This window comes from Betta splendens, chromosome 11, assembly GCF_900634795.4.
Source record: "Betta splendens chromosome 11, fBetSpl5.4, whole genome shotgun sequence".
NCBI lineage: Eukaryota > Metazoa > Chordata > Actinopteri > Anabantiformes > Osphronemidae > Betta > Betta splendens.
The window spans coordinates 4010431-4587146 of record NC_040891.2 but is presented as its reverse complement, the minus strand read 5'-3'; the positions used below and the strand labels follow the sequence as shown (position 1 = coordinate 4587146).

At 43.1% G+C, this 576716-nt stretch overlaps 25 protein-coding genes and 4 long non-coding RNA genes across 60 annotated transcripts; 13 read left to right on the top strand and 16 right to left on the bottom strand.

Annotated features, from left to right (window-relative positions):
- Positions 1-24298: 24298 nt before the first annotated feature.
- fam135b (family with sequence similarity 135 member B) lies at positions 24299-50920 on the bottom strand. Of its 6 annotated transcripts, none has more exons than XM_029166829.3 (20): positions 50452-50918; positions 46774-46870; positions 44826-44905; positions 39114-39253; positions 38136-38206; positions 37589-37762; positions 37143-37269; positions 35776-35935; positions 35556-35605; positions 35140-35295; positions 33517-33590; positions 33291-33445; positions 31328-33206; positions 30559-30725; positions 30364-30455; positions 30175-30272; positions 29138-29289; positions 28774-28884; positions 28034-28147; positions 24299-27558 (listed from the first exon to the last, which is right to left on the bottom strand). In XM_029166829.3, the coding sequence occupies exons 2-20, from the start codon at positions 46848-46850 to the stop codon at positions 27353-27355; spliced, it is 4083 nt and encodes a 1360-aa protein (XP_029022662.1). In that variant the 5' UTR covers positions 46851-46870; positions 50452-50918; the 3' UTR covers positions 24299-27352. The 6 variants fall into 6 exon arrangements, with proteins under 6 accessions (XP_029022662.1, XP_029022663.1, XP_055368836.1 ...); XM_029166830.3 differs by having other exon boundaries at positions 50457-50918; XM_055512861.1 differs by lacking the exon at positions 50452-50918 and adding an exon at positions 49205-50382.
- Positions 50921-53733: 2813 nt separating this feature from the next.
- LOC114865881 (collagen alpha-1(IX) chain) lies at positions 53734-70657 on the top strand. Of its 4 annotated transcripts, none has more exons than XM_029167373.3 (38): positions 53735-53920; positions 56001-56083; positions 56862-56933; positions 57466-57595; positions 58993-59389; positions 59722-59802; positions 61548-61565; positions 61883-61972; positions 62084-62119; positions 62695-62766; positions 62879-62923; positions 63004-63039; positions 63133-63156; positions 63242-63295; positions 63868-63939; positions 64138-64176; positions 64375-64431; positions 64723-64776; positions 64971-65024; positions 65145-65198; positions 65328-65381; positions 65478-65531; positions 65619-65672; positions 65767-65820; positions 66111-66164; positions 66284-66328; positions 66443-66496; positions 66610-66663; positions 66810-66863; positions 66992-67063; positions 67162-67197; positions 67283-67327; positions 67411-67443; positions 67534-67680; positions 67998-68052; positions 68156-68350; positions 68693-68779; positions 69211-70657. In XM_029167373.3, the coding sequence occupies exons 1-38, from the start codon at positions 53892-53894 to the stop codon at positions 69411-69413; spliced, it is 2847 nt and encodes a 948-aa protein (XP_029023206.1). In that variant the 5' UTR covers positions 53735-53891; the 3' UTR covers positions 69414-70657. The 4 variants fall into 4 exon arrangements, with proteins under 4 accessions (XP_029023207.1, XP_040928881.1, XP_029023206.1 ...); XM_055512871.1 differs by lacking the exon at positions 53735-53920 and adding an exon at positions 55050-55053 and having other exon boundaries at positions 55999-56083; XM_029167374.3 differs by lacking the exon at positions 61548-61565 and having other exon boundaries at positions 53734-53920.
- Positions 70658-70795: 138 nt separating this feature from the next.
- On the bottom strand, positions 70796-105974 carry col22a1 (collagen, type XXII, alpha 1). 2 transcript variants are annotated; one of them, XM_029167371.3, is made up of 65 exons: positions 105678-105974; positions 103304-103425; positions 102648-103214; positions 100190-100270; positions 96831-96942; positions 96058-96181; positions 95141-95416; positions 94949-95029; positions 94198-94311; positions 94039-94083; positions 93879-93941; positions 93612-93650; positions 91282-91335; positions 91114-91167; positions 90978-91031; positions 89419-89472; positions 89257-89301; positions 88283-88336; positions 88112-88165; positions 87491-87526; positions 86829-86858; positions 86509-86562; positions 86296-86349; positions 84811-84864; positions 84317-84370; positions 84192-84245; positions 84048-84101; positions 83769-83822; positions 83630-83674; positions 83478-83540; positions 83315-83368; positions 83193-83234; positions 83079-83111; positions 82935-82988; positions 82443-82496; positions 82294-82347; positions 82153-82206; positions 82020-82073; positions 81674-81778; positions 80969-81013; positions 80389-80466; positions 80273-80308; positions 80131-80184; positions 79992-80036; positions 79634-79669; positions 79433-79546; positions 79089-79142; positions 78825-78878; positions 78674-78727; positions 78476-78529; positions 78253-78306; positions 78116-78169; positions 77983-78036; positions 77858-77902; positions 77091-77144; positions 76716-76769; positions 76514-76567; positions 75706-75777; positions 75571-75606; positions 75437-75481; positions 75004-75183; positions 74853-74919; positions 74579-74761; positions 73342-73419; positions 70796-73245 (listed from the first exon to the last, which is right to left on the bottom strand). In XM_029167371.3, the coding sequence occupies exons 2-65, from the start codon at positions 103395-103397 to the stop codon at positions 73052-73054; spliced, it is 4869 nt and encodes a 1622-aa protein (XP_029023204.1). In that variant the 5' UTR covers positions 103398-103425; positions 105678-105974; the 3' UTR covers positions 70796-73051. The 2 variants fall into 2 exon arrangements, with proteins under 2 accessions (XP_029023204.1, XP_029023205.1); XM_029167372.3 differs by lacking the exons at positions 91282-91335; positions 93612-93650; positions 93879-93941; positions 94039-94083 and having other exon boundaries at positions 105678-105972.
- Positions 105975-108157: 2183 nt separating this feature from the next.
- Positions 108158-109943, bottom strand: LOC114865641 (uncharacterized). The gene is made up of 2 exons (XM_029166935.3): positions 109771-109943; positions 108158-109451 (listed from the first exon to the last, which is right to left on the bottom strand). Exons 1-2 carry the CDS (start codon positions 109912-109914, stop codon positions 108645-108647), a joined length of 951 nt encoding a protein of 316 aa, XP_029022768.1. The 5' UTR covers positions 109915-109943; the 3' UTR covers positions 108158-108644.
- Positions 109944-111226: 1283 nt separating this feature from the next.
- Positions 111227-133233, bottom strand: kcnk9 (potassium channel, subfamily K, member 9). The gene is made up of 2 exons (XM_029167354.3): positions 131700-133233; positions 111227-116332 (listed from the first exon to the last, which is right to left on the bottom strand). The coding sequence occupies exons 1-2, from the start codon at positions 132310-132312 to the stop codon at positions 115449-115451; spliced, it is 1497 nt and encodes a 498-aa protein (XP_029023187.1). The 5' UTR covers positions 132313-133233; the 3' UTR covers positions 111227-115448.
- Positions 133234-138200: 4967 nt separating this feature from the next.
- Positions 138201-241573, bottom strand: trappc9 (trafficking protein particle complex subunit 9). Of its 3 annotated transcripts, XM_055512694.1 has the most exons (23): positions 241494-241573; positions 240269-240864; positions 238959-239104; positions 238555-238680; positions 237749-237775; positions 236419-236540; positions 235347-235472; positions 234752-234968; positions 232323-232466; positions 226901-227027; positions 226420-226565; positions 221978-222063; positions 218527-218653; positions 218230-218362; positions 216200-216363; positions 210262-210414; positions 204319-204437; positions 190630-190772; positions 183327-183437; positions 174495-174647; positions 172079-172170; positions 139282-139505; positions 138201-139127 (listed from the first exon to the last, which is right to left on the bottom strand). In XM_055512694.1, the coding sequence occupies exons 2-23, from the start codon at positions 240850-240852 to the stop codon at positions 138948-138950; spliced, it is 3450 nt and encodes a 1149-aa protein (XP_055368669.1). In that variant the 5' UTR covers positions 240853-240864; positions 241494-241573; the 3' UTR covers positions 138201-138947. The 3 variants fall into 3 exon arrangements, with proteins under 3 accessions (XP_055368669.1, XP_055368670.1, XP_055368671.1); XM_055512695.1 differs by lacking the exon at positions 237749-237775; XM_055512696.1 differs by lacking the exons at positions 138201-139127; positions 172079-172170 and having other exon boundaries at positions 139375-139505; positions 174468-174647.
- Positions 241574-241842: 269 nt separating this feature from the next.
- sh3bgrl3 (SH3 domain binding glutamate-rich protein like 3) lies at positions 241843-245720 on the bottom strand. Its single transcript, XM_029167366.1, has 3 exons — positions 245594-245720; positions 244093-244260; positions 241843-243959 (listed from the first exon to the last, which is right to left on the bottom strand). Exons 1-3 carry the CDS (start codon positions 245636-245638, stop codon positions 243894-243896), a joined length of 279 nt encoding a protein of 92 aa, XP_029023199.1. The 5' UTR covers positions 245639-245720; the 3' UTR covers positions 241843-243893.
- Positions 245721-246788: 1068 nt separating this feature from the next.
- On the bottom strand, positions 246789-250076 carry paqr7a (progestin and adipoQ receptor family member VII, a). Its single transcript, XM_029167365.2, has 2 exons — positions 249941-250076; positions 246789-248769 (listed from the first exon to the last, which is right to left on the bottom strand). Exon 2 carries the CDS (start codon positions 248715-248717, stop codon positions 247674-247676), a length of 1044 nt encoding a protein of 347 aa, XP_029023198.1. The 5' UTR covers positions 248718-248769; positions 249941-250076; the 3' UTR covers positions 246789-247673.
- A 3505-nt stretch (positions 250077-253581) lies between these two features.
- Positions 253582-258022, top strand: tmem222b (transmembrane protein 222b). The gene is made up of 6 exons (XM_029167444.3): positions 253582-253778; positions 254072-254156; positions 254290-254321; positions 254393-254489; positions 254569-254699; positions 255402-258022. Exons 1-6 carry the CDS (start codon positions 253660-253662, stop codon positions 255487-255489), a joined length of 552 nt encoding a protein of 183 aa, XP_029023277.1. The 5' UTR covers positions 253582-253659; the 3' UTR covers positions 255490-258022.
- A 493-nt stretch (positions 258023-258515) lies between these two features.
- Positions 258516-260974, top strand: tpbga (trophoblast glycoprotein a). Its single transcript, XM_029167950.3, has 2 exons — positions 258516-259116; positions 259245-260974. Exons 1-2 carry the CDS (start codon positions 258863-258865, stop codon positions 260098-260100), a joined length of 1110 nt encoding a protein of 369 aa, XP_029023783.1. The 5' UTR covers positions 258516-258862; the 3' UTR covers positions 260101-260974.
- Positions 260975-265111: 4137 nt separating this feature from the next.
- On the top strand, positions 265112-266417 carry LOC114866287 (uncharacterized). The gene is made up of 4 exons (XM_029168063.2): positions 265112-265212; positions 265306-265364; positions 265451-266287; positions 266367-266417. The coding sequence occupies exons 1-3, from the start codon at positions 265190-265192 to the stop codon at positions 266278-266280; spliced, it is 912 nt and encodes a 303-aa protein (XP_029023896.1). The 5' UTR covers positions 265112-265189; the 3' UTR covers positions 266281-266287; positions 266367-266417.
- A 2224-nt stretch (positions 266418-268641) lies between these two features.
- Positions 268642-309167, bottom strand: arid1ab (AT rich interactive domain 1Ab (SWI-like)). Its single transcript, XM_029166607.3, has 20 exons — positions 307887-309167; positions 293314-293535; positions 290589-291263; positions 290355-290471; positions 279582-279822; positions 278892-278981; positions 278613-278783; positions 277791-278091; positions 277067-277206; positions 276862-276959; positions 276569-276778; positions 276255-276459; positions 274372-274504; positions 274034-274209; positions 273816-273945; positions 273536-273655; positions 273298-273394; positions 272360-273179; positions 272123-272253; positions 268642-272009 (listed from the first exon to the last, which is right to left on the bottom strand). The coding sequence occupies exons 1-20, from the start codon at positions 308784-308786 to the stop codon at positions 270096-270098; spliced, it is 6891 nt and encodes a 2296-aa protein (XP_029022440.1). The 5' UTR covers positions 308787-309167; the 3' UTR covers positions 268642-270095.
- stmn1a (stathmin 1a) lies at positions 287909-556445 on the top strand. 4 transcript variants are annotated; one of them, XM_055512813.1, is made up of 5 exons: positions 287909-287915; positions 554899-554943; positions 555040-555212; positions 555355-555546; positions 555633-556445. In XM_055512813.1, exons 2-5 carry the CDS (start codon positions 554928-554930, stop codon positions 555705-555707), a joined length of 456 nt encoding a protein of 151 aa, XP_055368788.1. In that variant the 5' UTR covers positions 287909-287915; positions 554899-554927; the 3' UTR covers positions 555708-556445. The 4 variants fall into 4 exon arrangements, with proteins under 4 accessions (XP_055368788.1, XP_029022416.1, XP_029022415.1 ...); XM_029166583.2 differs by lacking the exon at positions 287909-287915 and adding an exon at positions 553179-553291; XM_029166582.3 differs by lacking the exon at positions 287909-287915 and adding an exon at positions 553245-553367.
- tbxta (T-box transcription factor Ta) lies at positions 335664-338648 on the top strand. The gene is made up of 8 exons (XM_029166945.3): positions 335664-336079; positions 336371-336635; positions 336790-336924; positions 337009-337070; positions 337157-337218; positions 337325-337498; positions 337569-337692; positions 337801-338648. The coding sequence occupies exons 1-8, from the start codon at positions 335895-335897 to the stop codon at positions 338045-338047; spliced, it is 1254 nt and encodes a 417-aa protein (XP_029022778.1). The 5' UTR covers positions 335664-335894; the 3' UTR covers positions 338048-338648.
- On the bottom strand, positions 342509-346068 carry nudc (nudC nuclear distribution protein). Its single transcript, XM_029167644.3, has 9 exons — positions 345856-346068; positions 345062-345139; positions 344751-344960; positions 344590-344667; positions 344350-344463; positions 343974-344168; positions 343628-343711; positions 343397-343515; positions 342509-342821 (listed from the first exon to the last, which is right to left on the bottom strand). The coding sequence occupies exons 1-9, from the start codon at positions 345928-345930 to the stop codon at positions 342770-342772; spliced, it is 1005 nt and encodes a 334-aa protein (XP_029023477.1). The 5' UTR covers positions 345931-346068; the 3' UTR covers positions 342509-342769.
- On the top strand, positions 346522-348186 carry LOC114865650 (nuclear receptor subfamily 0 group B member 2-like). Of its 2 annotated transcripts, none has more exons than XM_029166950.2 (2): positions 346522-347381; positions 347479-348186. In XM_029166950.2, exons 1-2 carry the CDS (start codon positions 346856-346858, stop codon positions 347718-347720), a joined length of 768 nt encoding a protein of 255 aa, XP_029022783.1. In that variant the 5' UTR covers positions 346522-346855; the 3' UTR covers positions 347721-348186. The 2 variants fall into 2 exon arrangements, with proteins under 2 accessions (XP_029022783.1, XP_029022782.1); XM_029166949.3 differs by having other exon boundaries at positions 346522-347402.
- Positions 348189-353007, bottom strand: kdf1b (keratinocyte differentiation factor 1b). Of its 2 annotated transcripts, none has more exons than XM_029166947.3 (4): positions 352870-353007; positions 350934-351871; positions 350710-350796; positions 348189-349532 (listed from the first exon to the last, which is right to left on the bottom strand). In XM_029166947.3, the coding sequence occupies exons 2-4, from the start codon at positions 351850-351852 to the stop codon at positions 349444-349446; spliced, it is 1095 nt and encodes a 364-aa protein (XP_029022780.1). In that variant the 5' UTR covers positions 351853-351871; positions 352870-353007; the 3' UTR covers positions 348189-349443. The 2 variants fall into 2 exon arrangements, with proteins under 2 accessions (XP_029022780.1, XP_029022781.1); XM_029166948.3 differs by having other exon boundaries at positions 352737-352878.
- Positions 353299-360682, top strand: LOC114865647 (palmitoyltransferase ZDHHC18-B-like). Its single transcript, XM_029166946.3, has 9 exons — positions 353299-354070; positions 354507-354667; positions 355865-356014; positions 356188-356325; positions 356433-356484; positions 356790-356892; positions 356971-357080; positions 357434-357536; positions 358942-360682. The coding sequence occupies exons 1-9, from the start codon at positions 353820-353822 to the stop codon at positions 359296-359298; spliced, it is 1425 nt and encodes a 474-aa protein (XP_029022779.1). The 5' UTR covers positions 353299-353819; the 3' UTR covers positions 359299-360682.
- tent5bb (terminal nucleotidyltransferase 5Bb) lies at positions 371040-377123 on the top strand. The gene is made up of 2 exons (XM_029167642.3): positions 371040-371509; positions 375461-377123. Exons 1-2 carry the CDS (start codon positions 371354-371356, stop codon positions 376481-376483), a joined length of 1179 nt encoding a protein of 392 aa, XP_029023475.1. The 5' UTR covers positions 371040-371353; the 3' UTR covers positions 376484-377123.
- oprd1a (opioid receptor, delta 1a) lies at positions 433289-443857 on the top strand. Its single transcript, XM_029167396.3, has 3 exons — positions 433289-433891; positions 439197-439552; positions 440496-443857. The coding sequence occupies exons 1-3, from the start codon at positions 433638-433640 to the stop codon at positions 441023-441025; spliced, it is 1140 nt and encodes a 379-aa protein (XP_029023229.1). The 5' UTR covers positions 433289-433637; the 3' UTR covers positions 441026-443857.
- phactr4a (phosphatase and actin regulator 4a) lies at positions 457964-478854 on the bottom strand. 13 transcript variants are annotated; one of them, XM_029166783.3, is made up of 17 exons: positions 477480-477677; positions 477322-477366; positions 474770-474864; positions 473693-473737; positions 468393-468563; positions 468228-468308; positions 467014-468144; positions 465646-466011; positions 463684-463815; positions 462615-463230; positions 462064-462305; positions 461468-461636; positions 461171-461226; positions 459626-459687; positions 459391-459528; positions 459023-459099; positions 457964-458896 (listed from the first exon to the last, which is right to left on the bottom strand). In XM_029166783.3, the coding sequence occupies exons 4-17, from the start codon at positions 473703-473705 to the stop codon at positions 458881-458883; spliced, it is 3270 nt and encodes a 1089-aa protein (XP_029022616.1). In that variant the 5' UTR covers positions 473706-473737; positions 474770-474864; positions 477322-477366; positions 477480-477677; the 3' UTR covers positions 457964-458880. The 13 variants fall into 13 exon arrangements, with proteins under 13 accessions (XP_029022616.1, XP_029022615.1, XP_029022619.1 ...); XM_029166782.3 differs by lacking the exons at positions 477322-477366; positions 477480-477677 and adding an exon at positions 478402-478854; XM_029166786.3 differs by lacking the exons at positions 477322-477366; positions 477480-477677 and adding an exon at positions 478402-478854 and having other exon boundaries at positions 468393-468530.
- On the bottom strand, positions 488922-491514 carry edn2 (endothelin 2). The gene is made up of 5 exons (XM_029168070.3): positions 491367-491514; positions 490917-491073; positions 490681-490794; positions 490107-490187; positions 488922-489999 (listed from the first exon to the last, which is right to left on the bottom strand). Exons 1-5 carry the CDS (start codon positions 491425-491427, stop codon positions 489903-489905), a joined length of 510 nt encoding a protein of 169 aa, XP_029023903.1. The 5' UTR covers positions 491428-491514; the 3' UTR covers positions 488922-489902.
- hivep3a (HIVEP zinc finger 3a) lies at positions 497999-522320 on the bottom strand. Of its 3 annotated transcripts, XM_029166689.3 has the most exons (7): positions 522212-522287; positions 512947-512998; positions 505846-510003; positions 505394-505548; positions 501295-501446; positions 500335-500882; positions 497999-499274 (listed from the first exon to the last, which is right to left on the bottom strand). In XM_029166689.3, exons 3-7 carry the CDS (start codon positions 509614-509616, stop codon positions 498747-498749), a joined length of 5154 nt encoding a protein of 1717 aa, XP_029022522.1. In that variant the 5' UTR covers positions 509617-510003; positions 512947-512998; positions 522212-522287; the 3' UTR covers positions 497999-498746. The 3 variants fall into 3 exon arrangements, with proteins under 3 accessions (XP_029022522.1, XP_029022523.1, XP_055368784.1); XM_029166690.3 differs by lacking the exon at positions 512947-512998 and having other exon boundaries at positions 522212-522320; XM_055512809.1 differs by lacking the exon at positions 522212-522287 and having other exon boundaries at positions 512947-513204.
- serinc2 (serine incorporator 2) lies at positions 524229-528746 on the bottom strand. The gene is made up of 10 exons (XM_029166581.3): positions 528589-528746; positions 527239-527400; positions 526756-526943; positions 526570-526649; positions 526232-526369; positions 525917-526086; positions 525692-525782; positions 525354-525513; positions 524851-525066; positions 524229-524776 (listed from the first exon to the last, which is right to left on the bottom strand). Exons 1-10 carry the CDS (start codon positions 528625-528627, stop codon positions 524638-524640), a joined length of 1383 nt encoding a protein of 460 aa, XP_029022414.1. The 5' UTR covers positions 528628-528746; the 3' UTR covers positions 524229-524637.
- Positions 531418-542396, top strand: pkib (protein kinase (cAMP-dependent, catalytic) inhibitor beta). Its single transcript, XM_029166584.3, has 3 exons — positions 531418-531666; positions 540136-540289; positions 540722-542396. The coding sequence occupies exons 2-3, from the start codon at positions 540148-540150 to the stop codon at positions 540802-540804; spliced, it is 225 nt and encodes a 74-aa protein (XP_029022417.1). The 5' UTR covers positions 531418-531666; positions 540136-540147; the 3' UTR covers positions 540805-542396.
- LOC114865445 (uncharacterized) lies at positions 543285-550808 on the bottom strand. Of its 2 annotated transcripts, XR_003787520.3 has the most exons (3): positions 549879-550808; positions 545340-545429; positions 543285-544709 (listed from the first exon to the last, which is right to left on the bottom strand). It is a non-coding gene; the product is annotated as an uncharacterized LOC114865445 (long non-coding RNA). The 2 variants fall into 2 exon arrangements; XR_008696095.1 differs by lacking the exon at positions 549879-550808 and having other exon boundaries at positions 545340-545617.
- An 8028-nt stretch (positions 556446-564473) lies between the features above and the next one.
- Positions 564474-565765, top strand: LOC114865446 (uncharacterized). Its single transcript, XR_003787521.3, has 3 exons — positions 564474-564866; positions 564961-565080; positions 565166-565765. It is a non-coding gene; the product is annotated as an uncharacterized LOC114865446 (long non-coding RNA).
- A 2-nt stretch (positions 565766-565767) lies between these two features.
- On the top strand, positions 565768-567294 carry LOC129604852 (uncharacterized). Its single transcript, XR_008696158.1, has 2 exons — positions 565768-566485; positions 566926-567294. It is a non-coding gene; the product is annotated as an uncharacterized LOC129604852 (long non-coding RNA).
- Positions 567295-567313: 19 nt separating this feature from the next.
- LOC129604853 (uncharacterized) lies at positions 567314-569303 on the bottom strand. The gene is made up of 3 exons (XR_008696159.1): positions 568918-569303; positions 567856-567957; positions 567314-567601 (listed from the first exon to the last, which is right to left on the bottom strand). It is a non-coding gene; the product is annotated as an uncharacterized LOC129604853 (long non-coding RNA).
- Between the last annotated feature and the right edge of the window lie 7413 nt (positions 569304-576716).

Genomic DNA, 576716 nt, shown 5'->3' with positions numbered 1-576716 from the left:
CAGTCTCACTAAAGACTCCTCACATCCCTTTCGTAGTCTGTTGCAGCGCAGCACATCAGTCGCCCATATGCTGTTAGCGGGGGGCGCACACACAATAACACACAAATAGAGAGCTCAAACCTATAGGTCGTAAAGGCCCAAGGGCTCGCAGCATTTTTAATGCACCTGTTTGTGCTCTAGCACTCTGGAAATTAAAATAATTAACTGTTGCTGAAGTCATATTCACATTTTGGCGAAGGTGTGGCTCACGCCGGGTCCACAGAGACTACAGAGCGAGGCGCATCTCCTCATCCTCAGCAGAACGGGAGCACTGTGAGAGTGACTGGATCCTCAGAGGAAGGAGGCTGTGACACTCCCACTGCAAACATACCAAGGTACAGTATTATTACCCACTGTCTCCTATCATCACCTCCATTATTCTATTAATGAAGACTTGGGTGGACTTCTGATTAAAATATCAAAGGCAAAACCTCACCATGACCTTGCTGAATTTGAATTAATGAGATATTTAGACTGTGGTTTTCTTACCCGACGGCCCCAAGGGCTACGTGATTATCCTAAGCTGTGGAGTTCATCTGTGTCTATTAATTTTAATCTGACACTAAGTAGGCAGGCACGTATTCAGCAGACACCCTGGTCACACATTGTGCAGCTTTCGCTGTGGGTCAACAGTGCGTCTGGCTAAGCTGAGGAGCTCCTGAACTGATGGCCGCGCTGACACTTCTGCACGTAGAGCTGCAGCTTCTGGCCGGCTAAATTAGGAAAATGTCTCGGTACTTTTGAGGATTTTGTGGCCTGACTGTCATGTGTTTCTTCCTTTAGGAGCAGACTGGCAGATTAAACTTCATGCTGACCGGGCTGAAAAGGAAATAATGTGGCGCTGTTACCACCAAATGGTGCCGGTGATAATTGGCTCTTTGGCTGCGGACCATCCAGCAGAAATAAACTGGAGGACAGGTCAGGAGCAAAGCTGCCCTTCAACATTCCCACACAAAACTCCAAACCCCAAAAAATAAAAATAAAACTGACATATGACCCGAACCACGATTTTAGAGAATCATCCTCTTAATCAGAATAAACCCACCACAGTCTGATTTCATGTGAAACAAAAAGTCCCGAGCTCATGATGCTTCAGGAGAAATCTATTAGAAAGCCCAGTTCACGTCTGTCTCCTCTCTGGCACTTACAGAATCACAAATCACCTGAAACAGGCCCAACCAAGGAAATTTATCACAACATGACATCATAAATTTATTCCTTTGAAGGAGTGACATCATTAACTTGGCCATTTTTCTTCCTGCCGCGCTCCTCCTGCATAATAAGACGGCGACGCGGCGCTGCATCCAGGCTGTAATCACGGGGCCACTCAGCGGCCCTTCAGCCTCAGTGGGGCTTTGTGCACTCTGCACTTCTAGACATTAGCGCGATGTTAATGACGGGGTTTTCCGTGCTAGCGTGCAGTCGTTGGCAGAGGTGTTTGTTTGCTGGTGGGAACAGCAGCTACGAGTGATACGTACTGACAGCGTAACCAAATGCTTGTGGTGCGAATGATTTCTTTTCTATTTCTATGTTTGCATTAAAACTAATTGCAGACAATGGTTTCTTATGTACCTTAATAATTAGACAATGTAAAGCAGAGGCCCATTCTGCAGCACACAAACCTCTAAAGCCACGACTGTTCACGACTGAAATTAGCTTCTCAAGTTGATTTGCATTTTGATGATACTAAATAAAAGAATGCCACGACCCACAAACTAACTTTATTAAAACACAAACATGGAAACGTAAGTGTAATGAAGAACAGGACACTGCACATACAGACATTCTACACTAAACAATGTTAATAAGAATTGACTTACAGCAAACAAACCACACAAACTAGGAATATTGGAACATCTGACATAGAACATAGCGAGAACAACCAAGTACAAAGCAAATGAAGACCTGGAGACAGGACAAACAGGAAGTGAGGTCACAAACAAGGAACATGAACAAAACAATGACGCCACCAGACAAACAATTATAACATATACACTGTCACCTGGGTTCGATTCCCGGGGCAGAACGGGTGCCTTTCTGTGTGGAGTTTGCACGTTCTCCCCGTGTTCACGTGGGTTCTCTCTGGGTTCCTCCCACAGTCCAAAAACATGCATTAGGTTCATTGGACACTCTTGCCCGTAGGTGTGAATGTGGCGACCTGTCCTCTCGCCCATAGATAGCTGTGATGGATGGACAATGTGAAGTATGTCTTTAAAGAAGAGAGATGGAACGTGAGGGCATTTTCCCTTCTCTTCTTGACTCTTGTGTCATCTGTGTCAAACTGCAGCACCTTTATCGCCTATTCATGATGAGGCCTGTACAAAAGAGCCACATGACGGCGATACTAAAAACTCAGCGTCTTTGTGTTTGTGTTTGCGTAACGGCACATTTATTCTGAGCTGCTCTGGATTTGAGCACCAACTGTGTGAGCATACTGGGGCTTTTCAATGCGTCGCCTCCATCCCTTATTAATCATCCACCTATACCCAGGTTTGATCCCGGCTTAGGTTCAGTTAGATACATTTGAATTATAAACAGTAGAAACATGAAATGTTTACAGGTTAGAGCAATACGGTTTTTGTTCATCTTTGAAGCTGTGATCTTAGATAATCTTTGTCTCTTGCCTCTTTGTCTATTGATTTCCCTGAGGAAACCAACACACGTAATTTAATACAGCTCATTTTATAAGAAGTGATGAAATGAAAGAACGACAAGTTGGCCTCCCAGTATTAGTGGAGATAATTTAACACTGTGAACAAGATTATGGTTGGGAGAACATTATATTTTATGGAATAAACCAACTTCTACGCCAGGAACTGGTTATTTGATATGAGCCAAAGCGTTCACTGTGGCAACTTGTGGATAAGAAGGGAGCAAAGAGGTCGCCGTTAAACAGATCTGTGAAGAAATGCTCTGACAAGCCTGTTACGAGGGCAAAGCTTGAGCCAAAGTCAGGCTCACTGTGACAGATTGCTTCAGAATGACGATCTGTCTGCCGGCCCACAAACTTTAAAGTGAGGTGGAAGCTCAGAGTTTACAGAATACATGTGGTTTCTTTTGCTTTCCCCCTCAGATATTGAAACAGAAACAGGAATTCACAGAAGGATCTGCTTTTCCCTGCAGCTGATGATGCAGGCTGTCTTGTGTTTTACCTACTTTCTCACAAAATGTGTAAAATATTAGTTATTCCGTCTTTTAGTACCACCCAAATACATTAACAGCAACAATGTGTAACATATTAGTCATTAGTTCCGCATCACAGTAATAATACCTTTACTTACACTTCAGATCTGAGTAGTTCATTCACCAGCAGAAAGCAGAGCGTTCTGTGTGTAGCACTGTGGAAGTGAATGATGAAGAGGTGAATGAGCTTTTCAGCTTTTCATACATGAGGCCCCATTATAAAATTACCGCTAATTTCTAAATCTTGGCAGTGAACGTAAAACCATCTCGGTGCTGAATATCATCTGAGGCTTCACAGAACTGCCAGATTCTTGTCTCCTGAGCCTCGTAACTTACTAATTCAATCAGTAAAATTAAAATTGAATAATAGTCTTTATTAACCATCTTATAGAAATTCTTGAGGACAGACAGTTGAAATTAAAAGACCAGGGGTTCGCGTTCAGGCCGATGATGTTATGAAATGAGAAGAAAGTTTTGAGCTGAGCTACTGACTTTTTTCCAAAAGTCCTCAAATGCTTCATAGCTTCATTTAGTCACTCAGGTAAACTATTGAATTTCATAAGTGATCCAAACACAAGTACAGTAGCAACGCTTCACACACTCGACATGAGGGCAGACAGAAGTAAGGAGGCTGCAGAAATTTGAGGACTGTTTGAATTTGCAAGGAATCAAAAGTCTGTGACGCGGCTCCGGCCCCCAGAAGGAGGAAGTTTGCAAACACACAGCTGCAGACGGCACTCACAACACTTCTCACAAATGCAAACAAAAAAGGTCTTTCAGTATGTTCATGCATATTAAATGAAGAGAGCCTGCTGTTTGTCCCCCATGAGTTCAGTGCCCAGCGATATACAGGATGAAAACAGAAGCTTTATTCCTAAATCACTGCACTTTGTGTGGCCCTGCACCTGAGAGGAACAAAGGAAGGGCAGGAAAGTCTTCTGGACATCAATAAGTGATGACATTGTGCAGAGTTTGTAACGGCCAGAAGCTCCATCAAGCAAAACACCACTCACAGGCTTTGCAGTTCCTGACCCTGCTCTAGTCTGTGCTTCTTGATTTATACCTCTCAGTCCAAAGGGATTGTTCTGTCATAACACTCCTCAATATAGGACTCTGCCGTAGAAGTCACATGGACAGACTGTGGACATACCGTAACCACCCAGCGAGACCAAGGAGACATTACAAAAAGCAATAAGCTCTGTGAGGTTAAGTTGTGCCAGAATATTCAGAATATCACACTCTTACTAATTTATTTTGTATGTGTTTATCCTTGAATAACTCCAACTTTGTTCCCTTAGAGCTAAATCAAGAATCCTGGATATTTCATTCTGTGATTGCTTGTGTTTCTACCGTGTTGTGTTGCTTTGGTTTCAGACATTAGGTGCTACATCATTGTGTAACACACAGGCCATCTGTTGGCATAATTACTGTACATAGTCAAGTAAATGTAATGCAGTATATGTATGTTGGTATTTACAGTATATGATTATTTAAACAAAAGGTCCATTTAGACTTCACAGTTCATATTCTTTCACAGGTACAGCAAGACCAAAAACCCTTAAAAGACAGATTCAAGCGATTCAGTGCTTTTTTAAATATCAGAATTTGTATTGTGATAATGTCAATGCATACATTTTATATCGTCAGCATCAAGATGAAAAGAATAATATATTAGCCCTCCTCTGTGGCATGACTTTTTATTTTAGGAGTAAAAAAATATTTCAGTCTGGTTTTTGACACACACACACACACACACACACACACACACACACACACACACACACACACACACACACACACACACACACACACACACACACACAGAGCCCCGGTAGATTTGGGTTTGTTGCCTCAGGGCAACAACGTGCTGTAAGGGTTCTAAAACACCTAGGTTTTCGATAATAACAAATAGGTGAAATTAGGGACAAACAAGCATAAAAAATAACAAAATAAGTATTCACAACAGATTTATCTCAATGCACTTTACAAGGTATGGTTTACGATCTGACACATCTAAACCCAACACTTCACACATACAGCAAGCGTTTAACTGTGAATAATTAATTACAAAGCTCAGTCTCTGAGTGTAGTGGACCCTCTCCTCTCTTCTTTTCTATCATTCTTACATTCTTCATTGTGGAAATGGGCCGACCTTTCTTACGTTTCAGATTCTTTTGCATGAGCTTTGTGTGATGTAGGATTTCAACGTACAGTATAAGGCTCTATGGCTCTATGGTGCCACCCATATTAGGGTGCTTAATCATGTTCCATACAGACATGAAATGTCTGCACATCCATTACCTGTGAGTAATAATACACAGTCAGTAGAAAAATGATTATGATGACAACTAAACGTCTTTGCACGTTTCCATCCATGTGCATGCTATTTTTGAAACCATCAAAAAACAATGGTCTAACTGTGCAATGTTGCCCTGAGGCAACAAACAGACAACTATGATTTTAGTATATAAAGAAAAAAAGTGTGTTTACTCAATCAAGTATGCTTCCTGACAAATTCATGCACATGCAAACATTTTTTGCAAAGTTTTTAGAATTTTGCAGGCAGTGCATCCATGTCAAAACCAACGCCCAACTTAATAGATTTCTGCTCTGAATAAAACTATATACAATAATCCTGATAATCCACTGTGTCTTTTTTGTGTTGAGAGAATTAGTCTATTCCTAATATTGCTATTCTTATTCTTAAAATAATTAAAAAGGCATTAAATTGAATAAAAAATGGTCTGTAAGAAACACAGTTGTGGTTTACACAGTGTCATAAAGTAGAAGATGCAAAAAAGTGATTATTATTGGTTAAGTTACTGTATATACATAATACATAAGTCATGTATTACAGTACTGTATGTTTTTGCGTAACAGTCTGACTGAATGGTTATTAAAACACAGAAATTAATAATTTAGAGAAAGAGTAGACAACATAATTGGTCGACTTGGCTTGAGTTTAAAAATAAGGATTTTAAAAATTACAGGTTTTTTAATAGTTTATCTGTGAATAAATTGCATAAAGGATCTTTTGCAAACTTCCTCTGGAAAAACTGAGGGATGATAACACTGCTGTGGACATGTGAAGTGTTTCTGGCCTTTTTCAATTAGCGGTGTTTACAGGAGGAGCTACAGTAAATGCAGTAACCGTTGGGTTTTACAACCTGACATCTTCTTTAACAGCCTGCTCTGTAAAAACACCTGGGAGCTGGTGTCGCAGCAGAGCAATTATTGAGTTGCCCAAATAAAACTGAACAAACTGTCCTAAATTGCAGAGAGATGGGCAACTTAGTAACTGAAGGTCACATTTGCATACAATCGCCCCTCTATTGACTTGTAACCTAATCAGCGGTAGCTCAGAGAGGTGAGTGTTCCCAGCGACAGCGGCAGCACGGCTGAGTGCCGGCGACGAGGCCCCGGGCCGTGGAGGAACTGCTGCTGAAGCCTTCGTCACGCACGCTGACGCTCCGTTTCCCCCCTCACACAACGAGCTTTTGCTCTTCTTCACAGCGCTACAGTTACACGCCTGCACACAAACAATGACAGAAAGTGCCTTTGGTGCAGAAGTGTCATGCAAATGGACTTGTTACTGACTGTGGAGCAGGCAGCGGACATGTTTTTTTTTTTTTTTTTTTTGCACGGATGAAAAATGGGGCACCGATGGCCGATGCCCTCCATCTCTTCTTGACACAATTAAAACCTGAAGTGAAACCTCGGGCATCGTTACTTTTGAATAGCGGCCAATAAGAATTCACAACTTCTAATATAATACACTATGTATAATTGAACGTATTTAGGGCTCATGGCTTCCCACCAGCAGCATGCTCCCATTAATTTAATCATACCCCGCACCCACGGTACTTCCAGTACCACTGGGTCGTGCCCCATTATAAATACAGTTTCCTCCGTTCATACACACTGATCCCCAGTTGGGTCCAGGAGGAAGTGATTAATTTGATTGGTTTTCCCCTCTGGCAGTGAAGCCGCAGACTTTGTGAGCTTTTACATTGTGAGGAACAGATGGGAAATGTTGCCTCATGAGATTTTACGCAAATACAATCTCACCTCTTTGCAACACTTTGACAAATGCAACACTGTAATATTCAAAATAATCAAAGAGCTCATTTGCTCTGCAGAAGGTGAGAAAATAACATTACACTTCAGAAGGATTACAGAACCAGAAAGGGTCAAGTTTACTAATATTTATGCAGTATATTAGTTTATTTAAGTTTTTAATTCCAGAAATCAAAAACTTATTAGATGCAACATTAGCATGTGGCAGTCAGCTCCACCCATTGTATTTGTATGTTTTGTGGTTCCAGGTTACAACTTTTATTTTTGTGTTGCTGAATCCCCAAGGTTTGTTAAATATCAGTGTAATTATCTCTTTAATGCCGCATTCATGTTTAGCGGCACCATTTCCTGCTGTTGCAGCTTCACAATAAAATCATTTACCTGCTTCAGTCAAATGGCAAATATACTTTAAATATGTCTGCAAAAAACGAATCTACTTTACTTTATGATGCACTTGTGTAACTGATGTTATTACACTTGCAGGACTGTTTACTGCACTGTTGCTACGTACCATTACCCACATTGTTAGACGTTCCCCAGTACCAAGGTTTACACACATTCACTGGGTTTCACTCTCGCCTGCTTTGCTGGTTTGCCTCTTTTGCATCAGAGCACCACTGTGCCGCCCAAATGGTAAACTTACATGCATTAAAATCCACAACAAACTTATTATGAGTGGATTTATTTACTTATAAGTAAGTTCTTCTACTTCAAGTTAAAAATAACAAAGCATGTGTCCATGTTCCAGTTTTGCAGGGATTCCAGCGTATCTGCTTCTCAGTACAGACCCTGTTACTAAAATACAGACTGTACTGACTTTGAACATTTATACACCAAGGACACAGTCCTAGAAAGTGTAACCAATAGTAAATCAGAGAACTTTGCTTTGGTAAATACGATGAAACATTAATAAATAGGCCCAAATATAAAGATATCTATAATAAATAACAACACTTACAGTATGTACACGATTAATAAAAACATTTTTAACTTTAATTGATGGGTATCAGTTACAGTATAAATCATGCGTTTCTGCGTGTATTAGACATCCTTAGCAGGACTTTGCTGCTGCCTGTGACCGCGATGAAGCATTTGCTTAACCCACAAAAATCGCCAAATTAAAAATGCGGAGCTTCGCCGCATGTGACGCGACACCTTCAGCAGCGAGAGGCACCCGCGTCCCTGCACATGCCATTAATCTTATTACAGCAACGTCCTCATTTTTTTTTTTTTACTGTTAACTATGCATTAAAAGAATGGAGTCATTGAGTATATTTGGCATAGAAAAGATACGGGCTCATCATTAAAAAGCCATGTAAGCCCTTTAAAGCCGAGGAGAGGTGATTTCACGCTTGGCTGCATCATTTCATAGGTGGTGCCGCGCACCGGCACCGCCGCGGTGCCGAACGCACGCAGGAGCACACGCGCGGCACCAGACAGTGACGTCCTTGGTGCTGCCTCCCTCGTGCGATGCTCGGCGGTGTCTGAACTAATGGAGCAGGGAAAACACAGGTTGGCTGCGAATAGACGGGGGTGGAGGAGAGATCACGGTGCTCTTGAAGCACCTTTTTGCTTCCGCACAACAGGAGCTTCCTGGCACCACTTTTTTTAGGGGGGGTACTAGAATACTAGACATTCTCTTGGACTTTAAAAGCAATGAAGCTCCCTCTGGACTGATTGGGCTGCAATTTACACTCCCCTCTTACTTTTGTTTACGTCCGATTTCACACCCGTGCATCAGGCCGTTGCTGGAAATGTGCTGCTAAATCGGACTGGTGCACTAATGATACCAAATGTGCCAAAAAGTCCCCCAAAGAACATCTGCAGGTCCATAACCATGAAAACATTTTGCCTCTGATGAATGTGGTATTCTTAGGCTCATGGCTCTCCTTAGCAGACCACCAGAAGAGATGTTCAATCAACTATGCATGACTTGACCTTAATGGATTTTTCACTGGGAGGCTTGGGTTGGTTATTAGGGAACCAGCTCATGTGGAACAACCTTCTCCTCCTGGGAGGGGAATTACACCAGTTCGGAGGAAACCCACATTATGGCGCGAGGAGAACAGAGAGAAGCACCGTTTTTCCTCTTGGCTCGTGCACGTCTTCCGCTTTAAAACGTGCCAACTGTGTGATATCAAAAGGAAATTTTCCATCTGCTGCTTGATTACAAAGTCCCCGTCGCTTCTCTTTATTTAACAGGCAGCACCGTCAGCCCCATCCGTGGTGACGCTCTCCATTCGTCTTCAGACTTTAACGCGATCCTACTTTGTTTTAGACAATGAAAACGGCTCCTCATTAGACGTAATTACACAAATGTGCTCACCACTGGCTTTATTTACCCGCACGCTCACAAATGGATGGCGTTTATTAGCCTTTGTGCATTTTTAAAGTGGCTGTGTGGAAATGAACGTGTTGCGTCGTGGGTGTGGTTGGAAGCCAAGTCGGAGCCTCCGTCACCAGCTTCTGTTTACCTCATTCCAATTTGCAGACACACACACACACACACACACACACACACACACACACACACACACACACACACACACACACACACACACACACACACACACACACACACACAGAAACAATGGTAAATAAACAAACAAAATGGCCCAGCGTTGAATTAATTTTCTCCTCCAGCTGTGTACTCTAATTGGGATAATAAGCTGAAAGGTTATCAGCCTCCAAGAGGCATTATTCAGGCACCTAGCTCAATCTGTGTACCTCCCTCCCCCCCCGTGTACCTCTGCGCCGTTAGATGTGTCTGTGCTTCAGAGTGAGAAACGAAACGTCTTCATCTGTGTCTAATCATATACAACGCAATAAAACTGAAAAAGGAATCAATAGGAATCCATTAATGAGTTTTATTTTTTTAGAGGTTCTGATTTAATTAGTCTTGTAGTGTGTAGCACCTCTGCCAGTACCTCTGTATTAGCTTTGCAGGGCTCTGATGTGCTTCTAACATCTTCTAACAGCTACTGTAATGAAAAAAACTGTAAACACCCTAAACTCCCTCATCCTCAAGTACGACTCACCCGATTGTATCATCAGTTTAAGCATGTCAACAAAACCTGAGCGGTCATAGAAGATATTATTACATTGTTCTAACTCATGGGTGAAGTGTCTGAACAATTGTGTACGCACGCACATAGCAGGAACTATTATCATTATGCCATTCTTATTTTTTCCATTTTTTCGCATTTAGTGTTTTAAGTTTATATTTTTGCAGCTTGCCTGAATAATTAGTTAAACCATTTGTTTGTACCTTATCAGATAATATACCATAGTCTGCATTGAACAAACATGTGTCTAACAGCATCTAAAAGTCCATCAGATGTGGTTGATATGACCATGAAACGGGAAGGGAACAAGCCTTTTGTGGCCAAATTACTTTTTCAAGGTCAAACATTAATAAAATGTTCAACTTCTTAGAAGATCAAGTGCTAGAAGTTGTGAAAGATGTAATTTCTTAGCAAGAGTAACTTTTGTGTATAGTGGCATGCATCATGCATTTCACTTTATTTCTCTTCAGTGCCGTTGCTATAGGAAGAACGCCTTCAAAATATTGCTAAAATAGACAGAAAAAAAAAAAAAACTAACTGTAAAACTAAGACTTGCTAATCCCCAGTTCATAAAGCAATACGTTCAGGATTATAAGACTGTTATTACTGGTTATGTTTTAAAATAAACCCAGTCTAATGAAAAGTGTACAGTAGATTAATTTATGACAGGAGAACATTGCTTGAGTTGGATTTGCTGCTTTTTGATTGTGTGACAACAATTGGCATTCAATTATTTTTATTGATTTACAAGCTCGACCACTCGGGGCCTGACTCACTGTCCACATCTACAGATCACGGCTTTTACAGACCATCTGATTAGACCATGAATTAAAGCAAAGCTCAGTGCAGACCATGTCAGTGAGTGGATGGATGTCACAGTCTTTGGGCTCAGCTCTGCAGGGTTTGAACCTTTAATAAACATAATTATAGCGTCAAGATCGTTATTCAAAGTGCAAACAAGACTAGAATGACCACAAAGTCGTCACACACCTGAAAAGGAAACTTCTTAACGCCCTTTGCATGCACAGAAGGGTAACTTTGATTTTTACATGCCTCTGTAACTAATCCATTTGTGCAGCGTTTCAGACTGAGCTCATCATTTGGGCTCAGCTTCATTTAGGCCCAGGTCTGCTTTGAGCTTGGCTCATTTGCTCCATGATGGGATGATTTTTGAACATTTCTACCAAGGTGACTCCATCAGTTCAGCCACTATTGTGTGCCCGTGTCTTGTGGATAGACATCAAATGGACGTCTGTGGGTCGAAAAGACACTATTATAATAACAAACCAAACGTACCAAAAGGAGGAACATGATTCATATCAGAGGCATGGCATCCTCCAGCTGCTCTAACCGTGCACCACAATGGTGCCAATGCATTTAAAGCAGTGACATTATTACAACCGACAGTACACTGCTCTCTTCATCACTTATTCAGCGCGAGGCAATTTTCCAATGTTTCCCCAGATGGTTGTCAATTTTATGCAGAACGAAAACGAGATTTAGTCCGGTCAAGCTCAAATAGATATCTCCGAGTCACAGGTTGAGTGAAAGCCTTGAGATTTAGTATTATGTCTTGGCTGTATGTCAGTCAAGCGAGGTGACAAAGAAAAATATATGTTACCCAGAGATATTTTTCAAGAAAAATGACAAAACATCCCAGGCAGCTTTTATGGAGCCCTTTATTCCACTTTAACATCACCCACACTTTTAAGGGTCACTTAGGCTGCCTTAAAAGTGGCCATTAGCGCAGCTTTCAGAGACAGGGACCTCTTGTATGATGAGCACCACTTGATACAAAGAGCATTCTTCCCCTGATATTTCTGTCTAAATGCAGCGTTTCAGTGCCCAAACAAACATATCGCGCCGGGTTAAATTAGAATGTGTCCAGATGACGGATCGCAGCTTGTTGGAAATGCATTAACACTGCACGCGACGAGTGCACTCTGTGTACGTTCACAGGGCTGTTATTAATAATTAGGACTTGTTCACACAATGCAATGCTTCGTTTTTAGCCTAAACCCCCGTCACCGAGTCCTGCTGTCCTATTCTAGTTATAATTGCAGGTACCTCCCGACTGCAATTTGTTTTTACTTTAAACGGGTCATTTCTGGGTCTTTTTGCCTCGGAGGCCTTTCGCGTAAAAGCTCTTGATGAGTGCAGTCAGACTTGGCCTGACTGACTCTTCCTCCACACAGTATATGGTAATTATATTAGATTGTACATTACTAAATCCCCAAAAAGTTGAGATTCTGAGAGAAAACCGAAAACCTGCTTTTTGATCAGCTGATTTATTTCTACTGTAGGTGGGTGAGCCTCTCCTCTTATTCAAGATTAGTGGTAAACCTTTATTTTACGAGGTGAAAGTTGATTTGTCAATTACGGCCAATTCCAGTTTGAGCTTCTCTGCTGAGGTTTCTATTGACACGATGACTGTAAACGATGTACAGTTTGCCTTGATTTATTATCTACTCTTCAGTCTAACTGTCTGCACATTTGAAAGGTACATATTGGTCACAGCCCGGTATTGATTTTACTACAGGTAAATAGATGACTTTCTTTAGCAGCAAAAAAGTGAACAATTCTACCTGTAGTAGCTGTTTAACAGTCCCAAATCTATATTTCATTAAAACGATGACACGTTGCACCTCTAACTGCTGTTGTATTGATCTCCAAGTGTTGGGGCCCTGTAGGCAATAATAAATCCTCCTACATTGGTGGCACTTTTTTTTCTAACATTCACCTTTCATTAAGCAGGTAATGAAACACAGGTACCTCAGAGTGTCATCAAGGGGTCACCATGGCATGAATCTTTATGATTTCTGATTACAGAGCAGTTTTATCCCCATGCACAGCAGACGGACAGTAAACACCACCTGGGAATGTTGCCATATAACACGCGGCATGTTCTCCAACAGAGGAAGAGTAACAGGAGAATCCATCTCACTTAACTGCTCACGGTTCCCCAATTTCTATTGAGTAATAGCGAGAAGTGCTACAATGAATTTCATTTTCTTTTTTTTTTTTCCTTGCTCCACACACACACACACACATACACACACACACACACACACACACACACACACACACACACACACACACACACACACACACACACAAACACACGCACGCTGTTGAACAATCACAGTAAAAATGTCCGCTTTAGGATCACAATGGGTCATCACTCATGAAAATATGGCCTTTACTTTACCTAAATGCCGTACAGCATTCTGCTGGAGAAGACGGCGCCGGAATCTGCCCGTAAATGCTTTTCTTTTATTCTACTTTTACACAATTAAACAAGCTCAGCAGCGCGGTAATGGGAACCTGTTGTGTTATGATGAATTCTGGCCGATCTGCCTCTGGAGGGTAAACACGCTTGACATTTGATGCTGACCTTATCCCTTCTATTACGCTGCTTGTTTTTCCTGACAGAGATGGATACGGCTGCTTTTTCGCATTTCATCATATAGCCTGATGCTGGTTAACAAGGCATCCTTGTTAGGTCAGAGCACATTTACATTCATATTTTTCACGGGGACGGTCACATCTCAGGTGAGCTTATAATAAACACTGCTCTGACCGCTGTGTACTCAAACAATGAGGCCATTAGAAGCCTGCCTTCTTACGTTAGTAAGCCTTGTTAATAATTGTGTGTAAATAATTCAAATAATAATACTGTAAGTGATACTTCAATATACTGTAAATAATAGATTATTGAGGTTTCTACATGCATGGAAGGTTTTTTGGGGTAGTAGCCAGCTTTCACATTGAAAATCCCACATGGACGGGAATTAAAGAAAAAGCCTGTTATAGTGAGTAGCAGAAAGCACTATTAGTGAAGAGTCAAAGGAAATGATGCTGCTGCCTACACAAAGTCAAACACACTGCTTGATTGACAAGTGACCTCTGGGAGGTGCAGTGCAGAAGCGCTGCAGCAAGATGCTAATCAGGACCAAGACCTGTGCTATGCAGACAGTGATGAAGGAACAGATGAGGACATGCTGTCCAGACTGAACATCTGTTACTGAACAAAGTAAAAGCTATTTCTTTATTTTATCTTTATTATTTATGTAAAAAAAATATGCTCCAAAATCAATCCTAATGTGGAAAGATGCTGAAATATTCCTTTGCAGGTTTCTAAGTACAGTAGGTGAGACTTACTGTAAACATCCACTTCACAAGAATATAGATTTGTATAAACCTTTATAGAAATAGAAATATGCAAATGCTCATGACTGCAACAATTTACTCTGGGATTTTATTCTCGGGGGCAAATCCTTAACACTATTCCACCTTAAATTTGTGTTGTTACCGAAACATACTACAGCACACACAGGTAGAGTGTGAAACAAAGGGCAGCACAGAGGCCTACAGGGTGGACCCAACCAAATGTGTGATCCTCTTTCACCACTAGTCTTCACATGATGTGTGGTAGGAATGCTTCTGCTGTGGCCTGGAACGTCTCATATGAAAGCGTGGCCTGGTGTCTCGGTGGCAGAGTGGGTTGTGCTGGTAATGATGTAATGGAGACGTACAGTAGCTCTGGATGTCTTCAGCATAGCGTAGAATCACAGAGCGTGACAGGGAATGATGTTACCAAGGGACTGTTTAGTGTGAGTCGGGCCCGGGCATCGTCAGCACAGCAGTAGAACCAGAGACCATGACGACGAGCGATGTTACCAGGGGAAAGTAAATAAAGGCTGAGGAGGACAGGAAGAACTGAACCTTGAGGGACACCTTGGGACAGAGGAGTGGAAGCTGTTGTCGATGCTGATGATCTATTGTCTCTGTGACATAAGAGGACTGAGTACTGCCAGCGATGTTGATTGAAACACTGATCACTACAGCTGAGTGCGAGTCTTAAGTTGAGAGACAGAGGCCAGGATACACAAAGCATCCCATCATATGGTTGGAGAGTTCTGTGGGGGAGAATGTGGGGGAGATGAGGGCTGATTGGGAAAGGGGAGGATACGTGAGATGGTCCCTGACTGATGGAGATGTACAGGTTTAGCATGAAGGGCATGGAGGTAGTTTCAATGGATAATCTGTTGTGTGGAAGACAGAGCCTTGGGGTCCAGTCACTACCTTACAAGCATCAATTAGTCTCATGTTGATGTTACTGTGCATCACTTTTTAGATATTCCATGCAACAACTGAGCGTATGTGCACATGCGTATTTGCAAAGAATGTCCAAATAAACAGCCCCACAAGATGGTGGATCCAGTTCTAAGAAAGAACCCAATGAGCGCCACAGAGTGGAAGCAAATGGGAACTACAGTAGCAAAACACCAGAATAAAGTCAGGATTCTACAGAACACAGAAAAGAAGATGCTCACTGGAACAAAACATGGCTGCAGTGGAGTTAAGAAAGCGGCTAAAGGGAAGCGAAGCATTTGTACAAAGCATTAACAAAAAGGGTTTAACTCACCTGCAGTGTTGTGAGCAGGCGTACAGGAGCAGCGCACAGAAAAAATGTTAACGTTTGTTTAAAAAATCCTCACAATTCACTCTATTACTTCAGATAATGTAACAGAATGGACTCCTCCATCCAGATTTAAGACGCGGGCAATCCCAGCGGACAGCTGACAGCACTTCTGACATGCCTGAAATCCATCTGATAGTCAGGAAGCAGGATCATTGGTCATTCACCCCGCTCATGCTGCAAATCAGGCAGTCAGGCCCAAACCCGACCCGTTTCTAAATTTGAAACAGGGCTGAAGGTTGCCGTACGAGGAATTCTCCCAAGCTCGCGAGTCCCTGTCCATCGTCGACGTCTTTCTTTTGTCGGTCCGCACACTCCGTCCTGTGAGAACACATTACAAGGCCTGAGCCTCCAGCTGAACCCTGGCTTTGATTACAGACGAGAGCAGGTGTGAATTAAGCGGGTGCAACAGGATAGCTTCCTGTGAATAAATGCATTTTGATTACGGGCAAACATTGCCCTCCTTTGGCCCTCATTATGCAAATGAGGAATTGTATTTTAGGGCAGGGGAGGGGCTGGAGGGCAAGGGTGATTTGTTTGCAAGAGATTTGGTGCAGCCCGGCAGTCATATGCTGTTGATTAATGGACTAATGGACAGGCAGCAGAGTGGGGTGAAGTAATTTCATACCAATCACTATTCATTACCTAATGAGAGATGATGACTCGGGGCATTCTCCAGCTCAAACGGCAGAGAAAGGCAAAGCTGATGAATCGTAATAAAAAAAAAAATCATATCATTATTTACCTCTTTAAATTCACCGGGGCCAGAGAACGTAATTAAGAGGCGCACGGGATAAAACAGTTTTATAGCAGAAAGACGAGCATTTATCATGATCTAATAGGGTTTTGTTTACAACTCATGCACAGCTTCCCACCGACTTTGTAAACGAACGAACTCGAACAGAGTCATCTCGTTTAATGGTTTCATTTAATTAAGCTTTACAGAATTTAGTTTTAATGAGATGTTATTCCAGGACTTTAGTGGTGGATACCAACATTAAAGCAATGATATGTTTGAATATATATTTATTTCCTTCTACTGAATTGGACAATTTTGCCTTACAACAGCAGCATTGCAATCAACTGCCAGGAACAAAACACAATCAAGACGCTCCCTTCGCCGGGGTCGCGTTGACAGACTGTGAACAGCTGCACGAGCGCAAATGATTCGATAAATATGTGTTTGTAAAAGTTCCTAATCGACTAGGTGTGTCAGCGGAGGCCCAGAGGCTCGGTTCAGGCCCGAGACCCTGGAAGCCACTGAGTTCGGTGTTTTTTTTTTTTTGTTTTTTTTTTTAAATGTACCATCCACCCACGCAGTAATGCAGTAAATGCCATCTGTGCTGAGATCTCAGCGAGACGTGAGGGTCCCAGTGCATCCGACGGAACGTGAGCAAAGGTGCCCTTTTCCTCCACTTCACCCCCAGCGTATAATAAATATCAGTGTTTGTTTGGCAAAGGGCTTGAGCAAAGGCTCGGGGGGTATTCGCCCAATAATTAACAACCTTTGTTTTTTTAACATATATGGTGGAGTTGGTTGACTTCACGAATTTTGAAGCAGCTTTTACTCTTTTCATTGCGAGCTACGTGATCCGTTTGCAACGAAGGCGCCCAGATAAGGAGCCCAGGTGCATATGGTCCAGTGATCTAATCCATATGGTTGAAGTTATTCCTCATGTAAACATCCAATTAAATCTGCGGCCTCGTTCTCCTCGCTCTGTTGATCTATCATTACCGAACAGGTGCTGTTTGAATAGTGAACTGTAAACTTGCTGAACTGCTCCCCTCCCGTGACAGCACTGGCTTCTGAGGGCTCCCAACAGCTTGATGAAAGGGCTCCGTTGTCTGTGTCACTTGAGACCACTTCACTTCCCAAATACTTGAATATGTAAAGGTGGGATTGTAAAAGTTACAGTATAGAGCAGTATACTCTGGTCAGTTATTACTTGCTATTCTATTATTCACCTAATATAAGTTATTCAGCCATAAGATCTGTCTCTGCTCTCTCACATGAGCCAAAAATGTGTTTATTGAAAGAGCAGGAGGTGTGTGTTAAAAGGACACAGCAGTCAAATGAAAACTACATGACAGTCTGACAGAAAGCATTTCTCCATCGCATCTCAAACACAGAGTTGCACCTGTGTGATTATAGCTCTGGCTCAAGTTTAGCCTCTAAAACACGGTTATGTTTACAGTAGGCATAAATCAGCCAAATTAGCCTTTTATAAAACACGCTATATTTTTCTTTTGCATTACACCTCCATTCACTGAATCAGTCATATTTTAAAGAACAACTCACTTGAGAGCAAATATATATTACATGTAGAGTTTTGTATAAAGGCTCTTCCTGGCTGTAGTAGTATTTTATACTAATTAATTAAACTCTATGGGGAAATTATAGTTGACTAACTGCTATTAAAGGCACCAAAAAGTCATTGTTTACTCTATGGTCCAGAGACAAATTGATATATAATAGGAAGGATAGGAAAACTAAACCACTGACCCTGTGGTTCATGTACAGTAGCAGATGACTGTTGACCCAACACAAACTCCACTGCAGCATTCGGTTTAAATATGGAAACCATAACAACAGCATAATGCAGAAGATGTCTTGAACAGTGCATCACTATAGCGTCTCGCTGTGTATCGACGTGCTCAAACATTTTCACCCAAGTCCGGCTGTGCAGCAGTGGGAGTTTCTGACATCCTCCCACTGTTGGATAATGTAAAAGGCATTGATCTACTCTCTGTTGCACATCTTGCGTAACACAGGCTTTCCAGAACAAACTGTCCTCTTTTATTTCTGTTATTCTTTCTTTGTGCTACCTGGTCGCCATTAAAATATAATCTTGACAGTTAGATATCAACATCAAAGCCTCCTGCGCCGTCTCTACCCAAATGAGATGAGGCCCCCTTTCAATTAAAACCGACTCCTGGCTGCTCCTTTGTCGGGCTTCCAGTGTTCATGAATTCCCTGTAACCCTTTCATCACCTGCTCCTCATTAATTCACCTCACAGGGATTTCACTGTACACCTTTTTTTTTTTTTTCCTCCTCATGACTCCGCGCCACCTCACATCAACGGCGCCGTCGGGTTTGGAAATGATAATGAACCTGCGAGCGCTCACAACAGGCCGCTGTCCACAACAGCGTGCAACGTGGGCTCTGCCTCATACGTTGTGCGCCGAAAACAAAAAAAAAAAAAAAAGACACAAATCCGCGATAAATTCCAGCAGGACGCTTGGCTCTGCACAGGTTGCCGTGGAGGTAGCGCAAAGCCAGCGCAGTTTCCCCCGACTTAACCGCCTTTCAAGTCCCCAGTTCCCGTCTCTTGGCTGGAAGCTCTGCAGGGTGTCTCCTCTGACTCCACCACCAAAGCCTCATGTTTAAAAACCATCAGCATTTGAACCAGTGTCTCTATTCAGGCTTTGCTGCCTGCAATGGAAAGCTGCTCCGCTTAAGGCCGACCTCATATGGCTACCGAGTATGACATTTGCAAGTAATCCCTCGTAAAGTCTCCGTCTCAGGTATCTTTACCTGGAATCCACATCTGCTGGTGATTAAACGGCTCAGTAGCTTTTGAAATTAGCTCCGAACCATATTCCTTTTTATTAATAGACTTCTCCCTCGTAGTCCTGAGAGAGAAAAGTGTATCTCTGTAAAATTAAAAGGATGAATAGCCAACTTCTCAATTCATTTCTGAAATTTAATCAAATTACCAATTAACTGTATTAGCAAGGGAGGCTACATGTTTGGAATTGATGGATCCCAGTTGCTGCTCTTCTCTGCTGTTAATGGGACTGAGAGGCGACTGAAATCTTGGGAGGATGATCTCAATTTCCTAATCTGCTAATTAACATTGAATTAGACTTTGATGCTTCATTATTTACCTGCACATCAACAGTTGAATATTCACTGATTATGGGGGGGGGGGGGGTTGCTGTATAAATAAAAAGATGAGCAAATTTGTGGACCGTGTCTTATTACGACGGCCTGCAGACACATGCAGCCCAGCACTGTACTGCCTCATCCGTCCCTCAACGGTGTCAGTACATGGGACACGCCTTAATATATAATAATATTAAGTAATAAATGACAGCTTAGGGTTTTGTTTCCCCATGGGCACCATGTACTGTACAGTTAAACTTATCTTTGTGTTTGTGGATGCAGATCAGTTAACTAAAATATAAAGACTATATAGTGAAATATTATATATGTCCTTTATGGTTATATATTATAATAAGCTTTTAACACACATATATCTACACTACAGTAGATAGATAGATTTTATGAGACTTTACAATTGAGACCAAACTGTTTTTAATTTGGATTCTGGTTTCCTCCCACAGTCTAGAGACACGCAGTCAGGTTAATTGGAAATTTCAAATTGCCAGGCAGCCAAGCGAGGAGGAGTAGGTGAGGAGTTGTATTTTCGGTTACGGTGCAACGAAAGCACCTCCTGAAGCAGCTTTTTATATGAATATAGCCCTAAACGGTCTAATGGAAACAACTGGCGCATGTGTAGCTATCAGTTTTGGGCTGCAGTCTTCCCAGCAGCCTTTCACCTGTGTTTCTTCAGCAGCGTGTGCAGCCTGAGGCGGGCCCACAGGGCTGAAGCCCTCCAGGACTGCTACAGCTCTGCAGTCTCAACACTGCTGGGGAATAAACAGGATAAAATGAACTGATTCGTACCAACGCAGAGTGAGAAAAACAAGCGATTCTGCTCGGGAAGAGGCTGTGATGTTCAGGGTAGGATCACAGCGGCCTTCTGGTATCTAAAGGCGGCGCTGCTCTAGCACTGGCTCCAGATCAGGAGACGGATCCTGATGTGTGGGGAGAAAAAAAAAAAAAAAAGAATGTTTGAATACATGCGAGTGCGATGTGTGATTTGGATGAGTTTCATAAAAGCACACCATATGCACTTGTCACTGAGTGGATAATCCTGAGATACGCAGGATCAAGGTTAATCTGTCGTTAAAAATGAAATGGATTCGGAGCATATCAAGGCACTATATCTCTGGCTCAGCATGTTTGTGGTTTCGCCAATGCAGCACATTTAGTTGAAGGGTAAAAGTCGTGATGACTCACTTGAGAGTCCAGGCATAAAGTCCATATGGATATTTATTCCAGAACAGTATATCCACTTTTACATTTCCTTGCTTTTGCATGATGGAGTGGACCTTTGGAAGGATCATCTATCATTACATGGGATTACCATTTCTTTGCATGCTGGGATCTTTTAGGATTAAAGGGAGATTACTTGTTTTTTTTTTTAAAATCTCTATTGCCAGATCTGTCTTTATCTTTTCCATCCGGCAGTTTTGGTAAGATTCTCCACCATCCTCAATCCTTCTCAGAGAATTTACTTCCACATTCTCAGCTTTAGTTTCTCATGCAGATGTTTGCAAATCGTCTCAAAGAGCACCCTTCTTTTATTTGAAGACTAAAAGGGCATTTAACCTTGTGTTCAATGCAGATTGACTCCACAAGATTTAAGACTCCTCCAAGACTTGTGTACGCAGCATGTTCCATGTCCCCGGGGTTTTCACGGAGATGGCGAATGAACGCATCAGGAACAATGAAGCGAGCTGTAATGGGTAAAAGCGAAGGTCATGTTGTGCTGATGTTGTCATAAAACTGACTTGTGTGTGAAAGTCTCATCACTAAACAGACAAATGAATCAAAAATCATCACTGATAAAGGACGAAAGATGATATGCTGTAAGTTGTTTTCTCAAGATAAGACGATTAGCAAGCTATCTTGTATTAAGTACATATCATTATATATATATATATATATATATATATATATATATATATATATATATATATATATATTTAAACTTATTTTTTCTCCTGTTCACTGACTTGCCATCTTCCACAGACGCAGCAATCTTAGGATGAGGTCCACTGAGTCACCCGAACTAAGAAATGATATATGAATGTGACTGGTGAAGTGCGTGCACCATCAGCGTTGGAAACACACAGTAGTGGATACTGTACAGTCTAAATTACCTTTAGAAAAGTTGGTCAGCTTCAGGAAATGGAAACGCTCACTCTGGTCCCTGAAACATCACTATCGCAAAGAGCCGTCCACTTGTACTTTTGTTAGGCAGAAGATTTCTGGAGAGACAAGGGCATCTCTGTTCGTCAGACACGTGTCTGACCTATAGGCAGCTCACTGGGACGCAGACACCTGTAAGCCTTCATTCGCCACACATACACACACACACACACGCAGCTAGATTTACTACACAACAAGATGACTGTCATCATTACCAGGCATCCTGTTGTGTTTTCTCACCTCATCTCACTCACAAACTCATTTTACTGACTAAATTGCCCCATCGCTGAACCTTTTATTAACACATAATAACCAGTAGGCAGCAGCACCATCTGCTGGACAGTGCGCTCATAACAGCAAGTGAAGAAATGGGCCTTCAAATGAAAAGCCTTTTAAGCATCTAAATGAAAGACTACATTTTATGTTTCCCAACTTAATAGTAATGTCCTTGGTTTTTAGATGTGCCCTGGATTCAGCTGACCCCTCATTCTAGTTTTAATTTAATTGTTTTATTGTATGTATAGCTGTACACCCACTCTACATGTCATCCTTCCAGGGTGTAATTGTTTTTAGTACGAACCTACTTTCAAAGAAACGTTCTCCTAACAAGGGCCCCGGTTACGCGGGGAGATCTGTAGCAGGTACATTTGTAGCCAATTAAAATTTCCCTGTGAGAATCTCTCAGATGTAGAAAAAAAACGGATCAGGAAGTCCAGCTCCGCTTCTTGTGCAGCTCCATCCTTCTCATACTCAGGTGTGAAATCCTGCTCATCATTGTCACGCGAGATAATGAGACCATGTGAGATCTTATTACCTTTCAGCACCGACGGTTCGGTGCCGCAGTAATTACTCCCACTGGCGCTCTGCTTATTGACGACGCCTTCTCGAAGTACCACTCTGGGACTAATGGCTCCCCTCCTTCACAGGGCAAACAATGGAATGAACACAACTTCAATCAACTCCAGGTGATGGATTTAACGACAAAATCATTTTTCCTCCGTTTTACGGCCGAGGAGGAGCGGCGCATGCAGAGCGCGCTGGGTCTCCGCGGGGGATGCGTTTGCGCGCGAGCCGAGCTGTAAACAAGAGCGCGGCCCTCGTTTGACGATAAGTGAATGCGACCGACGTTAACAATTGGAGTCAACGTGGAGCAAATGAGGTGCGTTCCCACACGTGCGGTACGTGTGCGCGTGGCTCCTTCGCCTGTTTTCGGCGACGGAGTGATGCTTTTAGGGTCGGCTTGGAAAAAAAATGAGCGCTATCGATTTCAGGGAGTGAGGAAAGAGCGGGAAACAGCAAGGAGAGGGACTGTGGGTAGCCTCAGTTGGATCGTGAGTTCAACAAGTAGTGACAAATGGACGGTGGAATGAGAAAGAACACCCTGAAATCAAATTGAGTATGGATTGTTGGGGCCTGGATTTATGGCCCCGGGGTCCTCGTGACCTGGAAGTCATAAATTGATGCAGAAACGGGGCATCGGCGGGGGGATTGCTGCTATGATTCGTTTACTGCGTCTGTCATGATGGACAATACAAATGGTGACTCATTGTTGTCCCACAACAGGGCTCATTAATAGAATATACACAGGCAGAAGTTAAAGGCCGTGACTAATCGGCCTCTGTGGAGCGCGTGGATAGAGCACAGCATAGCACAGCACAGCACAGGGACACAGGCAGAGAGGCTGAGCCAAGAACATAGGGCATGTATTCAAAAATTAGAGCTGCACAAAAAAATCACAATCTGTGGAGGGTGAGATTTGTGGACCGGCTGCCTGAGCCGAGAAATAAAAAGAGTGCTGTTAATGTTGAGGGAGGTAAACTGTTTCACAGTTACCTGGAAGGCACAGTCCCTCCTGAGCCCCAACCCGGACCCAGAGCAGCCGGTCAATGCGCCGAAGTGACCTGAAGGGGACGGCCGAAGCACAGAGAGGCGCTAATGCGTTCCTGTGGCGGCCTGGAAGGAGGCGAGGAGGCGCCGCCGGTGAGAAACGTGAATCACACCCGTGAGAACCTGTCAGAGGCAAAGCAGCGGCGCGGCGGGCCGACCAAGAGGAAACAAGCCAGTTCAACCAGTAACAGAGAAAGTGAAGACACATGAATGTGAATTTGTTAATTTGCTATCACACCTTTCGTGTGTTGAACTGAAGGATGCTGGTCCAGTAAAAAATATATATATCTAAGCAGTTTGTTGCTGTCTTTGCCCAGTTTTTGGAAAACTATTAGTGTTTTACATACAGTACATCATGCATTCTGCATGTAAAGATTAACTCAATATTGTTTGTGTGACAGTACTGTATGTGTTAGCCTGTGCTAGATGTGTGGGCCTTCAGTAACAGCACATTAAATCTGACAAAAAACTAGAAACTAAACCAGTAAACACAGTAAAGAATATAATTATGCAAAAGGAACATTTTTATTGTAGCTTCGTATATGTTATAATAATACTATACTATGTATATATACATATATATTTCTATATATTTGTATTTATATTTTTACATAGAACACAAGCTACTAAGGAGAACATACAATACTGTCAGCAACATAGAAAAATACTATAGTAGTATTGGCACAGATGAAGTAGTACTTTACATTCATGAATGAAATCGATACGTTCCTCAGACTTTACACTCAGTTCACACACACAAGGGATAAAAAGACAATGATTACACATATGCTTTTACAAGCAATCATCCACCCTCCAGACACACACGCACGCACACGCACACACACACACACACACACACACACACACACACACACACACACACACACACACACACACACACACACACACACACAAACACAGCCTTGCGGTGCTATAAAAGTGGGGCCCCTCCATTGACATACTGTAATGCCTAGTTCCTCACCCTAACCATCACAAATAAAGGCAGACGTCTAACCTTTGCTCTAAGCCCAGCCAAAGGGCCCCACATTGGTAGAAAAAGGATTTTGGGCCCCACTCCGATGTAACCGTGGACACACACACACACACACACACACACACACACACACACACACACACACACACACACACACACACACACACACACACACAAACTGCACAGTAAAGGGCAATCAAATACAAAAAGGTTCAAGTCAGCTACTTTTGACAGCACTTGCAAGGATCTACAGGGTGCATCACTTGGAAATTCACTCACAGGTATGACATCATATTAATGTATACAAAGATATGTTTCTATTGTTTCACATGAGTGGAGTTCACTCTAATGTAAGTAAAACCTATTTTTCTTCCTGACGCGACACGACATCAACAGTACAGGTGACACATTTACAACCATTTATCGCCTACAACTGTTTCTGACCTTCAGTGAAGCAGCGAGAACTACCAATCGCACACGCTCCTCTCCCCTCCATCGATTCACGCTGACCCTTTCGGATGAACAGGCGGTCCTGAACACACCGCGGCGAAAGACGAACAGATAACACCTCATCCATATACAGCATATGTTCCTGTGTGTGTGTGTTGGGGGGGAGGATTGAGAGGCGATGCATGATGCATGACAGCTACTACAGGTCGCTCGGCCGGCACCGATTGGCGGCTTTTGGAGAACGATCTCTGCCTCCTAAAGGACCAAGTTCGTTTGGAGTCGCCCGCGGCAACGCTGCGCTCACCTGAGCTCTCACGCAGGAAAAGAGCACTTTGCAAGGTCAGAGGCGATACAGCGCTTCAATGGATGAGGGGGACAGCTGAGGTCAGGGCCTTCGTGTCTACATAACAAACACATGTATGAACTATAACATGAAAAAGTAGCTGTATGCGTTATATAAAGCTAGCGGAGGATTCAAGGTTGTCAGTAAAGTGCACTTGCCATCAAACTGTCTGTACACATGTCACTACATATGCAACAGATGCACATCTGTTGTCATAACAGTTCTGTGATGTCCCAATGTAAACTATATTTGGTTTCACAGTCCTCACACGTATGCTGGAAAATCCCACCCCTTGGGTTGCACTTGAATGTATCATAAGGTTGTTCAGAAAACAAAACAAAAGAACCTGTGCACCTGCTACGATGGCGCTTCCCCGCCGTCACAATGCACCATATTTAACAAGGTTTCCACAAAATGACAGTAGTGTGAGGGACAGTTTTGGCAGTAGGTTCGCATTTTTGCTAAATCGTCCACTTTCCTACCAAACAAAAGCGACGACAACCTGATTTTATGGCATTTGTGGAGAAATTGTGAATTTCAGAGTGCTTTAGGACATCCAGTTTTATGTGATCATGTCTTTTAACCCTGTGAATGTATGCTCTTCATGATGTAATTAAGCACTTTCTGGATTTAAATTGCATGTTCTAATGCTCTAATATAAGCTACCACTGTTAGCACGTCCAGCAAACTACCTGGTAACCTAGCATCACCTCCATCATCATTCCATTTATTTTTGTTTGTGGGGTGACATGTTACAGACCCTTTTCTAACTACTATAAATTATTTGGGGTAATTTATTCATTGGGTTTTGGACGCTGTGCAAAATATATGCAGCGTATAAGCAAAGCAGCGCAAACAGGAAAAGGTTAAAATACAGTAACAGTCTGACTAACAGAGTTACAGCGTAACCATCATCAGCCGTGACTGTCCATAGGATTGAGTCCCACCTAACTTTAATTTGTTGATTGACAGATTGATTCCGCAACTGTGGTGAAAGCTACATTCAGATGGGAGCTCCGCAAGCTATGAACTACATGCCGAGGGCATGTGGAGAGACCTTGACAGAGGCAGCTTATCATGGTGTAGACTAATAATGAATAACTAGTGATCAGACAGACCGATAGGGGCATTAACCAATATTTATATTACACAGAATTCTAGACTTCCACCTGCTTTGCACTGTCTAATTCAAATAAATATCGTTTGATGGTTTCTATGATTCCAACACATTAAATTTCACATTTAGATGGATTACTCACACTGTAGATACATAAGCAGATAAAAATAAATCATTTTAAACAATATATTCATTTCTGTATAAAGAAACAGCGTTTTGTACAACAAAATACTTCATGTACAATCAAGGGGATAAATGCTGCGCATATATTGCCTCGGTTTTAAGGATGCTGTACAGTATGACTATCATCAGTGGAATCCTTCAGAATTCGATCAAGGCTCCAACCCAGCACTAAAGGGAAGTAGTTAAATGCTTCATACCACAAATAGCATCAGTTAGTGTTCTGACTGAAAGGGTTATTCATAAGGCCAGCAGTCAGTGACGTTCAAGGTGTCAGATGTTTTGTATTGTTTTGCACAGCTACACGTCAGACCCAGAGCCGTATCAATGCAGTGATCCACTAACGCTCATAACCTGCCATAAAGCTAAGTCTCGCCTCCCGGGCTCATGTCTCACAGATGCTGTTCTGTACAAGGTGCGGGTGAGGACGAGCAGTGGGTCCCGTCGCCGCGGGCTCACGGCACTCAGCACCTTTACTTAAAGTAGTCCAGTCCGGCCACGAGGAAGAACTTCTCCAGGAAAAGCTCCGAGTCCAAGACGGCGATGTGAGCGGCGCGGCCGATCAGGGTGTTGGCCGTGTTGGGCAACGCGTGGAACACGTTCTGGCGAATGAGGCAGCACTCCTTGGCCTCCACGAGCGGCTGCAGGAGGTTGTTGATCATCTCGGTGTACACGGGTCCTTCAGAGCAGGGAGGACATGTTAGTGAGTACTAACATGTAAAAAATGCTCTATGCACCTTTTTTTATGGAAATGTACAGTACAGAGACAGTTAATATATTAAATATGTGTCAGGTTAGATGAACTGGTCTGTGGTTCTGCGCTAATTATCTAGACATATTCACTTTTATGGGTCAAATTCCAGACAGGCCGTTGTCTGACCTATAAAACCACAACTCATTCTTTGTGTAGTGCTTTATAACTAGGGTTTAAATTTATTAGATGGCTCAAATGATGCTGGTCGGTTATAATAAATGTTGGTGTGGCCACTAATGCTGCAGCCTCATGAACTGTGTGCTGTGTATTGATCAATAAAAGGTGTTTTAAAGCTTTTTAAACAACCAAGGCGTGCAGTCAGTGGAAACAAGCTGAACTGAAAACATATTGTAAATATTAAAAGTGCCTAGAAGGGGAACTGAGCCGTGTGACTTCAGACCTGTGGTTCTGTCTCTGAGGGCGGTTTTGCACATCTCTATCCTGGCAGAGTGGAAAGGAACATAGCGGTCCTGTGGAGACGCCACCAACACCACGTTCTTGAAGAACTGGAGTCCTGAGACGACACAAAACAAAGGCACGGGTGATACAGCAGCAGTGGATCCGTGTGTGTGTGTGTGTGTGTGTGTGTGTGTGTGTGTGTGTGTGTGTGTGTTTGTGTGTGTGTGTGTTTAAGAGAGAGACAAAACAGTGTGGGGGGGCAAGACAGAGGAAAGCAGTGAATTGGTTGTAAAACACAAAGTGCAATCACAAAGTAAAATGACAGGCTTGATACGATAAAGCTGTTTTTTCTTCTCTGGTCTCCTGTCAGGGAGCTTTTAAGAGAGTGCACTGGTGGGTTTCCAATGACAGGGTTTGGATCATTTTGTCAGCCTGCCACAGCTCTGGAGGGGGAAAAAAGGCATTTTCAGGCTTATCTTCTTCAAGCCCGTGTGACAAACGACTGCTTTGTTCCACTCACACAGTGGGGAAGGCCTCTCACAGCTCGCTGGCTGGGGTTTGAGTGTTAGCGAGCTGACATGTACAAATTTGACAAAAAAAAAAAAAAAGAAAGAAAGAAAGACAAGGCGGCAACGTTTTCATGAATATTTGAATATGCTGCCTTTCAAGTAATAGTCTGTTAAGCGAGGCAGTCAATACAGTGTGTCGTTCGGATTGGGCTGCTTTCATGTGCTACAGTACCTGGTTTCTGGCTTAGCAAATAGAGGAATGTTTTCCGTGGATCAACGTGATCTCTGAAGGTGAGCTGCAGCAGAGATCCCGACTTCTTCAGCTTCTGCATTAACCACAGACCTGGACAACACGCACACACACACACACACACACACACACACACACACACACACACACACACACACACACACACGCACACACACACTGTCAGTCCTCCTGCTTTCTGAACAGCAAGCACAGAAACAGAACCGTTCGGGTGGCGTTCTCAGACATAAGACTGGATGCCGCTGAGGAGCACAGAACTTCGATAGCACAGCGCTGCGTTGCATCTTAAACACAACGCGTCTCGTAGTGCGCTGAGCGATGGCCTCACCTGTGCTGACCAGAGCGCTGTTGTTGTACAGCGTTCCCAAGTGTGGGCCCGACAGCGAGAGGAAGGTGTGCAGCCTGGGCAGATAGCAGCGGAACCGGGGCCTCGTCAGCACCGAGCGGATGATGACGTTCCCCAGGGAGTGGCCGATGAAGCTGTCGGCCCAAGACAAACAGTTTTCAGAGGAATAAACTTGCAAACTTGAGTGGGCGGCTGGAAAAAGCAGCGCCTCCAACGCTCCTGACCTCTGACACCGTACATTGTCTTATTATAGAGTCTGCTCCGAGGACAGATCGGTTCCAGCGAATGCTATTCGGTGATGCTTCTAGACTGAATCTCTATGTAGCAATTACAGAAAATTAACTTGTTAAATCATTAAACATTCTCAAAGGCAATGACAAGTTAATGACGCTAACATGGAGGACATATCATAACATCTTTCCAGCAGTGGGAAATATTAGATTCATGAAGCTATGTCTGTCACTTAGTTTAATTACCACCCAAAATCCCTCATCGGCATGTCTGTTCGCTCTCATCTGTCTCCCGCCAAACTAAATATAGAGGTAATGGGGAAAGAACCAGATGCTGTTGTGGCAGTCCATTGCTTTTGTCTTTGATACTTGCTCTCTAGAGAACACCACAAAAAAGTGAACAAACTTCGGCTAGGAAACTTGCAAAAAAAAGCCTAAATTGGCATATTGAGAGCAATTAAGTGGGAAGATAAATAGCTTAATTTGTTGGGAACTAGGCAACACGGTTCCGCAAAGGAGCGCAGTCTATCAAATGAAAGTCAGAAGCATATTGGCACCGTATGATAAGAGCTTTTAATCCATTTTGTGTCACTTATCCATTTTGAGCGAGTGCAGTCCATATATTATTATGAAACAGATTCCTGATATTCATGGGGGGTGTAGGCACAAAGATGCAGCCTCTACTGCCACCTACTGACCAAACCTGACATCCCTCCTGTTCAGACTGGCTTCAATTCAGCCCATTTTCAATAATATACATGTTGAATACTATCAGATGGAGTCACTGACCTGATTCTCCCTATGGTGAGATTGTACAGCTGGATGTGCTGGATGATCTCATCCAGCAACCTGTCAGTCATGGAGTCGAAATCTGCAAAAGTGTCACTCTGCAGGGAGAAAAGAGCAACCGTCAGCACTTTCTACATCCCTTAAAATAATTTGTCAATATCTGTCACTTTACTTCCTCTACAAACGCACCTGGTTTCTCTCAGACATGAGGAAGTCGAGCCTGGACCCTGGTAGTCCCAACTCAATGAAGGTCTTCACCAGCCGCAGATCTGCGCTGTTTCCTGGAAGTCGAGAGGAAAATTCACTCTCTAGCTCAGCTCACACTGGAATAAATTCCTAGAATACGACTGTTCTTAATGTTATTCATGGTATCGGCACACTCACCGTCGAGCCCGTGGACGCACACCACGAGGTGTATGCCGTCTTCGAACTCCTCGTCGTCCGCCTCGGGGGGGAAGTAGGGCAGGTCTGACGCCAGCAGAGAAAGGTCACTGTACAAGCTGGCCTGGAAGTTCAGCTCCTTAAATAGTTCCCCTTTAGCTTTGAAGAAGCTAGAAAAGAAGGTAGCGACATGAGAAAAGTGAGTTGTCTAACAGTGAGTGTCTGTCTCTAACAGGTGACTCACTCTTCTGCATATCAGGCTTATGAACAAAATCTCATAAACTCTAAAGTAGCTCTTGGAAGTTCCACCGCCTTGTCATCCCGCCAGGTTACACATTTGAGCCTCGGAGGAGTCAAAACAAATCCGACTGCAGCTCCTGTACTTCCAGTTAATCGTGATGGATTTGTCTGCACACTCTTTGATGTGATTTAATATACTCAGGAGGCATTTCACCTCGTCCCGACTTCCCCGCTACAAATTTGCCCTCGCTTCATTTTGTTATGATACTGTGGGCTTTTCAAAGCATGAGTGACTGCCAGCTACTGCATCAGCTCATTAAAACTTACATTTTAAAACAAATTTGTGTAATTGTTTTCTTACATTTCTCACATAAATGGGCCTTTAGCCTTTAAGCCTTTGGGAGAACAGGCTAATGTGTGTTTCTTGCTTTCCAATGAATTTTTACCAAGAACCCACACATCTCTATTTTTGGATATTTTATATATAGATTTTTTTTTCTTACTGTAGTGCTTTGATGAAACGCAGACTTACTTGAGCATTCGTTCATTGGTCTCGTCGTCCATGTTGAGTGGATTGAGTGACGACGAGGAGATGATACCAAACGAGCCCAGGGGTTGATGGGTAATGGGTGAGGCGGCCTGGCGAGCCGACATCCCACCGATGGACGGGGAATCTCTCAGAGCGGAGGAAAACGGCAGACAGGTCGGGGCGCAGGACACCGACATGTTCACCACCTCCACCATCTTCTTATTCATGAAGGCGAGGCCGACGTTGGGGATCCTCGAAGGCTTGGTCTGACCGTCTAGAAGCTCTTTCTCACCACTGGGGTCAGAGGGGGATGTGATGTCACTGCCTGTCAGCCCTGTGAGGTCACTGGGTCTTGGTGTGTTGGGGTTGGCTGTACAGTCTGAGGGCTGAAGCTCCGTTTGGGAGGGTTCCACAATCTGTTGGTCTTCAACACTAGTGACTTGAGGCTGGAATCCATCCCCAATGGCAGCTCTGACCTCATCACCAACACCTTCATGCACACATGGTTTGTTTCCACAGCCACAGGCTTCAGACTCAACAAGGTGCACATCCTCAACTGACGCACTTACTCCAGCGACGTGTGTTTGATGGTTTGGATTCTCCCCCTGGCTGCCAATAACAGCGCTTTGCTTCGCATGAGCGGTTTCTACAAAGTCTTGTAAAAGCAACACTTCAGACACACCACTTAACTCCATCTTGGCTCTGTGCGTGTCTGACAGGTACAGTGCAGGGGTTGGCTTTTCAGAGCCGGGGTCTGCCATTGAACTCGTGTCTGGTAGCGACGACTCTGATTGCTCTGAATCCAAGTTGCTGTTCACGGAGGAGCGGTCGATTTTACCTGACACTTCCAGGTCTTGAATTAGACTCTTAGCATCTGCGTCCTGAACGAGCAGCACGTGATCGTCCTCGGTGTCCTCTGGACTGCTTATTTGCGGCGCAGACACTGACTTGGTGAGCTTGCTGAGCTGCCTCTGCTGCTGGTCCTCCTCGTAGGGCAGGGAGCTAATAGAGGTCAGCGAAGCCTGGATGCCTCCACTCGGAAGGCTTCCATTGCTCTCCATCCGCAGGCCCTCCAGGGAGCTGCGGTGAACCGGTCGGTGACACACGATCTGCTGTGGGATCTCCCGCTCGCTGGAGAAGTCCAGAGGGGGTCGGCCTCGCACGGCCGACTCCAGGGGCCACGTGACTGAGCTGGGCTCGCTCTCGATGCCCGAATCGGAGATTACCGAGGATGAGCGCTTCATGATCTTGGAGCCGGCCAGGCCTCCGCGGTGAGCCATGTCTTTTCTGAGGTCACCGGGAAAGGAAGGTAAGGCTGGATGTGCATAGGCAGACACTAGATGGTTTGGAGGAGCATCATCGCTCTCGTCATCCATGGAGCGGCTTAGCGGCATTGCAACGTCAGACTCTTCTTCGTTGTCATGACTCTCTCTTGCATCATTCGTGGCATCGCATTGTTTAATATTGTCTCTTACACAAGGAGCAGGAGACACATCACTGCTCCTATTCGAGTCAATAACAGAAGCGTTGGTTGAAGAGAAACCTGTTTCTGCGTCACAAGCTGAACTCCTCTCTTCCTGGGCTTGTTCTGGATTCCCCTCCTTCGTGTTTTCCGTATCTGCTTGAAGAAGTGCGTGGCTGCCCCCCGGAGGAACTGGGCTCTGGGTACCGCTGATGGTAGCGTGGGTCTTACTTTGCTCTGCTATCAGAGAGACATATGTGGGCAGGTCCATGCAGTCGTCAATGACCGAAGGATTCTGGGGCATTGCTGGTGATTGGGCTCCCTGGTTGTTGGTCAGAATCCTATTGGTTGCGGTCACGGCAGAATCTGGGTTCGCCTGCTCGCCCGTGGCTGCAAGCGCTGGCACATGTGAAAGCCACTCTGGAAGGACAGTGAAACAGCTGTTCTATGGATGTATTACATACAGTATAAAAGCTATATGGTTTTCAGCCGCCTTCTAATTACCTGACTGGGAAGAGTCCACATATCTGTCCTCGAGGATAATGGGCAGGCTGTTCCAGTCTCCATCAATGTCGAGGCACTCAACAGGTAAAGGAGGCATCTTGGTCAGGTAGTCTGAGCTCCGCACCTCGGCAGCCACCTGGCCGTGTCTGTTGATTCTGAGTCAGGACAGTAATACCCATCAATACAATTCACAGCATCCATCCTTGAAATGGAAAGTGATACTTACAGCTCCTCTTGAAACGTCAGACATATCTCTTTGGGGTGTTCGGTGAAGAAATATCCCTCGGAGAACCTCCTGACCTGGTATTTCCAGAAACAACAACAAAAAAAAAACTATTTTCACCTTTAATTGAATTAACACATAGGATGATAATAGCAGCCAGCGTAACCAGTCAAGCATTCAAGAAAGATTGCAATCGCAAATTGCAACCAGGGAAACAAGCCCAAACCGAAACCTTCCACGGCTCCAATTAGAAACGTATCATCTCAAGTCGCTCACTGTGACGGGCAAATCACCAGGAACACTCTTTCTGGTGTATTTTCACCCAGCGATAATTACAGAATAAGTGTTAATTGAAAACCTGACTCCGCTGGTGGGTGGAGGCATGATAGCATCCCCTGGAGGTAATATAATACCAAAGCAAACCTGCTCATTATTTATCCGACAACTGAGACGACACAGCGCCTTGTGACAGTGCCTTGAGAGCTACTCCACTGTGAAGGAGATATAAATATTAAAAGGCCCAGAGATTAGATAAAAACGGCATCGGAAATGATATTTGCCCGCTCGGCTGGCGTCTGAGCTGAAAGGAGCGCGGCTCTGCAGCTAATATTAAAAGACTGCGGAGCAGAGCTGAAACGGCTGCTGATTTGAAGTCAGTACATCAGAGGACAAACAGGAAGCAGCGTCTGTGGTGTTGAAGTCGACATGCTTAATCGTGGGTACAAACAGTACATCACACACTGACACTACACCTGCTGCCCGTTATAATGTAAATATGAGTCTTGCACATCAGGTATTACCTTGTGCGCTTGATTTTTTTTTTTTTATGAAATTTATTAGCCTGGTCAGATATGTGGGAGTTTAGTTTCCAACATAAGCAGAGGACCTAAATTCAGGGCCAGGGAACAAAAATCTGTAGAGCTTCTGAGATGGTGTGTGTATTGAATATATTATTTTATACATAATTTAATACCTTAATAATAAAATAATGGTCAAACGTAGCGAAGGCTTCCTGTCATTTATATGACATAGCTGGTGCTTTATATTCCAATAATTTATCTCAACTAACTGATAAGACTGATTCCCAACATTGTTTCCTGTGTACAGTAATTTTATAGTGTAAAGGACTTGATTGTAATGCTTGAATGGTTTTATAATCATATGTAAACCCTATGACCACAATTTATACTTTTATAATTTACAGACATCCGCTTTAGAGTTGTCTTAAATTAGTAAAAAATGTATGCAATAAATAAATTTTCATGCAGAGAGATTCCAACCGCTTAAAATGTCGTCTTTTCTCAATATGTCTGCTTTGAATGATTATTTGTCTTGATGTGTGCGAATTCTATTCAACTGTCACTGAAAGCTTTAACTAAATGAGTCACCACATGCCTTAAGGAGCTGCTTCCAGACCAGATGTCAGTTCTTATGAAACCGTTTTGATTTGTCTGCAGTATTTTTATATTTCGGTGTGGGTGCCGAGGGTAGAAACGGCTAAATTTAAACATGTCAGTGCACATCGTCATCCCGCTCTGATGTAAGACGCTGCTTGGGAAACATGCGGCGGCCGGTGACGCTTGGACGTTGCATGAGCCGGGCTGTGGCGGCGTGCGGCTCCCTCACCCTGAGCGTGTGGTGCTCCTGGGCCAGATAAGAGAGGATGTGGGGGTTGAGCACGGCGGCCTTCAGGAAGCAGCTCCACAGAGCAGCCAGCTGGGAGCAGAGTTGGCTCACGTCCCTGCTGATCTGGTCTGCTACCTTCTCGTGGCCTTCCTGCACCTGAGGGAACAAAAAAACAACTCATATACATCTCCCATAATTCGTAGTATACAAACTCTAAAGTAGATATTCATATTTGACCAAACTCACTTATCCTAATCATAATATGATAGTTTATGATATACAGTATCATCATAATTTTTACACACAGTTTTATTATTAGCTATTATTATAATGGCATGAATTTACTTGAACAAATACATATAGGTTTATTTCACCAGCATCCAACTAGGAACCTACTGTACAGTAGGGTCGTTTACCTGTAACTCTATTGCCAGCTGGTTAAGTGTTTCTTCTACAGGCAGCAGCTCTATGGTGCAAAGAATAAACAGGACAGCTCAAATTATTTTATATAATAATTCAATATTGTTATGAAAATGTATATTCAACATTTTTTTTCTGCAAAATCAACATTTGCAAAAGTACAAAATGAATACAGCTGTGAAGGTTACTGTATACCGTATATCCATGTGCGCTCACCTGAGTCCAGGGGCGTTTGCTGGAGCTGTGGGATCTCCTTCAACAGCGCGCTGTAGTAGGCGTGCAGGCCCCCGTGTGCCACCAGCAGGAGGCGACAGAGCCTTCGGTGCAGCGTGTGAGCTCTCTGCAGGCAGTTTTCACTTGGCACGTAGAAGCTTCCCTGCAGAGAAGGAGGTGCAGGGGAAATGTCAGCCGCTGTGCAGTTCAGTGGTTACCTCTCAGAGAAATGACCCCTTTAGAAAAACGCACATGAACATGCATGTGGCAAAACTTGCTGCCGTGGATCCCTACAATGACCTTTGACCTTTACAAGAATCTAAGGCTTCATCTACAGTTTATGGAACAGCTGATATGACATGATGAGAAGTAAACATTTAGCTTCTAGAAACACAGCAGCAGCACAGCGCTTATTGTAGGACTTCTTCAATAATGCAGGTTAAGGAGAAGTGGGCATTGTGTGCAGATCTCACCTGCAGCTATGTGGTACGTGGCGTTTGAGAGCAGAACTCATTACTGCGATCAAACGAAACCCCCCTGCCTGAGCTTATTAAAGTGCCCGGCCAGGAGTGGGAGTAAAAACCACGAGCAAGGGGGGGGGGGGGTTTGGGGGGCGATCGGGGGCACTCGTTAAGATTTACAGCGTAGACCGTGACGTCCGCAGAGACCTGACAGATGCCTGTCATTAAACGCGTGCTTTAAAGTACTGTAGCACAAAAATCAACTTCTGTGTTTATTTAAGTTTAATAAAGTTTAATTTAGTCAAAACTCTTTACGTACAGTTTCTTATTTACCTACTTTTGTGAGTTTGTCTGAAAATACATTGTTTCTTTGTTAATCTGCATTAAATAAGTAACTTTAACAAAGTAACTTCATGTTTCTATAGAATATAAGCTTCCTACTGTAATAATCATTTTAAAGCTGTCCTCGTGTAATTCACTGAGTATCTTTAGTGCACAGAGGCAGGAGAGGAGGAGTGTTTGCGCCCGGGCAGGTGGGAAATCGGTTGTTATGAGTCACTGTGCAGCACAGTAATAATCTCTTCACTGACCTCTGGTCTTTAAGCTTCCAAGACTCTGAAACCAAGACTGAGATCCAACAAACCAAATTTGGGATGCAGCAGTCCAGACCGAAGCGAATCCATGTTGCTTCTTCAGGACAAGCCAAAACAAATCATGTCCAAATCCATGGGCCTCAACCCCAGATCATGTTTACATCACAGCTTGGCATTTAGTCGCCCGTGACGACCAGCTAAACGGGGACAGAGCCCTGATTACGCTGAGCCGCTTTCAGCTCTGTGAAACCAAACGGGTCTGACTTCCTGTAAAGGTTCTGTTTGACTGCCGCCGAGCAGCTAAAGGTTAACATACCTCGGAGATGACGGGCTTGCAGTAGCCGGCGCCGAACACGAGGTTCTCCACGGACATGGCAGACGGGTCGCCCGCGCTCTCTGGAGAACCCTTCCCCAGCCAGGAGCCCTTCCCTGTCCGCGCAAAGCTGCGGAGGAAACGGGGAGGAACCGCACAGGGTGTGTGTGTGTGAGAGAGAGAGAGAGATGGCAGCTGCTTCTCTTCCAAATGAATAAAGTGCTGCAGTAATCTATATAATGCATGGCTGAGGACTTGGTTTATGATATTGACAGCTGAATTCATCAGATGAGTGTTTAGATTTATCTCTCACAGTGGCTAATCGACCCTCTCTTTTCTGTGAATGCCAATATAGACACCTGGAGGAAAACATTCATGCAGATACAGTTACATGGTCCTTTTTACAGTATAGGCCCATATTCACAGTAACATACTGGGAAGCGTATTACCTGATTAGCGGCTGATGTAAGGCAACCAGTGAGGCGTGGATGGAGACAGAAATGACGGACAGGTGGAAGTAGTCGAACATGACCGGGACATGGTGGTGGAGGCCTCTTCTCGGGTGGAAGTGGAGGTTGAGGGTGCGACTGCTGATCAGCGGGACGGTCGCTATCTCTGCCAACCTAGGGAAAAGGGAGGAGAGTCAAGTTCCACTACACAAATGACACGTTTATGAAAGTCAGGACATAATGTGCCGAAATGTCTCCAAATGATCTAAGATTGGAGATTATACAGCTTGATAGTAAACGGCGATGCCTTCTCCCAGACTTATTAAAAGATGTCTCAGAATGTAACTTTATAATGTCCTTCTAGCAAAGAAGCCACGTGTGTGAATCATCTTGACTGAAATAATGACACAGACTTAATAAATACTCTACTGTCATTCAGACTCTCAAACGATTTGGCCCAACGCTAGTCATTAAAGGGCTCCACATACTGTATATAGTCTCCAATTAACCAAAGCACACATGCATTTCTATAAAGTGCTTAACTTACTGTTGCTCGTTGTCAGTGAAATGAAGGTCTAGCTTCAGCTGAAAGTCCACCTCACTCATGGCTTCCTCCACCTGCAAATGAAGGGTGAAGCCTGTGAAACATGCTTATAAAATAACAAAATATAAACAGTATATGTATATATATATATATATTTTTTTTTTTTTTTTCAAAGGGACTGATGAGGACATAACACACAGTAGTAACAGCCAGCTTTCACCTGGTGTGACTAGTGTTTGCAATGCTGATTTGGTTACTTCAAAGTTGTTTTTAATGAAGAATTATGCTTTCTGTGTCTACAAACAGTGTGTCTTTTACTCTATTGTAGGCTGAAAAGAATTTAATTACTCTCATGTTCAGAGTGCCCCAGTAAAGAGAGCACCGCCACAGAAACAAGTGGTAAAACAAAGGGGGATGGAGTCTTTTGAAGACCGAGGCGTGGCACGTCATTATACAGTGAATATAATGTGCAGTTCATCCTCTCCTCTCATAAGATGCTGTCAACGAGAATGTTTGAAGTTCAGCCCGAGTGTTGATGGTGTGATTGATCAAGCATACATTCAAGTGTACACGGGGGAAATGAGGGGCTATTTTGGTCCAAACTATCTGTGACTGAACAGCAGATAACCTCAGGAAGGTTAATGAGCAGCGAGCCGTGGGGAGAGCTGTCAGCGGACGTGTCTTAAAGCTACACTCTCCTCATCTCCACATCTACATCTTTGAACATCAGGTGTCAGGTATTTAGTCATGTGGGATAAATTATGGAAACTATGATCAAAGCTGGTTGGGCCTGAGTAATCTGGGTTAGTTGGGTCTGTATAGGTAAACTATCCATCATGCATTTTATGGCCTGGCTACTGATAAAAGCCAGCAAACGCTATGTGACTTTATCCTGTGTGTGTGTGTGTGTGTGTGTGTGTGTGCGTGCGCGCGCGCGCGTGTGTGCGCGTGTGCTCGTAAAATGTCAAAAGCATGACTCACCCTCTCTCCATCCAGTAGCAGGTGGACTTTGAAGACCATGCAGTCATTCACCACAATCTCCTCGTTTCTGTACAGAATCTGAAATATCCGGCTGAACACGGCGCCGCCGTAGACCGCGGCCGAGCTGAAGCTGCTTTCTCCTGATATGAGACACAAACACAGAACGAGCATCACCTCGATGCTACAGTGGGACCAGCGATATACTGTACATTTAATCACTAAAACACAGCAGTGCCTCTGAAGCTTAACCAGAAACGAAGCCATGGCTGAGGGGACATGAGTGAGTATGGTTGGATGAGCTACTGTACATAAAATGTGATTATGACGCGTGAGGCGTTCAGGGACGACACATGGACCATATCAAGATCCCTACAATAATATGATGCCTGCACCACTGAACACAGAGAAACAGCTTCCTTGGCTCTGTCTAAATCAAATTCTGACACTTTGTATTTTACTAGTATGTTTATTTATCAAGCTTTGTGTAGAGAAACCAGCCCATTCACCGTCTCCCATGTTAATGTGTTTTCTTCCTGGCAGGGCCAGTTGCCGGGGGGGGGGGGGGGGGGGGGGGGGGGGGGGGGGGGGGGGGGGGGGGGTCCGCCGTCCAGCAGCGAGCCGTGAGAGGTCTCAGATACGTCCCGCTGAGCTCGTGCTCTTTTCTGTGTCATTCCTACTCTGCCTCTCTCCGCAGGCCTCCTCCTCGTAATGCTGTCACTACTCGCGGCATCAAGCAGCCGCAGCCAGGGTGACGGATGTGTGGGAGCGCGGCTGTCAAAGAATCGGTGGCTGCGTGACAGTGGGGATGCGCTGCGTATGAAAAGAAGCACGAGCACTGCTGCCTCTCGGCCAAACAAATGTGACTCTGATTCCATATTTATGATGAGTGTCCTCGTGGTTCACTTTGATTCAGACGGTGGATTACCTCATCACTGTGTGTGTGTGTGTGTGTGTGTGTGTGTGTGTGTGTGTGTGTGTGTGTGTGTGTGTGTGTGTGTGTTTTCATTAAAAAATTACACTGAAAACAAATTAAATTAAAAAGAATACATACAGTATTTAATAATAAATATAATAATACATAAGAAAAGGGCAAATATGCAATCATTTTCAACTCACTCGATTGATTCTATGCTTCAGACAGTTAAACTGAACGTGAGTGCAGTAAATGTGAGTGCGTTTCATTGAATGCATCCAGGCCGTAAACCCGACCATGAAAAGCATCCTCGAAAATCCCTTCAACAACAGTTAACTTTAACAACTGGAACGATTCTGGCCTGTGCGTAAATGTGCTCACAGCAGACCGTCAACTTCAACAATAGAAATGAAATTCCTCAGTTGTGTGATTTGTCTTGGGTTATTTCATTTTCATATTTTCATTAAGATAATGTATTTATCCTAATCATACTGTTGCGTCATTTTCAATTACTTATACTTTGTTTTTTTAAACGACCTATGTGTATATTTACTTGTGTGAAATATGAACACATTATCCTTTACATTTAGTCAAAATGTTTAATTACTATCTTTTCAGACTTTTCTTTTCAGCTCAGAGTCTGAGCCAGGGCAAGGAACAAGCCTACCTGTACAGAGGTGGTGACCGGTCCATGTACAGACAGAGCTACAGTGAGAAGCTGCACAACTGCTTATTGACAAACGATCCTGCCTGCAGCAAATCATCAACTACAGGACCCCCCCCCCCATCGTTATCAGACCCCCTACCGGCATTGAAGATCTGTGAAGAAGATGTCTGTTGCCTCCTTCAAAGGCAGGAAACCAGAAAGGCTCTGGGACCTGACAGTGTTTCCCCAACCTCCCTCAGAGTCTGTGCTGACCCGCTGGGGTCACTTCACTCAGATCTTCAACTCTCTGCAGCTGTCTTCAGACAGTCCACCATCGTTCCCCTCCCTAAGAAGTCCACCATCACCAGCCTCAACGACTACAGACCTGTCGCCCTGGTGTCTGTGGTCATGAAGACGTTTGAGAGGCTGGTGCTGAGGCATCTAAAGGATCTCACAGACCCCCTGCAGTTTGCCTACAGGAAAAATGAGGCTGTAAATCTAGGACTCCACTACATCCTGCATCACCTGGATCTTCCTGGCACATACTGTATGTCAGGATCCTGTTTGTGGACTTCAGTCTCACAGACTGGTTTCAAGTGCACCTCAGGGAACCAGTCTGTGAAACTCCTGCAGTATGCAGACGTCATGACCGTCATGGGGCTCATCTAGGACGGTGATGAGTCTGCATACAGACAGGAGGTGGAGCAGCTGGTCCAGTCAGAATCAGCTAGAGCTCAACATGCTCAAGATTGTGGAGATGACGGTGGACTTCAGGAAGAACCGCCTGCACTCCCTCACCATCCACAACAACACAGTGTCTACCGTGGACTCATTCGGGTTCACAGTGCCCACAATCTCATAGGACCTGAAGTGGGCCCCCACACAGACCCTGTCTGCAAAAAGGTCCAGTAGAGGTTGTACTTTCTGAGACAGTTCAGGAAGTTCAACCTGCCCCAGGAGCTGCTCACCATCTTCTACACGGCCATCATCCAGTCTGTCCTCTGCACCTCCATCACTGTGTGGTTTGGGCCAGCCACCAAGCAGGACAGGCTCAGACTGCAGCGGGTGGCCAGACTCAGACGGGCTGTCGGTATCACTGCTGACCGCACACACCCCACACAAAAACTTTTTTAATCAGTCAGTCAGAGTCCGCTTCTTGCCGCAGGCTGTGTCTAAGCTGAACTCTCCACTCCCTTGCTCTCAATCACTGCTGTAAATTTATGTATTTATTTTTTTATTTATGTAATTTATGTAAATAATTGGAATAAATATATAAATAATTCATGATTTATGCTACCAGAGAGTACAAAAAGACGGACTCAGACCGTTTTCAATTCCTTGCCTGCAAACTGCTGCATGTGAGTCTGTATCAGGAAAACTCCCCACGCCGACCTGCTCCCTCACATTATGAAATCAATGTGAGGGAGCATCTTAGTGTGAGCACAGCATCCAACTCTCTCTCTTGACGTCCTGACTTGGAAATCACGGCTGTATGTTACTGTGAGTGAATCACAGTCATTAAATGCTTTCGTCGAGTGTTGGTCACGGTCCTTCACACACAATTCATTTGTCTGAAGGACAATTGAAATGTCAAGCATGCACTTCCAGAGAGAACATGGTAAGGGATTATATCCTGGGTATTTGTGCGCTGGCTGCTGCATTTCTAGTCTGTGAGGTGCTCGGGCTTAATGCATGACCTTGTGGAAGGAACTGCAAGGGGGGGGGGGGGGGTCTGCAGCATTGTAATTAAAATGTGATCCTTACTGTAATGTATTTTTCTACAGTGAGCTTAGTCCAACACAGCTCCTAGTGGTAACAGAATGTATATGTATATACAGTAAACTGTGTGCAGAATTGTGATATCGACATGGTGCACAAACCACATTTAAATTTTCAACAAACAGTTCAATACTGTTGAATAGGCTTGTTGGCTTATTATGATTTTTTTTGAATGAAGTATTAATTCTAAGCTAGGTCCCGAGTGCAGACAATTTGCATCAGCAAGGTCATCTGGTGCTAAAGCTAACAAGCATGCGAATCACTCACAGTGGTGACCCCTGACGGGAAAAAGACAAAAAGAGCTACCTATTAATGCTAAGCTTTGCTAACCATGCTTTGTTTTTGGCCTTGTTAGGCAAAAATAAGTTAAATATCAGCATTGGCTACACTTCCACAAAGGCTAGAAAACATCAAGACAGAAAATCGAGGAATCACAGGATTGTCAGAATTGTTTAAAATTCAGCATTCTAGTTGATGGCAACAGCACACGTACTGTACCACTCACCACTGGAGGACATTCAAAGACACAAGTAAACATTACCATGAACTGTTTCACCTCTCAGACATAAGGAAGCAGCTGGGACCTTCCCACAGGTGAACGAAGTTCTATCTAGCAAAGGAGCAGCTTCTATCGATCTGGTATTGAAGCTACTGTGGATAAAAAGGACATTTGTGTAGAGGACTTGTTGGCTTGTCGCTATGGTTGCGGTTACTGTGATATCAATCATGATTAATTGTCATTTTAAATGGTGTCTCTGGCAGAAAATATAAAATAAAAATCATGTATTCACAGATGCATGGCTACAACTAATAATAATTGGACTAAGTGCATTCATTTATAGCATCAGAAGCACATTAGCCTGTATTTGTATTAGGATGATGTGCAGTTATTAGGCACAAAGCAGCGTGGAGCGAAGCCACTGTACAGTACGCTGCCTGCTTCTTCTCACCTGATCTCACATGAGTCTGCACCTTCCAGAATTTAGCTAAAAATAGACTAAGAGCGAGACTATTTTTATCATTTTTATTGCAATCTATTAATACTGTGACTGCTCCAGGATTCTTTCCATCAGTGGTGAGGTAAGGTCTTCCTGGCTGGCGTTCCTGTCTGCGTGCTCCAGGAGGAAACACACAGAATCACAGCTCAGACTGAGACACATCATAATCAGTCACACGCAGAACGCACACCCTCATTTTGGTTTTGCTACGACTGTGAGAACACTGCAGTTGACACGTGGTTGACACTAATTCTGTAGCAGTAAGCTGCATGTTTCAAACCAGCGCGCTCGGCATAACGTTACCCAGGACCGAGCCCGACATCAATCACCCTAAACGTCCCCACAGTCCAAAACGCCCCCCTGTCCTCACACATTCAGTGAGGTTACACCATGCGCACACATACAGTACACACGGTGCCATGACAGGCTAAAAATAGCTGCTATTACTGCAAATCAGTATTGCCAGTGAAGCGGCTCCCTGCAATGCCAGGGATCCAGAGTTAGCACTTTGGGTAGATTCAGAAATGCTGCACGATAGTCTAAGAATAACAACGAATGCAAGACAAAGGCAAGATTCATTACAGACGGAAAACACTGGCACATAATTGCATTTCCAAATTAAAGGTTGTTAAATCCTTATTATATCCTTATACAGTATGTAAGACATGGACAATATAATGTTTTTCTCCACAAATACTGTATCTTCAGCTTGAAACCTGTTCAATCCAGACCTATACAATACGATGAGAGGAACTGTTTCTTCGGTATCCAGCAGAGTTTGGTATCACAAATGCAAATATCTCCAGATAGCGCAGGACAGATTAGCCAGACCTTTATCAAGAATGTGACATTGAGGCTTCAGAAATTGGTTTTACATACAAAACAAGTTAATGCCTTGATCTCACTGGGTCTTGGAGGACTGTAATTTTAGAACTAATATCGTCTGTGAGTTTTTTAATTCAAGGACAGACAAATGTCCTAAATTGCTGAGCTATAAACCTCCCAGACAGCATTTCCATTGTCCTATACATAGCTCTGATAGCTGGGACAGTGGCCGCATGGATTCAACTGAATGTTATTAAAATCATGTGTTCTAATTTAAATAGGGCTTTCTTATATTTCAGAAACCATACTTTACTATACAACCAATTGTCTAACGATGCCTGTAGATAATGGTGTTTTTAAAAAAAAGGTTGTTTGAAACTACAAATGTCTGTTATAACAATCTATAAGGACTGATTAAAAATGCAAAGAAATTGTGTGTGTGTGTGTGTGTGTGTGTGTGTGTGTGTGTGTGTGTGTGTGTGTGTGTGTGTGTGTGTGTGTGTGTGTGTGCGTGTGTGTGTGTGCGTGTGTGTGAGGTTATCTCCTCCTACCTGCATTGTCTTGCGTTGTTGCTATCAACCTGTGGGGCACTCGTGGTGAGACCTTCAACCCTGCTCGTACCTGGTAGAACCTAAGGGACAGAACAAAATCATCACTCATGTGTCAGAAAGGGTGAAAAAGTGGCAAGTAACGTGCACACGCTGGTCTAACGAAGCAGGTTTTTTTTCCTGAACGACATGTGACTTGTCATATTGTGCTTGACACCATCCTGTGAACCAGAAAATAACACTAAAGGCTTCTTAGACTTCAGAATGCCAGAATTCTACAGATTCATATGACAGCAGGTAATATGACAACAGAGCAGCCTTATTATTGACATGCTTTATCCAGGCATGGGCTGTGGCGGAAAACGTCCTTGAAGAGGTCACTTTGACTTGAACAGACACACACACACACACACACACACACACACACACACACACACACACACACACACACACACACACACACACACACACACACACACACACACACACACACAGGTCTCCAGGGACAGATCAGAGATCCTGAAGAGCGCCTGTGAATTCATCTCAGTCATTACATCAGTGTTAGTGACGGAGGTTTGACACAGGAAAGCACTGAATGGCTAAAAAGCTGTTTGAAGGTCGATAAAGAATAAAGAGGAGCTACATGCATGTGGATCCGTGTGATCAATGCTTTAACTTTTAAGAATTGCTAATGTGTATGTGAAGCAGTCTAACACTGGCTCAGCCTCCATTAGCGGAAGGTGAAAGTGCAGCTTATCACCGCTGCCTTTAATTCCGATTGAATCAGTATTTTTAATGCAATCAGCAGACAACCGGGCCTTTAAGTGTGCAGCTGCATGCTGCCCCACAGTCTGGGGCGAGGATTAGATTTGATTCCAGCAATTACATTTTAGCAAGACCAGATGCGAACGTCCTGGTGGCGAAACTATTCTTATTCCGCAGCGCTTTTGTTTTGTTTTTTTTGCGCCATGATCCTGTTCTCTCACGTCGGGACCCCGCTTGTGCCTGAAGCAACTGACAAAAAAAAAAAAAAAAAAAAAACATATTAGGGCGCTGAGCTGAGGGGATTACGATGATGAAGCTTTCGTCTGCCTCGTGGAGGACATCGTCTTTGAAAAAGCTGGTGTGTGAGCGAGTCGGAGGCAGGTCAGATGAGAGGCTTTAATCTGCCTGCATGTGCAGCACAGCAGGGTAAACATGCTCCTGTCATACAGTCATAAAGGAACTATAAGAATGTAGATATAGAATCGTCTGATGTCTTTATTTGTGCAGCCTAATAGTTTACATACTTAATCTCTGCTTCTATTTATAGCTGCACAAAGCTGCTTGACTTTTTATTCACGTTTATTGACGTTTCTTCTATTTCTACAGTATGTCTTGTCCATTCAACTACTGGTAGTTCTGTAAGATTATCAAATTTGGAATAGTTTACATTAAGTATACATTAGAGCCTGTCATGGAACAAACTGAATCTAAGTGAAGATGTTTTCCTGAGCGGTTTATTATGTAGCACAAAGACATTCAGAAGAACAAAGGAGGAAAAGGCTTTGAGCCTTAACGCACAACACTCTCATGGGAGGATTTAGCGAATGAACAAAGAACAAGCTGCCACACGAGCATTTGTCAAGTTCCGGGACCGTGCACGTGTCTCATTCTCGTGACAATAATACACCTGTTTACTGTACATATAATAAATACAGTGTATTATTATGAAAACTGTGTGACAGGTAGAGTACCAACATCAGCTTTCGTTGTGATTTCTGTTTGCTCCTTTGTAACGCAGCCAATCTGAATATTGCTTATGTTTAATTCAGTCCATAAATAAATTTTATATTCTCTCAATGACTTACATATCACCTGTAGTGATCTGTTACAAAAAGCAGCAGTAGTTTCCTGAAATGAATGAATCCTTCATCCCCATGAACATTCATGCAGATGAATTATTGCTCACCCTCTTTGAAAGAGATCCACATTGTGAAACTTGTTCAGCTCGACAGAAAACTCCAGAGTTCCCTGTACTTCAGACATGATATGATGTCACTCATCACCTGCCAGGAGAGAAGACAGCAGGTAAACACAACATGGCAGATAAAGACAACAGCACACAGCCTATACGTACACTGGTTAGATAGTAATTTGCACCTGAATTCCCAGTTCACATCCATAATGAACGCTCACAGCTCATTGCTTCCTCAACTTTAAATCCACAGGCGAAGTAAAGCTGGAAACTCGGCTCTGCTGCGCACAGTAAACCTGAGCTGCCACAAATCAAAAGGAGCCGAAACGCTGACGGTGTTTACAGTAAAGTGTATCACATAACCCCTCACTGAATGCAGTGAAACATAATCCTGGCGTGTGTGTGTGTGTGTGTGTGTGTGTGTGTGTGTGTGTGTGTGTGTGTGTGTGTGTGTGTGTGTGTGTGTGTGTGTGTGGCGTTCAGTGAGCGTAGTAAAAACTGATATGGGAAGACATCAAAGGCCGCACTGCTGTGAAACATCTTCCAGGGGTGCAGGTTCACTTGTAGTCTTCATTAGCAGCAGACCTCAAAGCGCCTGCCTTAATCTTTATTCTACCCCCTACTAGATCATGATGACACGAGCTTAGATTGAAACTCTTAATGTGAGGCAGTAGGAATACACAAACATATTTCCTTTTGAAGAGACCCTCTTGATTTTCTTGTGTGTGTTACAGTAGTGTGTAATTTTGTGTAGACTAAAAAAACAATGTCTGGCCATTTGTTTAATACCTTGAGTGAACCAGAATAACAAGAATAACCAGAATAAGGTTTTTACAGGAGGGAAGATTTAGATTTTAGTCCGTTTTCCAGAGAAGACTGGTTTCAAAATAAATCTGAGCTTGGCAATGCTGGTTCGATGTCCAGCTATGGGGAGGTCAGAGGTCACGTCTTCAATCTAAGGTAATGTCTTGTTTGCCATACAGCATATGTAAGTGCTGCTGTAAATGTCAGTGGACAAATGGGGGGAAGGGGGTGGTGTCAGCCATTGGGGCTCTGCACTGGCACGAGTGGGGAAGATCGTGGAATATGATGATGATATGATGGATTCACTTTGTACGAGCAGAAATGACCCGAGTCAAGATTGTCAATAATGTTTGAGATCTGCCAAGCAGAAAAAAAACATAACCATGGTCCGCAAACAGTGACCTGCTCTGATGTAGCGCGGGTCCGGGGCCGAGCAGCGCCTCGACAGGATGTGAAGAGACGAGATGTGACACACTGTTCCTGCTGAACTGTGTCATGTCTCACTCACGCGCGCTTCCAAGGAAAGAGAAGCCGCGCGTGTCAGCGTGACCACAAGATGACGGCTATTATCATTGCGCCGTAAGTCAGGACAGCGAGGCACGCCGGTGGCTCTCATGCATGTGTGATGCCTTCATTAAGCTCCCACAGCTGTATCGCTGCTTCGCTAATTCACTGAGCTGTTAAGCTCCAGCTCCAGCTACTGTACGAGTCCTGCTGCCTCGAAGATTAAATGGCGGCTCGCTGGCCACTGTCCTGCTGGATGGAAGGAATATGCATTTACCCTTTCAGAATAATCCCTGCACGCAAATACTGAAGGTCAGGCACACATGTACTACAGCATCATCATCATCATCATCATCATCATCATCATCATCATCATCATCATCTTCGACATCATCTTGATGCTAAAACTTCAATTAAAATACGTTAATCAAATTAATGAGACACAGAACACAACACCCACACTTACAGCATCAAAGGCTCACAGCTGTCAGTCACTTCATGATGGTAACCATGGTGAATATAACTTTTAATGTCATTATATGATATAATGACATTCATATACTGTATATGACAGATACTGTATGAATATGATGGTAAAGATGACGATATTTCTTTACAGCCTTGTCTTTGTTCTTAGTGGCACTGTACAGTAAACACTCTTCTGGTGTATTTTTAAGAGAACAGCTGCCGGCAGATGTTCCCCCAGACGTGTGTGTAGTATTAATCTGCACAGGAATATATCTTTAACTCGTTGCTTTCTTCTACGTAGCCGTACTGGAACCAGCCTCAGGATACAACTACACAACGCAGCAGATGTTATTGCACCAAAATGAGCTTCCAAACCAAAATCGCGATGTTGAATCGTGTATTCTGTTTTCTCTTTGCTCCTAATCAGCTGCCTTTTGTTGCATGTACCACGGCTGAGCTGCAGGCCGTGGCGCTAAACGCTGCAGCTTAGGTTTTAAACTTGCAGTTTATGCACTTTTTCCAACTATCTCTTGCTGATTTTCCACTCGCTGCAAATGATTAAACACTAATCGTTACAAAACAGCCATCTGCTGTCTGATTACTATTTAATGCAGGACACACACACACACACACACACAGACACACATACACACTGGGCTTCTTGGTTGACTGGTGTTTGCAGCTCCAGCTCTTTCCTACACCTTCAGGAGAAGCTGCCCTGAAGCCGCCCTCCTTCCCTTCCTTCCACCTCTGCTGGTGTCAGCTCATCTGGGAACGCTGACCGGCTTCTCTTAACTTCGGTCACAGCGACTGAATGTGGAATGCATAGATTTTCCGGGTAGGCATACTGTACAGTAGGTGTCATTTTAGCATCCGTGGGATAGTGCGACACAGCTTGAAAGTGCTGCGCACAGCGCGAGGGCCCGGGGACTGATCTCAACTCTTATTCTGTATTCCATTAGGAAATCTGCCTCTGCAGAACACAAAGATCACCAAATACAGTGACAGGTTGCAAGAGAACACAGAGTCCCGCAGCTCCTCCAAGCAAGAGGAGACTAGGAATGTTTTTGAGAGAAACTGGGCTGGCACTGATTGGGTTTACTTAGAGTAATTCACTGAGTCAGCCCAGGAATCATGTGATGTTATAATCCGGCCTTTGCTAAAACCCTCCACGAGGCTGTATGAGGTCCTTTGTTGTTGAAGAACAATGGAAAATACAGGCCTGAGTTATCAAGGTGAACGAGTCTGGGTGGAACGTGATCGGCATCCGTTGTCTACGTACCAGCTTCTCTAATGACCGATGTACAAATGCAGCCAAAAAAGGCCAAAAACCCGGAAATGGCAAAAAAAAGCATTCTGTGGTGCCTGAGAAGTATCAACATGGACTTTTCCTGGTTGATCAAGCGTCTCCATCCGCCACTAGCACCTGTACAGCCTTGTTACCTGGACCCCGTTTACCCAGGAGTCACCGCTTCCCACGGTGCCTCTGTCATTGTCCGCCCCGCTGTCAGACTGTGAAGTGGGAGTTTGCTCTGTTGGTCTCGGGCGTCCACGCGCCGCGGGATTCCAGCACCTGTGGAGAAGCTGATACCGAGGCAGCGCGGGCTGTGCCGTCGAGCGGCGCCCGACACGCGCGTCGCCGGCGGAGGCTGTCGAGCTCAGAGGCATTTTGATTTTCAAAAGCTCATTCAATCAACATGTTTGCGTTGGATTTGTCAACTTGACACAGAGGTCCTCGTCTCGCACACGGCAGTGGCACGTTTGATGACAGAGGTCCACAGCAGCAGCCTCCTCTGCTCTAATGTACAACAACAAGCCGCTTCCTCCGATCGGAGGACACGCAGACAATCCCGTCCCACTGAAGCAGTGGCAGGATGCAGAATCAAAGAGGCTCACCTTACCAGTGATGAAGTGTAATATCCGCAGAGGGTCCGGGTCCAGACTTCACTCAGTAAATTGCTGCTTGCGGGTATAATGCGCGCCTCGCAATGTTTATACCGCCGCTTCTCCTGCTGCTGCTGCTGTTGCCATGGTTATTCATCCAGACCCCGTGTGTTCTGCAGTCTTTCTCTCTCTCTCTCTCACTCACTCACACACACACACACACACACACACACCCTCTCTCTCCTTGTCTGTGCTTCCCTATGTCGCTCTCTCCTGGCGGTATTTTAATTCAGGGAGCGCAGCCGCGCTGGTGCGTATCCTCCGAGACCGCACCCGCGTGCGGCGCGCAGAGCGTGCGGACAGCAGTGTCATAGGAGGGTTGTGAGAAATCGGCACCCGGTCGGCGTGTGTGTGTGTGTGCGTGTGCGTGCGTGTGCCGTCGCTGTCGCTCGTAACGCTGCCGCTACTGCTGCTGCTGCACTACAGTGTGTGCGTCCGGCGGACGAGCGGACGAGCTGACGTCAAAGCCTGCCCCTTAAAAGCTGAAGTGAATCGTGAAGTCAGGATATTACAATGCGACGGAACAAATGATTAACGTTTTGTCAAAATAAATACGAAATAAAAGCAAACATACTTAGGAGTTTTTTTGCATTATAAGTGCTTCCCTCCCCCAAAACTCAAAATGTATATCATAAATTTCTTAGTCAAATTAAAAAAAAGGTTAATTTATGAAATATTTTTTATATCAAGAAACGTTATTTTTTGTATGGAGACGCTAATTCTGTTGATTAATGGAGGAAAAAATGCTTTTCTTTTTTATTTATTAAATTTTAATTTGAAGAGGTGCCATCAGAGTGTCATTCTAGCACCCAAACCCTGTGGAAGCAGTGTAACCCACTGTCTGGCCAATAGCTAATAATAAAAAAATCTGCTGTTATTATTATAAAAGCAAAACAATGAGCAGAAAGAAGCTGCAGATTAGGATGACAGTCCTCTCGGACTTTGTCTTGGTCTCTGTGTGCAAAGTTAAGTATTTAGACATGCTCAAATTATCACAGCAACAATAAACTCACGTGGTTTAACAATATAACACCCATTTACACAAGGAACTAGCATAGCTACTTGTTTTGCAGGTCAGTTCAGTCAGTTTAAGGGGAAGTAAATGTGGTGTCATGTTATATATACTGTATATGGTTTGTTGATTTTTTTTACCAAATGCAGTTTATGCAGTCAAATGTGCAGAAGTAAACTCTGGAGCATTACACATAGTTCAGCAGCTGATGAAACTATTTTAACAAACAATGAATATGTGCAGATGTGCAGCCTATAGGTTTGGTCTTATTGTAGGAACAGTAGCTAAAAAAACAGCCATCTGTCCCGGTGAAACCACGCCTCAGACTTATCACTTGTCTGAGTGTGAGGATTATGTAAGCAATGAATAAATGGCCATTGGCTGAAAGCTGTTGTGTTTGCGTTGGGCATTTGTGTGTACATCTATTGTCAACAATAGGAAATTAGCTTTGTGTCTATCAGGCACTCTGGTCCCTGGTGTCTGAGGACGACTCATTGTTTCCTCCCAGCTTCACCTTCCTCTTACGCTTCCATAGCGTTTTACCATATACTCTTCATTAGGAGTGTTTTTTTTTTTTTCAGATGAATTCCGGATTGCAAAGATATCACTTTGTCCCTTTTTGATCCTGATTTATTCTAGATTATCCAGGTTTTGGCCTCGTTTGTATACTATAAAGAATCATTAGTGTAGTAGAGTTGTGACTCTGGTGGCTACAATGAATATGTGTAATCTGTTACTGTGGCAGTTAATGTGAGGTCATGATTATGAGGCTATAATGGGTTATAATAAGTAGGTGAAGGTTTTAATATTATATAATATTATAACGTGAGCATATGATGTCATTCATGAAGATGACCAACTTGGCGGAAAAAAACAAGCTGAGAAGTTACATTATATATTACAATATATAAAGTAATAAAGTAATATACTATATTATCCAATTTAAAAGCTGTCTAGTTCAAGTCAGACAACTTTACCTGAACTGTTTTTATTTACATAACTCTAGATTTAGACTGGTATGGATAATATTTTTTACTAACGGTAGCTGTGGTCTAACTGCAGGGCCTTGGGTGTTGTGCTAGTCATGGGGCTCAACCTCGTGGCTGAAGCATCACAAGCGCTTCTTGTCCTCCGCCGCTCCCTGTCCTCTCATTGGGAGCATGAGCTCTCAATTACCCAGGCTGGACACACAATCTCTCCGCCAGATCTCTGAGGAGGCCCCTGTCGCTGTGTTGTGCTTCCCTTTTACACCCCCCCCCCTCGGACGCACATAGCGATGCGGCTACGGCGACAATCGATTCATGCAAGAAGAGACCGCAACCAGTTCTTCACGTTGTCGGTTGTAGAAAACATCAGCGTATTCACTGACAGTCAGTCTATTTGTGCCCTGTGTCATAATATCAGGGACGACAACAGCTAATATCAATAAACCAATAGTTCAAGATTATATAAATAAAATATATAGAGAAGACAAAGACATACTGTACTGTAGTGTGCTGTATACTGTGGCACGCACACTCGTAAAAATCTCTAAGTTATAACCGTCATTACTCTGCTGGACCACAATCATTATATTTTACATTAAGCCTACATTTCCTCAAAAGCAGGTGTTGCAAAAATTTGTAGCATGTTCATGCTTTTAGAACTAAGACTAATGCCGTTTGCTTTGGAGTTGCCTGTAGCCACCACCTGCACATCAAAATGGCTGTGGCCCTCAGAGTAGACGCGCGTCTCTGGGGTGAAGGCCGCTGCTAATGTAAGGGCTGCCTTCATAAACAAACGAGCCGTGCAGTGTGAATGTCACTGTTGGGTTTATGTGAGATCATGGTCTGCAGTCAGAACAGCACGTGTAATGCAACAGAATCCATTACACACGGTAACAGACAGGATATGTAAACAGCCCGAGGCCCTTGGGGTAATGACAAGGTCTTCCTCATGTCAACACCATAACTAAGGCGCATTCTTCAGCGACACTGACGAGCACACGTGAATATGAAATCTGTATTTTATCACTCACTGTTCCTGTGCGCTGCCGGTAGTTATTAAGAGAGCCGCATGAAGGCAGCACATGTCATTAGGAGGCACCGTAAAGAGAGAAGGTGGAGGGGTGGGTTCCCCTCCGAGGCCCGTGGGCTTTCTTCGTCCTTTTAAGTGTCGGCAATAAAACGCACTCGCCACCTCCCGAGCGGCTCCGGGCCAATGGGAACCCGTCCAGCCAACTTTTATGTGTCCTCAGAAAACGCTTCAGCATCTGCCGCGCCGCTCCCCTCAGCCAGTCCTCAACATGTGCAGGTAGGACCGGCACCAGGGAGGCAACCTCACGTCCGCCGCTGCACATCACCGCTTCGTTTCTGCCGAGTCTGTCTGAGGGGAACGAAACATGGCCTTTCGAAGCACCGGTTCGACGAGGTGAGTGTCACATGGCGATATCCTGTCTTGTTGGTTGATCGTCCATCTTTGTCTCTGAGCTCATCTTAACCATTGATACCCATCTCAGGTTATATCTGCAACCGGTGGTAGTTCTATTAGTGCAGGAAGATCTTTACCTTGGTATTAAATGAAGAAGCTGGGCTTGTTGGCTTCACGCTCCAGTTCATACAGTAGCACAGAGACCCTACTATAACATTGCAAGTGAAAAGCTCTGACTGACGGACACCAGGAGGCAAAGCTGGAGTCCATCTGTGTCTCTACTCCGCCTCACTAGTTTGTGAAGAAAGGGCCTCGGTGAACGCATTCACACTCGATTACAGCTGGTCATCCAAACTTTTTGTCCACACACAATCAGCTGTGGTGTAAGCAGCAGTATTCGACTGACTCCATGTTCACCACAGACTCACTCTGGCCATTTGGGAAACACAGGGGCATCAAGTGTGGGAACTCAGGGAAAGTCCAATAAGTTGTGGATGAATTTTGAAGAATTATAGTCAGTCGTCACCTGATTCATTTGAGTGATGAAGCACATGACACATGAGTATTTACGGGAATATATATGGGGAATTTTTAGTCCTGTGATGTTTGACTACCAAGCCCTTTTGTCTATGGCGGCACTAAATACAGTGCAAGTGCAGCATCTCTGTGTAATCACAGCTCAAAAACACCTTTAATCTCAGAGGGTACACATTAGGTTACACGAGATGATACTTACAGGAAATAGAATACCAGTGCATGGTTGACAGCATTTTGTCTTCTTGATCTAACAACTGGGACACAACTTTTTTCTAAAAGTAGCTGCTGTTGCTTCCCCATCATAAATCCAGCTCCGATCGTCAAGAAAGGTTACTGATACCAAGTGACTGGTAACATTGCAATTAACAAATATACTGTAGGGCTATGGATTTGCTCTGTTAAGATCAGCTCAATGATGAAGCACCCTTAATCTTAATGACTGGTGGTTGCATTAATTGGGACGTGATATCATTCCTCCTGAGTTTTTCCCAGAATGTCAAACAAAGCCAAACATCTTGGGGCTTTGTAGAATCGAGGGATTCACAAGTTTCCTTCATTGTTGAGCCCGTTGAGTCTAGATCAAAGACGGTTCGACGTGAAAGGTAGACAGACAGTCTCTCTGCAGACTGAAGATGCTCTGTGGACGTGAGCGGCATAATGTCAGAGTCGGACACCTTCACTGGAAAAACCCTGCAGACTTAGTCGTTTGCCTGACATATTTGCAGAGTCATACTCCTCGAGCACACACACACACACAGACACACAGACACACGCACGCACGCTCACACACACATACAGTACACACACACACACACAGACACACACAGACACACACACACTCGAGAGCTTAACTACTGGATGTTGGCTACACCCTTAGATGCAAGAGTCATTTCCATTTTTCATTTTCTACAACCTTTGCGATTATTTAACTTGATTGATTTGGCATCGCAGTGAAATGCTGTCACAACCGAGGAAATACATTAGAGGAATAGGGGGCTGAGATAATGCCACTGGCATCATCAAGTGTGGACACATTCTGCTGCTGCAGGAGGTCACCCTGGGTGCCGCTGTCATTTATCATTCGTCTTCTTTAAAGGGCACATTTAGTCACTCGACTAATGCAAAGTCTGCGTCCCCACTTAGAACGTGCCAAAAGGTAAATCATGTGTCTTTCTTTATTTTTGTTTGCTTCAGCTCCTCCAGGGGGGTGAAATAATTACGCTTTTGTGCGATGGACACTGTGTCTGACTGAATATACTGTAATATACACAATGGAAAGCAGCTGGTGGGCTAGACACATCCAAGCCTCAAACCACCTAACCCACTTACATACTGTATAGAAACAATATTGTTGATATAAAAACTGAAAACTCTCATTAATTATCATTATCATTAATCTTTTACTTTGGTAAAAGTAAAAGATTAGGTTTAATTTAGTGCAGTTTAGTGCTGGATATCATCTGTGGTGTTTTACTCTTTCATGCAAAACCAAAACTGTAAATGATTAGATGCATGACTGGTCTTCTCCATCACGTCTGAACAGGAAGCAACCTGGTCTCTGGATGTCGGCATGTTCCCCCGTCTGCATCGCCCTAGCGTGCGTCCTCCTCGCTCCCGCACTTGGACGTAAGTCACCTCCAGCATGACACACCTTGATACCAGCGCACCAGTCGCCGGCACCGTGAATGTTTGAATGATAAACACTGACAGAGAGGGCTGTGGGTAATGTTGACCGTCGCTAGGTCAGAGCTCACAAAGCGAAGGCCAAAAATAGCTCATGCTGTGTGTCATAGGATTAAATCAGATTAAACATCCCCTCTGATAATCACAACAGGCCGATCTGCCCCTGCTGTGGGGGAGTGAGGGGGGTGGGGGGGGTGGGGGGGGTGGGGGGGGGGGTTGACAATGCATTTACTGTAGCATCTTAGAGAGCCTCGCGTCACTGCCGGAGCGCTCACATGCGCCTCCACGTGACCGCGTCATTGTGGTTCATCTGCCGCTCGCTGCGCTAATGACTGGCCTCAGTAACGCAGGCAGTAACTTTAACAAGTGGATGCCCACGTGCGCAGCCAGATAAGTGTTGAGCGGTAGTAAATGTGGGATTATAAATACCGTCTCACCAGTCTCAGCAGTTATGTGGGATGTGGAAACAGCCTCCAGATGTGATGGGTCCGCGCTGCTCCCTGAAAATGAGCTGACTCAGGTTATCGTGAGGAGAGCCCTCTCTGGCTGTCAGAGGCTTCACAAATCCAGTGCTGGAACTCAAAGGTGGCGCCATCGTCTGGCCGCGATAGGACATGGGCTTTTACTTTGCAGATCTACTATTCACAGATTTGTAAGACATGTGGCTTTAGGATGTCAAACCCTGTGTTGATGTGTGCAAATGTCTGTTGTGTCCGATCAGAACTGGACCTCAACCGGCTGGACGGCGACACTGTCTGTCCTCCAATCAGAAGCGGCCAAGATGACCTTCCAGGTAAAACCCTCTCCAGGACAATCAGGCCCAATACTTTATACTCAGGTTGTGTCGGAGCAAAGTGAAAGCCGCAGCAGAACCCGTTCACAACCGCAGGTCTCAGCCCAGCAGAGCCCGTTAGCAACAGGGAGGCGGTGGGTTTAATTAGTCAGGCAGGGTGGGCTGCCTGATGCCGCGAGCCGCACCGAGATTTCAAATGAGGCAAATTAAATGTTCCACCTACGTTTTATAGAATTTTTCTTGGAACAATTCAAACTCAGCAGGATTGTACTGTAATTGCTCACCACTGCCCTGATCCAGGCATCTCTGCTTATTGTGCTCTGTGGTTTGGAGAGATGCCTGCTTCATCAAATAGCTTAAGTTGATCATGGGCTGTTATCTTTTAACATCATCAAAATATTCATGTAATCATTAAATTGTTTTTATTTTTAAATCTAGTATATTTTTAACATCTCTCAATTTCACTTTTTAATTAGTTTATACATCACTAAATTTATTTGACAGCTGAAACTCTGGCATTGTCGTCCTCTAGGCTTTGATCTGATCACCCAGTTCCAGCTGGACGTGATCCCTCTCAAAGGCGTGAGGAAGGTGGACGGCTCCACTCCCCTCCAGGTCGCCTACCGTCTCGACAGGGAGGCCAACTTCCAAATTCCAACCACGTAAGTACAGTAGAGGGGCTTTGAAAAAGGAGCGCATATAAAAACCTCCCGACGCAGGTGTTGTATTATTACAGGTCCGGCGCAGATGTTACTGCAGCGTGAGCAGCATGTAATTGGTGGAGAACAAGCATGTCTGGACCTATTTGGCATCTCTAAGACCCAACGGCAGAGTAGAAAGACGTGTTTTTGTCTTTTTTTGCGTGAGTGGCTAAAAGCAGAGATTTCACATTCTGAAGCCCTCGTTATCTTCAGGAATCGGATGAGGTGTACAGTATTTGTCACGTGCATGGACATAATTAAACGTCCAGCTGCCAGCAAATGAACGGGCTTTGTAATTACAGGTAGTTTTACAGTAGAAGAGCTGCTAGACTAACTCAGCGAATTGTGGCACAAAAACAAGCTTTTGAAGAATGGGTTTAAAATGTTTATGGTTAATCATTTATTTAAAAGTTTTTGTGAACTTCAACAGATTGTGAAACAGTAATATAATACGTATGTACCATAGATCCTGGTCTTTTTTTAGTTTCACTTGCAGTAGAGGAGACCGAGAGCTGTAAAAAGCACCCAATGCAGCATTTCACCCATATTTAATATTATTAAACACTTACATGACCTTCACTGCATTGAAAGGTCTAACACTCTGTAACGTGGCCTTGAAAAAGATAAATGAAACATAAAATACATGTTCCAAGTTGAATATCACCCTCTCCAATGACTGCACCTCAAGCACAGGCTTTCATTCAACTCGGGGACTGTGTGAGCTTCGGGCCTTTACCTGCCTGATAACGCAGTGTGACAGACATAGTTTAATAAACTTGGTTTCATTGTTGAAGTGTTTACCACCTTACATAACCAACACCAGTCTGCTTTGCCTAATCTTTCTTCTGCAGGCCAGCTTTCCTTCGAAGCTCTTATGTAATTTGCTGGCAGCCCGAGTCCACATTCATTTGGTTCCCGTCACCCTGAATGCGAATGCGTGTTTATTTCCCCCCGCGAGTCCAACAGCACACGCTGTGCTTTGAAGTCCATCCTTTTACTTCAGAAGGGCACCTCTCCTCGTTTCTTCCTCCGGGGGCGAAAGCGGTACATCATTTGGCCGTGCTCACCTCGCGGCAATGCTGGAGCGCGGCCTTCGTTGGCTTTATTGGGTTGGCGGAAACTCGCTTTATTGCCTCGCCTTGATCATTTTACGAGAAGGTAAAAGTTGCCCATCTATGAACGTGCCTCCAACTGAGATCCTGGCTCGTTAGGGACGTAGAGGAGCACCCAACTGGGGGACGCTAACGAGGACCGCATGGCCTAATTGAAGCAGTGATTTATGCACTGGAGGATGTGTGTAACACAATACAGTATCTCACCTAGAATATACAGTGCCTTATCTCCATTCTCTTTGCCAGGCTGAACTTTCCTCGCGGCTTCCCTGACGAGTACTCCTTCATGACAACCTTTCGCATGATCAAGAACACGGTGAGCAAGGTGTGGAACGTGTGGCAGATAGTGGACGAGGACGGCAACAAACAGGCTGGACTGAGGCTGAATGGCGACCAGCAGTCTCTGGAGTACTTCCTGATGGGCGCCGATGGAAACCTCCAGACTGTCGCCTTCCCCGGCATCTCTGTGCTCTTCAACACCAAGTGGCACAAGGTGATGATCGGCGTGGAGCGCGGCCAGATCACCCTGTACGTGGACTGCCAGCCCGTGGATCAGAAGCCCATTAAGGGCAAAGGCCCCATCGCCACGGAGGGGGACACGCTCATCGGCAGGCTGGAGGCTGATCCTGACACCTCAGTGGTGGTAAGATCATGCTGACTAATTCTCCTTACAGTGTCAGTGAAATGTTAAAAAAAACACATTCAGGTTTCCACTGTACATGCGCTGAGCTCTGCTAGAATTCCAAAGTGCTGCTGTCACAGCAAAGCGGCTCAGCTGGGTTCCAGTGGAAAAAGAGGGAGTTTAATCCTCGCAGAAAATCACGCTGGTGAAAAATGAAGCTTAATAACCCACATAGAGGGCAATGATTCACAGCCACAAAGAGATAACGAAGCGCTTCAAGATGCTCTTTTTTAATGTCACACGCATGCGTGGCCTCGTACGGCGCTTGCTGTAATATTAGCATCTCTTTCCAGTTCGAGCTCCAGTGGATGCTGATTCACTGCGACCCGAAGAGGGCCCAGAGAGAGAGCTGCAGCGAGCTGCCAGCCACCGAGGTACAGTATCAGAGATCTGGCATCTGTTGTGGTTTGTGGGGTTGTTTTCCAGGTGGACGTTCAACATGCTGAAAAGCAACGGGACAGAAACGAGGAGCTGAAGCTGCAAAAATATAACAAATACCCTACAAAGCAATTCCATTTGTGCATGCACAGTTTGCAGATGTTTCAAAACAATTAGGGTTATCAACAAAATTGTGTTTGGTTTGTGGAAGTGTATGATCGAAGTGTCGGTTAACAGCTGATATCCCATCAGCTTACAGTAGCTGTAACTAGAACACGGTTACACCCACTAACTGTAAGTTTGCCCATAAGAAATCTGGTAAGTGATAAAGGGTCAACACAAAGTAACCTGGTGTAAATCTATGGCCAAGTGAACTTTCTACAGTAGGTTCTTTGGCCAAATCATCAATCAAAACATTAATCAAACATGCTTGTTGTTACAGCAACTAAAGGTGGTCGATGACTAATATTCTTTGAACTAAGAACCTAAAACTCCAAAAAATTTTCATATAATATATAAAATAGAGTAACAGTAACAGTAACAGTACGACAGTCATTGAACACATACAGGCAAGACAACAGTGGAAACAGTCTCTGTCCTTAACCTCATTGAACGTGGGTTTAGACTTAACAGTTCACAGATACTTTCTATGCAACTGGGTGCAGCTTAAATGGATCAGCAAGAAAGAATGAGATTAACCAAAATCCAGGTGTGAAAAACTGGCTTTTTAGAGACTTTCCCAAGAAGATTGACGGACATAATCTCACCTCTCTGCTGATTTAAGGCTCTAGATACTTCTAACATCTGCATTGTCAGATTTCAGTACATATGTATGAACTTTGATGACAGATTAATGAGCAGGCATTGTACTATTTACAGTCTCTAAATACAATAGAATTAAAAACACTAAACCCTTTATGACCCAGTGAATAAATGTAAATATAATTTTCCAGGTTAGGTAATGCCCTGACTGAAAAAACATCCTAGTACAGCCTCAGAACCTGGTGCTGCAGGAGTATCAGCTGGCAGGAATGCAATGCATCACCTGCCACCTGCTGTTTATGAGCACCTAGTGGTTTTCTCCACCCTTGTTGCTATGAGACACGACACACAACAGAATAGAAAACATGTTGTCATTCATTTATTCTTTCTGTTCAGAACCGGCAGAGCATGTCCTGTACTGTTTAGATCAAGAGCCCAGTTTGCGTAACCAGCAGCACAGCGCATTTTTACTCTTGGCTCTTTTCTTACGTTTTGCATTATCAAGACAATCAAGTTAAATCAAGTCAGAAGGAAGTTTTTCTGTCTTTAAATTCACCAAACTGCATTAAAATGTAAACACATCTGGATTGGGCTCAACTATAACGTTGTCAGTACATCACTATATCATTTAGTTTCTTGTTTGTAAGGAATCAACAATATTTAACATAAAAGGAAATCGATTAATGATTTTTCAATTTTCAGACATAAAAACAAACCATTTGTATTACCTTCAAAGTCATAAAGAGATTTTCTCTACTCATTCTCAGTGAACTATAATGGAGTCATCATGATGACAGTGCTTCTATAGACATGTTTCTTGGCCTGGTGCTCTCTAACATGGTGGCGGGTCTGCGGGCTTTGTATTGAAATTACAGCATGACACCCTGACTGCTGAGCAGCTTCTGCTGACACTTTTGGTGAGGGTGGAGTGACTACCTTTACTAACTCTTCGTTTATCTGATTTCTCTCACTTCTTCAGATGTTTGCCAATGCTGAGGTATTTATTTTTTCATCTCTATCTTCTTTTTTTTCCATGATTTTAAGCCAATAATCAATTTCAGTGCATTAGTTGACTAATTGTCTTATTGCTTTGTGGTCATAGCTTTTCAGGACCTCAGATTGTAGTTGTAATTAAATATAACCTGCAGGCTGTAGAATCACATACTTACAAGGCTCAATATACTGTAACTGGTAGAAATGTCCAGTCTCTTCTGTAGCTTGTATGTAATTGTTCTTGCTATTATTTTTTTTGCTTTGTTTAAGTCATTTTCTGACTGTATTGCTGATTCACTGAATGGCTGTTTCTTTCTCTAGCCTGAAAAATCAATTCAAGGTCCCCCAGGAGCTCCAGGCCCAGAAGGCCCCAGAGGGCCCCCCGGAGAGAACGGCAGGGATGGAAGAGATGTAAGTATTTTCCTATTGTTAACAAACATTGTTTTTACACATTTTAACTGTTTTCTGTGTGCCTTTGTTTTGTTATCGTTAAAGTTTTGGGGCTGTTTTTTGTCTCCTCAGGGTCTTCCAGGGTCTCCTGGCAGCCCAGGCGCAATTGTAAGCAAACACTATTTACTGTTTCCCGGGAGAAGGATTTGCTCTGCCTTTTTGTTTATTTTATCAGTTTTACATATTTTTTTCTCAATATGGCCTGTCAGCAGCTGCCAGTGTGCAATGCTCCTACTATTGTTAATACTGGACCAACTAAGCGTGCACAAAGAAGAGGGAATTGAGTTTTGTCAAATGATAGTGAGATTTGATCATAAGAACTTGAAAGGTTATAAAGACAAATAAAAACGCATGGATTTACATGCATATAGGTCTAGATAGGTTCTGTTCTTTACACGTCTCTCCAGTAATGAGCGAGCGAGTGGCTTCATTGCTAAAGAGTTCACTGCTCGACAACTGGCAGGGGGTTTACCTGGGTGGGTCTTGAATGGTTTCAGTTTGCTTTATGGCTGGATGAGGTTCTTAATGTTATTCTTCATTATTCTCAGGCAACTACCAGGTGATGTTAATGTTGTGGCCGACTGAATGCACACAGTCGCTGCCCCTGTGTATCTCAGCAACACTGTGGGGGAGATGCAGAAAGAAGATAAAGCTGTTTTGTTCTTGTCGTGTCCGTTTCCTAGGGCAGCAAAGGGGAGCAGGGAGAGATCGGTCTTCCTGGGCAGAGAGGCCTTGCTGGTCATCCAGGACCTGCTGTAGGAAACACCACCTCATTCACTCTCACACCTACTGATATATGTGTCTGTGTAGACTTCATGTGTGTTAGGAGATGATGATGTGTGGATGTGACCATGTGTTTGTTTGCAGGGTCCTTCTGGCCCAATGGGACCCAGAGGACTGGTGGGAGAAAGGGTGAGTGAAGTCATTCAGCTATAATATTAAAAAAGTATTTTGACAACAACAGCATAACTGTTTGATTTCTCCTCTTATAGGGGCTTCCTGGCTTTCCCGGACCCCCAGGCCCTCCTGTAAGTACTGTATAGCAGGGAATGTGCCCCTATGTGAATATAAAGAATACACAAATATTTTGTAAATACATTTTTTTGTCTCTTGTTTCATAGGGTCCATCAAGTGAAGGACCTGCTGTAAGTTCATTCAAATGTGCATACACAGTTTACCAGTGAATGTGTTTCTGTGGTGTGTGAGCATGTGTGTGTCTGCGTCTAACAGGGACCACCAGGGAAACCGGGGACTCCAGGAGATGAAGGAAACATTGGGCCTGAGGTTAGAGTCTAGACTAAGTGTGAAGGAAAAAATTCAACACAAGCTTTTTGCAGCTGTAATTACCACTTGCTTTTTAGGTAGAGAATTTAGACAATGAACCATTATGAAGGTTAAACAAGAAGTTACCAAAAGAAACACCACACCTTTGCCTAATGTCAGCAAATTGTTAGCAACCAAGGGATGTTTCGCCTCCAAATTTAAATTAAAGTTTGCCTGTGCACATCTGAAAAGCCTCCAGAGGGGAAATGCTGGAAAACAAACAAAAAAGAAAACCCTGTAGCCACACACTGGAATCACAGCATTCTTTGATTCTTTGTCATTCAAACAACCATGTAAGTCTTTTGTTTGTTGTTCAGACCTATTTTTAGTTTCTCAATTTGTAGTTTTCTGCAAACGTGTGGGCTGAATACTGATATCTCAGTATTGACTGCACTATTGAATTTAAAGGCATTGGCACATTCATAATCAGAATATGTGTCCATGTAAATGCAATCTGTAACATTACACTGTAAAAATAACATTTCTGATCATCTTCTGACTTCTAAACATTATTCTTCACACTGTTTCCAAAGGGGCCGCCTGGACCCAGGGGAACTCCTGGCTCCCCAGGTCTTGCTGGGCCTCCTGGTCCACCAGGGCCTGTGGTAAGGACCACATTTATTTATCTGCATGATTTGGGGAACTTCACTCATGACCTTTTGATTGAGATTTCCATGGAAAATAATGACAGCATAATGGCATGCAGCAGCATCTTTGCATCTTTCTGCTCGGTTGCGGTGGGTTTATGCAGACATCTAAAGCCCTGTGGCTGTTTTAGATGTCATTCTGCTGCTGTGTTTTAGGGTCCGCCTGGTGCCAGCACTGAGGGAAGTGGGGAAGCTGTGAGTGGTTCTTTTTTTTTTGGATTTATACACTGCCAACTGCTTCTTGGCTGCATGGCAAACGGGTTGATGATAGTGAATTTCTGATCAGGATGAGTCATTGAAGTAAAGGAGTTGCTGCAGCAGCAATGGGTGTGGAGGGTTCTGCTTCCTGTGTTCTCCCTTGTCTCATTTCAGTCTGTCTGTGTACACTCATAGTGTCCTGCTGCCTGCCCGACAGGACCTCGGGGAGCGGCCGGGCTACCAGGGATGAAGGTTAGAAGAATATAGAAGAATATTACAGAAGGACGTTCTGTCATTAACAAACCTGAAAAACAAAACTAAGTCAAAAAGAAATAATAAGTAAAAATAATTCATTTCACCAGTTGTTTTTATAAGGTTTTTCTCATCTTGTCTCTATTAGCTCTAGTAGTATAACCACTGGGAAATCTTCACTGTAGAGTTGCACAACTTACATTTATTTTACGGAAGGGAACCTTCTGCAAGATAAAATGTAATACATTTACTGATAAAACTAAACAATCATTTATTCAATGTTGCCTTCAGGGACACAAAGGTTTGCCTGGTGAACCTGGAAAAGATGGAGTGCCTGGAGAAAAGGTATGAGAATCAGGAAAACAAAATTGTACCTTGTCAATTCATGTCAAATACTACAGGTAAACAGTATCTACGTGCATACATATCATAAGACTAGCTTAGTAACCTAGCATTTAAACTATACTGTATGATTATATACCCTTTATTCTCACAACAGAATGAATTTATTGTTGTGCATATATATTTTTTTCTCCTAGGGAGAAACTGGAGCACAAGGTCCTCAAGGGCAACCGGGTCGCATGGGTGATGATGTAAGGAAATGCTTATATTCACAGTTAAAATGTGCTATTGTAGTGATGTGTGTGTACTGTAGGTGTGCGGTTGTGTAGAAAAAGGATTGACACATATTTCTACTGTATTTGTCATTTCAGGGGCAAAGAGGGCCCATTGGACTCCCTGGAACATTGGGAGAGAAAGGCGACAGAGTAGGTTAAACCAAAGCTTCATCAGCCATAAAGCTGCAAATTGCAGGTCATGAGAATCACTAGAACACTGATGACTAAGATATTTATGACAATGTCTTTGGACATATTAACTTAATTCTCTCTTTGTAGGGTCCTCCTGGTTTCAATGGTATCCCTGGACCTACTGGTCCACCTGGAGCTCCTGTAAGCAGTTGTTTCATGGCTGCAAAGTCTTCTTCTCATTGGAGCTATTGTAGGAGCAAATGGACGAGTCACTTAACTTTTAACCTTTCATTTCAGGGTGTCGAGGGGATTCGTGGGCGTCAGGGGTTGGAAGGGCCTAAGGGTGATGATGTGAGTTTCATACTTTCTTCTTTCTTTCATTGTTACATGAATACTTTAACAAAATTATGATTTCTCATTTTTCTCCCTGTTAATTAGGGAGCTGTGGGACCTAAAGGAGAGCAGGGTCCTCAAGGGGAAAAAGGTGATGTTGTAAGTACAAACCTACTTAATTTTATGAGAATCAGTAAAACTCCAGTCGATGCCTTTGTGATTGTCGCTGGGTTGTAACTCTGTGAAATTGCAGGGAGTACCTGGAAAAAATGGTGTTGATGGACTTCCTGGAATTGATGGTGACAAGGTAAAACAACAATGCGCTTCCAAGCAATCTGAGAATTTCAATTGTTTTTGTTTTATTTGTTCTTCAAAATGTTATTTCTAATTAAAGTACTTTAACATTGGCAATTTGAAAGGCTGTGTATATTATTTAATATTGATTCATTTAAACAATATTAATAACAATGATTTGCATATACTGTATGTTATAGTATGTGTGATTCTATTAGAAATATTTACAGTGGTGCTCATCTATATTGTCTTTATTCATTCATTATTATACTTAAAATCAGGAAATGTGATTGTTTCCAACAGGGAGAGGCTGGTATTCCTGGAGCTGTTGGAATCAGGGGCATTGTGGGTATTCCAGTAAGTATAACCTCATTAATATAAAAAAGCAACATGTAATTTATAGTACTTTCTTGACCTTTGCCACCAAAAATCGAAGGTTTGGCAGTTTCTTGCTCACAATGTTTTGTTCTTCCTAGGGGCTGCCTGGGAAGCAGGGAGTAGTCGGACCCCCTGGTGAAAAGGTAAATGCTTAACTGGTAATGATAAACTACATAACAAGTCTACATAGGAAAACACAAGACAGAACTGTTGCAGTTTAGTAAATTATATATACAGTAATTGTGTTGTGGATGTAGGGAGATACTGGTGCTGAAGGAGCCATGGGACCAGTTGGACTGCCAGGAAAAACAGTGAGATTACCCCATTAGTCTCCTTTCTCATTAGAATTAATTTTTGTTACAGCATGTGATCATGTGCTAAAAATATTCAGAGGCATGCATATTAAGAATGTGTTTACATATAGGGGGAGCCTGGAAAAGATGGCCAAGATGGTAAACCTGGAAATGAAGGAAAAATTGTGAGTATATATTTATAGCAGTTATCATTTGTGTGTGAATGTTTTAGAATTTTTGCTTTGTAAGTTCACTGAATTCTGCTTTCAGGTAACCAGAGTTATTGTTGTTGTTTTGATGTGCAAACTGCTAACAGTATCTAATTCACCAGGGTGAAACTGGAAAACAAGGGCCTGTGGGACCTGCTGGTCCTCCAGGAATCCAGGTATAGTTTAATAAGAAATATTAGCTACTAGACAAAATGATTAATTAAGAAAACATACATAGTTACATTATCACATGTAACTATATATTGTAAACTATCATTTTCAATTTATTTCATATATGTTCTAGGGTGTCAAAGGTGATAAAGGCAACTTTGGAGCTCCAGGACTAAAAGGTCACACTGGACACAAAGGTGATCAGGTTAGACAAATCTAAATTTCCCCCCATACCTTTAAATGTGTTGTGATACCAACTTTGAAGTGCAATAAAGTATATGATGTTTTTTATTTGTTATCAAGGGACCTGTGGGACCAGATGGACCTAAAGGAAGCCAGGTAATAGTTGCAACCGCTGCATGGGTTTCAAATGTAAACAGGGGTAACATTTCACACCTAATCAGAACATTATCTTTATAATAAGGGGGACACAGGCCTAGTGGGAGACCCTGGTGTTAAAGGTGATCAGGTATGCAAAGTTAAAGTTTGTTTTGAGAATTGTTTGTCATTCTTCAAAACATCTTTTAGACTTAATCTGATTGTATTCTGCAGGGTCCCCCTGGTGTACCTGGAGTCAAAGGAGAGGTATTTAACAACATAGTTAATGCTTTTCCGTCACCCAATGCCTATTGTGTAACAATATGTTGGGTTTTATTTTTTTTGTTTCCTCATAAGCGAGGAGAGAAGGGTTATAGAGGAGCTACAGGGATTGATGGCAGACCAGGTCAGCCAGGCCATGAGGGAGTGGCCGGTCCAATGGGAGCTCGAGGGCTGGAAGGAGAACCAGGTCTTCCTGGTGCACCGGGCCCCAGAGGTCTACCAGTAAGCGTTAAAATTACGAATCTGTGTTTTCTACCAGTAGAAGCTTTCAGGTGCTTTAAATGGACAGTTAAATAGTGTAACAGGCTGTGCTTTTATAGATTATAGAAGCTCAGTCTCTGTCTGACTTCAACTAAAACAGAAACGAAAATAATGAAGACTAATAGTTAATATTTAGTTATTATTATTACTACACTGTAGGGTGCAAAGATAACCTTTAGTGGTGATGGACTACATGTAAAATGGTAAAAGTTGCCAATGGTTGGTTGGAACCACAAAGAGCTTATTTCTAGTGCTAATGTTTGTCTTTACATTTACAGGGCCCAAAAGTGAGTGATGAGAAACTGCGGGAAATGTGTTCAGCTGTTGTAGAAGGTGAAGATTGCTCACTTTATTTTGACTTTAATAAATTCCTCTAAAAGATAATGATAATGTGTCAGTAATGATACTGACTATTGGCTTGATGATATGCATACAGAACAACTGGCAGAGTTTAGGAAGGAACTTTTAAAGAAGCCAGCAGCCCTTGGTGCCCCTGGTATCCCTGGACCAGCTGGACCTCCTGGTCCCCCTGGATCAGCGGGAGTGGCTGGAGCAGCAGGAACTCCAGGACCAATGGGTCCCATAGGCCCTCCAGGCTTCTTTGGACTTCCAGGTTCACCGGGGAAGAAAGGTCAGTAAAGCTTCTTGTTTTCACATGACTAACTCACACATACTCTAGATATAAGATAACCAAAGCTTTCAGCCTTGAAGCCTTTTAAGTTATAGATAGTTACTGTACAGTCACTTGTATTAGTACAAAACATGAAGCCCCAAGTCCTGCCACATCTCACTGTAAGAAACCGCAGCTTCACAAGTAAAAGGGATTCACAAAGGCATAACATTACACAGTCAACAATCCACAAAACATTGCTGGATCAGAGCAGAGTCTTTAACTTACGTCCCCAAAACTGTGAGAACAGCTTGCCTCTTCATTTGATCCCAGTAGCAATTTGTGTGCCCTTCCACTGTGCAGGTGATGCTGGGGAAAAGGGCGATAAAGGGGAGAAGGGAGAAGATGGTGTAGGAGTAAAAGGAAACCCAGGTCTGCCAGGTGCACCAGGTAAGCCTTGATCTATGTTGTTAGTGTGGCACATTGGTGTTCAGAGCTTAGCTTCTGTCTACAAAGTGTTTATAATAATCATTGTTTTGCACCATGTATCCTGACCTACTGTACAAGTTAGTTAGTTTCAATGTTGACTCATAGTTGAATCAACGTCATAAATATGGTTGATTGACCATTGGATTATGTGTTGATTTTGAAAGGTGAATCAACAGTGAAAGGGGAATGTTGATCAAGCGTTGATCAAATGTTGTTTCAATGTTGCATCAACATCACAACAATAACTGACATTATTTCAACCATATTTTAACAATGAAGGTCGGTTAAAGGTCGGTTGTGTGCCTGCTGGGTTATCAATCTAGCTTGCTAATGTTAGTATTGATTTAATTCAGACTAACTTTATCATATTCATGATGTGTTGTCCACCTAAGGTGCTCCAGGTGCACCAGGCGTTGGCAAGGATGGCAAAAATGGAGCTCCTGGTGAGGCAGGAAGCCCGGGTGTCCAAGGTGCACCTGGTCTAAGAGGGCCCTCGGGACCACCTGGTCTTTGTGACCCATCAACCTGCATAGGTAGACTTCCACCTGTCTATATGGTCAGTGGAAAGAAGTCTGCCAGCTACAAAAATCCATGAGATGGCACAGCTCACTGACATTCATCAGATCCTGCAGTGAACACTTTGACGGGATTCTATGATCGGACTTTGTGATCTTTGAGAATACACAGAAGATCTGAGGGATACAAAATGGAAACAGAGACAAGGCACAACTGTAGAATACTGTATAGACATTGAACCTTGTGATTATATAAAGTAATCAAAACAGCTGCCAAAGCAGTGTCTTCCAGGTGACGACAGGCCTGCAGGCCAATGAATTGTCCAAGATCAGCTGTTCAGTCGCGGCTTCCTTCTTCTATTATCAGAACTGAGCAGGTTGTAAAAAATAAAAAATAAAAATCTCTCCCATTTACACTCATGCATGTGTTACCTAATCCGTTTCATAAGTTTCTGGAGGCCTTTGCTCTTTCATAAAAAACCCTTACCGCTGAATCAGACTTACGCGAGCCACACTGCAAGTCGGTGAGGGACAGAATAATAACAAAAATAATATTTAAGATCCAGAAATGGGCTTTTTAATTTACAATTATATATTTGTTTTTCCGTTTTGTTATGGTTTTTACCCAATAAAGTGATTTGTTTTGGAAATTTTTGCCCTTTATTATATTGAAATGATTCACAGTTAATCTAACAGCTACTGCACTGAACTGAAATGCAAAGACATGTGCAGCGAGTCACATTATTGCATAACATCTTAGAATTAGGCTTAGATTGGTATTCATGTGGCGAGGTGGTCGATCAATAACATTCCACTGTAGCGCCACAGTAAAATGTCTTTGTATTGAAAACAAGGTCCCTGGGTTGTTATGGATATAATTTGGATTCAGTGAGGTATTTCTCAGTTGCCTGGTTACAAAGCAGAGTCCACATCACGCCTATCTCTGTCTGCACAGCCCAAATACATTCACACATCCAATACGTCCTTGACTAAGCAGCCAAAAGGGACATCCAGTACATTAGCATGGATTATGGCCGATGAATTTAAAGTTGTGCATACAAGTGATTTACAAAATTTGAGTTGGAATATTAAAGATGAAGGATGGCATAATGTTGTAGTGGTTAGTCCTGTGAGACTGGCGAACCATGTATCTTGTCTAGCTGGGATGACTCCGGCAACTCCTTGAGCCATAACAAAACAGCAGTGAGGAAAAACTGATGGATGGATGAAGAGCTTGTCAAACAATCCCTATTTTAAATTAAAAATGTGACCATATTGTTCCAGATCTGAATGATAAAATAAAAATTGTCAATGAAGAAATGTGCATTCGATGTTGTTCGATTTTTGATGCATTCACATCACTGACTGTAAATGTTACATTTCTTACATGTACTGTAAGTGGTGTTTCCCAAAAGACAAGCATTTGAAGATAAAAAAAAACTAAACATGTATTACAAAATGATCCATTCCAGTCTTTATTATACAGTACAGTACACATCTTTCCAATAATTACAATATGCTACTATTTTAAAATGTCTTAGCACCAACTTGTGAAAAAAAACATGGGGAAAACAAGTTAATTAGTGTATTTCAGTTCTTGCAATAAAACAACAAATCATGAATAATTTAGCAATATAACTTAAAAAAATCTATCTGCTGATCTGATGACAGTCTGCTGATCTGATGACAGTCTGACTGACTAATGGTTCTGTATGGCATGTATGAAATGTGTAATTTTATACTGTGTAAACCAATTTGCCATCAGCAACTGTAACAAGTATTTGCCACAACACTGATACTATACGATATTTTTTCAATAGCAAACGTATTCTAGGGAGGACGATAAAAACTGTATGACTGCATGTGGCTTCCTGATTGCTTCTTCTAAAATAATGAAATACCCTGTGAACACGGCTGATCTGAAGGCCAAAGCAGGGTCATTGCTCAAGTTGAACCTCAGAGGCAACATCCACAGTTTTGGTGGCCAGATGAGTGATTCTGATTCTGAAAAGTGAGTCAGAGAGAACAGGTGAAGTGAATCAGTTGGCTGTTTTAGATTTGACCGGATTAGCCATGTAGTTAACAAGGCTAATGTAGTTAATGACTAGTTAATTATATAGAACAGTAAGCATCAGTGTGAATAGGACCCAACTGTTTAATGTCAGACAGGAAGACAAAAGTTTCTAAACCAATCAGGAAGTTAGGCCAGAACTTGAGTTAAGCCAGAACGTGAAACCTTACTGTTCCAACCTGAGCAAGTGATGACAAAAAAATCGGCAACCTTAGACCTGCAGGTCCTAATCGATAACCTAGCAAACTCACATTAGATAGGTTTTTCATTTACATTACTTCCCCTGATGGTGTATTTGTGTGTTCCTTCATGTTTCTGAAAGGAAGACAAATGGGAAGATATTCAATAGCTTCTAGATGACCACTCCATCTGAGATTAAAGCAACACATCTTTTAAATGGTTGCCACAATGGTGTGGTCATCAGAATGCAGGGAAGCAGCTCTCCAATTTTGAGTTCTGGGAGACAAATAGGAAAAGCAATGTCTTTGAACCATCGGTCTGAGCTGCCTGGGCTGTGCCAGAGTGTGGCTTAATGAGTGTCGTTGAATAGACAGGAAGCAACACATTTAGGAGAAGCAGTGTGAAACAAGTTGCTTTTCCAAAAACGTGAACAAAGGCTGCAATTATATCACCTCCTCAGGGGGGGCTTACTGATCAAGTCCATGCAGAGCAAATGACCAGAACCTCTTCATTAAACAGACAACATACTAATCTAACTGACATTTCTTGCTGTCGTGACTTCAGTCTTCTTTGATCCAGATTTAATGGGTTTTTGTGACTTCATGACTAATAATTACACGGGCCGTATGTGCTGCAAAAGCATATAACAGTGGAAAGAAATGACATTATCCTGTCATACATGAAAAGTTGACGTCCACCTTGAAATACATGTCATACACATACAGTACTGTACATACAAAATCAGATAAATGATATTGCAGGCACTTCTCTGGATTTATAGACCAATAATAAATTTTGCAAACTCTAGAAAGTTTGAAACAGCGTTGCTTTACTGGGGCTCTAAGCCTTATTTTATTTTTCTCCTTAGTGGCACCAATACTGTCCAAAACAAGTCTACAATACATAATAACACTGCTACCAGCAGGAGAGAAGAAGTGCAAAAATGTGGCCATTCATCACTGTCCACACCAACTCATTAGCACTCCTCCTACACAAAATCATGACTGGTCTGGTTGACACTGTCCAATCAGGGACAATAAAACCGATAATTCCCTGCAGTGAGTTACAACCAATTGACTGGCAGGCGATCCGCAGTGTGTTACAGTGTAGGTAAAATGGTGTAAAATACTTTCATAATATTTATAATAATTGGCTGAACACTAGAATCCCAAATCTTCAAGGTGTTCTCTCCCTATATGTTTTACAGGAAGCATGCAAGTGAGGAAAAACCTGCTTAGCTGCCCTTCTTACCCCTAACAAATCCTAAAAGTCCCATGATGCTCAATCCTCTTCCATCCCAAGCTTCATACCAAAAACAAACAAACAAAACAAAAGATCTGACCGGCAGCAGTTTTTGCTTAAGCCCTCCATGCAGAGGTTACCTTGAAATAGAAAAGTTCTTGATTCAGACTGACACGATCAAGTTCATAAATACGGCTGGATTACAAGCTCATTGTGGCTTGCTCCTTAAGTTCCCTTAACATTTTTGGTGTGGGGTCTTTGTGCCAGGCTGGCATAGTAGGCACACTGGCTTGGGTCACATTGCCCAGGAGGGCCTGGGGGTCCAGGCTGACCATGGGGGCCGGGGTTTCCTGGCTCTCCCTGGGCTCCGGCTTGTCCTGGGCTTCCATCTTTACCGTATCCAGGCAGACCGGGTGGACCTGAAGAAGGAATGCGGAGAAAGGTTAGGGGATATAAATCAAAAGCTTTATCAAACCAGAGAAAAATTAAGAAAATAGCAATAAGAAACCAGTTACCTATTGGGCCAGATGGACCTTGTTCACCTCTTTCACCAACACCAGGTTCTCCTTGATCTCCCTTTGTTCCTTTTTCACCTGGAAGAAGAGCAATCACTGAGCTTGAGCTTCTGGACAGTGATAAATATCAACCTGCAGCCTATTATGGATGATACAGCTGTACACAGATTGCATAAAAATTCAGGCAGCAGCAAGTTTGCAGCCTTTGAATTACAATCCATACCAACATAAGCTGACTTTGTATTACACTTACAGGCACAAAGAGGAGATTTTATTGTATGTGGTAGGTAGATGAGATTGCACTTGTGTTGTCACCTGAATAATGACTAGTGAGTAATGAGTTTGAAACATTTTAGAAGTGCATGAAACTGATTGAGTTTATTAGCCTAGTTGTAAAGAAGAGTAGTAGTTGAGAAATGAGTATAAAGAGACTTATACTGGAAGTGATGTGTTTTTTTGTTTTTTTTTAATGTTTTTAGGTGTTGATGTGGTTTTTAGGTTGGATAGAGAAGGAGTTGTGCTTAAAGGCTCCATCTACCAGTCGATGGAGGTTCCAAACACAGCTCGTCGACATGAGATTTGGGCAGCTATCAAAGGAATAAGATCAGCCTGGGGTGCCTGGGCCCACCCTTACTGGCAGTTAGACGGGGCCTGGACATCCAACAGGAGCATCAAGATGCTCAAGCACATTAAAATGAGTCAGCATTGGCGTCTGTCTGGGATGCTGGATGCCTTTCTCGGGATGCTTCCCAGCATGTCCAACTGGAAATAAACCGCATGGCAGATCCGCAACATGCTGGACCACATACTGTATCCCGTCTGGCCGGGGAACATCTCAGGATTTAACATTAGGGACTAAAGTTAGATTATATCTTTGGTTCTGCTGTTCCAGTTCTCATCAGTTTTCTCAAAATCGGTCTGACAAATAAGAATGAACTTGTGTTTTTAGGCTTAGGTCAGGTATTACTTTATATATTCCAAAGGGTATGATACTTTAGATACAAATAAATATGCTACCATTCACTGACACTATAGTACATATTCTATTGAATTTATAATTTATCTGTTAGACATATACTGTACATGGCTAACTACAAATACAAATGATCAATAAGGTAAAAGCTGCTCTGCTACGTGTGTAATGTAAACAATGTCCAGTTTGTCTATGTTTTATCAAAACTGAAACCTTTCAAAGAAAATAATTAACAAAAACAGTTACTAGTGCTGTAGAACCTACCTTTTGGGCCCATGGGTCCCCTGGGTCCTTCTCCTCCACTTTGGCCAGGCATACCAGGCTCCCCAGGTGGCCCAGGGCGTCCAGAACTGCCATCTTTACCAGGTGGGCCTGGAGGTCCTGGACGACCTGCTGTGCTTTTCACATGTGCTGGCTGGAACTGAGCCATGAGGTACGCTAGTTTGGCTAGGCAGATAAGACAGAGTTCAAACTCACAGAGCCCCCAAATTAATCCAAATAAACCAAATAGTGAATCCAAATAAAACTGAGTCCTCACCATCTAATTGTTTTGTTAACTCTTCCTGGATGAGTCGTCTCATCTGCTCCAGTGATGCTGACTCCCCCTAAAATAATAGAGACGTTCATGATGCGCTTAATAATTAAAGGTTAATCTCAGTCATGACTGGAAAATCATGGACATGACTCACTCTGGGGCCTGGGAGGCCAGGATTTCCTGAAGGCCCCTGTGGCCCTGGAGCCCCTATTTCTCCTGGAGGTCCTGACATGCCCATCATCCCTGTATGGCCCTTTCTGCCTGGGGGTCCAGGGTTTCCAGGCATTCCTGACTCTCCTGCAAGTCCTTTATCTCCTTTTACACCTGGGTCACCCTGGGTTAGATGACAGCAATTGTAAATGTTCGGTCTGGCTTACTGGATAGAGGAAAATCATAAAAAACTGAGTGTGTTCTTTAGGTACAACTCCTTGTTAATAGGTACAGTACAGTAAGCTGAAAAATACTTCTACTTCATCTCTTACAGTGTTATGAACATGTACCAACATTTAGGGTCTGTAGAGTATGTTTGCTTATCTTATCTTCCCAGCTTACAGATGAACAGACGGTACAGTGATTCTGATATTCACCTTATCTCCCTTGAGGCCACGGTCACCAGCTCTGCCTGGCATCCCCTACGATTCACCACAGATACTGGTTATGAGCAACAAATCTACTTACAGGTTACATTCATTATCTTTTATAGTGGTAATTATTTACTTACCTGTTTTCCTTCTGGGCCAATTGGACCAGGCGGCCCCTGGAAATCAAGATAGAAGTTGATGTTAGTGGCAGATGGCTGCGTGCACGAGTTGCAATTAACGCTTTGATAAAAAAATATGTACCATCTAGTACTCACCGCAGGACCTTTAGGCCCACTAAATCCTGGTAATCCTGGGCTGCCAGCCTCTCCCTTGTCTCCCCTAAGCCCCTGTGCAACAGCAGAGACATGGCCGTTCGTCACATGGCATCGACATGTGGCATATTACAGTATATTGTACCTTAAAAGCCTCATTAGTGAGGATTGAGCAAGAATAACATTTAGCTGCTAGATCTTAACAGCATGCAGCAGTGGCCTTAATAGAAAAAAGACAGATAAACCAATCTTACATTGGGACATGCCAGTCTGAAGAGATTTAGAGTCATATTTACAAGGTTATACAGTAACGCACTGTTTGCAGACATTATAGCTTTTTACTCCTCTTCCTTCTTTTAGTCTGTGCAAACTCCTTTCTTTGCTTGGTGAAGGGTAATCCTAACCCACCTCTACCTCTAACCTGATGATCCTTAATGTTTATCAAAAAACAGGCATTATTAAATTAAAGTTACAGCCAGCCCCATGTCTGGGCATTTTGCTGCACAGACTCCATGGCTTCCTGTTTTAGGGTTGCAGTTTCATGTCTGCAAGAAGTAATGGGCTTTGTACAGTGGCTCTCACATACAGTACTGTACAGTATTGAGGAGAAGAAACACTGTCAGGTTTTAATATTAGTATGTAATAGTAACACTTATTTTTCCCTTTCTAAACTTTCTCTTCTTTTTTTATATAGATTTTCATCTGCTTTAATCTGCACTCTGGCATTGTTGTGTGTTCTTTGCACAGTGGACACAATGGACAAAAAGAAAAAATAATTTAGACAATTTGTGCGGTGATAAAGACAACTCACTGGAGTTCCAGGAAGCCCTGCTTTTCCCGATGGTCCTGGTTCACCTTGCTTGCCCTAGGATGCAAAAGAAAAAAATACAGATTGACAAAATTGATGTCAGAAGACAGCAGGAGCTACGACCTGGAGTGCAACTTCATGTCTGGGTCTATCTGTCTGCCTGACACTGTGCTGTGTCTGTCTTCTGTTTGCGTGAGTGACTCACCGACTCTCCTCTTGGTCCCATAGGTCCCTCTGGGCCTTGAGGTCCTTTAGAACCCTTCAGAAACCACAAGCAGTATACAGTATGTCTATGTTTTATAAAAACGTAGCTGCTACTGTACTAGTGACTAAAATAAATAGTGAATACTAAAAAGAGAAAGGTGAAAAAAGGTAAAGTATATATATATATCTATATATATATATATATATATATATATATATATATATATATATATATATCTATATATATATATATATATATATCTATATATATATATACTATATATCTATATATATATACCATTATTTTAGAATGACATTACTTAATACTACTGCTTAATTAAGTATTATTCAAAATATGAATGTAGAATGGACATACATCTTTTCCAGATTTGCCATCTCGCCCAGGTGATCCAGGTTTTCCATCTTCTCCCTGTTTGACATAAAATATGAATGTCATCTAAGTTTGCCGCCTTACGTATATCATGTTTTCTCGTGCTATGTTTCATTTATTAGTATTCAACAAATGAAACACAGCATTTGTGCGTGCGTGCGGCAAAACAACAAAATATAAATAGGCACAAAATGAATAAATACATTAAGATACACCTTTGGCATTGTCTATTACTAATATAGGTATTAATATTAATTTAAGGCTCATATATAAATACATTCATATACAGTATATACATCTATGCATACATATTATAACACATAATCACCTAATAATAGACGTGACATACAATATTGTAAATCAGTGGAATTTCTTAAGTCAATGCACATGTCAGGGATTATTTGAGGTGATCTAGGTTTTGATTAGCTAAAACAAGCTCAGATTGATTATATTCTACTGAGGCACTACTACATGCATCAATATGTTTTCTCAGGAACAGCTTAAATTGTAAGATAATATTCTAATGTGTATATAAATATATGTACACTGTACTGCACTGCGGAGAGACTGCTATGTAAATGAATGTCGAAATGGCAGAAAATGATTAAATACAAACTAGCGTTGCTTCATGTTCATTAAATTTTTAATATAACATATTCTGAAGCATACAAGGGATATCAGAATGAATGCAAATATAATTGGTTTTTTTTTGTAAATAAACAATGCACATAGGTTAAAAGGAGCTCACTGACCTTGGGTCCTGGGGCTCCGGGTTCTCCTCTGTGGCCTTTAAAGCCCTGTAAACCAGAAAAAATGCAGAAAATCAACCATGTAACGATATGCACTGCAATATGCACTTCTATCAGATATTACTTACTGGTAGTCCTCTGAGTCCAGGGTTTCCTGGTGGTCCAGGTTCACCCTGCTTTCCCTGAAATCACACTAGGAATCATTAATACAGTTTCATGAATGACAATACCAAAGAAAAAACAAACATTTACTGTACTTACTGGTTCTCCTGTTTCACCTTGTCGACCATCTTTTCCCATTTTTCCAGGCTGGCCCTACAGATTTCGCAATATTTATTATTTGGAGCTTTATAGAGCAAAAGCTGCATTCATGCTGTACTCCAATTTATTTCCCTTACTATCAAGCCAGGAAGACCTGGTGGGCCCTGGATTCCTTGAAGACCTTCTTTGCCCTAATGAAAACAAACAAACAGGTCACCATTAACAGAGAAAATCAAGTGATTAATGGCTGCTATTACTCCACAAGCTGGCTGACCTACATGATGTAGGGAAGAGGTTTATACAATACTGACACATGGTAATACGTTTTCTTAAGGGAGCAAACACAAATTGCAGCCTGACCTTTTCTCCAGGGGGTCCCGGAGGGCCAACAGGGCCTGGTTGTCCATCGGTGCCCTGTAGAGGAAAAAGTCAGAGTCAGTGTGGGTCAACAAAATTACAGTAGAGAGCCTCATTGCAAGACCAATGAAAAGCAAATGAATAGAGTAAATACAAGTTGAACTGTATGCACACAAAAAATAACCAAAAACAGGAACTTACAGGTGTACCCATTAAGCCAGGAGGACCAGGGTGCCCAGGGGGACCTGGGTGGCCCTTTAAATAGAGACATAAGATCGTGCTTGGTGCTTACATAGAGTAAAATAGTCACTGTAGTTAAAATAAAGGAAGAGGAAGTCAAAGATATAAATACTTTGTCTCCTTTGTCTCCAGGTCCTCCAGGTGGTCCTCGATCACCTTTAATGCCCTTGATCATGAAAGAAGAAAATAGGGAAAACATCATTTGAAAAAAAAATGTCTGTTACAGGAAAATAATACTTCTAAAAGATATTGCTTTTAAAATGTGATTAAATTAGAAATAGTATTTTTATGTTAAATTTTAAAATGTTGACAAAAGTGACTAATTAGCTTTAGGTCATTTGTGAGCGATAAGGCTGAGTCTAGTGTGCAAACTTGCCTTTGCGCCATCTGCTCCAGGGGGCCCTTGAGGTCCTGCTGGTCCTGCTGGGCCCTGTAATGACATGGCAGATCATCAGTCTCTGTCCAGCCAGACAGCAGCGAGCACAGTTACTAGGTTCTAATCATTCACCACTGCCCCCAGAGGAGGCTGAGCCAATGATGCAGGCAAAGCCTTTCATCCGTCACACCACTGCTGATTGATGATGACAAAAGTGCAGTTAGGACCTCTTGTCTAGCACTGGACTAATACAGTGGGGACATACACTATTGTAATAGAGCTAACATTTTAAAAGATGTCTGTTTATAATGAATAATGAACAATTATTATCCTCTTCTTCCTACTTGGTGACCATCTTGACCGTCTTTCCCTGATGGTCCCTGGTGTCCCTTTTCTCCTGGAATCCCAGGGAGACCGGGTGCTCCTGGTGGACCGGCAGGGCAGTCTGAGCAAACATCCTAAAATTCACAAAAAATAAAGCTCATGGTTTCAGAATACAAACACTAACTCTGTATTAATTGAAGGTGACTGAAAGCAGCACCTACCTTTAGGTTGAGGTCAGAAATATCTGCTGCTTTTCCCTGTGGAACAGTACATTAAATCAATAAATTTAATGTATTGTCACTTCATGTTCTACAGGCTGTGGTTGGGGGTTCTGTGTTCTGTGTTGTACAAATCAGTAATATCTATAACTATGTTTGACATTGTTACATGATGACCCCATGTAGCTTACAGTAACTACACATTTGGCAGACATACAGTACCACTCTAAAGTATACAGTTCTGTAGCTGAAATATAATCTAAAATTTATGTTAACATCAACAGGACAACAGGAATTGATGAGGTCCTGCTCAGAGTCATACAGGTTTTATTAATTGTTTTGTGAGTACATGTACACTTACAGGTTCTCCAGGTGATCCCTTTTCCCCGGGCCTTCCTGGCAAACCCTGTATTTGCAGCAAAAACAGACAGATTTAGTTATTTATTTAATTATAATGTACTAATTTGATTTATTTATTTATCATGTATCTGTTTACTTACATTATGTCCTGCTGGGCCCTGAGGCCCGGTTGGTCCTGGTGGGCCCCTCAAGCCCTGCAACCCAGACAAGCCCATTATTACATAGAAAAACGAATTTAATTAAGTTATTTCAATGTTATTTAAATAAAATATTACTAAATACCGCAGGTCCAGGTTGCCCATTGTTTCCTGGTGGTCCCTGTAGCCAGGAAACAGTTGAATTGTTAAAATAAATACACCAGAGGAAATCACTGTATGGCTGGCTACCCATGCTCATACCGGTGCTCCCACTTTGCCCTCTCCTGCAGCGCCTCTGTCCCCTCTTAAACCTGGTTCTCCTCGTGAGCCCGGTGGACCCTGGGGAAAAAAAGTTCTCTTCACCAACCCGCTTATCAGATAATGTCACTTTGCCCATAATGTTTTGCTAAGAGTCTCGCTTGGCACAGGAACTGTGGCATTCAGCAATGTCTGCTGATCCCAGAAATACCAGTTGGTGTTTAATCTCTAATGAAAAGAAAATACAATCTGCAGTTGACATTTTGCTACTCGGGAGAAAAAAACGTATTGGTGACGGGGGTGAATGACTTGACACCATAAATCTAACAAATGCCCCTGCCCAGACTCTCCCATTTGGTGCCCTGGACATCAAACTGCTTACAGCAGAGAGTCATCATCAGTCTAACAGTCACACTGCAGTTGACTTTTGGAAATTGCTTTTGCTGCTTTCAGCTAAAATGAATAGTTTTTCTTATCCATGCCAAAAAAAACCTTTTCATGTACACAAAAGAGCACCTGTGCATGATCAAAACACTTCAGGGAACCCACAAAGCTAGACACACACTTCCTTACTGTACATTACCTTTGGCCCTGGGAGCCCCTGTATTCCTGGTGGTCCTGCTTCTCCCTGTAATATTAAAAAAATAACATGAGTCAAAATACTTATGACTCAAACATTATAATTAAGAGTTCTGAATGAATCATTTAGAGTTGAAAGTGTTACTGTCTTTCTATTTTTCAAGCTGACTTCAGTGCTGCACCTGGCAGCTGTAAAAAGCAGAACTGCTGTGAGCCAAATCTGTTGTGCTCTCGTGTTGCTTTTAATGTGATATGTTTTAACAGTGTTCTTCCTGTTTGTTTCTGCCTCGTCAGCAGGCTTGCCACATGTCTGAGGTGAAAAATTATGAAGAAACATGTCGAGCAGCAGACCCCTGTGTGCCTACTCAGGCTTGTTTTCTTCCTGGGAATGGGTTGTGGTTCAACATGTATTAAAGATGTTGACACACACAGCATGTGTGGAATACAAGAGACTGTTAATGAGCTTTTTATTTCTATTAAGAATGCAAAGTAAGGACTTTGTTTTCATTGTATTCTGTCTTCTTTCTTGATAAAGTCTTGAGCCTGCATTACTGAGAATTGAGGTGCCAATATTCCAGTCTGATATTGGAACTGTGTTTTATTCGAAATGTGACTAATGTATGTTGGAGTCATTCGCTTAAAGCACATGTATTTTTGTGTGTCTAATTATGATAATATTTGTGCAGCATACATCAAATAAACAACTTACATTTTGTCCATCTTTACCCTTCCCAGGTAGTCCAGGGGGCCCTGTCAAACCAGGATCTCCAGGTGGACCAGTGGGACCTGCTGGTCCTGGTTTACCTGTTTCACCCTAAAATAAATGTACAATAATGTTAATGCCTTATTGTTTTATTTGCTATTATGAAACAATGAATGTGGATTGAAAACTATAAAAGACTTCTCTGCGGAAACCATAATAGAGGACTTACTGTATAATGTCACACGTAACAAAAAATATCAAAAAGCTTTGTTAAAACCATCTTAAACATAAAGTGAATACATTCAAATTACAATCAAACCAAACCGAACCATGGCTTGGACAACAGACCAACCTTGTCTCCTCTCTGACCAGCTGGACCAGGAGGCCCAATAATCCCTGGTATGCCCTAAAAGAAAATAATACTAAGTTTCATACTGAATGTATCATGCCAAGCACTTATATGAACTCTTTTTTGAAAAACTTACCACATTTCCTGGTAATCCACGGGGTCCTTGAGCCCCAGCTATGCCAGGTGGACCCTGGAGAAACACACCAGCCATTAAAGAGAGAACACATTGCATTCACTCTTTGTGAACGTATGAATCACGCTAAATCTGATAACTCACAGGGTCTCCAACGCGCCCTGTCTCGCCTGTAGGACCAGTGTCACCTTGTGGACCCTGGGAGGAAAAACAGGAGATGAGAAATCACATCACAGCACGGAAACCGAGTTGGCTGGATAGCAAAGAAGGAGCAGCATTACTCATCATCCTACCTGTGGTCCAGGTGGCCCTTTAAAACCTTGTTCACCAGGCAGTCCCCGTGGACCCTATAGAGAGCACATGGATCAACATCTTAGCTTAACAGCATGGGTCTAAAAAAAAGACTGGCTATTTTTGCAGAATTTCCATGCTGTGGTAAAACTCAAAAACAAACACATTTGTGCAAATAAAGAATCTGAGGCTGATCCCATGTTACCATTCTAAATATACATAGAGATATTCTGTCTTGAAATATTAAGACATATATATATTACAGCTATAAACTACTACTAACTATTTAGACCCATTGTCTCTTCATGCACTGAGATTATTAGAGATTACTCTAACTCAATGATATTGTAAAACACTGCGTCATAGTTTAAAACTGAATCTCTACTGACATCTAGTGGATTGGTTTGGATATTGCCAAATGTATAGTATTTTTTATTGTATTTTTATACTGTTGATTGAAAGAAAAGCACAAACTATCTAGTAAAAACACACACCATCTCTCCTGGTTTCCCTTGATCCCCCTTCTCTCCCTTTTCTCCAGGTTTTCCCTAGAGACAGCATAAAGCAGAAGAAATTATAACATCCATCCTTTCTAAACAAACTGTACACAGTAAAAAACAAAGGCCTACAGTACTTACAGGTTCACCTGGCTCAGGAATGACATTGGCCACCTGCAAAGAAAGAAAAATGACCAAATTTTCAATCACATGCATGTTTACATGAACACTGGAAATGGAAGAAACGTCTCTTACGTTTCCTGGAACTCCAGGGGGTCCCCTCACTCCCATTTCGCCCTAAAACAAGAGGCAACGTTTTCCTACTGGTTGAATCCAATTAGCATTTCTACCACACCATTAGGTTACACTTTAATTACCTTGTCGCCCTTTTCACCTTTCGCCCCAAGCGGTCCATCCTGCCCTCTTTCACCCTACAGAAGCATCGGCAGTTTAAACGTTAAAGACACATTATTGAAAAAGGAAAATAATAACTCTCAAAGTGGATGTGTGGTGTGAACAGATTTGTGAATAAAAACCTACAGGAATACCCCTGTCTCCTCTGGACCCGTCTGCACCTGGTTGTCCCGGGGACCCAGCCTCTCCCTGCACATAACACATACATGTACAAGTCAAACAACGAAAGATGGTTCGTGTGAAGAAAAAGAACATCTATTACACAGTTCTGAACTCACTCTCTCCCCCGGTGGCCCTCTTGGACCAGGAGGCCCATCATCGCCCTAGGAAGAACACATTACAATGCTGTGGCACCTGTTTCATCCAGTAAATTAAACATATCTTTAGTGTTTTTGGGTGAGATTATGCCACCGGTACCTTTGGCCCAGGCTTGCCAGGAAACCCGTCAGCTCCACGCTCGCCCCTCAACCCCTGCACAGACACAAGAAGATACAATATAGATGTCACACCCTCGAAAACCTGAATCCACCTGAAACCATTTGCCTGGTATGACTTGCTTGTAACTTCTGGTTTACTATTCACTAATTAACAGATAAACATGGACTGCTTCTAGTCTAAATTATGTCTCAAAGTACTAGTAGGCCATTGAGACCAGTGATGCTGCATATAGCATATAGTGAAGTAAGGAAGGCTCACCCCAACACCATCATTTCCAGGAAGACCATCCAGGCCATCTTTACCAGGAAGTCCCTTTGAAGACAGGAGGGTTTGTGTTTAGTTATTGTACATGTTCAAGACGTTACCACAACATATATATTTTTATGAATATTTCTAACTCACAGGCTTTCCAGCCTCCCCAGGTTTGCCTGAAAATCCAATTTCACCAGGTAGACCCTTTATAAAAGTGAGAGTTATGTCAGTCAAGTTCATCATTTAATCATTTATTGTATTTATTTGCCACTTACAGGAGGTCCAGTATGTCCCTGGATTCCTGGTGGCCCAGGTGGACCCTGAGGACCCTGTAAATAAAATACAAGCTTTTCAAAATAGTGCTGCTATTTAGGTTTTTTTTTTTTTTGCCCACGACAGCCTCCACGACACACAGTGTTCATCAGTACCAACAAGCAGCCACTAGAGGGAGATATTGCTGCATTGTTAACAGCTCATTTACTGTAACCTTGGACATCATTTAAAGACAGGTGCATGTCTATTGTGCTCCAAGGAACAATTTGGAAAATTAATTGGCATAGCATGTTGGTTTTAATCTAGCGTGTTTATTTTCCCTCTATTCAAACGAGCGGGAAGACACTAATGAGACATGTCAGATGTAATACTGAGGCCATTTAAAATACCACGTGAAGTCACCTCCATTGTCCTTGAGAGGTGATTGAGGTCCATCAGTAAATACTAAAAGGGGCTGTGTTCTGCTGAAGTATGAATGCATTGAAATGGTTCTTACAGGATTTCCAGGAAGTCCGTCCACTCCAGGCAATCCATTCTCACCCTTCTTTCCCTGAAAGACAACAATTATTATAAATATTCTTTTTACTTGTCCCGTTGATTTGCTGCAGGTGCAGCAGCTTCCTCTCACAGTAAGAAGACAGATGGAGCTCATCTGAATGGTGGTTTTAATTTGCCCATAGCTGAGGTGACTGGTGACCTTTCTAGGTTGGATGCCCAATAGTAAAAGCTGCAGTAAAAACATTTGAATATTATCTCATTTGATATGAAAACTACAGTGAGCCGTCTTTACAGTGCAAGCCCAAATGCCAATATTAGATGATAGATCCTGGTTTTAACCCCCGCCCCTTCATCTGCTCAGTCTTGAGTCTTGTGCTCTTTCACATTTCAGCTCAGGCTGCCCTCAGCTGTCAAATATGGAAAGTGACTGGACAAACCTCAGCAGTGGTGACTCAGACAAATAATGAGAGCTTTGCTGCAGTGGAGGTAAGAGGCTAAATCTGTAGCATCTCAACCATACAGTCAACTCTATCAGTGCCGGCAGCAGAGACCACCTTATTATCACAGCCCTCTGCCTTTCTTCACAGCCCAGGCCTTTTTCTCCCTGTGCATCTCCCTGATGAGATCTAGTCTACACTAAACCAGTTGAAAAAAGTAGTGCAGGTTTCTGGTTTCTTTCACTTTTGGATAGTATCTCATGGGGCTGTAAAATGCTTTAGTGGGACCTCCAGTGTTATTCTGAAATAAAACCAAACCTGCACAGAAGGGGGATTTTGTAGATCTGAACATATTTATTTATTCTAGTAAAGCACCCCCACCCCCATCTTAAAGAAGCTTTGCAGCTGCAAATGTCGATTTTATCATATTTCTGATGAGAGCTTAATGGTTCCCAGTGGTAGAGAGGTCATGATCATTGTTAGTGAGTAGTTGGTGTGTATTGTGTAATTACATTACTGCTGTGTGATGAGGCTGGTGAGCAGAGAGAAGCAAAGGAAGGACAGGGGGGCAAACAAGGGACAGGGGAGATAATTCGGATACGCATGCAGATCACATGCTACCTGCTACTATAGATAATAAATACTAAATTCTAAATGTTAGACATCACCAGTCTAAGTTTCCAATTACACAGCAGAGGTGCTTTTCTAGAAGAATTGCTCTAGAGACAAACTAATCTAATTAAGGGTGAAACCCCAAGATGCTTCCCACTTATCAGACAGACTAAAAGAGCAAAAACAAGGAGTTAGAATTCATGGACATTCAATTTTCCAGTGTGCAGCACATTTTTGTCCGAGTTGTTGCTGAAAGACAGTCCTTGTCCACTGGGCACAGTTCAGCCCACAGAGAAATTTCCACAAGCTGGGTCATCTAAACAGAATTCGATGGAGGAAGACAGGTCCTGTCTCCTGGTACAGTATAATACTGAAACAACCAACAAATATTGGAAAACTGTGTTCAGAGTCTTCCTTCAAAATAAGATTCTTACCCTCTGGCCAAACTCTCCAGGCTTTCCGGGTACACCTTGTGCACCTGGAGGACCCTGAGGAATAAAATGTTCTGGGTCAGCACAAGTTCATTCAGCGTGACTGGTGTTTCCAGCTCTACATCTAAACAGGTGACTCTCCCACAACATCAAAAGCTTGACAGCAAGTAAAACTACAAAAAATGTATGAAGGAAGTCATAAATCTTGATTCTTACAGGAGGTCCCGGGGGTCCATCGGCCCCTGGAGGCCCAGGAGGTCCAGCTTCTCCCTAAGCAGGATGGTAAAAATAGTGTATATAGTATTATTATGTATGTATGGCATCATTGCTACTGTGACTAACAGTAAAAAACTAGTAATAGAACTGTTCATGTATTTTTTATCCATATAATTATAAGTATTTTCAAATGGAAGTAATTACATCAACATTACTCCATTATTATGGGAATTATTATGTGTTAACCTTACAGTATAATGTATGTTTCAGTTCAATGCCATCCAGTGTTAATAATTAAGTCTAATAAAATAACATTTTACCTTTTCACCCCTCAGTCCTTCTGTCTGAAACTGTAAATGAACCAAAAATAATACATTGTTACATTACATAAGACCAAGGATTTATACAGATTAAACTTTACTCTACCTGCTCCACAAACAGTAAACATTTTGATACTTTTACAGTGTGTAAAACATTGAGAAAAGCCAGTTCTGTCATTTACTTTGATGAATCTGTTCATAGAACCTTAGATGATGATTATTACATCATGAATATGAACAAATATGAGATGACATATTTAAATGTAATTCATGGCTAAACCGTAAGAATTACCTTTCAGCCCTTTAAATAAGCAATAACAGATTAACTGTTTTAGCTATAGTCTTTTATTTGACCTAAAATGCCAAAAATAACGTTTTTTTGTCTAAAGAACAGCGCCCCCTCTTGCTGTGGGTCAAGACCTCAGATGTCATGTACAGTACAGTAGACCTGTCTGCAACTGTAACCCCTGGTTTAATTGTAGTAATAAAAAATCACAGCAATAGAAAAAATAGTAACATACATACATACATACTATGATATATTTTGTTTGTGATGTCAGATTATTTTTAAAAGTGCTGCTCAGCTTTCTAATTACACTTTCTCAATTTGTAAAGAAGCCTGTAATTCTTAACAAAATAAATGTTCTGTTTCCAGCACTTACCACATCCCCAGGTAATCCTGGAAGGCCTTGCTCCCCCTGTGACACAGTTCATACAACAAAGATGAAAAAACCCCATCATTAAAATCAAGAAACCTTCAGAGTAAAGCCCCTCAGGCAATATGATAATGATACAGCTAGGACCGTAATTTATGAGCCGACGTGTGTTAAAGCGTGTACTTACTGTAGGCTCAAAGAAAGTGAAACTAGTGGGTGAACTTTCCGTGCGTGTGTGTGTGTGTGTGTGTGTGTGTGTGTGTGTGTGTGTGTGTGTGTGTGTGTGTGTGAGAACGTGTACAACGATGGCCATGTATTTGGGTGCGGCATAAGAATGTGTGCACTGCTTGAAGAATGAAGGAATCATCACAGCTGTAATTACAGACACACAAATGAGCTCTGCATTTATTTTTCGCAGACAAATGAGTGGGCTGACTTTGATGGTGCACAGAAGGGACTGAGGAATGTCTGGAGAGTGCAGACGCCAGCCTGGGAAAGTGATACCTCTTTATAATGATTCATATCAATGCGGCTTAATGGCATTATGCTCGGGGCAATATCCTTCTTGAGTGGTGTCTAATCAGGTGAGGAGGCTGCTTTGCACACAGGACATGATGGGGGACATACCTTGCTGCCTTTAACTCCGCTGGGCCCGGGTGTTCCAACCAGTCCTCTTAAACCCTAATTAATTTTAGACAAAAGCTTTGTTAATTCAAATGTGGCTCATCAACTCTGCCACAGACTGTCAGGGCTGTGTGTTTTAGCAAATCAGTGGATTAACAGAGGATCATGACTCACGTCTTTCCCGGGAACACCAGGTTTTCCAGGTAGGCCGTCCAAACCCGCTATTCCCTGCGGCCGAACGTAAGGGAAAACACTGTTACACATCTCAAACTGCAGAAGACACTGTGTAATTTATCAACTTAATGATCCGCATGGTCCTGCTACTTCAACCAGTCAGTAAGAATGAGAGGAAAACAATCCATTTCCAAAAAGAGACAAAATTGCTGCTGAACAGAGCCTGAAAGCAGCCAAGTTGTTTTAGCAGCGGTGAGTGCTATTTATGCTAAAACACATCACTAACTGTTCCATCAGTAAAGGTGACACATGCACCCACAGCTGTTTCATTTAAAACACAGGTGCTTTTCCACTTTTCACCAACAGGAAATGACTTACACAGGGGTTGACAGACTGCTTAAAACAAGGCCTCGGCATGTTTCAATGGGTAACCTGCTACACATCCTCAGGCCATATGACAAAGTAATCAGTGCACTGAATTAGTGTTTGAGCCTTGTAGAAAAGCACTTTTTCAAATCCTGAACATTCAGCTGAGCATCTCAACATGATACAAAGTAAGAGGTTTTGACATCCCCCCTGCTGTGACTACATGTAGCTTGTAGGCTCCTTGAAAACATGTCGTTCCAGGAAGGTGTTAGCGGCTCCTAGGAAACGTCAGACATCAACAAAGCTTTAGTGGGACAGAGCGGCCTGCGCTGTAGCCAAACGCCCCCTCAGCTTCCCAGACAGGAAGTGTGGAGAGTGAATCAAGGAAGCCACATCTGCTCGGACAATTACGCCCCTCACTTCTCAGTTCGTCTGAAAGGAACGGTCAAGTTCGGCCTGTTTTAGAATCTGCAGTTCTGAACAAGTTCAAGTTAACTTTACATATAAAAACATACAGCATAATGATAAAACAAGGACTGGGAAACAAAATCATTTCTCAGTCATTTCTTTCATCCAACCTTTAAGTAAGCAATCATTACATTACTTACCCTTTCTCCTGAAGTTCCTTTTTCACCTTTTACACCCTCTTGTCCCTATGGGAAAACACACCATGATCTATTGTAGAAATCCATGTTATCATTTGTCAATATCTAATTGCTGTACACCATGTGATCGTTAAATTGAATGAAGCATGCTTAGACTGTACTCACAGTGAGACCTCTTGGTCCCGGTGCACCAGGAATTCCTGATTCCCCAGCTATTCCCTATTTAATATAAATTGGAAGTTATTTGAAGTTATTGACCTAGGTCACTTCAAAAGTGTGGGTGGAGCTGATTCAGCAACATCCTCTAAACCAGCTGGAGGCTGCTGAGTCAGCGCTGAATTAATGGGAGATGCTTAACAACGATGAAACTGAACACCTCAGAAAGTAACGGCAGCTGTCAGTGGCAAGACCCCTCTGGGAAAACCGTGAACTTTGACCTCTAACATCTCTTTACTGTTTTTCCCATCCAAAAATAAATCTGGTTTCTAACAGGCCTACCTACAATATTGACAAAGTCTTTAGTATTGTTAGATACATGTTATAGGGGTTTAGATTTTGCTGTTGCATTATGCGTTTTTGTTATACAGTACAGTTTAGGTTACATTGTATAGTTACTGTAGTTGTTATGCTAAGGGCAGCATCAATACTGTATGTGTTGTTGATTCAATATACATATATGATACTGTACATGTATATGTATAACTATACAAGTATGTATTATAAAGAGCAATACATTTGACTTTTAATCTTAAATCTAAAAAGCTGACACACTCTCCACCTTTAAGATTAGGCTTAAAACTTTCCTTTTTGATAAAGCTTATAGTTAGAGATGGTTCAGGTCACTGGCAATTATTGTTAGTCACAGGAACCATCTCTTAGTTAAGCTGCAATAGACATGGACTGCTGGGGGACTTAACTTAATTTATACACTGAGCCCCTCTGTTTCCTTCTTCCTCTTCTGTCCAATAACCTCCCATCATTGTCCCATGTTTAACTAACCTTGTCTCTTTCTGTCCAGTAGTTGTGCTTCCCCCCCCCCACACACACACACACACACTCTCTCTCCCTCTCTGTCCTCACCTACAGGTATCATTGGACTCAAAGTTTGGTGTCTGTGATGGGCAGCTGCGGATCCAACCATTCTGCCTGCATCCAGTCCCTGGTCCTACCATCCTGCCTGTGCTCTGTTGTTGCTTGTTGCTGTTGCTGTGCTTTTCTATCTCTCTATCCTCTCACCCCAACCGGTCGAGGCAGATGGCCGCCCACATCCAGTCTGGTTCTGCTGGAGGTTTCTTCCTCGTTAGAGAGGGAGTTTTTCCTCTCCACTGTTGCTGTCAAATTAAATGCTTGCTGTATGTGGGATTTGTTGGGTTTAGTTGTGTGAGGTTTTAAACCTTACTTTGTAAAGTGCCTTGAAAGAACTTTGTTGTGATTTGGCGCTATATAAATAAAATTGAATTGAATTGAATTGAATTAAAAACCATGCAAAATGAATTCATTTGCTGTAGTGACTCACTGATTGATGACTGATACTTGCTGCCCTATTCCTGCATTTAGAAGCTGTATTAACGTAGCTGCTGTGTTAGTTTAGATGATAGTCCTGTGTAAGGCAGCCTTTCATAGTCCCTTCGTCAAATCCCAACCAGCCAACAGCCCTTAATACCTTCATTTGAGGAAAACACTGACTCGTGAATGGATTAAACAGGAAGATTGCATTTCCTCACCTTTGGGCCAGTTGGACCTGGCAGACCTGCATTACCAGCTGCTCCCGCATCACCCTGTTTACAACATATACATCAGGATATTTCAGTATCACAATAATGTGCGTCAAACCGTCTTATTAAAAATGTCTTTCCTTACTTTGTCTCCTTTGTCTCCAGGTAAGCCATCAATACCAGGTATGCCACCAAGTCCCTGTCAGATGGTGGAAAATGTACAATTAATATTGCTATCAAAATGTTTAGGATCAAAAAGGTATAATGTTAAAAGAAAAAAATGTCCAGGTATCCAGCATCACAAGGGCCACACCTTCTCTCCTTTCTGTCCAGGAGCACCTGTTAACCCTATGCTGCCTCTATCACCCTGTGAACAGAAGGTCGGTAAGTATTTATTTCCACTGTTTTGCAGTGCACACACTGGCATGACGGTTGGTGAAGCAGGCTGTAAAAAAATCAATCTGGGGGTGTTAGAACATAGTTTAGTACTTAGTGGTTTGGAATTAATAAGCACAAAAGCAGTAAAAACATAAAGATAAATTAACAGGTTTAATTATTCCAACAGTAGAAGATTACTGTATATCCGCAGTTGATCCATAATAAATGGAATGATGGCCTTTGGTAAAATTCACTAAAAGGATATTGAAATTAAACAACAACATTTGACTGAAGACAAAACTTTTATTTGAGAGGTTTCACAAACCAGTTAACCATTCAGGAATTACCACTTACTACATACACACACATTATTATTTGGGAGCTCATAAAAGAAAAAGGCTGAAAAGGATCTATAGCCAGTTGTGTCCTGTGTACTGCAATAGTATAGGAGACCATCATTGTATAAATAACAAAAAAAAAAATCTATAAATAGGAACTAATGACCCAAGACACCTAGTGAAAGCAAGCTAAGGGTTTCCTCAGGCAACACTTTCACTGGAGTCGTCTGATCTCAGAGACTGAATGACCAACAAACAAGCAGCAGCTGAAGTCTGTAGCAATAAAGGCTTTTCATTTCAGACTCCAGTCATTTACTGCAAGTAATTTGGCCTATTATAGTCAATCTCATCTTATATTTGTACTACTGTAGATTTATTCCAATACTTATAAACCACAAATTTGTGCGTGCATATAAAACATCAACAAAAAAAACATCTGCTATTCCTGAATGGTTAAAGCCACATGTTTACTTCTTGACTTCACTTGATGTTGATTCAATACCTTAAGCGTTTCATTTCACATTCAATGTGGTGCTAACGCAGGACCAGTGCCAGGAAACATAGCTTCATTCCACATTTATGGACCTAACTGCATACACCGACAATAGGCAGGAGATAAAATTACACATATATCAGAGGGAGCCGTAGCACACAAACAGACGCAAACAAACTTTTGAGTAAAGGTTAGGGAGCCAAGCATATGCTGACGGCTGTCTAACAGTCCAGCCATTGTTCCTTGAGTTTTTGGTTGGACTCAAGGAACAATGGCTGGACGGGTTTCTGTGTCGCTCTGTGCATGTACACTGATGTCATCCCCTTTGCCAAGGAATCCCTCGGAATTCAAACACTGGCACAAGAAAAAAAAAGTGGCTATAAATTATACAGTACCGCAGGGTCTTGCCCACCACAAGACTTCCTACTGCTTCATAAACCACTTTAAAAGTCACAGAAGGGTGCTCTTAAATTATTATCGCCAGTCATTGCAACGTGTGTCGTTGGGAGAAATGCCCCCATAACAACAGAGACGGCCTATAACAACCCTGTTACACTGTTAAAGATGCACTTAGAAGGGATTACAGGGGATGAATTCACTTTCACTCCTTGTAACTCAATGACCACTATTTATAACCACAGCTTAGAGTCATCTGACGTCATCCTCGGCCTGATAGCTTTGGAAATGTTTACACCAACAAATTGTAGCCTTCTGCGTGAGAAAGTGAAGACAGATGTTCGTGCAAGAAGGAAAACTCGGAAACATCAGTAGGTTTGCTTTGCATTAAAGATTGATTTAATGCAGTTTTATCAAACCAGTAAGATTTACTCAGTAAGATCACTAAAAAAGTGTAATAGTATGAGCTGTGTGTGAACTGTCTTGCTGGCATTCGTAACAAAAGGCTCATAAGAATGAGTTACAGGTGCATTATATCACTTATGTCAGTGTAGTATTATTCAAAATAATTTAGAGTTATTCTTAAAATATCAAATCTAGAGAAAGGAGAACACTACATTTAGTCTTTCAGGCCTATTATGGCATTTTTAGTGTCCCTCCCAGGACAGCTTGAGTGATGCACACTGGGGATTTTGTCTCAAGAAATAAATTATACTGTGAGACTCCAAGCTGGCAGTGCCAAGCAGGAGAGAGGCTATGATTGGAACAATCTGGGTGGGCGTCTGCGTGGGCCTGCCCTCCCCGTTACACATCCTCTGTGGTAACCTGTCCTGTAATTCCGTCTAGAACAGCTGTACGGGGTATTTTTTTTCTAGCCACTCCCTGACAGGAAAGTGGTAAAAGCTGTAAACAAAAAGATCGAAGATGCGAAGGAAGATTTGAATTAGTTTTTGCAAAAGATTTGCATGCATATAAAATATGCACGTACGTAGGTTAATATTTTTGTCATGCATGAACAGAAGGCATGTGCTTACTTACCTTCTCACCTCTGTCACCTTTGACAGAGGTTGCTTTGCCCTGCAAATAATTAATCAAGACAGATTAATTATTATCGAGGCGAGAAAGAAAGCAGACATTGGAAAGCGTGCAGTTTAAATTAAATGGTTGTTTTTACTCAAACCATAAACTAAATGATCTGACTGCAAAATATACAGTATGACGGACTAAATTAATTAGCTCTGATCTAGTCATTAACTATCAACTGCTGTATGTGTGTAAATGTGCACACTTCATAGGTTTTCATACAGTTTCCCCTTTTTCTCCTTTGATGCCAGGCGGACCGATGGCACCCTGTGGACCAGTAGCACCCTGAAAAGGTATGGTCAAACAATAAAACAGTAAACCAACCGCCCTGGAACTAATCTGGTCACACACAAACGCGTGCTTAAAGGCAATAATAGATGACCTTTTCACCCTTGGGACCTGCAACACCAGGTAAACCGATCTCTCCCTGTGAAAAAGGAAAATACAGATGGATCTGTTGAAAGGCATTAGGAACAGGGTTCCCAGTCATCCAGGTGACAGCGAGAGTAGAGTTAGGTCATACAGTATTCGGTGGCTTTACCTTTTCTCCAGCAGGACCGGAACAGTTGACCTCTGGGCGTTGTTGCTGCACGGCAGTGGGTGTTGGAGTAGGGATCTCCACAGGTGAAGCCTCTGTCACCACCTTTTTGGGGCACTGAAAAGATAATGTTGAAAACCAAACAATGATCATAAAGCATAAGTATAATTGCAGAAATGAAAAAGGAAATACAAGTAAATCTAAATCTTGAAGGTGATTAGCTTAGCATCGAGACAGATTTGTGGTAACACCTTGCATGGCTCTAAAATTCTACTGTACCTACAGTAGATGCAATACTAGTTCAGTTTTCAGTTTATTAATCTATAGTTTAGAAACAGAAAGAAGGTAAATACTCTGACTTTCTGGCCTGCAGGCACATTTTCTAGATCACAATCAAACAAAAATTTCAGGGCGTTTAGCAGCTAACAATTAAATTTCAGACTCTTATTGTTAACCTCGGGTTTTTGATGCAAAAACTATTACTTTAAATTAGAGGCTTTCTTTGGATAAGTACTAGTCAGTTAACACTGCTAAAGTAACCTGCAATTAGAAGCAAATGAACATGCAAGATCAAGTATTTCACTTAACATAATTGCTCATAATCTATATGATTAGTAAAAACCTGTACATATGTCAAGAACCAAAGGTTTTGTGAGGCTTCATAGTGGAGCCAGATGTGACAGTTTTGTGACAGCAGTTTATCAAAACCCTAATTTCTCTTCACTGACTTAGAGACATAGACTAAAATACTCACTGGCCCACTAGGAAGATCACAGCAGGTTTCCAGCTCTGCGTGCTTGGAATCGCAGTATATCATCATCCTTTGTAGGTCAAACTGCAAGTTCAGACAATGGTGCAATTATCAACGTCAAATACTAACTTCTCACTTTCAATACACTATAATATCACCATAATAAATAACATTAAATACTTGATTTAGACTCACATCAATCGGCACACTGTCATACAGCCTCTTCCCAATTACTGTCTTGCCCTGGATGTCGATGTCCTCCCTCTCTTCAATGGGCAAGGTTTGGATGTGTTTGCAGTCCAGGTACAAAGAGACAGACTTGGCCTCCACGCTGAGGGCAATCTTGTGCCAATTGCGGTCAAATAGGTTGTCAACTTGAGGGTTCTTGAACACAGTCCTGACGGCATCTTTTGTCAGCCCAACAGCATTGTACTCCACTGCCTTGTTCTCACCATCCAGACGGATGGACACCTGTCATGTCAGAAGCAGCATGTACAGGAAATTATGAAAAATACAGAAAAGTACAGGCACCCAGAATAGGCTGTAGCAGGAGGAGCCACACCTGGCCACACAGCTCTGCTCCATTCCCATCCCTTATCCCTGTCCTACCCACCACCAACTACATGAAACTGTTACAAACTGGATAAATACTGGATATGGCAACCGGTGTAGGGGATTGAAAGGACAAGAAGCAGGAAATGGGAAACAGGAAGTGAACCACACAGTCACACAAACACATGCACCAGACAAGACAAACCCAATCAGCGCCTCCGAAGGCCAGGAAGCAGAACTGTTACAGGACTGAATGAATGGGAGCAGTTGATGTGAAATGAGCAGGACTGTAGCTGGACCAGCTGCTCGTCCAAAGACAGAGAATTTAAGACTCAACCATGTTTTCTTTTCTTTTTTGCTCATTGAAATAAAATTTCTGTTTTTTAAGCTAAAACAGTACATAACTAACTACTATAGTAGCTATGTTTCAAGGCCAGTCATTTAAAAAGGATCAGTCGGGGCAGAGCCTGTTCTCTGACCTTGTACTGTACTTGTCCAAATCTGGTAACATTACAGTATATTTACAGCAAATTATTAGTGTCTACTCTTGGCTGGCCTACCTGTGGGATTCCATATTTGTCAAATATTTGCCAGAGGTACCAATCTTCACGTCTTGAGGTTTTCCTGAATTTGAATGTTGTGACGAAGGCATACTCATCTGGCAGCCCTTGAGAAAACACGTCTCTGTAGAATGAAAGTACATTGTTATTGCACTGTACTTTATTTCAATCTATAAATGCTGCAAATATAAAGCTAAAGTAAAAAACACAAATCACATACTATAAAAATTATTATTATTATTATTATTATTATTATTATTATTATTATTATTATTATTATTATTATTATTATTATTATTATTATTATTGCAGACATGTATCATCTTCCTCCAGAATATACTGTTTGTTTCCAATCTACAGCAGTCAGTATTATATGCATAATGCAAATAAGCTTTCATGATAACTATTAGGAGAAGCTACTGTACTTTCCACTGCACAAAGGAAATCCATCATTGTCATTGTCAAATAAATATTTACAATTCTTTCCAATTATTTCAAAATAAAACAGCTTATAGTGTTGTTATTGATAACACCTTGTGTCAAAAACTCAAAGCTAGCAGATTTTAATCATAAAAAAGTAGATTTGGTTAAAATAATACAAAGTGGGTGGAAGAAAAATGAGAGTATTAGTTAAAGAGTATTTACTATATAACAATAGAACACAGGCTTCAGGGGGCTTATATTTTGTACAGTAATGTCAAAATTGTCAGTAATGCATGAAGCCCATCTTCTTCAATGTGCTGTGTTTGCATTGTAAGTGGATGGTCACTCACTCTGTTTGTTGCACAATGGGCATGGTGCCGAGGCGCACATAAGAACTTTGGCCTTCGTCAAGCCGGGTTCCCAGGATATCTTTCACACTGAAGTACTCCATCAAATCAAACCCTGTAGCAACGCAGTAAAATTGACAAGTTACATTCAAGACAGTCTCACACATAAATAAACACCGACTTATGCTTTTGTCAGATCTCTCAGGCTCTGCTGTGGTTTAATTGGGTCAGTCCCACCACACCCTGCAGTCACTGTGTTTCCGGCTTTTTTTGGGGAGAAACAGCAAAAGCAAAGTACTGTATTACTGAATAACTGGAAATAGAGCCATTCTTTGGCCATTTGACATCTGTTAGATTTGTTGCCAGAGGGGAAAACAAAATTGTTGCCGTTGCTGGCGAAGTCTTTGTGTGGGTCCGATAGTGTGCACACGTGTGTGTACGTTGCCCTGCAGCGTGTGATTTGAAGTGGTGCAGCCACAAACCATATTTAGGTGGTTTAGTAAAGGACACTCCTAACAAGCTGCAACAAGTGCTGTCGCTATGGCGATGCCAGCAGTCGAGACCTCGAGCCGTGAGTTTGCCCAGCAGATCTCGCTAAAGCCTGCGGTCATGTTGTGGGGATTGAGCTCTTCTGAAGGCAGACTGTGCCATCACTGAGTCGAGAGGGTGGGAAAGTAGAATAATGACCTATAATAAAACCTGAACTTCTCCTATGAATCTAATCTAGGAGGAAACCAGGCAGGAAACATGGCTGTGGTAGTGGGTGTCTTCGGAAATAACTCCGAAACAGGTGGCAGGACGTCATTGGCTGCGACTGTCATATTAGCAACAGAGTAGAAAATAAACTGAAAAACAAGAGGCATCACAACAGAGCAAATAACTGAGGGGATCAGCCGTCCACGCTAGAATTTGTCTGTCAGTACGTACAGTAGTTGTCACAAACTAAATGAAGCCTGCTCAGATTACTTCCTTTAGTCTCACTAAAGGGTAGAGCCTCCAATCACCCACTGGTTGTTTAAATAGGTTCATTTTGATGTCTCTTATTTAGTTTTCCATCAGCAGTTACAATACTGAGCAGTGCGTTTGTTGTGGCTTTAGTTAGCTTCACATGCTGTATCCTAATTATTTTTATTTTTAGATTCATTTTAATCTAATCTCATCAGTCGGATTGGGTAGTTAATCAGTGGAATTGGGGGGCTCATCAGTTGGGTTGGGGGGTTCATCCATTGGGTTAGGGGGTTCATCCGTTGGGTTGGGGGGGTTCATCAGTTGGATTGGGGGGGTTCATCAGTTGGATTGGGGGGCTCATGATTCAGGTTTGGGGGCTCATGATTCAGGTTTTGGGGCTCATGATTCTGGTTGGCGCTGCTTGAGGAGCCCGAGCCTGTGCTGGCTCTGTTGTCTCTGTCACTGTGTTAGTGCACCGTGCACGTTTGCTCACCGCGCCGTTTCTGCGGCTGCTCGGGGACCATCTGAGCGCAGGGCTGTAATTTGGACTGGCAGCGGGTAGCATATAATCAGCCCAAAAAGTTATTTTGGATAGCCAAAAAGCGACCAATGGGGTGATCTGCGGGAGAAGCCAGATGAGTTCACTGACTGGGAAAAGGCGAGCGTGCACTCGCTGCGTTCCTTTTGATCCGAACAGATGGCAACGTCTGGGCAGTAGATAGTGAGTGCAGAGTTGGACGGGCTCTCTGTAGCCTCTTGTTTGTGCTCGGCGCCCCGAGGGGGTCAGACTCCACAACCCACGGCAAAGCCACACGTCTTTTGGCTGTCAAATCGCAGCCAGTCACAAATAGTCCTGACATTTGTGAGAATTACACTTTCCGCACCAGCGGATAGAGATTTGTTATGGAATTAAATGTGAGAGCCTACGGATAATAAATCTTTGTTGAACTTCTGTGTGTATTGAACAAATCACTTGCAAAGCTCCGTGACAAACTGGAAAAAATAGAAACATCTGAGGATCATATGTGGTCGGTGGCACATCTTTGTCTTGTCAAGGAGGTTCAGGCCTCAAACCGCTGTTTGATAACATGCTGCCCCAAATGGGCCCCGACACAGGTTACAATAGATCACGTTGTGTCATGACTGTCTAAGTAATCTGTCTATGTGTCATCATTCAGTAAACAAAAACATTAAATGTGTTGTATGTACAGTGGATGGGCTGGTTCACAATAAAAGAAATTATTTTTTATAGCTCATCAGGAGCAGTTTAGTATAAAGTTCAACTGTAAACAAAACAAATGCTACGTGTATTTCTGGTGTATTCTACAGTAACATTAATCTCAATTTTTTTCTAATAGATCAAGGCACTGTTTCAGAAAGGCAGACAAACTTAGCCGAGATTATGGATTCCAATTAAAGTGCTCACAGAACATCTGACGAAGTGATACAGTACATCTTGAGAAAGCATCAGCAAGTTTCAGCGATTTAGGTTTTTTTTCGATTCCTTTGTGGTTTAGAGGAAAAGCAGGACCGCATTAATTAGCACGTGCCCAGTGGCGATTATGTGATAATGTGTGTTGACGGCGGGACGGGTTGCTGTCATCACAGACTGTAAGCGAATGCTCCCCTGTTGTAGCTGCAGCATCGCTACAGATTATGTTTTCTAGTTTTGACCTGTGAGGGTTTAAAGGCTGTTTTATAGAGACGTTTATGGCCAAATATGTTTCCCGTACATTACAGAGAAACAGTCAGTTTATCTGCAGCTGCAACAAACTGTTAGTAATTTGTCATCATAAACTCTTGTTACACACATTCGTTCACCTCTTCTTTGGTAAACATAGGTTCAAACCTTTTTTTTTTAAAGGCGACAGTCCAAACTGTCGTGTCTGTGCATCTGTTTTCTCTGTTAGCGTGATGAATGTGTGTGGGAGATGCAGACAGGAACTCGGATCCCCCAAACGATGCTCTTAAAACAACATCCGACCGTTCTGGAGAAACGTTATCCTAGACTTCTGAGAAAAGTTCGACACAGCTTGAAGTCTATGAAATACAATAAAAGCATGAAATGATGGAGAAATAGTGTTTTTGAGACTAGCAGAATTTAAAAACCCCACGTGTTTAAAAGCTATATCACTGTTTTACTTTAAAGTAAAAGCTTTGTATTTCACGAAATACACCTTGTTTAGGATAAAACCTTTATATTTATTTATTTTTTATTCAAGAAAAATGCATTCGTGTTAAGCAGGATTTTTTAAGTTGCTGTGGAAGGATTTTACAACTGCCCCCCCATATTTTGCAAACTAAATGTAGAAGTGTAGGAAATGTTTCAAAAATAAAGATCCGTCTTTGTGGCTGACAGGTTTTGCCAACTCTGCAAGTTGTCATTACATATAAATGCAGCAGTTTTCACATACCTGGAACCTTTTCAAGACCATAACTGGTGCTGTTGGGCTTAAAGCGATCAGGTTGAACTTTCATGTTCGGACACAGGACGTCTGAGGAGAAAAGGATAGTTGTTCAGTTCAGTTAGACACTGTGTAAATCAGGACTTGATCAAATAGAAGAATAAAGGTGGTCTAATAGAAACATAAGTGATTTAGAGAGCACCTGTTCAGACATCCCATCATCGCTTCCTCCTGTCTGATGTCTACAGACTCGGCTATGTGGGATGATGCAGTAACAGTTTTATATTTCCACGCACGCATACTTTAGTGAGGGCGATGACATTGAGAAAGGAAACACCTTCAGGTTAAGCATCTACTGGCAGCAGAGGCATTTTCTATTTGTGTCAACGTGCCAGTTTCACTAGTGGGAATGTAGCTGAATCCTATGTAGTTTAAAGCATTGGTTTGGGGATTAGGATTGGATGTCGACACTTTAACAACACAGGACTAATCGATATGTGAAACGAAAAGACTGAGGTGGAAAATGAAAGCAACTAAAGCGATTGGTGCAGTTCTGCCAGGCGAATCTGGACCCGTCGGCGTTTGAAAATAAATCTCATGAGTGACAAGGCAAAGATGAATGAAATTTCCTCGCCCATCTCACATGTCAGGATTCATGTTCATTCTCTGGATCAGGCAATAATAGCAAATCATGATCCTGTCGTCAGTTTCAATCCGACTGTTCAAAGGAACGTCTCATTAAGTCTAATATTAGCCCAACAATTTGTCGGTCTTTAAATATTATCAGTGGCTGGAAATATCACGGGGAGACACTGCAGCATCCTTGTTAGATCAAGCACTGGCTCCGCTTTAAGCACCGACTGTCAAACCTTTGGCTTTTGGAGGATTTTAACCTTTTTGGTGTCCACTTGACTTCTTCACATTCATCACTTGCTGTACTTTATTTCAACTGTTTGGTTTATGTTCAGTAAAATGAAAACTCTCATACTGTAAATCACTCACTTTTATAACATTCATACTGTGCTGTGCCTTTGTTGATTAAATTTGTTTACGTTTTAGGAGGATTTAAAAAAACGTGTACAGATGTCACGCTTTTTTAACAAAATGTGTTACTGCACAGCTCTGAGAGTCCAGCATGCTGCTTAGATACTGTAGCTGAGCTACTCCCTGCACTTGTGGCCCTTAGGCTATAATTTAAGGATCTTCCTGCTGGAAGTAATGTAAAACGTGCCCCTGAGAAGGAACGTGTCACACTTGTTCATAGCGTAGCATCAGCTCGGACGAACATCTCCTACTGCTATCCATATTTTAGATGCACCCTGGGTATTAGACAGGAGCTTCAATAGCACATTTTGGGTGGTGTGGAATCACGTGACATGAGGTCTCATGCGCTTCAATGAATCACTAAAGTACAGAATAACTGGCTCCACTTGACTCGCTTGAAACATTAGAGCTATAATTTTCTTGGTGAAAATAACTTGGGCCACTTGTACTGACCGTGCTTACAGTGATTTTAGAGATTACAGAAAGAAAACACGCCGCTTTATTCCCTGTAAATTTAGCTTTTGGTCACTTGTACAAACACGCAGCGCATTTCAAAGCTTCAAACCCACATTTGAGTGGAGCAGAGACGAGCTCTGTGGCCTTGGTCCTTTTCTGTTCATGTTCGATCTTGACAGCTTAAAATAAACTTTATTAAAATCATAAAATGTGTTTAACTCCGATTCCAAACTTCCTGCAGAGATTTCACGTCGAGCTTGACAGTTTGGAGCGAGATTGAAGTGAGAGCTGAGCAGCTGCCGTTGCTCATCTGCGCTCCGCATCGTGTAATCATGTCATTTCCGTTTTTGTATTTACTGTTTGTGGCTAAGACTTATGGCATCTTTCTCGTTGCCTGCTTGGCTAATTTTAGGCAGGAATTTCAAGTGTTGGAGTGCAAAGCATCCATCGTCTCTATGAAAATCCTCACATGCGAATACTTTCTGTCTCCTCACAGCAGCTGCGGGAAAACATAAAGGGTTTTACTGTGTTCTCGGGCCCATTTTTGCTAATTCGGTAGACGTAAACTACTTTTTAAACCTACGTGCCTGTGTTGAAAGATTATCTTAACACACTAGTGGGAAAGAAAACATTGAGGTTTAGCACATGACAGGCTTTCCAGTGCAAAACACCTCGGACTTATTCTCCAGCAGCAGTGAAAAGAGTCCGCTGCACCACAGAAATGTCTTGGTTAGAGAACTGTCATTTACAGGCCAATTTTTAGAGCAGCCCCCTTGCGAGAAATTTAAGCTAGCTATGATAGCACAGTATACATCTGGAGCAGCTCCTTGTGGTTGGGTGGGGTTCCATGATTGGGGTCTTTCTGCCGTATCGAGGTTAAAGGTTAAAATAGCACCGAAGCAGTAAAGAAGCCATGTGGCATGACGTGCGAGTGACGCGTCGGCACTGGGCCGGAAGCCGGACTTACTCTCACACAGCCTCTTCCGCAGCCTGCCTCGGATCTTGTCAATGGCATTAAAGTCCGTCACGTGGAAGACGTGGGCGTTCTTGGGATCCGCCGCGATCTCCTCCAGCTCCTCCTTCAGGGCCTCCCCGATGCCCACGGCGAACATCCTGATGCCGGCTTTGGCGGCTGCCTTGGAGGGCTCCAGGACGTAATCCTGACTCCGGCCGTCGGTGAGCAGGATGGCCACCTTCTGGATGCCCCTGGCCGCGGGCCGCGCGCCGCTTCGCTCCGTGAAGATGTTGGTGATGGTGTAGCTGATGGCGTCCCCGGTCATCGTGTTTCCCCCCAGGTAGCGTATGTTGCGAGCAGCTTGCTTGACTTCCTCCAAGGTCCTGTGCCGCGCCAGGGTAAACTCAGTGGTGGGTCTGTCGCTGTAGCGAACCACGGCTACTCTCGTCTTGTCCGGAGCCACATCAAAAGACTCTACGAGGTTGGCCACCCATTGTCTGATCTTCTCGAAGTTCTCTTTCCCAACACTAGAGGATGTATCCAGGATGAACGCCAGGTCATAGTGGACATTTTTACAGCCTGGGGTAGGTAGAATTGGTAGATCTTAGTCACATACAGTGCACACATTAGAGCTTTAACACTGTTCAGTTCACTGTTAATGGTCTTACCTGCCCTCTGAGCCTCCACCCTCACACTGGAAAGAGTCAACACCAAGGTAGCCAAGACCAGAGTCACCCTAAATCCCAGTCGTAATTCCATCATTTGTTTATCTTATTACCACCATCAAGGTCTGTGGAAAAGGTCGGCAAAAAAACATCAACACATATCAGAATTAATTTTAGAAGTCGTTTTTTGCAGAACTGTTCCTTTTACCTTGGTTTCACAGTTCACAAGCTTTTCTCTCAAACAGGTTTCTGTGGTGGGGACTTGTGTAAAATCAAGCTTTTGACCATGGCTGCTGCTGCCACATCTGTTTTTTAAAAAGTAGCTGGTTCTCACTGTCTAGTACAGTCTGACTTTTGTGCTGTATGAATTTCTTTCTGGCAGGAAACGTTCGGTCTTCTCAGGATGTGATAATCGATACCCAAGACTGAAATACAAATCCCTGCACAACTGAATTCAAATTGTTGAAGATAGGTTGAACCCTGTGACTATTTATCGCTGCCAACAGAAAGGCAACAAGCCAGACGTGGGTAGCTCACAGCACTGACTGTATGACTGTATGTTTGAATTTCACACAGATGTTTTTTTTTTTTTTTATCACTTTGTGATTGTGAACCTTGAATGAACCTTATCGGCCCATCCCAGTTGGTTTTATTTATAATGTCCCTGGGTGGCACTGACGGGAACCTGTCATGTAAACAGGAAACCATTCTTGTACTTATTGTACACGAGTGGTGGTGACGCTGGTCATCACGGCTTGTATGTGACTGACCGTAGCCATAACACTGGTTCATCTTGACTGCTGGAGATGTGGGGGGTCACTGGGGGATGCTGAGGAAAGTCTGAGTTATGCATAACTTGGAAAGCAATAACCTGAGTCCCTCATGTCCTAAAAGTTCTTTACCATCTTTCACCAGCTTTTTTGTGTTGACTTATGTTTCCACTGAATTACACTGTGTGTGTATTTGCTCACCAGATAGGACTGACTTCCAAATATATGGGCTGCAATCAAGAATGTGCAGAAAGGGACCTTCAAAGAACCACTCTGACATTTCATACCATTCTCGCCTCTGAATAAATGTAAAACTAAAACTAGAAAGGTTAAATAATTTACTGTAAGCTTTTCAAAATTGTCTATCCACCTATGTTCAATGCACCAAGAAAATGAACCCTGTGACAGAAACCGGGCTGTAAAGCAACTCTTGTTCTCGAAACTGTATCTAGAGACAAACTTAACATGCAGTCCCTGTGATTGCAGTGTGAAAACCACTAGCACACAATAATTTCCAACTTGTGGAAAATGAAACAAGCTTTTTGTAGCTAGAGAAGCTATACTGTACATCCAGTATCTTAACAGGTAATTCTCACAGGGGTTCCAGAGGTGCTGGAGTCTGTCCAAGCTATTATTGAGCCGAAGGCAGGACACAGACACCTACATATGGGCAGTTTAGAATCAATAATAACTTAAAGAGAGGAGAAGGAGAGAGAGGAGAAACCCCAAACAGACACAAGTAGAATCTCTAATTATTAATTGATAAATTATACTGAGTAATATTCAAATAATGAGTGTTTTAGGGCGAAACAGATTTTAGCAAATACTGTGGGGCGCAGTTTTATCAACAACAGCCTTTTGAATGCGACTCGACTGTTTACTGTGGGTAAAGTGTTTCAGCCTCCGGAAACCATTCTCCTTATCAGATACACTATTGAGCTAATTCTGCTCCTGTTACACTGGTGCTACTAATGAGCACCCACCACTCCCCCACCCCCCCAACACACACACACACACACACACACACACACACACACACACACACACACACACACACACACACACACACACACATTAGCCGAATCACTTTAATTACCTCAGTTAGAATGCATTTATATTGAGTCCAGCTCAGCAGGACAAACTTTTTCGATTCATGCTTCTTATCGCTCTCACACCGGACTAGAAACGAACTGCACACTGCTCCAGTTGCTGTGTTAAATAACTCTACACACACAGACACAAAGGTAACTAAAAAACAAGCTGCTTTTCCTTTGTGGACGTCTCAACGTGAGGCCGGATTCCTCACTAACTGTGGGTCTACTGTATATCATCAGACCCGTTTCCACTTCCTCTCCCAGAGGCAGACCTGGGACTTCAGTGGAGATGTTTATAGCAGAAGGAACACGTTTATCATTCCCAAGATGTAAAAACCAGAGGAACAGAAAAAAGAGAAGGGGAGGTAGAGCATCTGAATGGTGCATGGTTGCTTATAAGTATTATGGTAAGTGCTTCTTGCCAACAACCCAAAAAACAGGTATTTGAAAGAGCAGCCATTGTTAGGTGACAGTAATAATAATAGCAATATTGGGTGGTAATAATTCTCTTACCTGCTCTATCAGCGTTACTGGAGGTGTCTGTCGGCCTCCAGCACTCACGCCCTGGATCAGCACCGCTGCATCATTATGAGCTGATAATAATCCAAAGTGTTTCCCTCACAGGCGCCAGAAACCAGGGAGTAACTGTGATATAATCCAGATTGACAATCCAGCGTACGTACAGTGTTGTTAAAGAGTGAGGTGAGGTGCGCTTCAGTCACTCTGTGGATGGGTGGACTCAGTGGGAGGGGAGCAGTGTAGGGTTTCACGCGGGGACGCGGCGGCTTCTGCTCGCCTTGACTGGGCCGCGCTCACACATAAAAAAGGGCCGAGAGGCGCAGCCAATTATAGGCCTAACTTTCTGGATATTTCTGTCCCTTTTTTTTCCCCCTCCTTTCTGTCGAGCTGCAGCTTCTTGGCAGCCGCCTCGACTGTCCGGCCTTTGCCACTGTGACGACCACAGCGGAGCCGCCCTGGGGTTGGTGGTGGGCCGGGCCGCGCTGGCTTCACCCCCGCCACGCACTTATGGACAAGGGCTGTGTTTAAGTCGGGGAAATGATTACAGAACTCTGGTGCTGGTACAGCTTTGTTGTAAATATGTGTCCTAGGACGGAGTCACAGTGAAACTTGGGGATTTGGATTAATCCCGTAAAGATGATTCAATAGGTTTATGGTCATGTCAATCAAGAATGATACTGTATACAAGCGCCTTTTTTTAATATTTGTTATTAGTCTTATTCATTCTACAGTATATTTCCTTTGGGTAAAATCCTACTTTCACTGTCTGTGATGCTTTGTTTTCAGACCTTATGCCTGTATATGACAAGCCTCTGCCTTGTCATACAGTGAATCTGGCGCCCCTGCAAAACGCTGTCGCTGTTATGAACTGCTCAGTTTTCTGCTGCTCTCATTCATAACCCTGTACCTATACCAGCTGGTCCCCTGTCCTCTGACTCAGCTGTCAAGACATTGTCCAATCACTTTAATTCAAACCATAATGGGTGTTGTGGCTCCAATGAGAACAAGACCTACTAAAACTAGATATAGAGCCCTGGTTAAATGACACTACACACGCTGCTCACTTTCGGTTTTTAAATATTTTCTTAAAACGCATTACTTTTCTTTGGCATTTTAACCCAGTTTAGATGTTGGATTTTACTGTTTTACCATTTTTTATCTTTACTCTTATTTGTATTTTTATTATTTTACCCTGTTTCTTCACATTTATTTTGTGTGTCTGTTCCTTAAAATATCTTGTTTACTTTTGTCTGTGTACAGCACTTTGGCCTACAATGTTGATTTTAAGGTGCATTATAAATAAAGCTGACTGATTGATTGATTGACTGACTGACTGACTGACTGACTGACTGACTGACTGACTGACTGACTGACTGACTGACTGACTGACTGACTGACTGACTGAATTATTTATTATGTATTATGTATGTTTGCATAGTAATGATGTAAAACCACTAACTCAAAACAAAAGCACAGCATTGAGCTATAGATCTACAGGGGTTGTGTTGGGTGGCCTCCATTTTGGATCACTGTACTCCCATTCAGTGTCCTTATCATGTGTGGTCATGCTCCCTGGCAGGAGAGCAAGCAGTAGTAAAACACAGCAGCTCTGTCTCTGCCTGAATTAAACATTGTTCCCCATACACACTTTCTGTTTCTGCTCTAAAGTTATCTTCACATAGTTGGCGGCTCTCACCTCTCGAGTTAGCTGCATTGGCAAACACATGAAAATCTGCCGATAGGCTCATGGCGGTGAAGTCTAAATCTCCTGAAAACCAAACAAGCTGCTTCCATAGGCTATTTACAGTGGCTTTGTAGCCAAGGAGAGTGAGTGCACTAGGCTATGTATAGGCTCAGTGAAGTGGGCTGATGCTTCTCTACTGGTGTCAGTCTGTTGTCTTATGCGAGAGGGCTAAGGAGGCGGCCAGCGAGCACGGGGAGCGTTGGGCAGAGCCATCTGTCACCTGACTGACAGCCAGCTTTCAACTTGGCCAGAGTGCAAAGGAGCTCGTCCGCTTTTCAAATGTGTTCAGAATGTGACGTGCGAATCTGTGACGAAGCAGAACACACTCGTTAGACGAATTCAGCTTTGAAGACTTGGGCAAAGGCAACTCCGACAGTGGATCTATGCTGGCAGCCTTTATGGTGACTCAAATATATTTTACAATATATTGCTGACTAAGGCCAGTTGTCACTTGTGACAGATTCATCGTTCTCCTTATTCATCAGCAGGGTCAGGATTTAAAACACAAGACAAGTAAAAATAACTTAACATCAGGACAAAACAGAGCTAAAGGAAACTTGATGTAATGATCTGCAAACACGATTAACCTCCTGAGCCTCAGCGTCCTTATTTGAGATTAAACTATTTTAAAAGGTCATTCCGATATTTGCTTCTCACTAACACAACAGACACAACAGAACAATTTCAAGTCCAAGTTAAATGTCAAGTTTTACATTGAAGTCTTACAGTATGATGATGAACTGTACTGCCATTTATTTAAAGTAAATACATGATTGATTTAATAAGGAACATAAACATAAGGAATGAAGCAGATTACATAGAGTCATAGATAGTAGGAAGAGAAAAGAGCATCAGTGGCCGTTAAACTGCAACAACACTCAGCTACTGCATTTCAGGAAGTAAACTCACTGACGTTAATGTCAGCAAGCTGGAACAACACAAATACATCAGACCGAACTTAGGAGTGGATATGATGCTTGTTGTATACAAAGTAGACACAGTATGGGTAAGACGTCTATGAAAGTTCAAATTCTTGAAAATGCCATTATATTATACTTGGAGATGCTCTATAGAAGCTGCCTTGTTAAGTTTTGAGATCGAGGGCCTTTTCCTCCTTCTTCACTCTCAAGCACTCATCCACTGTTTCCACCGTCAGCTGACTGCTGATCCAGAGCCTATGGAGCACGTTGTTGCCCTCCGTTCTTCTGATGACTCTTTCAGACACCTCCGTGCTCCCGCGAGGCTGCCGGCGCCTCGTTGAAGCCTTTTCCAGGTGTTGTCTTCCTTCTTGCAGCTCTCTCCAGCCGCTGCCCTCCGCCTCGCGCCGCTCCGGCCCGGCCGCCGTCCTCTGCGGCCGACGGCTCGTCTTCTAGGCACGGGGCTCTGGAGAGCTTCGGTCGCCTCCTCCACGTCTCCTGCTGGAGTGAACCGGGCTCAGGCGACGCGCCCCCTCTGCCACGCGCGCGCGCTTTAACTCGCGGGGAAAGAATAAGAGGGGCAGGTTTTCTGCAGAGAGGAGCAGGGGTGCCTCGACACACCACGTCCTTCAGATGCTCGTCAGCGTGTTTCTGCTGGGCTTTGAGAGGCTCAGTGTAAGCCGAAGGGCAACCCGCTGCTTTCACCAGTCCCTGTCTCGCACAGGACCTCATCCTCCCCGTTTGGGGCTCGGCTGGCGAACAGGAAGCGGGTTTGACTTCTCGCTGGGCGCACTGTAGCTTCTGCTTCTGAGCGCTCCTCACCTCCTCGGGCAGCTCCAGCGGGGAGAGCTTCAGCGGGCGTCTGATGAGGTGGTTCTCGGCGTCCCTGTCCTGCAGGGACGACTTGAGCAGCAGCGCGCTCAACGGCGCCGTACCCTCCCGCAGCGGCGGGGACGCCGCTTCCTTTCGGCGGTGCACTGACAGATGGAGGCCAGGTGTTTTGGAATTGCAGCCATTTTTAGCAGCTAGTCTGAGGTTTTGACCGTTGAGATGCAACGGGGTATTTTTAACCTGGACGGTCACCGTGTCTTCTTGCTGGGGACGCCCCTGAGCAAATAGAGAAGTCTGTGACTCATGTTGTCTGGAGCTGCAGAAAGTTAGTTTTAAGGGCATGACTGAACAGCATGATGCTAACTCTCATTTATTGCCAGGCAACCCCCGATCATAAGATAAAACTGATGAGTCATGAAGAAAGACAAAAACTAAAGTAGTAGTAACTGAAGTAATTGTTCAACTGTACAGTGATTGTATTACTAGAATAAGAGAAACTAGAATCAGTACTATCATTAATACAATATAGTCTGAACTAACTAACTCATAACAAAGAAACATAAAAAATAACTGGCTTATTACACAGTATACTCACAGGTTTGGTGAACAGGTCTTGCTTGAGTTTTTGTTGAATCATATTGTGCAGAGCGTGAGGAACGCCTTGTCGCCTCTTCGCTCCTGTGTTTGTTTGGTTTGTGCCACCTGGCCACAGGCGGAGACACTGGTTCAGCAGCTTCATGCAATTAAGCAGATTAGGGTCACAGTGAAGACCAGTGATCCCCAACGATCTCCAGCTTAGCGGCCGTCAATATGGGCTCTCACGTAAAGGTTTGTGCTTATTATTCTCCCTGGGATTGTGTATGTGGACAGTGAGCGGCACGTTTTTGCTGAGCCGATGTTACAGACTTAACTGTTAGCATCTCTCAGGCCACTAGATGGTGTCAGAGACCTCTCTTGGCAGGGAAGTTTTATGTGCATTGTTATGTTTTACATGTACTGATAAAACAATACAGTCATCTGAGAGAAGAGCAGCTTGAGTAAATTAGACTTCAGCAGCAATCAATTGAAGCCCATAATATACATAATGGGCTGCATGGCTCATCAAGAACAAGCTGTTTGTCTTGGCTGCGGGTAAAATGGTCTACTTTCATTGTTTAAGCATTTACTCAGGCTCAAATAAAATTTGTAGCAACTTGTGTCATGTGTAAGAGCATAACAGTGTTTTGGATGCTAAATTCAGGTAAAAGCTGAAAGATAATTTGTCAAACTTTGGTCAAATCATCTTCCAAGCCTCAGTGCTGGATAAGGTGAATACTGTACATTTTTAAACAACATTCATTTTTTATTAAACAGACTCAGTCATTGTTCAAACTGTTTCTATTGTCTCGTCCGCTCGCCTCGGGCGTCGAAAACCAGGTCGTGGGCACCTGCTTATTGAAAAGCTTCATCATATTGTTGGTGCGATGCTGGTGGTGGAGGCGCACAGCAACTTGGCTCCTCTTACACGATCATTTGATGTGAAATTACAGGCCTATCGCCAAGAGAAGGCCTCGCCGCCCCTCTGCCACTGTGCTTATTGTGTCGACCTCTGCCTCGCCTGACGTTCGCGGCTGACAGTATAATTACGGCGGTGTGGGAAGGGATAAAAAGGGATCGCGCCTGCTCGTTCCTCCACCTACTGAACGCCCAGCTGCACCGCACGGGCCACTCAGGGAGAGGAAGGCGGCTGGACAGCAAAGACTTCCTCAGTCAACTTATAACTTGTGTTAAAAACGCTCAATAGCATAAAAGTTGAGGAGAAATGAATCAACAAAATGTATTTTCATTAATTATTAAAATAAACAAATGGAATACAGTCTTTTTCCACTTGTTTCAATGTTAGGTATGTTCATGTATTTATTTGATATAAAGTTATGCCAACAGCTTGTCAGCTTAGTTTAGAGCAAACATGGAAAATCTGACATCAGGCCTGGATGCGCTGCTTAGAAAATACTGTATATGTCAGTGTTCTTGGATGAATTCAATGCACCAGAGATGATATAATCTTTTAGTTTGGGAGGATTATAAAAAGTTTTTCTATTTTTTACTGGTTTGTAGGAGACATCTCTTTTTGCCCGGAACTAAGTTTGTTCCACTCAGATCTGGTTTAAAATTTAGAATATGTCAGACTCACAGTGTTTGTGTTTATTTATAGAGATGCCTGGAGGCCCGGCAAGTATCACAGTAAGGTCACAGTTGGTCGTGAATTTATTTTTGATTTCATTTTGTTTGAGAAACTGACAATCATCATCATGTACAACTGTTTTTTTTTCATTAATTGGTGAATATTTTTTATTGTATTGCTCGTATATGTATTTGTCTTTGTAAATGATGCCTCTTGGAGCTGCTGGAGTTGTCAGGCCATTAAACAAGGACGGAGAGTTTTATAAGGAGGCTCATCATTTTTTATTCAAGTGTGTTATGGTTTCACCAAGACTTTGTAGCCCAGTGAGTCACCCACACCAAATCATGCACACACGCACCAAAAGGAACAAAAAAAAAACAAATAAAACAGAAATACAAATTGAAAACGGTATGTAAAATGTTACGTCGCTGAGTTCTGACATTCCCTTTGTGTTGAAAAGAGAGAGGACCCATACTGGAGTGTACTGTACAGACATGAGCTCTAAAACCGAGACAGGAGACGTGACCACCAAAACACATGGATGCCAATAAGATGAGATATCATTTACTGTAAGAATATGGTACATGGCATTATTTGTTCGTCAGATCTACAGTATAGAACAACCTATTGCAAAAGTAGTGGAACACAGCCTTTCTGTTATATTGGATTACACAGTAGTGCAATTTGTGTCTCATTATTCCCGTCGTAGGAAAACATGGCACTGTTGACAGAGGAATAACCTGCACATTCTGGCAGTAAAGGGCAACTGAAAGTCAAGCGTGGCTACATAGAACACGGGAGAACAAAGGGACGGATGCCGTGTGGCAGCCAAGCGGCCACGGGTTGTTTCTGTTGAGTGTAAAGTCGAGGGCCATCGACAACAACACGTGGCACCGCGGCAGAAGGGTCCGACGCATGGGGCGGCTACGGTAAATCATCGGACTCAGAACCCGCGAAGAGCAGATGAGTTGGTTTGTTTGCAGGTTGTTTTTCTTAAAAAAACAATTATGGCTGATACATTCCTCAAGAGATTGACTGTGAAGTTAATCCAAGGCAGACGACGCTGATCGCCGGCGGTGACGCTAGGTAGATATTTGCCAAACCCTCTCACCAGTGGAAGTATTTAAAGGACAATTCTGCGTATGGCCACTGTTTTTAGGAGTGAAATGCATTTGTGCCATGTGCCAACCTGAACCCCCCACCCCCCGACCCCACTACCCCCAAGAGGATGGACTACGCTAGTATTCCTTCACCTAAAAGCAGTCCAGTGAGGCACTTTTTTACCATTTGCCTTCCAACTGATGATTTTTTTAATACATTTTTTCTATATTTTTGTTAGCAAATCAAATATTTTTGCGAATCAGTTTCATGAAAAGACAAGATAAGCGAACTCCTTTCACACATTCAGAGTTCCCTTTTCCCTTCGAGACATTCAGCCCAAATAAATGTGCGTATGCAGCCTATTGATCCATTACTTGTCTAATCAAATGTCTTGGTGATCCAGATGATATAAGGTTTATTTAGCTTGAACTCATATGTAACTCCAGTTACTGGTTGCGTTGCTGTGCTAATGCTAAGCTAAAGACTCATTCTGAGACCTTTCTGCGCTTGTGCGCTTGATACAGCATCGGCGCTGAACAAGCTCTTCCAATGTCTCTGCTTTGTTTTAATGGAGATTACAGGAAAAATCTTCAGGTATATATTAACAGTATGTGGAAAACAATGCTGCACTGTGGCACACAAATAAGATATATGAGTCCATCGCCAGACAGACGTACTTAGTAGAAGGATTATGTCTTTGTTGATTTTGGTCTTTTCGTGGGATTTGACAGAATATTGCCAGCCTTGTTCTTTAAAGCGGTCTAATCATCTAACTGCTTGCGTTTCTGGCACCAGCATCAGTGCAAGCTACAGTATGTTTCAATATCACTTATATTTGTAATGGCCAGAAATATTAAAGAAAAAGTACAAATTGCTGCTTATGATGTCTTCTGGTAGTTAAAAAAATGGTTGAGGCGCTTTTTCATGATGAAGTTGTTTGGCAGGAATATGTCTATGTGAATTAACCCCATCTACTGAAGCTTCTGATCAGTTTCCTTAAGGAACCTGCGGTGCTACCGGAAAAATACAAATGCATTTCAGCCTCGTAAAGACACTTTTTTTAAAAGGGTTTTTAGAAACGTGTTATTTAGATAAGCTAGTGGAGTTCCAGTCGGAAACAAAGCTTTCGGGTCTTATCTCACCTCCATGCCTGGTTATTCTTGTTGTGACTAAATAGGATTCATGGCATTTTACCAGCTGCTCATTCAACATATACACAGCACATTAACTCAGTGCAAAGCTTGATTTTGCAATGACAACATTAAATACATAGAATGGAAGGTTAGAAACCATGTTTGTCTTTTTAATTGAGCTTAGCTAAGGATAATAATCTAGAAAAGCAAAGGCAGCTTGGACTCAAAATTAGGCCTGTGGTCTGTGTATTGGTCAGTCCAGCAGATCTCTTGTTCCCAGTGTTCCCAGTGTACATGTCTGCCGTGGGTGCCACAGGTGCCTCGGTGAGATAATGCATCTCAGTTGCTTTTTCTTGTAAACCTCGTGTTATTTGCCAAAAGGGTTGGATATGTACATTTTATTGTTTTGGCTGAGCGACCTAGACTGAGTCTGGTATTGTAGTTTGTTAAAGGAGCAAAAGAAGCAAATGTGATTCACTCAAACCTGAGAACAAATATTATTGTACACGTCATTTGAATGGTAAATTAGAAAGGTAGTAAATCATATGTATCACTTCACAAGCTACTGGCAAAAGAAGTAGCAGTAGTAGTGTTATGAGTCATTATTGAGACTATTTGCTATTAAGATACTAAAGTTGAAATATTCCCCATCATACAAGGTTCATGCACCTCACCTCAAACACAACCATCTTCTCTCTCATTTCTTTCCTCGCTGATGTTTTACAGGATCATACTGATGTTATTGAGTTTGGTTTTGTTTGTGGAGCCGTGAGTGTGAGCAGTCCACTCAGCTCGGGTCACGCTCACGGCTTCACCGCATATCTCCGTTGTGTTTTCCTGATGGCTGTAAAGTGCAACAAAGCGTAGGTCTGCCCACTGTTGACAGTTTGTACTTAGGGCTTTGGGGTTAGAGCTAACTCAGGGCTGTCTGCTACAAGAATGCCTCACACACTGTACTGTGTAAAATTTGTGAAGCGCATTCGTTTAAAATGTACATGATGAGGATTAACACTGGACGGCTGTGATCTGGGTTCACTTTGGGACTCTGGGACGCTCGCTTACTTTTCCAAGGACCTGTAACATTACCTTCAGATTGACCCATCAGCTAATGCTAGAAGGTCTGGGCCAACATGTCCCATAATGCTTTAATTCATACATTCTTTGACTGCATGCTCATTAGGACGTATAAACGTATAAAAAGAAACAAACCCAAGTACATAATTATAATACAGTGAGGAGAATATAGCTTTTCTATTGCAGATGATAGGATATGTAAATAACAGCAGCATGATCCTTTTAACCCAGGGCACACTCTTGTCCTACAGCTCCTTCTTCTCCTGAACTGTGGCGCGTTCAGTATATGACATCTGATGCACATGCTAATATTGGCCACAATGTTTTGGCTTGACGTGTGGCAAAACTAATTCAAATATATGGTATGATTGCTTATTGAAAACAATACCTGATGCTTTGAGTTATTTTATATTCTCTGTACTGAGACAATGGAACATTACATGATGGTAAACATTTCTTCAAGTTAAGGTGAAACAAGCATACTCCCTTTTGAAAAATAGCATTTCCCAAAGTGTGCATTATTTGGTATGTAACCAACGTTAATAAATCTCGTATTGTAAATCTATATTAGGGAAGGTCTTTGTGTATTCATGTTTTCAATGGAGTAGTCCTTTGGAAAAATAGACATCCATGCTTCATGCTTTGCATCCCATTGTGGCCATGAGTTCTTCTCACAAATCGGTTTATTACATACAACCAGGGAAAAGAAAAGTGCTAAAATAAGAATTCGAAGGAGCAGCATAGGAAATGTTTGACCTTGTATATAAAACATGAAAAGTCATTCGTCCATCGTGTCAGGCTTCAGATAGATTTCCTCCTCCTCATGAGTTGGTGATTGTCTGTGAAGCTGTGAAGGCCCGGAGACACGGAGCTGATGGGGGAGGGGAAGAAGCTGTTCTTCAAGGTGCTGGGCGAGATCTCCTCGATCTTGTAGGAGACCGAGTGAAAGTACTGATTGGGGTTCAGCTGCGAGCTGAACGAGTTCTGATGGGAGAAGGCACAGCCCAGGTCTCCCATCCCTCCCCCAGAGCTGCCGAAGTCATGCGAGTGGTACTGCATGCAGGAGCAGACCGACTGCAGGTCAGTCACCTCGGCCCGGTACACCTCGCGGCGCCGGCGGCCGCGCTGCAGCGACTCGTCCTGGATGTGGATGATCATGCTGTTCCGGTTGCCAGCGAGCGAGGCCCGCTCCTCTGCGTCCCGCCTCTCGTCCTCGCTGTTCATTGTCAGAAAGCGGAGCACCACCAGGTTGAGGAACGCTCCAATGACTGTCAAGCCCACCAGGATATACATGAAGCTAAAGGCCACGTACAGGGGCTTCTTCTGGAGAGCCCGGTTCTTCTGCAGGGCCACAAAGTCCCCAAAGCCTATAGTTGTTAATGTTATGAAGCAGTAGTAGTAGGACTGGAAGAAGCTCCAGTCCTCGTAATGAGAGAAGGCAGCAGCACCGATGCACAGCGTCCCGATGCAGGAGAAGAACCCGACGGTCACCATGTTCTCCATGGACACGTCGGTGATGCTCATGCCGCAGCACTTCTTGATGCGCTTCAGCAGGTACTTGACGAACGTGTTCATTCTCTCGCCCAGACTTTGGAACATCACGAGAGTCAGAGGGATCCCGAGGACGGCGTAAAACATGCAAAAGGCCTTCCCCGCGTCGGTCCCTGGCGCCGCATGCCCGTAGCCTAGAGAAAGCAGACAGACAGCAAGAATTAATGATGAAAGGCTTTTTGGCTGAACTGCTGGATCCCTCCGAGGCGGCGGGAGGGTCAAAGGTCACCCCACTACGGCGAAAGCCCCAGATCAGCTTCTGTTGACAAACATGACCAAGCAAGAAATCTCCTTAAACGTCGGCGAGCGCTGCCAAAGGGGCTATTGAATAGGTGCATGTCGCAGAAAAGTGTCCGCTCATTAATCTTATTTGGGCCTAAAGATTACGGCGGAGGGGCGTCCAATTAGTTAGAAGTTTCCGGTGAGGTAGAGAAGTTCAGAAGGAGGGATTGCGGAGGAGTCGCGGAGGAGCCAGTGAAGCTTTTAGCTTAATTAGACTTTATCTTTAGAGCACAAACTGCTGACTCACACGTCAATAGTCTCTCTTCAAATCGCCAACAATAGGATTCAAGCGCGCCACGACTTTTAATTTCCAAATGCAATAGAAATGGGTTTATGCGCATTACGAGGGATTTCTGAAATTCCTCCAGATGTTACGGTATGAATGAAACCCGCTGCTCATGAAGGCGCGGGGCTAAAACAGCGTGTGTTATTGATTACTGTTCCTGGACCACAGTCCATCGCTGAGAGTATTAAACACCAACACCTGAGCCAAGAAACACCCACCATCAGTTGGCATGTGGATCACTTACAGTCTTCCAAATTGGGGGGGGGGGTAACATTTCTGCTGGACTGTGCAGCATTCTGCATTTCTTTCTCTGTGTTAGATGCGTCCTGTGCAGCTTCTGTGTTTTGGTGTTCTCAGATATCGACGCTGTGTTTTCCCACACGGCCGTTCCACCCACTTGAGGCTGTGTTTACTTGCGAAAGGAAAAACTCCGACCGACAATCTGATCGCACCGAGCATCCAGTACATATGTGCAATAAAAATGGGAGTTACTGGTCTAAATTTATAGAAATGTAATGCATATAACAAATTCATTAAAATAATTTGACTGTAGATTAATGACTGAAAATCTTACTGTACACAGATTTAAAACTTCAGTCTGTATTAAACTAGTGTGTTGCTCATATAAAGCTGCATATCAACAGTTTTTACTTTGTGGTTTATACTGTGAGGAAGCATTGTAATGTGAAATAAGCTACATTTCATTGCAGTTTAAATCAGTTATGCAATTTCTCCTTAAACTTTTAGCTTAGTTTTCCCACCAGCCGATCCTTCTCTTAGACGTAATCTGTAGTTGTTTCTCTGCAGCAGCATCAGGTGTCACCTTTAATAAGTAAACCTAAGGCTGCATAATACACAAAACTAAAGCTAAAAACATGTGAAGCACAATAGCAATGACCGATTGTGATACTAAATATACAGATAAATATAAACATCAGCGTTGATTCACAGTCAGCTTTCTGGCTCCATTCCTAATATACCAAACAGACAAGTGCCTCTGCTGTACAGTATGTTGCTTTGTTTTGGTTTCAGATAGGATTTTATACTAAATTAGACTCTTTACTTTCAAAAAGAGCCATAAAATGATCTTCCCCTATATGTAGTATCAAAGCATTAAGCACTAATATCCCTTCAGCAGGGTTCTTTAGTATTTCAGGTACCAGTCTCTGTGAGGCCATGCTGAGTTAAAGTGAATTGAACCTTGTGGGCTGCTAGCAGAGAACGGGATATTATCTTAATGCTGCATGCTTTGGAAAATAGAAGCCATAAAGGTAAAGTGTAGGAGATTTGAAATGGACTAAGCATGAAGTGCCACTCATTTGGTCCTGGAGTTCAAGGTCGAGGACGCGCTGTGGATCAGCAGCGACCGACCGGCGTGTCCTGACTGCAAAACGGTTCTACATAGAAACAAAAGGAAAGCATTCATCGGCTCTCGTACAACGCAGGGCATTCCCACTTTCTTCCAGGCCCTGAAGGGGTCACGTGAACCCGTCTGGATAAGTGAACACCGTGTGCAGGAGGCAGCGAGACATGCTAGCAGCATCCCAAGCGTTAGTCGATGATAATTACTGCTCGAGACAGATTAATATTCCAACCAGCCATCTGTCTTCGTCCCCGCTTGCTGAAAATTAGCAAATTAATTGATATTGATTCTTATTGCTTAAATTTGTTCTCATGCCGTAATGAGGACATAATGAATCACAGCGGTGATTGTGGAGAAATGACGACTTTAATTTGATTTGCCTCGCAAACACAGCTACTACATTCATCTGTCGGGCATCGCGTGTTACACCCGACATACCAACTAAGAGCGGCTGGAGATGCAGCTGCTGCTCTCACAAGCCTCTCCCCTGCAATCAGACTGGAGTGAATGTGGTAGGACGCCAACAGGGCAGTAGGGCCCCTTCAGAACCTATAAATAGACCTATAGATTGATTATTTGATGGATTGATTGATTGACATGGAAAGTCATGAACAGTGACAATTATGTCACAGCCATGTCAACGTTAATGTTTCCGCTTCGACCCCAGCGTTCATTAGTATATTTACAATTCCAAGACAATATGATGAACAGACATTTTGAAATTTGATGAATTATAAATTAAAGATAGCTTCATGTTTTCATAGTTCCTATGATCATTACTGAGCCTGTAAGTATTTCTTTATTGTTGCTGATGGGGTGCACTGTGTGGCTTTCTGTGACTGGGCTCCCTAATCTGGTTGTCATGTTTTAATGACTCCATTATCTTCTGTTGTCGTGGGAACAGACATATTTGCTCTGCCACATTGAACTCTGCCGTGCACAGGTGTTTGTGTACAGCTCTGGAGGAAAAGACTCACACTCTGAATGAGTCCAAGTGAATGATAAAGGCAGAAGAAAGCTCCGGTCACTCAGACGTTACATAATAGAGCGTTCTGGACATGCGATGATCAAACGGAGGAGTGCTGCGGTTTGAGGCTGTGTTCTTCAGCGAGCAGGAATTGTTTATGACGCCACACCTACCGTATCTGCCACAAGCACAAAGGGAGCCTGCAGCAGATTTCCAGTCCCTTAGTGGAGATGCTGTAAATCTGTTCAAACCATGTGATGTGAACGATGCTCAAAAGAAACTGAATCTCCTGAACAGATTTTCCTCAAAGATCCTTTTAGGCTTTTAATAATACTTCTTAATTTTAGGCAGTTGGATTAAACTCTTATAAACAATATAACAATTAAATGCCTCATAATGGCAGATTGTGTAGCATGATTTAAAATATGCAGCTACAGTGTGTTTCCAGTAGTTCGTATTAGGACTTGATGAGGCTGGAATGAAGTCAAATCCTCTGGCCATCTGCAAACAAATAAACCAAACATCTGCGGATGTTACTGGGAGTTTAGAGGAGCAGCTCGATGTGGCTGCTTATTTAAGTTTGTGCTGTCACTTCTGTGGTTTTAAGCCAGTGTGATACAAGGTTTGACCTTTTGACCCTGTCCTTTAACTCTTTACGGCCTGTCACATTTTTATATACATTTTTTATTTCACATAATTACCATTTTGTGCCATATTTTTGTTATTATTTTTACTATTACTTCCACAAATTCACATAATTCATACAATTCAAATCTATCTAGTAACTCATTCCTGCTCCAGAAACACTTGTCTTAGTGGGTCAGGCATCTGTTTCTTCTCCATGTCTTCGTCCACCAGTTTTCTGCAGGGAACTGACTCTATGAACACAAATCCTTCACGTGTGTCTTAAGGCGACTCCATTAGTTGTAGAGTAAATAAGCAAAGACATCTTAAAGAAGTGGACACCTCGTTATTCTGTATCAAAAGTGCTTCTCTCCAAGTAGCTCTCACCATAAACTGCATGACTCAACCTTTGTTTGGCTTCAGTCTGTTTTACTATAACTGCTCACACCCACAACGTGGGCTCCATAGGTCTGCATGAGTGAGCGTGACTCACAGTAGCTCAAACTGACAGAGCTGGTGACCCAAATTCCATTATTTTATGACTCTATTATTGCATAAGTAATAATGAAGCGTTTCCTACACTGAAAGGAAAATGTAGACATGTATTATCGCATAAAAGAAGCCTTGTTAAGGCAGGAATAATGTGACTACTGTGTACAGGTGTTGTTGTCAAATGAGTTCAAAATAAATATTTGCTTCTGCAAACTAAGGATCCTGAGTTAGAGAAGAAGTAAAGTGAGGTAAAAAAAGTAATGTAAAACCTACCAAGGTATGAAAATAATAGGTTTCTCAACAAACATAATTTTAAGGCCAAACTACTGCTTAAGCCCAGTTAAGTGCTTCTACTGATATTGAGTAATGAATTTGTGTGTTTGCCAAGAATCTATTAAAAATATAAGGATATTAAGATGGAAAAGAAGAAACTTGCATTTAACATTTGATATTGTTTTATATTTATTTATTTCAAAACATGGAAAACATATGTTGTTCTGATGGACCTAAATCATGAGAACCTATAAGAGAAGCTTCCGCTGATGTGTAAGAGAGAACAGCTGATACCCACAGCTGCTTATCATTTATTTCCAAACGTAGCTGGTTATGTAATATGTACCATCCATTATTCATTCAGCTATGGAGGTGGTCCCTCATTATTGTCCACACGCAGCACCCCGGCTAGTTACTCTACAAGTGTCGAACAGTTGCTTAAACCAACGCCTTTTGCTCCTTTGATCCGGAGGTTAATCTGCCTCGTATTACTCCGGGTGCAGCGGCGGCGTTAATTGCTCCAGGCCGCGGCATTTTAATGAAGGTCAAGACGAGCAGGGAGCTCGGAGGTGAGAACACCTTGTTCAGCTTTCTGCCTGAGTCTCCACCACGTCACCGCCGACGAGAGCTTAATGTGTCTGGGAAGCTGGAGCGCCATGGTTACCTGCCGCACACTAGGAACCTTTGCCTTCATGCACAAACCCTGCCCACGACTCCAGTCCTGTTACTGTAGGACACCGTGACGTGTGCAGCCCTTCAGCTGATAGTGGTCTTAACTCTGCGGTTAAGTGTAAAATGTCACAGTAGTGAAAAGGCAGCACTTTTCATATTAACGATGCCTGCCAGCTGTGTCCACAGGTCACTCAGGTTTTGTATTAGCTGCTCCTTTGGTGTGTTTACCATTGGGTGAGGCCATGGATTTATCCAGTTGGAAACACCTGAAGGACGGTTTGGAGCGAGGCTGAGCACAGCAGGAACAGGGGGAGGGGGTGGGGGAACAGAACGGAACTGACTCATTTTATTCTCATGGCACAGACGCTTTAAGCTTTATGTTTATTTTTGAGTTTAAAGCTACAGAATGCAACTTGTGGAATTTAAACCACTCTCCCCCTGCGTGACTCTGCACTGCAGCAACACTCGGCCGTCGCCGGATTTGTTCTATTAGTCTAAGGCTGAAACAATAATAAAAAATAATAAATAATAATAAATAATAAAAAGACCCAAAAGCAAATGCTGTAGAAAAGCCTTTAAAATTCATTCAATTGCCTACATTGATACAGTATTTACTCGTTTCATGTAAATAAGTGATGTTAGACTAGTTCTAATGCTCCCCAGTCACTATGGTCTGCAAATAGGAATTAGATCTACTGTAAGTAAAGTAAGTAAACAGGAAATAATTCTATTCTTAAATGTTTTTTGTTTTCTGGGGCCCGTCGGTCGTCTGTTTTCTCTAGAGAGCCCGATTCTACGTCGGCAGAGAAGCCAGGCAGTATAAATACAGTATACAGCAGGCAGTCTGCCTGAACAGAAAAGCTGATAATCCTCGGTGTAGCTGTGGAAGTTGAGGAGAATTTCAGACTGCTTAAATCTTGAGGTACGTTGTCTGTAAGTCCTGTAAAGTCTGATTCTCTCAATGACTCCTGCATGCAGGGATGAAAGTCCATTCATTGCACAAACTGTGATGCCCTCATTCTGTGAAACAGGCTCATCTCATGCACCCTGATGAATCCGAGCTGCAGCAGGAGGGGCGGCACAACAAACAGCCCCCTAAAGCTACACCGAGAACGGGAGCCAAGAGACGCACGTCACTGATATCCCCAGAATGCGAAGGGAACGAGAAGCCACGGCCAAGTATGATAATGAAGTAAAAAAGTAGAAAAACAAATGTCCAGGCAACTGCAAGCAGGACCCAGAGTGGGATTTGATCAAAATAAAAGACTTTCTGACTTACAGATTTCTGACGCGTTGGGTTGAGCTGGTTAATATTTTAGCCCAGCTTTGGGTGTTTTCCTTGGACTGACGCGATCGGGTCGGTTGTGTTTTGTTGATGCTGCAGCATCACTTTACAGGAGCTTAGCTGAACCATCGCAACGGAGCTATTCCTGCGGTGACTCATTTTTAACCGGGGTGTTTTTTTTATCGAGCGACCTCTTATACGGAGGATCTCTAGTGTTGATGTCAGGAATAGAAGATAAAGCACCTCAGTTAAATGATAGCGGTTTGATTTACGCCTCCCGGTGTCTTTCTTACTGTGTTTATTCTGCCCCTCACACAGTATTTCACAGAGGCCCACCTATTGTATGAAGACTACTATCAACGATGAGTCATCCCAACCCTTATCAGATAGTCGTTGTAGCCTCTTTAGTCTTCTGCTCACAGCACTGCCTGGGACCGGCTTCAGTGATAAAACGCCACAGGGGAGTTGGGTATTAACAAAGGTGACTCATGCTTCTGCAACCTTCAAGGCGACTCATAACTCCACGTTCATTTAAAAGGATGTTTCACTAATTCCCCCCCCCCCCCCGTTTTAAATGCGAGCCGCGAGCCGCCTTTGAAGACTGTTTGTGTCTGTCCTCTGCCAGTGATGTCGGCCTGCGAGCGAGCCGCCACAAAGGCCTCCCAGTGGTGAACATGGCTCCTAATGTGCGGTCGGAGAGTGTGGAGAGGCGCGTCGCAGCGAGCGTCGCAGCAGGAGACTAAGAGCAGCGCTGCTAAAGGAGCCGGCGCGTCGGGAAACCTGGGGATTCCGTGCGCCCGTGAACGCCACCTTAGCTAAACCCACATATAGCTCACAGCACGGGCGCCTTTTGACTGTAGGCTCGTTTCGTCACGGGGCCTTTGTGCGTCGCATTAGCGCCCTTCATAATTGAAGCCACACTAGCTCAAACAGGCAGCTTTAACATATTTATCGGCATGTAATTGATCCACGGAGCAGATTAGCTGCTAAGAAATGAACATGTGCAGCAGTATTTTGGTTAAAAACGGCAGCTTGTCACCGCCATGTTGCTAAGTTGCAATGAATATCAATCAGTATTTACATATATTTGAGGTTTAAAGTTGTTATATTTAAAATGAAACTTTGCTGTGATGATCTTCACATAAATACAAAGGCATGAACCCAAATGACGCTGTGCTGCCTTCCTGCATGAAATCAAAGGCCCAATTCAAGCCCTGATACCACAGCTTCTAATGCACTGACCTACATGCAGCTTTTGAAATAGCATTAAATCAAAGCTCAGTCCTCAGACAAGGTTAGGTTGATTTTTGACATTATTTTGCAGTGCAGCGACCATAGGTATACAATATTTGACTTTAGAATTTGAATTATACTGTGGGTGTTGTCCCACTTAAATACGTTTCCTCCTTCTCCACTAGTTGTATTTCTATTTTGCCATTTGCCCACACTTTAGTGAGTGCATCAAGCCAACGCCAATCGCCTTCCTATCTGATCGGTTTAGTGGGGAGCAAACCTAATTTAATGAGATTTAGCGGTGAGACTACAAAAAAACAATCAAGAGCCAGGGCTATTTCTGGAAGCAGTCTGTCAAAGTTTGAAGTTACTCCACCAATAAACAGTCGAGGAGGACGTCGATGGTCTGTCGATAGCGTGAAGGCCAGTAATTAGTGGTGTGCAGAGGACGCTTACTTCTTTTCAGCAGACAATTACAGGCCGGGCCCGTATGGATTCCTGCTTCATCACCGAAGAGCCGCGTGCGAGACACGCCGCACGGGTTGTGATTCAAGTGTCCGAAACGCACACACGCACACACGCTCACGTGCACACGTCCACCCACCTCTTAGACACTAACATGGACATTTGAATATCTGTCCCAGATACAGGTCTCATTTATACAGAAGGTTTTTTGTCAGATCAGTAAATTAGCAGACTTCTACTTCTACTCATATTAAATCATCTGTGGAGGACTTTACGCTGAATCTGCAGCAGCATGTGTTCATTACAATCCTTTTCGTGTGGACTCAGAACAATTTTCCTGTATATTTAAAGCCTTGTCACATTTAGCGAGGGCCGCGTCCCGTTAGGCCTCAACCAACGGAGCTCAGCGCCCTTCGTCAGCAAACGCACTCGCCGAGTGCTGCTAAGCAACGAGCCCTCGGACCGTTGCCCCCCCCCTCGGCGGAAAACGACACCGCTCGGCCCCGCTGCTCCTTCGCCGGCAGACTTGTAACAGGGAGGCGTTCGGCTCCGGTCGCGGGGCCGACGGACGCCCGCTGCGGCTTCTTTCAGCGAGACGAGGACACGCAACGTCGGCCCCAGCAGCTCTGTGATCGTGTTTAACCACAGCAGCTGGGCAGCTTCCACTAATGGCCCCAGTGGCCTCCTGGATGCAGCTTGTGTGTCACGTGACCAGAGGCTGGGAAAACAGTAGCTGTTCTGATTTCTACACCTTAGTCCAGTGCACATATAACCTTTAAGGCGATAAATACAGCAGGTGATGATGTTAGAATTAAAAGCAACGTCCTCCTGGTATATTTGGTTTTTCCAACCTATGTATTTCTACTATGACTGTGCTCTCTCACTGTATTTGTTTCTCGCCCTCCGGGGATACTGCATTTAGTATCAGAGACACTACTCGTGTACCAAAAAGCTAGCGGACCACACACTGTGCCCAGGCCGCCAACACTGATTTCATGCTGCTGTTCCACTGCAATAACTCATACAGGAGACCACACACTCCCACTCCTTCCACAGATGGAATAAAGTGCTTGTGATAAGACCACGTGGGAGAGTATTACAGAGCGGAGCCGCAGAAGGAAGATGATTGTCGGGGTCCGGCAGGAGAGAATTAACAGCAGGCGGTGGTAATGGAGTAGCAGTGGTCATCTGCTCTCCTAATGCGCCCGCTGACAAATAAGTCGTCACGCGCAGGTGATGGGAGGAGGAAGAGGGAGGAAACATCGCAATAGGAGCAGATGCAGATCGTCCTGTGCGTGAGCTGCAGCGAGGAGGTTGGTGTCAGGACTCATGTCGCAGGATCCACCTGATTCCTGAATCTCTAGGAAACACCTTAGATGTTCAGGTGGTGACTTTCAAGGGTCATTAGTGGGAGTTAGGTATCTGCCTGGTGCAGCTTGAGTTGTGTTGCTTTAGGTTTGTGAGAGAGCACAGGTTTGGTCAAAAAAGTATTATATTGCATTTTTTAAAGCAGCTGGATGCTGATTTGTCATGGACTTTTTTGTCAGTCACCACTACAGTACAAGCGTGTTTCAGCTAATGGCCCGGGTGCAACGACTTGCCGGAGTCCTATTACCTGCATGTTGCCAGGCTACCTGCCTCCTCCTCCATCACACCAGCAGCTCTCCTCAGCTTCCAGCCATTCCACTCCAAGCGAAGCTATGCCAAACACCTCAGGCTGCCAGCGCCGGAGAGCCCAGACATGAGCGAGGTATTCATCCTTTCATCAAACACTACAACAAAGTCAGGCTCCACTGTCATTATTAACTATTCCTTTACATATCGTATAGGTCACGTATGTGATTTTTTTCCAGATTTCATAAAAAACTAGCTAAACATTTGAGGACCACGTTATCTGCATCTGTAATGTGCATCCAGTCATAGCAGGGACTTTATTTATCAAGAATTCCTCCCTTTGTCTTTTCTTTCCCACAGCTCAGTCAACACGGCTCCTCTCAGCAAGCTGTCTGCCACCTGGACCCCCGTCCCCCGACTGCAAAGCGCCACTAAGGCTCATTAAACATCAGCTCACCGACCCCGGTCTCCGCACACACACCGGCCCACTTGAGCCCGCGGAGCCCACCACGCTCAGGCCTCGGCTTTGCTTCGTACGTGCTGGAGTGGAACAGCGGGTCGAGGCCACTCGAGTCCTCTGAGACAGTCTGAGGGGACGAAGACGCCGCCTGCGGGAACTCAAACGCACGGGTCTTCATTGTTGAGGTCCGTCCGTTTGCAGAGATGGGAAAATAAAGCAAGGCGCTGGCGAGAGCCGCGGACGCTGCTGCAATGAGCGGAAGGAGTAAAGCAGCACAGAGGAAGTGTATTTGAGAAAGCAGTAAGAACTGGTCAGTGCAGTGGAACTAAACATGCTGCAAATGGAAGCCGTTCCCACTGTTTGTGTTGAATTGCCTACGTACGCTGACGTTACACTGCACCGTCATCTTTCCACAGCCTCGGGCGGCTTAGATACAGTAAGTCTATGACAGGACTGGCAAGTGTCGAAGCCAGGAGTTAAGGAGACGACAGCAGCACATTGGGCCTAAAGGGGAGGATTTAGATGCGATAGCTGAGAGTCCGGCCTCCAGGTAAGGAGGGCTTATCTTTACATGAGATTCTACTGCAACTTACTGTAAGTTATGACAGGAGTTGAGTTTTCAAACCATGTTTAAAACCAGACTGGCGTCTATTACAATATAGCACTTGTGTATATATTTGGATTGATGTGGAATCCAATTGTTAAATACACGCTACTATAAAAAGGTGACCACTATTAAGCTTTTGGCCTAATCCTGTTTTTTTAAGCTATAGGTGTAGGCAGGGACCTCGTGTTTTTCCTCCGAGCATTGAAAACAGATCCAACGACTACCACTGAGCAAATCAGCACCGCAGGAACGCATTCCCATCGATCTGTGTGGAAACTTCCATCAAGCTCCCGGTCGGACACTCCAGCAAAGTGAAAATAATCTACCGGCAACAAGGGGCGACCGGGGCGAAGGCCTGAAATCATTTTTCAGCAAACGGCAACTGAACAGTGTTTTTGGTTCCAGAAGAGCGAAATTCATTAGAAATGGATCCGACATTAACAGGTAACAGACCCCGTGGAGGGTGGATCCAAACACAATTAGCGAATAGTTCTACTACTTGTATGATTCAATTTCCCGTCATTCTAGAGAAATTAAGTGGAAACCAGCGTGCTGCTTGTGATGAAATGCAGAACTATGTTGGTGGTGGATGGGTTTTTAACGTGTCAATTGTGAGTATGAAGAAAAAAAGCACACAATGAAAACCATCGACAGGTTCTTCCTGGGTACACAGTGATCCAAAGCTGTCCCTGCACACAGAACAGTAATGATGATCAGATGCATCAGCAGGTTAGTGACCGTTCACAGGCTTCATGATCCACCAAGGATCACTGTGTAGATCAGAACAGAAACAAATCACACTATAAACATACTTCATGCAAATGGCTCGTTTCATTCAGAGACCCTGGATTATTTTGGCAGCGATTTAACGGACGACATCTGATCACCTTTTTATTTTGTGAAATATAAGAATCAAAACAATAAACTCATCTGTTGCTGTCTTCAAACTGTTTCCACGCTCGTTGTCCTTCAAAGACATAAGGCATTTTTCTGCCATTTATGGATTTCACTGAAGCTTGATGTCAAGACGTAAAGAGATTTACTGCAAACACATGTTCCATGAAATATTACAACATTTCTCTAATGTCAGGGCAAAATTAAGAAATAATCACACAAAACCTTTCTGTGGGAGACAACACTCTACGTGTGACATTAAAGCTGCAATAATTAATGTTTCTTCTGACAGTTAATCAAATGACTGTTTAATATTTGTGCTTTCAAACTTTTCCAATCAAGCAGAACTAATCAATACGTGTCTGCTGTGGTGGAAGCTCCACCTGCTGCTCGCTCCTTCTTTAGTTTAGCTGCGACGACTGAGTGATGGTTTTCGCCGGCGCGTGTGATAAAGCGTTCTGTATTTGTTTCCCTGACACTGGCCTTTAATTAACTGGGACCTGTTGGTCATTATTGGCATTTAAAAATAAAGCGATGGAGATTTTAATCGGAAACCACAGCCTGCAATTAATTTTAATACTCAGAACACATGTTTCATTTTAATCTTCTCCGTAGCAAATATATTCTTCATTAAAAAGCAATTATGTGGTGGTCTGCCATTTAAGACGGCCTTCCAGTGCCACTCGCCCCCATTAAACTTCATTAGTCTTGGTTTCAGGAAGATCCAAGCTAATGTTGGTGATGCTTTAAAGAAGTCTGAGGCCTTTCTTCATTGTGTCTCCATGTCGTTGCGTGTCAGTCTGACTCGTTAATGAGCGCGTGTTGATGCTTCCAGACGTTCAGCAGAGATGACTTTCACCTTTTAAGCTGTTCTTGGTCTCCTGGCAACATGAACGAGTCAGCACTGATTTTGGCAAGTTTGGGTCGCTGGCTTCCGTCGCGTGGCGAGAGGACCCTGCGCTTCAGCACATGCCGTCACCAAAAAGTGTCACATTTCACAGGATTTGTCACAGGAATAAACAGCTCAGCTCCACGGGGTTGGTGTAAAGCGGGGGGCACGAGGGGAGAGTTGCACTGAGGGGGCCGCTACAAACAGCTGGTGTGACGGGTGCCGGGTCACGGCTCAGCTCCGGGCCCGGACTTCTGGCCTTGTTTCTGGGGCTGAGGTAATAACAATGAGTGAGGGAGATCACAAAATTCCAACTGCTTCCTTGAAATTGTAGATTTGACTGTTTAGCCTGTTATCGATACAGCACAGTCAGGTGAGGCCTCCAGCTCTAGATTACAGATTTTCTTTTAATCCTCCATGAGTAATGTGCAGCCTGACACCCTGCAACAACTGCTATCGCTATCAGCAGATTACTTCTGCCGGCGCAACCACAGTAACGACAAAGCAAAGAAGAAAGGATGTTCGCGTGAACCCGAATGCTGCAATGCACGCATTAAATGTAAAGCAAAGGTGGTTCAACGATCAGAACCTGCAAACCTCCACCCCAAAAGTAGCTGAACCTCCGAACCTGGATCGCTTGTACAGTAATTGCTGACACGTTATATTTTGGTTGAGATGAAAATGAGCTAAATAAATTTCAAAAGTGAAGAAGTAAGCGTCACAAACGGAGAGTACAGCAGTTGAAAATGTACTGAGGAAGAAGGAATTATGTGATGAACTACAAAATAGGATCAGTGGTATCTCAGTAAATAGACACGTCCAGCAGTGAGAGTGTGAGCATGCAGCACCACATACAGTATCTTAATGGACACCTCTGTTCTTTATTTCTACTGCACGATGACACTGGGCTTTATTTGTTTTCACCAACAGCTCATAGTTGACATAGTCCAAATTGTTTCCTTATCTTTGCAGCAGCTTAATTCAGCACAAAGCCACTTTCACTTTCTGCACTTTCACTGGGCAGAAACAATTATTTGACCATCTATTGATATGGAACCTGGCTTCAGGAACAATGGTATCAACTGGTTGAAGAGGCTGAACAGCGCAGATCAGCTTCTCTCACGCTCTCTGATGCCGTATTTCTAAAGACTTCACCTGCAGCCTGTGTGTTTAAATTACTTTAATAATTTAGTTCTTTTTCTTCTGCAAACAAAAGCATTTCAACTTGGTTTGCACAACCTCCGTGTGTGATGGCTGCAATAACCGCTAACCTGCGCTGACGGGCTGTTTGCGCCATTTTGGCTGTTCTGCGGGTAACTCGGTGTTCTGGTTCAGTTCTGTGGATCGTCCAGCTTCAGTCTGAGAGTCATTGAATCAACAACGAGCATAATGTTGTTCACAAATTTCCCAGGCAGCCATGACGTGAGTGGACTCTTTTTAAAAACGCGCACGCTCCCGTCGCCGACCCGTCCTTTCGTTGCGCGGCCGCTTTGTGACGTTACTTCCAACGCAACCTCGCAAACTCAAGCTCAGCTTCAAGCCTGGCTCCAAAGTTAATAGTGATTGTTATTTCGTTCTTTGAAGTCAGAAAATAAGAAAGTTATGAACTGAATTGATTCTAAACAGACTTTTAGCTTTTATTTGTTTATAAAGGACTCACACCTGCACCTACAAGCAATAAACTATACAGTCGACATAAACTAAATCAGTGGGCCGCCGTCGGGATGAGATCCTTGTGTTGCTGAGGCTCACGCAGGCAGCCGCTCACCCTCTGCTCTGCTCCTGTTCCCAGTATGATATGACATAAAAAGCAGGCACAGCAAATGTAGCCACTTCACGAAACATGAATATTACAGTGGCTCTTGTCGCTGCAGCCTGGAAACAACGGCGGATCCACCTTCACGGTGCTGCGCAATCGTCCCCTGTTTAAGTGTTGCCTGGCAAACTGGAGGACTGGCCTGGTCCATTAGCCCCCGACCATCACCCCCCCCCCCCCTCATCTTAAATAACAGTATCTGACTTCCATAATGGAGAAGGCGCGTCTCTGTGTGACCTGTACAGAAGGAGGGGAGTTCATTATAAATGTCGCGCAGAGAACAGACTCTAACCCCGACCTGAACTCGGTTTTGTCACATTCGAATTCACCTCTTTAACTCGATAAGACTTCGCGTTATGTATTAAAAGGGATTCAAACCCTAGATGGGGTTTGATGTGTGCAGAGTACACGGAGGAACCCAGATCACCCCGCCTTCACAGCTTGAAATAAATCTTCATGACGCAAATGCCTCATCGCAAGTAGCGTCAAAGCGGCGTTAATTAATTTCCTGGGGGAACAACCAAATAATAAGCACACGCATGAAAATTGCATATAGGCTCACAACGTGACCTTTCGCCCGCTCTAGTGGACTGTCCAGACATAAATGTGACCTAAGGAGCAAACGTAAAGTCCTACATCCAACATGAAAGACGGGGGGAGCAGCGGCGGCTGCGGCGCGCGGCGTCAGCCAATGGACCCGACTCATCTCGGGAGCTGTCCGTTCAGCACCACAGCGCCGGATGCCGCTCGGCTTCAGCCGCGAGCCTCCTCTCCCAAAAGACATTGTTAAAATGACACGCGGAACGCGTGACGGCCACCGGTCGCTGTCAAGACGAAAGTCTGCGACCCGGTGACGCACAGCAAGAAGTTAAAGTTGAATCGTCATATAGACAAACCGCAGCCAAGGGGACGATATCCGAGGATGTGTCATTTAGCGTATTCCGTGTTGCGCGTCTGACTTTAAAAGTTGGAACGTGTTGGTGGGTTGTGTTGTCGTGACGCGACACGCGGTCACACAGCAAAACTCGCGTCTCGCCACAGACTGGATGATGCAACATGTTGCTCATAAACTTTATATAAAGGCTTGTTAACTTTAACTGTTTGTGAAAGGGTCGGATTAAACCTGTGCGTCGCCGTAACTGTTGCCTAGAGCGTTTTATTGCCTCGAAAATGTAATTGTCCTCATAATAAACCGCGTCCTGTTGCGCAACAGTGAAAACAGACCCCCGAGATGCTCCCGTAATAATTTTGGAGGCTCTATTAAAGACTCGGTACTCACCTATGGTGGTTATAACTGTGATGGCAAAGTAAAATGACCCTGCGAATTTCCACTGCACCCCGGCCCTGTGGGGCTCAGACTCCATGATGATGGTCTCCAGCTTGCGGTAATCATCCTCGCTGATGTTATATTTCCCCTGGAGACGCTTCTCCTCGGCTTCCAGCTGCTCCTTTTCCCGCATCTCGAAGTCGGACTCCAGGGCGTCAAAGACGGCGGCCCCGACGAGCAGGTACGTAAACGTGCAAATGATCAGGGACAAGGTCCGCACGTTTTGCCGCTTCATGGCCAACAGGAACCGACGACCGAAGGGCTCATGTCCCCTTGGATTCCCCTGGAAGGCGCAGCAAGCGTGGGGGAAGCCGTGTGCACAGCGCCTGGAGGTGGAGGCGCAGAAAGGTGCGCTCCGTTGATGTTGGCCGCGGTGAACGCCGGAGTTTGGGCAGCGGTGGAAATCCCCCGCCTTGTGGCGATCTCGATGACAGACCCCCAGGTCCTGCTCCTGGTTCGCAGAGAGACACAAGAGACTGCTCGATCGCCTGGACCAGGAGCCCTGCAGCCGAGAGACCCTGCGCAAGACCTGCCCGAACCAAGTCCTCCCGGTGCGCAGTGCCATCAACAAGCTGATTCCAAGATCGCCTGTTGGTCGCCGTCGTCCTCAAGTGAAATGCATTGATCTAAAAATGTTCCTAAGCGAATAAAATGGTCGTTAACAGACCCGTCGTCTTCCCCCCCTCGATGAGCCACGATCCCTTTTGCTGCGTAAATCAAAACGTACAATCGAGCATCTTTCCTCGTGTGTGTTAAGTTTCAGCCCGACGCCAACCTGTTCATTGGAGCCTCGCTGGCATTCGGGCTATTTTTAGAAGCCGTTCTTCAAAATACAGAAAAGAGCAAAAGTGACTGTGCGTGAAATCTTTTAATGTCGCTCCCAAGCGGCGGGAATCCTCGTCACAAATGTGCTGAGTCGTCGATAAGACGGGAGGGTCACGGGCTGGCGGAGAGGAACCGCAAGTTGGGAAACGGTACTCACGCGCTGCGCAGATGATCGCATCAAGCGTCAAACGGGCGCGTGGCACTTTTCATTCGCTTTACTCCTGGATCCGGACAGCATCTTTCAACAAAGGCAAATATTCCAAGCACGCGACCAATGCGCGTCAACAACAGGTTCCATCGCAAACAAGTGTCTCTTTAGTTTATAAGGTTTTAGCATTAAATAGCGCACGTGGCCGAAGCGCAAGGGAAAAAACTAAAGTCGTAAAAGGCTGAAGCGCGCGCGTCCGCAGTGGCATTCACGCTCCGCTGCGCACATCCAGGCGCACTCCACGGCTCAGTCGTCTCCCACTGTCTGCTGATCAGTTTGAGCGGCTTTGTGCGTTTTCCCTCGCCGAGCGGGGGCCTCTGAGTTAACAATGCGTGGCACGTACTCGGCTGCTCCTATTTTGAAGGCTCCACACACTCCGGGATCCTAATCGAAGGGCGTTGCTCCTCGTGGCTCTTTCTCTTTTTTTCATCTGTCACGATTCATCCGAGTTCTGGCCTGAGCGTCTGCCTGGAAGCTTTCTCCCCGGCGCAAAACCTGCTGGGGTGCAAACAACTGTCCAGACACCCCCCCCCCCCCCCCCTCCCCGCCGCGCGCGCTTCACACCACGCGACCCCTCCCACGGTGACTTCACCCCACTCATGATACGAACAAACGGTTGTGCTTGAGAGGGAAACTGTCACGTTTGAGGTGTTTTTTTTTTATTATTTCGCAAACAACAGCAAACCATGCGCTCCAAAGTGGCGCACAGAGGTCGTCGCTGTCCGTGGTGCTGAAGCGGAGCCCAGGGCTCTGCTGCGCGCCACAGAAGCCAAATCACCGTGAACGTACTATAGTGTGGTGTTAAACTTCTTAGTACTCGATGCATCTGTGAAGCACAAGAAAAATAGACTGAAGATCAACCTTAATCAGCGCCCAGGCCTCATTCTGTAGAAACTTTCGCCGTTTTCATTAGTACCATTACCTCATCATTAGTAATTTCTTGTTAGTTCTTCTTACAGTCATTTGCGTTACCATAGTGAGATCTTTTCTTGGAAGGCTTCCAACAGTTTTGTCCATATGTGAATAAGAAGTCTGAAACGATGCATTTATTGGAATGGATGGAGATTATTTTCATTTCCGAGCTTAATTACTGTAAGTGTTTATGTTTTATTTTTTCAATATTACATCACTGGTATAGAACAGAAAGAAACAAGAGGATGCATGAAGACACATGGTCAGCTTTCTAGAGCATCAGGCCAACAGCGTTTCGCCCCACGTGTAATAGAATTAGTTATTAAGATTGAATTATCTGCTCATTTGTGACGTCATTTTGTGGAGGGTGAGTGCTTTACATACACTGACCCGGTCTCAGGAGGAGCTTGGCGGGAAAACGGACTTGTTCTATTTTTAGCTTCTTTGCTATTCTTAGTATTTTAGCATTAGCGAGCAGACTAAAAGCCTACACTCGGTAGTTTGCACAACTTATTTTGACAGGAAACGTTCTGGAGTTGAACTCCAGAAGGGAAAGGAAGGTATGAAGCTCATCATTTCCTCTTATATGTAGCTTATACATTTCATGCCTAATCTGTGACCTCAAAATGCTCTTGAGCAAGGCAGTTTACGGCTTATGGCAGCAGGACCACTGTTATATAATGGCCACATGACTTTGACCACTGGACGTATCTGCTGGCATCAGTGGGGGGCAGACGTGAACATGCAGAGGTTCACAGGTTGGTTCATGTGCACTTCATGTGCAGAAGTCATCTTTTATTCATTTACATTTGCGTGGTGCTCTCATTCACCCTGGTTACTTATTCAGCGCTTTGCCTGCTGATGAAGGTCATGTGATACGAGTGCCTGATGATGGATACTTCTTCAGTCTGTATATGTAATTTCTGTCTGACTCTCTTATTGGGTTAAGTGAAACGTTATTATTCCTAAACTACTGATAAACACATTATTATGAATATTGTTGGCTTCATTTTCAAGTCTTTATTTAATCTGAATTGGCTTTTTATATAAAACGCAGCAACTGTGGGTGGAAGTAAACAAAGTATTTCCCCAGCGTGAAAGGAGTCATTAAAAAGCAAACGGAAGCTTTATTAAACTTTCAACTTGTTAAAGTCCTGTGTTTTGTGTGAGTGCTTGTGGCTGTGCTGATTTCCTGTACTTTAAGGCTTTTAAAGGCTTGCCACAAAACACTGGAGGATCTCATTTTTCCAGTCTGACTAAACACTGACTATTGTCCATTAGCTGTGTTGGATCTCACATGCAGAGACGCGAAGCCTCGCCGGAAACTGCGACTGAGACACCGGCAGCAACAACAGCCACAACATCAGCCGCAGCATTTCACAAACGCAGCCATTTAAGAACGTAAACAGCTCCACTAATCAGCGGCGTCGCTCTATATTTAGCCTCGGTTCTCACAGCTCGAGTCGCCGTTCAGCCCACCTACAGGACTCCTAATGCATTCCCGCAGAAGCTCAGAGAGAAAAGTTTAATAATGGCAACAGCTTAGATTAGTCTCCATGGTAATGACACAGAATTTCCAGAACCGTCGCGCTGTTCATCATGCAGACTCGCACAGACAAGGAGAGATCGGCTAAATTCCTCCTATGTGATGTGAAATGCCAGCAGAGACATCAGACGCAAACAATTAGGAGTGATGAATGAGAGAAGTTAGAGAGGATTAACTGGCTGAGAGCTGAGAGCGTCTCAGTCGGAGTCTCTGTGGCCCCAACAGAAAAGCCTCATTGTGGTCTTCCAGCTGATTTTTACTAAATAAATGCAGGCAAATGAAATCAATTAAAAGAACATTTTGATAATAATTAAAATAATGACAGTAATGTTAACAGTGACTCGGGGAGCAGCTTCTACTGTAGGTTGGACCGACTCCGGCAGCTGCAGAACTGAGTGTTAAAACCATTTTCTGCATAATTTCAGGTTCATCTTTTGATTCTGGGGGCTTTTCAAAATGGTTTTGGATGATTTCCAACTTCCTAATGGGCTTTAACGCAGCACCTCCTCTGACCCTCTGCCTAAAACGCTTTATTTTAGTTCCTGCCTCACAGATGTAACTGATCTCTCTCGTCTCTGCCATCAGTCACAGTTTAGCATAACTGCTGCTTCATCTACATCTACAACAGAAACTCTGTTCCAGCACCACACAGTGATCTCCTACCTGATCCTTTGTGTGAAAACACAGTTAATACATCAAGTCATGTTATTCACACGTGTCATCTTTTTAATGAAAGGTATTTTGCAGGTGGATTAAAATATTTACATAGGTCACAGGTCAAAACATTGCAGCTAAAGTCACTCTAAAATGCTAAAGAAATTCCTCTTAAGGTTGGTTTTGGAGGTTAAAAGGTGAATTTTCCACAGTTCCAGTGAAGTACTGAAGTACTGAGTGTTCTTATTGTTGAACGAGGCCACTGAGGCCTTTAAAACACACACACACACACACACGTTCATCTGATAGTCGTTCTGTGATAGAAATCTTTGTTCCCGTCATGAAAGTTTAAGTGGACAAGCTGGAGTTATTTTCCATTTCATGGATACTTCGCCTGGGAGGAAGCCGGCGCCACGTTCCGAGCTCAGGTCGGGTTCGTTTCACACTCAGCCGCCGGTGTGCTGCGGCAGATAGCGTGTTAATTATTTCAGAAAGTCGGGGTGGATCAGTAAACATGCGGCGCCAGAGGATCCCCATGCATTTCTCCGTGCAGGTGTTTCTTCAGCACGCGTCCTAATCCCGCACTACAGAGATCATTTACATATCAAGGTTGCAAATGTGTAGTGTATGAATGAAGGCGCCTTAGCAGCGAACTCTGAAAGGGAGGAGGGTGGGATTTAATTGAAGTCTTGGCGGAGGATGAATTTGCATGAATGTTTTCATGCGGAGTGACACCGCACTGTCTTCAGCAGAGGCTTCTTTGACACTAAATCAAAGGCTCTTGTTTCCTCTCAAACAGCTCGGTGCAACTATTACTACGAGGCAGACAGGAAGCGTGTCGGTACAGATGAATGATTGTTGGGGTGATTACAATCAAATCTACAGGGACAATATTCTGGGAGCTAATGAGGTTGGTGGCTTCTAATGCTCTGCTGATTTGTTGATAGGAGACCTCGTTTAAACTCGGAATCGAGGGGCTCGGAGTCTGCTCCCAGTGTCCTCGATCCAATATCGCGACTCGAGAAGCCCGTTTCAGCGGAACCGCTCAAACTTATTTACGATCTAAAAACACAGCTGAGCAATTGACACTTTGAACTGGTATTAAAAAGTTTCATCAGGGTGAAGGAGCAGCATCAGCTGGCGGTGGGTCAGTGTCTGCTGTCCACAGGTGTTGAAGGACCTACGTTCAGGAAGCTGCTGCTGCTTGGTTATGACGTCACCTGTCACTGCAGCCCTGCGGCGTAATTTAAACCGATAAAACGTTACCTTTACAAAGACGGCCTTCGCGAAGGTCACAAAACAATATGCAAATGAGCAGGTTTTGTTGTCGACGGGACTAACAGTTGTTTTTAATTGGCACGTGTGCATGAGTGTATTAAATAAGAGCAGATATCAACTTTAAAACAACGCTATGGTACTGTAGGACCAGCGCGCGCACACACACACACACACACACTCACACACACACACACACACACACACACACACACACACACACACACACACACACACACACACACACACACACACACACACACACAGTGCACAACTATGTAAATAGATTAACATTAATACGCTTGGAGGGCATGACTTTGGGTGTTTTTGATCCTTTGCGTGATGTGTGCACAGCTGAAAAACTCTATGGAATCACTGATACATTATTCACAACATAAACCAACACATTTAATAGGAGTGGAAAAGCTGTTTGTCGCTGAACTTCAAGCGTGACCTTGGTGAGGCTTGATTTCTTGAGCTTTCACTGGAATAAAAGCTTTCACACACAAAGCGACATCTCTGAAGAACACACACGGGAAAAAAAATGAGCAGGTTAGCGGTTTTGTCAGCGCTGCAACGTTACACTAATCCAAACGTGTCTCTGGGGTGAAGTTCAGTGTGTGAGTGCGAAGCGGCGTGTCTCTCTGCTGGTGTCGGCCCGAAGTCGGGCTCTGATTTCACTCAGAGCTCCAACGTGATAGCGGATCAGAAGTGCCTCTTGTGTTGCGCTCTTTTGCATGCACATGGGACACTTAGGCTGCCTCTGGTCCACCCAGCCCCCCCAAAGCCCCCCCCCAGCACTCCCACAAAATGAGCCAGAGCTAAACTGGCTGCGTGGAATCATTCAATAACTTCTAGACATACAGCAAAGCACTGAGGTCACAGTAGATGTTTAAAGGTCCACGTACAGTATTTATTAGTTCATTTCAAGGGGTAAAGCAATCATTCTGTTTCAGCTTCCTGTCACTGAGTGGGAAGAGAGTGATCATGTCTATAATGACTGAATTAGAGCTTGGAATAACGGCACGTTGGCTGTTCTTTTACCATTTATTGAATATAACGGTTGTGTTGGTGAGGAGTCATATTCAGAGTTTCACCATTCAGTATGTCAGAGAGTTGAAAGAAAGAAAGAAGCTTTTTCTTTACAGTACATTACATTAGATTCTGACAGGACACATTTTGACACAGACTCCTTCAGCCCACTTGTGCTAAAGTCTTCATTCCCCCACTGATATTGAATAATAAGTCCTGGCACATTGTTAAACCACTAAGTGAAGAGTCCACAGTTCACTTTGATCCGATTCGCGTAACCACTGAACCTGTGGTGAGGTCGGTTCAAATGCGCCGACTGTACAAATGTTAGTCGTAACTATAGCAACGCACTGTACACTATAGCACTCCATACTGTACCACAGCGACTATAGGCATGTACAGTATAGCGGCGCTGGCTGTGTGTTGGTGCCCAGCTGAGAGTTTCAGTAAACCCATCACCATCACTGTGTTGTTTTTGTCTCCTCTCAGTTTTTTTCCGGGTTCTGGTTGTCTACACAGTAGGTCCATAAAGCATCGGATCCTTCTATTGGATGCAAATACTGGACACATTAATGCTACTTTCTTTATGTTGGGTACAAAAAAAATGCTCTGCACTGTTGTTCTCATGCGGTAACATCTAACATTGTATCTACAAGTGATTCATCACTTGAAGTGAGTCATTCATAAGACTATAGTATTTACATATATCCAGAAAACCTCCCATGGTCCATTGAGTCGTTTGATGCGGCTAAGCGCCGGCCTGCAGTGGGGTGTCCAGAGCTCTTATGTGGACACTGGGCAGAGTGAACCAGTCCAAGGGGAGCTCCCGCCCAGCGCTGTCGTCCTGGAACTTGATGTTTAGATAGAAGTCGCCCGTGTAGAGGAAGAGCAGCGCACCCACACACACAGAGCTGTCTTTGGGTTTCACCTGGCGATGAAAGAGACACAGAGGAGAAAGTCTAAGGAAAGTTATGACTAATGCGGAATATATTTGGTTGTGTGTGTGTGTGTGTGTGTGTGTGTGTGTGTGTGTGTGTGTGTGTGTGTGTGTGTGTGTGTGTGTGTGTGTGTGTCCTGCCGACCATTTCCGTGTAGAAGGTGTTGGAGCCGATGAAGGTGACCGTGTCCTCGAGGTCGTAGTTCTGGACCCCGTTCTGAAAGTCCTGATAGGGGACCACGGTCAGAGCCAGGGGCCCCACCGAGTTCTTGCTCCGATTGGTCAGTTTCACCTCAAGGGTCACGGCGTCGCCCACTTTGCAGTCGGCGATGACGTCGCAGTCGCAGGGCTTCCCGTTCACCAGCACATCTGGAGAGCAGACAGGGGATTAGCAGGACTGGAGGAGCCGGTGCCGCTCGACAATGGTAGAAGCGAGAGACGGGAATTAAGACGTTTCCACCGTCCGCGGACACGAAACCCTCCAGTCGCCACTGAATTTGCATTCATTCAGACCTGACCTGTCCCTTAATGGCCTATCATGGAGCTGCTGCTGGAGGATCAGTGGGCTTTGTTTGTCCTAAAACACACTTTATTGACATCAGTGGAGAGTAGCAGAGTTGTGGGTATTAAACTGAATCCCCTCCTGTTAATCTCAAGCATGACTAATTTGAGTGACTAATGAGATTATTGGACCAATTCCACCGCGCTGCACACACAAAACACGCACGCGCACAAAGAGGCGCCTTGAACCACATTCCACCCCCTTGGCTGTACCTCCCTCTCTGTCACAACCAGCCACGAGTGACTGAGGGAGTTCAATTCAATCCTGCTAATGTGTGGCCAGTCACTCCTGACGTGGCCCCTATTTGGCTATGGTGCCGACGGAGACAGCGTCATTTGTTTTGAACAACAAGCTCAATGAACTGAGATGCCGCACGCTGCTGGTGGGCTGACGAGAGCCCCTGACTCCAAACACAAGGGGTTTCGAGGTGCACCAAGAGATCACCTCCAGTAATGACTACTTTGGGAGTCACACACACACACACACACACACACACACACACACACACACACACACACACACACACACACACACACACACACACACACACACACACACACACACACGTCATATGCTTTCTAGTGTTTTCGCCGGTGGCTGTGATAAACACAGTGAGTCAGAGCGGCTGAGCCTGTGTGACAGCCTGATGAAAGAGCAGAGCCGCGCTCGGTGCCGCCGCTGTAACGATCTGTTGCATCCAGCGAGGGGTGAGGGTCGAGGCAGAGGGGGGTGGGGGTGGGGTTGGGGGGCAGGGTGGTGGCGGGCGACGACAACAGAAGGAGGGGAGCGAGGGTCGCGGTGGAGAAACTGAAGCTGTATCTGGGCCTGGTCAGTCTGGAGCTACAGCTGTAGCAGCACTGTGATTTGAGGCTTCTGGCCTCACGCTTGGATTAACATTAGTCACGTCTGGTACTTGAGAGCATCTCCACCAAGTCTCAAACTGTTACAGCGCAAATATTCCAGAGGCTGAAGTCGATTTTTGTTTACTGGAAGATGTCTAATAAAGAATTTATACACACATTATATGTATGCATACACACACACACACACACACACACACACCAGATTTTATAGCCAGTAGCGCTGCTCCTACTTTGTAGTGACACCTTAGCACGTAGTTATATTTAGTTTGTTCAAAGTCTTGTTGCTAGGAGATGCACAAATTATAGGTAGCCTATATTGGCTCTGACACTGGAAGCAAATTCTTTCACGTTAAAAGTGAACAAAAGAGGACGGTTAGTCTGTAATGAGCTGATCAACTCCCACACACAAGCGGCACGCACACACACGCACACACAGCCTGAACATTTGGGCTTCAGCACACAGACAATAACTGATTTAAATCAACAATAAGCACAAGAGAAACAAGCAACAGGGAGTAATTGTGACCAATGAGGGAAAACTACAGCTGTGCTCAAAAACAGACTTAATTACTCTGCATTGTGAAGAAAATTGATTTTCTTACGACTATGCGAAATTAGCTTTGTCAAGACGACAAATCTAATAACCACGTTTTGGACAATTCATCCATTACGTAACACAAACCAGCCGAGAGCGCAGAGACAAAGCCTTCTGGTCCCCGGTGGTTCTTCAGGGGCCTCCAGCGTCTCCCCAGAGACGAATCCAAAGGGCAGGACCAAACAGCACCTTTTAAAAGCATCTGCTGCGTCGCCGGTTGTTCAGAGCCGAGTGCCCGTGGTCTCACTCTACCTCCATATCCTTCTAGGATAGCAGATGAGCAGGTACCGAACAGTCAATGTTGCATCTCCAAAGGCCGAATGAGCAAAGCGGCAAAGCAACGAAACGAATGAAAGTGCAATCCTTTTATTTCAATCTATCTCGAAGCCTGTATTTAAAACTAAACTACGTGGTGCTCTTGCAGAAAATGACCCAGACGTAACAACAGCTGATTAAGTCTGTTCCTACAGCTGCCAAATGGAAGGCCGCTCACAAAATCTACATATAATCACGGTGCAGCAGAAGATGCACGTTTTAAAGGCAGTTTTGTGCAGAGACGTCCACAAATAAAAACAAAAGCTGAAGGCGGAAGAGCTGGAAAAGGGGTAAATGTACAGAGAATCAGTTTGGACGAGTTGAACTAATAAAACAGGCCATGAAGGACAAAAGGTTAAAGGTCAACAGACAAATGGACACGTGAATTTGAACTAAAGAATGAAGTCAGTTTATTATCCGTGCACTGATTTGCTTTTGTGCTCATTGATGTATTGAGTAAAATGAGAGGAAAACGCGTGTGTTCACGATTTACCTCTTAAACTGCAGGTACATTATCTACACTAAGTTACATAACACATGGAGCTGGTTTTGGCATTTATGGTAATACACACACACTTATGCCTGGGCACTTTTACTGGAGTCTACAGTACAGAGACAGCGCGCTGCAGCAGGCGTCGCCACAGCAACCAGGAGAGCGAGCGAGAGAGCGAGCGAGAGAGAGGCAGAGCGAGCAGGAGATGACATCTCTACGCTTTATGAGTATGAAAGCCACAGATCAAACTGCGCCTCGGAGATTAAACAAGCCCCTCCGCCCCTCGCTGCATCACTGTCAGCCGTGGAGTGCACGCGCAGGTGAGGATAAAGCCGGCGACCGGCGCTGGCAGATTTGCCAGTGTTTACAAGATTACGCCGTACATCACTCTGGGTGTCGATTCAGCTCATTACAGATTCGCTCGCGAGCACCGCGCGGCGAGAGGGCGAAGCAAACAGATCGGATCAAACAAATACAGTAATGCACATCATATTATGACATTCTGCGCGCGTGAGAAGCTCATTAAACAAAGAGCGTTCCTCTGCTGCAAAACTGATTACATCAGCGGCGTGTCACTGTGTATTACTGCATGTGACGGGAAACGAGAAGCAACATGTGGGGCTTACAGCAAGTTAACCGTGGGAGACTGTATGAGTATAAACCTATGAGTCAAATGTAATAGATGCATAAAATATAGAATGCAAACAATTTAACTGACCTAATAAAAAAAAGGAACAATGACAGTAAAAAACATTAATGAAAGTGAGAAAGAAACCAAGACGTAACACTGGGTTATAAATAAATAGAGCACATTCCTTTATACAAGTGTATTAAAGAGCAATATTAAAATGCATCATTCCTATTGCCACGATGTTGGAATTGTCTTGTGACAACAGCATATGCGAACAAACAAAAAGCAAATATGTTTCATTTTCAGTTTACCAAAAAAAAAAAAAAAAATAGGAGACATTGTATGAATGCATTTCTATGGATGAACGTTAGCAACCAGAAACCCGGGATTTAACAGCTGATCCCAGCACAGAGTCACGAGTCAGGAGGGGTCACTGACGAACGCTTGCTCGGAGCCAGAGGCTGTGCTTTAAAAGGTTGAGGTGTGCAGCGCCAGGTCTAAAAATAACCCGGCCGCCTGCCTGACATCCCCCGAAGCAATCTGCCCCTTGTATAATTATCCCCATAACAACCACTCACTTGATATCTGTTGTCTTTTCCTTTCGACCAGCGTTTAAAGATTCCATCTGCTCTGCTGAGCAGCGGGGCCAGGAACACGCGTGAATGTCCTCCCACTCGCTCCATGCAGACGCGAAACACTTCAATATTTAACACATTTGGCGCCATTTGCGCCGCTTCAAACTTCGCCGCCGCTTTCGAGAAACATATGAATGAAGTCATCTCGCCGGTAGCGGCAGCGCATTGGAGACGCAGACCTGCGTGAGGAGCGTGTGGCGGAGGAGATTGCAGGGTCGGGGTGCTGATAGACAGCGGGGAGAGGAGGGTTAAGATGCTTCTACACTGACGGAGGCATTAGCAACTACATGTCCGACTACGATAAGTGGGAGTTAGTTGAGACTGTATAGGAAGTGTTCTGAATGAGCACAAATACTGAAAAAAGACCAGAGTTTTTAGGTAAAACTCTCACTATTGAGGTTTTTCTTTTTTCTATGTTCACACGAGTCGATGCCGGGTTTACTCACTGTTGCCCTCAAGTAAAAGCTATTTCAAACGGGTTGATACAAGCGAGAGAATGGGTAAGTGTGAAAGAAGGGTGAGGATGGCTCTGGCTGTGCTGCGTGTGGCGCCTGGGCAGTAGTACTGCGGTCCCTGGGTCTCGGCTGTCCCTTCGTGGCTGGGGGTTGTGGGGGGTGGTGGGATAGGTAGCAGAGCCAGTCGGGAACCTGGCTCTGCGGACCCTGGAGCTCTGCTTCCCAACTACATTTCTCCGCATTCATCCACTTAGGTCTGCAAGGGGCGTCCTGCTGATGGAGGGACCAGGGCTACTGGGAAGTGGTTCCGTCCCTTCCAAGTGGGATGCTCTGCAGTTTTAATTGCATTAGTCATACACACTTGTCCAGGAATCTGGGGGCTCCTTCCGGGGGGGCCAGTAGACTTCCCATTGATGGCTTTGTCTGCTGGACCCCCCGGAGAATTGGGTATCTCCCAAAGTTCCTCATACTTAGCTACATACACATACATTTAGGGCCGGGGGTGGGCTCTTTCACTGGGGCCTGGGGCTGAGGCCAGTTGTGGCCTCGGCCACTGGCCCTGATGGAGAGATCACCACCCAGTTTTAACTGCAAAAAGACATTTAGGGCGCGGGGGGGCACTGTCCGGGGGACACACCGTCAGCCAGCGGTTGTGCTCCTGGAGGTGTCACCCACCTTCAGTGCACTTTAGTTCCACACACTCACGTCCAAGCTGGGTTGCAGGGTTCTGGGGTGCCTTTTTCTGCTGCCCTCTGCCCCCTCCGGGTTGGGGGGGTTGGTCGGGGCTCGGGAGGAGCTGCGGTCCCTGCCTGGGGCCACATGGACGGCAGGCCGGAGACCTACCCTCCCCACGAATGTGATCAAGCGAATGGTGTGGGTGGGAGAATGTATCTGAGAGTGCATTGGTTCACGTATGATTGACTAGTTTGTTATGAGAGAGTCTATGGTGTGTGTGTGTGTTGATGTGATGATGTGTGTTGCACATGTGGGTGGGTGTATGCATCTGTGTTTGTGTGAGTTGGTATGCGTGTGGTGCGGTTGAAGTGTGGGGGGTCCGGTTTTTCGCCCGGGGTACGATGATCTGCCTGGGTGGTCTCTTTTCTGCTGACCCCACCAATTGCTGGCCTTGTGCTGCAGGCCGCTGTAGCGCCAGGGGATGAGGTCGGGCCGATGGGGTAGGCCCCGCTCCGCCCGTGTGGGGGTGGTGGACTGGGGGCGGGCCCCACTCTGGGCGCGGGGGCATCTTCTGGCGGGCTCCCTACGGACCGTGGGTCCTCGGGCTCTACTCTTTCAGGCCGACCCTCCCGCCGGGGGGAGTGTTTGCCCCTGGTTCTCATGGGGCGGACAGCGTTGACCCCCGGTGGCCCACTCTGGCCTCGGGTGCTGTCTCTGTGGCTGCTGCAGCTCTGCCTGGGGGGCTCTGTGTGGGCGGCTTGGGTCGCAACACCTGCCCTCCTGGAACTGAAGGTGTGTGTGCTCCCTGGCTGCTAGGATTCCTTCCTCTGCTTGCTGGATGGGCGTAGTGGCGGAGCCCCTCACATCACCCTGGCTTCCACAAGTGGCATTGTTCATGCACCAACGTCTGCCTCACCCTTTGGGTGAATAATGTTAAGCTACAGCCTTACTAACCTTGTAGTGGGACACTTTCCAAATCCAACTGTAAGTATTATTGATACTTATCACTACCAACATGAATAATGTGTGAATATGGAATTTGTGGTGTTGTATGTCATGACTTTTATTAAGTAGTATGGGATATGTATAATAATGCACATATGTATGTATATTGTATGTATTCGTTTGTATTAGTATGTGCACATACCTTAGCACTATTATTGGTATTAGTATTAATCTCCAAGGTAAACCACAGCACAAAAATTGTTTAGTTATGAATGTGTTAGCCTAAGGTACATCCATGCTTCTTATTTATTTTATTTATTTTATTATTTTTTTTTTTTTTTTGCTCCGATTGTTTACTTAACAGATTTGCTTGGTTTCAGCAGCTGGTTGCACCCCTTACCCCCCCTCCCCCCCACCCTCCCGCATACACACCCTAAAGCAGAAACCTAACCTGTCCACCAACACAGCAACATCACACACATTTTGGATTAGCTAAATAAACCATTAAATAAACCATAAATCAGGAAGAGTATATATATTCTATATATACTCTTCTTGTTAAAGCAAAGCTGTCCATCACAATATGGCATTCAGCGTAATATATGCTGCTTGCTTAACTGCTGGACAGAACAAAAAAAAAAAAAAAAAAAAAAAAAAAAAAAAAAAAAAAAAAAAAAAAAACGGGTTGATACAAAACCAGGGAAGCATGAAACGCAAAACACACAGAGCCAACACAAAGACAGCAACGTGGGGCGCGGCGCTGTCGGCGTGCGTCTGCCTAAAAAAACAAAGTGCCGGAGGGACGCAGCTTCTCTGTCAGCAGAGCACGGGGACAATCTGCAACTTTCTCATTGACAAATCTGACAAGTGCAAATTTTGCCTTTATGCGGCGCTGGTAGTGGGTGAATCCTGTCGTTCATTTGTTTAACCATTCCCTACAAACTTGTGCAGCTTCTTCTTAGGAGTGATTCACCGGTGCAATCGTTGGTCATTTCAAGCAGCAGCTGAGCTTCAGGGGCTCATGTCCACACCAGCCTCTGTGGGTGGGGATCAGAGGCCTCCTGTTGCTACGAATCCAACCACTATCATCAGTTTGTCACAGCAGAAACCACAGCTGACAGGTTGTGTGGTGGTGTCACTCTTGATGCCAGTGACGGACTGAGCTTGTTGTGTGTCTACAATAGGTCTAAATGTTCTCTGGCAATAATAACAGGCTAGTTTTTACCCCAATAACTCCTTCACATCCATCAGTTTAGCATGTTAGCATATAAAAATATAATACACAGTACAGTAGGTGCAATTGGTGGAAATGTGATTTTGTTAGCACATAGAAAAGTATTGGAGAGAATTTGGGTTCTTCTTGTTCATTCTTGTCCACTTGGAATCCGGGACATTCTCATGTGCTTGAATTCTGAAATCTAAAACATGGAAACATTTTGACTTTCCTCCCCTCGAGAGGCTTTACTGCTGCCTCTAGCTGTGGCTAGTTTGTGGACATCTCTGCCCCTCCTTAGTGGCGTGAAAGGCTGACTAAGACTAAACAAGCAGCTTCTGTACCTGCCTCCTTCCAACACTGGGCAACCTCAGTAACAAGGTTAGTGTCAGCTTTTGTGAATAAGCAGGTTACTTCATTGTCATGCAAATGGAAGTCAGCTCACCCCACATGTAGACTCACTGAAAACCACAGGAAACCAGGAAGAGGTTTGTCTTCACTAAAATGTGGCTGATCAGGAGAAATATAACAAAACATATGTAGTATAATGAGGTGGGGGTTTTGCTGAAGATGTACTATCAAACTCATTTTATGAATGATACATTTTGTGCCAGAACAGAAACACATTAGAATCTCTGCAGTGATACAGGAAAAACCACACTGTTATCGGAGACTGAAATTCTGTTACTAAATTGAAGATACAGTCATTTGCATGAACTGATTAAATTGACCCGGACGCAGCGGAAGCGACAGGAGACGAGATGATTGACATCTCTGCACTCTATTTGTTCCAGGCGACCTCCCGTCGGCTCCATTGTGTTGGGACTGCTGCTCCCTCATCTTAATACTAGGCCTCTCACAAAGATCTTGTCGCGCGGTCTAATAAGGTCTTATTAAGTGCAGCTCGTGCAGAGGTAGAAACAATTCAAAAGTGTATTGTGAGCCCTCGGCAGCAGACGCTGAAAATTTCCTGGAGGAAAGTTTTCAACAAAAGGCCCAGAAACTTCCCATCCCGTCGTAAAAGTTCTGGCGGCGCAGTTTGATTTGCATTTGAACAGCGTTTACATGGCACTTTGGGCACTTTGTATGGATGAATTCAGTGAACTCTTTCCTTGGTCATTTGATGCCCACATTACCCATAATGCAACTTGACTAAACTCAGGCAAATATGTAAATGGATATGGTAGCGGTGTTTCTCTCAATGCACCTATAACCAAAGCAAGCTTTCAGCTTTAATCCCATATTTACACTGAAAAAAGCAGCACATAGTAATGACATAATCACAATGTTCCATTTAGGGACTGAGTCAATTCACACACCCCTAATGCCGACGAGCAGACATCAGCTTGTAACACGATCGTATCTGTTTGATGTAAAAGAAACCACAGGCCTTCCAATATTCTGCTGCTTCCTGAGTTGCTCTAAGATAAAATCAATGTCTACTTAATCAAAAGAGGCTAAATCCAATTTAAAACACTGTACTCATCTAGACGACAGAGCCTAGCCACAAAATGCTATTTTTATTACTATCAATAATCATCTGAGGTTTGTATGAGAAGTTCATGCCCCACGTACAGCGCAGATCATTTCCTCTAAACTCCACAGCATCTACTTCTGTATAAAACTGGACAACCCTGAGGACTGAGTACTTGATGTCTCAGGATTTTTTTTAATAGGGCAAAAATGAAGAGTGACGCTTGAAAGTTACTAAGGAAGAACATTGTTTTTCATTAAGAGGCTAAATGTCAGAGCCTGACAGAAATAGAAACAGCAGGACAGAGTGGACTGAACAACCCAGACATTATGTTGACAAACAGGAGGAAGAGACTACAATGCTGAAGTAACGATGAGAGAACTTTGGTGAGTTGTATGGATGTTGGTGAAACCATGTCATGACAATAAATACACTATGTTGTACTCATGAGTGAATCAACTCTAATAACTCAACTATTGATTTTTTCAGGAGGTAAAGTTTGAGATAGAACTGCGTTCGCTGTGGTGTGACCAACATGTAGTCGGCCAAAGCCACTTTATTTCATTTCATACTGGCATATTCCCACTGAGCCCTGAAGTACAGTCAGCCATGAGCTCACAGACTCTGAGGCTGGTGGCCCGCGTCTGAGCCCAGCTGGACAGACGATCGGTGCTGAACGGGCCCGCATACCGAGAATAAAAAGGCAAATCTATGTTAATCAGATGTACACGGAAAATAATTAGCGCTATCTTCCACCAGCAGACGCCAATAGTCTGAGTGCAGGAGCAGAAAAAAAAAGCTGCTGGATATAGTCAGATCCAATAGTCCAGTGTGTTAACTTGAACATTTCCACAACAGCGACGTCATGATGACTTTATTTATAAGTATCATCTTCTCTATTTGACTATCAGATTCTCCAGCTCTCATTGTCTTCAGGCCTCGGAAAGAAGCTCTTGCTGTTCAAAATCAAACAGATCAAGTGTTAGGGTCACAAACAAAAATTTAATTACAAACTTGGGCTTTTATTGACTGTGCCACAGTCCATAAAGTCAGTCATCCAGGTACTGTCAACAAAGGGGCTCCAGAAAGTGTCTGATGCTAAACCAACAGCTTATATACTGTATCTGATTTACTGCTTTGAAGCAAGTGACTGGTCCACACTGTTCACTTATGAAAACGGATTCAAATATACACAACTGTATTAATCTACAAAAAATACTGTAGTGGAATAGGCCGACGGTCTAGACCCCACTTTCTTCAGAGTCAGATAGGAACATTAACACTTCTTTAACAGTATATGCTCATAAGAATGCAGCTGGTTATGGTGGTAGGCCGCTTTTTTAGTAAATTAGCTCAAAATCTCAAATCTTTTCCAGAAAACAAACATCTGTAGTTACAACTCAACACATTACTTCTGATTAAATATGAATTGCTCTGCAATTTCTAGGACGTGTCAGTGTAATTAATTAGGTGCTATGCAGCTTGTTGGGCAGGAGATGCTCCTGTGGTGTATGGAGACTCATTTGGCTTGATGAATATTACAGCAGCACAACTGGCCTGACAAGCAGTCCACAGGAAGATCAACAGCACATACAGCGCTTCACGTCAATGAAAGGAAGATATTTACAAGCCTAAATCATTTTTGACAGCCTCCGCAGAGCAAATACGGCGTATGTGTCATGATCGAGTGATGAGTGGATCTTGTTGCAGCATTTGGATGGTATTCAAACACTAATGTACAGTACGAGAGGAGAGTTGCACTGTGGGAACAAGGTTTTGTTGGAGCACAAAGCCTCTATCGCCATCAAATATTTGCCCACTGAGACGGTAGTGGACACGGCAGCCAACAGGTTACACTGTAAAGTATCCGCCTTCTCCGCCTCTGACATAACCTCCAAGAACGGAAAGGCAAACAGGGCCGTTACACAACGGCCTCGGCAGCTCCGCGCTCCGAACCGCGCCGGCGCCACCGACGTGCGCCGCGGCGCCGGTTCGGGGGAAGCCTGGTGTGGAGCGGGGGAGAGGGAGGAGGCGGCGGTGCCCGTCCTGACTCATCTGCAGAGGAATCGGAGTCGTTAGTAAACACCCACCCCGCCGAGAGTTTGACTGTAGAGGGGCTGAGCGCGGCCGCTGTCACGCGCAGCCCCGCGCGCGCGCGCTTCCTCTCCGTTTTCTGCCTCATTACTCTGCTCTGCCTCTTTCCTTAATACGCTCCAGCACTAATTATGCAAATGAAGCCGTTTTACCTTCAACATTCAAACTCTAATACTGTACGTGCGGACGCCTCGGGGCGGCGGCAGGCGAATTCCTGTCTGTCCCGTGAGCCGACTGGAGGCCAGAGAGGATGGATCTTGGCTCACGAGCGTCAACATTGATCTTTGCTTAATGAGGCGCAACCTTCACCGACGTTATTAGCTTTCACGACAGCGATCTGTAAAAAGAGACATATGCTGGTATCTAACCGGTAAACGCACAGACTACTGTTACTTCCACCAACCATTACCAAAGTCAAACCAAAAATGAATAAAGGGACTTTTTTTACTGCCCTTCCACCTCCTTGTTGTGTTCCGAGCTCGTCATCCTGTGGGAGGACTTGAAACCTGTGTATAAAACGCGTGATGACGCAGATGTGGCGGTGACTACAAGAGGACTCCCAGGCAGCAACCGAAGGGGTGTTGCTGAAGGGAATGTCGGAGCGCAACAACTAATCCCCGCCTGCTCACCCACACAGCGTCTGCTGCTGCGTGATGTTCCCGCTGCTGCTTTTGTGTTTCCTGACTAGATAATACAACGCACCACACTGTGGGGTACAGTACTTTTATGTGTCCAATTATTTCCAAGACGAATTATCCCTGGGACACTTTTGAAGTTTATAATCGTGTATTTACGCTACAACAAACCGTCTGAGCAGGAAAAAAAACTGTACAGCACAAGCAATCGACCTGGTGGTGCTTGTTTTGTCACATTATTACACCTACTGTAGCTGTGTGTTATTCTGGACACAGCATGTACATATTCTGTAATGTTCACATCTTCCTACACTCCCAACAGCTGCATAGACCAACAACCCACAACGTGTGAGCCCAATCAGGCAAACAAAGGAAGAGAACCTTTAGCTAATAATACAAATCCACTAATTATGAGGTTCATGGATGACTAATATTAACATTAGTTACATTATACTATAAATTCAACTGCTGTCAGGACACGCAGGTGCTTAGCTCGTCCCGCGATCAAAAATTATAGCGATTAAAACGTCATGTGCTTGAAAAAATTCCCATGAGAACAGATTAACTTTAATGTTTGCTAATATTAGCTGATCTCCTATTACCGAGCTACAAGGTACAGGAAATACTGATGTGAAAACCTAAAAGCATTCTGTTGCTTGAAAGCATATTTGGTGGATGACAGACTGGTTTGCTCTTTATGCTTTAAACAAGCTCCTAAGAACACACTGATACTGCTGTGAATGCAGAAAAGAACGAAAGCAACAGGACACGTTTGCTTTAAAGCATCGGAGTCATGACTTCACGTTCTGGCTGAAAGTCTGTAAAACACACGAGCATTAAGATGGACTAAGCTTAATACAGCTTCTTCATTTACTTTGTTCGACTTAATAAAACAACAGGCTGCAGTCATTATCAGCAGCATCTCCATCACGACATGGAATGACAGCTCTGAAATCACTGGTGTCATTCCAGTTGATGTGCGTTAACTCAACGTGATTAATGGAAGAATAATGCAAAACAGCATCAGGAGGGTCGAACAGAATTAGCCTTTGCTAAGCAATCCTTTATCCAAGCCCCGAGTCCAACCTCCACCACCAACCACGCGGCTAACGCAGCCACTTGCTCCACATGTCTTGGCTCCGTCAGCTCTTCTGCCTCCCTCACATCACATGCCTCATACCTGAGAAGCAGCATTCCCATTCCTCACGCTGCCCCTAATCAGCTCTGTCACTCCCACTCACGAAGGGCTGGGATCCCCTCACCCCACTCTAACCCTGCAACCTCTTCGTCATCATCCATCTTCAGCGTCTTCTATCAGCGTTGTGCCATTAGCACTCACAAGTCAATCATTACGGTCATTCATTTTATTTCACAAATTGCCATCTCCTCTAGATCCGGCACAAGCTTCATTTATCGTAACAGTCGATGTGTGAAGCACTGAAGAATAGTAAAAGTGGTCGATGAGTAAGTGCAACAGAGCAAATCTTAGATGATGCACAGATATAAAATAATTAATGCATATACTAAAAATAAAAGAAACTTGCTCAGGGGTTTGTTTCAGTACTGCCTTGAACTTTACTTTAGACATTTGTTGTGAATTGGTGCTATAAAAATAAATTGAATAGACTTAAGTACTGTATGTACTGCATTAGGTTAGTATTCATCCAAATTAAAAAATCTATTAACTAAAATATGTCTCAGCCTGGTCTCTAAATATGTATAACTTGGGAAAAGTGTAACAGTATGAACCTACTGTAACGCAATTTTACAGCAGTTCCAGTTCAGACTATCAGACTAAGTGAGGTCTAATTTGAAGCCATCTGGGGTAACTCAACAGTGCACGGCTGCCAAAGCGAAGTTGAATCCTGTCAAAAATCCATGCGCTGCCCTGGGCTGGGTGATGAAAGAATGATGATAAATGAATAAATCCCAAGGTCAAGCTCCACATTTATTATACAAAAGTGGATCTGACCTTCACATCCTTGACGGCAATACTTCAACAAACTCCTTCTCTTATCATAAGGCAAAACTGGGCTAATGCACTGCGTGACTCACAAGATCCATGCAAGGACTAAACTAAAGTGTTACAGAAATCTGAAGCTTGTTAAGGTCACTGTGATACAATGCAGTGAAATAGCTCTGCAGTAAACGTTTAGTAGTATGCATGTAAAGGCAGCACTGCATTAGCAGGTGGCCGTGTGATACTGTAGTGCGTCTCCTCAGTAGTCCCTGACATCAACAACAATGGCTGCTGAATAAATGCAACATTTGTCGTGAGTTTATTTTGATGTTGAATGAGGACAGGACATCGGCTCCCGCAGCTCAGGCTTAGAGAGGTCTCGACAGGCAGGGTGAGCTCCACCACGCCGGTCCCTCTAAACAGAATCTTATTGTCCAAATGTCAGCAGAAGGTTATCAAAATCTTGTTAGGGAGTGAATATCAAATGCAACCATAAAGGAGGCATGACTAAGACCTCTGTGGCTCTCAGGCGAGGCCCAATTACAGAGAGCAGGTTTGTCTGTGTTTGATATAATTAAGAGGCAGAGGAGAGGCTGTGTCACTGATGATGAGTAGGATCAGAGCATCAGGCACAACCTACTGATGAAGTACCATCATCCAAAAACACTTCAGTATTCTACTTTGGTAATTTGATGCAGAGAGTAATTGAGCTCTGTATTAAAGGGTGTATGCAGATGCTGACTTGTCTAATTAGGAAGCTAAAGCCTTGTTGCATTACAGTGTCTCCCATACATCACTCGCGTTGATGTATCGCAGGACTTCACTTATTAAGACAAGACAAAATGAGTCTAATACCATCATTCACAAAAATGAACTCATAAATACATAATTTAAAAGTCAACTGAAATTTATACAAACTTATTACAAACCTACAAATGTTCTAATTTAGCTGAAACACAGGGGAGATGAAAAAGAGACTCATCAACACGAGGAGGAATAAAGTATTTCCCCCAAGCAGCCGTTTTGCTATTTGCTCGTTCCTCCTTTCCCTGAATTATTCAGCGTTAATTCGGCCTGTTCAAGTGCTGCCTCTGAAATAGCTCCGACTTCTAAAAACAGCCGTCGAGGGCACGGCGTTACCAAAAGCAGCTGAATGATTTATAGGTCTCTGTAATAATAAACACAGGCCGAGGTGTTTCGAGAGGTTGAACAGAGACTTAAACGAGGGTCCAGACAGAGAAAAAGAAAAAAAAACACAACTCAAACAGCCTCCGACTTCTTGAACTTTAATGTGTGTGTGGCTAAAGGCTTAACTCTAAACTTGGGTGAATGAAAACCTTGTTTAAGTTAACGAGGTTGTGGAGAGAGAAATGCAACCTGTCACATGATGTGGGAGGATGAAACCAGAATTTCTTCTGGTACTAGAACCAACAATCTAAATACCGACCAACATCCATTTTCAGCTCATTTTTTCTGTACGTCACATACAGTAACAGCAGGTAGAGTAGGAGTACAGTGTGTCATTCGTCCAGCACCCCCCCACCCAGCGCACACTGAGGTCTGCACGGAGGGCCACGCATGGACCGGCACAGGAGGAAGACACAACTCTCTCTGACAGCGCGTCAGCTAAATCTACCGAAGCCGACAGCCGAGCGCACATCTCATTCGTCAATGAGGCCTTCATTGAATTTGTTGAAGTGCGCCTTTTGGGGCCCTGTGGCGTCGCCGGGCAAATTATGTGTCAACTGGATTCTATGTGCAAGCCTTCTTGTTTTTTTGGGGTTTTTTTTGCAATTGTTAAATTACAACACGGTTAGGGTTAAAAGGTTTATATTGTACTCTACAATTTCCTCAACACAATCAGCAGTAAAAAAAAAAAAAAAAAAAGTCAAATAAATACAGCAGGAACATGAAGCATAGCAGCACCTCTGTTCCTCTGTGGCAGGGTGAAACAGGCTGTCTTTACCTCAAGGAAGAAGAAAAATAAAAGTCTTTTGTAAGTTCTGAAAACGCTACCACACGAATGCTCCTCGCTCGGTGTCCTAGTATTTTAAACACGCCTCTTAGTGCCTTCACCTCCTCTGGCAAGATGTTTGATGAACCTTTCTGCAGAGATGAAAATAAATGCATGTTTGGATGCTGCTCTCGGTGCTGGAGGTAAGTGGATTTAAGGTAAGCACCCCGGCAACGCCGAGCAGGAGACTCTTAGCCTAAAGCCAAATAAACAGTCTTACAGCCTTTTGCTAGATCTGCACTTGCTGGAGGCACGTCAGACAGTCAGTAAAGAAGCGGGTCGGGGACTGAGACAAGATAAGCAGGCAGATGGATGGTTCCGCCCGAAGACGGACGACTTCTTCTTTTTCTCCTAGGTGACGACCGATATCCCGGACTGTTAGTCGAGCGCAGATAAACACGGAGAGAGCGTTGGAGGAAACAAACGCAGTCTGATGAATGAGTTAGACGCCAATGAGAGAGCAGTCCGCTGAATAAATGAACAGATTAATGAAGCGAGGAAGGAGAACAGGCGGCTCCACGCTGCCAACCACGACACATTCCTCTCCTAAATAAAAAAAAAAGTGCTGCTGCTAAGAATAGCCGCACTTGCCCGTGGTTACGGGGTGCGATCGCCATCATCATTAGCACCTCCGCGGTGCGATTCTCAACATGGCACAATCTGCAGTGTGACTGGGACATGATGGCTCCACGCTAACTTGTCCTGTTTTGGTGACGACTCCTAAAATGTCTGAAGCGGCGTTTCAGGGCTGAACTGGCTGCCGCTCCGTTTGGGTTCTGAACTCTCTCCCATACTCTAGAGCGGACTCACTGTGTCTCTGCTGGGCATCAAGGTAAAGACTGTGATTAAAGCCACACCAGAGGAAACAATGCCCTCAATTTTATCCATCAAAATCGACATATTTCTTCCCTAAACTTCTCCAGCTTGGATTCCAACACAAGCCAAACTACAGAAGCAAACTGTAGACGCTCGGACGATGGAGATGCAGTGACTCATCTGCTCCTAGGCCAGCGCTGGTTACACATACATTGCTCATAGCAACAGCAGTTGGCGAGGCCAAGGTACCACTTGGATGTGGGTCAGAGTTTTGGGTTTTTTCTGTGAGTCATTTGACGTGATACAAACGAAAAAAATATATATATATATATTTCTTCAACCATTGTTTTCCTATTAGTCAGTATGTCACTGTCAGTTTAACCTTTTCTGGTTGTACTGGAGTGATGAAATATACAGTTCAGTCGTTCCCTACACTCAGTATTAATCCACCTTCATTCAGCCTCTAAATGTCATGGCTTTTTTCCCTCTAGTGGCTGAATTCTTAACAAAAGCTACTGTACACTATGTAACTGTCCTAGTGTTAATATGCTCAATGCTTAGCAAAGTCTCTGAACACATGGCTGGTGCTGCCGCTGTGTTCAGACTCTGCCAGCTGTCAATCCCCAAGAAGACAGCTCCCTCGCTACGATGCTGCTTGTAACGCTTGAAATATCACACTGGCAGCGGTAAAGACAACACTGGCACTAACCTCATCACAGTGATTCCTGCAGCACACAGTCAAATGGAAGGCTTGCTATCTGCTAATAAAACCCAGTGAGCACTTAGAACGGCATTGTAGGACTAGTTACTGACTAGTACGGGGACACTAGAAGAGAAGAGTGAATGTGAAGTTAGTAAAACCGAAGCAAAACTCCAATTATATCTGTCACGTCCAGTAGCCCGCCATCAGTCACTCTGTGATGGCAGCGCTGCTGTTGGAAGGAGACAGAACACAGAACGACTGCTGCAAGATGCGGGGAGTGACGGACGGGAGAGTCCGATTGGTGCCATTACCGCACAAAGAACAGCACCTTCAGAGCTTTTCCCCCTTCATCTTAAATTTCATTCAACGCTCATCTACAATTATGCGATTCGTCATCGGCAATGGCACAATTCCAGTCTACGGATCTGACAGATGAGGAGTTAGATTGAATCAGGAGTTAGACATTGCTCTGGTATCTGCATTTGCATCTCTGGAGTCATGTCACACTACGTAGCAAGGCGAGAAATACAACAAAAAAAGACTAATGTGTCATTCAGCTGTGAAGAGATGTTCTCAATGCGACTTCAGTGTTTGTAGTTGTAATAATGGGGTTTTAAGAGTCTGTATAAGGCGGCTCATTCTAATAGTCCTTGCACAGGCACAATGGTAAAATGTGAGCACTTAACCTTTAAGATTAGCCTCCGACTGTACATCCACAGTCAGGCAGAGGGTCTGTACACATCCATTCACGGTGCGTCCGCCGCATGTTTAAATGTATTCTTCATTTTAAGTAGGATCTTATGGTTCAGCAGGTCATGGCTAAGGTAACGCAGATGTTCCAGTGTGACTTATCACACTGTGAATTAGAGACTCTCCTCCAGGCATGTGCTCACTCCTGTCCTTTGGCTTGTCTCCATGCAAACAATACAACACACGTGTCTATTGTAATACTGCGTTTCCACACTGTTTGCTGATGTCAGACACAACTGCAAAAAAGAGAAAAAAGCACATAAATATGCAGACATACTGAATAATAAGTGCATAATGAATTAATTGCTTCCCATGGAATCTGTCTCCTAGGAAAATTACTTCTGCTTCGTTTTAGGTCTAGATGAATTTAACAAAGACTCAACAACAAACACATGTAAATAACTGCTTTTTCTGATTATGATTTGTTTATGTCAAAACAAAATGACACTGGGAACACGTTATCTTTACATGTTGGGGGTGTGGCTACTTTCGCATAGAGGGTTTTGTTCAGGAATGAATCCAGGAACTGAATAGATTCAAACAACATTTGATTTTGAATGAATGGCACACAGAAAAAAAAACTAACTCTTTTCATCATTTAATAAAAATAAACAAACAACAAACAAATATAAATGGATGGTGACTGGATGAACAAATGTTCATCCGAAAGGAAGATCAAAGATGATTTTTGTGCATTTTAAGTAAAATGAGACAAAGGACTGTTTTTATCACAAAGAGCTAAGCCAATGAAAGTCTGGAGCACTGATAATATGCCACCCAGCATTTGTGCCTTGATGCTTGATGCCCCGTACTCCCTGTGCTATTAGCAGAGAGTGATAGGTGAAATAGGGTTTTTTAATTGCAACTAACATCAGAGAAAAGAAAAGTCTCAAGTAACAATAAAGGACTGTGCTGCATATCTGCATGTAAATGAACATAGATTGGATCCATCCGATGCCTCCTTTGTAGAGGAAATACATGTCAAACTAATGATAATTTACTCGGTACATGTCTAACATTTTAATATATGAAGCGCCTAAAATCTTACCGTTATGGGCGGAGAATTGTCTCAGAGCTAAAGACTGTGGTTTTGTTTATTTGTCTTAGCATGGTTACAGATCAGGACTTTATTCTAAATTTAGTTTCCCATATTAAAACAACACTGTAATAGATGAGATGAAACGTGGACAGAAATGGACGAGTGATTGGCAGCCAATCAGCACGCTGCATTTAAGGACCACTGTAGGTTCTGCACCTTCTGCTGCTCATTAAAGACAGACCACATCAGCATCCTGTATGTGTTAAGGCCTTCCCTTTCAGGTGATTAACTTTTCATTAGAGCCGACAGCAGCATGTTCCATCTGCACTTTTTCATTTAAGTGATGTGTCCAAAGTGTGAGTCCTTGAGTTCCTTTGACTAAACCCACACGAGAGGTGCTGCCTTTAATGACATCTGGACATCTCAGTAGCAAGCAACAGCAGCCCCCCCCTCTCCCTGTGTTCTAGCAGTAACGTGTTAGTGTCGGTTTGGTGTGCTGTTTTAGTTGTCAGACTAAGCTGTCAGAACTTCCTGTAGCAGGACAGCTACAGTACAGAGATTTTTTCACACATTGCAGAATTTTACGAGTGTGTTTTAGGACTAAAGCCTCATTGGCTAATTACTGTACTTGTACCATTGCACCATTTTCAGATTGCCCAAATGTCTTTTTGGCACTTAAATCAGTACCAGATGTAAATACACTATACACCACTATCCATTTTTGCATAAGCAGCTACTTTAGAAATCCTGCTTCGTGACTTACAGAATGGAAGGTACAAGCAATATGTGCATGAAACCATGAGCAGGGAAGTTAACTGCAGCTCCCCAGGGGCATTTTAGCAATACAAAAGCAATCACAGATTAAAATGAAATGCTTGTGCTTTAAATGAGCATAAGATGGTAGAGACCATGCTTTTTGCAATCTATACAGTCGAACTTGATTCTAAATGAGTTCATTTTAAGACTTCGCTGCTGGCATTCTCTGTAATTGTTGTGCTTTTCCACAGCAAGGGCAGACAGGGCTCATGGGTATTCAAAAGGACAAATGAGTTTTTTTTTTAAATATTACTTGACAGACTCGTGCAGTTCAGTAACAATAAACGTCCATTGAAGTATCAATTAGAAAGTGAGAATCTAAAATAGACGTGGAATGAGCCATATTTCCCCCCCTATAGTTTTAAGTAATAATGCATCTTTGTAGGAGTCTGTCTGCCTCCAGTTAAATAAACTGGACTCTGACCCTAACCACTGTTGATAAGTGAGGACATGGCCAGACCCTGGCCTCTGTTTTTTGTGACTTCATCATTACATTTGGTTCTTGTCATGAAATAAATTAGTCGCACGACTTGAGAGAACATACCTGAAACCTTTCTCTCATGCTCACCTTCACTCTTTCCTTCTCTGACACGTCTCTCATTCAAGATGACTCAGTAAGCACAATCTTCCCCAAAAATCTCATTAAGGCCCACCACAGCCACTGAGTGCTGCTGCATTATTCATGTGTTTCTCCCAAGCACTCTCAAAAATGGGTGAATAAATTCCATCTGATGTTTAAAACGGCAGGAAAATCACCTGGGTTACATCTGAGCATATGGAAGCTTTACTGTGACTGGGCTCCAGCAAATTCATAAAAACTGATTCATGAAAAGTGACCAAGCAGAAACATGCACCAAAAGCCACATAGCGTTATAATTAATATCTGCATATCATCCGGTTGCATAGAATAAGGTTCAACAACGGCCGTGTTGAGATAAGTTGAGATCAATTCAACATCAGACTTGGTCCACATGTGACTCACAGGACTGAAGTATTTCAGTGGGACTCATTAGCCTGCAACCATTAACATTGTATTATGCATGGCATGCTAAATCACTGGATGGAGTCTAACTACTCTCAGCAGAGTCGAGCACTTTGTCCACTGGGGCAGCTAAAGACGTGCACAATTCTTCACCTGGTGCAGTCAAATATTAGAAGCTTGGAGAATTCAGGACACACATGCTGCTGGGAAAGGATTGAAGCATTAAACTAATTGTATCCTTGTTAACTGGACAATTTGGTAAGGGACTTAAATATAAATGAATAAATAAACAGCTCACATCGTAAGCACCCTAATATTTGCTGCCAGACATTGACAGTAACACATGTGAAGACAGAAGCAGCAGCAAATCTCTTCTTCCTAATTCACATGCATGCCAGGGACTCCAGTTTGAGTCCTTGAGTATCATTTTATGGCTCCATTTTACCTTCACATGAGACATATGCTGCAGGCAAGCCCAAAGGAAAATAGGAGATTCCACAGCTGTTGCTGTTAAAATATGCAAACTGGTAAAATATGGCTCCAACTAAATATAAACCGTCATTAAAATTTTAGTGTTCCATTAAGCAGGAGTATAACACAATAATGACCCCGCTGAGTCACCACCTCGGAACGATTTAACCAACACGATGGTGGTGGATGTGGATTTAGAGGAACAGAGAAATGTACGAGTAACTGTGCGTGCATCAATCAGGCGCTGATGCCACTCTGAAGCAGGGTTCATCTGCGTTCCGCCGCTTTATGAGTGTAAGACAGCGCTGCCAAATACACCATCATTAGGAGCATATTACAGCTTTGGTTGTACATCATGTGGTATGGAGTAACACACATCGTTGAGTGGCTGCTGTTGGTGTGCTTCCGCAGCTTTCAACTCCATGTGCAGTGAGGGTAGAGACTAACTCAGACTGGCAGATGGGCAGAGGGTGTCCAGTAAACAGCCACACAGGTCACCATGACATTAAAATGTCTTTGACCGGCCTGCCCACTAAACAGGCATGCAAGGGATCCACACATGGCCACAGTTCTAAAACGTAGGCGTTCTTTTAGATGGTTCTGGTATTTTGTTGTACTTTGTTTAATCTGTACAACACATACATTTTGACCATATACACACACTGCTGGTGGTACAACATATTGACACGTTCACGCTCACCTGAAACTGGTTCACCAGCAGATCAGTGAACTGGTATTGGTGCTGAAGCATGGTTAAGTAGACAGAAATCCATTGAAATGCTGTGTACATGTATGAGTTCTGACTGACCAGGATGGAATTTATCATAGACATAATGATATTATCAATACTGCAAGTCCATCCATCCCTTAGACAATTAAAAAGCAGCAGGAGGTTGTATTTCAATAGTTCAAGATTGACTGACTGAAGATGGAACTCAGAAACTGAAGGTTCATGAGCAATACTAATTGTACATGTAATTGTTTAACAATATATATTTGTTGTTTGTTCTTTTTTTGTTCGTTTTTCCTAAGTTAGCAAAGCTCCACAGGGCCACAGGACCTTTGTCCTTAGCTGTGCAATCAGGTCCCAGAACATCTTAAAAAATTATGTGTTGGAATTCAATCTGCAAATAAAGACAGAAAGCAAATTAAACACATTCACAAATGAATTAGTGATGATCCTTCATTAACGCAACTGTTCTAAGTTTTAGAACATACTGTACAATAAAGCTGATCATATAGTTAGAGTAAAGTTATCTGAGGGCTTCTGCCTCAATGTTGGACAGGCAAAGTATATACTGTAATTATACAGTATAACTCAGTATAACTATAACCGTTATGCTGTAGGATTCTGATGCTTAGTGCCCTAAACTTGTCTTTTTCATTGAAACAAGTTTCCCAGCAAAACCCCAGCTACTGTGCTACATGTAGAAGAAGAGAAAATTGAAATCGTTCCATTCAACCATAGCAAATTCACTAACTACTTATCCTTTAAGCTTAAGCGCTGCTCTTATTTCATATAAAAACATTATATAAGTCTAACTGTAAAGAAGCAACTGATCTTAAGATGCTGAAATCTCACAGATTGAGTATGTGTGTGTCTCCTCCTGTTATGTGACCGTGTCCTGCTTGCACCAGACTGTCTGAATCACGCTCGGGCAAGACGGCAGAACTAAAGCCCCTCTGCTTGTAATTCTTAGTGAGACAAATGGTATTTGGTGCTGCTCTGTATTAGAAATTAACCACATTTTCATTTTAAGGTAACTGCTAAATTAACAGAATAAATTCACATACAGCAAAGCATTCTAGTCTTTTCTTTGTTTGTTTTTTAATGATCATGTCATTTAAAATTGGAAATAAAACCCTCTCTAAGTCACTATATGGACATTATCTCTAATTAGCTTAAAGGTCAAATAAAAATGTGCTACTAAAGTTCAAAAACAAAGTTTTACTTTTTTATCAGCTCCTTCTCAAGTTTCTTAAAAGTGACCATTAAAGATGAGTGTCTTACTAAAGAATGACATTGCAAAAACTGTCTGTCCTTAACTAACTAGTCTCAGATAATTACAAGAAAAATGTTTCCCTGCAAAATGAATAGGAACAATCCAATAATTAGTCTACAGTCATTACCATACTTGTACACAATCCCCTATAATATATAAGGGAATTATTCAGGAGATAGTGAAAATTAAAAGAAATAAGAAATTGAAAGCATTGAAAGAAATATTTTCTGCGGAAACCTTGTGTGTACTATTGCTTTTTAAATCATCTGCTTTTTTTTTCAGTGCCAAGTACGTAGAAGTGTGGAGCACAGCAAGGTGCAGTCTTTCTGCATATACCTTCAGGCAACAGCTACAAAACAAAAGCTCAAATATCCAATGTGTAAATCATGTGCTCCGTCAAATATGACATATGGAAAATAAAATGCAATAAATTCACAGCAAGATAACAGAGACGTTGAGTCCATCATTACAACCTCTGAGTGTGAAAGTTGGAAAACCAAGAGAGATTTATAGTCTCTAGAATAAGTGTGTGTGTGTGTGTGTGTGTGTGTGTGTGTGTGTGTGTGTGTGTGTGTGTGTGTGTGTGTGTGTGTGTGTGTGTGTGTGTGTGTGTGTGTGTGTCCAGTCTCATCTGCCGCACAGAGCTTTGTGGCAGCCTGGCTGAGACTCGTTGGTCAAACTGTCATCACTGATCCTGACTCACTGCTTAACCTTTGTCAGCATACATGTTATTTAGTGCAACACTGGCCCTGTGGGGGAGAGAGAAGTGGAAGAATGGATGGAGCTGGGTACTCGCTGGCCTCCCTACAGATATATACTGTACTGTGCATACGCGCTCATGTTAAACTGACTTTAGACTTCAGATTTCAGAATAAAATGCCTGAAGCACTTTAGTAAATAATTCCCTTGTCAATCTGGATAATGTGTCCTTTGTTAAAATAAAACTGTGTCTTTGGTTTGAGTATTATTTGTTTCCCAATGAAACCTTCATAAAACATCAGTCTCATTTGTGGCACAACTATTTGAGGTGTCAGTCACACTGGTGCTTTGGGAGGCGCCAAAGTGGCCAATAACCCCCGAGGGGTTTTAGCACAAAACTGTCAGGCTTGCTCAAAAATGATGCCTAAAATTATTAAATAGTTTAAAAAAACATGTTATGTGATTGAGCAGAACAAGCGCAAACCCTTCACCACAGTCAAACGTTATAATGGTAAAATATCAGCTACCTTTAACAAGTTGTTTCTTGTGATCACTTCATTCAAAGTGTAGACTGTGGTTTTTATGTTTGCAGACAAAGCCAGCATTAAAAATAGAACAGCAAGTGGGATCCCTGGAGTTAATTACTACACACACCATGATTGTCTTTAAATACTGTGGGTGGGCAGAACAATGACAGACAAAGGAGGAGAACAAAAGGCCATCCATGTTGAATAAAGAAAGAAATAAAGAGAATTCAGCACTAAGAACATGTTATGCTCGTGTGGGTCTGTGTGTGTGCAGAGGTGATGCTGCGCTGAGTGGGAATGTGGCCATGACTGATATCAACGCATTCATATGTTCCAAGCTGAAACAATGAGTTCATTCATCAACTCAATGTTCAACTCTGATGGAGCAGAAGTGGGATCAGTGCCCATGAGCCAGATAATCACTGATCAGATGTAGAAAAATGCCAGAAACTTGCTTAGAAGAAATGAAACTCAATGAGTCCAAGATGGTGTGGATGACAGAGATTCTTTCCCCTCATCGACACGGATGCTGGGTAGTTACCATGCATAAAGCTGCCTCGTAATTGAGGAGAAAAGTGCTACTAATTTAAGTGACATGGGCCCTGATGCAATGTATTAACAGAAGCAATCAACCCAATTTGACAAATGGCAGTGTTGGCACCACCCACGGAAGACTTTCTAAAAATCCCTCCTCTGCCCACTGCTGATTATCTAAATCCATCAATCAGGACCTGGAGAACAGAAACTCAGTTTAGTCCACTCTCCTCAATAATCATGCTTTCCAGCAGCTGATTGACTGAACACTTTACCAGTGGCAGGGGCAATTGGAATACAAGCTGGGCAGTGCACATCTAATGTGTGAAAGTGTGAAGTGTGGGGGGGTCATTTTTCATGAACTGCATACAATGAGATACAGAAGAGACATTCCCAGTTTCTTTGTATTTTGCTCTTCTAAACCCCATTATTCACCGCAGGTATCGACACATTAGAGGCTCGGTGGCATTTTGCGCAAGCAGATTTATTTGAAGCATATAGTCCAACTCCTAAATCCCCACGACAGAATCCAAATATTTTATTGATATGGACCCGAGGAGGAAATGTCCAATTTGGCTGCATGACACTGGTCTGGGAGTTATGGTAAACTATCGATCTACAACATTTATATATATATAAATAAAAAAAGAAGTAAACTCCTCCACTGGGACTGAACAAATGCCACAGGGTTTGTGTCCATATTGAACTGTTGTTTGTATGGCAGATAGAAATTATTAAAATGAAAATAAAGCTAAATCAAAGAACAGAAGTTTATTGTATCTTAAATTAATTCTGTACCTGTATGCAGGTTCACACAAACCTACTGAGTGAGCTTAAGTCCAGACCTACTCCCACTGTAGACTGAAGCAACACAAGATTAACACATGGATGCTCTTTAAGGCTAATGTTTTATTAATGCTTGTAATTTCAACTGTTACATGACATGTGCTTGGTTATTTGTCCTCAATAAGTTCAGTTGTTTCACTGCATCCCTTCTACTGTAATATCTAGACTTTTATTTTGAAAACATTTTACTGCGAATCCAGTGATGTTCTATAAATGTTGATGAGAGTAGTCACTGATATGTGCAAATGCAACATTAGTGATGATCATTAACTGTAGACTGTCTGATCAATCATCCTGTGAGGTGTTTACATGTTGACGCGTCTAGTTCTTCAAAGGAGGCATACGGATAGTGGTTTTAAACTCAAGTCAAATTAGAATAAAGTCAAATGACTTTGTATTTGCAGGTGGTTGTGAATGAGGAAATGACAAAGAGACACGGTGAAAAGATGTGGCAACAAATTCCTGTCAAATGTTTCCCAAAATACAGTACATCTCCTGCGTTTTGCAGGCTCACCAGGATGCTACAATGTTGCAAACTTTCCGTAATTTGCTGTCACACAGTCACACTTTATTTTTGCAGCTGGCCCCGAGCAAACAGCCCTTACTGTAAAGTATGCTGTCCCTCTTACACTGGGTCAGAGTGCAATTAATGTACTGTACCACATAACTGGGTCCATTCAGACAAAGCTAGTATGTGTCACGGTCAGTGTCAGTGACCAATAGTGTTTAACACACACCTCTCAATGCTGGCCAGCATCTACTGAAATGTCCAGCAGTTCAACTGGATAGATCACATCCGAGAAGACAAATGTCAAAAACGGATACAAGCAAGCTGTGACGGGAACTGATAACAATGCATAATGCAATGCCTTGCAAGTCCACATGCACCTCAATGTCTACTATATAAACAACACAACAGCAGCTCCACTCATGGAAAAATACCTGTCATGAGTCTATGGAACTTTGGGATGATTGAGGTGGATAAAGAGTGGCTATGGACAGAAGTGCTGAAAAGCCCAGATTATGAGACTATGCATTTGTAGAGATCGTAGAGGGCACATGTACAGTAGGACTGCAGCAGTGCTAATTGTTCTGTGCAAGAGTTGGGCAGAATCCAATTTTTGGATGTCTGAAAAACCTCCCCCAAATTACAAGCTGCAATACCACTGCTCGAGACCAGAGGCTGTACTTTGTTCCATTTGGAAATGTCAGGTCATCTGTCTTTCAGGGATGAAAACCTAGCTGTTGGGAATAGTCTTGTTTCCTCTAAAGAAATCAATGAAGGAGGTGTTTTTATTTGATAGAAAGGAGGGGTGAGGACATGCCACGGCTGAAAATACATTTAGAAAAGGGTTAAAGGAAAAAAGAAACACTGGATCTTATAAACAAGGCAACTACAGTTTTTGAATACATCCTAATATTAATGCCTAATGCCTTCACAGGCCCTAGTTGTGTAACTTGGTAGGAATAATGTGGGATATTAGCAGCACTGGTGAGGTGCAGCAGCCTTTATACTGTTGACAGGACATCGGTTAGTTTGCATTCCAAAATATGTAATAAACTTTAGTGACTTCATAGTGCTGATTGTGAGGTAGAGGTGTGAAACAGGTGCATGAGAGCGGATGTGTAGTGATGACAACAAAGCTTTTATGAACTCATCTTGACCTGACTTGATGTTGTTAAAGGTTGTACGTCACCATTCTGAATTCAGTGATCATCCACGTTACACATGTTCTCAGGTGTCCAATATTTTCTTCTCTCCCATTCAACCCAATGAATTGAAAAAGTACTGTATGTGGTGTGTTGTCTGTGTCAGGCCAAGGGACTTTTGATTTATTGCCACCGCTCACCTAACTGATGCCCTGACAGCCTTGATTGTTGTGTAGCCATGATAAATGCCCCATAAACAGACGCTGCGGGCTCGTTAAATGTGCTTAGACTAGATCCACACGGGGCCAGAGACAAAAGGAAAGGCTGGCAAGGCAATCATGGCGCGATCTGCTCGCAATTCTACATTAAAGCCACGACAAATAGATTATCTGCCTATTTGAGTCAGCACTGCCTATGTAAATCACACACACCAGCCCTGGAGACGGAGCGTACTCCCAGAAAAGGTGTGCCGTCATTGTCCCGGCTTCCTGTGGCTTTTAGCTTTAGGATAGCGAACCGACAGAGCTGAGAAGCATGCGGCCAAATCACACTTGTCCACCCAGTGTCATCACTCAGCTAAATGGCAGCAACCATCTGAAACATGAGCTGGCACTTTAATATGGTGGTTAGGCATGAGACGGACAAAGCCCACTTCCAAAGAGGTTGGGACTGTGTGTAAACTATAAATACAAACAAGCAAACCAGTTTTGTCAAACAAGTTTCTAAATGATAAATGACAAATTCTTACTTTGTTAAATACTAAGCACACTACTACCAGGTTAAATGTTTGCATGCACTTTCGCCATCAGACATTATTATTTTTTATCACAAACATATCGCCAGGACCCACTGGCTGCGTTTTCTACTCTCTGGTCCAACTCAACCCTCAACTCTGATCTAAATCCCAAATTGAATTCAAATCCCGTGACTGTAGAGGCGAGGTCATCTGATGCAGGGCGCCAGTGTTCTCCATCATGGACAAATAGCTTCCACACAATCGAGAGGAGTGTTTGGGGTCATTGCTCAGTATGGAAACAAACGATGGTGAACAGGGTGGGATGGGAAATGCTGCAGCAGCCATGCTGATGAAGCACGCCCTCAATTTCCATTTAGTCGCCAACAGGGCCACCAGCAAAACACCCCGTGTTCTTCTGTTTTCTTTTATAGTTAGTTTTTAGAAAGTATGTGACTTGTGATGTGACTTCTTAGTTCACATTTCTCTCTCAGGCTCAGTATTTCTAATGATCACTAGCTCGACAGGACTCCAGCGTAAGCTGGCCCTCGACTGTTTGACAGCCCCATTTGTCAGACCTGCAGCAATTATTGCAATTGGGCTGCTGACAAAAGTTTGAGGGGAAATTATTCCGCGAGGCATCCTCTGTGTGTGTTGAACGGCCAACGCCTGTGACTGCTCTAAATGTCCATCTGTGTGTGAGCAGTACGGGAGGGAGGCGGCGCGAGCTGAGCCGCTTTAGACGCCAGTGAGCTCCTACAGCCCCACCCTTCCCTTTTCCATCTCGCTGCTAGGCTAAACATTTGTCTTTCCATTCATGGGTGAATTTGTATTACACGGAGATGGGTTGTTGGTGGTAGCCGGGTGGGGGAAGGGGAGTTGGACGGCAGGGGAAATAGGTTCAAAGTCCACATTAGACTTGCTGGTTTTTATCCTACTGCTTAGTTACAGCACTTAACCACCAGACAATGCTGAAAATCAAAGCTCGTCCAGTGTTGCCTTAATGCGGCTTCTAATTAATGCTGGTCATTAAAAAGTGTTTGATAATCCTTTTAATTGATCACATAATATTCATGAGCAAAGCAAATGTCAAGTCTTATTTATCCTAAGTTTATTAATCCTAACATTACGTAATGCTTTTAATGTTGCAATATTTTAACCAAGTAACTTTATATACACATCCAATTACTTGATTCTTGTACACAAAATAATTTGTTTGCAGCGACAACCCGCATCGACTGTGTCAAGTGACCATTTATTTAGTAGCACGCCATGGCACCATGATTTCCATGATGAGGTGCACAACTTTTCCTTTAATCAAACCGACGGCTGAGGATCTATAATCACTGCCGCTATTTACTGTACATAAAGCTAGGCTGCAGAATGAAAAAAGACATATCAGTTGTTTTGCCATCACAGAAAATGTGGAGGAAATTTGTCATCCTCAGCCAATAGAATTAGACTGATACAGGCCCTTGGAAGTACAAATAGCAATATCATAGAATGGAAGAGGAGACCTCTCCTGTCTATCTATCTTTGGTGACTCAACGGGCATCACTTGGGGATTCATGAGACTTCCAATTCAAAAATATTACCCCTTAGCAAAAATAATCTTTAATATTTGTTCAACAGACTGTATTCAGTAATTTTAAAAGGACCCTTCACAAAAACTATAGTATATTCCCATCTGTAACCCTCCCTGTCCACCCTGGGTTGGCTCACAGAAGGAAATGTTGCCTTTACAGTTTTTGGAAAAACAATAACATTTTGTCACAGATGATTAAATAGCCGGCCACAAACCTCCTGGAAAAAATAAATAAAAATAGCTGAGAATCTCCCAAGTGGCTCTGCTGACATTTACACAATTTGTAAAACTGTCAACAGTGCTTTGAAATCCACAGTCATCAGAAAAAGTTTTCGCTGGTGGATAATGTGATGGAGAAGTCTGCTGGGGCAGGAAATGAATGCGAAAAGCAAACAAACTCTGCAGCAAAACCTTTATGTCTACATGTAAAGCATGAGTTAATGTCTTTAGGAGGTTTTAAAACCTGGACCACTTGATAAGCATGAGGCTATTTTATTTTCTAAACCAACATAGCAACAATGGTTTTGAAAAATTTTAGCTCTTGTGAACCCAAAAAACAGGCAGAAAAGAAAATAATGCTCAAGTCGTTTACTGAACACAAAGAAGAGGCATCGCCTTCGTTTGTGTCTGTGTTTATGGTTAAACGGTGTCCAAGACTTACTGTTCCACATAACCATAAAAGTAAGTTGCTTTCATTCACGCCTGGCTTGGTGAATTACAGACCCTCCTCTCAACCTCAAAGCACAAACTTAGCTGAACAAAAAAAAATAAGCAGTCAATTTCACCACACAAGACGTTACACATCACTGCCGAGCCGTTGATGCGGCTGTGAAGTGTTTTCTCCCCGCAGGCGGAATCATCTAGTAATGGCCCCTGTTTGCTCGCCATTCAATAATAATAACAATAATAATAATGAGCTTTTAAACAAATACAAAGCCATAAAACAAATTCTGGCACTTTCCACACTCTACGTTATCAAATATTTATAGGTTTCTATGGTAGCAACTAAGTGAAGAGGTATCAAGTTTCTCATGCCACACAATTGGTTGAGCTCTGCCTGAGATGTCAGAGCCGCTCTCTCTCTCTTACATCCCTTGCCCGAGGCATAATATCTATAAATAAATATGTGGTGAGTTTTTCTTTAGTATATTTGTGAATCCATTTAGATACTGTACTAGTCAGTCCATGTTCCATGTTATATATAGGTCCACGAAGCATAATATTCTGTTTACTGATTATACTGTTAACATTATCTCTTGGTGAAGATTTGGAGATTGCATGATTACAAGCTAAATTAAAATTTCATTTAAAAGATGCTTGAATAAATCCACAGAATTTGTTTATTTATTATAGGGTGAAGTCTGGCAGATGGTTAAGCAAAAACTGCAGGATTTCCTGGATTAGATAAGAAATCATTACCAACAGCTTATCACACGAAACGTAACAGCTCATGACACTGTCCAGGTCAATCTTCATATAGTGCATCCTGCTTTTACACGTCAGCTATAACCCACTGCATTATGCATTCCATTTGCACAAGGAAATGAAATCTGTTAGAGACATTACGTTCTGCAAACACCTTAGAGCTTCACGACCAGGACAAATAAAGGAAGAGGTTTACATTGTTCCATAGGAGGGAAATTAAGGAGTCGCGGCAGTAACTGTCTCTTTTTAAAGACGACTCCTTGTCCTGCCATGTTCTTTCACGCTTCTACATTAATGAGAACAAAGGGGCACTTTTCAGTTGCACCACCTTTTCAGTAACATTCTTTGAGCAAAGAAAAGGAATTTATCTCTTACTTAGGACTAGAAAGTTTATTTGAAGAATTTGTCAAGGTTCCAACACCTGCTGGAGATAATTAGGACAAATTATCAAGCAGATCAGAATGAAAAATGTTAAAATAAGATCCAATCATCATTGGGTGTGCAAATGATTAAACTTGCTTCTACTCTGCGGGAGAAATATAAAAGTGGTTTATAGCCAAGGCTGCTAGAGGTGCAGAAAGTGAATAAAATGAAATAGTAATGATGATATCTTTAACTACATTATTAAAGGGGTATAAAGAGGGACACAGAGCTTCAACCATACAAATGATTCAGGTAGCAATAAAACACAACTTTAAGTGGAATTTTTAAACATTCTTTGAAGCATCTATCTACATTACATAGTAGTAGCTTTACATGTACGTGAAAGGGCTTACAAGACACTAACAGCTCGTGGTTGGACTAACAATTTTAAACACGAGGGAAATGCTTGAATTACACTCACAATTGAGCCTGTGATTGTCTTAACAGGCCTGATAAAGGCCTTTTAATGGGCTGCGGCAAATGATCTGGCTCATCACCTAGGTCTGCAAAGACTTAACCCGAAACTGCAACATTTCCATTATAGAAATGGGGATAGAAGGAAAACACCCACTGCAAATGTTTGCACAGACAATGCACACAGCATGTAAAATATTGGATTAAAGATGTTGTAAATGAACCTCTGTGAGCTGAACTAGGAATGGTTCCATGCTGAAAAGATATACAAGACCCTGAAGCATATGTCTTGACCCCTTCTGATATTGTAGATAGTTAAGAGATAGATATGTTTCCATGTCTGATTGGTCCTGCAGATTGCCTTTCCTCTGCACATGCAGGGCAGCCCCTGCTGACTGATCAAAAAGCTGGCAGGGCCCAAAGAGAGGCCAGGAATTTCAGAAAACAAACACCCACAGTAAATCAAAAGTGATTTCAGTGGATCATCACAGATGGTGCGACCAAAGAGTGCTCCTACAATTTCTGTGGTCCCCAGTGATTCACACGTTTTTCAAGCTGCTGTCCACATTCCTCCAAAATAGTATCTAGACCATAATGAATGCAAATAAAAAACATAGACTGAGACCAGTTCTGGAGGTGATACACTAACTGACAGGTAAGGAGACAGCTATATAACCACCTAGATAATCATAGTCACAAGACAATTTCTATTCATGGAAAATGTTATAAGAGGTCTAATCTCAAAGAGGGTGGAAGCTGAAATAAAATTTGCAAAACACAATCTCATTTCACTTACTTCATACTGCCCAGAAAATGTGAGATTCTGATCAAATAAAGATTTCATGCTAACAAATTTAGAAAACTTTAAATGGAGTTTACAAACTTCCAGTAATGACTGTGCTGTCGTGCGCGTGTCTGATCTCCGTTCATAAGCTCACTGTAGTTAGGCACACAGTCATGGACTTACCCCACTGCAAAGGAGCAAGTTGTAGATGTTCTAGGACCAGCTGGTTGAGGACTCCCTCTACACTGGCCTCTCCACGGCGCCGCAGGGACGGGTGGGAGTAGTTAAGGCCAACAGGAAGAAGACACTTATAACCACCACAAAGTAAGAAACACTTTAGCAATGAAAACATTTTTACATTATTCACGTTTACAACAGCCGGGTATTGGAGGGATAATGAGAGTGTATACTTTGCTACGTATACAATTATTTATTTACTGTAGCACACAGATATATGGAAATCAGAATTATATAGAAGTTTTGATTAGCTGTAAATGATTATTTGTCTTTTTTAAGCCAGGGAACACCATTAGACACCACTGTGACAGTCCTGTGTCATCTGCATAAAACTGAAATTCTGATAACGCTTTGTTATTGTTTGTTTATAAAACAAGAATTGTGACATATTTTGTGCATGGACTGTACCCACACCAGGAAACTATTGGCAGCGAGGGCCATCTATGTATAAAGGCTAGATTTGCCAGATAATATATGAATTTATGAAACTACCGATTATTAGACAGATGACATTTAGAATAATGGATGCAACTACGGTAGCTGCAGCAGAAGCACCAAAACTGTGTCTATTAACATTTTTGTTAATAATGTAATTTTTAATGTATTACATGTAATGTAATTATAATGACTCTAGTACAGCGACAGAAGGACCAAGACTTTCTGTGCCGAAAGGTGCTGCCTGTTGCATTTGACTCCGCATTATTCACTGATCATGGCACACACCACAACACCACAAACAATGTGAACAACAGTAGTGCTATGGCTTTAAGGCTTCAGTGAAACAGCTGGGCATCGACAGCACCTACAGAACGTCATTTTGCCACAGAAGAAGTGTCAAAAAAAGTGTGATGAAGTGATGATGGGCACACGGACTGCCCGACTTTCGTTAAACTGTACTAATGCCCACCTTCACAAAAGCATTGGATTCTGGGGTTGTCTGAGTGCCTCTCTGTGGAATCTGCATGTCTTACCCATACGACAGCAGCCCTGCAACCCTTATGCATCCATTGCCTGAACCACTTGCCTTCATATGTGGAACCTGGTGTCAGACAACTGACAGTCGACCATTTCAGGAATGAAGGTGGTGTCTCAGTACATCAAGGCCATAGCATTTACAGTACTGTAAGTACCAAGCCATCTTATATGTGTTTTACTTTTTGTCTCTGTGCCACAAGGCCATTTAAACTATGTGACCTTGACCTTATTTAGAATAAAAGGCTTCTGAAACTGTCAATAGCATTGATTTTCTGTAATAATATTTTGCAATTACTATGTAAAAATAGTATGTATATTTCTAATTCCTTCCTTTTTCATATACTGTCATTAACTATTGGTATTTTTTTTTCATTCACAACGAGCGACTCTAATAATATAATTAAGTGTAAACACATGTACTAAATAAAGTTTAGTGTGGTACAAAAATTTGCATACGTCTGTGTTTACCTATTTTCTTGCACCAAATGTCTTTCACCTCCACCTGCTTTCAGGAGTTGGCTAATATTCTAAAAAAAAAGACAACCTTAATCTCATGAACTGCATCAGACTATTTTTGATTCAGTCTTGAGACCCATTGGATTAATTTATCTGTGAGAAATTAAGGCGCCTTGGAAGGAACGACAGCCACATTCAGCTACAGTGTATCATATACAGTATATTCATAGTTATCGAGCATCACACTCAGCAGGACATTTCATAAGCTAGCAAGCTTGTAATTTTCTTGCCAGAAAAATTGCATTACACGTCACAATTTTCCCTGCCAACAATAAAACAGAGCAAAAATCCTTAATAATGCACAAAGACACACAGTATTTGCATTCGGGGGTCGGGGAGAGGAGTGTGACAGAAACCCAAGAATCACGTTCATCTGTGTACAACCAATGAAGATGTGCATGTAAAGCACCTTAAACATAAAAATCATTAAACAGCTAGGGCCACGACAGAATGTTGACACATCATGCAAACAAGAACACAGAGGAACATCTTATAGAGTATGATGCACATATGTGCGGAATTACACGCCTTCATACAACAAAACTCGGAAATCACCTCGTAGTTTCAGAGTGGCAAGTAATTCACCATATGCCTGACCATCTGTCAGTGCAGGCGAACCAACTCTGCGTTGGCCACAGGGCCTCCAGATGTGGGATACAGATGTCTGTATCACTGATCTGATTCACAGGAACATACACTATTCTGTATGAAACACGGACTAAATCTGCTCACTTGAAAACATACCAAGGGCACTCTCATTTCAAAAGAAACCGTACGCATTTATCTACCGTCTTTCCAGCAAGGCTCAAGTGCGTTTGCGTTCTTACATATAGTGACGCTGTACCTTAACGATACCCACTACAAGGATATGATGCTCCAACATATGCCCAGCTTGCTGTTGATCTGGCAGCCCTGGGCATGCTGCCGCTCCTCCTCTAGCTGTTTGGGGTTAGCAAAGCGGGCTGTCTCTTGATCCGGCTGTGGCAGACTATCGAAGTCGAACTTATCGACCTGGATGGCCATCCTGCAAAACAAGAAAAGAAAGGCATTTAGAAGGTTTTAAAGATCAGCTTTGATAACAGCTCATGTCATTGCTATATGAATATTTTAAAGTAGACTAATAGAGGTTTGCAAGACTAGGGTTGATGAGATTCCCTTTGAATTGTCGACCAGGACAAACATCAAGGTAATAGCAATATGTATATAGGCAATATGGACAAACCTTGAACTACCAGTAAACCTCATTATTAATGTAACAGCAGATCTAATTCAAAAATAAATTAAAGATAAATGTAGCACTCATGCTAAGGCCGACTTAATAACAAAACTATGTTTAACTAAGACAAATAACGGACACATTTTCATGTTCATCATTTATTTACTGGCTATTTGATGCCGAGCAAGGATGATTATTTTATCTTGTATACTGTAACCTAATCTGAAAAACACCTTCAGGTCCAAGCTTTTCCCTCTCAATTTAGGATCTCTCCAATTTATTCAATACCAAAATCCAGAGTGTCCGTTGCCTAAGGTTATATTAACTGTCACGTACAGTGTGTAGGTGAAACAAACAAAACTGTGGCTCCACCGTAGCTCATTAAAGTGAACCCTAGTTCAACTCTAATTACTCCCATAGCATTCAAGTCCTTCACTTAGCGATGCAACATCAATTGGAAATATCCTCAGACCATACAAATAAATCTCTCTCAAGACAGAAGAGACTGTGTAATGCAGCATCCAGTCTAACAACTGCTTTTCCGCCTGTAAAATGTATAATGTTGTAAGATACCATTGCCAATCTGGAGAAGCATGAATGCCTCGTACATAAAAAAGGAAGAGAGGTGCGAATGGCTCTGTACTATCACTTGGTGAACAACCAAATGTGAACAAATGCGTGGCATTTTTAAAAATTATATCTTATACCTCTTTCTGGTTTGAAAAGCAGCCTTGACAAATAACAGCTCTGACTCCTGCTAATCATTTTTACAGTAAATGCACTGAAAAGCTGGTGACATATGTGCTTCTTATTCCACCTTTTAGCAAAAGTATAGTGGATCCATGTGCTCATGGGTAATTTTCGGATTTCAACTCGGAGGATGGGGAATCATTCACTCAATGAGTAGAGATTAGTGCAAACACTGTGGATTTGTCATGTTTTCTCAAACTGTTATTCTTTGAAATGGCAATGACATGATTACAAATTATATGAACATAGTTTTAAGGCGGAGTGTGAGTTCTTCCCTGTGTTACTTTGAATTTCCTAATAACTAACTAATGAAACTAAGTTTCATTACAGGTGACCCATGTCTTCTACTTCTCACTCACCTGCCTTATGTAAATAATAATGTAAATCCCTAATAAATTTACACCACAACAACAAATTACTCTTTGAGCCCAGACATGCGCTTAGAGTAGATCAAAGAGAGCTAGAGTAAAAAAAAAAGCCAATTCAATTATCATTTCACAGCCAGTAAAAGAAAGCAGAACACAAATTAAACTCCAATTAAGACTTCAAAACAAAGACGAAAGGAAAGCTCCAGCTCTTGCTGAACCACACTCAAACACATTTATCTTTGATGATTAGTACTGCAGCCGTGGACTTGTCACCAAGTAAATCCCCATCTTCAATGAGTCTCTCCTGTCATTTACTCCACTTCAAAAGCACACATTATACACATAGTCTAAAAATACCACACTGCTATGATGCAAAGGGGCTATAAATGGGGAGACACAGCCTGGGAAGGTCTGGCACTGGTTTCCTTTGGACAGGTAATTACTGGGAGCCAGAAGGACACATTTAAATTGACACTTCACATAACTGGAAGAAAAAAAAAAAAAATATATATATATATATATATATATATATATATATATATATATATATATATATATATATATATATATATATATATAATCCACACAAAAACACAAAAGAAGCCAATTGTTATGTTTATTCAACACAAGCCAGACTAGAATTACCTACAGTTACAGTAAATCAGCATCTGTTTATGCTACATATAAAATCCAACCTACGCTTCATAGGATAGGGCGCTAGAGGCTGAAGCAGTCCTACTGGTACAGAGCTAGCACTGAGCTACTTGTGTTTTAAAACTAGACCAGCATGGTGCAACAGTGATTTAAACTGTTAAAGGCATTTACAGTACATAGATCACCTATGAAAGATGTTCGTCCCTTCAGCTTCCCAGACACCAAGGCAGGGCAGAAACAACTCCTAGTGTCTTCTGGGTTCATTGATTTGAATGTGGAGTCGTTCGAGGATTAGACCATATCTAGAGACTAATCTAACCTTTTATGAGGCTTTTAATAACAACCTGTGTGCTGAGCTGGGGCCAGCTGGAACATCTATGGACCTCATCTCCAGTCCATTTCACCTTGCCTCACTCGGTGACATCAGCCAGCTTGGCCTTTATTGTGCTTGGCTGACAAAAACGCAGCGAGGATAGATCCTGGATTTGATAAATGCTTACTACTCTGTAAATCAGTCATCAAATCAATTTTACAAGAATTGTGTCCATGCATAAAGATACAAAGGTCTGTTTTCTTGTCAGCATGTGTCAGTTATCAGGATTTTTTCTTCTGCCCCAACACCATTTTGAGCTTCTAGGGGTGTTTTCTTTTAATACCCTGCGTCTGTTTGGTATTTCTATGACTAACAATGAGGCTGATTATCAGTGGGAATAGAGGTAAAGCAGAGGTGTGGTAGAGAATCTGTGCTGCTTGCAGCAATTTAAAAGAATATATGATGAGGTACTATACAGTAGTGTTCTGTTCTTTTTTTCATAGCAGCGAACGTGTGTGATCCTACAGTACATCAAGATAATGCATAATGCATTTTCTTGGCCCTTTTCCCTAACACTCGCAGCTGAAGACACAAGTCTAACCCTTACTCTAATGCTAACTCAACCAAAAACTAAAACAACATCTTAACCATCAAACAGTCATTCAGGTCGCTTAAGGAATAGCCAGGAAGTATTCACTTACAAAAAAAAAAGTCCTTACTTAGATAAAAAACATACTGTCTTTGGTGGTGGTGGTGGGAAAACAAACTTTTACAGTAGCATAACAAATGAAGGAAAGTCACAGTTACTCTATACATGTGGAGGTACAAGCAGGTGACTATGTTATAAAATATACTTTATTCAATTTCTTCCAAAAACTATCACCTAATATCACGCCGTCCACTGTGTGTGACTTCTGACACTGTACTGCTAATTACCGCCATCCTGCCATAAGCTGTGGCAGCGAAGGTGTTTTTAATGGCTGTAATAACGCCGGCTTAGGACGGGCCGGTCACATGGAAACGACCCTCTTCTAATTAAATGCTGTATTGCTTTAGACCGGAGGTACACGATAACCACGCTGAAGACACACAGGGTCACTTCCATTTGACCACTGCAGAGCCTTAACTCGTTCCAAATGTGACTTCTATGAAGTCAACTAGAGACAAAAACAACAGTTGTACCAATTCAAAATTCATGCAACAGTATAAAAAATCATATTCTAAAGATGATAATGGGGACAATGCTAATGTTTTATATATTTCTTTAAGAGGTCCCCAGTCATTATAACCTATACAACAACAGAATTCAGGTATTTGATGTTGTACTTATGTCGTCTCTAGTGTGGGACTGTAACCATGTTGTGAGCATTGTGTGCAATTATATGCAAAACAAGCCTGCTACGAAAACAACAATTCATTTTGCAAGCACCACTTTATCAGAGCCCTTTTGCATCTCTTCTTTAACAGCCAGCGATTGTGTTATGTCACCAGGGAGAAGCTGAGAGCAACGAACGTACTGAAAGCGTGCGTGTCTGTTTTCACAAAGAGGGCTATTTTTAGCTCACGTGCAAAGGCTTAAGGGCGGAGGATCCACAGAGGCCCGTGCAGAGGCAGGCGTGAGCAACAGTCTATTTTTAGACTGCGGCTGACTCTGAGTAACCCTTTATTTGCAGCAGCTGCAGAGGCAGCGGCGCCGCGCTCGTCCACATCTCGCTCAACGTGATGAGGTGAGATAAAAACACCAAAAACAAATCCTTCCCTGCGATTACTGGGTGAGAATAGGAATTGAAATATTCTTCTTTGTGAACAATTGTCTTCTACGCTGGCTGTGATCAGCTTCCTCTTTATAAATTTCATGCAAATTACTAACAGTATCCAAACACAACTGTGTGTAAAACAGATGACTACAGCAGCTTTTGGGAGGGGGGATATTAATGATGTAGCACCCTCTCAACCAACATATTTCTGTTCATCAACAGGTCTAAAATTGTATTATAAAAAAAAAAACACCTCCAAGCATTGACAGAAATGACAACGGTGTGAAGCTAAATCCCCAAGAGTGGTGATAAAAAACTGCTTTGATTTCTATATTTGTGAAAAAAAGCCAGCACTCAGCTGGGACAACTGACCTCAGATGTATTATGTGCTCCACTGGCTTTAAAGTAACACAAGAAGGGGGACAGGTGGTCTCTATGGAAACGGGCTTTGTTTAAGAAGCTCATGTAATGAGGTGTGTTTGCCCTTCTGCCGAAAGGCACGGCGCAGGGGTAGAAGACACGGCGAGCGCGGAGAAAGTGCAGTGAACGAGACGTTTTGGCTCCGCCGCAGGGGGTAGAGCTGAGCTGGCTCTGCACAGGCAATGATGCAGGCCACAAGCAGCTAGTTAGTGCCTGGACGCTGATGGTGTGAGCTAAACCCGCAAATGCCTGTTTAAACCCTCCTGGGAAGCACAGCTGTGGTGTTGATGCAGAGGGGGGTGGGGCAAGATGAAGTGTGAATTTATTAAACACAACATTGTGTTTAGTAATATATAAGTAACTTCATAGTTACAGTAGATGCCTGCAAATAGATTGAGTTCACCTTTTTCTTATTCAGTCTGAAAAGCATTATAGCAACAAAGCCAAAGCCATGTAAAATAAAAAAATAAAGGAATAATAATGCCTTAAACAAATATAGGATCAGAGTAACAGATGATAGTGATATCCAATGCAGGCCTATTGCTGTGCTTCATCAAACTTCAAGTAGACGTACACATCCTGTACATGCTGTCCTCTCTTTGTTCTGCCCGGCTCAAAGCAATCCTGGAAACCCTAAAGTGTGTGCATCACTCTGGTGCAAAGGAGGTTTTTGAAGACCACGTCAGGTTCATAAACATCAAAGTAACCATTCACATTCTGAGGGGCTTCACTTTTTTTTTTTTTTGGGCACCATTAAAGGACGCCATCGAGGGGATAAATACCTCGTCCGTGAATGATGCGAGCAGATGAAAGCAGCACCGTTACGCAGCTCTCCCCCTCTACATGTGTCACCTTCACAGATGAAGAACACACAGTCCAGAAACTATACTTACTGCTCAAACAAAAACAAAGAGCAGTTTTGTTTTCCTGCAGCAGAAACATGGAACCCGCTGCCTCTCCCTTCACTCAGGTACACAATTCTAGAAACTAACAACACAATGGCTGAAGTTGCTGCGTTCCACTGCACGTCCGACAGCCTTTTCTCACATTTCTATGGGCGCTGCCCTATAAAAGTTCAGTGAAAACAATTAAAAATCATCTTCTGTAGCACAAAACGATGGATGATAGACAGAGTCATTTTTGCTGGTGTCAGATTGAAGCCTTAGCTTCACCAGTCCTGGATGAAGACTCTAGAAAACATCTTGCTGCTGACACCTCATTCATCACAGAACAAGCAAGAAATATAAAATGAAGGGGACATCTGATGTTGAGAGAGGATGAGCTGGAGAGACGCGCGCAATATGGTTCAGCAGATGGAGATGTACGGGTCCGTGGCCGCGTTCCTCTCTGTATGCAAAATCACACTCCACTCTCAACAACGCGTGCGTGCGTTGGGCGCGAGTCAAAAGAGATGATCAGCTTGTTGCCAGAGCCGAGCCGGGGACGCGCAAAGATTTTGTACGCCGTGAAAAGAATCAATATTCAGGATCTGAGCTAATCTTCTGATAGCGAGTTTACTAAATGTGTCTGTCAGGCTTCAAGAAAAACCTTCACGAGATGGACGAGCTGATTGGTGAAGTCACCGAAACGATAGTGTCTACGGGGAATGTCACTCAAAGGGGGGAAAAGACAGGCAAGTCTATATATACACATCAGCAGCTGTTTCTGGACTTGACATTATTTGCCTCAAAGGTGCACGGTGTCACAATACATCAGATTTTAGACAAGCTAAATTTTTTAATCAGTTACACAGGATAATATCATGGCATAATAAATTCTGTGCATAATAAATTCTGACATTTATCAAAGTTCCTGTTTAAGAGTAAGTGGGTTATATTAAATTATATATACTGTATAGTGCATAAGATAAGGTTAAAGAGGACCATGGAATTTATACAAAGGCTTCCATAAGTTAATATTAAACACTGAAGTAATTAATGTGGACTGTAAAACTTCTGTCTGTAGTAGAAATATAAGTACATGAAAGCTACAGTACTACAATAATTATTAGTTATTTCCCACTGGTGTCCTTTAATACATTTTTATGAATTGGTTTGAATGTTTTTTTTAACTACATTTGTTTTTGCTCAAATGCTCAGAAAATTTTATAAATAAAATTTTAAAAAACTGTCCACAAATACATAACATACTACATATGCAAAAGAAATGCTTCCTGTCTTTGGAGAAAGATCACAACATTACAGTAAGGTTTATTTGCAACACAACTGTTTTCCCTTGTAAACATTTAAAAATCAATACTGTATGTTAACACAAAATATAAAGGTCAAACGTTATTCATTGTTTAACAGCTGTAACAGGGGCAACAACAACAAAAAATGGTAAAGTTTGGAACATTCCACATGTGAATAAGATACGAATTATGATCATCATCGTAACGTGGTATAAAAGGAGCATCTCTAATTATCCGAGTTGTTCACCACGTTCAACACAAGAAAAACATTTGAAAAGAAAGGAATGAAAACAATTAAATTGTTTGATGCAAGCAACAATGGGAATAAGTACCACCTTCAACAATTAAGGTGGAACCTATTCATCACCTGTGTTGTTAGTTAACCGTGGCCCAGCCCATTAGAAACATGTTGCAGGCATGAAATAAAAATATTTGTCAAATTCTAAACCAATAATGCCTGATTAAACAGCTTGTCAATGTCAGCTTGAACAATGTTCAGGTTTCACTGGAAGTGAGGTTTGTAAAAGAAATGCACTAAAAACTCCACCTTTGTTCAATGAAGAAGCACAGTATAAAAGCAGTGGAGCGGAAAAAGGTCATTAAGCTGTGATTCCACTGTGGCTGTGACACGACTCTGTAAATCAAAGACTGTCCTGGCAGTACAGTGTGTAAAGCTGGGGAAAACTGAAATAACTGCCAAACAGCATATCATAGGAACACAAGCAGTGATGTGGGAGGACAAAACTCAAAACATGACCTTAATATACTGAGCCTATTGAAGCTAAGGAGGAAGTGTTGATAACAACAAAGTTTACCGCCTCCCGTAGCTGAATTAAACTATCCCTTTAGTAAGTTACTGTATAATATACTGTAATATAATGACCCTTAAAACACTATGGTAAAAATAAAAATACAAATGCAGCTTTTCTGAATCTCTTACAGTCGGTACAGTATAATGCTGATAAGCTCGTTGATCTTGTTTCTACACAAGGAAATATTATTTGGAGTGAGCTCAGTGACGAGCTGTTTGGCTGAAGCCGAAAAGATCACTTTCCACCCCCTAATTCCCCTCAATAATAAGATCCCACCCCTGTGAAGAAAGGCATGTGATTCACCAAGAGTGTACGTCTACTTGTGGCCAAGGATGCACTGGAGAGACGGCAATGACATGAATACTAATCTGCCAATTTCCAGTGAAACAACACGCGGAGTGGGGAGAGAGAGGCACAATCTAGGCGTCGTGATGAGAATGCGATTATGTACGTGCACGTGTGGAGGTATGTCTGAGTCTCAAGGCAAAGAGAAGAGCATGAGAGACGCTTTATGGAGATAATTTTGCACCAAAACACAAAGTCAGGTCAACCCCTCTGACAGAGGAAAAACTCCAAAAAGCATTTACCTGTTCACATACTGTATAATTAAAACTTAGTGAATTAGCAGCTTCTATAATAAACATCGGCTGCACTTCTCAGTGTCAAACTGTACCACACACGCTGACCTGCAGGTGGCACTCACAGCTACTATGCGTAGCCTAATCCTCTATTTTGTAGATGAATGGACTTTCACGCCAGTGAAGCGAGTTCGATCTGAACACCAGATTAAGGTGTAATGTGTTTGCAGCCGATAAAATCAGCAATTAGAAAACATCAAGACTCATTTTTATGTGAATATAACAGACTTTTAGTACTGAGCAGCAGTACACCCCCCATTGAAGACCACTGGATTCAAATATTAACGGGCAGGTGAGATCGTGCTCACGTTGGCTGCAGCAGCACAACTATAGTCCTGCCCATTATTTACAGCGTCCTCATTGATATCCCCAAACTGAGCCGCTACTTCATTAGCTATTTGTGATTATTATTGTACCCAGTGCTCCAAGAGACATAGACATACGGTTAAGGTCAACAGTCAACTGGCCCGTTGGTGTGAGCGGTTGACTGAGTCTGTGATGTGTGACCTTCTCCTGCCAAATGACAGCTGCAGCCCTAAACTGGTTACGGTAATGGATTGGCACATGGTATGGATTCAACTTACCTCTGGCACTCGCTGGCATGGAGAACCAAGTCCTGGTTGTTCTTGGCACTGACAGTGAGCTCATGCTCGGTTGGGTTGAAGATGTCAAGGAGGAGGTGACACTGGCGGGTGCTGTGGAAAGACGAGCGCACGTGAGCCGACTGCAGAAAACAAAAGTGTATGTCAAAGCTCCAATTTGGAGGTGTACAGCAAAACGATGCCTTTTCTCGTCCACAGCCTTATGCTGACACTTACGCAGCATATCTGAGCCTCTCAGTTCAAATACAGACTTCTTTACACAATATACACCCAAGTCTGTCCTACAGGCCTCTGTTTTCTTATCTGTCTGTCCATATAACCTATGCATAATGGTTTGTTTATGTCTATGGGAGTTTATACTTTATGCATGCGGTTACAATTACTTTCTAAAAATACACAGCCATGCACACTGAATGCAAGAGATGAAGAGAAGACACAGCGTGAAGTACTCATCAATCCTTGTCATAACATCAAAGGTGGCAGCGCTTTCATCAGGCCCAAAGGCCTGGCTGGAGCAGGCCGCCTCCACATCATCCCAGGCCTGCTTTTCTCATGCAGATCATAAGAGGGCCAATTTGTGATTTAGATCAAGACAGGAGAGATGACGCTCGGCTTTCAAAGAGTTAATTTGAACCCCCCAACTAGGTGTTTTTGTTCCCGTTAAGGAGAGATGAAAGTAATGGATACAGTAGCTCAGAGCAGAGACAGAACACTCTGTCCACTGCAGCCACTGCACTGTTACGGTTATGTCTCTACTGATGTACAAGATCGGTGTGCGTTATAAGTACTGTACTGTATATATAGTGCCAGTTGTGTACATGGACAGACTCTATCAGACTGGATGGAAGGTTGTGAGTCTAAAAAACAGTCACTAGGAGATCCAAGCTCAGCAATACAATATTATAATACAAAACAATTTAACATACTACACACAAAGTGTAAAATACTCTTGTGGTAATTTGGAACTTTGGTTTGTAGCTGTCCTACTAAAGTATTATATTGGAAATAGTTTATTATTTCAAGTAATATATAAGAAATGAAACTCAGAATAAATTGATTTAAAGACCTACCAGCAGTAGATCAGGAGAAATTAAGTCAAATTAAGCTAATAAGGGTGAAGACAGTCAGGCAATAAATATTTTAAAAAGAAACATTAGATAAAATACATTAAAAGTCTAGTACTCTAGTAAACTGTATTTAATTAAACTGTACTTTTTTAGGTAATCTACAACTATAAGAATTTAATATTTGTATTGAGTATACTTCAGATAAGACATGATGATGAAGATAGATTGATGAAGATTTAAACGAAGCATTGGAAATACTGACACTTCTTAGCTAAAGCAATGTTATCACACCTACTGTTAAAATAATAATAGAGAATGTGGTCGGTGCAAGTGGGAGTTTGGATGTGTGGACAGATCATTAGTGCAAAATTGCAAAATTTGCTTTCTCTGTAACACTTTGGTCCCACAAACAACAAGCAATCGTCTCTGAATCAACGGCTCAATCTCCTACTCATAAATAGCCCACAGTCTGAGTGGATGGTGTAATTAGTGACTATAAACCCAAATGTATGGGTCAAGTTGGTTTTGCCTTCTATAAATAACCCAAAACAGCCCAAAACAAGGTGAAGGCTGAAATTAAGAATATGGTGAGGTTGAAAGTTAATATTAGTAAAAACATTTCCACTCAAAAGAAATGCTTTTAATAAGTGGAGATGGAATAAATGATTGTATGGCTAAAATAACAGCTTATGCAATAAATCCAGTAACCAAAGGGACATATTGCATCCTCTAAAAGCAATTACAACATGTAGAATTACAGATATGAAAAGCTATCCGATGATAAATTAAACGTTGTGTATCTTTCCTCCAGGTGGCATTAAGCTCCTCTCCCAGCTAGCGCCATGCCTTTTTAATCTCAGGGTTAATGGAGGCTTAGGTTGAGCTAGCCCAAGTACCTAATAAACTACTAGGGCAATTAAAAGAGCGTATTTTTGAGGTCTACCCGTGTTACTTTAATTGTCTCTGTGTCTTTGTTGATGGATGTGATTAACAAGCTGATTGGGGCTGGGGACGGATTTATAGACCAGGGCGATGGGCTGAGGTGATCAATCAGACCACCCGGTTCAGAAACACCAGCTCACCGCTCATGTGCTAAGTACCTCACATGAACTGAGAGAAACAGAACCCATTGTAGTGATTTGGCTGTGCTCACTACTTTTAGCGATGGACAACTTCCAGTTACTGGAGACAGACAGAGACAGAAGATTTAGGTAGAGGGCCACAAGATAGTAAACGCTAGTAAAAGCTTATTGAACCAGGAAAAAAAAAAAAACATACCCTTGTCTTGTAATTTAATTTAACAATGCCTAAAGTGAGTGCATACTGCACGTCCTGCTGATAAATTAATTTATGTATCCACAGGCGTTGTCAACGTGCATGTGTGTCAGAGATCACTTTAATGATACAACTACCATGATATGCAAAGTAATCATTAATTCTGAGGAGACAGACGACCTTTACTACAACTGCTTGTATGCCATGAGGAAAAAAACAACTTAATGAATGTCACTGTTTATTTATGAGAACTGCACCACACTAACAAATGAACCATGAGGTCAGCATTCTGCAAATACGGATATGAAGAGGACTTTGTTGGAGTGGAGCAACTCTCCAAACCTGGTGCCAAGCGTTTTTACAGTACTGCAAGCAGCATAGTCAGGAAGTCTGCATTGCTTTGATCCACCAAAGTGGGTTGTGACACTGACTGGACACTGGTTGGGAGGCCAGCATGCACCATGGGAGGATCAATAGAGCTCAGACTACACCCTGTTCAGTTCTGCAAATCTGCGATCGATACAGTAAGTGCTGACGCTGCAGCTTAGTCCAGTGACAAAAACATGACACGTTCCTTGAACGCTAAATGTAATGGTCTTAATTAGAATGACTGGGTTTAGGCTCCTGCCTGTGATGAGCTATTTTTAGATCCAGAAGTCAAGGGACAGTTGGCAGCTTTTAAAAGGTGCACAGTGGCCACTGGAGTAAAATCTGCTGAAGATAAAGCTGGCAAGTACAATTGGAGGTTCAGTTCGTGCAGTTCTCTCCAGGGCAACACAGTGTTTGTGTAAATGGGATGTTAACAGTTCCCTGTGAAATAAAGATCAGCGAGTATTTCACATGTCCCGGCTCTCAGTCATTTCACATGTCTGTCACCTTGCCCGTGGTCTAACCCAGAAAAATGATTCTCTGCAGCACCAAAGGAGATGGTCATTGACCTGTTACTTAAATATGTCACGTTAAAAGGTTAAAGCGGACACCAACAACACTGACATCTACAATAGAGGGGTAATTATCTGTGAATATAGCATACTGTCTTTTTTAAATATTTGGCTTTGTAAATAGCTAAATCTCATCGGGATAAGAAAGGGAAAATACAATACAATACATACTATATACAAAGGACATACAGTATAGAATACAAACGCAAGAGCATGAGAAAGTGGATGTGTGGTAAAAGAGTAAGAACAGTGAAAAGCATTGAAAGAGATGGCGAAAACAAAGGTAATGAGAAACAGTAAAGTAAATGTAAATGCTGGTTATTGAAGAGCACACTGCACTAAAACCAGCGTGATTTAATATAAACAGCACACATCCTTCTCAGAGCTACAGCCTACTGTAACTGGCCACTAGTGGTCTAGTGGAAACAGTTTTACAGACAAAATGGGAGAAAGAGAGAGGAACAAGAGCGAGAGAGAGAAAAGGAAACAGCACCGCTGAGGCAGACAGAAGAACAGAGTGGGACACGCAGCTCCGTGGTTCTGATACCTTCTTTACCCAAATCACTTTTATTTACCTGTACAGCAAAAGGCAGTAAAGTATCTCTGACTAAATAAATAGTGAAGTAATATGTGACTAAATATATACAGTATAGAAGCATATTTCATAGGAGCACAGACTGGGTTGACAGGGCCATTCAGAACAATCTGGAGCAAACACTGGCAGATAGAAGACAGGTGAATGCTAGAGTGTGTGCATCTGCCTTGCACCACAGCTGGCACGTACTGTATGAAAGCTGTTTAACTCCTATAGCCATCTGACGGCGGCTAGTATGTGTATTCCACCGGCAGATGCTAATTGGAGTGATGTGCATTGTCAAAGCCTGATTAGGCACATCCAATCCACCAGCTACCTTGATTAAATCTTACATAATCAGTACCATGCTGTTGCTATATGAATACAAAAAGCTGTCTGCGTCCCCACTGTTATGAACATTGTGCACCGCGCCGGAGCACGTGTGTGCTCATGACACACAGAGCAGCACCCCTGTGTGTCATGAGCACACACACGTGAAACATAAAAGCAGTTATAGACGTTTGCTCTCCAACGTTTCTGCCTTCACCTGCATTTATGAACAAGCAGAAACACGTGAAGGGGAAATATTTCATTTGAATTCATTTGGTCTATTTAGTTTTAGTGTGTATGTTCAACTTATATCTCTAAATGAATGGCTGTCCCATTGCTTTTATGAAATGAGTTTATTAATCGGTTTATTATAAGTTTGATTATCCGATAACTCAATCATGTCATGAAATGCCAGAAAGCTACTGAAAATTGTCCATCATTAAAAAAAAGGCCTATTATTATAAACAAAAGACAACAAAAGCCAGAAAACTTTTTCAATTAACCTACAGTATGATCTTTACAACTAATCACTCTATTCAGCTCTAGTCTGGACTTACATTACAGTATAGTAATAGAAATAGGAACAGTATATAGTGATGCCTTCATATAAAAAGGTAAAAAAAATATGTTGTAAAGAAGATAAAAGAGGCAAAGGAAAAAATGACAATAGCGTGCTGCGGAAAAATAGAGTGGGTGAAGGAGGAAACAAAAAGAGAGAAAAAAGGGAGAAATAAAATAACAAAGTATGTTAGAAACAGATAAAGTGGATAAATGCTGTTTTCGTGGAAAATGTCATTCAACCACTTCCAAATTCTGTGAACTTGCAGCCAAAAGGAAATTCAATGGCACTTATCTCAACAAGTAGGATGCGTTAGAGGACTTTAATATTTATTCCACCTGAGGGGAAACTCAAAGCAAGTCCAAACAAATAATGCATAAACGTGTTAGTGTTTAGAAAGCATAAGAATCTGACCACTAGACTTGTCATTGACTGTCTGAGAGTTGCTTGTACTGTATGTGCCTCGTACACTTCAGCAATACATATTTACACACACATATACACGATAATAGCTCGTAGCAAGTGCTGAAGTGTGTAAATACGTCATTCAATACAACAGACACCTACAAAACACACCTCAAACCACTCAAAGGTACAGATTGTTAGACCACTGTAAATGTAATATCCACATGGAATAACAAATGAAAGCTATATTATAGGTTTATAATAACTTTGCATCATGAGTCTTTTTTGGTGTTATTGTTGTAAAGTAAAGTAAAATCAGTGAGTCTGTTCCAGACGCATTAAACCTTTATAAAATTATAAATGTGCACTGAAAATAAAGTTACAGCATTAAGCAGTTTCTTCACAATGGCAGGAAGTAAAACCCGAACTGAGAAAACCTTTTTATAATCACACAGTATCATTTAATATGACAACAATCTGGCTGTTTATACAGCATTTTGTTTCTCTGCAGCCTCATACCATAACATTCGCCATGAGTCCTATGTGGTCATACTGTGCTGTAGGTTGAAAAGCACAGAGGCTGAAGGTGCAGGTTTTAGACTGGAAAAGCAGCAAGACAAAGAAGATTAAAAACACACGTACATACACACACGTACACATTTGCGTACACACACACACACACACACACACATACATACACACACGTACACATGTGCGTGCGTACACACACACACACACACACACACACACACACACACACACACACACACACACACACACACACACACACACACACACACACACACACACACACACACACACACACACACAGTCAGAATAGAGGTCCTCGTATAGAAAAGGTTGTCATTTGTAATACCTGTAGATCTGGAGATGAAATTTGGTTGAGAGACAGTATATACCATGTCAGAATGATAAGATAGACATCAGGGTGCAATAAAGGTAAAGAAGAGGATGGTGTGATGACAGGGCAATGGCATAGCAGCCAATGCAGCCATATCTCTTAGCACAGAGCCAAGATAAATGTCTTAAACTGCAGATATTATTACAGCTAATGATTCACCTCAAGTGGCCATTACTCAGGTACAATCTGTCTCCGGTGGTTGGGATTTTTTTTTCCAGGAGAAGAAGTTGGGGGAAAAAAAACAAAATCAAGCCTCTGTGAACCAGTGTGTGGCGGTGTCTGTGGTAATGTATGCATACTGTAGGTGCCTGAGAAACACAGAAATGTGTGAAGAGGGGCACGAAAGTGAATACTCATTCAATATTCATTCACCACTATCTGACCTGTCAGTGAGAATATAGTTTTCCCAGCGAGTGTTGGAGGAGAGAAAATCAATATCTATTCAGAGAATCAAGACAAAAAAAAGTTGCATTTGAATCATATCTATGACTAAAATATTTAGAATTGTTTTTTAAACAATCAGAGCTCTGTGGTCGATTCTGCTCAACTTAGTCGCATCACTGACTAATGAGTGTCATTTTATTTGACGATGTATTAAAATGACTGACCAAAATTGAATGTTTGATGCAAAATAAAAGATGCCCATATTCCTCAGATTATAGAAAGAGGTTGTTTTAATAAGCTACATGATTATACGGAACAAGTAATTAAGCTAAACAGTACAGCTTCATAACACCTACAAAAGAGTAGAGACATTCTTTTAGAAACAGTAAAAGCTGTTGGTATTTGGTCAACACACTTGTCTAACTCATCCGGTGAAACTCACCCTACAATGGGAAGCAGCAATCTTTAAATATGAGGCAGCAGCATCGGGCTGAGTGAGTGGCTGAATGCATCTGTGACGAAGCTCACAGGTTGTGGGCTTTAATGAGATTTTCATTTAATGCTCCGTTGGCCTATAGGGCTCTTTACCGCCACATTTTCATTCCTAATAGGCAAAGAGTGACAACATCCACCTGCAAACACTATAAACAATATTTTCCACATAAAGAAGCAGCAGAATATATTGGCGCCTTCACGCAATTGAATCTGCTTTCATGATTATTTTTTTTCTTGGAAGAAGGCCTTTAATGAGCAAACAGTGCCCAAAGCCAACATGCACAGACGTTACCAACACCTCAACATGAAATGAATGCTAATTCTGTGGGTTACCTGGTGGCAGGGAGGGTGCTGACTCTGGTGAAGAACACAGAAGGCTCCACATCAACATGGATGCCCAGAGATAGTTCTCTGTAGTAGCCCTCGACTTTGCCTGCTCCCCCAGAGTACTTGAAGTTCACTACTGCTTCCAAAATCTGTACAAAACACAAGAAAAAAACATATTAAAGCACATACAGTACTAACTTACTGGATAAAGTTTGTTGTTTGTGCAGGGCATGTCAGAGGTTCTCATTTCTATACTACAGTATGTGCACCTCACTCATCCAATGTAGTGATGTGCAGGATTTTGTTTTTAAGAAAGAGGAAAGGACCAGAAATATTCAGAGGCCTTTTTGTGGAGGGAGCGACACAGGGGAAGCAGCCAAGTAGGATGTAGAAATTAAAAGTGGCAGTTAGTGATGGTGAGGAAGCAGCAGCTGACTCGGGCAATGGCCTGAAATAGAGCAAAAGGAGGATCCAAGGTCTAGCTTTATTCATTCTGGGCAGCGTATACTGTATCATCTCTGTCCATACTGCTGATACAGGCACTAGCTGGGGCTTTCCAGAACAAATCTTACTGATTCCTTGATTATTTTCACTCTTTGGCCTATTAAGGGGGGGGCACAGAGCCAGAGTGGAATGATTCGGAGCCTGCTGGCTAAATGTCTGGGCTATTACGACCTAATGACAAAGAGCAGCACACTGAGCAAAGAGATATAAAAACATTAGAGAAGGTTATTATTATCAGCACTTTTTCCTGGATATATAATAGCAGTAGTGAATTATACATATTACACACTTGTCAATATTTTCACCCATGAAACTACAGCTACACACTGACACTGTGCTATAATTCACTGACATACTATTGGTCAGATTGTCACGGAATTTTGAGAAGGAATAATTCACCAGACGATCAGCACAAAGAAAATCTCCTTCCTCTCAAGTGTATAAAAGCACTAGAATGTCTCAGCATGTCCTCGCATGACATTCCTATTAGATGTAATTTGTGCTTAGTGCTAAATATCTGAGCACAGCATCTAATGCAATTCCATCATACGATGAATTATACTGATAAACATTTTAAAATAATAGCTGTAATGGAAAGGTAATTTAGAATCTGTTGTGTTTTGTCCCAAAAATGAGATAATATCTCCAGCTACTTTCTTCCGTACAGTAAATTCTTTCTGAATGTATGACAGACTCATTTTAAGTACAAAAACTTTGAACAGCGCATTAAAGCTGATGCTTTATGCTGATACTCATATGCTCATACAGTAATTTAAGTGTGGGGGGCAGTCCTATTAAACATTACACAGTAAAACAGTTGAGGTGATGTGTTGGTTGGATGCAAAGAATAATGGACAGTGTAAAAAGCAGGGCTAGTTTGAGGCAGATTTTGGCAGCTAGACTGTGACAGCATCTCTACAATGGTGTGGTCAGTAGTCAAAGGAAGGAAAAAGCTGTGAACCAGAGAGGTCAAGTGTGCCCAGAGCTTATTCTGATCTGATTCCACAGAGGAGAAACTGTAAGCGTAATGTTTTGGCTTAAGACATCTAATCAAGTCCTGATTTTTCATTTCTTTTAATCAGGTCTAAAAATAGCACATTATGCATTTATGTGAAGCTTCACTTGGCTATAAAAATGTATTGTCTCCAATAGCCTTAATCCTATTTGAATGCTCAAAGACTGCTCACATTACAGAGCACTTTAAAGTATGTTTGATGCAAATTTCAATCCTGATGTCCTCTGTGAATACTGTTTTCTTCATTATGAATCTCCCCTGGAAGGGAAACTGTGGAGCCAGCCTGCTTTGGATCAGGAGGAAGAGCAGCAGCCCTACGGTGCCAGACTCATGCTGTTCTGGCAACAGAATAAAAAAGAGCAGCACGTTGTTATGCATCTCATTTGAATTGATTGACTGAATTGCTCAGATTTCTGTAAGACGATGCTGGGTGGGGTTGAAATACTGTCACTTCTTTTCTCCTGTTTTAGGGTTAGTTGAGTTGAGGCCAATGTTGTTTATTGTGTATTTGTCATAAGTAAGTCATCAGCAATGCATTTTTTTAATAAGTATGTGGCTGTGACAGAATTGACAGATTAAGGTCAGATTCATTGAAGGCACCAAACGAAGCACGAGTCCATGTTATGTAGCTGGTAGCTAACAAGTAAACGTGAAAAAATTCCAACCGTTGCATTGTCTAAAAAATATTTCATTCACAAATTGCAACGATTTAGGTCATAATATCACATCTCATAATATCACATCTCATAATGACGCAGGAATTCTACGATGCATTTCAATGTCCAACTACTTCTGCACTTACTCCTCTTTCTGCAACATTTTGTAAACGTATTGTTATAAATCACAACAACTCAACCAGTGTCAGTGGAGTTTTCTTTCCAAATGATGCTGTGTACACAGCCAAACTGTACAACACTAGCATTAGCACTAGTGCTGAGGTATGAAAAGAGCTATGGTTTGATGTTTGAGTACTACTTGTCCTGTACAGGGTCACACATTGGGTAAGAGAAGGGACCTACCATGGGCATTTATCACTGATTACTCGCCCTTATTGCTTTGAAGCTAAAGTGTTAACCACTAGACAGCAAGCTGCCCATCAATCTTCTCAAAGGACTAAATTGTGAGGTTTTTACATGGCAGCCATTAGTACATACAAATCCCACAATGTCACAAAGGACAAAATCCTCAAAGCTCACCATGACATTCTGAGAAAAGGTCTCTCTTATTATAGTAATACTACAAATAGCTCATCTCTTTCCCTTTTAAAGGCAGTAGAGCCACAGTTTGAAAATGATTACATGCTTTACATCAAACACAGTGAAAGACGTTCATGATGAGTACATAGGGAGAATATAAAAGTGTGATACAGAGGAGGCATGGCAGATCATTTTGCTGATTAGTGCCACCAAACAAATCTCAAGTCTTTAATGAAAATTGCTCATTCCACCTACTTTTTCACACATCGCATTGAATCTACACTATGCAGGTCATCGAACACGGGATAGTCCTTTATCGCTGCTTGACCTGCAGCCAACGCGGGTCAAGAGCCTAATGTGCAATGGGAGGAAAGGAGGTGCTTAGGCAGATCCCTCGTGTCAAAGTAAAAGTTCAATTTTAGTATAATATAAATACACTAATTCGTACCAGAGCCAACTACAGCTCGACTTTAACCTTCAATCCTTTCTTTAATTACGAACACAGGACGACAGAAGACAGATCTTTCTCTCAGAAAATCTAGTTTTATTTAGCCACGGTGATGAAAACTGAACGGCACAGCGCTGTCACTCCTCCACATGACAAGTGAACAATGCTAAGCGATAGGCTGAAGGTTCCTCCAACATCTTGGCAGAGAGAAACAGATAGTGACACATCAAACTGAGGAGATTATCCCGTGGCCACATGTCTCCTGACAGGAAACTACAGTAAGATGGAGCATAGCGGCTGCAAGTTGGCTTTGCAGGTGCCAACATGGTTTAGTAACCACACATTGACCTGCCAATGTGTTTACTAAATTAATGCTAATACTAAATTTTCTAAACCATCTTTCTTTTCGGATAAACAGAGAACGCAACAGAGTCAGTGGTAATAACTGCAAAATCACAACAAAGCTTCAGCAGGACGCAGAGTAACAGGCAATGGTGTGAAGCAACATTACTGTATGTTCATGCGGACGACTGCATCCATTTATGGAAGATACACCAATTCCACGTTCAAAAACATTTACATTTTAGACTGTAATTAAAAATGTGAAAAAAATGGTTCCACTCAAGCTAAACACATTCGCTATTACTCACCATCTAGCCATGGATCTCACTTCGAGAGGTTCTCCCACATAGCAGGGACAGGTGGCTGAATGGTGAATGTTGTGTTAAAATGGAAGCCTGTGTTTAATTGTCCACAAAATGAAGCTTAACCCCTGCTTGGGTTGCATCTGCCTATTGGCGAAGAGGGGAGTCAGGAGCTACATGCAGCAGAGCCGTTTAGTCCTCTGATGGCTCCCGCTGACTCCAGGGCTTTTTAGATGCTGTACTGCACGTCCATTCACGGTTCTATTGGGACTGCCTATCACATGCATGCTGTCAATTACAGAGTCATTCAGCTGGGCACCCCAGGGGACCCATAGAGTACCTGAGGAGTAATGGGGAGAAGCTAAACAGCATCTGGAGGGAAATGTGGTACTTAAATATACGTAAATAAGTTTGTCCACTTGTTCACAGTGAGCGGGAGGATCTTCCTATTCATTCCACAAGTCTTTGATTTGTGATGATGCAATGTTAATATTAGCATCAGTAAATGGCATCACTGCACTTATTTATGTAAAGGTTATCAGCATTTGATGAACCTTGTTTTAGCTGCGTCTGTCTGTTATTCAGCGTCTAAGAGGCACTTTCATAGTATCTGCGGCCTGGAGACAGCTTGACATTATCATGTGTCTACTGTGCATGTCGGCAATTGATGATTTATGAAAGAAGAGGCCAGGAGGGCTAATAGGAGCGAATATGTTGCCCACTGGTCCCACGGTGTAATGACTTTGCAATAATCACTGGATGATGAGGAGTCAGAGTGCTGTGAAGAAGTCTGTGTTGATTTGACAGCTGAAGGGGGTTAGAACATCTAAAACTGCTCAGTAACAACCAGGCTGCACGCAGACCAAAATAGCTGACACTGCTGACAGGGGAGGAAAATTTTTAGGTTGAGACGCCAGTGAAGCACAGGGGTTTGCATAGTATGATCACTTCACCTGCTCCGAAACCATCCCGAAAACCAAAAAGCCTATCTGGAACCGCCCGGAGCTGGTGGATTTAATGATGGTCCTGACATTTCTGCCCACAGCGTTTAGAATGTCACGCTCTGCACCCCCTCACAGTTAGGGTTTGCCTCTGATGTGGCAATTAGGATGAGAAAACATTTTAAAGAGTGGCTGAGCAACCTGCCCAACTATGAGAGCCCCATGACGAACGGGGTTATGGGGTGTCACGCTCGGGCTATTATGGGAGGTGAAGGAAACTAAAAATAATATGGAGTGAGCTCAACAAATGCGATGCAGTAACTGCACTTGGCCGCGTCAGGCAGGCGATCTGATGGTCACTGTGGAAGGCAGAGAAGGGAGATGAAACATACTGATGAGTTAGTGGGCACTGTAGCCCCAAGATTTAATTCTTATATTGTGCATTAGGTCAGCAACAGTGCACCATTGTTCATCTTAAGTACTGCTATTAATACTAAAAGGTTAACGTGAGGGTTTGTGAGGTGTTGAAAATGTTCCAAACTAAAATTGATAAAGATAGTGAAACTGCTGCAGGTAATTGAGGAAAGGATTAAGGGTGCGGTCGCCCATGCCTTCCGTAGATCATACTATTAATAATAACACTATGAATGAAACCGTTTAATCGGGTTTGGGAGCAGTGACACAATGGAAACCCAGGTGTGTCTGTTTCATGCATGCAAGAGTTTCCTGTGAATAAAAGAAGCACTTCACTCACCCACAGTAACTCGATTTCTGTTCTGAGTGTTGGCTAATTCACTTACACGTTGGTGAATTCGATTACAGGTTGTGAGAGGGTGAACGGCAGCATTAAATTCTGTCAAAGGAAGAACGATGTCTGTCGAGATGAGGACTGGCCACCGCACGCAGAGCCGACTCTGTTCAGACGCGATCAGAGATAAACAGAGGACCCCCAGAACCACAGGTGACTCAGACGAGGAGCGGCTGCTCTTTTATGTAACCTTGTGATCTGGTGTGGGTGTCTCACCTTTACCAGATGAAGTGAAGCGAGAGAGAGTTTTGCCCCCGGCCACCGGTGCTGTTCTTATAGGAGACCAACAACAAGTCAAACAAGCACAGAGTCAGGTTTAAAGATGAGAGAAGCAGAGCTCAAAGCCAAAGGCACTAGAGCCTGGGAAAATAATAAATTGCATGGTGTTGCATGAGCAGATGTTTATGCAAACACATATATTGCATTACTATATTTAGAGAAACACAGTAAATGCCAACCAAGGTGTGTGGCGTCTAACCAGCCTGTTGTGGTTGACTGCGGTGGAGTTTTAGGCGATCCGTTCAGCCGCGGTTTAGTCATCGTAGTAGCATATGGAAGCTGGCTTGGCCTGGCACACAGGATTTCACACATGAATTCAACTCAAGTACGGATGATGAAATGCTAGATGCTCAGTCTCACCCACAAGGCCTGCATGTGCATTCACCAGCGATTCCAGACACGCACACATAAAAGTCAACAAACAAAAAGGCATCAGGCATGCAGGTGGGGGGGAGCGAAGAAAGAGACGAGGAGAGAGAGAGGAGAGAGAGAGAGAAGAGAGAGAGAGAAAGGAGGAGGATAGAGAGAGAGAGAGAAGGAGAGAGAGAAGAGGGAGAGAGAGAGAGAGAGAAGAGAGAATAGAGAAGAGAGAGAGAGAGAGAGATGAGAGAGAGTATAGAGATATAGATATTATAGAGATATAGATATATATATATATATATATATATATATATATACTATGTATATATATATATATATAATATATATATATATTATGTATGTATGTATGTATGTATGTATGATGTATGTATGTATGTATGTATGTATGTATGCATGCATGCATGCATGCATGATGCATGCATGCATGCATGCATACATTATATATATATATATATATATATATATATATATATATATATATATTATAGTCTGTATTATAGCAGGTTTTTAATATGGAGATGAACTGCCTGAAGTCCAGAAGCAGTAGAGGGGGACTGACTGTAAAGATTGTGCTATAATGTTTTCTCACACTTTCACCACTTAAACGATGGAAGAAGCAAGCATCACTTATTAAACAATCTGTTTGATTTGAGCAAATCTACATGATCAGCAAAAAAAAGTAGAAATACACATATTTGTATTGCGCCCATGACCTGGTAGCGTGATATCATGAACATTATCAAAACAGTCACTTGCTGCCCCGATCTCCTAGCATCTCCATACTCTGACATCAAACGGACTGAGGACTAAGGCGCTCGCTGGAGACGGTTCATTTGATGTCCAGGCAGGAAATCCCACAGGTTCCTGTTCGCGCAGGCACACACCAGTTTAAAGTGCTGATATGTTTCAGCAGTCCTGCGCATGTTAAGAGTCCTGCGATAGACAGGCATGCAGTCCCAGGCCCGGACTAATCACAGCTGGGATTGGCTCCAGCGCCCCGGTGACCTCTACGAGAAGAACGCGGCTGAAACAATGGATGGACTGAATACCTATAGGGCGGCGAAGAGCGCGGCGGAGCAGGCGCAGGGTGGTCTGGAGGGTGTGAATGGATCGACTCGGATGCTTCCTCTAGCTTGATTTCAGAGAGTCGTACTTTGTAAGGTTAAGCCAGCTGCATGTTCACGGCAGCAACACATGGACACACATTCACTGTCAAGATGTTTTAAATATTCATTTGTTTTCTGTAGTTTGTATTTATTTAAAGATTGGCCACGTGAGTTATCTATCCATCCATCCATCCATCCATCCATCCATCCATAGTATTTACTAAAGATGTTGATGTACAATTGATGATTTTATCTAACAGAATAACTAAGAGACATTCCAAGACCAGATAACCATGATGTTGGATATGTTTCTTGACAGCTGACTGTCAACCTACTGTAACCTATTAGTAAAATAGTTAAGTGTAACGTCAGCTAGAATTAATAATCCCGTAATTCAATGTCTTGCACCACGAGTCCAAACAGTAGTGGGTTTAAAAATATCAGCAATTACTCTCATCTTTACAGATGTTTACTATCAATGCATGTCGTTCAAAGGTCAGCCTCATCGCTCATACAGTAGGAACACGTTTATATCAAATGTGCAATTTGATATATAATATATGAACTATAGATTCATTTATGATTGTTGAACATATAAAAAAAAAGTCCCAACAGCCACCAGGTGGCCGACTGTGTCTCTCACGATCAGCTCATCCTGCCACAGTTCATAAAACGCTGCCCGGCAGCTCTGGCAGAGTTATGCATTTTACAGGAACAGTAATTAGGAAGACTAATACAAAACTCAGTTATCCCTGAGGTTAGGATCCTAATGGACCAGATCATTTGGCCATCAGTTACAGACAAGCAGTCGATGGTGCCGCATCAGTGTTTGCACCGATGAAGCAGTGAGAGGTCATCAGGGATGAGACGTATGGTATTTATGTCTTCCCTGCGTCTTATATACAAGCGCACAGAGGATAAGGGAGCAAAAAGATAAATATGGAGACTCTTGGTGTTGCTGCCAGGAAGAGATATCCCCTGTCTATTGCAAGCGCACAAATATTTTCCATAAAGTGCTGCACTGGCTGCCAGAGCTGTGTGATGTGGGCCTTCAGGTTTGCTCACACCTACAGGAAATCAGGCAAATCCTTAGACGGTTTGCTCAAATGTTAACAATCTTCATACAAGCTAATCTTGGAGGTTTAATTTGATAAGTTACTGATAGCAGCAGCCAGGTCCGCTGAGAAAAGCTAATCGCAAAGTAAAAAAAAAAACGATCAAAAGCATAATAAACGCGTCACATGTAGATTGTTTCACTCAATGTTTGCAAGATTTCGGCTGAAAGAAACGGAGCAAATTACAGAAAATTGCATTAAGTGCTGAGAATGAATGAAGCGCATAATTACATCTGAGCTTATCAAACTACTACCTGGGGCACGAACGAGACGGCAAACAGGATCTCTGTTGGAAAGTGATAGAGATGGAATCAAATGCAGTGCCCACAGAGGAAACAAAGTGTATCTTCTCATATGTGACTCACACATAAGTGGAGGAAAAAAAAAACAAAACAAATGCCAGTGGGTTTCCAGGATCAGTTCCTCAGTGTCACTATCTCCACCCCGAACCTCATCCATCTTCCCGTTTCTCCCAGCTCATGTTTCCTGCCGTCATCTGTCACCAGGCTCGAAAGATACGTACTGCGTGCAGCACAGCTGTGGCTTGCGGCAGTAGCTTCGAAACCCCAATCAGTGTTGCGGGTAAATAAGACACAACGAGCTCAGAGATAAGTGAGAAGAAAAATGAGGGAGGACTGTCGGAGGCTGTTGCCATGCAGGGCGTGTTGTGGGTCCTCTCCACAGCCACCACCAAAGCACAAACATTCTGGGGTAGAAAACCTGATACAAAGGTCTAAAAATAGACACAGAGACTGACGGATAGCTGCACGCTGCACAGAGCTCTCCACCGCGAGAGGATGGATGGGATATTTAGTCCATTTGTTGTTCTCCCCATGGCGTCAGGGAAGACAGTTATGTTAAATAAGTCCAAATCTTTCACTCGGGGAGCTGGCTGTCAAAATCCCCACAAGGAGGTAGTTACAAAGGCAAAGATGAGAAGCATCTCTGTAACAGAGAACCGGACTAAGGTAAAGCTTTTGAGGCTTTGATAGTTTTATTCCTTCACACAGGGACTCTATCTGCTTGGCAGGTGGTGGAAAGTCCTACTACACTGTTGGATTTCTCACAAGGTGTCATATACAGTGTGAAAGGGAATCAAGGGCCTGTTCAAAGCAATGCAGAGTGTTTTAGACGATGTTCAGAAACACTTGAGTGAACTCTAATCGTAGGCTGACTGCATCAATGCTTGTATTCCCACTTCTGTATTTCTTTACATCTCTCTTGGGTCAAATGTTAAATAAACAACATTACAACACTATTGACCTGTTTACAGCCAAACTGAGGGTTTGCATCAATAGCAGAATTAATAAGCGACATCCAAAACACAACACGGACCAAAACAAAGGGTTCATCTATATTTTCTAGCCAATTTCATCATCGGTGTATAGGAACTATTAATTGGTATGTGATGATAAGCTCTAGTTTGCTGGCTGGGGATCATTGGATCAAAACGGACTCATTTAAAGCCATACAGAAGTTGTTTAAAGGTTGTTTTTGTTATATGAGCAGTTCGTCTTCAGAACGATGCTACTGTATAGGCCCAAATCTTCACAATACATATTCAGATCACTGTTGCTCTTTAAGATAACATTTATAAAAGCAACAGACAGTTGGTTTTAGTGAACATGTGTAATTGCTTTAGCTGCTGCCCGGCCAACTTGACACCAACAAACGACACGTCAAGCAGTAAACACAGCAATGCATTCAGCAACTGAAGAACCAAGTACCGCCCAGTTGATAGAAACTGAATGGAGCATTTGCCCAAAGTGCCAGAAGTCTGGCTGTCAGTCATAATGTTGTTCTGCCTTTAGTGATGTGTACGTAGGCACGTTCAGCTCTAAATGCAATGATGTGTCAGTATCACTGCTTCCTCCAAGCAGTAAAAGCTGACGGCAACTTTGAGTGTATCATGTTTTATAGTAAAGTGAAAACAGGCTGATGAATGATGAAGATCAGCGCTAAAAACTGACGCAGTAAGAAATTAAGTGACGGGTGGAGGTGGTGTAATGTCCACGCCGAATAAGAGAGAACAGAAAGAACTGTTTTACTCTGGAGCCAAGAAAGAAATCATTTAGGTTCTCAGATGGAGTTTCACACTCGAGCAGGCAGCTATGGCAGTTATAAATATCTGTATCACGAGTTGGGATCTGTATCTGTGAAGGGAGCTGAACTGCCATCAGCAGGGCTGGGCGGCTAAAAATAGCAGGCACACTGGCTGGCAGGCAGGCAGCCGACTCTGCCTCTGTCTCCACTGGATTTGATTAGCCTTGAAGAAGGTCTGCCCACCGCAACAACAGCCCCCCGACACTGTATGTGCGTGTGTGTGTGTCTCTGTGTGTGTGTGTGTGTGTGTGTGTGTGTGTGTGTGTGTGTGTGTGTGTGTGTGTGTGTGTGTGTGTGTGTGTGTGTGTGTGTGTGTGTGTGTGTGTGTGTCATCCTGTCCTGTCTGGAAGCCTGTTTCTTTCTCACTGCACACAACCTCAGGCCCACTTCAGAAAATGCTTACACAGCCTTTGTCCAGTCCCCTCCAGTTTATTTATTATTAACATTGCGGTATATGAATATTTATATCAGTCAACCAACTAACTTACAGTACTTAAACTTATTTTGTTTCAAGTCTTCAAATAAAAGCAGAATCATTTCACAGCTAAAGAATCAAAACGCAATTATTGTCAAACCTTGCTCTGCGGATTTTTCTAGGTGGTTGCAAATTAATTTTACTGCCCACAAATTCTCCCTTCATCTACCGTACCTCATCTCACACAACAGCAGGTTTTTGTCCCCCAGTATAATCGACAACTGATTGTTTCTAAGGACTTTTGATGCATCTGCTGAGTGAGTGAGTGAGTGAGGGACAAAAGTAACTAAGAACCTACTGACTCCATAATCTGAAGTAAAAACTAATTATAATAATTAAACAGTATATTTGGTGAATTATTTCTGTTTCGCTTGAGACCACATGACTCTGTCTGAACAATAACCCTAGGATGCTGCTGAGTCCACTGCAGTAATCTTTTCCAAATTGCTACCTGAAATCGGGGCTCTTCATTTCATTTTATATTTGGTTGCACATCATACAGGCGGCTGTGCATTTTAGCACCCCTGATGCTGGAGAGAGGAAGCACAACTGTTTTCCCGCTTGCAGACCTCACATACATACGTCTACACTTTAAATGCAATTTCTCAATTCCAATAACGTGGCATTATGAACAGGAAAATTAAATTGCACAGGGTGCAGTTTTTAGACGTTTGGCCTTCTGAACATAATCTCTGGATGTGTCTGAGGGCCTGCTTATTTTGGTATCATAGTTTAATTTCAAATGTCCATGATGGCATATGTCCAATGAAGACAACTTTACAGGTGGCCTAAGTAAATAACTCCTGGGCCATCACAAAAGCTGTGATTACTATGTCCTTCTATTTCTTTTCTCTTATTTCCAGTCTGTCACTCAATTCACCCTCCTGCAGACCAAGTTGGAGGTCCAAATCCCCAAACTCATGGTGACATGCGCACGCTCTCGTACGGGGGCTATCTCAGAAAGAACCTTTGATAAGACAAAGGCACAGTAATCTCTGCCGGCACAATCAAACCAGAAGGGAGCCACGAGAGGCAAAGAGCTCCCTCTGAGATGAGGCAGGAGGAATGAGACAAAAAGATGCAGTAATAAGTTTAAGCAAGTCCGTGTCAAAGAAAAAGAAAGTTGTGGAAGTCCCATAACTCCCCTGAGGGAGAAGGCATTAAAATTCAATAAATAGCTAGAAACACTAACACCTGAAGAGCCAGCCTTCCTGTACTGTATCTATCGCACCCTGACAGCATTCACATTTGTCAGGACCACATGTATTAAGAAATTCAGGGGTCCAAACGCTTAATTGGTCCACTAAAATGCATGTAGCTCTGGTGTCTGTCCATCTTCCTAGGAAATGGCAATCAGCATTTAATACACACTGACAAATCAAAAGGGGAATAATATCGAATAATAGTGATTCCATATTGTAGAATTTCCTTTACGGCCTCAGAAACTAAATATAAACTGTTTAAGAATGCAGAAGGAAAAGTCAGATGATAAAGGAGCATGGAAGGAAGGCCCAACTACTGTATCTGAGAGTCTAGAAAAAAGAAGCACTTAAGTCAGAAGCTGTGAGCAGAACATTTGTCACCAACTAGTACTTTATTACACTGTGACAAATACCATGTAAATGTTTTATATTGCATTTATGTTGGAATTGCTTAGCGTTGTGGCTGCTCAAAAGAACGCAGCCCATTACTGTGACGAGTCATGAGGCAGCTGGAAGCTAAAATACTGCTTATATAGTGTAGTAAATGTCCAAAGAAGAGCACTGGCATCTGTTGAGCACACAGTAAAATGAATCACCCCGGTATCTACTATGTGTCTCACAGTACTGGTGACTACAACAACTCTCAACAACCCTTTTTCCTGCCTGGAGGCAGACTTCCAGCAGGACCAGGATTCCTATGTAACAAGCTTTACTTTAACTACAGTTCCAACACCACACTCTGAGCTGCCAGTCAAACTCTGCTTTTAATAAGGCTCCTCATTGATTACCCAGCCTGGCTTTTCTTAACATCACTGCACTGGGTGTCTACCAGTTTATACAGTAACTCCACCAAAATCCAGCCGGGATAAACTGACAGCTTGAGAGAAAAAATACCAAACCGAAATGCTTCAAACATTTCCTATACAAGCCTGTGTCATCTTCCTCATGTACAGCACCTTCTCTAGCATTAGTCATCATCCAGTAAACTTTTTTTAAAGACACTTTAAATAACCCACTGTTTGGCAGAGCATCTGAACAGTGCACGTCAATGTTGTGTTCTCTCTTGGTGATTCAGGCAGGACAGAATCCTGCTCTGTTTTTCTAACGCAAGACAAAGCAGCCGGCGTTACTCACAGGTGGCACGCTGGCATGCTACAGATAACCCTCAGCAGGCAGACTCGGTCAACCAACTTTTCCGGCCACTCCATCCATCCAGACCAAACCTAATCCCCTGCTGATCAGTGCAGCCGAGTACACAGTCACCTTTTCTTATTATAATTTCCTTATGGTTTCTATTTTTGTCCCAAGCGGTCCTATGGTTTTGCAGATCTCTGATGGACAGAGTGAGAAGGTTAAATATCCCATTGTGCCATATAATATAAGGATATAGTGAGACTAGGCCACAGGCATTTTTAATTAACTATCTTAGCCAAAACATCCTCGTAGTTAATGCATGTTAATGTAACTTGTGTGTTCACCTTAACGTGGCTGTACTCCGCCTTGCCGGACTCACTGCTGACTGGCTTGGTCTCGGCCCTGGGTTTGAGCACTTGGCGCAGAGGACTGGAGATTGGCAGGCCTGTCACACTGATGCCATCTGAAAGAGAGGTTCCAGAAAGTCAAAGTCAGGAGAAGACGCACCACAACAAAGAGGCTTGTGTTCGGTACAGATGTGGAAATTATTATGCTTTTTTTCCCCTTTATCCCTGTTCAACCTTTATCAGGTATCTAGGCAAACCTCCCAACTTTCTACACAGTGTACAGTAAATACTCTATCACAGACATTAACTACAAGGATCCAAATCAAAACAAACCAAAAATATTTAATTACCAAACAATTTGCAAATTGAATTTTAAACCTTCAGATGTTAAATCTGAAACCATAAAGTTCAGGCATGTGAAAAATAAATGAATGATTTTAGATGCATGACCTTGACAGAGGCAGTGTGGACACAGTAGCAGCTGCACTGTCACCAGCTCCTTTAGGCACGGCCACAGGGGCTGCAGCTTTCAACCCACTCAGACAATGCTGCAAAATGACGACCGGGGCAAAGCTCCGACGTCAAAGGCGAGCATCACACAGCTCTCTGACGTCAGCAGAAGGCAAAGCCCTGCAATTTCCCCCAAGAACGAGGAAATTAACAGGCCACGGGCTCCACAATGGTCAGATTTATTCACAGGCTATCAGGCTCACAACCACATGCAGGGCTACTGAAATCAAAGCAAAGAAAAAGGTCAAAGCAACTGAGTGGATGAAATGACTATTTTGTTGTGTGGAAATGCAGATAACATTAAATCAACCATGATAAGAGGTAAACAAGTAGCAAACAGCAAAGAACTGCAAAATAAGGCATCCACTGAGCAGACCAGAAACAACATATGTCCGACAAATATAATGCAGCATTCATATAATTTACAAAACAGAAGTAAAAGTGTGCCTCAATACACAATTTCAATACAAGCATCCTCTTACTATGAGACAGGTCATCATGCAAACTACTGCAGAGTTTCCAATTTGGCACGTTACATGAATGCTTCTGCCTCGACCTACAACTTCAACAATGAATTGAAATCATAAACTGTGCAGGGACTCAGCAACGGCTCAATAGCTAATATTTAATAAACACTCTAACATCAGAAATATTGACTGGAGGGAGAAAGATAACAGAGCTTGCAGTGATGTTCTTCGTCCAGATGTTAAGGAACTGAACCATTTGCTTGCCTAACAACCCATTAAACATAACAGTCTGTTACTTATGTACCCTTAAATTTCTAAATGGTATTTTACTGCCACGTTTGTTTTACAGCTTCTAACCAGCTCTTCCAGTTATAGGCAGTAAGATCCAGGTTTAAGTTCAGTAAAGACAACAAAAGTGCAATACAAAGACATCATAGGATATCATATAATGCATTAATGACAATGTGAAAGTATTGCATATTATTTCACCTGTCTCTACAAAATAGATGTGAACAAGACCCCGAAAGCTGTTAAAAACACCCAAAAGGTTATTTTTTGATCATACTGTACAAGATAAGTCTAATAAAAAAAATAGGCACAATCAGTGTGAGCCTGTAAAACAGCCACAAACAGCCACCTGCCCAATAAAGGTGTGTTTAAGCATAACGATCAAGTCGTAATATGTTTTATGACAAAAACAACGATAAGAAAATCACATTCACATCCATTGATTACTACCACACGTCATGTCCCTATTATCATTTAATGCCTCACTAGTAGCGTAATTCACTGGGCTGCTGCTGATACAGACTTGTTCTTTCTAAAATCTGAATTTTCACTGTTGATCAACCAAAACCATCACGTCAACAGATCATCAACTTTTGCAGGGACAAACCAAAATCGTACAATGAATATGGTGATTGGCTGACACTGCAGCAGAGCTTCCTGCTGTTACTGCCCCAGTTAGCTGCTGTTAAATATGTTCGATATGGATCCAGCCTCTAGAATAGAAAAGGCAACAGAGGTTAAAAACCACTTCATGCTTCGTGGGCTACAGCCTCCATTACGACACGCAGCCTTTTTCAGGAGGTACACATGACTTGTTGTGTCCTGTGGCACAGACACTGTGTGAGTAATGGGCTGTGTGATTAACAATGGCATTACTCACAATCATCCCCACTTTACACCTTACTTCCAATCAGTATCCGTCTAGTTCTCCATCTAAACCACCTAGGGGAGAATCCAGGAAAGTCAGTGTTTCTAACATCGGAAACCTCGCGGAAACAGCAGAGATTAAAAGCGTCATTACTGAAGCCATTGTGACAGTATTAGCAAAAATGGGAGATAACAGAACAGAGATACGGTGGATCTCTGTATCGCTCCCGCATTTACAAGCCTTTCTTTTGGAAGACAGCCATATCTAATAAATATGGAAATTGCGACCAGTTACAGGGTCAACATTAAAACCTCACTACAATATCCTGTTCAGAGAAAAAGAAATCATTAGCATGGAGCATTTAAGTCAAACACTGCTTGACCTCAGCTTTATTTCAGTCCTACACCGACTAAAGATGAACAGCCAACAAGTAAAACGCACTCTGACATATATAGGTCCATTTGTCCAGAAGGGCATCAAATACACGACTAAATAAATTTAAAAGTGAGGACGCTCATGTAACATTATCATCTTCTAGCATCTGATTCAAACCCGCAACATGGGTCACAAATGCAGGACTGAAACCAAGCAACATAACTAAAGATTATTCTATGATTTGCTTACAATGAAAATAAAACAAATTGAATTAAAATGCCCAAAGATCAGATAAATAATACAGCCACTGTTTCATGAGGTTTCAAAGAAGCTGTATGCAGGAGGTGGAAAAGGTTTTATTTTACATGTTGCGTTTCTTGTGGCTCTCTAATTAGTTTGGGATTCAAGCGTATCTTTGTTCACAGAACAGGGCGCCCGTACAGTAGGTGGGAACGCCGTCATTAGGTACAACACTCACACCATTTAACACGATAACGCTCACTGTAATTCAAGGCCCATTAGTTCTGAGTGATGACATCACTCTCATCTGATTGTAACTTATGGAGTCCTGGTCTCACGCTGAACTCAAAAATGCAAAATAAACTTGACTGTGGATAAATCAGAGAGCGTCAGACTGTTATACTGCAATGTTCCCTCAGTGGCGTCTACTGACCGAGGCCAGAGCATATACTGTAATCCCATAGTTTCATTATCCATTCATCACTGACACTATTACAGTACATTCTCAACGCTGAAGGACAAGAGTTTTTAACTGAATACATACTAAAAATAGGGGAAAAAAATCACAAAGGTTGCCTGTGAATAGTATTTTCTAATTTGAACATAATTATTTTCTGTAATTGCTTCACACAAAAGGAGGTTGTAACAACATGCAATGGGCAGACACCAGTATTTATTGTTGTCTGACAATAGTTTAAAATGTTGGGAAAAAGCTTTTAGCCGGGAAGGAATTATGTTAAATAAGCATTAAAAGTGTAAAAACTAATTTCTCATTATGCAGTATTACATAAATAAAATTAGAAGAATGAAATCTTGGGGTTATTACTAATGGATAAACAAACCCTATTAGAAAAGGCTTACTTCTCTTATTAATGCTCTCAAACAGGCCAGGACAGAGACAGCATCATGTCATACTACGTCCCTTCGCACAATGAGCAGTTTCACTCCCCATGTCTAAACCAATAGATGGTCAAGTTGGGTCCAGAGACAGGCTTTCTTTTGCGAACCACACTGGCAAAAGGCCAATGTAGCATCTGTTCTAGCTAATCAAAGACAGAAGAAAAAAACACCCCTGAATCCATAAACATATTTAAAATGTACATGTAACTAAACTACAATATCAGCATCTCAAGCATGATTTTCTTTGATTTGCTGGAGATTTCTTTGGCAATTAAGTGCATTTTAGAAAATGGCAAAACTGAACAATGACATCCAACATTCTTGCCCATTTGTTCTTGTGTCTTTATGAGCACCAATGTTTTTAAATGATGCTTCACCTGGCATGAAGACAAGTCATTAATGTCGAGTGCCACAGCGGAGCAGCAGGGTACATCAATCCACAAAGCCTTATAAAGAGATTACTGATGGCATTTAGAGCACTAAGTCTGATTTCTCAAAATGCTATACTTAAAAACAGAGTGATCATTAAAATAAAATATTTTATAACGATTAAACCGCTGTTCTGCAGGAATTTTATTCCCAGGGTTGTGATCACTTCTCATGACTAATCCTTTTCCTTTTAGTGGAAATAAAACATAACTTTACTTTAAACACAAAAGCAGAGGCTCCACTAGTCAATGCACTACAGGGCCATTGCTGCACAATTGCTTAGATCAAATAGGTTTCTCTGACTGAGCTGCGCATGTAAGGCCCATTAAGTCATTTTCTCTAAAAAGGTTTATGATTCAGTATTTGAAGAATTAAAATGTGTGACTATTTGTGGTTAATGGCTGCTGAATGCATGAGTTGGGGCGAAACTTCACATTAAGCTCACAGGAGCTCAAAACCACTGACCATGCAAATGAGTTCATCAGGATACAGTATTAACACATTACTGTGATTGCATTAATGTATTAAAATCCTAGATAACATCAGATGTATTTAGCAAAACCTGCATCCCATAATGTTTCTGTAATGAGTGCAACCAGAGCTGCTGCTAAGACAGAATGGCAGAAAGTCTTATCTCACTTAATTCAGGACCCCAATTACTGCTCTGCTAATTAAAACATTAAAACTGTATCACTTATATGAGCTTATAAGAAGAGGTCCAAGACAAACACGCTGACTCATAGGAGTTTACTTCACTGGTCATGTGAATGCACATAGACAGAAGTCTCTGTGGAGCAGGGGCGCGTCCATATGGCTCGCTCATTTATATTTATCATTCAATAGAGCTGTGGTGAAGAGATTCAAACTTTTGAAAAATGAAGCAGAAAGGTCGAGAGCAAGTCACGAGAAAAAGATGGTTCACTGTTAGCTATGGGAAAGACTCAAGAACCTCTTTGAGCAGAAGACGGGGTCAGACTCACTTTAACCGAGAGCAAGAATTAGACGAGCGGAAATCTAAGCCAGAGCCAGAAGCTACGAGTGAAATGGAGGTGTAGGGACCTCGAGACCTCTTTCTTATTACTGCTGAATCTTAAATAAGGCAGCCAGAACGCCTGCAACAAAAAGTAGCCGTGTACAGCAGCGCATTAACATTCGATTCCGCATCCGGCGTGATCCTAATTTCAGCTGAGCAGCTAAAACACGGTCGGAAAACAAAGGACATCAGGTGCAGTAGATGAAGGCAGCATCACACTCAAGGTTGATGGAATCACTTTCTCCATAATGAGCCAACAGAATGAAATAAATAGAAGAAAAAAAAAAAGAGTGTTATATGTTATATGTAAATGCCACTTTGGAACCGTTACCTTTTCAAAAGGTAGGAATCAAGTATCTGCCAGATGTCCAACCTTGACAATAATTTAATATAGAGTGAAGTGAAGCGCAGCTGCATAAACATCAGAGGAAAAACCGTATCATTTATCCTCACTTGGGAAAGAGTACAGACAGTATGTACAGTAGACGTCCTCAACTGAGCAGAGTGAGGGATTTTATATTGACGTCATACTGCTAATGCTCAAACCACAAGGGCCCTAGTTACTCAACAAAGATGCAACTAATTATTATAAATAAAATTAAAGATATATGCTGTATAGCATAGCGGTGTGTTTTCATGCCAAATATATTTATTCACATTAGCAAGCTCACTTACTTTAGACGTTGATGGATTATTTGCTGTGCTGTGCTTTAAATTACTACAGGTTACAGGGAACTATTGTTTGATTTTCATGCAGAACTGTGTTCAGGTTTTCTTTGGTCAGTTGGAGTGTCACTCTGTTTCACATGTGAATTTCGGCGAACTCTTACCATCATTGAGGTCCTGGAGCAGGTTCTCCTGGCCAGAAAAGTCCAGTTTGACTTTGATGTTGACGGTAACTGTCACAGCTTGGCCGTGCTTGAGGGGCAGGCGAGACAAGGCCTCCTCCAGGTCCCAGCTCAGAAACTCCCCAAACACCTTTTCTGCAGAGACAAGACAAAAGAACACAGAGGCAAATTTAGCATCAATCAAAAAATTACATTTTGGGGCATGAAAAAGCTGCAGATTTGTCTTCTACTACACCTTTTGGTGCCTGCTACGAGACCTGGTGCTCAAATTTATGCCTCCAACCGATTCTACCGGAGACGAATGACTCAGCTAAACCCACTTCAGCCAGGAGAGTGGAGGGAAAGGCACATCACCTGAATAAAGCATGTGTTCTGTCTACACACGTGAGCCTTTCCTGCTCACAGGGACCGCAGGAACATCAAGCGCGCTGATTTTAATAGACACAGCAGAAACGCAAGCTTGCTACGAGAACAAAAGTTTACACATCAGTGCTCGATTCATAAGCAAATCCTTTAAAACCCTCTAAGAAGATGGGAATGTAGGCAGCATTAAATAAAGATTTTGTGAATAACTTTCTTCTTTAAATATTCATTAGCTTGGAGCTCTTTGCAAGTATATTAAAAGGAGAAAAAAAAACAGGAGGAGGACAGGACGCACAAATGGGGAAACAATTTAAAATAAATGAGACTGGAAACAAATCCACAGTTCATTCACTTCAATATGAAACACTTGGCATCTTTAATTTAGCCAGTGAATGACATTACTATCATCACACTCCTAAACTGTGAGTCACAGGAAATGGCAGCGACAGAAAATGTCAAGAAACCCTGCATGGTCTTGTTTAACACACTAACCAGAGATGTGCCTCCAGTTCTTAAAAATACATATGGAGATCACGTCAGCGCTGCTTCTGAGTCAATACGAAACAAGCTCTATTTCAGAGGCTGTCCAGGACACTCAGGCCGGCTTTCAGGTATCCAACCTCTCTGTCTGCGCCTTTGTCTATTTGCTGCCTCAGTGAATTGAAATGAGTAAAAGAAATGTAGATACAATGCATCGGAGCAGTGAGTTGTGCGTCACAGGTGCAACAGGTACCAATCAGAACAAATTGGCAGCAATCAGCAAATCGGAATGAATGAATGAATGAATGAATGAACAATGTTAAAATTGCCAGTTTGCCATTTTATAAGTCGAAAAGCAATTCCTGAAAATACTTGAGGGTGTAGCCACAAGTGAGTCAATACAGTGGTACAGTAGGCATGAATTAGCATCCCGTTACATCTGTCCTCCACTCAGTTGCACAAATTAGTACAACTGAATATGCAAAAAACTGGAATAACCAAAGAAGATTGCGTTAATCACATTTAATTGGCCATTATTAGATACAGCCAGACAAAATGAAGTCAATCTAATGAAACCGATTTAACTAATTCAGTTTTACACCTGGGCAGCAAGAAATTGCATTTAATTGAGGTGATAATGTTCATTTCACTTTGAAGCTGTTCCAGAGAACGATTTTCATTTTTGAGTAATAGTGTTAATTAGTTAGTGACTATTATTGTGTTTGTACATTTTAATAAATCAGGCAATGTAAATTGGTAAGACATATTTTATGATAATTAATAGAATATAATAACTATACTAACTATACTATATAGAATTTAGATAATATATACACAATATATAGAATGTGGAGTATGGCTAATCATGAAAATCCAGAAATTTGGGCTAAATAGAATCAGTAAAATCATCATGGTATCCTGACGGGCCACGAAACAAAACTACAGTAAATATTCCACCAAAAATGTGAGTCTGACAGGCTGTCATTAAACATCCACACGTTTAACTCCGGTCAGTGTTTTGGAAGCCTTTTTGTAACCGATACAGCCAATTTACAATGCTGCACCACACAGCATTCACTGAAGCAATATTAATCCTCTATCTTTTATGGGCTGCAGAGTGGAAGGTGTTTTGTCCTTCCGAGACCTTGGATTTTGATGTGCATAAAAAGTTCAGGACAACTGAGTTCACAGAATGTTTGTATTCACCAAAGAGCAATAAAAAGATAAACAACAAGTCTGATAGTGACTTATTCTCATCTTATTATCACACATTGTTAGAATGTATTACTTTACTGGAGATTTCTCCTGAACAGTGTTCTATCTCATAAGGCATGTCAAGATTGTTTTGTTGTGCTGTGGAAACCACATTCTTTAATTCATTCAGTTCCCACAGTAAATGCACTATGCTTCAGACCTGCAGCCGGTCACTGGTTTACCAGATTATGATGGGGTTCGCACCACAGTGCTGAACTGGAATCCCACCCAGCCTGTATTATATTCAAATGTTGGAGGCAAATAATGTAGTACTGAAGCTCACACAACTGTCACTGCCTGATCCACTGGGAGCCAGATGTACTGCATGTATTATTCTGTATGCACCAAGCCTATCACATGCAAACATTAATTCAGATTTTTAGTTTGTAAAGTTTTTTGGGAACCTGTATGCATGCATGTTTGCAGCCTCAACGAGTTTCTAATAAACATATAGGTCTCTCTGAAAGTGTTGGCTATAAACGAAGACCATATTTGCTAACCTACTCTAAAGATGAAATCATAATAGCAAGCACAGTTAAGGACCCGCTACAGAGTTTGAGTGACTTCATGGATTAATGTTATCACAAGCGGCCACAGCATGCAGCAGGATTGCTTTTAGTTGCTGAAGGATCTTCTGCTGTTACCTGGGTGGGAGGAGGAATCAGTAGGGAGACAAGCAAATTAAAATGTTCACATGAGAATTGTATTGGCTATTTCATTAGTCATAAATTACATTATAATGCCGACAGTGGACCTGTGTCTTACTCTAAATGCAGCACATGTAAGCTGAAGCTAAGCAAACAAAGCAATGGACTCCTGCACTACTATCAGAGAACAAAATAGATTCTTTATATGAATCATTTTTATGAAGAGGAGCTTTGTTTACATACAGGCTGCGTTATAAATACAGACTTTAATGTACAACCTCAGTCTGACGAGATTAGTACATCTGTAACTGCTGCCAGTAGATGGCAAAAACGGCACCAAGCAAAAGCCACTATTTACTCCATGTTGCAAAGAAAAGCAGGCTGTCGTCTGACTTGGCACAGAGATGATCTGTGGAAATTGGTGCTTCAGTGACAGTTCAGACATTGTGAAGTCAACCAGCCAACCAGAAAGAAAATGATGGCTCATAAGACAGCACAATACTGCCAGATTAACTTTGCCAAAAAAATAGTCAAAAGGGGTCTGATGAAGATGGCAACAATCTTGTGGCCCATTCTAAAAGCTAAATAAATTCATTTGGATCCTATAGGAGAGGACGTCTACAATGTGGGAGATATATACATATATAGGCTGTACCTTAGTCACACAACCAATATGAGGATGCATGACTAAGATTTGTACTTGTCAGTTTTTATTTAAAACAAGATAGGAAAAAATGACAGCCCTCAAGACAGGCACAGACATGACTCCCTGTCCCCATGAAGCTTAAACGGGAGACATCTTCCACATGATAATGACTCCAAACACAGGAGTTTTATCAAACATCAGTCAATGAAAATATCAGCTGGCCAAGTAAGTCTGGAGAAAAGTAACAAAAAAACCTTTGAGAAACAAATGAGCAGAACAGCAAAGTACAAAACGTCTATGTACAGATTTATACTCATCAAAGCCGTGGGCAATTAAATCTGTCATTTCAAATAACAGCAGACATGTGAAATTAAAGAATGCAATGAGTCACCGGTGGAGCAACTTCTGCTGATTCCAAAATAAGGTCTGATGAAAATAAATTGCCTTCAGTTTTCCTGGGGCTTTAGTTAAACATTGATAAAATTACACTGAATGCAACATTCAAAAATACTTCTGTTGTATAATGTCATTATAAAAAGACAACCAGGAAGTGAAATAATTTGACAATGCAAATCTAAATGTTCGTACTACTGAAATTAACTTCATTGGGCTTATATTTGTGCATTTTTCATACAGGTATTACCATAACCATTGTATTAAGAGCTTCCCAAATAGTAGAAAACCCAGACTGCACGGGCCAAAGAATACTGATAACATCATTACCATCCAGACATGCTATGCTCCAACAAGGACAACAACAGCAGAGAGAGATCAAGCAAAAGCTCCTTCTGCTGTGAAATGTAAACTTACAGTATCTGACATTTTAAATTACTTCTAACAATCATAACAACTTCCACTTTTCAACAGAGCTTTTTATAAACTAGAGTCACGACACTCCAGAGTTCAGGGAACAAGTTATGTGAGAAGCAGCAAAGCAGAGAGTAAGTCACTGGGGTGTCTTCACCCATTGGTGGAGCATTGGCTTGGGAAGCAAAAGGTTGCGGGTTCAAGCCCACCAGAGCACCAAGTGTGTCCTTGAGCAAGACAATTCGCACTAGCTCCCTGGGAATGTGGAGAGAGTCCTTACATCCCAGTATATAACTGTAGTGGGTCTGGTGGGACATTCACTGCAATCACTGCAGCAACATTAAGGTGCATTGATGCAAAAATGACATTAATGTGCCTGACACTAAGCAAGAGACCAACAAACGAGACGGTCAGACACGGTGACAAAATGCCATTGTGCTGTTCAGTATGTCTTTATCAGTGTCTCCACAGCAAAGGACTGTCTTAACAATTGTTAAAAATTTTCCCAATGTGAATTCTGACCTATTTAAATTTTAAACACCTAACATATATATAAAAGTGTCTATAAGAATCTTTCAGAAGAAGGAAAAGTTAGTTTCTATGCTCCAACTCAAAAAAATATTATTCCCTTATAGGCAAAGCTACCGTATACTTCTAGCCCACATCAAAGTCCAAATCCACAGCAAAAGCTTTGTCGCAGAGAACTTTCTCTAACTTGAGAGACAACATTGTGACTTGGAGTCTGGTCAGCTGACTGTGAGAAGCAGTTACACTTTAAGATGGAGGCACTTTTAAAAACATCAAAAAACCTAGTAGTGTGTATTTCATTTTCAGTGTTCTCTGGTGGACAACCTCATAATAAATACACAAATTCTATATTTTCTTCTCCCTTGTGCAGACCTAGAACTTAAAAGAGGAAGAGGGTTTTACCACAGCATGATCCTGCTGCCCTGCCGTGGTTGTTGCATCATTAATGCTTTACTTTATTCACTGAACCAGGCTCAAAAAGATTCAACCAGTCACAACTCTACTATTGCAATACAATGTGTAGGGCACATATACTTGCCCTAGTACTTGGCTGGTTAGTCAAACATCTAAGTGGTAACAGCAGGTCACTGAAATAAATGTCTTTGTCTCCAAGGGTTTTGATTAAATACATTTTTATACTTGTAGCGTCTGTCACATTCACATGCAACTAATCTGCATCACAACTTTTTTTTAATGAAACTTATTACAGACAGACATGAAGACACAGACAGCCCAGGGCGAGTCAGGGGGCCAGAGAGATCTAAGGACCTGAGCACGTGCTCTACAAAGACATGGAGCACAGAGCGAAAAGCTATGAGTGCATGAAAAATGTAGGAGCAAAGACAGTGGGGTAGTGACCTCTGTGGCACTGCTGACACAGGACCTCCAAAACTCTGAAGCACCAACTCTGCAGGTAATGGAGCACATCAAAAGCAGTCCCAACTGAAGCAGGGCTGATAAAACACACCGCACAGGCATAGTTTCACTACATAATTATTCAGTCAGTACAGGCTGTTAATCCATATACTTGATGTTGTTTCTCCTTTGTTGTGCACTACAGAAGCAACTTATTATCTCAGTGATTGACATCTGAGATTAGACTTTTAGCAAAAGTACAATCAGTATATATATATACACTGTACATATATACATTTTTCATCTGACTTGACAGGTAACCCGTGATGGGATTGCTAACCTTTAGTGCTGATAGTCTTTGAGGTAAGTTCCAGGGTCTCAATATCCTCCGACCCAATGTTTTCCAGAGTGATGGTCAGCTGTTGGGTCTCCCCATTGAACAGTTGGACAGACACAGTGCTGGACAGTTCTTCCTTTGACATTGGATGAGGTGTGTGTGCTGACCTGCATGAAAGTAAAGACCAAAGCTTGGATCAATGATATGTGAAAGAAGTACTTTCTAACACTCTTCTTTTTTTTTATTGACTCCGAATTAGACAAAAAGTGGCATTTTCAACAAGCAAAAAAAAAGACATTGAAGCAGCTCATCCGTCGTTTCATTGTAAGTCCAGCGTTTACATCATGTATTTCTATCCATCCTTCAGTCTCTGCGTCACTCAGAAATGAAGCACCTGCATTTTAAAAAGCTACTGGCATCTGCACCTGTAATACAAATATCAGAGCTAAAAGGACCAAGAAAAATCAATAGGAATGCTCTCTACAACTTCATCATACCTTATTCTCCATGCACAGGTTCAATGCCATAACTTCAAAATGCAACAAACATTCTGCCTGAGGCTAGAACTGCAATGCTAGACATGAACATCTGTGTATAGTTTAGGCTGAAGCTTGACAACCAGTTGGCACATACCTTTTTAAAATGTTTGTGTTGTGTGACATCAACACATGTTTAATATCAACAGCAGCCAAAATAAACATAAATGGAAATTTGTGAAAGGGCTAAAAATTGTAAACAAAAACAAGGGCAGAATATTGCTATGGTATGAGAAATTTCTCTTCTTTTAACTAACAATAGTTTTTTAAAACATGGCTGCAGGCACAGATCCATACTATAAACCTTTGAATATGTAATACATAATTCATGCTTTGCATTAAGATTGATGCTATAACTACTGTAGTTTTGTGCTCGAAGCCAGAAGACATGGGTGTAGTGAATGAAACTTCTCTTAGACCAAAGTCAAAGCTGGAGGTCTGCATGTGAAACCAGCGAGAGGCCGCATATTACATTTTTATTCTATTTGCCTCATGTCTCTGCTACGGGCCTCTCCGAGCACTAGAGAATAAAATGATTTTCCACATCAAAAGTAGCTGAAGTGCTGTACTTAGAGGCATGACCTAAATCATGGATTTTACAGCAGCTCAGCTGTCAAAATGATTTACAACACACCAACATGGTGCTTTGCGTTACTCTTGTAGTAATTTAACCTATGATTTCTACTTCCAACTCAACTGGATGTACACAGAAACAAACACACCTCCTGCCACCTGCCTGAACAGCGACTTCAGTAATATTGTATAATCAGTTTAATCTTGTATACTGTATAATTAAATGATTATACAAGTTATGCAAACAGTCGTGCTCATGTATAGCACTTTAACGCTGTGTCTGATTCACCCATTGCAGCTTAAAGCCTCATATAATATATTACTATGATTTGAAAAGAAGTGTTGGATTGGCATGTTATTCATGGTAAGAACACAGTTTATTCTCAGTTACAACCAAGCTAGTGACACTCTTCTATTCATGTACCTTTAATTACGCATTAGAAAGTTGAGCCCATCTACTGCACTTTCTAAGAGGAGCACACATTTATATAGTCAAGTCACTGTAGTCCAGCACGAGTAAATGATAGAGAGGAATGAAACAGCGACTATGAGGTTCAAGTGCTGACTTTCAGCTTTAAAGGTGATTGAGAGAGTGGGGAACAGAGCAGAACTCATTGCCCTTTTTTTATGACAGGTTTTCAAACGGTGTCACCTGACCTCAGCGTAACTCAGCAAATCTTTCCTTACTGAAGAGTAATGAAGAGTAAAAAGGTCCTAACATAGTAACATAAAGTGTTGCAGAGAAAAAGTTTTAAGACATTAGTTTAATAAAAAATAATGCCACACTTTTTTATTCGATATGCATGTAAATAACGTATAAAAAAGAAGACTAATGGTAAAAGAACTTTAAATATTTAGATCAGAGTCATTAAAAGTACAGCTTTGGGTGTTAAACAGTAGATGTGTGAGTTCAGAGATTCTGACCGTGGTAGTGAGGTGCTCAGCTGCAGGCGAGGAAGGGCAGGAATGACCTCCACCAAGCATCCACTAGTCTTCACACCTGGCAGCCCCTCCAGCAGGCAGTCGCTTGTCACACCGAACACAGACGTGTGGTAACCTGAGGGGTAATGGACAACAGAGGAAAAGTCTAGCCCTGTGAGTGTGTTAAAGTAATCAAAGCCAAAAAATGTTCCAGTCACGTATACGTTGGAAATCACATCTACTTAAATAACCTGTTTGTACTGTAATAGACTATTTGGTTAGGCTTTAAAATGCACTCACCATTGACAGTGATGTTACCAGCTGTACGTGGGATGCCAACCAGAGTGACTGGGTAGAGGCCAGACTCTGCAGGCAGGGACAGCGCAGCAGGGAGGGACTCGAACTCTACCCCAGAAGTCAATAAACCCTACAAACAACATCAAATACAGAACATTGAGGAGTGATCATAAATTATTGGGAAGAAAAACTCTAATTAAAGACTACTGAAATACTGTTAGAAAGATTTTCATGCTGGAATAAAAGTTTTACTCTTTGTGTGCAAAACCATCACCACAAGAAAAGACATCACAGTAGGGAAAGCAACAGTTGCTACAGTAAGATAATCAGCGGAGATTTAAAGGTCATTATTGTTCACATCAGATGCTGTATAAAAAAAACAGAAAAATCCCTGCTGAGAACAACACAGAGTCAAAAACCAAATCAAAACTGACAAACCAACAAGCAGCGCTAAATCATGGATTCTGAAGCAGCTTGGCCGCCACATCAACATCAAACCTCACGCCACTTTTTGCACTCCATGATAACATAGCTATTACTGAGAAACCGCAGCATTGTGCAGCTGTCTGCCTCTCTGCTAACGGCGGCGTGCGAAGGAGCCCTCCAACTGTTTTGTGTGATCCGCCATGATGTCTTGAAGATTAAACCGCTGCCAACGCGAGAGGGCCATTTCTATCCAAGAAAAGTGTTCTCCGTGGGAGACGGCCACTTCAGCCATGCACGCCTGAGAAGTGATTGAAAAGGAATCCAAAGTATACAGAAGGAAGATGGATCAGGCAGCTTTCAAATGGCCAGTCCAAGTACGCAGTAGGTGCTGGGCACAGAGCTACCATTCTATTCCACGGCTTCTTGTGTAAGCAGGAGGAAATCTTCGATAAACAATTCTAAAGTCAATTTTAATCAAATCAAAAATAGAATAATATAAAAGGGAATTGCAATGATGCAACAGTTGTGAACCAACTATTACAGTATAGTCAGGAAGTAAAGCCTAATAATGTTGTTTCAGGTCCAGATACCTGCTTTCTTGGCCTGTCAGTGTCTTACATTTCTGTAAAAGCAGTAAATATAGTGGGTTATTGCTGAAAACATTGACAGCTATAAAGGCCAAGCTACTGTGCTATAACTCATCAACTTAGTCACTCTTTTTCTGGTTTTCCAGCTCTCCCTGCCCCAGCTCCTACTGCTCCTATTCCCTAGATCAGGTGTGATAGAGTAGGCCTTCACTGATCTGTCACAATCAGACCTTTTAAAGACACATTTAAACATTTTACACACCTTTTTTAAAGGCTTTAATTTCCGAACCACAGCTCAGGAAGCTTTTTTGTTTTTGTTTTGTTTTTGTTTACTAGTGAGGCCTTTTAAATTAAAAATGAGGCACACTCTGACCCGTCCTGTCCTTATACACCCCACCACAGGTATAACTTGTACTGTGTTGTCCCTAAACGCAGCTAACACTATCCAAGGTCACAACGTTAGTCAGAAGGCAAGAAAACTGGGTCCGCTTACAACTAGAAATATCTTATATAAGGGATAATATGATAATATATCATTTGTACGATCACTTCGTCTTGGTTTTCAATGGGCTTTGGTCTACGATCTGATAATGATATGATAATCTGAAGAACCGTGTCTCTAGAAAGTTTCTTTCAGTGAATAATCATGCCTTGAAGACTAAGTGTATTTAAATTCCTTGTACACTCTGCCTGGTTGCACGAGGCAGACTGTGGTGACGTAATGACTGCATCAATCTGCAACAGCAGACACTACCTCACTATAGAGAAGACTGCTGTAGAGCTGAGCCTCTGAGGTGCCACAGCAGTGATTTAAAACCTGGTTTGGGACCATTGTATTATTTGAGCATGTGTATCAAGTTCTTTGAGAAAATAAATGGTCAACACAGTTGTTTTACAACTAAATTTGTAGCAATAAAACAGCATTTCAGGTTATTACTTTGTTTTGGCAGATATTGTATCACATACGATGGGAAGACAAAGTCATGCAGACCAAGTCAGACAACAAAAGAGTTTTTGACTGAGAAGAGGTGCCTGTTGTGCTGTACTGCAGATTCACCTTGGAGGAATCACTGTGCCTTTGTGTCCTGGCAGACTGCATCACCCTCTGTATCGTCCTGTGTCTCTACCACCTATGACTCTACCTAATCAACTCACCTGTGGGAGGAGCCAGTGAAATCCTTAATTATTTAGCGTTGTCATTCCTTAAATTCTTTGGCTCAAACGTAAGGACTTTCTATCCATTTTTCACACAAGCCTGTGTGAAAAATGCCTGTGCCAAGGAGGACATGCAGCTCAGATGACAGATGAACTTTCAAAAGAATAATCAATCAAATTACTCATAAAATGAATTAATAACTTCTCCACAAATGCAGATGTTAAAAAACATCTTCTAACATGCAAATTTTACATATCAAGAATATATCAAAGTGATTACAAAAAAGACGGGTTTGTGTTTACTGTCATTCTTACAGTAAGTTCTTCATTGCTGGCAGCTTTGCCATTTTAGTGAGCTGACAATAATTAGGGCTCACTGGAGTTTTCTCCTTCCAGATGTTTCAAACTGGAGGACATCTGTGCTACCTGTGTCCGTATCAGCATGTGTCATGATCAGGCCACGCAGGGCGGCTAAAACAACCAGCAGGACCTGTCAAAGTCTATTCGGCATCAGCTCTGTGACGACCACCACAATTAAGAAGCCACTGTGTGTGCTCGTTCTCTGCCACCAAACTTTCACAGCAATTTGTTTATGACTTTTCAAATAATTAAAGCAAGTGACTCCTGACAGGTAGTACACTGTGTGCGATGCCGCTATCACCTCCTAACAGCTGAAAGTAGGCCGATCCCAGCAGGCCTTATAGTGAGCCTGATGATTGCGTTTGCATTTCAAGGTTATTCATAAATACGATATAGTCATTTGAATTCTCTATCCTGATAAAATGTGTGTGTGTTTTGGAGGAGAAGTGTTAAGGGGATGAAAAAATACATAAATTAGAAATGGAAGTTGTAGAAGTGTAGGCTGAGCTACAGCTGGAGGACCTTTAATAAGGAAATGCTCTATACATAAAAAGCTCCAGTCAGCCAGTGGCTATTAAAAAGACACAAATAAATTGGACTCCTTGATGCCTGATGGCTTGAACCTTTGCACACAAAACAGGAAATAAGTTGTGTGGTTTTTACTTTAGTAAAGAACTTTCCTGATCTGACAGGTTGGTGTGCAAATGTGTGTAAGTAATGGCACCACTGGGGACTGTGTTGATTTCTTACTGTCAGAAGCAAGAAGATGTTGTTCTCACATCTATTAAAGCTTTATAAAGGCTTTTTAAGGGACCTTAATTAGGCTATCAGGGATGGCTTAAGAAGCATTATCACTTGCCACGCAGCAGCTGGTACAGTGAATTTGTTTCAGTGGTTTTATTTTAGGTGTATTAAGTTTCACCTACCATGTTTTCCACTCGAAGTTCATAAGGCATGGGGTTGTAGACCATGAGCTGCACTTCACACACATCTCCTTGGACCCACTGGAAGTCTGAAAAAGGCAAGCAACCTGCATGAATTTCTTACAACCTTAATTTACTTTTGCTTTAATACAGACGTTATGGTGGAAAATGATAGAATTTTAAAATTGTTATATTGGTGCAGGTCTGGACCCCTGGAGATTCTCCAACTTGTAAATTATGTATGGTATGCATGAGAGTTAAGTTATAGCAATATAAAAAATAAATAAATAAAAAGGAATAAATTAGAATAAATCCTGCAAACATTTATTTACCATATAACAAAAAGCCTTGTATGACCAAATCAAATTGTTCTACTTTAGCAGCTTTCTTTATAGATTATGGTAAATTATATGCAAATACAGTTTGTGTGCAGTTTGCTGTTGCTATTATAATGTTCTGATTGATGATGACGACAAACCTGAATTCAAGTGTTTTCCTAACGTCTACACATTATGGCCGTGGTGATCAGCGAGTGTCTGCACTTCTTGGTAAACATAAACAGGAGAGCAACACTCACAGTAGATGTGGGCGGAAAGATAAGAAGAGGAATTGGCAGCGGAAACGTCAAAGGCATGACAGCATATCAGTGAGCTTTCGTTCCATTATTGTAACTATTAAAGGCTTGTTTAACTACATGTGCTGCACTCGATGACATTTCCAAATATTGGGAGATTAAACAGTAACAGAAGCTACGTAGGTCAAACTCTGGCCATGTCAAGGATCGCTTTGAATGCAGCATCCAACTCTACTAGACAAGTCTGTATTTTGCAAGTCAGTTACAGGATAAAATCCTAACTCAGATCTCGGCATAAAAGTGGATTTATTGATGGAAAATTGTACGTAGGCACCTTGGGAAATTAAATCAGTCAAACCAAAGATCTCTATAATGTGAATGTGGAACACCCCACACAACCTGAGGTCTGGCTCACAGGCATGCTCTTTTTGTCACCCAATTAGGTGCGGAACGTACTTGAGGAAATAGAATACCAAAGTGGACAACTGCCACCTTATTTGTGTTGCCTCAGTACTGACTCCTCAAGTGTCTACTGAGATTCAGCGTAGTTGTCCAAAGCACTTGAAAACGCCATTGTGCGAAGAAATAATGAATGTTTTGATTTAAATGCACGATTGCTTAAACATTGTTGCTATAAAGGCGTATTATTTTGCCAAAGTGCCTCTCATGTTGTGGAAAACATTTTATTATTGACCTGAGACAAAACTAATGATGTTTACTACTGTTTACTGCAACCTCCCGAGAAATATTATGTAAAACTATCTGCAACAGTAATCTCTCATTCTGAATAATACATGCACACTATGCCTGGGTGTACGACCACAAATCACGCATGTGAAATGAAGCAACCCCAGAGCAGGAGGCTTTGGATTCAAACATTACCAAAACTAGGCTTTTGAGCTAATGTAGCAGAGGCAGAGGCAATACTCTGAAGGATTTATGGCAGAAACAAAAGTCAAGGTAACTGATTTTCATTCAATATGTTAATCTGTGTGGATCGCATCAGTGCATCACAGTGTTTAGGTTCATTACAATTTCTGGCCACTACTACTGTCCTAATCCACAGCTGGCTGCAACTCTGTCTCAATCCCAAATAATCTGCGCACAGACTTGAAATTATTTAGCAAGGAACATTTTAAAAAGTGCTCTACACATTTTCGAAAACTGAATTGGCTGTGGCTTCAGCACAGCAACACATGCTAAACACGTGCTGGAGCTTTCTGACCTCGAAATGACAAGCCCTTAAGTGTTTAGACTAGACTTTTTTATCAGTATTTTCGTTTGATCATTGATTGGCATAAAAGCAGACAGTGAGGGTGTTCTCATCAGTTGTGTCGCAGACAGGAACTGAATAAAAAAGACAAACAGGTTTTATGGCAGTGCTGCTTTCTAGGCTATTTGCAGGGTGTAGTTTGTGCATATACTGTAGGCCTATAAGACAGTTACTCTATTGTGCAGTGTGTAAGCGACACGTTTGCTAATAAATATTGGCAGCAGATTTGTGATAATAGCACCACGTCTGCTAGAGTTACTATTAGCACATAAAAGCATTATCACTGTGTGTTTAGTGTGGCCAGGTACAGTAAAGAATGAAGGGCATCTTTGTTTGGGGAATTGTACAGTGACTGTCATATATTCACAGTATATACTGTCTCAAATAATGTAATGCATCTTAATAATATATAATCCAGGAAGGACAGGCAATGTATTCAGTCAGTGAGTCTGAATACATGTTGTTCAGTGACTTTTAAAACCACAAGACATATGTCTGCTTCTACTACAGGTTCAGTCAGGCCAAATAGGACTAGAGAACAGATCATCTGTGTAAATCCAAATACTGGTGCTATCCAGGCTCCAAGAAGGCAAAGTGATCAATCACCTTTACTTTTGTTAATTTCAATAATAACAGTAGAAATCACCCCAGTGTTTGACCCTAAAAGCCTGTATGTCACAGTAGGAACCACTTCCCTAAAGAGCATGTTTGACAGCCTTAATAGTCAGGTCTGTCTTAGCATATTTCCTGTCGGACTCTTCACAACCCGCTTGCTAATTAGAAAATGTACTGCTCTGCTACATTGAATGAAAAAGCCATATCAGTATAAACAATGCAACCTCAAGCTTGAAGTCAGTACCTTTTCCCTGAGCCTATGGTTTGATTCCAGCAACACAGGTTCAGATCCCAAGAAATAGAAAATGTGCCACCTTCCAAACACTTGGACAGCACTTTGTCCCAGTTTACCCCACAAGGGCTGGATGTTGTCACATTCACCCCCGTGTGTCAATATAAAAGCACAATACATAAACTATCGACCCCATCAAAGTGAATGGATGGCTGTATAACAGACAGCTTTATAACTGAGTCTTGGAGCAATTATAGGAAAACAATCTTCCATTAGAGGACTGCTTGTTTTACACCTGACACGAAATCCGATTCATAGCTTGTGAGTTAAGGTACAAAATATACATACATATTCTCAGTGTCAACTCCCTCCGCCAAAGCCTAGCACAGAATACCAAAGATGCTGATTTCCCGGCAATGAGGTAAATAAAAAAGGTAAATAAATGAGTAGGAAGGTATACTAATGCTATAAAGATTCAAGACAAATATCAGACAATAATCTCAAAACTAATGTCTACAAGTGAACAATTAACACGTGGTTTAAAACATTCTTTGGAGGTAGTTTACTACAGATTGTGGGTGCTGAATGATGCTTTAAGAGAGACTTGTAACTTCATTAGCAGGCAGTGAGCTCATCAGAGATGGAGGGTGGGGGAGGTGGAGTGAAGCATGTTTGAATAAATCTCCAATCTCTGACATCTTAATCTTGATCAAAAGCAGGAAAAGCCTGAGGGATTTAATGGTACAGTGAACGTCAGAATGATACTGGCCTCACATGGGGTCCCCTGCATGTTGTCCAACTCCTACACGAATTTATCATACAGTATTCGAAATGTTCTGATGTAATGCAACCATTTAAAATGAAATATGACATCTTATCGAATGTGAAACTTGTTTTTGGGTTTTTTTATTTTCTTGTTTTTCTGCATTAAAAATAGACTTTGAGAGAGTTTGACAAGTGGCATTTTGTGAAGGCTAGACAACTGGACAAGGACAACTCCAAAAATGCAGCTGTTGGGAGTGTAGTGTGTCAACAGTATCTATCAAAAGTGGCCAAAGGAAGGACCAGTGGTGAACTGGTGACAGGGTCGTGTGCAGCCATGGCTCATTGATGCAAGTGAAGATTGAAAGTTGGCTTGTGTGGTCGGATCCAACAGAAGTTAATTCTGGTTCTGATAAGAAGATACAACGTGTTACGACTGCTCAGTCATACAGTAGACCAGTCAATAATGTTGACATTTTTACTTGTGTGCATGTTAGTTCATTAAGAAGACTACTCTTATAGATAGAATCTTCAAACATGGACTATTAAATATCAGATTTCTCTCATTCCTTTAGTTCTAGTTTCTTTTATTAAATGACTAGATAAGTGAAATGAAACCTGGCTGCAGAGTGAATGTTAATCTGAATGAGTCAACTCCAGCAACTCACAATAATTATCATATTCCGAGACAGAGATTGAGATAACCCAGTAGGAGCAATCTATGCACATAAACACTTCTTTGAGAGCCTCACTCTTTCGTTTCTCATCTGTTTGTTGTGTTCTGTCTGTGATGGTTTGCTATCTACCAGTACCAGTACCATTTTTAACTGAATTTTTAGGATTCCTATTTGAATTAATTCTTAGAAACAGTAGTAAGAAATGTGTATGTTCAACAGCATTAGAGTTGCATAGACTAGCATATTACTCAGGTTAATTAGAAAGACAGAATGTCTAGATTACATAAGCCGTTGACTGTGTATCAGACCTACCTATCTTCTTACAGCGCTCCTCTCCTCTGTTGTGCATGATGATTGGAGAGTAAATGAAGGGACTTGCAGTGGACATATTCTGTCCCAGGAGGCCTTTCACTTTGTGGGGCCGCAGACTGACAGGCAGATTGAGAAGCGTCACCGATCTAATGTGGGCATCACAGGAGAAAATGCAACAATGAGATTAGTTATTTTGATTTTCCCATTCAATTATAAATTTTGTGAATTTTTGTGTACTTTGTAATACATTAGGTAGCATGATTACCACATTTCCGAAATGAGATTTTATTCTTTTAATACATAACTTCAAAGTCTGGTTAGATGTCTACTGTAGTCCTGGATTCCAACAGTTGGAAAGCACTGCTTTTGAGCAACTTGTTTATTTTTAGCCAACCCAAAATTCAATGTGGGTGATATTAGGTTAAAAATGTATCCATGCAATAAAATACAGCTAAGAGCAGCTAACCGCAGACTGCCTTACCGAACAATGGGAAGCTTTGTAAAGGCCACTGGAGGCAACTTGAGGCCATCCGGAAGGGTGATGACCTCCATTCCACCAGGACACTTGGAGGTGTAGTTCTCCAGACTTTGAGTCACTTCTTTCTTTTCTGTAATTGCAGAAGTATGTAACATCAGAACAATCAAGGTGTCGCAGAAACAAAATAATTATAACATACAGTAACAATTCCACTTAAAACACACACAATGTTAATAGCCTAAGAAGTGTTTCCCTCACGCTTGCGTTCTCTCAGAAAAAAAGAGCCTAGTACTAGTTAACAGAATATATTTTCTGCACATTATGTTTTTAATCGGCTATACAATCTATACAGTCAAATCTGACTTTGTAAATAAAAACTACTGTAGAGTCCCAGACTCCGTCAATAGCAGAGCAGAATGTAAACAGAAATAGATGTAAAAATAAATAAAAGTTAAGAAGGAGGAGAGCAGAGAAAGAAAGGAATAAAGGGGGAAAGGCAGCAAAGGAGTAAAACAGCCAGAGATGAATGGAGTGCTGTGTATGCTGTCCTCCTCAGCCGTCCTCCTGGTTCACAGCTTTTGTGATTGATGACACATTTGTCCTGTTTTCTTTTTTCTTGTTTGCTATGTCTGAGTGTTCACAGCTGCCTTGTGTTTTGGGCCAACTAAAGGGACTGAAAAGATAAACAATAGTTGTGTGATATTAAAAATGCATCTATTAACAATGTAAAAAAGTTATTTTTTATTTTAACTTGTCTAATGTGAACAATATACAAAATGTCATCAAAATGCGAATATCAACAAACAGCGTCATTTGTCAGCAGTTACTGACAACAATATTGGCTAAATAATATACTGTATATACTGATACTGTATGTCTGAAGAAATTAGTGTTTTTAGGATTTTTTTGAGCAGAATTGAGGATGTAAGATGCCATGTTTGTTTAAAATAGTGTTGCAACTGTATAAAAAAAAACAGGTTTTATTTTAGCATCCTGCATGAAGCAGCATTAGCATGACACAAAATTATTTCTGGTGTCACTAAGTAAACAAACGAGTCACAGTTTGTCGTACTGAGCTTGCAGCGTACTCAGCTTTGGCTCAGGTACCACCTATTACACTTCAAACTCTAATCTCATTGATCAATTATTACAAAAAGCCTCGATTGTCACAGCTTCAAGTAAAATACCTGAAAAAAGGCGAAAAAAGGCAGAATGAGTGCAGATTATTTGCTTACAGGATGATAAATGGATCAGTGCAATGCACCCTAATTATACTGTTCTTGGACAGTAATACAGTTCCTCTTCACTGCCTAACTGTATCCGAGCTTAATAATCAAACCCATAGGAGACAACCTATTTGCTTCCTTGTTTTCTACCCATTTCACCCATATTGCTGCCCTGACAAAGACGACAAAGAACATTACAGCCCAACAGCTGGAACACACTGTCCAAAAAGAGCACAAGACCCATCTTTACAATCAACAACGAGAGGAGAAGGTGCTGTTCTCAACACTTCACTCAGCTCCCCAAATAAAAGGACCTCCTTCAAGCATTGCAAATAAAATGAGAGTGGAAGGTTGGATGACATGCCACATTGGCAAGGTTGGGTCTAAAAACTGAACTGTGGCCTAAAAAGAGCAAGACAGTTTTGCTTTAAGACACCTGTTACTCTAAACTTCAAATATATTTGTTTGCAGTCCAGGAAAGGAGTGCATTTTATTAAAGGCCCCACATTAAAGAGCATAATGTCGAATGGTGAAATGAAGCATGCCTTTCTGTGCCTTTCTGTGTGGAGTTTGCATGTTTTCCCCGTGTTCGCGTGGGTTCTCTCCGGGTTTTCCAGCTTCCTCCCACGGTCCATAAACATGCAAGGTTAATTGGTCACTCTAAATTGCCCGTGTGTGTGTGTGTGTGTGTGTGTGTGTGTGGTTGTTTTGTTTGTCTATGTGTTGACTTGCGACCTGTCCAGGTTGTACCCCACCTCTCGCCCATAGAAAGCTGGGATACGCTCCAGCCCCCCCGCAACCCCACGTACGGGATTAAGCGGAATAGAAGATGGACGGGTGGATAATGGGAAGAGCTAAAACTATATTTTTAATAATCTAAAATGGCAGATCAAAACAATAGAAACAAAAGAATATTCATCCAATTATAATGTGAAAACAAATACAGTGACAGACCACAGACGTATTCCACATATATGACAATATAAATTATTAAAATGTTTCTAAATTTCCGGCAAAAACACAGCATCAAAAAATATTGGGAAAAAAATAAGTGAACATAAATCAACAAAAAGAAAAACACTGCAAGAATAACAATTGTATACATGTACGCTGGAAACTTTCTTTGGCAGAAACAATAAACAAAGTAAACGATATAAATTGAAACCATGTCTTTTTTATGTGTATATAAACATGCTGGATGAACAACAATAAATGTGATTTTTTTTCCCCCATTTATTCTTTTGCGACAAAGATAAAAAAAAGTTTTTAACACAAGCCTAACACATTTTAAATTCATATGATGAGCCAGTTTGCAAACAGATGTTTATTTGTGGGCAATTATGGTTTTAATGGCTAATGCCTAGGCTACATTTGCAATAACCCAGGTGAGTTGATTTAGCTTAGCAGGTTTCTTAAGGGGGCAATACAGGCTAGGATTGTAAAAGCACAAGTATTTCACAAAATGCAAGACTGAAACTCTGGTAAGTGTTCTGTATGCAATGTGGCAGTGAATAAGAGGAGTGAAGGGCTATGTGACAGCCAAGACACACTGACAGGAAAAGATGTGTCTGGCAACAGGGGAAAGTTACTGCTTGTAATTTACCAAGGTGAGCTAAATTGGAGGGGATGTGTAGGTCCCCTTTAATCAATGTAAACACACAGACTGTCTCACAGCTGTGTTGTACAGTAACTGGGGAAGTATCAGACCCTTGAACTGCTAAATGCTTCACCTCTGTCAAATAGACAGCACCATTAACCACCATCAGCAGCTTCAGGTAGTATCGAGTCAGTTTCAAGGCGTTTTCACCAAAACCTGCTGCAACATGAAAATAAACAAAAATAGAAATAGTAATAGTAATAGACAGCTTTATTAAGAAGAGGCATGTGAAAGAAATAAAAAAAATTGTAAAATATAAAGTAACAGTATGAACTGTGACTGTGCAACTGTGTAATCATTCACCTTTCTAAAAACAGCTCTTTGCAGCCTCACTCACATCAGCAGTAGATTTCTTACATGTGGTCTTATAATTATGTCTCTCACTTACAGTACACCATTATGTCAGGTGTTCCCAGAACCAGCCATATTAGTCCTATCCATAAACCCGTCACGACTCCCACTGGGAGATCTCTTTAATTCATGGCTAAAACGGTAACTTGTTCCTTTACACATTTGAGATGGGTTTCTCTTGATAACTAGCCAGAATTCAAACAAGTAAGGAACAACCTGCCAAACCAATTCAGAGATGTAGCATCTGTGAGGGACAGAATGACATTGAACTGGAATAGAAAGGCAATGGCATGTAGCCTAAAAGAAATTGTGTTTTCTCACAACAGTTCCAGACAGTAAGCATAATTTGCTCAAGATCAACAGAAATTAAGCAGCCAGTCGTAATATGTAATGTTTTCAGACAGACATTACAGCATATACAGTTCTTGTGATCCTTTTTTTTTCTATCAGTTCCTATTTAATTTTACAGTATTTTATAGTGGCTCAGACAAACTGAAAAACTTGCACCAAAACTACAATCAAGATTTTGAAATGATGCCTTTAGTAACACTAGTGTCTTTAAGGACATTACAGATATTATTTATTATTATGAAATAACTCCATCATATGTCACTTAATAAACTTAGTTGTCAAGAAGATCTTTTTTGACATGAAACGCTTTACTCATGTAAGCAGCATCTGCAGACTTCTTTTTAAGGAACCTCACTTCTGAAAGGTTAGAACCACCAGACACAGCCTGAACCCAGACCGTAAGCTTGCTTCTCGACCTATAGCACACAACACACAGAGGAATCCAAACCATAGGAAGTAAAACAGTGCAATTCCATGGAAGCCAAAAAAAGAAAGGAAGACAGCCATAAGAATTTGAGTAGATGGAATGAAAGTCCTTGTGAAATCTGTGCAAAGACCTCACAGGGAATCATAGGATTTAAGGAAAAGTGGCACATCCCTGCCCAAAGCACAATGTAAAGTCCTCCACAGCCTCCCGGATTATTGTCTACCTGACAGCCAGCCTGCAGATTGTAACTACAAGATGTGTGTCTGAGCAGGTGGTCTAAAGAAAAGGAGAGCCCCAGGGGGCTGTCTCTTTCACCCCGTACAACCTAGACTTTGATTATAACACTAAATACAGTCATTCCTTAGACTACTTTTGATAGATACTGACCTCTACAGACTGGAGAGCTGTCCTAGTTATCTAGCCATCACAGTTTGGCTCGTCACTTTTAACACATCAACTTAGAGGACAAAATGTTCACTTACTGCCTAATGTATCCCAATACCTACATCAACTAAAGACTATGATGAAGAGTTCATTCATGTCATTCATTTCCTCTGTCAATGGTCATATTGTTATGCCCAGTCTGTGTACTGTGAGTATCAGTGTTTCACTGTCTTTCCTTGAACTATACAGCACCCACAAACTCAAACAATTCAAATTGAACTGAGCAACCTGCAATAACCTTTGAGAGTTTTCATATCACACTGTAAAGGAGAGCAGAAGCACAGAATAGAGGGCAGCTAAAATGCAGCAGGCAGCGCTGTAAACCAAAAAAAGTTCCACAAAGTAAATCTGACATATTTTACTGGGGAAGAAAATGTCCTCTTACAAGGTCAGGTACACATAGGCCGTAAGAAAATATCCAGAGCAAGCAGTGTTTTTTCTAGCTCCTAATGTTTGTGAGTCTGTGGGTGGAAATATCACTTAAGCAGGGCGATTGTTAAGAGGGTTTGCATGAGCAGCATCCAGCAACGCAGCTACAAAAGTTCCTTGACGGGGGTTAATCTTTTACCCTGTGTGCTTGCTTCGTTTGGTTCATACCTCTTCTCCTTCTGCACCACCCCCCCTCCCCACATTCTCTTGCTCTGTAGCCAACCCAGGATTACACCGGTCTCTATTGTGTGTCCAGTGGACCGTCTGGCTCACGCTGCTTCAGTAAAATCCATATCTCCTGGCTGCACAGGATTTCTGGTCAGAGCACAGTGTTGCGCTCCTGCCAAGAAAAACCTGTCTTTGTTGTGCATCGCATAAAATTACTACAAAAAATACTTACAAAAGTATGATGCTGTAATTGCCAAAGGAGCAGTACAGCTAATGTAGAAGAACCTCATGGGCTTTCAATTAAATAATTTTTAAAAAAGAAAGTTGTGAAAATGCTATTTTTAAGCTTCATTGTGTTTTGTGTGAGCTGACCTTGATCAGACAGGAAGTCCAGCATAGTCTGCAGCAGGAAGGACAAGTGGCGCACTGACAGACCAGGGTTGCCCATGCGACGCGAGGCATACACCAGTTCATGCAGGAGGCGCATCTGTACAGCAGCCCAGCCTCGGTGGGTACCTGAGGAAGACAAAGTCACTGCGCTGACAAGACTCGTTGCTGACATCTATTGTTACACAGTTGCCATACCAGACGTCAGTTAAAATATACTTTTACATTAAATCTGTAATATGTTCTCATAACAAATTGTAATGCGATAGCATTTAGGAGTTATAAGAAAATGTTTAACGCCGCCTTACACCCACTCATCTACAAAACAGCAGTTCAACATCAACATAAGAAACAAAACCTTTGTATGACTGTGCAAAGAATTTTGAAATTCAAACAAAAACAATATTCAATTGTTTTGTGTCTATAGTCTTAAACTTAAAGCATCTACATTGCAGCAACATGTGCTAACTTGGCCATATTGTTTGTGCAGCACAGCTCCACACGACATCTTAATAACATTTTAGCCTGACACCGTTACATAAGGCCCCTCAGCCCCCTACGAGATCCCTGCTCCACTCCCCGGCTGTCGACTGTTGACTTAGACTGGGAAAGAAAACTGAGAAGATGTGAGAGGGGGTGAAAGGACAGAGAGGGGATATGAGGTAAACACTTAGTTGTTTCTGCAACTAAATATTGGCTTTTCAATTCTCAGTGTTATTTCTACAGTTGCTATATTTTATCTCGATGCACCTAAATATAATTCATTATAAAACATTTTTGGGTCTCTAAGTCTACCCACGAAGCAATCTAAATATAGCTGACTTCCACCTGTCCTTTAAAACCAGCACTTATCTTAAGGACAGCAATCCAAGGGACATTTTGTATTTTTTGAGGGTGTTGCTCCTGTTTCGGCACTACACTTGTGGTATTTTCAGATGTGAACTGGAGGTGTCTGGCAATTAACATACCACCAAGATAATGAGTGTGGTACCACAGCCAAGCAGATGCACTGTAATACTAAACCTGATTCAACATGAGCTAGAACACCTCTGCAACAACAGAATGCAATGATCTGCAAATCTCAAAGATATATTTCACTCACAGAAGAGCATGAAAAACACATCAGATATTTAAACTACAAAATGTACGACTTCATTTTGCATTTGATGCCTGGGAAATTGGTAGACCAGTATGTGTTTCTCGGGGTTTTGGAGAGGAGTAGTGTCCAATTCCTGCCTGATATACTTCTGGGATTTCATCTTCAAGGGTCATCTTCATCATAATTTGGGTCAAATGAGCAAAATGTTTTACATTTATGACATTTCTGGAATTGTGTTCCAGTGAACTGTGTTCATAGCCAGGGATTCCTGGAAGTAGGAAACGGCAGTGCTGGGCCTGAAGATGACCCAGTGTTATGTTTGGAACTTGTTCCTTGCACCTAGAGATTTCACATTACTCAACTGCTGCCAATTAACCTAATTAAAATTCATTCTTCCAGGACTTCCTTAACACCAATTATCTTTTGAGCCCTTAGTTTTTTAGGTTGTGTTGCTGCTATAAACTTTAGAGAATGTAATAAGGTGGTTTATTTTGTCATTTCTAACACTGATGAAATGTTTTCTAGGATCTATTGTGAACAAAATGTGGATTTATAAGGTTTGAAAATTCATAGCATAACACAGAAGCCAACAGAATTTGGATTATAACCATTTCTACTGTTCCTCTCTGCAATATACAGATACATTATAACAAAAAGAAATTTCCTAAAATTCTGTGAAACCATGGTAACAGTACAGAACAGCAGTAAAGAAGACTTAGAGCGTGGTAAAAAATGACTTGAGAGTTACTTCGAGTAAAAAGCCATTTTTATATAATATATCTCAGGACAACAGCATTGAGCCCCATTTTCTTTCTTATTTTAACAATAAAGAACTAACGTGAACACTACACCCAAATTCCAGATGGAAGTATGGAAAGGTTGTAATGTACCGCATGACATAAGGTTGTAGGACTGTATAAAAAAAATTACAAAAAGTGACCCCTGGTGGATGTCACCAATTTCCAGACTATTGCATGAATGGTTTGTCTGTCTCTTTGTGTCTCGCTGGCCATCTGTCATTGAAGAGTCCTATTTACAGTATATACAATTGTGATTATTTTGTTCCCTCATAACTCAACCTCACTTGATGTGTTAGGTGTTTGGTTTCAAAGTTTAGCAGCATTTTCTTTCCACAGTGTTTACTTAGGAGAAAACACTATATGCAAAAATCAGCTGCACATTTAATTGAAGTAATTTAAAAAGTGTGTATTTACTAAATATTATAAATATGAATAAATTACAGTTTGTAACAAACTTTGAACAATATGGTATAAATACATGTATTCACTTTCACAGGGTGTCCAAACAAGCTTACCTTTGCTGAAGTCCTTCGGGTCAAGCGAGAGGCTGTATCCAGGTAATGTCTCCAGCAGCAGTTTGTAGCAGGCCCTCCATCCTGGCTCCGGGATGGTGGGCGCCACACACTGCATGGCTGCAACGCGCTTAAAAAATGCTGACTTGCGATGGAAACCAATCAGTTCGTAGAGCTCAGACAGGATGCTGTAGCGCTGGATCTTCTCCTCCTCTGACAGCTGCAGTTATAAAAGAAACAATAAAGCCCCATCCCCCCTAGCATAAATGTGTTTTGCTTTTATTAGAGTTTGACACTAGGAGGATGTTTTCACATTCATCTGTTGAAGGAGGAATGTTTTGAGAAGATTTTGTAGCATGTCTAGTTGGAAACTAATCCTGTTTGGTATACAAGTGAGGTATAGAGCCTTGAAAAAGCAGACTTTTGAAGCAGAAATGTCTTATATAATTCATGCATGTATTAACAGTTGTTTCAAATCAAATACAATTGTTTCTAGAGTGCTTATCTGATATTAAAAAGACTTCCTGCAGACATCTTACAGCATGTAGGCACATCATCTTGTGTAGCTGGGAAAACTTTTTTGCTAATCAGACCTAACCTGTCCCAAATTGATGTAAACAGCATTCTGCAGGAACTCTGAGGCTTCTCTGGCCCTCTTCTGAATGGCCAGCACCCGGACTGCTTTCACACAAGCCTCTAGCTCAATGACTCCGGCATTTTTATACTTGAGGAGAAGAAGGGAAACACTGTGTTAATGAAAAATGAGCAGCGCCTGGACTTGTAAACAGCACCTTATAATCAGAAGAAATATTTTTTCATTACCATGTGACCGAACCCATGAATCAGTGCAAATATGGTATGAAAGACAATTAAATTGGATCCCCTGTTTGATTTTTAGCTGTTCCTAGCCTCTGTTCTCTGTAAGCTGCTGCTGTAGATGAAGCTTGTTGCTGTGCTCAATTGTGTATTTTGTGTCTCACCATTCCTTAGCTTCCTTCCACTTGCACTTTCACTGGTTCATTATTAAAATTCAATTAATATCTGAATGTCTCTGTGCTGAGATGTAATTTAATTCTGAAGGAAGCAGTTACAGGTAAAAGAGCTCAGGGAGGTCAATGCAAAATGGCAATTATAATAATGAGGATAAAGGAAAGCCTTGCTTCTGAATAGTTTGGCAGTATATGAAGCCTATTCTTAATACTGTTTCTTGTGATTCTCTTCAGAGGTCAACAGAGAGGTCTGTCACATAAGAAATACCTTACTAAATCAATTACTGCCCCCTGGTGAAGTGAGAAACTATGACTACATGCAGTGACTACTTGACTTCTAGTCCTACATCACCAGCACATCTCTTGGGGTCTCCAGATCAGACCAGATTTATGGTTATGGTCCCTAAATTGAAAAAATAAATAAAGCATTTTATTTTGTCTACCCCAGGGCCAAGACTATCAATGCTTCTGTACACGCAGTACTGCTGTTATGTGAAAACGTTAGTTCTACGCAGCAAGAAGGTCCTGGGATCAAGTTTGCATGTTCTCCTAGTATTTGTCACTATTATATTGTTATGCCTTAAAATGCTTTGAATTTATATTGTATTAGAAAAATACATTATTTTGATATGCTATGCCAAGAGTTAAAAAAGCAATAACTTATCAGTTTTGAATTATTACCTTTCCATAATAGGAGATGGCCTCTTTGTACTTGTCGATGATGTCCTCTGGACTCAAGCAGTTCTTTGCTCGTCCAATCTCAGTACTGGTGTCTGCACTAATGCCGTTGGCTGTGAGAGCACCTACACTCAAAGGAAAATGACACAAGATTGCTTTAGGAAAGACATGACCATGACCATCCAATCACTCTGCTTCGTCTACCACAAAAGAAGCAAAAATGACTAGAAAGACAACACCAAAATGGGAAAACCTAAACGAGTCTCTTATTCGCTAAAGCCTCCTTGCTGTCTGTCACCACATGTCAAAATTCATATGGATACATGTATACTATTATACATTACAAATTCTCCACCAACAACATTGTTCTCATATCTGAGCAAATAGCAGCAATATTTATTATTTATATGAAGGGTGTAACGGCTTTCCAGTCTTTAAAGATATGATGAATGAACTGAGGTTGATACAATCTTTACAATAGAGAAAAACATCCTAGTGGTGACCAACATCCCAAGATATGCCACACCTCAACCTGGAAAGTTTCTATAAAGTTGCAAGATGACTCTGACAGCCAAAGCTGATTAGACTACAAACACCACCGCTTAGCATCAAGGCTACATAAAAAGCAACACTGTAGTAAAATGCTGCACTGTACTATTACTTGGTCATCCCCTTAAATATTGTTGATTCCATCACTTGCTTGCACTCATTTAATCTGTGCTGATGTGTGAAATTCCATACCAGCTTTTTTGAGATCTAGCAATGAATGGGACACATGTAACAGAAAGGTCACGGTGACCTTTGAACACCAGAATGTCTTAATTCATCTATAAGTTCAACTAGGCTGGTTAGCAGAGATCACAGTGACAACTACAGTGCAGTAATTTTACATTTCAAGCCTATAATAAGCAGTAAAGCAACAGGGAGTATTGAACAAGCAGAAAATCAAACTGCTGCTCTGCCACCTGCTGGTATTTTCATAAAGATATGAAAACTCAATTTCTATTTGTTAGCGTATTTGTTAAACATTTTCAGTGATAATTATTAGGATGTGAACAGAAGGACCTTCATGAAAAAAAATTGAATCAAGATCATTAACTGTGTGTTAACAATGAGGCTATGACCAAAAAAGTGATCTTAAACCACACGAGGAGAAAGTAACCTGTGAGGAGAAAGAACATCAGTCGAATACCGCAAATAATAAACACAGGAATAAAAATGCAGATCAAAAAAAAAAAAAAAAAGACGACACAGTTTTGACCACAAGCAAACACAGCGCACTGACGGACCGGTGACTACAGGAGCTAGCATGGTTAAATACTGTATACCATACCTGGGTCAATGAGAACCTCTTGAGCCCCTATAGACAGAGAGAAAGAATGCAGATTGACTCCATGACGCACAACACAATGTTAGCAATGTTAGTCCCCACAATCTGTGTAATGGATGTTACACCTGCCTTATGGAGGAAACTATTTGAGAATAATGTAACGCTTTAAAATTAATGAAATTGTATACATTTAAAATTGTTAAATGAAATTATGGTTACAAAAGAAATTGTCTTTTGAAATGAACGTGTTTTCTGTAATAAAGCATGTATAATTATGTTAATTATTAATTACTACTACTACTACTACTACTACTAGTAATGTACTACATTAATCAATAAACAGAAATAGAAAATAATAAGAAAAAGAAATAATAAAATAATAACAAAACTTATTGAATATTATAAATTCTTATGAATGTTGTGTTAGTTTGACACATTAGTTGGTTGAATACTCATTACATATAAAAGCACACGTTTATTAGTTCTATTCAAACTGGCCTGGGAAGATACTGCAAGTGGATGTAATTGAACATTTAGCAAACATAATGCAGTGTTAATACAACACATTGTTAATGGTATGTTAATAAGAATGTAGAGAGATTTATTAATAATGATACATTTTAATTCACTTAGTTGGGTGAATATAAGCTGAAATGGAGCCCGGCTGAGCAGAGCTTGGACACATTTGAATCAAACGTGAGTAGCGACATGCTTATTCAACCACAACACACTAACAACAACAGCTTTTTGGCTAATAAGCCATCGACACCATTACTTCTGTCACCCTGCTTAGCGACAGACTGGCTCACCTGGTCTATGGCGTTTCCCTGCATCTGCTGGCTGGGAGATACTTGGCTTGCGCCCTGCTGTCTTCCCTGCTGTTCCACTGGGGTAGTGGAAAATGACAGATGCTGAACACAAACCCTCCAGTGCAGCTGGAACAAGCAAAAATAAGAACAACACATTTGTAATTTTCATTTCCCATTTCTGTATCCTATGCTGACAAGAGCGTCTAAAGGTCCTTCTTTGACTTTCTACTGCTCAACTCAATGTCATATCAGTAAGAAAAGTGCAAACAAAAAAAACTATAAAAGCCAAATAACATAGAAGGTAAATAGCTCCACAAAATACTGAAAAATATGACGTCACAAAAAACAGATCCAGACTTAAAAGAAAAAAGAAAAAATAATACGGTGCCATTCATTAAACTTACCACCCAACCAGAGGAAGTCATTAACGGCCCTGAGCAGCTCCACGGCCATGTGGTAGTGGACCAGGGCATCCTGCAGCATGCCTGCTTGGAGACACAAGTCCCCAACATGCTTCCTCATCCGTCCCTGGCAACGCTTCTTATAATGCCTGTGGAAAAGCAGCGGTTACACTAAGATAAAGACAAAATGAATTGAGGGGCTGAAGTTTTGTAAGAGATTCTGGCATTTAAGCTGCTGAACTTGATGAACTTTCTACTACTATTATATGTTATGTCTGGAGTGCCAGAGGAGTGCATCTCATCTCTTAGCCACAGGAGGGCTGCATGGAGCGGGAAAGAACAAGCACAATAGGAAAGCACCAAAACAAGGACAGAGACTAGGTAACCTGCAACCTTTCACTCCAAACAACACAGGAGCACAGGAAGAAACCAGAATTTAGGAAAATGCTGCTGTTAGAATAAAAATACTATCCTAGAATTCAGACAGGGAAGAACACAAAAACAAAACGTGGAGGAACAGATGAAATGGTGGCTGGAAACTACATAATCTAGTAATCACTACATAAAAAATGCATATCAAAATCTACTGCACATCATACATCTGTCAGGTGTATTCATGCTCAGTAGGCTCTTTCTGAACAACCATTGTGTAACTAGAACCACATCGAAACCACCACTTTAGGGAAGCACATAGTAAAATCTAGCGCCTGACTTAAACTTGTTGAGTTGTCAACATGAACCTCATTACCACATTTTGAGGAGTAGGTTGACTGCTATGCCAAGCTAGTTAATAAATCTGCACTTATGCAAGGTCAGTGTACAGCCAAACAGAAAAATTTGTATATATTGTGAGCTGTGGTGACCTCAACAACATATGGGTATTTTATGCTTGCTTGTCTTTCTTGTCTAGTCTTTTTTAAATCCCATCTGTGCTAAAACTAAAAACGGTGGAAAAGCAATGAGTGCACAACAGCACAGAGCTCTAGGTTGTTCCTTTCATGGCAGAGCTAAAGCTGATGGGACTGGTTTTGGATTTGTAGCTCACCTTTTTACACCCAACAACAAACTCACAGGACAGTATGTTAGAAAGGAAACAGAAAAAGAGATAAATAAAGCAAGGTAAACAAACTAAAAATGAAGGTAGCAAAAATCTAAAGACAGATTTTTGAGATCTTGAACATGCAGTTACAAGCAGCTTAACAGAGAAACACACACAGTTGCAGTTTTTACATTTACTGATTGCAATGAACACTCAAAACACCATTGACCAGGCTCTACATGCCAAAGTGCTTTTCAAAGAGTGCAAAACTCACCTGCTATCTGTATCCAAACCCACAAAGTCTTTCTTCTCAAAGGGCACACACAGCAAAGGGATCTTGTCACCAGACTTGTCGGTGGCTCTGTCAAGCCGCTTGGACTCCAGAACAATAAAGATTGACCCCACAAAATCCTCCACCCTCTTTTCCACATCGGAGCCATCTTCAAAGCTGGGATAGAAGGCCACATCTGTGCGCTGTTGCTCTGCAATCTCCCCCTGAAGCCCAAACACTAGCAACCTTGAGTCATAAAGCGTAGAGCTGTACACCTCCTTCTGCCCGTGGAACCGTTCAGCAGTTTGGGGCCACTCCTTGGCTGAGCCACAGGTGGTGATGGCAATAAGGCCCACGACCTTGCGGTGTGTCTGGAAGTCACCCCACTCGTTGTTCTCAGGCAGGTAGTGGTGGCGGTATCGGATGTAGAGAAGGCGTTGGGAGTCCCTGATGCTCACCTGGCTCACACTGGCAATGCGTTTGTAAATCCTGAAGAACTGGTCCTCAGGTACGATGCCAACCGGCTGGACCACAACAAGCACAGTCTGGTGGTCCTCAGCACATTGCATGTAGTCTGGGACACTCATATTTGCCCGTGCCTTGATGAGACGGATAGCAAAATCATTTAATAAAAGTCTTGCATAGATACTTCTTCACTCTGCAAATGCACTTATGATATAAATGAACTAGACATTAGTAAAGTCTGCATGCAAATAAAAAAGCAATTGGATAAGCGTCAAACTAAGCTGACTACGAACCCCTAACAAGCAGGGTACATGCTACAGGCGTGTTTGTACTGAATTAACCTCCTCTGATGGTTGAACAAAAAAAACAGCTGTTCCGAGTCTATAATGTGCAAACTATGAAAAAGCGGGTGCTTTAATAAAACGAAAAACTCTTAAAACATTAACGCCTGCTGGTAGTTTAAGCGGACACACAAACTTGTTCGCGTGTACACACAACACAGTGAAACGGTATGTGCCAAAAATCAAAACATGCAGTAATTTGTTCGTGTTTAGCTAGCTAGGTCGTTTCAGCTGTGTGGCTTAAAAGCACTTGTCAGTTAGCCTAGCTTAGGTAGCTAACCAATGAATGTGTTTCCCATAGCTGCCTCTTCAAAACAACGCTGGCTGCTCCAAACAGCTCAATAATTAACATATTATGATTATAATAATGCTGTCTTTAACGCCAGTGTATTAAATATATAGTGAACGTTATCTCGCATTACCTTAGCAGTAACCTGTCAAATGTCTGTTTCCTTCTTTGGACCAGTGTTTAGCAACAATGACGTAGTCACAAGACTTCCGGTAAATATATTTTCAAAATAAATTCGGCTGGTGGAAATGGAAAATGACGAGGCTCGTTAGTGACCTTGTTCAAAATTAAAGTAATGAAAATAAATTTTCACCCTAATCTAACCCATACCATCAGTATTCAAAAATTCACATAAAAGTGCAATGTGTAAGTGCTTTTAGTGACAATACTAAACACCCTGACTTACAAATTATAAATGCTATCTTGCAAAATTCACATAAGAACACAATTTTAATTGAATGAAAACATAATGCCCAGATAGGTAGATTCAACACCATTTTATTTTTTTTAACCCATAAATCACTTTTCATAATCTTCTTGGAAGACAACAGCATTTTATTCCCTGTTTTCTTCTTTTATGGCCAAGGGGAATTGGTCCAAAGGCCAAGCAGGTGCTCAGAGACATGGAATGTCTTAAACATGATTTAAAGTGTATATAGTTCAATAACAGCAACAACCATTGACTTACAAAACAGTGCACAGACGCTGTGTGTGAAGGCTGTATAACCGAACCATAACAACACAGTTATGAAAGCAAGTTGACAGATATTAGCAGTAACCAGAGGGAAATGTTGTTCATTTAAAAAACTTTATACTACTAATATGTGAACACTATTACATCTGAGATCAATCAAATTAATAAATGATAAGATAAAAAGCACAAATAAGTGAAGCCTTCATTTTTCCCATGTGGTGAATGTTCGCCAAGAATAGTAAGACTGAGGCAGGTCGATCTAAACACAGCACCCCTTGCATTTAGGTTTGTTCAGAATGAGTTTCAGTGCATAGTCACATTACTGCATCTTCATGCCCGGTATCAGCAGAACTATAACTGGAAGGAAAAGGTAGGTGGTTGAAAGTAAGAAGATTCACATCTTTTCAGTCTAATCGTTTACACTCTGTAACATGCTCCCTTCTAAAGATTTTACCCTGTTGGTCAACAGAGAGCGCTCATTGGTGGAATGAAGCTTTCAAGTTTAAACAGTAAAATAGCAAAATATGCAGACGATAGCAGGTAAATACTACAGTGATTAATTGCCAGACATACACATATTGGCACCAAATGGGATGTTACAAAACATAAATTATGCAGCCTACACTGAAACAACTAACTTCAGATTGTTTTAGGGTAAACAAGTTTGGCTTATTGGAGGTCATTACAAAACATCAAGGAGGGTTTGGTTCTTTACCTTTATGCTTAAGTTGTCAAATTTAAATTTATACGTAGGGCACTGGAATAAGACAGCAAAATTCTAATAATGTGTAACTAATGTAATAATTCATGTAAATTACCATCCTAATTCTACACTGTATAAAAATGTAGTGAACATAGTGACCTCATACTGCATCATGGAAGCCCCAACTATGGTCACCAATTATTATTAAACCAGTAATAATAATAATTGTACATAACCTTTGGATTTAGATGAGCAAATCAATAATCACTACTGGTGACTATAGTAAAAGAAAATAAGATTAACTCAACATATTTTTTGGTTTGTAACTAGTTTGACAGCCACTTTATATATTCATCAATATAAACTCTATTTCTGTATTTCTATTCTATGTTTGCATTCTGGTGGAATTCGAACACCCTTGGTCCAAGTCAGATTAGAACAACCTCAGTGGGCTACAGTGGATTTCACTTCTGCATCAGTCAATTTATGGACCAAAACAAAAATGAATGCCAAAACAGAAAAAAAACATCTTTTAGCTGCTAGAATTCATCATTAGTTGCATTTAAGGACATCACAGTCATTGCTACTTCTGTGTGCCTGTGCATCCATGTGAGGTACAAAATATATGCAGTTATGTACAACATGGGAAGGTGATGGCTACAGAAAAATAACAAAGTAGTTAAGACTGTGTGATAATGCGACTGATCTTGGTTTGGTCTGTGACAGGGGGGTCATGAAGATTCTGGGATGTTGTCATCTAATGAGTTTAGATTATTAACTTAATCTGCAGTGATCATGTGGCCACATCTAAAATTAGGCGACCTAATTATCGCACATTATACACCACACTGACTATTGGACTAGGAGCACTTAGTAACAGTGGTTTGTCAGAAAGAGAAAGTGTGAAGGAAGGAAGAAACAAACAAGAAAAATACAGATTAACATTTAAGTCTAATTGTGCAGTAGTGGGAATGTGTGTCTTCACATGAGTTGAATACAGATATTTGGCATTCTTCATTATGGCATTGAAAGTGAGAGGTCACCACCAGTGGGTGTGGAGAAAGAGTGGATGAAGGGTCTTCATTACGGTACAGAATGGGTGGGGAGGTAAGATGGAGAATGACGCTCCACCCTCCTCAGGCCATTTTCAAAAACTGTTCCACTGTATCTGATTCCACCGCCTCAGAAAACATTTCATAGTTCTGTGAAGAAGAAAATATCAAAACAGTCAGTCAGTCAGTCAAATGAACATTTGTGTTTAAAGCCTCCAATACAACCTGAGAGTTTAAAAATTAATAAATGGGTTAATGGTGGATATCAGCCAACCCTCCTCACCCCACAGTACTGGTCCTCGTTGAAAAGCTGGGGAGGAACAGCTGATGGGTTGCCTGCTTTGTTTCTCATTTCGTTACGAAGTTCCTCACCCACCGAAATATCGATGAGCTCATACTGAATGGATTTACTGTCAAGGATCCGCCTCACCTCTGTCTGTTGAGACTTCACCTGGGGAACAAAACAATTCCTTTGGTCACAAATCTACATAGGATCATAAGCAGTAGGAAAAAGTAGTTAAACTCTTTGTGTTTTGGCACCACAACTTTACATCTTGCTTTTTACGATCAACAACGGTAATGCTTACTTGTGCTTGTATGCACAAACACAAACATAATACAATGTGGTCTAACATGGCTAATACCAGGGCTAATTAATTGATGCATATAATTTAGGCTGTTTCTCTGGCTCACAGCTACTGAGTAATAGACCTGCTGAGCAATCTGCTATCTTTTTTTGGGGCGTTTGAGGAAGTTGGGAGAGGGTGTTGAGAAAAGTGACCACACCTAACCACAGCAGTAGCTGCAAACAGTTTCTAAAAGGCCCAACCTAACTCTCTAACTGGATCCTAAAACTGAAAGAGGGCAGATTCTGCAAATGCTTCTGCAGCCAATTTAACCTAGTGGCTTGTTTAAAGCATGAATCACAAAACACATTCCTCACACATGATAGGTACATATGCGTATGCACAACATATGCAAACAACATTAAGTACATAAAGTAACATAAAATGCGTTCCATCCTGATAAATATAACAAATTGCCCATTTAAAATAATTCAATTCAAATGTTTCCTATAAATGTTACATAACAAACGTTTTAAAACTCTGGTGGTCAGTTCTGCTCACGTTTATTCTGCAGGGCAGAACTCTTTTGTCGCAGTATTGTTTGTTAGTGGTGGACAGATGACAACAGGTTTAAAGCAGAAGCGATTCCCAATGTTCAGTGAATTTGACGAAGGTAAATATTGGTTAATATAGTGCTCTTCATATCTCACACTTTGAAACGCAGCCATAAAGCGGCAGATTATTACATGAAGTTTGGTGTACATTACATGGAGTTGCAGTCTGTTTGGACACGGACGCATTAGGTTTGCAACACTTGATAAATCCTCTCAGGTTTATGTTTCAAAGGACCATTATCGATTTATTGTGTACAAGTAATATTTTCTATTGAAAACTTAAAAAGAATAGTAACGGCCAAGTAGCTAGCCAGATATGCTAAATGAAACACTTAGGCCTACTCGATCGTGGGTGAAAACTAACTAGATGACGTCCAAGCTTTGTGGTCGTTTCCGTTTTACCCATTTTCTCAATGTTAACTTTAATATTCATTGGGGTCCGTAACGGTGACGTCACTGCAGCGCTAGAGATGGACAGTGTAGGCCCGTTGCATTGTCAGTCGGAGCTGGGTGTGTCTGATACACCAAGTCTTTCCAGCCGCCAGCGCAACTAGCTAAAAAGCACAAGCGCGATGTTTACGTGGTCTGAGGACGTTCGACTCACCGTCCGAGAGGCAGTAACGGTGGTGTAGTACAGTTTAATCCCCATTGCAGCAGCTCTTTCCGCTCCCTTTCTGCGTGTGCGCGCTTCGCTGGTAGCCTCGTCGCCGTTATTGTGCAAAGTTGAACTGCTGTTGAAAAAAGTGAAGGGAAGTTAGACGACAATGTTTTCAAAATAAAAGAAGTAAGAGAAAATACACAGAGCAGAGATACAAAGATTTTAACTATTTGTGCTTTATGTTGAAAATAACAGGAAATGATTTGGGGTACTCTGGTAAACCTGACTCGTCCTAGTATCGATAGCGGGACCGCTATTCGTATGTAGATTAAAGAGACAGTACTTAACTAATCGATAGTGGAAGATAGTGGGTTAAAAGATATTTCATCACGACACCAATATACTACTGCATATTCACATATTTGTAGTCATTTATAATCATTTTAGCACATCGCACTTGATGACAACTGAGCTGTGTATTATTGCTCTGAGGAGTTTGAACCTCGTAAAGTCTAATAAGCAGTGATGAAATTTAGTGAGTGAACCACTGCAAAGTCAGACTACATAAGACTGCATCTATCAGTCAACAATATCTCTGAGATTTTCGACAGATGAAAATACAAACCAGACTTTGCTGAGAGAATAAACAAGACAATAAATGCCATGCAGCCTTTTTAACACTAAGGGGCAGCAAAACGGTGCTTTTACATGTGCTAAATCACCTGCAAAATCCTCATCCCAATAATAACAGAATAGAGTAACAATGAAAAGTTGATCAAACAACAGCCGGAATATGAAAGTTGAATATGAAAAAAATGATTAGAGAGACAGATTTAATAGAATACACTTGAACTTGCGCGTCCCTCGTAGCGAGGCCTAAACAGAGGACTCTGGGTTAGCCTTGGTTGTATCCTTGCCGCCATTTCTGCCCATCAGACAGTAGAGTCACAGTAACTGACCTTCACTGAGGTGCCTACAAATCTGCAGCTCAAGGGAATATCCAGTTTGATTATTGCCAGATGGTTTCTCCAAATGAGCATGTGTGGAGTCTTCATAGAGTGCATGTGTGGAGTGCAAATAGAATCTGAACCAATAAGGTTCAGATTCTATTTGCACTCACTTGTGCTTCCAAATGACCAAAACATATGCAGTGTCACTCTTTTTCAACATTTAACCAATTAAGCATTGAAACTCATTTGTCACCAAACCGGCACTACATTTGTCCTGTTTTCTGCCCAGATTGTTGTGTTATTTTTGCAGTTTGTAATAAGAACAACAGTAAATCAGAGCTGAATCACGGCCGTCATCCCTGAAAGTACAATATGGTACAATACACAGTAAATACAACATATCATACATCGACATATAAACACAGAATTGTGGCATCATTATTTTTTATTAATGCTCACGTTTACTTTTCACTTTTGACACCAAAGGCACATAAAACGTTTTCAATAAGACACAATACAGTGATTGTTAAAATCTTAATACCAAAATAGACTTTATAAATTATGTATTAAATCCATCATAAAATATTTAGCTTTCTTATAAGGCAGTACATTCAATTATTTCAAAAGTGCTGTTTAATCAAAAGCGAGAAAAATTATTTTAAATGTGTGAAATGTGTAAAAAAAGATCCTGTCATACCATCATCAAAAAAAGGTTTTCTTCTGGTAAAGGTATAAATCATTTTTATATGGAGGTTCCATTTAGTGTTTTGTGTTAAAACTGGTTATTTAAAAAGTGATCGCCATATCAATACATATTAAAAAACACCAGTGGATGGTATAAACATTCATGGGTCAATGTACTTGCTGCTTTTGCAACACTTTGAAGGCTTGAAAATAAAATAATACAAACGTTTTTATCCGCCCACTTCTTTTATGATAAAACACATATTGGCACATTTTATATCTTATTATAAATTATCTGTGTTTTCCCAATAAGCTGACTCTGATTTTGATTGTGCCCCTCTTCTTAAAAAAACATAATACTGAAAATTTTTGAAGTTATTAAATTACTATTTCCTGTGTGCATCTGACTGATCTGGCAACTAAAAGAATTCTGTTCAGCGGCTGCTACAGCTTCAGGATGTTTTCCTGGACTTGGCTTTAGAGTCAAGAACTTGCTTAACCTTCCTTATCATGCAGGCAACAATCAGCGCGCATGCGACCAGCGTGACCGCATACAGTCCCACAAACAGAGCGGCCTCGCTGCTGCCGTGCAGTCGCGAGTACAGCTCCCTGCGACCCGCGTAGTCGAGGTAGGAAGCGTGTATCTGACAGAACGTGCAGCAGGACAGCAAGACGTGGAAAATCTGATGACTCTGGCCCATGAAATCGCAGCGTCCGGGGAAGCAGCGCTCTAGCGTGGGGAAGGTGAAGAAGAAGGAGCAGCTGAGGAAAAACGCCACTTGGCCACAGTGGTAGACGAGCGCCGGGTCACTGCTGGCGGCGGAGCAGAGGAGCCTCTTGGCCACCGGAGTGATGTCCCACGCGTAAGCAAGCGCCGATGGCAACACTTGGCACAGCTTGCGCGCCCACGTCGGCAGGGTGAGGTTGCGGTATTTGCCGTAACAGCATCCCAGGCACGACAGGCAGCTGAGGGCGGCGGCGGCGGGCATGAAGATCGAACGCAGGCTGCGATCGGCCGCGTAGTAATAGTGAACCACGGCGCTGCCGTACTGGTACTGTGCCACGCCCACGTAGTCCAGGAAGTAGAAGAAGTAGTGGCACAGCTCAGATTTGCCCCCTAGGAGGTGAGCCACGGCGCTGAAGGCCGAGTAGCTCAAAGAAGACAGGATTAGGATCAACAGGGGCCACGAATGGCAGTCACTGACGAAGTCCACGGTCTCACCGAGCTGCTTCAGTTTAACCACAAACACTAAAAAGGCCAGCAGGTGAGTCCAGACGTTAACGGTCTCGTTGTGACGCCGGAACAAGGACAGGAAGTAGTAGCGCCAGCTTCGGTGGAGCGGCCGGTAGCCAGTGCGGACGTAGTGCTCCCTGAAGTAGCAGGGGACCTCGGTGTCTGTGACGGTGCCGGGCATGGAGGGTGCCGCCGGCGTGAGCGCCTGAGGGCCCTGCCGGACCTGCTGCAGGCCGATGAACACTCGCCCGCTCGTCTCCATCACCGCGGTCGCCACGGCGATGAGTGGCAGGCTGGGGTACGCTGGGCTGGTCCTGCATGGAGCATTTTCACAGTTAACGTGAAGGGTTTGTGGCTGTGTTATATTTTAGAGGAAACAGTGATGAGTCTTTAGGTGATAAGTTCTTCAAGTTCTCCTTCAGGTTCAATTATATGTGTGTATATATATGTGTTTGCTTCATGAATGCAAAGCTAGAGTCCACTGCACACACTCTGTCATTATCGTGGGATTTATGGCACCGTTTGCACCTTATCTGTGAGTAACACTCTCTTTGTACTTATGGTGTGAGATGCTGACTGCATTTCATTGGCTCTGCAGCTGCACTCTGATAGTCGAGCTGAAGATCAAATGATCACCAGACATCAGATCAGGGTCCGGGTTGAAAATACAAATGGGAGAATATGATTTTAGTAAGATTCAAACATTTTAAAATACTTTTAAATATCAGTAAAAACTGGTGTTTTCATTGTTTTAGGGATATTTTATTTTAAAAATATCAATGTTATGTGCCATGTCAGAATAGGGAGAAGTAGAGAAAAGATAATGAGTAAAAGGTGAAAGAAGAGAGGAGGAAATAATGAAAAGATTTAGAACAAGAGAAGGATTGGATGGAAATCGCAGAGATTTAGATAAATGAGGATGAGGCGAAGGAGATTTATGAAAGTTTAAGAAAAACTGTACAAGCACTTTTTAAAAGGGCAGAAAGGTTCTGCAACACTAGGCAAAGAGCAACACATGTTCACATTTGATCTATAATACTGGAAAGTGGAGCAACATTTAAATTGAATTCATTTTAGAGCTGCTGCTCCTGAAAAGCTCTCTGCCCGCGTCCTCCAAGACCAATGAAGAATCCAAAGATCTGGTTTTACACTGGGAATGAAAATCTACAACATTGTGTTTTACAACATTTAGTGTTGTGACCCTGATTTCACCTCACATAATTCCCATTCACAGGAACGTGAGCTATGTGAACATCAGCCAGCTGCAGAATGTTCTTCACGCTGCCTCTAGTAGAAACAAGTCACAATATACAGGCGACTGGAGACTTGTTGCAGCTGGACGCGTTTGCGCTCAGCTTTTACAATTTTGGCATTATTAGATGAAGACCTGAGGTGAGGTGAGTAAAGACGGCCGTGTATCCGTCAGTTGTCCCTGGTTCTGTCGAAAGATGACTTTCATAAAAGCTGACCAAAGACGTGACTTACTGTGCGCGTCGCTGGATGTTTAGGCGTCAGCGTCGGCAGATGAAGTGGCCTCTTCTTCTTCGCCCTCCTCTTCCTCCTTCGCCCGCCGACAAATATTCAACAGATGAAATCGTAGTTCTAAAGCGAGAAGGCAGAGTCAAGGCAGTGTCACAACAACAAACCCGGAAATGTCACAAGATTGCCACAATAAAATAAAAGCGTCTTATTTGACTGATAAAACTGATGGAGGTCAGATTTAGGAGAATTTTCTTTTCGCGGAAAATGGAAAGGGACAATAAGATTTATTTTATAAATATAAAAGCATATCATATGTAATAATAAATAACAAACCACACTCATGCATTAGAGTCTTTTTAGCAAAACAACATTTTCTATATTTCTTCATGCACTAAATTTGACATATAACTTTTGATTTGATTATCCACGGCTTTCACCACAAATTAATTTGCAGATTCACATCATTATTATAAACTCAAAACCTTATGTTTAAGGACTTAATACTAGGTACTTCACCTCCTTTGATGAGCTTTAATACTGTGAATATTGCAGTATTATGGAAGCATTATACTCCAGGTTTACGTGTTGTCTTGGATTCATCATCATCGTAAGTATCCTAACTGTAACATTTTACGTTTGCGCATTTCTTTAGTTTGCGGTCAGACTTTATTTTGAAATTGCATACCGGAAAAAATAGCTGCATAAACGCAAATGGAATTGCGAAACGACTGTAAGGAAAGAAACGCTCGGACCGAGATTCGCCTACACCCTGTTCCGTCAGTAAAGTTCACAGGCGGAATGTTTAGATAAATGATGCATTATGATTGGAAGAGTGAGGATAATGGTTCGCAAAAGTATCATAATCGCGCAGAAATAGGAAATATTGTTAGTGGACCAAATGATGTGCTAGACTAGACGGTGTATGAATAATTCAGTACTTCAGTCGTTTGTCCAGTCAATAAGGTTAAAATAAGCCAAGCAGGAGCAGACTACCTGCTGCTGGCTCTTGTCTTTCTGGCCAACTGGCTGTAGATTCATGTTCATCATACAGACATTTTCCACAGACAGAATGTGGAGCTACTGGTTTGAGTACCTTATGGTAAAATAGTTGAAGGGCTGTGTGTTCACCTGGTATGGGACGTTTAAGGAACATCACTAAATTACAAATGGTTCATCCTAACTCTTCTTCCTCTTGGACCCAATGCATTGGACAGTTGATAGTTTCCTGTGACATGTTGTTACATTCCTAAAGCAATAATAAGAAGTGAGCGTGCATGAGGTTTGGGCTCAGTGTTCACATGCATGTGTTCCGAATCTTACGTTTATATTTGAAGCATACAACATAATATGACTAGAGGAACACGAGGCTGCAAATGCATCACCTGCTCTTTGTTGCAGGAGTTGCTGAGACGTTTGTTCAGTCAGAACCACAGGAAGTAGGTGATGAGCGGTAATCTGCTAATTCTGTAGTGGGTGAGTCTCAGATAAACACACATCAGTCTACTTTAGGGTTTCACACATCTCCTCCCTCTGCCTGTTTATCGCGCTTGTCAATATTTACACACTTCCTGTTGCTAACGACACTCGCTTGTTCTCTAATTTCATTTCCCCCCCTCAGGTTCTGCTCTCCTTCAATACGATGACACTTCAAGACCCATGAGCTCTCCAAACCATCCACAGAGTGGCAGTGTTTCCTTCTGTAACCTTCCTGCAAAAAGCAGATGTACCTTTGCTAAGAGGAGGACATTTTTTGACAGAGCAGAACACAGAAAATCACTTAATATCTTCATACTTTACTCACTGCGAGCATGTTTTCCTTCTGTAGAATATGAATTAGCTTAAAACATCTGGCACCCGATGTTTGGAAGTCCTAAGTGTACATGGGCGTGTGTTAATTTGTGAATGTTTGAATAAATATAAATCTATTTTGTATGTGAACAGGAATTAACAGGGGTTCAAAGCCTATAAAACTATAGCATCTCAAATATGTTTTTGCTCTTCTTTCATTTTTAAGTACCTTATTTGTCCCTAGGAGGACTAGGTTCTAATGATGTTCTAATAATATTTCTCTTGCCCACACAGATAATGTTAGGCTTTATGTAATGGTAAACACGAGTCAATATCATAATTTAGAGAAAAGTGACACTGGATCAATCCATTATTTTATTCCAGAGTTGTTAATAAGTAAATTACTTTCCACAAGGTTCAATTAGCAGCTGCTCTTATGGGATCTGATTGACAGTTCTCATGCTGGAAAACACCGTGCATTTTATGAAATGATATCGTAGGGAGCTACTTTTTTCAGTCTTTAATTGGGGCTTCATTTAACACAGAAAAAAAGAAATCACCTTCTTTACTCTTTTGTAGAAGCTTTCTGATAAGTTCACCTTCTCAAATGTGTTATTAAAAGTGCGGGATCGAGCTTTCATTTCATTCCTTAGCTGGATAATCACAACCCAGGGAACAGAAGTGGAAACTAGCGGACACTTGACATTTTACTTTTCAAACCCTTGAACAAAAAGGATGTGGTGTCACGGAGCTGTGGTCCCTAAAGCAGCACATCTTCTGGCCTAATTGGCTCGGATGGCTCAGCCAGATATCGAGGTGGCATTTTGCCAGAGAATTCCCTGAGCTCTCCGATGATGAGCCCAGTATGGCTTCGTTTATCAACGTCTGCTTGCTTTTGCTGAGTAGTTTGTTTTTGCCCTTACCACAATACATCACCTGTCACGTCTAATGGGACCCGGCATAGCGTATACAGGGCCCCCAGCAGGTCCCTGGGGTTCCTCTTTGTTTCCGTTTCCACCACTGCCATAGATAACTGCTTCAATAGTTGCAGCTCTGCACCTCCGATGTGCCGAGATCTTTGTATCGCTATGAAAACAAACACAGGCATTTTGCTGTACACTTCTTCCTATATCATGTTATTTACTACACTTTGACTCTAGGTGTTTGAGTGTGGTTTCCAAAGTTGCACTACACAAAAGGAAAATTTGCGCTATGATCACACAAGAAACTTTGTTTAACTTAAAAAAAAAATGAGATCATTTTGACAAGATAGGAAAACTGTTGTAAATAAATAAAGTTGGTGTTGGATGATTTATCTGCTGTTTGAACAAAGCGGATTTATAAAGCTGGACCTTATAGAATCTATTAAGTGAAGCTCAGTTATTATATGTGTAACATCTAGATTCTGTAGACGACATTGTTTAATAAAGTAAGACACAGTCTACAATAAATCTAAATATATCCTACAGAAGAGAAAAAAGTATTATATCATAAATATTAAATGTGCAAAAAGTCAAATGTGTTTTTGGCTTAAAAACTGGTTGTTGAGGAAACTGGATTTTTAATGGACTCATCTACTCCGACCGGAAGCTGCTGTTGCTGCCAAAACTGTCACAGTAGTATCAAGTTCAAATTCGTAACAGTGTTTTTTTTTGTTCTACCTTTCAAAATAAAACAACATACAACTTGAACGTCTATTATGCTTAGTTTTATAATACATTTTAAAAACATAATATGAGATGTACTGATAATTTATTCAAATGTATAATGTTACGCACAATTTGCGCCTTTGTCAAAAATATTTAGCGTGAGATAAGAGTGGGTTTTGTTATTTTGAAGCCAAACTAATCCAGCTTCCGGACTTTTTGCGTGCTTGTGATGTGCTTGATGGAGCCTAGAGTGGGACTAATGAAGTTCATTTTCCACAGCTGGTGATGGCGGATGTTGTTGAAAAAGAGACCATGACAAACTACCACATAGCGTCAGAGAAGATCAATCCCGAGGCCAGTCGCTATCCGTACTGTATTGTGTGGACGCCCATCCCCGTGCTATCGTGAGTTACGTTGCTAGTTTGCGATTGGGCTTTTGAGCGAGAACAGACATGGGACGAAGTGACAGCTGTGCTAGCTTAGCTAGCCTAGCTAGCAAACGCACCGACACGTCCTGTTGTTGTTGCCGCTGTGGCTTCTGTCCTTTCTCAAATACGCCCAAGTAATGCGGCCAAAAACGTAAAAGCTTTGTTATAACTGAACAGTTAGAGGAAAAATAATTATAATGGCAGCATTGATTAAACTGACTAACTGGCGGTTTTTAAAACGTAAATTCAACATGTTTTGTTTGGCTCAGATGGCTTCTTCCATTCGTTGGCCACATGGGAATCTGTACTTCAAGTGGTGTCATCCGGGACTTTGCTGGACCTTATTATGTTTCAGTGAGTGCTGTAATTGTTTTTGCAGGTTCTCCTTTTATATATGCATATGATACAACATTCCCATCTGAGCTCAGGGCATTTGATTTACTGTTTGAGATGCCTAAAGTCAACATTTTGTTTTGTTTTTTTGCAGGAAGACAACATGGCCTTCGGGAGACCAACCAAGTAAGTACATGTAAAATGGTTTCTGGCATTTCTCCTACAAACAATATAATGTTTTTTATTCCTCCCAACAGATACTGGATGCTGGACGTTAGCAAGGTCTACGCTAACGGAGCCAACGCGTGGGACACAGCCGTGCACGATGCCTCAGAGGAGTATAAGCACAGGATGGTAAATACAGGCTTCTGTGCACGTGTTTGTTACTACTGGTCTGGTTCAGTTAAATAACCCGGCGTTTTTGTTTCCACAGCACAACCTCTGCTGTGACAACTGTCACTCACACGTTGCCATGGCTCTGAATCTGATGAAGTATGAGAACAGCACATCGTGGAACATGGTGAACCTCTGCCTCCTCGCCCTGATCCACGGAAAGCACGTGAGGTGAGACGGGCAAGTGAAAAGTTTGGGTGCTGCTTGCTTTCACTGACTTTGACAAGTTACATTTAGTGCAATTTCCTGTGTGGTGCATATTTAGTTACTGCTGAAAAAGTGAAGAAGCTGACCTACACTCAGACCTGTCCCTGAATGCGGCTTTTATAGACACAGATTGAGGTCGAGCTTCTGCTGTGCTAGCTTGTTGTGTTCTCTATGCAGCACTTGTGGACATCTATGCAGTTGCAGATGCTCCGTGAGTCGAGAGATAGTAGAACACTGATAGTTGTGTCTAAGAGCGATCTCATTGGATCCACAAACGTAACGATGTGTAACTGGTTGAGCTGCATCTTACTTTGATCCTCTTGGTGTATGTCTAAGGACACGGGGGAGAGAGAGAGGCCTGATTCTTGAGCAGTATTGAGTGTATATAGGACAGTCCTCTGGGCCGACATGCACCTCTTCCCTCTGACTAAATGCTTTTACAGGATAACAAGCAACCTTCACTGTGCAGCTCCGCTGCTGTAAACAGCTGTTACAAGATCAGCTGCACAAACCGGTTTAGTAAGAGTTCAAACCGGCGAGACTAAAGCAACCAGACTGTTTTGGCCCTAGCTAGTAAAGCATGCATAGTATGAGTGCATATGAACAAATGAAGCGCTGTGTCGTTCCTTCCTCACCCTTGTCTTTGTGTTTGTCTGTCTAAACCAGCTGTGCAGGCTTTTTAAAGACCTGGCTGCCGTTCATGATGCTGGTGGGTGTCGTCCTCACGGTGGCCCTAGCCTTCAACCTACGGTGACCTAGCAGGCCGGCTAAAGGCACACCAGCAGGTCCGGTGTGGGCTTGACCTTTCAAAGAACCGCGGGGCATCGCACAGAATGGAGCGGAAGTAGAGGATACAGACTATTCACCTCCAGAAGAACGTTGACCAGGAAAGTCCAGCACCTGCATACCTGTGCGGCTGAAGCTGGAAAGCCTCACAAATCCCTTCAGAAATTTGAGAAGGGCCCCACTCCTCCCTTCCCAACTACCAGGACCACACATTTAACCCATTTAGTGGATTATTGGTTATTGAAGCCATTGACAGAAAGTTTACGACTTGCAAAGTGTAGATGTCATATGTTGATTTCACATTCATGCCTTGCTCTCATGTTGTAATGATCTCACTTTGTAATGAAGCGTAATCTGGGGATTCAGTGCCTCCAGATTGCCGTTTTATACCGGGGAGCAGCCACAGGGCTCCGTTTGATGCCTTTCTATGGGAAGTCACTGCATATCTTGCTTGATCTAATGTAGCAGTTTTGATGCATTTTTCTAACAACTTACTAAAACTTGTTTCGTAGCATCTTTTGAAAATGTACTAGGATGTGTTTCTCATGTACCACCTCATGACTTTAATACGTTTACAATCAGCATCTTCATGCCTTTAACTACAGAGCATGAGTGGAGCAACTGTAGCCACCTCAGCCTTCGTAAACACCTACAGAGACGTGAAGCTGTCTGTAGTTTTCTACATGTGTGCCACTTGGAGAATGGGGGAACAACTCAAACTGTGTCTTTGAAAATGGAATTCGCTCATTGGTGAATTAGTTGATTATTCATCAAGTTCATACTTAGATGCTTCATTAGCTCTCACCAAGAGTCGGTGCCTGTAAGTGACCTCTCCTACTGATCCCTTGTATATTTTTAGTTTTGCTGCTGTTTTGGGCTTTTTTTTTTTTTTTTTGACGGGCTTCAAAAGAAAGGTAGTCCCACTTGATGGTTGGCCCTCGAAATCCGTTGCCATGGCTGTGGTGAGCAGATTCAAATCCCCTCATTGTTTGCCATCAAACTGGGGTGGGGGGGGGTATGTGGAGTGCTGAGCCCTCTCTTTGTCCACAGCTCCGCCAGAAGCAGCAGGTAGTCAGGATCCTCAGGTTTTTCACGCTCGCTCACTCGCTCCTGCTGAATGCCCTCCGTTTCCCCCAGCGCCCGGCCAGCGTCGCTCCCGCTGCTTTCCCACCTCTGCAGATCAGATTGGAAGGTCATCGTGAAATGTCAGAGCTGTTGAGCGAAGCTTTGATATATACCGGCCGGCGTCCCGCACTAGTCTGAGCAGATAGCATTTAGGTGCGAGCTTAAAGTGAGGTTGGTTTTGGGGGGTTTAGTGCGACATGGGCCTCGCTCCGTTTCCTCGTTGGCCTTCTGTTCCGAGCACATGCTCTTTTGTTGCCTGTAAATGTTTGAACACATACTGTACACGGGTGCTCTTTATATACATTGCAAACTCGGATCAATTCTCTTTTGAATAATTTACCTTCCGATCTGCAGTAAAGCATCTTTGTGCCTGAGTAACCGTATGATTGTGTGTGTGTGTGTGTGTGTGTGTGTGTGTGTGTGTGTGTGTGTGTGTGTGTGTGTGTGTGTGTGTCACACACATGCAGACGGACGGGTGGACAGATTGTGATGTGCATGTCAGCATGTGTGTGTTGCATGTGTGCAAGAATAACGAGCGATTCGAGGGGGGAAGTATCGTCTTGATTAGGGATCGGCCGAGTTTCACTGCCTAGTGATTGATTTCTATATGTGCTCCATAGCTTTCTCCTCGTTTCTTTCAAGGTTTATGTGATTGCTAGAAAATTTGAATGAATAATGAATAGAATAATGTATTGGTTTTTGGCATAAGTGAATTGATTTGATGCAGGGATCCGTGACGTTCTTTTTACCAATCTTTCAGGTTGAAAGTACAAAATAATAGTGTGTCTGTGTAATTCACTGCTCATCTTTTTGTTTTCTAATCTCTGTCAGATATGTCTTTGGTCGATATTTGTTCTAAAGGGCATCGCCTTCTGCACAAGTGCTATTGTCTCCTTCGCATTTGCTTCTAAAGGTGTTGGTTAAAGGCAATTGGTTTAAAAAAAAAAAAAAAACTTCAAATCATCTGATGAAACAAAAGTCCAAATGTCTCTTATGGGAACGAAACGGGGCCCGCGTCCGCTGCGGCGCCTGTGCAGGAATGCAGTGAGCGGCGGTGATGCTGTGCATGGCGTTAGGTGTTGCCTGCTGCGGTGCCTCGTATCCAAGAGCCAGGTCCAGGAATGTGGAGCCCGCGGTCTCGCTGATTCAGTCCGCTGACAAAAGACAGTTGGGATGCTATTATAAGTGCCACCGTTCATATCCACTCCTTCCAAAAACACAGCTTTGTTTTCCTGGTGTCCTCAGAGTATCCTTTATGCTGCAGATCATATAACCCCACAGGGAATTTTAAGCCTTCCATATAAGCGACTGTGTGGACTCTGAATGTTTATGACTCACCGATATAATACCAATAAAGATCTCTATTATTTTATAAATGTCTTGGCTGCTGTGTCTCATTGAGGCTGTCGGCTGAGGGGGTGTTAGTATTTCCCAGCTATTGGAGCCCCTTGTGTGAACCCAGTCTGGAGGTTCCCGTCATAATCTGTAAAAGCTGTCAGAATATACATTAAGAGAGGGAAGCTGTCAACGCTTTGATTCTACAGCTGGGAAGTGGCCGAAGGTCGCACTCAGCGGCCATTGTGATGCAGAGCTTCACGGTATTTAGGCAGAGGGGGATCAAAAGGCTGGGCTGTCTGGGCCCCCGGCCCCCCTCCCCCACCTTTACCACCTGGGTAGGTGGGAATGACCAGGCACGTGAATCTATCTCAGCTTCTACAGAATCTAAAGTAGCCTGATGATTTTTAAGGCCGTCTTCAATTTCCAGACAGACAGCGAGTGTAATATTGAGAGCAGGAGCCGGAAACACTTTCTCCTCCTCCTCCTCCTCCTCCATCCCTCGCGCCAGCAGTCTGTCCTTGGACCTGAGGGGAAGATCTCGTGAAGCCGGACAGAAGCCCCTCCCCTCGGATCACTGCACTGGTCGATGGTCCTTTTAACTTCATTGTTGCAGGAGAAGCGACGCCCCGCTTTGCTACGGAGAAATGATCAAACGCCTCCTGTGATCGGCTCGACCCCCCAGTTCTCTTGTAATGGAAATGAGACCCTGCCTCCCGGACACACTTTCTGCGGAGCTGCAAAGTTGAGGCGCATTCCCAGCCGGGCCAGCAGCTGATGACGATGCCTCCGAGGAGCTGATCGCCCAGTTCAGCCTCCCCCACTTTTCCCACCGTCTTTCTCCTTCGCTCTCTCGCGGAGAGACCGCAAAACTTTGCGCCATGCGGGACTGGACGCTGCGCCTGGTCCTCTGCGCGCTCCTCGGCGCCGCTTGCGCGACGTGCCCGCCGCGCTGCGAGTGCTCGGAGGCGGCTCACACCGTGAAGTGCGTGGGCAAGGACCTGCGGAGCGTCCCGAGTGGGATCCCCGGATACACGCGCAATCTGTTCATAACTGGCAACCAAATCAGCCGAATCGGCCCCGAGTCGTTTAAAGGACTGGATAATGTGACCAACCTGTCTCTGAGCAATAACAGGTAGGAGTTTTATCCATCAAGGGTATTAGTTTAAGTGTGTGTGTGTGTGTGTGTGTGTGTGTGTGTGTGTGTGTTTTAAAGTGCATTCAAATGGCATCGGGCTCATTGGTGTCTCTCCTCAAATCCAGGATTTCCGAGGTGGAGTCCCACACCTTCTCCGGACTCCGCAGCCTCCGCTCCCTGGACTTGAGCAACAACCAGCTGGCGGTCATTCACCCCGAGGCTTTCAGCGTCCAGAACCAGACCCTGAGGGAGCTCAACCTGAGCCGGGCCCTCTACAACTACTCTTCGGTGTCGGACCTGGCCACGTCGCTGCGCTGGAGCTCCCTGGGGTCCCTGCGGGGCCTGGACCTGTCCCACAACAGCCTCGTCCTCCTGCCCCCGCGCCTCTTCTCCCGCCTGAGCGGCCTGCGGCGGCTGCAGCTCTCCAACGCGTCGCTGGCGGCCCTCCCCAACTCCAGCCTGGCGGGCCTGGAGCGGCTGGAGGAGCTGGACCTGAGCCTGAACGCGCTGAGGACGCTGAGCGCCGAGGGCCTGCGCGAGCTGGACTCGCTGCCGCCGCAGGCCGCGCTCCGGCTCGGCGGCAACCCCTTCGCGTGCGCGTGCGGCGCCGAGGCCTTCGCCGCGTGGCTCAACGGCTCGCGGGGGCGCGTGCGCGACGCCGAGGGCCTGGCGTGCGCGTTCCCCGCCGCCATGAGGAACGCGTCGGTGCTGGCGGCGGCGGGCGCGCTGACCCCGGGGTGCCGCCGGAGGGCCGCGGGGGCCGACCTGGCCCTGCAGACCTCCTACGTGTTCCTGGGCGTCGTCCTGGGCTTCGTGGGGCTCGTCTTCCTCTTTGTGCTCTATCTGAACCGCAAGGGCATCAAGAAGCGGGTGTACGACCTGCGCGACGCCTGCAGGGAGGTGTGGGAGGGCTACCACTACCGCTTCGAGGCGGACTCGGACCCGAGGCTGTCGCAGGTTTCCACCAGTGCCGACGCGTGACAGCTTTTATTGTGACTCTTTTCTAAGTGGAGACTGTAAAAGTTGTACAGATGTGTCTGTAAATATATATAGATGTCATGGTTCTGCCCAAAAGCATGCACTGCCCGCGTTCTTCAGCACAACGTGCTCTGTCCGTGACTGTCAGGAAGGTACTCGCTGCACAAAAGAACAGGAAGTGCCTGGAGTTATCTCGCCTTCTACGTGGACCCGCCTTCGTTGAGCCCGAAAAAACAAAGCAGCGCAATAAAACCCCGACGCCACGAAAGCGAACCTCTGGGAACCCGAAAGCACAATCGCTCATTCATCTGAGGCGCGTCAGGCCCTTTGGTCCCTCCATCGCTCAGCCCCAGGGTGCCGCAGAGGAATTAAAGCAATACCGAAGCCCCCCCCCCAAAAAAAAACCCGCCGCTCCGCTCCTCCTCGGCTGCTGGATTGAAACAGGGGACGATTGAGCGCAGACCGGCGGAAATCTCCCGGCCGCCTCATTCTTCTTCCCTTCTTTCGTTTTTTTTTTTTTTTCGCATCATGAAACGTTGCTTTGTTTTAACAGCTTGAGTTTTATTGTCACAGTGATGAGAAGCAGTCGTGGCTGCTGAGAGCAACCCCCCCCCCGCTTCTTAAAGACAACAGCCGCTCTGGAGGCTCTTTGAAGGAAAAAAGTCTGGCTCTCCAGCTTCTCTTTTCTTTTTTTCCTCCAGTGATAAGACACAGATGATTCTGAAACACCAGCTCCGTTGTTTCATTCAGTAGTTCTGGTCTGATCCTTGTGAATGTTCTTACCCTGCTGGTCTCTCTCTGCCTTGTGTCATGTTATGATTGCATCAAATCCAAAGCGTCGAATCCTGAATGCAAATATATCCTTATAGTGAATGAACCCTTTGTTTTCTTGTGTTCTATGTGACAATGCATCCACAGTGAGCCGCTGTTCCCCTGTGGCTTTATTGCCCATATTGCTTGTTATAAACCTTATCAGGCCTCTGTTTAAAGCCGAAGCCTCTTCATCTCAAACTCTCAGACTGCACCGTCGCAATAAAGCTTTAACGTAAGCGCGCGTGTCGTGAAACGGACCAAACTCCGGGGAGGGATCCGTTCCTCCGGGGCCGCGGAACCACATTAAGCCGGGCATTTACTCGCTGAGGAGAAAACAATTGAGGGCCGCGCGCCGACACAAAGCACGGCTCCGATGGCGAGACGCCTCAAATGACCTTTGTTTCCTCCGGCGCAGAAAGAAGCCTTGTGCTGCTCGCTCTCCTGATTTCACAGGCCGCCCATTATTACGGTGTAATGAGATGCTCTCGCGGTGACAAAGTTGAGCCCTGTGATCCAGCTATTGTTGAAGTGTCATCATTCTTAATAAGTGGCTGTGGGAGAAGTTTCCATCTGCTGTTGCGCAACGCGTCCACGGGTCACTGGTGTCAGACAGAGCTCAGATCACCCCTCGCATGTCATCACTCCCGTTTTCGCCCATTAAGAAAAATAGAATGCGTTTGTCGGAGCAGAGACGGAGCGTTCACGTGCGTCCTGCGACTCACAACATCTTGACGCGATTACGCCGCTTTAATTGCCCTGATAGGGAACACGGCTTAAAAGTGAGCAGCACATCTGCGAGGAATTGAACGCGTTAGAAGCGGGGACCACAACAAGTCGGCCGCATGACGACGCAGACGGAGCGGCACCTGTGACGAACGCGGCCGCCCCGGAACCTCGACCAAACGCACATGTCGGCGTTGGCGCCGGTTCAGTGCCCGTTCTGTACGTTCTGCCTCGTTTTTGATTGATTGGTCGCGAAAATAAACCGCTCCGGCCAGTGAAGGCAGCAGCTGAACCTCTGGAGGGGGTCCAGTGGGGATGTGACGCCGGGCGGATTAAACAGATAAATAAATGTAAATGTCCTGGGCTCCAAATTCAGTCTTCTTCCTATTTGTTTCCTTTGAAGCTCCATCTGCTGCTTCCACGTCATAACAGTTCCACTTTTAAAGAAAGGAAACACCCCTGTGATGGTTGTGTCACTAAAATGTCCTCGCACAAAAATGGAGGAGACTCCAAATGTCACTTTGGCTTCAACATTACAAATGGCTCTGATTCACATTTAATTGTCTACTCCACCAGTCCCAGTTGTGGGAGTGCTGGTCCCACAGTTTGTACAGCGTGTATGTGGCCGCATGTCAGGACGGGATGCTTTATGCTCTCAGAACCTTAAACAAAAACCTCGTGGTGCGGAACCGCAGCGGGTCCTCGCGCCCGCGGAAAATCAGAACCAAATGCTCTCAACAAAGCCATGTCTCTTCTGAGAGAAGGGCTCGTGTAAAACACTGCACCGCAACAATGCAGCCTCGCTCTGAAGTCGTCCCCGCTCTGTCGCCGCTGATCTCTGAATCGCCCGGGCTCCGCGGTCCGGGCCGGGACCGTCCTGGGCCCCGTTGTGGGTTCTGCTGTCCTCGCGTCCGTCTCCGGGTTCCGTGTGGCTTGTCAGAAGTCCTGTTGTGACTGCGGTGGGTTGAAGGAGGATGAGGTCGGGGCGTTTTCACATTCCGCGCCGGTTTTTCATCCTCATCGCAACGTTTGCACCTTTATTAGCGCGTGCTTTTAAATACGTTCCACGGGAATAGGTAGACGAGCGTGATCGGGCCTCTCAATTGATCAGAGAACGGGCCCCCGGTGATGATTCATGAGAGCCGCTCTGCTCCATCCTCTCACACAAAGCTAATAAGGCCTGTGCTGCTGCTTTGATTATAAATGGCCTTGTCCTCCTTTAAAGAAGGGGCAGGATACTCGCCACTGCTGCACTACTTCATCATCTGCCTCGTGCATCAATGAGCACAGCCCCGGGCGAACACAATGAGTGTGGCTGCAGGACGGGCCCCTCCGGTAGAGGCCCTCAGCGACCCACTCGCGCCTGTTAGCGGTTCTGCTAACAGCGGCCCGCTTTTACTCTGACCTACTTGTAGGTGCAGACCATTTAACAGTGTACGTGCTTTTACACTGTGAGGCGAAGCTCAAGTCCAACTTGGGCTGAAGCGAAGCGGGACGTGTGCGGCCGCGCTGACGACGGCGGATCTTCGAGCCGCTCGAGGAATGTGTCGAGCGCGAACTCTCCGCAGGTACTTTGCCCTCTCGCGCTCCCGGTGCGAGGAGACTTAAGCTCATTATGATTGCCTTCATTATTTCACATGCTGGACCAGATGCTGGAGCGGCAGGGGGCCCGGTGCGTCCAACCGGGACCAGCGGCACCTGATTGGTCCGGAGGAGAAGGACGATTCGAGGGCCAAAGGCTGGATTCTTCCGGGAAGAGACACCATCTGCTGAGCGTCTCCTGCCTAGTTTCATCCTGCTACAGGCACGAGATGCTGCTGCAGTTACGCCTCCTCCAAAATAATCTGAGAGTCATGTCATGACGACCTTTTGACCCTTGAAGTCTAATGATGCAATCAAACAACTGCATATGATATAATGCTCAGGTTACAAAATCTCTATTGTGTCTATTTCTGTTTTTTAATTTAAATTTTACAATTTTTAACATAACTAGCATTTGATGTAGTTTTCTGTTCTGATCCTGTGACAGATGCTCCTACCTGCACCTTGTGTTGCTGCTGTCCCGCTTTAAAGCGGCCCAGTGGCTCGGTAGGTAGAACCTTGGCCTGGAAAACAGAGGGTCTCTGGTTCAATCCCCGATTCTGGCACTGGGTGTGTCCTTGAGCAGTGTGTTCCTGTGTTCCTGGTTGTGGCCAAATGCAGAGACACATTTCCCCAAATGTGGGGTCAATAAGGAAATGCTCACACTATTTGTTCATAATTGAAGTCAGACTTTTTCGAGGGAGGACTGTGATACTTTGTACGGGTTGATTCTGTGTGTTTGCTGCATAAACACTAACTCGAATGAACCACCACTGGCTCTGCTGTTTAGACTTTCCACCAATGACAGCCTCAGTTCACCACTCGTTTAAATCTGATGATACAGCCATTGTTGCCCTACACAAAGACAATAACTCCATCACCACTGTTGCACTTTTCACTAAGTGGCGTGAGGATAAATACATGAACCTCAATGTCTGCGAGACAAAGGAGCTCAATTAATTGTTGCAACCTAGAAGAACTAAATAATAATGCAGTTAAACGCATAGTCATGTTGATGGAACCCACCTTGGACGAAGCCCAGACCCCTGAGTCATCACTTTAATAAACCAAATACCCAGATGAACTATGTCTATTCTGTTGTGGTCTATTGTCCTCATTGTTATTATTGTTATTGTGCTGTTTTGTCTGTACCACTGTCAAACAAGTGCAGCGTCTGTGGACAAGAATTCCCCCTTGGGGACAATATAAAGTGATAAGTATAAAGTTAAAGTTGAATATGACACGTGACCCACGCAGCTTTTCAATGCTTCCCATTTTCAATGTCAGCAGAAATACTCACATATGAATGCGATGGAAGGAATCCAGAGCGGGCTGAACTTCTCGGCGCTACTTCCTTTGACAGGAAATTGGGTCTTTGATCTAAGTCGCCGCACTCATCTGGCCGTCGCATGTGAGGGCGCGCGTTGTCACGGCTCTGGAGCAGCAGGACGGCGTCATCTGTCGCCTGCATCCGCTGCAGCAGGAGACTGCAGTGGCCGAGCACCGGGCGACGGAGCCTCACACCCGGCGCGCGCTCGGAGCGCGGGTGGAAGCGAAGCGGATCACGCACCGCTCTCATACAACAGCTGATCTGTGACCTTTAAGCAAAAGGGGGCTGATGCCATGCTGTTAGTGTGTTGGAGGCACCATTAATAAACTCAACGAGGCCGTTGGCACTAATGTGACCTTTCTGGGGGGGGGGGGTCGGATCTGACCGCAGAGCGAGCGTTGAGGTCATTCCGGGGATAAAAGAGCGTCCGGTGGCAAACACAAGCTTTTACTGCACATAAACATGAGATTTGAGACGCTCCGTGCAGACAAAAGGTGCGAAGAAGAGATCTGCAGACGCTCACGTCAGCACCTGCAGACACTCGGCTCATTAGGCTGATTGGACGCAGGCTGTAGAAAGGCGACGTCTGCGCTGAGCTCACATTAGAGGCGGTGGTCGGGTGATCAGCGTGAGGAGTGTGTAGGAATGGCCTGTGGAGTTCATCTGGGGTGTGTGTGTGTGTGCGCGCGCGCTCGTTTTGTGTTCCAACCTACTCTGAGTGTGTGTCAAACTGCTGACCTTGATATCTGTGTTCTCCGCAGGATTTTGCTCGTTTGTTTGGTTCAGGCAGAGCGTGCACGCTGCTCCTGGTCTCAGCAAGGTCAGTGAGACGTGCGCGTTGTCGCTGTGACTCCGCTCTGCGGCTTTTCCGCTGAGCCTCCGCTCTTTTTTTTTTTTTTCCTGCAGCTCCGGCCTCCCAGAGACGCGGCGGCGGCGGGTACGCTGGCTCCGGCCCCCTCCAGGGTGAACTCAGACAGGCGCCTGTTTCCGCAGCCTCGGCCCACGGCGGTGGTTTGAGTGAGTGGACGCACGCGTCTGCTGACGGGCGGCAAACAAGCTGGCGGAGAGTGAAGGTTCAGAAACTGCCTCCAGCACATCTGGACTGGTTTACTCCTATTTCTAGCGGAAGCTCCATCAACCATTTTACTAGTAAAAAGACTAGTCACGATCAGTCCAACCAGTATCTGTTTAGCAATGGTGTGTCTCCCAGTAAGACGTCAGACTCCCAGTCTCCAGCGCAGAGGCCTCAGGGTTCGGCTGCAGGGTCTCCGGGACCCGTGGGAGCAGATGCGTCCTCTGAGGGTCAGACTTTGGCCTGTGGCCTTGGAAAAAGAGTGACTTCACGTCGTCGCCACGGGTCGTCTAAAGCCCCTCGTTTCCCCCCGCCTCCTAATGAAAGGCCTCCGCAGATCCCCGTCCGGCGAAACCCTCCCCAGAGCTCCACGCCTGCCTCCAACGCGGCCGTGAGCTGCGCGAGCTACGCTCCAGACTGGCCCCGCGGGCAAAGCGCCGCCAGGAGCCCGAGCAAGCGCGGCCGGTTCGGCTCGGCCTCTGGTGCGGGCTCTGGCCGGGCAAGCAGAACGTTCAGCATCCCCCAGCGCCTGGGCGGACACGCCATCAGGCGGCCGCCGGCGTGGAGCGAGCAGGAAGGCAGGATCCTGAAGCCACAGCAGCCTGCGTCATACAAGCCTCGGGGTCAGAAGGTCAGGTGGTACAAGGTCAAGCTGCGTCGCTGACCCACAGGTGAGCTCCTCGTTGTTTCCATGATGCTTCCTCAAACCTGGTTCTCAACTTTTTTTTAATTTTTTTTCCTCCCCCATAGGTGCAGGAGTAAAAGAATTGTTTTGAAATAAAAGTTAATTTATGTATTCCATCCTTGTTGTGGCTGTTTTGTTTAAGCTAAAGCCTGAATGTGCTTTAAATGCAGACGTGGCGCCACCTTGTGTGCAAAATGTGTTGCAAGAATCTGCTCCAGATCCTTCAGCAGATTTGAAATGTTGTGATTGTTTCTTTAATTGTCAGAGTGGTGGTTCTAGTGATGGTCGTCGACAAGTGCTGCTAGTCCTCTGCACTGAAGCTGGTTTCCATAGTGACCTAGACGTGGTAAAACTAAGGCCAAAGGGACTTGATCTGCCCATAGGTCTGGGTTTGTGCTTTTTGGCTTTCACTTATCCACAGATACAAGGAGATGCTTTATCTTAATTGAACATCATTACATACTAAACACAGTGGGTTTTTTTTCTTAAAATTTTGAACATCACCCATTTAATAAACCAATATTATCATGACCATTGTTTACATTTTTAATATTAGGACAATGAACTTCACCTGACAACAAAGTATCACAGTGAGAAGCTCCACGTCCTCCAGTCCCAGTTCTGCGCTGATGGCAAAAACAAGTCCTCTCAAATGATGACATCAACCTTTTAGTTCAAACAGTAACTTAGCAGTCTTTTGCACTAGCTGAACCAATGTGCTCTCCAGGTTGTGGACTCCAAGGCTGCTCTATGACCTCCTACACCAAGGTAATGCATGGTAAGGTATCTAGTAAAGAGGAGATGGAAATAAAATGGAGGCTCAGCTCAGTCATGATTGAGGCAGGTCACTTTGTCTTATGAATACCAGCCACCTGTACGCTTTTGACACTAACACCGTGTGATGGTGTCTATAGAAAAACAACAACCTGCTCTAGGTTTTAGATCTTAACCCGATTACAGCAGTAGTTGCTTTATGTTGACTGATAAAACACTGTCATTTAACATTAGATAAAGAATGTTGGGTCGAGTTGCAAGAGTGTATAAAGAAATAATTGAAAAGCAGTATTACTTTTTTATGAAGGATAGAAACAAAGTTAGTGTCATGAGCATTTGAACATTGTCACAGCTCAACAGGGTTTTATGTTTTTCATCTCCTCACTCACACTCGCTGACGGCCACAATCTGGAGGACGGAACCAAACTCGAACCACGTTCCTACAGATGCAAATAAATGTAAAGATGCAGAAGCGCAAAGGCAATATTTACATCCATGATTATTATTATCACTTAAAAAGATGCTTTAATAGAGAGACACTGGAGACAATAACAGCTAAATCAGTTCCAACACAGTGCGCCACAGATGCTAACTATTTAAACAGGTTTAGTGTCAACACGTTAACGTAAAAAGAACGAGCCACTCGATCTGGGATCTTAAAGAAACGCAGCAGTGTCGTCCTTTAAATGATGAGCCTTCATTCCTAATGGAAGAAATGTGAGGACCTTTATCAGCATTTGCAGCTCAGACAGACCAATTTTATCAAGTTTTAGCAATAATGAGAAACTTCTGAGCTGAGCTGCTGTACAGTCTTTCCTCCAGATACCAATTCATCAAGCGCAGTACAGCGGTGCCTGTACAAACGTGTCGTTACCGCCGCGTTACCGGTAGAGGGCGCAGTAACACAGACCATAAAACACTGCAGCAAAGGGACAACGCAACAAGAATCTGAAGTTCCACATACAAAAATAAGCGGGTGTTACAAACTGGAGCTGCTGGGTTTAAAAGCACCAAAGAACGGAGCTGCAGACAGAGGTACGATTGTTCCTGCCTCCAGTGAAGTCACATCACAAAGAGGTGCTTTTGCTTTTACAGATGCTCGTCTCGTCTCCTCGGTGAAGCCCTACCATAAAAAGAAACCCTCCAGACCTTTATTATGTCGTCTACTGAGGGGGGTTCTATTCAAAACAGGTTGTAAAACAGACGCTTATGCGCCAGATTCACACCCCACAAACAGTGTAAATATATATATGTAAATGTCAGCGTGTGCGCTTCAGGGACAGGAACGCTGATGCGTCGTCAGGGTGAGATGTCAATCAATGCAGGCGTGGAAAACATGGCCGTGCATGCGATCAGCTGGGTCCTGCACGGGGCTGTGTGCGCGCGCGTCGCCGTGTCTTTGGAAGTGTAAATATGAGGAGCGTCAGCAAAACACGCTGCTACAAATGTATCAAATTGTGTCCGAGGCGAATGAGGAGCCCATGAAAAATTCAGCACTTCATTTGCTGCTGCTGCTGCTGCTGCAAGCTGTGCACGAGGGGAAGGAATGAATAAATCCACAGCAAATGTCTTACGAAGATTTAATGTACATTTATTCTTAACACGTGGAACATATAGTATAAAGATTTGAATAAATGATATTCATTAAGCCAAAAAAAGGAAAAAAAGAGGAATTTACATCAAGTTTTTAGCTACATCATCTGAAATACAAATATGCAGAATCCGCGTCACTGGAAAAAAAAAAAAAAAACGCTTCAAATGGTTCTTCTTCGTCAAGGTCTAGTTCGTCATCTCTGCAGGAGCTCAAATGAAACATTATTTCTGTTATATTCTCTACACCGGAGACAAACTGAATGTTGAAGCTGTGTTGGTTGAAGGGTGGTGTTGGACAGCAGCTAAAGACCCCCTCCCCTCCTCCACCACCACCACCACCACCACCACCAGGAGCGCGGCACGAGCAGGGCGAGGGCGCCGATGTAACAGAGAGAGGCGGCGGGGGGGTGGGGGGGCGTCAAGTAAGATCACGTGGGAGCGAGTAATCGGATCAAAGAATAAAAACTGGTGATGAGGAACGGAAGTAGAGAAAAGAGAGAGAGAGAGAGAAGTGTAATGTACAACATCATATATACACTGCAGCTCGGACTGCATCTAGAGTTGAGGACCAGTCCTAAAGAGGTGACTTTTTAATATAAGGGTCAAGTCATACAATCAAGGGACAAAGAAGAGGTCAGGGTGTTGTAGGTTCACCATACTTTGGGGGGAAAGCCGTTTTTCTCTCTCGACGTGAACTAAAACTGTTTTTAAAAACTACAGTTTGCTGCCAGGCCAGCGGATCTCAGTGTGAAACCGTATTATTACAGTATGTTTACAGTTTTAAGGTGTACAGTACAGAAAAAAAGTCCTACAATCTACTGCACAGGCCTCCCATGACGTATGTCTGTTCACAGCCAATAATGTGGTTCCTGCGGGGCTGAGTATATAGCATCCAAAGTTACAGCAATTATACCACACCACAGTCTGTAAGTCTATGTAGCCTCCGAACATGAACCATAATATTGTTTAGTCCGTGCCCTCCCCCCGCCGACCCCTGTAGGGGGAGAGCGAGCACACGTATCCCCCAAACTCACTGTAAACTAGACAGCAACTTTGGTTACAGTTTTTTCTTTTTTTCTGACGATTTTTCTTCTTTTAATAAAAAAAAACAAGTTCTCTCCGCAGGGCAGCGAGTTCTGTCCCCATGTCCGGGTCCCAACCTGCTCTTCGTTGCCAGTATTGTTCCGTTTCAGACATTTAAAATCCACAGCTACTTCATGATATTCCTTCCTTTAGTGAGAAGCAGGGGTAGAAAGACAGTGGAATCCAAGGTGATTTTGCATAAATTAAAAAAATAGGAAAAGAAAGGAGTCAGTTTTGCTCTTTCCACTCACGCAACACACAAGCGCGCGCACACGGACACACACACACGGGAGGGGGAGTGACGGGGACCAGAATGAGGCGGAGCTGAAACCTCCCCACGGCTGTCATGACTGGCCAATCAGAAACAGTACATCGCAGATCACCTGGGACACCAGAGGGTTCATAAGAGGAGACACCGAGATGTCCAGTAGCCGCGACTCGTACAAAGTGAACTCTGAGTGGTTTTCCTCGACCTTAGCGAGGGCGTGCAGGGCCCGGGCCGCGCGCCGCATCATGTCCACGCTGGTGGGCTCGAACTGGGGGCCGCCCTGCATCTGTAGCAACGAGCTCTGGCTCTGCTGGTACTGCGTGGCAGCCAGGCTGTCCTCCAGGAAGCCCAGCAGGTTGCCCACGCTGGCCTTCTGCACGGCGATGGCCCGCGCCGCCAGGCTGTCGCCCTGGGCCAGGTTCGCCAGCAGCACCACCGCCATTTCCCGGCAGACGGCCACCTTGCGCTCGCCGACCAGGCGCACCAGCGAGCCGTAGAGCTTCTCCAGGCGGCTGAACGGCGGCGTCGCGAGGATGAGGTCGACGTTGTTGTCCTGGATGCTGAGCTTGCTGAGGGTCTCTAGGACCAGTCTCTGAGGGGACAGCGAGCCGTGGGGCCCGAGCGAGGGGAAGGGGTCCAGGGCCTCTGCCGAGGGACACACGGCCCAGTGGAGCAGGCCATCCAGCAGCGGCAGGCATATACTCTCTGAGTAGATAGAAAGGTCCAGCTGGCCTGAGATGTTCGCTAGAGTGACTAAGCAGTTTTCCCTTAACACCTCGAGGCAGTCCCACCACCACTCATCTCGCTCGCAGCTCACGCCTTCATCCTCCTCCTCCTCCTTCTCGTAGGTCACCGGGGCCTGTTTGCGCTCCGGGTGCCTGTGGTGGAGCAGCACCAGGCGGCCTAGCAGCAGCAGGAGGCCCGGGTGTTTCGACATCTCCTGATCGTTCCCGGGGACGAAGGACAGGCTGCGCACGATGTTGGAGACGCAGATGCAGCGCCGCGCGAGCGAGTCCTGCCAGTCGGACAGCGTGCAGAGCGGCGTTTCGTCCTTGCTGTGGGGCTCGTCCTCCAGGATCTTCACGTTGCGGCGACTCTGCAGGTCGGGGTTGATACTGAACGGGTACTTGCTGTTCTCTTTCTGCTCACCTGAGCCTCCCCATACTACTTCCTCCGTGACCGAGCCCGGGCGGGCGGACAGCACGTCATCGATGGTGGCAGTGACTGGTGCGCCGATGGGAAGAGGAGGAGAGGTCTTCTCCGCTGGAGACTTAGGGGCCTCAGACGTCAGAGGTGTTGGCTGCTGAGCCTTGTCTTCTGGACTGAACTTGGACTTCTCGTGCTTCTCCGTTGCCGTCCCTGGCCTCTGGACCTTCTTGCAGCTCTCGGGGGCTGTCGCTGTGCGTTTCCGCTGCTTCAGAAGGACCATCCGGCTCTCAAAGTGGGTCTGGATGTGTTCAGTAGTGTCACCACCACCAATGCTCCAGTGTATCAAGCCACTGTCAAAACTCTGCCGCTGCCCAAGCTTAGACGAGTGGTTCACCAGGAAGGGGTTCTTCCTACGCACCATCTTGATGGGGAGTTTGTCGAACTTGCTAGCCTGCTTGGGCTTCTCTGAGTGGAGGTTGGGGTCCGAGGCAGACCGTGAGGTAGAGGTACAAGGTTCCTTTATAGAAGACCCCCTTTCCTTCTCCTCGTCCTCATCTTCTGAAGACATGTCTTTCTGGGAGTTCTCCTGTTTTACCTGAACCACCGTGGAGGGGTGGAGATTGGCCTTTGATTCCTCTACCTCCTCCTCCTCCTCCTCTTCCTCTGTGTCCATATCCTCACCATCTGGCATTGGAATTTCATCATCAGAGTCTTCAGCAGCGTTGGGGTCTATAAGGGTGCGCTGTCCAGGGTCTCCTACTTCATACTCCTTTAAGATGCCAAAGATCTCAATTAGGCAGCGTCTGAAGTACTCCACCACCAGCTCCAGAAACCCAGGCAACTGTAGGACCAGAGAGCATGACCATTAAAAACAAAGGTCTTGTAAAGGCAGTGGGACTGAATAAGTGATTTTTTTTATGTTAATAAAAACAGTTGTAGGTTGGAGGAACTTACTTGGCATAAATTAAAAGTAGAAATGCTGCTGTCATCATACAGTAAAATGTTAATGGTGTCCAAAGCCCAAGTGCTTTCAGCGAGTAAGCCTGACTTTAGTGACATCATCACTCTCCAAGCCTCAGGAGTGCCTATGAAAAAATAATGCATAAACACAATGAATATGGGCCAATGCGACCATCATCCGTGTTGTTAGACAGCAAGTAATGTTTACAATCAAGACATTAGGTTACGTACCAATGTCTTTCATGGTGAGCCTCCTGCGAGGTTTAAGGTGGGGTTGGGAGGCCTCAATCGAGCCTGGAGGGAAGGCCACATCTCGCCTGATCATGGGTTGCTGCACAGGGGCCTGGCCAATGTGGGAGGCCGGTACTGGAGGCCCAGCTTTCTGCACCTTAATGCCCGGATGCATGTAGGGAGACTTGCTGGGCGACGTCCTGCTTTCCATTTGACGGGGCATTGGCGCTGGGCTCGACACCTGAGGAATGTGGTTCTGGGTAGTCTGGTAAGTAGATGGCAGGGGTCTCGTCATTGGGGGTCCAGAGCCACCAGGGCCGAATGGCGGCTGGCGCTGGTTGACGTGACCAGGCCACTGGCCTTCGTGGTTCATCCGCTGGTCCGAGGGCATCATGTCCTCTGAGCGATTCATGCTGTGGTATCCTGGGGCCTGACCGGGTACAGGAGGCCCCTGTCGGTTTGGATAGTTAGGATATCCCATCTCATTGCGGCCTTGCCACAACGGGCCCTGGGGTCCATCTGGACCTGAGGGCATGGAGCTTCCCATCATCTGAGGAGGCATTGGAGATTGAGAGTTGGGTCCTGCTGATGACGGTCCTCTGTCCCGACCAAAGGGGAAAGGGAACTGGTTCTGTGGGCCTGGTGGCCTCCGATCCCCTCCAGGGTATGCATTATACTGGTTATACATGTCCTGTTGGCCCTGGGGCCCAGAGGACTGCGGTCCTGGCTGCTGTTGACCACTGTAGGGGACACTGTACATTTCTCCCTCATGCCGTTTGGCGGGAGGGCCATACCCTCCATCCACAGGGCGTTTGTAGTTCTGTTAACAGAAAACATTCCAGCATAAGAGTTGCGTGTAATTATAATTGTGACATCATTTATCGCTTTAAAAAGAATGGATGCTCATATTTGTTACACAGACAATAAACTTATCCTACCGGTTGCTGCTGTGAATACATTCCAGGTTGTTGATTTGGGTATGGGCCACCAGGGGGTGCTCCTTGGCCAGGATATTGATTGGTAAAGGAGTCATGCCTGAAAATGGAATCAAACAATAATAATAATAATAATAATTTTCAGTTTTCTTTTCAGTTCAGAGTTGTAAAATTTAAGCATGATAACAGTATTTGCTTTAAAATATCCATCTTTCCTGAGGTTTTTGTATATGGTACTGACCGCTGCTGTGGTGGAGGGCGACTGGGTGAATACATCCCTGTATCGGCTCCAGAAGGCATCATGTTGGGCTGGGGAGCTCCTGTTCCCATGCTGCCGTCAGGGGCCATGCCTGGCTCCTGTCTGTAAACCCAACAAAGAGCACTTATCAGCTTTAATGTGAATGTGTAAAAAACTAAGAATGACCTGATCTCAGTTTTAAGGACATTGTATGTTAATCTTTATTATAAAATGTTGTTGAACACTAATAACTTTAACTTTAACTATAACTAATAACATTTACCTTCGGTCGTATCCGTAAGGGAACTGCTGCCTCTGGCCCATCTGCATGTTGCCCATAGGGCCTGGTGGGCCTCTGTTATACTGTTCTCCCATCCCACTGTTAGGACCTGGTGGCATGAACTGCTCTCCAGCTTAAAACAGAGAAACAATCAAAACTGTAAGCGTCCTCTTGAACAGAACTTCTGAAATACCTGATTCAAGTGTCTGAGCGAGTCTCACCTTTCCTCATGCCACCAAAGGGGTCCTTGCTAGATTCATATGGGCCCATCCGGCCCATCATCTCTGGGCCACTCATCCCAGGCTGATAGCCCTGAGAGTTTGGAGTCATGGCATTCCTCCTGGAAAATGCTGGGTCTCCACCATCAGCAAAAGGGTCCTGCAGATTCACACTACTCCTGCGATGTGAGACAGAGCTTAGTAGTAAAATATTGAATAGTTTGGTTTGTTTATGTATGTTTGAGAGTCTTTCCTCATCCACCCCATCTTAGCATCAACTGATAAAATGTTACATGTTGAACGGTCTCCTTGAATAAGATGTTTTTTTTCCTGACTCTTACCTGACACCAGGCATCGGAGGCATCTGTGTGTGTGGGGTGGATGCAGGGGTGGGGGGTTTGAGGTCTCCCCCCTCTGCCATTGAACTGCTGGTGGACTGAGGAGTTTGGGGCCCTTGGAGAGATCCAGAACCAGCTGCAAAACAAGAACAAGCATACTAAAACAACAACAACAACAACAAATAATAATAAATAATAATAATAATAATAGTTATTATAAGCACATTTTTAAAAACTCAAGGACACTGTACAGCAAGAATAAATGAACACTGAAACAACTGAGAACTATTCTGGTTTGTAACATTTAAAAACGCCAGAGGAAAAGTCCCGCTCTTCCTCATTACTTCACTACAGCTATAAAGGCATGAGTTGATGTTTGATAGTTAGACTGGATGCTCTGGAGGACGGGCTGAAAGCTGCTGGGGGCTTTTCAAGAGCAGACGATGCTCCTGGCAATACTAAATCCCATTTAGAAATTCTAGTGGTACGGACTAGCTTAATAGAACTCAACTAGAAAAGATGCTGAATCCTTCAAATTCATCACGACTTTTAACACCTTTTCAGCTCAGCATCCATGTGAACTACAGCTGGGCTCTAGGACTCGCCAGAAAACAATAATCCATGAATGACAGATTCCTGCCTGAGTTGGAGACAGTCATTTGTGGGCTTGTGCACGAGTGAGCAATCGTTTGTTTATGTTGTTGTGTGTGCGCGCGTGTGTGTGTAGTAGCTCGTCCTCAACTTCACCACTGGACTTCTTGCTATTAGCGCACCAGTTTGATGACTCACAGGTTTCCATTCATTAAACTGTCACACCCACCAGGGTCATTGTCAGGTCACATTTATTCATATTTTTTCATATCAACCTCCTCCTCCATTGCTCTCTCACAGACATTAACTGGCTCCCCCTCCCCCTCATCTCCCTTTGGGCAGGGATTTCCCTCCTGCTAAAGATGAAGGGAGGAAAAGGGAGGGGGGACTTTGTGAAGACGAAAAAAAAAATGCATGATAGAAACTGAGTGAGAGAATTGTGTGTTTTGAATACACACACACACACACACACACACACAAACCTCTTCCCCCATTCATCATTTCTGGCTCAGTTCTAATCTCTTGGGAGTGTTGCCTTTCCTCTGTAGCCCTGGGCCGGGCACAAGGCAGCGAGGACGTGCCACCGATGGGACATCCTTTCCTGCCCCGTGCCACCAGTCACCCTGCCCCCTCCCCCGGCTTTTCCTTCATACTAACTAGAGGGCTGATGCCAGCTGACAAGCACCCTGATGGCTCCTGTAACAACACCCCAGCACTGACTCAGTGCCCCGTGTCTGACAGCCTGGGTCTCATCCAGAGCAGGGAGCAGCACGTGGCTGCCTCCGGTGTGGCTGTTCCTGGCATCCCCGACAGGAGTCTCTCAAAACAACAGCTTCCAGGTGACAACATGGTCCAGAGACCCCTCGTAACCTCTAGTATGCAGGCCAGTTTGTGCGCTGACTCCTACTGAACATTTAGAGTTCATTGAAAGGTTTGGCATGCCGGCTGTGTCGCTGTTTGCACAAAAACCGATGCCGCGGAGATTGAAAGGACAAGTCTGTCGTCATGTCTTGTGCAAATGCCAGACAAAATTCCCCTGAGGGGTCTGCTTGTGCAACTGTCCAGAGGATGCAGGGCACTTCTGTGACATCGCTGTTATTTACACCACCTTCAAGTAACAGCAGTGATTTATGGAGAATGACGGGAGAAGACAAACAATGGTCTGTGAATGGGTTTTCATATAGGCTGATAAACTCAGGAGTGTCTAATGAATGGGTAATTAAAACCACTCTAACTAAGAACAAGCTTGAACCTGGGGGACTTTACTAAATGGGCCACTAATGATGTCTGCTTACCTGGGCTGGGGGGCTGGATCTTTGCTTGGTTCTTTTTGGTGTCCGTGTTGAAGAAGTCTGGAGGTGGGTCCTCGCCACGCTCAATCTTGCACTCAAATGCGTACAAACATTGGATGTACTGTTTCTTGAGCGAACTGGCTGCGCTGCTCGACGTGCCCACGTTCAGGCTGGTGGCCAGCTCCCTCCACTTCTTGTTCTTGTTCACCTGGTGGGCGATAAGTGGAAGGTGGCATTCAGGAAGCAGAAACATAACAATTGCACATTTATCGGTTATGTTATCTGGAATATTGACGTTGCACTCAGTCCAGCCGTACCTGGGTGAGACCACCGATGTCTTTGACAGACACGTAGAGTCTGAAGAGATCTAGAGGCTTGCGGCCCACGGCGGGCAGGTTGTTCATGCCCATGGCCTTCTCCTCTGCAAAGGCCAAGTATCGGTCCACCCACATCTTCCTCTCTGGTTCCGGGCCAAGTTCATACAGACGAGTAATTTTCTCATTGGTGATGGTGGACGAGCTTGACTTCTTAAAACAGAAGAAATTGAATGGATGAATAATGTTCTAACACAACAAATTGTTCATCATGCAGACTTTACAAATCATTTTACCTTTTTAGACTCAGGCTTGGGAGTCCCATCCACTTTGTTGTTCATCTTCTGGGTTGGGTTCATTTTTTCCATGCCAAACTCTGTAGTGGGAGCCATGCCTGAATGTTGAGGAGTAATAAGAGGCAATTTATAAAATGAAGGGCTATAGGTCTATAGGGCTTCTGAGCTCAGAGTGGTGCTTAAACCTTCAGTGTATCTTACTCACCTGGGGTGTTGTTGGACATGTTTGTTCCCATAGGATATGGCCCTGGCCCTCCCTGGTTCATCATGCCATGCATACCACCAGGGCCGTATGGCGCGCCTGCTCCCATCATGCCCTGGGACATGTTAGGGTAGCCGGGTGGCCTGAAGAACAGAGTTCTTTATTAGAATGAGAAAAAGGATAACTGAAAAACAATGAGCTGTATTACTTATTGTTTTATGCTTTGCTGTTTACTGCAGGGAAAAAACAATCAATGTGTTTTTCTTCCTCCTGTGTCGGTAGGAAACATCAATTTACGTCATGTGAGTCTAGGAATTGCTAAGCCCACGAGTGTCTCCCCGTAGGCTGAGCTGGCATCTTCACCGGGGAAGGATTTGATTCACTTGCCTCAGAGACCACGTCCTCCAGTATCTCATTTTTGTCACGTTTCTTCTCTTTCTCGCTCATCGATAAGTGTTTGGTCTACTGCCATCTACTCTGCGGTGCACTTGGGCACCAGAACTCACAACAGACTGAGCTGCATGTGGGACGGACCAATCATTTTTCATTGTCACATAACCAGCAAACACAAGCAAAAACAGCTTGAAAAAAAAAAAAAAAAAAAAAAAAAAAAAGAAAAACTCAAGGCTCAAGAGTCTAAACACAATGAGCGGTAGTGACCCTTAACAGTCAAGTGCTCCCTTATGTCTCACTGAGACCGATTCAGCCTGTAACTGTGAGCACTCACCTGTTGTGTATAGAATTTGTGGGGCCGTGGTGCATGGAGGGGCCGCCGTCCTTCCTGTTCATGCCTGGAGGGGGACACATTCCAGAGCCCACCTGAGGGGGCATGCCGCCCATGTTAGAGCTCATCCCGGGGCCGTAGGGACGAGCACCCATTTGCCCTTGCCCTATTCTTCCAGGTGGCATGTTTCCATAAGGTGTTCCGCCACCCTGACCAGGCATGGGGTTCATGGTGCCTCCCATACCAGGACCACTGGGGTAGTTTGCGTTGGGCATCGCTGTGTAGCCCGGCTGCCTCGGGTAACCTGAAACACAGGTCACCGAGGAACACAAGTTTAAGTGTGGAAATCTTTTTGACTGGAGTTGATTCTAGATTCTAGAATAGATATTTTGGAAGTTCTCACTTCTCCCTGATGAGATGAGATTTTTTTTCCCCCAAGTCCAGATCTAAATTTACCTCTGCCTGTTCTGACAACCAGCCTGATGAAGCAGGATTTATCTGGCACTTGCTGTTCACTGCTATGACTCACAGCTGAACTTCTTCAAAGCCCACAGAAACCATCTGAGACTTCAAAGTGAAGTGATATAATTTCATAAATTTATGGTGTGAAGAAACTTAAAAGCTTTTTTTTTTTTAATCTGGGATATCTATGGCGCAATGATGGTCACAAGATGACAACTGTAAACTCATTCACAATATTTAAAAGATTTTTTTATATGACAGAGTGGAGAGCGCTGGATGACACTGTCCCTTGTTGTCACCTTTGCCATGTTGTAGAGATACTTTTAAAACAACACCTACTATTCTTCTGCAGTAAGACCTCACCTTGTGGACCATATTGGCCTCCCTGAGGCCCATAGTTTCCCATGGAGTTGTTCTGGGGAAAGTGTCCCATCCCACCATGCATCTGGCCCCCTGAAGACTGGCGTGGAGATAAGGCAGAACCAGGTTGGCCAGGCGACCCGTATGGAGGCATCTGAGGGTTACGCATGTACACTGGAGAAGGAGAGAATGTCATTAGATACAAAAATAGATACACAAATTGTGCATGTGCTTTTACATATAGTTTGACAACATATAATCAAAGTGCATGACCGCACTCACCCCGGTCCTGGCCCATGGCTGACTGGTTCATGGAAGAGTGCATGATGGTGTCGGACTGGACGCTCGGTGGCCGGGGAGGCATTTGGTTACCTGCACAACAGCAGCAATGCACAAGCTTAGAAATGTAGCTTTGGGAAATATTAGTGTTAGGGTTATTTATTCCTTGCTTGTCCTTAAACTTTTAAATGCTGCGCTTTACTAAACCATAAAAAGCGCTCTTTCTGCTGCTTTTGTCATTGTTCTCCACAAGACGCTTTTGGCAGCACAGGAACTTGTGTTTCTGTGCCACCTGGATGGTTTGCTGGCATCGAGTAAGGAGAAATTTAATGTTCCCATCTGGCAAGTGACTTCATGAATTACAAATACCATTCGCTGTATTTACGAGCATGCAAGTCCTGAGTTAAAACTCTAAATCTATCTCCTGCTTGTTTACTGACAGTTTCACACAACATCCAACTCCATACACTGAAGGTGACACTTGTACGAAAAATGTATTTAAATTATTTTGGGTGGTTAGGTATTTTTAGCGGCATTTAAACATTTTGAAGGCCTGTCAGGTGAGACTAAATGACTACTAAATCATGTTACCTGCTTTTGATTATGGAACATTTTGCACATTTTTTGTCAGCAAGGAATTGTTGTCATATGGCACATGCTATAAAACTTAGCATTCTCTGTATTTGTTTTTACCTGGCACAGCAGCAGGGGACAAAGGGCCAGTGCGGGACGGGGTGACACTTGCAGGAGAACCCACAGGTGACGGTGAGGGTCCACGTATGCCTGGTAGGTGGGGTGAAGTGTGTGGCGAGAAGGGAGACTGAGCAGGATTGCTCTGCTCTCCCTGACTGCTGGACACCCCTGAGGTGCTGACACCTGGGCTCAGGCCGCCCTCTGTACCGGTGGGCAGGTCATCGATGGAGCCGGACAGATCCTGGAAGAAGAGGAGCGGAACAGCGTTCATGATTATTTGAGCTTTTTATTTGAGAGGTATATTAAAGTCAAGTGAGGTCACTGATGTGTTAAAGCAATGTTTGCCTTTGTGAGGTGTGTCTGACATTCTCTCACACAGTACAAGACTGCCAGCCCTGTTATAGTACAAACACACATTCAGGTACAATCACTTCTGCTCCATCTTTTTTTAAAATACTCCACATAACTCCCATAATGCTGATAATGATCTGTTTTGGCAAGAAGAACTCCGTTTGTGCAGCTTGCAAAAAGAAAGGAGGGGGGAAAATATTTGAAGCAAGTCATCTCAGGAGGCAGTTGAAATAATTGGTGCTGGGCATAGGCTCTGGTGCCATGTGGTGTTGTTATTGAGCCTCGCTGGCTGTGACACAAAGACAACTAGGCAGGCAGGGAGATAGGAAGGCAGCCGGCGATGATTATGTTTGTGGGAAGGTGAATGTTTACACACTGGCCACTCACGTGGAGCCCATGTGCTTGCTCAGAAATGCAAGCTCATCTGCCAGTCACATCGGAGAAGGGAAAAAAAAGCGGACGGGAGGAGGAGGGGGTAGGGAAAAAAAAGCACTCACTGGAAGGTGGCCAACTATTCCCATAGAAATCTCACACTCGCAGGCTGGCTGCAGCCCCGAAGCCGGCGGTTTTGCACTTGAAACGGCGCCCGTTGCTATTTTTGGGACATGACCTGATGGAGGAACCCCAGAGGGAGTGACAAGAGGAGAGCGCTGATTCAGAATACACCCCCCCCCTCATTCCAATCTACCCCCACCCCGCTCCCTCTGCCCTTCCTCCACCTCTTTCTGTTTCTCTGACTTCATTGACGGCACAAATCCAGGCCTCTATACTCTGCACAGAAGTCACGGCTGCTACAAAACCATAAGAAGCCCAGCAGGGGAGCTTTTTGTATGAAAATCGCACTCTACAATGTTTTACTGGCTGACACCACGTTAATGTTCACAAATGTGAAAACAGGTCAGAGCAAGTCAGGGCGGCTCTGTGTGAATGACAGAGTGGTAAGATCTTAATGCTCCGGAGCAGAGATCAAACAGCTAGACATTCTTTGCTTCAACAACCATGGTGGGATCCTTTTTTTCAAGGGCCCGCATCATCAGCTGACCTACATCACCCCACCCTCCCAGCCAGCACCGCCCCCCTCCAGTCAGACATCACAAGACAGGTCATCTGACACAGTCTTCTAAAGACCCTAAGCTGCCTGCCCTGATGACCACCTCACAAAAAGCACCCTACAAGAGATCTCCCCTCCTTAAGTCAGACCACAAGGCCAATAGGTCAGGGGGTCAGTTCCTGGAGTTACACCCTAGAGTCATGTCTCAACAGGAGGTCAGTGTGGAAGGTTGCGCAAGACATAAGCTTCTCAGTCAGATACAGAAAAAGCACCAATAAGGCCTGATAAATAAAACAGCAGGCCTTTAAAGTGGATACTCCAGGGACCCCCGGGGGCATTTAAATGGAATAAGGCTCAACTGAGTAACAATCTGCCAGAAATGAGCAAACTTAGAGAATAACAGAACCAATGAAGGTTGCATCATGCAGTGTGGACTTGGGCTTGGTATTAAACCTCAGTGTGTTTCTGGCACTGAAGACAACTGCAATATAGACAATATTTACTCTGATTTTGTTTTTTTACACATTGAGGTAACCGAGACAAATTCTGACCTTTTTCAGTTGATTTTGGATTCATTTCTGGGATAGTTTCTTTTCCCCAACACACAATCTATATTCATAACACATGACTCACAACATGACTTACGCTTTGCGCAGTCCTTGAAGTTGAATGTTCTTTCGCTAACCTTCTGTCCAGACTCATTACTTTCTTAACATAAAGCCTGTGCACGACGGGCAAATGGCAGGTCTCCTCATAGCAAGAAATATCAAATTTCCACGATGACATAGTGCAAATTGTGACTGTCAGGGAACCACTATTAATATGCAGGTGGATCCACTGGGACGCAAGACTGTGGATGTTTACGTCATGGTGTCAGTCGGTGGAATAGTGAAACTGTTTTGCCTCTAGGATGTAGAGTGAGTAACACCAAATTCCAGAATAGTTTTCCTACTGAAGTTGGACTACTTTCCCTGGAACTAAGACAAAGCAAAGCAACAGCACAATACAGCTCTGACCGATTGCAACGGTGCTCGTCAGAACATAACTAAAAAACACTCAATCACACAGTCTGATCAATTTTTGTGAAAATGTGAAACACAGCCTGCCAGCTAGGTTACAACACTGTTGTGAAGTGTGCACCTGTGAAAATGATACAAAGCTATAAATGCAGTCATCAAGACAATGTTAATTTTATCATCTCACACACACAGGTCCTAATTAAATGGGTCCTTTAAAAAGCTACACCGTTTCCCCAAGTGCTGTGTCAGCTCATGCAACAACCCTTGAACAGTCTGCCAGACATACTGAAAGAAACTCTCTCCAAGTTGACTGTGTAAAGCTTCACCTTTTGCTCCTGAGGTTGAAACTCCCATGCCGCTTCCTAATGGTCTATGCCTCCAGAATTTTAAAAATCACTATCGAGGACCGGTCATGAGCACATGATGCTCTATTGATGTATTTGTGACTTTAAAACAAGCATTTATATAATTGCATCACGTTTAGTGGGAATATTTGTGGTCTTCCACTTAGGTTTGTGTGTGTTTAGTATCTCTTTATTTAAGAATGTTTCAAAGACTATATAAACCACAGTGGTTCTTAAATGATTTTTTTCTGACTAAATATTAAGAAATTACTACTAATGCAAAATAAAACATAATAGAAGGCTACAAATACACCTGTAATATGGAGGGCATGTTCTTAAACATTCTGTAAGTTTTCCATACCTCTAAATGCACAGCCTTTATAGGCAAAAACATTGTAAATGAACACGCGCAACACACACACTTCTACTCCCACTCTGCAGCCATTGATTTTTCTCTGCTCAATACTGCACAGCACCAAGAGCCTGTTCTGCTGACTGCACAAGCTGGACAGCGAGAGTAGAGAAGAGGCGAGGCAAGGAGGGAGGGAGAGAGGGGAGGGGGAGGGGATGTGGTAATGATGCTGCTGAAGTGGCACTGCTCATTATCAGAAGGCAAATGATGAAGAGGACGTGGACCAGGCACAAGAAGGAGTTGAGGGACACTGGGATGGCTAAGCTTAGTGTTTGTGTGTGTGTGCGAGCGTAGGTTGGGGTTAATGAGCTCACAGGACAATTGCAGCTTTGGTAACTATGACGAATGTAACAGCTGATTGTTTGATTATAGGCAAAAATCATGTTTGTCCTACATGAAGGGAATGGCAGGGGAGCTGTGTTGTGTGGAGAAGGAGAGAGCTACGGTTCTTTCTGTGGAAAGCTTCTCTCTATGGCAGCCATTTTGTGTTGTTCCCAGCTCTACCTAACATGGAACATCAGAGCTGAGAACTGCACAACAGTGTTCATCGCGTTCGTGGCTTGGAAAGAGGCAAAAAGACGCGCTGAGAAATACATCAACGATAAATACATTCAATAAAATTTACTTCTGATGCAATTATTGTTTACGAACGTGGAAAATGACATTACTAGTGCCACAGTTTCCATATTCTCCACTGCTCTTCTAAGTGTGCCTGTGTTGCCTGAGTCATCTGCTCTCCTCTCAGCCGTCCTAATGTATTCCATTTGCAGATTACTTCAGTGAATCAATCAAGGCCGACCAGCGCCATTAGTCTGCCAAGCCAGCCGATTTTTTGTTAAGGTTATGAGAAACAGAGTGGGAGAAGAGAAGCAGTGTAGCGCCTTGACATAATGAAACATATCTGGAATGTGTGACCCAGGCCAGTAGTGTAACAAGATCTGGTGGCGGTAAGAAGGGGGAGGTGGGGCTGTTGAGGGGGGGGGGGGGGGGGGGGGGGGGGTGTAGAGTTCGTCCCTCAGTCACACACTCTCTCTGACCCACTCGTCTCTGTCATTCTCATTCCTCGGGGGTTTCGCCAATGGCCTGGCTGGCAAGCTTCCTGGCTCTCAGGCTTCCAGATGCTTAACACAATATACAAGGAAAAGAGGGAAGAAGGGAGACTTTCTCACACGCATGCTCACACTTTCTCTGTGGTGAGGTGACAGGAGACAGAGTAAGAAGAGTGAGGGTGGGTGGGGAGGGAGGGAGGGAGGGACTCAGAAGATAGAGAAGTGAGGTTAAAAAAACACTGTCTGTGTCCCCTGGGCTGCCATGGTTACTGTGATCCACGTGGTTGACACATTAGAGCAGACACAGTCCCTCTGCACCCCTGCCCCCGTCCCAGCCCATCCCTCAGCCCCCCCCCGACTTTCTGTGTCTCTCTCTCTCTGGGCGGCCTCCCTGCGTGCCTGGCAGGGTCACGGTGCAGTCAGCTACTACAAAAGAAGAAGCTCGTCATTGTTACAGGAAGCACTGACACACCAAAGCTGCGTTTCCTCCCCCCTCCCATGTGCTCCACTTGTGCTTTAATTCCACACTTCCCCTACAGGGAAGGCATAAACAGATAGGGTGGACATTCAAGCAGCAAAACTATGAACTTCTTCTGCTGTTGACCCAAGTTACTAGTGTTAATTATATACTGCTGATAATGTTAGTGACAATGCTCCAGCAGTGCACGTTTGCCGCTCACCACTCAGAATACGTTGGTCTTTTGAAATATGAACTGGGTCATGGGAAAAGTCATCGTTTCCCTTTTAAGTGCAAGATCAAGTAAAAATGTTTCACTCAGATTTTTTTCTAGAGGGTTTTTCTTCTCTCTCGGCTCAGCCTCTCAACACACTGACTTCATATAACTGAGCCCAGAAGAACATCTCTATGCCGAGATCACAGCACTTCTGTCACGTGCAGATGATAGAGTGCAGGTGCTCAAGTGAATTAAAGTGTAGCTTGTCTAGTGAAACCACTGCATCGAGACGGCGCAGACAACTGAAAATGTCCAAATACTGAACGTTAAGAGTGACACATGGGGGGTGCTGACACCCCAAACACCTGCCCAAGGGTCCCACCTGAATCGAGGGACTGTGCAGAGCTACAATGGGCTTCTGGCAAGTCCACTAAAGTGCTAAAGACAGGCAGATCCACCCCCAACTAGAGGTTTGCAGGGCTGAGCTCAACCATAAGGGGGCACTACCATCCCACTGTGAGGAAAGAACTGGAGAAAGGAGGAGAAGCAAGGCAGGTCCCTGCCTCATACAGCAGCAGAAGCAAGAGCAGCCATTACAGGGCTTCACATATAGCACAGGATGGCGAGAAAGTCTATACACAGTTAGAAAGCCTTATAAGCGAGCCATGCAGCCCTCACCTGAGGGACACCATGACTCAAATACAAACTGTGGAGCAGGTGCCTCCAAAGCTAGTCAACATTTAACCTGATTGTGAGAGTTCTGTTATTTAATTTTCCAGAGATGTCAACAGCACAACAAGACTAGCAGCACCTTGTTTGGATTACATGTCGTGTCCGAGTCAGTGCCAAGAGATGATGTTTACTACCTCCACAGACGAGCTAACTCCAGTTCCCCAGAGATCACCATTACACGGCTACTCTCATCAGCAACCACGTGGAAGGCAAAATAACAGAGACGACACAGGACAACACCAGCGAAATTTACATAAAATACACTGATCGATGCTGTTCTACTTTAACACTCCTGTGTGTCACTGACTTGCAGTCCAAAAAAAGGAAAAAGGGCAACTATAAATCTTAATCAATAAGAAGGGAGTTCTTTTTTTAAATGCTCCACATTTGCCTAATTGAGCTTCTTTGTAGGGGTAACAAAAAATTGAGTGTGCAAGGCGCACACACACACACAGACACACTGCAGATGTCTGTGTGTAGCTAACAGAGTAAATGGAGGGGGGGGGGGGCTGTCTGATTGCTGTGAATAATGGGGAGATGGTGTGTGCATGGGGGGCCTTTTGTAGAGATCACAATAGTAGCAGGGAGTCCCAGGGCAGCACACAGATGCCCAAGTAAGGCAGGCAGCTGCCCAGCCTGAGGTGAGGGGTGCTGGGATACAGAGGGCCAGAAGGACTGGAGGGGCCTTTGGGTGAAGATGGGGTGGGGGTGGGCTATATAGCTAGTCCTCCTATACTCTCACATGCACAGTGTACCTAGAAGGCGCTACCAAACCCAACTGACATCACCAGTAAATTAAAAGGCGAAGAACAGAAGGGGAAAAAAATAATAATATTGACGTTATTTCATAACGTGAGAGCTAAATTCATTGTGAGGCCAGCTTCATCAATCCAGGCTCGGCAGCTTGTTTCAGCAAGAGCAGGGGAAAGCAAAGGACAGACAGTGCTGCAGTCAGCCACAGTCTTTGTGCTGCAAAACTAGCTCAGCCCAGCAGAAATGGAGGCAGAGGGGAGGGGCATGGGAGAGTGTGTGAGTGAGCAGAGCGAATGAGAGGGAGAGTGCTCTGTGTATGCATGTGTGTGCATGTGTGTGAGCTCACAAGAGCAAAACAGGGCTTTTTTTCCCCTTTTGCAGGCTTAGAAACAATTCACTGAAGCAACTGCAAAACAACACACTTTGTCAGCAGATTGAATTTTCTCAAATACATTAATTAAAAATCACATAGAGGAAAGAAAAGGGTGAGACAGAGAGAGAGCAGGGGTGGAGGAGGGAAGGAGGAGGAGGGGAGTGAGACTGAGTGAGAGGCACCCAGGAATCTGAATATGACATGCTCACACAGGAAGCAAGGGCCCCAGAATAGCAACAGGAAACTGGCCCCGGACTCTGAATACTGTCAGCGTCAGCCTCGCAAAACAAGGCTGCGCTGCACAGTGTTATGAAAGCTGATTTACTGAGAGAAGAGAGAGAACGGAGAGGGAAAGGGAAGGAGGAGGAGGGAGCAGGCAGGGGAAAGAGAAGAGAATTCAGACGGAAAGAGGAATATAAGAACGGCAGAGAGTGCAATGTATTTGTACAAAAAACGAAAAAGAGAAATGCAGCAAAAACAGAGTGTAATAATGAAAAAGGCAGCAAAGGAGGGGGGGGGGGGTTGGGCTGTGTATGAGAGGAGAAGAAAAAAGTGGGCCGGCCTTGTCAGGCTGATTGCTCCAGAGCTATGTCGCAAAAACAAGCTTAGCTGCCGCAGGAGAGCTGAGCTGGGCTGGGCTGAGCAGGGAACGGGGATTGCAGGAGTGAGGGGGTGGGGGTGTGTAAGGGATTCAAGGTTGATCAAGACTGGAAGATCCCTCGGTTCCAGATCAGGAGGCTCAGCACAAATCATTAAAGGTCAATAATAGAGGGCGTGGTGGTGGCGGGGGGTGATTTGGGTGGTCTTTGAAAAGGTGTAAATGTAAGGGATATGAATGAAGGCTGTAACTGAAGGCATGGGCGGGGTCTTGATGTGGTGATAAATTACAAGATGCGGAAAGCTAGATAGGAACAAGAACGTCTGGTTGACGAGAGACCACAACCAAGAAACCCATACAAGAGGAGTGAGCTGAAAGAAAACAAACAAGTTCCCTTCATCTCTAACAACACTCCAGCTGGAGGCTTCTTATCCATCACATGTGATACATTGTGAAATTCAAGAAGGTACCGAATCTACTCCATTATGGGGCACTAACAGCATAAACAAGCCTCATAAAGCTACGGCTGTTCCTACTACCTATGATAAAAACCACTTGTTTGGGAATTAGAGAACCAGGAAGGGTAGAAAAACTAACCAAGGCATCCGTGTATGACCAACATGTGACCTTCCTCTCGAGCGCGGAGCCCTTTCAGGCACATCAGAGGAAGGGAACACCATAACCAGTGGGCGGCTCTGAGTGGGATTAGCCCCACGGTGGGAAGAAAAACTGGGTGTACAACAGGACACCAAAGTGAGAAAAGGAGCAAAGTGTGAGGGCGGGAGCTAGAGGCTGGCGGCGGTCTGCTAATTATTCCCATTCCCAGGCTTTGACGTGAAGGGGAAGTGCCACTTCCATGGAGTGTGAAATTTGAAGGGTGAAGGTGGTGACCGTGGCCAGCTTCACCTGTGCTGAAGCCAGAGTGGAGGAGAGGCTGGCTCAAGACACCATCCTGACATACTGCAGTTTTTTTTGTCCTCCAGGTTGTTGAAAATAAAGCTATAGGGTGTGTAGTCGTCCCGATAGCAAGCTAAGTGAATTTAGGTGCTGTCTAAAACTGGTCAATGATCTAAAACCCCGAACCCCCTACCTTAAAGCCAGATGAACCAGAAACCCTGCTTCCTGTGTGTGTTGCTTAACCATCTATTCATTCCAAGTTGGTTTTGGATTAACATTTGCTAAATGTCTGAGCTGTACAGAGATTCTATTTAGATACGACCAGTTCTGGGGAACTGACACCGTGGTAAATATTCAGCAGTTTAACTGTGCATGTGTGTCCTGGAGCCAGGGTAAAAACAATGCAGGAACCAGCCCAACCTGCTAAGCTAGTTCCTCTATAGCCGCCTGTTTTCTTTTTCCTCCCCTCCTCCTCCATCTGCTGTCCACAGCTACGTTTTGCTTTCCTCAAGCCGAAGTCGCTCTCCTACCTGTCCTTTTGTGCTCGTCCCTTTATTCCCACCCAAACAGCGGTCGAAACAGACGCTCGGCTTTTAGCACCTGGCTCAAACAGACCCATCTGTGCTCTGGGTGAGGCACTGTCTGTCTGGCTGGCACTGTGAACTACTACAAAGTCACTAAATGACGCTTACCCTTCAGCTGCTGTTGGATCTGTACTCAAACATACTTTGCAGACAAATTTGTTTTAATCTTCCTCAAAAGATACGTTTTGCTGAATTGCTAATTAAAAGAAAATCCAGCTGATCTTACTCTCAATCAGAAGCCTAGGAAGCAAAGGGACTTACTGCTGGTACGCCACTAAATACTACAAGTTTTGACATTCGCAGAACACCTGTAGTAGTCGATTTTGCTGTTTTGAATCGGGCCAGTCGGAGTTGCACTCTCAGCTAGCACAGTCTAATCTGCACACAGTGCCACGTGTGAACCGCAGGGGTCCTGAAGGAGTAGGAGGAGGGAAGGGGATCGGTTCATGTCAACCGTAGCCAGATTAACAGCTCTCCTAGCCAATCACACAGTGCCAATTGGGAATCCCCAAGAAGGGAAGGGGAAAAAAACAAGAAATAAAAACAGCCCCGGCCCAGCCTGCTCGGCCAATGGAGCAGCCTACAGACAGATGAATAAGTAAATAAGAGAAATAAATAAAAGAGGAGGGAAACACATCCTGAGGGCATCCCCTACTGGCATAGACAGCGCTGCCTCTCATCCCTCCCTCCCTCTCTTTCTCCAACCAATCACTCACACTATTTGAAGTTATTTGCTTGCACTCCCTTCTGCGCCCCCCCCCAACTCCCCACCACCAACTCTAGTCTCTCACTTTCATTCTCTCTCATTAATGATCTCATTTCTCACTCGCCTTCCCTGAGGCCCAGAATGAGGTTAGCTCCGCAGTCTGACCTATAAACACTGCCATGGAAACTGCAACGTGTTACAGCGAGACACCTTTTAAACAGGGATGGGTGGGGGAGGTGGCTGTGTTGAAGAGGAAAGGGGGTTCTCTCACCTTTATCCTAGCCAGAGGGTTATCACATGCCAGATTTACCTCAGTTTCAACAATTCTTTTCCTAGCAGAAATGTTTTTCACCTCTCCAGTTTTGTTTTTAACCAAAGTAATCAGCTTTTCAGCTTTGCACAACTTAAATACACACTACTTGATAGCCTATTTCACACATGCAATGGAATCGTGAACATTTGAGGACATTGAAGAGATAAGGATACTTGATGATCTTCTAAATCTCTATCTGTAATTAAGCCAAGAAAGTAACGGCATTGAAGAAAGCTGGGAATTCAAGTGTTCACATCCAGAGCAAAAGCAAAAAAAAGTTTAAGAAGCCAATGGTGTTGCTCTGTGTAAACCAGGCAAAGATCTTTTTAGTCAGTGGATTCAAATATTTAAATGCCATCATTTTTTTGTAGATTCTTAGTGTGGAGTCTAGTATAACTATGATGGTTGCTGCACTATAGGACCAAAGCCAGATGCCATAACTTGATTACAACAAAACACAAAACACAATGGACAATTTCAACTAAAAAACAAACAAACTTACACACTATATATGAAGCAAGCTGTGTATGTAGCAGTCCTTCAGTGGAGATGCATTTAGACTAGCATGGTACTGAATATCTGTGGTTGCTTTTATACTGACCCTTTTTATGCATTTTATTAGGATTTTGTGCAATTCTATCACAACAAGGTCAAAAAAGCTTCTCTGTATAAAAATGGACAGTAAGAAGGTATTCTACTGAAACTATGTTGCATTTAGTGGCCATAGTTAAACTTAATATAATAGTGAACCCTAAAGTCAGAGTTTGTTTAATGACTTTGACCGAAATTCTAATCTAGTTACTTTGGACACAACTGAAAGCCAACATACAAACATCGTGCTACAAATTCAAAAGTACTCACAAATGTTCTTGTCTGCACAACAAATACAAGTCAAAGCTTAGACGAGGAGAGCTCACCGGCAAACTGGACGGCCGGGTCTGAATGCTGTCTTCCTGACTGCTCTTGTTGGAAGCCATGGGCTGGTTGGAAGGAGGAGCACTGGACTGAGAGCTGAAGGAATCCTGGGAGAGTTCCTGATCACCGGGACAAAAAAGACAGATATTCAATCTGAGCATCTTGCGTTTCATTTTTTCAAGTTCATATTAAGTAAGTGATTAGTCTATTTATAGCGTTTGTTACTGTGTTGTTACCTGTGGAGGAGGTGGGAACCTTTGATATGGTGACTGTTGCTGCTGTTGCTGCTGCTGCTGTTGTTGTTGTTGTTGTTGTTGTTGTTGTTGCAAAGGGGGTGTTTGGGAGTAAGGTGATGGTTGACCCTGCTGACCATGACTTGGAGGTTGCTGGCCTTGGAGAGGAGGACCTCCTGGTTGTTGCTGCTGCTGCTGCTGCTGTTGTTGTTGTTGTTGTTGTGATTGTGGTTGTTGTTGTGGTTGTGGAGGCCCTTGCTGCTGCTGTTGTTGTTGTGGAGCTTGCTGCTGTGGTGGCTGCCCAGGCCCAGATGGTTGTGGATAGCCAGACTGGCCCTGAGGGCCCTGCTGACCTTGAGAACTGGGCCCCTGCTGCTGCTGAGGTGGAGCGTAAGGTTGCTGTCCTGGCTGAGACTGTGGTGGCTGGTTATATGAAGGCTGACCTGGAGGAGGGCCGTGGGGCCCTTGGGGCTGATACGGGGCTCCTGGTTGTCCATGTTGCCCAGGAGGCTGCGAAGGATGGCCCTGCTGAGGGTAGGGAGCCCCTGAGCTACCCTGTGGTTGGCCTAGGTATGAAGGTTGTGGCTGGCCAGGGTGAGGTGGTGGGCCATGCTGACCAAAATAGCTCTGATTTTGTTGGCTGTAGGCCCCTGGGCCTTGTTGTCCGTAAGTTGACATCTGAATATAAAAACAGAAACATTTGAAAGGATGAGGTATGAACTGTAAAATGTCTAAAAATAGTTGATAATGCAAAGACTCCTTTTACAATTCACTCTTAGCACATCCCTTAATATGACTCAGATTAAATGACAACTGTTCCGTCTGTCCGTAAGAGAGCAGAGTGTGTTCCTTGGTATACACTGATCAGTCAAAACACATAAGAAAACCCATCTAAGTGCTGGAATTCAGCTGTGTATTGCTTTAAATTACAGCCATGAAAATAAAAATTTAGTTTTGACTTCATCTCCTTGAACTTCAATAAGGATTTTTATATTCTCCCAGATCCTGTGCACGAAAAGCCTTTCAGTATAGCACTTTCCTTTCATTACACTCAATGAACATGGCAGGAGAAAGCACTGACCTTGTGAGAAAACACAGAAATAAAAAAGAAGAAGAGTGTATCAAATAGCCATGTGTTGATTTGGGAGGGTTCTCAGCTATTCAAGAATTCAAAGAAAATAGTAGATAGTAAAGAGATGCTACACACTTAAAACAACATGAAGTGGTTGTATTGTGCCTGCGTGACAATGGTAGGGATGCCGGTTTCTTCTCTTTAGGGTACTTAGAGTCCACAGTCAGACACCAGGCAGGCCAGTATGAGATAATCACACCACACAATAGGCACAAGACCACAGACAGCGGACGTGGAAGAAAAGGCTTCACTCTACGGGATTCCCTGCATGCATTCCTCTCTTAAGGCACACTGCCTGACGGAGAGGGTTCAAGGAGGGGCTTTTTCACAGCAATGAGTGAGTAGATACAGCAAACTGTATGTTTGCCATCTTTTAATTGGATAATGCTGTCAGAAAGTGCTGCCTATAGTGCCTGTAGACACAATTCAGGCGTCCCCAAGTTTTTTTTTTTTACTGCATCATAAACCAGCAAAAGAAAGTGAATTGGATGATGCTGTAAAGCCGTGTTTGAGCCAGATTCAGCTTTCAAGGTTAAAAGGAATCCTAGGATAACTTGGCTGGGCTCTTTGGTGTATCTCAGTAAACAACAGACCACTTAGCTACAAGTCATCAGCAAACAGTGTTTCAGCCCTGGTCAATAGTTCAAAATGAAATATATGCAATTGCCTTCTTGCCAAAAGTTAGAGAGGGAATTAACACCATCTATTCAAAAAGATCATATCGCGCCTCACACTGAGTCATTACAGCTGTTCAACATTTCCTGTCTTCGTGCCAATGAAGTAAATAAACATATTATGCTCAACTGCTGCCTTAATTATGAGAATATCTATCAGCTCCACCTGTGGCTAAAATGATAATGTAGCTAGATGTGGATTAGGACTCCTCGCTGTGAAACAGTGACTGGATTTAAACCAGTGCAGATTCTCCCATGCCTGAAACCCACACACACCACTCTAAAAACGTTTTCGTACCTCAGATTGCCACTGTCACAATTTCTGTAATCCTGAGTCACTTACCAAATAAATAACTTATTGCCTCCGCTAAGAGGAAAAAACAAAACCTATCAACTTCTGCTCCAAATTTAAAATCTGACTCTGTACTCACCTACCAAAGCATCTGAAAACATAATGAGGTAACATAAATAATTGTTTATTAGATGGTTACCTGAACCAAGCCTGTAACTGTCAATTTAGGTAGAATTTTTGTTCCATGGGGCTAAATCTTTAAGTGACATGATGACCACTACATATCAACATATGATTACACCAAGCAGACAGGGGCCCAGAGAAGAGAGGCAGAAACGCCTGCTTCACTTACCCTTCAAACTACAGCCCTTCCTTACAGTAAAACACAAGGGTCTCAAAGCATGCTTAAAATTAACCGCACTGTCAACTGTGTGCTTCTTAATTCGGGTGTGGACCTAAACCTGTAATCTATATTCCTTTGGGATGGGTATGGAGACAGTGCAATCCTCTATTTTTGCTGGAGCCTCTAACCATATTGATGACAAACATCTTCCTTGCATTGCCTTTAAAACTAATTCTATGTAAGAAAGTATTTGGTCACAAGACTGCAATCATTCAAAAATGACTGACCTGCTGTCCATATGGCATGCCACCCATAGCACCGGGTGTACGACTTTGCATCCCCATTGGATACCTCTGCGGCCCAGGAGGTCCATAGCCTTGGGCTGGGTAAGAGCCTCCCTGTTGGGGTCCAGGTCCTGCGGGAGGACCTTGTTGCTGCTGTGAGTAGGGGTTGGGTCCGCCGTATGGCTGACCACGAATCTTCCCCACTTGGTCCATTGGACTCGGAGGCTGGAGGTAACAAAGAAGTGAACTGATGAGCTCAAACAGTGGATGTATGGACTAGCAACTGTGGTAACAAACTGTATGAAAAGGTGCTCAACAGCCATGATTATATAGATATGCAACTAATGCTTTTCCAAGAAGAGACAAACTTGTCCAGGTCATATTTAGAAAAAATTTCACAAATGTGTTGTGCATGTATCAGCCCAAAAATGACTCATAAAACATCAAATGCATTCAATTAAATGCAGAACAAAAAGCAGGAGAAATAAAATTTAAAAAAAAAAACAGTAGTGGAATTACTTCCCTACTAGAAAAGGAAAAAATTGGCCACAAATGAATGAACAAGCCCACTACATCCGCCAGGATCATTTCCCTGCCCAGGAGATCATTGTGCCAGTGGGTGGATACTGTTACGGCACGAACGTCAGGGATGGTTTCTGTGAAAATAAGCTTAAGGAAGTGGAAGTGTCTGCGGTAGCTGGAGCTGGGCCTACCCCTCATCTGGAACTATGTCAGGATTGAGGCTGATGGTGGCTTTTGGGCTGACCTTGGCAGGGTTCCGCTCTAAAAGATCCACATGGCCCGATCAGGCAACCTTACTAGGCATGTCGACATTCTCTGGCCGGAGAGCCAAGGAGGAAAACGGAGCGCAGACAAGAAAGTAAAGGGTGGAGAGTCAGGGGGGGCTCATAATGAGGCAGCATTGCCTGTCAGCATCTGGAGCCAAGGTCATAAAGTGTCTGATGCTGTGTGTGTGTACATAAGAGATGATGTTTGTGGAATCCCCCCAAACAAAACACTCCTCCAGAGCAATAAAAAAAATGGAATTTCGTTCAAGTATAACAAACTGGTCTTTGTCCAGAAGCAAGACAAAGACAGAAAACAAATCTCACACGGGCTGTGCGGGGTATCTCCCTAGTTTGCACAATCTGATGCCATCCTCTGTTTGCCATGAAACCCATCACAGCATCATATGAAAGTACAAGTCACAGTGGGGGCTTTGATGTAGCAACACCTCCTGGCCTGCTGACCTCAGGCAGCAGACACAAAGCTTTCATTGCTTCCCACGGTTATTAATCTGCGAGTGTGTGTTTTCCTTCCTCCCCCCCAAAAACCTCTTTTCCTTGGTTAAAGGAGACAACCACCGGGGCTATTTATAGCAAGCAAGACGGAGAGGGCAGTCTGCCGAAAATGTAACAGGTCCCAGCTGCACTGCTGTTTGAACCTGGGCCAGGCCTTGCTCTTCCTGGGCTTTAATAAAGCAGCAGGCTTTGGCACTCTATGAATGACGGTGCTGCAGTTAAAAAGGGGAGGTCGGTTGGGTTGGTGGGGGGTCTCAGCAGGAGGTTGGGGTGTGTATGAGCATCTGCTTACATGTGTGAAAACATATACATGTGTGTGCTGCTGAGAGGGTAGGTGTCGGAGGCGGAGAGGGGTGCAAGGTTTTGGATCAACAGGCTGTCAAGTGCAATGGTCCAAATAAAAGTAATTCCACTCCAGGTTTTCCCTGTAGCCTCCCCTAGGCCACAGTCTCCTGAGCTCCTTCAGGTTCTAGAGGGTGTGTGTGTGTGTGTGTGTGTGTGTGTGTGTGTGTGTGTGTGTGTGTGTGTGTGTGTGTGTTATGTTGTGCGTAAAGCAAAATAGGAAAGGGGATGTGTGTGAAAAGAAGGGGTGGGAGGTGGAGGGGGGGTGTTGTTACTATGCTCCCTAGGGTCATTACCGAAAGCATCATGGGGGAAGAAGTAACAGGCCCTGGTAGGGACTCTTCTGTGACCTCTAATGCACTTTTAACCCCTGTCTGGAAGGAAGGACACATTACACCCTCCTACCACCAGCAGACATATTGCCATGGCGGGAGTCCATACAGCAGCATTCAGCCTGAAGACAAGTGGTGGGGAACACCGACGCAGACACCACCTTGTTTTTGGTTTTCAATCAATTTCAAGCAGCTATGGTGGTCCAATTATGGCAACAACAACTATCTCCATATTTCCACAAACAAAGCAGAAGCCACTTGTTTCACTGAACTGAAATATGCTATAGCTCTGTCACTAATGAGCTGCTTAAACGGTTAGAGTCTCCTGTGTCATCCATAATGTGCACCACCCGAGGCCTACAATAAAGGGGATTCTCATGAAAAATGGCTAAGTGTGCTGATAAATTACAAAGTAACCAACACCAATTGCTCATTTAAACAAAACATCTCAACCACTATGCAAAAAACAACCAACAATACTTCTTTGTCCTCTCACCAATTTCAGTTCAGGATATTCCTATGCCGGCTTATGTACATGTTTTTCTATTAAGAAGGCTGACAGCTCAGAAGGGAAAGAGGTGGAAACGGGAAGCTCAGCTACAATAGGGGTTTCCAGCTCCCCCAGCCACAAGGTGAACTGGTGCTGATGTTTCCAAAACCATCTTCCATCTCATTTAACAAGCACTCAAAAAGATTGAGACAGTGGTCATTTGACAGGTGAATGTCCACTGTGCGCACAAGTGTAACTAAAGCAAAGCACCTCATTTAAAAAATGCTGTTTCAAACTGCTTCCTTTTATCAAGACTTTTTGTTTTAACCTTCGGACAGATGCACAAATCTCAGCTCAGTCTTAAGGAAATGACATTTCAGCATTTTTACACGTTACAATTCTATTAATCAAAAACTTGTGAAAGTCATTATTAAGTAGCTGCAATAAGTACAGCTTAGGTACCAGATTCACCACTGCCACTTTTAAAACAGCTTACTGTGGACCCAATGTTATATTCAATTCAATATGTTTGCAATAAATGGATGCTCCACGTTATATATGGCCACTCATAACATGTTGTAGTGGCTTTGAAAGCTTGCAGGGTCTACAGTCCAGTACAAATCTAGGAAATCCAATGAGCTTTCAAGATTTGTTTTTCCTCAGCCTCATACTATCACATTAACACGTGTGTGCATTGCAGGCTGGGAGATAGCCAGGGCCTGTGTGCTGCTACAGCTTTCATTGATCTGTTTACCAGTGATTTTCTAGCGTTGCTTAAGTTGTTCACATCTGATACACTATTACATGTCCTCCAAGGTCCCACTGAGGTTTGGCTGACGGACCTGACTGTGTGCGTCTCTGGTGCATCTTGTGTGAAGAGGTCACTGACTGTGATGCTTTTAGGTTACAGAACTCAGTGACTCTTGAGAAAAGCGATTGCAAACTTATCCCATAGCGCAGCCAAGCATAGATAATAAATTTGCCATGTAATTATTATTATTGGTTCCCATTTAATTCCTTGGATACTGTGGATAGACTAATAAATTAAAAAATGCAAATACATGTTACAATGAACATTTCAGTGAAAGCGCTTTTTGCCTTGACCCTGAAATAGCTTGTTTGAACTCCTTGTGTCTAGTAAAAGGCCTTCTTCTATGAGCTTAATAATTCCTAAAACAGCATCTGAAGAATTTAGCAGTGACCAAATAGGTCTAAGCTACCTAATAAAAAGTCATGAAAACATGGAAAAGCATATTAGTCCTTAATCGTTTTAATTTGTTTCCTTGTGCTTTACACTTCAGAGTTGGGAGTTTAATCACAACAAATTAAGACAGGATTACGAGCAGTATTGCAAATTATAAGTAGAATGCTACAAAACAAGCCAATATAAAGGGAGGAGCACACTTGTACATCTTGAATTTAAAGAACTGGTTTTACAGTGCTAATGTGGTTTATAAAAATAAGCACACTTGGTTTGTTGGTTTGGAAAACCAGGACAGTTATTCATTGTTCAAGGTCTAGGACAGAAGGCAATTTATTTCTGATGTAGATCAGAGGAAATAGTCAGTGGCCGGGGGAGGTGGGGGCACAAGATAGACACAGTGGAAAGATGATAAGGCATGCAACACAACTGAGTTGGGCATGTCTCTGTGCCCTTGACTGGTAAAATTCTAATCTGGGACATATTCTGGTATGCCAGTTATTCTTATATCTAATAATGTTACTATGCTGCACTCAAAACAATACATCATGAGAGCAATAGGATGGCAAAGCATGTGGTCAGAGTTTAATTAGCAAAAAATTCATCACACATGTCGTTGGGTGACACGTTATGCAAAGCATTAATTGCTTTTGATAAACACAAGCTAGGTTTGAACTTATTTTGGGAAAGAAAAGTGTGTTCGAAAAAATAAATGTACAATTTTGCCAACTTCATTAACTGTTTCCATTAGTACCTGCAAGTTAAATCACAATTTAAAAACAAAACGAGTGAATAAGACAAAATACAAAATAAGACAAAATAAACAGAACAAACTGAAACTGACTAACTAGTAATTTTTGCTTTTCTCAAAACAAATTTAAATTTAAGATAATAATATCACTGTTTCAATCAAAATTGAATTATTTAAAGTGTACAGATAATAATTTAGTTCTTAGAGAAGGTTAAAAATACAAAATGTTTCCAAAGTAACCGTTAAAAAACACGTTGCAATGAAGTTTAAAAGTTGGAAAAACATTATATGATAATGCTCTAGCCATGAAAGGTGACTGGCTATTTGCTGAATATGATTTAATTTGAAAAAGCTAAATGTGTCTGTCTGAACAACTCATGAATGCTAACTTAATCCACATATGTGCACGCCTTTTTACTGCTCAGTCATCAAATCAACTTCTGAGAAAGCTCCTCCCCTCCCTTTTTTTCCTCTCTCTTCCATAAAAAAAATAAATAAATAACCACAATTAGCACATGGCTAATCTGCATAGCGGAAAGCCAGAGCACTCTTGGCAGAAGAGGTTGCATTGAGTATATTGTGTCATGACTCGGCTGCTGGTGGATATTGCAACCATTCAAAACTGTGTGTGTTTGACATGAGGATGGGGATTTCTAAGGGAATTGGGGGGGGGGGGGGGGGGGGGGGGGGGGGGGGGTTGCAGAGCAGCGCCTGAAAGCAGAACTGGAGTCCATGGGGCTGAGCAGATGGACTGTAGTGGGGCAGGGGGTGGGGGGTAGACGATAAACAACTGCTGCTAATTTAATCCGCCACACTGACACAGCGTCTCAATCTGCATACCATTGTTCAACATTAAAGCCCCACAACACAGCAAAATAACTCTCCTGAAGATCTAAATGGTGGTATCAGTTAGCGCTAACCTAATCTTAAGCAAAAGGGTGATTTTGATGCTCATACCAAAACAGAGAACATTCAATAGCTATTACATCATTGCACATAAAGTTTGACAAATGATGTATGGTATCAGGACTTGGCTCCAACTCAGCAAACAACAGTTACACTTCAGATACTGATGTGATAATGCCCTATTCACTTAAAGATTGGAACATAGAAAAGGTTGCTTTTAATTTTCTCCATTACCCCAACAGCACAGTTAACCAACCATGATTTCTGTAGGAGCAACATTGTGTGTCCTCACTGGAGGCATAAATGATTATGAAGACATTCTACACTGCTTTTAAGGGATGTCTAAGTACAGACAACAGGTGATGAAATGTAAACACAAAATAAAAAGCTATGCGGGACAAACAACTAAATAGGCCATGTTCTCAATTAAGCAATTAGTCTGTCCTCCCACTGCATCAAACAGTGTAGTTTCAACTTTGAGCTGACCGCTGCATGACTCCAGATGAAAGCCAGAAAGAGCTGGGTTAGGTAGAGGGGGCGGCAGCCTGCGCCTGCTGGTGCTATCATCCACACCGAGCCTAGACAACAGCACCCTACACACCCAGATGTTCACCCAGCTGTTCCTAGGAATTTAAAAGACGTTCTGGGAGGAGAAGAAGATGTACACTCGTACACTTGGATGACAAAACTGGCTCCCATCTCTCAGAGATAAACAGAGCTTTTAATTCACACGGCTGTTTGGGGTTAAATAAGAACAATGCAAACTACAACAACAACAAATACCACGACAGATAAAAAAGGAGGGAAACTGTCAGTCATTTTTGTCACATTAGAAAGAGCATGCTATTTTGGGTAAAATGTAGTTTGTAGTAGGGAAGTAAAATAACAAATAGATTATTTCAATAGTTTCTGAAATTCATACATGGAGAAATAAATCTAGGGCCATTCAACAAACAGCTGAAAACACGCGAGAGCTACAGCTGACCAGTCACAGTGTGACCCTAAATGTGTGATGGTCAAAATCAAAAGGAAACAGTTAAAACACTATGCTACAATTAAAAAGGCCTGATGTACCCAGCCATATTACAATCACGAGTTCTGTTTGCAGTATTTAACATTTCCAAAGTGGAAAACTATTCTCTGCAAAACAGAATCCAAAGGTTTTACACATTTTCAGGTTCGCAAACTCAGCTTGACACTAAAAACAGCCCATCATTTTAAATAAGAGCTTTCTAATAAAAACTCAGGTTTGATGAATTCTTGACGTGGGTCCCAATGGTGCTTCTAAAAAAATTCACTTGCCTGAATATGTGCTAATACAGCATCTTTGAAATTAATATAAAACATGAAGAGTGATTTCCAATTAGACAGATGAAGACATCATCTCCAAACTTAACTGACAGGTCAGTAGCATCCTATCTTGAAAAAGCAAAAACAGTCTTTTTACCGATTAGGATTAATAACATATCTAGAAGATTTTAGCTGGGTACCAGAACCGTACTGAAAGACCTGGTGTGTCCTGTAGCAACATACAGTATCTCCCACATTAAAGCATATTCCTAAGAAAACCCAGTTAAAAAAAAAATAAAGTAACGGAACCTGCTGCTGTGTGGCCTGTCAGCGTGATGTTTAAGTTGGAGCTACAAGAGAGAGAACATTCGCCCTGACTGCCGCCTGTCAACCTGTCAAGCCAAACTTATATTTGCCAGTGACAGTGGCTGATTCCTAGGAGTGATACGAGACAAGCGGTGTTCAGAGGGGCTAAGAGCAGGGACGGCAGGTGGGCGTGCACAATCTGGTGAGAAGAGGTGGACAGCGAACCAGATGTCCATCCAGAAGCAGTAACATAAAAGTAGACTGCAGGTGATGCATACTGCACCAAAGCTGAATATGTCTCTTCTGTTTTTTTCCTCAAATCATATTGAAACATTGTATTCTGCAACCAGCTTTAAGAGTAACAGTGTCACATGAGCACTTTACCCAGGACCCTGCACTTTCTCCGGCTCAAAGATAAGACATTTGATGAGTAAGAGGGCAGAGTCTCCCCCCATCAGCATCAGAAAAAAAAAAAAAAAAGACAGTGATCGGTTACATCACGTTGCCGGGGAGTCGGCTCAAGCTGCCAAGAAGGATGCTTATTCAGGCTGACCATTGGCACCCTGTATGACCCATTACGATAAGTGTGTCACTCACTACAATGCCAAAAATACCCTGGCTGCTGAATGAGGCGAAGCCACTTAAGGACCTGGGTCGCTGCCTGCCTCATGGTTAGAATCACAACTCTAACACTGACGTCACACGAGCTGTACACATACGCACGGCCAGAGGAAAACATGCGCGGTCATAATCTGAATCACACACCAGTCACTTAAAGCTGGACAGGGAGCTGAGGATCATTTGCTACCATGTGTCGGGCCTTGCCTGTAAACAAATGTGTGACAGACTGAACTGGACTGTGAAGACAGTTGGGGCCGTTCATTTGCATTCTCTCATTGACAAACAGTGAACAACCACAAAAATGCAAATCTAAAGGTCGAGAGAGGAACATAACAACAGTTACCGCTTCTTCTACGGCGCGTGTTTACTTAAACTTGTGTATAAATCATTGTCACCTATCGAAAAAAACAATGGCACAGAACAGCCTTTTTGCTGTAGCGTTTGTCTGTGTTAATATGTCTCTGCTGACCACCAGCTGCTTTTATTAAACAGTGAAATGATCAAATCAAACCCAAACAAAGGCTCTGTATCAAACAGGCTGCCTGTTACACTGCTGTCCTGCTGTAAAACTGGCCTATTTGTGGAGACAAACAAACATTAATTATTTAGACCAGTTACAAATAAGATCTGGACCATATACTATTTTAAACTACTCCTTCAACTGCTCCTTTGAAAGTAAAATCAGCTATAAATTGAGAATGTGCTCTAGTGGTGTCTAGTAAAAACCTACTGCTAGAGCTGTAACTCATTTTAAAATAAACGTTCAACTCAATGCTTTTGTTTACGTGTTCAAAAATGATAATAAAAACGCCTCCCAAGTTGAATGAGCACTTAAAACCCAAGCAGGCATCCAGTTCGGAGCTGCAACCAGCAATTATTGTCATTACTGTTTAACCTGGTGGTTAAACAATAGTAACGGTAAGATTCACTCATCGTTTGGAAGCACGTTTTTCGTGAAGCACGTGCCGACACAATCATGTATCTTTTACCTTCAGCTTTCTGACAATCACCTGGTATTCTGGTCCTATACAGACATAGTTTTAACTGAATTTTGGGGACTGATCACTGCTTTAGACTAATCAAACTTTTGTTTTTTGCTTCCGTTTCCACTCAATGCCCTCTGCAGCTTTGGTTTTATTAGCCCAAGAAAATAAGGCTGAAATAGTGCTAACACATTAGGCAAACCACAAAAGCAAGGTTATGACTACAGGGCACGATCAGCAACAACAGCTGTAATGACCAGGTTATACTAAAAGTATAAAACAAGAAAACTGACTGCTCCTTTTGCACTCTTTTGAGCCGTTGGTTTTCTTTTTTTAACAGAGAGCAAAGGTGAGTGCTGTATGAGAGCTGAGAGGAAGCATCATTCTAGACTTTATAATATCAACAACTGCACCCATTTAAAGGTTAACCATTTTATTCCATAATAAACACACAGACACACACACACCATACGTCATGTAAATCAAGTCTGTAGTCTCATGCAGACTTCAGAGGAGGATATTACTATGCTAATCTGGAGCATTTTAGAAGGTAAATGTCAAAAGAAATGAATTACCTTTACATTTGCAATGTGCCCCAGTGCAGTACCCCAGCTTTGACATTTGTCTATGAACTTGCTTTCCCCATTGTGGGTTCAAAACGAAACACTGCCTTTAAAATGATTCAGATTGACTCGTTTTCAGGATATGAGACGTGAACTAACGTTTCTAATTTTTAAGTCAAATGATTTCAATACCACCGTCCGATGTCAGCTGAAACACCTGATGCAGTTTGTGCAGTGAAGGTGTTCAGTCAAATCTACATTTGCATGGTGGTCAGTCTCGTGTTCAGCGTTCATTTGTGCTTCTTTGTGTTCTGTGGTGAGAACATGGGCCAAAAACCTGAAGCTGCCTGTGGGTCATATTGGCAAGATGAGGAAATGTCAATAAAGGCAGACAGATAGGTCGTGACACATGGAGGAAAAGCATGTTGGTGAGACACAATGCAAACACACACCTTCCACCAAGTGACTACAGTACTTTACACAGCCATCAAGGGCTGAAGATCATTCACAAACCAACCCCTGCCCTCCCCTGGGTATCACTGACACTGTTTCTCCGTCATAGGCACACACCATCCAGTCTCTCTTACACACATACACGCACAGTTGCCAGGAGGCAGCATGCTGTCCATGTGGCCTGTGGAGAATCATTACTCAGCAGTGTAGGCTAAAGAGCCCAGAGTCTACTTCCTTTTTAAACATAGTGTCTTCCTCTTCTCCACAGCAAAACAACACTGTACAGTAGCAGGGAGTTGTTCTCTGTGGGTTCTTGGAAAAGAGAACAAAATCAACTGACTAACTTTTAATTGCTAACAGTAGTACATGTCAGTTTGTTAAGTCAGATTTTGAAACAATTACTTTCTATTTATGATTTCAAGTCTAAGAAACATGAACTGAGGCTGCAACTAATGATACATTTTCCTGTTTAATTAAAATAAACAAAAAAGTAGTGACTTCATTCTCAATCAAATCTTCAATTCATTAGCTAAACTGTTGTTTTGTAAATCATGTCATTAGAATCTTTGCACGAATGACCACTACATATCCCTAGAAATCAAAGAGATCCCAAAATATTGTAACAGGAAAAGTCTTAAGCATTCAGCTGAATGTCCTGTGACACATTAAAGTGTCATTTTTTTGTCCATTTAACAAGCTGAACCTAGCAAAGCTTGCTTGTAAAATTATTAAAAAGGCTTCTCAAGTGTAAATTTAGTTACATGCCTGTTATATCAATTGACTATTTAAATAATAAACTACTCAGTACTATACTACTACTTATGCTTTGATCAAAATTATTCTCACTCTATCTCATCTCAAAAATATTGATTTTACTTACTTATTTACTTACTTACTTATTTGTGCACTATATACATTGGTACATAGGTGTTTAGACATTTGTATAAAAAGGTGAACGCCACATTACATTGCAGTATTTTACATTTTTTTGTACTACTAAAAAAAAAACAAGATGCTAAATGCAGTACCTGACATTTTTAACAGCAAACAGGCTCTAACCCAGCTCTGCATTGCACGATGATAAGTTTTAACGCATCATCAGTGTTTTATGATGCCTCAATCACAAACAACCCAAACCTGTTTTATTAAGGAAAACTGTCATTCCAGCAGAAAGAATGCCATAATTACTTAAAAAGTACTTGATCTTAGGTAAATTCCAGCACATCCTCCCAACAGATGTTGTAATGTTTAAAATAAATATATACAGAGCTTTAATTTGTTTGCCTTTATATGGAAATGCAAAGCTAGGCAGACAATTTTGCTATGTTAAATACTTAATTTATGTAAAGGTTATTGACAGAGTAAAGCCATGACAAAACTCTCTCTTTCCCAGAGAAAAATTTGTGTCTTAGTATGGGAACTCAACTAGGTAGAGCTAGGCAGGTGTGACTGATGATTACACCTATGACTTAGGCAGTGGATGGAGTTTACTAATCAAAACAATGCCACAAAGACCAACGTCTGACTATTTGTTTGTGTAAATGCAAGATAAAAAGCACAAGTATTAGGCCTAACCACCCCATTCAATCACCACATTATTTCATCTCCAGCAGGTGGCCCCAGGCAGGTGAATGGCTCTATAAAACTCATCCACTGAATCATTACTAGAGATATATCCGACAATTAAAACTGGAATTGTAGCGCTGCTAATGAATGGAGAGTTGAAGCATTTAATAAACTCGACTAAAATACAGCCAGCAGGACTGATCGCGGCCTGTTCGTCTGTAGAATGTAGTCTGTGAAAAATCCTCTGCCTGAACTTTGGTCTGTTGGCAGCCACATCAAGCTCTGCAGTCAAACATCAAACACAACAAGGTCTCTGACTGAACACAGCATGCACAAAGTGATGACCTCAGGTGACATTCCATGTCACGATTTGACAACATTTTATGTTTAGGTATATCTATTAAACCTGTGTGAGAATTTGTCTCCTGCACACCGTGTCTGGGATTATAACCATTGAATAAATATCCTCCTTGCACCTGCACCGCTGAAACCAAGACAAACTTCTGTAAAGGCTTTAAAGTGATTCTGATTCTTCCCAATTCAGTGACACTAATGAGATGTTCAAAAAGCCTTCCTGCCTTCTGCAAAAATGCAGTTTTTGCTACCTTAAAGTACACTTAGCAGCCAAAATGTTCAATTACCTACCTAGACTCTCTCATTCCACTTGTAAAATGAGAATGAGCCTTGGTTTCTTCAGCAAAGAACAGTTCTGAAGTGCATTTAAATGAAAAGATAATGAAAAGGTGTTAAGGGGTGCTGGGATAGACATCACTCTTAGGAAAGTAAGATACTATTGTTCCAATGTTTTGAACACAAAGCTTAATACATACTAGGTTTCAATGCCTCTTTGGTCTTAAGTTTTAAATTCAATGGGTTTGTAGTGTTGCAGTGCTGTTACCATCATAATCCAACTGTCACTACAACAATTCATGTATACGTCAGCTCAACAAAAGGACAGTCCACGCTGCTCTCTGACATTTAGATGTTGAAGAAAAAAAGATGACACACTCCCAAGTTCAAAAGGTCTACTTTGACATTGGAAATAAAAAAATATCTAGTGTCAGATTGAAAATTAAAACTACTTTAAAAGTTGATTCACTTCTATTCAGAAGGATAGAAAATGCACCGATTAAAGCTGGGCGTTTACATGAGATGTGATGCAGTCAGTTCACCCCATTAGACCAAGGTGTACAGCCATCCCTGGGTATGAACACCTATATACATACATACTTACATACATACATACATACATACATACATACAGGTAGTACGGTATAGGAAAGCCCAACCAACTGGTGAGCAGAACTCCACTAAAGGATGGACTTATCAACATCATGTTTGTAACTGTTTGTTTAGGTCATTTTCATTAAAGACAATGGAGACCAGATATACTGTATGAATATGACAGCCCTGCATGCAGTCACCCAACACAAGCTGCGAGAACTGAATGATCGGTAATTTCCCCAAAATCAAACATTCTTATTGTCAACATAACTCTACTGTATCAATGGACATGCAAAAAAAATAACAATGCGTCTATCAGCTTTGATTAGCAGTGGTCAGAATTTATCCTAAAAAAATATTTGAATATTTGAAAAAAAAAATGGATAAAAGACTTGTATTAGGATAACAATCTACGATGACATAGTTAAAATGTGAAAAGGCAGAGTTACATGCTCCTACTAACTATGACACATAACTGGAGTAAACATGCAACGCATGCGGCTGTTATCACTGGAGATGTAGGTGAGCAGCGTTCTCAGGGTTACACACACTGCATGTGAAAGTAAATGAGACTATTGTAAATCTGCTGGGATTTTTTTTAAAGGAACGTAACACTTGGCTGACACCTTGGCTGCTTGTAAACACAACACTGCAGTCAGTTGGACTCACATGGCAAGCAAGCTTCCTCAACCCCTGATCTGGAAACAGCGAAGAACACAGTTGTACAACGAGGCTTATATGGCCACACCTCTATGTGCTGTACCAGAGTCAGCCGATGTAAAACAGAAGTGCAGGCTGTGTAGCCATCAGCTAAAAACAACGGCAATAATAAAGATAATGAAAAGCATCAGGTGCACGTGTGGTGTCCACAGCCACGAGCGAAAGTGGACATCCGATTCATGTGAGCTTCAGCATAAAGAAACAATGGTGGGTCTACATGAGTACATCATCATGCAAATTACTGCAGTGGGAGGATCTGAACAATGTGTGTCCACAAAACGCTTTCTGTAAATAAACAGTATATTCTTATTTCAACATTAATATTCCAGTAGTTTATCTAACACAAATTTCTACTGATTACAGACAATACCCCGATTCATTTTTACATTAAAAGCCGTTTTTACACAATCTGAATGCGTGTATTTGCGCTCAAAATAACTCAACTGTAGCAAGAAACGAATAAGTTTACTCGACGCAAAGGAGAAACACACAACTGGGCAGAGGGGGCTGTTTTTCTGCAGCCTTCCATTAGATGCAATTATAAATGGCCGAGAGCAGAGGGATGTGGGGAGCCAATCAGATCTCAGCTCGCATGTCAACCTAAGACCAACTGTCTCCTGGCTCTGACAGCAGGATTTTACCTCCATAATTCAAATCCCAAAGCAAAGGCAATCTGCACTTTGCCAACTTCAACCAGCGGGGCCGTGTTTACAAGGTGGCACATGGAGGAGGGACGCAGGGAGCGAGAGAGCGAGAGAGAGAGAGGGGGGAGGATAAAAAAAACACAGCACTGCGATCGCGAGTCGCAATGAATGAAACCCTCCGTCAAGATGAATCAATCGCGGTCACAATCACACTTTGATCCCAGTAAACACTTAGCGGATGTAATTGTTGCCATTCGCTGGACTGTGAGAAGCATCTCCACTCCAGCGTGCAGCCGCTTCTCCCTCAGCCCACAGAAGGGTCTCTCTTCTTAATCATTATGCAAATGTTATTTAACGGCTATCGCTGTCATTTGCATCTTGTTTATCGCCTTGACAGCCGCTGACACAACTTCGGTGGCGCCGGAGCGAACGCGCCACCGCGGGAACGGAAGCGGATTCCGACCGAAATAGCGTCGGTTTACGGCGCTGAAACTCCAAAAAACGAGGCTGAAGAAGCGCTGCAAAGAAATATCACCTTATCTCGCCCTGCGCACACACGCGCGAGCGCGCGCCAAGACACGCTTTCCTCCTGACAAACTCTTGCTCTACTTAGTCAAACTCGTGCCCTGCACCAAGCGGAGACTCGCACTAACGTTACCCGCGACTCACAAAGTTGCTTCCAACGCAATATGCGGCTTCTTTCTCGGTCTAAACACTATTGCAGGGGGTGGTGTTGGGAGAAAGAGAGAGGCAGCCATTTTAGAGCTCTTGCTACATACACAATGGCTGGTCCAATGCAATATGCAACTCTACACTGCCTTTTCTGGGCTACTGAGTGACTTTAACTTAGTCAAAGTGTGTCGGTGCAGTAAGTGAAGTTTACCTGGTTTCTGTTTGGTGGCTGTCCAGTGTTTCCCGGGCTCATGGGAGGCGGGTGGTGGGTTCTTTGTTGCCAACCCGGATGAACCCCACCATACTGACTGCTGCCCATATCCCCTGGTCCCTTGTTGGCTCCTTCCTGATTGTTATAGTCTCCTTGGGGGTAATTCGCGTAGCTCCTGGCGGAGCTGGGGGATGTCAAAAGCTGATTTAAAGTTGGCGTAGACGTAGGTTGTTGGTTTCCCATGTTATACCTCTGATTATTATATGAAGCAGCCATAGCCGTGGTTCCTCCTGCTGGCTGTTGCTTGCCTGGCTGCCCCCCAGCCGCCGGAGGCTGGCTGTTACGCGGGGAATTCATGCCCCCGTATCCTTGGCCCTGATAAGAAGTCCTGCTCGGAAACGGACTGTAGTTGTTATAATGGTTGGGGTAGCCGTGTTCGTGAGAATTAGGGGGATAAGGGTCCATCATGCCCGGCCCCGATGCAGCTGCCATGCCAGGGCTTTGTTGTCCGCCATGTTGATGAAAAGGGGCCCGGCTGTAGTGCTGGTTGTAACCGTAAGGAGGTGGTGGAAAGGGTCCCGGGTGGTGGTGTCCCATTCCGGGATGGTTATTCCCTTCAGGCCCGCCTGTATCATTCTGATTACTGCTATTATTATTTACCCTGGGTAAATTTCCGTTGCCGTTCTTCATATCAGGATCCCCTCCTCCCCCAGCATTTCCAGCATCGGTCCCGTCCTGCAGCTCCTTCTGACCAGGAGATCCGCCGTCAGGTCCCGGTTCCTTATTTTCATGCTGCTTCTCTCCCGGTACCGACTCCTCCTGTGGGTCCCGATCCGGCTTTTTGAGTTCGGATGGCGGGCTAGTGTTGAGAGTGGCGACGCTGGCGACCTGAGCGGCCATGATATCCCTCTCTCTCCCGCACTCTTTCTCTGCCTCTCTGTCTCAGCACGGCGACTCACTCACAATAAAAATCCGAATAACCATTGAATATAAATACAATTATATTTATAACAACGTACCCGCTGTCCCGGTTCATTCCCCCCTTTGCCCTCCGCCCGGACCGGTATCCGGTAATCCACTGCGACTCCGTTTAAAGTTAAAACACACAAGGGAAAGTTTGTGAAAGAAAAAATATATAAATACAGAGCAAGGGAAATGAATTTCACCGACACAAGTGTAAGTCTATGTGTGTGTGTTGGAGGGGGGGGGGCTTCTGTTACAGAACGAGAGCGCGAGCTAGAAATCAACCAAACCAGCACGAGGCTCCGCGAGACACAGCCATCTTACCGACCTGTCGCGAGACAACCAAAACCCGGAGTGGAGTGCGCGGCGAAAACGGACTCCGGCAGTGCTCGTCTAATAACAACAATGTTTATAGCCAACGTATATGACTTATACATTATTGTAAACCTAACGCGTTTTAACTCATAAAACAAATAATCACAAATGAAAGTATAGAGAAAATTGCAAGTTCATATTGGTTACTGCTCAGCAATTGATGATGTCATGTATGTATGTATGTAGCTATGTATGTATGTATGTATGTATGTATGTATGTATGTATGTATGTATGTATGTATGTAATTTTATTTATTTACTGAGATTTTTTATGAATTTGCTGTGTCGTGTAATAAGTAATGTTATGTGTTTGCTTAATAGGCATGTTGTAATTTTAATGGTTTTACTTTTAATAACGACCCAACATTTACAAACAATTAAATTCAAAAATGTTTTAAATACCGCAAGGCTGTTCTCATACAAGACTTCTGTGTAACACTGATAAGTGGCTTACTTTGTGTCTACAGGTTTATGGTATTATACAATTAAAATGACCCCTCCTTTTCTATACCACATTGCCTTGATGTCAGCTATTCACCCACTGTGATTACAAAAATTGCTTCATGCATGAGCTGTGTGTTCCTCTTTGTTACATTCGTTTATGCACTTGATCTTATTAGCTAGTTAAAGGAGTGGAACAAAATAGGCTACAGTGTCATCTTCTGTTGGAGTGCGCTAATGGACAGAAGTGACTGCTTCCATACTGCGTCCATGTGTCGGCAGCAGCAAATGAGAGGCGCGAACACATCACAGCGAAGTAGAGGAAAGCATGAAATTACAACCTGTGTCTGTCAGAGAGAGAGAGAGAGAGAGAGAGCAGAGAAATAGAGGGAAGATAGAAAAGAAAGAAGGATGGGGGATGGACTGGGCCAGTCACAGAGCAGGAAGTAAAGATACAAAAAGAAAAACGGTGGAGGTGGAAAAGTGACAGTATAGGGCAATGAAATGCAACACACCACTTGCTATCTGTTAAAATTCAAATCTCACACCAGAAGATGAGAATTGGGGAAATCATAAAGTTACCCTATGCAATTAATAGAAACACCCTATGTCTCTTCACCTCTCTCTCATTCTCTTCCCCCACCCCCTTTCTTTTTGCTCTCTGCCTGCCTGCCTGCCTGCCTCGCGCTCTCCTAGCAGCAGCAAATCTCAGTGCTGCCTTTGTGTGCCGTCGGAATTTTTTTCTGAATCATTCTGTGAGTCACACATGACCAACTCTTAGACAGTAAAAGAAAGCAGCTAAATGTGAGAAGCGTGAAAGTCTCAAGCAGATTTCCACAGGCTATTGTAGCTAGTGACATTTGAAGTTGTGAAAGCATTAGCACGATAGAAACACCTCAATAAAAAGGCAATGTGGAATGAAATTAGTATTTAAGGCTCTACTAGCTGTTTGACGACAGTAACTGCTTTATCAACAAATAGTAATGAGCTAGTGAGGACTTCAAGCTATATAGATTAGAGTGTAAAGATTTTTTTTTCAAATTTAAGCAAACACTTTAAATTTAAATAACATACCTGATGAAAAAAGATATTAATAGAAAAATATACATATATTTAATATATGCAAAAACATTTCCTGAATTTGTGTTGTAGATCAACAAACTGTTCTATCAAGTACCTGAAAATACATCAACAAAAAACAGACTGTAAAATGTCTTTCAAATGGGAAAATAAAGTTCTCTTAATGGCATGAAAAGGTGTGTTGTCAGGAATACATGTGTGATACAACATTAACGTTATAGAAACAACAACAAAAATTAAAAAAAACAACTGAGAAAAGAAACCAGGGAGTACTTGAATGCTGCGACACTGTGTGTTCACAAGCCTGGGGCAGAGCACGTGAAGGCAGCATCACCGCTTGCAAAAGCAGCAGAACTTTGCTATGTGAATGTGGGGGATGGGAAGCAGCAGCTCGCCGCTCTGCTCAGCCCTTTCTCTCTATAATGCGGGCGTTTCTGCTCACATTGCTCACACTGTCCACGAAGAAGGCACCAACAAAAACACATATCTGAATGCTGCAAAATAAAAAAATATAGCTTTTGTACATTTAATAAATGAGAGGCACTATGCAATGTGGAGGGGGGCGTGCTCAGCTGCTGTCTGCTTATATAGGGTAAGGAGGGCTGTGCGTGTGTGTGTGCGTGTGTGTCAGTGTGGAGATGAGGCTGTTTGCAGGAGGGGGTAGGGAGCTCCTTTTTAGCATAAACTTGCTGTGTATTATGAAGTGCAGTATCTGAAACATTTTTTTAAAGAACAACACAATCTGCTTTCCATGTTTTTGTTTTTTCACTTACTTTTAAAACATGATGCAATTTTAGAGCCCAGAATATAGGATAATTATTTTGTAAAAGCCTTTACAGGGATATTATCTTTATATATACATATATATATACAATGCAACATGTCAATAGCAAGCGTGTGGACCTTTCTTGCCCAATAAATTGACTTCACATTGGATTTTTTTGTTTACTTTTACTTTGAAATACTGAATTTCAATAAATCTCAAACAAAAAGAAAACGGTCCATGGTCTAATTACAATCACTGTTCATATGCAGCCACGATACTATAATTGTTAACCACCCACATATGTAGAGTGACTTGACGAAAAAGTGTTACCGTGAGAGCATCTCACTGTAATTCCCTGTCATAATCCTGTCTGGCTCATGTGGAATAAGAGTCACACTTCCCACATGATGTCATGCTTTTGTGCCCCATGTCTGTCTTATGTCGGTTCAGATTAACTCAACATTAAAAAAAAAACTAAATCATGTAGAGATTGTTGAATGAATGATGTCTGGATTCTGAGCCATTTGTCTCTCTGCTGTGACTGACAGCGGTGGTGTGGGATGGTTGTCATGTACCCCCCCCCCTCCCATTCTGTCCCAGGATAATGATTTAGGAGTGTTTACTTGTGCCCCACCGCCACCTCCCTACGAGGGTGACTGTGATGCATTACCTTGGGCCTAATGCTGCGGCTTTCCCGGCCGTCACCCAGGCAGCAGCTTGGACTTCCTACTATCTGGCCATTTTTTTCTAGCCATTATTAAACTGATATCAGAGACAATAAAGTTACAATAGAAACTGTGGTTGATCGTGTTTAAATATGCAACGGCTTGGTGGGAGTTCATTATTTATGTCCTTAAATCTAGTTGAAACACAAATTTGTGTAGACTGGATTGGGCCATAAATATTTTACTAATTTAACCATTTCAGCTAATGAATGTAAGTCTTTGATAATGTTCAACATGCATTTTTAATCTTGTAACTTTCTTCAATTAGTCTCAGCTTTGGACAGTAAAAGTGTCACTCTGGTTAAGCGAGTTAACTGATGACTGATCATTCAGGAGTTTTTCTTTTATTTTTATCTCTTGGGATCCAGTCTGGGAATGAAGCCATATAATCACCAAGACAACCCAATAATGTGGCGCGGAATTTCCTAACGAGAGTGGAGCTGAATTTATGCACAAGCACACGCGCACAAACCCACGTGTGCAACAGCCCAACACACGAGCCCATACCTGACCATAACATGCACGGACAGAATTTACGGCTGTGAAGAGTCCGTCATTGATGCACACTTGCGGCAAACATCGGCGATTCCACACTGAGACTGTACACACACGCACACACACGCAATCACCACACAACAGTTGGGTCCTTTCCAGATGGTTGCCAGGCAGCAGTTCAATGCATAGTCTGGAGTGTGTAGAGGAAGGAAGCGCCACTTTGCGAAGTGCAATGGGCATCCGGCTGGCTCCCAGATGATGTGTGTCCACACACACACACACACACACACACACACACACACACACACACACACACACACACACACACACACACACACATGCATCCATGTACTTACAGTGAAGTGAGGATCTCACTCAATTCTAACCCTAAAATCATATCTTAACCTTCAAAAAGGCCTTCAAAGAAATGAAGACCAGCCAAAATGTCCTCACTTTGTCAAAATGTCCTTACTTTGGAAGGAAAATACGTTTTTTGGTTCTCACTTCGATGCAAGTACAACACACACACACACACACACACACACACAAACACACACACACACACACACACACACACACACACACACACACACACACACACACACACACACACACACACACACACACACACCACTTGTGACGAAATATCTCTGTAGATCTCTGTAGATTCATATTTCCTCCAAAAACACAGTTGCCTCCATATATTTAGTCCAAACACACAGCTTTGGCACATGAATAGATATCAATAAAACACTTGTGGAATTGCTCTCCCGCCTCATAAGGTCTTACTTCACATTAATCTTTCAGCCATTGTTCTTCCTCGATTAGATCAAATGAGATCAAACTTTTTACAAGGCTCCGCTCGCTGCGAACTGCTCAGCAGATATTCAATCAGTTGCTCCTCTCTGCTTGTATTATTCTCTCTCAAGAAGCAAAATCCTCTCTGTTCCTTAAGTGAAAATAGATGGGGGACCTCAATGCCCCACGACAGGCTTTCAAATCAAAGCTGATAGGACATATTCAGGTTACACTGGAGCACTTCTATCAAAATTTTGTGTGAGGGGTGATAATTTGCTACAGGGCATTTTTTCATTTGAAAATTTCTGAATGCACAAAGTCCACACAGTCACACCGGCACCGGCGCTGAATCTGAGACATTTTCTCACAGCGTGTTCAAGTCAAATAAAGTAAGGACCCCACGATCTCAACAAACCCAGGCAAGGTTAAGAGCACTCGAAATGACGGTGTCCACCCTGCAAGGACACAGAAGTGCTCGCTCGCTTTTCATTCAGGAAATCGTCTCTGTAGTACAGGAACTCATCACTGTGAGCACACTGGGAACTGCTCCATTGTGGGTCACAGCGCCCAGTATGTGAGCTTTTCTTCGGCTGACAAGCAAGTGCCATCTCTGTAAATCACGCAGAGTCCTGTCAGTGTGTCAGCGCCTATAAAAAGCAGAGAAAGGCTAAGCAGCGAGGTCCTAGGTGCCTGAAACACAGCTGAGTTCAGTAAAAATGATACACACAGCACCAATTAAGCGCATCAGTCACATGTCGGATTTGTCTTCTCCGTTCGTTCATTCTTTCAAGACAATCTGGCACATTATGGCATTAGTTTAATTTCATGTCATAAATTCAAAGATTTTATCAGTTTATAATGCGCTGTCACCAAAACCATCATGCTGAGCTTTGCAAGGCTATTTTGACTGCTGCATCTCTTGATTGACAGGAAAACACAAACAAAAAATGGTTTAGATAATGAAATCATTCAATTATAGTAAAGTAAAATGGAATCACGAAGCTGAGTTTTTATTACCTAATGGGGTTATTTCAAGATAATCAGGCAGTTACATAAGAGCCCAGCTCTGTTTCCTTGATTGACATACAGACATGCAAATAAACTAATCGTCATAAAATCATCATAAGCCAATATGTTTCTCAATAAATGTCAGAGTACGCAGACATAGAAAGTCAGGGTCAACTCATGTGCTTAAGTCTTTACGCCACTTCATCTTTTATGCTATACTTTTTCCTGACCAGTACATGAAGCAGCCTTTCTTTTTCTATTTCCATATTAAACCGGGCCTTTAGACTCAGCTCATGCAGTGCACCCACAACACAAAGACAGAGCAGGCTATGAATATTTAATGCTATAATTGAACTAAATATGCATTTTTGAATTAGTAATCCAGAAGCCATAGGTTTGCAATCAATGGCAGCAGTCGGGGGAGCGGCGCTTGTTTTGAGGTGAAATAGCCAAGTGTAATGCAGACATGATGAACAGCAGCGCGGGCTGGCGGAGAGATGGCTGGAATTGACATGTTGAAGACGAAGTGATTAAGTTACCTGTTACAGAGCGGCCCCTGAGCATATATCAATATGAACTGTGGCAGGCTGAGAAGATGAATTGGACGCGAATGAATGGATGTGGAAAAAAAAACGGGAATTGCGAGCAGCTGCACTTATCCAGCAAAGAAAATAGAGTCTATGTCGAAACCAAAGGAGCATTTTATGGAGAAACCATTTTCTGTGTGTAATATCAGCATGTTGATACAAGGCATTATATAGAAAACGGCTGATGTAATTCACTCCCTGGGCCTCTGAGACACTCAAGAGACCAATCTTCTTATGTATTGAAATTGGACGTATTTCAGCTGCTACTGGCTGAATCATTTTCTTTTCCCACTCTTTTAGCCTGTTGTTTACAGATGCACCTTTTGTTGTGCCTGAACTCTTTCCTCTTATGGGGGCTGATGTTTATACTGTTTCAAGCATGAGTGCCTTAACTTACAAAGGGCAACAATGAAGTGAAATTGAAAGAAAACAGGCAACGCGCATTAGCATAGCGGCTTGATATAAGGTAGGTGGCGGAGTCGACGTCGACGGAGGATAAACACGAACAGAGGCTTGTCAGAAAAACGTGGGGGGGGCAGACGGCGACGTATCAAATGTAATGGTCGCGAGGCACAGCATCAAGACAGATATGTGGCCTGACGGGGCTCACAGCAAATATGGGCCTAATGACGATCCAAGGGCCCCTCTGTCATTATGGGACATGTCCTCAAGTGTGGCGGCACACTTAAGAAATGACCTTTTGCATCGGCGCTAAGGCAGCGGGTGAGTGGGGGGGGCATCCACCAGTCAACTGTGAAAACAGAACTTTATCTCGACTCTGCGGGGAGGCTGCAGATAGGGGACTACAAGGCCTTTGAGGGCAGGAGCCCTTCTTCTGGGCCTGACTATTAGCCCCAAGGCTGCAGATAGCGTCGGGCGCAGGCCGGGGGCTCGGACCTCCAGTCGTCGCGTCGAGACGCACATGAAAGAGGCGACATTCAGCCGTAATTGCTCCTTTTTCGTCCGCAATTCCCGGCGACACACCTCGAAGCCGCGCGGGCGCCTTCGGAAAAACAAACCGCGAGCGCCGACGTGCGCCGCAGCTGCCGCCTCCTCTCCCTCGGCGCCTGGCAGGAGGATGAGATGCTGAGATTAACAAACAAAACGCACTATAATGTGTGACAATAAAGTAAAATGAGGCTGCGCATATGACTTTCCAGTTTCCCTCCATCTGTTGCTAGTCGAGTTGATAAAACATAATCCACGGTTTCCTCTGAATGTGATATAAGAGCTTACAATTTGGAACGCATCATTTGGATCGTTTAGGATTTGGAACAGGTTCCCATTTGAAGAGGGGTATTTGAACCAGAACCTTAAGAGACACTGCTGGGCACAGCTCTTGCCAAATAGGGCATTTATAAAAGGTTGGCACAGGCCCTGCAGAGTGAAGGCTGGCAAAGGCATGATGCCCACATCATAGTGCCAACCAAGGGTTTTGTTTGGCATGTGTCTCCGTAGTATGGCTTGTCTCCTCCAGACAACTGGCCCGAACACAACTTAGCATTAGGTTACGGAAGCATTACGAGCGGAAAGTGATTCATTAAAAAGCCCTCGGTTCGACGTGTGAGATGAGAGAAGCGCTGAGGAGCATCAATTAATAGCGTACGGCAAAAGACGCGACAAGTTCGAATGTGGGCATTATTTCACAGCCGAGAAGAAGAAGAACGGTACAGCAGACTAGTGCGAGACTGCAAAACAAGTGAGGAAAAGTCCATTTAATAAGCAGTGTCTTTCCAATTATAAATCCAGAGTGACAATTTCTTTACCATGAAGCTTCTTACTGGGGGATTTGGCTCAATGCCTCTCCGAGAGATTTTGATATCCCTCGTTTAATAGCAGCAGGTGCCGCGTACGCGCGTCTCGCGGAGACTGGTCCGATAAAAAAACTATGGGCCCGAGCGAAATCCTTAATTCACATGAGGCGAGAGTCCATTTCTGTCTCGCAACTGTACAAATCAAGACAGTGGGGGGAAAAGGGGCAAAAACAGCTAAAGTAATTTATTCTGCTTGGTTTTAAAGAGCCAGAGAGGCCTATTTTAGGAGAAAATAAAAAAGAGGGAGGAGGCGCTGAAGACAATGCATTTTAAAGGAGGCTCTTCCCCCAGTGTGCCTTTATCTGTCACTCAAAGCCGGCAACGTAAACACATATTAAGGGGGAAGAAAGAGGGGTTTCCATAGTCACAGTTCTAAATGGCACCGTCGTGCTGTACACAGTCACCCCTCCCTCGCTGCCGCAGCCCTGTTTATTTGCTGTTGTGTTGGAAGAATTTAGGAGCGAGGAGAAAAGCGTTGATAGTGAAGCACTGGAGGCTCTGCTCGCGCTATTTCAACTGCAAGAGAAAGCAGAGCGAGGAAGAAGAGGGCCCAGCAGACTGAAGCACACACACACACACACACACACACACACACACACACACACACACACACACACACACACACACACACACACACACACACAAGGCCGGTTATGCAGAAACACAGATTTAATGTAAGGCTTGGCTGTCTGTTAGAGGCGGGGGAGAGAGGAAAAAGCTGGTCTGGACTGGGAGGAAGCTGGAAATGAAGAGGAGAGCAGCGGAAGGGGGGGAGGAAGCCAGCAGGAACGGAGAACGGGCAGGAAAGGTACCGTATGGTAGGATTTCATCACGGAGAACGTTCTCCTCTTTGGACAAACAGCGCTACTGTACCGTAAATGACCAACAGGAGCCCCGGCGACATCAGACCTCTCTACAGCAAAGCCCCCTCCTCTCATCCACCACCCACTGCACATGACTTTTATGGTTTCAGGCTCAATAGCAGTTATTATTAAACCATGTTTACTGGAATCTTCTACTTTAATCGTCTACAAGCGTTATTGTCACGATGTGATAATTCATAAACTGGTATTGATCATATTCTTCAGCGCAGTAGGTTGTCTGACTTTGCAGAGTTGTTTCATTAAAACCATGAAAAAGCACAATTCGGCTTAGTCCACTCGTTGTATTATATGCCGTCATATCTATTATATCACCACTGGATGCTCAGTTTGTCGGCCATCCAGCTTCTCGCTTGGAGGTCTCTGCTCGGGCGATTCATAAAGACCTCGAGCGTGTAAGCACGAAACACCCTTCACGAACACATTGTGTGCTGTGAAAAGGGGGATACGATTCTTGTCCGGCCACATTAAAGCGCTCTCCAAACCCCCTGATTCTGTTTGTGCTGTCATCTCTGCTGGAGACCAGGTAGGAGCCCCCTTAACTGTGGCTTCTCACCCGCCGCTTAATCTTACCCACAATCACATTCAGTGACAGGCGCACAAAGCCGTCCGGCGAGACCGACAAGGCCCCGCTATTATGTAACCACTGACAGCTGGGCTTTCAAGGGAGGGGTGACCCCCCCCCCCCCCCCCCCCCCCATCTGTGTGGCAGCACTCTGTGTCAACCCAGACGTGACAATCAGGAAAGGGCCCGAGTAGAGAAAGGTTAATATCAGGCGCATGCGGTTCTAGAGCGATGGACTCTGAATGCAAACACTGACAACATTTGCTCAAGATGTTTCGTCAAATGTCATCATAGCAAGTGCACGGGCCCAAGGAAACAATAACAAGAAGCCATCGATATTCCTGACGTGCCAGTTCAATGTAAGGGCGACGGCGATCTTAGGATTCTGTGATGAAGTTTGCGGATGAGAGGATTTCATCTCTCTAAGTGCATCCAGGATTCATTTCAACCATCTGCATCTCATCCCCGAGCCTCGAAAAACGTGGGAACGAGAACACATGCGTGGTTTTGAAGTCTCCTTGCTCCAAAGGGGGGTCATTTCAAACCGGTGTTTTTCCTAATCTGTCACTTTTTGAAACCCGTTGCAAATGTTTGATCACGCCGCGCGTCGTCTCCCTTTAGGCCGACATCTCCGTCGGGGTCTTTGATGCTCCGAACGCACGGCGGAGCCAAAAGACCCACAATAGCGAGGGGATAATCGACAGACGGTGTGTTGATTTTGCCTCCCTTTCCAAATAACTCCCTGTTGTTCCAGGGAATCATGGCTGTCACTGGTGGCAGTCCAGGGCAGACAGACTGGAGAGATTGGATAAGATGAGGGCCGCCGTCTAGATACAGGAGATCTAAACATGTCTGTGGTCACGCAGACCTGGCCTTCAGACTGTCTGTGGTTTTGTAACATGTCTACATGACCGGCTTGGCCGTGCACGTGAATGTCAGTAACATCTGCTAATCAGAGGAGTTTATCTCCAAAAAAATCAATCAAAAAAAAAAAATCAAAATGCATCAATTAAATGAATAAATACACATTTGGTTATGGTTATAAGTAGTGACTTTTGCTTTGAGGGTCTCCTTGATACAGCAGGGTTTCAGTTCATGTCCGCTCCATGTGTAGCTGTTGTGTAGCGCTGTCAGTTGAGCTCCAGATTGTCAAGTCTAGATAGAGGTCATAGTACATAAACCAGTCCCTGAAACACCGTCTGCACACAGTGCAGCAAAACTAACACATTTTTTAAAAATGCACATGTTTTTACCTTTGCATTTTGTTGTAAGATGGTTGTAACACAGCTTGCAGGACTGTTATATTAAAGTCTTTTCATTTTTACTCTTTAAAAGTGTTTTTCTTTGCTTTAGATTAAGATCAAACTCCAGTCCGGGCTTTCCACGGAGCCGGGCCCTCAATTTACTGTGTGTGCTTTCAGCACCGAAGCACTCACTGGCAACCTTACGGATTCCTCCGCGGTTCACTTGCGTGTGCGTGTATATGAGTCTTGTTTTATAGCGCAAAACGATTGCGTTTTTACCCGATACGTCACGTGAAACAAAATGCAATAGCTCCTTGCGATCACCTCTTCACGACACAACTAATGTGATCCCTTTCCGCGTCCTCGAGCTTTATTTAGGGAACTTGTTGCACTATTTTGTCCCATCTGTCCTGGCTTTCTAACGCATACAATACATTCCTGTGTCGCTCCGCGGTGTGACAAGGCCCTTGCCTGCCTGCTGTTCCTGTAAACTCCCGCCTTGACTCAATGAGCGAGAGAGGCAGAGAGACGCCGAGAGAGCAGCGAGAGAGCGAGAGCTAGTGGAAAAGCCCTATAAAGCAGATAGGCCCACAGCAGCACCCACGTTACAGTTCACGTTCCATTACGGAGCGCGCGTCAAGTTTGCTGGACATAAAGAACGCGCTAATCACGTAATAACAAAATAACTGGCAACTCTCGCCGTGGAGAAATAACCATTTACGCAACACAACCGTCTGAATAATAAGTTGCCCAGTCACAGCATGAAGCGGTAACAGACAGTAGAGAAGCTCCTGCGTGTTAGGGAAGGCATCACTGCGATCGCTTCTATTAACATGGAGCCTTAGGATGATATGAACCTGATAAGACATAATGTAAAAGTGGAAATTGATTTTAAATCCCAAGTTTACAAATAGAAATGGTTGTGTCCTTCAACTGACATTTAATCCTAAACCGCAGCTATCGGGTGTTGATGTCATCATATTTAGTAAGTAAACAATGATCTCATGTATGTGACAGCTTTGTCTCAAATGACTGCTTTTAACATCAGCAAAACATCCCGTAACGTGGATGTTATGGCCATTTCTGCTCCTGTGTGGACTGACTGTGTTACAGCAGTACTTTGGGACCTTCCCTCCTCATCAGCGTTGCATCTTCACCACTAATTCATGTCCCACCGGGTTCTGAGGGGCGAGAAGCGGCAGCGAGGCGTCCAATGCTACCAAAACCAGATCACGTTGCCCCTAAGTGACGTTTTATGGTGTTTGATTGGGTTCGGTCGCCGATCGCCAGGCAACAGAACTACGGCGGACAGCCATCTGTCCCGTGGCCCGGTGAGGCCGGATGCTTCCCGATCCTGGAATTCAGGTGCCGTTAGAGTTTTTCTGTGTCAGATTGGAATAATTATATATATATTTGTGTTTCGGACCCATGGGACCATCAGCTTAGGCTGCTTCAGGTGAGTGGGCCTCACCCAGCCTGCCCTTGACCCGCGGCCTCCGCGACCCCCTCCGCGACCCCCTCCGCGCTCTCTCCCCCCAGCGTCGCGCCTGTTAGACCTGCCCGGATTGTGTCGCCCTCTGATCCACGTGGCGTCACAATGCCCATTGAGGCGCCGGGGTCAGGGGCTCAGCGCGGGCCTTCGTGTGCGGAGCCGGGGCTCGTATCCCATTCTCCGCCCCGGCTCAGAGACACACTTCTCGGCTCCCGCTGAATCAGCTTCATAAAGGGGGCGCAACAACAATAGGAGCGGGAGCCGATCATCTGGCTGCTGTTGTTTCCCTTCCCACACAGTTGTGGTGGTGTCGGCGGTGGGGAGGGCGGATGCGTCCCGCTTTTTTTTTTTTTTTTCTCTCCCTCCAATGATATTAAACCAACGCTGAGGGAACAGAGCTGACACTGACAGATCTAGTAATACTGCCACGGTGTCAGACACACTTCTAGGCTATCTCTCGGTCACAGCTGGTAAAAGCGCCCGATAACCTGCGCGCCGCGCTTTCGTCTCGGGGGCTGCCCGGCGCTCACGCGGGTTCGAAGGCGCAGCAGCAGCAGCAGCCGCCTGCGTGACACCTTTGATTCACCTGCGAAATTAATAACATCGACACAGCCGCTGTCTTGGTGTCAGGCGTGGAAGCTGATGGAGAGCTGTCGAGGGGGAATAATCACCAGAGACGCGTTTGATTTCCTCCTTCGCTTTCATTCTCCATAATAAGATGTTTTTGAAGGAGATGATAATTGGCAATGAGGGTCAGGAGGAAAGGGGCGAGATGCTATTTTCAGAGCTGATTGTTTGCAATAATTTGTTTTTTTTTTTTTTGTCTTTAGGCTATTCTTGATTTGGAAAGTGCTTTGACAGCAAAGCGAGCGCGTGCGTGCGAATCTGAGGAGCGATGATAGTCTACGAGGAGCGAACAGAACAAACAGCTCCCTCTTTCATGCCAGTAATTAAAGCAGCAGTGGGTGGAAGAGTGTGGGAAATGAGCGGCGGGTGAGAGGCCTGGTTCAGGTCTGACACCTAGTGGCCAGACGAGAGCAGTGCAGGCAAAAGACGTGGACCCTTCTTTGTTTTATGGCGTTTGCTGGACTTATAGTGAGAGCGGCACCAGGTGAGATTGTTATATAAGATCCCCGTCACCTCAGCGCTCACTCCTCACCCGTATGTGAAAGCTGGCAGGATCTCCCCGATCTCGCACGCTACGAATGGCAAAATATAATTGAATAGGCCGCGCCGCACTTGGCAGCTGAAGTGGAGGATAGATTCTGATCCCTGTAATAAGTAGGGCTCAATAAGCGCCGCAGGAAGCCCCCAGCCCGACTCCAGCAGGAGAATGGCTGGGTCAGATTAAGGTTGAGGAGTTTAATTATGAACAAGGAAATGAAGTTCTCTGAATCTCTTGCTCGTGGGATAATTTTAGCCGAGAGACGGCAGCGGGTGACCGGGGCCCGTCTCTCTCTCTCTCTCTCTCTCTCTCTCTCTCTCTCTCTCTCTCTCTCTCCCCGTCTTTCCCTGGGTCTGAAGCTTCCTCTGCCACTTCACAATCAGAGGCCTCCTGAGGGAGGAGGGGGGGGGGGGGCACAGAAGTAGGAGACAGGGATGAAGTGCCACTTAGGATATTGCTTCAAGGACTGCTCCCCTTGTTAAACTCATTGCTGTGGGCATAAATACAGCCGGGCGTCAGATGATTTATTGACACGCGCTCCCTCTCCTCCTTCTTCCTGCCTAACAAGCCTGTGGACAAATGAATTGTCGAACCGAAGGAATTTCGCCTTGATTTACACTCAGTTCCCAGTGCCTGTGGGAAAGTAGGGGGGAGAGGCTGTGTGTGAGTCTGTGCGCGTCTAGGTGAGAATAACTTCAAGTAGAAATAACAAGAGTGATTGAATGGAGATATTTTGTTACACGGACCAAAACTACAAAGCGTCTGTGTTCCCCTTTTATATAAAGGAAAACTGCAGTGGATCTGCTTCATATGGAAAAGTCCCAACTCCAACGCCAGTTTTGTAGAGTTTTTTATGACACACCTTTACTGGTGGTGGATACATGCTCTACATCAGGTGCATCATGGGAAACATAGGATGCAGGACGTTTGAACTGAAATTTGCAGCAGCAAGCTAAAAAGCGGATGGAAACTTGTGAGGGTTGACTTATAAAGAATATTTATATTTCCTAATGTCACTACATTTGTGAATAAGCTCAATTTATTGTTTCATAACTTAGTAAAGTCATGGCTTACAGCCCAATTTACAGAACTAATAAATGCTGTATGAATATGAACAAACACTTCAGGTATTAGTTAGTATCATAATACAGTAAATGAGAAAAGTCTAAACTTGCAAAAATAACCCAAAATTGCTCAACTAGTTAGAAGATTGGACCTAGTTTCAAATATGGTAATATCAGAGATCATAGATGTTTATAACATGATGCAATCTGGGGCTTATTTCTTCATGCATTTTTAAAATCAGCTTAATAACATTTGACTCAGAGACAAACTTGGAGGAAAATGTAACTCTGGGCATGAAAGGTTTTTCCCCTACTGTCTGAAAAGATTAATACTAATAACACATCCGTCAATGGCAGCTTTAATACTGGAGACAGCGTGAGCTGTTGGAAGCGGCTTCATCAATAATTAAAGTGATTTATAGCAGTAAATTCTAAAACCAGTATGCTCCGAACCTGCAGAAAGTTGTATGGATTGCGGTCAGAGAGGAAATTCCCCCCTCTAATCGTATTTACGTTGTAATTGGTACCCTTGCACTTGAGAAAATTCCCCGGCGAGAAACAAAGTGGCGTCTGTATGAGACGAGACTAATCTCGGGCAAATATTGAGCTGCTGAACTTAAACACAACCTTCAGCGCTTCGGCCCCGCAGCTGGCGGCCGCCGGCGCCGCCTGAACAAGCAGACGAGCCCACGAGGAGGCGATTGGCCGCTGCCTGACGCGCTTCACCCCTTCAAGATAATAATTGTACATCTTCGAGGCTGTCAGCGTTATGCGCCCACGTGCAATTTCTTTGTCTCCCCTACTCCTGCCTCCCTCCCTCCCCCGTCCCTCCCTCCTCAGCTTGTCTCCGTCACACTGTCAGAACCGGGCCGCGGATCAGGAGGGTGGCACGTCAGGATTGATTCACTCTGACAATGAGCTACTCACACTAATTTACTCATTTATGCTAATATGATTGACAGTCCATTTCGGCACCCTCCCCTCCCCTGCTACTGATAGGGCCGGTTGAGGCAGCCAGTAATCACTGACAGGCCCATTAAAGGAAGATTGCATGCAATTATCTCGCTAATTCAGAGGGTTCTTTTAATTTGGCAGCATAAAATTGTTCATCTTGGAAGCGTAATCGGCCTCATTCCCATTCGAGGCCAGCACTAAAAATAAATAAGAACTGGGTATGTTTCCCTTGTCAGCGGCTAATGACGAGAGAGATGCAGAGGCAGCAAATGGAAAAGGTGGGAATGCTCATCTGACAGACTTCAGGAGCACATTAACTGCAGGAAATTAATATTATTTTCACTGTCGCGTCAGTTACTTTGCTCCGAAGTCGCATAGATAATAGGTTCAATTCACTGCATTGTACATCCACCATCATAGATCCATTTGTAAGGAGCAAATGAGCCCCACTTACTATTAAGATAAAATGATTTAATCACATGGAAACTGGGACGCGGCGAAGAAAAGAGTCTGATAAAAGTATGATGACATGTGACAGTCACACTGTAAAGCCACGGGAGTCGCTCTGTTGCTATAACGACCTGCTTGTGTCGGGTTTGCCGCAGTGAGCGGTAGTGAGGCCCAGCGCTGTTCTGGTGCTGCACGGTCTGAAAGAGGACCACTTAGTTCGGCCGAGGGTTCTTTAATGGTCTGAAAAGAACAGCCCTAAAATGGATGGTTAAGTACCACAGGTGTACTTTAAGTATATCATATAAATTATAAGATTATAAGATTTAAAACCTTATTATTATTGTTTTATTAGTCAGCCCATCGTCCATGTGATACCACAGCATATTTTAATGGAAACAGCTGCTCCAACAAGACCTGTTGAGCTGTTGTTGAAGAAGCTGAAGTCTTGTCTCCAGCAAAAATGGCCAAATACTCTAAATGCACAAATTGCGCTCAGTTCCCAAATGCATTTGAAATAGTTGAAAATAAGACTTAATTTGTTAATATTTTCAAATTTAAAGAGTCGGCGAGTGAGGATTATGACAATTTTATTGCATCCATGCAATGTATTATTTCCAATAGAAACAGAGGTGTCTACTTAATTTTGGCCTCAGATCACGTGATATGAAAAATATGGGTGAAATTGATCATGTCAGCATTAGCAAAGAATGCAAAATCAAAATGAACAAAATATTTGGGAAAGAAATGGGCCAAAGTGTGCATGGAAATGTCAATAAATGGCATTCAGAAAGCCCCTTCCCTGCAGCGCAGTCGCAATAATAGAGCATAAAAATGTCCTCAGCCTGTGTGGGTGTAGAGGTGTGTGTGTGTGTGTGAAGACCTCATCAGTACATTCAATTTGCACATGTAGATAACATATGACGTGCACGTCTCGCCTCTGTCCCAAAGCATTTCTCAACCCCCGGCTTGGAGGATTGTACAGCAGGGGTTCACCTCATTCCACGTTCCCACAGACCCCCCCCCCCCCCCCCCCCCCCCCCCCCCTCCTCCTCCTCCACGGCCGTTCTCAGGATTTCCAGATAAAGCAGTGATTGGTCATCCCCCCCCCCCTACACACACACACATAAGCGCGAGGGCACCTGAACCGACCCCTCCCATTCAGCCGCCCGTCATCTGGCCGGGAGAAGCGCCGGAGTGGATGGGAAAAAGGCTGCGCGGAGTGGACTCTCCGTGAATGCGAGAGCGACCCCTTTGGCATCGAGCGCTCGGAAATGGCTTTTCAGTCCGACGAGCCAATTGGGCTGCGATGCGCGGCGCGTCCGCACCCTCGCCCCCCCCCCCCCCCCCCCCCCACACTGCGCGCGATTCAATTACCTTCCCATGCAAATTGGCCGAGGCAGCCCCGGTAACCCATAAGGCATCTCGTTGGAAATCTCAGCAATTAGCCGAGCTAATGCGTGTGTTTGTCACGGGGTTCGGGCGGAGTGAGAGACACTGGCAAAAACAGTGTCCAACTCTGAGAGGGTCCAAACTCACTGTTCAAGTCCATAAAGCCTGATGAGACGCGTTCGTGTCTCTCTCTCCCTCTGGAGTTAAAAAAAAATCTTCAAAGCAGCGAGGAATATTTAGCCGCTGCCTTCTTCTGACACCAGAATTCAAATTACATTCAGAGCAGGCGGATGCATCCGTTTTCGCGTGATAGCACTAAGGAAGAACGATTATACAACAATCCGACGTGTTTGCTGTCCTCGTGAATCTATTGTTCTGTGGGCGTTCGCGTTTTCAGCCAAGATTTTATTGTTTATCTAAGCCCTCATGAATAAAACATCATGTAGTCATTTTTTACCGCACGCTGTTGCATTATATCAATCATTCACAAAGCCTGTGCTCGTAATTTGATTCCCCGGCATAATATTCACGGCAACAAAAGCAGGCCCAGATAAGTGAAACCGTGGAGACGCGTGGATTTTTTTTTTGTTGCCCCTCTATATGATTTCTGCTTTATTCATCATCAATCTTGTGCTGGAGAAAAAGACACGTTGCAGTTTGTGTGAGGTTTATGTTCAGAGTAGACTAAATTATCGCACCGTGATGCTGAGTGAACCGTAGCGCCACGCAAGGTGCGGTGCTATCCGCGGTGACCACCAGAGGGCGACCGCGCGTCATTTCTTCATCTATAGAAAACGTGCAGCCCACTGTCTGCACACGTCTGTATCTGAGCTCTGAAGCTTCCCCTCATTTGTACAGATGTGTCCCTCCCCGTGCGCCCTTGTAATAAACACCAGGGGGTCATTTGCCCAGAGATCAACGCCAGGATCAATGAAAATGTCAGCAAACGTCGAAAGAGTGCCGAGCAGCTGTGTCTCTCAGAAGCAACAGGAGAGCTAAAAGAGACACTGCACGCGTTTGTAAGATGAGAAAAGAAAATGCAACAACATTATTGTGCCGCTACATATTCAAATACTTGTCTTAATGCAAATGGTTGCCACATTTCTGCAGAGACAATCCGCTTGCTTAAAAACACACAGTTAAATGCAACCCAGCAAACAACACAGATAATTACCTTTATTAACTAATATTTAAGGCTAATTAATCCCTAAATTAGTTGGGAAATAATTGTCATCGCATGCAATTTAAATGTTGCTAAACCTCTCTGTCTGCACTAACTCAGACCTGACTGGCCATGCAACCACGGAACATTATGACAATATTTTCATCCTCTTCCATCTACTTCAGATATGCTGCATCAGCAAAACCATGGACCTGGGACGAGTTCTGAAAGACAACTGCATGTCAGCCTCGAAGGTTCTGGCATTAATATGTTAATATGTTAACACTCTTACTACTAAAATATATCCTGCTGGAATGAATAATAAATGAGCAACATGCAGCATCCACTGTACCAGCAGTTACAGCATCCACTGTATAGGAGGATATACTCTGAGGGTGCGTGTGTGTGTGTGTGTGCGTGTGTGTGCGTGTGTGCGTGTGTGCGTGTGTGTGTGTGTGTGTGTGTGTGCAGCCCGGTTGACAGCCATTCCTAGCTGAAAATTGCACGGCAATACATCATCCTGGGAACCTGCTACCTTTACTGTCACCTGGGATAAAAAAGCCTCCAAAGCAAATAAACAGGAGGCCTGCTGTGGCGATGGGAGCAGCGGCTGTGCCTGCGCTCCACTCCCAGCCTAGCTGGCTCCCCCTGCAACAAAAGAGCAGACGGTGATTCTGACCTGGCTCCTTTGTCGGGGTCCACATGGGGCCATGATTAAAACAGTTCAGCTCACCGGGGGGGTTGGGGGGGGGGGGGGGTGTAGCAGCCCTCCCCTCATCCCTGACAGCACCACTACCTGGAGGTATCCACGTCAATGTAAAGCGCTGGCACGCGTGCGTTTAGAGGTTCTAAACCCTCTGCGCGGCATCCGACCCACACGGGGCCTTCACAGGCAGCCGGCTCGGTGACCTCCGCCGCGAAGGCGTCGGTGGGGTTCAGGCGTCCCACCGAGCACGCGCGTGAAACGACGTGTTTGACTCTGGCTGTTTGCACGTACCTACGCATCCACACTTCACCTGATGGGATTAGTGGCACGCGGGGACCATTCTCTCCGCATACGTCCATTCTATCGGGGCTGAATTTACTTGTTGTCACCCTGGAAGTTCAAAGTGAGGCAGAACCAGACCTGTGATGAGCCACACCGCGAACGTGTGAGAATGTGGATGCTCTTTGGTGTTGATTCCAGCCTCTTTCAACATGTTTTTTTTTTTCGCTTGGTGTGTGTATTCAACTCCAAACGGGAATCGCGGATTTTCTTTTGAAATAAAAGATTTTTTTTCTTATTACGGTTGATGTATTCACCTCATTTTGTTGTTGCATTTTTTTCTCAGCTGAGTTTCAGCCAATATTGAGTAATTAGAAATGATAAAACAAAGTAGACAAAGTACACTGACAAGTTAGAAACAAACTTGTAGGTTTGTTAATGTATTGTTGTTTGTCAAGGTAGCAATTTTCACCAGCACAGAATGTTTGAGCCTTTTGTCACTAAATATAAATATAGAATAAAGGCAGAATAAATTGCAGGTCTTATATAGAAGCACAGGAGTGATTAGTATGTTCCGGCACGATGACAGCAGCGAAGTCAAACAGCTATAAATCCTAGAGAGAACACAACAATTCCTACACACGACACACAAACAAGCAAGCAAACAAAATGAAGACAAATATGAATAAGAAAAATAATTAGATTGACTTAAATTAGTATGAATTATTTCAACACATTTCTGTACCCGGAAGGAGACGCATATCATTTCAGCTGAGATCAGGTCAAAGGTGACAGTGACTGCTTGTTTTTATCCTAATCAGTTGAACATGCTCAGTAAGCGTAACATAAACGCGTGCGCGTTTCAAACGGAGGACGCTTGCGTTCACCTCCGGAGAGGCAGATTGATAGAGAGGGAACGAGAGAGAAGGAATAAAGGGGGCTAGAAAGAAGAAGAGACACTCCGAGATGAAGGGGCAGCTGAAGAAAAGGGGCAATTACTGGGCCTTTCTTATGGAAATGGTAATGAAGTGGGACATGGGGCTGGGGACAATAGAGAGCCACAGGCAGGTTGCGCGTCACTGTGTAAACTGCTTCCTGTTAGGGAGCCATTTAGCCCTCACTTTTACTGACTAACAAGCCATCTCCAGGCCAACTACAAAGAGGCTTCTCCATCAAAGCTGGAGGCTGCTGCTGTCTGCGGGGTCCAGATAGGCTGTTCCCAGGCCGGCGGACATCTAACGGCGCGGCGCGGGCCTTTTAGTGTCTCTCTAAGAGCGTGAGCCAGCGTTTTCTCCTCGCAGGAATAACACGCCACGTCCTCCTTTTTGCCTTTCTGCCTGCGATGGACGCAGAGACGCCCGTGCGAGGGTCCCAGCGGGCCCCCGCGCTGCTTAATGTGCAAACGCTGGGCGCCATCAAAGACGCGGCTGCTCAGCGACGGAGCTGGTGCGACCGTGGAGGCGGCGCCGTTCACTGACTACTGATGGTGCAATGCTAAAGATAACAGCGCCTTTATTCTGAAAGCACCACCCTCACATTCGTCCATATCGTAGCTGATGGCTGTTAAGGAATTTAATAGGAAAATAGTATAAATGATGAATATTGAATATTATATTATATTATATTATATTATATTATATTATATTATATTATATTATATTATATTATATTACATTACATTACATTACATTACATTACATTACATTACATTATATTATATTATATTATATTATATTATATTATATTATTATTAGGACAAATAAGACATAACACAAGGAATTGTAGAGTACATCTCACGTCAGTTGTGCTCAGTGGACCGACATCACCCCCTGATCGCCTCCTGACGACTGAGTGAATGTGTCATAATAACATGAGCTTGTCTGTGTCACTTGAGTTTCAGTGAAAGAATCAAAATAAACTTTTATGTGATGATCCTGTTAGTCCGACTGCAGCGTGAACAACAGCCCAGAGGAATAAGTAAGAAGCTTTCAGATGCACAAACATGCAAGTGTATAAAGGTCAGACTGTCATTGTTGTTGTTGTTGTTGTTGAAGTCTTTAGACATAATAAACCATAAATGAGCTTTGGGAAAGCAGCTCTGTGCTGAAGTCAATGTCGACTCCACCACCAGAACTGAGCAGGACAGAAGAGGGCACTGCTCTCAGGAGGATGCAGCAGAGCTGGGAGGGCTGGGTGCTGGGGGTGAGGGGGGGGGGTCCGTCTATTGTCTTTTAATGAGAGCCTTTGATGTTGCCCCACTGTTTGCTGTTTGTACACCTGGGTCGCTGCGCCTGCATTCAGATTGGCTGGCGGCCGGCGGAGGGGGAGTGGGAGGGGAGGAGGTGGGCGCTCGGCGTATTCCAGGTAACACTTTCCAGTCAGCTGCTGCTGCTGCCTGGCGTGGGAAGGCAGTAAAAGCAGCCCGGCCCCCTTTGTTTACCTCAACCCCCCCTTCTCTTTCAGTTTACAGTGCAGTGACCCCCCCCCCCCCTCCCCCCCCCTCCCCTTTTTTTCCTTTCCTCTGCCCTCCAGACTCTGTAGACAGACGCTGAGTGTCTCTATGTGGCCCCCGTAGAGGTACAGCTGCCTGCTGGGTCTGTCAGACAACGCTGCATCCTTCCAGTAGGAATCGATACGACTGATGTGGGATAAAGCGGGCTACAGGAGCATTGGCTTCAGCATCTATCAGCTTCCATCATTTAGGAGTTAATTATAAAAAGTAGATGATAACATGTCATTCTAAGACTCTGGAGTCTTGAGGCCCCTGACGCACATCAGGTGCCCCCTCGACTCTATTTAACCCTCTGGGCTGTCAGCCACTTTCTCCTAAGCTCCATCTCCTGGAATAATAGTGTCTTGATTTTTTTATATTGTCTCCAGTTCCCACATAAAAACATCCATGCACAACCTAATAGCACACTAACAGTCTTAAATTGGTGTTTCATATGCCCGGACGATAAATTTTAAGTAATTTTACTCATACAGTTGATGCTTTAAGTTTAAACCCTTAAACTGCTCCTGAAGCGTAAATGTAACATGAAAACATACCCACACATACATATTATACGAAACGTTAGTCGAAGTCCTCCTGTGACTGCAGGACTGAAGGTGACCATGCTGATAGCTCATTGCTGATGCATCTGGAGGTGACACCGCGTTGTGTGAAGATCTCATTTTAATTGTGCATTTATAGAGAGAGGAAGTGGCGACAGAGGAAGAGGGTGATGAGCTCTGAAGTCACACGTCCTCCGACTCTGAGTAAATAGCGTTCGTGGCTGCGGCTCCCATCAGCCCTTTAACACTTACTGTTTGCCGGTGGAAACTGGCCTTTCTCCTTTTGATCTCCCCACTGGTCATTTAACCCTCCCACTAAAACGCAGCCAGGTCAAAGTGAAGCAGAGAGGTTATAAAAGTCTTCCCTGACGGGCAGTGGGAGCCTGGCTACGCACGTCCAGCCTGAAGTCACGGCTGATTCCTGTTAATATTTGCTGATGTCCTCTTAGCGTCATGAGGATTTGGGTTGGAGTGCGCTCTCACTGGTATTATATGCGGGTGTGTGGGTGCATGTGCACACAGCTGGAAGCTGCAGCGAGGAGCTTTAACTGTTTTCTCACACACTGGTGTCTGCTGACCTCAGCTGCTCATATTTACATCAGGCAACAGAAAAAAGTGGCAAAGACGGGCTGGAAGGAAAGAAAACGGGTGTGAAATAAAATGAGGTGGAAAAAGAATTTGACGGCTGAGAATCTGCAAGTTTAGAGCATCTCATCATATTAAAAACCTAAACTAAGATCATAATATAACAATATTAAATTACAAAAATCCACACTGAATCCACCCAAGCACAATCATATATCTTATAAGAAGTTATTGAATGTAAATGACTGAAGATCAGATGTCTAACTGCAATTAATGGCGAATGTGCTTTTTAAATATGAATGTGCTGTCTTCATACAATCCATAAACTGGGATGCATCTTAAATGTGCATCACAACAATATATTCAATCCTAGAATTAAATCCATTTCAATTTGACTCGAAGCCTCCTGCACAACTGTTACCTAATGTATGGAGATGAGGTAAAGTGCTTTTGCAGGTTGATGCATCTTATTCAGATGTACCTTATTGTCAGCCTCCATTTTGTAAAAGGAGCCATCGTGGTGTGTCTCTGTCATTAGCATGCCAAAGATCGCAAGCTTTACACTAGGGCACCTAGATGAGTGCCGTGGGGGGTCGGGGGGGGGGGCAATTACTCTCCCCACTAATTCTTTTTATCCCTTTCAAAGGGACGGGTGATTAGAAGAGGAAAGTTTAGATTTCCTGAACTTGAAGTGGAAACGCAAAAGCGACAGACGAAGCTCAGGTCCCAATCCACATCAGGGGAGCTGTGTGTGTGTGTGTGTGTGTGTGTGTGTGTGTGTGTGTGTGTGTGTGTGTGTGTGTGTGTGTGTGTGTGTGTGTGTGTGTGTGTGTGCGTGTGTCCTGACTTTACTGGTTGCCTTTACTATGGGATGTGGGGAAGTGGTGGCAGGCTTTACCTGCTGTTCTTTCTTCAAGTAAAACAACAGATCCAATCCAATTAAAAGAGTCTTCAATAAAAATAAATAAATACCTGCTGGTCATAATTCTGAGACACAACACCCACCATGTGATCTTCTGTACTGTATTACTGCAGTAGTGCCTTACTTCCAGTTTAAGTATTTTCAAGATGAAGATTTTACACTTTTAAAAAGCAATGATGTGAGTCATGCTGAGCAGGGTTCAGTCTGTTTGTAACACTATTGTACTATATTTTAGATAAATTTGGCAAATGAATCACCGTGCCTTAAGGACAAGTATCTCAGAAATATTGGTAACAACTAGGAGGCATAATGTACAGTAATCCTGTAACTACCACGTATGGTCGCAGGGGGCGCTGTTTAGCCAACATTCATTGGACCGGCCTTTCCGAAAACAATCATGTCCTTCAAAAATATCTTAAAAAAATATGCTCAATTATTCTATTCTGTAAGATATTGTGGTTATAGAGATGTAGGAATATATGATAAATATATGTTATATTATTTATATATATATAATATGGATTTAATTGCTGATTTCTTTAATAAAAAAATACAATTTTAACAGCAACTAGAATAATTTAATACAAAAATATTGGAATATTAAGAAAACTACGAAGGTCTACAACTTCAGAACCAAATCTACATGATTTCAATAAGAAAAAAAGTAAAGAGAAACTCACAATACACTTTTCCCGTTCAATGCTTAGTGCATGTGAGCCATCACATCATATGTTGTATGATCTGTTACACATATTATCAACTACTTTCTTTAACCTTTAGCAGAAATATAATAGAAGACCTTCAGTTATTGTGACTTATGCACTTTAACCAGTAATCAACTTATGTCATCCTTAAAAAGCGGACATTCTGTGTGTGTGTTCTTCCCATGACTGACTCATCCGCCTCCCTGTGTTTACTTATTTAGGCCAGCGAAGCCCTGTGGAAAATATGCATCGTTATAACTGTCCCTTTGTGAAGCACCAGGCCTCTGTAATATTTCTCACCTAGGTGAGTGTGTGCTGATGCCAGAGCGCGGCCTGCATCACTTAACCCTCCGCTCGCTGGGCGGCGGAGCCCTGCGTCTGTGGAGAGAAGCTGTTGAAGGCTTCGAGTGGGTTTTCTAGTAAACTTATATTTCAGACGTTCACTCCACTCACTCAACATCCTGTTGCTGCTTGTGTGTGTCACTATGTCTGTCGGGGGTCAGCAGAGCCTATAAGTCTGTGGGGGGGTTATGTCCTGTATGCAGCCACTTTTTAACACTCTCTGTCTCCCATTCAGTCTTCAAAATAAAACACACACACACACACACACACACACACACACACACACACACACACACACACACACACACACACACACACACACACACACACACACACACACACACACACACAGGAGAGGAGGAAGAAGCCGCTGAATGATACGGGATGGAAAGGTGTGAGAGAACCCCTTTACATTTATGGCCTCTGTAGAACTGGAGGAAGTGGTGCAGTAAAGTAGAGTCGCGCTCCAAAGCCCTGACTCAATTCCAAGTACACACACTCAGACATATGAGGTGTCAGGAAAAGAATATATCAAACACCAATCACCAAAGAATTAAAACACTGAGGATTGGGTAAAAAAAAGATAAATGAGTAAAGTGAAATAATCTAAGGAAGAATATAGGTCACCTGTGTTTAAAATGCTGCTGGATATGAACTCAAGAATAATAGTGATGGTGGTGCTCAAAAGACTCAAACCAAACATTCTTATATATATTTAAATAAAAAGTCAACGTTTCTGTTTTCTGTGCATTTTTCAGACAGGTTCTAAGTTCTGCACTGAGCCTTTAACAGTGAATGTGACAGAGTCATTCACCTCTAAAGTGGAAATTTGGCAAATTGTTGCAATTTGGAAGTATTTTATTCAAAATGAGTCCGAGTGGAATTAGCAAAGTAACAAAGCAGCGTGATATATTTGTGTCTCACTGTATTGACATGAAATGTTGAGGTACTTGGACTGTGTTGAGCTGCTTTTGTTTCATACTATATTTAGTATTTTTTCGTTAGCGTAAAATGTCAGTGGTACGTAGACAATAAAATATAATCCACATTTGACTTCAATCTTCGTGTCTTATGTTGTATATTGTTACATATATTTTCCTCAGTGATTACAGCTTAATTACTGTCCAAAATCAATATTAAGCCAAAAAAAATCATAGACGTAACACGTTTCTAATCAAAACCGTGCTCAAGGAGTTTATGGGTTCCACCAAATGCTCTGATAAATGAACGAGGATCCTGTGAAGCGGGTTCATTTATGCCCAGACACATGTTTTATATAAACAGCAGAACTCACCTCTGCCCGGCCACCAAAATCTTTAATATCAGAGGGAGCGCAGGTCCATTATGCAAATCTAGGCATCACTTGTGGGCCGTCCACACTTTGGCACCAAAGAGGCCCAGAGTCTGTCCTAATGGCCCATACTCAGTAAACACAGGTCCTCTCCAATGTTGATTTGAGCCAACAAAAGATTAGCACTATTTGCAAATATACAGCTGAGTTCAAAGGCACGGCTCCCTTCCTTCACTTCCTCCCTTTTGTTTGCATGCACAGCTCAGTATGTGTAGCCCTTTAAATGCTACAGGCTGTGACAGATATTTAGAGATTAAGCTACAAATCCCAAACTCAGCACTGGAATCGGTTTTTTAAACGGAGGATTACTCTGTGATGCAGCATCTGGTGATGCAAACGTGGGCTTTTCCAATGGAGCGTGACTGGGGAAATTCATCCTAAAATCAAAAGTAGTTGATTGATATAAATTTTAAACGCTGTCTGACTGTCGGGTGTGTAGGCGGCGTTGGAGACGTCAGCGAGGCGAGGTGCGCGCACCCAAACCACGCCCCGCCTCCCCATGAGGTCCCTGGGGGCCCTTAAATTGATGAGGCCTCGAGGTCCAGAACCCATTACCGCTTAGGCCTCACCTCTCTTCTCCGCAGCGCTAAGCCAGCGAGGACTTTACGACACGTCGCGGATTTAGATCTTTTAGATCGCTTGGAAATATGACCTCCTCCAACCCCGACCAGCGCCTGGAGCATCTCCTCAGCGCCGTGGAAAGCGAGTTCCAGAAGGGCAGCGAGAAGGGCGACGCGTCCGAGAGGGATATTAAACTGACGCTGGAGGACGCGGAGTTGTGGAACAAATTCAAGGAGTTGACTAACGAGATGATCGTCACCAAAACTGGAAGGTGGGTTTGACGGCGGGACCTTGGAGGAGGCTGGCGTGATTTACGCGCAGGCGGCGCGCAGATGGTTTCATATGGCGACCTTTTACGCACGGGTGTCTCACTATGAGGAGGGTAAAGATAGGCTGTAAAAATATTATTTTTAAAGAGAGCAACACTTTATTTAATGTCAACCAACATCATGTCCATTGGCTGTACAACACGGCAACGATGGGGCGACTTTGAGAACATCGGCAGTCGACGCCTCTCTCTCAGACGCATTCACGTTAACCATTTCCTTCGTCTGCGTTGCAGGAGGATGTTTCCGGTGCTCAAGGCCAGCGTCAGCGGCCTGGACCCGAACGCCATGTACTCGGTGCTGCTGGACTTCGTGGCGGCCGATAACAACCGCTGGAAGTACGTGAACGGAGAGTGGGTCCCCGGCGGCAAGCCGGAGCCGCAGAGCCCCAGCTGCGTCTACATCCACCCGGACTCGCCCAACTTCGGGGCGCATTGGATGAAGGCGCCGGTCTCCTTCAGCAAAGTCAAGCTCTCCAATAAACTCAACGGGGGCGGACAGGTGAGGAGAAAGATGATGTTAATGCCTCAAGCAAGAAGCAAAGAAACTGGAATATGAATTTGTTTTTAAAATTATTTATGTCGAGATATCAACATTCACCTCACGTTATATCTTGCTCGTTGTATTCACACACTAACTCTGCGTTCTTCCACAGATCATGCTCAATTCTCTGCACAAATACGAGCCCAGGATCCACATTGTGAAAGTTGGAGGCATCCAGAAGATGATCAGCAGCCAGTCCTTCCCCGAAACCCAGTTCATCGCCGTCACTGCTTATCAGAACGAGGAGGTCAGTTGTGCCCAGTGTTTCGCCTCCACACAGTGATCGAATCCTAATCAAACGAAATGCTCACGGCCGCCTGTTTCCTCACAGATCACCGCTCTGAAGATCAAACACAATCCCTTCGCCAAGGCCTTTCTGGACGCGAAAGAACGGTGAGCTGTTAAACCTCACGGCGAGGATGACGTCACCCCCGTTAATGTAGTGACCGCGGGATCTGAGTGTTTGTGTGTGATTGCAGGAGCGACCATAAAGAAGTCCCCGATCACGCTGCGGACAGCCAGCAGTCCGGCTACTCCCAGCGTGAGTTCCTCTGCGTCCAGCACCATCCGAAATGTTCAAAGAGCGCAGATTTACATCCGCTGCAACATTTATGGGATCCCACTGACCTGATGTTTTATTCTCGCAGTCGGAGGCTGGTTCCTGCCGGGCCAGGCCCCCATCTGCCCCAGCAGCAGCCCCCCCCAGTTCACCGGCACGGCGGCCCACTCCTCCAGCTCCTACTGCGAGCGCTACTCCAGCCTGAGGAACCACCGGGCCGCCCCGTACCCCGGCCACTACCCCCACCGCGCCTCCAGCACCAGTAAGGCCGCGCTCGCCGACCCGGCAGATTAAAGGGGCAGATCGGACGTAAACGTGTGTGTTGTTCACAGATAACTACATGGAGAACGCCTCGGGAGCTCTGCCCTCCCACGACAGCTGGTCTCCGCTCCAGATCCCCAACTCCACGGGCATGGGCACGCTGTCCCACACCACCAACTCCACGTCCAACTCCAGGTGAGCCGTGATGCAACGATTACATTAAAGGTTATAATTATAACCGGTTATAATAGTTATAAATGATTTATTAATAACATTATGACTTCTGCTCCTCCCTGTCCACAGTCAGTACCCCAACCTCTGGTCAGTAACCGGCAACACCCTCACCCCAGTCGGCTCCACCTCCGGAGGTCTGACCTCCCAGTTCCTGAGGGGCTCTTCCTACACAGGCCTGACCTCCTCCCTGCCCGTCTCCACACCGTCCTCCATGTACGACCCCAGCCTGAGCGAGGTCAGCGTTGGGGACGCCCAGTTCGAGAGCTCCATCGCCAGGCTGACCGCGTCCTGGGCGCCCGTGGCCCAGAGCTACTGAGCTGCTGTTAACACTCCCAACTGAACTGCCTGGGGTGTCCGTCCCCCCCGAAGGATGGAGCAGGACTAAAAAACAAGAAGTACAGTCTCGGAGAAGCTCATGTGCCTTTTGATTCATTTCACAGACAGGTGTGAAGTTAGGTTGGAGACAAACTGAACAAAGCTGATTACCTGATAATGATCTGCCGTATGGACAGTATCCCACTGGAACAATAACAATAGACCGTGAGCTGCATGTTCACAGTTCAACCTGATTATTACATATCTATAATCCCATATTTTAGATTGATTCCCGGCTGCTCCTCAACCGAGCGGTGATTTTACTTTAGTTGTTTTTATTTTGAAAGTATATTTGTGATGAAAGGGCTCTAACATAAATATGTATATGTGTGTAAATAGAGTAAATTAACGTCCAGTGTTTCGTCTTATAAATGTGCCTTTTACTGGTGTCAATACAAATGATCTGCATCGGACCGACAGACACAAGTGCCTTCTGCAACCCGCAACCAGTTCTGTCCTCCCTGCACAAAAACATGTACATAAAACGTGTATTTGTACTTGCTTTTATTTATGTCATTTAATAATAAATTAAAAATGTTGGTTTTCTCAAGCTTTGCGGAGTTTGCTTGTTTCATTCATTAACTGATTTTGGCAGTGTTTCATAAACATGTGGGAGACATTCAGCAACTGTAGGATTTAGGTTTGAAACAAGTTGATCCACAGTGTTGCATTGAAGACCAAGAACCACTTTCAGGACAAACTAACTGAACTCAGAATAGATTATAGACCCTAATAAACTACCATCACTTGATGTTGCTACTTGTCTTCATACGTAGGTATTAAAATGATCAACTCCTTTGTTCATGAATAGTATCAAAGTGTCTGAGTGCAGTGTCATGAAGCTTTATAGTATTCTGGGATGTCACAGATCAAACTGGGGGTTTCATAAAAAGTAAAAACAGGAATGTTACGCTAAATATGACGTGCATGTAAATGTAAAGCCCACAGTCCAGCAATGTGGTCTCTCTTTAAATAACCGCATCCGCACGGCGACGCTAAGTGAACGCAGCTTTTCTGGCACCTCATTAAACTGAAGGGTCGATGGACAATCGTCCGGTTTGGGAAATCTATTGAGCCGCTTCTCGCTCGCTGGCACCCGTTTGTTACAATCTGCGCAGCGGTGCCACATGCGGCTAACACATTCAGACGTGCGTGTCAGGACACGGGGACCGAAGGTGCTGAACTGAAGAACTGATGAATTCAAAATAGACACATTTTACTAAAATGTCCACAACGGCTTCAGCAGCCGTTAATAATAATAATGTTAATATTCCAGCAGGCTCCAGCTCTCAGGCCTCAAGGAGCTGAGCTTGAATCAAAGAGATGAGGGGTCAAAGCAGCTTCTTTTTATAATTTTTTTTATTTTGAATTATAAATTACACAGATTTATTGTAAGACGTGTAATTTAATAATTTAAAGAGACATTTCTTTTACAGATGTTCAGCTGAAGTCAGTTTACATTGTCCTAATAACAACATACTGGTACTAATAATAATCACCACCACAGTAATATAGCGAAGCAAACATTTATTAATTTCTAGTGATTTCAGATGAATCCCCAGCTCGTGCACCCATGATGTCAGTGGTAAGATGGGTGCGTCAGGCCCTCAGAGGTTCGGTCCTTGAGGAGTGATGGAGTGGTCCTCACTGAGGTGCAAATGAAGCCTGGAGGGTCACAGGGCCACAGGCAAACAGTCATGAAGCAGCAATGTGACCCGCAGCTGCCGGGGGCCAAGGCAGCAGAGCCCAGTGGCCCCCTCAGGAGACTGAGCAGCCCATCGCTGTCAGCGTCGACACAACACACTTCAAAATGTTCAACGACTAATGGAGATATCATTTTTTAAGCATTAATTTTAAGCATCTGCTATTTCTCTTCATAGTACATACATATACTTTATTACTAATAAAGGGATGACAAAGTATTTTTCACGTCATTTAATCTACAGATAATATAAACTGCCGGACCATGCAGCAATGAGGAGGCCTTGTTATAAATAATTTATTTTTACTTACATAAAAAAAAATTGAAAAGCTAAATGACTTAATTCTGTTTATTAGTCAACTCAACCTGACTGTGTGTCCGTCCTCATTGTTTGTGTTTGTGTGTGTGAGGCTGTTTGCTGGTGAGCAGTTGTCCAGACGTTGTGTAGAGGATGTTTGCTCCGTCTGGAGCGGTTCTGCTGGTGGACCTCTACCCATCGTGTGTGTGTGTGTGTGTGTGTGTGTGTGTGTGTGTGTGTGTGTGTGTGTGTGTGTGTGTGTGTGTGTGTGTGTAGCCTTTCTCCTCCAATATGCCCAATATGACCCCACGGCCTGTGTTGGCCTTCACTAATTGACAGTTGGTGTTCGACTTTGCACACGGCCTCCTCTCCACCCCTGGAAGTGTGTGCTTCAAATACGCTTAACAGAGTGTGCCCAGCACCCAGGTGCGGACGGCGGCTCCTTCGACAACAGATCCAGATGTTGCGCTGCCAAACCGTGGCTCCGGGGTCTAAAAACAAAGGCGAACATCTGAATCTGACACACGAAGACGGTGCCAGGCTTGCGTCGCCTTCCTCCACTTCCAGGAAGGGGCCCGCCGAGCGCCCCTTACGCAAGACGAGGGAAGGGGCGAAGCGGCCTCCGCAAACACCGCGGTCCTGACGGCGAGTCACGTTGCGCAGGGCCTTCGTGGCTGATTTACGAGCGCCTGCTGCCAAAAAACAAGTCTGGAACAGCGTGTCGGGGCAGTGGCGGGGAGGTGTGTTTGCAGACCGCCCCCTCTCCGTCCCAGAACCCCGGCCCAGTCCCTCTGATGTCTGTGTGTCTCCTTAATGAAGAAATTCTGATACCTTGGTGAGACATTGCTCTCAGCTGAGCAGCCTCTGCCTCCTCCGTGCCCCTCAGCAGCCGCCCCACCCAGCCGCAATCCCAGCAGGCCTCTGGCATCCCCTTCCTCGTTCCTACTGGAATCAATAATGGAGTTTGTAACTCCAGAGCTCGTGTCCCCCCAGCACCGACGCCACCGAACTGTAGACACGCTTTAACTGTGTGCACAGGCCAAGACTCAACATGCGGACTAAAAATTCAAAAAGTTTCAGATTCACCCTTAGACCATAGAAGCGGCCTATTTACTGTAGTACCATCCTACTGTGCTTCAATTTTGGCTCTTTTTAAGGCAAATCGGTAAGAAGGCAAGGAGACAAAAACAAAACAAGAACAAAACTTAACCAAACTCCTGAACACACCACAGTGAAGATTTGAGTGAAAATAGTCCAGTGTATCACTTTAATTTTTGTGAACCTGTAAATCAGACTGACCCCAAATAACTAAAAGCACTGCATTTTGGACTATAGCGTAATAAGGGACACACACCTCTGTTCTGGAGGCCAGTCTTTACGGTGCTGATGAGACACACGTCCGTGCAGTGCTTTTGAACCTCATGAGCTATTTCACACACTAGAAGGACTTGCTGGCCAGCATTAGCTAATGTATGTTTCCTGCAGTCGCCACAGCGATGGTGACGGCCTCTCACCATCCTGACAGGCCTGTCCGGTTAGTTGTGGACAGTCACACAAGGAGAAAAGGCTTGTAAGCAAACTGGTCGTCAGTGAAGTTACACTTAGCAGAGGTGCACGATATCCAGCAGGGTCTGAATGGAGCCCCGTGTCCTCGTCTCACTGGACGTCAGGTGCTGGTCGTCCTCAGTTACTGCATCCACACAAGTCACAACGTGGGCTGAACTAAAGATGCATCATTGCAACCCATACAAATACTGTTTAAGGGCAACTTCAGGTTTACACATGGAATTCTGTTATATAATAGAAAGAGGAAAACATTGAACACATATTTCCACATTTATAACTACATATGTGACAGCATCATATAAAGTCAATAAAAAAAGCTTTGTCAAGTAAAAAAATGTTTACAATAGCTGCTAATAAAACTAAAATCTCAGACTCAGTTGCATTAACTCAGTGTTAAAGCCTTTATCTTGCTGTTGTATGTTTAACCAAGAATAGCGCTGTCCTACGTTTTACACTCACTATACATATTATGAACAATGTTCCCCCGGCGTTCAGCAGCAACAAGAAAGAACCTAGTCTACATTTACTTTCTGTGCATGTTCACCCATCAGTGAGGCTCTACCACATTTTAGATGTTTTATTCAAAAATGTACTGCTTCATTATGACCTAAATTAAACTTGATCTTTTTAAATGGCTGACATAGGCAGTCACTGCACCTTACCCCCCCCCCACACACACACACACACACACACACGCGCAGTCTTCTCTTTAAGACACTGCCCCCTTGTGGTCCAGACATCTAAATATTTTCAGTCTGCATTTTGTTGTAGAAACAGTGACATGGAAGACCGATATAGTACAGCATATCAAAATAAACATGTCATGTGACACATGATTTAACTTTAAATTTGTTTATTTAAAAAAAATCCAGACCTCTTTAAATATTCAGACAAAAGTCAGGAAGGGTGGGAATTACAGTCTTAAACATTTTGTTCCAGCAAAACAAAACAAAACAAAGACAAGAGCTTCTGAATGTAGCCAACATAACAGTGTAGTATGGAGATCGGAGACTGAGCAGAGTGTTGGTTGGAAATGTTCCTGCTGACATTCACACTTATTATAATGTGGCTTCTACAGGTAAACACCAGCACGACCCTCAGCTGAATTTGGCTTTGGAGAAATCCATCTCTGGGTGCTGAGCCATGAACCTGCACAAACACATGATGTCAGAAATATGGTTTTGAAAAAGAATAACTTATTTGGTTAATCACATCTTGTCCCTGAACAACATCATCCACTTTGACCTGCCTGTAAATAGGTTCAATGCAACCTCTGGTCTGTCATGTTAAACATCAGTGGTAAACCTCATAGATGCTGGCATTAGATCATGCATGTAGGCAAGTAGCAACTTTTCTAAGGCCAGTGAGAATAAGTAAAAGGGCGACACATCCTGACCAATAAGGCAATGATGCAGTTTGAAAGTCGCTGCTGACTTTACTGCCTAGAGCGCCACCCTCTGGCCAATGAGGGAGTTTTTCAGTAAAGTGAGGCGAAAACGTCATTATTTGCAGACACCACATTTGATTAGTCACTTAAAATAATGAACATGACACATTATGCTGTAACATGGTAAATCTACTATTCTAATTGCTTCAATATCTTCCCAGAGGTCTCCTATACTAGTTGAAGAGCTACTCCATAAAGAGGTAACAGGTGGCAAATTTTTTGATTCATGACAACACAACCTTATTCATTTGCCTGTGATGTAACATTGGAAACTTACTTTTTAAGAATGTCTTGTTTCTTTTGCTCTTCTGATGTAGGCAGGCCCATTGATTTCTGCCTTTGGTCATACATCATCTTCTCTACCATGCCACGGGTCTCCCCATCCAAGTCTGACAGCTGTACAGCAGAACATACAGAGAAGACGGATGAAGGTAATAAAAAAAAAAATAAATAAACTTATTACAAAACTCTTTATCTGTAATAATACACTGTTACTGTTGTCCTTTACCTTTGAGTTCTCTGGACAGATTTTCTTGGTGTTGATTTCTGGATCTGTGGTGACAATTTTATTCCACCATTCCATTGTGTTAATCTGAAATCACACACACAAAACTTACAGTTGTGTTTCAACCAACTTTACTCCTGTACTCCAAGTTAATGGCTTTAATGTGTGAAAGAAAAAGCATTTTCACTGGTACTTCTGGTTCTCAGAACCTTTTCCTCGACTCGAAGGGCCTTTGACGAAACAAAACTGTAGCCATTTTGTGGACAAACTGCTCATGTGATTCATATGCATACAGCAGTGTGCAAATTATAGCTGTAATGAAGTGGCAGAAATGGGTCTGTTTTCTCACCTTTTCCAGGTGGACTGTAACCACCTTTCCATCGTCAATAAGCCAGGAACTTTCTTCTACTTTCACTTCATTGTACAGCTGGCCCTCAACCACAGGAGGGTGTCCCTTCAGACCGACCTTGATGGAGCGTCGCTGGATGTCCACCACCACGTCTCTGCCCTTAATGCGGAACTTCACATCGAAAGGCACCATCAACTATAGGAGATTAGATATACAAGATAAAAGGATTAGTACTTTTTAGACAATGTATAAAAGATTGTCAACTCAAAAATTGCATATTGCGAGGAATAAAACTAAATTTATTGTGTGCTTTACTGAGGTCTTGGGCTCCACAACAGGGCCATGACAAAACAGCAAATCATTGGCATTAACTTACGTCAACCTCCGACAGGGTCTGTGTCCACTTATAGTTTGGCAGGTCAGCCCCATTTCCTGCATTAGGTTTTAGTTTATCTTTGTCCTTCTCATCCTCCTCTTCTTCTGAATCAGACTAGTGAATAAAAACGAGAATGAAAAAAAATAAATAAATAAAAATCAGCAGAGAGATCCTCTATTTCTTATTCCTTATTAACAACTACCAAATATATTCTTCTGAACTGTCTAAATGTTTGCTCACCCCCTTCTCTTTCTCTGCCTTGTCAGACTTTTCCTTATCGGTTGTTGAGCTTTCTACCTTAGCTTCTTCTTTCTTTTTCTGAAATACAAAACACACAAAGTGAAAACAAATACACATATAAAAGCAGCAGTTGTGACAGTGTTAGAGCACAAATGTTTCACCTTGTCAAGTTCAGACTGAAGTTTCTCAGCTTCCTCATCGGTCAGCTCCTGAATTCTAGGACCACCATCCGTTTTCTTTTTCCTCTCCTCCTCTGCTAGCTTTGCGGCTCGTGCAGCTTTCTCTTTCTTTTCCTGCTCCTGTTTCACCTTCTTCTCATTCTGGGCCTTCAGTGCGAGCTTGCTGTGATGGGCAAAAGCATCCTTCACTAACTGCAAAAGAAAAAAATTGAACAATATGAGGGGCAAATGAAGGTGTGTTGATGTGGAATTTTGACAGTATAGTGTCAGAGGTTGCAGACACAGTTACTCACACTCTCTGCAGCACCTGAGTCGCCACCGATGAAGAAATCTGTTTTGCGACGGAGAAAGCTGAAAAATGTGTTTACTAACTGTTGAAAAAGAAAAAGCCATCACAAATTTAGTCATTCGATCACAGGTTATGATTGGAATATGCATCTGAGCAATTCAGTTCAGCTGCAGACCATACAGTTGAAAATTTTAGTTCCCATGTGCCACGGTCTTTGTAAAGTGGGAAAGCATAGAAGACATGTTTCTCAACCTCCAGTCCCTTTATTCTTTCCCATCTACATTTGCTTATGTTTTAGCGTTGCAATTATTTTATCAGTTTGAACCACGTTAAATATCCACAAGGACCCATTTGAATCAGGTCTAACAGTGTGTTGCTGTTCGCAACAGCAGTTGTAACTAAGAGCAACCACCGACGCATTCGAAAGTCGGTCACCAATTTCCGAGGCTACTGGTGAATTTGAAGCACCTCCATCGCACGAGGAGGAAAATATAATTTCTGCCACCTGACGTAAATCGTACCCAGGAACTGGGTATAAAAGGGTTACTGCATGTCTGTCACATGTTAGTTAAGGTAACGCCGAATTCACCAGGACACTGTAATAAATAAGGACAGTTATGTTAATAGCATGTCTGTCCCTAGGTTTTATTAATTGAGAAGGAAAAATAGCAAGTTACAGCCCCCCAAAAAGACATTTCCATGGTCTATGTCTATACTCCGGTGTGTCTGCTAGCGTACAAGCTAACTGCAGCCCTTTAGCTCAGGATCTTTAGCATCACAGCAGAAGACGTAAATTACCTCTTGAACTCCTCCTTCGTGTTGCTGCGCCATGACGAGCAACATCCCATCATACTTCTCGTCATCATCGCCCATCTTTCTACAACAGAAAAATTACTTCTGGAAAGAAAGAGCAGCGTGAATGACAAGCAATAAAGTGGCGTTAGCTGCAACGTTAGGCCCACAGTCACGTTACGAGCTTCCTGGAAACAAGTCCCTCCCGCGTTTGTCTCGACCAATTGGAGCAACAGAATCTATGCGACAGGTTAAGGCTCCAATGAAGCGACGCCAATGATTCAGGGCGTAACTGAAGCGCGCATAATGAACCAGAATTTTCCAGAAACACGATTTATATATTGTGTGGACACATATAAAATTGGATATTTAAGACCTTACTGCAGCAACTTAAAAATGTTTTATACAAATAAACCTTAAATCCATAAAGCCTTATTTGTATCTGTTTGCAGTCTTGTTAATATCCACTAATTAAATGTTTTTTTTAATAATTGCGTTATAGTCATCCATCCATCCATCCATTTTCTTAACCGCTTACTCCCTAGTGCGGGGTCACGGGGGTGCTGGAGCCTATCCCAGCTGGCTACGGGCGAGAGGCAGGGTACACCCTGGACAGGTCGCCAGTCCATCGCAGGCATTATAGTCATTGAAATCTAAAAACACACACATATCCTCTGTGTAACTGGGCCACAGGTCAGGAGGCACCCTGTGCTTTGACCCATCAGCCCCGATGGACTGGTACGGACTGAGTTAATGACTGGGGTAAACATGAGGAATGTCGTTCACCCTGCCACTGTCTACATTTCCTTTCTCTCTTGCTTTATTGCTTCCACGTCGAGGGAACCTGAATCCATCTGCCATGGAAGTCCAGGGTCAGTGTATTTTTTACACAAAGATTCAAATGTAATCAGGTTAAGGCTGAGTTCACTGTGACCAGGCGGCATCCAGGATAAATAGGACGAGGACCGAGTTCCACTGTCGATCCTTTCTAGGCTCATTCTCCACTATGTTTCCTCTGGAAGAGAATCAGGCAAACTACACATGCTTGAGTTTCCAGCACCAGCAGCATCACACTACTCTTCAGGACATTTTGAGCCGGAGGAACAGCGACCACCATAGCAACAAGCTAAAACTTAATGCAACTGTGCAGAACTGTCGCTGTGAGCAGAGGCGGAGAGTTTGCCTCAAAGAACCAAAGGCCACCCACCGAATGGCCTCCAGCATTCTGGTCAAAACCGTCTGTTTCATGAGAAGTTTACCATCCTTTGGTCAGCTGCCGCTGGGAGATCAGTTGTTGCTGCTCAGACACGGCTGGGTCCCTTTGTTTGTTATGGGGCTTGCACAAGAAAAGACATCCTTCGAAGTGACTGATGTGCCAAATTCAAGTATTCTTAGACAGATCCTGCTCGGACCAGGATGCACCGAAAAGGGGACTGACGTACCAACTCTTGACAAAGTCAACAGATTGAGAACTTGCTTGCACCATCTGTGGAATCTGGATCTAAGTCAAAAAGAATATGCATATATAAAAGGTGCTATGTTGTTTAACCCAGGTAAAACCTATTTATTTTTAATTTGCTTGAGTATTATGTGGGATATGAACTTAAAGAAACTCTTTATCCGCTGCAGCTGTTCAAGGGTTGAGTGCGTTGTCGTCCATTGAAGGACTCCAACAGGAAGCTCAGAGGGTTCTCCAAGAAGTCAGCCACCTCCTGCACCCACAGGACACCAGCCGCTTCGGCCACATCCTCGTGGTAGCCTCCACCCTTCCTACTGTTGGCCACGGCTTGGTCACGGAGCTCTTTTTCAGGCCAATTATCGGCAACACAGATATGTTACACTGGTTATCGCAGATGTTGTTCATCCAGTGAATTGTTGTATTGTTAAATATTAAACTTAGCTCGAATTAACAGAAACACCTAGTTTCAAGAAAAACTTAACTAGTGTTTATGACTCACACAGGATGTGACCTAGGAGAAACCAAGATGTGCTCCCACGCCCTCATGTGGTCATATGTAGCAGACTACGACTTCCTCTTCTAATGCTTCTGTTAAATGAGGGTTTACAAAGACACCTTTTAATGCTGAAAATATATATATTTTTTCCCAAATAAAATGTTTCTGATTTAAACAGAAAGATTTATGTGTATTTTTAGGCAACTTAAAAGTATAAAAGAAAACTGAATGTTTTTTTGTCGATATGTTCTTTTAACATTCTTATTAGTTTGATTGTGTTTTCTGCTTTATGTTCCAAACCAGAAGAACCAGCTAAATAATATTACAACACAGAAAACAATTTCCTGATTCATAAAAAAAGATGCAGCATCTCAATTGCAGGAGTTACAGTGACAAAGGCAGTTTATTTTTTTACATGCACAGGACATTGCATTGACAGAGGACATGCAAATCAAAGATAAGAGCAGTAGGTGCAATCTGAACAGTTAGAAGCCACATTTAGACCACCACAATCTCTGCATTAGTGGCCTACACAAATTAAATGACACTACTTGAGTCAAGCACAGCAACCAAATGATGATAAGAAGTAAATTCCATAGTCAGCTGGCCCAATTCCCATCAGGGCACTAGTAAACTGCAATTAGGCTGGCTTCTCTCACACAATCTCACACAATTGTACGTCTGTCATTTAAAAGCTTAATAACTGTCAGCTTCATGTTACTAACTTCATATTATGAATATCGAGCATTGACTTTACAACAGACAGACAAAAGTTTTAAATGTTCACCATTTTCATTTACTACATTTAACAAATGTATTTATTTAGATGACAAATATTTATTTCAAGTTTTGTTCAGAGGATGCCTATATGAAATACAGTGGTCCGAGCACATTGTGCTAGGACACACTACACAAAAAGAGTAAATTAAAATGAGCATGAAAGAATGAAAGTATGAGATAGAGACAACGAGGTGAACTGGAAACAAAAGGAATAAGCAAAAACAACATATATTTTTCTCTTCCCAATATTAATATACGTTGTGCATTGATATTATCGTTTATTTATATTATCTTTCCAACAAGTTCTATTCACATCAATAGAAACGACGAATTATAAAAATGACTAAATCATCATTTCTGAACTCCAGTGTATAAGATATACAAAAGGTCTAAAAAGATGTATGATAACTAGATTCAAAATTGCATGATACAAAATACAACAAAATGAAATGTAGCACAAAGCCCCTTGTGGTAGAACGAAATTTAATCCTCCTTGTCATAACAGTATTTTAACCAAGAAAACTCTTGTTCCCTTCTTCAAGGACGATAGGACGGTTATTTAGTTGTAATTCAGTAGCTAGGAGCTGCTGATGCTATCTGCCTGCAGGAAAAGCTCTTCATGAAGCAATTCTTCAAATATACACACAATATTTATCAGCCATAAATATCTACACACAGAGCCCTGAGTTCACTGATGTCCTTCAGACAATGTGACTTTTCACATTTACTACTCCCACAGCATAGCCAGGGCCTTGGCTGCCGGAGATTCATGTGCAAGTAATGTACCTTCCCAACGAGCCACATATGTCACAGCAAGAGAAGCGAATTCAAGCATCTGAACACCAGAGACAAATGGGACTCAAGTTCTCACAGAGGAGCGAATTAATGGGACACCTGAAGAGTTGGTCTCGGTGGGAGAGGAGGCAGTTGGAGAAATGGAATTATGACCTATAAGACATATAGAATAATTAATCAAAATGTATTTATCTGAATTCCTTCACATAAAATGTTGCACAGGTTCCCTTGTCCCTTATTTAAATTGCGAGTGGTCCAATAGGTGATGATAATGAACTGAGAAAACACAGCAGAAAGCAAACAAACGCAGCTAGCGACTAAAGATATGGCTGTGTTCTTCATAAGTGGACAAAAACCTCAGCTGGACAATACTACTTTAACAGGTTATAAAGCATTATAAGTAATTTGCCAAAAGAAGTAAACAGGCATGAGATTAAGATTCATATTTTTCTGGTTATAATACAATAGATTTTTATGTTATTATAGTCAAATATTATGCCAGAGAAACAAATTTAATTTTTGAGTCTTTTGCACAAACTAATTCAAACAGTCTGTTTAAGATATTTTACATATTCAGAGGTTCAACAACGTTTTGTGAATTTCTCCTGTGTTTAGCTTCCAGGTAAACAGGTGGCATCCACTATTCTTTGGACTAAACAATGTTCTGTATTTACTCATTCTACGAACTGTTATGTTTTTAACATAATTGGCAATAGTTTTACCAAAGATATAATTTTGTCTTGTGTGTTTAATTTAAATACGGTCACATTTTACAGGTAAAATTAATTAATAAATTAATTAATGTGTATCTCTTCCCTTTCTTTGAAGTTCATTCTTTTTCTGTTCCAAATATGTATATGAAAAAAGACTAAAGTGCTATTAACAGAAAAATGTTTACAAGAAAACAAGATTTATGTGAATATGCACTACATCTGAAAGTCACAACTGTAAAGATTCTAGGTAAAAATACAATTCCAAGTAAAAATAAAAACATCCCCAGTTCTGCTGGAAACAAATTTTCTGCTTATCCATATTGACCATCAGTCACCACTAAACTAATTGTGCAGACTCTGTCTTGACAGAGATAAATGCTGGTGGTAAAAGTTAAAATCAAATTAATGTTAGAGTTGAATTTCAATGATGTCAACAAACAGTATGTGGGTCAACAATATTGGCAAATACATGCGTGACAGACATCCTTGTTAAAACACGAAACAGAAAACGTGTTAAACAAGATAGACATTTTCTGATATGAATTGAGTGAATAACACTTAATGTATACTGTGTTCTTAAAAGTAAGTAAAAAAAAAATCAAGGGCAGATTTCTTACCTCCATTGTTTCTCCATATGTCTCTGGCACACTTGTCAGAGGAGGTCTGCTCTGATATTTGGATGTTTGGATGGGATTTGTAGTCATCTTGGGAAAACAATGAAAGCAGGTCATTTAGTACACCTCACCTGGACCTATTCCATAGCTGTCATTTGATGGTTGGGTACACCCTGGATGTAACACAGACACTTCTAAAAGAGTACACACAAATAACTACAACTTACTGTTGTTGCTGAATGAGGAGGAAACGCTCTCCTTCATTGTCTCATTCCCGCTGTCCGACAGCGTCCACTCCATCTTGGAGATGGGCGGCCTCTTCTTTGACTTACGGGTGCTGATGCGAATGATCCCGCGCACCAGACGGCACTCTGCCTCCTGCTCGTCCATTTTATGCTCCTCTGCCAGCGAGTTGATGAGCTGGTTGATGTCCTTGCTCTTTCGTAGAAACACAGAGTCTGACGTGCACCTGGCCAACTCTTCAATCTGATACTCGGAGTAGAGTTCTAACAGCTTTTTAGTAATTAGAGAGTCCACGTCCCCATCGCCATCCTCCCAGTCGTCAAAGCTCATAGACTCATGCAAGGACAGACGGCTGGGCTGTGCGTGACCACCAGTTTGAGACACATAGGATGGAGTTTCAGTTTCACTAACTAAGTAGTCTCTTGGATGGTTAACTTTGACTCCTGCTATGCGGATATCCTCTAGCCAATCTGTGCTGTCATCCTCCTTCTTGTTGTCCTTAGGATTACTAGCTTGGAGGCTAACCTTCTCTGGTTCGTCGGTGGAGCTCTCGTTTGGTGCCAGACATGGAGAAACAATAGAACCCTGGCAGGCCCGGTATAGTCCACAGGTCATCACAGTGCAAACAAAGGTCCTACAGCTTGCTGGAGAAGTGCATGGATTACAGGTTTGTGCCGTAGAAGGTGGGTCGGCTGAGCCAGAAATAAAACCAACAACCTCGGACTCTTTGCCGTTTGCATCCTTCAGGTGAGCTTTGTGCGCTGTCTTTGACTCTGGTGTTTGGGTCCTGTCTTCCACTGGGTCCACAGAGCGCTCCTCATATGACCTGCTCTCACTCAGCGAGCGAGCGTAGCCACAACGGCCTGAGCTGTGTCTCAGGCTGCCAGAGCTGCCAGCAGACATGGCTTACTGCCTCCAAGATCTGGTAAGAGAATGAAAGAACAATTGATCTATCAAGGTGTAATTAAAGAGGGAAAGACTAGGTTGACTAGGTTTTAATCCAATCTGCCAGGGACCATGTAAAAACATTTGTTACCACCCGAGGGCATCTCTCTCTCCAGAGCAAATGTTAAACTAGTATCCCCAGGTGGTAAGCAGGTAAAGTCATCCAACAGGTTCTATGGAGGCTGTGTAAACACACACGACAATGAGCACTGGCATAATATATTCAGAAGATGATATCATGGGGATTTCTAACTTTGAGCATAGCTAATAAACAATGGAAAGCTGTTCGTCAAGCTGAATCACTCACAACATATTAAAATTCAAAAATGGCTCGGAGGAGAAAAGTTAGTATCGCCCAGACTTTAACTCTTTATGACGTCATAATAAATTAAGTATCATAAAAGCCTAAGACCTCAGGTTGAACCGAACTATTTCATCACTAATAGATTATAATAGATAATACAAACGCGCTTTTCGTGTGTTTATTTTGAACAGGGGCTAATGAGAATAGAGAGAAGAGAAAGAAAACTTCATTGATTCAAGTAAACAAACCGTGTTTTGCTCTTGTTACAGAGCGAAACTGACGACAGAGCCGAACGAAACGTCGGTTATGAAAATCAACACGTAAAGTTTTACACTGATACTCAAACGGGACAAGTGTTTGCAAGGTACACACGCGAAATGGCGATATCAGCAAGCAACTTTGTCGAATAATTCCTCACTAGCAAAAAGTCGGCGTACAACGAGTAGGCCGCGTTCCCGATCGTGTATAAAATAATCTTCGCTTTCATGGCGACTTGTCATTGTTGCTCTTTCCTCCATTAGCTAGAAACACTACTCACAGTATAAAACCGAACGCCCACCAACCGACTCTTCAGCTAACGTTGTCGTCGCCGCTCAACATTAATAACTTCTAATAATTTTTAATCCGCTCCCAACAGCCCATTTATCGACTTTGCTTAAAAGTACACTTACAGCGAACGTTTGGTTTCAAAGCCGTGTACCTGTGCGTCAAGGTACAGGAACCGCACAGGTGATTGTGACAACAGGTCTGGCTTCCGGTTTTGCCGTAAAGAATAAAAGTACGTTTAAACTGCCAGTGCAAATTTTAGCTTTAAAAGTGGAGGCTTGCACAAACCAGAGATCAATTCGGCCCCAGATTTTTTTAAACAAAACTCACCATTTTCACATAATAATTTTGAATCATTTTTTATCTTTAATTGTTAATGGATCAATTGCTATTTTGCTAACTATAATATAAATCCATAGTATAGACAATTAAAAAATGATATAGCAAACAATTGGGGCTGGGTGTGAAATAGTTTACAAGAATTCGTGTGTCAATTGTTTGATGAAGGTATATCTTGTTTATTTTATTATTTTAAAGTTTATTTTGGAAGGATGTGCAACCGGAAAAACATATTATATTTATTTAAGGCTAACTTTAACGACAGGAATTTTGCCCCAGTGTGACGCTGGGTCTTAATGCAAAACAAAACACAACTAATTAATACATTGACCGTCCTAAAGATCTTGGTAGGAGAGCAAATGCAAAGTTCTAATGTGTGGATGAACGGTTGGTAACTGTTAGCTAAAATGTATGAGACAAGCAAGCTAACAGGCTAGTAGTGGTGAAGGTATGTTGGATTTACTGAAGGCATGGTGACTGACCGAGGACGCAGTAAACCACTGGGCTAATAATGATAACGACGAGCGGATCATCTCTGGAATTTGTGCAAACCGTTGAAACCCCGGTATGGAGCGTGACGGCGTTATGCTTTGGCTTATTTACACCTGGACACGCACAGTAACGGACCGATGCTAGCTCGCCTCCACGGTGACATGACCACGGTCGTTCCGTTCAGCCGCATCAGAGTACGCGGGTGTCGGTGATGCTGTGGGTCCCGGTTGGTTGACCTCAAATCATGCAAAACTGCGAGTATCAGCAGATCGACCCGCAGGCGCTCCCGACACCCACTCCAACCCCACCGCCTCATCATGGACACGACGGCGACAAGACGGAGGAGCCGAGGAGACCCAGGAGAAAGTGGGAAGTTTTCCCCGGGAAGAATCGCTTTTACTGCAATGGGCGCATTATGCTGGCTCGCCAAAGCGGGATCCTGCCCCTCACTCTCGCCCTCATACTTGTCACAAGTGGATTATTCTTTATATTTGAGTGAGTTCATATTGGATATGTTGGCTCTGGGCAAAACACTGGTGTATCGCATTTGCGTCGTGACCGTGACGCACCAGCATACGCTCGCACTCGGGAAATAACTACCGTATATGTTTCTGATGTGTTCTTCTGTTATGCCTTAACATGTGCTCTAACTATCTGGATGTTGAAATTCAAAGTCTACTAATTAGTGAAAAAGTAAAAATGAGTATCCATAGAATCATCATCGTCATTTCTTTTCAGAAGTAGACGTTGATGCCTTGCTTATAACAGTATGAGTATAAAAAGGCTTTTTAGAGCGTATCTCCAGGGGTTCTTGTGATTATTAAATGCCCTGAATGTTAATTAAAACTCCATCCCATAGGTGTGTGAAATAAGTAGGGCCAGTGGCGACATGGCTACATTTGTCTCATCCTCTTTGTGTCTCCTGTTCCAGCTGTCCCTTCCTGGTCAAACACCTGACCAGCTGCATCCCCGTCATCGGAGGAGTCCTCTTTGTCTTTGTGATCACCACGCTGCTCCGGACCAGCTTCACCGACCCTGGTATCCTGCCCAGGGCGACACCAGATGAGGCTGCAGACATCGAAAAACAGATTGGTGAGGGCCAACTCTCTCTTTCTCCCCCACGCGCACACACTCACAGCTGGGGTGGGAATGAAATGGATGCCCTGTCACAAAGTGCTGTTTCTTGTGTTTCTGCTGCTTTTATGGCGCCACTCATACTGGTCGGCTAATGACACATCAAGGGTCTATGTAGACTGTGAAAAGGCCTTTTTTTGTGGCTGCAAGTGTTGTGAATCCTACAATAAGTCAGTCACGACATTTTTCTGGATCAAAGTAATCCTATTGATTTCTAAACCTCATCAATCAGGTCTTTTAGAACATTTGGAAACATTTCAGGACTTAGAATTCATTATTTCTCTTGTCAAGACTGTACAGATTAAAAGCAGCCCATCACTTATGTTGACTGTCTTTTTCAGGACATGCCAACTTTACCATTCCACTCCATAAGGCCTGTTTCAATATAATGACCTCACTTTTCATAGTTGGCGCCATGTGCACCCAGTAAACTCCCACTCAAGACCAAAGTTTAGGCAGCGATGATGTAAGATGTACATATTACCCAACTTCACTGCTGTTGTTCCAGCTATTTTTAAAATGAAACAAGTCATGAGTATTTACAGACCAAAGCTGTCTGTAAAGAATGTAGTTTGATCCAGCAGCGTCCCCTTCTCTCCATTCAACCTCTCTGTAGTTTAAACCAGAGCTATGACCTTTTATTTTAATTATAAGCAGGTTCGTGTGCCATGCAAACACAAATACTGTCAGTCAAATAGGTTGTGAAATTAGTTTAGGGGTTCATATGAGAGTTTTAGAGTTTGTGGTGGTGGTGGTGTTTTGGATTTTATTATATCTGTAAGTGCTTCTTTTATTTTTCTCTTTTCATTGGTTTAATGAAGTTGAGTCATTCTCGAATGTCTTTGATAAGATGATGTAACGATGTGACCCAAACGAAGCTGATTGCTGTGATGACACGGCATTGACTCCAGTTCTGTTATCAAGGTGAAGTGGGTGATGCCTGGAACGACTCTACAAGTCGAAAAAATCAAAGTATATGAATACTCTCTGCTAATGACTTGTCACTGACTGCAGCCAAGCAACGCTTCTCCTCCTCCTGCTCGTATCATTCGTCCTGCACTTAAATAAACAGGGATTGGTTTTCTGCTTTGCCTTGTTTAACAGCAAGGGTGTGGGTGCTAATATGTTCAGCTACTCCTCTCCTCTCCTCTGTAGACAACACCGGAAACGCCAGCTACAGGCCTCCACCACGCACAAAGGAAGTCCTCATCAACCAGCAGGTTGTCAAGCTCAAGTACTGCTTCACCTGCAAGATGTTCCGGCCCCCGCGCACCTCCCACTGCAGCCTGTGTGACAACTGTGTGGGTGAGCTACGCACGCACACAACAGCAACGTGACCTTTACCGATGATAAATAATAGATAGAGGCTCCTTGGGGCATCAGAAACATCATTCCTTTACTCTGGTGAGGCTGAGCAGCTCAAACCACTAAAAAAACATGTCTGGAAGAGTCAGTTAAATAGTGTGTTTCCCTTTCAGAGCGCTTTGACCATCACTGCCCCTGGGTTGGGAACTGCGTAGGGAAGCGCAACTACCGCTTCTTCTACACCTTCATCGTGTCGCTCTCCTTTCTGACAGCATTCATCTTTGGCTGCGTGACCACACATCTAGCGCTAAGTACGCATCCAGGCGCCAATACACACCAGGCAAACACACCTGGGTTTCAGCGTGAGTGGACACGTTGTCATCTTCTTAATTGATTGTTACCTTCGTCTTTCTTTCAGGAGCTCAAGGAGGAAGAGGCCTGGTGTTTGCGCTGCAGGAGAGTCCTGGCAGATATCTTTACAAATGTTTCTTTAGTAAAAACAAGCGAGTGATTACTTGATGATAATCATCTTTAATCACGCTACAGCAAAAGATAGGGGGATTCTTTCGCTGGCCTTTGAGATGTACAAGGGTTTAGGATAGAAAAAAATACACTTTTATGTCACATGAATCCTACCAGCATAAGTTAAAAAAGCGGAAATAAACAAAACGGTCACATGACTTCATGTCTCTATTTTGTTGTCTGATTTATGCAGAGCGCTTCTTTCTAAAGCTCCTTAAATGTATTCATGTTCTCCTTAACCTGCCTCCCCCACTGCAGTGGAGCTGGTGATATGTTTCTTTTCAGTCTGGTCCATCTTGGGCCTCTCAGGCTTCCATACATACCTCGTCGCGTCCAACCTGACCACTAATGAAGATGTGAGTCCTGCACCGGCATGTGTTGATGCTCAACGTTGCGCTAAACAAACATTTAAAAATTGATTTTTCTCCAACCAGATTAAAGGCTCCTGGTCAGGAAAGAGTGGCGAAGATGTGACCAACCCATACAGTCAGAAAAACATCTTTATCAACTGCTGTTCAGTTCTCTGTGGGCCCATGCCACCAAGGTTAGTGTTACACTTCCCTGATGTGTGAATGTGGATGTATTATCAACTGGAACCCTTGCATAATTAAATTTGAATTTGCATGTCTCATTTAGATACTACATTTGGTTTTACTGGTGTCTTGGGTAGATAAATGTCTGGTTACCATGACAATATAATGTGTTAATTGACTTTTAAAGCCTTTAATGTGATGCTGCATGAATCAGAGCTGAATTGAAGGTGTTATTGTTTATCAGCTTGCAATTGATATTATGTTGTCCTCCACTGGTTCTCAACCTTGAGCTAAAATAAACACAGCACTAGTTCTTGCTGTTGAGATTTAACCAGGGTGTGCACCTGCTCTCCTCCTGTTCTAGCTTGATCGACAGGCGAGGTTTCCTGCCATCAGAGGACTCGGCCCAGCCCGGCAGTGCAGACATTGAGCTCCCACCTCTGGCTACCAAAAGCGAGATAAATGCGGTAGGATCATCTTTCTGGCTGGCGTTTGTGCTTTATGCCTTCATCCACCGTTCCCACGACGTGCCAGAGTAACAGGAAGTAACAAACGTTTCTGTTTACACCAGGCTCCGCTTTGACCCTGATGTTGTTCCACAAGCTCTTAGCTGTAGGTTTATATTCAGCATACAGGCGTGACAGTGATATTGATCTTCTCGTCTTGCTCTGGATGAGCGGCTCCTCTTTAAAGGGAGGTTTGTTATAGGTGGTTTGCCGTTGGTCTCGTCAGTCTGATGACTTCTGGCACCGCTATGCGCTGCTTAACAACTGAGTCATGCGCTCCTTGGGGAACTAACCAAACAGAGTTAACTCATTCATTCATTACTTTAATGTTTGTCTCTTATCACAGTCGACACATCCGTTATTTAATTCTTGTGTACTGTTGACTCTGATTTGTGTTTTTATGAGCGGCAGTGGTAGGATTGACAAGTAGTAAAGTAGCTTGTTCTGCATTTACAATACCTCATTTGAGCCTGTGATGCTTCCCTTAGTCATGTTTTATCTCTACTTGTTTTTCCCTTTTAAACCTCAACCCCTCAGCTCTTTCGTTTATTCTTGACATTTGAATTTTGTAGTGGTACTGTTGATAAAAAAGACTTTTTAAAAACTCATACATTTAATGTCTATGCAGTTCATTCTTTCGTTTGGCATATTATACACTTCCTGTACCAATGTGTCCACCCAGCTGCAACTTGCTGTTCTGTCTTGGTGCCCGTTCCACTATCAACACTGAGAGAGTGTCTGGGCTTTGCTTCGGGCTAAACTGGCCGATAAGCCGCAACTAGATCAGTCAAATCGAGGTTTAAGCTCGGTAAGCCTGTTTTTATAAAGGAAGACCGACAGGGAAAGCGAGAGCGGAGTCTTTGTGCCCACTCCTTTGTCTGCGCGTCATCTTGGCAGCATGGCTTTGTACCAAATACTCTGGGTAGAGCGTTCATCAAAACACAGGGTGTGTTGTGTGGATTTGTTCTCTGTCCACATCACGTGTTAAACTGCACTAGTCAGTTTGTGCATTATAAATCTAATGATATTCACGCTACAGGTTTTGGTTTTACTTAAAAAAGATCAAGTTTTTTAGTGAAATTTCAAACATTTAAGACTTCTCAGGTCGGTTGACTTTCCAACTCTAAATAAAAACTAACTATTTTATACTGCATAACCAGATGTTTTTGATGCTGTAGATCTGCATTGTTCTGAAAAAACTAGCTTGCAGTACATAATATGATTTAAATGGTCACTGCTTTTATTTCAAACTTTTGTCATGTTTACATGTTATGAAAGTACTGATGTGAGTCCATTTGCTTCATTTCCGTGCTACCCAGAGGCGCTCTCTTCTAATGAGTTCCTCTATTTTTGCATCTCCCCATAGTGTACGCAGGGAACTAAAGGTCTGCTGGAGTCCGCCACGCTCTCGCCACTCTTGTCCGCTTCATGTCCTCAGGGGAAACCTCAGACAGCTCAGACCTGCCCAGACAACGGCTCCGCAGTCAACTCTGGCCCCTCGCCACAGCTCTCCACAAGTTGCGGGGTCCGCCATCCTGCTGGCTCCACGGGTGACCGGTCCTCCCTACATCACACCAGGACTCGCTCAAAGAAAAGCAAACGGGCTGCACTGCATATTCCCAACCCAGCCTTTGATGTCCCTGTCTCCCCTACCTCTCCGGACACAGACCCCAGCTTCAAGGCTGGTGGCCACAAAGGTGCCGGCTTCACCCCTTTGCACTGACTGACTTAAGTGATGATGCACACTGGTTGAATCTTGCATGCTGTAACACAGTATGAATCCAAATCCTTCTTATATTGTCTGTTGTTTGCCTGAAAGTGCTGGATCTAGTAGTCACATGTTAAGGACATGTTATTCATAGAGCTATATGGCTTTCTTTTATAATACATGGATTTTACCAGCATGTATGATACACTAGGTATTACGAAAGAGGACCATTGATGTTTGGAGAAATAAAGCTGAAGAAAACTCCATTCTGAATATGAAAAACACACATGTAATTTCTATAATATTGCACTGCTCAGTTTTATAGTGTGGATTTAAGCCAGGTTGTCCTTAAGCTGTAGAGCAGAGACAGTTTGTACTGTAATGTGGACGATTTACACTTGAAAGTCTTGGGATTTGTACAGAATCCACAGAGTGTTGTCTTATGTTTTAAATATGTATATGATGTCACTGATTTCAATTACTCTCATTTGGAGTGAAAACCTTTAATGGACCTCATAAATTCCTCCAGTCTCTGAACCTCTACTTAAAGAAAGCACATGATTCCTCCACACACGTTTTTCTTTGGCTTCTACAGCGTTTGATTTGGATTGATACATTGATGCTTGACCCTACTAATTTAAGGTGATTTAACTGCAAATGTATTTCAGGCTCTGTGGCAAATTACGTTAATTTTTGAGTTCTCATGCATTGGATCCGTCAGATAAGCTCTTTCTAACTTTTGAAATGAGAACAGGTCAAATCTTCACTAAGAATCACTAGGTGTTTATTGTGACAATTTGTGGCCCTGTCTACCTGGAATATGAACTAAAAACCTATATTTAAGTCAGAAACAAAACAGACATCTGGTCCCATTTTTCACTTCCCAGAACTATACGTACAGTACGTTTAACTGTACGTGTGAAACATTACAAATATTTAAGTCGTTTGTCATTGGGCAAGCAGAATAAACAGTTTATTTTTTTAAACCAATTTTAATTTTACTGAAATCCAATACTTTGCAATTGTTCCACATGATCTATAGGTGGTAAATGTGGATGTAGAGCCAGATATTGTGTCAGCAGTTGTATTTGCACGTGTAGTACGGGGGGACAATAGCAAATGTCTGCCCACAGGCCTGCCAGCTACTTTAATTCAAGCCTTGGAAGTAAACGGTTACTGTTGGTTCAAATCTTATGAAATGGCTGTTTGTCTGTGAACAAGTTCATGTTGTAAAATGATTGAAATTGCACTATGTGATTTATTTAATTTTTGTATTGCTTTTCCCAGGTTTGAGAGAGTTAGCATCAACAGGGCAACTGTTTTTTGTGGTCCTTCTGTGACGTTCAGCTGTAACTGCAACTGGCAGTAAATCTGCATGATAAAGATGTATTTTATGGTAGTTTGGTTCCTTTTTACCCATGTGGGCATCACATCATGTACTCAGAGCTTCTCAAATCCCTGTAGAGCCGTAGAGCACATGTCTGTCTTTTCACTTATATCAAATTATTTGAAGCTTCCTTTCAAATGTCCACTTCCTGCCGACACAGTGTTGAGCAGATTTAAGGAGGTGTAAGTGAATGGTGGATGTGCTGGTGTGTTCTCAGCTGGAAATCTGTGGAGTCTGGTATTTAATATGCAAATTATGTGACATGTATTGTGTTTATTTATGTTAGACTCTGATAGCAATAGCTGCAAAAATATTCAAACATCCAAACACCACCCACTCACACACACATACTAAAAGTACATAGTGGTTATCACTGAATAAAGAAGAATCCTTTTGTGTATAATTCACAGTTTCAAAGTCACCAAAACACAGCCTAGCTTTTCAGCTAATGCAGTTTGAAATGAGAGGAATGATGCACTGCTGTGAGGTCACTACTTCAAAACGCCTGCTGCTTTACCACTAGATGGCAGTGATGATCTATGAACGTTTAGCCGCCAATCACAGTCAAGGATAACGTAATACTGCAGATAACCATCAAATCTTTTTTATTACTATTCTAATTTAATTTGTATTTAATGAAAAAATACTGATACCAATCAGCACAATTCCTTCCTTATTTGTTTTCAAAAATCAGATGTGAATCCAGAAATCCCATAGGATTTTATTATTAATGAAAGTAGAACACTATAGAGTTTGACAAAAACGTCTACTTGGCTTTAAACCTGATTTTGCCATTTAAATTAAAACATAAAGTTGGACATGTTGGTCCTTCTCTGCTCCCCATCTGACTCTCCACGAATTATGTTCAGCTCATTGTAAACATAATGATTTAGGATAAAGGGAGCAGGGTGTGATGAGTCAGAACTGAACAGCAAGTTATTAAGAGTTATATATTTTTTGAAAGCTCATGCAGAACAGTAGTCATTTAGTAATAATGAATGTAAAATAGTCCATAATTAGTATATAGCATATGTGTCCATAAATGATGCCTGTGTATGAAATGTTATATGATTTATCTGTTCATCTAAGTTATGATGTAAACCATAATGACTGGAGACCATTCTCATCTCGGTCAGCTTCTTATACTGTAGCATACAATTATGGTCTCCACGTTTATGCCTTGACCTCATATGATGTCACACGTTATGAATGTGGCTATACATCGTATGACTAAAACACGTGAGGTTCTCATGGTGGCAGGAAGCCAAGGTCAGATAAACCCCTGCTCCAACTATACGAAAGGCTGCACGTCAGCAGGAGAACATCTTTACAAGTTTTTCCAGCTGTCTAACCGGTAGTTTACCCGTCGCTCTTGCATGTGCGCACCTTATGAGGGGAGCGGGGCTCCCCTCCTGCAGTATCCACTTAGGAATGTCAGGAAAAATGAGGCAGCCCCAGGCCACAAGAGTCTGCCGTGTTTAATGAGTTCCTCAAAAGAACAAATAAATGTTTATGGAGAACTGCTGCTTAACGTAGCGGATCTCCCCGTCTTGTCTGTGTACGTACATGGCTGTGTCATGAAACAGCACCGTTGCCAAGGGGATCGCCCCCTCTGCCTAATCAGAGGGGTCTTTGCCTGCTGTGAGGGTTAAGGCTGAAATCACCTCTTACTGTGTATCCATGTCTTAGCACAGATCCACGAATTACTTGCAGAAGCCAGAACTTCACCACATGACTGATGCTCGGGTATTTCTACAGCAATTAGACGGGTTGGTGTCATCCTGGAGATCCAGTTCAGAACTAGAAAGCCTGCTAGACACATTCCTATTACGGCACTTTTGGCCTTTTTAACTAGAATGAGGCAGGACTCGGATCTCATCTGGTGTCATGGTTCCCTTGTAAAAGAAGTAAAGAAGGAGCAGAAGTGATAGAGATAGTTGGTTCTGTTGTGCCCATGGTCCTGAAGTAGGTAAATGAAAATGAATGGTTGGACTCTTGTATCATCCTTGTAATGAGCTTAGTTGGAATTGATTCTTTTAAAACTTCCTGTTTGGAACCTTACCATGAACGTAACTGACAAGTCTCACTGAATTACTTCCTGAAGATAAATGTTGTTTTGTCTCTGATTTCAAAGGGGAGTTTATTTTTTTACATCTACGCATGAAGGTCCATGAAAATGGTCACCAGCTGGTAATGGCTGCTGTGTCTTCATATTTCTGACAACAGTTACAGCAACAACATATACAAACCTCATACAAACCTGGTAGGCTTCTTCTTGTCAACACCTTTAGCAGATGGTTATCTTACACTATGTATTTTTGGAGTGTGTGATTCAGTCCGATTACACCCAGTTCTAACATTCCTGCAGTCTTTCTAGGAAGGAAAAGCTTGATGGGTGACACGGCCAAGTCATAAACAAATATGTTGGATGGCAGATCCTCAGTCTCAGAATTCCAAAACGCATAAAGAGTTTTGTTTTGCTACTTCGTCTGCACTGACTGACCTTAAAAGACTAACGGCTGGCAGCGAGGCCTGTTGCGGAGCAGCTGGAGGCCACGTGTTGCCTGGAAAGTGTGTCCGCTTAAGAATTCGCGCCAGTGCAGAGGAAGAGACGAGATTAAATGTGATTTACTTTTCAACTTGAATTCAAGGCCGCTGCTGAGTATAGTAGCTATTCCTTTGCTTCGTCTTTACGTTTCGAACCCTCCTCTTGTGACAGAACCACTGCGTCACGGTGCTATTTTCACGTTACTGTTACTATAAACTGTGGCCAGTTTTACAGCGTGGTTTGGCTTCACCCCCAATGCCACTGACTGATCAGCCTCTAACACTGTGGGGGGTCCACCAGCATGAAACCTGCAGGTAATAAGATGCTTTCTGTCAAATGTGCAGCAGCTTGACTAACACAGCAAATGATTACAGTTGGCCTTTCAGGCGAGACGCAAGAGATGGCATGTGCCCTTTTCTAAATCATCACCGTATCATCATCATATCATGTTGAGCAGCAGCAGTCTAGATAAATGAGGACGGCGTAAACATTTGGTAAAATCGTACTGCTACGATTTGTTGTTTTGTATCATGCGATCATAATTTCCACATTATGACATACTGGTATGTCAGCATTATAGCGCCGCAACTGAGACAAAACTCAAAGACAAATTGAAAGGTCCGTCTCTATTTAGTGTCCCCTAGAAACAAGATGAATTCATGGTGTCATCAGTTTTAGCTGAGTAATAATGATCTAATCAATAAAGATACAATAGCAGCAGATATCAAGTGAAGTCAAGCAAACAGACCTCGTTATCTCTTTTTGCATTGTCGTTTTCTTAATTTTTCTCTAATCAAGTTCTCTTCAAGGTGGACTCGGGTAAAAACAGTCTGAACCTTACAGAGGGAGAATTTTTACTCCTACAGACAAAGACAAAGATGATGATGACAAAGGCAAGATGATGGTAGCATTCATAGTGTAGTGTTTTAATGTCATTCATCCCAAAGATCTTCAGAATTGAAAGAGGTGTTCTGTGACCAGCGCGTTTGACCGACTGAAGCTGTTCCTGTCAGGAGGTTTCGACGTTGTGTCTTGGGCTGCAGCTTGTTTTTTCACTGTGAGAGGCTGTTCTGAAGGTTGTGGATGCTACGAATGGACATGAGCTTTGGTTGGACTTCCCATGCAAAATAAACCAAGAACCCGAAAATGAGTGGCTTAAAATAGAGATAAAGACTGCAATTCTGTCAATGAGCCGTGTTCTGAGAGAAGAAAAACGATGTGGGAAAATAGAGTCAAAAAGCTCTGTTCAAGTATAAATAAAGCGGGGAGTGAGAAAACGTGGGATTTCCCAGTACTATTAGGAGATGGGTGATGTAAATATATACAGTATATATACAGTAGACATGCATATAACACTGGTAAAACTAAATAAAGGTGTTCATGACTGTCTGGAAACAAAACCTCCAGATGTGAAATTGGCAAAAAGAGCAAATATTTATCCTGCAATGGGACAACGTGTAGATGTCAGGACACGCTGGATGTCGACACACACAACGCACAATCAACACGAAGCCCGCAATGAGTCAAGGTTTAATTCCCAGCTGACGCTTGTTGTTTTACCATAACTGAGGCCTCTCCCGAGCCTTAACCAAAATTGTTGTCGTTGCCTGAGCGGAACCGTGGCCTCGCCTGAGCTCAAAGTACAGCTGTCGCCGTTGTCCAGCCTGAACCCAGACCTCAGCCAGAGGTTGTTACTCGTCTGAGCTTTGGATTATGGTTGGTGCCAGTGGACAAACTCAGTTATTTTGGTGGCACGTCGGACAGCGCTGACCTCTCCCGCTGGTGAGAAGCGGCTTTTTATAGTCACAGACTGGTGTTTTGGTGACACCACGTCACTGTTTGGCCTGATTACACACAACACAACCAGCACCACAGATGCTGTAGTGCTTCTTACTGCCGTTGCACGAGGCTCTGCCACACCTGCTAATGAAGGAGGTAAGTAGATTAGGTCACGTACATGCAAATATTAAAAATTCCTTCCGTGTCTTGTTCTGCGACTCATCAAATTACCACCCATCTGTAAATGAGGCCAAAGTAATTAGCAGATACTGTTACGTTGAACGAGGAAGTTTTGTTCTCACTTTTCAGTAATTAATTTCCCTGAACTCAGCCAGATGAAATGAAATCAAAACCGAATTCCATCGCCATTTTAAGTTGGTTTGTGCCTAACTGAACTATACAAGAGTGAACCAGCGTGGGGGACCACCCATCATTAACTAGTTTTCCATGTGGAGCCACACAAAGATATATTGTTGTATCACATGTTAAATCCCAACAATAAAGATTAAACTAATAAATCACATTCCGTTTTAATATTTTCCACAGGTGATTCCGATTAAAGATCCTGCATGAAGTCTGTGTGTGAATGGAAAGTTTGGACGCTAACTGTGTCCTAACATGTGTTTGTTGAAGAGCCAGAAAAGAAACCGTCCACCTGCACGAGCTCGAGATACAATCTAGGTGCGGTGGCGGTGATTTCATCCAAGGATTCTACAACCTTGATCGTCTCCGCTTCAAAGACCCGCGCGCTGCCGACCCCGTGACGTGCGCAGAGCGCGTCTGAACATCAAACGCACGGACCGTGATGAATTTATGTGGCTGTAAAAGGCTGTTGTGGGAATGAGGAGCGAACGGCCCGACATCTGCGCTCGGTCTCTGCCGCGGCGTGTAACGAGGATCACGGGGCATTAGTTCTGATGGAGGAGCCAGGTGGGGGGGCTCAGGTGAGTCTGTGTGTGTGTGTGTGTGTGTGTGTTACAGGTACTGGGAAGTGTTACTGGGGAGCTGTCTTACTGGTGACCTTTAAACCATCTGGATGGAACATCACCACTCAGCTCTGGCTAAAGGTTTGGGATCCCCTGCAGGTGAAAGCAGCTGGAGCCCAGGCCTGATGTACTTTCACATATATGCACACTCTGACTTATGTGATGGTGCAACTGGAGCCAGTGTGAATGATGAGATGAAGGTCAATAAAAAAAAACCCTGGAGGCCTCTGAATCAACAATGTTCTTTTTAGACGAACCTCTTGGAATTATTTAACCTTTGTGGCTCCTAACAATGACAGAATTACTGTATCACATGAATCGACCATTACCCTCTAATCTGCCTTACACTTTAAGCTTAGCTTCATCAAAACACAAAAAATATAATATGAACCGTAGGTCAATTAATTACATTGACAGTAAATTGGTGTTGGACATTCTGAGGTTGTGCTGCAGCAGCAGTGTTGTTGTTGTAGTGTTACGAGTATTACAGGTTGAGCTTCGCCTTCAGGCGACGCTGGAACCAAGCGGTGTCTGATGGTTTAACCTCTCGCTTCCATTTACAGTATTGCCCCGAGGGCTCAGGAGGAATGCTGCTCCTCCACTGTGACTTCCTACAGTACAGGCAGCAACACAGGAGCCCTGGATCAACACACTTAACACATGGCATCTGTAAAATGAATGAACTGTTTGGATATTGTTGTGTTCTAAATACACTCCAACTGACGGGAACAAGCTCTTAGTCACTTGAATGCCGTGGATCAGACATAGTGCTAATGATTATGTCAGTCCACCTGCCTCTATAAAAACAAATCCCATCTGATTCGGACTCAGAGTCCTCGGGACAACTAAAGACGCCACAGACGGACACTGCACCGAACCGTGGGAGGCGTCGGTAACAAGGTGGAAATCCTGACACAGGCTCCATCACATGCCCTGGACCGAGGCCAGGGACGGACGGGGCTCGCGCTGCTTCAAAGGCGAGGGGCAGGTGTGCAGCGGCGCGGCCTCCGGCGTCAGCTCGCAGCTCCGACGCGGCGCTGGACGACGCTGAGGGCGCCGGAGTAAACGGCGTCGGCCGTTTGATGTCACGCGCAGCACCGCTTCACCCCCAGCGGAGCCTTCGTTAGTTTTTACTGCCGTTATACCTCATAAAGCGGGTTTTGATCTTTGCCGATCGTGTGGTGCGAATGCCAATTAAAGGCCCTCGCAGCGTTAATTCGCTTGCAGCTGATTTTACTCCAGACTTGTAGCTCTTTAAACCCATTACTTGACACAATGCAACACACATTAATATGAATGATAGAATATAAAAGATGAACTTAATCATCTTTAAACTGAAATGTTTTAACTGAAATGTCTTGAATCAGGGCCTATTCATAAATCTTCGCTGAGTGTAATAATTATAAAGCTGTTTATGTGTTTATTACTTCTAGATTTGTTATTATAGTAGCTGCATCTTGTACATTAGATCCATATTTCTGACTTGGATAAGCACATTACATAACATAACTCAGCTCAAGGTGTCTTTGTGTCAGGGTTGTTGTGAAGTCACAGCTGAAGTTGGTAGAAAGGTCTTAACAAAACAAGTCATAGCTGTGTGCTCACGGGATCATCCCGTACCTGTGAAAGGTGTCAGGGACTCACATTGTTCTTGTGCCATAACAAATACCCACAAAACGTCACAGTCAAAACAGTGCAGCGAGAGAAACAGCGCGGCGGTTGTTTGCCTCTACGTTTGTACTGGACGTTAAGTTCCAGGTGCCTCTTTTCAAACCTGGGCACAGAACATTCACAGGCTGACGTCACTCAATGGAGCGAATTCTTACGAAATGAAAGACAAGCAGAGCAAAGAAACGAAACAAGAGACAATGACAACAGTTATCCAGCTCCAAATATGATACAGTAGAGTATGACAATGGTATTTTATGTTTTGTGCCTCTACTGTCATAATCAGACATGGACACTGACCAATGGAAGAACTCTGGCTTCCAAACTGCCACTAGCCTCACACTGGTCACATGGTCCAAAAAAACATAACAACAAGCTGTAAAACTCTCTGTCAGGACACCGCAAGAGACTCTTAAATACAAATTTCACCCAATAATTAATAATAATAAGTAATTACAATAAATGTAATTACAAACAAACTGACGACAGCTTCTTAATTAAAGTGTAATGACTTGTCAGATAAGCGTTAATCCCTTAAATATGTGTTACTGTTAATGATGAAATGATCCTGTAATGGAAGCGAGCGCGCCTCTGTTCTGCGGCAGTAACACCAACACGTGTTACCAAGCTGCATTGCTGCTCGTCACGCATGAGGCGCCGCAGCCCGTCTCGTAACCGTCCCCCTCGTTGTTATGACGTGAGGCTGATTTACTGCTGCTGCGTGAGGTCACAGGTCACGGCTCCAGCGTCTGTGCAACACACTTTCCTGGAACCGCAGCTTATATTTACTAATCGCATCAGTGAGGCTGCGCAAGTCGTTGCCATAGCGACACACCTGTAACCAGGCGTCGCTTTATTATATGATCTGCACAGCACATATTATAAAGCACATTGCAATTAGCGGGGCAGCTGGTGTGAGCAGTGATATTTGTTGTTCTAAGATTAATAACTGAGCAAATGAACATAATTAGTTCCACTTACACAGTTTGAATTGTCAGCATTTAACCTCTGCTGAAGCCTAATGTGTGTGTGTGTGTGTGTGTGTGTGTGTGTGTGTGGGGGGGGGGGGGGGGGGGGGGGGGGGGGGGTTCTGTGTGCTCCAGACACTAACACAATCTTTCCTTCCACAGCAGAAAGTTATTGCAATCACAAGTGGAAAAGAACAGGCCGACCAGACGCCGAGGCATTTCATGGGAGTGACACGCTGCCCACACCAGCTTGGCCCCGCTGGGAAATCTGCCACACCAGTAGAACAACTGGGATGATGACAGGGTGGTGTTCTCCCAGTTCTCCCAGTAAAGGAACTGCGAATGCACCAAGATAGGAGCAGCTTCTGAAGGTGATGGTTCAAGTGAACCCTCCGGGTTTTACACCACATTTTACAGGTAGAGTTACTTTACTTGAGGCAAGTGTCAAACACTGAAACAAACATATGTTAAGATTGGTAGGAATAAATACAGCTGAATTCATGAGTCTTTTCTTGTCTGCTCTGTTTGTTGTTGTTTACTGACCTCCATCAGGACATCGCTGCCGTCTGAACCTGACATTTATACAGTTGATTTGAATACGAAGGCATGACAGCGATGTGTGTAAGAAGATGGGTTGTTGCGTGGCAGTCGGCAGCTCTGATGGTATTTCACATTGAGGGCATCTTACAATATGTTTCATATGATGGATGGCTGCTGCAGGAACTCAGTGAACTAGAGGTGAACTTCATAGATTTGGTTAAGATTCTGATTTTCTTCACCCGGCCAACAAAATGTCAGCACCCTTAACAGGGTAGTTTCCAGGAATGTACAGAGAAAGGGGCTGACTCATGTATGAGTTTAAAACTAAAACATGCAGCTACTGTACCAATCACACGAAAGAACAGTATTAGATCTCTGAACCACTGCTGCTGTTGACTTAACTTTTCCGAGCCGTCCTCCTGCTATTCAAGACTTAAGATTCAAGAGTGTTATTGGTCACTTCCATGTTTGTAAAACTAAAACAGTAGAGAAAGTGTGTCTTTCAGGATGTGCTGTCCCGTGGACCTGCACCTCCTGATGTGGACGTCATGCAGGTTAGGCAATGTAGTCCCGGTGATGCGCTCAGTTTGTGCAGACCAGAATCCTGAACTTATTGTTGGAGTTGGAGCTGTGTTGAGAATAGCAGTCGTGGGTGTAGAGCATGGGACTCAGAACACAGCCACATCAGTGTGAGGCGATCTGAGAACTGCTGACCAGTCTTCACCACCTGTAATCTGTTAGTCAGGAAGCTTAGCTTAGGACCAGAGGCATATGGAGTGACCTAGTCCCAGTTCCCTGAGCTTAATGATGAGTCGTGAAGGGACTACAGTATTAAAAGCTGAGCTATAGTCTATAAACAGCAGTCTAGCATAATTCCTTTCCCAATTAAAGTTAAAACAATAATGGCTAATGAATTTTAAGTATATTATCTTTTTACTGAGGAAAAATCCTGGTGGTCCCTGAATGCACCATAGCCATGCCCTGCCACTCAGTTGTACTGTTTGTGGCATTTATTATTGAAATAAAGTTCAACTTTTTGACGTGAATGAACAACGAAGAGCGTAAAGTACAAAGGTGCAGATGAAGAGTGAGCCAAATACTCTTTCCAGAGAGTATTGTTCAAACACTGTCTCATTTTACTCATTCAGTGAAGGGTTGGGTGAGAGCCAGATTTGACCACATCCTCAACACATTTACTGGCCAACGTTCTAATATTAAAAATTGTCATGTTTAAGCTTTAAACTACAAACATAGGCAAACTGAGAAGATGCCACGGTCCCCAATAGAGTTTAATCAACTTCAGCAGGTGTGTGTGCTTAACTGTGAGCAGCACAGGTAACATCTGTAGCACATGTGTCTTATTTAACTGTGTCAGTTCTTGTTCCACTGAACAGTTTTGCTTTCCTTGAAACGGTGTTACAGGAATGACCTGCGGTGACACTTGTGGTTTTTGAAGCACATGGGCAGGTGCTGCATAACTTCACCTGCGCACATCAGGAGTGACACACAGGTCTCCACCTTGTTTGGTAGCGACGTCCTTGTGCTTTTTCTTTTGATGATGTTTATATGAGTAATCAATTTGATTAAATTTAACCTGGCGCCTGACGATGAGCCGTCCTGTGTTGAGCCTCACTTCTTCTAGACGTGACCTATCTGTATAGAAAACAGTTAGCCGACTGACTGGTGTGCGACTGGAACGCATTTCTGAACTCGCTTGAACTTAACATGCACGGTTCAAGAGAAGTTGCGTCTTTTAAGTGCGCGTACCCCGTAATTACCATATTTCCTACAGTCCTTGAACCTGCTATTTGACGCATGGGAAGTGGGTGTGTGCCTGTGTGCAGCCTGATTGCAGTCTTCTGTAGGTCGGAGCGTTCATAAATCTCCGCTCAGCCAATGGGGAGGCCCGTCTTAATCCCGGCTCGGTAAAACCTCGGCGCGACTGTAATCTGGAAAGAGAGTGAGCGCAGACGCAGAGAGGGGCAGAGAGGAGCCAGGAGTTTATAACCGGACTTGAACGATATTAAACCCGACTTTACTTTAACTTCTTTGCACGTTGGAGATTTTTAAGATTCGTCCCAGAAGAGGGGACAGACAGACGTCTAGACTCGACCCACGCTCCTTCTCAGACGGGGATCCGCTGCTCGCTCTCCACCCGAACCTCTCTCTGGACGTCCCGCGGAGTCCGGTCGTCATGTCCTCCGGTGATGCCTCGGAGCAGAGTCGGCGGCTCAGCGTGCTGTCTTGGGATCAGGTACAGCGCTTGGACTCCATCCTGGGGGAGAGCGTCCCGATCCACGGCCGCGGCAACTTTCCCACGCTGTCCGTGCAGCCCCGGCAGATAGTCCAGGTGAGCGCATACAGATGTGTACTGACCCAACAACTGGTTCACAGCGAGGCGTCCGGGAGCCCAGGTGACTGCGGAGACGGAGTGAGGGAAGTGGACGAAGACAAAAACGCCTCCACTCGGTTTTGATGACAAACGAGTATAAAACCTGTGTCAAACCTGTATGAAAAAATATGCTACTTTAACTAGTTTGAGTCAAATCGGCATCAAGCGGCTACAGCGTCGACACATTTTTCATTTAGCGAGATTAATTTATGTTAATAACAGTGGCGACTTCACAAAAATTATAAATAATATTTTTTTTATTTGTGATCAGGTTGAAGGTGTGTGTGTGTGTGTGTGTGTGTGTGATCTTTCTACTACTCATATCTTATAATAATAAGCATAGTACATTTCATTGTTGCATTTCAACAGTTGCGTTTACTTCTGATCATACACGTTGTCAGCCCACATTTTAACATATTAATGTAGATGTCAGATTTAAAGAAAACCAGTGGATGGTGCGTACATTTACCTGACGCTCTGACAGTGCAGGTGAAAGTGCATGTTGTGTGACATTTGCCACAAAGGTGAGGTTTTGACAGAGCTGATTGCACCTTAATAAAAGCCGTTTGATCAGCGTGGAGATGACCTGACACCATGACTGCACTTATCCACTAGCTCACCTTGGCTCCATAGTGCCATAGTGAGATAATAGAGATGAGGAAGAAAACATACATAAATAATCAACCTGGTGTTAATTTCTCCAGGCGTCAAATAAGTGACTTTGCCTTTAATTCAGGATCATATCAATAAAGAGATCCGTATTTTTCCCTTCATACGACCCTGTGGGGAAGGAGGCCCCTTCCATCCCTCCATCTGCACCTCTGAGGCCTTTTCTTCATTATGCAACAGACTTGACACCAGAATGTTTCTTTCCATGTGCCAGAGTGGAGTTTAAGGAGCGTCTAAAGCAGTGTTTGGAAAAGCCCTGTTTTTAATATTGTAATTTGTGTAGCCTGGAAACTATTAGCTTGATCAAGACCTCCTTAACCTCCTTATTCCAGTCGATCTTGAATTATGTGTTCAAAAACAAAACCCAAATAATCTTCTGTGCTTCTGAGTCAACTTCCATCAAATGATGACAAATGAGCTGTAGGTTTTCTTTGTTGTAGCACAATTATTAAAAATGAGACGTTCTCCAAACTCAGAGCACTTTGTGACACTTGATGCCACGTTAAATTAAGATCGATTTGGAGATTTTGCCCTGTGTCAACAGGGAATGGCAGCATTATTTCATAAATAAACAAAAGCTGACACGTTCCCTGACGTGGAGCATGCAAAGCAGGCTTCAAGCGTCTGCAAGTTGATTTTCATACCATATGGAGTGGAGTGGAAAGCCACGAGCGGCTGGTTGGAAGGAAACACATTCACATATACAAACCGCCGTGAGACCTGCTGTGGAAAGTAGCGCGGGGCTTGTTGCTTTAATGTGACTGATAGAAATAATGACAGACCCCGCTCTGTCGTCTCCGTCTCGGGCGACGGGACCTGGGGTTAACGCTCCCACAGAGCCACAGGGGCCCCGCTGACTGGGGGCCACATTGCAATAACACGTGTTCGCGGTCTGGTTGCGGGCGCGTCACGTGCGCCGACGCCTTTGTTTCACCCTGCGGCCACGGTGAGCGGCCCCAGACCCCGTGGCGGGTTTCCACCCTGCCGCCAGCGCGGCCGCTGGCTCCGTGAACGCAGCAAAGGCTGTGTCACCGCGTGAGCGGGTTCACGTGTGGGGGCGGGAGCACCGGAGGCCGCCGTGTTTTTCTTGGCCACCGAGGGCGCCGGCCGTCTCGTGTTCCGGGGGCCATGCGGGCGGGTCACGTTAAAACCGAATTGCGTCGCTCTTATCGACGGCTCACTTTCACCGCGGCACCCTGCTTTCCTGGAGGCTGGGTTTGAAGCATAGAACGCGAGGAGTGGATTAGTGTGTGTAATAACGCTGGGCTCGTGGGTCAGGCTTGACAGCATATCGCTGTGGTAAGTGAAGCCTCCTGGTTGCCTGACTCCTCTGTGGCCCTTGCCAGGTTGTAAACTAACTCCTCAGTGTGCTATTGTGGAGACTGTGCAGAGGAGGGAACTCTCATCTTTGGCCTTTGAGCAGTTATTTTGATGTATCTTTAGCTTTGCATTTAGGTTTTTAGTGTTTTGCTCATCACTGTTCACCATCACTCCCTGGAGGCTGGACGGCACCCAGGAGCTGCGGGTTTTCATTACCTTTGGTTAAAGTTCAATCTTCTGGGACATTGATATTAAAATTAGAGCAGCATATTGATGCAGTATGATGTGATACAGTGGAATTTACCACTGGTTTCAGGGGTAGATGGGAAATATAGTCGCTGTATATTATTACATCACAAGATAGTATCCAGATGTCACTAGAAACAGAAGGATGACTATTTTGCCTGTCACAAGTCTTATGGTTCATGTTCAGCCCAACTCAACTAAATGATCCTCTAATGGGCATCTTGGATAGAATCCTATTGAAATGATTGATGAACGGATCCAACACTATATTAGTCACTTTGAGGAGGAACAGTAGTCCATGTTGCTCTGCAGGTGAAATGACCACCCGCACATAGGAAGTACAAGGAAGCTTTTTGATTTAGAGGAAAACCACCATCATCATCATCATCATCATCATCATCATCATCATCATCATCATCCTCATTCCCTGCCTGCCAAGCTACTGCATGTTCCGTCTGCTCGGGTTGGTTTTGGACTGGACGCGAAGGTCAGGGACTCGTAACCTCTCATTCGCTGTCGCCGTTTCCTTGGCAGACGGAGGGTCTGACTCGCTGCCCAGATCTCTCTCTGGCATCCAGCGGCCTCTGGGCTGGTAAACGGCCGGGCCATTTCAAACTGCTGTCGTAAAAACACATTCAGGCCACAGTTTTAAATGAGAAACTCGGGGAAACGGCGGAGCCCGTTATTCGTCGTGCGAGGCGTTGTCAACACCAGCCGGGTTTATTTGCGGCTCGCTTTTACGAGGCATTCTCTGCTCGGACGTCGACGGAAGTGTCTCCCTTTGCTTGGCTCATCAGGCGCCGGCGCCTCACTTCAGAACCGCTTCATGAGTCCTGACAGTTGAGATCGATGGGGGTGCTTCGCGGTGCGACCTCCGACTGTTGAAATGTGAGGTCAGAGCAAACGCTCCTGCGGGTTTTCCTTTTGCTGGATGTCTCTGCAGTGTCATCCACTTTTCCCTTGTGGTGTTCAGTCACACACACATGTGTTTGCATTGTCTAAATTGAAAGATGAAGCTCATTTATCACCAGAATCTGTAGTTTGGTTTGAATAAGGACACCTTTTTACACATTCATATCTAATTTCTTTAATCTTTGTACAAACTGGCACATTGAAATGAATTCTAAAGAATGTGCAGCATATTCAGCTAACATCGAGCTAAAATTGTTTCAAAAATGTAATTTCCTGGCACATTCCTATAAATCTGAGCTGAAGAGAAATTTGTGCTACTCTGCTTCCACCGTCACGTCACTGGACGGATGCAACAGACAGGACGTGTAAACATCTCAGCTGTCTGCGACTTCTCCCAGGCAACGCAGCAGTGGAAGCATTTTTTTTACCTTGCCGAAGGTTGTTTATACAAACGGGAGGGGTCGTGTGTTCTCAATATGACCACAGCCTGGCAGTTTAAAAGGTCACAGCTGATACGGGTCCGTATTGTGTGGAGAGGACGAGCGCTGACAAGCTTGGATTTGTTGCCTTGCTCCTTCTACACAGTCTGCTAAATCAGCTATTCCACTAATTCATTGAGTGGGCTGCTGTACAGTATGTATAGGGTATAATACCTCACTGCTTCCTGCCCAAGCATGTGTTTTTCCTGTCAGCCTTTTTCTGATAGTCATCGCTTTAGTGATAACAGTCAGTCACGTTTTTCCTCCCGTCTGCGTCTTTCAGGTGGTCAGGGCTCGACTGGAGGAGCACGGAGTAGTGGTCCGTGACGTGAAGCTCAACGGCTCCGCGGCCAGCCACGTGCTGCACCAGGACAACGGCCTCGGCTACAAGGACCTGGACCTGATCTTTGGCCTTGACTTGACCGGCGATAAAACCTTCCGGCTGGTGAAGGACGTGGTGCTGGACTGCCTGGTGGAGTTTCTGCCTGACGGCGTGAGCAGGGAGCGCATCGCGGCCCTCGCCCTCAAGGAGGCGTACGTGCAGAAGCTGGTCAAGGTGTGCAACGACACGGACCGCTGGAGCCTCATCTCGCTGTCCAACAACACCGGCAAGAACGTGGAGCTGAAGTTCGTGGACTCCTTGAGGCGGCAGTTCGAGTTCAGCGTCGACTCCTTCCAGATCTCGCTGGACTCGCTGCTGCTGTTCGACCGCTGCTCGGAGACGGCCATGTCGGAGACCTTCCACCCCACCGTGCAGGGGGAGAGCATGTACGGGGACTTCGAGGAGGCCCTGGGCCACCTCCGCTCCAAGGTCATCGCCACTCGGAGCCCCGAGGAGATCCGGGGCGGCGGGCTGCTCAAGTACTGCCACCTGCTGGTGCGCGGCTTCCGCCCGTCCTCCGAGTCGCAGATGAAGCAGATGCAGCGCTACATGTGCTCGCGCTTCTTCATCGACTTCCCCGACATCGGCGAGCAGCAGCGCAAGCTGGAGGCCTACCTGCAGAACCACTTCGCCGGCATGGAGCACAAGCGCTACGAGTACCTGGTGACGCTGAGGCGGGTGGTGGACGAGAGCACCGTGTGCCTGATGGGCCACGAGCGGCGCCAGACGCTGGCGCTGATCTCGGCGCTGGCGCTGCGCGTGATGGCCGAGCAGAACGCTATCCCCGCCCTGGCCAACATCACCTGCTACTACCAGCCGGCGCCCTACGTCAGGGACGTCAACTTCAGCAACTACTATGTGGCGCAGGTTCAGTCGCCCATGCACACGTGCAGCTCCTATCAGACGTGGCTGCCCTGCAGCTGAGCAGGAGTTGGGCTTTTGGTTCCAACTACATTGACGTGAGCCGAGAATTTATTGACGCCATGTGGCTTTCTGGTTTGAGGCCCAATGTGGACAAGAGGCCATCAATTTGTTTTCCTTTTGCCAAATCTTACAAAAACCATTCCACTAAGTTATATTGATTAACACTGCTGTAAAAAACACTCATTTGAGCCATTATTATTGTTTTTATTATTATTATTATTATTGCTATACCCTTAAATTCTGTTGTTTCATAACCAGTCTTGACATATATGGGTAAATATGAAGGGTTGATATGTGACGGAGGGACGTTGTGAGTTTCGTTTCTTGTCTGACTAGCTCCAGCTTTTTTGCGTCGGGTCTTTCATGAAATGTAAATACGTGGTACAAAACCAGGAAGCTATTCATTTCGTTCTGACTGTGGTTTCAGCTGACCTGACTGGGACAAAGGACCAAAGACATACCTTCTTGTGTAGCATGACCAACAGAGACTCTATGTGATTACAAGTGCCTGATGATGATAAATGTCTTTGTATTAGTAGCTCATGTGTACGTAAGAGTTTTGAATCCAGGTTACTGTACTTTTCTATATCCAGGGTCAGGGTATTTGTTTTTAAACCATTAAAAAATGTCAAAAATATAACGATGTGGTCCTTTGGTTTTTTCTTTACACGTTCTACACCCTCTCCTCTCTCTCTATTTCTGTCTGTCCCTTGAGATCTGTCTTTTGCTGTCTCTCTGGATCATCCAGAACCCTCTCAGTGTGCTTGTTGTCTGCGCTCCGTCAGCCAGACACAAACACTCGCTTGTTCCGACCCGAGACCCCCGCGAGCCCGAGTTTCTGCATTAGCGGTTTTCTTCCACTTGTGCACGAGGGGTTCCCCGGCCTCGTATTGAAACGAGAGCCTGCCGCTGCTGGTCCTGGACGGGTTGATCTCTGAGGCGGCAGCCGAGGATCAGGTGGTAAATGGCACCGCTGGCATTCCAGCCCTTCGCCTCCCGGACGATCGGAACAGTAAAGCATTTCATCCTCCGGCCCCCGTTTATCACTCCAGGACATTTGATCCTAATTAGTTCTGCATGTGGAATTGCTCCTAGAGATTTAGTGTGGCACCGATAGCAAGTAACTGCTTATTGTTTCTTCAGATGCAGAAAGGAAAGAAGTGCAGTGAGTCACTGAAATGACATTGAAATGACTCACTGATTTCTTTAAACAAGTTCATTTTGAAGGCGAGCAGCTGTCGGGGTAATTAAGGGAGCGAGATGTGAATGCAACAAGACGTCCGCCTCGGTGGGTTCACACACGTCTCGAGCAACGGCACCAGAGACGCTGAAGGAAACAAACAGTAGGATGCCACTGGAGAGATCAGCAGGAAGAAACACACATCAGGGTCCCAACTGAAGCACGGCTTGTCTTGTTTTTAACAAGCCAGTGATTCCTGTGCCCAGTGGCCTCTCATCAGAACAGTCAAGCAAAAATCTGCAAGCCGTAAATGTGTTGATGCTTATTTTGCTTAAAGGCTAATGCAAATACACTTGAAAGGTTTGACAGGTTGGATCTCAGATCAGAGCACATCAGACAGACCCAGTGTCCATTAGACTGAACTAAAAGGCCAGGGCAAGAGACGTATTTGATTGGCTTGGATGATGTCCAACGTTTGACGCAACATTGATATAGGTTTTAATTGTATTCACTCCTTGAATCCTAATAGATGTTTGAGTAGATGAACTTTAGCTTCAACCATGCTGCCAGCTGCTTCCTTTGACTGCAGCTGGCGGATGCTTTGCAGAATATTTGCCTTTTGCTACAAAATATTTCAACAACCGTTGTTATGTTGTTGGAAGCTAAAAGAAGTACAAACATTGGCTCTGTGCCAAAAAGGGCTATTTTACCTTATTTTACAGAGCAGCTGAAGACTCTTTTATTTTTTAGTCAAGCACCTGAGATTTAAAGTGGCCACATTTGGTTTTTCCAGGACAAATACCGCAGATAAATGTGACACTGTGCTGAGCTCTGTAGTTCATGCCGTTCCACAGTGCACACACGCTCCCAGCAGCTTGGCCTTCTCACCCCCCGTTCCGTCCCGTCTACGTGGGTGGGCCCCTGTGGCCTCCACTACCACCAGAGAGCGCGGACCTCAAAAGTTCCCGCTATCAGTTTTTTCCCCCCTTTTCCTCAGTGCGTCGTCTGTGACGAGGAATCTATGTGTGATAATCACAGTGCACAAGTTGTTTGGGGAGGTTTGCCTGTCAGTTGATTAGATCATGGGAACGTCTTCTTTAGCGATGATGGATACCACCTGGGGATGATGGGAAGGGTCACGGCGTGAGCACCAAGCCAAGTTTGGTCTCCAGTGTAACAAACTGCTCACTGTTGTCAAGTCTTAGCTGACGATCTGCCCATATCAGCTGCCTGGGGAAATTGTAATGGGAACAACCTTCTTCTCAGATGAGATGCTACGAGTGGATGCATGCTCCTAAACAAATAAGAGCGCAGTGAACTTGCTAGTACAAGGGAGTTATAGGAATATTTACCATGGGAGGTTGGGGTTAGGGAAAATTAAAGAGAAGTCAACCAATCAAAAGACATATTTGTATCAAAGAAAGCGGTGAAGAATCGCTGTCCCAGTTTCAGCCGTCGCCGTCCAAATAAACGTCCATAAAAGCACCACATGTCCAAGAAGTTGCGATTGAGATGCAATCAAAACAAATAAAATTCTTTTATTCAAGAACGACAGAATCACATTGATACTAATTTCGGTCTTTACGGCTGGAGATTGAAGGAAGTGGTGCTGAAGTTCTGCTCGTAAAGCTGTTTTACTGGACCGGGTGGCATCGCTCCATCCATCATCACGTCGTTAGCAAGAAATTCCCAGGCACTCACAGAATTGCTATTCATAGGATGTGTGGATATTCAGAGCAGCGTCACCATGGTGATGTTTATTTGTTGTCTTGAAACGTGAAAGGGGCAGTCTGTGCCATGCGGCGGCCCGTAAAATCTATGCATCAACCTCGGCTTCTAGGGCCACAAAATCAGTTAAAAGCATGTTTATGGGGGTATTTCATAAACAAACAAATTAAAATTTGTGACACTTTATGTGAAATCTCGAGCGTTAAATTGTTACGAAAAGCTTTTTAGCAAATGTACTGCTTTTCGATCACCTGCGCCGATGTTCTCGTGATGATCACGGTTCCACTATGACTAGCCGTTAAATCGTTTAAGTCTGTTCGTTTTGACCTCACGTGACAGAATCGCTTGAGAAAATTGTCAAAGCACGTCATTGCAACATTGTTAACTGTTGTGTGAAGCAGGAAAGCAACAAAAACATGAAACATGACCTTAAGATCTCTATGTGTTTATGTTTTTGTATGTGTTGGTGTGCAGGAATACTACTACTACTAGTAATACTACTACTACTACTACAAAACATTGTGTCAGTGTTAGGATTTTTAATATATTTGGATATATTTGAATATTAGATAGTAAAATGTTTTATATTGAGAAACATTATCACCTCAACCTTAGTGCTGAAAGGCTTTGTCTGGAAAGCTTTATGATGTCCATATTATATACAGTATATTCTGTCTTTTTCAATCAAAAATGTTTAAATACACATTTTGCTTGTTTTAGTTTCAGGCTTGTATTAGTTGCATCACTCAGAAACCAGTGGATGTTCAGACGACGGTAAGAGTGTAGACATTGGTCAAACTCTCTGGGAGAAGCCTACCTGGGCCAATCAGATTCCTAAAACTCCTCCAAATTGGGTTTTCCCGTTCACATAGCATATAACAGTAAGTAGTCTGCATCCAGAATACAAGCAGACTACAACCTGGGTGTTTGACTGACAACCCCTCACACTCACATTTACACCTAGGGCCAATTGGGAGCAATTAGCCAGACTGCATGTCTTTGGTGGGAGGAACCTACAGTAGCTGGAAAATGGATTTAAACCTTGACTCTTCTAGCTGTGGCTGCTGTTTAGTCCCTTTGAATGATACTAGAATACTCTGTCAATTAAAATACATGTGATTCTAATGTCTGAAGTCTGAAGTGATATAAATATCATTCTACAAAACCAATAAAATAAATACATGTTATTTTTGTTTCTCTAATTGCAGGGTTTAACTCAATGAGAAGGAAACGCTCCACAAATTCCCCAAAAAGGTCGTCTCAGTGATGAATCAATCAACAAAGTCATAATTTTCCTACATTTATTTTTCCAAAACAAGCAGAACAAAAACTCTCTGACTGCATGTGAATCCACTGGTCTCACCGCTCATTTGAACGACACAAGAATGAACGTGTAATTTCCAGACAACATCACAGACAGCGAGGGGTTCCTGCTCTGTGTTTTCAGGACAAATAAAGGCCGTGACACAGACCGAGATCTGTTGAGTCACTTCTGGACACAAAATAATCACGTGTGTGTTTTTAGGAGCCAGTCCACGACCGCTGAGGGCGTAAACTACAACCGTGTGACACATTTAAGGGAAACGCCGGCCGAGTGGAAACATCACGTCTGGAGGTGGCGGAGCTTCTGTTCGGAGACGGTTGATTTCAGCTCACAAGGCTTCCACACAGTGGAAGTCAGAGCCCCGTCTGCGAGCAGCATCTGCTCGTAGCGAACACCGGCCTGCTTTCATTTGGTTCAGAGGAAGATGGGGGGGCTTCCTGACAGCCACAGTAAACACTGGCCCCTCTAAAAGGTCACACTGTTTGTCACCCTTGGGCCCCATGCGAGGAGCTCTCCTCTCATAAATATTAATGGCCGCTGTGCCGAACGGGGGCCGCGGACGGTTACGAGGGATTTGGAGGACGGCGGGGAGGCTTGTTCCTTTTAACCCCCCCCACACACACACACACATACACACACACCGTTGGGGAAATAGAGCAGCCAAGCTGGAAAAAGTCTGACCCCCCTGCTCCAGCCATATGGATCTTCTTAGCTCATAGCGAATGCTGCTCTGATCCCTCCCGGAGCTCACGTTGGCTTAAAAAGTGAAATCCACATTAGGAGACACTTACATAATAAAATAAGACACTACAGTGCGTACCTTTGAGGACCACTTTGTAATACTGACATCACCCCCGCTGTCAGCAGATCTGGACGTCTGCTGATGTTAACCGCAACCAAATAATATGCAGCCAGCAGCCAGGATGATCCTGGGGGTTCAATCTAGGCAGGATGGAGAGCGATGGCTGCTTGATTTGGACTCATGTGGATTTTAAGTCAGATTTCCAGGCTTTAATAACTTTCCTGCCTGTGAAAAATGCTCTCCCCGAAACTGTTCAGCTTGTGCTTCAAAGGAGTCTATAAGACTTGGAATGTACAGGTATAAAGTTAAAACCATCTGGTCTGAAAACATTTCATCTTCATATGTCTTCAGGCCTGCAAGCACTTGGAGCTCATCCTCCTCCCGGGTGTGTTTTCCCAGTGTTACCTTCAAGAGTCGCAAAGAGGAGCTACAATTCACCGGCAGTGTTGATATTTCCTTATGAAGGACCACTCAGCAGCCACAGATGGATGAGCAACAGCCTGGACTTTAGTCTGACTGATTTGCTGTATTGTAGGAGGAGGGGAGCGACATTGGGAGGGACAGGCCTGCATCACAGGAGATAGAGATGTCATCTTATCATCTTATCACGTGCAGATGGATCAGTGGATCAAAAGCAGGTGAGATGATCTAGAGATGGGTCCACATCCTTGAGCATCTGCACCCACACAATCACTCACTCAGGTTTGGGTCACGTGACAGAGCCACAGTACCCAAAGCTTGACTAACACATGTAAATCATCTCCGTCGGCCTCACATGCCTGTGTTTGTAAGGCATTTCAATAAGACCTAGACATTTGACTGTGACAGGTGTGTCTTAAGCTCATATAGTAAAACTCTAGCTCAAGTTATGTGTGAATAAAAGGAGACAAGGGAACCAGAAGACAATAGGCCGAGCAAGACGAAACGATCTCAAGGTTCAGTAGCTTTGTGTGGTTTCTGTCACACATCATGGCCTTCATCAGATAGTTGAAAGGTCATATACTGTTTACAGCAGGCAACAACCAGGATGCACAGTATCAATATGAGAAAAGTCCGGTCCCAACTCAAAGCAACAGGAAGTACACAGAGGCAGCACGTACCGGAAGACGGGGCGGCCTGAGGTGTCGTCTTTTATTTCAGGAACTTCACCCTGGCTCAGCTGCTCTGTCACAAAGAATAACAGCAGAGAGACAGTGATGTGCGGTGACGGGTGGGGACACATCTGTGCCATCACCATGGCAACCCAGGAAACTCCAAGCTTTATAGAAAATGAGGAAGTAGCAACATCTGATTTTACAATATTTGATTTTATAATATTATTCTTTAATAATTCATGACCTCATCATCTACATCATAGTTATATTGCTTTTTGTTTCCGACCCAGTCACATGTGCAAAGTGTGGTCTGTACAACGGTGGCCCCTTTCATCTCCAGCCATCCCTGACCCCCCCCCTACCCCCCCTCCTTCACGTCTGACATTCATCCTCTCTTTTTGCCTGTCTCAGATCGGTCAAATATTTGCTCTTCTTGGGCCCCGACTTGTTTATTTTCTGGAGTGTGTTTTTAGCGGAGGCTCAACAGTGCCGTCTCAGACATCCCAGTGTTTGGCTTAGCGGCTGGGGGACGGAGGCTGGGCCGGGCCAGGGCCGGGGCCGGGCCGAGCTGTGGGGCTCTGAGCGCGACGTCGGCCGCTCTCTAGCCTACTACTGTGTGAGCCTCACACACACTGTAGCTGCTCAGTCCTCCAGCGCACACAGCAGAGGATTGTTAGGAGGCCAGTGACTATGCCAGGAATGCTTAGTCTTAGTTCCTCTCTGGGAAAAATGGTATTTTGTCCTCTGTCTCGCTCCCTCTCACCCTCCTCGCCTTTGAAAAGCTCAAGCAGTCTGATGTGAGAGATCACTAGGTGCATTACCCAGCCTGTTTCCTCTTTTCTCCAGATTCCAGCCAGAGGAATCCTAAAGAGAGCCATTGCCTCCCCAACTGGTATTTCCTGATCCAGTCCTGCGTCCCCAATGCCTCATTCACTACTAAAGCAAAGAGAAAACTGAATGCTATGCAGGAATGTGCACTTCAATCACCATTAATATCAACTCAGTTATTACCCATTAAACATCTATTAAAATGTTGCATACTGTATGAAAGCAAATTTCTTTTTTTAATAAAATAACAAATTAGTGTTTAGCGTGTGGTTTAATTAGCCGTTTAGCTGATGATTATATTATATCACGTTTGTTACATATACAAAGCCAGGGTCACCAAGTAGCGGGGACTCCACCTTCCCTGCAGATCTAATTCATGTACTCTTGTTCGTAGCCGTGCGTGACTGTGCGTCTGCCTAACGACGCTTAGAATAGAACACGAGCTGAGGGGTCAGAGAGGATATGAAGCGCGCTCCAAGAGTCATCAAAGGAGGGATTGTCAGCGTGCAGACGCTGAAAAGCGGAAGAGGTGAGGGTGTGTTTATTAAACACTGAATCTTAGTGTAAAAATGAAAAAAGGATTTTTCTTCGTTCCCTTGAGTTTCTTGGTGGAGGATAATCTGCTAATGTCCTCCACTGCTTCAGTGCAGATGCAACAGGAGTGTTCAGTGGATGCAGACCTCAAAGAGACAAAACACAGGAAAACACTGATGTATTCAAACGCATTGGATTAATCTGATTCATCTTTTGGCCAATAAGGTGAAAGACGTCCTTGACAGCATTCTAACAAACGCTCCTTCAGTGCTGCTGTCAGCCTCTTGTGAAATTCTGGGCATGCACATGCCAGAAGAGCTCCCCAGGGTGAAATCCCATCTCTTTCTCCCCACTGAAATGCCGGATAGTGAGAACTTCTTTAGTCACTTCTACTCAATAGTAGAAAAAAAACACACAAAACAGTTTGCAGGACCACCTGTCTGCCTCATCCAGTTACAGTAGCTTGTGACACACTACGCCACATGAACAACAACTTTCCTTCTCTGCCAGTGGATCGGGTTCCACACGGAAAGAACATACTGTATGATTAATGTGAGCCCAGCTCCCCCTTTGTCTGGGTTTAGTTGGTAGGCTCCTGGAAATATACTTCCAGCTCAGGGTCTCACTTGCAGCCATGTCCTTGATTCCTCGAGTTTCCAAATGTATACCTTGTGCTATAGGTGCAACAGGAGGGGGAGAACGAGGAGAAAGAGGAGGAGGAGGAGGCGTCACCTGCATGATTGGAACTCATCTTTAGTGGATATTCAATATGTGCACAGATGTTCTTCCAGTATGCACCCAACAGTCACAACAGGTTTAGGAGACAGACAGTGATAAGCTTCCCAATTTAGATATAGACGGCTAAAGGACCACCTCACGTCTCACACTTCCATTACATAATGTATCATTACAGTAACTTCATCCTCTGTCTTGCACAGTTTTGAAAAAACTTTAAAAGCACAAATGACATAAATGACAGACTGAAGGCGGTGATGAAGAGGTGAAAGGAAACCACACATGATGAAGAGCACAATACAAGATGCAACCAGTGTAAAATCCAGGGTGTTCTCGAAGTACACGATAAAACTGACAGAGGTGCAGAAGATGATGCACAACAACCTGACAAGACGTGATACTGTAAGTGACTTACACAATCTACACACAACACATTGCAGTAAAGGAGGAAAAAAGAAAAAAGCCGACACAAAGAACAAAGCAAAGAGCAATAACCTTCTCCAGACAAATAAGTAAAGATAATCAAGAAAGCACTAAATAGAATGAGCCCGCTAAAATGTGGAAGAACCACATTATCAATATTTCTGAGAAATGACAAGGAGGAAAAAACACACAAACCGGTTGAGTGAGTTGTGACGCGCTCCATGAGACTGTCACACAACTGTTGACGTCAGGAGGCTGAATTCTGCACAACATCCTCCCAGGCTGTCATTCACTCACTGTTCTTCTATTGTACTTTACAGAAACCATTACACCCGTGATTGAGTTCCTGTTGGCGTTTTGTAATTTACACAGCATTCTGTCTTTTTTTTTCTCTTTATACCTTAAAGAGACAGAGACATTATATAAAATACTTGATATACGCACTGTATGTCCTGTACATGTTGCAAATTGACAATAGAGCATCTTGAATCCTGAGATTGCAAAGCTATGGGGAGGGAAAGCAGGGAAAAGGTGCTGACTATGACTGCTCCAAAAATATTCCAAGACTTCATACGGGATCAATATTCATTTTGAATTTAGCAAGTACTTTAGCTTGTCATGAGAAAGAATTAATGTGCAGCAGTGTGGAAGAAATGTGGAACTTAAGATAAAACATGATTAGCTTAGCTTAGCTTAGCTGAGCGCATTCACTAGTAGTTTTTGCAGTAATAAGAAAAAAAATCTCCCTTCCTAAAACTGTTATCATAATATTTACCTTTCTGTTCATTTCTATTACCATGACCAACACCACGGTGTATTAGAAAAGACTATGTGATAGAGCCTGTTTGTAAAAACAACCCAAAACACCTGAACTTACAGGAGCTTATCACATCAACACACACATACCTCCCCCAGCCTTTGGCACAAAATATTCTAAATACACTAACAATGAAAAGAACTAAGTTTAGGCATCAACACCCTACATTTACAGCATATGGTCACAGAGCAAAGACAAGACTCTGTGTTCTTAGTGGGGAGACTTCCCACTGTGAAGGAAAGTGCAAAGCATTCGCTCAGAAACGCTGTCATTGTTGTCAGAAGTGATATTTAGCAAAGTCAGATGAGACGTTCACGTGCCAGTTGAGGGAAGGAGGAGAACATTCTTTTATGCGTTTGGCTCCAAAGAAGCACAGATTGTCTCATGAGCTGAATTTATTAACTCTTTAAAGACAAGAGCAACATGTGAGCAACATTTATTTTGGCTTAGCACTTAAATTAGTCTTAAGCTCATAAACGTCTCAGGAATGTGAAAGTTAGAAATGAGGTACTATTTTCTTAGGACAATTACTGACACAAATGCTAACTCTTGACTGTTTGATACTGTATCAATAAGGGGTTTTTAAAAGAACCTACACACACACATATACACACACACACACACACACACATACACACACACACACACACACACACACACACACACACACACACACACACACACACACACACATATATATATATACAGTACAGTATATAGTCACTTAAAGGTTAGGCACCATCACTTGAAGGTGACTAACCTTCAAGTGATGGTTGCTGAAATATAAAACATTATAACATAATAAACTATCATACATGATTATAGAACAATCAGTTTTCTCTTCATTTTTTTACCATTTCTAACTCTTAAAATTCAACAAAACATTCATCTTCATGAGCATTAATGCAAATCACCTGTTAATTACACATAAATATAAGGCAAATAAGGGGGGCTTCTTTTAAACAACAAACACGTTTATAGCGCAAAGCAGCCTGCTGTCTGTTTACATTGTAAGAAAAAAGTACTAAATACTGTTTGCGCAGCTATCCGGGGAACAGTCTCGGCTAAAAACAACGCCGCATAAAATCATAATAAATGCAGTTTCACAACACGCTGCTCACACAGTGGTACTAACAGCAGGCCCTTGGCAGGAAGTAGACCAGAAGGGTTAAGTGAGGATGGCGGCTGGCCCGGCTGCCGATTTCCACGGGTTTGGATGAAAACGGACTGGCTTTTTATAGCGCAGTGGCCGGGCGGGGTCACAGGGTCTGTGAGGCTCACAGCATTCACTGTGTGGGAGAGAGAAAGAGAGAAAGGGAGAGAGATGAGAAAAAAAGCACCAAGACTGGAAATAAACAAAAAGGAAAAATGCTAATGCAGCAGCTTCATTAAGCCTTTGAGAAGTTCTTTTGGTGCTGATAAAATAACTGTGTCTGCAGCTTGTCAATAAAAGCCTAAAAACTAGAGACACACCTTTGCAAATCTCAAAGATATGATCACTTTAAAGTAAAAAAGACATTGACTGGGTACAATTACATCAAGGATTACATGATAGTAGAAATTAATGAAGGTCAAAGAAAAGTCAAGAGAGAGAGAAGTGACTAAACCTATCTTTATTTAATACTGGTTTTTCAAACAATCCACCTCCCACACACACCTAGCCTTTTGCCCCAGGTAAGCTTGTCCCAGTCACAGTTGTGTTTATGCACAATGATTTTGGCTTAATCTTCCCTGTTATTGCTGCTCTGTCATTTTGGAAAGCCATCATGAGGCCCAAAAAAAGTCAAGATCTGATCCAGTGCAGCACAGTTCAGCAAATGGACTGACAGTAATGCTCAGAGAAAAGCCAAGCCACTCCTTCTCCATCACAGCCTCAGGAAATATCCCAGTCCCAGATCCTCAATCACCCAGCGTGTCTCTGCATTTTTCACGTGTTTATGCTCACATCTACATGTGCATCTGTGCCTATTTGTTATCTTTAGACGAGTCAAACAGTTCAAGTGATTTACGCTGGAGGAAGGTCTGCTTTGCAGCCCTGCAAGCAAGCGTTTTTTCCCTTGCCAGTATCAGCAATATCACAGATGACAGAAATCCTCAAGGGATAGAGATCTGCAGGGCCAAACACAAGTTAACACATGAGCTCTTCTGTGTCATAGAAGGAATCCCTGCGTGCTAAACAGCTGGATGCTGAGGACCGGAGCACCAGGCAAACCTTGTCATCCGGGAAATATTTTGAAAAAAATCTCATCCATCAACTAATTTGATAGCTATTTTGCTGATTAGAAAGGCTTTAATTAATGAAGAGAGACTAAGACGTACAAGGTAGAGTATATTAGATTTAATTGATCACTCAGATTTACAACTAAAACTTGGTAGTAATTATGTCTTAACACTAGTAATAGTAATATAAGAAGCAATTTGTTGTATTTAAACTGAAAGTTAAAGCACACTTCGGACCCTGTGTGAGCAGTTTTATCAGAGCTGTTTTAATGCTTTTGTATTTCAGTTATGCAAATAAACTCTGCAGAAGAGCATCAGTTTTTACTTCTGTATCATTCATGCCATGTAATACAGGCCTGGTTCGATGACACAGACTCTGCAGAGTTTCACCCACAAAAATCCTCGACGAGGGCAGAGAGGAGGAATTATTACCCCAAGACTACATTCCATAAAAAGTGGACAATTATAGAAAATGCAGCAGAACCTGAGATAGTTTTTTTTTCAAACATTCTTCCCTGACACTCACTGTACACATAGTATCAACGTGCTACTGGGATACAGAAGTGTGGTTACAATATTCAAATGTAGTGTCAAAACTTTCTGCCTAAACTGACACTGACTCACTTGACATCACAACATTAAAATTGATGCAGTACATTAATGTGTCACTTATTGATCTTTTCTTTTTATTTTATTTTTCTATCCACAGTTTGCATAGCCATTATCTCGTCCAAGACTGGTGCAGTGCCCAAAATATGATAAAAAGGAACACATTTGGATATGGATAATGTCAAAGGGAAGAGTTATTATAACCATGTTTAGGTTGTAACCAAATCGTATAAGAAGGCAATATAATCTGCTTCAATATATATTCAATACATAATTGAAATAACAGTTGTAAGGCCAAAAAGAGACCTAAGTCTTAAAAAATCCAGTGGTTTAGTCTTACAATTATTGGAGCTCTTTAATGTTGTGAATCGCCACTAATTCATCTTTACATGCTGAGCTCAGACAGTGATTGGATCCTCCTTAGTGTTAAAATTTGGTTGAACCGTTGTGTAGGGGGAAGTTCGCTTGAACTGCTTTCAATGAAGGGAGACCTGTGTAAGTGAACACACATGGACAGAGGCATGCTTGACTTGAGGCTCCTTTGAACTGACAACTGACAAAATAACTCGTCCAAAAGAATAAAACCACGTTTCACTCGCATTCTGGCAAAAGAATAAACACGGTTCATATCAAAATTCTGGCTCACTGCTGCGTGAAGCTGCATATTGTCAGTCAGTCAGTCATGTTCAGACAAATAACTGAGAGACGGCCCCACTGTTAGCGCCCTCGGCCTGGATCTTATGGGACCCTGGTGGAAATGCTCGTCTACATTATAAGGAGCAATAACGAAAGAAACAAGGCGACTTGAGAGGAGATCATGGGTCTAGGGTTTCCACTAGCGGCTGCCTACTGTGTTTTAGTTCCCAGGCTTCTACTTTGTCAGTCTCCATCAGACTGCTACCGGGAAACCAACTCCTTAGAGGCTCGCAGTGTGCCACAAAACACAATGTCCACCTCCTGAGTAGATACGGTTACAAAACACGGTTTAAATCCACCTGAGTCCAGCCGCATGGCAATTCAGCATTCCATGGCTTCAGCTGTGGTGCCAAGGTTCACATCAGGCCAGGCAGGATTAGTTGTGAATGGACCATTTAACTGGAATTTTTTAACGGAATTAAAACCTGTTGATACTGGCATATTTCTTGGCGAGCGAAAGACTACAGGGTAGAAATACAGAGCGCTTCAATTATTCCACACATTCAATCTATGAGCTCGAAAAGGTATTCAGAGGCGAGGCGGGGTCCAGCTCAACATGTCATAAGTCCACCTCACTCTTACACTCACACCTACCTGAAGGAAGCCGCTTCAGGGTCCACTATGCAGGAGGCCACATCAAAGACACCAGGGTCTACCGCACCAGGCCGGACCCCCGGTGCAGGCTGTGGTGCACGATGTTACCAAATGGTGTGAAGTAAGTTAAACTGATGAAGGACTGAGACAGATGCTTATTCAACCGTTTCATTTAGCTTACGGTATTTTCCAGTTGCTAATGAACTTCTTTTTAAAAGACTGAGACTGAAGCACGAACGCGTGGCTACAAAAATTGAAATAAAAGCCAAATTAACTTTACTGAGTATTTTCTATTTTTGATGACGACGTCATATTGTCCAGTCTAAAAGTTGTTAACTTGATTTCTCAGCATTCAGTATCTTTCGCATATAAATGTATTAGACCTATTTTGTGCACGTTCTTGATTCTTTCCAAGCCCGAGCTGAGGTGCGATGGGCTCAGGCTTATGTTTTCACTTCCTCCAGGACCACAACAATACTGGACCAGTTCTTTTTTTCTTCACAGGCGGAGCTGTCCTCCCTCGTGACGCGTACGCTAACCTTTACCTACACAATGGACTGTTCCCATCTGGGCCAAAGGCTGGCTTTCATAGCAAATAGCCTGAAACTTAGAAAGAGAGATACGTGATAGTTTAATCACAGTCTGCGTCGTTGGACTTTGACGTACAAAACAGAACCATGACTGTTTTAGGTCAGTAAACAATATGAACGAATGAGCTCAATGCGAGCTTGGCCGTTTATAGGCACAGATCTGGGGTTTCATGTTTATGTTTTTAGGTTTCTGTTGTAGTTGGGAACCTGTTCTCTACTAATCACAGTCTCTGTTTTATTTTATTTCGTGTAATTTTCTGTTCCTCACATTGGCCACGCCCACTTTGACATCATACCTTCTGGTCTTCTTCATTGTCCAAATATGTCTGGACCAGAATCCATACACCTTCATATTTTGTAACCATCAGTGATAAATGATGATAACAAATACTGAGTGTTATACTGGAGAGGACACGTAACCACTTTCGAGCACTATGGAAAGCTTTGTAAAGTGACTAACCCTCCTGGACTTGTGTTTCCATGTCGTCCTCCTTCTGAATGGCGCTGCTGTGGATGCGGTCCTGGAGAGAGTCCAACAGGAGCGCTGGAATGGAAAGAACAGGTGAGCCATCCATCCCTGAGATTCACCGTGGCAACACTTAAAAAGACAACTAGACTTCACCAACAATGAGGCCTTTGTGGCGTCGTCCTGCTTCCTCACTGGCGTTCCTCTATTTCCTAAACACACTTCGGGCCCTGTGTGAAATAACGGTACACTTCTCGGAGGGTATTTCCAGGCTGTATTCTGTCGGCTGCTGACAGAAGGCACTGAAAGAGTGATCACGGTCACAAAAACGCGTCTCTCTGAGGAAGGAACAAGTCTAAATTCCATTTTTGTATGGAGCAGAAACTATTTGGGAGAGACCAGCCAGATAGCATTTGGGAAAATGTTCAGTACAATCAAGTGCAGACCTTTCCTCTGTTATATGATTGCATTATGGAGGCTCTGCAGCTCTAATCGTGGAAAATGTGGACGTCAAGAGAGTTTGTTATTGGAGCTTTGCGTGGAGGACGAGCTTCAAGTTTCTATATAGCACGTGTTGGGGCTGCATGGCGCTGGCTATCATTAAAAGCTGTACAGTAGGTCCCTTTGTGAAACTCTCAATCCCCTCCTGTTGTTCTTGTGATAAAGCTGCAAGGTCGAGCGAGCATTAAGTGCTTTTGTGGAGGAGAGGATTTTGTCAACATGCACTTTTTTGCGCCTCCCTGCCAGTTTGTCAGCTCCCCAGAGTTCCCAGCACCCACCGGGGGGCTGGGGCTATAATGGTCACATGGGACAATTTTATATGAAACACCTTTCTGCTTTCAAGGCTTGTGGCAGTTAAATCCCCCCCTTCATGCCCAATCCTGCCAACGGTGCTCTAAGCTCCCTACGGGGGTCAGGCACTGGGGGCTGGAAGGCTCTGGGGAGAACGGAGGACTAGAGCTCTGGACCCAGCTGTACATCATCTGGGTTTTTCCTCTTCAAAGTGTTTTCCGAGCGTGAGGCCACAAGTGGGTCAAGTCGTAGGAGGCCTGAAGCGGGGGAAGTGAAAGTTGTAATTAGCCACTGCCTGCAGGTCATGGTGCCTAATAATCACTTTATCTAAAGTGTTGCGTGAGCTCATACTTCACGCTGTGACACGCGTTTGAAGTGTGCGTGAAAGTATTTGGTGCTTTAAAGTTGCAACTTGCTAAATATGAAACAATAAGCAGATTGTAATGGGTTTGAAGGGGCTTTGATGGTTGTTGTTGGGCCTTAATAATCTGCCTTTAGAGTGAGAGTGGATAATCTATGCTTCATGACTACCTACAGTATGCAAAAGGGGTTTGCCACAGCTGGCGAAGCCGTGAATTCCACGCTCTGAGTTTCAAAGAACACAGCTTTAGGACGCTGTATCATCCGTGCTGCTTATCTTCCTCCCCTGTAGTCAGAACTTTAGGAAACAAATTGTAGTTTTTTTTGCACTGAGTTTTTAATCTACAATCCAATGAAAACTTAATGAGTTTGTCCCCAATTATAAAACCAACACAACATGGTGACATAATGCTTGATGTGATGTTATTACACTCCTCCATGCCTTTGCCCTTTGCTAACCAGCTCATGCAAATTGTGGCTTTAATCTGAGCATTAAATCAAGATGAATGAAATATTTGAAAGTTTTTATTTATATTATCAAAGGTTTTACAGTAAATGGATGTTTCAGATTATCATTTTAACATGACAACCTTCGCACTGTGTTTTGAGATGGAACATGAAGAGATTTACTGTAACAATTATCGTAGCAGACATTTCCCATGATGCAATGCAAACCGCATAATGATAAATATTGTACCTAGATATCAATGTATCTGACTAGTGAATAATTTTTTGAACAATAATAATAATTTACTGTTGTATTTAAAGTCTACTTTAAGTCATTATGTGGCTTAAAAACGTTTGTCAGACCCCACTGACTGAAGTGTCACTTGCAGTGTCCCATGACTCCCCTTTCATCCTAACAGACCTGAATCATAATTTATGGATTCACATGCAGAACAGGCTGCATCACTGTACATTTTGCCTCGGGCGATAAGTCAGAAAACATTCCTTTGGCTCGTTATGAGATCTGAATGATGAGGGAGAATCCTTTAGTCTGTGTGTAGTTGATGAGCTTTGAGCTGCCTGTTCTTCCCCTTTCCTCAGCCACTACTGTACAGTAGGTGACCTTATCTGCTTACTTCCTATTGTACGTGCTCCATTCAGTCTGTCCTAGTATTCTTTAGCTCACCTATTGCTCAATTTAGTAAAACCCACGAGCAGGTGAATGCTGAAATACATAAATCAGATGAAAAACATGACTGTGTACAGTAAAACACAAAATTACACTGTTGCTATCTTTATGACATGATTTTGTCTCTGCACATTTTAATAAATCTGACCCACAAGTTAAAGCCTTTAAGTGTCATCGATAATTCTCAGTCATCTGAATCTCAATGTCACAATTGTTTTGAGGCTATATTTGTAATAAATACAATTATACCAGCATATGTGGAATAAATTATGGGAGAAGCACATATTCATTGCAAGATGGAGATTAAACGGTCAAAGTAATGAAATCCCATTCAATACTTGTTTAGGTAATTCTGACATGAAGGCTTGTGAATGTGAGTCTGTACAGAGGTGAATCAATTAATAAACAATCAATAAAATAATAATATAGCAAACAGGTGTCAGCAGCAACAAGAAGTGGTTTGCTTATCAGCGGTTTTGGATAGAAGACTTAAGGTTCTATTAATTAAAAACAGAGAAAAGAAAAAAATACAGACTGGTTGGACAATTGTCTATCCTCATGTGCTGTTGAACGTGTGGACGTCTTGTTTTTCTGCTCGCTGCTGATTCCCTAACTCACAGTGTAGGTGTCAAATGGGGCCCGTATTTCCGAGCAACTGTCCCTGTGTGCTGACAGCGGGGCCGATAGGAGGCCTGTACCGGCTAATGAGACCGGACCTGTGGGTGCCTATCACCTGGGGCCAGCCAAGTTAATCATTGTCATTCAGAGCATCCAGGCCATTCGTATACAGGCCGAGGCTAATAAACTCTCGGTTGGAAGCACTTTCCCTTTTATAGCCGACTTTCAGAGCCGGTCACAACTGAGGGAGTGTTTGTGGATAAGACACACGCGTTATTAAAAGCCTCTGGCCTTTCGGAGGAGACAAAGAGATCCACACTGGCAAACATGTCTTGCTGGCAACCTCCCATCTGAGGTCATCCTCTGAATTCCCCTCATGTTGACCTGGCACAATGTCCAGATCCCTTGAGAAAACAAGACAGAGTCATCCACCAGTCAGATTCAAACAGCCGTGATTCGGATCAACGACTCGCAAGAAAATGTCAACGCTTTCTTTCCTGCGGTAGACTGGCCGCTGCGGACGAGCACGCTCGTTCCCATAGACTTTTCCCCAATGCAGCCCTAATTAGGTAGGAACTTTCCGTGCTCATAAACGCCAGTGCGACCATCAAAAGGAGAAATGCTCGGAAACAGGGAGGAAAGCTCCAGAAATCACAATCTTTAAGGCCGGAGGAAGGCCGTGCAGATTACTATTTACAGTGTCACAGGCCTGGGAAGTCAGGGACAAGTGGAAAAGTGAAATGACTCTGGCGTGAGTCTGACCAGACCATGGCTGCGTGTGTGTAACGGCTGCACTTAAACATTGCATATTATACGTTACAGCAACCGCCAAGCGGCTCTTTTACAAAGGGGGTTTCTGGACGTCCGAACAAAAGAGCCCGTCGTGAACAGAGGGGTGTAATCTGGGTGAAGTACTGAAGGGTTGCATCATGGGAAAACACACTCACAGGTAAAAAGCCTGGGGCTGTTTAGCTTCCAGTTCTCTTTCGTGTGTTTTTTCCACTTGCTTGTGTGTGTACAGTAGCATTGACAACATCAAATCTGTGCGTCTGTGCAACACACAGTATATGGATCCATAAAAGCATAAAAATGTAAACAAAGCCAGCGTGTGCGCTTTGATGACAGCTTGTGCTTCTGGCAGCAGACCCAGCTTCCTAAGGTGGGTCACACTTGGATCAGGCTTGACAATTTGTTCCAAATTCTTTTTCTGGCCTTCAAACGCGTCCGTCTGCTAAAGACGCAGAGTTGGAGTCGTTTTACTCAACGGCATTTTAGCAGCAGTGGCTCAGGAAAGGGTGAGTCCTGTTTGCCGTTCCAGCGTTCAAAGCCGGGCCCAGAAATCCGACCCAGACCCGTTTTTTTTGTCAAATATTAAAGTCCTGCACTGGTTATTTTTCATGTGCTGAGAAAATACAGTACTCGTTCTAATAGAGTAATTACCTTGGCCTTCCAACATTATGATAAATATGCCTTTGGAAAATGGGAAACACAGAATTCATTGTGACCAGAGGATGAAAAGTATGAAATAACGCTCAGCTAGACGATAGAAAACAAATACAGTAAATCAGTGGCTCACCAAAAAAGGAAGCAGTGACACTTTCAGAATAAAGTGTCTTTCGCTGGTTGAGTTCTGGTTGCATTTATGGAAGTATAGAAGGTCCAAATAGGAAGGAATGTGTCAGTCCTCCATCGATGATACAAACATTTTATACAATTGAGAAGTTGGAAAAAAAGTGTCGTGGCCAAACTTTGTGCATCAGTCCTCAAATACTGACTTGACCTGACTTTAACATCTTCCAGTTGCCTTTTTTTTTTGCATTTTTCCATTTATCTCAATTTTGCAGTCCTTTCATTAACATTCTTCAGGTTTTTTTGACATGAGCCATACTTGGAGCATTTGCTGAGGCAGACAGGAGCCCACTCATATGCTGCAGCTGACATAAGAGCAGAGCAGATGCGAGTTCTTAAGGTGTGTTGGGTCGCTTTCACTTCCGTTCCTTCAGAAACACCTCTTTGGACCCTCTTGTCAGTTCCGCTTACTGAAATCCGCTCTCTGTGGTACTGCAGGTGGCGCGAAGGCTGCCGGACACATGCGGCCTCATCTGTAGGGCACATTGTGTCACGGTGGTGGAAACCGAGGCGCTGTCACTGGGGAAATTGACCCCATAGAGGGTCCTAAGAGCGTCTGCCTCTTCTACACCTGCAGATCTGGTCTGGTGACATGATTCATGAGCATCTCTGACAGATGATAACAGTCACGTTGCAGAAATATGCACCGTGCATATTGTGCCAGCCTGCTGACTGTTTCAAGGTGCAGTGACTGAACAGCCAGATCACCTAAATCACAAAAACACATATTTCCCCCACTTACTCCTGCTGTAGTGGTATGTACAGATTGCTTTGCCAGGCTTTCAGAGATCGCCCACTGAGAGTTTTGGCACCGCCCTAATAATGGAGGTGAATGGAATATCATTTGCGGCGCTCACAAGCTTCAGAAATACTGGAAACATTTTCCAGAGCACATTCTGAGCGGTTACTCAGGATAATCCACAAACCTCACTCTCTGAACACGCTCTGCTACAGTGGATGTTAAAGAAGGATCTGTACATTTGTGTTTCTTGAATAAACAAACTCACTTCAGACAAGTAGACCTGTCCAGGTCTGTGATTTTAGCTTTCCAGGCAGGAAGGAGGGTTTTTCCATGTGTTTTGCAGCTTTAACCACAAGCCCTGTTGATTTTAGCTGAAGTCTCTCTTTAGCATAAATATAAAATGTGGGCAGTTTTAATTCAGATAACACTGCATAGACTTGCTTTGCTATGATTACATACTGTAGAGGTTGTGAACTGACTGTTATTTAGCTGGTAGAGGCTACTGTATGATGCATCAAGCTGAGACAGTCACACAAGTGATACCAAGTACAAGTTATTTATGATTAATCTTAGTTATCTTCGACGCAGTCTGACTCACTTTAAACCTAAAGTTTTTATACCAAAAACATTTTAGTTCCAAAGTGGGGTTCAATTCTAATATTCAGGATCAGTTCAATGACTGGTTGAATAGTTTAAAATCAACTGTTTATAATATGCTGCATATACAGTATGCAAATTATTATATCTAATGAAATAACATATTTACTGAAATGTTCCTAAAGCCCAAAATCTCTATTTAATCAAATCAACAAATAATTTTTTATTTTAATATCGCTGAAGGTTTATTTCCATATGATTCATTGAGCATTTTTCTAAATTACCAGAACCACTCAATATAAGTGTGACCTCACTTTGTGACCACATTGAGCGAGTCATTTAAGCCAAGAGCTCATGTGATACATCTGCTTGTTTTGCTTGACTCTGAACCAAAGAACGACGCATTTACACTTTCTGCTACAGCACATTTAGAAGAATCACAATGCACACGTATTTCCTGATTAGGGCACAAATATGAGGTCAAAGTGAAAGATTCTGCATTTAGAAAGAACATGATCTGACAGACAGGATGCACTCCATGCATGCGTTTTAAAGCCCTGGACCAGTAGGAATAGAAGGAAGCCTACGAATGTAGTTAAGGCTCAATAAAGCAATGATACTTTCTGCTTCATTTTACACACAAGCATGAAATCACACAAGTCATCTGCCAGCACATGAGCGCCCACAAAGACATGCTAGCAGACTGAACCCTTTTATTTACGGCTCTGGCAGCACACAGCAGCGACATGGGATCTATTATGGTGGAAAAGTTCTGGTCCTGGTTTCCTGGATTAATACGGACCAAATATAAAGTGTCAGCTTCAATTTGGCTGCTCGCATGAAAGTGAAAAGGGGGAATTGAGTCTGGTTTTGAAGAACAGCGTGATGTGTCTATGAAAAAGGCCTCTTGCTTTGACTGGCTGTCACAGTAGTTGTGCTAGCAGTGTCACACGCTGCCAACACAAAGCTATGATTAAGCAAAGATTGAATCCGTAGCCAGAATATGGAACTGCCGTTGTAAGCAGTTTTTTTTCTTCATTTGAAATATGATTTGTTTGTTTTGTCTAATTTACAGCGTGGCTGTTTGTTTGTTAGTGTTTGTCTTAATCTGTGGAAACACTGTGTTCCACATCAGCCGGCGCTGCCACCATGACAAGACACAAACAATGTCTGATGTTTACAGATGTTTAAAATCTACTAAAGTTTGGAAAATAACAAGAATGCAATTTGCTCTACTTGACAGTGTAAATGTTTTTACATCAAATAACAAGCCGAGCAGAGATCATGTAAGAATGGGGTCTAAATATATTACAAAAAGAAGGTTAACACAATAGCAACGGGCCCAGGCCCAGCTATGTCCTTTCAGAATGACATCATTGCTTTTATTCTATTTACTATAAATGGTCAATTTCTTGACTTTGAGTGTTTCAAGCAAGGAATTGTAGCCACTGCTTGTGTTATTCCATCCAATCAAGCATCTAAAGCGTCTAAAGGCGTCATGTGACTCTCTGGAATAAGATGGTTACATAACCACACTCATGTCACGTCCAGCTTTCCGAAGCATCGCAGCGATCAGTAACTTGGCGATCTAATATCTGAGGTGAGAACATGCAGATGTGTGAAGATGTTCTGTTTATGCTGAAATCAGAAAACCTGACTGTTTGAATCCCGGAGCCGACTGGATAACGCGATGACGAGTCGAGGCGAGACCAAACACGGTTGTTCACAGCCCGCTAAGCGGATCAGTGTCCATTTCCCTCCAGGCAAGATTAGGCTTGTGAAATAAGCACAAGCAGGGATTAGCATAGTGACACAGCTCCGGCTTCTTAGCCTGGCTCTGACAAAACATCAGGAGCATCAGGAGATGCGTGTCGTTTGTGAAGGCACCATGTATGAATGCTGGACCGTCTTATCTTTTCTTGAAGGGTTCCTTCTCCAGACTGCACATATCAGCAACAGGTGTTAAATACTATTCAATAGAATTTAAAAGTGTTCCCAACGTGAATTATATAATCAGTATGCTGTAGATAATGAAATGAGACAATGAGAGACGTGTCATTTGTACATTATCAATAATTAAGTCTGCAAAATGTTGTTAAATATTACTTTGATCTGCTGCTAAACATGTTTGTTCTTTGTGAATACTGTTTTAATAAGACACATCAACTTATTTAAACTAGGTTTACATTTAGAACATCTGTTGCCTTTCGTTTTTCTACCTGTCTTCGTTATGATGATTACATCCAGTCCGTCACGTATTCTCCATTCTTTACAGACTCAGGGCCCCCACTCGTACCCGCTTCAACAGGTAGGTTGATGCTACAGATGAGCGTGCGTGAGTCGTGTCCCTGCACAAGATGCACAGTATGGGACTCGTCAGCAGTTACTCATGTGGGCTGGGGGGCGGTGGGGACAGATGGGGCAGTCCAGGCACCGGCTCTGAGGATGATATGGTTCATATGCAGCAGGTCCACACACTGTGCTGGTCTTTGCTCACACACAGCTCTCCTGGGACTGCGGAGCAAACACAGAGATCCAGTGAGCCTCTCTATTTCGCCACCCTCTGTGACGGAACTGCACACACGGCGTATCTTTAGTTTGCAGGTAATATGGACATACAGAGCAGTCCTCAAAGACACTAAATGCTTGAAAGCGATCCGTTCGCCTCTGACTAGAAAGCCCTCGTCCCCTTTGGCTGCAAATATCCCCAGCGACAGGCTCGCAGATGTCAATGCACAGAAAAGGTTAAAATAGGCAGCTTGCAAAGAACCGCAGAGTTTGTTCACAGACAGCCTACAGAAAAGATTCCACATCAGTGACCATATGTAATTACCTCTTTTAGGTAGGTAGCAATAAAAATCTATTTGTCTGTTTTCTTGAATTCCTCCCTCCAGCCACTAAGGCCGTCTCTATCATGCAGGCTCTGACCCAGAGGTTTGCCAATTTATGTTTGCGCCTCGGTCCGCGGCTCTACTATGAGCTTGCGGCTTTGGCCACGAAAGAAAGGAGAGCAGAGCATTGTGGAGGCACGGGGGAATGAAAATGGATGTGGGGAGACAGGACAAAGACGAGGGGGGAGGAGGAGGAGGAGGAGGAGCGGCTGATGTATTTCAACCTGTCAAGCCATAAACTGCGCTGAGGTGAAGAGTTCATGCCAGGGGAAGGAAGTCCGTGTCATTTTTATTCAGACGGACTGAAAAATGCCGCCGCAGCTGTGAGGGCCTGTAAACACAACACCCTGATACGGTTTGTTGGTCCTCCACATCCACGAAGAAGAATCACGGTTTATACAGCGCAAAATAGCCAGCGTTTAATTCAAATCATTCCTCCTTTCATTTTGTGCCGCTTCTTTTAAATCCCGTCTGTTACCAAAATCTCCAATTTGCCCTGGTACCACAGTCTGTCATTGTGCCTCGGCCCGGGCTCCTCTCGCTGCCATCCCTAGAAGACCAAACAGACTCAGCCGGCTTCTGGTGGCTGATGTCATCGCCACCGTTTCAATTATTGCCCTATAATCAGTCCTGCCCTGTGCCTGGAGAGGCCGGTTCCGCTGCCGCCGTCGCCGCCTGTGGGAACCGTGGCAGCAGAAGGACAGAAGAACGAGGCCTGTCCTTTGAAGCCAGTCGTTTTCCTTGTGAAGCTAAAGTCTGTGAAGGTATCTGACCATCTGGTAGTCTTCAATTACAGAAATTAAGCTCATATAAAAAAGCCTGCTCTTATATTAGTCAAAGCTTAAGCATCCTTTGCTGCGTGGGGCTTATCAGAGCTTATTTTGGAGAGATTCAAAAGCCACTGAAGTGGCTGAAATTGCAAGGCCTCAGTATTGAATAGTACATTGTGTTTGTAGATTGGACCCTCTTCAGAGAGAATTATTGCCCACAATTACTCTCGCTGCTCCATCCACAGGGGCTCCCAAATAAACAGTAATACGCCTCGCCACAACTCATTCTGCAGCACATCATTAAGAGCCACGGCTCCTTGTGTTTGTCCTAATAAAACACACCCCCGCTCGGCGTAGGAGCAGATCAGCTGCAGAGAGGAGCCGCGGGGCTGAAGGTGGGATAATGCTGAAGACGCATTGTTTGATGAGTTGACAAAGAGTGACCCCCGCTCCACCGTCAGCCGCTGGCACGTGGAAGGAACTGACGTCACACACAACATGCGTCCGCAGCAGCCAATCAGGGTGAAATTCAGCAATTTTATGTCACTAATAAACAAATTGTACTGTATAAGCTCTTTCTAAAGACTGATTCATAGTGTAAAACCCCTTGTACAGTAACTGATGGTGATTAAAAGGTGGGCTGTTGTTGTATTGTTTGGGTGGACCTTGAGTCTGTCAATAAAGGTTTGATGATGATGATGATGATGATGATGATGATGATGATGATGATGATGATGATGATGATGATGATGGCCGTCATAAAAATGCCTCACTCGTCAAAGTCTCCCGATGTTGCAGAGGCAAAGTGGTTCCATTAGAACCGTGCAGAGACTAATGGCTGCAGTTGGATGTCAGCCAAACTTCCTGTTGCTTTCCCTCACACAATATAAAAGCTGAAGCAGAAGCTGTTGATGTCCACAATACAGCATAACATATGTTAACTGTCCTTTAAGTTGTGGGGTGAAGAACTGGCAAGGAGGCTGATCCGTTCCTTCTTCAGATACTGGTGCAGAAGCAGGTCTTGTCACTGTGGTTCACAGAAGGGATGCTCCAGGTTTCAGGCTTTCAGGGACCTCAGTAGTTTCAAGATGCTCTATGTTATTTAGGATAATCTATTAATTGCAAATGCAATGTACAAGTGGGTAAATCACTGAAAATGAGTTGTGTTTCTGAAAGATGAAACTCTTGCCAGAGCATCAACCATCAGGAACAGATGGTCCTGAATTCACCTCCATAGCAGAAGACGTTCCACACCGTTCTAATCTTCACATTCCATAGGAGGGGACTTTATCTGAAAACCAGTAAAGGGAATGACATTTTTTACTTCATGAAATTTCCACCTGCCTCATTCTGCTGGTGTTTGTGCAAAGCATGATGGGTAGAGAGTTTTTTGTTCCTGGTGTGGCGCTACTGTCCCCTGCTGGTGCTTCTCATCCAGTAGATTACAGTTTTATGCTCCTTGGGTTGGGGTTAATGGTAGGGGCAAAGTTAGGGGTTTTATTGTTTATTTTTTAATTCGATTGTTCAAGCTATTTATATTTGGTTCCTTCAAATACTGAAAACGGTAAAAGAAGAATTATGAGACACTTATTATGAGTCTCACTGCTCCAGGCCAGATTTGCATTACAGTTTTCTTTAGTTGCTTTGACTTGTTTTCCATAACTAGGTTCCACCTATTTTCATTATCACTATTCCAGCAGTGCATCAGACACATGTAGCAAATGTGTAAACCCCTTCTCATTGGATTGACACATTTTCTCCTACCTTTTGCAAAACAGTTAACACCGATGTCATTTACAGTAAACAGTCTAAACTCCATTGTTTTAGTTTTGGTGACCAAAGAGAAACCATCTATTCCTAACTATTAGAAACCAGTAAGACCAGTATGAACTCACCATAACACCTCTTTGACACTCCTCCACAAAAATCTTCATTTTGCTATCAGTCCTTAGACATTAAAATGGTGCCAGGTCTGTATTGTTCTTTACCAGCATGGATGGAGGAGGTCTATAGCAGAGTATCAACACTGGCTGTGTCTCATCCTCCAACAGATTTGACTGTGTTTAGTTTACATGGATTTTTTTGTAATATTTACAATATTTTAGTTTTTTGCCACAGTTTGAAAAATGGATGTCATGGATTCAATAAATCAAAGCATTTCTTCATCTGGATCCAATTCTTTGCATTAAAAGGTAAATTTGACATGAACTACAAAGACAACAAACAGCAACAGGGGCCAATGACGATCAATGAAGCCCTGATTCCCACTGAGATCAGTGGTTTTACTTTGCTGTCCACTGTGTTATGACCGTTTGGACGTGTTCATGTACAGTACTTGGTTGCTGGTTGTATGGTTTGAAGGCAAAAGTTTTTGTTGTGTATTTCCACTATTTTGTCACAGTTGGAGCCTTTTGCAAACAAAGAGTGTCATTATGACATTGGAGTCGCTGTTTAAACCTGTGTGTGAACTGTTCGGCTGTGTCAAAGCCACTGATAAAAACTGTAAACATGAATAAATACACAAAGCTCAGTTAGAGTGTACAGCATATAGTTGCAATGTGACTGACAAGTGCATCAGTACCTGATGGATAGACACTTTTCATCATCATCAGCCAAATGGACTGAAAATGTCTGCAGTAAAAGTGAAGCGCTGCTGAACCACTAGGTGGCAACAGAGTGGTTTCACTCAAACTCTGCCTCTAGTTTACCTCTGTTCTATGAAGGAGCTGGGGCCAGTGTTTGAAGACTAAGGCTCACTCTCCACCTGACGAGTCAACGCTGTAATATGACATGTGGAGTGTCTGCCCCTGTTACTTCAGCCAGTATTAACTGTCATTTGTTTCATGCCTCACTCTCTCCGTGAGGAAACTAATTCCGCAGAGTAGGATGAGATACTGCTTTATTGTATGATGTACTGTAGCAGTAGCTAGAAAAGGTCAGGCACATTTGCCTATTTCTTTCCATATTTGCACACAAAGAGGGATCCTATACGATAAAGTTGTCTGTTCCATCAAAAACCTACTTCCGTTAAAAAAAAACAAAAAAAACCTAGGCATTGAAATGTGTCATGAGCTAGAATAGGTTTATTAGAAGTGACTGGGTTGATAAAAGAATGTCTGAGTGTAAAATGAGATCTGAGTCAGATGTGATTCTACTTCGCAGCCTTTTGGCCTCTTTTGACTGGCTGCTATTTCCAAATAAAACAACTATTACTTTAGGAGCTTTTACAGTAGTGTTTATTTTCCTCCAACAATTCATCCTGCATGTTCTTATATGAAATACTCCATTAAATAGCGAGATATGTTCTGAGCTCCTGCTTTTTATTATCTCACAGTTTTATCTCACTCCTCGGCCGTCTTTAGTTTGTATCAAAAGATGGATGGGCTGGAATAAAAAAAGGTGCCTGATTAGCTCCTGGAATGATTTCTGTCCAAACTGGGCTCACACTGGAAGCACATGTTTCAGCACTTCTGATTCCACACTCCACAGCCCGAACAAACTATCTCATCAGTGTCCTGATGTTTCCATTCCGTGTTGCGTGGGGGATCCTGGTAGATTCCGTGATGGTTTCTATCAGTTTTCTGCGTGCGTCGCTCCAGCGCAATCTCCACTGAGTCCAGCCTCGGTCCTGAAAAAGCTTTATTTCCTCTCCCACCTTCCATCTTTCTGCTCCATCCTGTTTTATACTGAAGTATAAAAAAGTTCAATGTCCTGTCAATACACAACCTAAAACCCTTCCTCTTTGGAAATGACACCAAGTGACTACTTGCTTCTTGTTGACCAGAATAGAAATATTTGTGTGCAGGAGTAGGAGGACACTACAATAAGATTGCTGTTTGTTTTTGTTTATTGCCTTGAAAATAAAGCTAACTGTAATTAAATCATTGATTTGTCCAAATCAATGACAATTTAGCCTCAGGGACTATAAAGAGAAGATGTGGGAGGACTGAGAACGTATTGCCATATAGTTAAACGTAATGGCTTCTTAGGCATCAGTAGTAATTAGTGCTGTGTGAAGGGTTGGACTACAACTACTACACTACTAAAATCAACAGTACAGGATTGACTGTAAGTGCAATCGGGGCAATTATGGTGTCAGAGCATTGCTCTGGAGTTTGTCATCCAGGTGGGGTTGTCTGGAAGGTGAGTGATGGTGTGTGGACTTTATTCTTTCCTGTGGAAGTCTACGGTTCGACCTACAGCAGAAGAACGACATCAGACTCATGCTTAGCTCCTAATTTGTCTCTTTACTCACCTCCCAGATAGAGTGAGCAGCTTCCAAATGCTTTTTCTAAACAACCCTCATCTTAAAAATGTCTGGTTCCGTTACCAAACCTTACCGACAGTTGCTTTATTCTGTACAACACCATCCTTTTTTGTCACCTGCCCTTTACTACTGCAAATGTCTTATTGGCAGAAATCCTGAAGAAAAGACCAAAACTAAAAAGGAGCCCGTCCAACCTGGTTGCGTTCAGCGTTTAGTGGACCAGTTAGCACCTTTTCTGCAGATAACATTTGCCTGCTGGGTCTGAAATGAGGTTGACAATAGCACTGCAGCGGAACTGAACAGAAAGTTCCAGGCTGCGGAAGCGGAACAATGAGCTGAAAGGAGATAATGCGCTGCACAGAACCCAGAGAAACCAGAAAGTTGATTATTTACACACATTTCAGATTGCACACAGTTCCCATTTTTAATATCTTAATTTACTAGTTTCATTTTTTTTAACTCAATAAAGCCTTTATTTCAAGGCCAGTAAGGGTTAGAAATAAGAGCTGAGGGATAAAGGTTGACCCTTGTAGTCTCTGGAGAAACAAAAGGCAATTAGGCGGAGCTCAGAGGGATTTGGAAGGTCTTCAGCCATGCAGCATTTTCTGCCTCGTAACACAGCCTGTCACTAGTTTTAGAGGCTGTATTGATCTCCGGGTTCAACCAGACTGCTGATAACGACAGAGACGAAATGCTCAGAGTAAAGGAATGTAGTTAGCATGAAAATAAAAAGCCAAATTTATAACCATCACAAATATTATATATAAATAATAATAATACACTCATTCATTAGTCATGGCTATCACACATCTGGATCAGTAAAATGGCTGTTTTTTTCTAAATAAAGGGGAAGTGGGCTTACTGAGAAACTGCAGCAGGTGTTCAAGCCGCAGCTGGAAACCAGGAGTTCTTCAGCAGCATCGCCCCCTACATGTATGTGCCTGTGTGCGATGAGTGATTTCCAGGTGTGCACTTGCTTTTACTGAGTGCTGCTGAAGCCGTTCCTCCCCTTTCTCTTTTAAGATACATCTGTGCTCGTTTAGCTATTTTCACCACAAATGGTAAAAATGGTTTCTATGGATTGTGTTCAGATGATGTGCTCCTTTTGTCCCAAGCTCATTTCAGCAGTGCTGACCTGCAACAGAGATGATATTAGCATCCACAGAGATAACTCATTAAACATAGGTTATGTCACGTTTGCCCTTTATACTGTAGATTAGTGGCAACATCCTTGGCATTTTAGCATCATTTGCTGTTTAATTAGGTTCCTTTAAAGCATATTCTTAAAGCTGCATCTACTCATATGGGCAATGGGTCAAATATCTAAATAAAAAAGGCTGAAAATCTGTTACCCATTATTGTCGAAACCTGGCAGATCTGGGGTCAGTCAGAATGTTTCTGTCCATTCAGCTACTGTATAACGACATCAGCCGTCAGCTACTGTGTGAACAGCTTCACCACCGGTTTTCTGGCAGGCAGTAAATCCGTGTTTGCTAATCTCCATATAATTTATTCTTTGTCTTCCGAGTAGTTTTAAAATATTGCACTGTGAAATTCAATCTTATTTAGCAAGACGTGCATGATCCTCTATAATGAATGTCAATAAGGAGAGATCAGTCAGGCAAAATGATCACATGTACTGTAAGATCCCATAATTGCGTCAACAGAGGGATTTTGAGGGCAAAGACAGAACCTCGGCTTGCAATTAAGTCAGCGAGGACACAACAACAAGCCACCCAGGGTGGGGATGCTGCGGGTGGAGGAATCAGCTGGGAGACGAGAGGAGGCTATGCAAATGATGAACTGAAGAGAAAATCACAGTAGCAGGGCTCTGTTCAACGATGAGCTGATTAGAAAAGAAGGTAATGACAGCTAATTTGAAAGAGAGCATCGTTAGGGAAAAGGACGTGACTAAGAAAAAGAACAGGGAATTCTCCTTTAGGTTTGATGGTAGAAGATCTTTGAGGGTCTCTGCTGTAGAAGCAAGGCACAACTTAGCAATGTGAAATCTTACACACTGAAATCCTACATCAACCATAATATGATGAGGATTCCAGTTCAGTGTAGAAAATCCTTTGTGTTTGTATATTTTAGTAACAGATGGAAAAGCACAACTGAAGGTCTGTGTAACAGCTACTGCTTCATTATCTCTGACACTGCGGCTGCTTTCTTTGCCGACAGTAATCACTTGCAATCAGTTTCTCTTATTTGCTAAATTAAAGAGGTTCTCTTTTATCAGCCATTATGTGGCCACTGGGTGTCACAGGCAAGTGTGTGGGTTCTTTGTGACAAATCTGGGAACCATACTGTGTTATCATACTGGAAGCTTCCATTTGGTAAAGTACAGTATGCTGTAGGTTGTTGTTGTTGTTTTTATAATAAAAGAAAAAAATACGATGTGAATAAGACTTTCTTTTATGGGAATTATATTAAACTTCCTTCAGAAGCTGTAAACACGAATGCTGGATTGTAAAAATGAGGGAATGGAATGTTTCACATTAGTAACTTTAATTATAATCTTCTTATACAGTAAATGCAGTCAAAATGTTTTCAGGCACATCAGGACTTCTGTACTTTAATTTTCATAATTCCTTCTTTTGTTGGAGAACAGTTTAGTCTGTGGTTGAGTTTTCAGAAATCTTACTTGTGCAGCTTTTCATTTTCTACTAATATTCTTTGTCCTATTATCTATTATTGCCTTGGGCTTTGTGACATCTGCACCTCGTATATGTAGACAAAGTACAGGATTCTAAACGGACTGAGGCAAAATTGGACTAATTAGTAAATGTCAGAAAGGCAGGAAGTGCACTTCTCATATACTCTATGTGTGAATGTAAACTATAGAGTCTTATGAATGTAGCAGAATGTCTACAAATTGGATTTTGCCTAATAGGGGCCTGTTAATCCTTTCATGCACAGTGGTCACTACAGTGGGCAGTTATTCAAAAAATTGCTCTTTTCAAGCCTAAGGAGAAATAACGACGTAGGGAATGAGTGAGGTTCTTATAATTCATGCATGAAAAGGTAATAGTAGAATAATTAAATGTGACCTGTCCAGTACATTGGTAATAATCTGTAGGAAAAATTGCTTCATCCATCACCATCGTTCATAGTAATTAATGTTGTTTACTCAGCTAATGCTTTGCCTCAGGGTTAAAAAAACAGATAATCAAGACATATTTTGTCGGGCCCAAGACTTGAGTAGTCTATATAATGGCTGCCTAATGAAATAAGAACAGAGTTTTTTGAATGAATAGACACTTTGTTTGTTGTTTAAAAGGCTGGAATCAATCAGGCTTCACATTAAAAGCACCTGATAAGACAGAAAACTTTGAAAAGTGTGCTCTACTTCGCCTGGGTCAATTTAGGCCTTAAATGTTTTGTTAATTAGCTAATTTTATGCTAAAATGCTGCAGTTCTGCTAAAACTGTAAATATAGCGCCTCCTGTGGAGTTTTAAAATGCAGACACCGTCTTAAAATGACAGCATCCTTATGCTTTGACTAATGACCAATAAGTGCAGCAGTCATAGATGCACTGACAACCTTTACTGGATCAGCTGCATACTGAACAATATTTATGAGGACTGGAGTAGATTTAAATGTGGACCTCAGAGATAATGACATCCACTGAAGTGGAAGCCCCATGGGATTAGACGAAGTCATGGCTCCAGTAGTTTGGGATGCAGATTGGAGCAGTTGGATGTTAAGGGATGCAAAGTGCTTTAATTGTCCCCACAAGCTGTGGGTCACAGCCACTGCTTCATCCAGCTGGTGACTGTGTTGGTCATTCAGTCAAACTAGCAGGACTGTGGTTCATGAACACCCTGAGTCTTTTCTTTATCACTTACAGGTTGTTAATCATAAAGTCGGAGTTCTGTTCGATTAGAGAAGCGGCCCGTGTCTTTTCTGCTCATTTGCATTTTGCTGGGCTGTCGTGAGTCTCCCTCTATTCTCCGGCACAGCAGTCTGCCTGACGGTATAAATGAGGTGTAGGGAAAAGTAATGAAAACTAATAAAAACACTATTTCTACTAAATTGCTGTTGCTCAGTCAGTTTTTCCTATTTCGTATTCACAATTTAATTTTATTTTACCTATAATAACACATCAGGCTCAGTTTCTACACAAACAGAAATAAACACCAAAACCAATATGGGTGCTGTCTCTGATATAATATCCAACAGTTTTCTAAAACACTAAATCTAATTACTGCATTACAATAGTTTGACTGAGTGCAATCTGGCTACAATGAATTCATAAATTCATTCAGTTTCAGAGAGTAAACATGCAGGAAAACACTTAAATATACTGTACACGGTTGAATATTTGGTGCTAATTGGACCAGTTATTCATGAGTTCATTTAATTATGCTAATTAAAATATCTAACGTCTGCGTGTCCTACCTGATAAATCCTGTTCCCAAGTTATAACGCTGACTGCGTTTTACATCTTTGCTAATCAGAAGTGAAGCTACGTTAGAAGTGTGGAAGCACAAGTTCATCAAAATTCTGTCACAATTGATAATATTTAAAGGTACGATATGCAGATTGAGAATTAAGTGCCAACATGACACTTGGAATCAGTCCCCTCCAGTCTGGCTCATGTCATATCGAGCTCTATGCTCTGTGAAGAGTAACTCATTATCGAATAGCTTTAAAAATCCGTCTAAACGTACTGATAAAGCAAGAACGGAATAATTCTTCTTCTCTAAGACTTCAAGCCAGGATAACTGCCAGATAATGAGTCTTACTTCACAGCTGGCTCCACAGAACCATATTTTTCCAGATTCCAGTCCAGTCTGCGGCTCTTAATTGTGCTGTCAGTACTCAGATAACAAGACGCACGGTTAAAGTAAACTTGTATCAACAAACATAATGAGCCCGAAATGTTGAATTTTCATATTTTGTGCGTATTTAGGAGGTTTTCACGGCATAATATACATGTTAAAAAGCAACTATACAGTCAAGGGTTTATTACAGCCCACAGTGACCAGTCCGTATGAAACATAATGTTATGTTTATGTAGTTTTATCCGTAGGAGGCAGTGGCTGCTTTTACTGGACATATATTAATAGGTTCAGGTTTATTATCATGCTCTCCTGTGGCCTTGTTAGACGTGGGCTGTTCACACATTTCATTTCTGCTCGCTATGATTCCATACAGTACCTGTGCTTCATAGTGACAGTGAATTTCCCAATGACAACACTACAGGCTTCCACTGGCTGACACAGATAACGACGCGACTGATAGAAACCAGGACTTTGTCCAGGGATTCAGGCATAAATGATAACGTTCCCTTTTCCACTGTATTTCAAAATGAAATACACAGAATGCTCTTCTCAGGCTTGTGCGTCACAAAACAATGAGCACAAGTGTGTTATTTAAAGTCAATATTTCTTTTCGGTTTGTGCGCATGGAGCGAAAAGACCAATCAAATTGATGTTTTCATCTGACCGAGTGGCAAATCGATGGCGCAAGAGCAGCAAGCCAGTCTTTGTTTCTTTGTTTTTGGTTAAAGCCGTGTTTGAACTTTGTATTACTCCCGCAGCTTTTCAGGCAGCAGGCTCCCTGATAATGGCTGCATCATTACCACTTCACTGCTGGCCAACAAGCCTTGACGAAAACCTCTCAGCCCGAGCTGTTTGTTTGTTAGGCTTTTTCTTGTACCTGGGATAAAATGACCACCACTGAGACCACACAAAGGCTGATTCGGCAGTCATCAGCCTTCAGCTGTTTTTTTGTTCTTTGAAGATGACGGCGATAGCTGCAGGGAAACCACACCAATGGCAATGAACAGCAAAGAAATATGACAAGGAAGACATACTGTAACGCAGAGGAGAAAATGATCAGAGGGCAGAATGGTGCATCAAATACAAATATGTGAGTCCTCTTAGACCTCTGTTTTACAGTAGATGAAAAAAATGGATTCAGGGATTCGTTTTCTCAATAAGCCAGTTGTGTGGGAGAGTTGAAAGGCAATCACTGTGACACCTAATCAACTGCACGGACGTGAGGCCGAGGGCTGGTTTTGGTCTTAACAGTCAATGGTAGCAGAAATGAAAAGGGGGTTCAGTGTCATCAAAGTTTGGCCCAAGGACAAATTAAAAGGCTAAACTAAATGAACTTAGGTCAAAGAAATTCATTGTTTCCAATGATAAATCAACCATTGGCCTATCTATTATCTGAACCACTTGCCCTTGAGGTGGTGCTGGAATCAATCATGGCTGTCATTGGGCTGTCACTATGACTTCTTCTAGCCACTATTCAAGAAATCAATAAATAAAAGGATTTAGGCATATGCAACAATAATAAAGCAAAGGGACCCAGAATACAATTAAAAATCATCCAAATAACAATTTGAAGTGCAAAGTCTTAGAGTCTTACCAATGAGTTTTATAGAGTTAACAAACTTCAACAGTGGAAAAACCGAGCGAGCGAATCATAAGGCCAGATGTCTCTGGTAACGGTGACATCATTCAAACGCCAGCAGCTGACATTTATAGCTACTGTAAGCTATGAGATTACTTCAGTGGCTGTGATTCAGTATAGTTTGGATCTAAATAAAGCCTCGCAGCCATCACAGCCTCGTCTAAACATCTGCTGAAGGGGGATGTATTTATACTGTAGGCAAAAATGGGAATCATGTATTTTTGTAGCATTTCAAAAGGTGTGGAATTATGTCATTATGGCATGTATTGTGTATTTTGTTTACTGAAGTACAAATACACACAACCTGCTGAGAGCCATGACAATCCCATTTCCACATCTGGTGCAGAGGACTTGGAGTTTTGTTTCCTGGCTTCTTTATTGTGAAGTTTATATGACTTTGGGTGACAGTTTTAATGCTCATTCCTGCCAACTAAATTGCAAAAAGATGCCATAAAACTCCTCATTAAGCCTTTTTTATTCAGGCTCACTTTAGTGCCAAAATTCGATCTCTTGCACACAATATTTCCCATCTTCTCAACTGTCTGCACCCGCCCTGCTGGGTAGAGGTCTCATCTGATGAGCCATATAGACGGTTAATGTGGGGGGTCTGTGCATAGGTGCATTGTACCGTAACAAACGGTCAGTTTGCATTGACCTATTTAGGTGAAAGAATGTGTCATCAGTGTGGAGGATTGTATAAATATGAAAAACTCATCAGTTTGTTGGCAAAGTTTGGGTGTGTACGGTGCCAACACCATTAAACTAGTACAAAACACGACTCATGCCTGATAAATAAATTTAACACTATATAACTAGTATATAAAATAACTAGTGCTGAGACCAAACTATATTCTGAAGCAAAGACTGATGGGATTTGTATTTAGTCTTCAACTAAAAGTATTGGAAGAATTAGAATTATTATGAGCCACAGAGTGATGCATTAGTGTGAGCTGCTCACCACATACTGTACAGGTCATTATAATGTAACACAATCTGAGTGTCCGCAAAAATGACAAGTGTGTGTCACAAGTGGCTAAAAAAAACACAATAGAGTAAGAAACTAACGCAGTCAGTGCTATGCCTGTGTATTTCCAAATTTCCTGTGCTAACAGCTAGTTATATTATATATATATATATTGTTTATATTATACATTTGTTTCTTTCTGATAGTAATATAATATTAAAAAAAACATTCATCAAATCATTCACATTAGCCAAGATGCATCACTGGGAGATATCCTCTATGAACCACTTTTGGTTTTTGTTTAGCTAAATATTATAACACTGCAGTTAAAATCAAATGCTAATTTAATCAGAATGTGCAGAACAAAAAATCTCAGCAAAAAAAGCGTGTTTTTGTAATATACTTAGCAATTACAGTGTCTGGTTAGTTTATGCAAGGAACTCAGATTTCCCAACAGGCACTGACCTTTCCATCGATGAGCATTGGAGACTCAGGGCTGCGCAAATTACGTAAAATCCTGTCTAAGCAAATGCTAACATTTGGTGTCTTTGAATCTGTTAATTATTTTGGCATTTTGTCTTGATTCACTGTTCTCTTTGTGCTTTCCACACCTTTATATTTGCATTAATTCAGAGAATGAACTTGACTAAAAAAAAGTTGGAGCATGAATGAATATGGTCTTTACATCTAAATGACTTTCAAAATAAAGCTGTTGGACAAAACTAATGCATCTCATTAGTAACTTTTTAATAGTTTGGTAACGCTGCTAATTGTTGTGGTGGTGAAACGTGACTGTTGCATCACAATGTAAATTCATAAAACTAAACTAAAGTAAAACTGAGGAACGGTCCTAAGAAAACAAATAAATGTTTATGGATATTATAATTCTGGCATTTCTGTAAACCTGTAAAAGAAAATCAGAACTGTAATATTGCTGATAATAGTTTGAGCAGACAATAGAGTTTAATACAAATCTAAAACTGCATTGCGCTATACAGTAAAACTAAACCGAGCTGATACAGTAACAGAACGTGATCACTTTGAAATAAATTTAAACAAAATTTCTGCAGACTATAAATCTACATTAGTGGCGTCCATCTCTCGTTCGTCTGGATGAAACAGAAGTGGTCAGGACGCACGGCCTTGTGTGCAGCAGATCAGCGAGCGGCAGGTTCTCAAAGTAGAGGCTCCATGGAAAAGGCACGCTCCTCTGAGGAAGGTCCGGATGATGTCACAGGCTGCATATTAAAATGCCCTCAGTCCAAGCTGTTCTCAGCTCAGCTGGTGCTGCAGGGGCCGACTCCTCGTTTCTCAGCTCCATGGCTTCAGACATGTGTCCTCCCAGCACACTATCTATTTAGAGATCAGCGGCCTTTGTTGACATCCGTGGAAGCGTGACGTCCCAAAACCTGGGGTCTAGTTTGAAGGTGTTGGAGAGCAAAGGCTTTAATTCCACCTGGCGGATCTGGTCAGGAGCCTGTAATAAGAGCCTGGCTCACACCAAACTTATGGATTCTCTACTGACTGTTTGACAGCAGATCACATTTCAAACTGTCACTTACTCTCTGTTGAGAAACTAATAATAACAGTCTAGGTCTATTTTATGAAATATACAAGCGTATCACGAAGCGTAAGAAGAGGAATGTGTTTGCGTTTCATTTATTTGAGTGTTGGCTGCCTTTTAAACCTGCATTTTGTTTCCATGGAGACAACCTTTGTCTGCTCCCAGGGTCTATATGGCCACTTTATTCAAAATGGTTAAGGCTGTATTGCACAACTAAAGCAGCAGCAGCAGCAGCAGAAGCAACCACTTTAAACACAACCTGAAAGTGTTGGCTGTAGGACGTCTGTTTGTACACTTTTATCTAAAAGCATCCTAAAGGCCAAAGACCATATTATAGACTGGAGTCAGGAGTTAGCAAACCTGGACTAAGGCCTAAAACCTTGACTATTAAAGAATGAGATTTGTTCACAAAGGCATTTGCTAAAGTGCAGACAGATATCTGTCCTCAGACTCCTCATACAAATCAAGGTCCACCCACTATTAAAACCTATATTTCTAAGTACTGCACAGAATTAACAATTTTGTTATTTACACAATTTTGTAAATAAAATAAGAATATGTGCAATATGCACAGAGAAGCAGGAGCGTGAGAAACAGCAGTAGTTTTAATTATCTTTTGCTGCTGTAGGATACTTTAGACCTTTGCTGCCGCGTGGGAAATATGCCTGCACTTCACAGTTAAATATGAATTATTAGATATCATCATGCCCACCTGTTCCACTTTCACCGATGCTTATGTTTTTACATGGAGCAATTGGCAGTAATTAAGCACTCCAACAGAAACGCAAGAGCAAACGCGGTTTCAAAAATATGCTGCAACGAGCGCAGAGTGAGTTCACACGCGCCGAGCCAAAGTAAACGCTGCACAGATTTGGCTTCAGATAAAGGTGCACTATGGCGATATAATGCTGTCAGCTCAGTAATGTTTACAGATTGGTTTTATCTAGTGCAGTTTGTCCTGCATTTATATTGGTACTTATGCAAAACAATTCTATCCATCTTCGTGCTTATTCTGCGTCTGCTCGTTGTGGTAGGAGGCTCAACACGTACACATTTGAGGATCACAGGTAACAAAGATGACAAACGGACATGATGAAGAGACTGGTAACAATAGACCAACCGACAGAGAGCGTGTGATTAATGAATCCTCAAATACTTACTTATAGCAGCAGGTGTAGGTGATAGACATGATTAGACCATGCAATAGTAACAGGAAGTGATGTCACGAGGAAACACACACCAGACAAAACAAACATAAAACTAACCGAAGGCCTGAGGCCCGAACGGTCACGAGGACTCAGACTCTCGTCACACACGCTGCAAAAAGAGTGTGCTATGATGCAATATTATGCAGTGAAATATTAATCATGTCCCTCCGATTTCACCTCCCTTTAACGTCTTAGACATGTATTTCGAGGCGTGTTCAGAAATAAAAATAAACAGTTTCAGATCTTCAGACCAAATCTTGAAATAAAAAAAGCCACATGGAACAAAACATGAATTTTAAATGATGCAGTGGTTGTAGTTTTGTGATCTAAAACAGAAAAGTAAGACAGCCAGACCTGCAGTTAAGCCTGGAGGTGGCAGTGTGACAGCTTCAGGTCAGGGTGACCCGCCATAAGCGCAAATTCAGCTCGCGACTGGAGAATCCCCAAGGAGAATGTCATGTCATCACTTGTAGCTGAAAGGGAGGAAAGGAACAAGAGAAAACCCTCCTCATGGTTCAAACTAAGTAAATGTTTGGTGATTTTTTACAATAATTGAGCCTGGAACTCAGTAGGCAAAAAGTTTGAGGGAGCATCTCAGCGGGCTGCTGGGTAATGTAGTCTAGTGGGAAACAGCATAATCAGTGCAGCAGCAGGAATCGAGCTGAGGAAGTTACACTGACACGTTAGGTCACGCTATTGTGGGTCAGTCTAACAGCTTAGTAACACAATGTCTGCCTAATGGCAGGGTATTTTATTTTGACAGTCATGGGAGTCTGCTTCCTTCCACACCTGATTAGCTGATTTCAGTGACCACCATGCAGGGCACACCGGGTTCACACCGGCATCAGGCCCGTTTTCCTACTGTTTGAGTCCAATTAATTTAAAAATTTTATTTTAATGTCCGTAGCGTTTCTTCAATGCCCTCGACAGGGATGTAGCTGTGTAGAGTTTGTCTCACCTTCCTTATCTTTAATGTCAGTTCATCCAGACTCATTAAGGTTGCTGTGTCTTATGTGTTTGGCATGCACTGAGGCACACTGGGAGTCTGTTCACTGCTAATTGAATCCTGCACGCAGAGCCAGAAGCCGGGCTTTCTTCTCCGGCAAATTTTGTTGTGTTAGTAATGACGAATACATTATCTCTCTCTTTAAACTAACTAAATCAGTGGAAAGGTCCCATTTGCATTTTTTAACTGCGACTTCAAATATTTGTCCAATAATCAAAGCCACTGACTCTCCACGTTCTAGTGGAGCATCAACATTGTGATGGCTGCGGTCCTCGTGAGATGACGGATCACAGGACCCGGTGTGTCTTCTACGCTTTCTATAATCAAAGTGAATGTTTGAACACAGGCAACAAAGAAACTGAGAGCAAACCTCTGCGTCTGTGCAAATTGCATGATGTTTTCCAAATTCAATTTCTGTTTGCCAGTAGAGATTCTAATGCTTGCATTTTCATATAATCGGCACTTTTGCACATGGTGAAATTTGGTTTCCTGCTTATGGAATTAAACAAAAATGGATCTAATAAGACCCTTCTTCTGCACAAACGTAACACTCAGCCGGTACGGAGCTCATCCATCACTTGTTCGAGACTGTCCGAGCTCCTTTCGCTGAAGTGAAAAAGAAATTAGTGGTCATTTCCTCGCGCTGCCTCCTTCCTTTTGTTCTTTCAGGCTTTGTTTCTCTTCATTACTTTTCAGGCTGTCGTTTGTGGAGCTCACCTTCGCCCCGTCACCACTGATTCCTCCAGCGTCTAGACTCTGGGGTTTCATCTAATTATATATTCATGCTCTCTAGCATCCTTATAGAAGTGCAGGTTAAAGATTCTTAGGCAGTTACTTCAAATAGACTTTATTGATTCCACAGTGGGTAAATTTTTTTTAAGCAGCAGTACAGACAAAACAAATGAGATCTATATATAATATCTTCATAGAATAAAGAGACAACTATATATTTTAGAGGCATAAAGCATCTGGATCCTCATTATTCCTTTATCTGAGACTTGGCACAATCACATCTACCAACTAATGCTGCGACAGTAAGGAAGCAAGAGGTTGGGGGTGACTGTGTTATGCAAATATGGTTTTAGAGGACGGCAGGTTGACATTTAGGCCCTAAGGGACGTGATGCATTACTTATTACATACTCCGGCTCCCAGCTTAACCGGCGACCTTTTTCTTGCCTTTGTGTATCTAATGACGGCGTGTTATGTCTGAGTGTGTGTGAACTTCGAGGCACGGCGTTGCAGAGGCACCTGGTCGTGACCTTATTCTCCAACAGGGCTGCACTGATGTGGGGGTGCATTGGAATGGAAGATGATGGCACCTGGCTTTTATATCCACAGCCTTGATGTTGCAAATGAGGGGTCCGGGAGGCGGGAGTGTGCGTCTGTGTGCGTCTGTGTGAGTCACGCGGCTTACTGAGTGGATGAGCTGTGGTATGGGAGAATTAGAGCGGGAGACATTAAAACGCTGTCTATGAAGTGGCACATGAAAAGGTCAGGAACGCCTGCCTCCTTTGAACCGTTGCATCAAGGGTGATTGATTTCATTTATTAAACGCTTTATAGCATGTTCAAGTGGAACGATGCTGGTTAGAACTCTGGTGTGTCATCTGGCATGTCCTATACCTAAAGAACAGCACTGCTGAGCGCGATCTGGAATTCAGTGCAATGTCTTTAGTCTGTATATCAGTGGAACTTGTAGCAGCAGTTGTGTTGAGCTGCTGGTTATCTTTGCAAATAGGGTTATTTATACTGCAATTGTACATCATGAAAGAATCTGCTTAGCAATTACCGGGGTGATTGAATAAGGGTGTGTGTATGACAAAGCTGGAACACATTTATCACACATATATAGTACTTAATAGTTTCCATTGTACAGTATACAGGAAAACAATTGAGCTATAAGGCATCATTTAATCCCCACATTGATCATTCTCATTGCTCCTTTATACCATTATCCCTTCTGGTTCTCCCTCCTGCTATTTGTCTGGGTCACAGACGTCCAACTAGCTTGCGTGAGGAGACGGCAGAGCGTAATCAAACGCGGTATCCAGAGGCTGGATTAGCCTGCAGCGTTTGCATGTTCTGTGGGAGAAGATGCAGTGGGAGGATGTGCTGCTGCACACGCTCGCCATGCGGCGTCAGGTGAAACGGGAGAATCACTTACCTCCTTCCCCAGGCTCACCTCCTCCTCGTTCTGCTGGGCCATCATTCAACACCCACGCTCATTCAGAGGGACGTTTGAGCGGAGCGGGTGGGGTCACCTCCCACCGCCTGGGAGCAGCTTCATAGAGGCTTAACCAGCCAGTCAAGGTGTCAAGGCTGCCCCTGCACTGAATGGTGAGCAGGCTGCTGCCATCATATGCAGTCTGCTCCACAGATGCTTGCAGCCAGCGACGGATAAGATACAAAGGGAATGTTAGACATAATTCACAATGCTTATCAATCACAGGGACGCTCGGCCCCGGTGTCTATGACCTTCTGCAGAAACAACTGGTGTATTCATTGTGCAGGAGGTGTGTTTATAAATCACAGATGCTCCCGCAGCTCTTTCAAGCAGTTACTTCATCCGGCAGCCCCGCTCCACAATGTGATGAAAATTAGACGTTCGCAGTCGCAAGACGAGTCATTAAATCGGCAAGCCTGCTAGTCAATGTTGAAATTACCCAACTCCAACAGACCGGAGTGACACATGCAGAGCAGCCTGACAGAGCCTATGCAGTCAGAAATAGAGATCACCGGCAGCAGGAGAGGATTCTCACACGTCAGGCTTCATCGTCACTGGTTTACGAAGAAAATCCAAATGTACAAATCTTCTAGTGAGACATGTTTTAACACTTCCAGACTACACCTGTTCTAGTTATGGATAAGCAGCATAGTGCTTTTTTTACTCACCCACAGCCAATTTGACTACAATAAGGAGGTGTGTCCAACGTCAACACTTCTTGTGATTGAAGACTGGAAAATGAAAGGAATTGTAAATTAAATAATTTTTTTAATATAATATAATCAATAAAAATATACGGTTTTATAAATAGATCTTTGGAAAACAGTAAATGCAGACAGACTCCATCTTCTTAATACAGTAAACTTTGATTACCCCATTGGTACATACAGTAGGAATCCTGCATTGATAACTTGAGCATGAAGAATCGGTTTAATCCAAGTTTCACACAGAGCAGCGATGTCGTCCGCGGCGCCGTGAAGCCAGATGAGAAAATGATCAGGAGAAAGCCAAAAATTAAAGGGACACAGTGTTAGAAGTCAGTCCATACATTAAAAAATCATCAGTGTGAGAGGTTGAATAATGAAATAAACTACCCAGATGAAGCGTTGCCAAATGTCAGCTCCAAATGTCACCGAAATACCTCGTCTCACCAGCCTGACTTCAAGTGACAGACCCTCGCGTCCTTACTGCACTTGTCCGTCCAGTCGATAAGAATAGAAATTAAAAGGTAACTAAAAATAGACAGAAAGTGACAGGCCAGAGTTGCTCACCATCACCAGGAGGTCCGTCAATACGTGCAGGGTGTTGGTGGAACAAAGCAGAGACCTGCCTGAACGTTGGCCGTTAATCACATCACATGGAGGATGGAGGCGGAGGATGCTGAGGAGGAATAATACACAAATCTACAGGGATCAGTCATGGCCTCAAGCCTCTCCATGTGTCCACTGCCAAAATCATTTGATTTTATACAAAAGCCCATTATGGCACTGACAGATGGGGAGCGCATGTGTTTCCTGGTCTGGAGTCCGTTAATCAACATGGGTTAATTAAGACCCTGGCTGCCATGTTACAGTGTCAGACAGCATCAGATGAGGTGCTTGATCAGGTCTGTTACTGTAGCTGCTGCAAAGAGCACATAGACACTCGCTCATGTACTGAGGACCTACCTACCAGCTACCTTTACAGTGATGAAGATGTTGTTTAGGAGCACATTGATGCACAGATACAGTACGTTCAATTCAAAACAAAGTCAGAGAGCAAAGCGGGACTCCAGTGGGCACAGGGTCGAAGTCAATAATCAGCACTGGATTGGTGCAACCATAATTAATGTCAACCCGAAAAGAAGGCAAAACACCAGACAGGCAGCCTTTCAAAACAAAAGCCTGCTACGGGTGGTTCAGAGAGCGACCGCAGCAGTAAAAGCCTAATGTGATGAGTAACCTCCTCCTTGTGTAAGTTGTGCTTGCACCTGGTGTTCGTTGTTACATGACATCTGAATTAACAGCTTTAGAGTCATACAGGGGAACACAGCCCGCTGGATTTTTACATTAGACCAGATTGAATCCATACAATCATCAGCTGGTTTAATAAACACATTTAAAAACAGAATAGCAATAAATATGATCCAACAAACGAACAAACAAATCACCACACACGCACGCACACACACACACACACACACACACACACACACACACACACACACACACACACACACACACACACACACACACACACACACACACAGTGATTATTGTTTCTTTTTTATTACACCCTTTGGGGAAAAAGAAATAAATCTAATTGCCAACCTTGTTGCACTTGTTCCAGGTACAGTCAACAGTTTGTGCCAAAACGAAAGTTACGTATAGTCAAATCAATTGCAGATTTCTATATACTGGATAAATGTGAGAACTAAAAGGACACTATGTTATTCATTTACGCATAATCTGCCTATTTCATTCATCTATATATTTTGTAAGATGCCAGAAATGTGGCTGCAATAGAGGGATTCAGGACGTGCTGGACTTTGGTACATTCATTCACAGAGTTTAGGTCTAAACATCTCTGACTAGGGACAAGTTGCAGTGCTTCTCATCATTATTTCACAGCGCATCCTTGTACGTGTAAATCTTCCACATTCTCTGGTTTCGCGTGTTCTGTCCTCAATTAATCAACCCGACAGCCAAATGTTGGATTCGCCTAAAATCCAGAGGTAACATAATGTACCTCATCAGCCCACGGGCGCCTCGTTCCCCTGATGACCACCCTGGAGGCACGTTTACCATCAGCACCGAAATCACCTCTCATTTCTAGACTCATAATTCATTTCTGAGCGAGGGCCCCGTAACATGATTAGATTCATGAAGCACCAGTAGAGGGATCCCCTGCAAAGCACAATCTTTTTTAATCAGACTTGTTATGGTGCTTCCAGCTAATGCGCTTCAGTACAACACCCACTGTGATCTGAACATACTGTACAGTCAGTAAGGACAAGGGGAGAGCACTGTGTGTAACCACCATACTGTACGTAAACATCAACAGCAACAATGGCAACTTTAATGGTATTTAAACTGATTGACTCAAGGAACGGTGTTGTTGCTCTGTTTAGTGAAGTGTATATTCATTTCTTAGTGCTTTCTCTGGTTCCACTGTGATGAAGGAGCCTTGCAGCAGGAAGGATGTCGTAGGTTCAGGAGATTCACACCACCTCCACAGGCTCATACTGTACAGTCCCAGCGACCCTGAAAGGGCAAATGCAGAAGATGCTTAAGTAATGATTTGCTTCATTAAAATGAAACATAATGAAAGCAATAAAAGTTACAGTATGTTAACGTGCTTTTTGATGATCAAAGTGAACTGTACAGTACATTTGAGAGCCAGCCAGAAATGCTGTAACATCTGGTGATACAATGACCACATGGGTGCAACCAAGATGACTGATGAGTCATCAGAAAGTTCATCAGCGGTCTGCGTTGCATAGTTGAACAGGTTGCATTCATTTTGTCGCTTCAACCAACAGATCAAACCCCGCGATCCGAATTTGAAGGAACTGGATGATTTATTCAGTAGTTAAAGTCCAGCATCCACTACAGCTGCTCCCGGTTCAGCGTCTCAGCTTGAAACTAATAACCAAGCTCTTGCTGCAAAATCAATCACAGTCTCCGCCGAGCGTTGCCACGTTCATACGTTACAACAAAATGTCATGGATTGACACATGGACTAGAAAATACCCCACCCGCTGAACACGTTGCTATCAGCAAATGAAAACATTCTGCTCAACAACAAAAATGCCATTATACAAGCAGCGATATGCTTCCAAACGCTTCCAGCTCATGTCAGACAGTAGGTGCACAAACATATGTGCATAATAATTAGGTCAAATCTACTCTATCTCTATATTAAAAATATCCTTTCTATATATTTTGTCATAATGCTTAATATTAAAGCCATGTCATGTTTTAATCCTAAAAGTATAGCGTGCAGCCAATGTCTTAGCCTTTATTTTACACTAGTTATGTCATTAGACACATTAGGTAGCTTCCTATCTGTTATCATAGCGACAGCATCAGTCTGTGAATGCTTTTTATTTATTCCTCTTTATTCCTCTCCTCTGAGTTTATTGTATCAGGCTGAGCACCTTCAGATTTGTGTCTGGTGCATGATGAAGGCCGTAAAAGCTGAGAAAATGAAAAACACCTCAATGATTGTTTATGGGACAGCTTGTGCACTTGATGCCCAGAATTTTCTTTGACATGAACTGATCACAGGGGAATTGTGTGTCATCATGTCGTAGTGGGGAGAACTAGAACAACCAGTAAAGAAGTGTGGTGAGCTTCTTTTGTATGAACTTCAACTGTGCTCGCTGTTATGAAAGGTGAGTGTGTGTGTGTGTGTGTGTGTGTGTGTGTGTGTGTGTGTGTGTGTGTGTGTGTGTGTGTGTGTGTGTGTGTGTGTGTGTGTGTGGGATGTGGGTGTGTGTGTGGGGGGTCTGGTTAAACCCTGCAAGGTGATGTGACTGTACAGTCAACACAGACAGCAGTCCACTGGCTGCAGGATGCATTCAATGTCTATACACATGAAGGTCCACAAGTGCTTTGAAGGTTACTTGAGTGTCATCAATGACAGGATTCAACATTGCTGGAGGTCTGTTGTTTTTTGTTGAGGAGCATTTCGTTTGTTTCCACCTGACTTTAAATAAGGATCCAATTGGTTTTGATTTCTTTTTCTTGTTCTTCCTAGTTCCCAGGCAGCTTCTCTCGTTTCTCCCGACTGGATTTCACAGTAAACCCAGTTTAGGGTTTAGTCTCAAATTTAAATTCAAAGTGAATCACACTATTCTCATCTAACCATTGCATATTCGTTAAGGTTAATAACATTGGAGCAAAAGCACAGCCTTGACGTTCTGCTGCAATTTTTACTCAAACTGATTTAATCTTTTTCCATCAGACTTGCTGTTAAATTACTTTTACTTAATTCATGAAGGAATGAAAAAACTAAAAACTGAGAAATTCAATATTGGTAATGAGACACGCAGCAAATTCAGGTTCTAGTTCAAGTTCCAACTTGACATAAGTTCGAGAGACATTTAAACACGCACAACTAAATCTGCTCATATTTCACAGGGAAAGTTTCCAGGAAAAAAATAAACCTAAGTAGCTTTTTAATAAACTAATTAATAGTTTTAATGGAATGTGGGACTGTTTTGCTTGTCTGGGAAACAAATGGCTGTTAAATTGCAGCCAGTTTACCTCTACTCCCATTTTCAGACCGGAGACAACTGTGATCTATGGACATGATTTTAATTGTCTGGCTCTGTGTGTGATCTAGATTAAATTATGTTTGTCTCCTCATCTCCTGCACAGTCTTTGCTGAGGATATTTAGAGACCAAATGTGCTTTTTCTCCTCCTTGATTCCTCTGTTATGGCAAAAACGGATGTATTAAATGAATGCGTGTTATCTCACCCTGAGCATATTGCCCATTGACATTCGGCTTAAGGAGGAAACAGACATTAGTGAGTTGCAGATGGTGAATATACAAACAGCCTGGTCAGTTTTATTTATATCACACAACAGCCTCGCTGCAATATGGAAAGAGCTTCTCCGATATTCTGCTCACAGTCCACGTTATTTCACAAAGCGAACCAACATGGCAGTACCTCACAGTCAATACAGACATCATGCATTAGTCCCGTCAATAGGCTGAAAAATGGGCTCCCAAATCTCTCATCCAGGTAGTTTTTGGCTGTGAGGACCACCAAAAGACTTCATCACCTCAGAACTTACTTAGAAACATTGTATGCTTGATTTTAATGTTTAGACTGCAAAAATTGATTAGGCAGAAGTTAAGCTCATCTGGAGCAAAGATTCTAATTGATTATCACCAAAATGTATAGTATCAGCAAAAAACATCAACTGTTTTAGTTATTGTAGAATAATAAGATATGTTTCTGTCACACAGGGACTTACACTCATTCTTCTCAAACAGGAAACATAATCTATATTTGATTACTGTAATTAGACAATTAAGTAATAGAATAGTGGAAATGTGTCTGGAGCTGCAATTATCCGAAATCAAGCCTGACTGATTTGACAAGAGGCTGAAATGAAAGCGATTCTAGTGCTTGAATTAAGACTATTAGAAAAGCATGAACGAACACGCGAGCCTCTAACTCACCAGCAGGACTGAGCCGAACTTCGGTGGCTGCTGACACCGTTTAGTTTGTGATTTGCTGTACGAATTCTGCTCCCAGCCCAAGTGATCCGTCTTCAAGGCTCTGTTTACCTCTGGAAGCAGTTACTGGCCGAGGCAGACGACAGCAGGCTGCCGGGCTTTGCCCTGGGTCCTCCACGCCACCTGCGACGCTGCAAGTCTGTTCCAAGACGGTCCCAGCGTCTTCTGCCGTTCCATAGGTGGGGGGTGAGACAGACGGTATCCGTGCATGCCAAGTCAGTGACCTGAGGGCCAGCAGGCCCGGCCAGGGCTGGGACCATCACACAAAGCACAATAGTGTTTTAGTTAATAAATGGAGCTAAGTTGTTTGTTTGTTCAGCTTTTTTATAAAACCAGGACTATATAGTAGATGCTTTGTATAAAATCCAATTTGCTCCTAAATGTTATTCTCAGATTTCAAATTAATCAACAAATGTAGCTTAAGTCTGTGAACTTTGCTCGGCCGCTAATTGCTGCGGCTTTCTTATTTATTCTGAATTAACAATGGCTAACACAAAGCAGCAGCTTGTAAAGCAGCGCGGCTGAGCCGGGAGAGAGGCGCCTCTCGTGCCCAAAGTGTGGGATTTAGCTCGCCTCAGTTTTCCCTCAGCACCGCAGCGAGGCTGACATTCTGGATGATGCTTATAATGAAACTTAGTCCTGACATGCAGAACTATGGGGGTGAGCATGGAAAATAACCTCGGGTAAATCATAATGAAGGCCGGGGCCAGCATCCAGGAGGTGGGTGTCTGAAATGACTGTTGCTGCACAGCCAGTGGTGGTTACGTATGAATAATGCAGTTAACAGCCGCATCGCGTACACTACATACATGTGCCCAGTGAGGAGGAAGGGACCACGGGGTAAAGCCTGAAACCGTCAATCGGCGGCTACTAGAAACCTGCTGCTCCTGAAACACCTGGAACCCTTCTGGTTTAGTTCCATCACCAGTAGCAGCTGGTTGACTGGGGCTGATACTGTATGTGCTGCTTCAAATGGACAATAATCATATAAGAGAATTCATAAGTTCCCATTTCGCCTCCTGCACCTGTTTCAGGCGGCGCGTGTTGCATTTCCTCCCGGGACCGAAAGCACAGAGCAGGGAAAATATTGATGTGACCACAGTGGAGCAGGGTTTCTCTCACTCCATCACAACTTACTCTTCCCCTCCCTCGCTTCTCTCTGCGTCTCCCACCACATACAGTACACAGCTGGCTCTATTTCTCATTAAATTAAGCCAAATCCCACAAATAAGCCTCATTCTGTTTTATTTTATCTTTTATTTTTAACAGTCTTTTGCCTGATTAGCAAAAAGATGTGGCACATAAATCAAGGCTTTGTGCTGCCTTCAGGTTCATCAGGAGCAAAAAGTCCTCCATTGTTCTTTTGTTTATAATTCAGCAAACACACCTTGAATCTTCTGTCACCCCCAATTACATCATCACATACACGAGTACAGTTTCATTGTTATTTACGAGTGACTTTGTTGCTGAAGGGTGAGCGTGAAGGTTTCACCCGCTGATCGGAACGTCAGGTGAAATGACATGCTGAGGAGGGGAATGTGAGCGAAGGGGGTGGAGACACACAGCTTGTCTCCAGGCGTTAAACCGTGGCTCCACATTCACAGCCGTTGGCTGCACCCAAGTGCTCTCCGCTCAGCCGGTTGATACAAATAAAATATTAGACGGGCGCAACAGGCTCTGGAAGTGTTGACTCTCCACGGTGGCTTCACCCTCACTCACGGACTGTGGAGTGTCAGCGTTAGAGGAGGCAGCGGTTTGAAGAGCTGATGGTTGTTTTCCTTTTCAGCCGTTTCCCTCATTGCTCACACATGAGCCTCCTGACTACACACTAGAGTGGTAATGGAAAGCACAACATGGTGGAACAGGGTGCACAACGCACAATTGTGTTGATCTGCCTGACTGCATGATCTAACGTTGTTGTCTCTCAGAGTTATACATGCTGCCTCTGTCTCTACTGTTGTGCTAGTTCAGTCACATTCAAATTTAAAAGTATCGACTCGGTTCAGTATTTCCGCTTGATTGGTTTGGTTTGAATCATTCTTCTTCGCTGTAGCTTCCAACCTAAAGGACCACAAGGACTGCAAATCAAAAAGTGTGATGACTTGTTGCATAAAGAACAGAATCCAAATGCATTACTGATAATGCTTAACATTACCATAACATAAATCATTGGACTACAAGAAAAAATAACATCTTTACTGTTAGAATGAGAAAATCACTGCACGATTCCAACAATTGCTCCAAACCTTGGCTACCTACAGGATCATACAATATGGTGAAGTTAATGAGTAGTTGGTAATGAATTTGTGATTGTAATGAGCTGTGAATGCACTGTCATGCTAATTAATGAAGACTCCGTACTGTAGGTGCTGTGCACCGTAATCAGGGCTGTAATAATGGTCAGCTGAGAGCTGGCAACTGAATAAATGCAAAACATGTCCCACTGTATATGTAGTAGAATCAGCGTATTAATTAAAAAAGCAACAATACTGCTGTACGCAATTAATGCTAGTAAAAGTGGCTCCAACATCCTCTAAATGTATCCAAACCTCCAAGGTATTCTTTTTTTAACATTTAAAACATTAAAAGCTGACTTCCTCAGTTCTGTTCTGTGCTCCAGCTCCTTTGGGAGCAGAGGCGAAAGCTTTGAGCCTTTCTTTGTATTCAGCTGCATCCGCTCGTTCCTCCGTGATGGACTGGCCAACTGTCCAGGGTGTCGCCCAGCTCTCAGACAGAGTCCAAGATTGACTGACTGACTGACTGAGTGTGAGTCTTTCCCTCTGTTCACAAGGGCAACAGGTTTCAATAAACTCGAGCTGGAACCATAAATCAATTTCAAGGTTTTTTTCTAGCAATAATAAAAATGGTTAAGCTCCAGATGTCATCAGTGTGTTTATTGGTGGAGGCTCTCGACACATTATAGGCAGACAAGAGCAGATTATTAATCTGGACCCAAACCAACCCCCTCACACACACACACACACACACGCACACACGCACACCAAACACGCGCACACGCACACACGCACACACGCACACACACACACACACACAATTTGACAATTTGTACATTGCAAGTCCAACTCACCACAGCAGTGAGGGTTACTTAAGGTGTCAGGTCTCAGTGGACCATGATCTAAAAAGACATGACAGGTCAGATTAAGTGTTCTTTGTTTTCGATTCAAGACCACATGTGGGCTTGGCATAAAAAGGCTGCCTCCTCAAGGCTGTTAAAGGCTGTAGCTGAGAGATGGTTATCATTTTCCCATCCCTCATCCTTTACTATACACAAAATTGGACAGCGAGACATTTTTTTTTACTGAACTGGAACAACAGCATCTGTCCCACGCTGCAGCAGTGATGTGATCGCTCAAGTGATCGTTTCCTCTCAGATCCTCTCAGTGAAAAAGAAACGCTGAGTAGTAAAACGACTTCAACTGTAAGACTTGCATGTGCCAAGTGTCATTGCTCAATTTGAAACTTCTGGCAAAAAACAAGGAGAGCATCAGCGCCGACCATATGTCACGGCAGAGAACCGAACCGGCAGCAGACCCAATTTTGTGCGTGTAGTGAAACGAGGTTGGACGTATTGTGTCTCAACAGTTGCCTCCTCGCTCGCCCATCTGCTTCGCCTGTGATGAGAGAGAGAGAGATCCACGTTTACATATAGGACATCAACTGTGTCATCATCTCATAATAGTGATTATCAGGTTTGCCTGTTTATGTAGAGAGTGAGCAGCTGTTTGTGTAGCATATTAAAGGCCAAACTCAAAATAAAATCCATATTTCATTCATCTCTGTCATCTATAAATGAAAAAATGAATGAAACTGATCTGTAAATAAATGAAGGAAGTAATGACAGCAACAGAACAGGAAGTGTGGGTATGTTTAGCGGTAATTACTGTACATCTGTGTTGGTTATGTTGGATAAAGGGTTAAATACAGTTAGCGGATGCAGAGTGAAGCTCATTTCCTGCACTGAACAGTTTTAATCCTTTGGCGGAACCACCTTCCTGCTCTGTGTTCTCCAATCAACCACACTGGCAAACAACCAGCGCTCACCTGGCAGTTTCACAAAGTCACTGGTAGAAATGATGACTGCTTGAAAGAGTTTGCCGGAAATCCAGATCATAGATTTTCTTCCTATATACAGTACTGCAACATATTTAGAAACAATACACTTACAGTTCGTTGTGACTTCAAGAACTTTGAAGGAAAACTGTAAAGTGGCCCCACATGACTCGTCTTTGCTGGCTAAAATGTTTCATGTGATCTCATGAGTATTAACCAGCGTCGGCAGTTTAGAACTCGCCCCTGTCACTGTTCAGAGCAGTCGGGCTTAATAATAGGCTTAATAAATTCTAAGTTATCTCCTCTGGGGATGAAGATGTGCTTTGAAAAGCTTCCTCCCAAAGTTTTCTTCTAGCATGACACAAAGATTTCCAAAGCAATATTCTCACAGTCCGTCCTCTAGCTGAATCTAATATACTTTCTTATCCAGTTGAACAGCTACAGACCTAAAGTTTAAATGGAATTTAATAGAACTCTGAAAATATCAAACAACTAACATTGAACCAGCTTCTTCAATCCAGACACGTTCTATTTCTTCCTCCATACACACACTTGAACTACACAAAGAACAAGGAAGCAGAAATGTGGTTAGTACTGTAATTCTACTGAGACCTGGTGCTGGGTCAAGAGTAAGGTTCAAAGAATGCAACTCCTATGGTGACGGTTGCTGTGATTGATTCAGTGCACAGGCCGACCATTCAGCTGACAATGACGTCCTTGAATCGCTGCCCGGTCCCAAAATCTTTTTTTGGGCGGCAGCAGTGATGGCGACTCTCCACGTGGGAGTAAAAGCTGTCGGAATGACCTGGTTTTGTACATGAACTGGTCCAAAGATGATCTGAGCTTGTGTCATTTAACACATTTGATGTTTCCACGTGTGTTTAGTCATTTAAGTTCTGCATCACCTGTAAAAATGCATTATGAATAACTGAATGCAGCCTGAACTGTGAGCCGTCTGGATGCTGAAGCGTTCCTTTCTCTGCCAGTCGCTGCAGGCTACAAGGCTATGGAGAAGCCTGTCTCTGAGGGACAACCAAGAAGCCGAAGGGCACTGAACTTTAACACGGACTCGGCGCTGGAGTGCATTCATCTTGAATTTTTCATTAATCTGTCCTTGTTTTTCTATCTGCACACACTGATGCGGAATTTCACGAGCGCCTCAGTAAATCAGCCCCTGTACAGTATGAAATGATTCCATACCGTGCATTGTCTATTTTTCGGTCCGTCTTTGGAGCCATTAACACAGTAAATACACATGAATGACCAAAATGCATATGTCACTTGACTTATCTTACACATCAACACCATAAATCCTGAACAATGTGTATGTTTGATTCACACGCTGCCATTCAATCGGCATCTTTTAGAGGGAAGGCCATTTATATTTCAGCAACAATTTTAAATATACATGTACTGTAGATATTATGAAATGGGCTCCAACACTAGATACTGTACAGTATGTTGCTTATTTTTCACTAACAAAGTGAATTTGTTATATTGGAAAGTCTGTTATTGATTAGTTTTAGGAACGCCCTGGATCCTCATGCCTTGCTTAAAGGTTTTTGGACTTTTTTGCTAAGGAATTAGACCTTGATGTCCTGATAAGGTGTCTGTGAGCTTTCATTCCAAACATTCCTGTAGATCGTCCACATGAACCAGAGAGTCATAGAAATGTACAGGACCAGAATGCCCAAAAAGTGTTTTTTACATGTGCTGGCACCTTTAAGGGTCACTTGGTCACACTCCATCTGGGGAGTTGAGCTAACGACCATTGAGACACAGCTCAGTTTTCTCAATCATCACTAATAGCGGAGGTCAGAATCCTGACACAGCCTAAGCCTCAGTTTGAACATTAGAAGACTAGATGGTCTAGGACTGATGTCAATATAAATGACATCATCAATCAGACATTTCTCACAAGTAATTAAGAATTAGTCGCTGCTGTGGGAACTGCGTGTTCACATGGAGCTATAGATCTGCAGGAGGCCCATCAGAATTTCAGCACTCCTGCTACTGTAAGCGTTTCATTTCCCAGCGGAACCATCAGATGAGTGTTGATGCCAGTGGAAAGCATTGAGGATCAATCAGGCTTTATGTTTCGCAGTAAAGCTGGACTTTTGCCCCATTGATCAATCCTATAAATGTAAATTTAAAACTTGGTGAGCAAAGATGAGAGCGACCATTTTGACGTGGTGATTGTATAAATGTACAGTAGCTTCCCAGAGGAAGAGTGTGTTCTTTTTGCACATATGCACAATCCATCCGTTGCTCTCTGCATTTTCATGTTGCTCAAAGAAATTCAGGGGTAAAAAACATATTCCAGTACTATAGATATTTCTGCCAAAAGGAAAAAATGCTGCATCGATGGAAACTAAAAAGAGTCGATAATAAACCCACACTGACTCTGGAAAATTGAAGCACCTTAAATGGTTAATGGTCCAATAGGGAACTGCTGCAACTTATTGCTCAGCAAGCGACTTTATCTCTGTTGGTTGAACGTGCTGAGAACCAAATGGCAGCTGGGCAGACAGAGGGGGACTCAGTGACTGACCGGCGGCTGTACCAGTATGTTCCCATCTGCTGGAGGCGCAGTAGTTCACCAGCAACTCAACTTCTTTGGCAGAAACACATACATGTGGAATTGAATAAACTATTGAATTTTTTCAAAAATAACGCATGACAGTGCAATATGAAAGTGAAGAGGGCTCATAGTAATGACTTCCACCTGAACATGCAGCTCAACAAAACTCACTCTTAGCACTAGTTTTGCAGAGAAAGCTCCATAAAACTCTACACTACTGTACCTGCTGTTCCCTGTTGAACAAATCCCAAATGTTCTGTGCTTTACTGTACATGTCGGTTTAGAGCACACGTTGATAGCTTTTCACAAAAACTAAACTTCATCTTCCCACACTGAACAGAATAAGTCAGTACACATTAAAACTGCTAAAACAACCCACCCGGATTATGATTAAAGGACAAACATTACATTTTCATATTACCATTCTTCATTTACTGACAAAACAAAGATAAATGCAAAACAATCAGTATTTACAACACAATTTTATTGACAAAGTTTAGGAATAAAAGGGCCAAATGTTTTGTGGACCCCAAAGAATACACACAGGACAAAGTTCAACTTGAAAGTTTTAGTTGGACAAATCAGCAACTCTTTCAACAACTGGAGAGCAAGACAAAAATCAATCAGTGATGAACTACTAGAGTTCATACAGGGTTTAGTGAGAACCTCTCTACAGGTTTGGGACACGGAGGCCGGTGGAGATGACGATGGTTGGAGACCTTGTATGAAAAAGAATGATTTGCTGGTCCAAGGTCACTGGCAGGAGCTGTGCCTCAAAATGTCCACTCGCTGCAAAGCATCATGGGATCAAACATTTCTAGAGCACATGGTTCAAAGTCCAAAGGCTCATGAATCAACCACTTCCGGATATACAGTAGGTTAATGCAAGAGTGAATGACAAGGCATGAGCGTGATAGAAACCATACTCCCAAAGGTCGTGGCTCCAGCTTAGAGCATGAGAAACACGAAAAAGCTTTGCGTATTATTCAATAGTTTGTGTATTGTACATTACTGTCTGTGCTTGTTGAACCAAAGCAGTTAAACCTGTAAAAGAATAAATTCAGTTTATATCAGTGTCTGTACACTCATTGGTCACTGTATTCGGTATTTGAGCTCACACTCATGCACAGCCTGCTCCACCCAAGCTAAATTCAACTAACCTGCCATACAGTACATTGTGTCGTTTTAATGAAGGTCTCCAAAACACAGTGGTGGACACAAGTTTGTGCCTTTGTTGCCTGAAGCAATGGGATTTGCCACCTCAAATTTGTCCCGATAAAGCATGACAGACAGGACCGAGGCAGGCCGTTAAGAAGCTTGGGCTCTGCAGTACCATCCTCCCAGGACAAGTCTTTGTGGCCTCAAACTCCTGCCAACATTATACTGAAACAAACTGGTTAAAACTTTAGTGTTTATGCCAAACAGAAATAACTACAGAATGAAGACTGGAGGCTATGACATATTAAAACACAAGGGCACCTCTCACTGTAAAATTAATTACATGAGTGTCCCTGAAAAACTACTGTTCCTGTATAAACAAAGGGAATTTTACATTTGATTTGATTTCTAATTTCCAGACGGGACCTGACTGTCAGTCTGTAAATCAGAAAAACAACGATGCTGAACCTTCAAGCGTGGAAGCGATTCCCTGGCGGCTGTGGCCTTCAGGATAACGCCCGCTGTCACACCACACATTCCAGACGTTGCATCTGTGCTAGATCAGCTGCCGACACGTAAGGCAGAAAACAATGAGCGAATGTCCTTTTATCAAAGCCATTTTGTTTTGGCACTAATTTGCGTTATTTGTGCGCAGTCTGGAGCCAACACTGATTTATACGGAGCGTATTCCAGACGTTTATGCGGTTTTTGGGCACGGATCCACCGCTAAAGGTGAACGATTGCCGCACTTCTACACAGCAGCAGGCCGTGCACATAAACTAACTAGACAATAGCGTTTGTGCGAGTGCCGAATGCGCAATTACGCATCCTTCCTGGCACATTCCTTAACGACCCGGGGACCGTTTGTTTGGCAGCAGCTGGCTGATTTCTTTGCCTCCATCGCCACGTATCAGTCAATCGCACCTGTTTTCGCCGCTCGACCCTGGGAACAAATGCGCGCGCGGCTTTCCCCGTCGCCCCGCTGACGTCCGCGCCCGCGGCCGTGCGCATCGCTGACGTCGACGCGCGAGTATTAAAGAGCGCACCCGGCGCGCCGAGGCGAGGATGGCGATAGTGAGCGCACGCAGCTGTAGCCCACGCGCGCACACTCCAGCACACGGGCGCCGCTGACCGCTCTTCAGGGGCCACTCTCCGCTCTTCTGTCAGACAATAAACGGCAGCGTCGCTCACGGCGTCTCCTGCGTGTTTCAACACACTTTGCGCTCAGTTGCACTTTTTTTCAATTGTGAGTAAGTTCTCGCCGCCAGTGCACAGCATGGAGCCATACACGGAGCCCGGACCCCAGCTTTCCCTGTCCGACCTCTACTCCGTCATCCCGTTCAACGTGACTTTCCCCCCGGACGAGGAAGGCGGCTTCGTGGGCAACCGGCTGCAGAACCAGACCGGGCGACAGAGTCCGATGAGGAGCGCCGGTGGGATCATCATAGCCATCTCCATCACGGCGCTGTACTCCGTCATTTGTGTGGTGGGACTCCTGGGCAACATCCTCGTCATGTACGGGGTGGTCAGGTAAACACGGGCGTCGATCTCACATTCATGACGTTTTAATGAGTTTGGGACTAGGTTCAAAGGTTTTAGCGTCTTTGGCTTCATAAGAGCAGCGTTACCTAAATTATAATGAATTTACAAACATGATGCTCGTTTCTGTCAGGTTTTGTAATTACTGTATTTTATGACTTTATTAACGCTTATTGTAGTTGAGACCAAAACTCAATCAGTTGCTTCAATGCAATTTAAAGTTTTTATTACCTATAAAAGAAAATTATGGAAATGTACAATCAATAATAGATTCTTAAGATTTTCGTGTTATCTTCGTGTATTTGGTATTTTAATATTTGAGGCTAATAATATTTCAGATTCTTTTTTCGGGTTTTGTGCGTGTGTGTGTGTGTGTGTGTGTGTGTGTGTGTGTGTGTGTGTGTACTTGTATTTGTATAAAAGTGAGAACCAAAAAGCGTATGTATTTTCCTACCAAAGTGAGGACATTTTGACAAAGTAAGGGCATTTTAGACGGTCTTCACTTTTTTGAAGGCCTGTTTGAGGCTTGAGATGTGATTTTAGGGTTGAGGTTTGGTTTGGATTAGAGCAAGGGTTAGACGTCTGCTTTAGTTGTGATGGTTAGGGTTAGAGGAAGGGGCTAGGGAAGGCATTATGTATGTCAACAGAGGTCCTCACTTTGATGTATGTACAAGGATGTGTGTGCACGCGTGTGTCATTTATTCAAAAGAGGATTAGGTGGGTAGAGAGCAGGCTGGGGAAGGGGGTGGTGGTCAAACCTCCTCCCATTTCATTTCTGACTCACCCAAGCTTCAGGCAGAGTCTCCATCAGCTCATGCAGTTGTGATGTGTTTGGGCTTTTTTGTTTGGTTAGGATTTGGTTAAATCTTAATATTGCTTGCTGATTGAGCCAAATGAGTCTTAAATCACACCAGTGCAAGGAAAGTACAGAACTATATGATGATTAAGAAGGATGAAAATTTTCCGGAATCAGACTTAGAGCCCTAAGGGTTAACCCGTTTAAAAGTGCTCTCTAAAGGTACATTGAGTTGATTTTGTATGTAGAGAGCGTCTTCAGTGCGTTTTCAGTCCGCTCACTGTTTGCTTTTCTCCTTTTGCTCTAAAAGCATCATGATGAAGCGTCCGCCCACTTCTCGTCTGTCGTTTCTCTGAAAGCCTCCCAGCCCAAACATGTACTGTACTGTATGACAGTCACTAATGAACCACCTCTGTTCATTCCACTGGCGAGTTGGAACAGTGTAATCTCCAACTGACATGGTCGTTTTTCAGCATTTAAACACCAAATAAGAGGCTCTAACATATTCAGTAACATACAGTATATTCTGTGGCTGGTCTGATTGAGGAGCTGCCATCAGCAAGCTATTACCCATAAGTGTCAATTTGTTTGGGTGCTGGATTATGAAAGACTGATGAATATTTACGCAGTGCACTAATTGTTCCATTTAGACGGCAGAGTCAAAAACAAGACACGTGAGATCAGGGCGGGTACGAGAGGTGGGTGAGAGCTTAGGACAACCAGCGCATCAAATGATTGATTCACAAATAGTTGATTAAAAAATGATTGATTCAACAGGGCCTCTAAACCGGTAGATGTTGGCCATGTGTATGGAGTCAAATTAGGGTCAGAGTAGATCTGTGCGAGCGTAAACCGATCTGTGCATGTGTAACCAGATTTGTACTTGTAGATTTAGTGGGGCTATACCATACTTACACTTATAATTTGCATATATGGGTGCTAAAATTACTCACAAATTGTGGCTAAATTTACAAGTTAAATGACCTTAATTTCCCTCCATGCTCTAATTGAGTCTGAGTCCTTTGACGTGGCACAGCAGATCCTGAAAGCTCCACAAGCAGCAACAAGCTAGCCCACTGACTAAAACTTTAATTATATTTAATGATCAGACAGACATGACGACTCATATTGTAATGCAGTTGTTAGGCAGGCTTGGATTTCAGTGCAGAATCACGGTGCTTCTCGCTGAACAACACCAGTCTACAAGGAGACAGACCCGGTGTTGCTGCAGAGTCTCTCAAGATGTCACCGCTACCAAAGACACGGGCAGAAAGCTTGGTCTGAGAAGTCGTGATTGTTTATTTAGTTCCCAGCATTCACTTTCAACCGTCAGCTGAGACCTGCACCGCTCTGACTCTGCTTCGCTTCACCCACACTTTACTGTACTTACAGTAAGCGCTGATAGCCCCTGCCGGCAGGTAACCGGTGCATCGGTAAAAGACAACACGCTCCTGATCGTTCACAAAAAACACAATACAAGTTAAACGCTATGCTCCGTCCATAGATCACTCTATCACGGAGTGCGCACGCTATAACAGATAGGTAACATAAACCAAGGCATTGACAGGGACAGCTAACAGGATGTCACCCAGGTAAAGCAACTCACTGGAAGCTGGTCATCAGTTACGTGGTCACTCTTTCATATGAAACACCAGTTTACGTTAGCCACGTGTTAGCGACAGAAAACTGTGGATGAAGCGCCTACTGTTACCAACCTACTTGTTCGGGGGTTACGAGTATTGAAATGTAAACCAAGCACTTCATCCAACAGGTAAGTAACGTTAACTGGTGTTCTATATGAAAGAGTGACCATGTTAACTGATGACCGACTTCTGGTGACACATGTCTGTCTGCGACAACTTCCTTGTTCATTAGCCAATCAGAGCGTGGAGGCAAATTAAGGTCGCATTATTTTACTTATAAATTTAGCCAAAATTTGTGTGTAATTTTAACGCCCCAAATTATAAGTGTAAGCATAGTATAGCCCCACTAAGTCTACAAGTACAAATCTGGTTACGCATGTAAAAATCTAATCTGACCATAATTTGACTCCATACATGTGCCCCTGGATTGGTTCAGTGTGAAAGGTTCCCTGTCTGGAAAAAAATGTGAGAACTCATTACTATAAACCACGTAGGAAAATGAAGTACAAACACATACAATTACCACAAGGAGACAAAATGAAAACAACAAGCACAATCATTAAAACACGATTAAAATAAAACAGAATGTATGATATGATGCAAAAGCTCAATCTCTGCTACAGGAGGGAGCTCTAATGAGCAATCAGCTCCAACGCTGAACAAACGAACTAATCCCCACTGGGAATTAATAAAATCACGCTGACCGCTCTGCTTAGAGCCGGGCCAGAAGTATGGTGCAAACAAGGAAAGGACCCACGTGCTCGACCAGACATGCATACAAAATGGAAGATTTAATAAAGTAACATAAGGACACAGACGAGAGGAAACAAAGACACTGACTAAAACAAACAAAGGAACTATAACGAACGACTAACTAACTAACTAACTAACTAACTAACTAACTAACTAACTAACTAACTAACTAACTAACTAACTAACTAACTAACTAACACTGCAAATTCAGGCCCATAATTTAGAATACAAAATGTGATCGGTAAAGATCACATTTAAAGCAGGTACAAACCAAATGTTCACACAAAGTAATGTTTCACAGTTCAAACTACTCTACTGACATGAGGACAACAACACTGGTGAAGGATTTGACAAAAAAGCAGGGTTGGGGCATGTGTGTGTGTGTGTGTAAATAACTGTGTAAAGATGATGTATATGAGATCTGACCATTATTCAGGAAGACTGAAAGGTGAAGTGTTGCACAGGATGCACAGATAATGGTTGAGAGGATATTTCCTGGGAAAGCTTGTGTTAGAATGGACCAGAAGGTGCTCGCATCCATGTACATGTGACGGTGCAGGGATGGAACTTTACTGGTTGTCGTGGCTTCAGCAGCCTGCTGAACATAAGCCCCTCTATCTATAATGAGCATCGTAAACTGTACACAGCTGCATTTTTTATGACAGATGCAGCTAGAAACTCCTCAAAATATCACCAGCACCTCGCACAGGGAAACTGTGAACCCGGATGTTTAAGTCTCCTGAAGCAAATCTTTAAAACAAACCTGAATTTGACCTCAGAAAGCATCTTCCCTGAGTGAATGAAAATGCACATGAAGAGGAAAAGATGGTGTCCAAGACCGCCTGGTGCTGGAAAAGACAAATAAGGAACCGCAGCTGCGCAAAAAAACAGGCTTTCATAGTAACATGAATAAAGCTGTTAAATTTAGACTTCCTTTCTAATGGAGTAATTACACTACGAGTCCTACAAGAAGGAAGATAGGCGTTTAATGGCCTCCCCTCCTCCTTAAATCTACTGTTCAGACTAATTAGGTCCAATCGTGACATAACCTCAGAACTACTTAGAACTCGGAGGATATCACATTTTCTGCCGCTGTTTACAATTAAATTAAATGAATACATTAAGGGTTTTTCAGTCCAGATCTGCCCCAAGCTGGGATCTTTGTGTGTGGGTCAATGATATTGTGCTGGTGACTTTGACAATAATATACAGTAATCTCATATTCACTCAAATAAGCCAAGTTTATCAGCAGCACTGAATTCTGTTTACAGTAGATAACTTCAATAAGCAAAAGCTTAATCTAAAGCTTTATCTAATTCTTACTGTCGTTGGCTGAATGTGAAGGGCCTGTATTTGGAGGACAGACCTCAGACGATGCAGTAGCTCTGTGTTTTGATGGAGGTTTTACAACATACACATCTAAGTTGAAGTATAATTCAGTTTTATAAGCTACATAAATGAGTTAAATATGGATTATAATGTATATACTGTCAGCAACAACTGTGTTGGATGACTGGTCTTCCTCCTTGAGATGAACAGCGAAGACAGATTACGCAGATGTAATTTAGACGCAGCTAATTTAATGCTGCAGAAGAAAGATTACAAGTGACTAATTGGGGCTTTAATGATCCTGTGTGCTGGGTTTGACAGAGGCTACAAAAACAGGACCTCTTCACTAGTATGACAAACCAGTTCATCCACTATGAAAGTCTTTTTAATCTGCTTCCAACCAAGTTCTGTGACTGAAAAATACCAAGTACGTTGTGTTTACGTATGGATTTTGTGTTTCGTGTGCTCCTCTGGACTGGTTACCATGCAGCTCCACTGTATTTGGGTTTATTATTATTTATTCATGATGCTGGAGTCCGTTCAGCTCAGCGCTAATGACATTTTTTCCATCAAATCCCTTCATCTAATAAACACAAAGAAAAATTGACGCTCGCGTCCTAAAAGCAGCGTCCAGCACATGCAATATATATGTGAAGCTCTGATCTGATAGAAGTGGTGGGTCCGCTCTCTGGGGCCTCCCATGATCAGTAAGCCAATGAAGCATTTGATCTGTGCAGAACTGGAGCTCATTTTACTACTGCTACTTCTCCACCAGATACACCAAGATGAAGACCGCCACCAACATCTACATCTTCAACCTGGCCATCGCTGATGCCTTGGCCACGAGCACGCTGCCCTTCCAGAGCGCCAAGTACCTCATGAACACGTGGCCCTTTGGCGAAGTCCTGTGCAAGCTCATCATAGCCATCGACTACTACAACATGTTCACCAGCATCTTCACCCTCACGATGATGAGCGTGGACCGCTACGTTGCCGTGTGCCACCCCGTCAGGGCCCTGGAGTTCCGGACGCCCGCCAAGGCCAAGCTGATCAACGTGCTCATCTGGGTGCTGTCCTCGGCCATCGGGGTGCCCATCATGATCATGGCTGTCACCAAAGTGGTGGATAATGGTGAGATCTTCTGTCATTTTAAAGTTGTAATGTTTAGAATTGTGTTGATGTATTTAGAAAATGGTAAAAAAGAGACGTACACAACCACACATTTGCAAACATTTGCGTGTCGGTGAAGATTGTCAGTCATCGAGGTGACATTGGCTGAAAACATTCAATCATCATTTGCATTTAATTTGCATTCATAAAATATGAAACAGTACAAGAAAGAAAACAAGTAATATGAAATAAATAATAATGATTGAACCCCAACTTATGATGCCAGAAAGAAAAAAATATAGAGAAGGAGAAAGAGAGAAAAATTAATTAATATAATATAATATATACACCCCCAGGTTCAGGAGGGCACACGCCGTGAACCACACCCAACCCATTGGGATTCTATGGGACAAAACAAGTTTAGAATTACTGTGGGGTTTAATTTGCATTAGTTAATTGAGCGTCACCAAGAATCTGGTTACACACTGGCAGAGACTGGTAATACTGTATATCAAAGGTGACAACACACTATAAGATCGTGTTTCTCTCAAAGCGTTTTTTCCTCAGACTCGCCAGACGCTCTATTTAGGAAGCTGAGAGGAGCAGTTCTGAATTCATCTCTTGAGTCAATGTTTCTTCCCTTCAGCAGTTTTTCTGTGAATCTCTCTGTGTATGAGCCCATGAATGGCTCTCGTGAGGGGCTGAACGGATGCCATGAAACGGGCCTAATGTCCTTTTGGCTTTGGAGTGTGACCAAACAGCTGTGTGAACGCTTCACTCTGAAACTAGGAGACAAACTGATTTCAAATATAAACATAAAAACAAGATGGCACACACTGAAGAGGTGGCTGGTGAACAACAGTATAAACACACTGTAGTGCTTTTATCGTGTTTGTGGATATTTGGGTTTAAGTAAGTAGCATTAAATGTACCTGCCTTTGACCTTCCTGGCCTCTTTTTCCAGATAAAACTGTTTGTATGCTGAAGTTCCCTGAGCCCGACTGGTACTGGGACACAGTGACTAAGATCTGCGTCTTCATCTTTGCTTTTGTGGTTCCTGTAATGGTCATCACCATCTGTTACAGCCTGATGATCCTGCGCCTAAGGAGCGTGCGGTTGCTCTCTGGCTCCAAGGAGAAAGACCGCAACATGCGCCGCATCACCCGCATGGTCTTGGTGGTGGTCGCTGCCTTCATCGTGTGCTGGACCCCCATCCACATCTTCATCATGGTGAAGACCATGGTGGAGATAGACAGCAGGAATCCCTTTGTGATAGCCAGCTGGCACCTGTGCATCGCCCTGGGCTACACCAACAGCAGCCTCAACCCCGTCCTCTACGCGTTTCTGGACGAAAACTTCAAGCGGTGCTTCAGGGATTTCTGCCTCCCCTGTCGCCCAAGCGGCGAGCGCGACGGCCTGGCCAGAGGCCGCAACACCACCAGGGAGCCTATGTCCGTGTGCGCTCCCACGGAGGCTGGGAAGAAGCCGGCATGACTAGGCATGGACTGGGTCCCCCGCAGCTCTCGCTCGAGGAGGATCCAACAAGACTTGCAGTCGGAAGTCACTCAGATCTCCACCACAGAGTTTTAGGAGCTAATATGAGCTAGAAGCTATTTTAAAGGGACTTTCAGAGGAAGAACCTCGGATGATGGGATATCATTTTCACTGGTCTTAGCGTAAGGCCTCATTCTGCTGTCAGTCAAATGCAGTTGACTGGGAAAAAGTGTTTCCAGAGACAAACTCGAATGGGAGGACAGAGCACATCACTGAGACAGAACTCATCGGAGCAGTAATGGAGTCACTCTAACGTCAGGATGAATAATGTGCCGAGTGAAACTGTGGCCTTTTTTTAATCACACTTTCACTTTCTCATACAGTCAAAGAAACAAATGTGACTTCAATGTAAGGGTTGAAAAGCTTTTCATTTACATCAACACGGAACACGAAAAGCTTACAAAGCAGCAGTGGACTTTGACATCAAACGCTGGATGATGAATTGCACACAACAAGGACAAGTCACGAAGCTCGTGCCTGTTTTTGTGCGGTGATCAAGCGATCCTTTCGCTGGGAAAGTCGTTACCAACTTGACTGCCTTTAAAACTAAAGAAACTTCTAGCCTGGTGTTGCATGAATCACAGGCAGTTTGTGTAAAAAAAACACCACGACCCAGAGCTGCATCAGACACCTGATGAACATATTTTGTGCTCGTCTGCTTGACTTACATGTTACGGTGTCGGACATTTTCCCCTCTGCAGGCGTATTGCTTTACATCATCACATATAAAGTAGAGAAGCCCAGTTTGACATCGACAGGCAAAGAGGAGATTATGGGCCTGCGGTTTAAAGGAGCAACCTTTGGTTGTGATGGAATGAGGACAAGGCAACAGATGGAACTGCAAATTATTCTGGGTAATTTGTTTACTCCAATGGGCCTGACACCATTTAAAGGAGGGATTGACTGATGATATGATGGGAAATAAATGATGACTTTAAATGTTTACAATGGAGGCATGAAGCAGGTGGTATTTTAGAGTTGACGTATGACGTATGAGAATCTGTAGATATCATAAACCTTGTGAATAAAAGACAATGACATCATCCCCAGTTAAAATACCTACAATGATTTACCTGGATTTCAATACATCATCATTCCAGGGCCTGGAAACATGTTTCTGCTTTATCCACACAGACTGTTAACTGACGACACGGCCAACAATGTTTCTGTCGCAACGTTTTGTCAGTAAACGCGAACATTGCTGCATATTTTCTCACTGCGACAGAGGTGAGGATTCCGCTGTCCTGTAGCTCTGTCTCTCTCTCTCTCTCTCTCTCTCTCTCTCTCTCTCTGCTTTGTTTTTATCCAGCGCTGTCACGTGTGCAGAACGACCCTAAAGTTGGGCCAGGACTGCTCTAGTGTTGTTCATATAAACTAAATGGTACAAATAGCTCTAATTAATGCACCCGCATTATGAAGTTAACGGCCCGTGAATCCATCTTTGCATGGAACTTCGTTTTATCCAGTGATTCAGATTTTCATCACACAAAGTAACTCAGCCTCGCTTTTAGGATTACATTTAAATAATAAAGTGTTGTCACCGTGGTACTTTTGCATCTGACTTAGATCAGTAATATTATATTACAGATAAATGTTAATCGTCATCATCGCTGTTACCTCATGATAAATATGATATTCAGTTTCTCAATAATTCAATTCAAAGCCCCACTAGCTGGTACCTACTGACCTGTAAAGGTACAGCATGTGATGCCGTACACAGTATTTATCCCTGTACTGGTCTAGAAAGTAGCAGAGGAACATAATAACAGGAGGTCATCAACCTTCAAAGATCCCTGCCCCCACCTGAAATATGGCAGGTTGCGTGCTGGGTCAGTAGGTCACACTGAGTGGATATGACTCATGCGAACGTGCCATGGTGTCACACTGCTAATAGTAAAAAAATGATATACAGAAAACAAGGACGTGAGTGACTGGACGGCGATGCTGCTGGTTCCAGGCAGGTACAGTGAATTCTCCACACATTTGACTGCACAGCTAAAAAGATGATCTTAATTAGGAGCAACCTGAGACGTGTATTCATTACTGCGAACCTGTGACAGCGACAGTGTAATTCTGTGCGTACAAGGTTTTATCAAACCATGAACATGTGACATGACATCACTCGTCGACTTCAGACAAAGACAGTATATGAAGACTGAAGCTCTTACTTACTTACTTGTCTGATGATGTCTGTTTTACCTGAAAGGCAATCCTTCATTGGGAAAATGTCTGATTTGTGCTTTACATTTCAAATAACCCAGGGCATACTGTGCTTAGAAACAGGAAATGTTGAGTATTTGCCTCCCGAATGAACTGTAGCCTGCTGTAAAATGAATTCTGAGTGAGATGGTTGATAAGCTGGGTGATTAAGGTGATGTAGCAGCACCGAAGCTCTGTGTCGTGTTTGAGGTCCTGTGGATTTTACTCTCTTCAATTTTTTAGTTCAACTCTCACATTTCTTACTTGATCCTCCATTTACTTGTTTGATTTTTGATACACAGCTGCTGCCGCGCACTGTAAATTGTCTATTGAACATCTTGTGTCGATATGAATACTTTTGTGTATGATGCTTAACGTTTGTGTAACCACTGACTGCAATTTAGTGTGTGAAGCAGTTTTGCTGATGCAACTTGATGCTGTACAAGTTCTTTAACGACGTTAACGCTTCTTTGCTTCTTCCTGTGGATTTGCTATTTAAAACACTTTGGAGGCTGTAACTGTATTTCGAGCTGAACTAAAACTGATGGTGAAAATAAAAAACGATAAAATCAAGCCGAGAGAAAATCCAATGAGCGGTTTCAGTGGAAGGTCTGCTTCGGTTTCCTGGAAACAAGAGGAAATGGCGCAGCGCAATATTTGTTGAAAATGATTGGGGTTATAATGGAATAATCTATCTTGCAGGACAATGATTCAATTTAAAAGCGGAGAGTGCTTCAGAATGGTCTGTCATGCCACCAGAGTGATAAGTGCATTTTAACTAGCCCTGGGATAAACACACCAGAGATGGCCCAAGGCTGCCTGGAGTCCCTGAGTGTGCTACCCGCCGCTACCGGAGAATTAAGTGTCCTGCTCTGCATCCCCTGTGCAAATTCTGACTAGCATCTTGCTGTCGTCATGGAGACGCCATGGAGAAAGCGGCCCAGGTATAGAATGCTCCAGAGAAGGAGCTGAAGAGTTTCAATTTAATTATGGATGCTACCCTGACTAGTGGCCACTTATCAATAAACCTTGTTACTCTATTCAGCAACAGGGAAGCATCCCTGTAGATGGAAGCAGATGTGGGAAGCTTTAATAATGCAGCAGCTTAATATGGATCCTACATTGCACGCAGCATTCTGTTCTGGCCCTGCCGCCACTGCAGCAGCTGTGTCTCATGATGAAACATTTATTACGTGATCAGAAATGTGTCATCTGTTATATATTTAAAAATATTTGAAAAATAACTATAAGACCAGCTGTTATTTGAAAGTAAAATTATTGAAAAAAACTGGAACGCTGACTTTAATTATAGTCAGTGTATTATAGATATTTATAGTGTAAAAGCATCTTCCAGATGACTGATGGTCAAGTCCAGAACTGCAACACGTGTAAGACCAATAAATAATTACACTCAAAAATGTGTGACTGGAACTTTTTTTTTGTTTATCATTAAACCTGACCTGCGTGTGTGTGAGGCGCCATTCCAGCACTTTTCCATGCGAGCAGCGATGTTGACTGGAATCCCCACTCCTCCTCGTACATTAACATTAGAATCCAAGGGCTTCAGCTCTTAAAAAGAGCCGACGACTGTGGAGTAGCAGGCATTGGGGATAATGTTTAAACGCAGGCTCTCCATTAAAGTAGGTGAAACCAGAATAATGAGCGAAGAGAGGGCCCTTGAGTCAGGATGTCTTTAAGGGAAGGGAATTACGGCTCCACAACTTGAATGTGCCTTTGAATGTAGAATGTAGATCAAGAACGGAGTGCTGATCAAAATACAGCAGGCGTTGTTGGATGAACTGGTGCAGCTCACATTGTTTATCACAACCAGGACAAGGCGCGTACATTTCGAATCCCATTTTCATCTATAACTCCTCCTGCGAGCGACGTGTGCCCGGACGATGGATCAGCCATTTGCTCTGCTGATTCATGAGCACGATAGTTTTGAACCTCAGCCTTTCATCCCACGGAGCCGCCGCTCCTTAGTCCATCGCTGACGTCCCACTTTACAGTCCCTCCACGGAGACATGTCTCTACAACTGAGCCGCCAATAAGTTCTTGTCATTGCAGCAATAAAAATCAATACTTATTAAACCTAGATGGAGGAGCTGGTGGAGAGGACACCACTGCTTCAGTTGAGTGGACTCCTGATTGTGATTCCTACTTCACTATGTCACCTGGCTGATATGACAGTGCATCCACATTCTTTATGGCGCATTTCAGCGATTAACAATTTTACATGTGGTGCCAAAAATGTTGAAGGGACCTTCATCTTACTATTCAACTTATCACGGATGATAGGTTTAAGGCTCATAATTGGTCTCATGGGAAGTATTTTTGTGGTGAACCGAACTGCTGTGCTTTGCTTGTTTTGTAAAAGAAGAGCTGAAGATAAGTTAACATGCAAGTCATTTTCTGTGAAGGTTAAACACACTGAGATTATGTAAATCTCTCCCAAAGCTTGGATTTATGGAAATCGGCGGTGAGTGTAGTGCATCAGAGACTGTCACAGAAAACGCTGTATCTGAGTGTTCAACATGCTGATGCGTGTTCCTGCCGTGAGTACAGACAGCTCCATCAGAACAGAACGGATGTAAAGAGCATATAAGGCTCTGGGGTTTGGGAATAAAGATAGAATTTATACTGTACCACCACACAATTAGCTGCTCACCTTATCGGACACACACAGGGTTTAACCACGACCAAAATAATAAGTGTTTCAACAAAGGGAGTGGGTGGAAAGCAGCCAGGTGGGAAAACAGGGTAACAATTAAATCACTAGTCTTAGTCTTAGAGGTACTGGACTCTGAAGACAAGCGAGGAAGACAATCAACGTGGTAACATGAAGAATTCTGACGGCAGGTTAAGGAGCAAAGATTGTAAACCAGGAGTTAATGGCGCACAGGGGTAGAGAAGCGCTGCTGGGCTGCTGAGCTGATCCAGAGACGCGAGGAGTGAATGTCTCAGAGTTACACAGAGGATGTGGCAACCGGCGCCGAGGGAGAAGCCAATCACCGAGAAACAGATGTGAAAGTGAGGTGAGAGCGACACCGAGGGAGAGAGACGACCCACCTTCATAACATTTGATTCATTCATGATCCACCTGTTCCGAAGCACTTGTTCAGTTACAGTCAGTGCAGCTCAATACTCTGACCTATGGACGCCCTTCACTTGTCACGGCGCTCGAGGTAGCGGACCCACATGCAACAGCGGAGACAAGACTGGGTGGTAACGCAGTTTACTAGTTCTCGTGGTCAGGCAGGCAAGGTCGATACACAGAGTAGGCAGGTACAGTACAGGCAGGGCTTAGACAAGCAGTAGTCACAAGGCAGGCTAGGGTCAACTCACGGCAGGGCAGGATCGTAGGCAAGACAAGAATCAGGGTCATACACGGGTTTCAAGATCATGGATACAAACGCTGGATTGCTGGCTAATGCTCGTAGACAATCTGGCAACTGGCTGGGGTAAGAGGTGGTGCTTAAGTAGTGGCGAATGATGTCTAGATGGGAAACAGGTGTGTGGTCTGGGGCAGGAAGTAAAGCTGGCAGCAACTAATAATGACTGAGGCAGGACGTGACAAGAACATAAAACCGGAAATGAACATAAACAATGGTGCAGTGACTGAGTCCATGACATCACTGTGTTGACCTATTACACGCTTGCTCATAACTGTGACAACCAATCAGAACGGAACCCTCCCAGCCCATTACAGGCCTTGAGTCACGATCAGAGCTCAGCATGGACCAGCATCGTTTTCACACCAGTGGGACCAAGTCTGCAATTATCACATTTGAGTTTGACAGACCGGCTTCACCTTGTCCTCACAAATGAGTGTGACTGCGAACCAATCAGAGGTTGTACTTTCATATACTGATATTATTCCACATATCTGTTCAGATACTGTTGCTGTGCAGTTACAAAAGATGATGTTTTGATGTTATTCACTGTTCAGTCAGTGGCATCTGTTATAATAACGACAAAATTCATGAAATGAGAAAAGAAGTAAATAAGCAACAAATAAATAAATATGTTAGTTTAATGTTAGTCGCTAGTAACCAGACAGAATCATCAGGTCAGTACAGCTGTGTAATAATTGCGTTCCTCCTGCAGATTCTGCAAATAAGGACTTGATGCTTTTGGTTAGTTTGGGATTTATGATAATTAAAATGGCAGCAGCTAATTAAATCAATAATGAAGAAGCAATTAAATAAAACTAGTAGATTAGATGAGATGATGTTACTAGTCAGTAATAATCAGCTGTACCCACTTTACAACTTTAGATGGGTAAACTTCTGAAAAAGCATCAGTTCAAATTGCTTCCCCTCATTCTGATTTCAGGGTCTTCTGACTAAGTCCCACATCTAATTTCCCTTGCAACATCTGAAGAGGGCTTGAGAATAACAACAGAAAATGTTAATATGTGGTCTTAGAGGATGCACATGTAATTGGATCTGTTTTTTATTATCCTTAATAACCAGTAAATACGTTTTGGTAATTCATACAATCTTTATGCACTTCTCAATCTCAGTTCCAAACAAGACATTGTGCAAAACGGGTTTCAGCTCCGTATTGTGGCAGCAAATTTATTATATAACGGTGCCGTCACAGACGTGACTGCTACCTGTGCCCTTGGGCACTAACCCCCCCAGCATCATTCACACTGACATTCAAATTTGCATTGTGCTCTTGGGGGACATGACGTCGATGGTTCCCAGGATCCTGTCCTGTCAGGCCCCAGTCCATCACAGACGAGCCCCGGCCCAGAGAAGCTGACAGCGGTTCGGGTGTTGTCGACGTTTGGCTTTTCGATTTGCATGGTAGAGATTTAACCTGCACTTGCACATGTTGCAATAAACTGTGTGTGTATGGTGGTTTTGGGTTAAAAGTCACCATCTTTCAGTGTTGGTAGCTAGCCTGTAGAGGTAGATATTCCTTTTAACTGAGTTCAGTTTACAGTAACTCACCCTTGAACATCACCATAACGTAACCCTAGAATCAAACTCAGTTAGGTTCTAACTTACTGTAATACATAGATTTTGTATATACTAAACTTTTCCACTCTTTTTCGGGATTTCACACCTCCTCTACCTGCAGCTGGGAGCTGGAGCACATCACAGTTTGATATGTCACGGTGAGTGATTCTCCCCCACTGCTTGGCCAGCGAAGACAGAGCCTGTGAAGTGCTGAAACCCCGTGGCCTGACAGGAGACCTCTGAATGAAGCCTGTGTTTCCCATTGTCTTTGCTGCTGCATGTTTGAACCAGCCGCAGCGCTGGAGTCGGCAGCTGTGATCCACAGGATGTAGAACACTGCTTCGTGGGTAGAGGAGGTGTAGCCGTGGGACGTTCAGGGGCAAAACAGCCACTGATGATGTTAGTGCTACAGTACAGTATGTTACAGATCCTTGCTTGTTTTTTTTGTTACACGCCTTTCACATATTTAATAATTCATTGCATTTGCTTTAGGGTTTTTGCGTGGATTTGTGTTTGTAAGCAGAACCCTACTGTAAAATGCTGAATAAGGCACTTTTTTATGCCCTTAGAAGATATAATATTTAGATGTAAACACAGTTTTTTAATTAACCAAGCAAACTCATGCAAACTTGCCTCAGGCACAGCTGCCTGTGTCTATCAACTATCAACTATACTAATATATTTATTCATTTCCTGCACTTTCCTCAAGTCAAACAGAAGAGGTTTTATCAGCTGTGAATTAAGATGTCCCTCTTTCTTTCTTACAATCTCCTTCGTATTGCTGAGGCTGGTTTCACAGCAGCTTGAGTCAAATCCATCCGTTGTTGATGAGAACACAGTGGGGAGGTTGTGTCGTTATGATTAAACCGTCCCTCAGTTCTAATTGCGAAATCAGAAGAACAAGCCGGACAAACCAAAGCAGAGACCATGGGAACATGCAGATCAACCTCTTATCACCTCTATGGTAAGATGCTAAAGGTTTCATTTGATTACCCACACTGATTTAGTTTCAAATGGTGTGAGGACAGAGTGAGAGTCGTCCTGCACTGTATGAAATATGACTATGAACGATTACAAAATACGATCAAAGTTGGAGAAAATGTTAAACTATTATAACCTTTGACAGCTGCAGATTTTTTATGAGGATAATCTCAGATAGAAAAGTTGTGTTGCTACAATAATTATGGAGTTTTTAGCTTAAAACACATGCAGTTTTAAGATGTCAGAGCGAAATATTACATGCTGTGAACAGCAGCCTGCCATTAGTAATGATTATGTGGCTGATGGCTAAACAAATAACCAGGTCTAATGGAACAAGCAAACAGAAAATCTGGGGCCAACTCTGAATCTCAGCGTCTACTGTACATGGTGCTCCTCACGGTGGGTCTCTGGGCCTCAGTGTGGGCTGCAAAGTCAAGCTTTCCACTAATAATGAATCATCACTAGCGCAGAGGGTTTTAAACCATGACCTTAAGAGCCACTAATCCATTGATGGTGGATTTCAGCACCTGCATGTAACACTTCATCTGTCATGCACCAACAGTGAGGTTGATGCAAGATATGCCCCAGTGCTAAACTCACACAGGGCAAAACATGCAGGGAAAGCCTGCAGAAGGATAACTTGGTTCGATGGTCGTCGAAGCTCCATAAAACCAGTTGAAGTTCACACTGAGGAGTCTTAAAACAATCTCCTTTTATTGTTTGCAGTAAAAAGATGCTGTTTTTATGTCTATGTTTTATAGACTGTGTTTTCACATATAGAGGAGCTGACTGACCACAGCACAATAACTTAGCGTGACTGCTACAAAGGGGTTGCTCCCTACAGTGTTTATGCCTTTTAAATGTCATGTTCATGACACATTTAGAACTAAAATGCCACATGATTTGTGTTTCTCCACAACTGCAGAGATCCCATCAAGATTGTTTTGTTTAAAACAGAGAGACAAAGAGACAGACACTGGGGAGAAGCTATCCTGCTACCGGCCTATTTACCACACAAAGCTCTCAGGCCTTTGAAGCAAAACCTGACTAAGCCATATTTCCAGCACGTCATAGACTCTAGGCATCTAAATAAATCATTTTTCTTACATTCATACTGTAAAGAATCAACCTGGCGCCGTCCTCATGATTTGAGCCAGACACACACCAGCGACAGCCGAAAGAGTCGTCTCTTATCAAATGACAAACTGTGACTAATTCATGACCATTAAGTAAATGCACAGAGCAGTTGTGAGAGCAACCCAGTTGCTGAGTAAATAAAGGCTCTGTAGTTGCTGCTGTAGGTATCCAACTTCAACTTGTGTTTGATAACCACACCTGTCCAAGAAGGAGTTACAAACGAATCATCACTGTGAAGATCTGACAAGCAAGCGAATGAACAAACACCTTCGGCTGCTTCAAGGCAGGGATTGACAATTAAACAAACTTACCAAGAAGGTACGGCAGAATAAAATAAAGAATAATGAATAAAAAATCTCACTACAAACAAAGTTTCAAAGTAATCCCCAAAACTAAATCTTTGCAAAGCAGGAGAATGGGACTGAATGGCAGGTACAGATTCACTCACAACGAAAACCTATGAACTAAGCGAGAGTGTGGTATGAGTCCATATGAACTCAACTCTGGAGGGCAAGGTGTAAGTGACTATGACTAGTCCAGAACAGGAAACAGGAAATAGGAAGTAACGTAATGGTAGAGGTGAGAAACACAACTAAAGCGCCTCCTTGAGGCTGGAGAACTGAACTGCAACCATCAGCAACACTGCAGAAGCTGCAACCATTCCAATCCAATGCATCTCCAAACACTAAAAACATCACCAACTAAAAGTAATTCGCTGGTGAATATAAAGCGTCTCTGCAGGTTGTGACTCTGTGCTTCACATGAACAGATACAAATGGAGGTGTGTTTGTAATGACGTGCATTTTTTATTTAAACCAGCTTTTGGATCCTGTCATAAGTTCTTGCAGAATATTGGTAACCGATTAGTGCCGTCTACCATTCTTACTTTGCTTTGTTTTATCGGCAGGTGTTCAGACATGCTGCTCGTTGGGGCAGAGTGTGTTTTGGATTCTAGCTTAGTGCGCCAGCACCGAACACGCTGACAACTGGACCTGTACTGTATGTCCTGCGAATCAATAAGACTATTCAGCATTGTGCAGGAAAGGGTTCAGTCCCAACTCAAGAAATAAACACAATTTAAGCAATATTGTGATTATCAGGTGTCATAAAACATGAGCTTGTGCCTTTTTATATTTATTATGAGTGTGCGATTTATACAGAGCAGAACCCCAAGGCAAAAATTATGTTTCAGGTGTCTCATTATAATGATGGAGCCTGACTATGGAGAGTTGTCTAAACATCTATAGATGTAACCACACAAGTTAAACTAAAACGTATATACAGTCCATCCCATCTTAGGCCCATGGGTGTAGAGAATGATGGAGGATGGCTGAAAAAGTTTCTTTTTTTAAAACCGCTTTTCTGTAAGAGCTGAGAGCTGGAAAGTGCACGGCAGCGCAGCCATAGATCATCAGCCATGATGGTGCTTTGTACTTAGAGAAGAGGATGGAAAATCTTTTGTCCAGCTGCATCAGGCTCCAGCCGCTTCGCTCCCAGCAGTAGAACAAACTCTGTGTCTGAAGGTTCACATACAGCCAGACAATGGTGCAGGAATGAATGTGATGTTTTAATGTTAGGAGTGACAGAATAGTGTCATTCACTTCTTCAGAAAAGCATTCGGAGTCTTTTATTCTGCCTGGAAGCTGTTTTCTTTCCATTTATTTCAAATACAGAAAGTGAGCAAATCTGAAATATCTATTTATCTGCTTCACAGGGGACTGTGTTGCTCCATTGTTACAGATTGATTTTTTTCATGGATGTTTTTCATCCTGTTGTTGGATTTTAATACGGGCAAACTTATCGAGGATTTAATCTACAGTCTTCAGGTGCATGAGCATTAGGTTTAAAACTGGAGCTGAGACCGTGGTGTGACAGTTTCTAGAACAAAGGTGAGGCTGTGGAGGTAGAAGAACTGTACATGATGTCATCAAATGGGACGTGTTCTAATGTCAGAATGGGCTCATATACATATTTGCAAAACTGGAAGCGTAGAAAACAAGTCTGAAACTTACAGAGTCACTTATATGTCATTTATATGAAGGACACTGACGTTCAGTCATCCAGTGGTAAATGAGGATGTTCTATGTGAGAGTGGGGACGTTTGTCTTGTGAGTTCATTTTCAAACAGATAATTGGTAAATTTGTTTTTAATGCCTCACTGCCTCTACAGTACATTGTGCTTTTTATTATTTATTATTTGCTGCAGGGCTCATGTTTTAGCTAAAGGCTTGAGCCAATAAAGCAGGTGCTGAGTCATTTACTGTAAACGTTGTCACAAATGTTCTATCATGTAACCGCATCATGTAACTGTTGTTGAATAATGTTATACTTCATTTTCACAGTATAAACTCAGTAGAGCTGAGTTATTGTACTGTGTGAAGCAAACACACTGCTTTTTATGTTTTAAAGGCCACCAGTCTTTTATCCCAGTAAGGTGCATCACACTGGTGGGAAACGCAACCAAGCAGCTGGTAAAGTGATACAAATACAATATTCACTCATTTCTGGCCTTTGTGGTTCAGTTTTGCTGTAGGTCCACTATGAAATATGTCAGTATTTTATTTCCATGTACGGAAAGAAAAAACATACTTCATATATTTTTTAAAAAATTTCTTCACAGGTGGGTTAAAATCCCAGTTTCACCGTTCGCAGACCCAGGAAGGGAAACTATATTAATTATAGTCTGTATTTTTGCTATATTCTGCTAATCATGTAAAATCTACAGTAATTGAAGTGGGACAGATGTGGAGTTTAATCTCCTTGTCTTTCCTCCACACTTCTCAACATTTTCAGCTTCCATGCCGTTGTATTCACATGTTAATCATACAATACAGTACAATAAGTATACTTGACTGAGTACATTAGTATGATTAAGGGACGGGTTGTAGCAGGGAGGAAGTGGACTCTTACAAAGGAACGGTCCAGGCTTCATGCAGCTGATGGAGCGAGTGCTGCAGAGCAGACATGGAAGGCGCTGCACTTCAGTGAAGTCAAAGGAGCATCGTATATGAGAGGCATGGACCAGTAAGGACTCAAAAGACATGGGAGTGGACACTGGAGAGTGAGTGGGTAGTGAGGAGTTGGTATTCAGAGCTTGTTGGGAAGCATCTGGCTCAGAGCCCAGCGCTAGTTAAACAGGTGTGGAGCGTTTAAAGCTGATAAGTGCAGCAGAGCGTGTGATGGATTAGCCAGAGAGATGCTGAGAGCCATTACATACTCGTAGCCTCGCAGCAGCATGAGCTAAACAGCATCAGATGGATCTTCTTTAAAAAGCATTTGGTAAATAGCAGCACACTGGTTCAGTTATTGAGTCCATTAGAAACGGATTTCAAAAAAGGTGCCAGACACAAATCCACCTCCTGCAGTTAGAATAGTCAGCCTGGAAAGATTTGGCCTCTTATAATGAAATAACAAACTCAATGAGCTAATTTTTTAGGTCAAACATGTTGCACTAAACAGTTTGTGAGGATAGTGTGTTCACAAGCTTTAAATGGCAAATAAGATCCAGTCATAATAATGATTAATAAATGATAAATACACAGCCAGCAGGTGTAGCTTTAATTTTGATAGGAACCAGGAGTATCATCAGGTCAAGAGGGACCTGGACCTCTCACCTCAATTCCATTTTCTCTCTAGAAGAAATGTGTCATTGGTTGTAGAATTTATGGACTGTTATTATGGATTCTGGCAATAAAAACAGAAGGCTTTGCATGTTGAGCAACATATATTTCAACAGACATACAGGTTTGACTTTGTGCCCCTGATCAGCTCCTGGTGCAGGTACAGAACAGAACCACTCAGCCAAAAGCTGGATGGCATGTTTTATCCACAGGAGCTTAAATCGAACCTTCACAGTAAATTCTAGCTTCCTCAGACATGTGTTCAACACGATACACAATGTCATTACACTATGTATTTACAAAACCAAGTTAATTATTTCTGGCTTCATGTTCGAAGGGAAAATCCCAAGTCTCAGTCCTAAGACTTCTAGCGAATCAACAACATTTATACAGTCGTCTATTCCTCAGTTTCTCCCTTTGGGGCCTGGTGGATTGAGAACTCTGCGAAGCTTCGCTAATGAGTCTAGATTGCTCTGCATGCAGCGCCACTCCGCTAATTAAACCACGGTTTGAATCGTGACTGCTGGAGCAGAGCTCGGCTCCTCGCTGTGGCTCCCCTGGCGTTTTAAAGTGGGGACGCGGGGGCCCATCAACCACTCAGGCAACAACACAGGCAGTCATAAAACACACATGGCCTTGTGGGTAAAGTCTTTTTGAAAGGTAATCAAAAAAAACATGAGCGGACCACTGTGTCGTGGAAATGCTCGGCCCGAAAGAAAGATGGAATAAATGGATGCATTTCTGTGAAATCTGTTCAATTTGCTGCTGGGCAGTTACCGTACGCTGTCTGATACGTCGTCATCCAAGATCCATTTCATTGTGGAGGTCACCCAGGACCTCATGGAGATTGGGTCTTACTTGAACGCTTGAGCTTTCAAGCTGGTGCCTACAGTTCACTACTTCATTTCTGGCTTTCCGGTACTCTGTTGCCCATTTCGGGTTCTCTTTCCCTCTCCAGCCCCCATTTCTTTTGTAAAACAGTCGATCTTCAGAAGGGGGCATCGTGTGAAGAGCTTTTACTGAGCCTGATGCAGGATGGAAGGGGGTTATAAGAGCAGCAGATGAAAGCTGAGGAAAATAGCAAGACAACAGCAAAGATGAGGCCAGTTATATATAAACAACTATCTATCTATCTATCTATCTATCTATCTATCTATCTATCTATCTATCTATCTATCTATCTATCTATCTATCTATCTATCTATCTATCTATCTATCTATCTATCTATCTATCTATCTATCTATCTATCTATCTATCTATCTATCTATCTATCTATCTATCTATCTATCTATCTATCTATCTATCTATCTATCTATCTATCTATCTATCTATCTATCTATCTATCTATCTATCTATCTATCTATCTATCGTCTGTAAACATCTACTTTCAAAATTCCAACAAATAGCTGCACAGATTACAGACAGTGGCCGCGTGTGAAGTGTCTGAAGGATGGGAGTGAGGTTCCTAAGGATCCTTGCAGCACTGTTTTAAATGCCCTGGACCTTGGAGGCTACTACCGGAGACTACATTAATAGTCCAGCCTGGAGGAGAGACATCACACAGGGAGAGGAAGGGGTGGCTTGGATGAATGAATGCAATTTCACAGAGGTGGTGGACATTTGAGTCAAATGACAGGTGAGGTCACACTGGACCCCCTCAAGCTGTTAACTGGGTACGACAAGGAGCTGTTCAGCTGAAGGAAGGTCTCTGATGTCCATGTGTTAATGTCCACCCGCTGGGCAGGAAGTAGGAGCTGATAGAAATGTCAGACGCCACGTCGAGCCTCGCATCCGGCCGGGTTGTGGATTTGGAGGTTACAGGTGAGGATGTAGGCCTCAACATTCTGCTTCATGCCTGTTACTGTAAACCATCCAGAAAATGGAAGAAATGAGCAGGAACATATTTAGTGGATAGACTTGGACCAGCTGGAGCAACAGATGAGTTCACTGGAGACGTATTAGTGAGATAAAACCTGTATGTTGGGTACTGTAGCATCTCCCTCACATCAGCATCCTGTTTCTCTCAGCCGTTGTTTGATGGAGGCGCTTTGAAGACTTCTGGATTTCTCTACGGAATGAGGACGTGCCCTCGCCTCCCTCCCTCCGCTTCTTCAACTCACGTCATACTGCTTCTAAATCAGCCTTCATCCAGCCTGCTATCCTCACAGCAATGGGTCCATTTGCACTTCGTCGGCGGGAGCACCAGGTGGTCGGGTGGGGTGAAGTGTTGGGTTTGGCTGTAACCTGGAGCTGCTACGAGGCTTTCACATCAAAGCATATTGCCTGATGTTGTAGGCTGCTAAGTAATTGTGGCCAGTTGATGGTGATGCATTAATGGGTTGTGATACTGTGGTTTGGTTGATACTAATGGATTTTCATCTAAATGCAACTGCCAAAATGCAATGAACTGAATTATCGCCAGGAAGAGAAATCAGACATAAAATGTTCATAGCCTCAGTGCAGACATAAATAAACATTCAGTATTCATATTCGGACTGAGGTGAAGCCATTTTTTGTCTTTCAAGACTGTAATAACTCACCGGGAAACAAAGTAGCTGTCAACATTTGCAATTTGTAATAAGTACAATCTAAGTATAATATAATACAGTGCATGTTTTTGTCGGGTCTTAATGGTGCAAACTCTTACTCTTGAATACTAAATAGGCAACAATGACAGAGCATTTTAGAATATGCTAATTTGTATCTTTTCATGACTTTAGACGTGAGGAACATCACTTAAAAACAGAGTGAGACCCAAAAGCCACTGACAATGTGCAGCATGAATGATGACTTGAATAAAATGATTCAACTAAAATATACTGCATATAGATAAAAAAACAGAGGTGGTTCATCCTATATATATGAACATTTGAAGTATTAAAGTTGTGAGTAGTGTGTGTGTGCTTCCCCTCTGGCTTCATTTAGGCTTCTGGCCAGGATGTCAGCAGCTTTAATTAGTTCCACATGTTCCTCCATGCAAAAGGCCTGACAGTGTGATAACTAGCAAACCAATTAACAGATGAAATCTCCTAACAATCTGTTGATAAGAGCCACGTGCTCAGGGGGTAACGTAATTACAAGCTCAGGATTCATCCGCGTCGTGCCTTGTTAAGGACAGGAGGCGCTTCATCAGTTTCACCTGCAGCCGCCGGGGTTTCCCACCCGGGGCGCATGGATTTCACTGCGCCGCTGGCTCCGTCTCGTCACAGATTCCTCCCAGTGTTCAATCATCCCCACCGCAGCCTCCGAAATGAAGTGGGCTGGCTCGAGTGGACGACGCGTGATAGATGGAAATCACAGCGGGTGACGATGGACAAATTTAATCAAGTGGCCACTTATGGATTTGCATTTTATTACCACTGCTGGTTTGGACAACATGACTCATTTCCTCAAAGAAGGATTGAATATGAGGGCAGCACCTCTTTGCATGATCTTCAGTAAATTGCCCAACAGCACGCGATCAGAGCCAAACTTAGCCCACAGGTACAGACGTTAAACTGCTCACATCACACTAAATGTGACATAAGCTTTGTATGAGAGTGTTATTTGGTAAAGAGCCATGCAAATAATTTGTATTCTTGCATGAGGATTATGGGTTCTTTAAATATATTCATGGCTTGAAGGGACAATACGAATGTCATACGTTGTTCTGATGTGATATTCCGTTACTATGACAGAGGAAGAGAGCTGCTTGTGATGTGCATGCACTGCCAATTAGAATAACAGGGGAGCCAGAGGACAATAAAACCAAACAAACACGTGAGTCGCACTCAAGAGGTCAATTATTTTGTTTCACAAGCTGGATTTAATACTGTGTCCTGGCTTTGCCAACACTGCCCCCTTCTGGCCAGTTTAAAAAAAATGTCCCGATCACTGCATCACAGTCACATTCTCCAGCAAAAAGAGAATTAACAAAAATAAATAAAAAAAAACAAACAAACAGAAAACTGGAAGAATTACAAACAACTGAAAATCACAGAATTTTTTAATTTCAGAGTCAAATGTTCGTGTATTACAGTGCAGTTGCAAAAAGTGTTAAACACCTCTGTATAAAAGCGGATTTGTACCATTACTGCTTAAAAATAATCTGAGATACACTTTACAGACAAAATGTGTCAGCATCAATATGAAGTCGTTCAAATCTAGAACTGCAGCCATCTACTGACCTGCATGCGCAGGGTACCGTAAAAACAGCCAGGAAGATAAAAACATGTACATTGTCCTGCTTTAATTATTTAATTATAAACATACAATTAGTGGCTTGAAACCTTTGTCATCCTTGAACGCCATAAAAGGACATAAGGTGCCTTATTACATAATCCAGTAATATGTGCTCCATGAATTTGTCATTTCTGTCAAAGTAAATACAGTAAAATGCACATTATTAGTTTGCAATCAGTCTCACATCTCAGTGAGGATTAAATAAATTGCTGTACCTCAAATTACAACAATCGTACGAGGAGTAAGGCTAGTGATGAACCTTTGTAGTACCAACACAAAAATATGGAGTTTCATTAGAGTCCAGACTAGGTCGTACCGTAAGAAGTGCACTCACAGTTTGTGAAGGCATGATGGGAAGTTTTTTTTACCCTCTGTCTTATCTACTTTAAACTCTTTGAGCCCCAAGTACAAGGCAGATGAGGGGAGTTCTCGTTCTTTTAGTGACAACCCTCGTGCAACAAAAAACTCCTCTTGTCCTTAGTTCCACGGTGTAACTTCCAGCTGCAGCTGATCTGGTCTGTGGCTTTGTTTGCTTTGATTCTCATTGTCAGAGACGTCAGTGTTGGCATCAGCATCAAAACATAATAATAGTCGAACCAAATGAGCCATCGTTAGATCAGAGTGCAGAGAAGGTCCAAGTGCTTTCCTAGTCAGCATAGACAGCTAAGGTCGATGGAACCTGAAGGCAACACAAACGATCAGGTTATTCAAGATTATGCCAAGAATATAAATTAAAGAAAAATAATATGTTACTGATTAATGAACATCAAAACAGGACTTAAGGACAGCTGTAAACAACCCTGACCGGGTATAAATCTTGCTCTTTTCGTGAACCTCCATCTCTGCACTCTTGAATTCATTGAGCTCCTTTCGAATAGCAGCCTGAGAGAAAACATAAAAGGAAAAGCACCTCAGCAGGAAGGACTTCATACATTTATAGCAAGATACAAAAAAAAGAGAAAGTGTGTGATCAAAGCTCTGTATATTTGTATATTTATATACTATTTCACCAGACAAACTCAAAGCATATTTTTTTATAAATCTCGTTTTAATTTAACCTTAAATTATACATAGAGTAAAGATCCCAGATCAGGTCCTATAAACCTGCTGGACGTAGAATTGCTAATGTACTGTGCGTGTGCGAGCGTGGTTTTTTTTTGGGGGGGGTTAAACCTTGTCAGCAGGTGTCAGCTTGGTCCATGGTTTATCAGCTCGGCGGTCGTAGTCTTCAGCGTGCGTGGACTCCACGTACTCATGGAAGCGCAGGATCTTCCTCGCCTGGAGCTCGGCTATGGTCGGCCTCTGGGACAGCTGTCGGAAGAATCGCGCATAAAAAGGCTCATAACATTAATGACGACAAAAGAGACATACTGCGATATAGGGATTGTGAACTTCATCACATCCTGACCTTTCTAGTCAGCCGCCGTTTGATCTCGGATCTCTCCAGTCGACGGTCAGCTTCATTCTTGGCTGCAGGAGGAGAAGAGACATTCCATGAGAACGAGGGGGTGAAAACACTGGGGCCAGTCAGGTACGTTTCACCTGAGCTGCTGTCAGCACACTGGAGAAATGGGAATCTTTAATCACAGCCTCACTCTGCACAAGGCACAGCATTGTTCGGATGTGGGTGCGTAGCATTGTTGAGTCATTCGAGGACAAGCGAGACCCAGTGTGTCGGTATGAACAGTAGATAGAAACATAGAGCGGTTCTGGGAAGCGCCATGTTCAGACTTAGTAGTTCTGGGATCCAGCTTTGCTAAGTTGAACTGCACTTTTAAACCAATACAGTTTTATAAAACTGCTGCAGCAGAGCATCAGTTAGTATTAGAGACGAACAGTTTACAACAACACGTTTTACCATCAATCATATGACCTTGCATGCTTCTTTCTTTTCATTTAGTATTAATGTTGCCAAATATACAATCATTACCATCATCATACGATAGTTTTGGGGTCTGTACAATCTACGATATCGTAGAGCCAAAATACAATAGTTTTGACACAGCCGTTTATCATGTTTTGACAGCTGGTTGGCTCCTCCTCTCTGTCAATCACATCAGCAGCACTGCTGATTGGTTCAATGAGCTGCTCGGGTTTGTTTAAGTAGTTGCACCAGCATCGCAACAAATGCGAAAAATAAGCAAACACTAGTTCAGAACCAAAGAAAACTAGTAAAAGGAAAGACTCTGGTAAACCAAGCAGTTTATCGGCCTGTCTGGGTGTTAGATGCTACGTTTCAGGGATGGATTCAACAGGTTGCTGGGAGGGAAGCTAAGTCCTGCTGAAGCTGATGCGGTTTTCAAGTGATGTCGGACATTACAATGTTAAAAACCACGTAAAAGTCTCTAGCTTCAAAAATGAATAAAATTCATTCAATTGGTTCATTCAATTTAATTAACTGAGCCTATGTGTTAGTTTCACACGAGGTACTACAGTATAGAATAGGTGGATTTACTCCATAACAGAACAACATACTGTACTGTACATCAATAAAAGACGTTTTAAATGTAGATTTTCTAATAGATTTAGATGCTTATCAATGTGACATAAGCAGATTTGTGAAAACTACAGTATAAATACAAACAAACTTAACATAGGCTTCGCTGATTGTTGCCATATTGAATTCATGCAAACAACCTGATATACACAATACGTAGTTAATGTGCAGTCTATCTTTGCTTCAAAAATCATTTTTCTGTGCTGGAATAACAGATAGTATCAAGTTAATTGTGGCACATCTGCTCTAAATTTATTTGAAACATTAAAACATTATGGGATTGATTTTTAGACTTGCATTTCGCAGGAAGGGCCCAGGAAGTTACAAAGACTGACTGGTAGCTGTTGAACACTCCCTGCCATCGGTTTACCTGTGACTAATGACCAATACAGGCGGATTGCTCTGAAGTGAAAAGAGAAAGGAAAAAATGCTCTCTGACGTCGGAGGAAGTTTTACCTTGAAGAATGTTCCTCTGCTCCAACTCTTCTGCTGACGGTCTCTGACTGAGACGCCTGAAGACAGAGAGCATGTGATATTGATCAAGCTACTATATGAAAAAACTTCACCACAGTAGATAGAAAGTCTCCCTCAGAGCTGAATTACGCCATAAATAATACAGTAGATTTGATTTGTCAACTTCAGGACAGTTAAAACCTCACACAGCACTGACAGGCCAAAGCACATTTTACAGCCAAACTACTCATCGCCTTCATACACCTATCGATTTCCCATTATTGAGAGTTGCATACATACCGTGTGAGTGCGGTGCCGATCTTGTTCCTCACTGCCACCCACTGCTCCTGGTTGTGCCAACTCATATTCTCATTATCCTCCTGAGCGTTCCTGTTCTCTTTCTCCTTCTCTTGTCTCTCCAGCCTCAAGGCCAGCGTGTCCTTCCGTTTGACACGGTTTGCCAGACCACCTGTTGCCATTGAAAGCAAACACAGCTCATCAAGCACTGGGAGGGAAAAGCATATGCTCAATTGAAATTTTATGTCAGCAACACGTTTGGAAAAAAATGCTAGGAAAAACTTAATTGCATACAACTCCACAGAATTAGCTAATTTCAAAATCAGCAACCATATTGTAGAGATTCCAGGAATATTCTGCCAAACAGTACATTGGTTGTTAGGGTCTCAATATTTTTGCACTTGTCTCCAAGTCAATGTCCATCTGCTGTAGAAATGCTTTTAAGCATCTGTATATACAGTACAACCAAGGCTGCTTGCCAGCTTGAACTGAGCCCTCTGTTACATCTCTCTGTTACATTTACACACTGCAAGTTCAGTTATAATTCATACTGGAACAGAGCACTTATCGTCACCATGTCCAAACAGAGAAAAACTTACTTGGAGGGCCTTCGTCTTCATCCTCCTCCTCATCATCTTTTCTGTACAGGACGGGGCCATCAGAGTCAGAATCCTCCTCGCTGTCCTCCCCTGGGCCACTGATCTCAGGGATGACACTGACTTTGTCGTCCCCAATCATAGCTCTCCTGCTGCGGGGTTCAAACTCAGGTTTTCTGGTTTTCAGCCTCTTGGGGTAAAGCTTCTGGAGTTCCTCTTCCATGTCGAAATCATCGTCCTCCGGCCTATAAAGAAACATTACAACTTTGAGAGAGCTAACTTATTCATTTTTTCCCATACACATAAAACATCCTGATGTTTTAATTTGGTAGACAATAGCAGTGTAGTTTTGGGTGAAGTTACATCCTTAAAATGTTATTGGCAGAGAACAGATAAAACCTAATTTTTTCCCTCAAGTACAACATTTCAATATTTAACCTGTGCTTATCAGCATCATTACTGGTACATAACTGATTCATGACAAGATCAAATTTAATCTCCTTTGCGATCGATTACTTGATTTCTATGTTTCAGACAGTATGCGGGATACTTACAACTTAAGAGGTTCGATGGTAATAGGCAGAGAGAACCGCGAGTTACCCCCAGTCTCTACGAACACATCTGGAGGAGACTCAAACAGTAGTGAATGGGCCCTCTGGGAGCCATCAGGATTGGGCTGAACTGGGCCGGGGCTGGTCAGTGCTCTCTGAATGCGAATGTGTAGGGGGATTAATGGAGCCTGGGTGGGAGGGTCTGTGGTTGGGGTGGGGGGATCAGTCTGAACGGTAGGCACAGGGCCAGGTGGGGCGATGCTGGGTTGCTGAAGTGACTGCACCCTGGGAGGAGATGGAGGTACATGGGAGGGCGGTGATGGAGGACGCTCAGTGGACGCTGGAGGACGCTCAGTGGACGCTGGAGGACGCTCAGTGGACGCTGGAGGAGCTGCTTTGTCCTTGACAGTTTTGTCCTCACCATTATCTCCTTTGGGGTGAACAGGGGGTACAGATACAACGGCAGCAGCTGCCTCTGAGGTAGTGCCTTCTGGGGCCTGACTGGGAGGGGAGGGATCTGCAGAATTGCGCTTGTTGATGGGGGTCATCCTCTTTGGAGGCGGAGGAGGAGAACGCTTAGCTGGTATATTGACTGCCATTCCAGGCTGTGGAAGTTCGGCTGTTAATAAACCAAGCAACAACAATAATCAGTACTGTTCACACAGAGTGGTAATAAAATTCAGGGGTCGAAAGATGATTATACATTCATTCAGTAGAGGGTGATGTTAGTTATGGGAAGAAAAAAAAACACACAGGTCTCTAATGTTTTTTGTTAAACAAAATACTGTATGTATAATAAAATCTCTTTTATAGCTGAGCTAGTTGTTGAGTCAGTCAAGGGTGAAACAAACTAACATGACCAAAGTGAGCGTCTACTAGGGTCAGAAAACACATTCAGCCTTGTCCAACATCCATGCAGCAATTCAGTTAGTGGATCTGGAAATGACTGCAATGGCTGTAATGCCCATGCGATTCAATAATGGTGTTATAATAGAGGCGAGGTATTCCTCTGTGTTATAATCTGCACATCCAGCCTGCTGGTTTTGACGAGCAGCGGCGCCCTGTCGGGTACCTGAGCTGGTCTGCCTACCCCTGTGTGGCAGGTACACAGGTAAAGAGAGGTAGAGGCCAAGCTCACTCTGGCGTCGCCAGCTGGTCCAGTAACAAGGCTGCATGGCTTTACAGGCCCTGTTCAATGAGGGAGCTGGCAAAAATGAGTGGAAATGTCAGGGTCGAAACTTTGAGTTTACATTCCAAGCTGGGCGATAAATACAAAAGGGTGGTTTAGGCTCATGTTTGTCTTAGATTGACAGTGTCCAGAAGCAAATCCATCATCACACACACATAAGCTTAATCTTTTCAGCAATAACTATTTTTCTAAAAAAAAACAAAAATAAACCCCCAAAAAAACCAACAACTAACAGCTATAATATATTCATTGTTCCTTTTCAGCTCAAAAAGTAATAATTACTTGAAAATAATTATATACACTATAACATTATAATGTAATTATAAATTAACAATTACTAAAAACTTAAATTATAAAATTATTTTATAAAAAAGTTATTTAATTTTTTCATTTTAATTTATTCATATTGAAAAAAAAATGCATAAGAAAAATATCTTAGCTGAGATTTTATCTTTGTTTCTTTGAGAGCAGTAAAAACTTCACGTACAGGTTTTGATCTCATCGAGGGTGATAGGAATTTAGAACTGAAGTGTAAGACGCAGTGCTGCAGGAATGTTAAACTAGACTTTTTTGTCACTTTTTCTTCAAAGCCACATCAAGTGATACTCAGTCAGTACAAAGCAGGTTGTTTTAGCAGTTCGTTGGCGGCTGTTTTGCGTACTACTGGTAATGAACAAGCACTTGTGTGTACCGTGGATGTGAAACCTCGTGACAAACGGCAGAGGAATGTGTCACCTCCACAGACAGTGTTGGGATGGGCAGTAAACAACAGAGGCAGCTGCATGCTGGAACAAGAACTCCTCAATACTAAGAGCCGATTGGTTTCTCTCTAACCTCCAGAGACGTGCTCACATTGCAAAAAGGTGAATAAACAAGTCGATGCAGGCCCCCTCTCCAGAGGCTTGCGGCTCTGCAAACTGCACACTGGCAGCATACTGTACTGGCAAACACCTGCTCTGACTCTGAGAAAAGGCAGCTTTGGAAATTAACTATTTGAAGGTTGTTTGACAAAGATGCTACAGTAACAGATGCATATTCACAACTTGCAGTATACAGTTGTTATGCCCTGTACTAAATGAGGCATTAAACCTAAAAGAAAATATCATCATTACAAATAGAAGACATAAAAACTATTGGTCTAAATTAAAGTCAAGGACACATGAAAATAATGTTCAGCCACAGACCAGCATTTTCAATTAACCAAAAAACAACAACAACAAAACTATGTTTCCAAAATGGTTTATGTTCCACAAGTACACACCCGTAATACCATTTAGTTTTGAATGTGTGTGTGTGTGTGTGTGTGTGTGTGTGTGTGAGAGTGTAGGCTGAACACTGTTACTGTACCTTGTACCACATCCTGTACTTGTGTTTTCTCATCTCACTCTACGAGTTAATTTATAACTTTTTTCCCCAACCACATGGTTCGTAGGCTGGGTTGGGATCCTGTGTTTAATTCCAAACCAGTTCTCTGCAGTTCAACAGCTAAAGAAACAGCTCTCAAGCTGTGAACCTGTTCCAGGGTGGCACCAATGTTTAACTGATAACTTGGTGCTTGATACTAGTGAAGATTGGGTTTCTCTATTGTGTTGCTAACACAAATGTCAGTTATAAAACGATAAGTAAGTATGGTTAAAAAACAGAATTTTTTTCTCAAATCAGAGTGGATAAATGGTCTTTGTGCTTGACGTTTAATCATCCTGTATATCAATATTTGTCACACTCAGTTTCCCTGTTAAATCATACAAAGGTCATTTTGGAGGCTGTTTGGCAAAAAGTTGTAAAAGGGCGACATAGAAACCGAAGCAGAGAGCACTTAAACTGCATTAGCAGCAGAAAACTTACCATGCAGTGAGGGGTTGCTGTTGCGATTGGTGGGTTTAGGTGGAGGGACAGGAGGCTGAAGCTTAGCGTGGGGAGGGATGGGGGGAGGCTTGACAGAGTCATCTGAGGAAGAAGCTGTAAGTATGGGCCTAGCGGCGTCATCAACTATTAGAGAGACAGTCCTCGGCGGCTTGGACACAGCTACAGGAGCAGAGGATGAGGAGGTGGAAGAAGAGGAGGAGGATGAAGAGGAGGGGGTTGGACTCCTGGCCAAGTCAGTAGGAGCGGGGAGGACTTTGGGTGGAAGTAAAGCCTGTTTGGGTGGGGGAGGATCATGTGCCTGCTCTTTGGGAGGAGGGTCATGGACGAAGCGGACGCCAGCAGACTCTACAGAGGGTTCACACACACACACGCAAAATTAAAAAGGAAGGCACAAGGGAAATGACAGCAAACAAATAGGGATGGACATAAAGTAGATTCAGATTTCTTCACATTAGTGCAGAAAGAGGTGTCAAATCCTGGTAGTGTACTGTAGCTTTACAGTGCTGACTAAGAGTAAATATTTGAACAATGTTTGTACGGATGGGTAAATGATTATTAAGGAAAGTGTCACCCATGTGACAGGATATGTCTGTGCGAATGTGTTACTGTAGCTCACTCCCTGGTAAATAATGCAGGAAGAACACCAAATCATGTTTGAGATAACAGTCTATTATTTTATACAAATACTATTGCTCAGCAGATGGTTTATGGTACAGACTGATGCCTTAATTGGGCATTTTCATTCCCACATACAGGGGTTCAGGGTCCATGTTATGAGGGCAGATCTGATTCACCTGGAGAAAATCTCATCACATCTTTCAAACGAATGTTTCCTCTTTTTGATGATTATTATTTTTGTTGTGAAAGAGAACTGTGAAAGGTTTTGCACTGGAAAAGGCTCAGAGTTAAGTGCGCAGCTCGTGAAACAAGAGAACCAGGGAGAGCAGAGAGGTAGATAAAAGGAGCATTTCATTAATTTAAACATTCAATGTTCTCTAACTTTAATGTGATCCAGTGGTTTGGTGGTTTAGCCTATTTTCACAGTATTTACATATTTATATAAGTTCTATCCAACTAATACAGATGTGTCAGTTAGCTGCTGATTGACTGAACACACAATAAACTAGCAGGACAGTGGCTCTCAAGGACCAGGGTTGGCCACCCGTGCTCCATTCTCTCATTTAGGTTTTAAGTGTTGCAATACATCATGATCAAGTGAGCAAAAGCTGTGAAACCAGTTCGACAACCCAAAGATTTTTGATTTTCTTTTACTGCATTGTGGTACAGGTTCTGAGAAATGAACTAAATCCTATACAAGTATAAATCCAAACACAGGAGAGCTCTTACCTGACCGTTCTCTGAACTCTGCAGCTGGGGCATATCTGGGCAGGGTGCTCCTCCAGTCAGCCTCTGAGGCAGGACGTGACTTCTTCAATTCTTCTGAGGAAGATTTCAGCAGAGGAGGCCTCAAGTCCATCTCAGACAGAGGCCTTACTATAGGCCGCAAGTCATCCAGCTTTTCGCTCCTCTCCCGGTCCTCATTTCTCCTGGCCCACTCTCCAGCCTCCACTCTCCTGTCTCGTTCATCTTTCCTCTCCCTGTTATTCTCTCTGTCATCTCTGTTCTCTCTTCTTTCTCTCTCAAGTCGCCGCTCCTTATCTTCTCTCCTCTCTCTCTCCCTTTCTTCTCGATCCCTTCTGTCCCTCTCGTCCCGATCCCTCCGCTCTCTGTCTTCCTGATCCCTCCTGTCCCGCTCGTCCCGATCCCTCCTCTCTCTCTCCCTCTCTTCCCGATCCCTTCTGTCCCGCTCATCCCGATCCCTTCGCTCTCTCTCTTCTCGATCCCTCCTGTCCCTCTCATCCCGTTCTCTTCTCTCTCTCTCTTCCCATTCCCTCCTGTCCCTCTCATCCCGTTCTTTTCTCTCTCTCTCTTCCCATTCCCTCCTATCCTTCTTGTCCCGATCCCTTCTTTCTCGCTCGTCCCGTTCCCTCCTTTCTCTATTGTCTCGGTCTGTCCTCTCATCTCTCCTATCTCGCTTTTCGTCTCTATCCTCCCTACGCTCCCTTCCCTCATCCCTGTCTCTTCTTTCCATATCTTCCCTGTCCTTTCTTCCTCTGTCTTCTCTGTCATCTTTTCCATCTCTCCTCTCTTCTCTGCGGAACCTATCATCTTGAAGAGGTCCTCTAGGTAAAGACCCCACCTTCCTATCAACATCTGAAGGTATACGAGCTATATTTTCTACACCTAGAGAAAGCCTTGCATGAGAGTCCACATCCAGAGGTGCGCGGTTATTTCGTGAGGCATCAGACAAAGCTCTGTTACGACGATCGTCTACTGGGAGCCTGAGTGGGTTCACCTTCATGTCAGACTCCCCTCGAGACACTCGTACAGTCGACTCCGATATTCTGTCCATAGCCGCTGGCACAGGATGGCCATTTTTTACTGGTTGAGCTTTGGAGTTGTTCACATTATTGCTCTCTGTTCCATAAAGACACATGCAACAAATAAGTTTATCCATTCCAGGCAATATCATTTTTTAAATAGTTAACAGTTCTACCGACCATTTTCTGGGATGTCCTTTAGAAGCCCTCTGTCAATTAGTTCTTGGCGACTTTTTCTGACAGAGATCTTTCTTTCCAAAGCTGAAAAAGAAGCAAACTTAAACACAACAACAAAAAATAATACATGCAGCACATACAAAAGGTACCGTCTGTGAGCATATGTACCTATAGATGTCTCAGTGAACTTCTCACTTTGCTTCTTCTTCTTCCACTTCCAGGGCTTGAAGATATTTCCCATTTTGGAGAACTTGCCCTTGCGCTTGTTTGGCGGCGTTGCCCCCCCAGAGTTTCCTTCTTCTCCCCCTGTTGAGGTGTGTTGTAGGTCAACCTCATCATCTGTATAAGCATTAAACAGTGGCAAGAAGCTGGTGACTTAAAGTTTAATTTGTGGAACATTTTGAAAGCCAATGCTGTCCAATTAAACCCCATACCAAATAGCAGCTGTTCTTTCAGTTTGCAACTTGTGTCTTGAATATAATGGAGGCAAATAAATGCAACACAATTGTTAAAAAAGAAAAGAGGACCACTTGGAATCTAATTAGGTTCACTGGCAGTATGATTGACATGATGATTGCGTGTAAAGGCAAGAGGCGAAGATGGGCAGATGTTCGTTTGGAAAACCATGGGCACTGTACCGTGGACTAAAGAGGAGTGGGACCATTCAGCATCTATGATGGTAAAGGGGTGCATCAGTGCCTATGGTGTTGGGCTTCTCACGTGCGAAAAGACTACATCAATGCCCTGTCGGCCCTGCATATTTAGGGGGGACCATGCTAACCCACATACTACATTCATAAGTGCTGAACTGATCTTCCTGCAGTCCAGACTTTCACCAACAGTTAAGATGTGGCACACCATAAAACAAGAAAAAAAAAACACAAGCACCAATGGACAGGTTAATTAAAACCCCATAGTACAACTGGCCTTTAAATTTAAACATGCCAACAGTGGTGATAAAATCATCTATGACAAGGATGCCAAGGTTTTAAGATTAGACGTAATGATGACAAGTAGGTATGCTGTAAGTACATAAAAACTTTTCTTTAGTCTCAACAGAAAAATTAAGCGTGTGGATTATATAAACAAAGAACATTTCACTGTCCGATTACAGGCCAATATAGCAAAGTACTTCACGTTCCTTGGCATCAACAGTCACTAGGTCAGCTTTCTGATTAGGGATTGTATCTACAGAGAGCTGGGCCCAACCTTCAAACAAGGCTGGTCTAAATTCCCCTGTTGCTGTCCGCTCAGCTATCTCAGTTGTCACATGATAGCTTCCCTAAAGTTATAAACAAGGTGGTGTGAATAAATGTGATTTTTATTGAACCAAGAGATAAGAAACATTAGCAACAGCAAAAACAAAGGGTTTAATTCCCAAGTTACCTTGAAACTAATATAAAATCCAAAGTGTGAGAAGCCAGATTTCTAATTCCTAAGTCGCATGCAGTTGCACAACAATGTGCAACATGGCAGCAAGTGTAGAATCACAAAGATGGCCTGTGGTTTAAGCATGAAGAGGATGGAGAGAGTGACTGCTGTTTCACTAAAAAAAGTGCAGAAAGAAAGTTGAGCTCGTTTTGTTGGAGTCACATTGAGCATTAGGTCACAAATATTGTGAAGGTGACACATAAAATAATTACAATTATGTGAACTGATGATGCGCAGTTTGCATAAACTTTGGTAACACAATACAGTATGTGTAATTATAAAATTATGCATAAATTAATGTAAACATTTCTGCATAAAATCTAAATATCTTAAACTATTAAAAAGTCAAGGTAGAAGTGTCACAAAATACTAGTATTTACCAACTGTAATATCTAAGAACCAAATATTGTAAATCAGTGGTTTAAATCCCAATACAAACCCAAACTACAGTAAATATGGTTAGACTTTGGTCTGACCAACTCAAATGATTAATAATTCATTAAAGTCATGAGATCAATAAGTGAACAACAGCAAAAAGCGTAAAATGGACTAATAACTTTTACCAAATGCAAGGGTAGGAGATATTTTTAAAGTCTCTAAACATACACAGCATACTGTAGCTCAAAAAAAAAAAAGATCGCTGACTTTGGACAGTTCTATGCCAGTGTAATTTTTCACCACGTGTTTAACACTGAAAAAAAATATTTAGCAGCTATAACCTTTAAAAAAGCCAATTGTCCCATCTAGTTGCAGCCAACACAGAACCTGTACTGTACTGTACACCAAGTTGAACACAACAACACAAGTTGAACATATGCACTGTATTCCTGACACCTTTTGGTGTTAGACTAGAAGGGGTGGCAGTGACAGTCAAATTGGAAATAACTTGATGGCAACAATGTAAGTAGTTGATGTTGTGACCTTGACAGCGTGGCTCGACAAGCCAACTGAGAGGACTGAGGTGAAGAATAGCAAAAGGAATTCCTGCAATGCCGCAACTAAACACTAACAGAGGCTCCACATCCGTACTTCTAAAGTAACCATAAACAGGAAACCTGAGATACTATAATAACAACAAATACTTCTGTAAATGTTCAGCCAGTCAAAAGGGAATATTAAAAGCACAAGAAATTCAAACCGACTCATTGATCTTTAAATGATACTGACTCATTCCAAACACTTGACATGCTGACAAAAACCACACAAGGGCAAAAAATAGATTTTGCACAGCTAATATGTAAAGATAACACCCTTGTCTTATTTGTTTTATGTCAGCAAAAGTGTTGACAAGTGTTTTAACAGCACCCTTAAACTTATATTCCAAGCAAATATTGATGCTACTGAGTGAATGAACCACTGTTCAAGTTCACACAGAGTGGAAAACTGTTTATGAATAGGTGAAAGCACAAGAGGTGCCTTGCCTTATACAGGATTCTAGCGCATGCTACCAGTTACATGCAAATACTACGCAAGAGGAGTTCCTCCTTTAAACAGGATCCAAATGGTTAAGCTGTTAGCTTAACTACTGTATAGTGCAGAGCTAGGATTTTAGGGTCCACTAAAAAAAACAAAAAAACAGTCCTTTAGGTTGAAACAACACAGATCCACATGGGGGAGGGGGGCTGTGTCAGTTGGTGCCTTGTACCCCTGTAGAGCATGTTTTTCGAAAAGGCTTCCACACAGAGCACTACATATATCTGCGTTCTGTACAGAGAAACGTGTGGATTGTACATTTCACAATCACCACATTCCATCTGCACACCTGTCTGAGCCTGGCACCATCCGGTTTCTCTTGAATTACAAAATAACAGAAACTTATTTTTGATCAACAAAAATAAAACATCTGCCGAGTTGTAGTTTGTCCCCAGCGCCTGTTTAATGGCTGACATTGGACTCACCTGTATTGTGTTGAACTGGTTGCTGGGCCACAATCTCACTACTAGCACTGTGTCCCATGCTACGGCTCCTTGCCCCACGGGCCTACCGGGCTTTGCCCAAGGCAGGAAAGCAAAACCTAAAGCCACCTTGCTATCTTCCAACCGATCATAGCCTGTACCTCCTGTACTTCAAACCCTGTCTTGATTGCTCACTCACGCCGTTTGGTTTTTCTCCTTACTCTAGTCTTGCCCTACCCCTCCCTTCAGGCTTTTTACTTGGTCTCTCCCTCCCTTCTTTCCCTTCAAAACACAAACACACTCACTCGTTCAGTTCTTAAGTCCCTCCCTTCTTGGATCTCTTGACTTCATAAATAAGGTACCCTGCTAGGGTAGCCAGCAGTCTTGCAGATGCCTTTCATTCCACACAGCAGATTTTTCAAGGCTAAAGTTCATAGCGGACGATCTTTGAGGGTTGGCCAGCGAATCCATCAAGCGTTAGAGGGATTTGCCATGCAAGCGAGGCACTACCCTGCTAGCACAATTCCATAGACTGACAAGGGCAAGGGGCGGGTGCTACAGCGTGAGGTAACTCGAGAAGTGGAAGGTGATCCGGGCCAAGGTGGAGCTCAGTGGCAGAGAAGAGGAAGTGACATGGTAAAGGCATCCAATGACTCAGTGGATTGTACTTTTTTCTACGAAATGCAAATGGCAGTAAGTTTAGTAGATATTATTAGATCAACTAACCTTCTTTAGAAGCCATTTGGGAAAACCTGCTCTTTATTTTCACATGCACTCTTTCTACATCCTATTATAGAATGTAAGAAAACAAAAATAGAAAACTAGGCCAGAAACGTGCCCAATAACAAGAGATGGGCAATGTGACATAATCACTGGCAGGAGGTAACAAAAAAGGAAAAAAAGGTGTTTACCATATGTTCTACCTCTAACAGGCACAACGATGAGTCAAAATTAAACCTAATTTAATGTGCACTTGGTAGAATTATAGTGCAATGTTGAAATATCTTCTGTGAAATACTGTAATACATCTCATTACATACCTAAAGGTGTCAAAAGTATAAAAGCACTCAAGACTCCATTACTCAAGAACTGAGAAATCATATGAAAGTAACATCTAAATGAATCAATAATCGCATTGAGATATTTTTTAAATGTTAGACTGCAAAAATGTAAATAAAGATACATTTGGAAAAGCGCTTGCAGACACTGAATATATGAAAAAGGTGCCCTGAATGATACAACATGACTGTTGCTCCCTCTGCAGTCCAAGTGAAGTGATAGCACTGAAGCGCTACTGAGACAAGGGAAAGAGGAGGAATGCTAAAACAGGAGTCATTTAATACAAGGTCGATTAGGACAAGAATCTATGAAATACAACATATTTCAACTCTGTACCCTACTGAAAATCTTGTGACACCTTTAAAAGTAAAGTAGAACAGACTTTTCACAGGCTTATAGTTGTGAAGCTCACAGCAACTAGGTGACTGCCAGGAACCCAATGTTATCGCATTAACCAACAAAACATGTATGAGAAAACACAAGCCTACAGTACGTGTAGGATCCTTTTTCACATTAAAATGCAAAGTCTCCTCAGGAAGTCCGCTTTTATAAATTCCTACCACACAGCATTTTACCAGCACATACTACACTAGTTAGAACTACACAAAAAAAAGGTTAAGATCAATGACAGAAGAGTTTTACTTACGGACAAATTCCGACTGAACAGCCATTCCAGAAATACACCCCAGATGTCACAATCACTCAATAACAGCTGAGTCTGTCAACGTTGTGTGTGTGTGTGTGTGTATGTAATACACAGAGGTGCTCAAACGAGGAGGTCAGTGGCAACTTAGGCACAAGGCCACATGTGAGTGAAACTAGTAACTAAACTACACCTAGTGTACAGGTGTGTCCTTTCAGCCAGGTCCAATCAAACAGCTGCATTGCCAACAGCACAGGGTATCAGAGGCTAACCCCTGAAAGGCCAGTTTCACAACGTAGCACTGTATGTGTTGACTCACCACTTAACTGTATGTCTTATGATACTACAGCTGAGATAAGCCAAAACAAATCTTTTGTTGAACTGTAAAAAGACTCAAACATGTTATGTTGCATTAATAAAAATAGAAAATATTTATTTACCTGGGTTTTCCATCACAGTGTCCAAAACTCAGTCCTCAACAGCCCCTGAAACAAAAGAACCATTAAGATAAAATAATGTTCATATGTATTGCTTACATTTCCAATTAAAAGATGAATGAAGTGATTCAATCCTACACATTACAGAAATTGCTATTCTTATGATTAAAAAAATGACGATTTTTAATTGTTTAAACTATTTTAAAATTGATTTGTTATAGCTTTAAGTCAAAGTACTTACTGCAAGTCTATTGTATGAATCTTTTTTTAACTTCCTTGTGCCTTCTCTTTACTAAAATATTGACTACAATGGTGGTGGCAAGTTTAAATTCAGTCACAGTACAGTTACAGTAGGACAATAGCCATACCAGAACCAGAAGTTATAAATCAGTGAAGTTGCCCTTTAGACAAATTTGTGCATTTGTACATCACTTTGGAAACTATTCAAACCACTATTTTGTGAATAAAATAATCGCTATAAAAAATTATTTGCATATTGTTTTGAAAGACTGATAATGAAACAACTGCAATAGAAAAATGGCACAAAGAAAATATTTGGACTAAATGTAATGTGGCTACATAACCTTGACTTGACAATGACCAGTTAAAAGAATCAAAGCAAAAGTTTCTACTTATATTAAAAACACTGCACTGCTGAATTTGCTTGTAGACGGTTTTTATATTGCATGGAGATATTTTGACATTTTAATATGACAGTACAAGTTCTTGTAGAGTTTTTTTTAAATTATTATCCAACAAATTGATCAGATTATGTATGATGGCGGTGTGTAATAGGAGGAAGCCAGTAGGTGGAGCTTAACAGTGACAGGAGAGAGCCAGTGTCAGGCTGCCCTTTGGATTGTCAAAGTCTCAAAACCACACTACTAAAACACAACATGTGTGCGCAAACAGGGGTCAGGTTTGGCCTTGTTATGGGATGGTCTAAGCAAAGTTGTTATTCAGCTCTAAAAAAAAATGAACATGGGTGTTCTGAATTCAGCTTGCCAATGCTCGTTTTAAGTACTAATGGATGATTTATGGTACACCTTTCTATTGTGCAGTCTTGTTTTTCAAACCTACTTCTATTAAAGATCATCAATGTTTGATGAAATCCACCCCACAAATGATGTCTTTGCAGTCTGGGACTTCTTGGCAGCAAAGTGATCACAGGGCTGCTGTCAAATATACAAAACACGAGGACACAAACTTTAACTTCCTTCTGGGTACATAGTTCACGCAAAATGAGTAAACCAAATTAACAATACAAGGTTAATTTCATTATAAGATAACAGTCATCAATTGACAAATACACAAAAATGTTTCTCTGAGTTTCAGTCCATTGCCTCATATGCAAACTACAATGCCTTCATGTAATCTATTTCCCCAGGGGATACACCTCTGCCTGGTCAGCTTTGCTTCAACTCCAACTGGTTTAACAAGTTTTTGAAAAGTACACAGCAAGTACTTAACAGTCTAAACACAGGACTACATGATTGTATTGTACACAACAGCTGCTTCAACAGGGAAACAAGTAAGATAATAGAAAAACATTGAAATTGACAAAATTTTGCATTAATTTCCAATAAATTTCTATATGTGCAGAATAGTATGGCAAGTTCAACCACGTCATGTGTAAAATGAAAGAGAAATATTGAATTATTAAATGTAGATTTAAAACTCTTTACTATAAACAACAATCTGAGCCAATTACTACTGGTAAAGTAGTAGTAGTACACAGTTTTTTTAATTTAGTGTACTTTGTTTATATATAGTAGCTTTAAGTAATTTACTCTGGATTGAGAGAAGTTGATACACAGTTGACCTCACAAATAATGCACTAGATAAAGATCAGCAGCAGTGCAACCCAATTCCCTTCTCAAATATCATCCCTGTTCACTGGGCCTAAGCAGGTTCCACCTCTAAAAAAAAAGGGCAGAAAAGCAAACACACAGTGAGTTAATGTGCACCGCTTTGTGAATACAGTTGCCAGTAAACTACAGCGAGCTGTTTCAGACCTAACGCTGATGACTCTAGAACACGCTTTAAATGTGTACAGACACATGCAGATTATTTCAGAGAGACTTGAGAAGATAATCTCTTCTCTTTCTTAGCATATGTTTGCTTTTACAACAGTGATTGTAAAGATTTACGCATTAGGTCGACAGTCCATACTGTATAGTAGAACATTACCATATACTGTAGTAGGCACAACGGCAGCCAGATTTTTAGATCTGGTAACAGGATCTATCAGTGTCTGATTACTTTTGCACAGACAAGTGTTCAGCTTTTTTGTGCTTTGTATGGGGGTTCCACACCTGTTTACACAATAGAGCTGCAAATATCTTTGTTAATGTGAAGAAATGCCAATTCTGTTTTCAATGTTTATATTACAACGCAGGTGCATTCAATGTTATGTCAATTTCTTCCAATACAACAAGTGACACCATTATTCTCAATAACCTATGTTTGACCAGTTGTATCTGTGGTTTCAAAGCTCTGGGCCACTCTACAAACACCTACACTTTATTTGAGGACTGGAAATGATGTCATTTTGATGAAGACTTTTCATTATAAAGTCAAACAAGGTGTAGGTTAAGCACAGTTTCAATGAGTCAGGTGTCAAGGCACTCAGGGTGTGTACAGAGCATATTCATAAGTCAGACAAATTGTATTGTTTTCACTGTGCTTCCTATTATGCATAATTGGCCTTGAAATGGCTTTATCTACAGTAACTACAGTAGTCGTCCACAATATCAATACTGACATCTTAATGTTAAGAGATAATGTTTCATTCTAAAACCAGCACATTTATCAACAGTCACAAAGCATTTTACTCAAAGATAAGCTAATGTTAAAAAAAATCAGTTTTGTTCAGGTTATCACATATTGTAGCAAGCACGAACTGTTTATTTTTTAGCATAATGTTATTTGTTTTAAGATTTCTGAGGGAAACTCTGAGGACTGTATGCCATCATACTAACATAAAATCTAATCTTTTGCAATCAGTGGAATTCCATGTCATTAACATTTGCAACCTAGTGTCAAAAGGACAGGCTTCCTGCTTGACATCACCGCTATACCCACACATGACAGCTTTCCTTCGTTAGCAACATAAACTGCAATGTTTTTCAAATTTCTAATAGAACCTACGTAAAAGCAATAACAGCTTCAGACTAAAAACATTGCAGATGTTTCATACTCTTACTGAAATACTGAAAAGCATAGACAGCTGTGCTCTGTGTGCACTGCCGTGGTAGTTTATAAGTTTAACACAACTGTGTTTGTTCACTGTAATCTTTAACTTAGCTCATTAAGGACTCCCAGTTCAATGGATAAACAGACAGACCTCTGCAAAGGCCGGAGCAGCACAATCGGCCATTGTGCCAGGTTCATTCTGCAGACTTGGCAATCACTAAATAAAGAGCCAAAGCTGGAGGTTGGGAACGAGCTTCATGTCTCTCAATGAGCCACTGTCAACAGTTAGCCGATAATGGTGCGCGCGCACACACACACCTCATTATCTAAGCTCCACAACATCCACTTTCAATGCTTCAAGTAAACACCTTTCTTATTTAAACATAACATTTTCACACATACAGTAATCAAAGGCAGTGAAGAACTGCAAAAATTACCTGTAAAGCTGGGAAAAAAACAGTTCCTGACTCGAGAAGGTGCCACTGTAAACAAGACCGGTGTAAATTTCCCATCATTTGATTCCGCGGAAAACAACATTAATGCACTTTTCCCTGTCAGCATTAATTTCACACTCACAGTAAACAATGGCACCTACCGCTACATACTCTGAATTTATCAGCAGCTCTTCAGTCCCAGGTGCGATTCTCGTCACACTTAATAATCTAAATCTATCTGCATACAGAGGACAATAACATGGCTGACCCAATTACACTGCTGCCTACTGTATCTAGAACAAATACAATAAGCTGCAGCTCCTTTTGTGTTCTCACTTCTAAGAGACGTGTAGTTCCATAGGGCGTTTAACTTGCCTTCAGCCAGCACTAAAAGCGCTAGGTGCTTGTTGAAACAAGCACTTGCGTCTGAGAATGGAATGTCAAGGAATGCTTCACACTAAAGGCGAGGTGCTTCTCTGGATACTAGATACCTAAAGTTTTCCCTTCGGTGACTTTAGCTACAGCTGCCAGTCAAAGTTTGACGACCTCAATGCAAATGTCTAGATAAAAACATAAAGGAATGTACAAAACAATAACTGAGTTTAAGTTATAAAAATAGTGCCTATTCATATTATTTTAAACACCCAAAATGGCTATAATAGGAAATTTATCCTATTCTGAGCATGTGTTTAAAGCAAACAAACGTCTGACAGATTCAGGCATCGGGTAAAATAAGCTAACAGGCTGAGGAGAGTTACGTAGCTACTGTTATACAGTCCAATTTACTGCTTTTGTCTCCCACTGTTTTTCTTCTGTCCAATCTTATTAACTAAAACAAACGTAGGTACACGAGTCGAGGAGAGAAGCGTGTTACAGATAATCGACATGCATAACTATGAGTTAATCCCTTGCCGACTGGGGCTGAAGTAAGGACAGGTTAGCTGGAGCCAGCAACAGGTGGCTACAGTCCCTGACCTGTAACATCACGCACTAGCGTTGCTGGCTAGCTAGCGTAAATTAGCTCACTCCCACTCGCTCGAGCGCAAATATACCCGTGTATCAAAGTGTAAAACAGTTGCTTACCTTTTGTAATAGCATGTAAACTTGTGCGGATGCCCGTTTTCCTTGTGTCGTTCACCACTGATTACTTTTGACACTTGTCGCCGCTTTCCATCATAGGGGGGTGAAGTAAGGCGGAACTAGCTCCAGTATCAAACTACCTTCTATCCCAAAGTCCGATAAGTCACTATCTGAGCCAAGCAAAATAAAGTTGATAGAAAATCCTGAAGTCGACGTTAAATGTGCGTTTAACTCCCCAACACTTTGTTCCACAGTGAGTTAGCAGCTGAATGTGAGTTTATTCGGTAGGAAGATTATCTGCTGTTGCGCATGCGCACGTGTGTAACATGCCTGCTCCCCCACCTGGAAAAAAAAAAAATCTGAACGCAAACCTCAAAAACCACGTGACCAAAGGAGTCCTGTGACGTAAGCAAGTGGCACAGTCTGGGTACGCTTCGGTCAAGATTGTGGTAGTGGCGAGGACCGCGTGGTTAAGTTGTTGCTACGGTTGGCATCCTCGACGACTTAGACTGTTGTTAATAGTCACGGATTAGTCTACACTTAACTACAGTGGTTTAGTTCTAACTACATTCTACATTTACTGCTACTTTACTGCAAAGCAGAATGATCACATTTTACAGTTTTACACTGTCCTCAAAAATTATAATAAATATGATTATTAAACAGCAAAATAGAAACTGCATTTTGTAGGCTATATAAACTAATTATAATAAAAGAAAAAGTTAATTATAAAGATTAAATAAAACTGATATTTTATACTATACTAATATACTAATATTTCAGACTTCCAACACTTTGGCTCAATATTTATTTATTTGTAAATACTTACTGTAGCTTCTTTGTCTGCAGACTTCAAATGAAATGTTTGACGACTGTGATCTCTTCTGGTCATTTGCTGAACTGCACCACCCTCATGAGGACTTCACCTGTTTTCGTTGAGTGGACACCGTGGATCTGGGCCAAAGGTTTGTCTGCCATCTGCTGGTAAAGACCTGAGTTGAGCGTGTACCTGGAGATGCTCAATGACTGAGCATGTTCCACTTCGCACAACATGCCTTGTTTTCCATTACGTTGACATTCCTCAATCAAATTAGAGCAAACAGGAAAGGAACACAGACAAAAACAGATTTTTCATGTTTTTCCAGACACTACTGTAATCGAAGAACAAGGCGCTGATCCCAGGCCTGATAGTGTGGACATTCAATTCATGTAGCACCGATAAAATTTATGTGCCCTTTGTTTGCCTGGCATTAGGAAGTAAACACACCATGCAGCGCTGCCCACTGTGAGAATATGAGCCACAGCTATTCCCAGTCTCTAGTTGTTATTTTTCTGCTCAATACTCTGCCGAGCTGCTGTGCATGTGAGAAACTGCAGGGCAAAAAGGGAAAGTCATGCAAAAACAAGTCTGCCCACAACCTTCAGCTGCAGCCAGTGTTGTCTCGCTGGCACAGACTGGCTTTCCCACCCTCCTACTGTTCAGATATAATGCCCTTTAAGACTTGACAGTGTTTTACAGGGTCATTGTCTAATACATGTAGAGGTTTAAAATTTACTGATTGACAGCGGGTGATGTTAGTGTACTGTATACTGTTCTAATTTGAGGAGGAATCAGCTCACAACTAAAAAGAATGTAATGTGTTGCTAAAATGGAGCTCACTGTTAACAGGATGGTTACTGTACAGACAGCTCTTAAACAAACAAATTACTGTTCTTCTCTTTCTAAGAAGTTGGCACAAGGTAGATACCGTATCTCTGTAGCATCTACGCTTCCCTTTAAAAATATTCACTTCATCCAATCAATCTTCTGATCTTCTGTGGCACAGTCTCATATTAAACTTAGAATCAGTGAACAAACAGAGGAAACCTGCGTCTGTGAACCCTGAAAAGGCGAACTATAAATACGCTCCGTAGCCCGACGACTTTATGCTGAAAAGAATCAGCACAATACATGTGAGGTTTTAATAGCGACGCCCACGTCTTGAAATCCAAAATTAGTTAACAGGATTATACAGCAGCTTTTGTTGTGCCTCTTTTTTAGATTCCTTTCCTGCAGAAATGCACAACAATAGGAACTTAAATTCTATGGTCCTATCTTAGAATGTGATTTATATCCATCAACTCACTCAGCTAGCTGTCAGAACCCCCCCCCCCGTGCAAAGCTAATTTTATGTTCATGGTGAAAGTACATTTTGATGTTTTATTTTACTTTTAAGTTGATGACACCAAACCTTGCATGATGAGGCTTAGGTATATTTGCCTCCGTGCACTTTGTTCCTGTGGAAACAATAAAAAATTATATTAAATAACATTTATATACACGATAATGATGATGATAACATGTCATGTTATTTGAACTTACCTATTCTAAACAGTATATATCAAAAATATAATGAGTTGTTATCATGAGTATGAGTTGTTGTTATAATGATGCTCTGTCTTTTTCTATTTTTTATTGGCGCTCTGCAGGAAATAAATGTGATGATGCTTTTAGTGAGAATCAGTGTTAACCAACAGCTCAAGTACAAGATGGAAAGTGAAAACAGTATAAACACAACTGTGGGTTTTAATTAGTAGTGCCACCTCCACTTTCCTCGTGTCACCCTGAAGGAAAGACACAGGAAAACAATAGGCTCATCACTGTGGACACAGAGGCTGATTATACGCTGCACTATCATGGCTTTACTCAAACATTAGATAAGCCAATGCCAAGCAGTCCTGAAAAACAGATTATGGATGACTCATGACTATAGCACTCGCTCTACTGACCTTTAGAAGCCTGAAGTGACAGTGAACACCAGGACACGTCTGTCAATCATTAACTGCAGCTTTAAGATTTACAGTAAGTACTTGCACATGATGAGAGGGGCTTCAAGTGTCTTTACAACAAAACAAATCTTTGGTTGTTAAGCCAAAAAAAAACATAACTGCATGATGCAGAGGTAAAACCCAGGGGAACTCTAAAAAACATTCAAGACAAATACTGCATGTAGCTAAATACAATTTTCTACCTTATCTGTACTCAAAGCATTTTAACACTGCACACCCATTAACATTCACACATGTACAAGAACACACACATTCACACACCGCTGGCAAAGCTGCTATGCAACCTGACACCGGGGGCGAATGAATGAAACCACCGTCCTATGATTGGTGGACGACAGGTCTACCTCTTAAACCACTGCAGCCCATGGAATCATAAAGATAAAGTTAAGATTCATTACATTGGTATGAACGTGTCACAGTTAAAAAGTAACTAAATGATCTATACCTTCATCTCTTGTTAGAAGTTAAATCTGAGAGAAAAATACAGAAATCTACTACTTATTGAACAATCACTAATATTACTGCTATTAATACCATCATGATAGCAAGAACCTTTATCTCTCATACTGTAAGAGCCTGCCACACATCTTCAAATTATTAAATGTACTCATGTACATTTATGCTATTTATTGTCATGTGCTACTACTTGAAAATAAACATCTGCAGCCCCTTATCTTTTAGTGGGAGCTCAATAAAAAGTCGGTCAGCAGAACGCAAACATGGTATTATGTCTGGTTTCACCGCGTCACTCGCAGCTCCAGCTCACGTCCCCTTGTTGCTGGGATAAGCACATTCATATGACTTTATCACAGCGAGGTAAAGAGGAGTGGTGTCTGCAATGGAGCAGCTGATGTCTGGATGATAAAATACTGCTTCATACGAGTGGAAATTATGGATAGTGGCATGTGGATGTTGCAGCTGTCTTCGCATTCTTATATTAAATTCTTCTTATTTTGGTTAATGTCTGTCTTTGCATTTATATGGCTGCTCAAAATACAGTATGAGACATAAGGTGATTTGAGTTGTATTTCACACAGAGGAGAGAAAATACTGTAACACATCATCAATGACAGTCAGGTCCCAAATAGCAAGAACTTGTAATGGTTTTTTTAACTTTGCCCTGTATGTTCTTAGTATAAATATTAGTCTAACAAACCTTACAGAGTGAATTTGACTTGGCTTTAACAGACTCCATCTGTGACTCATGACATATTCAGTTCATCGACTCACTTACATTAGAGACAGAAATTTGACTGTACACAGAGCAAAGTATCTATAATGTCTGAACAGGTGGTTCATAAACATGTGTAATGGAACACAGTGTCTATTCATAACATCAAAAGCACAGTTCACTGGTTGTACAGCAATACTGTCAGCAGTCAGAGCCAATGTGATAAAGTAAAATACTGTAACTACATAGAACCCAATATTCTTTAAGATGTTATTTGTGTCTGTACTCAATGCTAAGAGAGGCCCAACCCTGAATAATCTACTGTAACTGTGACTGTCATTCTAAAATTTAAAGGGCTGGTTTTACCACCAAGACCAGAGGACCATAAAGATAATAAACATTGATCTATTAACTAAAATAGCATAAATCCTTTTAGACACCAGCATTTCAGGTGAGGTTCAAATGAGCCCTTGAAGTCATTTCATTTCTATTCACGTAAACCATTCACACATCACCTGTAAATACCCAAATTTGAACATACTAATAAAACAATGATCTAAAAGAACAAAGGTAAACAATTGAGTCCATTCTGCACAGTTAGTGAAATACAGTATTTTCTCCCTGTTTTTTGGTACAGTTATTGTCAACCACAGCTGGACCCGCCCTTCCCTGTGTCATTGTGAACATGGGCCATCATCCTGGGCGTCCCTGCTTGATAAAGCCAAGAATCAGAGCATGTCCAGAAGAGTTGGAACATCATGGAAACCTGATAAAAACAGCTGTTGAAGGCAGGAGACTTTGTTTTGAAGGGAGATTCCTGAGTCTATAATTGGTTCCCCAAAGATCTGTGGAGTGTCAGTTATATTTAGGCTAGAAAATAAAACAAAGGTGTCTGAAGTTATGGAATTTGTGAGTGCAGATTGACAAGATGGAGGTCTGGGCCAGCATCTGTAATGTTTAGAAGGGAATAAACATTCTCATTGGGGGACTGAGCCAGTTTTACACAACATGTACTGTACTAGGATGACATGTTAGTGTCTAGGACTCAGGACGGAATTCACCCATTGGAATTCACATTCCTTTGTGAACAAGGTCATTGTAATGGTTTTACCTCAGACAAACTCGAAAAATCCATCAAGATGAACAACAACAAATCTTGAAAACATTAAGGCTTATCTTTGCAGTTGTTCAATTTGAAATATACATGTATATCTTTTCTTTCCGTCTGATTGTGATGCTCCTGTCAGGACATACAGCTAAACATCACCGCAGAAACAGTGTAACAAATATTGAAACAGCAGGTTTAAATCAGCTTCATAACTGAAAGTAAAACTGAGAATGTTACATGGGAATAATGTCATGTGTTCATGTTTTGTCTTAGTTCTTATCACCTTCACAGACCAGTGTATGACAATTATCAGAAGTTTATGTCTGTTAGCATACAGTACGTAAGTGTCTTATTATGGTGGTCTGATGCAGTTTCGCAAACATTTTACTTGATGGCACATGGCCTGCTGTTCTATCTTGCAGGTGGTAGTGGGTAGATTCTGATTTATTTACTTATTATTAATGGATAATCTGGGTATGAATCTCCAGGGAAAGTGTAACTGCTTAAACACTGTACACTGTATTTAGTTCTTGGTAGGGCAAATATTTCTTGTGAAATGTGATCTTGGTTTTTCTAATACCAGGTAAATACACTACAAGAAAGATTTTTTTTTCAGTGTTCTGTTCTGCATACATTTGCATATAAATAACAATAATAAATTACACTCACCACAGAGTGACAAGACGATAAAGTGTGGTGAAAAATAAATTGCATAAAAATTCATACAATGTTTTAACAGCGTTAGCATAACATCAATAGACTATTATGTAACAGCTACTGTGTCTTTCTTCAGCTTCAAGAACGTTTTTTAACTTGAGACACAAAAATACAAAATAGAGCCTGTTCTAAAATGCTAAATCTTCTAAATGCACTCAAATGAGCATATGGAACCCAAAACTTTCTTATGGATCTGTAATTTAAACCTGCAGACAGTCATGTTGTGACAAGTGAAGCACAGGTGTACAGCGCGTTATAACACTTTGGATGAGCACATTCCATTAGGACAGGCCCGCCAGTTCTACTATTGTGCCTGCTGACTCAGTCATGGTTTACTTGGAAGCCACACAGAACAGAGCCGTTTTTGATCTTATCTTATTTTATTATACAGGTACAGTTTCTGCTACGGCATGTCATGTTTATATAACCCTCATCATAATCGCAGTCATAACTCTGAGTAGTTCACTTTTTAGTATGTGACGAGTGAATGAAGAGTGTGGCTCCCAAACTTCCCAAAGACCAGGGAAGTATAAAGGATACTGCAGACAGATACCTTCACTGAAGTACTAAGTGAAGTACAACCTTTAAGTATTCCTATGTTGCACAAACCTTTTTATTCTTTGCTACTTCACTGTTTACTACTACATCTTCTATAGAAGAGTGTGTGTTTACGTGGGGTCTCTTCAGGGAACTCCACCTCCTCCTTCCTCCATCCTCCTCCTCTTTAACACATGCACTTAAGTGACTCTAAGTTGTGTATGTATGGTTGTATATGGCTGTGATAGACCAGTGACCGACCACCTACTTTTAATTTCAAAGATTTGTAACATATTAAACATGTGATTCAACTTGTGTTCCTTTATATACAGTACATGCATATTTTACTGTAATTATGTGACCGGAATGCCTTGACTTGAGGTTTAACATTTTTTTGTTTTACCTTCACTGAGATGATTTGAATCAATGTGTTACAGTTTGTGCGACCTCTGTAATGTGGCTTTGTTTAAAAGGCTGCGAGGTTCTTTAGAAGTCCTAGTCTGATGTGATTGATGGGTTTTAGCATCTCACTCACTCCCTGTGGTTGTAGTAAGTGCCAGGGTGATGAGGAGTCATGCTCTGGCTAATGGATAGAAGAGGTTTGGAAACCCCTAATAAACAGTGCCCCACGAGGAGAGGAATGAAGGAAGAAATTCTTGTCCCATGACGTCTGCGTGTTTAGTAGAAATGCAAAACATTTACATCCTTTTTTGAAGATTGTCTGAGCAGATGATAACATGAGCAGTGCATGAATGTTCTATTGTGTTGAATGTCAGCCACAACTGACGCCAGTGTGTGGTGTTAAACATTAATCCACGTTTGCAGCTACATCCTTATATTTTCTTGTACAATTTGTGAGGCAGTTAGTGTAGCCAATACACCATTATTTTAGTTTGGGGGTTCCCTCTCACCCCTGTTCCCCTACAGTACTGTAGGTGTTAGTGCACACATAACACAATTTTCATTTAAGAAAACGAAACAAATAAAAGAGAAATAAAATGAACGACACAAGGAATGTGAGAGGACCAATAGGAAAGCAGCAAAAATAAATAAATAAACCACAGAAGAAGAGGGTAAAACAACAGGAAATGCTGCTTCACCGCAAGGCATCCTGGGTACTGGGCTATAAGCTAATCTTCTCCTCTTCAAATTATTTTCTTTACTTAGTAGTTGACAAAGCAACAACAGCTCCTGGGTTTAAATGACAAACTAGTAATCACGAATTTGACATGGCACTTGTTCTGAGCGTGGTCTCAAGTGTCAGATCACTTGAGACCACGCTCACTGAAGAGTAAAGACAGCACTTTAAACTAGATTCATATTGGTCTATGTCCCTTAGCTGGGGTTTGAAAACAATCGAACAAAGAAGCCTTGAATACTCACATTAAGCGGTTTGGGCACGGTTATAATAAACAGTAACGGTTACTTTATGTTGTTTTAGGCATGATTCACACAATGCAGCCGCCATTGGAGTCCTAGTGGACGTGCAGGCGAACACTGTCCCTCTGGCCTCACTCACACTGATCTGCCACATTTCATCACGTATTCACCTGCTCCGTGTTTACTTGCAGATGTGGATCTCCACATGTCTGAAGGGCGAAATTAAGATTCCAATCAGCCGTGTGGCTGTTTACACAGTGCCACAGAACATATATTGTTGCAGTGCGAGACGTATATGTTGCTATCACTATATCTGGTGTACATGCTTCCAGACACAGAAGATGCAGTGATAATGTGGACTATAAGATGAAAAATGTCCTCCAGTACAGACATGCCTGCATTAAATAATAACGCCTGCAGCAGGGGAAGGAATGTCTGTTAGTCTGCATGAATTACAGGAAGAAAGATACAGACAGAACATTTCTCAAAAGAATTATTAAGCACATATACTGTTAAATATACAGTGGTCCATACTTGAACGCTTTGCCTTTGAATAACTATGATGTGACTCTCTAAAGAATGCCAGCGATTTAAAACAGCCACGCTACAGTTTCACTGATTCACAGCGTGTGGCCTTTGAAGTGGTCACGCCGAGTGCAGTTAACCATTTCTGTTTCTCCTCCTGTCCTGACGGAGACTGCTTCCTTCCTCCTGCCGCTGCTTGTTTGGCTATGGCTAGACTTCGTGTTTTAGTATCAGCGGGCGCGTTGGGATCATGCGGTGCTGATAGCCCGGTCTGTGCCCGTGTCTGTCCCCAGACCCGTCCAGTCCCGGCAAACAAAACCTGGAAGAGGAGGAATGTACAAACCCCAGCCATTACTGTAACCACAGCCGGTTTGGACTGGAGACGTACAACAGCAAGCGAAGCTCACACTCTGTTGTAAGTTCCAGAGTGTACAGATAACATCCTAAGACACGTGCTGTGGAAAAATCCTCAGTATGCCATGTGGTACTTCTTAACGGCAGCATTAGCTCTGACCACCTGACAATGTCAGTGTCCTAGTAAATTACTAAGGTAGTACACAAATTATGCACAATGTCTTTTTCTACAGAATAAAAACGTATGTACAGTGTAAAAGGTGTGACAGATACACTTAACAATCTTTACTATAATGATTATGTGTTTTATTTTAACATATGTGTGTCTTTTATTGAGGTTTTTGTGGCATTTGGTTGATTATCTCCAAGGTACACTAATTTTAGTGTTGCCTGAACCATGGCGTGAAAAATGATGCATATATCACAATATCACAAAAGTTATTTCGGGGTATGAGCACTTTTCAAATCAAAGATAGTTCTGTTATCTCAGTGACATAATTATTTGTTATTTTCTCCAGAGGAGCAGTTGGGTTCATGTGTGTTCACCAAACATTTATATTTTATGTAACAATGCATTGCTTCCATGTAGAGAACGAATGGAAGTGAACTACTGTACAGTATAACCTATAATCCCCCCCCCCTCCCCACACCAATAATTTTCATACAGTCCCTAAATCTAATACTTCCACTTCTAAATGCAAAGTAAGCGATGACATATGAGCTTCGTTGCCCTTGTCTGTGTGGGCGCAGGGTTCCATTCTCCACACTTTAACATCCGTCGCAGTCTAGAGAGGAAAGCAAGTAACCACGCTCAATATGACCAGAGGCTAAACAAGGCAACTAGTGTTATGACAACACTGTGATTAAGGTTGCAATCAGAAGCCCTCATCGAGCCCATATCAGTTCCCTCCGCAAACAGCAGACGTGCCCCTGTTTTTCCTTTGTTTCTTTTCCTCCCCGTCCTCTCCTGCGCTAAAGGAATCGGGGAGGAATGCAGGAAAAAGCATCCTGTTTTCAGTCTGAGCTCTGAGTCAGCTTGTAGCATTCTGCAGCGCACACCAGGGGGTCTGAAAGTTCACACTGACGTCAGGGTACATAACTGGGAGGCCATTACAAGGCTTAATGGAGACACAGGTGCATGCTGCCGCTGCATGGCCTAGTAATGAGTCATCCCACCATCTCTTCAACACATTTAGTTTCAGTTTTCATGTAAAGGCAGATTAATCGCCTGTTGACTCTGAATGATTTACTGACTTATCTGTGATTCATTAAAAACTTGACCTGTAGCCTAGGATGTCCTGTAGATAACCTATAGTCCTTCTCCAACATCCTTTTTAATAAACATTTTCTGAGCTCACGTCCCCATTGCAGAGAAACCTATCTAAAGTAAATCAGCTCGTGGAGCGATGAGACGACTCCCTCTGAAGAGATAACAACCGCCACGGACCCCGGACCACACAGCTTCTTCTTCTTCTCCTCTGTCTGCCCCTATGCAGGTCCATTGCGTACTGTACCTGCCAGGTACTTGGATGTTTAGCACAGCCTTAATGCAGCCACACCTGCTCCCAGCCGACACATGGAAGGTGCCATTCAGTCTCTGTGTGGATCTGCAGAGAGCCTCTGGTATTTTTTGGTGTTTAAGGACAAATGAGGTGGTGGGACAAGCTGGTTCAGTGGGTTGTTTGCACATTTGGAGCACTTGTATCATTTCACAGTGGCTCGAGGTACTGGATGCCTGTGACTCAAGTGTCAGCCTGTTCTTTTGCTCGGGTTGACGTATCACCTCTACAAAGAGATTGTGTTCTGTTTAAATGTTGGAGATGTCGCAGTGGTATTTAAAATGATCATACAGTAACGTGTGAGAGAGAATGTGCAGTGTGCAATCATACATGAAATGAAAAATTACATTCTTGAACATTTATTTTATTCAAACACATTCATCGCATCACTCGTACAAATATAAATACATCCCTGAATAAGTTAGAGAATAAATAAACGATCAACAGTAAACTTCTAAAATTGTCCATCATCTACAGATTGACACGGTTGAGGAGTTTACGGGGGTGATTCGCTTTCTCTTTCTGCTCAGCTCCTGGTGGACGCGTGGAACGAATGAGGTCATGCCACAGAGAAAGAGACGCAAGCCAAAGATAGATGACTTTTAAAGTGCAAAATACAAGACTGGGCTTTTCTCTGCGACTGGGAAACACCTCGACGCGGGGAAGAAAAGTCATCTTCAATCAAAACGTCAACAGGAGTTGTGACACACAATGGACCCGCCGTGGTTTGTTATGCTAAGCAAAAGTAAAAGTGTGCGTAATGGAGCTGAATCAACCCCCACAGAGGTGACCTTCATTTTACTGAGTGTTCACTGTGTTCCAACAGTGAACAAGCTGCTGTTTCAAGTAAGCCTGATCGTCGTCATAAAAATATTTGCTAATTTGCCCTAAACACCGGGCAGGACAATGGTTTCTATCTCTGATACAGAGAAGAATTAACATAAACTAAAAGTCAGCTGTCAGAAATGTTTGAGTAAAGAGATCTGAGTAAACATGGACAAATATTTCCCCACTAAATACAGAGTTGATATTATTCTGGAATATGTAATAATCCTAAAAGCTGCACATCTAAAACCATAACCATCAAACCTTCACAACTCATCTAAGAGTAGTGACTGAAAAATATTTAGCTGCACTTAGGTATCGAAATCAGTCCCTGCATCCTTGGCGTCCACAGATCCAGGCATGAGGTGTTGTTAAGTCTCAGAGAGTCGCAGATCTTTCCACATCTGGATCCTCTAGATTTCTTTTCTATTCAAGGAGTCTCCATCCAATCCATGGTTGTGAGTTAGCGGTGATGGAGCCTCCGGTTCTGATCAGACCTCTACCTTCTTGTCCGACCCATGAGTTCGCTGACGCCGTCAGAGTTCTGCTTCAGGGACAGGTCTCTTGCAGCGGCCGTGTTTGACTTTACCACAGATCTGCAGAACAGGGAACAGACAACGGTGTTTTACATGTGGACATAATAATCCATCTGTATCAAAAAGAAAATGTAACAATGCAAAGATTTATCATCTTGATTATTTACCTGAAAGACGCCAGTAGTTTGTTGCTGGTTGTTTTTTCAGCCTTCTCTGAGTCAATAGCATCTGTGCTTGGATTCTCTGAACTGTGGACAGATACAATCACAGCATTAAACCAAGGACACTAGTCTCACGTTATTCTACGGAAATCATTGTGTGTGGCTTAAGTACGTGACCTGGGGTATTATCTAGACATGATGACTAATCCAAACTGGTGGTTTCATGAGCACATTAACTCGCAGACGCAACAAACACTCCCTTGAGCAACAGGAGAAATGTAAACTCTCCAAAAATAGCAGCTGTGCTAATAAATCTTTAGGAATTCTTTTAAAGGCCACAAAGGAAATGCAGGCATCAATCTTCTCAGTGTGACGACTGCCCTCATGCATTTAGAACATTATCACTGTCTCCTCACTGACTCATCCTTTACATCAACATGCTGTTCAGGCTTGTCACGTTTGACTTATACTGGTAGGAGACAACGAAGCTGATGTTATCTGGCGCTCAATGGACGGTACGTGATGGGAGGGACTCGCTCGCCTGCTCTGGTTGTACAGGTGGGAAGGTGAGAGTGTTTACCTTTCAGAGCAAAACCTCGAGCAGGTTTCATCATCTGGGCCGAGACACTGGCAACGGTTGACTGAACGCCGGCCACGGGACAAGAAACTCCCCAGACCGTAAGGAAGAAGTTTACTGTGAAAGAAAAAGGAAACTCGTGAGGATTATAATCTGATCATTTCTATCAGACGTTGTTGGGCTGTGAAAAGTCATCATCCCAAGCGTTAATGCATGTCAAAGGTATCCCGTAGCCTCACCTCGGGGTGTTGACCCAGATAATGTCTAGGTGGCAGAAGTAGACGCACTCTTTATCCTCCCAGTTGCTGCAGGAGCAGCGTTTGGTCCTGACGTGGGGATGCGGAGCCTGAGCCTGAGCCGGCAGCTCGGTCCCGTCCGATAAGGGCAGCCCGCAACCTAGAAAAACAAGAGTCCCTCAGTGAAAACCAGCTCGCTGCTCTCGTGAGGTTATAGCAATAATAACGTGTACGCAGAAATAAACCAGCAGGTTAAACGCTGATACGGGTTCTCCAGGAGTGATTGAGTCAATAAGGCTGTAGTAGTTTTGTGACTATTCAAAGAAAAACATTTCTCTTTTTAACATTTTTTAGGTAAGATGCAAAGCCTGACTCCAAACTGTTTTGTTGTACGAACAGCTAAAAAGAATAACTATTAGATGAAGTAGCATCACAGGCAGACAGATCACTCACCCTCCTGCAGGCTGACGCACAAGAGGAATAAAATCAGAGTCTTGCACTTGAAGGAGTCCATGCTGAACCTCTGAGTCTGAAGAGTTGAAGCTGGGATGTGAAGCAGCAGCAGTCCGTGTTGAAGCAACAGGTGCTTTGTGTTGGAGCCTCTAGCGGGACGTCTACTTATACCCCCCGGTGGGTGAGTAGCCCCTCCCACCTCCGTGTGAACTCATCTGCCTCTGCAGAGCAGCGTTACGCACTCTACCTGCCGCCAGCAGGAGGGGGAGGAATGTGTCAGGAGGTTTCAAGTAATGGGAAAAAAATGTATTAAGGTCATGGCTTTGAAATTAAAACCAGATTGAAGGTGGGTTCATTCATGCAAATAAGACGAAAGTAAATGTCCTCCGCATTCTTGTCTTGTTAACATGCAAGTGGTGAATTGATCTAAAGGATTGACTGACTCAAAGGCTGGATGAACTGAAGAAAACAATGAACCCAGACAGTCACCGTTTGTCTGCGTGTAGTTGTTATGTAAGGAGAGACGACCATTAAGAAGAGGTGTGTGTGTGTGTGTGTGTGTGTGTGTGTGTGTGTGTGTGTGTGTGTGTGTGTGTGTGTGTGTGTGTGTGTGTGTGTGTGTGTGTGTGTGTGTGTGTGTGTGTGTGTGTGTGTGAGAACTTGTACTTGCATCGAACCGAGAAACAAAAAATGTATTTTCCTACCGAAGTGAGGACATTTTGACAAAGTAAGGACATTTTGACCGGTCCTCACTTCTTTGAAGAAGACCTGTTTGAGGGTTAAAGATGTGATTTTAGGGCTAGGGTTTAGGGTTAGAATTGAGTTTTGGTTCAGATTAGAGCAAGTGATAGTGATGGTTAGGGTTAGGGAATGTATTATGTCAGTGGAGGTCCTCACATCAATGGAAGTGTGTGTGTGTGTAATGAACCGAAAGCCCAAAACTAACACACATAAGCACACAGACATGTGAGCAAAAACATCCAGGAAGTGTGTAAAAACAATGTCAAACAATCTAGGTTGTGATAGCAGGGAATGTAATAGTGAAAATGAACAGGAGGAGGGTTTGCATGTGCCCCACGCGGCCGATATGAAGGTCACTGTCAGCAGCACCCCCCGCAGGAAGGTGAGGTCACGGCATGAGAGTCAGTATCTCAACACGCACTGACCTTCGTAAAAACAGATAAGCTGTCATCTGCCACATAAGCTTTCTGCTGCCCACACACACGCACAGTGGCGTTCACCATGCACCGACCCACAGTGCAGGAAAAACTCACCTCATGGGTTTGACCACCGCCAGGCCACCCACACACACACACACACACACACACACACACACACACACACACACACACACACACACACACACACACACACACACACACATACACACACACACACACACTGTTACAGTATGTCACACACACACAGCCTTAAGTGCTCCTTCCCTTCTATCTGCTCCGATGCAAATCCACTGGCATGAACAAACACAGGGGACTAATACAGTGTGTGCATCTGATAACAGGACAGCCCCAGAGAGGATGGATAAGAACCAGGCTGAGAATGGTTGGTGGAAAGGACAAATGTGACGTTGATATGATATTTAAATATACAGTACGAATAGCTTAGCTCGTATTGATCCTATTCATCAGGGCACATTAAAGTAGCACACAATAGCAGATGCCTTAAGGCCTGAGTCTTAAGATATTTCACATTTCCACTATCTGTTAAATATATCTTACCTAGTCTCCTCTCATTTAGTTACTGAACAGTCTACGTAATGATTTTTTTAGCCTTTTTTTAAACAGAGTTGATTTTAATTAATTGTTAGAGGACCGAATGTAATGTATTTAATAACTGGAACAATTGTGTTCAAATGGAATTGAACTACTGTACAATACTGAACTGTAGTGGATCGGAAACTAAGCCCAAAGACATTATATTTACAGTTCAATGTCATAAATGGCCGTTAGCTCACGTAAAGCTTGATGCAGAGCAGGAAACAACGCAGAGGCACAACTGCGCAGGTCACTGAAGCTCTTCCACATACGTTACGTATGTTGGGGCATTTTACATCAGTGCTCCAGTGGAAACCCACAGGACACTCCTATTAAAACAGGAAAATACAGCTGAAAGAGCGGCATTGGTGCACGTTCACGGTCTGAAGGGGTCGGGGGGCAGGGGAAATGCCCAAAGCATGTCACAATGCGGAAAGTCTGGCATCTCACCAACTATTTGTTACAGTGAGAGGAAAAAAATACTCATCTAGAGCAAATATTTGTTCAATTGTGCGGTCCGCAGGAATGGGCTTGATCTGAAGGTGCCCCCTCCTCTTCCTCGTTTCCCCTTCGCCTGCTGTTTCAGCCAGACAAGGCAGTCGCGGCGCAAAGCAAATGTGCCCTTATCTGTTTTCCACTTCCGGCTGCAGCTGAGGGCGACGGAGGAATGCGAGGTGGCGGCGATGACAAACAAATAGTGGAGCCACCATTGCAGAATCCTTTGAAATTCCTCGGGGATGAGGTTGAACATGTGGCCCGTGACACAATAACACAGCGACGAGGACAGAGTGGAAAAGTTCAGCACGTGGTTCAACAACAACCAACTGTTATTGAGTAAAATTCATCAGCAATTTTACTTAAATGTACAACAATAACATCATTCATTCTTTTCAGTTCATTTTAAATTTACTTTCACCGGTTTCTACTTGTTCAGCCAATTTATGACCTTAGTTGTAAGTAGGATCTGGTAATGACACATGGACTGTGCTCATGCCAGTCTGGTTACCATAACAACACCAGTACCAACAATGTTAACCCGTAGGACAGCTTCAGTGAGACTAACACCTGTTTGTCCCCACAGAAACTCTGTTGATGCGCAGAGGATGCCTCAAGGCTGCGAGTGGTTGATTGACAAGAGTCACATGAGCAGAAATAAGGGATCTGACCATGAAGAGGCTCAGAGGAAGACCCAGGACACGCTGCTGCATGCTGGGAACACCTCCCCTCCCTCCATGTAAGTGTGGGGCTAATTGATGAAGCTGCTGTCCCAGAAAATGGACGGAATCCAACTCCAGCTGTCGTTCCTGATGAAACTATTGGAAAATAATGACTTCCTAATTTAGGTGAAATGTACTGAATGAAATGGGCCTTTACTGTAATGTTTAACTTGGTGGTTTCCTTGTCTCTCTATTCTGGCACTATTGTGCATCAACGAAGGGACAACAACAAAGAACAGCAGCACATGTGAGTAATGTGAGGCCGAAGCATTAAATGGTGATGCGAGATGTGAATAAGGTGAGGAATGCTGGACGAAGCAAAGTTTGGGTAGATGGCTGTTCAGATAGCAGCAAACTGGCAGCAGACGTCATGAAGCCACAGCCTGACTCCGACCTTGAGGGATGAGGGCGTCCACTGTGTTGCAACACCCAGTAATCTGCACCTTCTGATGTGTTCCACTGATTGAACCCTGGGACGCTCCCTGGGTCACATGGTTGCTTTATTCATTGACAACGAGCAGGAAACGTGGAACGCTTCAATTCAAATGAGCCAGAATTACATACTGTAGGACACTGATGTACTGTCCTGTACTTCACCTTGATTTTTCTGTTGGGACGTCTTTGTGGGGCTCCGCGTCTTGACTCCATTTCGAACAAAACACACACACTCATCCTCTACTGCTCTTAAGTTCAACTTAGATACATTGTGAGGTCCAATTTGCTGCCTCATTTTCCCTGTTGCCTCCGAGCTATAAAAATGAAGCCCCTCCTACATCACCTACTCTAGGTGTTCAGCATCTTCTACTGTAATTACTGTCAAAGGAGCCATAGATGTACTGTATTAGAATGTCCTGTTAAAGCAATGAGTTCTAATAATAATTTAAAAAAAACACAAGAAGTGGCGCTAACAGATGTAATTTTACATATTAAACTCTGTTATTGGATGTTATTGTTGTTTGATATGTTTGGCTCTGATAGCAACAGATGCACTGGGCACACCTCATGAGTAATTTACTCTGAGCAACAAAAAGGTTAAAGTTGATAAGTTTATCACACCAGGAAATACACTTAGTTTATGCTGAGATAACTAAACACTCATTCATTCATTAAAAAGAATGATTGTTTATACAGACCAATAATTATTAATAACAGTAGAGAAGGAAAGAATTGAAATGTTTTTAATGTGTAAATGTTTATCATTAAGTACACTGTCTGTGAAGATTTTTGCAGACCAACATGATAAAAGGCAGAAACATTATTTTCCATATACAGCATCTACCTGGTATGAATGTTTAGCTGTACAGTATTTACATATACCATTAACATATGTATAATTATCTTATATGCAAAATGATTCTAAATGAAAGTGCAGCGTAAAAAAGATGTTTCCATGAATTCTACATAATAAATATAAGAGAACCAGCTTTATTGCACTTCCTTAGACAATAGATGCTGTAAATAGAGTACATTTTTTAGATTAATCAATTCAACTGTTGAATTGGTTAACATAAAATGCTGTTTTTTTAATATGACATCATGGACACAGGGCATAGCTGAATACAAGTACATGTACAGTAGGCCTATACTGTTGTCTGATGTCTTTCATAGTTCGAGTCAAGTTAATAACATACAGTAAGTCCACCATAAGATGCTTTTCATTCCATTTTACAAACACTCCACAAAGTGTTTCATTTCAATAATCCAGATAAGATCTAGTGATTTTGATGCTTTTATTTTGTCACACCTGAGTTTGTGTCTGTGTTGTGTCACATTACTGCACAACTGAAACTATAGAAGTGTGTCAGATTTATATCCCTCTGCTTTTTATTGTTAGATAAACATCCTGACCTGATGTAGGAGGCAGATTATTCATATCGTCTGAAGCAAATAGCTTAGATCATCGGTACCGAAACATTTTTGCGCCATGGATCGGTTTAATGTCACACAATATTTCCACGGACGGTGTGACGGAAATATACAACAATATAAAATAATATGACCGGCATAAAATCTGGTATTGGTCTGGACTTGATGCGTCAAAAAGTCCATATTTCGAGTAGAACTCCTGTTATTGTCTGTTAAATACAGCTTTCATTGTCTTTGTAGCCGTAGGCTCTTCTTCTGTCTCATCACTGGCTCTTTTATGCTGCGTAAGGAAACTTTCCAAAGACGTTGGTTTGCTACATGTAGCTTGGTTTCGGTTTAGCCGTAATGAGTTACCGGCCGGAGAAGCCCCTTTACGAAAGTAGCGGTTGTAGGTAAGTCACGTGACCTAGGGAAGCGTCTTGACACGCGTTAAGTGAGTCGTAGGCGAAGAGATTCCTGTAACTTTCCAAAAATAAAACGTCATTCAGACTCACTAAATAAAACGGATATGACGGATATAATGTTTTTTCGCGGCCTGATACCAACTGACCCACCGACCCGCGGCCTGGGGGTTCGGGACGTCTGGCTGAGATCACGTCCATACAATGTTCCTGTTCATTCCTGGACCTCCAGCAGTGTGGACTACCAACAAAAGCAGCTTCTAATACTGTTTAAAGGTCCCCGTCAAACAGCAGTTTGTGTATGCTACAATAATACAATTAATTGTACAGTTTTAGTTTTACAGGTGTTGTCCGTTATGTATTTAACCTAGAAAATCTGGAATTTATGTAGAATATTTTTCTTATGTGTTCTTAATTATTCATCAGTCTGAAAAGGTTTGTAGCTTTGACACAGGGACATGTTAATATAACAATATACTCAATGCTTATGGAGGAAATAAATAATTAGGCTTCAGTGACGTCACTGCTTTCAGTACCACAGCTCCAGCCATAGTCAGACAGTCCTGCCACCCAGTGGTTGCACAGGACACCTTCAACCCTGGAGAACGGAGACCAGTGTTCTGACGCCGACCAGCAGAGCCTAACCTGGAAATTAACGGTCACTTCTCAAAGGCACCGAATATAAAAGAAGAAAATGAAATACGGGTTTTGTCTACATATTGTTTCAAGAACGGAAACACTATTTGAGTGGGCAGCACAAGCGTGTCTCTGCCACAGGGTGGCGCAATATTCACCCTTCCGTGTTCCACATTGAACAAAGAACACCGTGTGCAGTGAAATGCACACAACCCATCTTGATATAGGTTCTTACTGGAGTACTTATAGTAGTACTAGTTATTAGTCACAGAGGCTTGACCAGTTCTTTGAATATGCACCACACTAATACAAATAAAAAGCTTGGAATATTCTTCTTATTAATGTAGTAGTGGACAGTAGTATGGTGCAATTTGTACTTCCGATTGTTGTAATTTAAATATAACTTGCAACAATAAACCTGTGAAACATTTCCACCAGCCTTTTTTCCTTAAATATCACATTAATGAAAAAACACCTTCAAATTGGTCTAATTAAAGCTGCGCTGCTAAGACACAGACTCTGTTATGTCACCCACGTTACACTATGCAAATGATGTGTGTAAGTGGTAAAGGTACAGTAGCTTTAGTTGAGTTGAGTTTACATTTCCATATTCTCTTCTGGTTTTATGGCCATGATCACCAGAGCACAGGAAGCCTGGGTACTGGTGCAATCGGGTTTGGTCTGTGTATCAATCAGATCTAACTGGACTTAAAACAAAACACACAGGCAGCTCCGTGTTTAATATAAACCTGTAAAAATGAGACGTTTAATGGTAAACATGGAAATGACGAGTGATTGTACCGTTTATAAAAGCAACAACACAAAAGTACATGTATTTGTAGCTACCATGTATGTGAAGCAGACTCGTCACCTCCACTCGAATCTGCTTTTGTTAAACAACTGAGAAGAGGAGATGTTTAGAACCCTGCTTCTTCAAACAGCTGGACAACAACAACAAAACTAATAAATATAATAATAATTATAATAATCACAGCTTAAACAATGACATTTTAAACCACAATCTTGACAAAAATTGCACTTCAAAATACTGTTGGGTTGAATAAATATTTGTAGAACCTTTCTCTATCCATTCTAGTAATACAGTATATTAACATGGCGTATTAGAGCCGTCCAAAGGGTTAATATGGAAACTGATTCGAACTTTGTCCATTTTCATTCGAGCTGCTTTTGCATATAGTACAGACTTTGCATAATAGCACATAGATAAATTAACACCGATGACATCAAACGAGGGTAAAAAATGATTTACAAAACATACTGCATATCTAACATAGTGTCTATATATATATATATATATATATTATATATATATATATAATTCATATAATTACATAACAGCATCATTCAGAAGCGGTGCTCAAGTGCTCTTGCCTTTTGTCTTCAGATTTTAAACCAGTGTTGTGTTTTCGTTCACGGGTCCTGGTTTTCAGTCTTTTGCACTGTCCCTTCAGGCTCGCTCTCCTATCAGAGTTGTGTCTGGGAGGAAGGAGTCTTTTTTTGGCCTTGGGTGGTCTCGGGGTAAACACATGTCTCTGTAGAATCTGCACCAACCTCCAGATGCTGTGGCAGCAGTTGAATGCTGCATCCTTGATTCTGTCGGCGTAGCGGGGCATCCGATTGGCTGCTGCGGGGCATTCCCCCCGAAGCTGCATCGTCTGTCGGGCTGGCTCGGCTGCCGCTCGTCACCTCTTTCAGAGGATCCTGCTGCTGCTGCAGCAGCAGAGGAGACCTTGTCTTGGGAGTGCTGCTTATTCTCCAGGACGTCCCTGACCCTGCAGGCCTACTCGTGACTGCGGTGGGGGGGCTCACCAGGCTGTAGAGCGGGAGGGGGGACCTGGGCTGAATCATGTGAATGCCCCCTATGGGAATCAGTTGGCTCGATGCCCTGCTGAGCTGCTGGGAGTGCAGAGGGAGGTGACTCAGGAGGTTGTGGGCTCCCCGAAGCCGTGTGGGAAGTGGGGCGACGTGGGTCAGACCCACTTCCTCCACAGACTGCAAGAGAATATACAAAAAGCAGCAAAAATGAAATGAATGTTGAGGGTTTCTGCAGAGGAAACTGGGTCAATGCGCCACAGATACCAACAGAGAAGACAAAATGGAATGGATGGGGAGACAAGTACACAAAGCTCAAAGAACACAACGGATAAAAGCAGAAGTCCAAAGTGTGGCTATGAGTAAGAGGCTGATGTTTTAAACCATTTTATACCTAGGGTTGCAAAATATGAATTCAATTGATTGACATCTTAAAAGCGCAAATATTTACGTTTGAACATATACTCATGTGTTGATTTAAATTCATGTTTTGTTTTTTGTTTTTTTTTTGTTTTTTTTTTTAATTTAAATTCATGTTTAAGATTACCTAATTTAAAAAAACAAAAATAAACTGCAGATGTGCAAGAAGCTGTGTTGAACTAGTAAATACTCTGGTGACACCTACTGCATACTGCATATACAGCAAGTGTGGAGGAAAGGGTTGAGTTTACAAGATGCCTTAACATAACCACAAGCCGGAACAGGCCTTTTTATTTTGTTAGGAAGAACTGACTTCAGACAGTGGAGCCACTTGGTGACAACCAAAACAGGTTATGTTTAACGGTCTCCTCCTGAGTTTATCAACGGCTGCATAGGGAAAACAAGTTAAGTCTATTTGGGCCTCCTGCATTATTTTGGGTCTGGGAGCTGCAGCTTGGTGTTAGCGATATAAAAACAACGGAGTCGCCTTTCCTCCCTTTTCCGATAAATGCGTGACTTTTAAATAACCTCTTATGTACCAGCTTTTCTATATTTATCTACTAGATGTTGACTTAGTGGGCTTTAACTGAGCCACACAAGGTTACGGATTTATTTAAAACCGTGGGCTGAACTAACAGTAACATATCAAGCCTTTCAGTAGGTGAGTGAAGGCAACTTCGAACAAAAGCTGCACTTTTACTTGAATCATTTAGAAACAAGAGAAAAAGAGGTGAATTCAGAAATACTGTACGAGCATCAAGACGGTTAAGTTAAACATACAGTAAATGCAGTTAACAGATGTTATGGGAAAGCAACTCACCAGTCTCACTGTAGATGAATAGTCCCTTGAGTGAAGACATGAAGCAGAGGTGTCTGCAGAGGAGCTCAGAGGCTCAGAGGAGTCTGATCCATGGGACTGAACCACTGCAGGAGACGAGCCTCTAACAGGGGATTCTGCTCTAGGTGGGGAATTCGAGACATGACAGCTAGATGGGGAGGCGGGAGGGGTCCCCGGGGACCCATGGGGCTCAGGTGACAGACTGCAAGGTAAAGGTGGTTCCCTTTGTGGGGCTTGAATTTGAGGACTTGGAGAATGGTGTTCGCTGGTGGATGCAGAAGCTGAAGCATTAATGCGCCTCTGTGCAAACAGAGCCCTCCTGGCGCTGGCCGAGCCCGGCTTGACAGCATCCTTAGGCCTGCTGGGCTCCGGTTCCTTCGGACTGCCTCCTCGCTGAGGTTCCTCCTTGTCAGAGGAGCTTTCAGTTGCTTTGGACTTTGCACTTCTCTCATCGCCTCCATTTTTCAGCAAATCAGAGTCTTGATCATCTTTTTCCTTAATGGAGTAAACTGAAGAGTCTTCACAGACTCCTAGAACAGGACAAAAAAAAAAAAAAAAAAAAATCACATTCTTGTTTACGTGTCACCCACCTAGTTTTCCTAACCCTACTAACCTGCTCTTCATCCTCAGTTAAAACAAGTGTAGGTGGTTAATAATGCTCCATTATCTACTGTAAATTGGCTGGTGTTTATTAACATTTATCTTAATGTTGTCTGGTCGAGTAAGTTGTGGTTACTGTTGCTGGTCTACAGTAAATGGAAATGTGCAAGCACAAGGTCTGGAACCAAAAACACGGCATTCAATTTCCGTTAAACTGTTAAACCGTGCTTTACGAAGACTTTAAATAAGTAATTTTGTGCCACACCGCCCAAAAAAAGCCAAATTTATACCCAGGTTTGTTTTTAGACTTTATTGTATTTCCTTTTTCTTTTCTCTCCTTACCTTCGGCTTTGAACGTGTCTTTGCAGTGTTTGCGTGTCAGGGACTGTGTAGAGGAATCGGTGCACTTTTGCAGCCCACTGCTCCTCTCAAGGCTGTTTCCACATCCTTCACTTTGGCTGGTCCCTCCACAGTCGCCTTGCGTCTCATTTGATCTGTACGTGTTAAGAGATCAAGAAGTTTATGTGACAATCTATACGCCTGTAACTGGAGCTACAGTAACAGACAGGCTGTTACGCCCTGTAAGCACCTGTGCAAAGCTATTTGGTGCCGACGCTACTCTGTTTTACTACACGCGGTGGCAGCTGGGCCATGTGTCCACCCTTCCATGTGTACCGAGGGTGCTTCAGAAAGGCACCCGCTTCAGTGTCAACAGACAAGCTTTCATAAGCCAGAACCAGACCCTTCCCCCCCACTGCCTCACAAGCCCATCACAGTTCACGCCGCCACCGAGTCCAAACACGGGGGAGCCTGCGATATGGCCCAAGGTCCGGGGTTTGCTGCAAGCAGCCAGTAAAAACATCTCAGAGAGGGAGGGAAACCCTGGCCCAGAACAGCTGCTGCCCTGAATAAGCACGAGAAGCATGCACAACCAAAACACGTTCCTATGAGAAACAACCGTGCTGATTATAATCAGCTGGTGTTCTTGTATTTTCGCTACTTAGCCTACATCATAAATAGTGGCTTTTACGCTCTTAAACTTTCATATTAATGAAAGAGAACCACTTTTCCCTCATGCCTGTAATCCTACGCTACATTCAAAAGAGCTTTTATGCAAGAACCATCCGCCCCCAAGACTGAAGTGTCATTGCCTTCCATCGTGCCGGATACAAAAACGGCTACACTCGACCACCTTTCTGCCTCGCTTTCTGGGCTCTATGTGCCTCAGACAGAGCAAGCGGGCAGCGGAGGAGCAAAGCGAGCAGGAGCGAGGATGACTCACGCTTTTTAGGAAGGCTACGATCGGCGCGAACATGAGTCACAACGGGGATGTTGTTGAACAGAAGCCGAACCGAACCCCTTGCAATTTTTATTTCTGATTGGGATCAAAAGTATGAAGCTCGTATGAAGCTCTCCTGGCTGGAAAAGTCAATGGAGGAGTGTGTCAGCTTCAGCTTAGACAAAAAGGTATGGGACAGGGTATTTTTGGCCCCACATACTGTACAAATGTACAGTAGTAGGGACATATATAATAGTAACATGTGGATGTGACTGTCTCAAAGTTTTGTGATGAGACTACCTACAGTAGAATGAGTCTATAAGGCCACAATGAGGGCATGCATATAAACTAAATGGTAACATTGTGTTTCTCCGTTAACTGCTCTACTTTCCTAAATTCTGTCAACGCATGAACACCATCACATGTCCAAAGAGAATCCTAGCTGAGGTCAAACATCTGAGGAACTGCGGAAATCTGTGAAAACGTCAGAGTTTGTTCTTTTATTCGAGATCTTGCAGCGTACCTAGCCTTCACACCTGCCAAATAAACTACAAAGAAAGGCATTTTGAAAAGCTCCTCACAGCATAGAGTATTCCTTAAACATACACACTGTACTTAGGGTGCACTTCAAGTACAGTGGTGGCCAGTTTGACCACACAAACAGCAGCTCACTTCACCACACTGCAGGGGACAGAGTTACCGCCCATAGGGCTCGGCTGCTGCCAACTTCACAGGCTCATGCAGAATGAAGCGAGGGAACAGGAAGCCAGGTTCAGAAAGCTCAGAGCATTTGGTAAAAGATTACTTAAACCTTTCTAAATGACATTTTTTTGTAAAATGAAAAATTATTTTGGAAAACGATTTAGTTTCATGTAGCTTGTCAGTCAAGAAATATATTTTCCTTTCATGAATCTAATAGTGTGTAATCTAGTCTTCTGAATGTACAGTATAGCCACACTCGTACCCATGGAAAGAGATTCCATTGAAAATACAATGCCCATAAAGTGTTTATAGATGAATTGCTTCTCACAAGGTGACAAATTGTGCAAAACACAAACCTGGGGCCTTGGTGTTGAAAGAACAACTTTTCAAAATGCTGGAGTGGAAAACGGTAAACGTCTAGATTGTTATCCAAGAAGAAATCCATTGGTCACACAGCTGCACGTCTGTCAGTGAATATTATAAATGGGGATCACTTTGAGCTGTTCAATCTCATGGATGCTGCTATTGTTTAATATGGTGTTGGAAGTCTAATATTGTAGAGCTGTTTTGCTGCTTGGCGTACAGGAGGTTTTGCTTGGGTGCATGTGATAATGAAGAAAATATAACATGATGGTATATTGAAAGATATTATGATTACATCTGTGACCAGCCTTCTAGCAAGACAATGACTTGTTTGAAGGACACCATCGTCAGGTATCTGTGTTCCGAGCACAGATCGCAAGCCTAAAGGAGAATCTGCTTTCTCATTGTTTGCTAGAGATCAACATAAACACCTAATAACATACTGTATACAATAATAAATTTTCCGTGTAAAGGTTTTGAGTGTTGGTGTGAAGGTGAGAGAATCACATCTACATGTGATTGGTTGGTGTAAATTAATCTCTGCAGGCGCTGATGAAGCCTGGTAGTTTTCCTGGCATCAGCCCTTCAGCAGACGGGGCTCTGTTGGTGCAGACGGCCAAACCCTGGTATCCTCAACGTGAAAAAGATAAACAGTAGTATGCCACAAATATTGTTTTCATATTGATCAATTCTGAAAAGTTATTGATTCACAGTATAACATACTAAATGTACTGTACTTAATAACAAACAGGAATGTGAAGATTTCCTCACACCATGAAGTGTAATGAAGGCACAAAGTGGCACCTTAATATTAATGTTTTTTTATTCAGGTCCTTCATCGTTAAGATCGGGTATGTCTTAAGATAATAATCACCTGACATGAAACGTGAAACACTACTGAATGCTGTTGCTCTTAACTGCAGGTCAGGGTGTGTTTATACAGTAGATTAACCTCTATTGAAAAACAATGTTTCATATAAAATGTGATAAAATTCTTCTAAATCAGTCTGAGGAAACATAAGACACATATTCTGATAATTGACCGTCAGATACTGTATTTAAACTGAATCAACCTTTTCTTACACATGCATGATGTTAAAGCAAGTTGGACTAAACTGTATGTAACTGATGAAATAGGGATATAGAACTTTGTTGATAAGCAGTTTTGTTGTCTTTCCTGTTAAAAAAAACAAAAACAAAACAGAATGTTTGTACACCAAGAATCAGTGTAGGTCACCCCCAGACCTCCAGAGGCTACATTACATAAAGGGCAGTAAAAAGTAGTGCAGGAACACAAAGGTCATTCTAGGCACTATTAAAGCTCTGGCTCTGTCTGTGTGGTCAGATGGCTGTGAGCATTCTGATAGTCTAATTCCTGCTTTACATCTGGGATGACATGATGAGCATAGGCTTTGTTATTTAAGCTTGACAGAAATAGACATGACTATCAAATATTACTGTAGAGTGTTTGTGTATTGTTAAAAAAATGGTAAATGGCCCAATAGGCAGTCATCAGCATCATCGTATTAGACACCAAGAGGCACAACTTGGATACTACAGGAAGTATAAAACAACACGTTTTACGTTTTATGACTGGTTTATTTATATTTCAGCCAATTCAATCTTGATAATTGAATTATTGGCATTTTTTCTCTGTGTATCTGTCACTTGAACTGTATCCCACACACTCAAACATCCAAAACAAGAGCAAAGTGTTTGCTGTAACTAAAGACTCCACAGTGATGCTCCCAACTATTTAAAGCAGCAGTCGCTCACAGGAGGCTGACAGCGCCCTGACAGAGACAGATAGAACAAGCCCAGCACGAGCTGTTCAAATCAGAGGGAAGTGGCTTATTTGGATATTTGTGGGTAACTTTGTTTTGGTTTTCATTCTATCTTAAATCTGTGAACACAAACACACTAGGTAACAAATCTGGCTTTCTGGAAATCTCTCCAGCTTTCCATTTTGCCACTGTAAAGAGTTAACACCAGTGTCTTCGCACAAAGGTTCTTCCCTTACTTAGATGTGTTTTAAGGCATCCGGGGGACTCAAATAGCTTTAAATTTATTTTCCACACGTCAGAAAGAAATGCTTACCCCTTCTCGGAAAGCCAAGTTTCAGGGTGTTTATTTCTGGAGCATGACAGGAAGTCCTTTTTCGCCCTCTCCTCCTCCTTTCCACCTGACTTGCCATCATCTGAAGAATCCTGTCCTTTTTTCGTTTCATCGCAAAACCACTGGATGTTGTTCACCTACACTCAAGAAGAGACATGGGCAAATTCACCAACTCTGCTCCAGCATGCCCATGGAGACAAAAATTAAGAAGTTCATTGAACAGTATTGGCTTGTGACAAAGTAGATATATTTTTGTCTTTCCTTTATTATTCATGGCATAAACAAATATATAATTATTATATGTTATTAAATATTATTCAACTGTATTTCTTCATGCGGGAAACAATCCTAGCCAAACACAAGGTCACTACAGCTTTCCACATTTCAAGTTGACTGATAAACACATTGAAACAAGTGATTAGATCTATAATTACCTCAGTAAAGGCTGGCTTTATGTTGTCCTCTGGCTCCACTGACTCAGTTGTCTTCACTGACATGAGTGATGTGGTGTAGATGGAGGGACTGAGCCTCTGCTTACAGTGTAAAAGAGCGAGCGCCGTCTTGCTTGAGAGGCCAGGTGGGTTGGGGTCGTAGCCGCTAGTGGACCACGATGAATACACCGAGGGCTTCTGTTCGTCCAGAGTGGAGGGGTTTGGCTTGATGTAGTTCAAATAGCACCAGCTGTTACAAGTGCTGGACAGCAGACTGGGAAATGAAGACCTTGCATGTGTCACAGGCGAAAAACGATTTAGACAGGAACGATTCTCCTGTTTGAAATCCTGATTGGTTTTGTCTCCTGCCTCGACACACTCTGCCCCAGTCTCCCCTTCTTCTTTAACTCGTTTCTGCTGCTGTTGAGACTCAGGGGGGAGCTCTATACTGTTGGAAGGGGAAAGCATACGCTTGTTGCCCCCTGAGCCTGACAACCTTAGGTCATCATCAGACCACAACTTAAAGTCTGTAACGGTGTTTCTCCGGTTTATGTAGTCAGCAGCTGGGATACCTACATTATGGGAAATTGCATCGATGGCCTCCTGGGGCGTAGGGGAAGTGGACTGAGACAGAGTGGTATAAATGGCACATGCCGGCATGAGGGTCTCTGTTTGGAGTACAGCCACTGAAGGAGATGAGACTGCAGTTACCAATTCCAAACTGGACGTTATATGAGTTATTTGCTGGGTTTGGGAACGTCCTACTTGAACATCTAAATAATCATTGTGTTTTAAGGGAATCTCTAACTTCAGCCCAGTAGATACTGGGAGGTAGTGAGCTCTGGCTGCCCCTGATGGTCCATGCGCAGAATTAGGTTGTGGAGGCTGACTTGTATGGATGTATGAAGGCTCCTTTTTAATGGGATGCAAAGGTGGACCAGGAGCAGCTGAGGGTTCTGTGGTGTCAGTTAAGAGAAGATTTTTACTCTGTTCCCACTGAGGGAAAATGCCTTTGAAATGTGATGCACTTGGACGTAAATCTGCGTCACCTGATAAAAGCGAGGGAGGGGACCTCGTGCAGAACGCATACGTTGGGCTTGGCTCAGAAGATGTGCTGGTTGTCACACATTTAGTAGCATGGTTCTGGACGCTAACCTGCTCCTCCTCCTCCTCGTCTGGATCTGTAACTGCAGTGTGTCTCATCAGGAGACACTTTCTTCTCTCTCTCCAGCCGATTGCAGTGCGCTCGGGGGATAGACAACTGTAGTCAAATGACTTACTGCGAGTCTCGGCCATTAGCACGCCAGGTTGTGGCTCATGAGGGGCCTGTTCTGATGCCGAGCGCCTCATCTCTCTGTGCTGATGCACCCTAGGTACTGTCAACATGTGAGAAGCTCTTGATCTTCTCAGCGGTGTTGCCATTGTCTCCATGTCAGTTCTGTTTGACTCCTCAAAGGATGTGGAACGACTGGATGAATAAGACGCACTACTAGCTTGACTTGGGCTATGAGGCAAGGATATAGAATCAAAACTGGACTCTCCTGAGGACTGGACTGCCTCGGTCAGGCGCAGGCGCTTCTTCTTTGGTGGAAGTTTTTCAATAGGGAGCTGGGCCAGAGATGGGCTCCTCTGTGGCCACTGGAAGTCATCGGGTTTCTCTGCATGTTTTGTAATGCAGGCTGGCTTCATTGCTGCATTTGAGCTCATGTTAGAGTCCTCCGTCACCAGTATTTCTGGAACTTGCACGCTGTGTTGGTGGAGCAGTTTGCGAGAGGCTACTTTTGTTGATTGTTGTTCCTGGTTCTGAGGCACCAGTTGATATTCTTCTTTTGGTGAGGAATTACTCGTTGCCTCCGAAACGTGACTCTTATTGTACAACAGTTCTTGTTTTTCAAATGAACTAGTATGTTGAATTACTGAGCAGGTTTGCAATGGAGGTCTCCTGGGACCCGCATAAGCTACACTAGCTTCGTCTCTACACGGTCCTGACAAGAAGCCGGTAACCGGTAGTGGAGGAGAAGAAGGGTCATCAAATTCAAAACTGTCCTCCTTTCTCCTTTTGCGCAAAGTTGAGACCCCGGCTCTGGCTGCGGTGCTAATCAGCTGTGAGCATTTGTGTCTAGTGTAACTTTCCCAGTCTTTGCATCCAATGCAACAGACCTCGCATTTGTATGGCTGCGCTTGACTCTGCTTGTGGTCAGGCGCAGTAGGTGACAGTATGCCGTCAGAAAGAAACGAATGAGAACCCTCGTGTTCCTCTTCTGTCAACTCGGCACCAAGTGGGATTTCAATGGCTGGTTGCCGCCTTAACATCCCATAACGACGAGATGCTTGCATTTCTGAGGGCCGGCGTTCATCAAAGGAATGACTTTGACGGAATTTACTGGGGCCATGAGTGGAAAGGTCAAATGCACCACATGCAGTTGGCATCGACTGACTTCTGACCAACGGGGTGGTTGATGTTTGGCCAGGTGGCTGGTCTAGGTTTTGAGATGGATTGTGAAATTTCTCACAGGGAACTCCCATGGTGATAGAGCCGCTGCTTTTATAGCTCAGATCCCCAGGTTTAGGGCTGTGAAGAAAAGGTTCTTTTAAAGATGAGCTCTTTTGAGATTCTGAACTGTTCTTTCTGGAAAGTGAAAATCGCCTTGGCTTTACACTGTCAATTTTGCTGGTGTCCACCACAGCCTCATTGATGGTGATGAGTTTAGTAATATGCTCAATGACCTCCTTCTTGGGAACGGTAAACGGGATGCTTTTGTCCTCTTGACCAGAGGGCTGCTGGTTGTGATGACGAGACATCCTCTGGAGATGTCCGAGGCGCCCATATTTACCCAGAATGATCTCTGCATAGCTTTTGGCACTTGTGTTTGGAGGACTGTCCTGTGACTGCTCGGTGCTTTCAGACCGAGAGAAATAGCCGGATTCGGTACTGCCTCTGCTGCCTAAAATTTGAGACTGCGTCTTATCATCAGATGAGTCTTGAGCACCTTGTTTTCCTCTGCTGAGACGCAGGGCCAGTCTCTTCTTCACCGCGTAGGAGTCATTGTTTCCAGGAGTGCAGTCTTTAGCCTTGTCTGCTTCATGACTTTTGACTGAGGCTACTGTGCCTTCTGTATGGCAAGAGGCTGAGGATATTTGTCTAGTTTCATCTTCCGACTCTGTGACTTGCTCCTCTACAGATCTCGGCTCCCCAAGAGCTAAACCTGCTTTCACCTTGTGGGTATGTGATTTGCGGTGTTTGTACAGATTACTCTTGGTCTTAAAAGAGAAGCCACATGGTGCACAGGGATAGGGTCTCTCCCCTGTGTGAGAACGTATGTGTTTTTGTAGGACACTAGGTTTCGCGCATGCACGGCCACAGTAAGTGCAAACATATTTTCCTGGTCTCTGAGGCTTACGCTCTCGTTTCTGTTTTGGGGTACCCTCCTGTGTGTCTGGTTTAGACTGACCAAGGTCATCTGCTGAGGATGACGGGACTCCTGCAGGCAAACAAGAAAGTGTGGATGCCTTTGTTGCCACATGTTTGGGTTCCAACCCTGTATCCGATTCAACGCTCTGGCGTTGGTTCCTGAGGCGTTTGCGTTCAGGATTTTGTCTTCGGAGCGGCTTGGGTTGCTGTAACGTGCCATGGGGCTTTGGGGAGTCTGTTTGTTGTTGTTGAGAGGGCCGGGAGGGAGATTTAGGCAGGCTTCGAGAAGATGACTCTAGTTGGCAACGTTCTTGACCTCCAGACTGCTCCCCAGTTGTCAGACGACTATGCAAGGTCTCCATAAAATGGTAGGAGAGCCTCAGGTAGACACGCGAGATGCGTCTGCCCGCGCCAGGCTATGGAGTTCAGACCCAGTCATTAACTGGGAAATGACTTTAATGTAGGCAATTTCTATTCAATTAAATCCGCTTTAGCTCTGGGTCAGTCTTCATAGCTTTGCCTTGTGTTGCTAAAATGTTTTGCTTGACCGGATGATGACACCATCAAATGTAGAAGGGTAGCATGAGAAAATGCAGCTGTAATATGTCCTGTGCCATGGAGGTAGCCCTTTGTCTGTCTAACCTAAAATATTCCATCATGAGGCAGGCAGCCAGTCTTGCTGTTGCACCCCCGATGCTTAGTTGACTCAGGTGAACATATGATTCCTCTTGTCTTCTCAAAGTGTAGATCTGCAAAAACAACACACTCATTAAATAGCTTATCCAATTCAACACAGACAAGCCTCTTGACACTGTGCTTGCCAAACATAGATATTCTAGGTGGTTATGTAGCCCTTATCTGTTGCATAAGAAGAGTTCCTGTCACGACATTCAACTTTCACTTTGCCCAGGGCTAGTTAGTTTTATACACATTTAGGTGTTTGAAGAACAGCATCCAGAAAATTAAAGTGATTGTAGTAACATTACCTTTTCTATGTATTAAACACATGTCACATTTATTTACTCTTTTTTAATTTTTTTAATGGGAAAACTTGAGGGTCTAAGCGACTGTGTTAGGTCTCAACATACTCTACATTAAAGCTGCATATTTGATATGTCACATGTTATTTCATTTAAGACGCGGACTATCAAACAAAAATCCCACATGTCATGTGGGATTAAAAAACGAAAAAATATTTGACCTCATTACTTTTCAGTGTAGAGAATTATATTCAGCTAGACATGATTTCAGATACCTAAAAAGGCCATGAAGGTAGTGGATGGCTGCTACAGTAGCTGTGAGTGCACACACTAGGTGACTCAGAGATACTGAAGCGAACGCCTGTGTTTTTTGTGCCAGCATACTGAAACAGTAAATAAAGCAACCCACGCAACGACCAGCTGGTTCCTACACCCACGTTCTGGTGGAAGACAGTGAAGATGCAGGATGATATCCAAATTACTGAAAACAGTTTGGTAACCATCTTTAGTTTAGCTTGTTGGAGCATCAATAACTGGGCTGACTATTACATTGACATTTACTTTTTCTATTCAGGTAATGTGGTGGGTATAGGTCTGATTAACTACTTCGACTACTCAGGTTCAGCCGCATATTCTGCATGAGGGTGGAATACATTTTACATGGTGCACAACTGCACTGGAACCTAAAACCAGGTGACGTTAAAGAAAATAAATAAATCATGCAACGCATCAGCTCATTAACACTTGTGTCACACTTTCTCCAGAGTCAACTAAAGGCTGCTGATGTGCACCTCTCACGGAGCAAACCAAACCAGCTGGCCTGTTTTTGTTCTTCATCTCATCCCACATAGAGTCCTTGGCTCAGTCACTGGGTGAAGCATAGCAAGGTCTTGCTAAAAAACGTCTACATGTGACGTCTTGCGGGTTAAAATCAAGCGGCTGCTTGCCAGAGCTAATTATTTAGACTTCAAAGATTAATACAACTGCTGAAAAATAACTGCAGCCTTTGGACACTACAGTTGGTGTAAGGATGTTGTAGAGTCCTCAATCTGATCATATTCAGTCCAGTGTACGGTTAACACAATCATAAGTGTATCTTAAATTAGGATGCTGCCATTAGTAGTGTCGATGATTACACATTTCACACTGTAAATGAGGGATTCAAATCTGAGCAATTTGTACATAAACAGACTCCAACCTGAGTGTGAGAAACTGCACATACTGTATATGCAGTGTGCACATATGCTCACACTCAAAATCGGCAGGTACTAAAACATGTCAAGTTAAAACAAATATCATCTGCAAAACACTGCTTCTATTCTCGCACACCACAGAAAGAGAATATTATATAAATGGCTTTTTAAAAATGTTGTCAATTTCCTCTTCTCACACTAATGGGTACCCAGCGGTGGTTCCTATGGTAACGGCCCTAAACCATGTGGTAGCAGATGGAAGGAGAGCTGGAGGGCTAAATTTATCTTCCAGTATCCTCACCGACTACAGAGAGGGAGAGAGTAGAGAGCGAGGCAGACGAAGGTGCCTTCCTCCTAGAAGCGGTGTTTTTTTGGTCAGAGAACAATATAGATGCCAAAAACAAAACAAAATGAATCAATAGTTAGGGGAGAAGATGAGATGGATACACTTCTATTCTTTTATGATGAAACTAAAAACATACATTGGTAAAACAAAAACTAGAGGACGAGTCTCCGTGAAAAAACAACCTACGTTTATTATTACACCGTATTATTTTAAAGGGTAAATGCGACAGCAATTTGTGCAAAAGCCTGCACTGAATACAGTAGAGACTTTGTGGAATAAGGTTCACACTGAGCGTATGTGGATGTTGGGCCACAAAGTCAGAATTTTGATGAAAACGCGCTCATTTGTAATCATTCCACAATCATCATACGTCGTCTTCTTGCAGAGTAATCGGACGTTAGCGACACGATGAGTGCCCTCGTTTATTGTCTCCACTGCGATGTCACTGAAACACTGGGACGGCACTTGTCAGACGGCACAGCTTCGTCAGCAGCCCGATAGCGGAGCTCTCTGGGGACAGAGGGGGAGAGCCCTCTTCTGGAAGACAGCGCATGCACAGCCATCCGTGTGTGTGTGTGTGTGTGTGTGTGTCCGCCCTGGGAGAGCTCTCCAGTCCACAGGAGGACATGCCGACCTCCAAGCATACGAGGCTGGGACGTACAACACAGGGAGCTCATTCACACATTAATACATACACACAGCCCACGGACCACTCACTACAGCCACTCTCCCTCCCCTTCACACACACACACACACACACACACACACACACACACACACACACACACACACACACACACACACACACACACACACACACACACACACACACACACACACACACACACACACACACACACACACACACACACACACACACACACACACACACACACACACACACACACGAAACACCCTCGCTGCAGAAACTGCACTGGCTGCACATGTTTGAAGCAGCTAAAAAATTCAGCTCATTCCAAACGTTTCTGCTGCTCAACAAATGGCTCCTGTTTTGCGACCGACGCTCACGTTAACCCAACAGCCTTTTGCAGTAACAAAGACGTGAATGGAGTCTCGGTCTCATGCCCCTATCATCACATGATATGCATGGAAATGATGGCAGATGACAAAAGGATAGCGGTGCCTTTTTGCTCGGTTGTTTTTTTTTTTTACCTGGTAGCAGGTGGTGTCGTCCTCCGATTGTGAATGACTGGAGCAGGAAGAGCTGGAGAGGTAAAGGGAAGGCGAGAGAGAGAGAGAGAGAAAGGATGAATGAGAGTGACGGTGATGAGAGAGGGGCAATCGAGGCTCCGCTCTACGTGCACTGGGCTGACAAACAGGTAGCTGGGCATATTACGTGTATGAATGAGGAGGAGGAGACACGCTTTCCTCGTCTCTCTCCACCTCCTTCATCCGCCCCCAGTGTTTCTTTTGCAGGTCAAATTCAAGTAGCAGCACCTTATTTGGAGGTTGATGTAAGCCTTTGTTTCTCCTGGCAGGCGTATCAGGGTGCACAGCTGGCAAAGCACGGAGAAGCAGCGGGTCAGTGTTTTCGTGTGATTAGAACAGATCGGGGTTTCTTCTCTCCTTCCCCAGCAAAAACCCTTTAAAATTTCGAAAACGCGAGGACCTTTGCGGCAACTAAACAGGAGAGAGGCAGCCGGATGCATCTCAAAAAGCAGCACTGGAGAATTTCCACACACACACACACACACACCACAGAGCAGCGACCATCTGAAATGAGTCCAGCCAGCTCTGACATCACTCACCCCCCCCACACACACACACACACACACAGAGCGAGCAGGCTGAGGGCTTGCAGACGAGGGGATGCCAGTCAGCGGGATGAAGGCAGGCAGTCAGCCGCTCGTCTGGCCGGGTGTGAAAAGAGGAAGCTGAGAGGAGAATGGAAGAGAGCCCGGGGAGTGTCCACCCTGCACCGGTCAACAGAGAGTCCGTGTGACCGCGCTCCAAATATGAACCCGGTACTGACATTACTAGATTCAGAGCAATTTAGGTCTGAACATACAGCCTGCAAACCTACAGTAGACGCCTGATGTTTTAATAGTAGTAGACATAAAACGGGGGGAGGGGGTCTCTGGGAAACCCCACATGGGCTTACGATGAGCTCATGTATTTTAAACTTTAATGCAGATATTGGATTAGACAAGTCCAGTCACTTTCCTTATACATTCACCAGGTCCCCCTAACTGTCAAATAATGGCTGTGAGCCGGTTCTCCAGTGACCCCAGCTGGTGAAAGCCCACAGATTCCTCCAAGAGCGAAGCCATCAGACCAGCACTGGTTTGTCTTCTGATTTGTCTCAGCTGATTGCCGACACTCAGAAGCATGAACAGCAGCATCTTCAGAAGCAACACCTCTCATTCCTTGCTCGAGGACACACCAGAGTAGTGCCAGAGGTGGGGATCCAGGCCGTTCTGCTTCCCAGGCAGATGTTCTACCTTCTGAGCTACCAGGCCAATAGTAATAATGACAAGCCTTCAACCTTAGGACAGAGCTGGCTCCATTGCACAGAGCCACAGAGGCTTGTGGCTGTGACGTGACCTGTCAGGAGTCAGAGTTCATCCTAGTAGTCCCAGTCTTTACAGGTGACCTCCCATCACTGTGTTAAGTCAAAAGCCAAGTGTCTCAGCACAGAAGTGACACTCTGTGTGATAAATAATGTAAAACCAAACACGAGAGGATGTCAGCTTTGTTACAGTATGGGGCTACATTGGATCATAATAGTAAAGGAACCCTTCTAAGATCATTGATTCACGTTCACATTTCATGTTACAGTGTTACCACTGAGTCCTTCTGTATCTACAGTAACTGTAACTTTTTGGCCACTTATATTTTAAATAGAGGTAGAATAAGTGAAGGAGGCAGAACAAGTGATGTCAGCGTTTGTAATAACTTGGTGAAGCTCTGTATTAAATACTGAGTCTATTATTATACTGTACAGTATATACCCTGTACTACTTCAACAGCACAGCATGGTTTAAACCCACCACTGATGTGTGACACTGCAACATACATCTGTGGGATGAAGAAGAGGGACTTTGTTATATCCAGTGTGTACAGTACCTAGCTACAGTATAATAACAAATAGAGTGCCTGAATCTAGGCCCTGAGGTTGGTTTACTGTTGTGAACCCAGCCTCTAAATCCCAACATGAAACCCGAACCACAGATCCCCTTGCTTCGCTCCAGACGCCTAGCCACAGACAGGCCAGAGCCCCCGCCCTCCGCCACCACCCCACCACCAACCAAAACGAAACAGATGGCCCACTCACCCCAAACCTGCCCTGCCACAGCAGACAGTCGCGTGACCGGCGCGCCACCTAAAATGATCCGATGGGGAGAAATAGCCGTCGAAGCTCTAAAAAGTACCTGAAGTACAGAAAAAGACAGAAACTTCACTCGCCAGACGACAACGGACCACGTTGACAGATGTTGTGCAGAGCTCAGCTGTGGCGGGTGGTGCTGGTTTAAGCTCAAATGTTCCAATAACATACTATTTCCACGTGTGTGCAGCTGTAACTTTCTAGACTAAATGGTTCTCTGTATGTTCTCAGGGTTCAAAATGTACGCTGTGCATGTACATGCACTTCCTCTTTGCTGGGTATACACCCAGTTCTGCGTACAGTACCATAATACAACTTCCACGCTCAGGTGAAGCGCTGCTTCACTGTGCAACAGTGTGCTTTGCAATCAGAATATCTTATTTGCCAATTTTCCAAACTTATAGATCCTGATCCAGATTTGTACACCCTAGACAATACAGTTCTAATACAGGCCGAGGTTGATAAAAAAAAAAAAAAGTAAGATATTATACACGTTAACTGATGACCAACTACCAGTGAGTTGCATTACCTGGGTGACATCCTGTTAGCTGTCCCTGTCTGTCTGTCTGTCTACTTGTAGACTGGTGTTGTTTAGCGAGACGCACCGTGATTCTGCACTGAAATCCAAGCCTGTCTAACAACTGCATTACAATGTGAGTTGTCATGTCTGTCTGATCATTAAATATAATCAAAGTCATCAGTCAGTGGGCTAGCTTGTTGCTGCTTGTGGAGCTTTCAGGATCTGCTGTGCCACGTCAAAGGACTGCAACAACTTCCTTGCTCATCAGCCAATCAGAGTGTGGAGGCAAATTAAGTTCACGTTATTTTACTCGTAAATTTAATTTTAACGCCCCAAATTATAAGTGTAAGCATGGTAGCCCCACTAAATCTACAAGCACAAATCCATATTTTCAGTCTTACATCATAGAGCTACATTGTATTGTTAATCAGAAGTCGCACTGCTCTGAATATGTTCAAATTCACTGTAAGGGTGAAGAAACTATTTGTCCTTGTCAAACAACAACAGGAATGGGAGGCGCCAGATGTGCAGCATGGACCACCCAAGCGTTAACCGATTCGGCTCGCTTCAGTTTTATTTATCATTAACTACAACCCGAACAAATGCTCTGCTACTGATCTGTACATGTGGTTCACCACCGAAGCTTTATTTGGAGGCAGGAAAACCCCTGTTTGTAGGCCACTGGTAGCTGTGGCAGATGTTGGCTGATGCTGCTGCAGTTCTGCTCCACATGCTGATAAACCTCTGAGTAACTAGCCACTGGCTGTAAATAAAATAACATTTTATCAGGAGTGAGACACAAAAGCTCACTTGACAACAGGTTCGTTTACAGAACAGCGGGGAAGTTATATATTTAAAACAGCCTGCAACCAAATCAGGAACAAGGAAAGGGGCACAAAGCAGCATATAATGAAAGGCATTGTGCAAGCAAGAAAAAAACAGGCTGGAAATGCTGAGAGATGTGCTAAATATAGACAAAATGACCGGCCACTTGCTATATCTGTCCCCACATCTAAGTTGGGCTGTGTCTGCTCGTGTCTGTGGTTCCAGGGTGGGAGCCTGGGTTTCACAGAGGCCGCTGACTAAAACTGGGAAGCTGTTTGCACTCGCTCATCAACAGGATGATGACAAAGGCTACTCCTGACCCCCCCACTGTATGAAGTCCATTTAAAGGCAGCGGCTCTGGGATTATACGTGTACAGTATCAGGAAAGGCCCACCAACGCTGGCCCGCAATGATCCCACAGCAGCTCCAGAATTGAGACCGGTTAACTTCAGGCATCAAGCTGCTTGGGTCATACTGACTAAACAGGTAAGATGTGAGTCACATCTGAAGTACCAAAAAGTAGAGAACTACTGTATTTCTTAAATGACTGATTTGAGAAACAGTAGGAAATCAGACATTAAACCACTTCTGGGATGGCAACCATTATGAGACAGCGCGGAACATCAGCACAAGGAAAAAAAAATGCTGGAGCAGGAAGCTATTGGAAACCAGTGAATAGCTGATAACAACCACACGCACCGTCCTCACACACAGAGAGCAGTAACACAGCATGACGTGATATAACGCTGACGGATCAATACTAACACCGTTGAGCCTGATGCATCTGGCTGAGCTGTGAGCTGGGTTAAGCAGGATGCAGACTACAAAAGTACATCCCAGCCTACTTTTCTTTCATGCACGGAAAAAATTTAACAAAAAAAAAAAAAAAAAAAAAAGGTGCTTGACCTTTTTTTCGTCCACTTTATTATGACAGAGCTCAGTTCAGAGGCCAGCGTGCAAATCACAGTCAGAATAAACCCACCCGAGCGCAGCTCCTGCTCCCTGCGCTGCACTGTAAACGCACACCACCCTGCTTGAATCTCAAGGTGATGTAATGTTATGAGAGAGCAGCCATATGTTATCTTATTGCACTAATACTGAATCAACAGACGGGGAGGAGGCAGTCTGCCAAGGAGCCGGGACACAGTGCGGCTACTGTTACTGTGGGCACTGGTAATATTTTGACACACCTCTTAATGCAAAGCAATAATTGGAGAGCGGATGCCGGGGGTCTACGGCACCTGGAGGTACCGGCTGAGTCAGCAGAACCGGGCTACTGAACTGGACTGTATGCACTGGTGGCACACGCTCCGCAGCAGGATGATGGGAGACAAGATCTTCTGCGAGCCAAACCCAGGAAAAACACCCAACTGTTATTACATAAGACAAAAGCTACAACAGTGGTGTGGATGTCGGAGCCATGTGTTCCGCTTATACAACAGAGCATTTGGGGAAGCATTGCACTTGTATGTGTGATGTGCTCCCAACTTCTAAGACTCGCTCATAGAACGTGGGTGTGAATTGCACGTTTGTACGGAGGGGAGCAGGGTGGATGTGGCCGCATTCCGTTTGTCCTCGAGGTGTTTTGTGAATGAGAGCTACAGCTGACAGGCCTTCTGCCGGACAGGCTGCTCTCTCCACAGGGGTCGCAGGAACCAGAGGCCCTTCCACCTCGCAGAGCGAACCAAGCTGGGCCCATACGCTGCCCTCCGGGGTCACCGATGGCATGCAGCCCCTTCCAGCAGAGGGCTCCCATTCCCATGCATCTACAGTACACACACACACGCACGCAGCATGTAAACATGACGCCGAAGCATACGGCCTTCACAAAGCCCCCCCACACACACACACACTTTCACTTTCATTAACAGGGATGAGAGTCAATTTCCGCTCCCGTTGTCTTCGGCCGGTTGCCAGCAGGGAGGAAATCTGTTCGCTTATGGCGGTTTTGACATTTAAGCGGGCGCTTCTGCAAACGGGGGAAGTCCTCCTGATTGATAACCAGTGCCATGCCAGGGTCCCCCACTGCGGGACTAGCTGCAAGGTTTCCACCTTTCACTAAGTGTGTGTGTAAGCGACTGTACAGTGTGTGTGGAAATCCCAGTTGCATCTGAACAAGGAATCGGATGATTTATGACCACTGCCGTTGTTTGAGGGGAAAAAAAAAAAAAAAAGCATTTTCCTCTTTCAAGGCAAAGGATGTCCAGCTTGATGATGTATTGCACTGGGAGGACATCTGTTCTAGTAAGAGCAATGCAAGTTCAGCAATATACACTGTAATTACTGTAGTGTACGGTCATTTCCCACAACTGAAAATTTACTTTGTAACAACCTAAAATGTTTTTTACACAAATGCCAGACTGAGGATTTAAGGTTCAGAGCTACCTTCACTAAAAACCTTGTCCATTAGATAAAACCGTATAAAACATTAGTACTTACTAATACTTAGGTACTGAAATGATTAAAGTTAACTTCAACCCACATGGCAGAGCCTCTTAAGGAGAATTTCAGGGGAGGTGATGTCATCGGCAGAGTTTTAGTGAAGCCTTCATAGTAAGAGCAGCCAAACAGATGACATCATCTGGGGGAGGTTTTGCACTATAAGCAAAGAGATCATTTTATATAAGTAACGCAGACTGAAATCTGTAGCTTATAATGTAGGACATGTTTGGCATCATATTGAAAGTGAAGCAAAAATAACTTGCCAGTTCTAAATTCAACTTGAAAATCTCAACTGAAAATTGAAGTGCAATAATCTGTACTTAAAGATAAAATTCAAAGTGGGGATCACTAAAAATATTGAAGGGCCTGCTTTTAGGAAGCGACCGGTAGCAGAGGTGCAGCATGAGCATCATCAAACACAGGTGCCCTCACATCTTACCTGCTACCAAGGACACTGCAGCGACACCTGAGGGATGAGGCGCCTCCAGGTGAGATCAAGCTGTTTAGACATCCGTGTTGTCCTTGGATAAGTGACTAATAGAAAGCAGCAGCGCAGCCTGTGATTTACGCTCCCCGCATGTCACTCAAATTCTCCCCACATCACCACTGTATGTCAGCAGTTACACTACTGGACCAGTGCAGCCCCTCAAGCTCAAGCAGCAACTCTGATCTACAGTGGCATACTGTATATAAACAACTGGAAGCAGTGATGCTGATGGCTTTATGTCTGGTGACTGAAGGTCGCATCAACAGCTTGGCGAGATGTTGCTGAATAGGCCAAATCCTACAACTCCCACAATGCCCCCTGCTGCTGTTGAATGTCTGCTGGATTTGTGAGACAAGCTTGGCGTTACAAAAGCATAGCATCCACGCCAAAGCTGCAACAACCCCCATGACATCATGTCGACATGGGACGTTACACAACTGCTTTCACAGACTAAGCAGTGCTTCTCATGATGCAAAGTAAAATCTGCAGAGTTCTTTTAACACATCTATGGTCCAAAGCATAAAAATGATTACATAATGAATATATTCTGCCTTATAAATATTGGATTGTGCTTCCAGTGGACACATGAGGTCAGTTTTTCCCCTGACCAGCCATTACCAACCAAACAACAGGGGAGTGAGTGATGCAGGAAAATATCAGACCTGACTGCTCAAACACTGTCATGGGTTTTTATGTCCCCCATACATTCACCCTGGGGTGAAGGCCAACTCCAGCAGAGGAGACAATTCTCCCAAACAAACAGGAAGGAAACAAATGACCTGCTGTGGATGAAGCCTAATGAAAACCGGACACCTCTGGTGTAGAATGAAACGGCAGGAAACCACGACATATAAACTGCAGAGAGCGCTTCGTGTGACGCATCGCATCCCTTCACCCAGGCCTGAGTCATTATGTTTTTCTGTATGCATCTGGGGTTGCATCACTTCCACACACACCGTTGTTCTTATAAGATCAAATCTCACATTGAGTCCATTGATTTACAAGTCAGTCGGCAGGAAATTAACACATCTCTGATGAGGATGGTAAAATGAATACAGTAATGAACATGGCTATTATCCCTTATCGCGGTCCCATTGTGCATTAGATCACCCTCCCTCCCAGGCTGGTAGCGTCATATTAGAGCGTTAATCATCAAAGCCAGAAAATCAACAGCGATCATTTGTTTCGTTACATTTCCAGAAATGTTTGGAAAATTCTACATTAATTCAGTGAAGAAAATGGCGTCATTAGTCAGATGCGTTGTTGCAGCAGAGCAAAGAGAAAGACGTCCTCAAGTGCCCTCATCTCTACATGATCTGTAGAGTAGGTCAGTGTATTTCTCTTTGTAGGTGCATCCTCATTTTTAGTTCTTTTCCAGCTCGGACAGAACTAACACCTTCCCCCTCCCTCCATTGATGCCAGACTCCACAGTAACGCAGCACACCCTGGCTTTATCCACTTGGCCACTGCCCTGCCGTCCAAATCAAGCCACCGATGTAAGCTCAGTTGCGGTTATGTAATATTATCGGCGATTTGATCCAGTGGACACACAAAAGTCCGCATGACGTCATGCTCGCCCCTCCGCGCTCCCCGAGCGTGTTTTGCAGATTTGTGCTCGCAAGGAGACATTATGCAGGAGCTGTTGTCGGTCGCTAGGTTTCGTTTTCTGTTAGACGTTGTGTAATTTTTTGGTGTTTCTCTGCAGACGGCTCACATTGATGCAGACCTAAAAATAATTTCACATTTAATGAACGTCACAAAAATAGATGGGCTGTTTTTTTCCATAATGGAGACCAATAATGGTACAATGTTAAACCGTTTGGCCAAAAAAACAAAAAAAACAAACATGTTTTATAAAAGTCTAAAATCGCGTTGGTAACGGTCATGCGCAGTGGAGCTCTGATCAATAAACGTTAGTAAGTGCCAGATTTTTTTGAATGGAGCCTGATTTGGCCACAAAAGGGTCGTTGATGCAGCTCAGCGGAACACGCTCATGCTCGCTCACACACATACACATAGACACGCACACACCTGTATAAATTACCTAATTTAGGGTTTAGCGAATAACAATTGGGTTACGAGCTACAAACTCTGCCATACAGCGATAAATTGATAAAACAAAAGCAGAACAAAACGCTCATGTAGCGCAGGATCACACTACAGTTATCTTACATTGTTCCACAGACCGAATCATGCACTTGTTTCTCTATAACCTGAATCAAGTTAAATAGAATAACACCGCATCTAAATCAAGGGTTTTCAAAATAAAACTGCCTCGCCATAGCCAGCGCCGCTACTCTTGCTCGTTTTCTTACGCCATTTCCCCTTAATATATTTTAAAGCACTTTAATTTAATCTGACCTCGGCTATTCTCCACGCTGCGTTCGCTCCTACGTATAGATAGACAAATGCCAAATGATAATTGTCACCCCGATTCGCCACGCTTCCTGGTTCAGCGTGGCCAAGTGCGGGTGACTTGCCGCAGCTCTCCGCCGCCTCCTCCCTCTCACAGACAATGAATGAAGCCAGTTGAGGGAATGGACCAGCCCAAGAGCACTTCAGGTAGCTCCTCACCAGTCCAGCATGTTAACCACAATTCTTCAATACGCAAGCTAACATCCGCTAATAGCACTGCCCGGGCTATTCGCCTTGTTGTTAGCTACGTTTATCTCACGCCAAATAACGACAAGAAAAACGAGCTCATTTATCACATCAGCCCCGACACACTGTTTGCAACGTTACAGCCAAACAGGGCCACACATATGATGATAGCATGTGAAACAACGCCTCGGTATAAGCATGTTTGGGCTTACGTTACCTGCAGGATGCTCAACTTCACTTCTCTGCGGTGCGGCCACAGCTTCACGAGCTGCGTCAAGTTGCATAAGCTCCCTCATAAGGAGGCAGGAAACTCTCATTTGTGACGTTCAAAGTAAAAGCCTAAGGAAGCGCAGCTCACGAAATTAGGCAGCGTTTTCTGTTTCCTCTATTTAATAATCTTCTAAATATGATTTGATTATTAGTTACAGTTTACCACACAAAAATACCTAAATATTTTCAGCCAGAAATATAGGCAATAATATATTGGTTAATTACATAAGCACGATTAAAGGAAACGATAACATAATAATGTCGCGATTATGAAATCCATATTTTTTTCTCTCACGTTAAAAGTTAGTAAAACATAGAATACAATACTTAAATTATATGAAAATGTAATTCAACGTACCCGTCAAGTCTCCACATTTATTCTGAAACTTTGTTCGTAATCATTCCGGTTTGCACGTTGATACTTCTTTGACTGCCGCCACAATCGCTCCACAGCTGGAGCGCGAGACAAACACGCTGCTACCTCTAACCCACGCGCACTACCGCGAGACACCGCCCCCTTACAGAATGAGAAAGCGGGACCATATGTAACATATACCGAATCAGAAGGTATTAAAGTATCTGATTTACAAATATAAGACTATACATAGTATTTGTAGTAGTAGTAGTGATAGTAGTAACGGTATTAATCCAGGAAAAGTGCAATATGTTGTGACATTATTATGTCATTACACATTTAAATCTGTGAACATCATCCAGATGACTAATGAAGACTACTGGGGCCACACAAGAAAAAAGCACTCCATGTTCTCAGCTTGTTTTTCCACCTGGGTATCCAGGTGCTTCCAACCCCAGAGGGGAGAAGAGCTGCGGCGGCTGTTGGCGATGGTTAAGGTCTCGATGGGCGAGACCCAGAATATCAAACCCCAACAGGCGGGGAACGCAACAAGGCCCTGGTGAGAGAATGATGCTACAGTATAAACTGGCTTAAGCAAGTGATCAGAGCCTCATTGAGGATTATGTAACGGCATTAGGTCAGCCTGCAGCTCACAGCTGGGCGTCAGGGACGCTGTCACTGCTTGACCATGGGAATACACAACTCATGCTACTCAGTCATGGCTTCAGTGTGTGGAGAAGGCAGCAACCCTGCATCTAATGTCATTAGATACATACAGGCACAAGACCACTTGTTAAAGACACTTCTTCAACAACACGTTACTGACACAACCATCCAATCATACTGATGTCAATGAGACGAAGGAAAAATAATGTCCTGCCTGTCATGACATGAGTTAAGGCATGATGTACTCATTAATTAATTTTTTTAAATTGATTTGCAAAGACATTTGCATTTAATTAAGTAGTCAAAGTCAAAGTCAAATTTGACCCATTCTCCTATGAGTCTCCCAGATGTAGTCAATCCTAAATAACTGGAGAGCCACTTTAATCCACGAATAGTTTATGACAACTATTTTGGATAACTTTCCCTATAATCAAACTAAGAGTATATAGTGACGTGGTATTTACAGCATCAGGGATTTGAATATGAGTTCAGAGGTTGGTCATTTGCTATTTCTAACATGAGCCCCGATTGAATATTAAAGTATAATGAAGCGTTGTGTTTTACCCCAGCCCTCACCACCCCACTCATGCTGATCTTGTGATAGTAGGAAAGCACATTCCCTCCACATTACATGCGATTTGTGCGTGCGTGCGCGTGTTGCACAGGGGAATCCTGTGAAGCAGGAACACAATAAATCACATTTAAGCAGGATCATGTGATGAACAGAAGGGAGGGCGGTGAAGTATTTGGGAATCCCTACTTATTTGTTGGCATCGTGTTGGACACTGCTGTCGGGAGCCAACTCAAAAGATGTTGCATATAATATAACCCCTTATAAGAAAGTTTTAGAAAACATACACACGTGTGTTCCACCTGATCATGCACAGGATGATTTGACAGACAACAGCCCCACCTACAGGCCACACATGGTAACGACACCACATTTAGACATGAACAGAATGCCGCTTTATTGATTAGAATGAAAAATGAAGGTTTACTCAGGAAGCTGGTTAACAATTAACTTCAATACCATATCATGCATATCAAAAACGGTTCTTTTGGATATTTTGTGTACAAATAAGGCACTTCACATACAAAACTAAGCATAAAACCCAAACAATCATAAAGTCTGAACATAGGAAAGTAGTTAAAGTGAAAACAGTGGTTCCCTGCATTAATTTGTGATTTTGCTTTGGTCCCATCCTATAAAAGGCATGTAGTGCTCTAAATTGCAATAGTAGAGAAACAGCCACTTCCTATGTTGTAATTAAAATAGGACATTTAAGCAGCACGTAAATAGATACCTCCCCCCGAGAGTTGGTAACATAAGCTGGAAGGTTATGTTGTGACTTTTAGTTGAAGTCTCTGTCTGGGAGCACCAGCGGGGCCACCAGGGTCCAGAGATACAGAGCCAGGCCGAGCCAGCTAGAGCTAATCTTCACCCACACAGCCGGCATGGCGGTCTGCATTACCTGGTAGTCTGTGTCGGGCCTGGTGAACCGAGAATAGAGTCAGAAGACAAGTTGGCTTGAGAAGAACTGGTTCCAGGAAGTGTGGTTACTTACTGGTACCAGTTGGTGAGGGTCATCATGATGTAGAGTGAGGCCAAAAAGAGGCAGAAGTGGAAGAAGGAGTAGCTGTAGGTGACCCCGTCCTCTTCGTTGTCCACGGCCCGCCGGGTGCCGTCCTCTCCTGGGGTGGCCTCCACATTGGCGGTCAGGCCCTGGCCCTCCTCGGTCTGCATCAGCTTGTTCACCTGGGCGTTGTTTGATGAGCGGATGCTGTGGTGGTGAGGGGACAAAGATTCATGCTGAGTCATGCTAAACAATGACCTCAATAATAGAACTGTATAGACACCCATGTCTGCATTTCCATAGGCCTCTGGCAGTCATCTTGTTTCTCGACCCAATAGTTTCATTTCATTTCGTCTGATGGTTATTAAAAATCTTTTCAATCCAAGAACTTGCTAGGCTTCCAGAGAGTTCATTTGGATACTCCTCTCAAAGATCTTCCTTGAGCACACTATGCTTTAAAAGATTCAAACCCCACCAACAACAACAATAAGTACCTGGCATAAAGAGTGCAGAACAAGAAGATGATCAATCCCACTATGCCCTGTGCGTCCCACCACTGAACATTTCCAGGCGCTTGGGTGGGAGTAGGTCCTGGTGCAGGAGTTGGACTGCTGGGCTGGATCAGACTCAGTAGACTGGGGTTACACTTACGATCTACAATTGGAGAAACACAGAGACACAAAGTCAAAAGTTCAATCCATAAATGACTTGGGTCACTTCTTTAACAATCAATTATTGTAAATAGTTTATTTAAAGTATTTTGCTCTTTCGTTTATTATTGTTTAAATACTACACTGCATGCAGTTGTGCTTTACTGACTGCGTGGACTTACTGGGGTTGTTGCTCATTGCTGACCACGTGACATACATGGTGTACATAGAGATGAGGGATGCCTGCAGCAAGCCTGAGCTTGGCTGAGCCTCCTGTGGAAACACAAGATGGGAGAAGTCAGAACTATGTCACCTCACTATCAATAAAATGTTAGGCTATGAAAAAGAATCCATAATAAATTCATAAATATCTATATTAACATTTATCTTCTGAAAGTTTATGTTACCTGGACTTTGGGAAGAATGGACACAATGGACACAATGATGCAGAATATTAAGTTGAGGCTGATGAAGACCTTGTGCTCTGTGCAGTCACTAGGCTGAGTATAAAACACATAGAAGAGCACGACAGCAGCAAAAGCCACGGCGTAGTGGATGAAGGTGAAAGACAACAGAGCTGTGAGGGAAAAACGCATGCGAAGAGCAAGTTTTAACATACATGGAACCTGATGACAACTTTAAAAGCAGTTAATTAAACAAAGCCTAGATTTGGAATAGAGTTCACGGATACAAAGTGAAAATGTGCTGTGTTTATAAAGTACCTGCAAACCAGCATTTGGAGTTTCCGTTTTCCGCTTTCTCCAGCCAGGACAGGTTCCAAGAATGGGCGAAGTCCACGAGCAGGATGAGCTGCATGATGATGAAGATGAAAGAGCCCACCATGCCGAAGTAATACCACACTGTGTAAAGTCAAATATTGGCAAGGTCAAACGCAAATTCCCTAAACACCACACACCTTATAAAATGGAGCAAAGCGATGGGCTGTGCTGTAAAACTAATACAATGTTTTTGAAAAGATCCCTGCAAACTAGGCACGTGAAATTGCAACAACCTCAGTAACTGCTCTTGGAATCCTGGACTGCTGTCCAAAAAAATTTACCTGTATTGAGGGTGCCATCTGGGATGAAGAAAGCCCCCACAGTGATGCCAACCAACACTAGGAACTTGAAGAACCAGAAGCTAGGGGAAAAAAAAACGAGTTATTCCCAAATAAACTTTGCGGTGCAGTGCACGTGCCTGACCCCCGGAGGGCAGCACTCGCTCATTGCTCCGCTGAGGTACAAACCCATTTTGGATGGATGCCCGCGGGTCCTTGCTGCTGCGCACTCGGATCATGATGAGGGAGAAAAGGAAGAAGAAGCAGGCCATGGCGAAGCACATGCGGTACACTGACTTGTAGCCTACGATGACATCGCAGTTCACCTTGTTCTCTATGCCAGGTATGCTGGTGCCGCCTGTGCAAAAACCTGGAATCTGACAACGGGAAAACACGCGAAACAATGATTCATTTGGGTCAAATGGAATGTTTTAGAATAGGTTTTCTACGAATCACTGAGTTCTCTGGCATTTCAGGAAACAAATAAAACCACAATTCAAGTATCCTGCCCTGTTGCTGGGTTACGACGTTACGAAACCAATCTGAATGATTTCACTCTTTATACATAGAGTGGAAATGATGAGCAGAATGAGACTATGTAGTGACTTATGAGATTACTCATAGTATCAAAGAGTAATTAAGATGGACCTAATCCAGGCCTGTGTATTGTACCTTCTTAAGGTTGTCCTCCATGCCTGGGAGAATCATAATGACAGAGACCAGAGTCCCAAGCAGCAGCAGGAAGGAGAAAGCCAGGCGGCTCACGGTGGAGTTGTATGTCGAAGGGCAGCATGATGACAGGAGGCAGGAGGCCGAGCCGCACAGACATGACGCCTGGAGAAGAAGCGAGGGAGAGAAGTAGCAGGAAATTCATCCAGATTCATATTTTATGAAGCTCTGGGGTGTGGGGATAATCAGAGTAATGTATGCATGGCTTGAATGCTGCTTGCTGGGACAAAGAAAATAAAAAAACAAAACAAATAGCACTGTGTCTGCTGTCAAGGCAACCACTTTCCTCCTTGTGCACAGTTCCAGAAAAGCAGAGACAAACGCTGATGTACAGTGGCAGTAATCACGCCCGCGATTAGAGCGACCATCACAACAAATCTCTCTCTTTTTCTCTCTCTAGCTTTTCCAGCACGATGAACAGGCTCAGAGGATTCCTGCATGATTCAGAGGCAGACTGTGTGTGAATCAGTGAAGCAGAGATTATAGCTGAGATCAGACAGCCTTTTTTAAGCATGAGAATTCATCAGGATATTTACACATGAGCCTTGGAGGTAAACAGGGTTTTTTGCTGTTTCCACTGTTTCATACTGGTCTGGAACACAACACACGACCCCAAAACTACAGAGAATCTGTGCATCTATAGAAATATTTATATTTTAACTTTAATATATTACTAAAGGTCATATCTAACAATAAATACTCTAACAGTAGATAATAAGGGGTTGAAATGTCAATGTAAAAAATATTTACAGAAACCTATCAGACAGGTATGAAGCATCTACCAGCTACACAAAGTAACTTGCCATTAGTGACTTGTGCCAGGGATTATTTCGAACACTACGACTCTTTGTCTTTAACAAAATGTAAGTCATGAAAAACACAAAAACGGAAAAGTTACGGGAGAGGAGAAAAACTAGTATATTAATCGAGAACAGATTAGAACTGACCCGTAACGTTAACCTACTTCAGCCAGAACAGCGTCAGATCACGAGTAAAACCCGGAAATTCTTCCAGAAGGTGTTGGTTATTAGCAGCGTTTCTCTTATTACTCACTGCATACATTCTAAAGCATTACCAAACCAAGTACCCCGACTCCCTGCAGTAAATTCTGTGTAATACTGCAGTCAGCGTCGGTATCACCTGCCTGACGTTACGTCGAAACCAAACATGCGAAATTAGCGAGACCTTGCTAACAGCGATTTCATCTAAATACGACAAATACTAAGTCAACGACAAATACTAAGTCAACGACATACTACGCGGCGCCAGTGTGACCGGGGAACATGTACTCACACAGCTGGCGAGGGAACCCAGAGCCAAACACGCGCCCATGTTTGTTTAAATCCGTATTTCGCCGAAAGTTTGAAAAGCCTGAAAAGTTCAGGAAGAAAATAATGGTGACGTCAGGTCACTTGAAAATAATACACGGAAAGATCCTCCAAAATAAAAGGCCAACACCCTGCAAACACCCACACCGCTTTAAAGTGAACATAACTCACACTATGATTCATAAAATTTCCTGTTTTGTTGTACTTTGTTGTGTACGCATTATTTTGGATTAATATTAGTATAGTTTATTAATAATAATTAATAAATACTATATACGTAGACCAGGTTCATTTTAAAAAATTAACCCAACTTCCTGCGTTGTTTGCGTCAATTCAGACAAACACATCCGTGACTCCGCTTAAAACAGAACGTTACTGCTAACTTTATTTTTTTGTCTTTGTTCCAGGAGGCGCTATTCTGTGATTGGCTGAATGTGTCGTCATTCCAGGTGACCAATCAGAGGTTGATGCGCGACACATCTGCGATTGTGCTGTCATTACTCTTGAGCGCTTCAACACTTCAACATTTACTCCATATAATTCACGTGAATCATACATCACATGTAATTTTCTTAGGTTGTTTTTAGATTTAAACAATTTTACTAGTCGTGTCTCCCACTGAACAAAAAAACACAAAAACTAACCTAATAATAAGAATAAGAATAAGAAAACCGTTAATAGTCCCACAATGGGGAAATTTCATCTCACAACAGCACAGTATGATACAGAAGAAGAAAAATACATAATAAATAAATATTCAGTGAAACTGGGTTGAGTTGGCACAGTATAACACTAAACAGTGATCAGAGTGGGTATGCAGTCATAAACATAATCTACATATTGCACAGTTTTGCACAAATATTGTGCAAATATTGCACGGAGTGAATGTCTGTATTACCACTGATGCAGTGGGTGGTTTATCAGTTTTGGTGTGGAAGGTAGTTAACATTGTTAACATTGTTGATTGTACAGTCTGATCGCAGCAGATAGGAAGGATCTACGATATCGCTCCTTCACACAGCGAGGGTGGATCAGTCTGCTACTGAAGCTGTTCTCCAGAGCAGACAGTGAGTCCTCCAGTGGGTGAGAGTCCTGGTCCAGGATGGATGTGAGTTTAGCCAGGACCCTTCTCTCACCCACCTCCTGCACCAGGACAGAGCTGGACATTTTGATGACACTGTCCAGTCTCTTCCTTTCCCTCACTGTGATGCTGCTGCTTCAGCACTGAATAAACACTGAAACATAACACCTGTGGTACTGGTTTTTCCAGTTAGGCCTGTCTGCGCTCCATGTGGTTGTGGTGCTGTGGTACCTTCTTTTTCAAATCCTTTATTCCTCCTATTCCTATTTACCAAAACATGTGGAAATACATCTAGTTTTTAGTTTGTACACTTAAACATTTAATTGTAGAAGCCGTTAGTAAAACTAAACTAAGACAACACAACGTTTGTATGAAAGTACTTGTTTACATGTCTCTTATAACTCATATAACACTAAGACTACTGAGAACTGGTCCATGATCCTACCAGTCAGTTTTATTGTAGCGGTAATTATTGTCTGGGTCTGAGTCCTCCAGTCAGCTTCACTGTCCAGGGGGTTGCCCTCCCGTCGCCAAAAGACAGCTGTCATGGGCTCCAGCACCCCTGCATATCTAACTAGTATAACTGATTCTGATGGTGGATGGATGGATGGATGAAAAAATACAGTACACCCTGCAAGTAACTAGTAACCACTGTATGCAACTAAAATAAACAGCAGTAGTATCAGCGAGTAAGAGGAGTAACAGCCAGTGAGTTTAGACCTTTGTGCGTTTGTCTGACCTTCAGAAACACAGTGAAGGTGTTCACTTGTGAGTCATCAGCTCCACTGCTAAAGTCAAGATAAAGCTTCTCCACACACTGAGCTTATCCAGTCTACACAGTAGCACAGTGCAGAAGCCACAATACTGCTTCTATTAATGAGCATTGGAATCAGTCTGGTGTTAATATTGCTCTGGAGACTGGTTCCACTGACGGTAATTGTTTTCTTATCGCTTACGTTTCAAACACGAGGCCTCTTCACCAAGGAGCGTGAAGAATGAGACTATTTCAGCTTCGGATGTTACCATCAATGTGCCGCTGTTTTTTTTCTGTCAGGTTTTATACAGTTGCAGTGCGCGCACATGTTGGTTAAATAAATAGCTTATGAAAGATGAGACCTGAGGACAAATTAGTAAATTATTAGATTCTGGTGAACCTCAGGTGACAAGACGACTCTGTTGCACTGTGCTGAACGTGTTAGCACAGAGCGCCCCTTCCAAAAGGACAATGGTACAGCCTAAACCTCTTGGCAGCCGCGGCGAAACAGAACAGAGGTCTAGCAACAATTCAACAGGAAAAAGTACCGACACTTCAAAATAAAACCCAATGGGCCAGAATTAGGTTTCCACTAAATCTTATAATACTAATAGTATCTACAACAACACTATTATTAAGAGCCAAACGGAATATTTATTTTTAGCATCATATCATTTTTAAAACTACGTGGTGAGAGATTCAAGTCAAACAGCTCCCATTGGAATGATATTCAGACATTTTGCTGATTTGTTGATACATAGAAACTCAGTGTTTGAAATCATGCTTGATAACAAAGTTATGTTGTTATATTTTATCCCGCTGTTCGATGCCATATGCATATTTTGTACCTCGTTTTGTCTAAAGACACACCCCCACCTTCTGATTCTCCATAAATTCGGCCCTTACTGTGAAGGTCAAATCCGCGCGTATCCTGTATCACAGTAGCTAAGCGCGTGCGGCTTGGCGCGCGTCCCTGTTGCTGCTGGGAATGAGCGCACCGTCCCTGTGGTATAATCGCCATGTAGTCCGCTATGCCGCGGGTACAGAGCCGTCCGCTGTGATGAAGCTGTGTGACGTGTCGCACCTGCCGTCTCCCCGACACTCCGCACTCTGTCTTCGCCGTGGCTGAAGAAGATGGTGGCTGGCGGCTAGTTCCAACTTCGGACTCTGTGTGTTTTTTAGTCGGCGAAGCGCACTGGAATCACTTGGTGAGTGTCTGCTGTCGACACACACACACACACACACACACACACACACACGCACACACACCTGTTCCGATCCACAGGTAGGATCAAGACTGGTTCTGTTCTGGTTCCGTCCACAAACTCCCAAACACATCAGACTGAGGAAGAACTGCTGGAGAAGATTAGAGACGAAAGCAGAAGGAATCAGTGAGGCCTTATCTGCGCTGAAACTGATTTATCCAAACAACAGGAGCGGAAACAAGGAATCATGTGATCATCTTATCTGGGCACAGCAGGCGCTGGGCAGCGTTTGTGGCGTCAGGTGCAGCCTCGTTAAAATGTAACAGTGTCATAAGGCAAATGTTAATAAGAGCAGAGCAGCCCACTGTACCTGTCACCTCCTCCTGTGGCAGCTGCACCGCTGGAGCTTCAGTGGTGCGACCTTCATGTGTGCCTTAAACCAACATGAAGGTAGCTTTAATTTCACTTTAAAATGACTTGATTCTTTATTCATAATGTGTAATAAGTGTCTAGTATATTATTGTTGGGGATTTATTCGATTGCCGAATAATAATAAATGATCCTCAACTGTAAAACACAGGGTCATTCATGAAGTGGCTCTGAGCCTGTAGTTCCAGCAGCTGCTCCCTGTTTCATACATTAATTTTAGCTCCAGGGTACCTTGTTGTTCCATGCTTTTACATAAGCAGCAGGTCATATTTGAAGCTGTGTCCACTGGTGTTTATACCAGACGTGCTACAGTGTTGTGTCAATTACAGCTACAGTGTTGTCTCTGGCAGGTGTTGTTGTCCTGTGAGTGAGCGTAAAACAACCATCATCCCTAGACTGTGAGCATATACTGTAGCAATATTAGCAATCAAAATGACCAAAATCAGCTAAAAGAGGCTGAAAAGCATTTTAGAGCTGACGAGAACTGTGGGATATAGTGATCAGTTTATAAGAGAGGAGCTACATATGAATATAGTATTAGTGATATTTGAAGACTTTAAAGATTTTGTTGTCTATTCAAAATGTGTTTGACACTGACCAATAGGAGACAGGCCACTCTTCCAGCTGTTAGTAAGGCAATAAGAATCAAGAACAAGGCCATGTATGATTTGTTAGGTACCAGTGTGTAGAATGTTGAGACCCTCTGTCGAGCCGAGACCAGAACTCTATGACTATATCAGATAATTTGTCACTGTACAATGTAAATGTACAGCGACTGTACTGTGTCTGAACCAGGCGTTGCTCGTTTCATGTGAGGTGAAGGTACTTCTGCTCTGCTGGGTGGGTGAATCACCTCACCATCCCATCATCGACTCCACGCTGCTCTTTCTGGGAAATCAGGCTCCATGACACAGCGTGCTAATGCAGATGATGGTAGACAGATGATGACGTCATGATGCCGCCCTCGTCCTACCCGTCCTTACCGTGGTGTCCCAGAGGTGCCAGACATGGCCGGCTGCTCACTCCTGTGCTGGTAACAGACAGAGATATCCTCATCCTCACCTACTGTAACAGCTTTACCCACAATCTGAGCTGCTAGTGAGCAGTGTATTTTAATCCCACCATCCAATGCTTCACATCATTAAACTGCCAAGACTAGTAGACACACAGTGTTTTTAAGAGCAGTTTAACATCCTTGTCATGTTACTAGAGCAAATGGGACTAGAGGGTTTTAGAATGAGATCAGCTTGACAGGAAGCTTTCTCACATTTTTTGTAATCCAGAATAGGTCTTGTTGATTTTATGAAATAGGTTTTGTTGGACAAACCATGTTTCCATCTCTCAGAGTGAAGTAGTGCTTAGAAAAGGGAAGGAAGGTGCTGTAAGTTCTTGTCATATGTTACGTGCGGTAAAGTGTTCAGTCACTTTGTGTGTTTGTACTTTGATAAACACAGAGTATCACTTCTAATTGTACCACCCAGCACCCAATTTAATTGCCATTGACTGGGGACGCGGCCACTTTTAGGCCTGAAACACTAATTTCCTCAGCTAAACGCTAGTCATTCATTATTTGTCTGTATTGACCAGTGACCTATAAGTGTTCACTCCAAGCTGCTGCTTCAGTAAAGCCCACTGCCCTTTACTATGACCTATGGCTACAGCTACTTTTATCCGTCTGCCAATAAAACATGCCACTCTTTTTTTTTACCTCCCTGCGTGTTGAGGACACACAAGACGATGGACTTGTTTGTACAGATGTGGAGGACGGAGGACGATAATAGGAACAGAGGGGACCCCTGTGCTCCAAGACGTGTTACACTGTCCTGAACTCAGACCTATTGTGCCCGTTTTCCCAGCAGTGGTAGCATAACTCAATCGACTCCCCCCCAGAACGCCTCTGCCGGCGCTTTGGGAACGCACTGTGGTTCGTCAATGTCATCTCTCCCGCTGCCAGGCCATTCCACGCTGATTAGATGGCAATGAACAGTAGGTGAGATGAGATTGCTCCTCGGTGGAGACATAGAGGTTATTGTAATTCCCACGGCGTCCGTTCGCCCCACACGTTGGTGACCTTTGCCATGTGTCAGGCTACTCAACAGGATCAGCTGCTTGGTTTTCTACCGCACTGTAATTACCCCACGGAAACCCGTCCACTCTGGAAACAGTGTGTCAGGCATCAACCGAGCGAAGAGCTTGTTCTGCTGATTGGCACCAGAAGAGGCTGAAAGAGGATAAGAGGCGCTATTAGTGTTTGAATTACATTCCTATGGAGACCAACAAGGGTGGTTTCCAGTGAAGTTGCCTCTCTACAGCCGCACCTGGCAGCATAACACATTCTAAATGTCAGAAGAAAGGTAATTAACTGAATAATAAAGCCAGGACTTAATGAAAATTTGTCTTAGAGCTTCGTTGACTTCAGACAATTATGGTTTGAAGTGGTAATTTTGTCTTCTTGTGTTATTTGTGAAGATAAATTCAATATTTATTGGCAGGCAAACCCATCACACTGGCATCAGCACTTCACACAATATGCAACAATGCAAATGAACAGCTGTGCTTAAATTCTCCTTGTTGTTCTTATTCTGAAGGTGAGATAACCTTCAGCCTCAGCGTGTTTTTTTTCTTCCGACTCAATGAAGCTCCTGCAAAGAAGATTTGTTTAGACAGGCTGAGGGCTACTTATACTGACAGGTAGTCGCATCCGTACGCATGGAATCAATAGATCCTCACTGTAAAGCACGGCGATCGAAGGAAACACATGAATATGGGGGTCAGAGGCTAGTGATCTATGGTGGAGTAATTAGTCGCTGAGCAGAGCCGTGTCGGTGTGTGCTGCTACTGTACCACCCGGCAAGGCCGGACAATGATGTAAGGTTCAGGACCAGGTCACCTATTCATATAGAACAAATCTTCAGTTCTCCATAATCAGTTTCTGTTGTGCAGATCATGCATGTGGCTACTGCCAGCCTTGCCTGACAGCCCTTTGTCACGCGTGCTAATTGCTGTAAATAGTGGGGGTTGTTGTGATTGACCCTCGTGAGAAGCGGCTCAATCTGTCTCATATTTGGCCACTCTGTCAGCCCGATTTCACGTAATTGCTCGTCGTTATCAGCCATTAAATGCAGTTAATTGCAGAGAGGGTAGCTGCTTTTAGCTGCTATGTGAAGGACCGCATCAAGAGGCGCGCATTGGAACCACTAGCAGCGATTGTCCGTGAGTGTATTTCCCTTTTGCATTGTCATTAATTTTTAAAAAGTCTGTCTGTCTTTGACTCACATTTGGGAATTCAATCTTTAGTCTTAACAGTAAATACAGTCACAATGAGAATCCACGTATACCTTGCAAAATGTTAGCATTGGTTTAAAATTTTAGCTCAATCATTTGACAGCATCTTGTAGTAAGCAAAACACAAAGTCCTCCGCATTTGATTTGAACCAATACCAACACAGATGAGCGCCACCTGCTGGTGTGGAGGCTGGACATTGGCTGTGGTGTCCCCAGACAAAGGTCACGTAGGGCTACAGTGTTCCAGGTCTTTGATGTTAGAGCAAACACACTTTAATCCAACCTTTTGTTCATTGGGTTTAATTTTTGTGGAGATCTAAACAGAAAACATTTCCTACAGTCTGTCACCAAGGAACCATTTGCAGAGCTTTGACTGGGAACAAATGATTGACTAAGTCTGCGCTGATGCTTTTTTCTCTTTGAGCACTGGCTTCTGAAACATTAAAGCAGGCGGCCGTCATAAGGAGGAGGGCTGCACGGATCAGCGGCAGGGACGGGGAGACTTACCCGGGATGTTTTAAAATCAGAAGCGAGGCTGTGATCACGCCGTCTCATTAGATCAGTCTCACCTCTTTGCTTCTCTCTATCTCTCTGCTGCTCAGAGAGATGTAAGAAATATACTGTAGAGCTTCTGAAAAATCTATATCAGTAATATCAGATTTTGAAAATATGCATGAACTATGCATACGTTAAATTAAATATCGAGTGAATGTTGTGTTTTTATTTTCTTCATAAATATACATTATTTCAGTTGCTATACAGTATTTTGCACATATCTGAATAGTTTTGCATGGCTTCCTGTGTATCACCTTAGTTTTTTCTCTGTTTCTTTGCAACATCTGTCTCTAAATGATTTTCAGTACTTATTTGTATAGCAACAATCCACAAACTTGAATGTCAAAACACTGCCAGTGCAGAATGAAGACAGTCTGTGTATTCCTTGACTACCCTCCTCCACTATATGGGCTGCCTTTATAACAATGGTGCCGTTTCCATGGTAGCTGGAACATGTGAAGCTTTAGGACAATAGTGAAAAAAGTAGGGAGAATAAATGGTAATAATCACAGGGTACGAGACACTAAAAATAGTGAAAGACTTAATCCCAGGCATTATTTATTCATTTCAACGTCTCGTGTCTGTGCCAGCTGTGGCAACATTGCTTCTTGTCAGGCAGCGTTCCGGCCTGAACCCCCACAGTTTGCTGACTGACTAATGCCACGACGGTGGGAGATAAAGGACACAGACAGAACATTCTTTGACATGACGTCAAGGGAGGAAATCGATTTGTTTCCTTATATTCTTATTCCTTAAAGAAGAAGAAAATGATTGAGTGAAACGAGCACAAAACTTGTTTGTAAACGATGCTGTAAATGCCCAAACAATGTGACAGAGTTATATTGAATTATTGTAAATGCAGTCAGTTGAAATGTCTAAACTATAGTACAGTGTAACGCGCTGTAGTCTGTGCTGCGCCTGCTTGTCTGTGGCTTTCACACTGTGAGTGTCAGACTGATGAGATGCAGGATAGAGGTCAGCCCCAGGCAGCAGGCAGGGCCAGGCTGCTTGGCTCAGACAGCACGTTTCTATCCCTGACTCTCATTTGGAGAAAATGAAGCTTTGTTGCATACTGACTTGCTTTAGTTTTGTCTCATATTTTTAATATTTAAACTTGGATATATTGTAAAAAAAAAAAAGCACAGTCCCAGCTTCTGCCTTTAATGTTTTCCTTTTCCATGTGTTCCAACTATTCTTGCTCAGTCAGATTGTTCATCCGTCTGATTCACATGTGGTTTTAGTTCGTTTTTTTTCTTGTCTTCAGCGAAGACAAGAAATGGGGCCAGCTCACTCAAGTCAAATATTGACTTATTATAATGTTAATGTTGGTACTTATAGCTAAATTATTACATTTTCAGATTTATACGCTGAGGACAATGTTACATACAGTATACTGTAAGTGTGTGGTTGCTGCTGCACCCTGTGATTTGGTGGTAGATGTTTGATCAGTCCACTTCTAAAAGGGTTCAAGGGCTGAAACGTCAAGCTTTTGTTTGAACCATGAGAACCAAATCATCTGGCTGGTCATTGACTCAAGTTGAATTAGACATTTTATATGAACAACTAAGAGGATATGTATCTGTGGCAGTTCCCTGGATGCACCCAGTCCCAATTATTGTGCTCTCAGCAATTCTTGCTTTCTCTGGCTCTGTCCATGGTGCTGAAAGCTCCCATTCATAGTCAGTGAGAATGTTGAGGCAAGCCTTCCTGCTGGGGGACCTTGGTCTTACTGTGTATTTCCATTTAGAAAGCTGGCGCCCCTTTTGAAGAGCCAGCAAGACTTCTTCTGAATAACGCTGCTCTCACCTACACTGAAAACTCTAAGATTTGCTTTCAAAGTAATCCGACTATTGTGATCATAACACACCGCAGGAAAATGAAATTACCCTTCAGCATTAAATGTGGTGTCTGTGCAGTGAGACAACAGACCTGGTCTGTTGAACATGTGGAAGGTTACATGGATGAATTGATGCATGGATGCATTTTTCAAACTTTCCACAGGCGATGAAAGGACAGTTTTAGCCACACTGTTATTTACACAGTGGCCCAAGATGGAGGAGTTTTGAGTACATGTGGTGCAATTTGATGCTAAATTACACAGGTCGCTGATTGCAGCAATGATGACTTCTTATTTAATTGCAAAGCTGTCACATGTTTTCAGTTGTGTAAAAGGGAAAAAGACTCTTTTCTTATTCAACATCTCTGCACACGCTCTACAAACAGCCCTTGACCTCAGCGCCGCAGTGGAGAGACTTTTATAACTCAGCCTGGTTGCATAACACACCTGCAGCTTGCTCCAACGTCTGACTGAGCTAGCGCCGACATCACAGTAACTAGGACAATTTCCTTGGCAGGATAATCCCGTTTCAACTGTTGTTGGATTATGAGCTAAAATTAACCTGTTCAGATGACGGGTCAGTGCTTGGTCAATGTCTAAGACGAAGTTACCAAACAGATGTTCTAAATGGGGCTGGACTACTCGTGGCTAAGGTTCTTAGCGATACTGATATTTCTGAGCTTGTTTAATACTGACAAACAGTTTAAACCACCCTTATACATTTTTAGCATTAGAGAAAGGAGGAAAAATCTTCACAAATTGCATGTTTTACAGGGAAAACCCTAAAGATACTGAAAAAGATCCTTCCACTTTATACTTAAATATGTCAATCAGCAGTTGGATACAATGGCTAATATGTGGTGTTACAAAAAAAGGTCAGTGAGCTGCAGACCTGAGTTTGGTCTAGATTAATAGTGAAACCAGTCTAGCTGACGACCTCTAAGCAGGAAGCTGCCTGATTAGACTCTATCTCCTGTCTTACTTGGACAATGACTTTGAATTCAGGACAAAGAGCAGCTTTGGCATGTGGAGCCTGAGGGTGAAAGGAATGTTCTGGATTCCTTGGACACCTACAGTACTGTCCTACTGATACTGTGACTACAAAGCTTGTTTTTATGGCAAATAATATGACAGATCCTGGCTCACACTCATATTTGAAAACAGAAACTATATTTTAAAAGTTAAAGAACATCATATTTGAAATAATACTATCATTTTATTTATGTTTGCATTTCAACATTATTGTATATTAGCAAAATAGAGTAATACAATTAAAGGCATTAAATAAATCAGATAAACCACACAGATTGTTGTTCAGATCAGAACCAATTCAGTGTAATCTTTTCAAACGTACCACTGAGAATAGGAAAGTCTGAGCAGATGCGATTTGAGGTGGGATTTGAAGTGTTGGAGTGAAATGTTGAGTGAATTCCAGGGTTGTGGATTTACAGTATATAAAAAAGTCATTATTCTAGTTAGAGTTAGAGATGACACAAATTTCTGACTAATATCCCATCAATTGACAACCTGTGTAGTTGAAGTTGTTAAAACGTTTTCTCCCACAAACTACAAAACCAAACCTACAATTTCCCTGTTTACAATGTCCTCCACAGAACAATTATCCCTCCCTCTTTTGTGCCAGGTCACAAGATTAGTTGTCAGCATGTGATTATGTGAAGCGTTGCAGGAAATATGTGTTTGCTCATGGAATTAATAAAAAAAATAGGCCACAAGACACTGGCTTATACATTGTGAGCTCAGTGGTTAAGATAAGAGCGCTAGAGGCCAACAGATGGCTGACATGCGTCCTCTTTTCTGGAGATCCACACTGATTGTGTGTGTGCGTGTGTGTTCATGTGCAAGTTTATAGCTGCAAGTAAATAGCAATTTGCATGTCATTCCTTTGTGTAACGGACATATGGGAATTGAAATTCTGCTCCTTGGAACGATTTGGTTAATGCAACGAGAGAGCACGATTAGGACGGGAACGTGAGAGAGCAGGGGGAATGGATTGAAGTTATGTACTTACCTGCCTGTGGTGCCTTTTCGCTATTGTTGCCATAGCAACAGCGGCTCCTGGTGTTCCTGCGTGTGTGCTTCGCTTGTCTGTGACAGGGGATGTAATTCTGCCTGTCACCAGTGTAGCCTAGAGCTGACTTCCCAGCTCCCGGTTGCCATGAGACCAGACAGACACATCCTCTGCTTCAGTGACAAAGCTCGAACCTACAGAACACCGAATACATTTTGTGTTCAGAGATAGTGTGTCTCCAAGATACAGATGGTCTCAGTCAAGCTGTGACTCATAACATAAAAACACACCTAACATCGTATGACATGATACTGTAACACATGTTCGTTTTGTGCAGAGGTTTGCTGAGATGACAGAAGTGGAGCCGGTGCTGGACTTCGCCTCCTCGGGGCGGTCGGGGAGGAGGAACGCCCTCCCGGACATTCTGGGATCCCCGGCAGGCATAAACCCTGGAGACCTGCCGCTCAAGCTGGCTGAGCTGTCCCTCAAAGGTAAACGAGCCCAGTCGGCTGGTTTATGTTCCAAGTACATTTGTGATTCTGAATCCATCAATCTGTTTTTAGATTTCAGTGACTGTGATTCTGTAAAATGTTCTCAGACCAGTGCAACAACAAACTTGAAGTAACTCTAAATTGTGCTTTTTACTGTTTATACGTGTTTTTTTTATCGTCTGACTTCATTTACTGAATAAAGACTGCTGCCATCTGTTGGCACGGAGAGTCATCTCCTCTATAGAGGGAGTTGGCTGCTGTGTGTTTCTCCACCAATGTGATGATAATGATGCTGATGAATGATTATCTAAGCATCGGTTACAACTGACCTTTGAGGCGGATAAAAACTTTGCTCAGTCTCAGTTTTATACTCTTGCAGTATTATCCGGTTTCAACCCTTCTCATATTGTGCCTTTTTGTGTTCATGCGCAGATGGTCCAGGAGGGGCCCAGTCGCCCACGGCCGAGGAGCCTCCAGGGCCGACGCAGAGCTCGGAGGCGAATGAGGGATCATAGGGACCCGTTTATTTACCTCCCCGGAGACCTGAAGCGATCACCTGAGAGGCGAGGCGAGGGGTGAGACAGGAGGAGACCTGTGGGGAACGAGTGGGACGATCTGTGGCGAGTCAGCCTGTTTGCGAAGCAGCTGAGCCACACGGGGAGAGCGACGGAGCAACTCCCCATGGACTGAAGCCTGGGGCTTAGGACTGTTTAACACTCAGCACTATCTGAAAAGAATGACTTAATGATTCAGTGAGTGTGTGTCGGTTATAAGCTCACTGCTCATATTACACAGGGAATCAAAGGGACAGATGCATACTGGGCACTATTTTTCTATCAACTCTCACTATAACATGTTCACCTTGCTTGCATCTCCCGCTGATTTGTCTTCTGTAGTGATCAGTGTTACAGTATTTTACGATACAATAGCAGGAGGAGATTGATGGAAGCCTGTAGTGGCTTCGGGCTTTTACGATGCAAGACGGTCCAAAGCAGTAGATTTAAGGAACCTGGGAACTCCTTGTGTTGTCCTGCACACCTTTGCTTTCAAACTAACCGTTGGAGCGAGACTGTTCTAGAGTACTGTATATCTACGTTGTAAATGTGCAGTCTTTACCCGTCACCAGACTGTTTTTTGAGCCTAGCAACCACCTGGAGTCAGATCCACTTTAAAGACATCCTCGTGGCGCGAGATGCTGCTACGAAGGTGCATCGATATCTTGAGACATTCCTTTAGAGAACCGTGTCCCACTGCCAACCATGTACACGCTGCTTTATTGTAATACTGAGATCTCCTTTTGAAAGTCTTCATTTTCCCAAACCTCGTAAAAATGTGCCTAGTGGCAGTGTACAGCTGAAAATGTGTGCTGTGTTCTTTGTCTGTGAAGTATTTGTATTCACTATTTTGGGCTACAGGTTTACAACAAAACACCACAAGGATAGATTCTACACATTTTGGAGGGGGAGGGGGTGGGGTCTCTCCTTCTTTGGGTACGTGCTTTGTTCTCACAGCATATGCAGGCCGCCTGGGCAAGGAAGCAGGCATCAAGCAACACCACAATGTGTTTGGAGTGCCGGGAATGGCAGCACGCTGGCCTCCTGCCTCTCCGCACAGGGGAGAGTCTGTTCGCACTCATCAACACATAAGTAGAGCTGTGAATAGAGCGCAAGACGCAGCGCGGGGTGTGCACTCACTGCTACCGCGTGTAGAGTATACTGTCCAAGTGTGACCCACGTGTGTCCGAGATGATGCTTCTTTGATTATAACAGATTTTATACCCGCAAAGACACGATGTGTTTCTGTGTTTGTCTCTATTTGACCACGTGCTCTCGGTGGCAGCGTCTTATGTGGATGTGCTTCACAAACGCATTAATCCCAACGTGCCGCAACACCTCTGGTTTTCATGTTGTATACTACTAAAGCTAATGACAACGTGTTCACGTTCAGTCCGGAGCTGCCTCCACGGGGGCCCATGACTCTGAGGTGTGTTTTATAGTGTTCTGATCTCTCAGTGGTGCATATGTTTTACAAAGCTGGATTGAATCCCTGCTGTTGATTCTACCTGCTGGTGAACATCGCCATAATAAACCCATAGGTTTTACACATACCTCTGTGTGTACAATAGCATCATTTCTAGGTTTGAGGCCTCACATGCACGAGTACACAAGCCTAAAGCTGCAGCATGTACCTTTACAGCATATGACCTAAGGCCCAGCTAATCTCACGAGACAGCTTGATTCCTGGTGACCTTGCGTAAGAATAATACATAAATATCTAGAGTCGGAAATACTGATTCATTTGTTATGAATTTTAAAAAGACACATTGTGCAGTATTTTACACTAGACCGCTGGTGGCACCCTCCAATCGCTTGCTCTGCTAAAACCCGCTACAGTCTGCTGTGCTCACTAATTACAAATATGTAATAACCCAGCAAAACTATAATTAGAAGGCAGAATAAGTCAAACCCTGCTCCTGCCTAGGTGTTACATAACGAAGCAGTTTCTCCACGCGTGCAGCAGATGGAGACATGCACTAAATTATCATTCGACTCACATCGTGTCTCTACACCTATAGGAGAATGTCTTTGTTGTGTCTCGTACAAAGAAAATGATTTCATTTCAATTTATGCAACATCATTCACAAGAATGTCCTACATAATAGAATAATGAAGGCGAAAAACAGTAACAAGATGAGGATTTTGTTTGTTTGTTCGTCTGGTTGAGGTTCAAACCCAGGAGTCTGACTTAGACACACCCAGTGTTGCACCACAGATCTGATCATCTGATTCCGTTTGGTTTTAATCACCTCAGGCCTGAATCCAAACCTGTGGCGTCGTACAATGCAAGGTGTGCGTGTGCTGAAGGGGACTGAACCTTTGTGATCTTAGCTGCTGCCATGCTGGAACCGTGCATGCGCCCAGGGGCTCTTTGTCTGTCTGCAGACACAACAACACAGTGTGTTACATGGTGCTGAGCTGACGCTGTGAGCCGTGCATTATGTAACACACACATTATTTATTAAATTCATCAGAATGGTTGCGCTACACGGGGGACATTTCTGTTAATCATTTATTCCACGAAGCCAAGATGTTTTGTTCAAGTATCCCAGTTAGTCTCCACCTACATTCTGAGGCAACATCCTTTTCCACCCTCACTCAGACTGCTGAGACGTACCTTGTTGCTAGGGTAACCTAGTCTTGTCAGAAGCTTGGACCTTACTATTTTATAAGCATGATGGGTGAAGGATTGATTTAAAGGCTGTGGCCTAATGAGGACACAAGTCATACGCATAGTGTCGGCTGGGCTGGGCTCGAATAGTAATAACGTGCGAGGCACGTTTATATAATGACAAATGCTCTGTAGCTTTAGATTATGTTGATCATAATTAATACATTGTTAAAATAAAAGGCTGTAGACACGTTTAATCTGCCATAGCAAGAGTGTTTGTTAATTCACAGAGCAGAAGAGCAGCGGAGAGCAAAGCTCTGTCTTCTTACATAATTGAATAGAATAGTATAAGTGGTTAGCGATTGGCTTTCCTCAAGGAAATTGTCATGTAATTGCCTCACAGAGATGCAGTGTGGTTCCTCTCACAAACAGATTAGAGTCAAACACGGCGTTAGCAATCGAAGGTAAGTGAATGAACCGCAGCAGGCTTCAGCGCTTCTCCCCTTGTTTCCCCGTCTCTGTGTCTCAGTGAGCCCTTGACCGCAGCCACCGGGCCAAAGGCCGGAGCGGTCCAGCTGACGGAGGATGCTAGAGAGGCTGGAGGATGAGGCTGGCACTGAGGCCATGCAGACATGGGCCGCAGACAGGGTGCCAGGCAGGCAGGCAGCCCAGCGAATGGAAAAGCTTTCACGTGGAAGTTAACGTGCCACAGGAGCCTCGGGAGAGAGGATGGGAAGAAGAAGAAAGCATGCAAGACATGAGAGAGACAGAGGAAGAGAGGAAAGAGATAGGGTTTAGCTGAGTGAAAAGTTTGTAGGCTGCAGGAGGATCATTTGATAAATTCATTAGCTGCATTTAATATTATTTAGCACCAAAATATCTATCCTCTACATCTCTAGGTAAAGGAAATGCTAAAATACAGTACATGTACTTTTAGAGGATGAGATCAGCAATTTCTTGCATTGAATACTAAATCTTTCAACAGATGCTAAAGCAAAATATTGAACATTGAACATGTGGATTAATACAAGTTTGTTGTGAGTATATTCTAGCTGTTTTCTCAGTTGCTGGCATCATGTTTGGGCATCGAAGAAGCACCAACCAAAGTTTCTCAATGCAGGATTGATGTTAAAAGATCGTGCAACTGCTGGACAAACTCCCGTCACGAAGGTCCCACAGGTGTGTATGTGGTGTGAGACACTGTCGCGGAGCAGTCACAGGTTCAGGAAAGTCAAATTCTTGTCACCTTCAACTGTATGATACCAAACAGAAACACCACGGAGCATCAGACATGCTGAAAAAAGAGGGACTGTGTTTTATCTTGTTGATATCGGGAGAATTTTCCCAAAGCCAAATTGTGGGAGGTGAATCACTGTCCACAGCTTGTGTGTGTAGTTATTGTTGTTCTGTTAGTGTTTGCATTTGGCTCAAAGCCTCACAGACCTGGTGGCAAAACTGTAGTCTCTCATTTGCCTTTGATCTAAATGCATCTTTTGAATTTTAATCTCTTTTATAATGATTGTAGTACCTAGAGCGACCTTGTAAAACTAAAGAAGCCAGAAGAGAACATGACGTGAAGTTCAGATTTGGAAAATATGAGAAGATCTTACTGAAAAATGAAAATAATGAATGATCCAAAGCCTGGACATCAGGACACGGACACAAAGAACCGTCTGTTCATGAAAACCTACGCTCTGGAAAGCTCTGACTCAGTAATTAGGTCTGTAAACACTGAGCACTAGCTAAGCATCAACTGAGTTAAGTAAGTGTTCCCAAAACATAATTTTAATCCTGTCTCCCCAGTGTAAGGATGATACCAAGGCTGTGGAGACATGAGGGGGTGAGCTGAAACGGAGCGCAGCATGTTTAAAATGAGCCTGACCTGTTTATTTACCCGGCGTCTTTTTTCCTCCTTCCTCTGCATCCAGGCCTGGCAGCTGCTCGAGTCTTTGTCCAGCGATAGATCACAAGGCTGCAAGCGCACACAAACACAGACATACAGTATGACATCACCCATGCAGTGACAGGGAGGAGACTGGCAGCGTAAAGCTGGCATCACACTCACACACACACACGCACACACACGCACGCACACACACACACACACACACACACACACACACACACACACACACACACACACACACACACACACACACACACACACAGTGGGACAGCACAACTCTCTCTAAGCTCTCAGTCAGACAGCGCAGCTTGGCAGCTCTCTCTCCCGATAAGATGAGACGAGCTTTGGCCTGACCCTGTTCTCACGAAGACCAATTCGCTTTGCAGAAGCGTTATGTGCGGATATCTCCGCTGTCTGGCATGTCTGCTCTTTCTAATACTCCATCTCCATCCTTTTCTTTACATCGCAGAGAGTTCCTTCCTGGCCCTGAACCCTGACCTGTCGTGTGCCTGTTGGCTGAGGCCTTAATTAGTTATCAACAACAGCCTCTGGGGGAGGTCTGCCCTGTCCTTGTTTCATCTCATCAATATTCTCTTTGTGTGTTTGTTAGGTCATAGGTTCACTGTGAGCCATAGTCTGTAAACCACTTGTTTCAGTAGTATAGTAATAGGAGCATGTGCTGGAGTTTATGTTGTAATACACGTGTGTGTTTTTGTAATTGCCCTATTTAAGGGGACAACAATAAGGTAGCTTCAAGATTTCTTAGGAAACTAAGTCAATTAATTCAGAGGTCTTCTGCCAGAGAGGTTTATTACCATGTACCATTGTAGCAGTGTATAAAAGACAAAACATAGCATAACCCCATTTACATTCACAATAAATTATGAGAAAGGCCCCACAAATAAAGTTGAATTGAATTGAAGGAACATGCTGTGCAAAATCCACTTTCTGCTCATTTCTGGACATTTTCTGTAAATGCCACGTCTGCAGGCACCGTGTGACAGGCGACTTAACGTAACCCACATGCACAGCTCCAGGCAAGGGAATAGGTATAGATGGCTTTAATGGTTTAGGCAAGGTCCAGTATACAGGCAAAGGTGACACAGTGTAGTTCACATAAGTGAGACATGAGAGCTCAAATGAGTGTACTAACATTCCCACCGATCCATCATGCGCTCAGATATATCTACAGTGCTGGATCAGCTGACCCTGAGATCCTAAGAACATGCAGCAAATGTTCTCGTTCTTGTTCTCATGCAGCACCATCTGTAAAATGTGGAGCATTCAATAAACAAAATATTAATTCATTCAAAAAACTGTTTCTTTTTTTAAGACGGGAGCAGGTAGTATAGTATAGATAACATATACAGTAGAGATATATAATACGACTTGCAGGAACTTACAATACAGTAGGTTGACAAATTACAGTCAGAAGCAGATGTCATAGATGTGTGCTGAGGTTGGGATGTTTCCTTCTCCGACACCATTATCTCATTTCCTATCAGTTGCAGTGATAGAGATCAGTCTCGTATCCATGAGCTGAGAGTTAAAACGCTCGGACAAGGTCAGATAATACTCGGACGCGAACTGAGCTGAGCCTCACGGAAAGGCATCTGGCTGGTATGAGTGGATGTTGATAATATGGGGATAACACTAATCGTCCAGATTGGGATTATGGATATCACTCACCAGTGCACAAACCGAGCTCTGGCCATTATACACGCTGATGCCCTCCACATCTGGGCCAATCAGCATTGAGAAAATAAATTTGGCACCAGCTCATTATGCAAAATCAGAAGAAATCTATAACAAATGTCATTGTAGTCATGAAGCTAATGTCTTCTTGGGGGCAAAAATCTGATTAGAAGCTCTCTAACATATTTCCATTGACATCTACCATTTGCCTACAGCAGCCATCTGTGGATCAGGACTGCTGGTCTTCTTTGTCAACCCCCCAGTGATTTCCCATCGCCATCCCCGCATCTCTCTCATTCTTCTCAGCTCTTTGTTTGCCTCCCTTTCTCTCCCTGTCCCAGTGCTGACATCACAGTCCCAGAGGAGCCCTGTGATGGTAACGAGCTCTGAATCAGCACCGAGGAGACTCATCTGTGCCCCCACCTCACGCCAGCTTCCACTCAGCGCCTGCTCCCTCTCCTCGTTTTTTCTTTTTATCCTCCTAATCCCCATCTTTTCAACACTGGTCTTATACCACCCTACCCCTTAAGGGCTCAGACTGGTTTTACTGTGCAAAAAAACTGTTGTGCCAAATGGACGGGGTCTGTATTTCAATATCGAAAGTGCTTGGAATGAGTACGTGATTGCTAGGAAACCACAGGGCGACACAGAATTAAATATTAATTCAACGTGCAAAATGGAAGTAGACCTTTTTTCGTTGCCTGCTACATTTGAGCTCATTATTATACTAGCGTGCATGTAATTAATAGGTCTAAGCATCTGGGTTACTTTGTGGGAAATTAATGTAATGGCCTGCAGAGGCAGGACACAAAAATAACATACTGAAACAGATTTTTGTTACAAAGAAACAATACATGTGAATATATGAAGTTATTTCATTGAATTGTTTTGTAGCTGTAATTTATTGACTGGCTGTGATAAAGTGTGTGGTACGGTAGTAAAAGTACAGTACAGTGGTCAAATATTTATTAGACTAAACTATGAATAAATGGACCTGACTTCAGTAACATTTCCTTTCAGCTCACCTGACAACACTGCATCAGATCAATATTTTCTGAAAGGTTGTAGTCAAACGCAAAGGTTGTAGTCTACGCAAAAATGTACAGTAGTCTTCACTCAGGCAATTACACACACACACACACACACACACTGACATGGGCAGTCTAGGGTGACCAATGAACCAAATGCATGTTTTTGGACCATGGGAGGAAACCGGAGAACCCGGAAAAAACACGCAAACAAGGCAACCAGTCCACCTTGGGAATCAAGCCCAGGACCTTCTCACTGTGAGGTGACAGCACTACCCATTGGACCAATTATTTGGATTCTGGATTCATTAGTTATGACCGCCAATGTATGGGGGTTAGCTGTGGCATTCCACAGGGTTCTATTCTTGGACCAATATAGTTACTTGGTAAAACTTCATGTTTAGAGCCTTAGCATGTCATAACATAAAGACCTCAAGGAAACTGTACTATCCCAACACTTCTTTTTCAGAGTACTGAGGGTGCTCTCATTCTATGTTGTGAGTAAAAATATGCTCTGGTCAGAATATCTAAGCTACCAAAAGAGAAGAGAGAGGGTGAGCTGTGGTGAACATTTCTCTCTTCTTTCATTGGTTGTGTGTCCCATGAGCTGAGCATCATCAGGGTCGACGCCCAAAGCAGGACTATTGTACACAGGAAGGTGGAAGGTCAAAGCCAAGGTGAACTAGTGCGTGTGGAGTTCCCACATCAGCAATGCCAAATGGCACAGTATGAAGTGCTAAAGCCATCATGTAGCCAAGCTTGGAGATTGGAGTCTTGACAGGAACTTTAATAATCAGTAAGAAACATTACACCATGTGCACTGTATTATTTTCTCACCTACAGTATGTTTAGAACTTAAAGAGCAAAAGCAGGCAGGAAGCCTTCTTGAGACCATTGTCAGATGTCTGTAAAATCTTATATACAGAGATCCTGGGACATTTGCATCTGTTGAGCCCCCATTAAAGCAAACATGACCGGTAGAATGAAGCCCCAGCGTTCCTTCCAGGCCTCCTCTCCATTTACATGAGACGACACAGATGATGCTGTTAATCCTAATGGACACGGTGCAGATTCACATGTTGATGTTTGAGCTCAAAAAATATTTTATTAGTCATAGCCACGGTATAATTTGATTATCTGCTCAACCTGCTGGTCAAGTATAGTGGAGAGCATTTCATAAATATCAAAAAGATTTCCCATTGTATTCGGTATTAAAATGTCTATGCCTCAAGCCATAAACCTCCTCCAGTCGACATCATCTAGAATAATTCCTCAGGCTATTAATAATGAGTCCTGATAATTTGACACATCATACCCAGTTTTGTCGTCCCTTTCATAGATCGCAAGTGCCCCCTTGGTTTAAAGTTTCAACACAACACATTTTCATAGAACATTCTGCACGTGATGGGTCACTCCTCAAACACACACACACGCTGCACAAACATGGAGTACACACATGCCAAGCAAATGAGGAGTGGGGGGTGGGGATGCTGAAACCACTTCCAGACAGCGTGCAGCCTCCCAGAGCGGCGAGCAGCTGAGTTGATGATTACATAAGCCATAGTTACATAAAAGTTATCACCACACTTAAACATGACTGCCCTATGGAGTTGGCGTCATGGCAACAGAGGACATACGGCACCATCTTAAACACAATATTTACTGTACAACAATAATCTTCTGGATATTCTCAGCTGGACATCAGTGTTTAGCACAGGCAGGAAATGCTTTTCACCTGCATTCACGGCACTTGATCTGCGATGTGATACATTACTGTTTTCTGTTTTCTTACCTGGTTACCCAGAGGCTGCACCCTCCATCAGGACAACCACGGCTCCGGGTCCAGACTTCTCTCATCGGCGCCCTACTGGATCCCCCTGACTACAGTAGGTGGAGGTAGGGGGAAGTTAGGGAGGTGGTCTGCTCTGCTCTGCAGCGTGATTGTGTAGACTAAAAATGGGTCAGTCTTCCAGCTCCAGCCCCAGCACACACCAGCATGGCTGAGTGCTTTTGAAAGAAGGGTCCCGCGCCTACACTGTCTTAGAATGTTTCCTGTAGATCAGCTGCTGCATGTGTGTGTCTGGGTATTAATAACAACATACCCCCCGTTCCCCGTCATGAAAGCACTTGTCCCCTCTTTTGTCAGAGCTATGAAATCCTAGTGCAGTTAGCCCCATGCAATAAAGGACAATATTTATCAAGGGAGCATGAAAAAGTGGAAGCTAATTTGAAGAACGCACATTTTAGTCCCTTGTTATCAAATTAGACCATGAACGATTCCTCCTAGCGAAAAAAGCAAACAAAATGTATGGGTTTTGTTGAAGAAAATGCAAATCAGTAAACAACTTTCCTAAATCAAAGCAATGACCTGAATACTGAAGTGACTTTTTCAAATCTGAGCCACAAGGCTGAATGGAAAGATAATCAGCCATGCAAACACACACAAATAAAACCTAAAACCTTTCTCCCACCAGACAACACCCAAATCCTCTCCCACACAAACACACACAGATTTTGGCTCCAGCGCTACAATCGGGCCTGACGGACAGCTGCCCCGTGCCCCCCCGTCCCTCCCTGTCTCTGGGTCGCATTTGTCCCTGGAAGCACCAAAGATGCAGTAAGTGGGGGAGACTGATACTGGCAGGCCGCGAACACCATCTGCTCCTCTCCACTAAGACAGAGCAGCTCAGCCACACTCACTGGACTGGAGCTGAACACACACAACGCCACAGGTTTCCTGGTCATATGTGAAAAACACGAGAGTGTGAATAATTCAGCAAAACAACAACGTCAGACATGGATGAGCGGAGTGAGTTAATTTACTGTGACTGTGTTCGATCTGCAGGATGAACAGAGAATGAAAAGTTCCTGGAGTTAGTTGTGTTTACAGTGGGCTCATGGTGAAGCTACAGTAGCAGAGGCCTGTTTCAAGGTTTGCTGATGTTGATTGTCTGCCTGCTACAACATGTACTGCACAGCTTACATACTGTATATAATAAAAGAAAACCAACAGTAAGAATTTAAGTAATTTGTAATGACTGAATTAACTACAGTATAAAGTTAGAGCCGGGTATCAGTTACTGTAGAGCCAAAAATAAAAAAATCAGGTGATTTAACATTTGAGCCTTAAAGAAAACAGACATTTAGAATTTTAGCATCTTAAAAATCAAGTAGCTTTTTAGCGCATCCATTAATAAGTACTAGTTTTCAGAATTCAAATTACAGAAGAACAAGAATAGGAAAAACTTTAATAGTCCACTCATTCTATTGCAATTATACATTGCACTGTTTTCAAAAATATAAAATCGACCACATCTACACCACTGGTATGTGTTTGTATTCAATAAACTGTATAGTAACTGTACAGAATGATGTAATCAATTGCTAAATTACAACAACATAGTCCACCCACATCTGAGAAAACTGTGTGTGTGTGTGTGTGTGTGTGTGTGTGTGTGTGTGTGTGTGTGTGTGTGTGTGTGTGCGTGTGTTTCCAAGTATCATGTTTGTGTGTTGACATGAGTAATTGTTTTGTTTCATACTGTAGAACCAGGCAGCACGGCCAGTGACTCTGCAAAGTGTGAGAAAGATTCAGGCTGTCAGCGACCATCCTATCATCATCATCTTATCAGCTAGGGCATCACTCAGTGACCTGCTGTCTCCAGCTGCATTCAATGTGCAGTCGACAACATCTGACTGAAACGCATACTTAGCACCAATATAAATTCCTGGCCTGAATCACAAGATGAAAAGACCTTGGACATGGCAACAGTAAAAATAGATCTAAGTGTTGATCCTTTGGTTACAAATATTTTCAGCGCAGCATCACTGTGACTGAAAAACAACTGATCTTCTTCTCCTCTTATCAGAATAAGGTTTAGCTAAATATAGTCAACAACCAAGTGTCTGAGTTTGTCCAGTTGAAGATGAATTCAGCATAAACAACCTATCTTAAACCGTGGTCGTTTCATTGGAGAACTACTTAATTGGTTAGCAAGAGCTACAAATTTTCTGACACCGTGCTGAACATAAATAAATTAAGTAGGAGGCAGCAGAACGTGAGATATACATGTGAAACAAACAACTTTAATCATTAATCTGACTGACTAAACATTTTCACTAATAGGTAACTTTATTTATATAGAACATTTCACACATATACTATAAGTGCAAGAAATTAAATCTAAGAATGAAAATAAAACAACATTAACAGCAATAGGCATCAAAGCAGAAGACTCGTGAAGTAAAAATAAAACAAATGATGTAAAGGGATAGAAACAAGCTAATATATTCAAAATCTCTGGTTTTAGATTGTTTTAGATTCTCTGGTTTTCGATTGTTTAATCTAAATTAAGATATTTTCTGACAATATTTTCAGTCTTTTTCACAGAATCCCTGAAAGGTCACAGCAAAGAACCCGTCTTTCACAGATATCATGTCTGTCACATAGCCCTTCAAAGCTCATTCAGCTTTAACAGCCTGAATTAGAACTGCACAGCGAATATGGCAAATGGACCGTTTAGAGGTACATCAGTTGTTATTGCTAATTCTGCTGTCTTACACAGTTATGTCTGTGTGTGCTAATGTTGCCAATGTATCAGCAGTTAACTATATAAACAATGGATAGCACCTATTTGCTTTCAAACAGTGACCATATAGAAACTTTATTATTTTCTTGAATTTTTTTTGTGATTTTTTTTAGTAAATAAGTTGAGTATTAACATTTTAGGTCCCAGTCTGGGTTAATGCAACTGTAAGATAATAGATTAGCCTCTTCAAAAGAACTCAACGCTGTGGTATCTACAGTATGAAACGGCAATCTATTTTTAGTCACTGGGTGGAACCATGAATAGAACACTGGTTTATAAAGGTGAGAAGTGACTTTAAAAAGACACAATGTGTGTGTTAAACATTTTCCCGAAGACTCATACAATCCTTCTATAATTCGAGCCCCATCGTACCAATAAACACTTTTAATAGCATTTTTTTAAAAGAAATAATTATAGCTCATTGTTTAAAGGCCAAATCACTGAAACTACAATTCCCAGAAGCGCACGGGTCTAAAAAAATCCAACCAATGACAGTCAGTAAACGGAGTGACGGCACCCTCGTTGGTCCATTTATGCGTGCGCGTGCTGCGCTCGCGGACAGGGCTCGCGGTACAATCTGTGAGAGCGGAGCACAGCATCCACAGCTTGTTACCAGGTGGGTGTGACAGAGCGAGCGGCTTCTTAACAACAGGGGAAGTTCACGGGAATTATATTCTGGGGTTTTTTTGTCCGTAAGTACGAACGTTGCTACATTTACGGTTTTGTAATGACTTGCAGGTGCAGCGAGAGTAGACTTTTAACGGACACCGTTCAATTTTCTTTTTTATTGAGCTGCTTATGCTGGCGTAGCACGTGAGCTAGCTATCGTCATTGTTTACAGGTTGTTGGGGGGGGGGGGGGGGGGTTGCCACAAACAGACGGTTTTTTAATTCATTTAGGATTAGTGCTTTACAAAAATGCAACCTTACTGGTTTTCGCTCCTCTTCCTCGCGGCGGCGGTTGGCGGACTGTTAGCCTATTGTATGGCGCGAGACTGTGGCACAGTTGGCACCGACAGACAGACGGACACATAGACGAGGACAGACTTCTTCCATGTCACATTGTTGGGCAGCGGGGCCATTTTTAAACATTTTTTTTACAAACGCCTCGCTGTGTAAGTGGGAAACCTTTGTTTCAGATTTTGTGCGCGTGTGGGTCGGTAACCTGCTTTCAGCGGCTCTTTGTTTGCAGCTGCCCGTCACGTCGCTGTCAAAAGCGCCTTTGTTTGAAGCTGCTCGAACCGAAGACGCCGCGGAGCCCCGTCGACACTGAGCACAAATCTCAATTATGTTGTCACTGTTAAGACGTCGATCGGGGTGTCGTCTTGGCGTGGCAAGGCGTGGACGTTGATCAGAACATTCCGCTTACACCCGTATTTGAACCCACTCGGTGTCTAGAGGCTTCATATGGAAAACACACGCACACACAACCACAGGTTGGTGGCATTTATGGATTATTATGGGAGGCGTCCTTCCCCCCCACTCTTCATTTTGAGCTGATTGTGACGTTTAATTCACACAACTGAGCCAGCTGATTTATTGACATGACAGCTGTTGCCACTGCTCCAGCGTTTCATCAAACGTCACGCATTGAGTTTTAGAATTGGATTTATTCGAGGTGTTTGGTCGACATGTGCAATTCCCCCCCCTCCTGCGGTTCAAACACATGGCGCAAGGAACAGGTGCTCCACGATCATCCTCTCCGGATATGCTCGTCGCCCACTGGTCTCCCTGCAGATTTTGCACATCCACGGTTTAAGACTGGGTGCACGCCTGTCTGCACCTGGCACTGCCTGCTGTACCCACCCCGATCAGCCTTTTGTTTCAACCACGCGCACATTGGGACGGTCGTTACCAATCAAGGCAGCGGCGGACGGGGTTTTTATACGCCCCTCCCCCCCGTTCACTAAATCTAATTGCTTGCATATTGATTTTAACGTCAACGCTGACATCACTTACAAGTTAAACAATGGTGTACGACACGCAGGCGTTGAATGCCAGTGCCTTTATGTGTGGAGCGATGGGCGGTGGTTGCACTGCACGTCATAGCCACAGAGTGTCGCTGGTGGGTCTTGTTGTGTCTTCTTTTGGGAGATGTGCAGTACAAATGGTGTAAAACAGCCACTAGAGGTCACGGTGTGTAGTCATGTGTTAATCTCGTTTACTCAGACGATGAGTTGCTGTCACAACCACCTTATCTTTTCTCATCTCTCTCTCCTGTCAGACGCCGTTACCTGCAGGACACTCTTAAAAATGGCAGCCTCTGAAGGTAAATTCCTTCTCTAGGTCAGAAAGCTAATGCGATAAATGGCTGGATAATTGTTCTTTTGTCTCTAAAAACACTGGCTGCCTCTTTGTGTTTCAGATATTCAGGTCAAAGAGCTTGACAAGCGGGCCTCTGGCCAGGCCTTTGAGGTTCTGTTGGGCACTCCTGCCCCAGATGGGAAGGGTGAGTTCCCACTGTCTCCTCCCAAAAAGAAGGATGTGTCACTGGAGGAGATTCAGAGGAAGCTGGATGCTGCCGAGGAGAGACGCAAGGTAAAAATAAATGTTTTATATAAGAAGTTAGGAGCAGTAAAAAAAAAACAACTGATTTGTTGCTATACTGTAAAACTGCATGTCTGGTTTTAATTTTTAAAATTTTTATTCTTCTTTTAATTCTTCCCTACCTGTCTTTTAGAACCACGAAGCTGAAGTCCTGAAGCACTTGGCTGAGAAGCGTGAGCATGAAAAGGAAGTGCTCCAGAAAGCAATGGAGGAGAACAACAATTTCAGCAAGATGGCAGAGGAGAAGCTGACTCTAAAGATGGAGGCCAACAAAGAGAACCGCACAGCACTTATGGCAGCCATGAATGAGAAATTCAAGGAAAAGGTGAGGTGTGACTTTGTAAAAGGGAGAAACTAGCAAAGCTTTTTCGCCATCCAACCCTAAACAAATTTTTCTTTCACATTTACTAGGACAAGAAGCTTGAAGAGGTGAGAAAGAACAAGGAGACCAAAGACCCAAACTCAGAAGGCACTTCGGAAGACTGAAACTTAAAAAGGGGGATTGTATAGGGTTTTTTACGTATCCAAAGATTGATTTATTTTTTGTTCAGCCAGTATTTTTGTTGTCTCCACTTCCCACCTTTTTGAAATAAATACAAGTTCCACTTTGTGAATTTTTCAATTGTCTTGCTATAAGTGTACTTGCGCTTGTTTTACATGTGGCTATTTCCCTCCCTTTGCGTCTAATCCATTTGATATGTAGCTCGTCAGTGCCGCTTCTGCCCCTTGTGAAAATTAGCAGTGTATCTATTCTTTGAAGGAAGCATGTTTCTATGCATAGGTCTGTTATCTCTGCCTATTCCATGCGTTTTGACTGTCCATGTGAACCACACCTGTTCTCAGCACTACTGTATGTAAAAAAAAAAATTAATAAAAACGTAGCACAAGGTATGATCAAGGCGTCGGCTGTTATACATGCAGGTGTTTAGAGTGCAGCTTGGGTCCCCAGATTCTGCTTGTTTGCTCCTGCAGATCTTTTTTTGTGCCACTGCTTAATTTGCTTTTTTAAAAAAAATGTATGGGATTGTCTTCAAAGCACATGACTCTTTGCTGTATAGCTGTGAATTAACATGCCAAACATGGAAAGCGATGCTGCTTTGAACATCGTGTAAAGAACAGGGGTCTAACACATGGAATGCATAAGAGCAATACACTTTGGCATCTCGACACATTGGCAAGTTGACTTGAACTGTTGTACTAAAACAAATAAAAATGTAAACACTGTTTTAATTGTGCAAAATATCTTTTGTGGTTGGCTGGGGAGATTAGCAACAACAAAGACCTAATTGACCCTTCTCTTGTGTCCTGACAGCAGGAAAACACTGGACTGTAAACTATACTCAGTATTAATTCCAATGGGGGTCACTTCAGTATGGTCAGATTTTAACATCTCCTTTATATTTCACATCAGAAAACAGGCTCTGTGCCTATATCGTTTTTATCAGAGCTTAACCTACAGTGGATCATTAGACAATGTTTCATTTTGGTTTGATTAGGGTGGTTGTAGAGTAATAATAATTGCAATATGGCGGAGAACCAGCCCTTAATTTTGTGTGATGGCTCTCTTCAGGATTAGGGTGGTTTAGATCAGTTTCAGCAACATGGCGTGTTGCCTGTGTCATACAACAGCGCTCTGTAAGAAACCCAACAGTGCTTGTCTCCCTCTGGTGGTGCTTGGCTCAATTGCTTAGCAAAAATGCAAAAAGGAGTTGGCTGAATGCTCAATTTATTCAATTTCTTACCAATGTCCAATAACTATGAGAGCACAAAACAAACTCATTACAGTGATGCTGAGACAGTGTTTGTTTTATCTCCTTCAAGTTGGTCCCCAAAAGCAAAAAAAAAGAAATAAGCTTGTATTTTGCTATAAAAAACACTGGAAATTATACATATAATAGCTTTAATAGTTTGTAAAATAAAAACTTGTATTGCATACCTGATCAGAGCCTTTTTGCTGGTAAGGGTGTGTGCTACCAGCCTTTGGGTTAGCTAGAAAGAAAAACCATCACACATGCCAGGGAAACGGGTTCAAATATTTACTGATATTATTATGCAATTCATATTAATGTGCTAATTACTGAGAGGTCTGGTAAATACGGAGTGATGAAATAATATTTCTTTTTCTGTTGTATTTACCTCTTGGGCCCTACCTGGGCAGGGTGGTACTGTACAGGCCACCCCGGTGTACTGGCCCTGACTGAGTTTCAGAGAGGCACTGAAGGCAGGTGGCTGTGAGAGGCTGCAGCTTTGGGCCCATCCACTCTGAACGTCTCGACAATAAACGGGAATATATCTCACTCACTCCTGGTGTCTGTTGGCTTTCTTGTTGCCAAGCCACATGTTCTTTACAGTGCACTCTGCTGAATACTTTGAACCTTTAAACTCCCGAACCAACACTGAAATGACAAATGACACTTGCACAGTGGCCATAAATGCACGTGTTGCCATTCAGATGCAGTGCTACTGTAGCAGCCAACATGAAGAAAACGTACAGTAAATATATTGAAACACATTTTATTGTTGCACCTCATGAGGTGAAACATAAAGCAGAGATATTTCCTCCCAGACAGAATGGCTGATTTTTGAGTCTTACTTTTTATACACTCATATTTGTTTGACAATGACTAATACCTGAAGGGCTGTGCAGAGAGTGGAGGACTGTAGCAGGGGATATTAGAGCATAAATCCTTCAGCATTAAACTATGATGTTTTTCCAAAGCGTTATGTTCTTATTCTAAAGTTGCTGATGACATTTTAATTAGTACATATTGAAGTATTTGCCTTGTCTACCACTACACTGTTTGAATAAAAAGCTTTTGGCACTGAATATGTTGTTAATCCTCATTGATCTTTCAATTTTTAAACACAGCAGCTTTAAGAATAAGTATAAAGATACATATAAACATATTTTAGTACTTGTAACTAGGTTATACAGAAAATATAAATTAGTACACTACTGGAATCTTGGCCGATACTACAAAAAGAATCTAAATGCTATGTTGTGTTTTCTCATGCACTCTAAGGTGTGGTGAACTGTAGAGTATGTGGTGTGTGCCATCGGACCGGACCAGTAGGGGGCAATGTTGTTCTTTTCTTCACACCTTCAGCTCTCTCTACTCAAACATTTGTCACATGAATTAGAATTAGGCCTGCCTTTAAAATCTTGGATAAAGATCTTGGACTAAGTCCATCTCTCATTTTTCACCCAACACTTACTTTTGCAAGTCACAGCAGGATGTTTTCTGAGCCCACCACTAACCAGCCATGTAAATTAAGTTTTTAAGAGATTTTGAAGTTAATTTTAAACATGTAGCATCATGTCTTGGTTCTAGAAATAATGCCTACAGTTTACATCTACTTAATTTTGCTCAATTTAAAACTACCAAGATATTAAATTACTATTTGCAAATAGTGTTATTGTATTTCAGTAACAATAAAAAGTAACTGAATCACCAACATCTTTAAGGTTCATCCTCAGGGGGAAAAGATATGTTTACTGATTTGCTGGTCTATATTTTTGAAATATTTCTTATATCTGAAGTAAAATGTGATTCATACAGTGATAACACTCATGTTCATGTGCATGTTTTTGTCTTTATATATGTGATAACATTTGTTCCCTTCCACCACTGCAGGGAGATAATAGCGTAACAGTGAAGTCAAGGAATGAACCCTTGCTCAGTGGGTCCATAAAGCTCTGGAACACCAATGAGAACCCATGGGAGTCCTGGTTCGGAAGCTTACATAATAACTGTAAAATAGCATTTAAAGCCTGTAGAACTCCTGTCAAACCACATCGTCTCGTATAAAAACCTCGCTAACGGTACTCTCCACCGTGAGTACCTGGCTGAATGCTCGCTGTGCCTAATGTGGGCACTGATCTAGGTGTCACTGTGCAGACTGGGAGTTGCCTGAGATCCAATACAATTATTCTGAAATGAAAAAAAGAGAGTGGTAGGCGAAGTCGCTCTTAACGGCTGATTTACTGCAGACAGTAATTAAGAAAAATCGATTTATTCTTGACACTGGGGAGAAAAGAATGTGTAGGTTAAAAGTGAAAGATGTGTTAAAAATCGCTAAGTGTGGAGCTTTAGCGTGAACCCGAGGCGGCTGTAATAAGCCACTGTTACACAGCCACTACAGCGGGAGTGACCCGAGACAAACGGCTGCCTGACAGCTCAATAATGCTCTGTTTGCACAAGAGCTCTGATAATTACTGATACACGCAGCTTGAATGAACCGTTCTCGGTGTTAAATACACACAGTGTTAGCTCCATAAAGTTTGATGTACAACTTACTTTAATTGGCACCACACCGCAGGGCCACGCGTCGTATGATTTTACTGAGCTGAACAGTACTGTAGCTACAGTAAAGGCTTCGCTATAGTGCACAGTCTGGGTTTCTCTACAAAGTAGATATTATTGCAATTTACCTTTTATCCAGTGGTACCTCTCATTTGTGGCTCGAATTGACCAATCATAGGGACAATTCTATATTTACGGCTTCGCTTTAATGTTAAATATATAACCGTAAGACAATTTAACACATGCTGATTTCACTGTAGAACCAATTGACCAACACCCTGTGAAAGCAAAGTTCAGCCAAGAGAGGCTGACTTTGTTGGAAACTATCATTTCAAAGACATTATATATGGTGGATATGTGAAGATGGATCAATGCATAACTGCACAGCCACCCACCCACGCACACACCTCTCTAAATCATCTCATTACATCAGCGGCAGGATGGCATGAATAAATTAGACCCCAAACACTTACCAAAAACACTTACTGTACCAAGCAAGGAACAGGGGTCTGTCTGTCTGTCTGTCTGTCTGTCTGTCTGTCTGTCTGTCTGTCTGTCTGTGCCCAATATGGGTAACTTTCTATCTTTTGCCATAGCGTACAGTAAATCCAAACATTTATTTTTGTTTATATTTTTTTCATTTGTTTCATTTACAGTAGTAAATGTTGATGCTGGTGAGACCAGAAGAAGGAGGGGAGAGAAAAAGCCCTTCCAGCCTGTACCTCCTTGAGTAAACTGAATACAGAATAAGTTCAAGCTATCCTGACATCATCTTAATGAAAATGTCTGTGGGGAAACAACAAATAGGGCCAGGCTAATGCAGTGACTACAGGGAGTGTACACAACCTGCAGATAGGCCGAGGCGTGGAGGGAGCGGAGCGGGGTCAGCGGAGGCGGCGCGGAAGGCGCATTAGGGCTGCGACACGGGCAGATCAGCACCGATGATGAGCAAGAGCGAGTGAGATGCCGGATGCAGAGGAGGAAGGATGAGCTCACATTACAGGCCTGGCTGGGTTTGTCAGGCAGCACAGAGACGCTGCTACTATTAAAAACAGCTGGTGGTTGAACATACGCGGCGATAAGGGAAGGCCTGAGCGATGCTGGGTCCCTGAAGAACATACTGATAGAGACACAAGCTTTGTTCTTGTCAGTGACTGCTGGTATTTTGTTGCACTGTTAATTTCGTTTAGAGTTTGTAGTAGTGATGTAGCACTTAGCTGGTGTTTTACAGTACACTTTATTGTTCTAAAGGCTGGTACAGTAGACAGGCAATGCCCAGCAGGCACACAACCGACCTTCAATAGTAAAATATGGTTAAAATAATGTCAGCTGTTGTTGTGACGTTGATGTAACGTTGAAACAAAGTTTGATCAACGTCGAGTCAACGTTGCCCAATTAACTTTGATTCACATTTCAAAATCACCACATTCCAATTGTTATTCAACCATAATTATGATGTTGATTCTATAAAAAGGCCAGCTGGGTGTGACTTTTTAACAAGTAATATGTTTTCTATGTATTTGGAATAATTCAAATCTACCATAACAACAAGTTGCAATCAAATTCTTAGTTTATTATGTCTACTGATTATCTAGCTACTGCATTTTTATTGCATTTCCATCCCCTCCATTTCCACATATCATGCTCTATGTCATCCACACACCAGTTGTGAACCATGTATTTACCTGCAGCCTCATTTCCATTTAGATGGCAAACATAGTGGTGGTGGCAAAGTTTTGACTTTAAGCTTTTAAATGTTGACATCCTTGTACTAAGCTGTTTATTTTTGTCTGTAAATGTTAAATAACTTTGATTTGAAGTTACAGAAGTAACATGGTGAAAACATTGTTTTTCTTGTTAATCTCAATAGGAAGAAACACAATCGCTACCATGATCTCTGTTTTGCTATTTCTATTAATACTGATGAATAGAGGTTAAAACCTGTTTGACAATGTGAGTCAAGTAGTTTTGAAAAAAGGGACAATTCAAAAACCTCTGGGACAAGTGACCACTTTAAAAGAATAAGATATACAGTATACAGTATAGTGCCTATAATACATCTTCTGATGTAAGTAATTAAACCACACATGTACAGAACTCACTAACATTATCTTCCAAACTATACTTTTTCATTTTATTGCAGTGAACGTCTTTCAAATGTTTTGTATCCCTAACACCATATTTAAAACTGCATGATCACTTTCACGGTCATCATTTTAACCACACAATCTGTCGGAACTGTGAAACAGTGAAAAACAATTTATTTAGAAGTCTACTGGGTCTATTTGGTTGGTTTTAGCTCTGACAACCACACAAAACACAATAGACACTTATGTGACAACATTGTTGGTCCTTCAAATCAAATTAAATAGATACATTTGACCACATACTGTACGTACATCTTTAGTGTGTCACAGGTCTCCTTAAACTTGTCTTTGTTTCTTTATTAAATCTACTTTTCACATGTATTGACCATCTCCAAGCAGCTTGATGTTCCTGTGACTACACCTGCACATATTATTCAGGTCTATAGGACTGTAGCCAACCTCTCGACGAGCATAAAATAAACGGTAACCAAGGAAACCAGAGAGATTTATGACATAAGTGTCAGATCACATCATCAGTCACTTTTTGAGCCAAAGTTGACTCAGTGGAAGACGATGAGAAGACTCCACTGTCTCCACAAGCAAGTCAAACAATAAGTACTTCCTTTACTTCTGTCCAGGTCAGTTACATTAGTTTGCTATTATAATGCTTTTGTTGATTCATAACTTAACATCAATTGTGCATTTAGAATTCAATAAGTCTGGAATAACAACGTGTTGTGAGTTGACAGCTGTGTCTAGGAAAAAAGTGTTACAAACTTGAGATGTGTAGGTATTTGCTGCTTGTGCAAATGTTTGTTTATCCCGTGTAGCTTGTACAGTGTGTGTACTCCTACAGTACACTCAGATACCTGTACTACTGTACATTGTTTACTCATGTCTGGGAGTTTTATCCTTAGCGTGAACAAGCTTCTGCATCAGTGTGTGTGAGCTTTTAACGCTCAGGGCTGTGGTGTTTGTTGAAGAGTCTCCTCACTTGAAGAATGTACTGTGTTGAATGATAAGATTGTTTCGCTTGGTGTTATTTTTTGCCGTAAAGATGCTCTTGCTGGATATTTTTGTAGTTTTGATACAGACCCGATGCCAAGAGACTGAAGAGGCTTCCTGGTTATCCTGTGCTAGCCAACAACCACTGTTTAAGTCAAAACAACAAATCAAGACATTCACTGAGTTTATTAGTGTGGTGTTGGATCTCTTTATATTTACAGTAATTAAAGCTTTTAGTCTGCAGTGTTATGTCTCTACTAACTTAGACTCTACAATATTTGCCCAATTAAAGTGACAAGTTGCAATTTCTATGTTATATACCAGACTACAGTATCTTCTGTTTCTAACATTAAAATTCTTTAAAAAACAAGCTTAATCACAAACACAGGACCTTGTACTGCAACGCTGGAACCGATGGCAGACATTAACTGCTGTAGGGTGGATTTTTTTTACACTGTATATTCAGCATCACATTATTCTAACTTAGCCAGACAACACCCTAATCAAAGCTGAATGAAAAACATCATTTGTGAATGAAAATCATGTCTCCAGCTCTATGGAGTCAAATTAGTCCGATCAGATTTGTGCGTGCGTAACCAGATGCGTGCGTAACCACTGAGTCACAACGGTTGCGTTCTGGAACATTCCCACCTTAACTCCAGCTGCATCATAACATAGCATGGCACTGCTAATAGCCTGTTGGCTAACATGCTACATAAACGTCTGATACAAACAGCAGTTTAATGTTCGCGCAACTGCATCACCTCCATGATGAGGTGCGTCATGTCTGACCATTAAATATATCTGATCATTAAATATAATTAATATAATTAATTAATTATAATTAATTATCATCAGTCAGTGGACTAGCTTGTTGCTGCTTGTGGAGCTTTCAGGATCTGCTGTGCCACGTCAAAGGACTGCGACAATTAAAAAAAAATAACCACAGATCACATAGCCACAATTTGTTTGTCATTTTAATGCCCCTATTTATGAAATATTTATTAAGCATGGTATAGTCTCACTAAGTATACAGGTACAAATCTGGTTACGCACGCACAGAGCCATTAGTAGATGCAGTGACTACATTATTCCAGTAAATATATGTTTTCTCCAGTACTAATAGTGACAACAGCTAACTAGCTAACAACCTATTTATGATCATGCTTCACATCTGCCTGGCAGTGCTGCTGCCCTGACAGACTCTTTTTATGTTATTACTAGTAAAGAGCCATGAAGCATTGTTGTTATGGTTACGTACGCTGACTGGTGGGTGAAGTGCGTCCGATAATTGCTCTGAGTTTGAAGTGTCCTGCAGTAAATCATCATCAAAACATCTAACTGATAATATCTACACAACTTGAACCCTCCATCAGCTGTAGTACATTCTCCATCAGAGCTGCTTAGTAAAGTATTAAATAAGCGATGTCAAGCGGAGGAGGACGTTTTAGAGCTTTGTGTGTGTGTGTGTGTGTGTGTGTGTGTGTGTGTGTGTGTGTGTGTGTGTGTGTGTGTGTGTGTGTGTGTGTGTGTGTGTGTGTGTGTGCGTGTGTGCATTGGTTTTTGTGGAGGAGTCCGTGAGCTACAGTACAGTAAGTACAGTAGCTCTTCGCTCCGAGCCGCGTCACGTGTATTGATCAACAGCGTGCAGACATCCACAGTGTGTGTGTGTGTGTATACAGTACACATGATATAGTCCCACAGTACTGAAGTGTAGGAGTAGCTAATCCAAGCACGTCAGAGCTTATAGGCCAGACCCACCATTAAGAAGCTAGTTATCAGGCACACTGAGCTGCTGTTGCAATGGGCTCCGACCATTGTGAAGAACAATACCTGAATCTGTGTGATACCCCCCTTCTCTATTTTCCTCAGGCTTCACTTCCAGATTTGATTTATGCAAAGCCACTGTGAAAAAGTCAACTAAATCCTAACTGGGAAACTGGAGTTAAAAAGGTGACGCTGTGTCAAGTCGCAGCAACTGTGAGGCGTGAATGATGGAGGGAGTCCTTAACGAAGAGGAGATAAACACTTAGGGTGCGAAAGGGAAGGGGAACTTTACCTGATGCTTCTGCCTGCACACGGAGCCGCACAAGAGCGAGGCAGCGAGTGTGTTTGTTTGCTCCATTCACTTGGATGGATGCCTAATTACATCAAGCCCGGTCTGCTTTGGTGAACGTGTGCATATCCAAAAGCACCGAGGCTAAATCTGCAAGTTCGAGATAAAGATTTATCTGAGGAAATATGAAAAAGTAAGTGTGAGTCCAACGAGAGTGCGTCACTTGCTGCACTTTGTACTTTGTGGACACTCTGGTGACGCCTCGATGTGGTTTCCTTTTTGTTGAGGCCTCAGGAATCCAGATGGATCCGGTCTTGCACTGCACTGTTTCAAGCTTCAGTCAACAGTCTCGGAGCAAACGGAGCAGCAGGGATTTCTGGGTGACTAAGCTACGCTCATGTAGAAATGTCAGCTCCTGCCTTTTGTGTCTCACAACAATTAAGGCTACATCCAGTGAGGTTCCTCACACATTGTGATTTTCTCCCCCGTCAGCCTGCTGCTCGTACGGATGGGTTGGTTTTCTGGCCGAAGAGGCGGAAATGTCTGCAGCTAAATAGTTATGTAACAGCACATCCGGAGAGTGTGTGCTGCTTCAACCCTCCTGTGACCTACGCTCACCGCTAACAAGCTCGTCAAACGAGGCTGGGGTTTGCATTGTTGACAGAAAAGATGGCCGACGGGTTGGATATTTAACGGACTAATCAGCCTTCGTGTCCGTGTTTTACATTTGTACCTCGTAAAATCTGCGTGTGATGTGTTCAGGGACCTTCTAGAGAATAGGCCATAAATGATTTGAAGACAAAAATTACGAGAGCACAAATCCTTAAGTTGTATTACAGTTGTTTATTTTGATTTAAACATGCTTTTAATACATTTATTAAAAGAAAAGTTCACTGCTGAAAAGCGATCTCTTTGGCTGCTAAAATAATCTGCTTGACTGGCAGCTTCTTTCCCCAGTGACCATTCGCCAGTCAGTCACCTCAGTCACTGAGCCACAATGTTTACATTAACTGTCTAGTGAACAAATCAGGAATCCGTGAACCCTGAACGTGGGAGTATTTAATCACGTCCCTAATCTTTATTGTATTGTCAGCTGCGGTGATGTCATTTTCCCACAGCCCAGAGAGGAGGAGTGAAGTAAGGTTCTTGTGTGCCACTGAATGCACCAATCCAATGGCCCGGTGATAAAAGCGGGGCAGTCTAAAGCATTCTTCTTCAGAAGAGACGTCGCTGCTCAACACACAACACACTGGCGGTGAACCTTCTTTCTGACCGTTTTTGTAGCAGTCTGCCACAATGTCACGTCACCTTTATCCTCATACATTAAATGAGTCATATCATGCTTTTCATTCTAAAAAATATTAGACTTTAATGTCTCAGTAAGGTCTCTGTAAATTTTCATCCCATAAAACCCTTTAGATCGTCCACACTGCCCCTGTCAATGTGTGGTTTTCACTCTCCATCAGCAAACGCTGTGTTTTGTGGGCGTGTCGCAAGCGAAGCTGCTCACCACACCTCTGTGCGGAAGCGCATACCTTTTTTGTTGTTGTTTTTTTTTTAAATTGGCTCCATGGATACGAGCCACCGCACGGTTAGGATACAATAGGTGGCAGTAGTGCGACATTGAGAATGCAATCCACCGCAATCCTCCACAGAAGAAGAAGACCCACTACAGGACTGCACGACGTTAGCCAGCCAGCTAGTTCGTAGCGTAGTAGAACCATACGTCTACGATCCCGAATCTGACCCTGAAGCTGAAGAGGAGGCTGTTGAAGTCACCACATTTCGGCTGATGCAAGATGTGTCTCATTGGTATTGGTATGAATGTCGCATTTACTTCAATTTAATTGATTTATGTAATTTGCAAAGCGACTAGCGGTTGCTAATGCGAATGCTAAATGGCGTGTGCAGCTTCAATATTCACAACACGACTTACCTGGAAAACTCTCGTTAATAGATAACACTACTTTAGCTCACGTTATACAAATAAATAAGTTTGAGAGCATAGCTGAAATAATATAAATACATTTTACATTTACACATTTCACTGTTTTTGTCTTACTTGTGCTGCTGCTCTGACAATTTTATTTAAAAAATGTGCATTAATATTTAGAGCAATCACTGCATGACCTTCCTGGGAACAAAAAGCATTGGTTCAAATTATATATTGACCTAACGTATTTTTACTGCTTTTAATTATGTTTTTTGTCATTCATGATAAATTTGACAGTAATATGTCTCTGTATCTAAAGTTGTTACAGGTATCTAGTCTACAGAGGCTAGTGAGCTGGTGCTGAGGATTCCTGGGGTGAAGAATCTGAGTTGCCATCTCTTCATGCTTGGGTTGTAGATGAAGGCAGTTTCCTGATGGATAAAACACTAAAACACTCATAGTATGATTGATGTAGACCACCTGTAGAATAACTCCTTTACCGTTTGAGTAAAAATGTGTTTTTTGTGAGTGCAACACTCATTAAGAATTTTTTTAACTTTATTTATATATAATTTATATGCGTTTTATTTATGGCCGCTTCAACTTTATAGCTTACCATATTAGAAAGAGAAAAACATGTAATTTCAATACTATGATTTCCTAAATAAAAGTGTTTTCCCTTCAGAAACAGAGTTCAGTGAAATACATAATAGTTAAAGCCAACTTTATTGTAAACCAAAAAAATACACCACTACTCCAAAGCTAGAACAAACTGTTACCTTCACACTCCAATGTGCAATGTATAGGTTACTGAGTTAATTAAGAAGTCTGGGGGTTTGAGGACGAAGGAGAAGCTTTTGCAGGGCCTTGCAGACGGAATGCATGAAAGTAGGGTAAACAGGGAGATGTGGTGATCCTTGTTCTCATCACTATTTGGAAGACTGAGCGGAAGCAGTCCTCTACCAGATGGAAGCTGTGGCTGTCCTCACCATCACCTCATCAAAACAAAAGGTAGTGCAATCAGAATTGTAGATTAGTGAAATGTTAATTATTATGTAGGTCAAAACCTTCTCTAATGTAAGAACACACAATACCAGACAAAAAATTAAACCAAACAAGAGGACAGGCCTGTCTGTGCTAAAACAACAGATAAACAGTTGTTACAATTCAAATATAAAATCTAAACAGTATATACCAATTAAAATCTTCTATTACCTATCTTACTGTTGGTACATACAAACTTACACACCTTCACTCCTGAGCTGGGCAGCAGATGTCTGTGTACCAACAGTCTGCAGTGATTTCTCTGTTTGACAGCCTCCTTGCATGTGGGCAACTGGGATTTGCCCTCCTACAGTATAGAAAAGACTGTTACATTTACTGTAAATTGTATTGGTCCTACAAATATAATGGCTATGGTACAAGCTATCGGTAACTGACCAGATAAGCAGCAGGTATTGTAGAGATGTGACTAATTAGCAACTAAGCTTGAAACACAACACAGTAATCATTCCAACTAATCATGTTAGAATTTGATAGAACAATGACATAACCCCAAATCACAAGTTGATTTAGGCTGTGACACAGGACGGGGTAATAAACATAACCGCGTTCATCTGCAGGTTCTTTTTGTAGCGATCGACCAGCTGTAGCTCTAAAGTGCAAAGGCCTAAAGGCATGCTAACGGCTAACGCAACACACAAACAGGAGCGGCAGCACGTCAACAGGACAAAAGCTCGATCCACCGCTTCCTGCCTGTCGCCGATCGAAGGCCCATCGCTATTAGCTGTTCCCCACACAGGTGTGTGGTTGCACCAACTCAGAGTAGCACATTTGAAAGGGACAAAGGCTCAGTTGACTCACTGTAGCCGTTAGCGACGCTAGCGATTAGCTTGTCTCACATGTGGGTAACTGCATTTTAAACAGACCCAACTAACATATTTAGATATCACAAGTATCAAGCACAAACTTACTACAGCGAGCTAGATCCACCGCTTCCTGTCTGTCGCCGCTTGAAGGGCGATAACGATCAGCTGTTCCCCGCAGGTGTATGTGATTACAGAAAAAGGACAGACGCTAAACCCACCGCTCCCTGCCTGTAGCCGCTCGATGCCGTTAGTCATTAGCTTTTCTCCACACAGGTGTATGGCTGCAGGAGCCCACATGAGCACATTTGAAGGGGACAAAGGCTCGGTCGAATGGCTGTAGCCGTTAGCATAGCTAGCTAGTAACTTGACTCACACATAGGTTACTACATTTAAACGGACAAACTAACATTTTAAAACATTATAAATATCAAGCATGTACTTACTGCAGTGAGTGGATGACGGACTTTAGGAATAGGTCCTTTTTTTCCAACAGGAGCCGTGAAACAAATCCAGCATTGTACGCACCCTCGTTTGAAATGCACATACGTATAAATGCCGAGGCAGTGTTTCTGGCACCGGTCCGTTAAAAATAAAAGTGACCCACAAATCCTCACTTGTTGATCCCTTGGTAAAGTGAAGAGACTTTGGTGTTGGTTAGAACACCTAAGAACTGAACTATTTCTATGGGAGGACTTGGGCGCTGCCGTGCTGGTCTGTTCACGGTGAGTGAGAGGGGGGAAATGGCGGAAGTCCAGTTTTGGTTCGGGATCATTGTGGGGGTGGTGGTTCAGGATTTGCAAGGAGAACTTTCAACCAGTGTGAGGACAACTGGGACACGGCCTCAGAGTAGGTCGTGGCTGTTTTTATTGGATGAGAAAATTTACGTTTTCAAAATGTGAAAAAAGCAGGAAATACATTTCTACCGTGCTCAGTGTGTGTATATGTGACCCATAGAGTCATAGGGACGCTCCAAAATGTCTAAAAAGTGGATTTTGCATGATATGGGCCCTTTAAGCCTTTACCCTCCCAGTTTACCCGAAAGACCCTTCGTTGTGTCACCTTGTGGTGTGAGCTGAGAGTCACACAGTTTATGATAATGAAGAAAAAAATCCAAAGAGCCCTCGAACTCACTCTGACCTGTGTCATAATATATACTGTACATTCAAGGTTAAACATCCAACAGATATGAATTCCTTATCTGTGGTTCTGTCCAAGAATAAAAAATGACACGCAATCTAATCACCAGTTGTTTTCCCTATAAATAGCAAGCAGGCGATGATGCACATCATCTACTGTCAGCGTCGTCGCGACAAAATATCTGTAGAAGGAATTACTGCAGGGTCCGGGGGAAAATCAAGGGCCATAGCTGCTCCTCGGAATGAATTCTCAAATGTTATCTGTGTTTACATTAATTCTTGTTGGGATTCAAGGTCTTAAATCCCTAAAAGACACAGAATCCATACAAGGAGAAACCAAGAGAGAGAGAGAGAGAATGTGTTTTTTCCATCAGGAGGCACTTCAGTCAATTAACGTCTTTGATGTCACATATCATTTCCCTTTTTATGTAAATGCTGCCCTGTTAAGAAACACAATGAGGAGCATTTATCTGGCCAGATCTGAATGTGTGCAGTGAATATGCAAAATGAGAGGGATTAAGAAGAAAATAAATAAATAAAAAATGAAAGGGGTGTTAAAGTAGGAGATTGAAGAGGGGATAAATTTAAGGGAAGTAAAGCAGAATAATCTCTGGCGAAATGAAAAGCTGTGAAATGCTCCACAATTTACTGCTGAAATGATTTCCATTTCTTCTGGATATGCTCCCAGTTAGTCATTGATACCTTGTACGCGGCGGATCTACGGGGATAAATTGCCAGAAGCAGATATTTCTTGATATATATTCCATCTGTTCTCGCTCTCTTTAGAAAGAGCGGAAATTGAAAATGAAGTCAAGATGGCACAGATCACTACATTCAACATGATCAGCTGAATGAGCTGTGGCTTGTAGACGAAGTCCGACGACTTGCCCAGGCAGTCATTTAAATGAGCTCTGTGGCTACAGCAGGAGGTCGGGACGACTGCAGCGCCCGGACCCATCTCACATCATTATCTCATAACGATGAAGAACACTGATGTTGTCTTTTTTTGAACACTGTACCGAAGCCTTTATCACAGATGCTAGTTTTAAAATAAGCTTACAGTGTCGGGTCGTACCAGAGACATTCACATTTACAGTAATGTATTTATCATTTTTCAGCTATCGATTCTAAAAACAATGAAGAGCTCAAGCGGTCAGGCTCTTAAACACAGATTGACTAAATCCAATTATTTAATGATATATTAAAATGACAATTTTATGGTATTTTATCACAGTGATCTGCACTTATAATCAAATCCGAGACTTTAAAAAGATGACCAAAGTTATTCTTCATCTGACATCACCCTGATTCCCTCAGCAAATTGATTTTTAACTGGACTTTAGATTGTGCCCGAGCTCTTCCTTCGCATCCAGTGCAATCACTACTTAGCTTAAGCTTGTAATTTGGCTTGGTGTATTTACCTCACAAAACCGCATTATTATCACTGGAATTAGAATCAGTGGCTTCGTTACGATGGGATACTGTAAGTACAGATAGCAGACAGGATTGCGTTAAACAGACACTTACTAAATAAGAACTAGTGGGTTACCTACAGTCCATTTAAAAATCAGCCTGGCATTAAACACAGGCATCAAACCATGCAGACATGTTAAAATGACATTTGGACGACCCCAATGCTTCTGGCTGTGAACGACCTTAAACCGATGTCTTCTATCAATTTAACTGTCTCTCGTCTCTCTTTTACTGATCTTGCTCATACTATGATAACTGTACGTTAGGTTGACCCGCTTCTCCAGTCTTCCAGGTAAAAAACCCACTTCAGAAGTGCCGTCTGAAGCCCTTTGTTCGAATCCAGATGTACAGGTTTCAGATCATGAGCAAAGGCAAAGCGACGCTTCCAACATCCTCTCTGACACCTCTCTGTAGTTTTGATAGTCTGTGCAAAGCTGCAGTAATGAAAGCTGCGGGACAGGTGAGACGGATGTTAGCACGCTGAGAATGCGGCGGTGCCGACCCGACAGGTTCAAATCCAATTCCTGCAAGCTGTGCCTCTCTGCCTCTGAGGCTTCAGTAGCTTTGCCTGGAAACACCGGAGGAGATTTGTTGCTGAGTTTTCCCCACGCGTGAGTTATTATCAAGCACTTGGGCCGACGCTTTGTTTCACCTAGGAACATCGTAAATGAGCAAACTGTACTGTATGTTATGCTAACACAGACCATGAAACATACGGCGAATCGAGCAGTCTGCGCCTTCCTGTTCACTCTGTGGACTCCTTTGCTGCACCTTTGACTTTCAATCACCCAACAGTCTTCCTCCTCCTTCCCTCCTTAGCCTCTGACTGAGCATTTGGAGTTGAGGTAAATTGATGGGGCTGCACCGAAAGGCTTTTACAATGCTATAAGTTACAGTGGGCAAAGGCTTTAAAACAATAGACCATTAGCATACGTCACACACACACATGCACCGCCCCATCCATCAGCAGGCAGTGCCAACCACTGGCAGCCATTCATCACACCCGTGCCGCTGAGCAAGGCGGCCTCGGGCCCTCCTCCGCACAGTGCTTATAAAGAGACGTATGAATACAACATGAACACGGTGGGCTAAGATAAAGACTAATACAGCCCGATCCGAGTGTGACCATGAAGATGAATGCGTTAAAAGAAAACGGTGACAACATGACTGATGGCTTTAATACGAGCGGTGAATAAGCAGTCTGAGTCCAGGTTTACCGTGTTTGTTTTCATGAGGAGCGGCCATAATGTGAGCTACTGTACAGCCACTAAAAGCAGCGTTGTGCCTTCCCTCAGGTGCAGAGTCTGGGGAGCCTCTTTACAGGCTGCTTTAATGCAGATTAACTTTCCTTCATTGCTGTATGTTTCTGTCAGAGCTCAGCTGAGCAGCTGCTACAGCTCCTGTCCATTAAGCCACCTCTGGGGAGAGGCTCAAAATTAACCTTAACGGACACTTTTTCCTATTAAACGCTAACTAGAGGTTCTTCACAAAGCACCACAGTGTCTCCCTCTTCTCCTCTTCTCCTTTTGTCGTTTTTTCTTGTTTATTCTGCCATCGAGGAGTTAATGTCTGAGGCTCGCAGAGTCGACAGACAGCCGCGGCGGCTCATTCACAACCTACCAACCCCTCCGTCCTGCTGAGCAGCTCTCCATAAATGCCAATTAGCGAAAATTAAAAACCAATTAGAGCCACTTTGTGCTGCGTAAATCTGATTATTAAAAGCCACGTACGTCCTCCGTGCGCTTGGCGCTCGTGTCGCCGAGCCTCTCCGTTTCCCATCCGAGCCGGCGACTGTTCCACTCCCCTCGGCCCCACTCGCCTTCTAATCTGACTATAATGGCATTTGTGTAAGGCGCTGAACAGTGTTGCCACGCTTTTCCAAGTCTCTGCTGCCAACCACACACACATCAGACACTTTTATGACTCCTGAGTGTAATATTTCCTTCATTTGCATAATGATGTCCCCTGTTTATTATAAACCTGCGCATCCATCTCACTAAGGCCCATTGAACAAGCAGTGGATGTGTACAAAATTAGAATGCAAATGGAATGTAATGCTATTGCACTACCAGTGATGGGCTAATAAACCACCTGACCCCCCCTTCTCAGCACCTAGAAGCAATATGCACCTCAGCCGCACGGTCGTGCAACACGTTAGGCACCAGAAGTGTCATCAATCAAACGTGGATAAAGTTTTCAGCAAACTGTTAATTGTTTTCTCATGCAACTGCAACTGAAGCCGACTCGCTTCAGGGATAGAAAAAAAAAATCCTGCCATCCAGATTACACAGGGGCTTTTGATAGTTAAATCAATAGATGAATTTATAATGGGGATGAATAATCTATCAGAATCTCTCAAAGGAGCAGTTCAGCCCCTGACCACGCAAGGACATTGTAAAGATCGTAATCTGTTTCTCTGAACATTTCCAACAGAGATATCATTTATTTGCAGCCTAAACAAGATGCATATTAAGCACATATCGCTTTGTGTACAGCGGTTTTGATAACACTTCATCAAAAGCGCCTGCGAAATAAGAACACGATTTTATAAAGTAAATGGCATAGATTCATGAAATATTAATGCCAACGTTCTATTTCGGTCCCTAGTCGGGTCTGAATATCAACTTTTCGCCACTCAGGCCATCGTATGCACCACGAGCCCTGCTTCTGCCTCTCGCCGCATTTAGATTAGATTACTGGCGAGATAAATGCGACCGGGTCTGTAACGAAACGCGCCGCGACAAACGCTGACTCAGACAGCCACGAGCAAATCAAGACCAAAATCGCCACCGCCGTTCGAAGCCGGCGCTCTTTTTTAATTTTATTTTGCCCTCCACACCGGCACACTCTGAAGTCTGCTCCTTATGGAAATAGGAAATGCAGCCGCTTGATTGGATAGATGCCGGAGCTCTGGTCATTTAACATGCGTAAGACCTAAGGATTTATTTCAAATGACATTTATTTCAATGTCTGGCTTCCCAGAGGGAGGAACGCCTCTGTGGAGTTTACAGCTGGAATAAATTTCAATTTGAAAAACTGGACCTGGAAAATTTTCCCTGCTGCAATAAAAAAGTATTTAGTAAGTATTCTAGCTAGCGGTGTAGTCCAGCCCCCCGGCCTGTTGGAGGCGCGTTTGTTTCCAGTCTTTAGCTGTCATGTGACTTCCTGTTTTGCTTCCTGTTCCTGTCTAGTGATTTTTGTGATTTGTTACACCTGTTTTGTTAGTATTGAAGTATTCCCTTCTTATGTGTTCTTTAGTTGCCACCGTTCCTGTTCCTGTGTGGTCCCCGTCATGCTTATACTACAGCGCTGTAGGGCCCAGAGTGGGAGACGATTGACACCTACAGGCTAAAAAGACGTAACACGCACTCCTACGCGGTGAAAATTAGGTGTAACGCGGGAGAAATGGAAACAAATCACAGTAGAGGCTGACACTGTTAAGTGCGACGACTGTACGTGTCCAGGTTGGTTTGTTTCATATGTGTAGTCTTGTCGTTATGTTAATGTGGAGACCCTGTTCTGTGTTTAGTGTTAATATCTAAGTGTTACTTATTCTGTATTTTATGTCTTGTGCAAGCAGCGCCCTCAGTTGTACTTACTTAGTTTTGTCTGTATTTCTTATTTGATTACCTATTAAACCTCCTGTTCTCTGCATCTTGTTTAGTTGTTTTGGTAGATAGATTTGGCAGTAAAACACAGTAGGCGCCTAGTTCTCCTGTGCTCATAGCTCACGGTGAGCTACAGTATGGATCTGAGGGAGCACGCCTGACTGCAGCGTTTGCAACAGCTAGAATGTAAAGATGTCATGAAGGGGCTGTGATTTCAAGTTGCTATGTGTTCAGATGCACACTCTTTTACCTAAAACCAACCAAACCAGATTTGAAACTGGGTCTGTTGTCAGTCCTGGACATTATATGGCCTCCGACCACCTACTTGCTTTCAAAGGATGTTACATAATAACAACATGAACAAGATAATGTTCACATTTGTCGTGTGCTTGCATGGAAATGTGAGTTTTAAGGGGTATGATTGTCCGATCATGGGTGGTTCTAAAGGAGCATAAGAAAAAGTTTTAATGTTCAGCTGAACAGAGGGGATGATTTTCCATCCATCACCAGGGAAATGAACAGCCACCTCAAGTTGCGACCCTTCGATCAAACACCTTTCAACGTCTTTTTTGCCTCACATCTACATTCTCCGCTCACTGTAGACGTACGCGGTCACACCGAGAGTGCGTCTCCATTATGCAGGTCACATTTGTTAACACGTTACAAATTCAAACCAAATCGCCCCAAAGCGCATCCAGCCCGGGTTCCAGCGACGGCGCCTTTGGAAGAGCTGAGCCAGCACAGTGAGCGTGTGTCGGAAACATTCAGAAGGCCAGGTCTGTCACCTCTAACGCTCAGTGCCATTACTCACTCCGACTGCCTATGCAGCCGCAGATGCAGCAGGGATGTCGCTATTAAAGTAGATTTATGCTGATTTCGGGGGATGACATTTAGAGTATGTGGAGCAAAGTAGTTGATCAGCGGCGCAGCATCTTCGGAAAAACTGCCAGTTTAGTTTATGAGCAACAATTAAATCTCTGTTTCATATTTGTTCAATAGAAACAGAATAATATGCTAATGAGAACAGCAATGTTGTGACTTTCTCAGCATTAAAGCACAGTGTAGTGTAGAGAGCAGGTTCACGCTAAACGCAGACGACCTGTCTGCATGTTGTCCGCGGGCTGCGTGGCAGAAACATCTCTCTCTCATCTCCAATGTTTTCTGTAATCACATACTTTCAATGTTGATATAGCCGGTAATGCCGCGCAGCTGTTTTCATTAACAAGTCTTTATTCGCATCTTGTCAAAAAACGTGGCAACCATGAAATAATTATTTGCTTGTGATGATACTCTTCGCCAGATGCTGCTTGTGATGCCGTTTTTATTTCTCGCCAAGGGAGAAGATGGCAAAAAGCTGTTTTCTATTGTTGAGATGTTTTGATTACTAATAAAATAATCATACACATATCGTGTCCACACAAAAACAATATTTTAGTCAGATTGAGTCTGCAATGCTTATTCAGCAGTTGAACTTGTCCGAAGCAACTGAAGGGTTGTTGATTAACTGAAGCCCAAGGGGTAATAATGTGACTCATATGCCCTGTCCGACACACACCACACAGAAGCACAGGCACGCACACACACACACACACACACACACACACAAAAAGACTTTTGTTAGTTTCAACCATTTTTTTTTTTAATTTGATACTAAATGCAGCTGCAGTTTATGAAATGTATGGATTCGTTTGTCAGGTTTTTACATTGTCATTGTAAAAATGCTTCACTTTGTGAGGCATTGCCTTTGAGAAACCAAGCATTCTACAAAAGTCATTCATGACTATACTTAGGATAAATGATTAGCTTATTATTCAACAGCATATTAAATAACGTCAAAGTATTACGTAACACACTTCCTTTTCATCCGCCATTGGCCACTTCCCTCCTTTTACCAGTAAAAGCACAACAGAGGAATCAAAGTGCAGGGATTTCCTCCTCCATGCTGCAGGGGCAGTGATTAGACACAGATTCTGTCCACAGCAGAGCATTCTTCCATTCCCTCTGACTGTGGCGGAGTCAGATCTG

Coding starts and splice junctions, on each gene's coding strand:
- hivep3a (XM_029166690.3), bottom strand. CDS start 509,616: ATGGAGACCTTGCATAGTCGTCTGACAACTGGGGAGCAGTCTGGAGGT. Junction 505,549..505,845: donor TAAAGCCAGCCTTTACTGAG/GTAATTATAGAT, acceptor TCTTGAGTGTAG/GTGAACAACATCCAGTGGTT. Junction 500,883..501,294: donor AGACACGTTCAAAGCCGAAG/GTAAGGAGAGAA, acceptor GTCCTGTTCTAG/GAGTCTGTGAAGACTCTTCA.
- pkib (XM_029166584.3), top strand. CDS start 540,148: ATGACAGAAGTGGAGCCGGTGCTGGACTTCGCCTCCTCGGGGCGGTCG. Junction 540,290..540,721: donor GGCTGAGCTGTCCCTCAAAG/GTAAACGAGCCC, acceptor GTTCATGCGCAG/ATGGTCCAGGAGGGGCCCAG.
- LOC114865650 (XM_029166949.3), top strand. CDS start 346,856: ATGTTTCCTCTGGAAGAGAATCAGGCAAACTACACATGCTTGAGTTTC. Junction 347,403..347,478: donor TGCTATGTTGTTTAACCCAG/GTAAAACCTATT, acceptor TATCCGCTGCAG/CTGTTCAAGGGTTGAGTGCG.
- edn2 (XM_029168070.3), bottom strand. CDS start 491,427: ATGGACTCCTTCAAGTGCAAGACTCTGATTTTATTCCTCTTGTGCGTC. Junction 490,795..490,916: donor ATCTGGGTCAACACCCCGAG/GTGAGGCTACGG, acceptor TTTCTTTCACAG/TAAACTTCTTCCTTACGGTC. Junction 490,000..490,106: donor AAACTACTGGCGTCTTTCAG/GTAAATAATCAA, acceptor CCTGTTCTGCAG/ATCTGTGGTAAAGTCAAACA.
- tmem222b (XM_029167444.3), top strand. CDS start 253,660: ATGGCGGATGTTGTTGAAAAAGAGACCATGACAAACTACCACATAGCG. Junction 254,157..254,289: donor CTGGACCTTATTATGTTTCA/GTGAGTGCTGTA, acceptor GTTTTTTTGCAG/GAAGACAACATGGCCTTCGG. Junction 254,322..254,392: donor GCCTTCGGGAGACCAACCAA/GTAAGTACATGT, acceptor TCCTCCCAACAG/ATACTGGATGCTGGACGTTA.
- tpbga (XM_029167950.3), top strand. CDS start 258,863: ATGCGGGACTGGACGCTGCGCCTGGTCCTCTGCGCGCTCCTCGGCGCC. Junction 259,117..259,244: donor CTGTCTCTGAGCAATAACAG/GTAGGAGTTTTA, acceptor CCTCAAATCCAG/GATTTCCGAGGTGGAGTCCC.
- tent5bb (XM_029167642.3), top strand. CDS start 371,354: ATGTCCTCCGGTGATGCCTCGGAGCAGAGTCGGCGGCTCAGCGTGCTG. Junction 371,510..375,460: donor AGCCCCGGCAGATAGTCCAG/GTGAGCGCATAC, acceptor TGCGTCTTTCAG/GTGGTCAGGGCTCGACTGGA.
- LOC114866287 (XM_029168063.2), top strand. CDS start 265,190: ATGGCCTGTGGAGTTCATCTGGG. Junction 265,213..265,305: donor GCCTGTGGAGTTCATCTGGG/GTGTGTGTGTGT, acceptor TGTTCTCCGCAG/GATTTTGCTCGTTTGTTTGG. Junction 265,365..265,450: donor CTGCTCCTGGTCTCAGCAAG/GTCAGTGAGACG, acceptor TTTTTCCTGCAG/CTCCGGCCTCCCAGAGACGC.
- oprd1a (XM_029167396.3), top strand. CDS start 433,638: ATGGAGCCATACACGGAGCCCGGACCCCAGCTTTCCCTGTCCGACCTC. Junction 433,892..439,196: donor GTCATGTACGGGGTGGTCAG/GTAAACACGGGC, acceptor CTTCTCCACCAG/ATACACCAAGATGAAGACCG. Junction 439,553..440,495: donor CACCAAAGTGGTGGATAATG/GTGAGATCTTCT, acceptor CTCTTTTTCCAG/ATAAAACTGTTTGTATGCTG.
- LOC114865881 (XM_029167373.3), top strand. CDS start 53,892: ATGGCCTTTCGAAGCACCGGTTCGACGAG. Junction 66,497..66,609: donor TTGGACTGCCAGGAAAAACA/GTGAGATTACCC, acceptor GTTTACATATAG/GGGGAGCCTGGAAAAGATGG. Junction 67,064..67,161: donor CTGGACACAAAGGTGATCAG/GTTAGACAAATC, acceptor TTTGTTATCAAG/GGACCTGTGGGACCAGATGG.
- tbxta (XM_029166945.3), top strand. CDS start 335,895: ATGACCTCCTCCAACCCCGACCAGCGCCTGGAGCATCTCCTCAGCGCC. Junction 336,636..336,789: donor AACTCAACGGGGGCGGACAG/GTGAGGAGAAAG, acceptor GTTCTTCCACAG/ATCATGCTCAATTCTCTGCA. Junction 337,071..337,156: donor TTTCTGGACGCGAAAGAACG/GTGAGCTGTTAA, acceptor GTGTGATTGCAG/GAGCGACCATAAAGAAGTCC.
- phactr4a (XM_029166780.3), bottom strand. CDS start 471,611: ATGGGACACAGTGCTAGTAGTGAGATTGTGGCCCAGCAACCAGTTCAA. Junction 466,012..467,013: donor AGAGTTCAGAGAACGGTCAG/GTAAGAGCTCTC, acceptor AACCCTCTGTAG/AGTCTGCTGGCGTCCGCTTC. Junction 462,306..462,614: donor ACCATCGAACCTCTTAAGTT/GTAAGTATCCCG, acceptor GTTTCTTTATAG/GCCGGAGGACGATGATTTCG.
- arid1ab (XM_029166607.3), bottom strand. CDS start 308,786: ATGGCCGCTCAGGTCGCCAGCGTCGCCACTCTCAACACTAGCCCGCCA. Junction 290,472..290,588: donor GGTTCCCACCTCCTCCACAG/GTAACAACACAG, acceptor CCCGGTGATCAG/GAACTCTCCCAGGATTCCTT. Junction 276,779..276,861: donor CCAAGCCTGAGTCTAAAAAG/GTAAAATGATTT, acceptor TTCTGTTTTAAG/AAGTCAAGCTCGTCCACCAT.
- stmn1a (XM_055512813.1), top strand. Junction 555,213..555,354: donor CTGCCGAGGAGAGACGCAAG/GTAAAAATAAAT, acceptor CCTGTCTTTTAG/AACCACGAAGCTGAAGTCCT. Junction 555,547..555,632: donor ATGAGAAATTCAAGGAAAAG/GTGAGGTGTGAC, acceptor CACATTTACTAG/GACAAGAAGCTTGAAGAGGT.
- LOC114865647 (XM_029166946.3), top strand. CDS start 353,820: ATGCAAAACTGCGAGTATCAGCAGATCGACCCGCAGGCGCTCCCGACA. Junction 356,326..356,432: donor GACCACACATCTAGCGCTAA/GTACGCATCCAG, acceptor TCTTTCTTTCAG/GAGCTCAAGGAGGAAGAGGC. Junction 357,081..357,433: donor TGTGGGCCCATGCCACCAAG/GTTAGTGTTACA, acceptor CTCCTGTTCTAG/CTTGATCGACAGGCGAGGTT.
- kcnk9 (XM_029167354.3), bottom strand. CDS start 132,312: ATGGCACTGCGCACCGGGAGGACTTGGTTCGGGCAGGTCTTGCGCAGG. Junction 116,333..131,699: donor CACAGTTATAACCACCATAG/GTGAGTACCGAG, acceptor TGCTTTCTCTAG/GCTACGGGCATGCGGCGCCA.
- LOC114865641 (XM_029166935.3), bottom strand. CDS start 109,914: ATGAAGCTGCTGAACCAGTGTCTCCGCCTGTGGCCAGGTGGCACAAAC. Junction 109,452..109,770: donor AAGACCTGTTCACCAAACCT/GTGAGTATACTG, acceptor CTATTTGCTCAG/GGGCGTCCCCAGCAAGAAGA.
- col22a1 (XM_029167371.3), bottom strand. CDS start 103,397: ATGATGGAATTACGACTGGGATTTAGGGTGACTCTGGTCTTGGCTACC. Junction 88,337..89,256: donor AAGGAACTTCAGGAGAAAGG/GTAAGTAATGTA, acceptor GTTCGGCCGCAG/GGAATAGCGGGTTTGGACGG. Junction 83,823..84,047: donor CTGGAAATGATGGTGTTGGG/GTGAGCCTTCCT, acceptor GTGTCTGTGCAG/GGGTTGAGGGGCGAGCGTGG.
- nudc (XM_029167644.3), bottom strand. CDS start 345,930: ATGGGCGATGATGACGAGAAGTATGATGGGATGTTGCTCGTCATGGCG. Junction 345,140..345,855: donor ACGAAGGAGGAGTTCAAGAG/GTAATTTACGTC, acceptor CTTTTTCAACAG/TTAGTAAACACATTTTTCAG. Junction 343,516..343,627: donor TCTGTCCAGAGAACTCAAAG/GTAAAGGACAAC, acceptor TCTGCTGTACAG/CTGTCAGACTTGGATGGGGA.
- paqr7a (XM_029167365.2), bottom strand. CDS start 248,717: ATGGAGACGAGCGGGCGAGTGTTCATCGGCCTGCAGCAGGTCCGGCAG.
- kdf1b (XM_029166947.3), bottom strand. CDS start 351,852: ATGTCTGCTGGCAGCTCTGGCAGCCTGAGACACAGCTCAGGCCGTTGT. Junction 350,797..350,933: donor CTCCTCATTCAGCAACAACA/GTAAGTTGTAGT, acceptor TGTTTTCCCAAG/ATGACTACAAATCCCATCCA. Junction 349,533..350,709: donor CATATGGAGAAACAATGGAG/GTAAGAAATCTG, acceptor TATGTCTTATAG/GTCATAATTCCATTTCTCCA.
- sh3bgrl3 (XM_029167366.1), bottom strand. CDS start 245,638: ATGGGGATTAAACTGTACTACACCACCGTTACTGCCTCTCGGACG. Junction 244,261..245,593: donor CCGTTACTGCCTCTCGGACG/GTGAGTCGAACG, acceptor TTTGTTCCCCAG/GTGAAGTCTCAACAGACAGA. Junction 243,960..244,092: donor ACGAGGACCAGTACTGTGGG/GTGAGGAGGGTT, acceptor TCTTCTTCACAG/AACTATGAAATGTTTTCTGA.
- trappc9 (XM_055512694.1), bottom strand. CDS start 240,852: ATGAGTGTCCCAGACTACATGCAATGTGCTGAGGACCACCAGACTGTG. Junction 234,969..235,346: donor TTTACATCAATTTGGGACAG/GTTAGGTCTGAT, acceptor TTATAACTGCAG/CTGTCAGAGGAGGAGAAGAT. Junction 232,467..234,751: donor CCCGAAGGACTTCAGCAAAG/GTAAGCTTGTTT, acceptor TGTCTTCCTCAG/GTACCCACCGAGGCTGGGCT.
- serinc2 (XM_029166581.3), bottom strand. CDS start 528,627: ATGGGCGCGTGTTTGGCTCTGGGTTCCCTCGCCAGCTGT. Junction 526,370..526,569: donor AGATGGCACCCTCAATACAG/GTAAATTTTTTT, acceptor GACTTTACACAG/TGTGGTATTACTTCGGCATG. Junction 524,777..524,850: donor ACCCTCACCAACTGGTACCA/GTAAGTAACCAC, acceptor TCGGTTCACCAG/GCCCGACACAGACTACCAGG.
- fam135b (XM_029166829.3), bottom strand. CDS start 46,850: ATGTCTGAAGTACAGGGAACTCTGGAGTTTTCTGTCGAGCTGAACAAG. Junction 44,906..46,773: donor GTGGATCTCTTTCAAAGAGG/GTGAGCAATAAT, acceptor TCTGTCCCTTAG/GTTCTACCAGGTACGAGCAG. Junction 33,207..33,290: donor TGTGGACTCTTCCCAGTCAG/GTAATTAGAAGG, acceptor CTGTCCTTCCAG/AGTGGCTTTCACATGTGCCA.